At 43.6% G+C, this 576,716-nt stretch overlaps 5 protein-coding genes and 1 long non-coding RNA gene across 33 annotated transcripts; 4 read left to right on the forward strand and 2 right to left on the reverse strand.

The window, feature by feature from the left end:
• The first annotated feature begins 44,247 nt into the window (after nucleotides 1–44,247).
• Nucleotides 44,248–244,534, forward strand: BTRC (beta-transducin repeat containing E3 ubiquitin protein ligase). Of its 15 annotated transcripts, XM_053307794.1 has the most exons (17): nucleotides 44,248–44,537; nucleotides 73,199–73,251; nucleotides 79,319–79,387; nucleotides 104,775–104,882; nucleotides 137,082–137,159; nucleotides 148,007–148,096; nucleotides 194,568–194,799; nucleotides 199,799–199,985; nucleotides 204,678–204,774; nucleotides 206,386–206,523; nucleotides 207,061–207,179; nucleotides 210,723–210,972; nucleotides 211,102–211,220; nucleotides 224,604–224,714; nucleotides 226,257–226,335; nucleotides 229,841–230,034; nucleotides 238,971–244,534. In XM_053307794.1, the coding sequence occupies exons 2-16, from the start codon at nucleotides 73,246–73,248 to the stop codon at nucleotides 230,000–230,002; spliced, it is 1,845 nt and encodes a 614-aa protein (XP_053163769.1). In that variant the 5' UTR covers nucleotides 44,248–44,537; nucleotides 73,199–73,245; the 3' UTR covers nucleotides 230,003–230,034; nucleotides 238,971–244,534. The 15 variants fall into 15 exon arrangements, with proteins under 15 accessions (XP_053163769.1, XP_053163771.1, XP_053163777.1 ...); XM_053307802.1 differs by lacking the exon at nucleotides 104,775–104,882 and having other exon boundaries at nucleotides 44,249–44,537; XM_053307793.1 differs by lacking the exon at nucleotides 73,199–73,251 and having other exon boundaries at nucleotides 44,249–44,537.
• Nucleotides 244,535–253,044: 8,510 nt separating this feature from the next.
• LOC128349008 (solute carrier family 2, facilitated glucose transporter member 5-like) lies at nucleotides 253,045–285,514 on the forward strand. Its single transcript, XM_053304858.1, has 12 exons — nucleotides 253,045–253,202; nucleotides 264,156–264,254; nucleotides 264,890–265,050; nucleotides 266,875–266,999; nucleotides 268,453–268,598; nucleotides 272,612–272,744; nucleotides 274,840–275,027; nucleotides 275,685–275,795; nucleotides 279,312–279,413; nucleotides 280,071–280,146; nucleotides 283,323–283,450; nucleotides 284,935–285,514. Exons 1-12 carry the CDS (start codon nucleotides 253,137–253,139, stop codon nucleotides 285,178–285,180), a joined length of 1,581 nt encoding a protein of 526 aa, XP_053160833.1. The 5' UTR covers nucleotides 253,045–253,136; the 3' UTR covers nucleotides 285,181–285,514.
• Nucleotides 285,515–309,025: 23,511 nt separating this feature from the next.
• On the forward strand, nucleotides 309,026–353,491 carry LOC128351547 (uncharacterized). Of its 2 annotated transcripts, XR_008319856.1 has the most exons (3): nucleotides 309,029–309,205; nucleotides 347,234–347,439; nucleotides 352,208–353,491. It is a non-coding gene; the product is annotated as an uncharacterized LOC128351547 (long non-coding RNA). The 2 variants fall into 2 exon arrangements; XR_008319857.1 differs by lacking the exon at nucleotides 347,234–347,439 and having other exon boundaries at nucleotides 309,026–309,205.
• Nucleotides 353,492–354,141: 650 nt separating this feature from the next.
• POLL (DNA polymerase lambda) lies at nucleotides 354,142–374,660 on the reverse strand. 11 transcript variants are annotated; one of them, XM_053311198.1, is made up of 9 exons: nucleotides 374,541–374,660; nucleotides 371,702–371,866; nucleotides 370,149–370,446; nucleotides 368,965–369,139; nucleotides 367,711–368,019; nucleotides 366,885–367,058; nucleotides 363,455–363,583; nucleotides 360,477–360,645; nucleotides 354,142–357,293 (listed from the first exon to the last, which is right to left on the reverse strand). In XM_053311198.1, the coding sequence occupies exons 2-9, from the start codon at nucleotides 371,811–371,813 to the stop codon at nucleotides 356,929–356,931; spliced, it is 1,731 nt and encodes a 576-aa protein (XP_053167173.1). In that variant the 5' UTR covers nucleotides 371,814–371,866; nucleotides 374,541–374,660; the 3' UTR covers nucleotides 354,142–356,928. The 11 variants fall into 11 exon arrangements, with proteins under 11 accessions (XP_053167173.1, XP_053167172.1, XP_053167174.1 ...); XM_053311197.1 differs by lacking the exon at nucleotides 374,541–374,660 and adding an exon at nucleotides 374,444–374,522; XM_053311199.1 differs by lacking the exon at nucleotides 374,541–374,660 and adding an exon at nucleotides 373,799–374,220.
• Nucleotides 374,574–390,444, forward strand: DPCD (deleted in primary ciliary dyskinesia homolog (mouse)). Of its 2 annotated transcripts, XM_053311209.1 has the most exons (6): nucleotides 374,574–374,720; nucleotides 375,365–375,445; nucleotides 376,758–376,882; nucleotides 384,193–384,326; nucleotides 388,187–388,289; nucleotides 389,152–390,444. In XM_053311209.1, the coding sequence occupies exons 1-6, from the start codon at nucleotides 374,657–374,659 to the stop codon at nucleotides 389,254–389,256; spliced, it is 612 nt and encodes a 203-aa protein (XP_053167184.1). In that variant the 5' UTR covers nucleotides 374,574–374,656; the 3' UTR covers nucleotides 389,257–390,444. The 2 variants fall into 2 exon arrangements, with proteins under 2 accessions (XP_053167184.1, XP_053167185.1); XM_053311210.1 differs by lacking the exon at nucleotides 375,365–375,445 and having other exon boundaries at nucleotides 374,583–374,720.
• Nucleotides 390,445–391,926: 1,482 nt separating this feature from the next.
• Nucleotides 391,927–526,584, reverse strand: FBXW4 (F-box and WD repeat domain containing 4). 2 transcript variants are annotated; one of them, XM_053311207.1, is made up of 9 exons: nucleotides 526,149–526,584; nucleotides 508,828–508,923; nucleotides 508,044–508,229; nucleotides 506,033–506,165; nucleotides 491,373–491,467; nucleotides 439,804–439,869; nucleotides 394,094–394,234; nucleotides 393,734–393,903; nucleotides 391,927–392,213 (listed from the first exon to the last, which is right to left on the reverse strand). In XM_053311207.1, the coding sequence occupies exons 1-9, from the start codon at nucleotides 526,370–526,372 to the stop codon at nucleotides 392,113–392,115; spliced, it is 1,212 nt and encodes a 403-aa protein (XP_053167182.1). In that variant the 5' UTR covers nucleotides 526,373–526,584; the 3' UTR covers nucleotides 391,927–392,112. The 2 variants fall into 2 exon arrangements, with proteins under 2 accessions (XP_053167182.1, XP_053167183.1); XM_053311208.1 differs by having other exon boundaries at nucleotides 393,762–393,903; nucleotides 526,149–526,578.
• Nucleotides 526,585–576,716: the final 50,132 nt, after the last annotated feature.

A 576,716-nucleotide genomic window follows, 5' to 3' on the forward strand; every position in this document is an offset into this window, starting at 1 on the left:
AACAAAATGGTAGAGGTGAAAACTAGAGTGCTGTTGTTAGGTAGAGAAAGAGAGCAGAATCAGTTGTCTTTTGCCTGATCTCTACTAGGTTTTCCTGGGTTCTACAGCTGGGTGTATGTGGGGGCAAATTAACTTTTCAGTCCTGATAGGATGAGAATATGTCCAGCAAGAGGGAAAACATGGAGATAAGAAAGCTAAAGACCACCCATTCCATGGAGCCATGACTGCTCATGGACTTCGTTGAGTTTCATACACAGAGAATAAGGTTGGCTGCCTTGTCACACTATTGAGTCACTCATCATGATAATGCAGGAATGTTCCATGCTGTCTGCTCTTTTTTCCCCCACTGTGTCTCACTGTTTTGGCCATTAGGGTGAACAGATGCTGTTTGAAACTCGTCTCATAATCTTCAAAGTGTCCTCTCAGTGAACCAAAGTTGAATGAACATCGACATTCAGAATGAAGTGCTTTAATAAGGATATTGGGAGCCTAAAATGGACTCACTGTGCTTGATACACTGTCATATGGGTATTTGTCCTTGTAACTTGAAATTAACAAAGGATGTTTATCAACAGTTCTCTCTCTCAGTAGAAGAAATGCTCCAGTAGAAACTGGAGAGCTGCTGAGTGCATCAAAACAATGCCAAAAATATGACAGTTGGGATATCTTCCAAATCTGGACCCTGGTGAGTCATGGCTAAAATAAGTCATGGTGAATGGATACTGGCAAAAGACAGAGTGAATGAGAAGGTTCATAGGATAGGTGGGTGCTCCAATTCCTAATCTGTGCATGTGATGAGCCTCCTGCTGCTTCTGCACAGGTCTGGTTTGATGGCTCAAACCATAGTACCCTTTTTTACCCTACTTCCCAATAGACTTATGAGATCACCCGGCATTCTGTGTGTGTGTCCATGTGTGTGTCCGTGTGGTCCCCTTGCCGGCGCCGCCATCAACTTCACAACGCCTGGACCAATATGAACTGAGGATCAAACTAGATGCTCAGGGCAGCCATGTGTTTGATCAAGTAGGGGTAAAGTCTACCTTTTATTCCAAAAGATTTGTGTGAGAAGCCATATCTCATCTCTGCTCTTAAGACTGGATAAAGATAACCCCAGCCTGGCTCCAATACCAAAAGTGAACCAGGCAGTGAGAAAACTAGCAAATGGTTATTTATTTATTTATTTATTTATTCATTCAGTTTATATACTGCCCTTCCAAAATGGCTCAGGGTGGTTTTACAACAAGATTACAACAGGATAAAAACAATTAAAACCAGTTAACAATTAAAATCAAAACTATAAAAACAGAATAAAACCAATTAAACATTCAAACAGCTAAAAACCCTGGAAAACCAGGGCAACCATTTAAAACAATTTAAAACAGTTTACAGCAGTTTAAAAACCCTAGAAGGCCAGGCCAAACAGATAGGTTTTAAGGGCTCTCCTGAAAGACAGTAATGAACTCAAATTACAGATTTCTGCCGGGAGTACATTCCACAGCCCAGGAGCAGCTACAGAGAAGGCCCGCCTCTGAGTCACCACCCGACAAACCAGTGGTAACTGGAGATGGACCTCCTCAGATGACCTTAATGTGTGGTGGGGATCATGCAGAAAGCGGCACTCTCTAAGATAACTCGGACCTAAGCCGTTTAGGGCTTTAAAGGCTTTAAAATACAAATACACTTTGTATTTTGCCCGGAAACATATTGGCAGGCAGTGTAACTGTTTCAAGACAGGCATAATATGGTTTCTCGGGGTTGCCCCAGAGACCAATCTGGCTGCCGCATTTTGAACTAACTGAAGTTTCTGAACTACATACAAAGGCAGCCCCACGTAGCGCAATAGTCACGCTGGGAGGTTACCAGCTGATACATCACTGTTTTGAGGTCATCCTCTTCAAGTAATGGGAGCAGCTGTCGAATCAGCCGAAGCTGATAGAAAGCACTCCTGGCCATGGCCTCCACCTGAGATACCAGGGTGAGGCCTGGGTCCAGGAGTACTCCCAAGCTGCGCACCTGCTCCTTCTGGGGGAGTGTAACCCCATCCAGCACAGGAAGATCTAACTCACCCCTCAGATTCTGAGCCCCCACAATGAGGACCTCCGTCTTGCTTGGATTCGGCTTCAATTTGTTATCCCTCATCCAGCCCATTACTGCCTGTAGGCAGGCATTTAGAGAATGAGTGCCATTTCCTGAAGATGAAAAGGAGTAGATTTGGGTGTCATCAGCATACTGATAACACCCAGCACCAAACCACACCCAGCGGTTTCATGTAGATATTGAAAAGCATTGGTGACAGAATGGAGCCCTGAGGGACTCCATATAACAGCTCCCATTTTAAGTAGCAGCTGTCACCATGCTCCACCATCTGGAATCTACCCGAGAGATAGGAACAGAACCACTGCAAGGCAGTGCCCCCTATCTCCAACTCCCCCAGGCGATCCAGAAGGATACCATGGTTGATGGTATCGAACGCCACCAAGAGTTCCAGAAGAACCAGCAGAGTCACACTCCCTCTGTCGATTCACCGGTAAAGGTCATCCATCAGGCCGCCCAAGGCTGTCTTAACCACATAGTCAGCTCTAAAGCCAGTTTGAAATGGGTCTAGATAATCAGTTTCCTCCAAAACTGCCTGGAGCTGGTCAGCCTCCCTCTCAATCACCTTGCCCAACCAAGGGAGATTGGAGATTGGCCTGTAACTATCCATCGCTAGAGAAAAGCTTCTTAAGGAGTTGTCTAACCATTGCCTCCTTCAGACAAGGAGGCACACTACCCTCCCTCAACAATGCATTTATGACATTAACTAGGCCACCTCAAACAATCTCCCTGCTAGACAGAAGCAGCCAGGTCAGGCAAGGATCCAGAGAACAGGTGGTAGGCCACACTGACCCAAGCAGCTTGTCCACATCCTCAGGAGTCACAGATTGAAACTGATCCAACCTAATACTGCAAGAAGGATTGCTGGACACCTCCTCCACAGACTTTGCATAAATAGTGGAGTCCAAGTCGGCCCGAATACAGGAGATCTTGTTTGCAAAGAACTATTAAAAGCATCACAGCAGAACGACCCCGGGGACTGATTTGAAGTAGAAGGAGCAGAGACTAAACTCCTCACAACCCGGGATAGCTCTGCTGAGCACAAACCTGCAGTCGCAATGTGCGCAGACCAAAATCTCCTTTTTGCTGCACATACCGCTATCATATAAGTCTTCAGATGGGTCACATTCTGCATCCTGTCACATTTGAACTGAGTTCTCCTCCACTTGCGCTCTAGTCACCTACCCAACTGCTTCAGCTCCCTCAACCAGTTGCAGGGAAGTGACAGCAGGAGAGAGGGCATGCCCTCAACTCCTGCCTGTGGCTTCCGGCGGCATCTGGTGGGCCACTGTGCGAAACAGGATGCTGGATTAGATGGGCCTTGGGCTTGATCCAGCAGGGCTGTTCTTATGTTCTTATGTAACTCCTCAGTATACCAAGGGGCCATTTTTGAAGCAGGTCGGAAGGGACACTTACTTAGGAGCAATCATGTCTACTGGTTAAGCACATATTTAATAAACACACAGGCCGGGTTCATACATAATGGGAAGCTAGAAGTCCCTTCACTTCTGGTTCCCAAACCTGAATGTATGAACTGGGGAATTACAGTTTTTAGCCTACTTTCCAGTGGCTTATGAGATCACCCAGCATTCTGCGTGTGTCCATGTGCCCATTGCCACCTATCAACCTCACAGTGCCTGGACCAATATGAACCAAATCAGGTACAGTTGTAGGGACACATAGGTACACCTCAACGCCGTAGTTTGTGATGATGTCATCTACCCTGATCCAAGATGGTGGGCACATAAACCTTTGAGGTGCAAGTGGGCTAATTTGTGAACTGCCTAACCAATTTGAACCAAATTTGCTACAGCTGTAGAGACACATAGAGATGCCCAAATGATGTGGTGTGTGATGATGTCATCAACTCCAATTCAAGATGGCGGCCCTGTGAACATCTGAGGCACAAGCAGGCTAATTTGTTCACTGCCTAACCCATTTGAACCAAATTGGGTACGGTTGCAGTGAGTGGCACACAGGGACACCTCAATGGCATAATTTGTGATGATGTCATCCACACCAGTTCAAGATGGTGGATGGGTAAACCTTTAAGGCACAAGTGGGCTGCAGCTGTGGAGACATGTAGAGGCACCTCAATGGCGTAGTTTGTGATGATGTCATCAACCCCAATCCAAAATGGCAGACTTGTGAACTTATGAGGCACAAGTGGGCTAACTTATAGACAGTCTAACTGATTTGAACCAAATTTGGAACAGCTGTAGTGAGTGGCACACAGGGACACCTCCATGGTGCAGTTTATAATGGTGACATCCACCCTGATCCAAGATGGCAGACACATGAACATTTGAGGCACAAGAGATCTAACTTATGGACCTCAATTTGCACCAAATTTAGTCCAGACGTAGAGACAGTGAAAGGAAAATAGGCTGATTAGTTCTTACTAGAACAACTTGTTAAACATCCAGAAGCCAAACGCACACATGGATATCTTCATCCCTGTGCTCATACATGTAGCTATTATGTGAACAGCCAATGTCAGTTGACACATGAAATAGGCTGCTTCTACACAGCTTTTCAAAGTCCTTTGGTCTTTCCTCAATGCCTCAGTACACAGCTGCCATTTAGAGAGTTTAAAATGCCAGTGCAATGCCCTCATAGATCTGGGGAAGATTAAGCTACAACACTGAATGTTAAGGATGACGCATGCAGTGGGCAGACAGAATGACCCAAACTGTACTGTGCCCTGAAATCATTTAAAATCAAAAAGCAACCCTGTTTACTAATAGAATCCAGAAGCTAATTTAATATAATTAATTTGGGCAATGTTCCAGCTTCTTTCTGCATGGGTGCAATACAGGTTCTTGTATCCAGAATAAACTTTCCAAATCTGACAAACTAATGTGGGAAATGGCTGATCAAAAAGTCTAGATTAATTCATTTTAAGAAGGAAAAGATCCCCAGAGACCATCATCCAGTCTGAGACTTTCAGGCCAGGAAATCCTCTCAAAGTTAGGCAACTTTAGCTCTCTCCAGCTGTTGCTGAACTGCAGCTTCCATTATTGCCAGTCACATTTAATTGTGGCTGGGGATGATGGGAGCTGTAGTCCTATTTCTTGTCTGTTTTCAAAGGAAGCTCTAGCTGTCCTATATCTTGCAGGTTAGTATCATGTCTTGCAGGACCAGGCAGTGTGAGGACTCACCAGGCGAGCTAGGCAGAAGTCAGGTCAGGTTACAAGTCAGGGTCAGAAGTTAGGAAGTCAGTCCTCACAGAGGAATGGGAAATCAGGTCTAGACAAGTAAAGGTCAGGAGCCAGGAGAACAGGCCTACACAGAAGCAGGCAAGTCAGGTCAGTGAAAACCAGGGTCAGAAGCCAGGTATACACAAGAGCAGGCAAGGTAGAGACTTAGGCAACATGTTGCTGCAGCAGACGGAGTCCTTTTCAAGGGAAGTATATCTTGGCCACGCCCCCTTGTCTGGAGTGTGGCAATCTTAAAGTAAAGGTAAAGTGTGCCGTCAAGTCCATTTCGACTCCTGGCACCCACAGAGTCCTGTTCTTTTCTTTTGGTACAATACAGGAGGAATTTACCATTGCCTCCTTCGGCGCAGTATGAGGTGACACCTTTCAGCATCTTCCTATATTGCTGCTGCCCAATAAAGTACCAGCGGAGATTCGAACCGGCAACCTTCTGCTTGTTAGTCAAGCATTTCCCCACTGCGCCACTCAAGGCGACGGTAGGATTAAAGTGCCCACACCTTATTCTTCAGTCACTGGCTGCGGTATAGCGGAGGCATGGCTGCAGCTTCTTCCTCTAAATTGGAGGAAGAGGGCAAGGGTGCATCCTCAGGACGAACGGGAGGTTCCAGAGGCACAAGGTCCCCCAAGTTTCAGAGAGGGGGCTCTCATGCCCCACTTCTTCAGCCAGCTTGGGGACTGTCTTGTCTGAAGTGGGGTCAGGCTTAGGGTCTGTGTCAGATGAGGGGTGGTCAGGTTCAGGGTCCATCTCAGAGGAGGAGTCAGGCTCAGGGATCATGACAGTTAGCTATACTGAGTTGTAAAGCAGTGTGTGTGCATGCAGCAGGTCCAATTCCTCGCTTCCCACCAACAGGATCTACTATGCCTGCTCATGCCTTCTCTCTGTGTTCTTTCTGCTGCTACAGCACCAAGATAGTCACAGGCAGTAACCTGAAATGAGTACTAGGGCTTCCCTTATAAGGGTTGCTTGCTTCACATTTGCAGCAGTACAATCATTACCATTCCCAATGGAACAGAGGAACACTACAAACACAAACTAGCAGTTTCCATCAGTCAACATATGTATCTTCTGCTCTGGTCCTCCTATTGTCCAAGCCACAGAATCTGAGCACATATTTCTAGCATGATCATAGGTGGCATATGTGGGTCATTCTTTCTGGAAAAGAAAGAATAGGTGCATTAATGGATGTCTTAGAATTGCACTTCAGCAGTGTTAAAGTCAAGATTAGCACTTGGCTGCAGGATTAGACCCTGTCCACAAAATAGTCAAGGGCAGAGAAATAAGATAAGCCAAGGAGCAAATAATGAGGCAGTTTACCAAAGCAAAGTACAAATTTTCATATGCCCTGTATTCCAAAAGAAATAAACTTTCACTCACTTGTTATTGCCGTCAGATAAAGATGGTTCTTTATTGCTAGGTAGAACACACCCAAACTGAACAGAAGGAAAAGTCCAAGAGTGGCATCTAACAGAAGGTTTTAATGTTTAACTTTTTAATAGTCATATTAGTACACCAACTACGATCTGAAGCCTCAGGGACTGATATGGCTAGGAGGGAGCAAAAGCATGCCAGGGCAGGGGCAGAAGCTTTCTTCAAGGAGTAACATGTATGTCCTTTTGCAAATGCATAGTGACCTGCTATTACAGTGTTTCTAATGCCAAAAGGATCTGGTCACAGGGTCACTTCATATGTTACCAAGAAGTAGGTACTCCACTTGTATTCATACATGTGAGGCCATATATCTATCTCCCGTGTTATAGGATGCATTATGAATAAATACTCAATATGTATTTGTAAAGCAGCCCAGAGAAGCAGAAGAGTCTAAGTTCATTCATCTAGGATTGGAACAGGTGATTTGCCCGGCGGGGTTCAGGAGAGCTGCCCCATCCCCCCTGGCCACAATGGTCGCTGGAGCCAAGCCAGTTTGAGTTAAAACCAACTCAGTTTCAAGCTAGTTTTCACACCGCTAATTGTCAACAGAGGGTTGCAAGTAGTCAATAGAAAATATGTCAGAACTTGAAGTCAGGACTGGGAGGGCTAAGCAGAGGACCAGGAACAAAAGAGACAACCAGGGTCAGGAAGCAAGCTGCCAGTCAACATAAAGCCAAGGATCAAACTGAATGTACAGCAGGAACCAGGATTTGATGAGTCATGAAGGCTATTCACATGAGCAGCCTAACCCATGTGCAGCACAGCTCATGTATCCCAGCACTGCCTGCCCACCTAACCCCACTTTTAGCCCTGGCCTGCAGCCAACGTTAAGGCGAGTGCAAGTGCGGCCTTAACCTGGAGGCCGGGATTGTGTCTGTGTGTGCTCAGGCTATTAGCAGCCCGTCTGATGGGGGAATCTTTGTTGTGTGGTGCCTTGTAAGATATCTGGAGACCAGGAAAATGGGTCCCAGCCTCTGTTAATCCATGCTGCCAGGGGCAGCGCAGATCATGTGGGCATGTGTGGAGGCATGCTGAAGACATCAGCAAAGATCATCTGGGGGAAGGCAAGCTGGATCGTGACTTCTCCCCCACCATCCTCCCAGCTTTTCACACATGTCTGTGTGAATAGCCTTATGGAAAGTTAAAGCTGAAGCCAGGAATCAACTCAAGCAGACAAATCAAAAGTCACGGTCAAAACCAGGAGGTCAAGCCAAGCAGAAATCAGGAAGCACAACCCACCAAACACAAACAAACCTTGAAACAAGAAGCTCTTGGTCCACGAAGTAACCAATGAACAGCCTGGCAGGGCAGGATCAGAAAGCCAGCATAGTGTAGTGGTTAGAGTGTTGAACTAGGACCAGGAAGATCCGGGTTAGAATCCCCATTCAACCATGAAACTCACTGGGTTACTCTGGGCCAGACAGTCATGTATCTCTCAGCCTAGCCTACCTCACAGAGTTTTTGTGAGTACAAAAATAATCATGTACTCTGAGCTCTGAGCACACTCAGAGAAAGAGTGTGTTATAAATGTAATAAATAAAATAAATAAATAAAATGTTCTGGCAAGACTGGTGTAGTTCAGCTGGCTGCCACACAAGGCAGTGATATGTAAATTCTCCAATTCCTAGTCTTTACACAGGTAACTCCAGACAGTATTCTGTTTAAACGCATTACTTACTTTATTACTTTTACAGATAACAAACATGCAGGTTAAGGATCTATTCTGTGATACAGTGAAGTTTGGGATCCTCAGAATTTCCCACAGAGCCAGTGAGTCTCAAAATGGGTACTGGGGTTTATTATAGCTACCTTTTCTTTCCATATGAAAACATTTGAGAAAATCAACAGGCAAGTAGGCTTATAACAAAGAAAATGAATGACTTTTTAATGCAATTGACAAGTTATTTATTTATTTATTCATTCATTCATTCATTCAAATTTTTTATACCGCCCTTCTGAAATGGCTCAGGTGATCTGGTAATTGGGAAGATGGTGCAGAAAAGGAGAAGAGGAGAGGATAATTGGAGGGACCTATCAGTCAGGATGGGCTGTGAAAAGAAGAAAGCCTCACTGGGTAAGAGTTTGGGAAAGCTGAAAAGTCCATCATGACCGGTCATAGGATGAGGCAGTTCACACAGGTATGAATTTAAACCTGGCTTTGAAGCTTAGGGACTAGTGTGACTAGATGGGAGCAAAAGTAGATTTATTTCCCTACAGAATGGGAAATAGGCAAATGGTAGTGTAATAAGACATCTTGCCCATGCCTTATAGACTGGCATGCTTTTCCCCAGATTTTGGTTCCCTACAAGAGGTAGTAGTTTGGAAAGCCATGTGGCTAGGATGCAGGTGAGGAAATTTGGCTGCCTTCCTAGCCCTATTCACACATTATGTTCAACATTTGAACCATGAGTGTGCAGGGTACACAGGTACAGACAGATCTGTACACAGATACAGTTATTCACACGTTATGTTGAATACCAGTACAGCAATACACTTCCTATTTGTATCCTACATTTCAAGGGGCCTGTACCCAAGTTCACTTTTGTAGTAAACACAGGCACAGTCATTTACACAAAAACATGATGTCTGAATAGGGCTCCCTTGAACAGCCAATAGTGCCCGGTCTCAGGCAGTACAATGTCAGTATGTGGAGTTGGGATTCTATGTGCTCTTTCTGAGTACAGAACCAGGAAGTTATGGTTATTCCAGATTAATGAATCTGGAGTAAATGGCTGTGATATGGTGTGCTCGTGTGGGCAGGGCTGCAGATTCCCAGTAAACATTTGAGGAGCCCCCTCCATTTTATTGAACTCCCCCCACGAGACCTAATAACATATATCTCCCCCCACAAAAATTATGTGAGGAATTGCTCCTCAATATTTCCCTCTGTCTGCACCCCTGAGTATGGGGGTTCTGGGGATATCCACACCTCACTGAAGTTCCCAGATGCAAGACAGGGAGTGAAAATATGGAGGGCCAAGCAGAGTGGGAATAACAAAAGAAATGATCATCCTGCCATGGAGGTGGCGGATGAATGGTTATCCCACTTAGCCACCCTAGAAGGAAAAAGAGACATTCCTGTTATGGCACTCCAAAATAATGCATTTGGCTCAGAGTGGGTCCCTCTTGTGAGTAATAGCCTGATCACCAATAAGAGCCTATTTGCAAGGGAGCAGGCATGATAGGAGAACCACTTCGGGAAAGGCAGAGGGCAGAGATGAGGAGGAAGGAGCTTTGTGTTTTCTCACAGTCAGAGAAGGGTCTGGAAGGATAAGAAATGGAGGGACAGTGATCCACTCTCCTCCGGCTTTAGGCTTGCCCTCCTCCTCCTCCTCTCCTTCCTCACCACTTGTACCTTTATCCCATTAGCTTACCCATCACCACTAATGATGTGGTGTCCACTCCTATGAAAGAGGCTTGGAGGGGCTGGCTGAGTGTAACTGAACATCTCTCGAGACAAAAAAATGTCCCCTCCCAACTATAGCATTTTGAGCAAAATTACCATGCTGGGCCCAAGGTGTAAATGAGAAACAATCAAGGAGCAGGAAGAGTTCCCCGAGTTAAAGGCTGCAAGTGCAAGGTAGAGAAGCCACTGACATATTGCACCCCCACAGGGAGCAATTACTGCTGTCTAGGCCCGGACCATTTCTCATGGAGGGGCTCCCTTTCCCCTTCCATTATGGTACAGCCAGGGAGGGGTAGATATAGCACCCCCCGAAAAAAAGACAAGGCACTATCATCAAAATGGCTGGGGAGCTGGGGGTCACTCGGCAGCACTCCTATCAGAAGTGGAATCCGTTCAGCTCCCCAGCAAACCCCTAGTGAAAGGCAATCAGGCTCACCGCCGCCCGGCTAATTCCGAGGGTATAAAAGCAGTAATGAAATTCACGGCAGGATTAGCCTCTCCATCCAATGGGCCGGCGCGGCAGTGACATCGCTTGCTTCTCGCCTGAATGTAACACACCAATCTAATTTACGTCGTGTAGCGAGCGGGAATGAAATGTTCATAAAGAATGGCTGCATCTTGTCACCTTAACTGCGGCCCCGGGCTCTGAGGCATCTGTCAGGCAGAGGAGAGCTGAGGAAGCGGGGCCTGCTTTGCTGAGCAGGGGCCTGTAGAGGGGAGGGGAAGGGAGGAATCTTTGGATTTTATAGGCACTACTAGGTGGTGAGTGGATGGATGTGAAAGTTCATCATGGGGGATGACAGAGGGGGGTGCAGAAGGGCAGGCAAGTGGATGGTGTCCTTGGACATGTTGATGTGTGCAATTGGGTATCTCTGCCATGCTAACGCATAGGCTGTGTGGGCAGGCCACTTCACACAACCACTGTGGAATACAGCTAAACACCTGCCCAGCCCCACACGCCATCTGCATCCTATTTGTGATAAACAGGTCGTGTGAATCTTTCATCGTGATTTTGCACTCTACCTACCACACGGCATTTGAAAAGTTCCAAACATCTAGAAGTTGTGTGCTGATATGAAAAACAGGGGTTTGTGCTTGGATCACGTGATTCAGATAACTTATTTGCCAGAAGTGTTGTGCAAACTGGGTGGGGAAATAGACATGCCCAGCCACATGTGGAGCAGTCCTGTGGACTTGATGCATATACAGAGAGTCATAGAAGCTGATATGGTATGTGTGCATAAATAACAACTTTGTCTTTGTGGGTGTGTTTGTGTGCAAACCCAACCAAAAGCACCTGAACTGTACATGAAAAATGGACAAGAAAAACTTACTTTCCTCAACATATCAAGTATAAGGGTAGAAATAGACAATTGCTTGCTGCACTGTTGCAAAAAGAGAAGTGAGAAGTCTGTCACCTATGGATTTCTGCCATGTGGTGTGGCAAGCTTTACCACCCCCTACTTTGCTTACCTAGGTTTGTGTGGGCATGGTAAAGCTTAGATCATACTGTATGCCTGCATTCTGGAACCTACAAAAAATGAGAGAGGAAACCTCAAAGGTATATTAGAACTTAATTTTATTTATCCCCGTGTGTTCCTTCCAGTGCACTTCTGAGTCTCCTCTTCTCTTGTTTCTGCATCAATGCCCTCCCTCCTTTTCTTCCTTAGAGCCTACAAATGACATCCTCCTCATGCAATTAGCACTGCCACTTGAGATGTGTTGAGGAAGTGGCCAAGAGGTATGATATAGTTGTCTGTCTTTATCCTCTGAGAAAGTGTTGGGAAGAAAGTTCCGCAAATGATCAGAGGTGAACAGCTCACCCCAAATCAGCATCAGAAATTGTCCTGCCCCACAAGAAAGGAGGAACAAAGGCAAAGATGGAACTGAGCCACATTGGATTCTTCCAGCTGGGCAGCATCACAGCAATGCTAGTGCTGGAAAACAGACGCTGATGGAGTGGTGCCTGTTGGTTATCAAGTCTTGAACAAGTTCTAGCATTCCACTAAAAAGATTTGTAGGGGGGCAACACTTGAATAACTGTTCATTCTGTTGATGTGTTCTTGTAGCAATTTCACTTGCACGTTTGCATACTGGGACATGATGTGCTTGCAGGAGGGATGTTTGCATGCATTTTGGAGTATGTATCATTCTGTGGCTGTGTGTTTGCATCATGATCTGTGCATGTGGATATGTCTGCTTCTGCAGTACCCTTCTGCCCTCTGGCTCACTCCTGCAGCCTCCTGCACATTTCCTTGCCGTTAATTTCCCTGGATCCAAATAGCTTGCAGCCTGCTGTGGGATGGGAGTTTCTCTTCCCTGACTCTTCAGTCAGAAAGTTTGCAGCAGTAAAATAGCCCTTCCCGTTGCGTTAGGAGTAATAGCATTTTGGTGTCCGGAGGCGAGTTGGCAAGACAACAATAAACTTTATTAAGAGCAGGAGATTAAATTCTGCAGTGCTTAATTGAAATAGCATGAGTGAGCTGAGAGGGGGTGGAAGAGGGTCCTGCTAAGTTCCTCTAAAATCCTTACCCACTGCCCTGTCTCCTCAGTGGGAGGCCAAGTTGCAAAGACCAAGCCTAAGCAGAGGGGATCAAGGCATTCTATGTCTCTTGTGTCTGGGCCTGTTTTGATAGCTCAGTGCCTGAATTATTAACGCTAGTGCAATTTGTTGACAGGAAAATGTTTATGAAAGGAAGAAACACCCTTCAGATGTCACCTAGGGACAGCTGCATCTCAGCACTGGCGACTACAAACCTATGGTTGCATATTAAAAGTATTGTAAACATGTTGAACAGTAGCAAAGTGTTTCACCATTATAATTCCATTTATAATTAATATCTCATTCATTTCATTACCCCCACCCAAAGCTATGCTTATAGAGTGGGTATCATGATTTAAAGAACATTATAACATAATGCTGATGTCAACATGAAGGGCTTTCCCACTTTATCATAAAAAGCATGTCACAACTGCAGTTTCACCATTGTACAGTGACCAGATGCAGAGAAGGATGGGGCACCTGTACCTTTTAATATTTGTGTGTTGCAGAGGAAATTTTAGCAGGCATTTCTCACTCCTGAAAGACAAGGTGTGCCTGCCAAAATTCCCTCTTCTGCATGACTATTCAAGGCACCAAAGTCCTGTATGCCTTTAAACCTGGTCTCCCTAATTTTTCAGAATGCTCCTCCAAGTGCATTTTTATTGATAACATGGCAATATGTCCCCTGTACTTCACAGATGTTTATCATTTAAAAAGAAAATCTGACTGTTGTAGGGCTGGAGCCTGAGAGAGACTGGATCCCTCAAGGATATGCCAGGCTCTTTCCTTAAATGATCAACTTTCATGTAGAAAATAAAGCAAAATTCTAGCCCTTTTAATAAAGATTTAGGGGCGGGGGAGTGCAAATATGATTCCACTACACTGCTCAGTAAGAAGTAAATCTGCTCCCAGCTTCTGTTTTTTTGACCAGTGAGTGCAAAGGCACTGCCATAATTGATGAGCACTTGGAACTTATAAATTAACTGTATCAAATTAACATTAAACATAGTAGACAACTTGTATTTAGGCTACTGTTTGCACTGATTTATAATGCCCTCCTCAAACCAACCCACCATATTTCTGACTCAACTAGAGGTGTGTGCTCCCATGCAGGAGCTGTACTGGGAGGAAATGCACAGAATAATTATAATAAAATAAACCTAAAACTTCATTAAACAGCTGCAGGAAAAATAGCTGCTATTCATTTAAAAAAATGCTACATTGCACAGGAATTGTAGAGCGAAGATATACTGTTTTTCTCATTCAGATGTGAGTGTGCATGCACCCACATGCATGTGAGCATGTACATGTGATGTTATATTCATAATCCCTGCTGCTAAGTGGGCAAAGAGGCATCTTTCAAAGTGATGGCTCTCTTATATGTAACAGGAGAGAGCAACAGTCCCTATTCAGCCCAACACATCATCCCTTGTGTTTCTTTTTATATTGTTAGCCTTTGGGGACAGGGAACCATCCAGTTCCTATTATTCTTTTTTCTTTGTAAACCACTTTTGGAACTTTTATGTTGAAAAGCAGTATATAAATAAAACAACAAGAACAATAATATAAAATTCAAAAAATGGAAGACTCGTGTGAAACTAGAGGAGCTGAATCACACATCCCAAGAATCCCATCTATTTGGGAAGGGGCCATAGGTCAATGGTAGAACATATGCTTTGCATACAGAAGGTCCCAAGTTCTATCCCTACTTGGATTGTGCAGAAGAAACTAGCATTTAGTGAACAAAAGAAATTGTGCAGGAAGGTGCTACATCCAGGGGTGTAGCAACCTTGGAGTGGGCTCCGGAACAGAAGTGAACATGCCCCCCACCCCCTGCTGCCCCATGTCTTTGCTTCAGAAATGTACGGACAGGCTGAAAAATAAGCATTCTTGACACACCCTTTCTCTCACTCCTATGCAAATACTGAGGTGAGTCTCACAATCAGTGAGACTTGCTGGAAGGGGGGTTGCAGGGAGAGTGAGTGGGCTTATGCTGCTCTCCCCACAGACGATCAAGCCGGCAGCCCTGGGGAGCCAGATCGGCCACTCACACGACTGCCGGCCCTGTGACGGAGCCAGCAGGGGCTGTGGGGATTGGAGGCCGCGCAATTCTGGAGAGACCCTCGAGCCCGGGAGGCTGCCTGCAGCTTCCTGGTCGGGGGTCTACTCATGTTTTGCCACATGCTGTGGCAACACACGAGCAAAAAGAGGAGGTTAACGGAGCACTCACTCCGTTAACCTCGTCTTAAGGGAGGGGTATTTAGGGCGGTTAGCTGCCGGGAGCTGCGTGCCTCCCATTGCAGCACATGATCGCCCAAAAGCAGGCGAGGCTCCCTTAGCCCACTTTTGGGTGATCATGAGATTTACCTCACTATCACACATTCCCTACACAGGCAGACACTTCCACAAACACACTTGCACATGGGAAACATATATACCTACTATATATGTTTAATATAGGCTCAGGGGGGAAATATATATAGACATATATATTTAGACTAAAGGGAAACACACACACACATATATACACATATATACACACACACCACACACACCTCCCTCCTGGAGAGGGCTCCTGTAACCCAGCCATTGCCCCTGCCCCTCCCTTAGGGCCACAGGGACATTTTCTCCTCACCCCAATTATTCCTACTCTCCTGCCTATCTCACTATTATTCCCATTTTTCAGAGGGAACTGAGGGTGAACAAAAGCGATAGAAGGCCACATCTAGTTCTGGCAAGTAGATGTTCTATAGAAAGCAGGTAGTTCTGTACTTCTCTGTTGACTTTTTAAAATGAGCTTTGCAGTCTGCTACTCTGCTCTAGGCTTTCACAACAGGAAAAGATATATGCTGGGGGGGGGGAATCAACAATAAAATAGACCAGTTGCTCCTAGAACTAAAGATGTCTTCATTTGTAGAAGACCTATAACTCCCTGAGCTGGTGTGTGATCCTACCTCAGACCCTCCAGGAGCAAGTTGTTGACGAAAGTAGCCACAGGATTAAGCCTTCAGTAGCCAGTCCCAGGGACGTAGCTATAGTTGAGAGCGGATGGGTTCAAAGAACTTGGGCCCCCAGCTCCTGAGGGTCTCCTAGCTCCACTCCACCCTATTTTCTTCATTATTCCCCGGGGTGCCGGGGAGAGAGGCAAACATGGGCCCCCCTCTCCCCTAGCTACGTCCCTGGCTAGTCCATTCAAGTCCACAGTTGGAGAGCCTGAGGAGGACTGCTTAGATGCTAGTAGCCTCCAGGCGAAGAAGAAAGGTAAGGGGATGGAAGGAGGAACTCCTAAGTTCTATATATGTGGGAAAGGAAGAGAAGATTGGGGCAGAGAGACAAGGAATGCAGCAACTGTGGGAGGCATAAAGCAAAGCTGGAACAGAACTGTCAAGATTCCTGACTGCCTCACCAAGGCCAAGCCAGGCCAGGCATCAAAAACAAGTTCTCTATGAAGACAACAAGGAACTCCAAACAAGTAAATGGGATGGGGGTGGCTGAAGACCCTGAAGATGATAAGAAGAGGGAAGGCCCCAACAAAGAAAGATATCAAAATCTCTAGGGAACCTCTGGCCTTTTTTTTTTTTAAAGGTCAAATAAATATTATCAACATTCACCTGCAATTGTTTGACATCTGTTTTCTTTGGTGCTTATGTTTCCAGCCAGCAACCCAGAGTCCTTTGGTGTTGAACTCCCTCCTTGAGAGGAGAGTGAAACTACATACTACTTGAATTTTGCTTATTTTTCTCTTTCTCCTTAACCCCCCCCCCCCCAAAAAAACCCCTTTTGTATCATGTCTGTTGGACTGCTAGCTGCCTTAACAGCATTGGAAGAAAGGCAATATATAGAAAGTAGTTAGCTAGGTAAATAAAATAATACCCCAATTGTCTGCCTCCGTCTTTGGTGTTATCTTTCCCTTTGTTCTTCCGCCATTGTCAGTCAATAACTTTATTGTATTTATCCATAGGCCATCACAATATCAAAATTACAATAAGGTCAAACCTATACATGAGCGTTGCAATTGTTATAAAATCATACCTAAAACAAGCTTCCAGTGCAGATTTTAAACAACACACCATGATTAACTGTTGAGATATTTGAGGTAACAAGCCTGTAGTCTCTTTGCACTTTGCACCTGGGGCAAATAAGACAACCACATAGGTAATATATATAGTCATAGTATGACCTGGATTGCCAGACCTTTGACAATGGAAAACTGTGTTTCTTTTATCAAATTGTATTGCCAGCTCTTAGTTCCTGGAATAGGGAGCTCCTTTAAGAGTACGTGTTAAATAAAATAAAGGCTTCCTAGTCAGTTTATAACTGAGCAAGGTCTTGAGCCCCAGTTCCCCAGACTCAAAGGCAAACACTTTCCACTGGATCACTCTGGCTCCCTTCATTTTTTAAGGTTTCCTCCTCCACCTCCATTGTTCATCACAGCACATCTCTGACCTAGTAAATTATCATCTATCTCCTGTTTCCGCAGTCTGGCACATCTTCTCCTCATTGCTTTTTGATGACACATCTTGTACAGCCCCTAATGAATTGAGGAGGCATTTCTCTTGATTTCATTCCTGTGCAATGGCAGCTTTGTGACTGAGAAATTACTTAGATGCTATAAGCTTGGATGTAATATTTCGAATTAACTAATGATGCTTTCCACTAACAGTGAAAGACATTTTTAAGGCAAGCTTCCTTTATGGTTTCATGTTAATACAAAAATAGACAAATTCAGGTTTTAAACATCAATTTCTTGTACATTTTGCTTTTTAACTTCTATGCACTGGCACAGGCAGCAACATTTGAGTTGCAAAGTCTGTAAGGATATTAAATCCACATCAGGAAAGTTGTCTGTCAGAAATGCTTATTTCAGCAACTGAAGGGTTTGCTTCAGGCATAAATTAAGGGGAGCATCCTGCTCTCCTGCCTCATGTTGTTAAGAGGAGCTTTAGTCCTATTCGCACATTATGTTCAACACACATACAATCTGTATACAGTGTACACATGTACAGATCTGTTTGCGCTTACAGTTATCCTCACATTATGTTCAGTGTAGTACACTTCCTATATCTACCACACATTTGAGAGGGCTTGTACCCAGGTTCACCTTTAAAATGAATACATGTGCAGTCAGTCTCAGGAACACATGTACCTGAATATAGATAGCTACTGTATATGCGTATACAATGTAATGTGGTTGCTCCTGGGCTCTGGAATGAGCTCCCTATAGCTGTTCATGATTCAACATCTTTACCCGCCTTTGAAAGAACCCTTAAGACACATCTTTTTGGCCTGGCTTTTAGTAATCTATGAATGTTTTTAATTGTTGTTTGAATGGTTGTTTTATTTTGCCTTTATTGTATTTACTTTTGTGAACTGCCTAGAGTCTTCGAGTCAGGCAGTATATAGATTAAACAAACAAACAATAATAATATATATGCATATACAATGTAATGTAATTAGATTATATTTTATTTTACAGGCTGTCCTCTTTTCCTGCACTGACAGCCTTAAAGGCCCCTGCACTCATTAGGTTTATAACCTTAAACACATGGACAGACAGATCCAAATATGTCAACTGAGAGGTTAGTCCCACCAAGTTTAATGGGACTTAGGCTTAGGAGTCACTGTAGCTGTACTTGGAAAAGATTCTGCTGAAAGCAGTAGGAAATTATTTCCAAGAAAATGCCTTCATGATAAGGATGAAGCAATTCTCACCTGGCTTTGTAAAGACCTAGATACACTCATGTGAGTCATGCCAACCTATGAAGCTAGATGAATATACTACTATTTCTGATCAAAGATAACTCACAAGCCAATTCTGATATTTTAGTATGCCTGGATCTTCTTTTGGGATAAGATCTGTTTAGGACCTCCCATTTCATTTTCATACATCTTCAGACACAGATTGTGTGGGAGACAGGAGCTGGGTAGGACACCACTATCCTACCCAGTTTTCATACCCAGCATTTGACCAAGCTGGGAGCAAAGGCTATCCTACTCAGCTCCTGACCACACAGTCACTTCTCCCTCCTCCTACCTAGTTGTTTGCTTCCACACAACTGAAAATTGGGAGTGCACACAGCTCCTAAGCCTGAGTAGGAGGACATTTGTCCTACCCAGTTTTTGGTTGTGTGAATAGCTTCTGATTTGGTTGTGTGAATAGCCTCTTACATACTTGATGCACATAGTGGAGAATTATATTATGATTAACCACTTGCATACACACAAGGATGTTCCTGTTCAATGTTAGCCAGTGACATTAGAGCCCCAGACACACAAAGCAGCAAGGGAAACACACACACACACTCTGACACTTTTTCTTCTGGAAGAGGCCAGATTCCTTGGCTGTCAACAACTGCATCATAATAAATCAAAGGACCATTGAAAGTAATGTAATGCCACAGCAAAATTCCCAAGTGCAGGGATGTATTGCAGTATATTGCCCTCTTCCAAGCTCTAACCCTGTTCTTGCCTTCACTACATGCATAATGTGAACACACAGAGGGGAGAGAGGCTTGTGCCTGCCAGTCCTACTGGCAATTTCCACGTGTAGATTCTGGCTTCTGCATGCTGAGTGGGAATGAGGTTTCTATGCATGTACAGTCTCACCTTCTGCTGAATGCACAGAAGTCAGGGTGGGGCCGGTGGATAATATAGAAGTCAGGGGGCTGATAGATGATCAGGGTGGGGCCAGTGGATATATGGAAGTCAGGGGCCTGATTCCCTCTCCATGCATTCACTATACATTCATGGAGATAGTGAGAATTGAGTTAAGAAACAATAGTGGAAGATATACTGATCAATAGTCCAAACACTATCAACAAATAGCTTGCTTCAATCCTTGGTTTACTTCAAAGATTCGAAGCAAATCAAAGGTTGAGTCATAAACTATGGCAATCCCTGCATCCTCACCTGAGAGTCAGTTCCACTGAACACAAGGGGGCCTGCTTCTGAGAAAACTTGCACAGGATCAAGCTGCACATCCTTGTTTTGGATCATTTTCCTCCTGGATGGTTGCTCATACAGTCACTTCAGTCCATTGTTATAATTGCATATTTGTTTATAAGAAATGTATTTGATTGGTGATGTTTTTTACTTGTGATGTTTGGCTGATACTTTGTGTCTGTTCAAATGCCCTCATGCTTTCAGTTTAACAGCTGTATAACAAGCAGATATTCAATTAGTGAAGCTTCCCCCAATACAGAGAATGATGGTGGGGGGAAATACACCTTCTAAATTTATCCCTGTAATGTGGCTGGTAAAGGGATAGAGCCTCTACCAGGAAAAAGCAGGAAACCTTAAATGAAGGTAGTCAACCTAGCTGATCACCCAGTTGAAGAAGAGTGCATAGGTCAGGCATCCCCAAACTGTGGCTCTCCAGATGTTGCTGAACTACAACTCCCAGCATCCCTAGACACAATTTTTTGTGGCTGAGTATGCTGGAAGTTGTAGTTCAGCAACATCTGGAGGGCCGCAGTTTGGGGATGCCTGGCATAGGTTATGGTAGGGAGGGACGGAGGCAATCAGAGACATTCACACTCATTATGGCCACCGATTAGCACAGAAACTTCCCTTTCCAATTACAAATCAGTGGTCAGAACTAGTAACATCATGCACCCATTTTTCTCATGCAACACCCTGAACCTATACCTAGAATGATGTTCCTTATCTTTTTGCAGGTGAGGCTTCTGACCTGCAAACTCATTGGTCTAAGAAAGACTTCACATATCATCATTACCCTTTCATTCTGCTGATTCTTCTCCTTTTTGCAGCTGCTATTTTGGTAGAACAGATTCTTATTTTTTTCTTCATTTTTTTATACCGCCTGATATGTATATCTCTAGGCAGTGTACAAAATTTAACACACAATATAAAAGAGTAAAAACAGATTAAAATTCCACAAAACACAATAAAAACAATCTCATAAAACATGTTATTAAAATTAATTCAAGTTAAAAGCCTGAGAAAACAGGTGCATCTTGAGGGTCTTCCTGAAAACAAACAAAGAAGGAGATGCTCTTATTTCAACAGGGAGCATATTCCAAAGCCCTGGGGCAGCCACAGAGAAAGCCCGGTCCCAGGTCACCACCAAACGAGCTGGCAGTGACTGTAACCGGACCTCTCCAGAAGATCTTAATAGATGGCAGGGTTCATGACAAAGAAGGCACTTTCTTAAATACCTTGGGTCCAAACCACTGAGAGCTTTAGAGGTAATAAACATTACCTTTATTTGTTGTATTGTTTTATGCCTGTTTTTATATGTTTTTATACTTTTAGCATGATGTTTTTATTGTATGTTTTTAACTTTTGTAAACCGCCTTGGGGCTATCTTTTAACGAAAGGCGGTATAAAAATGCAAAAATAAAATAAATAAATAAATAAATAAACAGCACTTTGTATTTCACCCGGAAACATATTGGCAGCCAGTGCAGTTCTGTGGTCCCTTCAGGTTGTCCCAGAGATCAGTCTGGCTCACATTCTGTACCAATTGTAGTTTACAGACTATGAACAAAGGCAGCCCCACATGGAATGAATTACAATAGTCAAGCCTGGTGGTTACCAGCATGTGCGGCTCTTCTCACGATTAGTGAGAAGAGCCTGGATGGGGTTTGCGGGGAGAACGAGCTAAGCCTGCTCTCCCTGCAGTCAAGCAGTCAGTCTGCTCTGGGCGGCCGAATTGGCCAACAACACGACTGCCGGCTCTGTTACGGAGCCGGTGGGGGCTGGGGGGATCAAGGGTTACGTGGCCCCCAGAAGTTCCAGCATGTCCTGCGTGAGTGCGCAGGGCATGCTGGAGAGACCCCCGAGCAGGGAGGGTGCTTTTCAGCCTCCTGGTCGGGGGTCTACTCGTGAGTTGCCGTGGCACAGTGGTTCTCATGATCTCATGATCCCAGTGGTTCTCATGATGGGAGGAAATCGGGCTAGCCTCCACTAGCCCAATTTCCTCCCATCATGTGAATAGCCTCTATGTATCACTGTTTGAAGGCCATTAACCCAAATTAGAGGCCCAATTTGATTGAAAGGAGCCCTTCCAATAGGACTGGAATGTGTCCCCTAATCACAAACAGTCCTTTGGAAGTTATAGTACAAAACCAAATGCAGTACATAACCAGAAATGTCAGAATTAGTACCACCACAATTTATAATTTTTTTCAGACTGATCCTAACCATCATTATGCACAGGTTAATCCTGCTGAGTAAGAAAGGCATAGACCTGAGAAATGTAAACTCTATTGAACCTCAGGGCATCCCCCAAGTCCACAAGAGACCAAAAGAGAGATGGGATCACTTAGTAGTTTGCTGTGCAAACCCTGACTGGTAGTTAATATGTAAGCCAACAGTATTTACAGGAGATTTCAACATCTGTAACTTAAAGCATTAGCAAAACAAACTGGAATTGCCTTCTGGAGGCCGTTGTTATAAATTACAGGCCCGGCATCTGCCATGTCTAGACAGATGGTCTCTAAGACAAGATAAAGGAAAGGGTGAGATGGGATTGGGAATTGGGGCTGAGAACACTAGAGGATCACCCACACAAAACTATAACATGGAAGGATATTTCCCTTTCCATCTGAAGTAAAGACTGAGACCAGGATCTGTTCCCATTCCTGCCTGGTCAGATCAATTTGTGTCCATCCTAGGCAGGTTCAGAAACAGCTTAAAAGATATTTCAAAGCATGAAGAAAAAGGATGTCAAATAATTGTGATCCATACTGCTCAATATAGGCCTCAGAATATACCACATCCTAGGGCAGTTCACATGATCCATTAGGGTAGGAAAAGCCTCCTACCAAATTCAGGAACTGAGCACGCTCCTGATTTTTGATAAGAACAAGTTCGGAGGCAGGGAGCTTGATCGTCAGTCAAGGTCCAATCAAGCAGAATGATTTCCCTGCCTACCGTTTTCAGAAGCTGGGGATGGAATCTGGGTAGGGTGTGCTCATCCTACACAGCTAAAGCTTTTCCTACCCTAACAACAATCATGTGAACTGCCCTCTTGTATTGTCTGTTGAACTTTTACTGATGATTCAGGCTTCACAAAGGGGTCTCAACGCAACAGATTTATTAAGCAGGGTGATATATAGTTCTCCAGCAACACAGGTCTGCAGTGGGGTTTCTTCTAGTCCACACTCCACAGACAGGCAGAAAGTAGATCAAGATCTACTGATAGATCTTTGGGTGATCTGCAGTGGCTGTATTCACACAACCATGGCAATTCTGGTTAAGGAGCTAAGCTTACTGACCCCTGTGGATTACTGATCCCTGTGGAGCTGATTGTGAGAATCCAGACTTTCTTTCTGGGCAATCCAGGTCAAACTGCTGTAGTTAAACTGCAATTAACTAGGTTAGATAACCAGGATCAGATTCTGGTTATCTATCCTAGTTAAATGAGGCTTATCCACAGCAGTCTGACCAGGAAACTAGTGTGAGTTCAGTTCTGGCACTGAAAACAAATTCCTGGGCTAAGCATGTGCTTAGAAACACTCTGTTCATTCATTCAAAGTATATGCCTGTCCCCTGAGCAGGGGTGACCCTTCCATGAAGCAGGGTGAGTGCTTGCCTCATTTACTGATGCAGGGAGGGGTGCAGGGGGCAGCAAGTATGGGGCTCCTGCCACCATGGGTACCACACTGCTCTCCACTGCCATCGCCCTTCCTTGCCCTGCTGTGACATACTCTTCATTGATGGACATCATATTGTTTTTCACCTCAGAAAGCAAAATGTCTTGGACAGTCCCATAGCCATTGTTTTGCATCTGGTTCCAGCTAGTGGACCTTGCTTAGAGTTCTAGTTCAAACAAACAAACAACAAACAAACACCAGATCCCACAAACCTGAAGTCTGCTTGCCATTGTTCTAGGTCAAGGGAAGAGAAGAAGGGCAGAGTTGGGATTCTAAAGGTTGCCAACTCTCCTGAACTGGTCTGGAATCTCCAAGAATTGGCATCAATTTCTAGGTGACTACTGAAAGCAGTCATGGAGATTAAAATGGTCTAATAATGTTAAAACTATTGGAAAAAATATTGCGCGGGGGTGGGGGGCTTCTCCAGGAATAGCTTCAGTCAGTGTTGGCAACTCTAGTTGTCTTTAATGGACTTTCTAAAATCAACTCAGAGACTGACATCCTAATGAAGTTCCGGTGCTTCTGAAAAATTCAAGTAACTCAGCTACACTGCTGACTCAGCAGTGGCAGCAAAATACAGTCACACCCCCTTCCCCAGGAAGCGCTCTGTGCAACTCAAAAAACATGTCCCTGAGGGCTACGCAGCCCTCCCCTGTGGCAACACAGAAGGCTTCCAGGGGAAGGTGAAGTCACATCCCCCCCACACACACACCACGCACACAATATGAGTCTGGAACTCTTCAGAAGCACTGGAGCTATACTGGTGCTTTCCCCATTGCACTGGTGTTTCATTAGTCAAGATGTCAGCCACCGCACCTAAGTACAACACAACCCTACAATCTCAACACTCAAGCACAGCCATAATGTCCTACAACGTTCCCAGGCTATCCACTCTATTTGCAAAAGGCTATCCTTGTTACAAGCTTTCCTTACCTCCCCTACTACTGCCTTCTGCCCTCCCCTGCCACCTCTTTTCTGAGCACATCTCGGCCTGCACCTGGGAATCTGGGAATGGAGATTCCTGTGGTCTGTGAACTCTCCATACCAGTGTGGCTTCATTTGGTTGTAGTTCCTCAGGCTCCAATGGCCACTGCTATAGAGAATTAGAAAAGGAACATACTGTCAACAACCTCTGTATCCCTCTTGACTTGGCTAATATGGCAGAATCTGTCAAAAGTCATCTCTTCAGGGCTGAGCATCTTCAACAAGCACAGTGTCACAAGGAGAGGCTGACTTTGCTCCAGTCCCCAAGCATTTGTTAACATTGTGCTGGTTTTTAACCAAGCCAGGCCCTTTCCTTCTTCAGGTTTTAGTCCCTCCTTCTTCCTTGCCCTAGCACTTCCTTCAGATCAAAGAGGACAGGCCCCACCAGTGAGAGACTATATTTTTTTTAACAGTTCCTAGCACAAACCTTCTCATTTATATGTAAAGTAGCCATTAGTCATAGCTCCGTTCCCTCAGACTGCCTGATGTACAATCACATTTTGCAGTGGATGAATCTTTCCACACAGCTGCTCTGCTATGAATAATCCGTCACTGGACCCATAAATCAGAAAAAAATCATGCACCTCCTTCGCCTGATCCTTACACAAAGTCATATATTTTACATGAGGACAAGCTAAATATTCATGAGGCTTTAAAAAGCCTCTTCTGGCTCTGAGGGACTTGCTGGGGCTGTTTTTGTGCTGTTGGACTGAGCTGGCATTTTTAGGGTTGTTGTTTTTTGGGTTTTTTTGGCCTGTGCTCTATTTTAAAATAAAGCAATGTGTTTTACCCTTTTCAGCCATTTCCATCCCATTTCATCTGCTTCTGTTTGCTATTCTAAATATTAAATTCACTGCACAGTTTTATACCCTATGGAAGTGTCTCTCTGTTAAATTATCCATAGGGTTAGGGTGGGACTCTGGCACCCACTCCCTCTCCAGACATCTAGGGGTCACCACCTGTGCGCACCTGCTGTTCCTATTGGGCAGTGGGCACCAGTGCTCCAATCACAACAGAAACATTTCCATATCATATTGCCTATTATCAATATCGTATCAATTTCAGTATCCCTCCAGTTGTTGCTGGTGTCCACCATATATTTCCTTTTAGATTGTGAGCCCTTTTAAGACAGGGAACCATCTTATTTATATATTATATATTTTTCTATGTAAACTGCTTTGAGCAATTTTTTGGAAAGTGATATGTAAATATGTATAGTGGTAGTAGTTACATAGCATGCACAATGTCAAAAGGCATATGGTGACCAGGACTGCTGATCACTGGTAATAGTAGTAGGCAAAGGTGTGCATGTAATTGGAAGAGGAGTGGCAGAGCAATGGTTTCATGTGACTGGCATGCCCTGTTGAAGCATGGCTGCTGGGACAGCAGTGGCATCATGGGGGCATGGGGGTGAGGGGGACATTATACTAGAAGATGCAGCCTAATGTTGCAGTGTCATGCACAGTAAGGCCAACTGAACACAATGGGACTGGCTTCCAAATAACCATCACAGGATCAGGTTGCAAGGCTTAGTCTGTCTTCAAATATTATGCTGTACAAGCATACAGATGTCTGTACATTCGTACATGTGTTTGTGTGAATAACTGTACCTGGGTTCATTTTAAAAGTGAACCAAGATACAGGCTCTTCAAATGCATGGTACAGAAAGGAAGTGTATTTCTGTTCCTGCCTTCAAGGTAACATGCGGATGATTGTACCTGTGTACACTGTACACTCGTTGAACAAGTGTTGGACATAATGTGTGAATGCGTCTTATATCTCAACATTTTGTTGTAGATAATGCTCTGTAGAAGCTTCACACACCCTGCCTTTCTCCCCCTCCCAATGTCAGAATCAACTGATTTCAGTGGGAAGCTTTTAAGCACAAGGGCTACAATCCTGCACATATTTGGACTGCTTAAATCCTAGAGACTATGTTTTAAAACAGCCTAACTGCTAGAGGAATACATGGAATGTAAAAGCCCTTAATTCTGACTGCATCATGCCCTTCAAAAGTTGACTCACTATTTGGATGAGAGGGATGGATAGAAAGATCTCAATCCCAGCATTTATCTAGCACTTCTTGAGTGTCCAGATTGTTTCACATAGTAATAGGAGAGGTAGTAATAGGATTGTGTTTCACAACCCTATTACTACCTATTTAATATGCTTGCAGTTTACCTACTTAACAGAATTGTTGCAAAGATGCCTGAGATAATGTATGAGAAGCCTCCACAATCACTTGCCAGATATACTCTTGAGGAATTTCTGCTTGACACATCTCTGCAAGGCACAGTGCTTCAACGCCACCTGTATAGAAAGTGTCCAACCAGAAATGCAAGAGATAATTATAAAATAAGGTCCAAGAATCTATGATAATACTGGTCCCGTTACTCTGTATCCGTCCCACTTACAACAACCCAGCTTGTCCTGTGTCTTCATTATCTATTCATGATTCCACTTTCTAGACTTTAAGGCCCATAATAGTTCCATAACCTCCCTGCCATCAGAAGCCATTCCATTTCCTCCGTCTATCCCATTAAGTTTACATTGGTCTCTTTATATTATTTCTTCTTCTTCTTCTTCTAAGAGGACCTATAGTCTGTGTCTTGAACAGTAGATGTGACAGCCACACAAAACCCCCCACACTGGCCTATTCAAATCAACCATTTTATGAAATAATTTGCCTTCGTTGTAATTCAGAAAGTCCTATTTTTTATGTTTCGCACTGACTACATATGCACAACAATTAACACTGCCCCCTCACAATAAGTACTGCAAGAAACTATCTTATTAACTTCCTCTTTCTCTTCATACTACTCCCTTTATTTTTCATTTCAGTCTGAAAAGGATTAATCCATGGAGCTGCCTGTGAGGATGGTAATAAGTCTGAATGCATGCAGATGGCAGGCTCACAAATTTAATTTAAAATCATCCCTCTTATTATTCAAAATATTGTAATTCAGGCAATAATGCCCAAAGGAATTGAAATGATTAAAGTTCCCCAGTGTTTCATGGGTTAATTCAACAGCTTCCTTAAAGGGTCACTAGAAATGTAAAAGATAGAATGCAAAAAGAGATAAAGAAATATATGTAGTAGACTAATTAATCAAACAGCTTTTACTGACCCAAGTCTTCTCTTAAAAATCAAATGGCAACTATTTCTTACTTAATTAATCATTGCCACTATCTATTAGCATTGAGTTTACCCTAGGGATGACAGTAGCAAAAAGAGATTTGGAGGCATTGAGGGATGTTCTATTGCAAAAACAATCAAGACAATATATTAGATGTAGGAGCTTTCTTCTGGATTATCATAGAAGTAGATATGTCACCTTTTCTTTCAGGACTAAAATAATAACCTTCTCTCGAGTTGAACTCGTGGCTGAAGACCTGAACTGAAATATCGGTCCTATGTTTTTTAACGGCTGGCATCAAGACCTTTGGCACAGCAGTGCACAGGAACTCCTTCTGTGAATTCCGCTTGCACAAATATCCCTTCAATTCACGCAAGGTCCCCCTTGCATGACCACATCTCTCCTTCTGCTCACAGAAGCAGCTTCCACGGATGGTGCACCATGGCATCAAAGCTCTGGATGTGACCCTATTTTATTTATTTATTTAAATGGGTCTCTGTTCTGCCTTTGAGCCCTCAAAAGGGCTCCCAAGGCAGCTCAAAATCCACATCATACAGTACAATTTAAAAATCAACAATTAAAATTCCAATTAAAAAATGAACAAAAACTGAGAAAGAGCAAGGGCAAAATTGTTCACCAGGGAGAAAAGTCAAATCAATTCAAATTCCTGATGAAACAACAACAACAACAACAAAAGAATTGTTTTGATAAAAGTGTCTTAACTGTGTAACTAAAAACAACAAAAGGCCCAGGTCATTCTACATCTGGTGGATTCAAACAAGAGGCCCTGTCAGTTGTCCCCCCACCCCAGATTACCAAAGATGAAGGAACACTGAACAGGGCTGTGGGAAGCTATACCCTGCTCACCACTCTGAGACACTGCTAATGAGTAGGATCTGTTCCCAAAACTAGGGAGGTTAATAATTATATGACTTTGGAGACCAATTTTATAGAGGATGGTGTTCTTCTCTCTTCCTCCCTTTTTAAGCTTTCGCTGCCAGCACTAAGCTTTTCTTGCTTAGGTTTGTGTCCTGACCACCTCTTGGTAGTATAACTGAGGGATGCGTGGGGAGAAGTACAAATCACAGGACACTGAGTGAACTTTAAAATAAAACTAAGTCAAGTTTATTTATGTACAGTAGCTTAGAGGTTGCTCTCTACCTGAGTAGGGCTATGCAAGCATAATGGTTTCTAGCACACTGTGTCAAACTTAGTCCTTTAACAGAAGGAGCTATACTTATATGTTGCTGAGGTGCCTGTGTTGGACACAGCAAGCATTCCCTGACTCTTAGCCCTTATACTGGAAACAACCACCCTTGTTGAAGATCCGTGCATACAGCATACACATCCAGCATTCATACATAAAGAGTCACACTTGCTAACCAGAGGTGATCACTTGTGTGTACTACTTACAACCACCTCCCAATATCCAACCCACCGACCGAGAGACATCCACTAGAGATCCAATCCCTAGCCATCCCCCAAGCCTTATCTACCGCTCTGTCTCCCTGAGCTGTTAGGCCGTTTAGCAGTCACCCTGTGCTTCATTCTAAAGCCCCTCCCTCAAGAGTCCCACCTGGAGGTGGTTCCTTGGACTTCAAAAGATGATTGACAGCACTGGTGCTGGTGCCAACCATGAACTGGTAAACACTGGCAACCGAAATTTATTTATTTATTTATTTATTAGAAGCATTTAATATACCGCCCACTCCGAAGACTCTGGGTGGTGTACAAAAGCATACAGAGCAAGACAGCATTAAAATTACATTCTAAATTAAAAACTAAAGTAACTAACAAAGAGAAAAAAACAAATAGTTAAATGAAAGGGTAAAAGCCTGGCGAAAAAGAAAAGTCTTCAATAGAGATTTAAAAATCAATAAGGAAGGAGCTAAACAAATCTCAAGGGGAAGGGGAGTTCCAGAGAAGTGGGGCAGCAACTGAAAAGGCCCTTTCACGGGTCCTAGCGCCCCGAACCTCTCGGAAATCAGGGACCGACAAAAGGGCCATTTGAGAAGATCTGACCAGACAGGATGTAACTGGATAGGAGACGCGGGTCTGTAGACAGACAGGCGCCAAACCCCGCAAGGCTTTGAAGGCCAAAAACCTGGACCTTAAATTGAACTCGGTAGCGAATAGGCAACCAGTGCAATGACTGCAGGAGAGGTGCTACCCTGGCATATTTTCTGGCACCCATGTGTAGGCGAGCCGCTGTATTCTGGACCCGTTGTAGCTTTTTGATTATCCTCAAAGGTAACCCGAGATAGAGAGAGTTACAATAATCCAAGTGGGAGATAACAAGGGCATGGGTCACTGTCATTAATGCCTGCCAATCAAGGTGAGGGCATAATTGGCGAATCAGATGAAGCTGGGCAAAAGCACTTCTGGCTGTAGCCTCTACCTGCTGTTCAAGCTGGAGGCACGAGTCCAAAAGGACCCCCAAATCACAAGCAAGCTCCTTTGGGGGCAGCGCCACCCCATCTAGAACAAGGTTCACATCCAGCTGTTGGCCGGTACAAGGGCTGAGTAAAAGTAGTTCAATCTTAGTTGGATTCAGTCTGAGCTTATTTTGATTCATCCAGACCTTAACAGCTTCCAGGCATCGAGCAAGCACAGAAACAGCATCCCCAGAATGGTCTGGGATGGCAGTATAAAACTGAGTATCATCAGCATATTGATGAAATCTCACCCCAGACTGGGAAATGACCTGACCCAGCAGCTCCATATAGATGTTAAAGAGGACAGGGGCAAGAACTGAACCCTGGGGAACTCCATAAAGGAGTGACCATGGGTCAGAGCATCTGTCCTCAATGCATACCGACTGGACACACCCACTCAGGTAAGAACGGAACCACTGTAAGACAGTGCCCCCAATACCCAACTGTCATGGCTCAGACTTCGGAATCAGAAGACTCAGAGCAGAAAGACTCGCCTGCTAGTGAGCCACAGCAGCAAGATTTGGCAGAGAAACCAGACTTGGGACCTGAGGATTCTCAACAGCTTCCAGACATGAATTCGGATGTGGAAGAGCCTGGGATTCCACCTATAGTGAGATGAAGTATCAAGAGGCAGGCTCAGAGGGACTCATGCAGGTGCAGGAGATAACAGGGAAGAAAGCCAAACTGCTGACTCAGGGAATTGGTTCCTGGTTCCTGATTGGTTCCTGGTTCTGTTGAGCCTTATATATTCAACAGTCTCTCACAGCTGAGTTGCTGTTTGCAACTTTGCTGGCAGCAGATACTGTGCTCTTGGAATTATATCGTTTCCGTGTTCCAGTTTGTCTTGTCTGTACTTCCCTGTATTGTTCCCTTAATTCCTTGTTCTGTGTCCTTCGCTTGTTTCATTCCTTGTTTTGTCTTTTCTTCCACTTATTACTCAGTTATTGTTAGAGGGGGGTACCTAGTTTCAGTTCAGGGGACTTTATTCATTTACTGTTTTCTTTGCGAGCCTTTTATTTTCCTTCATCCAGTTTCGTTACTGCTTTCTGTTTACTCTCTCTCCGGGGGTTGTAAATCCTGTAGGGATAGCCGGGATAGCAGTTCATGACACCAACCCACACAGGTGGTCAAGAAGGATAGCATGATCGATAGTGTCAAAAGCCACTGAGAGATCTAAAAGGACCAGAAGAGGGAGACTACTCTCGTCAAGGTCCCAAAGAAGGTCATCTACCAGAGCGACCAGTGCTGTCTCTGTGCTATGCCGAGGCCTGAAACCCAACTGGTAAGAATTAAGATAACTAGTTTCTTCCAAGACCCTCTCAAGTTGGGCACATACAACCCTCTCTAACACCTTCACTAAAAAGGGAGGTTGGAGATTGGTCTATAGTTGTCAAGGACCTCAGGGTCCAGGGAGGGTTTCTTCAAGTGAGGGTGAACTATCGCCACTTTAAGGGCTGCTGGCACAAAACCCTCGCGTAACGAGGAGTTAAGCAACTCCCGTAGCCAAGATTAACATTCCCACTGGCTGTTCTAACCAGCCAGGAAGGACAAGGGTCCAAGCAACATGTTGCCACACCCATACCCGAGAGAATCATGTCCATATCCTCTACCAACTCAAAGATGTCCCATGTAACGTCACAAGGTGGAATCTTCTCTATCTGATCGGATCCTATAGAGGTAAAGTCCAACTCTAGCCGAAGGCGGGTGACTTTATCAGCAAAGAATCGAGCAAATTGATCACAGAGGCCAGGTTGAACATCTACCGGATCCACTCTCCTAAGAAGGGAGCGGGTAATCCGAAATAAGGCCGCTGGACGAGAGTCAGCTGATACGATAAGAGTGGGAAAATAGTGAGATTTCACCGCTCTTATCATCCTAGAATATTCCCAAATATGAGTAAGCAATCGTATTCGAGCACCTTTGGCACCAGTTTTCCTCCAACGACGTTCCACGCGTCTTTTGGTCTGCTTCATCTCCCTAAGCTCTGCAGAGAATTAAGGGAGCCAGGAACCTTAAGAGGATGCTTGGGAGCGATTTCATCTAACGCCCTCGTGGCCTCGACGTTCCAAGATTCAACAAGCTGCGTTGGAGAAACACCCACCAGATTGCAAGGAATATCCCCCAGAGCCTCCTGGAACCTGACAGGATCCATAAGGCACCTGGGGCAGACCATCCGTGTTGTAATGCTGTCCCGGTGGAGACAGGGGTCCGCTACAATCTGCATATTAACCAGAAAATGATTGGACCATGGCAGGGGAGAGATGACAATGTCTCCCATGACCAGATCTGCCTGCCATTGCCCCGAGAGATAAACAAAGTCCAAGGTATGTCCACCCACATGAGTCGGGCCCGAAATGATCTGAGATAAGCCCATGGTAGCCATAGAGCTCATGAACTCCCGGACTATCGAAACCCCATCAGGAGCTGAAAGATTGAAACCCCCCAGAACTATAAGTCTAGGGGTCATAATCACCAGCCCTGACACCAAATCAAGGAGCTCGGAAAGGGCAGCAGGTGGACAACGAGGAGGTCGATAAACCAGGAGAAGCCCAAGTTTGTCACGTGGACCCAGACTTACAGAAAGACATTTGCACCCCGTCACCTGTGGGGTAGGACCCCTGATCAACATGAGATCTTCTTTTAAAATCACCACAACACCGCCCCCCACCCCACCCCCGGCCATGACCTCGGGGATGATGGAACACAGAGAAGCCAGGTGGACACATCTCAGTGAGAGGAACTCATTGAAATGAACTGGTAACCACTGAAGATGTAATCAAATGGAAGCGATATGCTTTCAGGCATGGGCCCCAACAAGCACTCCTGCTGCCACATGATGTTTAACATTTATTTAAAATATTTATATGCTACTTCTCTATTAAACAGAAATCCAAAGTGGGCCTTCTCTGTAGCTGCTCCTGGGCTGTTGAATGCACTCCCTGCAGAAATCTGTAATCTGAATATTGGCCTTCAGGGGAGCCCTTAAAACTTATCTTTTTGGTCTGGCTTTCCAGGGTTTTTTTAATGTTGTAAATGATTTTAATTTGCTGTAACCTGGTTTTCTGCTGCTTTAAGTGGTACAGCGGGGAAATGCTTGACTAACAAGTAGAAGGTTGTCAGTTCAAATCTCCACTGGTACTATATCGGGCAGCAACGATATAGGAAGATGCTGAAAGGCATCATCTAATACTGCATGGGAGGAGGCAATGGTAAACCCCTCCTGTATTCTACCAAAGAAAACTACAGGGCTCTGTGGGCACCAGGAGTTGAAATCGACTTGACAGCACACTTTACCTAACCTGGTTTTCCAGGTTTTTAAAACTGTGTTGAATGTTTAAATTGTTAATTGTTTTATGTTGTTTTATAGTATATGAGAGCCAGCATGGTATAGTGGTTAGAGTGCTGGATGAGGACCAGGGAGACCCAAGTTCAAATCCCCAAATCAGCCATGATACTAGCTGGGTGACTCTGGGCCAGTCACTTCTCTCTCAGCCTAGCCTACTTCACAGAGTTGTGAAGAAAAACTCAAGTATGTAGTACACCACTCTGGGCTCCTTGGAGGAAGAGCGGAATATAAATGTAATAATAATAATAATAATAATAGTCTCTGTTTTTGTTGATTTATTTTCATTGTTTTGTTTTAATGTAACCCACCCTGAGCCATTTTTGGAAGGGTGGCATAAAAATTGAATAAATAAATAAATAAATAAACAATCAAAACTATCCAACTAACACAATTGCTATACATAAGTAACATCTACATGCACAAAGGCACAAATAATTGGTAGTTGATACATTAAATATTGAAGCAGCAGAAGCCCTGTCCAGATGCTATCAAAACTGGGGGCACTCTACTCACACACCCATTCATGAGAGTACACCTGCGGGTCATGACATGCACTTAGATGCTTCAAAGCCACACACCCCATGACCCACAGTTACAAAGGCTGTACTCATGGACAGAGTTTTACTTGGCAAAGAGGCACCCGCTAAAAAAGAGGCACCCTGCTAGTTGGGCAAAGGGGCACCTTTTAACGTGATGATTCTCTTTATTTAGCAGGGGGAGAGTAACTGGCCCTATCTACCCCCAGCACAGTACCTCCAGTGACTGTTGCTGCTGTCTATCTGATGTTTCTTTTTAGATTTAGATTCTTTATTTATTTCATATTTCTCTGTGTAAACCGCTCTGAGCCATTTTAGGAAGGGCAGTATAGAAATCAAATTAATCATCACCACCACCATAATCATCATCATCTTCCCATGATACAGAAAACTGGGGTGCTCCAGTGTTCTAATCATGGGAAGAAACTATCCATTGTGTTTGTCTCTGCAGATAAAGGACTAGAGGAACCCGGAAATTAAGAACATAAGAACAGCCCTGCTGGATCAGGCCCAAGGCCCATCCAGTCCAGCATCCTGTTTCACACAGTGGCCCACCAGATGCCGCTGGAAGCCTACAGGCAGGAGTTGAGGTCATGCCCTCCCTCCTGCTGTTACTCCCCTACAACTGGTACTCAGAGGCATCCTGCCTTTGAGGCTGGAGGTGGCCTGTAGCCCTCCGACTAGTAGACATTGATAGACCTCTCCTCTATGAAGTTAGCCAAACCCCTCTTAAAGCCATCCAGAATGTTGGCTGTCACCACATCTTGTGGCAGCGAATTCCACAAGTTGATTATGGGTTGTGTGAAAAAATACTTCCGTTTGCTGTCCTGGCAATCAATTTCATGGATGATCCCTGGTTCTAGAGTTATGTGAGAGGGAGAAGAATTTCTCTCTATCCACTTTCTCCACACCATGCATGATTTTATAGACCTCTATCATGTCTCCCCACAGTTGTCTTTTTTTCTAAACGTCTTTTTTCTATTTAGCCCCAGGTGTTGTAGCCTTGCCTAATAAAGAAGGTGCTATCTCTTTCCAGGGTGAACTCAAAATATTGCCAAAATGCCTTAAAACCTCTTTGGAGCATGTAGCCAGAGCAGGCACATAGGGAGACAGAATGGAGCATGCTTCCAGCCAGATCAAGTTTAAAACCAACAAAAGCTAGTTTATTTAAGTAGATATAAAAAGTAGGACAGTTCATAGGCAACCACAGCAAAATGGTAAAAATGCACAAGCAAGATACCTTTCTTCCTATCTGGTGTTAGACAGGAGGCTTGGTAGCAATTGGGTCTCAAATTGCAGTTCAGAGAACAAAAGCTTGCATCATGGTGTAGTCTGCACATTCCAAGGAGCCATGCAGCCTGGTCTCAGCTAACCAAGTTAAACTAACACCAAAGTAGAATGTTGAAAACAACCTCAAGAGTCCCTCCCCATACCTAACTTGAGGTTAACTATCCCCTCTTGGCGATAGACAAAACAATCAAAAGCTTAATGTTTCTCCCTCAAGGTAGAGTTTTGCAAACAATAGGACAATTCTTGACAAACAAGTGAGAGATGATAAATCCACAAAAGCAGTGGGCATTGGCCCAGACCAAAATTGGCTTTGGGAATTGAGGGAAGTTCTGATATGAAACTGAAATGTGTATTTAGGCCAAACAAAGGCCCATTCTGTCGCATCCTCTCCTCCACCCCCCACAACCTGTTCCAGTGGGGAAAGTGCTGCTGGACACTGCTGAAAGTGAGACAACACACAACATACAAAAAGTCAGGGTGGCTTAAACATCACCAGTGAGTTTTGGGGAATACTAGACTCTTAACTCATCATGTAATCTACATAGCCTATGGTGCGTACTAGGAATAGCACAACAAAGTACAAAAGATACACAGGATCAGATCCCCAAACACTTCACATAAAATGAACACGCAAAAAGGCATAGCAGAGCATTTTCAGCAATCTAGCATGACAGATATAAGCATTTCTCTTATTCCTACAAGGCTGTAGGCACCTCAGAGGCAAGATACCTCCAAATACCAATTGCAGCGGAGCAACAGCAAGAGAGAGGGCATGCCCTCAGCTCTTGCCTGTAGGCTTCTCAGAGGCATCTGGTGTGCCACTGTGTGAAACAGGATGCTAGACCCGATGGGTACTGGTCGCTACACATAGGAAACATAGGGCCTTTTTTCAGCCACTCAAACATAAGGATTCTCAGTTTCTCTCACCTCTTTGCAATCAGGAAGCAAATGAAAATCTCTCCTTCCCCTCCCCTCCCCACCACAACCCTACAAAAGAATACAGTACCTAGGATGAAACAGCCCCCCCCCATCACCCAAATACCTAAGGAACAGGGTAGCTGCTGGCTGGGAATCAGACTTGCTCTCCTAACTGCACTTTGCTGATTGCTGTATTGTACTGTAAACCAGAGAAGGACAATGTGTAGGCAAATCTCAATTAATCTGCAGGTCTGCAAACCCTCCCACCTTCTGAGGGGGTGGGGGTGGAATTTGCATCCCAATGTGGGTGTTCACTGATCACTGAAAGACATTAGCCTGGTCATTTCAGACTGGTCAAGCTAGTTATCACTTGCTTTTCTCCTTGTTATACTAATTCTAATCAAAGAATCCTAGAGTGAAAGGATGTGCCTCCTAAGAACCTGCTTGCTGTTGCTACAAAAACAACACAAGACTGACTGGTTTTTCAACTGACTGATGAACTTGAATGTACAAGCTTGCTGATGCTAAAGGGCTGCTTGCTTGCAATAAAAAGGCAACTCCTAAAGCAAAAAAAAAAAAAAAAACCAATGATTGGCTGATGTGTTTTGGCAATGTATTTTCAATTTATTTGTTTGTTTGATTGATTAAATACCTGAACAAATGTATTTTAGATACAAAATACTGTTCTGAAAAGTATTTTAGATACAAAATATTGAAAATACATATTTTAAAATACATGTATTTTAGATACTGCCCATCTCTGTTTTCAAATCATGTTCCTAAAGCCCTTGGATTCTTGGGAGTTTCTCAAAGAAGATCAGCAGTGGTGCACAAATGAACTTGAGAGACAGCTTGTCCGTCACTATGGTTCTTCCCCTGCAATACACAGCAAAACTCTTGAGGAGTGTTAAACGTGTTCCAGGGTGCATTGCTGGTTCACACAGGGTAGCAATGAAGCCTGACAGGCCTGACCAGTTCCCCATGTGAGCTGAGTGAACACTCTAGAAGATGTCCCAGAATCCTCTGCTATGCAGACACCATGTTCTCATGGCTTTGTTGGCAGATACATTAATATAGGAAAGTTTCCTTGAAAACAGAAAGGAAAATTACTGCAGTAGCATAAGCTATGTTAAAAATATGCTTTGCTACTAGTTGATTAATTTCCCTGGCAAAGCAAGGAAAGCAAGAAGTTCCAAAGATGCAGTTCTATAATGGAAAATGGCTATTGTCTTTGGCTTCCCAAAGATTAATTTAGGAAGAGTTGATATTTAAAGTTACCAGCTCCCAAAGTATGGAGAGCTTTCTAAATCAAAAACCCAACATTCATCATAGAACTTGCATATCACTGTATACAACCCAGGCTTTTCCTGTGTGCTAGTCATTACAGATGCACACCCAGATTAATCCAAGGATGCCTCTGTGTTGTCACAGATGTTCCATGTGATCATTTCAGCACTGGAATACCTTAATCGATCCTGGCCAGACAGTTACAGCTGCTGCTAGATAGCATGGCAGATAGCCTACTCCTTTGGGGAAGCAGCAGGTGTTCCTACCTGGGGCTTGAAATTCTTAAGAAGACTTTGGGAAAGGAGAGAACACTAAGTAATGTTTCTGTGGTGTATGTGGCACAACAAAAGCATCTTCATTACTCTTTAATCACTACTTCTTTCTCTACTCAGCAATGTTGTATTTACATTATGCTATTAACCTCATAATGACCTGTTAATAAGGTGGATAGCTGTTATTATTGCTGGGGTGACTAAGGTTAAGAGACAGGGCCTTGCCATTGGATATCTGGTGAATTAATGGTTGAAGTTGGAACAAACGGTTTCCCAGATCACAGTTCAGGTCCAACCCAGTCAATCCCTTACATGTGTTGTTAAGTGCATGCAGTTGTCCCACAAATGCTACTTTCTTTTAGTAGAAGGAGTGCCAAAAGGGAGTAGGATTGGTAGCAGGAAAACCTCATACGTGGGAAAGGGTGGGGAGAATGTGAAGGGTTGCTCTTGGCCAGCTCTCAATTAATTTAGTTTAGCTAATCTAAATTAAAACTGCTCTTCAGAAACATCATGCTATCATGAGGCTATTAAATAGATCTTAGACTAACAAGATAATAGGTTCTGAAAATCATAGGGTAAACTGATTACAACTTAAGGAGGTTAACTAAATTATTAAAATGTTGGAAGGCCATATAAAAATAATGTTGGATGGCCACTTAGAGCACTATTATTTAACATTCTTATAGCATGTTTACTAAGCAGAGTCCATTACAGTTTGTCTTGTTAGTTGTCAGAAGTATAAGAACTATTTTTGCAGTACTTCATTCTTACCCTGCTTTGACAGATAGGAACTAAGATGGTCAACCTTGAAGGACCTATTAATGAAGGACCTATTAGGCTGGTCTGCCCGAGAAGTTTATTGGATCCAATCAGATTCCAAGAAGCTGTGGAAGGCTTTTGAGTTGGCTCTACCAATTATTCTGTTGATGCTCTGGTACAAACATGGAATAGCAAACTCTCTAGAGGAGTGGACACAATTGCTCTTAAGCAAACTCTCTGATCTGCTTCAAAATTAGCACCGTGGTATTCGGGAGAAATACGGGAGCTGAAAGCAGCAAGGTAGACAACTAGAGCACAACTGGAGGAAGACTTGATGCGAATCCAACAGATCACAACACAGAGCACATTTGAAGATCTAGCCTCTAGCAATATGAGCAGCAAAAAAGTAATTCTTTTCTACCCTCATTGCTTCCACAAGTTCACATCCAGCAGAGTTGTCTAGGTTTGTGAGAGGGCTAGTATGTGCCCCTCCTCCTTGAACTCAAATTTGGAACCTTTGATCACCCATTGTGATGTTTTAAATGACTTTTTTTGTAGATAAAATCTCTTTTATCTGCAAAGGAGAGGAGAGCTGGTCTTGTGGTAGCAAGCATGACTTGTCCCCTTAGCTAAGCAGGGTCCACCCTGGTTGCATATGAATGGGAGACTAGAAGTATGAGCACTGTAAAATATTCCTCTTAGGGGATGGAGCTGCTCTGGGAAGAGCAGAAGGTTCCATTCCAAGTTCTCTCCCTGGCTTCTCCAAGACAGAGCTGAGAGAGATTCCTGCCTGCAACCTTGGAGAAGCCACTGACAGTCTGTGAAGACAATACTGAGCTAGATAGAGTAGACCAATGGTCTGACTCAATATATGGCAGCTTCCTATGTTCTTGTATTCAGACCGAACTGGATTCTATGGTTATTGCAGAGTCTATGGAGAGGTGTCCAGCAATTCCTTGATCTTATGGGATCAGATCGGATAACTTTCAGTTTGTGATTCCTGAGGATGTGGACAAGCTGCTTTGGACTGTACATCCTACCACATGTTCTCTTGACCCTTGCCCAAATTGGTGCATTTCATCTGCCAATGGTATTATCAGAGAGGATCTGGTAAATATTATGGATGCTTCTCTGAGGGAGAGCAGGATGCCTCCTTGCCTTAAGGAGGCTATTAATAGACCTTACTTGAAGAAACCTCCACTAGATCCCTTAAAGTTAGCTAGTTATAGACCTGTCTCTAATCTTCCAGGGTTGGACAAGGTGATTGAATGGGTAGTGGCCTCTCAGGACTTGGAGGAAACTTATTATCTAGACCCATTTCAAACTGGCTTTTGGCTGGACTATGTGGTTGAGACAGCCTAGGTCAGCCTGATGGATTATCTCCAGTTGGGTATTGGAAGAAGGAGTGTGACTCTGCTGATCATCTTCAATCTCTTGTCGGCTTTTGATACCATCTACCATGGTATCCTTCTGGGCCGCCTGAGAGAGTTGGGATTGGGTGGCACTGTTTTACAGTGGCCAGAAGTGCTCTTACTCCTGCACTTCGGGGCCGAAGTCCAGGGCCTCCACTCCCTTTGGGAGCCTCTAAATCCTCTTTAGTCTGTCCCGGGTGGAGTGGTTGCCCAGCCGAGCATGATGATGCTTAATTTGCAGGGGAAGGGGGCCTCTAAAGGCCATTAGGTCAAGGATCCAAAATTACCCAGTGCACCTCTGACAGTGGCTCCATTCCTATCTCTCTGGCAGATCCCAGATGGTGTTGTTTGGAGACTGTTGCCTTGCAAAGTGGGAGTTAATGTATGAAGTTCCACAAGGTTCCATACTATCTACAATGCTTTTTAACATCTACATTAAACTGCTGGGAAATATCATCAAGAAATTTGCTGCAGGGTGTTATCAATATGCTGTTGATACCCACATCTATTTCTCCATATCAACCATCAGGTAATGGCATCATTTCTCTAAATGTCTGCCTGGAGGCGGTAACAGTCTGGATGAGGATTAACAAACTGAGATTGAATCCAAATAAGATGAAGGTTCTGACAATGGTCAGAATTTGAGAGGTTGTTTAGATCTTGTTACACTCTCTCAGAAAGAACAAGTACATAGCATGGGAGTGGTCCTGAATCCAAAACTCTCTCTGGTTTCTCAGGCTGAGGCAACGGCCAGGGGAACATTTTATCAGCTTCGGTTGATACATCAGTACACCCATTTCTGGAGGGAAATGACCTTAAAACAGTGGTACACATGCTGGTAATCTCCAGGCCTACCTACTGTAATGCATTCTATGTAGGGCTGTCTTTGTATGTAGTCTGGAAGCTACAATTGGTACAAATTGCAGCAGCCAAACTGGTCTCTGGGACAACCCAAAGGGACCATATAACACCAATTTTAAAAGAATTGCACTGGCTGCTCCTATGTTTCTGAGCGAAATACAAAGTGCTCATTATTATCTATAAAGCCCTTAATGGTTTGGGCCCAGGGTATTAAAAAGAGTGCCTCCTTTGTCTCGTAAGATCAAATAGACGATTCCTGCCTACTAAGATCATCTGAGGAGGTCCAGTTATGGTTAACACTGGCTTCTTTGGTGGCTACTCAAAACTTGGCCTTTTTTGTGGCTGCTTCGGGGCTCTAGAATGCACTCCCTGTGAAAATCAGAGCTTATCCATCTCTAGCTGCTTTTAAAAGGACCCTGAAGACACACCTGTTTTCTCAGGCTTTTAATTAATCAATTTTTAATTATCTGTTTTATATCATGAAATTGTTTTAATTTTTTTATTCTATTTTATACTTGTATTTTAACTTATCTACACTGCCTAAAGAAGCAAATGTCAGGCGGTATATACATATGGTAAATAAACAAACCTGGCCAAGGTCAGCCAGGTAGTACCCATAACTAAGCTAAGATTTGAATCTGGATACATTTGCCAGATGCAACAAAGTGCAAAGTATAGATGCATTTGCTCACAATGATTCCTTGATCCCTTGCATTTGCAATTCCTGCCCTCTCTCTGCTGTTTTGTTAAGATAGTCTTTGATTTTTTCTGCTGTAGTTCTCCCCTTCCTCTGCTGAAATCTCAAGATGGACACATCTTGAGATGGACACATCTTGAAATCTTGAAATCTCAAGATCTCAACCCACTGTTGAAATCTAGACTGTAAGCCCCTTGGGGCACAGACCAGTCTTTTTCTGTTTATGTTGTTCTATAAAGTTTTATCTACATTGATGGGGGAAATTTTTTTATTTTTATTTTATTATGACATTTTTAGCCCAACCTTCCTCAAGGCGCTCAGGGCAGTATTTATAGTGGAACAATAATACGAGTACTATAACTTCAAAACTCAAAGTCCAATACACTATAAAAGAGCCCCTGGTGGCGCAGTGGTAAAAACTGCTGTCCTGTAACCAGAAGGTTACAAGTTCGATCCTGACCAGGGGCTCAAGGTTGACTCAGCCTTCCATCCTTCTGAGGTCGGTAAAATGAGTACCCAGAATGTTGGGGGCAATATGCTAAATCATTGTAAACCGCTTAGAGAGCTCTGGCTATAGAGCGGTATATAAATGTAAGTGCTATTGCTATTGCTATTGCTATGGTACTGCAGATACTAATAATACTAGAATACTGCACATTTCATCTTTTCTAAAATCTAGGCCTGACTCTTAAAATAATAAGTAAAAACAAATCTAATACATGGGGGCACAGCCTAGAGCTGCTTTGGTGTGGACCAGTAGAGTCCAGTCACTTTTGAGGGTGGCTGGGTGTGTGGGCTGAGGCAAGCACAAAGAAAAGGGGGCTGGGAAAGTTTGCCCCTTTGCTGTTCTGGACACTGCTTGCCGCACATTGCTGTGAGCAGAGAACAGTCACCAACGCAGCTTGCCTGGGTAAAGAATTTGATCCTGATGGTGTTGCAACATTGCCAGTTTTGCCCTTATGACAGCAGTGGAACCTTTGTGTAGCACTAGACTGCTAGATGCATAATTATTACAAATGAATGAAGGTATTTGTTACAAATTAGCTAACAAAATGAATTTGAAATCAGTTCCAAACTGACTCTCAAAACTCTCAAAACTGAGTTCAACTATTAAACTAAAAAACAAATGTAAATTTGAAACATTCTGCATAGAACAAAGGCTTGTCTCACAATCATGTGACAATAAGGGCTGAAAATTCCATTCCATTGATGGTTGTGAAACATAGAACAGCTCTTAAATTCTATAGGTGCACATCCCCACTCCATCCCTGCTTGGGTGAGCAAGCAACAAAGGTGGCTGCAAAGAGCAGTTGCTACTGTACCTTACTCACTCAGCCTCTTTTGGGTGGTGCAGCAAAGGAAGGGGACTAGGAAATTGAGAATGAGGGAAACCCAATTCATACATATAATCTGTGTGCACGTTTTTATGTGAATGGCTGTTCACCTTTAAGGTGAACCTGGGTACAGGTCCCCCAATGCATGGTACACATAGGAAGTGTATTGCTGTACCTTTGTTCAACATAACATGTGAGTAACTATACCTGTGTACAGATCTGTACCTGTGTACACTGTACACTCTTTGTTCAAGTGTGAAACTTAATGTCTGAATAGGGCTGTAATTCGAACTCACCCGGTTCCGTGCACATCCCTAGGATGGAGCAGTGGAGGCAGCAGCCACCTCCTCTCTCTCTAGGAACTGGGCCCATTGTGCCAATCAGAAGAGGAGAGCAGAGTGAGTGCAGCACATGGCTGTTTTTTGCAGTTGCCCGCCACCACCCTGCACCTGTTGCTACTCAGGGGAGATGGCTGCAAGGAGCAGCAGCTGCTGCCATCTCTGTGCTCTTCCTCTAGGCAGCACAGAGGTTAGGGTTAGGCACAGCACATCCAATCCTCCAGAGGGAGAGGACAAGGAAATGCAGCAGGAGGTGAGACTGCTCTTTGCAGCTGTGTCCATTGCCCATTCACCTGAGCAGGCAACTGAGTCACAGAGGTAGCTGCAAGGGGTAGGCCCGATCCTCCCCACTGCTGCAGAGATGGAGATTGCAAGAGAATGGAGGCAACAGCTGTTCCTTGCCACCATTGTTTGCCCACATGTGTGTCTGCCAACTCTGCTTGCCTACACAGTCCATCAGGCCAAACCTGATGTTGCTGCTCAGTAGCAGCTAGTCAGAGAGTGCTGGTGCCCACCTACCAGCAAGGTGCTAGGGCCTGGACAGCTACCCAATGATGCGAAACTCATAGGAAGTTGCCATATACTGAGTCAGATTACTGGTCCATAGCTCACTATTGTCTGTGCTCAGACTGGCAGCGGCCCTATCTTTGAGAAGCCAGAGAGGGAAATTGGAACCTAGATGCTCTTCCTAGAGCGGCTCCATCTCCTAAGGGGACTATCTTACAGTGCTCACATATAGTCTTCCATTCAAATGCAAGCAGGGCGGACCCAGCTTAGCTAAGGGGACAAGTCATGCTTGCTACCACAAGACTAGCTCTCCTCTTCTGAGGCTGATTCTGGCAATCCTGTCCCACAGGATCGTGATTGTATCCCTTCTGACCGAGTGTAATCGTGGCAGTAAAAAAATGTGATTCCTGTTCTAGGTCAGCGAGCGATACCTGCTGTGGCATGATTATACACAAATTCACTTGAAGCAGAAATTCGCACGATCTTACACGGAAAATAATGGCAATGTTTAAATGAATGAATGATGGTGTTCTCTTGGCTATCGGTCTACAAGACTGAGTGTAGAACATTCCCCATCCCTTACAAAAGGAGGAGTAGCTGACTAGTCCCCGTCTACCCGCAAAAATAACCTGCCCAGCTCAGCCGTTTTAGAAACTACAACTTCCATCAGCCCCTTCTCTCGTCGATAAAATCAGGAGCAAAATGCTGCTCCCCCTCCCTCCAAACAAGTTCACCGCAACCCTTTCGAATATACTGTATTACACTTCCACCAGCCCCAACCCTCGCTACTTCGCAAGAGGCGACAGGCGTAGAGTCTCTTTCGCAAGGTTTACTGGGAATTGTAGTCTGCAATATCCTCTTGGACGCGTCTCAGGAGAACGATCGGGGACTACATTTCCCACTTGCCTGAGCCGAAGGAAAACGGAGGTTTCCTGCCTGACTCTGCGCTGGTTGCGGCCTTGCGTTGAGAGAGAGTGTGTGTGAGTGGGGGTGGCCTAGGCCCAGGCCGAGCGAGCCCCGGAGCTGGCGGGGGAACAGCAGCCGCAGCAGAGGCGGATCGGGGGGGCTATGGACCCCGCAGAGGCGGTGGTGCAGGAGAAGGCCCTTAAGTTTATGGTGAGGAGGGAAGGAGTGGGGAGGGGGACTGAGAAGGTGGCGGCGGCTGGCGATGGCGTTTGCTGGTGTGGTTGGAGGAGGAGGAGGAGGTTGGGGGTTGTTGGTGGGGAAGGTATGGACAGAGACTTTATGCAATAAACTGTTAGTAACCTCCAAGCTATCTGCGGAGTGAGTTTAGTTAATTGGGAGAACTACAGGAGGAATGGAATGGGAGGTGGTGAAGAACCTGCTGTGTGGGGAAGAAAGGGCGAGTAGGCAGGTAATACATTTCCCTGTCGCTTCTGGAGGGCTCTTGAAGGTATGCTCTTCTGTTGTACTGGCACTGATGTAGAAAAATGCCCCTTCAAATGGAACTCAAATGGACGGATTTGGTAACTCTGGACTGAAAGTGCGGGGCTTTATAATTAAAAGTGGTGGTGGTCCTGGTGATTGGAAGGCTAGGTTTTGGGGGATGGGGTGAGGAGGGTGAAAGGGGGGAGAAAAATTGTAATACTTGAGGACAGACTGAAAGAAGGCTGAAGAGGACCTATAGAGAGAGAGTGGTGGAAGAGGAGAAGGATGGATTTAGCAAAGAATGAAATGTTGTTTTTGACAATGGGATGGTGGTAGGTGGACACCTAAATATTGAAGGGGCTGCACTGTTGGAGAGGCAAGAATAAGAGGTGTGGGACAGGCTTTTTTTAAAGGTAGAATTTACTAGCAAGGTTGGTATTGGGCCATTGTTGCAAGTCTTCTGATTGAGTCAGGGAAGTACATAGAGGCGAAGATACAGTGAGGAGGATCCTAGGGAATTTATAGTGCCCAAAGTGAACTATTATTGCATGGTTTTGTTATGAATAAAGAGAAGGTTGAGGCCTGCAGTAACTGCTGGGGGACTTATTGGGTGCTAGAATGTTTGTAAGGGGACACTGCGCTAGAGGTAGTGCCTGTTCGTGGAAGGTATTTCAAATATACTCCCTAGTGTCTTAATATAATTGAAGAGTTACCATGTGTTTAAATCTTAGGGTTTGTGAATTTATGCTAGGATTGGAGTGCCATTTAATTGGCTTTTTATTATTTGACTATGTTCAACTATTGTCCACTATTCCATATAGTCAGAACTCGCTTGTGTACATGGCAGCTTTCCTTGTTGCATTATTGTGCCAGCTGATAGCAAAGTCAGGGCCCCTTGCTTCCCAGCTCTGAAAGGGACTGAGACTATTTCCCCAGATAGCTTCTGCTCTCACCAGCCTCAGTTGAGCTACATAGTCCAGTTTCTCCTCCTAGCCATTTGTGTTGTAATTGCAAATATCTCTTACAGGCACAGAAGTCAGGAAAGAGGCATGAAGCCAACTTGTACAAGCAGTCATTAGACTGGAACAGATCTGGGAATTCTAGCTGGTCAGAACTGTATCCTCTTGGCCAATTATCATTGTCTCAGGGTGCAAAACCCAGGAAGGTTTTCTTATTAATATGCATGTGTCCACTGTCATGGTATACTAAAAATATATAACATAGAGATGGCAGTGTAGCACTTGTGTGCATTTCAAAAGATTTGATTACTGCAATGCGCTCTATGTGGGGCTGCCTTTGTATGTAGTCCGGAAATTGCAGTTGGTCCAGAATGCGGTAGCCAGGTTGGTCTCTGGGTCATCTCGGAGAGCCCGTATCACTCCTGTCTTAAAATATCTGTACTGGTTGCTGATAAGTTTCTGGGCAAAATACAAGATTTTGGTTATAACCTATAAAGACCTAAACACCTTGGGCCCTGGGTATTTAAGAGAATGTCTTATTCACTATGAACCACACTGCCCATTGAGATCATCAGGAGAGGTTCCTCTGCAGTTACCACCGGCTGGTCTAGTGGCTATTCAGGGACAGGCCTTCTCCATTGCTGCTCCAGGCTTTGGAATGCTCTCCTTGCTGAAATAAGAGTCTTCCCATCTCTTACAACTTTTTAAAAGGCAGTCAAGACACACTTGTTCACCCAGGCTTTTAATTAGACACTGTTTTAATTGTGTTTTTAATAGTTTTAACATGTTAAATTTTAAATTGTTGTAATATTTTAATCTTTTTTGTTGTTGTTTTTATTGTTTTGTTGTAAGTCGCTCAGAGACTTACGTCTTGGGCGCTATAAAAATGTGTTAAATAAATAATAAAAGTCTTGTGAATGGAAATACATGCACATTGTGCTGCTTCATACACATTGTTTCCTTAAGAGTGAAACATGATGGTGATTAGTACAATCTCATATGGTGCATTCTGAAAAGATTGTGTGTGTGGAACTTGCAGATATGTGCAGACAAATCAGCAAACCTAGAGGAGAGCCCAAACTTCTCTTCTTCAGTAAAATTACTTTTCTCCTGGCCATAACTCAGGCAATGCAGCATCTGTAGGGCCACTCTGTCTAGCCCCCTAGGCAGGCAGACTGTGAGTGAGGTACAAGAATACTTCAACTGCCTCTAGATAGGCAAGAATTATTCCTTTCACAAAGGAAAGGCACACTCCACATCTGTTCATTTTTGAAGAAACTTTCTTCTGAGGGAGAAATGATGTACCTCTGCACATGCTTAGGGTTACTTGACCCTAGGTGCTGGAATGCTTACAAATAAAAGGAGGCAAAGATCACACCTATATATACAGGACTACCACTCAGTCAGTTGCATTTGCTGTGGGAAGGAGGCATATCATGCCTCCTATAGTAACATCCTTCATGTTACCTGGCATATAGTGTGCTATAACGCTTCTGGTTCTGAGAGGGACTGGAGCCTTGGAAGGGAATGATTTCTACAGTTAGGATAATTCTTCTTGATGTTCTTCTTAATGGTTCCAAAAGCAGTAAAAGCTTTGAATAGGAGCATAGCATAGGAAGCTGCCACATACTGAGTCAGATCACTGGCCTATCTAGCTCAGTATTGTCTTCACAGACTTGCAGCGGCTTCTCCAAGGTTTCAGGCAGGAATCTCTCTCAGCCCTATCTTGGAGATGCCAGAGAGGGAACTTGGAACCTTCTGCTCTTCCCAGAGCGGCTCCATCCCCTAAGAGGAATATCTTACAGTGCTCACATGTGGTCTCCCATTCAAATGCAAGCAGGGTGGACCCTGCTTAGCTAAGGAGACATGTCATGCTTGCTACCAAAAGACCAGTTCTTCTTATACTTAACTGACAACAAAAGATTGATGTAGTGATAACCAATGGTTAATCTACTTAATATCGATTTAACTAGAAGATGATATAATGGCGATGATATAATGCGTACATTATATAATTTTATTTGTTATTTATTTACAATATTTCTGTACCGCCCAAAACCTGCATCTCTGGGCGGTTTACAATTAAAATAATTTAAAACATCAAATCAATTAACAATTAAAATCATTTAAAACATTTAAAACCCAGTATTAAAATTTTTAAAACTATGAATCTAATTAAAAGCCTGGGTGAATAGATGTGTCTTCAGTGTCTTTTTAAAAGTTGTCAGAGATGGGGAGGCTCTTACTTCAACAGGGAGTGCATTCCAAAGTCCAGGGGCAGCAACGGAGAAGGCCTGTTCCCAAGTAATGAGTTGGCTGTTTAGGGCTTTATAGGTAATAACCAGCACCTTATAGTTTGCCCCAGAAACGTATCAGCAGCCAGTTTAGTTCTTTCAACACAGGAGTAATATGGTCTCTCCTAGATGACCCAGAGACCAACCTGGCCGCTGCATTCTGGACCAACTGCAATTTCTGGACTATGTACAAAGGCAGCCTCACATAGAGTGCATTGCAGTAATCCAGCCTAGAGGTTACCAGCATATATACCATTGTTTTGAGGTCGTTCATCTCAAGAAACGGACGCAGCTGGCTTATATAACGATATTATAAGATGATATAATGCGTACATTCTCCCCTACTCCAGACAAGATTTTAAAATCTCTTTAATGTGTAGTTTAAAAACAACAACAAAGATCTTATAAATTTGAGCAAGCACATTTCATTGTTAAAACTTCATTGTCAGTGCTGTATCTTAAAGCTTGTAAGGTCTTTGTTTTTTATTTGTTTTACCTATGCATTAAAGAGGTCTTAAAATCTTGTCTTAACTAGAAGAGTATTCTACATGAATACCTTTTCTTTTATATTAGTTTGGTGGTGGTGGGGAAGTGTCTAGAACCTCTGATCCACAGCATTCTACCATTGCAGTTCTCTGTTAGGAGCTGTCATGTGTGACTAGCTTCATCTGTGGGACAGTCTCTGTTTAGTTAGATTTAAAAGGAGTATATGCGGCACTTGGTTATTTGATTCCAGAGACTGTTGTTAATATTTGTTGTTAGTAATTCTTCGTAAAAGTACTCCTTGTTCACCTGGCTGGAGAGGAGGCAGCAAAGGGCTAACTCTTCAGACCAAGGGCAAAATGTCACATCCTACCCAGAGGGGAGAACCCTCACATTTTCAGTTTCCTGCTTTGGGGTTCAAAGAGAAAGGTGGGTGTCTCTTGTTCCCAGACTGTAAGCTTGGGACAGGTCTCCCCGCCCTGCCTCTAAGCAGCAGTCTTCCTCTTTTGTTCTTCATCCTGATGCTCGTAGGCAGGCAAGTGAGGACAACGCCTGCATAGACTTGCCTCAGAAGGTAAGCTGTGTTCTTAGGCAGAACAAAACCTCTTAAGTATTATAGTAGTAGAGTTTGTGCATGGCTTGTGGCTGGTTGAGTTGGAAGGCCAGGGAGAATACACCTTTCTCTGAAAGGGTTTGACTGTCTGATAATCTTTTTGCAGCTAGATCCAATGCCAAAATGACTTGCTGTTAGAGATAGCAGATTGTTATTGGTGAAGTAGCTATACAGGCATCTCTATGCTTTTCCTGTCCTCCTTCTCCTAGTGAGTGTTAAACAAAGTAAGCATCCTGCAGGCAAATCAAAATAGTAGTGGCTCCTTTCTGTTCCAAAAGCTCATGGTTCTAGGAACTGATGGATCTCAAGATCCTTGACTGATGGACCCTGCCAGCCGTACTTTGTCTTCTCTTCCAGGAGTCAGTCCTTTATCTGGACAAAGTGTACCATCCAGTCGGTGTCAACTCCTGGCGCTCACAGAGCCCTGTGGTTGTCTTTGGTAGAATAAAGGAGGGGTTTACCGTTGCCTCCTCCTGTGCAGTATGAGATGATGCCTTTCAGCATCTTTTTATATCGCTGCTGCCTGATATAGGTGTCTCCCATAGTCTGGGAAACATACCAGCAGGCATTCGAACCGGCAACCTCTGGCTTGCTAATCAAGTCGTTTCCTCACTTCAGGCTACAATTGCACACAGGAAGATGGAGTGACAACGTGTCTGAACATTACTATTTGCCTGCAGAGGCAAACATTGAACCCATGGAGAGTTCCTCTGGGATCTCTTCCCAGTTAATGGGCCTACTTATGAGTGACTTAGTCTGGATGTCAGCCAGGGTATGTCTCTGCAGCTGAAAGCTGTACTTGTGGATAGCTGATGGGAGGGTGTTATGGAGAACATCAGCGTGGGGCTTGCCAGCAGGTCACAACTGCTGGTGTAACTGTGTGTGCTGTACATGGTTATATAATGTCTGAACAGGGTTTTGGAAAGTAGAGTATTTGGCTTCCTCTACTAGTTAAGTGGGTGAAATAAGGAGTTTGCAGCTAGGGGAAATGCAATGGGGCGGCAATCCCGCCCCTGCGTTCGAACTGGTTTGAATGCGGGGTTCCGAACCTAAGAATAGAACGCCAAACAGGTTTGTGCACATCCCTAGTCAGCAGCATGAGAATAGTAAACTAGACTTATCATGAGGCTCCCTTCTGTGCAGTAGAGCTGGCACACTCACCATGTAATGTTTTTGGGAGGGAGACTTAATCACATAAGCACAGAGTCCTACAAAGTGCAGGTGTTAGTCAGGATCCCCTAAGGAATCACTTCTGTCTTTCCTCTTTATGTTTCTCTCTGATTTTTTTCTGCTTCTTGTTTTTATTTTATTTTTTATATTTCATTGTAAAATGAACAATGAACACTACATTGTTCACCCTCATGTGGATGATTTTGAGCGCTGCTCCCTCTAAGAGGGATTCCCAGATGTTGTTGACTACAACTCCCAGAATCCACAGCTGCAGTGGCCTTTGGCTGGGAATGATGAGAGTTGTAGTCAACAACATCTGGGAATCCCTGTTAGAGGGAACACTGGTTGAATGGTAATCAAAAGCATATCACTTTCTTGTTGTTGGATCACCTAAACAATACTTGAAGTGACTGGCCACATTTGCTAAAAGTTATAGTTTAATGGATTTTGTAGTGCAGAAACTGGTGCTCTTTGCTAACATAAAATTTTGTTATCATGAGGACTTTTTAAATACTTTAACAAAAGTGTTTAGGGATACTTTTTGTTATTTAGGATAACAGAAGTATTTTGGCATTTCAAAAGATAGTAAACATAAATGATTATATATGTAAACAAGTGATTTACAGCCATAGTAAAATCTGATAGAGCAAAAATTACATATTATTAACTTTGGTTATATTTTTATTAAAATAATGATGCTAATGTACTACTACTACTACTACTACTACTAATGCTAATGTAGAGTGCAAAAAGCATCAGTAGCTGTAAGATCAGTATTCAGAATCCAGGCAAAGCTTTGGATTTTATTTATGAAAAACTTACGAGTTTTCACTTTCTGGCAGAAGAAAGGCAAGGTAGTAGCCTGATGAGTCTCCCTGTGGAGGGATTTCGGTAAGAGAACTTTCTGCCCAAACAACTCTCAACTTAGGAAAAGAGGGAATATGAAGCAAGACCTGAAGGTATACATGATGGGAAGGTGTACATGAGCAAAGGCATTTCCTAAATCTTAGGGTGCTAGTTAATTGAAGGTATGCATGGCCAAGACTCTAAAAGTAATAATCAGCACTTTGAATTGAGCTTGGCAGTAAATTGGATCCAGTGCTGGTAAGCTAAAATTTTTGTGTTGTGTTCTCTTGTAGGCCTTGGAATTTGCAATCTTTGATGCTTACTGTTTGTTATTGGTTTGTTTATTTTATATCTCACCTTCACTTTTCACTAACACTTCAAAGTCAGCTTATAGAAAATAAGTTTAATAATTGAAATGGCAGAATGAAGCCTAAATAGTCAGCAGCTTCTTAAGCAGATGAAAATGGAGGATTAAATGGCATGTGTTTTTTTAAAAAAAGGTCTTTCTGGACATGGAAAGACAGAGGGCTGGGCACCAGCTAGCATTCTCTGTCTCCCCACCCCCAGCTTCTTCTAAAACCCCATCCAGAACAGACTAAATGCCACTTGCAGTCAATCAGACCAGGAGAGCTGGCCTGAGGGAGGAGAGCTGGTCTTGTGGTAGCAAGCATGACATGTCCCCTCAGCTAAGCAGGGTCCACCCTGGTTGCATTTGAATGGGAGACCACATGTGAGCACTGTAAGATATTCCCCTCAGGGGATGGAGCTACTCTGGGAAGAGCAGAAGGTTCCAATTTCACTCCCTGACTTCTCCAAGATAGGGCTGAGAGAGATTCCTGCCTGCAACCTTGGAGAAGCCGCTGCCAGTCTGTGAAGACAATACTGAGCTAGACTGACCAATGGTCTGACTTGGTATATGGCAGCTTCCTATGTTTCTATGTAATCTTCAAAGGCAGTAATCCTTTGGAGATGCATTAGTATTTGCATGAGAACTGGAGATGCATTAGTGTTTGGATGAGATCCAGGTCCTGTAGCAGCTGAAGGAAGGTGCCCCAGGCTGTCACTGTCGCCTGAGAATTCAGCTGCAACATAGTGCCCCAGAGTACCCAAACTCCAAAATCCTTGTATCTCCCAACTCTATAGACCTGCCATCCATCAGTACTTCTGTCTTGTCTAGATTCATCTTCTATTTTTCTTCAATCAGTCTTTGACATTATCTTGACACTGACTCAAGGAGACCACCTTCATTTCTAGATGAAAAAAGAAAAGCAGAGTTGAGTGTAATCTGTGTATTACTTAGCTCTTGCCTATAGGTTGTAAAATTGATGAGATTAATGCTTTTCCTTCAGACTCAAGGCCTTGCTGAAAACTTGTAGCATTTTGCAAGCATGTGCATCAAATAGGAAAGGCTGAAAGGTAGAACTGATGTGAAAGGCCACTGAAACAAAAATATTTCTGGCAATTTGTCATCAGTTGAAGATTATCTCCCATAGGGTAGGCAACAGGAATTACCGCAGTTTTGGTTTCTTATGACAAACAACAACTGTAGCTTTGTACCCTCGCATCCCATGCAGAGACCCACAAATGTTTCTTATGCCTTCTGGGTATGTATTCTCATGGAATGAGCTGAGTTCTGTCCTAGTTCTAATGTTCAAAGCCTTTCATAAGATTGACGCTGCTCTTGAGAATATGTGATCTCCTGAAGATATCCTATGCACAATCTGTTGTAGTAGTAATAAAAAATAGCTAACCAGCAGGGAGAACTTAGTCAGTGTAAATGAACTTTTTCTAGGATCTAGAGCACAGCCACAGGAAATATTACTAACATTGTTTGGAAAAATAATACATCTTGTATCGCCTAGGGTCCAGTCTTGGTGCTCATGTGCTGGTACAGCAAATTTAGTTGGCAAAAGCAAGGTCATTTTGTACTTCGCAGGCTTTCCTTCTGTTTTCACGTGGCCCTTCATCTCTTGTCCATCTCTGACTGTGAGGACCCTGGCACCTGCCAGTCTTAGTTCCATTCAGACCTACATCTGCCTGGCCTTTATTCCCAGGAGAGACATAGGAGTACCATCCCTAAGGCTTTAGGAGTAGAAATGCCACTTCCACAGGGAGATAATTGTCCCAGATCTTACCTCAGTATTCCTGGGAGTCCTTCCTGCCACCATCACCCTACAGCAGGGGTTCCCATCTTTGGGTCTCCAGATGTGTTGGACTGTAGCAGAAATGATGGGAGTTATAGTCCAGTGATATCTGGAGACCCAAGTTTGGGAACCCCTCCCCTATAGTGTACTGGGGCAAGACAGGATGGTGGGCTGAGAACTCCCCAAAATGCCGTGGCAAGCAGCCAGGACCCTAGATCCTGATGCTATGCAGCAAGATCTAGAGGTCAAACTTGAATTGAAGTTGGGATTCATTTTTGGATGAATCTCAGATGTCTAGCAGACATTTGAGAAATGAATGGTTACCCTAAATCGATTATAAAGTGGACTTGGAGAGTTCCTCCAAAATTACTTCAAGGGTAGCATAGTGAATCAAGGGAGTGCTTGTTAGAAATAAGTTATCCAACCCCAGTATAGCATACTTCCAGTGGTTGTTGTTGCTTATTATTATTATTTATTATTTATTTATTCAATTTCTATACCACCCTTCCAAAAATGGCTCAGGGCGGTTTACACAGAGAAATAATAAATAAATAAGATGGATCCCTGTCCCCAAAGGACTCACAATCTAAAAAGAAAAATCAGATAGACACCAGCAACTGTCACTGGAGGTACTGTGCTGGGGGTGGATAGGGCCATTTGTTCTCCCCCTGCTAAATAAAGAGAATCACCATGTTAAAAGGTGCCTCTTTGTCAAGCTTATGTTTTTTTATAGATCATGAGCTCTTTTGGGACAGGGAGCCATCTATATTCATTTATTTTTCTGCATAAACTGCTTTGGAAACTTCTGTTGAAAAGCAATATAGAAATAGTAGTAGGTCCCCTAGTAGTTACAAGGAATGCGGAGCAAAATGGATTGCATACTGGAACAAAAATGAATTTCCAACTACTGTACAAATTCTGTAGATGTTCAAAGTATCTTCTTGGCATAAAGATCTTTTGCGGGGTGGGGTACAGATCTTTGCATATTTTAGTATGTACTTAATGGTCAGCTTCCTGATAATCCTTTCATTTCTTTACAGCTCAAGCCCTATAGTGTGTGAAAACACACACACCTGCCATTCCCTGTTGTGGGTTGTTCCATCAGGAATATCTGCTAAACTATTTTGTCCAGTTTTGCCTTTCTACCAGGACAGTCACAGTTTCATCATCCTTTTGAGAACTCTACTGACAGAAGGATTTCTCAGGCAAAGGATGAAACAGATAAATCTACCTGCTTAACAGCCCTGCAGAGCTGAGGGTCTCTTAATGTTTTTGGTGAGACTGTGTGCCTTAAGGTAGGTGCAGGCTCAGGATCTTCTATTGGTAGATCTCTGGGTGATTTGCAATGGAGCTGTCTCAATTACTTAATGATATCAACAACAAAAAGGCTTCCTGCCTCTTTATTAAATTAGTTGCTAAAACAAAGAAAGCTTGCGGGGGCGGTCCAAGAATAGATTTTTAGTGTGAAAGGAGCTTAGTTCTGAAACTGAACAGCAAATTGCTGAACTGAGGAAGTGCTCAGAGGCACCCTGTTCCTTATTTTAAGCGTATGCCTGCCCCCAGTCATTTGCAGCAACTAGAGTTGACATCTAGGTTCCTGTAAAAAAAGAAAAAGAAAATTGATCCCATAAGCGAAGCCTGAAGTCTGCCCATCTCTGTCCTAGAGGCACACCCAAGTTTCAAAGCAGTATTCTCATTCATAAATCGATGCAGAAAGGTTCTATTTCTCTTCATTCAAGTAATAAATTATTCCAGGTAGATTTTCATTCTGTCCTACTTGCAGTTCTAGAAACAAGTTGGAAGGAAGACCATTGGAGTCATCCTATCCAGTCTGCTGTCTGAAGATTGCAAGCAAGATGATAGTAGTTGGGCATCTGATTAGGCCACCTCCTTTTTCACAAGTGTTAGGTTTTTATCCCTGTTTCTCTCCTGCTTTAGATAACTACTAACTTTCCTTTAGCTCAGATGTGCTCAGAGCCTGTTTGCTGTGGACACTAGATGTACTTGGGGATATGTGGAGTAATAAAATAATCTCAGGTGGGTAATCAAAGTCAGTGCTATGTTAGTCTGCACAAGAATGGAGTTCTTGCTGGATTGTGGCTTCTTTCTTTTCTTCTTGACACTATGTTATGAATTGAGGCTGAATTTGACCCTGGTATTGATTAATTGTTTTTACAGCAACTATGGAAGTGTTGAGACTACTTTAATAAATGCCCAGTCTCATTTTTGTTTAGATTTTAGGAATTTGGCTTGGACTATCTGTTTGGTTTCTTTCCAGGTTGTATTCTGTCTCTTGGATTTTATTTTTTTTAACTGTATGCCTATAGTTCATTGGTATAAATATTAGGTACATTCTGGGTACTGTGTTAGACTGATAAAAATTTGCCGTCCCAAAATGTTTGCAGTCTAAAATGTGTGCACTTAATTAAGCAATGATTGTAGATGATTCTCTTCTCTAAAGCGCCTTAGCTTAGATAGCTACATTTGTTTTCCCATCTTGTCAGTGAAGGGAATCCCTTTTGAAGAGTTTCTCAGCATCAAATTGTATGTAATGTAGCCTTATATGTTTAATATAATGTGTATTTTTTCCTCTGTGTTGGAGCTCATCAGATAAGGTTGTGTACTGAGCATGCTCGAGACAGAACTAGATCACGTGACGGTAATTTCCTGCCTCTGGAGGCTCCATAGCCCCAGTTCTGTCTTGCTTGAGCTAGCAGGTCTGAGAGAGAGCTCTTGTTCAGTTATGATTCTACTACTATTTGGCTTATCTAAATTCATGTTGTTTTTTTGCTGGTGTCATTCCAACTCTCATGTTGATGGCTCATTCCGAAGAGCTCCTTAGGGGCTCCCTCTCTGAAGGTCCCCAGCTGCCACAAAATCTGAGCGGTCAGGAGCAGGGCATAGCCTTTTCCCTCAAAGAGGCTAAGTTGGTGTCTCCCGCGCCCACCATTTTACTTCAGGCTGCTGAAGCATTGGAGCAACCCTCCAAAAAAGCTTCCAAGAAAACCAAACATTGCAGAGAACAAACGCTGCCAAAGAAAAAACGCAAAAAGTTTCCGTCTTCAAAGGCGGCAAACACTGTTCGACTCAGCAAGTGACTGCTCATTAAAGGGGTTGCAAGAAATTGAAACCTCGCACGAAGCAGCTAAGGGCAGATGACCAGCACCCTTCGGGTGATTCCCCAGTGTCTTTGCTCTTGCCCCCAAGGGGCCCAGTGATTCAGGGGGAACCGGTTAATCTGGCTAGTGATCTCACGACAGTCATAAACAATGAGTTCTGCACCTGCGCAGACCAGCTTTGGTTAAAATTCGTTAGCTCCTCGAGACGCTTCCAGCCACCCCCTCACGTTCCCTGTAGTATCTTATAGCGGCGGCTACGCGTCCTTCTCTCCGTTTCTTTCTGACCACCTTAGTGATCACATCTTCGGATCACTAGAGCTCCTCAGAAATAAACAACTAAACTAAAAAATCCATTCAACGGCTAGAAAACGGAATGGAAACAACTATTCTAAGCTTTACCCACTAAATTTGGAAAATATTGAGCGATTACACAGACTTTGACTACAGAACGCTGAACAGTATAGAGACGCTTAACGATTTTAACTTGTTTATGTCAGGATTTATTGGCTTGACCCTGGACTGGGATTGATTACTCTCTTGTGTAGATCCCCTATTGTGCCTCCCATGAGTACAGAAGCTCCTAGGGAGAAGACCACCTTTAAAAGGCATGAAAATTGCAAGGGGAAACTCTCTTCAACTGACGGCCACCAACTTTGTTTGCTGTGCTTGGGGGAGGGCCATAGCTCAATCTGCTCATCATTTTCTAAGCAGACTTTGAAAAACCGGGCAGCCCAACTTAAGGTGGCATTAATGGAAGATGCGCTCTGCCCTGGAAAATCTGTGCCTCAAACTCCCGCAACTTCGAGTTGGACCTCGAAATCAGCATTGAGAACTGCAGCATATACACAGTCTAAATTCTTGGTGTCGGGAGCGGCTGCCTCTACCTCGAGGGATGAAACACCCTTCATCTTGACCGACTGCCATATATGCCAGCCCCAAAAGAAAGGGCAAGCCATCGCCTGATGCACTGCCACCCAAGAAACATAAAGACAAAACACACAAGAAAAAACATCGCAGCAAGACATCTGACACAATCTCCTCTCCAACAGGGTTGCAAAAAACAAGAAGCGCATCGGCATCAACATCAGATCGGCATTTAGCGGTATTGCTCTCACTGGCACCAACTCTACAACAGTCTCCTTCAACACCAAGGCAGCCACGCTCGATATTGGCATCTTCGACATCGAAGCCAAGTAAGCAGATGCCAGAATCACAACACCGAGCGGCATCTCTCTCATTGGCAACAACAACACTACAGTTGCCATCGACGTTGAAACCACAGCGTTCGAAGCCAGTTTCCTCGACATCAAAAACAAGCGGACACCTGTCACCTTTGACACCGTACACTACATCAGAACCGAGGTGGAGACGCGGTTAGACCCTACATCCGTGCCAGACATCATGAAACTGATGGAGTCTGGAGAAAGCACTCCATCAACCTCTACGTCCAGAGGTTTCCTTAGTCATGGACTGGATATCGAGGTGGAGGAGGAAGAATCGGACCAACAGCTTTCGGCACCGAGGACACCCTCGGTGTCATATACAAGCCCATATAAGACCACTCAAGTGTTGGGGTTACTACCAAGAGGTTGCGGGGATACCTCCATAACCCTATCCCCAAAAGAGTATTCTTTATTTAGACAATGGCAGATGCAAAGAAGCCATTTGACACAGACCACAACACAAGTAATGCGGAACAAGCAAGATTGCAGAGACATATCTGTACAGATGGTCACACTACAAGAACTAAGATTGAAAATAAGAACGGTTTCTATTCAAACAAGTTTTCCTCCCTTACCGGTAGTGGCTACACAAACTACGCTGATGCTACAAGACACAGCTACCCAGACAATCCAAGTAAGAGACAGCAAAAGCAGAGACAATAGAAATTTGCCTGCATCTTCAGCAGACAATGCTACAGATACACGTGGGGCTTCAAGCCACCCAACTGAGGAACAACGGGACTCTTCAGATGAAGCGGAAAGTTACGCTACAGACTCCTCCGTGGAAAAATCCGAGGGACACATCCCAGAGCCTAGCCAGAATGTCTCTACAACTCTGTCGGTGTCACCAACAGAGGAGATGAAATTCTATCACCAACAGATAGCGGAGATGGCTGAAGTACTGGGCGTGGACCTTACACAAAAAACGACTGATCAGGATGACCCAGTGTACAATTTAATGAAAAGGACAATGGGACTGCAGCCAGTATACTCACCGATGCTACCTGTCATTACCAAAGCTGCAAAATCAACTTGGGAAGTTGTTCAGACGTCCACACCAACATCAAAACGACTGGAAATGCTGTACAAAATACAAGAAGAGGACAATGAGTACCTTATGAAACATCCTGTACCTAACTCGCTGGTAATAGATTGCACATCATCATCCAGAAGTGGAAGGTGCCACACAACCCCATCGAATAAGGAGGGATGTAAGCTGGATGTTCTTGGCAGGAGGACCTATTGAACAGTATGCCTTACTATTAAGATTGCCAATTATATTGCTTGTCTATCTAAATATACATACTCCTTGTGGGAGAGTTTGTTCGAAGAGCGTGCTAATCTGACTCCAGCTGAGTTTCAAAAGAAATTTGAGAGCACTTTTATCAGGACAACGCCAGCAACACGCCAGCAGTTAAGTAATGCAAAGTATCTAGCGGAATCGGAATCCCACACCCTAACATCTGCAGTAATGCTGAGGAGGCATGCTTGGCTGCATTCAACCATGCTACAACAGGATATGTGGAACTGTATAGAGGCACTCCACTTCAGTGGTAAGGGCTTGTTTTCTGAGGAAACAGATACCGCAGTGAGTTATTCACGACTCAATGGTATACTAATACTAGATACCAACCTTTCCAAAGGAGGCAAAACATGTTTCGACAAAACGAACGGAAAGACTATAGGAAACCATATCAAAGATACAACTGCAAACCGTATGTTGCTAGAAATAGAACTAACCAGCAGAACTGTAGCAAGGCTGCACAGCAGGCCAGCATCACCTTTGATTGCATTCAGAGCCCACCTGCACCCAACATAATGATACCTACCATCGGCATAAGGAATACCAACACCTTGCAGCTTGCCAGAGTCGCCATCAAACTGGCAAGTCATGCCCCAGCATGGCACCACATAACATCAGACCAGTGGGTGTTATGTATAATCACAACAGGATATGAAATAGAATTAGTCACTCTGCCAGAGTTTATGGGAATAAAATATGCTCCCAAGTCAAAAACCTTGAAGGAGGTGGCCAAGGAATTGTTGGAGAAACAGGCTATTATGCCAGTGCAGTGGGCTCACAGTCAAGCAGGTTTTTACTCCCAGCACTTTCAAATCCTGAAGCAGAATGAGGGCATACATCGTCCAGTAATGGACTTATGTTGGTTGAACCTATATGTCAAAGTGCAGAAGTTTCACATGATAACACTGCAAACAATCCTCTCACTTCTACATGAAGAAAGGTGGATTGCAATGCTGGATTTGAAGGACGCATACTTTCACATTGGTATACAGGAGAACCACAGGAAGTACCTGCCCTTCACAGTGGGCACAGAAATATACCAGTACAATGTGCTACCCTTCGGCCTGGCGACTGCCCCAAGGGTGTTCACCAAGTGTATGGCAGTAATCATAGCCTACCTTCAAATGCAGGGCCTCTCCATCTTTCAATAACTGGACAACTGGTTCCTCACTGCAAGAACAAGGAAACACTAAGCCTCCCACATACAGGTAGTGACATTGATATTACGCAGCTTGAGGGTACAGATCAATTGGAAAAAGTCGCATCTACAACCCACCAAGCGACTACAGTACATTGGTGCAGTACTAGACATGGACGAACAGAGGGCGTATTTACCAGAAGACGGGTACAGACACATTCGAGAAATAGTGGAAGTATTCCAAATGACACCACTACAAAAAGCAAGAGCAATTCAGGTACTTCATGCATGTCGACAGTGTGCTATGCGACACTGAGACTGAGGAAGCTGCGAACCTGGTACTTGTTGGAATTTCGTTCCAATATAGATCCAGAGAACAAGCTCCTGCTTCTAACAAAGAAGGTGTTGGCCTCTCTTCACTGGTGGTCCAGCAATACAAATCTCCAGAGGGGAATTCCATTCAAGTGCCTCCATGCAGTGCTGGGGAGCTCATCTGTCAGGACTAAGGGTGCAGGGCCTTTGGTCTGCTTGGGAAAGACAGTTGCATATAAACTTCCTAGAACTACTAGCTGCTTTCAAGGCTCTGCAGTCTTTTAAAAACATCATCACAAACTATGTGATCAAGATTCAGTGGACAATACCACCACAATTGCATACATAAACAACCAAGGGGGCACTGTGTCAACTCAGTCTACAGATGTGGAACTGGTGTAGTGCACAGAATATTTGTATGATGGCCATCCACATAAAAGGAGAGGACAACACGCTAGCAGGTGCATTGAGCAGGAGTCATATGCTCCAACAACATGAATGGGAACTGAATCTCTTACTCCTGGAGCAGCTATTCTCCTGTTGGGGGACACGAACAGTCAACTTACTCACAACTGACTAGAACAAGAAATGCGAGCAGTACTGCTCCAGGATGGGGCTAGGAAGCCACTCAAGGGCAATGTGTTCTAATTTCAGTGGACTCGGAGTACATTTTATTTTTTTCCACCATATCCCCTGCTGAACAGGGTGGTAACCAACATACTGCAGGATAAGACCAGAGGACCAGAGGAATTTTAATAACTCCCTGGTGACCGAGACAACCATGGTCCCCGCAACTACTCAGACTCGCCGGAACCACAGGAGACTACCACAGCTACCAGACCAGATAACTCAAGAGAAAGGTCAACTGCTGCACCCAAACCAAGCCACACTAAATCTTACAGCATGGAGGATAGGTTACTGAGAAATTTTTTACTGAATAACAGAAAGAGGTCCATCAGGAAAAATTATTGGGCCAAATGGAAGAGGTTTTGCAGCTATGCAGAATGAACACACTTTGCACCCAAGGACGCAACACTAAGGGAGGTGTTGCTATACCTTACATCCTTGAAAACAAAGGGACTAGTGAATGTCTCTATTAAGGTACATATGGCAGCAATTTTTGCATGTCACAGTGGATGGGATGGAAAAACAGTGTTCTCCCACCCTAAGTGCAAGGAATTCATGAAGGGCATAAATAATTTGTACCCACCAGTAAGACAGCCCATGGACAAGTGGAATCTGTCTCTCGTCCTTTCCACATTATCGGAAAAACCTTTTGAGCCAATGGCAACTGCTGACATGAAATTGGTGGCATTGAAAACAGTATTCCTGGTGGCAATAACAAGTGCAAAACATGTAAGCGAGCTTCTAGCACTGCATATAGACGAACCATATACAAAACTTTATCCAGACAAACTAGTGATGTTTATGGATTCAGACTTTAGACCAAAGTTAGTCTCAGACTTTCATTTGAACCATGATATAGTTCTACCAACTTTTTTCAGGAATCCATCCTCGCCTTTGGTCACATGATGCATTCTCTTGATGTGCATAGAGTGGTTCTGTTCTATTTAAAGAGGACACAGGGGATGAGGAAAACAAAACATCTATTTGTCTGTGTGAGTGGCCAGCAAAAAGACCAAACATCATCATGCCCACAGATATCACATTGTCTAGTGGAAGTCATAATGATGGCTTGCGAACTGCAAAAAATGGCCCCACCAAGATCGGTGAAGGCCCATTCCATGAGACCATATGCAACAGCAGCAGCACATTTGTCAGGTATTAGGTTCAAGGACACTTGCATGGCTGCTTCCTGGGCTTCAGACCAAACATTTGTCAAGCATTATGCTTTAGACCTTCACTCTGCAGCGGTGGCTGAGTTTGGAAGAGCAGTGCTGAAAAGGGTGTTACAATAGCTTGCGGCTCCCACCTCCTCAAGGGAAGCTCGTATTACACCTATTGTTTATGACTGTTGTGAGATCACTATCCAGATAAACAGGTTGCTTACCTGTAACAGATGATCTGGTAGTGATCCCACGGCATTCATAAAACCCTCCCAGCCATCACCACTGCAGAGCGCAAGCAATACGTACTATACATGGAGAGATGCTTAGGAAAATAGCACCAGTCAGCCAACAAGAAACTGAGAGGATGCCTAACCACCGCTATAAGATACTGCAGGGCACGTGCAAGATGCGGTTGGAGGCGTCTTGTGGAGCTAACGAATTTTACCCGAAGTTGGTCTGCGCAGGCGCAGAACCTATTGTTTATGAATGTTGTAGGATCACTACCAGATCATCTGTTACAGGTAAACAACCTGTTTGTCCGTGCATTCCCTCTGCACTGCCTGCAGAACCTCCGATACCCATTGCCCCAACCGAACTGATGACATTGACTGTACCGCTGTTCGACGCCTCTCCACCTGATCCAACACTACCTCCTGTACCTGTAAGTGCCCTGAACCCTCCCTTCGCCCCACCGGTCATGGATTGGTTGAAAGAGTTTTCTTAGAAAGGAGCGCCTGGTGCCCAAACAGCCTGAGCCACCTGCAGCTCCAGGCCAGGGGACAGCGCCTATACCCCAGCCCAGAGTGCCCAGGCGCACAGGCACACAGCTAGACATGAAGGAGGACATTTCTCTTTGTCCTCTCCGGACTCAAGCCCCCGCAGGCATGCAATTCCCATCTCTGAATCGGGCCTTTTTGCTCCCAGGCCCCTGGCTCCCAGACACAGAAAGAAAGTTCATTATTCTTCCTCCAAGGATTCACCCAGACCCAAGCACCATAGGGGCTTGCCTTCCTAGCATGTCCTCTCCCTTCCTCTTCCACCTCCCGACCACCATCCTACCCGACCAATGGCACTTCTGCTTGTTCCATCAGCACCCCTGCCACTATGCACAACTTCTGCTCCTACTTGATCTCCTGACCCTGCCTTGCCTCCAGACTTTCCCCCACCCCGCTCTTCCTCAAGACCTTCCTCCACTTCCAGACAGACCCATCCTGTCCGTATCTGATTCTGATTCCTCTCATTTGGGGGTGGGAGACCCCATGGACCCAATAGGGTCCAATAAAGAAGATGGGGGGTTATTTGATGAAGTGGTTGCACCTCTAATTCTTGTTTCTTCTAGACTTTTCTCTTCAGCAGACTTTGAGGTCCTTCCTTCCAAAGCTAAGAGGACCTTTAATGATGTTGCTCCATCTGAGACTACTGACTCTTCTCCATCCCTGGATGAAAATGTTTTTCCAACAGGCTCAAGCTCTACTGCCACGGTACCCTTCCCCTTTCTGTTTCTCAATGTTATGTGTGCCGAATGGCAGCTCTCTGCATCCACTTACAACCTCCCACAGGATGTTATGTCCCTTTTGGCTATTCTTAAAATAGACCCACCGGTGGCATAGACAGTGTCCAGCTCTATTGTTAATATGGAGGGACAAGAGTAATTTAAAAAAATCAAGAGGACAGAAAGTGTGATTTGCACTTAAAGAAGGTGCACAATGTCTCGGCCACCACCATCAGGGCAGCTACCACAAACTAATTTTTTTCTCGTGCCTTCGTCCTTTGGAAGGAGACCATAAGGAACTGGTGGCTCTGAAAGCGTCCGACCTTCCAGTGGTGGGGAATCCAACTGAGCGTCCATAATTTGTGAACACCTCCGCTGAGTGGAGAACACACAGGCAGACTGGCTCAGCCATTAGTCGATGAATCCGGCAAAATGATCCCTCCATCCAGAAGTGTTTCATCAGATCACCCACACCTTTGGGGAACCTCGTATAGACCTCTTCGCATCACCGTCCAATCACCTCCTTCTCGCTTCTGCACGAGGTTTCACTCTCCACAAGCGGAAGCAATGGACACCTTGACAGCGCCATGGCCAAAGACCCTTCTCTATGCCTTCCTTCCGACAGCAATAATCACGAAGATCCTCAGAAACATGGTTCAAGAACAGGCAGAACTAATTCTGATCGCCCCTCACTGGCCACGGAGACCGTGGTTCCCCAACCTCCTCAATCTGTCAGTACTACCTCCATGTCAACTTCCTCATGGTCATGAGCGTTTATCCCATGGCCCCCTCCTGCATCGAGACCTGGGTGGCTGAAACTCTTCACCTGGAGGTTGAGCACACAAAACTAGCCTCTCAAGGTTATTCTAGATACCAGGGCACCATATTGGCCTCTCGAAGACAATCCACCAACAGGATCTACCAGGCTACCTGGGCTGCATTAGTGTGATGGTCATGCACAAACCACAATGACCTGTTACTAGCTGGCACTCCAGAAATCCTCGCCTTTCTCCAGTCCAGGTTGCACCTTTATCTTCAGCCCAACACTCTGAAGCTTCTCCTTTTGAACTTTTGTCTTCCATCTCTCTCAAGATTTTGTCCTACAAAGTTCTTGTCGTAGTAACCATCACATCAGCATGCAGGGTTTCAGAACTCGGGGCCCTGTTCGCCCGCAGAGAACTGTGCCTTTTTCAGCCTGACTCAGTTATCCTCAGGCTGGGCGCCACCTTTCTCCCAAAGATCAATTCCTCCTTTCATAGATCCCAAGACCGCGTCCTACCTTCTTTTTGTCCTTCCCCGACACATCCCAGGGGAAAACTCTGGCACAAACCAGATGTCCGCCGTGCCCTGAGTATATATATCAGGCACACTAAAAACATCCGCAGGTCTGATTCCCCTTTTCTGGTGTTCCATTCGGTTTCCTTGGGCAACAAGGTATCCAATGCAACTTTATCATCCTGGATAGGTTCCTGTATACTCCTCACTTAGGTGACCCTCAACCTGCCTCCCCCCAGGGTCATCATGGCTCACTCTACTAGGAGCGTAGCCACATCTGCTGCTTTTGAGGCACACGCTCCACTCCCAGAGATTTGCAGGGTGGCCACATGGTCTTCCATTACTCCTTTTATTCAACATTATAATATTTTGTCTTTATCTACCCCATCCCCTGGCTGCCTTCAGCTGCAGAGTCCTTCAACAAGTAGTCTGATACTTCATCCTCTCCCAGACTAACCTCTCACTGCTTGGGCAAGTCCCTATCTGATGAGCTCGAACACGGGGAAAAGGAACATTGGCTTACCAAGAAGGGTTCTTTTTCCCTGTGTTTGGAGCTCATCAGGCCCACCTGGATATATATAGTTCATTGTCTCTTTTCGGGTGTGTGTGTTGTAGTTCCATCTTTTTTGTTGGAACAACAGCTTTCAGGGATACAGTATGCAGGCTTTTTAGCCTCTCAGTACCCCATCTTTTCTCTGTAATCTATTTTTTCTATCTAGACTACTAACTTGGGCACTTTGGGACTACTAACTGTTTTTTCTTGTTTTGAGTTTTTTGTTCTGGAACTATCTCTAACATCATCAGCTCTCTTCATCTGACATACCACACTCTTCGCAACAGTCCCAGAAATGGGGCTATGGCACCTTGGTGGCAGAAAATTACCGTCATGTGATCCAGTTCTGTTGAGCATGTTCAGTACACAACCCCATCTGATGAGCTCTGCACAGGGGAAAAGAACCCTTCACAGTAAGCCAAAGTTCCTTTCTAGATGCATGTTTCTTGAACAACAAAAGACATTTCTTTGGGCAGGTTCACACATATGGTGGCAGCTGAGGTTGGGGCAAGCAGCCAGTTCCCTGGGAGTGCACACACCCCACACGAGCCTCTACTTCCGCCCCATCTCCCTGCCAAGAGTGGTTGTATTGTACTAACCCACCAATCTCAGCATATCTTACCTTCCTTTCTTCCTCAAACAAAGTGGAAACTTGTTTGAGGAGCATGTGTTCCCAGGGAACCAGCTGCTCGCCTCAGTTTCATGTGCTGCCATATGTGTGAACCTTCCCTTTGTGAATGGAGTAAAGGGAAGCTTTGGTTGGTGCTTTGGAGAATAGGGCTTGATAGCTAGACAAAGTTGTCTTGGCCTGTGTTTTGTATCTGTTCTGGTTATGTCCAGTTGAATGGAGGAAGTGCATAAAAGCCAATGTACTTGTCAAATGGATGGATTTTATATGCCTCTTTTCAACATGCATGTGTGCCAAATTCAGATTTTATATCACTCACATAGTTCTTCCAAATGCCCTTTGCCATTTTAAGTACATGTAGGAAATGATATCCCTGATCTGTTTCACTTTAGTTATGCACGCACCCTCTGTATTATCAAGCTATTTCTAAAACTCTAGAAGTCCAAACCACAATGGATAGAATACTCCATCATTGTCTTTTGGAATCTTCAGCTTCATCTGAACTTTTTATACAGGCCAGGCAAGAGGGATGTTCATGAACCTGTTCAGATGCCCTTTTACGGGCCTCCGAACAGGTTCAAACTCTGGGAAGTTTGATGTGGTGTGGGGGAGAATCACCTTAAGGGCAAGGGAGGGTGCACTTACCCCCCGACACCACCACCACCACCACCACCACCACCGCCACCGCATTTCCTCCACAAGTGCTCACTGAAAAACTGGTCTGGTGGGGAAGCAGTGTACCTCCCTGCTGCCCCATCTGCTCCTCAGACTAGAAGTGACAGGAAGTAGTGTGTGCATGCGCCGGGTATGTGCATGCATGCACATGCATACACCAGTGTGCATGCACGCTACTTCTGGTCTGAGGAGTGAAGTAGCATGCACATGTACCGAAGTAGTGCGCATGCTACTTCTTGTCCCTGCTGCCCCACCGAACCGGCTTTTTAGCAAGTGCCGGCAGGGGTGGTCGTAAGTGCACCCTCCCCTTATATTTATCCCCCCTGCCGTTGAACCAGCCCCTACCAGTTCCGTGCACATCCCTACCAGGCAACTGTCAAAAATAGAATACTTGGCTAGTTGAGTTACTTCTCTGGTCTAGTTTAGAAAAGCTTCCATTTGTACATGCTGTTAACAGCCCTCTGCCAGCAAAATATATACGTATAATTTCTTCTGCAGTTTCCCATTAACCTAATTTTATAGACATTGTTTTGGGTGATATTTAATTAAAACAATGCTATGTAAAATTAACACCAATGTGACGAAAACTGGTTTAAGAAATTCAGAGTAGTGGTTTTGCTGTCTTTCACTCTGGCATTTTAAATATGGCAGATGTTAATACTCCATGGTTGTGATCTCACAATCATTAATGCTTACATAGGAGTATTTTATTTTGTGGAACTGTGTAAGGCAGGGCTGCACAGCTTCGGCCCTCTTGCTGTTGTTGGACTGCAGCTCCCATCATCCTTTCCCACAGTGGCCAATAATTGGGGATTATGGGAGTTGCAGTGCAACGACAACTGCAGGGCCAATGTTCTGCAGCCCTGGTATAAGGACTGTGTGTACATCAGCTGACTAAAGATCTTTTGTGTGTGCCTGTGCATGCATAAGTGGTGAATACTTAACAACTTAGAACAGCAGCATTCAGTCTCTGAGTTTCCTAGTGTCTACCTCTAATATAAAGACTCAAAAGTTCTATTTTGAAGTCTTTATATCTGCAACACCCAAGATGATTCCTTGAATTAGTTTTGGATTATGTTGTTGTAACCATTTGCAAACCTACTGTGAGTGAGTTTAATAAGCAATATATGTATTTGAATAAACTGCTAAAAATGCAGATACAGTCTTAAAATGCAATACAATAGCCTTGGCTGAGACTTTGATTAAATAGCATCTAAACTACACTACATATGCTTGCATCAAAAAGATTTTTTTTTCCAAAGTAGCTTCAAATGGTTGTGTTAAATGTAGGAATGTTCTGATGATTATCTTTTTAATTAAAATGAGAAATCTTTGTTTAAAGTGGCATTCTTTTTTTACGGCCTCTTACAGTCTCTTTAACAATCATTTCTTAAGTCTGAACGTTTTTAATTCCAGGAATCCATTTATATGAAACTATGTTTAGACTTAATTAAAGAACAATTTCTTACAAAGCTTGTAAATAGCCAGGAAAAAAGAGGACAGAAAATAAAACTGACATTCACACTTAACAAACTGATTCTTACAAGGTATGTAATATGCTATAAAAATACAATAAAGTCCTTTTTATAAGAGTTCATATTTCCTGATCCTTGTTTTCAAAGGTATTTAAGAAAGATATCAGGGTTCTGTGAAGCAACATCTGTTTTCATGAATGGACTAGCAACATCTTCAGTTCCATCTAATTACCAGTGCATGAAGCTAAACCTTATTAGTTTAGACTTCTAATTAAATACCTTTGCAACTCTGTCTAACTTTTTTCTTCTTGATGCTTTTAATTTGGCATGTTTTTAATACTCTGGGGTTTTTTGTGTTTTGTTTTTGTTTTTTTATTTGTGCTATGGGTAGTGAATTATGGAAACATTAACTTTGTAATGTTCTTTCTTTCCTTACGCAAATCACTTTTCCTTTTCCAGACACAAATTTTATAGGATTTCATTCTAGATGACTCCTAAGAATTCAGCTTTCAGAGGAGATGGAAATCCTGGCTATTTTGCCTGAGGGATCTCTCTCCCTCTACCAATTCATGGACTGCATATTTATATCTGCTCTTGCTGACTATGCTGTCTCTATTCTCCCACACTGTCAGTAGAGGGGACCCAACCTGTGCAAATTATGGAATATGCTGTGTTCTGTTGCCCCTACTTCCTTCAAACAGGGGAAGCTTTGTCATGGCATAGCTAGAGAAACCTGACAAATCTGACAATCTTACTAGAGTTTGTGACCTGATATTTAGTAAGTCAGCCAATAGGCTGACATGCTGATCCTATAACATGTGTATCTGTGAGGATTTTTATTGATATAACTTTGATATAACTCACTTGTGTGATGGAGAAGAGGCAAGTGTATTCTCCTGTTGTGCTGCCTATCAGTTAATACAATATCCTAGAAAGGTAGGATTGCGGCAGTGTAGCTGTAGTGGCTTTTCGGATCATTTGCAATCTGTCTTCAGTAGTTCCCAAATCTGACCCCTCTCAACCCACTTGTATGCTAAATAAAGCCTTGTGTACTGCTACTAAGCCAAATGTGACAGCAGTTCCTTTTTAGATGCAGTCTTTATTTTTTTAAAACTTATGTTACTATTTTACTTCTAATGGGAATTCAGGATTAATTTTCTAATTGTTTTATTTATTTCAAGCCTTTGAAAAGAAGTGGGCTGTAAATATAAATTTTAACAGTTGGGTTAGAATAAATATCACACTCTGTCACTACATGTTTTGCAAATATCTGATGAGCATATGTTACTCGCAATTCAATAACAGACTAACCATTTGTTCTTTGGAAAGTCAACATGAAACACAGTTGCTTTGATCCAGATCCCTGTAGGCACACTTGTACACATGGATCTCTTGCACATGTGATCCCTGTTCAGACATAATGTCAAACACTTGTAGAATGAGTAATGTACACAGGTGCAGTTATTAACACATGTTGAACATAATCAACCACATGTTGGAGATAATGTACAGCAGTACATTTCCTATCCGTATCATGCATTTGAGGAGCCTGTACCCAGGTTAACTTTTAAAGTGAATGCAGATACATTCATTCACACAAATACATATGATATATGAGCATTCAGACATTTGTACTCTCATACAGCATAATATCTGAATAAGACTGGGGAATCCTGTTTATTTCAAGAGAGAAAGCTGATTTCACGTGTGTGTGTGTGTGTGTGTGTGTGTGTGTGTGTGTGTGTATATATATATATATATATATATATATATATATAGGCTTCTTCCATTGTAATGGAATGGTAAGTCCTTTGGGTGGAGTGTTCTACGTATATGGCAATGCTTGTAGCAAAGAAACAGTTCTTTTCTGCAAGCTCATGTCCAGCAGAGTTGTCTAGGGTTGTGAGAGGGTTAGAACATGTTCCTTCTCCCCTTAATGGGTATTTGGATCCATCAGTTACCCGTTGCGACATTTTAAATGAGTTTTTTTGCAGATAAAATCTCTTGTATTTGAGCTGAAGTAGACTCTACAGTTACTGCAGAGTCTATTGTGGAGGTGTCCAGCAGCTCCTCTTATGTGGCTAAATTGGATCAATTTCACTTTGTGACTCCCAAGGATGTGGACAAGGTACTTGGGACACTGCGCCTCACCACTTGTTCTCTTAACCCTTTCCCAACATGGCTTATGCAATCTAGCAGCGAGTTTATTGGAGAGTGCCTTGTTAAGATCATTAATGCTTCTCTGAGGGAGGGCAGGATGCCTCCTTGTCTCCAGGAGGCAGTTATTAGACCACTCTTGAAGAGGCCTGCATTAGATCCCTCAGAATTGGACAATTATAGGCCTGTCTCCAACCTCCCATGGTTGGGCAAGGTGATCAAGAGGGTGGTGGCATCTAAGCTCCAGCTGTCTTGGAGGAAGCGGATTATCTGGACCCATTTAAAACTGACTTTCGGGCAGGCTATGGGGTTGAGATGGCCTCGTCAGCCTGTTGGATGATCTGCAATTAGGAATTGACAGTGGGAGTGTGACGCTGTTGATCCTTTTGGATCTCTCAGCGGCTTTCGATACCCTCAACCACAGTATCCTTCTGGGGCGCCTGAAGGGGTTGGGACTGGGAGGCATGGCTTTGCAGTGGTTCTGCTCCTACCTCTTGGGTAAGTTCCAGATGGTGTCGCTTGGAGACAGGTGCTCTTCAAAACAAGAGCTCCGGTATGGAGTCCTGTAAGTCTCCATACTGTCTCCAATGCTTTTTAACATCTACATGAAACTGCTGGGAGGGATTATCACGGGATTTGGTACAGGATGTTATCAGTATGCTGATGACACCCAAATCTATTTCTCCATGTCAACTTCATCAGGAAATGGCCTAACTTCTCCAAATGCCTTCCTAGAGGCAGTAATGGGCTGGATGAGGGAGAACAAACTGAGGCTGAATCCAAGCAAGATTCAGGTACTCATTGTGGGAGGTCAAGACTTAGGAAGTGGTTTAGAGCTGCCGTTTCTGGACAGGGTCACACTCCCTCAGAAAGAGCAGGTATGTAGTCTGGGAGTACTTCTAGACCCAAACTTCTCACTGATTTCATAGGTTGAGGCAGTGCCCAGGAGTGCTTTCTATAGGCTTCGGCTGATTTGCCTGCTATGTCAATTTTTGGAGATAAATGACCTTAAAATAGTGGTGCATATGCTGCTAACATCCAGACTCGACTACGTTGGGCTGCTTTTGTATGTAGTTCAGAAACTGCAGTTAGTATAGAATGTAGCAGCCAGGCTGATCTCTGGGATTGCCCAAAGATATCACATTATACCCATTTTAAAAGAATTACACTGGCTACCAATAAGTTTCTTTAAAAGGCTAAAATACAAAGCGACAACTAAAAGCCACAATACAAAGTGTTGGCCATTACTTATAAAGCAGTGGTTCCCAATTTGGGAGCCTCCAGATGATGCTGAACCACAACTCCCATCAGCCCCAGCTACAAGTTATTGTGGCTGGGGATGATGGGAGCTGTAGTTCAGCAACATCTGGAGGCTCCCAGTTTGGGAACCACTGCTATAGAACCCTAAACGGCTTGGGTCTGAGGTATTTAAGAAAGCGCCTCCTTCTTCATCAACCCTGTTAAGGGGAGGTCTGGTGGTGGCGAGGTCTGGTGGTGGCGACTCAAAACGGGGCCTTTTTAGAGTTTCCCCTTCTCTGTATGTTTGTAAGAAAGACCTAAAAACATACCTGTTTAGTCAGGCTTTTAGTTTATGGTTTTAAAGCTTCAGTGTTAAGAGTTTTTGTTGTATGTATTGGTTTTATATTGTGAACCTCCCAGGGACCTTTTTGTATGGGGCGGTATATAAATGTACCAAACATACACGCACACACACACACACACACACACACACACACACATATGTGTGTGTGTGTGTGTGTGTGTGTGTGTGTGTGTGTGTGCGTGCTCCTATGCTCTGGAACAGATTACTACCAGTATCTAGTGTTGGGCACTTTGCTTCACTCAGTGCCATAGCATGTCAACCTTATTTATTTATTTGCTTGTTTATTTATTTAAAGAAAGAGCTTTGATTAAGCTACTTGTAAATGTGTGGTGAGTTTGTATGGTTTAAAGCCTTCTTGTTTATATGAGCCCCTGGTGGCGCAGTGGTAAAACTGCCGCCCTGTAACCAGAAGGTTACAAGTTCGATCCTGACCAGGGGCTCAAGGTTGACTCAGCCTTCCATCCTTCCGAGGTCGGTAAAATGAGTACCCAGAATGTTGGGGGCAATATGCTAAATCATTGTAAACCGCTTAGAGAGCTCCGGCTACAAAGCGGTATATAAATGTGCTATTGCTATTGTTAAGGCTTCTATTAAGGCCTGTCTTAGTCTCCCTTCCTCTGTTCCCAATTTAACTGTTTGAATCTATTCTTCAGTTGTTTTAGGTGCAGTGCAAGGGAAAGGAAGGGTTCAAATCAATGGTGTTTTATGTTAACCTTTTTATTTGCTTCATTGAATATATGCAATTAGTAAAAGCAAATGGTAAATTTGCTAACGCATCACTGAAGTATTTAGCTTCATAGATTTAGAAAAGTGGAATTTGGTGCTCTGTGCCCTCTCGCTTAAACATGTACACTATAGGCACCAGGAAGAATAGGCCAACCTTAATATTTGCTTTCCAGACTCAATCGCTGCCTTGCAGCAGTTATTTGCTACCGAATAAAAAGTTTAATTTCACGCCCTGATTAGTGCTAGTATATGCAGGTGGATATTTATTTTATGTAGCTAAACTGATCTTCCTTGGCAAATTACTCACCAGCCAGCAGCACTATAATTCCTCATGAGTAGTTAGTGCTAAATTATAGTTCTTAGTGATATAAATCAAAACAATACTAGCTGCTAACTTTTTGACATTGTAGGAATTATGAGAAGATAGAAGCGAGAAAGAAACAACACGGGGTCACATATGAAGGTAGGGGTGTGTGTGAAAGAACATTGGTGGGAAAGACTTGAGCACTGAGGGTTGGTTTCCATGCAACGCCAAGCCATGATTTGGTGTTACATGGTGAGTCTTGTGTACCTCCCTCTCGCCATGCACTTAAAAAAATTGGTTACTTCTGCTTTTGTGGGAGCCATTGATGGTTGTTGCATCTGAACTGGCAAACTGTGGTTTGCACAATCCTTCCAAACCATGACTGCAAACCTTGGTTTGATTCTAGTTTGACAGGATTGCACAAACCACAATTCACCAGTTTGAATATGACAACAAACTGTGACTTTCTCAAAAGCAGAAGGAACCAGTTAAAAAAGAGTACATGTGGGGAGGGGAAGAAAGGAGGATGTGAGCCCAAGGCTGCTTCATGTAAAGCCGGACCATGTGAAACAACCTAATGTTTGCATTGATATTATGAGGTCAAACCTTTTTGCTGTCAAATGTCACAGGTGTGTTATGAAACATTGTGTATTTTATTTTTGTTCTTTGTGACTAGCAGAAGATATGTGCGTGAACCTTTATCTGTATTAAATTCTGTGCTAAGTAATGGAAAACCTGTGGGAGACTGCTTTCAGTCTTTTACTCCTAGGTGTCCCCATCATGGCAGTTTAGTTTCTATCATTATGTTTTTAAATAGTGATGTGTGAACATGTCTGGAGGAGGAGGAGGGGAGGATCCTTGTTATAGATTACTGCAGAGTTAACTTGTAGGTATTAGAGTTATAAGCATCATGATGCTACACTGTCAGCAATTTCTGGCTCCTTTACAAGTGCTCTCTAGTGTTTTCCATTTGGCAGTGTTTCTTTAGCTTTGTTCGTTTTCTTTCGTTCGTTCTCTGATTCTTTTGGCATACTATCTTTTTTGAGAGTGGGATTCTCTTTGCAGTTGCTTATTGTATGTCTTGCCTTTGAAGAAGATAGTCTTAATTGCTTTCTGCTTATGAGGCTGTTCCCATGTGCAGCCTAACCCAGGCTAGTGACGCCAAGCCTGGGTTAGGCTGTGCATGAGAACTGTTAGGATCAGAACTGAGGTTTAGAGAGCAAGTGCTCCTTAAACCCAGGATACTTGTTTGTGTGTGAGCCAGGCAGCTTTCAGCCTGGCTGCACGCAGAGACGGGCGCCTAGAGATTGGGGAATCCCCCGATAAATCATGTGTGTGTCGCACAGAGCATTGTGGGATTCATGGAGGTTGCCCAGGACAATGAGTCCCGGCCTAAGATCAATCTGCCCTGCTCCACGCTGCACGGAGCAGGGCTGATTGTGTGAGAACATGCTCTGTGCTCCCACTGAGCAACAAACAATTTTTTGTGGGGAAGGCAAGATCTCTCTTCACCTGGTTCCTACCCTCTGACTAGTCTGGTGAGAGACCTTTTCCTAAACAGTTTCCAGCCCATTCATGTGATTTAAAGATGCACCATTTTCTGTAGCCTTTAGCACGGTAAACTTGTGCTATATCTGGTAATGTCCACTTATTAGTGCTTGGTTCAAGCATTTGTTGAAGCAATTCATGGCTGTTCCTTTTCTGAATGTTTCTGGACACTTCAGATTTTGATAGGGTGAAGTGGTCTGTCTCATGCATGGCAGGGTATCCCTCTTCATCTGACTCCTACCCTTTGACCTATCTGGTATGAAACCCTTTTCTAAGCAGTTTCTGACCCATTGGTATGATTAAGATGCACCAGTTTATACAGCCTTTAGTAAGCAAGAGTGATGTGATATGTCTAATCCAATGGTTTGGAGTAGTTTTAATCTTTTGTGAGAATGGAGGGACAGTCCTCATATTTTTAGAGATATAGATGCAATCTTTGCCAATCATACTGATAAATATGTGAGAGACCGCCCCCCCCCGCCAAGAAACCTGTGAATATGAGAGAGATGGTGCAGTGCAATATTCAGCTTTACAGAGAAGTCCATAGAAGTGTCTATGAAAAAAGAATTGCTACCCACCTGCCTCTATAGATCTATTGATGGCAGAAAAGGAAGTTGGGATGAGGTGCGGGTGGGGAGATCCAACTCCCTTCCAAGTTACAGATGCTTCCACCTGGCTAACTAAAGGTAATTCTCACCACATTAAACCAGGCAATTGGCTATTTTCAAGCCAGAAACAATTGTAGTTATTACATCTATATATTAAAATGCTAAGGTGGTCTGTGGCTAATCTCGGGTGATACGTGGCACATCTTGCGAGAGTTCCTTCCGAGGAGGAGGTGAAGAAAGAAGAGCAATAGCAAAAACGAGAAGAAAAGGACAAGTGAGCGGGGGGGGGTGTTCAAAGCTGGGGGGGGGTGAGCAAGCGAGTGGGGCCTTCTGTCGCCCCACCAAGTCTCTGGGAAGGCCAAACGGGGGATGGAGAGGCTGAGCGAGCAGGCAGGAGAGGCCAAGAGAGAAGGCACGGAGGAGGGCTCAGCGGCGGATGGAGGCCCAAAAAAAGAGCAGGCCTCACGGCAGTTACCCAGGTTGGCTCCAACCACCGGCCTCTGTTGCCCCACTGAGTCTCCTCGTGAGGAGGACAGCCAGGGCGGAAGAACGCACTGAAGGCTGTCCATGTAGGTCAGATGGGAAGCCCCAGCTCAGCTGTTCTTGCAAGGAGACTCGGCGGGGCATTGGAGGCCGGTGGTGGGGACATCTCTGAGGTGAGGGGGCTGTAGGAGGTGAGAGGAAAGAGAGAAGGAGAGGAGTGGGGTGGGGAGGTCTCAGGGGTGAGGGGGCTATGGTGCGGGGTGAGGAGAGCAACTAGCATGTGCCAAAGGGTGGGCTGGGAGCTGGACAGGAAAGCAAAGGCAGCCCCTTTGCATGTGGGGCTGCTGGCAGTGGAGCACACCAGACCAGTGGGGGAGAGAAAGAAGGGAGAGGAAGGAAGGAAGGAAGGAAGGAAGGAAGGAAGGAAGGAAGGAAGGAAGGAAGGAAGGGAGAAGAAGTGTGGGGGAAAGGCCTCTGGGGTGAGGGGGCTGTGGCGGAGAGTGAGGGGAACAAACAAGTACTAGCGCACAGATGCTCTGTGCCGGTACAGCTAGTTATGCTTAGATGCATTCAGAAATTTTTCAGGAGTACACCTATGAGAAACCACTGAGAAGGGACCTCTAGGTTGAAACTTGATATGTAGCTCTCAGCAATGTCCTCGGTTACTACATGGCTACTGTGACAGCTTAAATGAATGGGAATGTTATCTCTGCTCTGTGGACAGGGAAAACAAGACGTAGAAAGGTGCCAATATTTTCACAGGGCCATCCAGCAAATGGTGGGAGCGCTGTTGTATTTGCTTTCCTAGCACTCTTCTGTTCCTTTAACTATGTTTTGGTTAATTTTACAATTGGCTACCCACCTGTTATAACACATTTTATCATTAAACAAAATTAATTTTAAAAATGGTCTGGAGCTGTCTGCTTTTAATGGGATCTGAGTTTCTTTAGTCCTATAATCTGCCTCATGAGGCTTGTCTGTCTTCTAGGAAGTGCAGCATTGCATCATTAAAATATCACCCCCTGCTGAGAGAAACATCAGTCCTATTCACTAAATGGAAATGCTGAAGCAGTGACAAGTGTTTCTAAAAACTGTATTAAAAATTCATTTATTCTTAGCTAAGCATTTAGCTAAGAATAAATGAATTTACCAAATAGGGGATTATAATAAATTATAGCATTCTTGTTGTTAAGAAATACGTCTGTCCAAAGGCCTACATAAAAATAATAAATATTCCACCATCCCAGCAGTTGTTCTGTGGTACCAAAAGGGAGCTGCAGTTTTGATTTCGATCGTTTCTGAATTGAATGGCTTGAAGCAGGAAAGGCTGGGTGGGAATAGGTTTATACCCTGGAAGAGTTATGTGCTCAGGCTCACATTGCGGTGCTAACTTGGCATTGTTCACCTAAAGCAAGATGTTTTTCATAATCTGTAGCCCCCTGACTCTCATGTGAAAGGAATAACACTGGAGGGTTAATGCCAGCTCCATTTGTTGTTCTGGGTCCCATGCCAGTTTTGGCCCATAATTTTCCCAGCTGGCTTTATTTATCCTTTCGCATGAGAGTGGCGAGGCAGATATTTAAGAACCTTTCTTGCACAGAAAGCCCTATTCTTGCTTGCTACTTAATTAGCACTTGTTTATGACACAGCCTCTGATTTGATTTTTAAAACAAATTGCACAGTAAAGAAGCTGATATTTAAACTGTATGGTAACCACGGCTCCAGCTGTGATTCAAATATTGTAAGCCTTCAGGGGTTGTGTTAGGCTTAGAAAATAGGAACTGAGGCCTGTAATTTAATGTTTGTCTTCTAAAGGCTGCATTTTTTTTAAAGGGGAAGAAAACAAATGCATTCCATAGAATTTAAAATATTGACTCATTCTGAGAAAACGGCCTTTTCAAACCTCGCTAGAGACTACTCGGATCCATTAAGTTAAAAATGGAAGAAGGGGTAAAGGAAGGTAATAAAACACAAAGTCAGTTAAAGATTGCAGGGGAAAGATGGCCAGTATGAAATCGGAACGAATTAATAGCTTTAGTATGCTGTGAGAAAGAGACTGTTGAGCAGGCAACCCCTAAAATTAGGTTACATATTAAATGAACTGTTTAGCTTCCACTATGTTACAGATTTGGAATTTGGCAGGTGTTAAGCTAAGTAATACATTGAATAACGTAGGGGATCCCATGCAATCATGCTTGTAAACTTGTATGGAATTCTCACATCTAGGTTTTTATATACCACTAAAGTGCTGTGTTTGTTGTGGCCAGTTCTTTGTAAGCTGATGTGACAGCCGCATACATATGGCTCACAAGCATGGCCTGGATTATTGACACCCAAACTTTATCGGTATAATTGGTTGGGATAACATAATTGGGGTATCTACTATTTTGGAAAGGTGCCTTGAGCTTGTAAAGCCCCATTGGTGAGCAAGAGGAGCCTTTCAAGTGGTACAAGAGATTTCTGATTCTGGTTTGATTGAATAGACTACAGTTCACCAAGTTTGAACGTAAAATGAAACTGTGGTTAGTGGAAGTGAACACTTTCAGTCTTCTCCCTTCACACAAGTACAGGAAGGGAGAGGCTTATGCAGGTTCATCCACTATATCTAAACTGTTTTAGATCTTTGACTGAATTGGGTCAACTTCTTTCTCTGTGTGTTTCAAAGAAAGATGACTTATTTCTTTAATGTCTTTCTAGTGCATGGACATGTTCTAGAGTGCAGAGTTTTTCTGAGTAGTTATTTCAGGGTGAAAATGATACTTAGTTCAAAAAATAGTTTTAGAATACATATCAGCTATTAAGTACCATATCAATCTGTAGAAAAGTAACCAGATAAAGTACTTACCGGTATTAGAAAAGAATGTTGTTGAGCTATGGTATGTCCATGATTATGGCTTAATTGGTGGCACTCATGTTCTGATGCTGTATGTAGAATGCAGTGCAAAGCCTTTAAAAGAAAAGTTCCCATCCCCTCTCTGTTTAGAGAAAATGGTTATGCTAAAGTAATCATGTAATGCTTTTTCTATGAGCTCACACTTTACATATGTAATCCTGTAAAGTAGGCCATATAATTGTCCTTTAAAAAAATTTAAAGTCGGAAGCTCAGAGATAATAGCTTGCCTGAATCCACCAAATAAGTGCATGGCTGAGCTGAAGGGGGGTGGGGAGGGGCAAATCGAAGCTCATTCTTCAAATCAGTGCGTTTTGAATTTCTGACTTCAGTGAGCTCCTTCCAAATTAACCAGTCTGCTGTGTCCCTTGTGTATATTGTGGAATATTCTGGGGCATATGATAGGGTGTCCAGTTGGTTTGCATGGAGCTCTGGCCTGGCCTTTTGGGCCTTGTAGATGCCTTGCAGAATTAATGCTCAGTTCTGTGTGAGTTGTATTAGATACTTTTCATAATTCTTCTGCATTTACCAGTCTGTCCTAGGATATCTAAAGTAATAACCTATCTGTACCTTCCCTTCCCTGAGCAATGAATCATTATACATGTGCCTTAGAATGTGTTTACTGCCACCTGGAAATTAGGTTAGGTTAGCCAGCTCCAAATATAAAAGGCGGTCTCTTGTGTCTATTTTCTCCTAGCCCAGAATACACATGCCTAAAGATGGATTCCAACTTACATCTTCTGGATACCAAGCATGGCTAAAGCAGGTTGGATTGTATTACTGTTTCTCATCTCTTGTGAGGGATTGCACCAGAAACTTGTGCTTGTTTCATTAGTAAAGTCCACATAATGTACAACACGCTCATGGTGCTGTGTAACCTAATATCCACCACATCTATCTATCTATCTATCTATCTATCTATCTATCTATCTATCTATCTATCTATATTTTTGTGTGTTGTATGTCTGCATGTTGTGTGCATCTCCTTTTTTTGCACTTCTCATGCATAAAAGTTCAAACAAGGATCATAAGAAGGGAGAGTGGGACAATGTGTAGAAAAGATCTGCAGCAACAACTCAAATTGCTGAATTAAAATTAGCCTTCAAATGTGAAGGTCTGTAGTGGTGGTAATAACGGGAAGGCCAGTGGGTTAATACACAAGAGGCTCGCATCTAGAGCCTAATTCAGATTTGATTGGGTAAAACAAGTGTGGACATTTGCTCGCATCCCATAACAATCCTGCAGTTTGACACAATCTGACACTATTGGGAGTCCCTGCTCAGACGTGGTCTGGTGCTATATTACTTTGGTGATTATTAAAGGCCAAGCTTTAGATGTTTCGGCAGCCAGACTCTAGCAATTGCTGTCAGCATCTCAAATCTAGTATAACAATTCTCCCAAAAGAATCTTGTTTTAAACTTTTCATGTAAGACACATGCACGGTTGTGACGTGTGTGTTTTTGTGGGGAGGTGGCAGCATCTTTGAAGTGGAAATGTAAAGTTGTATTGTAGGAACTTGGAATGTTTGTGGTTTGTGACATGGTGTTGCAAAAATAAAAACATTGCAGATGATCTGCATCCTGTTACGGCAACTAAGATTGTGAAGATGATGGGCAGAGTGAGTGACTCTTTGGTGCTTTGAGTCTGATGGAAAAAATGGACGGATAATCCTTGGATTGATGGATAAAACAGTGAAAGATAAACTTTACTGTTTTAAATGGGAGGACGGAGAGTCTTGAGTCTCTCAAACCTTTTCTGAGTAGCTGAGTAATATTTATGCTCAGCTTTGCAGGCAATAAAGTAGCCTAAGCACCCATTTATTTTCAGTGATATTAAAAATATATACCAGATCATTATGGAGAGATCTGTCAGTGGAATGTGAAATAACTTCATCTAAGGAATTTACCCTTGGAAACATTGCATTAGAACTTAAGTGAAATCTACAATATCTTCTTTAGCCAGCTAGTAATGTGCCTGGCTGCTTGCAATGAGAACTCAGATGTGGGTGATAGAATCCACACCTAGTGCATTGGAAAGCAAGTTTTATTGATCAGTAGGGTTTGTTTCCCTTTTCTGTCCAACTGGCCTAGTAGACCTGCTAAGAGATGAATTATATCATAAGTGGGTTCACTTCTCTCTCCAAGGCTTCTTTTGCTGCTTCCACTTTAAATCAGTACTATACCTCAACCTGCTCATTAATTGCCATGTTAACTAAAGGACCCCCTATGCACTGTGTTTCAAGAATGTGTTTGGTTGTGCTGAAAACTGTTTCCTGCTTGTCTGATTTTTTTCCAGCAGTGCTTATGAAAATGTTGCTTTATGTTGCTCTCTCTTGTGCACATGCACACTCTTTCCCTCTCTCAGTTGGCTTTGTTTTCCGTGAATGACCCTGGCTGCCTAGCATCGTGATGACATCCTGTACAGTATATGGTCCCCAAGTGGCAGGTTTACTCATGACTAATCCAGGAAGAAGCAGTGGCTGGAAGAAAAAAAAGAGGGGGAGATAGTCACAGGGTGAAAGGAATCCATATTCTCATAGCCAAAGATGTTTTTCTGTATTTCTAGCCCTCTTCATTACTATTTTCAGCTCAAAAGTCAAAACATTGGATGCCACCTAAGAAGAAAGCATTATCATGGATCTTTGCAGTGTTTACTGTGATAGTTCATAAATACTTTTGCCTATTGGGCAGTCACCTTTTGAAATTATGGCTCTTCTATATTGAGCAGGGGGAGAGCAGCTGTCCCCATTCATCCCAGCACGGCATCCCTCCCAGTGTCTGTTGCTGGTGGCCCTGTTACGCTTTTAAGATTGTGAGCCGTGTGGGACAGAAAACCATTTCCTCAATTATTTTGCTACATAAACTGTTTTTAGAACTTTGTTCAAAAGTGGTATATAAATATATTGCAGTAATAAATAACTGGGTTAATGCAGTAGTTGTGGCCATTGAGTATGAAGGTTGCACTTACCAGGTTAGTAATTCTATAGCCAATGTCAAGTGTCCATGTTGTTACCTGAGGCAAATTTGTAAATGAATTACTCCACTACTAGTCTGAATAGATATAGCACATCTCTTGCTACCAATGAAAAGCTTAATTTTAAATAGAGATAAATGACCCTGTTTCATTTAAGAGTCTTTGGGTGCCAATTTTCTCTAGAGTAAACTGAACTTAGAATAATTTTAGATAGATGCATATGATTGTTTATCTTCATCTTGCAGCGTAGCAATTCCTTATTAGCTTTGACTGGTCCTTCAGCAGGTGAAAAACTAGATTTGTGCATAGTGTCGCCAGCCATCTTTTTCATGGCAGTGGGATTTCCCCTTTGTACTACTCTCTATTGATGTTGTGCCTGGCTTATACAACATGTGTAAAGTGATCTAGTAAAAATGAATTAATGTGGATTTAAAGCTGCTTATATTAGAAATGAAATGGAGGAAGATGAATATCTGCAGGGCTGGACACATGCTATAAATATCAGTAAAACTGACAATTTTATTTAAAAACTGAGCAGGCAAGATCTGCATAAGTTCAGCTACTTGAACTGGAGATAACAGTTGAACAGAACCTGTGCAGGGTCACCCACATTAATACTCTTATCCTCTGCCCTCTAATAGGCTTTTACAGTCAGTATTGCTGTATTAGACTGGGGAGTGTTTGTGGGCTAAGAGAAACATATTGCTAATGACCGGAAAGACAAGCTAGCTTTGAGAACAAGTTATCAAGCAATCTGCAAAGCTTGTTTCTCTTGCCATTTCATATGCACACACCCTTTGGAGAGAGACAGGCACCTGCACTCCCTTTTATGGCCTTGAGCTTGATTTTAATCCTCTTTCTTCCAGTGGAAGGATTGTATTTCCCATCAGCCAGTAACTTCCCATCCCTGAAATGCTGACGTCATTTTTTTAAACAATTAGCTTCCTGAGGAAATGGTTTGCTTATGCATTTTTAATAGGCAATTCTACAGATGCTTGCTATTTTTGCCTGAACGTTTAAAGATCTGATTACTTGAGTTGAGCTCCAAAACTATGGGCCTGATTCAGGCATCACAGCAAACCATGGCTGACTGTGATTTTGTGTGATGTGTGAGTTGATAAACCAAGGTTTGAAACTGGCCAGTAAACTAGTATCAGAACCTGTGGTTGGATTGTGGGTTTGCAAACCAAGGTTTATGTTATAGTTTACATGATGTCTGAATTGGCAAATCTCAGTTGTAGTCATGACTTCACCTGTTGAGGCTGCAGCACCTAGAAACGAGTGAATTTATGAACCCACATGCTGAGAAAATGGAGCATGAAAGCAGACAGGCCACTTTAAACCATGCTTTTCTTTTGTCAAGGTAAAGTCTGCTGTGAAGTCGATTTCGACTCCTGGCGCCCCAAAGAGCCCTGTGGTTTTCTTTGGTAGAATACAGGAGGGGTTTACCATTGCTGCCTCCTGTGCAGTATGAGATGATGCCTTTCAGCATCTTCCTGTATCGCTGTTACTCAATATTTATTTATTTATTTAACATATTTTTATACTGCCCAAAACACAAGTTCTCTGGGTAGTTTACAAAACAATAAAAACAACCAATAAAAAGATTGACACATTTCAACAATTAAAATTTAAAAAGTTAAAACTATTAAAATATAATTAAAACACAATTAAAACAATGTCTAATTAAAAGCCTGGGTGGACAAATGTGTCTTTACTGCCCTTTTAAAAGTTGTAAGAGATGGGGAGGCTCTTATTTCAGCAGGAAGTGTGTTCCAAAGCCTCGGGGCAGCAATGGAGAAGGCCTGTCCCCCAAGTAGCCACCAGACTAGCTAGCGGCAACTACAGACAGACCTCTCCAGATTATCTCAATGGACGGTGTGGTTCATAGGAAAGAAGATGTTCTCTTAAATACTCAGGGCCCAAGCTGTTTAGGGCTTTATAGGTTATAACCAAAACCTTGTACTCTGCCTGGAAACTTATCAGCAGCCAGTGTAGATATTTTAAGATAGGAGTGATATGGTCTCTCCAAGATGACCCAGAGACCAACCTGGCTGCCGCATTCTGGACTAACTGCAGTTTCCAGACTACGTACAAAGGCAGCCCCACATAGAGCACATTGCAGTAGTCAAGTCTGGAGGTGATCAGCAGTTGTACCACTGTACTGAGGTCATTTATCTCAAGAAATGGACACAGCTGGCGTATCAGCCGAAGCTGATAGAAAGCACCTCTGGCCACTGCTTCAACCTGGGACACCAGGGAGTGTTTTGTGTCCAGAAGCACCCCCAGACTGTGTACCTGTTCCTTGTGGGGGAAGTGTGACCCCATCCAGAACAGCAGATCAAAATCATCTCCCGAGTTCTGACCCTGCACAATAAATACCTCCGTCTTATCTGGATTCAGTCTCAGTTTGTTACTTCTCATCCAGCCCATCACTGCCTCCAGGCAGGCATTTAGGGAGGTTATGCCTTCTCCCGATTATGTTGACATGGAGAAATAGATTTGGGTGTCATCAGCATACTGACAGCACCCTGCACCAAATCTCCTGATGATCTCTCCCAGTGGTTTCATGTAGATGTTAAACAACATCAGAGACAATATGGAGCCCTGAGGGACACCATACCAAAGTTCAGTTTTTGAAGAACAGTCCCTGAGAGACACCATCTGGAATCTGCCTGAGAGGTAAGAGTGGAACCACTGCAAAGCTGTGCCTCCCAACCCCTTCAGATGCTCCAGAAGGATGCTATGGTTGATAGTATCGAAAGCTGCTGAGAGGTCCAAAAGGACCAACGGAGTCATACTTCCTCTGTCAATTCCTAATTGGAGATCATCCATCAGGCTGACCAAGGCAGTCTCCACCCCATAGCCCAGCTGAAAGCCGGTCTGAAATGGGTCTAGATAATCAGTTTCATCCAAGACTGCCTGGAGTTGCGAGGCCACCACCCTCTCAGTTACCTTGCCCAGCCACGAAAGGTTGGAGACAGGCCTATAGTTGCTCAACTCTAAGGAATCCAAGGCAAGCTTCTTCAGAAGTGGTCTAATAATTGCCTCCTTAAGGCAAGGTGGCATCCTGCCCTCCCTCAGAGAAGCATTTATGATCTCTACCAGGCCTTCTACAACAACCCCCCTGCCAGATAGTATTAGCCACGTCAGACAAGGGTCAAGAGTAGGGGTGTGCACAGTCCGGAATTCCCCCGGTCCGGCACGGGGGGGACTGTTACTTTAAGCGGGGGGGTGGTAGTACCTCCCCCCCCACACCGTTCTTCCCCCTCCGGCGCTGGTCCTTTGAAAAATCTTCTTGGGGCGGCAGAGTTCCTCCCTGCCACCCCTGCCCCCGTTGTTGTTCCTTAAGGGTTAAAGAGAGTAGAGCTAGCTGGCGTGCACGTGCCGCATACGTCACACGTAATGTCACGTGATGTATGCGGCGCGCGCCAGCGACAAAGACGAGCGTGCGTGCCGCGAAGGAAGCATGCGCGCCGCTAGCTCTACTCTCTTTAACCCTTAAGGAACGATGACGGGGGCAGGGGCGGCAGGGAGGAACTCTGCCGCCCCAAGAAGATTTTTCAAAGGACCAGCGCTGGAGGGGGAAGAGCGGCAGGGGGGGCTAAGTACTACCACCACCACCACCCGCTTAAAGTAACAGTCCCCCGCCCATCTGAACCTCCGGACTACTGGACTTCCGAACCGGTGCGGAGGGCTTTTCCATTGCGCCGGACCAAAACTATGCACACTACTAGTCAAGAAAACAGGTGGTAGGCCTCATCGCTCCAAGCAGCTTGTCCTCATCCTCCCGAATCACAAACTGAAGCTGATCTAGCCTAAGAGGAGTCGCTGGACACCTCCAATTCAGACACTGCAGTAATCTGGTCTAAATCCAAGTCGGCCCGAATACGAGAGATTTTATCCATTAAAAAATCATTAAACATGTCACAGTGGGTAATAGATGGTTCCAAATTCTGGTTCAAGGGAGGAGGGGCACTCACTAGCCCCCTCACAACCCTGGACAACTCTGCTGGACATGAACTTGTGGATGCAATACGGGCTGAAAAGAATTGCTTCTTTGCCGCTTACATTGCCAGATCACATTGTCACACGTTCTTCAAATGTGTTCTATGTTGTAATCTGTCGGATTCGAGTCAAATGGACAACTAAGCAAAAACCCTGCAACATACTAAAAACAGAATCCTTTCTGAAGAGAGAATTCCCATAAAATTTCACTTCCCCTCCCCTCCCTTTTCATTCAGAGTACAAAATGCCTGAGTGTACAGATTTGCCATCTTTCATATATTCTCTAGGCATGAGGCTTGCTCTGCCAGTTCTCCAAGAAGCCCACCACTTTCTGTCTCTCCTGGTTATTAGGAGTAAAAATGTTCTTATTCCAGCAAACGTTCCTATGAACTATTGGTTTTGACATGTTTTAGTTGTCATGGTGGTGGTAGAATTGGATGATGGTGATTATGTGTGATGATTTTTGTTGTTAAAACTTCCTTAGGCACAATGGATTTAGAGAAGGTAAGTGAACAACTGCTCATAGAATGGAACTTGCCTACCTTCTCCATTCTGCTGCAGCCCCTTGTGCTTCTTAAAAAGCTGATCTGGAGGGCCAGGGGGAATGGCAATGGAGTGGTGGTGCACAAGGGCTGCATCCAATTTCAGAAGAGGGAATTGGCAAAAAATTGTGGAAACATTCTCTCCCTGCTCCCCACCCTTTCCTTAGCAGAAGTATCTTCTACTACAGGAAGCTGCTTTGAATCCCAGCTTATATAGAAAGGAAGGAGGTACAACTTCAAAATTAATAAAAAAAATAAATGCATATTTGATGTCATATTACCTCCTGAATAGCCACATTCGTAAATGGAGACTGAATAATATCTGGAATACACTATGAATACTTTTTCATCCAAAGTGCTGTGCCCACATTAACCCCCATAATGTTCTTGTGTAAATAGAGGGTTAGCAGCATTGGTTGCAAATAAATGCATAGAATTATATATATTGGGTGGAGATGGGGCAGACAAATAACTCAAAGGTTCATGCTTCTTGCCAGTGTAACATTATTCCCTGCAGTACATTTCCTAGAACATTAAAATTAGTCTGGAATAAATGGCAAAAAATGCTACAAGACTGCAGAATTAAGGGCAACCTAAAGCCAGAGAAAAAAGAAAAGGTAATGCAAATTTACATCCTCGTTGCATTTCCTGCCCCTTACCTGAAAAGAATTTTGCTGTTCTTTTATCTTAGTTATTTGTTTGCCTTGTCTAAATAGAACACTGGCTGCTTAAGGAATGCGCTCTGAGAAGACTGAAATGTGAGGTACTTCCAATAGTATGTTTAATCATGGAAAACACAGTTTCCACTTTGAAGTTGAAACGGTGCAGCACAAGAAAGTCTAGCTGAATTGAGCAGATTTTTAGCTCTCTGCCATCTCCAACTGAAGGCTTGTCTAAAAAGCAGCATTCAATTCTCAGAGCATAATATGAATTCTCTTTACTGAATTTTGTGAAACTTTTAACTATCCTGCAGCAGCAGTTCCACTTGCTTCTACCTCCCTTTTCTCTGCCTCTTTCACTGTCAAAATTTAGATTATAAACCACTTAGACAGAGGTCTGTGTCCCCCCCCTGCTTTTTTGCTTATGTAAGTGTAAGTGCATTGATAGTACTGTATAGATAATAAAGTGATATTATCTATTATGATGAACATCTTTTCCATGGCCTATGATGTGTCTTTGCATTATAAAGATGGTAATTTGCTCTGGGCCTTCTGTTTGTCAAACTTGAAATTAAGTAATTAAAAAAAATGTTCTAGTTCCTCCATATATAACTGTACCATAGCTGATAAGTCTGTGTTCATGTACAGGTGAAACTCGGAAAATTAGAATATCGTGCAAAAGTCCATTAATTTCAGTAATGCAAATTAAAAGGTAAAACTGATATATGAGACAGACGCATTACATGCAAAGTGAGATAAGTCAAGCCTTAATTTGTTATAATTGTGATGATCATGGCGTACAGCTCATTAAAACCCCAAATCCAGAATCCCAGAAAATTAGAATATTACATGGAACCAAGAAGACAAGGATTGAAGAATAGAACAATATCGGACCTCTGAAAAGTATAAGCATGCATATGTATTCAGTACTTGGTTTGGGCCCCTTTTGCAGCAATTACTGCCTCAATGCGGCGTGGCATGGATGCTGTCAGCCTGTGGCACTGATGAGGTATTATGGAAGACTAGGATGCTTCATTAGCGGCCTTCAGCTCTTCTGCATTGTTTGGTCTCATGTCTCTCATCCTTCTCTTGGCAATGCCCCATAGATTCTCTATGGGGTCAGGTCAGGCGAGTTTGCTGGCCAATCAAGCACAGTACACTGTATACTTTTTTGTTTTTTTAAAAACAGTATATACTATTCAATTTCCAAATTGTTTATCTTAACTTGATTGATGGTGTGTACCTTTTAGCGAAAGCAATTGCTGGAAATTCAGCAGTGGTTTTCAAGATCACCAGTGGGTGGCCATACTGGCTGGAATTGCTTTAGACCTATTTCAGCTCAGTTTAGCGACCAAGACTGTCACAATTGCATTGGTGAACAACCTTCACCAGAAGATGGTCAGAGAGATTGTGACCACCTTGCTTTTCCTGGACCTCTCAGCAATGTTTGTCAATTGTAATATCCTTCTGGATCACTTACCAGGATTGTGGGACACAGAGTTATTACTACTGTGATTCTACTCTTCCGGTGACAACAGTGGAGGTGGAGGGACTCTAAAGGCAGGCATTCCTTCTCCATCTTTTGGGAGTTATCCTGTAGAACAATGGTTCCCAACCTGGGTTCCTCCAGATGTTGCTGGAAGAGCAATAAATTGTAGTTGGGAATGATGGGAACATCTTCAGCAACATCTGGAAGATCCCAGGTTGGGAACCACTGCTGTAGAGTACTTATCTCCTGTGATGTGTAGCATCTGATTGAAATGATTGGGAGAGGTTAGCTGAGGTTTTATAATGCTGATAATGTCCAACTTTATTTGTACTTCTACTTAAATTCTGATAAGGCAATGAGCATCCTGTAACAGGTGTCAAATGAAGGTTTGACCTGATGGAAAATAAACCATAGCTCAGTCTAGATCAGGTTGTACAACTTTGGCCCTCCTGCAGATGTTGGCCTACAACTCCTATAATCCCTGGTTATTGGTTACTGTGGCTGGGGATTATGGGAGTTGTAGTCCAAAAAGTGTTGTGCAGCCCTAATCTACATGATGGTATTAATTAATGGTGAATGGCACCATGGACCTGGGGGATAGGAGAATGACTTCTTATATACAGGGTAACAAAAAATATATATCTGCAGTTGGATTTCCTGGTTGACTCTCAGTTGCCATGTGTGACCAGGAGTGCTTTTTACCAGCATGGCCTGATTTGCCAGTTGTGCTTGGGGATCTGGTCACTGTGACACCTTAATGATATCTAGATTGGGCTATTGTAATGCACTCGGTGTGGGGTCTACTTTTAATGATTGTTCAGAAACATCACTTGTTGCAAAATGTGATGGCCGAAATATTGACAAGAACTGGCTGGAAGGAGAATGTAATACTGGTGCGCAAAAAGTTGCAATAGATTCCAGTTTTCAGGTGCAATTGAGTGATTTTAAATCAGATCATGTAAATAAGGTATAGAGCTCCAGAGATCATATGAAGGTAGGCCGTGTTATGAGTGTACTCACTACTGGAGATGAAGAAGGTGGTTGCAAAGAGCAGAGCCTTTTCCATAGTGGTGTCCGTTTGTTTGTTTGTTTGTTTGGTGCAAATGCTTGTTTTTGCAAAGACCTTAGATAGTGGCTATTAGTAGTTGAAGTTGGTTTTTATTATGTCTTCGGAACATAGGAAGCTGCCATATACTGAGTCAGACCACTGGTCTATCTAGCTCAGTATTGTTCTACACAGACTGGCAGCAGCTTCTCCAAGGTTGCAGGCAGGAGCCTTGGTGAAGTCTTGGAGAAGCCAGGGAGGAAACTTGAAACCTTCTGCTCTTCCCAGAGCGGCTCCATCCCCTCAGGGGAATATCTTACAGGGCTCACATGTAGTCTTATTATATGTGTGCTGCACTGAGAACAATCATTCCCAAGGGATGGGGTGGAAGCCACATTGTGGAATTATCCAAAGTTTTTGAGATGCTTTTTGATCCTTAAATGATTGGTGGTGGTTGTCCGATACATTGGTATTCCATAAGAGGATAAAATGACCCCTGGATTCAAGTATCTGAATGGAATGTAAAGCATGCTGTAGTGGAGCAAGAGTGAGTGACCGTGAAATGGTCAAATAATGTCTCTGAATAAGGAGGTTTGGGTCTCATTTTTGACTCTGATGTTGGCTTGCCGGGTGACCTCCAGAAAAGCAATTAACCTTTGTCCTTCTATAAAGGGAAAGGCAGTTATAACAATAATATAGGCACCCTGTTGTTACCACAGAGACCAGTATAGAATAAAAAGGAATTGTTTGGGCAAAGACTAGATAGGAATACTTATTTTTAAAAAACATTTTTCACATCATTCAAGGCCTTTGAATGTTACTACTTTTATTCCCACTGACATGCAACATTTTTGGATTGTATTGCATTAAACATGTCCCCCGTGTGTTAAAACTGGCAAGAGAGTCATGAGGAGGAACCACCACTGCACCACAAAAATCTTGTTGAGTAAAGGGAATGAGTGTTGAGGGAATGATTGTAACATAAATTGCCAAAGTGAGGCAGTGCCCTTACAGAGAAAAAGGTGCAATTCCACAAATCTGGTGGACTCCCTTTTTTCTTCTCTTTGAAAGGTTTGAAAATCAGTTTTAGCTACCATTAGTTCTACTCACAGAATGCTGACTACACTCAGATGTCTGATCCCCAAACCATGGTTTGGAATGAGCCACATGTTTATGTTCTCTTTTCTCATCCACAGATTAATAATTACTTACTCTGCCATTTTATGTGAACTGGCATACTATGGCTGACAACCAGATTAATAGTACATGTGTGCATCTAACAAAAATACACATGCAGTGCTACCTTCCTTGCTTACAAATTGTGGATGCTCTTCTGCAAGAGTGTGATAGTTTTCTCTGTTCTCCCTTTGCTCTAGAAGTGATCTTGGACAATATAAACACATCCCTGAAAGTTGTGCAGCCCTCTCGGACATGCTGCCACTGTCAAACAGTGTTTCTGGAGCAAGAGCAGAGCAAATTGCCACACTCTGGTTGGATTAAACCAGGAAGTCATTTATTAAGCCACATCTAAAAAAGAGAAAGGAGCAAGTTGGTGAGCATGTGGCTCATCCAGAGCAGTGCTTTGTTTACTCTGCATTAGATCCAACTGGCTTTGTCTGTTCACATATATTGGCATTGCATCTGGTTTCCAATCTTTCTACTCCCAAAGTCCACAAATATTTACTTCCTTTTAATGTTTTTAACTCCAGATGCTTACTTTTAATTAAAAATCCTAATATTTTCATTCCCTTTCTGGGTTTAGCATTGTAAAGATAAAGGATTGAACAAATATTTCCCAATACCAGAGTGACCAGGCATCTGGGATTTTTTTCCAGACCTGGTTATTTCTTCATGTATTACTTCTCCTAATAAAATAAAGTGTGCCATCAAGTCGGTGACCTGGCGACCACTGTGGTTGTCTTGGGTAGAATACAGGAGGGGTTTACCATTGTCATCTCCCATGCAGTATGAGATGATGTCTTCCACCATGTTCCTATATAGCTGCTGCCCAATATAGGTGTTTCCCATATTCTGGGAACATACCAGCGGGGATTCGAACCGGCAGGCTCTGGCTTGCTGAAGTCATTTCCCCACTGCACCATTATATCTTGATCTTGTGCTATCTTCAGCTGTAATTAAGTCTCTTAAAACAAGAAGATCAGAAGCAGCTTGTCACCTAGGCACCTAATGGCTCGATTATGGTGGTGCTGAAGAATTTGAAATATGTTTTCCGTTTCTGCATTCAGGATAAAACATTACTTACCTTTTTTTCTTTTAAAAGAATGGTTATTCACTTTGACATTCACCAAAACCTGTCAGCTTTGTGTTTATTTTTCTGTTCTAGAGCTGTGCTTTTAGCATCTCTAATAGAATTTCAGATTTTTAAATTTGAATTTCGTTTCCTCTGGTTTAAAAAATGGTTATGTAAGGCTAACTTCATCAACCTATTCTTTGTTTCTATATTAGAATACTTTTAAGTAGCATTAAAAAAAATTTTTTTAACCAGACTATGGAATTGTGGCTGCGTACAGTGACTCTTAACTGTGTGTAATTGTGACTCTTAACTGTGTGTAATTGTGGCTCTGTACAACTCAGGGCGCATCCATAGTTATAAAATAAGGTGTTCTTGAAAGTTTTTTCTTGTTTTTTTCTTTTTCCATGAAGCTTTGCAAATAGAGACAAAATTCAGAGCCTATAGCATTACAGAACTGTAGAGTTGGAAGGGTCCTGGGAGGTTTTCTAGTCCAGCCCCTTGCTCAGTGCATGAAACTGCTACAGCTTCCCTGATAACTGGCCATCCAACCTCTGACTGAAAACCTTTAGAGAAGGAAAGCCCACTGCTTCATGAGTCAGACTGTTCCACTGTCAAACTGCTTTTACAGGAAATTCCTCCTAATGTCTAGCCTGAATCTGATTCCCTGTAATTTCAGCCCTGTAGTTCTAGTTCTCTGATCTATAAGAAACATGTCATATATAAGAAACATGATATATAAGAAACATGTCCATGCTGGAGCCAGTGTGGTGTAGTGGTTAGAGTGCTGGACTACGACCGGGGAGACCAGAGTTCAAATCCCCATTCAGCCATAATACTAGCTGGGTGACTGGGCCAGTCACTTCTCTCTCAGCCTAGCCTACTTCGCAGGATTGTTGTGAAAGAGAAACTTATGTAGTACACCGCTCTGGGCTCCTTGGAGGAAGAGTGAGATATAAATGTAATAATAATAATAATATAGCAAATGTGTGGGAAGAAGAAGCCATAATAATTAGTCATTTGAGCAAGTTAGACTGACAGAGTAACTTTGTCTATTGAGAAAAAGTCCTGCCATGGCTTATCTCCTAACTGAGAGATAAAATAAGAGTAAGAACTAGCTGGGCTGGGTGCACAACATCTGTGCCTCTAGTTCTCCCCGCCCACTCACTGCCGTTTGCCATTTTCTCCCTGCCCACCCCCATTTTCTCCCCTCCACACTGCTGGCCAGCCTCCACCTTCTTTGCCCATCCGCCCGTCTCCATCTTCTCCCTCCCCCCTCCTGACGCCTTCTTCTTCCCTGCCCGCCTGCCTGTCCAGCACTGCTGCTTTCCTCTTCCCCTGCTGGCAGCAAACTTGCAAATTCTCGTGAGAGCTGCCACACATGGGATTAGTGACGGGTACGGCTGAGAGAGAGATTCATATTGGAGTCTTATTGGCATTTGGATGGAGGGGTCTGGACTCTGAATTGTTTTTATCAGTACACTTAGTTTTTAAGAAAGCAAACAGTACACTGGAAAAATGAATGTTGGGTGACAAATTAACACTATTTAGGTCTGTCTTTCAGAGGGAAAGCAGCTTGCCTAGAGTGCAAGAGGCTGTTAGTTCAAATCCCTGCCAGTGTGCTTCCCTGACTGTGCCTCGTAAATATATATTCGTAGTCACCTTTATTGGGCAGCAGTGATGTAGGAAGGTGTTGGAGGAGGATGCTCACTTCAGTGACAATGGGAAAAAGCATAATCTCATACTGTGCGGGAGGAAGACAATGGTAAACCACTCCTGTATTCTACCAAGAAAACCACATGGCTCTGTGCTCACCAGAAGTCGACACTGACTCAACAGCACAATCTTTCCTTTTCCTTTTTAGTGCCAGCTGCCAAAGAGAGATGGATGAACATCAGTGATGGTAGATAACAGGCACACTGATTAACTTCATTTTGCATGTAGTTGGAGCATGCGACAGTGGTGACTGAGGAACTTTTTGCCCTGTCATTCAGTCATGGTGGAAAAGGAAATAACATGTGAAGAATGCTGATGCTGTACGCATGCTGCTCTGTTTACGAATATAATGAATATTTATATACCGCTTTTCAACAAAAGTTGTACATAGATATAAATAAATAAAGGCTCCCTGTCCCCACAGGGCTCACAGTCTAAAAACGAAACACAGGATAGACAGCAGCAGCAGCTACTGGAGGGATGCTGTGCTGGGGATGGAAAAGGTCAGGTGTTCTACCCCGCTCAGTAAAGAGCATCACCACTTTTAAAAGGTGCCTCTTTGCTCTGTTAGCAGGGGTCTGTTTATAATTGAGACACATTGTGAATGTGTTCCATTTAGGATCTTTTACTTCAGAGTAAAGCAGAGTGGACAGTGCTCAGACAGGTGAGGGAGAAAGATTAGGCTTCAGCATGATGGAGACTGAAAAAATGTTCTTTAAAGACGAGATATATGGTGGTGAGAAGGTGTGTGCGGAATAATATAGTCTATTACACAAAAGAAAAATACAAAAACAGAAAATACTTTAAACCCATTCAAAGCAACAACTCCTTAATTTCAACTGATGTATAACTTAGTGGTTTTTGAACATAGTTGTGTTGTAGACCACTATTCTGGTTTGCTTGTTCTTAGCAGACAAGTGGCTTCATACGTTTAGCCAACTTGTAAGAGGCTGTTTGAAATGGTTTTGAATTAAGCACAATTCCTTCTTCATTCTAATGTAGGGGGGGAAAGATTGAAAGTGAGGATTGCTAGATATTGGATAGGTGTTCTGCATTATTCATATAAGACCTAATGGTTTTTAAAACTGTAAATGAGGTTATATACCTGTTTTTGGACTGCATCACGTCAGACTGGAAATGGGAAAATTACAAGATTAAATACTGTTCTGTAGGAGAAAAAGTTTCCAGCACATTGAAAACTAGTTGGAGATGAGAGTTCTAGCTAACCTTCATTCTGACATTCCGGACTCCTGTGTGTTAGGGAGTTGTTTGGTGGTATGTTCAATCACATGAGCACCCTTTCTCCATTCTGTAATGGTATTGTCTAGAAACAGATTACCACTACGTCTGCTGTTTATGAGAACCAGGCCATTCCCAAACAATTAGAACAGGTTCAGATATCATGCATGACCTTGGTTAGAGCCTGGCTCAGCCTTGGAAGCACATGCTTCTCTCTCCAATGACTGCGTGAGCATCTATTTATGATTTTGGTTAATTTTAAATCAAGATTGGTCATGATATTAGTCAGTCTTGTTCTAATCTACTTACTTGAAATAAACTGCAATCTTTAACTCACTTCAAACGTTGGATTCAGTGTGCTGTTGAGCTGGTGTAGCCTCCTGGCTACCACAGAGCCATGTGGTTTTCTTTGGTAGAATACAGGAGGGGTTTAGCATTGCCTCCTCCCACGCAATTAGAGATGATGCCTTTCAGCACTTTTCTATATCGCTGCTGCCCTATATAGGTGTTTCCCATAGTCTGGGAAACTAGCAGGAATTCGAACCGGCAACCTCTGGCTTGCTAGTCAAGTCATTTCCCCACTGCACCATTAAGTAGCTTCAGACTGCAGTTGATTTCAAGTAGACTAGAGTAAACCAAGACCAGTTGGTTTGGACATAACAACTAATCTTGGTTCCTTTTAACCTGTACGTGCATGGGAGCACTTTCATGAGGTTTGAGGACATTGTGTGGAACCAGGCCTCTACTGAGGTTCCACGTGATGTCTGAATGAGCCCTTGATATGCTTCAAACTGGGGTGAGCTGTTTGCTTTGTATAAGCAACTTGCCTCAAGCCGTAAGTTGTTGTTTTGTAGAAGGAATGTATGTGCTCCCCTGCTTTGTTGTAAGACAGAAAAGATGTTCTTGTTGACTCAAGAGTATGTTGTGGTGATGGTGTATGTTCTTGTGAGCAGGGCTTATTAAACTTGGGTCATATGTCATTGGGCTGCAAATCCTATCATCCCCAGCCACAATGGCCAAAGGCTGGGAAATATAGGATTTGTAGCCCAACAGCCTATGGGGACCTATAAGAACAGCCCTGCAGGATCAGGCCCAAGGCCTATCTAGTCCAGCATCCTGTTTCATATAATGGCCCACCAAGTGCCTCTAGGAAGCCTACAGGCAAGAGCTGAGGGCATGGCCTCTCTCCTGCTATTGCTTCCCTGCAACTGATAACCAACCAGTTTGAGAACCCCTGGCTTTAGAAAATAAAATATAGCAAGATACTTCATTTCTGTTTTCTGCCTTGTTTATTGTATTCTATGATTCTGTGCACATCTCCCTACTCTCAAGCCAATTTCTGCTTGCTGATTTGCTTGCTGATGTTTGTTTGGGTCCAAATGGTGCGGAAGAAGTTCAGAGCATTAACCAGGTCAAATGACAGGAACAGACAACTGCTTTGGATAGGTGAGGGGTAGGGTGGATACCCTGTGCTGTCACTAACCTTCTTCAGTTTTGTACTCACTGTTTGTTTTTGTTTGTTACAAATTGACTTGTGAAGAAGGTGGAGGTTTTTGTGAGTTACCCAGTGGTAACAATGTGTGGAAGGCCTTGTTCATGGAGCTATCAATGCAGTAGTTCAGGGTTTCTTAACCTTGGCCCCCCAGATGTTGTTGGACTACAACTCCCAGAATCCCCAGACATGGCCTTTGTGGCTCGGGATTCTGGGAGTTGTAGTCCAACATCTGGGGGTCCAAGGTTAAGAAACCCTGCAGTAGTGAGTTGCTGAGTATTCTGAAGCTCACAGTTTGACCAGTAGTTTCTTTGAAGGTGTCTTGTTGGGTCACTCCTCTTTGTAGGTTTTTGTATTGAAACACACGAGGCCCACTGTTCCCTCCAAGGCATGTGAATGTGTGTGCGCTCACAAGTTTTTGGATGTCCACTCAGCTCGTTTTAGATCTCGCTCAGGTTGAATCAGGAAGGCCCCATTCTGAATGCAGGTGCGCACACACTGCCTTGATAATGCCTCCCAGAACATTATAGGGACACTGAAGTAGGTTGGATGGTAGGGCACGATGAGTGCTACCTACCACCCAACCCACAAAAGAAATGGGCAACCTTTCCCCCAAACCTTCATAGGATCCTTGGGGGGTGAGTTGGAAAAGGTTGAAAAATTACTAAAAATCACCCCCTTGCCCATTTCTTTTGTGGGTTGGATGGTAGGTAGTACCCATCAAATCATACAGCCCAACTCACTTCAGTGTCCCTAAGACCTACTCATGGGGAACAGTGGGGTGATTAGAGTCCCCATTGTTCTCTATGGCCAAAACAAGCAGTACACACATTTTGCAACTCTGTCTTGAAAACCACAGCAGAACAGAAGCCCACAGTCCCTCCCAACACAACACTACATTTTGCCAAACAAGCAGTCCAAAAATGCCCAAAAAATAATCACTGACCCAGAATCCACAGCCAGCCACACTGCCTGCACTGCAGTAACATCATTGGCACAAGTTTCACTCTCTCACACAATTATGACTCCTTACTTCAGCATTGCAACAGCTGCCACAGCAGCACCCTTAGCAGACAGCAAGCACAACCATAAGCTCAGCTAGAACAACATCTTTAGCCACATTTTGACTAAGTACACCTTGCAATGCAGATTGCAGAGCAGACTAGAGCAGTGAGTGAAGCCCATGTTGGTCTTAAGGCCAAACATGGAACTCAACAGCGATCACCAAGAAATATTATACAGACTACCGCTGCCCATTTCTCGCCACAACACCATCTTACGAACAGACCAAACCACAACTCAAGGAAGGCAGGCAGGTACCCAAGTTCTGCCTTTGTCAATCTGAAATCCAGCAACGCCAGATAGTTAACAGCAAGCAACAGCACAGCAAGCATATTATACTTACTCAGTGCTTTGAAAACCACCATATCAAACCTTCCTTCCTCCCATCCTGCCTGTCACAGAGACAGGAGGACAGAGCAGTCATGGCCTGATGGACCAATGGTCTGACACGAAACAAAGCTTATACTCTTACCATAAGAAGAAGTCTTCTTTCTTCTCTTCTTGGCTGCCTGCCTGCGTCTGGATAATACCATGGCCTCAGATTGGTGCAGGGGCCCGGCTGATAGCCTGACACATGGGTCGGCACCAGCCCATTATCTCATCATCGGCCATGGTGGTGGTATCCATGCATGTCAGCAGCACGAATAGGCAGACTACGACAAATCTGGGTTTTGGGTTGGTCAGGGTGGGGCAAGCTGCCAGTGGTGTTGCAGTGGGTGGGGGTGACTATGAGTCACTTGCCCTCCATGGCCAGTTCTGGATAGCCCAAGAAAGGAAGTTTGACCTTTAGGAAGCCCAGCCACTCCACTATGTCAGCATCCATGTGTGTGCAATGGGTTGTCACCGTGTTCCCTGCCATGGAGAACACCCTCTTGCTCAGGATGCCTCTGAATACCGGTTGCAGGGGAGTAACAGCAGGAGAGAGGGCATGCCCTCAACTCCATTTGATGGGCCACTGTGTGAAACAGGATGCTGGACTAGATGGGCCATGGGCCTGATCCAGCAGGGCTGTTCTTACGTTCTTATGGATGCTGTTGGAACCATTTGGCAACAAGAGGAACCATTTGGCTACTGCCATCAAGTCCAGCCATACTTGGCTATGTGTTGCCCAAAACTGGATCAGCTCTGTCTCTCAACTTGCCACCAGTTCCAGCAGGTACTGCAACACACACTGCTCATCACTGCTGAGATAGAGCCATTTGCTCACTTTGTCCTGACAGGGACACCATACTGCTGGACTGGGAAGTGCTGGTGGTGCTGGTGGTGCTGGTGCTGCTGCTGCTGCTGCTGCTGCTGATGGACCGCACTAGTAGTAGGTGCTCCAGCACCCTCCTCCTGGTTGCATCCCAGCTTTCTCTTCTCTGCTTGCCTAACTTCTGCATCCAGGAGATCTGTCTACCTGGGCAGCTGGGCAGGGGTGACTGCTTTGCCCTTCATCCTTGTCACACAGGCAGGACAAAACATGTGCTGCTGATGTGCGCAAGAGTGTGCTGAGCTGATCCACCATTCCAGTCCTCAGCCAAACTGCCAAGGTGATTGCTTCCCCAGTGATCAGCGGGGTCTGGAGCTCACCCATTGTCCTTTCAAGGAAAAGAGCAGTGGGGAAGGTCTGGCTCATTGTTGCTGCCTTGGCACATGGACTGTTCCTGGCAACAAAGAATGGCTCGAGTGCCAAGACAACTTCGGAAAGGAGTGCCCAGTCCTGGTTGGATAGATCGCACACTTCCAAGCCACGTCTCCTTGCCAGGGTGTGGATGGCTGCTTCTTGCTCCTGGAGGCAATGGAACAAAAGAAAGGTGGAGTTCCACCAGGTTGGAACATCCTGAGGATGTTCAGATAGGCAGAACTTAAGCTGCCTCTCCTTGAGCATCTGCCTACCTTTTTTGCTCCACTGGAACAAAGCTGTTATCTTGTGGCACCTCCCTACAAGAGCAGCTGTGACAGCAGCAGGATGTCAGCCAGCACCTACAGCGGGGATGTCTTGCCTGGCTGCAGCCTCAGAAGGGCCAAGTGCATTCCGCACAACCAGGCACAGGGTGTGCACCACACAATGGTTGGACTCAAAGTGACCCTGCTCGGCTGCCTTAGTTATGTTGGCAGCATAGTCAGTGACCATGAACACTTGGTGAAGGTTTGGCTGCCCAGACAACCATCCCCCCAACTGGCAGTCGATGGCCACAGACAGCTCATCTGCCGTGTGGCCAGTGGCCGGCACCTCCACATGCAGCACAGCCCACCTTTGCTTTGCTGTATGGGAGGGGCTGGCCATGCCACCAGTAGATGTCCCCTTGCTCTCCTGCCCCCACTAGTGTGCAGCCCACTGCTGCTAGCTCACAGATCAGTGGTGAAGTGTACACTGGTGTCAGGCGCTGCTGTATGCGACAGCCCCAACATGGCTTCCGTGCACTCCTGGTACAGTAAGGGCACCACCCTCCTGCTGGAGGTGGTGTGTGAGGGGATTCTATAGTTGGGGGCAAGCTGTAGGAGTAGCCGGCAGAAGCCAGTATTTCCCACCACCTGAAATGGTTGGTTGTCTAAAGCAATCATCTTTGCAATGGCCCAGGTGTAGAGATGAGGCTTTGGGCGACTAGAGTGCTTGCTCACTGACTGCACCTACTCTGCAGTCAACTTCCCCTGTTTGGGAGCAGGAGCCGGTGCCTCGCCACTATTTGAGGACACACCAGACCTATTGTTGCCAGCAGGGCATGGACTCCCGGGTGATGCCATCGCAGGTGCTGCAGCATTTCCAACATCATAAGACACTTAGGATTCTTACCCCTGATGACCTCCTGTCTCGCATTGGGTACAGGCAGTGTGGTGTGGGTCACCATGGCAGAGCTCAAAGTGTTCCTACACCAGGCTGCTATAGGTCTGGGACTGTTTTGGTGGTGGTGGTACTGGGGTAGCTGGATTGTTCTGGGGGCTGCCGTCGCCACCCTCCTCCTCAGTCTCAGCCAGGGATTGGGGAGGATGGAGAGAGCGATCTGGCTGGGCTAGCAGCTAAGGACACCATCTCCTCTGCTGCCACGGGAAGAGCTTCTTCCCTGACGGGAGAAGCCCCTCCCCCCGCCCCAATTCTACCTCAGCTGCAACTGGTGACTGCACTGCGAGACCAGACTCTGCTAGAAAGAGGAGCCTGCACACAACATTAGTGGAATTGATTAGGGGAGTAGGTCCCTTTTGCCATCTCCCACCATGACCAGGAGCATCACCTCTCCCTCTTGCTGCTACTCTGCTCCTGGCTCTGCTTTGCACCCTCATGGACACCTTGGGTTTTTTTTAAAATTTAAGCCCTAACTCTGATGGGGATGCGGAGAAGAAAGAAGCCCCTTTTAAGGGGGAGTGGGCCTGGAGGTGCTCCCATTTATGCTCTGTGTGCCACACAGTGCTGTCTATAGCACCATGGTGCACACACAGCAGCTAGAAAAATTAAATCTCCCTAAATATAGAAGCAGGCTTTATTTGCGGGGGGAGCTTTTCTTTGAGGGGACCAAGGAACAATGGGACAAGTTGAAGGGAAGACAAAGTCTAGGGGATGACTGTAGCCCCGCCAAACCAAGCCCGCCCCGCCAAACCAAGCCCGCCCCGCCAAACCAAGCCCGCCCCGCCAAACCAAGCCCGCCCCGCCAAACCAAGCCCGCCCCGCCTGTGTTACAGCCCTACTAGTACCTAATCCCTCCCTTCCCTGAATGAGACCCTATTTAAATAACTCCCAAGTCCTGTAACCTGACTGCGGCAGGGGAGGGGGGTTCCTCACTTTCGGGTGTCTTCGGTTGGAGTCTAGCAGGTGTTGCTCTTAGAGGCATTCTTGGGTCGAGCAGGCACCAGGACTCAACAGCTGGGGAGAGGGCAGGTGGGCACTAGGCAGGCACCCACCCAAATTAACGCCCCCCCCCCAAATGGAAACAGAGAGCTTGGCTGGCTGGGCACAATACAGAACACAACCCAAAAATGAATCCACCAGGTGGCCACACAGACAGCAGCAGCAGCAAAAGTGCAGCTTGGGTCTGCAAAGGGTGTGTGTGTTGTGGGGGGAGCACAGCACCCCAGTTATTAAAGCCACTGGGGGCTACCAGCAAGAAGAAGAAGTAATGCACAGAAGTGGAGGAAGTTCAAAGCAGCACCCAGTTAAAGCCACAGGGGGTTGCTGGCACAATTAAAAAAAAAAAAAAGCATGGGTGGGGGGGGAATCAGCATAGCACCCCTGTTGGTATAATTAGAAAAATAGAAAAAGACAATAAAAGCAGTTCTTGGCACTGCAAATTAAAACAATTAGAGAGGTAGAGAGACAGATAAGCCACCAGGCACTCTGTGTGTCATTTACTCAGGCAGGCCGGCAGGCCGGCAGGCCCGCCCAGATGATGACCACCACAAGTCTCTACTTTCAGTGCTGCAACTGCAGTCTCTCTCTGATCCTTCTCTCCAGAGGCACAAATGGCTCTCTGCCTCCAAGCAGTCCCTTAAATACATTTTAAAAATTCCTCCTTTGGCCTCCCTTCTCCCTGCTTCCTCCCCTCAGCCAATGGGAGAGTGGTTGCCCATGACAACACTTGAGCTGAACGATAACAAGCCAACCAACAGCCCTTCAAAATGGCACTCACCACTCAAATCGCTTGAATTGATCTGAGCTTGAATTGGGGCTGATTCGAACTTGAATCAGGCCCTTCATTTTAGGTGTGATTCAATTCAAGTTTTAATCACTCTAATCACCCTGATTGGAGCTCAGATTGATTTGATTTGATTTGACTTGACTTGATTTACACATCTATTGTTTTGTTTTTGTGGGGTGGGGGGAAGCACAAGAAACAACTTTGGAGTTAAATATAAATCTTGTAACATACACACATGACAGAAATCTTGTTACATTTAGCAGAACCTTTATTTACTGCTTCTCAATGGTGCCATGGAGCAATATTACCAACTCAAGTTAGGTACCAACTCAAGTTAATGATTACCCAACTCATGTTAACAGCTGCACTATCCTGAAGTCCAGCCTAGATTACAAGCTTTGTTAGATGAATTGGTGTGTATAATCAATTATAGCGTTAATAATCATTTGTATAATGATCTTGAGTGTTCAAAGCATATTATCCCATATTGATTGTGAGCCCTTTTGGGACAGGGAACCATCTTTTCTTTTTTTAAATATATAAATGTATTTGTAGCAATAATAAATAATATTGCAGATGGGAGGCTGAAAAGAAGTGGTTTGTAGGAAGGGCACTTAGTGAGCTCATAGCAGAGGTAAGATTTCAACTGGAACCTCCTATTCATTTGCCGATATGGCACACCAACTCTTTTAAATCAGCGATTAAAGTTTTGCCCACTGATTTGGTTAGAGAAAGAAAAATTCAGGGCTTTTTGAAAGACCTGCTATGGTGCACACCACATAGACAAGATGGGGCTTCCCATCCCAGAAAAATTATCGCCAAAACAATCATTTGTTTTGGCGATAGGGTGGGGGTAAACTACTATAGTTTTCTATAAACTACAGGCAGCTGAAGTTGACCACGCTCAGGTTGATACATCTCTTAAACCTGGATTTCCACAGTGCTTAAGATAGTGGGTCTTGAACTTGTTTGTTTATTTCTTTTGACAACCCAGAGTAAAGTTCAGGTGTTGGTCCAACCAGTTCTGAATGAGGTATGGTATTTTGTTTGAAAGCTTGGTCTAAAATTTTCTTGCAACCAAGTTTATTTGGGTGCCATTTCATATTTTTTAAGCAAATAAATACTGACATTAGTCCAGCAGGGGTGGGGTGGGTGGGAGAAAGATCCTGTCATTCTAAGTAGAATGCAGAAAGCACAAGTATGAAGCTGATTCTTGAGTTCTTCTTGAGTTCTTAAAAAAAAAAAAAAGATTATGATGCTACAGAGATGGAGATTAGTGGTTTGAGATTTCGTGGAATCAGTCTGCCACACACACACACACCCCATCTGTCCGCTTATATGTGAGCATTTGACCAGCTGGGTCAATGCAGATTCTTGAATGAATATTCCTTTTGTGGTAAAAATCAAGTGTCATTTCAGAAGTCTTATTTTTTCAACTAAGTAGAGGCAACTTAAAAAGAGTTATTTGCTTTCCCTCTGATGGTCTCTCACATCTTTAGTTAGTATAAACAGCAAGAAGAGAAACCTTGCTAATGAATGTCCAAGCAATGCTAGCTGAACACTATGTCTGGTACAGTTTCCCTCTGATTGCCTTATACAATCTATTTTTTCTTTCCCTTTGTATGCAGTGTGATGTTTCCACTATTTCTCGTGCTTGTACTGCAGAATTATTCACCCTATGCCAAATAATGACTCTGCATGGGAAAAGACTGGAGAGGTTATGCTTGGAGAAGAAGCAGTGAATAGATTGATTCATAATCCCCAGAAAATGATGCAATGTGTTACTGCAAATGATATCTATATAAATATTTGTATTTAGGCAACAATTTTTAGGCAGTTTTGTATTAACTTAGCAGGAACTAATTACAATGTTACTTGTATTGAGATACTGCAGATGTAATGTTGTCCATCCCTTAGCCTTGGTTAAATGAATGAACTGTGTAATCATGAAAAGATTTTCTTTATTTTTTTCTGTGGAAAAACTTCCACTTCACATCATTGCAAATAACATGCCTAATCAGATGATGAACTGTTTAGGGCATCAGGAAAATTCGCATAGCAATGTTTTCTAAGAAGAAATAATCTTATGCAAAAGAAGTTTTCTGCAAATGTTTGGAAACCTTTCATACACAAAATTTCCCAGAAAACTCACATCACTGTGTTTGTTTAAAGTCATTCCATCCTTCCTCTGCTGCCCTTAACCCTAACTGTATCTGTGCCAATGTTTACCATAGTTACTGCTATCCAGAGCTTGAAGCCAGTTTCAAATCCTGGTTAGCAGTAAACCTTGGTTAGTGTTAATCATGGTTAATGTTAATGAACCTCTGCTAACTTGGCGAAGAGGCACCTTTTAATGTGGTGATTCTCTTTATTTAGCAGGGGGAGAGGAACTGGCCCTATCCACCCCCAGCACAGTACCTCCAGGGACGGTTGCTAGTGTCTATCTTATGTTTCTTTTTAGATTGTGAGCCCATTGGGGACAGGGGTTCATCTTATTTATTTGTTATTTATCTGTGTAAACCTCCCTGAACCATTTTTGGAAGGGCGGTATAGGAGTCGAATGAATGAATGAAATAAAGTAATGATAGGCATGATAACTATCCAGGGTTCAGGCCAGTGGGGAAAAGGGTGGAGTGAATTTGTGCAAAAGAGAGAAGGGAACACAAGGTTAAAGGATGGGCAGGATTATGCTTACACTAGCCCACTGTAATATTTGCTTGAATCAGGGGACTGTTTTAAAAAAACAAGTAATTTTTAATTGGCAGAGGGTATTGAGTTGATTGCCTTGCATTAGAACCTTCTTCCGAACAACAGTGTTAAACGATGATGAGATATTTTATTGTGTGTGTGTGTGTGTGTCCCCGTCCCACCCTTCTTTCCCCCTTTTCCTGATTTTCTCTCAGGGGAACGAACAGGTCAGTACTATGTATATGTGAGAAAAAGCTACTCCGGTCTCTTAAGGACAGCTACAGCTTTGCTGAGCTCTTAACTTCAGTCTCAGAAGTTCCTATAATCTGTGTCATCCTGTTCCATACAGTCCCATCTCATAGTTGTCCTTTCTCTGCAGTGCTCTATGCCCCGGTCTCTGTGGCTGGGCTGCTCCAGCTTGGCGGACAGCATGCCCTCGCTGCGATGCCTGTATAACCCAGGGACTGGCGCGCTCACAGCTTTCCAGGTACACTCTCTCTCTCTCTCTCCCTCCCTCCCTCTCTCTCATATTCTCTCTTTCTCCTGAGTGTGTCTGCTGCTTGTGCTTTTGCTTGCTTTCATTAACTCTTTTATTACTGTTACTGTTACTATTACTGCTACTATTATTTTATTGTTAATTATTAAACTTGATTCATAGTGTCTGTTACCTTCATGTAATTCAAACTTAGATCTCATCTTCATCTTATATAGATCTAAAATTGACCATTAGTGCAGAAAGGTCAGTAATTCAGGTTAAAACTGATGCATTTTGTTTAAGTCTAGAAAGAATGCCTGGCCAAAAAGGAATTAACCCGGCTTTCAGTCTGAACTGGATGTACTTAATGGTAGTTGCTTTTGTTTTATTGTTTTCAGATGGTTTAGGCATTTATTTGATTATTAAATTGAAGCAGTAGTCCAATAAAAATTGGTGCGTTCATTTAAGCAACTTGAGCCTCTGGTCTGTTGCTGTTACCATGTGTGTGGTGTTCTTTTCCCAGATAGTTGTATGAGGAAAATAATAATAGTTCCCTTCCTTAAGTCAGACAGAGAGTAGTGGAGTAGCATACTGTAGTCTCTCCAATTCCCTCTTCTGTACACCTGCTGAGTACTTCTGGGGGCAGGCTTCTGTCCTTCTTAGGTCTGAGACTCAAAGGCTTCCTCACTAAGAGACATAAGACCATCTGTTTAGTTTTATTTTATTTTGATTTGCATATTGTTCTGATGGGACCTTTATTATATTTCTAAAATGCTGAGCAAATAGTTGATCAAATGCTGAAGAGTGTGAACTTCATACTGCAAGTTTTAGACTTTGATCTGCCAAGAAAAGGGAATTCTACTTATGGAGGTCAGGTTATTGTCTGAGCATGAAATGTATGTGATTTGTTTGTTCAGTTATCAGACTAGAGCACAAGAGCATTGATTTTATTCATTTGTTCATTCATTCATCAAAAAGAATTCACTAATAGTTTTGTTTTTGGTCCTGACCTGCAAATTCCAATCCCTCTCTGTAAACAAAACACACTTAGATGCTTGCTTGCTTATTTATTTTGAAGAACTGTGTTCTGCTTCCCTATCCAGAGATACTTAAAGCAACTGACAATAGGATAAACTATACTAAGGGTATTCACATGCACAGCCTGGGTTAGGCTGAATGTGTGAAGCACTGGGAGAGAGGTTGCTCCTGGAGCTGACCCTGCACCAAGCCCCACTTTTTAACCTTGGACGGTGATTATCTGGGCGGCCAGCAGTTTGCCTGAGTGATCGCTGCTGGGTTAAAACGGCGTTCCCCCAGCCTGCCACCATTTTCGGTAGTGAGCCAGGGGGAAGGAATGGCAGTGCCCAATGTGGCAGCTGCTCCACCTAGAGCAACTATTGTGCTTGTGCCCTGGGGCACCCTGGAATATGGGAGGAGGGGAGTCCTCCCACTCCCAGCATCTCCCACTACTGCTTGTGGTGCGGCAGAGGGGAGAACAGCGGCTGCTCATCTGCCAGGGAAGGCAGGCAAGCTCTTACCTTCCCCCAGCCCCTACTCCCTCTCCAGTGAGGTCGTGTGGAAGACCTCATTATTATCAAAAACAAAATAACCCTAAACATCACAATAGAATAATAAAACATTATACACACTATAGCAGAATAGTGTCAAATTAGTTTCAGAAATGCAATTTAAAGCAATTTCAGACATAATTCACAGAGGCTTATTAGAACAGCCAAGTTTTTACTGCCCACTGAAAGGCGAGCAATGATGAAGCCAGGTAGATCTCCTTGGAGAGTGGGTTTCCACAACCTTGGCACCACAACTGAAAAGTTCCCCCCTCTCATGCACTGTTGCAGTGCCCCAAATATTAAGGGTCTTGTCATATGCAGATAGTTCTTTTTGGAATTTATAGGAAAATTGTCATCCTTTTTTTGGTAGCATTAAAAACCTCAGTCCCAAGTCTTTTGGGGTTCAAGATTTATGGAGCTAGATCTATAGGGAGGGAGCGGGAGAGAGGTTCCAGACAAGGTGCCTGTAAGTGTGTAGGTGTTCAGGGTTTCTCATGAAGAAATGAGAAATGCAAATTTCTGAATATTTATGACTCTTTTGTGGCCTTTCACTCTTCTAGATTTCTGCAACACCCTAGGTAGCATGTCTCAGACATGTAGGCATTTCTTTCTGCTTAGACTAATGAATGAGCCTCCTCCCAGGGGAATAGTGTCTATTATAGGGTTTGTATATACAAGTTATGAGTAACTGAACTTTTTGCATTTTCATTTTTCAACATTAACTGAAAAAAACTGATCTCTGGAAAATCTGCCAATTTTGCCACATAATTGGGCCAATTTTTCTGAACCCCATAGATTTCAGTTATGCCCCCCTTGGTATTGAATTAATATAGCAAAATGATATTAATCCTGCTCTCCATAGTCCTATTTCACCATTTGGAAACCACTGAATTAGAGGTGTTTAAAATAATATAGTAAAGATTGTTGAAGGATAAATATAAGGAGGATGTACAAAAAGTTGAGCTTAGACAGTTCCAAGCAACTATATGCAGACTCGCACAAAAAGTAGGTGTGGTATGTTGCTTCAAAACAACAAATAATTCAATAGAAAAAGCAATCTAGGGTGCCAGTGCCTGGGGAAACCTGGTGGGGTAGCTGCTCCAGCATGCTGTTAAGGTTCATGAATCATTGTGACAGTCAGCTGGATGAGTCCATAGGTTTGTGGCCAAGAACTTGTGATTTTACTTAATTTTAAATCTGGCTTTTTGCCCTGATTGATGTGAAAATAGTGCTGATGCATGTTAGATCATTTTGCAACAACTCTTCTCTTTGAGCTAATCCTTGGCATCCATGGACTCTGTAAGGTGCCCTCTCAGTCATCCAAGCAGCTGGCAGAGTTTTAAGAGGATAAAAATGTCGCATATCCTTTTTCATGTTTGTTTGTTAATCATTAAATTTTTATACCGCCTTTCATTAAAACAATCTCAAGGCAGTTTACAAAAGATTTAAAACAATATAAGACTATAGAGGTTACACAATAAACATATTAAAATGGAATATAAAGATACAAATCTAAAAATATATATGTTTAAAAAACATACACAATATGACTATAAAATACAGAGCAGCAGCAACAAAACATGCATACAAAGGCATGGGTAAAAAGCCAAGATTTCACTTGCTTTCTAAAAACTGTGATAGAGACTGAGGAGCGGATGCCCACCAGGTGAGTGTTCAGAAGTATAGGCAACATTTAATATTCTTCACTCTGTCTTGATTTGCCCAGTTTGAATGAATCTCAGGTATTTTGTGTTTGGTGAGAAATACATCATGAGAGCTTCTGAATTCTAGTGTGGTAGTAGTGCTTGATAGCACATAAGAATACTGACATTGATAACACATTAGTCCACAAATGATTTTTGAGTGAGTGCTTGATTTCCTGACCAAACTTGGGTATTTTAAATCCCTTAATTTCAACTAAAAAATCATAACATTAAATAATTATATTAATATAGTGAAGGAAAAGCAAAAAGAGAAAAAAGAAATTTAAAAAGAAATCTTTGATCACTAACATCTCTCTATATATAATTCTCCTAGGTGTGCCAGGGAAAATGCGTCCCAGCAGCCCAGCTGATTGGCTGGGCTGCGGAGGTGCCTGATTGGCTGGTGCAGCGCACCCAGGAGAATTTGACCAGCGGTTGGCCAGGCTGCGGGTGGCGACGGTGGCTGCAGGCCCGGCTGCGGAAGCGAGGCAGCGGTCCTGGCCGCAGCAGCGGGACTCGGCCCGGCAGCCTGGGCAAGAGGGTGGGGGAGAGGAGGCCGGCCGCAGAGGCTAGCAAGTGGCGGCAATGGGCCTGGTAGGCCCGGCCGCAAAGGTGGCACTCGGCCCGGCGGCGGGCCAGGCCACAGAGGCACTGGGCCCAGTCGCGGAGGCAGCTTACGGCCAGGCAGTGGAACCGGCCACCGAGGCCAGACGCCCACGGGAGGCTGGGGTGGGAGGGAACCGGTCAACGGGACTTCCGTGTTCGCCGCCTGGGTGGAGGAGTGGCCGCGGCCGCCGCCACCGCCACCCAGTAAAAACTGTAAAATGAAATGCAGGGGGAGGGGGGAGAGAAAGAGAGTGGGGGGAGGGGGGAGGGAAAGAGAGAGTGGGGCGGGGGCAGGCAAGAAGGAGGGGAAGGGGGGCAAGAGGGGGGGCAAGAGGGAGGGGAGGGCAGGAGAGGAAGGTCAGGAGAGACTGGGGCAGGAGGGTGAGAGAGGGCTGGGAGGGGAGGCGGCAAGAGAGAGTGGCGGGGGAGGGAGGGGAGGGGGCAAGAGAGAGTGGTGGGGGGGAGGGGAGGGGGCAAGAGAGAGTGGTGGGGGAGGGAGGGGAGGGGAGGGGGCAAGACTGTGGGGCAGAAGGGAGGGAGGGGGATATAGCCGGCCCCAAAGAGATCACAGATGCTCTGTGCGGGTTGGCTAGTAATATGTAAATCATTAAAAACAAACAAACCTTCCCCCCCCCCCCCCACCACCACCATTTCTGTGGATATATTTCTTCAAAGCACAAACAATTCATTAACATTAGACCAAATCACTGAGAATTCATCTGTTGGACCCACCCCTGTTCAACTGTTGCTGAGGAATACACATCAGTTATCCAAAGTTGCAATTCTGAAGTGAATTTGCCTTCCCAGTGTTGTATAATAATCCTTTTGGCAACACTCCATGCATGAAGAGTGCATAATTCTGGATTTTAAATCTTTAAAGATGCTTTTGTGAACTAAATGTGCATTTATTATTTACTACAGCAATATGTTCATATCTCCAGTTAAATAGGTCATTTGTTTATAAGCAGTGGCTGTTCAGAAATTATTTCCTACTTCAGAAGGGCAGAGAGATTCTAAGCTGTAGCTAAAACAACACAACTGTTTGCTTGAGACCCACCTGTTGATTCAAATCCCTACAGGGGAAACAAAATCCACATAGCTGCTTGTGTTAGGTGGTACACAACACACTCTACCTGTATGTTGAGAACTCAGGCTGAAGGCTTTCCTTCTTTTAAGGGTTGGTCCTAATCCATGACTTCAGAATTACTACCTTCACTATTAGTAATGGAAACTCCTCTCTACAGTAAGAGTTATCTGGCCTCTTTCATTGGGACACTGAAGTGGCTCTAACTAAACAGTGTTGAGTTGACATCAGTACTGTAATTGAATAAAATATGTCTTGATGTGGTGGTGTGGGTGGGTGCTGATAGGAAAGTCGGGTAGGGTGCTTTTTCTGTTTTCCTAGCTTGAATGTGGGTGGAGGTTGAAATGTGGAGGTTGAAATGAGGGATAAAATTTAGTGTGTGTTTTCACAAGTTCATCTTGCTTTCTTGAACATTACTCAGCATATTTTATCTCACTAGGTTAGGCGTTTCCCTAGTAAGTTTGAAGTGATTGGAGAGGAGCAGCAATTGACTTTGCTTGTGGCAATACAGGTGATAGAAACTCTAGGGCCACTTAGTTGCTGCCGACCGTTGAGCAATTTGCATCCTTGCCAGGAATGCTTGTTCAGAAGTGATGAAACGTCATTGAGATGATGTTTCTCATAGAAAGCAGTGGCAAATATTGTTTTTCATTTTAAAAGTGCCAGTGATGCATCAGGCAGTTTATATACACCTTTAAAGCTAGTGTAGCCAGTCTTGTGAGTGTGTAGCTCTTGAAGAGCCAAGGATCTTCCTCTTACCACAGTGAACTTGCTCAAGCAATGAACATGCAAGCTGTGGTTCTTGCTCACCTAGAAAACTGGTCATTTGGCCCAAGATTGGAAGCCGCTGCCGCTGCCGCCTCCTCCTCCTTCACTCTGAATTTATACAGTGTAATTTTTGGGGACTGGGAGCACACTATTGTCCTTGTCAACTAATGATGAAGAATCAATAGCAAGAATAGAATAACTTGAAGGCAGAGCTGTGCTAAATCTAAATCTAACTTTGTGCAGAGTGTATTTTAAATGTCTGCAGAGCAGTTGAGAAAAGGGATGGAAAATAAAACAGCCAGTGTTGTAATGCCCTTATATAAATCTGCAGTGTGATCGTATTGTTAGTACTGTGAACAGCTGTGGTCTGTTCACAGTTTCTGAAAGAGATGCAGAAAGGGGTAGGCAAAAAGTGGGGGAAATGCAGAAATGGATAACCAGAATAATAAAGGAATTGGAAATTTCCCCCAAGCATTTAGGGGCTTTTGGTTAAAGAGGGTGGGGCATGATGGGGGGGCGGGATGTGATAAAGCCTTATAAATGATGTGAAGAAAATTATCTCTCTTTTGCTCTGTTAGAACTTGTAGTTACTTAAGAACCACAATGTAATTGTTTTGGTGTTCTTATGACGTGAAATATGTACTCCTACAGTAGTCTATAGAGATTGGACATTTAAGGCCAGCGTGGCCTGTTTCTGTGTTCATGGCATCTCTCTTTCCTTCATCTTAATCCACCATCTTTTGACAGTCTGAAAATGACAACATACCTTCAAGGGTAGATCAGTAAGTTGTTTTTTAAATACAACTTTTTCTTATAATTTGTAGAATATTCCTTTTTGTACGTTTCACTTTTGTGTGAATGTCCAATAAGAAAAAAGCTGTTGACATGGCATTTTCCCCTCTGCAAGTCAAGCATGCTCTGTTGTGCCCATGTCTGAGACTTCAATAATGGTGCGGCATTTCTTTAAAGATATTTTGTGCGTGAGTTAAATAATGAGTAGAAACTTTTGTGTTGGTACAAAAGATTCTCTGCCTGTCATTGGAAATAAGGTGTACTCTGTGATGAAGATTCCACCAGCACAATAGAAAGTTTGATTGTATTTGCCTGAAATCTATATGGTATTGCCCACTCTGGTTTTGCTCCAGTGGTTCTGATAAGGTACCTAATGGTTATTTATAGTGAGATTTTAAAACCAAACCCTAATTTGGGGGGCTAAGAGCCAAAGCCCATGGCTTCGGCCCCCTAGCTGGTGGCTGGCTCCCCCCCCCCAATATTTATGAATGTACTTAGGTGGCTTCCAACTGTTTACAAGACAGCAGAGGTGAGATCTTTGATTGACAAGTTAGAAATGCATTCGATCATTCCCTCTGCCAGTCTCTGGTTCATGCTGTTAAAAATGTCAGCCTCTCCAAGTTTGAATGGCAGCCTGAGGGCCTCCAAAGCTTTTTGTTTTCTGAGATGGAAACACAAATTGGATGTGTGCCTGAGCACGCCATCCTGGGCTGTAATTTCATCTTTTAGCTAAGAACCACAAGGTACATGAACAAAGCACCCTGTAAACAATAATACTGGAGAAAAAAATAAACAAGGTCGTGTTTCTGGTACGTTGATCCACTGGTGTCCTGACCTCTATCACGTTGAACATCTCCACTCTGATTGCTGCTCCCTCTGGCATTTCAATGAGAGGGAGAGGTAGACATAGGGGATTTACCAAGATTTAAAGTTGCGACAGTGTTGCTCATTCCTTGTATTGGCTATGAAATATTGAACTGCCATGGTGTGTGACATTCAGTTTTAAGCAATGGCCCTCATTTGAGAGGGGCTGTATCCAGCCTGTGAGAGAGACTCCTCTTCCCTCCTCCCCAATCCCTCTTCTTACTGATACAACTGAAAGTAGTAACTGTGAAGGGCAGAAATGTGAGGAAATCAGCTGTTTGATATTCTCACCTAAACATATCTGTGGTGGATAAAGATTAGCTGTATAAGAGTTTACAGAGCAAAATGAGTTAGTATGTTGCCTGAGGAAATGTATAGCTGAAATGTGTGTGCTGTGCTATTTAAAGAATAATAAAAGGGGGGAAGGGGTTATACCCTATATTTTTATCCCCTCTGAAATGCACTAGGCACACATGACACATGTAGGTACGTTTCAAGTGAGTAAGTAGTTACTTAGTAGTTTCATGGCAAAAAGGAGGATTATTACTTCCTGCCTTCCTTCCTGCTCAGTTCTCATTTTCTCTTATATGACAGGAAACCCTGTGGTATCTGTTGGCATAGTTTGTGGCATGCCACAAGACAAGCTGAAATATGTACAGTGGTCCCTCGACTTACGAACTACTCGACAACTGAATTTTTCGACTTACAAAAGGAAAAAGTGGCCGCACGCTTATGAATTTTTCGACATCCGAACGGAAAACCGTTGGCAGTTTTAGATGCGGTTTCCTCGACTTACGAATTTTAGATGCGGTTTCCTCAACTTACGAATTTTGATAATGTGGTCGTTGCCCCATGGCGAGCAATGCTCCGCAGGAGTTTGCAGAGTTTGCGGAGTTTGCATTTTGCATGCCTTTAAAGTGCACTTGATAAAGAGTTTTGCACATAAAACTGGGTGTCTGGGTCTTTTTCCTAGGCTCCGGAACGAATTAATCCGTTTCCAATGCATTCCTATGGGAAACCGCTTTTCGACTTACGAACTTTTCTACCTACGAATGTGCATTCGGAACGGATTAACTTCGTAAGTTGAGGGACCACTGTACTCCTAGTGTAGTGTCTGTTTCTCATAAAGACTGAAGATGCAAAGAATTTCGCAGAAGCTATTGATCTCCCTTATTGCTTTGTTGACCTTGACTTTTTTCTTTATACTTGTAACCCAAGTTCCACGTGATCCATCCTTGCATTGTGTGGGAACCTTCTGTATAATTCATTTCTGCCAAGTTAATATATTCTAGGATAGGTAAACTGCTGCTTGGAAACAGGGAGCATAATTGTTTCTGGTTTTTTAACACTCCAAAGTACATACTACGTTATCAAAGTAGCAAGGTACATTTTGTTGGAAAACAACATTTGTCAGATTTAATAGTCGAAGGATTTAGCAGACCATTTTAAACCTCCGTCCTACTCAGTCCCCTGTCTACCAGGTCCTTGAAGGTATCTGTTACTTTAAAGCACTAGTTAGTTTACTGTTACTTTACTGTTACTGTTACTTTAAAGCACTTTAAAGCATTTTGGCATTAAAGTGAATGATTATTTTTTTTAAAAAAAAACCTTTAAAATTTTATTTTAAAAAATCTCTTTGGCATTCAAGTAATGTATTGGCATGAATGATTATTGAACCCCTGCTAACTAGGCAAAGAGGCACCTTTTTAAAGTGATGGGTCTCTTACTTAGCAGAGACCAACTGTTCCTATCCAGCCCCAGCACAGCAACTTGCCAGTGGCTGTTGTTGGTGTCTGTCGTGTGTGTGTGGGGAGGCGGGGGGCGGCAGGGAGGGAGAGGATTGTGAGCTCTTTTGGGAGAGGTAACCATCTTATTTTATTTTTTATGTAGATCTTCTCAACAGCCTTTTTGTAGGAAAGTGGTATATAAATATTCTTAAGAACAATAATAATCATGAACAGCCATTCTTATGGCCATTAACATATACAGGTGGATCATAATAAATGGTTTATGCAATTGAATAACCTTAACTTCAGCCTACATTAATGCCAACAGTGTGTATTATGCTTTGTTCTTCCTGAGAAGTTGTATTTCAAGCTCTCACCAGTAATGGACTCCAGTCATGTTTTAAAACTAACCTCCCATGTCTACAAATGGTGGATTTTCCTTGTTAGAAGTCAGAAAGGTATGCACAGCTATTATGACAAATGACATATGTAGTGCCAGCCGGATGGGATACAGGTACTTTTAAAGCTAGCTCCAAGTTCCTGAGGATTGTGAACATCTGCTTAGAGGTATTGCAGAGCCCCACAATGCACTAATTGAATTACTCTTTTTCTGGAGTTGCAGACTGCACTAATTGAATTAGAACCAGCTATTGTGCGTGCGCATGTGTGTGTAAAAGCGTGTGTGTTGAAAAGAGCAAAACTGAAGCTGTGGGAGAAAGGAGTGGAGAGGCATGACGAGATCATGTGTACTGTGCTGCTACCTAATGGTTGTTTGTGGTACTGTGTGAGCTCTAGAAAGACAGAGCATCTTGCCTTTTAACTTAAGGAAGGACTAGCAGCGTCAAGGCTCATTGCAGGGATCCTAGCACAGGCTCTAAAGCATTAACCATCATTGGTTAGGGAGCAGGCTTTAGTGAAAAATTAAACTTCTTATTTTAAAAAGTAGCCTCCCAAAATGTACTTTTCAAGACAGACTATTATGTTCATGTCAGTATTTAAATTAGTTAAAGGTGTTGGATTCCTTTATTAGAAAAAAATGAGGTTTGGTATGCATTGCCTGTCACCTGCCTTCCTATAACAGTAAAGCCAGTGGCAGTATAGCTTGTTTTGATTATGCTATCAGAGAATTATGAAAAGGAGCTGAAGACATTTGGTTGTAACAGAGGAGTAGGCCTGGTCTGTCCCTTATGAAGTGGTAGCAAATTAAAACATTTAATTTTACCATGAACTTGGGAACTTTTTGATAAGCATTATCATCCTGCCTTATGTCAGTTTTAGGGAAGTGCACGGAACCAGTTTGGCGATCCTTTTGTGTGCACGCACGTTAGCCATTTGCGTGGCGATGCTGAATGGGGCTGCAAGGAAGAATGCTGCAGCCCCACACCCACGCTTTTTGGGAGAGTGCTGGTGGGGTGAAAGTGGTGGGCCAGGAATGGGCGGATAGTAGGCACCCTCCCTGCCCCTTCAAGTGCCCTCCTGGGAGTGCACAGAACCAGTTCTGTGCACATCCCTAGTCAGTTTTGGTTGCAGATTAGTGATTTATAATATTAAACAGACATTCTTCTTCAGTCAAAACAAGTACAGGCAGATTTGAATAAAATTACAGCTTTCTTCTTGCAGAGGAGATTTAAGTGTCAATGAACTGCTTCATAGAATCCTTCCCTTTTAGCCTCCCATTCTATTTACTTTTCTCCTATTAATGGGCTGTTGTCTTTAGAGCTGTTGGTTTTGATACAAAAATACCTAAATATATTTATGCGTTTAAAGATAATTGAGTAATTGCAGTGAGAAATGGGAAACTTTGCTAATCCCAACAATGCTATTTCTCAGATTGGTTCTTGCAAAATAATCTCTCAAGGATCTAATAGAGGTTTTGCAACAGTCAGGATTCATTTCTAAAAGTTTTAAACTTCAAAATATGTTAAAACAATTTGCTATCATTCTGAGAAGTGTAAACATAATGCCATGTACATTTGCAACCTTTGTTCTGCTTCCTTTTTATTTGGTAATGGAAGATCTTAAGTCTAACTTCCAAACTGAGATGTTCCTTCAGGAGAAAATATAATGGATAAACAATTCTATGGGGCTTAAACTTGATTTAGGATCAGAATTATTCAGTATTACAATGGTATCCTTTTACAGTACAACTCTAAAAACAACTACGCAAAAATAAGTTCCATTGAGACTAGTTTCTTCTTAGTAAAGTATGCCTTAAGGCTGCAATAAGCCACCTAATGGTGTAGCGGGGAAGTAACTTGCCTAGGGAGCAAGAGGTTGCTGGTTCAAATCCCCACTGGTATGTTTCCTAGACTATGGGAAACACCCATATCGAGCAGCAGCAATATAGGAAGATGCTGAAAGGCATCGTCTCATACTATATGGGAGATGGCAATGGTAAACCCCTCCTGTAGTCTACCAAAGACAACCACAGGGCTCTGTCGTTGCCAGGAGTAATCACTGACTCGATGGCACAACTTTTAAGGCTGCGGTACTGGGCCTAGTTTTTTCAGAGATGGTAAAGCTGTATCCCCTGCTAACTGGGCAAAGAGGCACCTTTTAACGTGGTGATTCTCTTTATTTAGCAGGGGGAGAGTAACTGGCCCTACCCACCCCCAGCACAGTACCTCCAGTGAGTGTTGCTGGTGTCTGTCTTGTGTTTCTTTTTAGAATGTGAGCCCTTTGGGGACAGGGAGCCATCTTATTTATTTATTATTTCTCTGTGTAAACCACCCTGAGCCATTTTTGGAAGGATGGTATAGAAATCTAATTAATAATTAACAATTAATTATTAATAAAAAGTAATCTGGGTTGTACCACTTGTCTACAGGTGGATGCTTACGTGATTGAACATTCTGGGGGGGAAATCCTTCACATACCACTGCAAGACAGGGAGAAGTCTAGGCTAGAACCCCTCTCCCTGATTTCTAATATTCTATGCGGAGATGGCTGTGGGTTTTGTTTTTGTTTTTTGTATGGAAGAGAATTAAGTCATGAGAACCCACACCTGCAGTTTAAAGTGGTACAGCCCTGAAAACAGCATGGTCTTTCAGTTGCCATATGCAGGGACTGTGGAAAAGAACCCTCTCAAACACCTGTGTGTCTCTAAACTAAAATGGTAACTTACCAAGCTCAAAAAAGATCAAGAATTTGTTTTTAAAAAGAAAAGGGAAAGTGTTATTTCCAGTGTTGCCCTTCAAGAATTCCGTTTTTTAAAAAGTTTTGTGGAACCTAAAGGTGTGAAGCGCATATTTATAAGCTTGCAGCAATACAGTCATTTAGCAGAATAACAGATTAGCATTTGTCTTGGGAAATGTCCATTAATTTCAGTAAAACCTTATTTTCTAGAGGGAGCCTCACTGCCTCCTGCTGGTTGGACTTCACTGAACCTGGAATCTTTCTGTTGTAAATCCGTTGCCTTAATGCCTGTAGGGGAGTGTTAAGCTATAAGTGGTAAAGAATCCATTTCATATACTGTGCAAAAAGCTTTTTAAAATCTATTTCTGAACCTAAATTGTCCTGGGACCGGCTCTTGATATAAAAATTCATAGAAACCTGCTTTTTTGTTGTTTTTTCAGAGTGTGGTAACTCCTTGCCTTAGTGCTGTAGCGTTAGAATTCACATTGGCCAGGTTGTTCTGTAAATTAAACACTGACAGCTCCCCTCAGGGGAACAGCCAATGTATTTATGATGATGTGCTGATTACACAAAATACACTGCAAGCAGAAAACAGCTGCAGAGAACAAACCTCTTAAAAGAATACAATTACAAATAGCACCCTTAGTATTTCTAGTGGTGAGGGTAAAATACAGCATGCTAATGTACGGTTTTTAGCTGGCTTTGCAAGACATGGGAGATCGGAAGGAAAAACCTTAAAGTACAATTGGATTTGCATGTAGCTCCAGTGCAGCTTGAACATGTAACCTACTCCTAGAGATGAGGAAGGGCAGGCTTGTGTTTCAGTTTGTTTTCCTTAAGCTTTCCAGCTAGTCTTGGGCAGCAGTAGGCTCTCCTAGACAAGCTTAGTCAGTGATTCTGTACTTTGGTTCAATCCCTGTTTTATGTGCCTTTGGTTCCAGGTGTATTTAGAATGCCTGGTATTAAAATGCTAATGTTTTGTTGGTATAGCAGCATATGATATAATTCGTTGCTGTTATTAGACAGTTAAGGGTGGGTGGGGGGTAGAATGGAAGGTCAGGATGCCCTTTTAACCTTGAGTTAAGGTGAAAGTGAATAGTTCAATGGCTGGGTAACTACTTAATCTTCATGGCTTTCCTCTGCATCTGCCAATAGGAGCTGATATTATAAATGCAAGGTACTGGCTTCAGACATTTAGCAAAACCTCAAAATAACACTTCTCTACTCTGGACTAGAGCTAAATTTGTAAAATAAGTTGGAGGCAGGAAAATGGCACCCGTTTTGAATCTCACTCCCTGTAGTGAATAGTTCACATTGTTTCATAGAGCCTGAATGGAACATTAATTTGATCACTCATGATGTTCTGAGCACTCCAATACAATGAAGTTGGTAGGCAGTATATGAACATGTATTCTGTCAAGTGCTTTCATATTTCTAAAACTGAACCAAGTTATGTTTTGAGAGCTGGATGCCGCAGAAGGATGATATTTATTTCTTGCGAAGACAGGTTTCCTAAGGTAATCTGGGTTGATGGTGTTTTGTTGTGGTTGTTTTTGCTGCTGCAGTATGTGTTCTAAGTACATATTCAACAGGACAACCAACAAGTTTGGTAAGAATGAGACTGGTCTAGCCAAGGTTACCACAGTGAATCTTCAATCCTGGGTGAGGGTGGCAAATTTGCTTGAAGTTGTCTTGGAAGTGTGATGCATCATTGGAGTTCTTTTGCTTCGTTAATACTTGGAGAATTAAGATGTAAAATGTCTGGAAACATTGAAGCATGAATGTGTTTGGAGGGGGGAAATGAAGTGTATGCAACACTTGGAAACCTAAACTGTATTTCTGTAGACTGTGAGATGTGTAGAGATGTGAGATAATTTTGGCAGCACATTTTTATTTACTTTTCCTCAAATGACTGTTACAAATATATCTAGAGTTAGAGAGAACTATAACTTACTTACACTTACCTTCTTGCCAGTTAGCAAATAAGAAAAAAAGTTGAAAATTAAAACCATCAACATTGTCATAAGTGGACAAGAAGTTTGTATGTATTTGGGCTTAGAAATAGAATTATACCTCAGGGTCATCTTGCAGAAGTGGGGGAAAAACTAATGTTCTTAGACCACAAGTTCGGGGGGGGGATCTCCCCCTAACATAGTGTGCAGAACACATTAAGTGAATATTGAACCAAACTTTAGAACACCGATTCTTTAATGGTGTATCAGTGGCAGCAGCACCACACGTAATAAGCATTACTTTCACTGAAGGCAAAACTAACTATCTTATATAGCACAATAAATAATATTGAAAATACTGATACAGTTTTTCTCTAAACTATGATTCAGTCCCTAACATCTCTAGATAGGACTGGAAAAGACTCCTGTCTGAACCCTAGACACTGCCAACCATTTCAGACAAATACTGAGCTAGATGGTCCAGCATTCTGACTCAGCATAAGGCAGTTCCTTGTGTTCTCTGAGCCTTCAATCTGTTAGATGTACTGTGGTGACAGTAGTCCTTTTTTTGCCTGGCATTTTCCATATTTCATTGTGAAGTCACTTCAGTTTTTTGTAAATGGTTAGGGATGTAGCTTTTAAGTGGAGAGAAATCCAGTGCTATAATTGTTCTCCTCATTCAGTTGCATCAATTGCTCATACACGAGTGCTGTGAGATGTTTAAGTGATTATGATCAGGCAAAAGAACCAGCATCTATAAAACATATGTCAAGCACAACTTTTCTACTTGAAAAGGTCTTTATTCAATGACATGCATTTTTTAACATTCAGTTGAGATGGCTAAACTGCACTCTGACTACTTATGTATGTTTATTTATCATATTTTTATGCTGCCTGATATGTACATTTCTGGGCAGTGTACAAAATTTAAAACAATATTTAAAAATTGTTACCCTTAAAAAAAAAAGTCAAATCTTCCCTTCTGTGTATCTCAAGTGAGTTGTAATGAACTCTTATTGGTCTCTTCTTTTTCTAAGTCTGTTTTGAAGCTTCTGGGTCTGTCTTGCTCTGACGTTTATCCCATGTGGCAAAATAGTCTTGCATAATTGCCCCGCTTTAATCAATAGAATAATTGATAAACCAGCTAAGATTTAAACTGATTATCTCCCTAGTGGAACTCTCCAGGGGCCTGGGGCTCTCTTAATTTTTGACGTGTGTTGTGTACCTTGTGTATGAAGTGTGGTTTGAATTATCTGTTTTTATTTGCTTAATGATGGGAGGGTGTTAAAGTCAAATGTTTAATTAACCCAGCAATGGGCTGCGCTGTCTCTTACACACGCACCCAGCTGATTGAGATCTCTCACAGAGAATACTGAATAGGAAGGATAATGTGGCACTCAGACGGAAGATTGCTTTTTCAATCCATTTGCTGGGTCACTGCTTTGAATGTCTTATTGGATGAAAGGCATTCAGCCCAAGGGAAAAAAAGCCCAGCATTTAAGTACATTTTGTTTCTCTCCTGGCCCCCTCCCCACCCAGAAGTTAACTAAAACAGATATGTTGTAGGTTTAATAGGCCATTCATGTCCAAGCAAGAGAGTGTGAATAGTGGATTTCAATACACATTGGCTTAAAGCAGTACACTTTCCTTTAGAAAACCCACAGTCTGACTGGCCTTGAGGTATAGGAACAGGAACTGTTGTATGCACATCTCCCAGTCCTCCATATTGCGGTTTTTTAATTGCTCAGCTTCCTTTACAGGCTCTAAAGGAATATTCCCTGCCCCAGTCATTGGAGAAATGTTGTGGGGGTTTTTAAAGCCCCCACTGAATAGATTCTGTTCCAAAGTAGAAGTTTTGTTAATTGAAATCCCTATTTATAAGGATTTAATTTAATCCTAGGGCAGAGGAGCAGCCACAATGAAACATGCACTGAATGAACACCAGTCCAGTCTAGGAACTATGGGTCTTACGTTGGCACCATTGTCTCCTCCACATGAAATCTTATTTTGTGTTTAGCCAAGTATATTAGATTCTACCCTCTCCCTACCTGTAACTACTTTGGTTCAAAAGTATTCACATGCTGTATTTGCATACTTAATACTGAAGACTGGAGAAGGGCAAGCTAATGTATATGTTCTGCAGTTGCTTTGTTTGTATGTCTGCGCATGCACAATCCTGTATCTGCTGCCATGGTAATCAGTGTCTTTGCCATATCCCCAAGCATAATGCATTGGTAGTCTTCTGTCTTGATAGCTGGGGTGGGGGTCAGTTGCCCTGTTAACCTGGTTAGGCAGCCTCTCTTAATCATTGCACAATGGGCAGGGTGGAGCAATAGTTCTACTCGGTTTGTATGTGGGGGGCTTTCCCTACAGAACAGAGTTATTTTTCATTCATTCTTTCTTCAATAAAAGAACCCCTTGGTATGTCTTAAAATTAGGATGTTCCGCACCTTTATATGTGGCTGTGAAGAGGCACAAAACTTGTCATAGTAGATGCTCTTCTGAATGGGTTGAATTTTGTAGTGGTATAGTTGTAGTAGTCCTCCTTATTTCAAACAGCAAAATTGATTTCTTGATTGCTAGCATGGATGGGTCTTGATGAATTATATGTTCTACTAGGTGATGTCCTGACTTCGATAATTTTGGTGGAGGAGACAGATAAGCATGACTGAGTGGGAATGAGACAGGGTGTGGGGGTGGGTGGGATAGACCACCACATCATAAGCTGAGAAGGGGGGAAACGAAAGCAGTAATTGTAAGTTATGGGGTTTGTGTCATATTTTAGTTTTGAGGATGTCATGCCACAGGTCAGCTCGTGGTATGGTTAAAAGGTCATAGATTGAAATTAACTGAGGTTGGAGGATTAGTCAGGAACCCTTCAGAAGGAATTTGCAGCATGGTATTCTTCATATCTGAAGAACCAGTCAAGAGCAGCTAGGTGCAGCAGGGAGCCCCAAAACAGAGCTGGTCCTGGAAGTACTGCTTACCAGGAGTTGGGCCAGTAGCAGCAAGGCTACAACAAGGCATATGTACTTAAGTCATGGATTTCCAGCACTCATTTCTGCCCAGTTTTATGTTTGAATTGTTATCCTTGCTGGTGTTGTAGTCCCAGCACAATTGGTTCTTGTCTTAAAAGGTTGCCTTGGCTCAAACCCATTGCTGCTAACAGTTCTGAAGGTGGTCTTCAGGATGGAGACGGGGGAAGTGGCATTGGGATATGAGGCAGGGAAGGAGGTTTGTCATACATAGCATGAGGTATATTCCATGGTCATTGGAACCTAAAGCCAGTACATGATGTAGACACCAACCAAAGGAATGTTGGATATGTTTTTCAGAGGAAAATGCTGAATTTGATATTTTGGTTTTTTAATAGTGGGCATGGCAAATCTTCTTATTATACATGTTTCAGTTAGAGATTTTTGAGAAATTAGATAATAGTGGATAGAGAGAGGATACAGAGTGTATCGTGAAACTAGCCAACCTCATAATACATTTTTCAAGTGCCTGCAGTTCCCATGCAGATGAAACCATAATAAATACTGAGCAAAGAGAGAGAATCTGTGCCTAGATAATTTTAATAAATCAAGTTAAAAAAAAAAAACATCCTCACCAGACTTACTGGCTCCTGTTACATCTTCCTGTTAGTGGTAGAAATATGTTTTTGACACCCGTTTGCCATGTCACATATAGGTTCATAACCTGGTTTTGTACTACTATTTCTCTACTCGGTGTGTGTTCTGGGGAACTCAAGGAAAACGATTGTTGCTTTCATCAACGCTTATAAAGGTTTTTTTGGGTTGCACTGCTGGGAGGAAGATGAAAGTGACTAATGCTTAAATCTGATACTTTTCTATGCTGGAATTTAGTATTTTAAAAGTATTTTGTGTTCAAACAAAGGGATGTAAGCAGGGCAAAACAGAGAGAAATGTTCCAATTGTGTATACTCGAACTCCCCCCCCCAACCCCATTGGTATAGTGCTTTTCCAAAACTAAGTCCATAGAACTGTAGTCAGCAGTACTAGGTTTATAGATGAACTTGAAAGAGTAGCACAGTGGGAGAGAAAGTGCAAGAGATGTGGAGAATAAAAACTGATAGAAGGTAATAAAATTGCTTTTTTTGGTCTCTTGATTTGCAAGGGTGTGAAACTACTACCAAACCCAACTTAGCAATAAATTCCATTGTTTTGGTCTTGAAACTTGTCATACAAGCGTGGTGTAGTGTGGTTAGAGTGCTGGACTAGGACCGGGAAGACCTGAGTTCAAATCCCCATTCAGCCATGAGACTTGCTGGGTGACTCTGGGCCAGTCACTTCTCTCTCAGCCTAACCTACTTCACAGGGTTGTTGTGAGGAGAAACCTAAGTATGTAGTACACTGCTCTGGGCTCCTTGGAGGAAGAGCGGGATATAAAATGTAAAACATAATAATAATTCTAAGCATGTATGGTGCAAATACACTTTTGAGTCTTTTAGCTGTAGAAATGTAAATGAACAAAAAGTAATTATTTGACAAGGATTGGTTTTAAAGTTTTAACAGAATAATCTAAAACATAGAGGCTGTTCATTTTGCAAAACTAAAAATGATTCCTTAAGGTCCTTGAGGTTTCTGTAGCTCTAATCTAACTTCTTGTTAGGAGAAATTAAGAAACAGCTCTGCATAATGCAGATGTCTGAGTTACAAAAATAACCAGATGTCCTGATTAGCAGAAGCAAATGCTCTTCCCTTTATATGTGGAAAATGCTATTCAAAGGCTCTCTGGATGTAATACATAAAAAGATGCTATGAAAAATTTATCTAGAAGACCATCAGCCAGGCTTGCAAGGTTTGGAAACTTGATTAGTGTACAACGTGCCACTTTGGATTCTCTTTAAATTCCTAGAAAAGAAATATGAAACAGAACTTCTTCATGGAGAGATTATATTCATTAGGCACACCTTCCTGCTCATAAAATGATCTAGACTTTAAAACACACACACACACACACACACACACACACACACACACACACACACACACACACACTCTCTCTCTGCTGTGTTCACCTTAAATCCTTCTGAAATTTTTGATTTATTTTCACACGCATACCGGCTTCTAGCCATTCAAATGTGGAATGCTGAAGCTATTTTACTTTCATTCCCCAGCCCCCCAGAAATTAATAACTAGGAATGAAGAAGAAGTGACTAAGTGTTGATATCCAGCTCTCTTGCAGTGAAGTATGCTAATACGTCACTTTTAGACATGGCTACAAAAATCAGAAATATATAATATTGACTTGATAAAATAATAATATTATGTGTGGTAAGAGAAGTATGGTGGAATTAAGTCCCTTCTCCACCCCCACCCCCCAAGCCTCCATGATTGTTGGTTTGGTTCTCAAACACTTGGCTTAACAAACGTAGACAGCAGGTTCTTTGTGAACTACTTTATCTTTTCTTCAGTAGGCAACAAACCAGTTAAAGTGCCCTTTTTTATTTTCCCATGTCCTATGTTGATAGATCAGATGAGGTTGGGAGAGCTGCATTCCCATGTCGTCCTCTTAACCAATACAAACTGGAGGCAAATTAAGAGTAAATACAAGCCTCTTACAAATAAAGCCATTGGCTGACATCCTGAGTAATGAAACACACATGTAAAGGAGGACTGCAGGGAAGTTATTGGGGCATGCACACAATTCTCCCAGTCCCTCAATGCATGCACTATTCCACAACTGGGTGAATGTCCGCACCCCAGAAACACTCTGGGAAACACACTGCTGACCATCAGTGGCATGTTTCCTCTCTTCCAGGGTATGAATAGAGCGGGGTCATTTTACTTGCTTGTGGAACTGCTTGTGTATAGAGGGATTGGGAGAGTTGTGTGCAGGCCCCGGTCACTTCTCTGCAGTCCATCTTTGCACGTGTGCTTCATTAGTTTGGATGCTGACCATTGTTTAAACTCATAAGTGTTAGGCAATGCAGCCATCCTGCCAAGTTTGTTGCATTGTTCTTGAGTGTTTGCTGGGCAGATCTCTTGAACACAAAATGAACACAATTGCTTTGATTCATATGTCCTTTTGTCAGTGATAATCCCTGTGGGTTAAAGCCAATCAGTGGTTTGGTCAGCTAGCCTTGTGATTTGTTTCTGTTCACCTGGCCTCCTGATTCTTCAAAGCACGAGCTTTGCAAATGTTATTTTCAGGACATAAATACTTGCACTCTTGAAATGGGGGAAGTAGGTAAGTCTGCTAAATGGTTTAATTGGGTGTCAAGTCGATAATTTTTGTAAAGATGTTTACATTCACTCTGGCATGAGCTGTGTCACTTCTCATACTAGAGGTTTTTGAAATAGCTGAGATTTATAAACTGCCAAACTGCATTTATGAAATCGGGAAGCTGACAGTCCCTTTACAGTAGCAAGGCTGTTGGACTCATCTATCACTTACAAAGGTTATTGGAAAGGGACTGTAGGAGTTTTGCTCTCCTGCAGCCATTAGACTGGCATTTGTTTTCCTCCTCCTCTTTAATCCATAGTGTAGCAGAGTTATAAAGTTGATTCAAATGAATTTTTCCAGCCCTCTCTTGTTCACCCTTTATACGATCCCATGGGATGATGATGAAATTCTACTTTGGGTACAGAAATATCTCACTCCTGGAATACTGGGAAACCAAGCACAAGCCTGAGCCTACCAACATATCAGGAATGTTGTGCTTTGACCTTTGGATTGTCCTTGGGCTGCTTATGAAATTAGTTGTAAGCTGACTGTGCTGCTGCTGTGTCTCAGTTTTTTAGACCAGCAATGTTCATGTCAGACTGTACACACTTAATCCCATCAGTACACTGCCATTTCTCCTCCCTCCTTTTTATCCTTGCCTTTGAACTAATATGTATTCATACATGTTGGTTTGATAAGTCCTGCTTGTTTGGAAGAGATTTGTTTGTCACTGGAAGCTCTGCTAAAATAAAGACTTCACATGACAAGACATTTGTATCTGCTTCCCCCCCACCTCAAGCAACTTGTGTTTCCTTATTTGATACAGGTTTTAACAAAAAATAGCATGTTTTAGAGACCACTTCTGCACAAATTCTGGCCTCTGGGATAGTGACAAGTGTTTTGCCTGCATAAACAATATATTTTTCCCCTTTGAGGTCCCCACACACCTAGTTTCCCTCAAGCTCATCATCTCTGTCAGGTTAATCAATAGGCACCGTATGGCAGAGGGTCAGTAATCAGTGTCATCGTGCCTTTAAATCGTGTTGAAAATTTGCTTAAAGCCTGGGCCAATTAACATCGAGATGATGAATGGATGGGTAGATGGGAAGAGCCTTGTGCTCGGGGGCTTTGTGCAAAGGAGATGCTCAGCTGTTGAGCAGCCGACACCAGCGAATAAAATCAGCCATTCATGTGAGCTCAGTCCACCCACTCTTAATGATAATGTCAATCTAGCAAAATATATACACATTGGAGTTGTCATGAGTTCATAAATCAAAGGAGTTTGTCAAAGGCATTCAGATTAACGAGGCAGCAGCAATAACAAGTCAAATTTGCATAGAGAATTGCCCGAATCTCAGTAAATTATGTTCCTGTTTTTCATTTGATTATTTGCTAATGTCTCAAGAGGGAGAATGATTATATTAGCATGCAAAATCTACTCCAAAAGTAGGAATCGGAGGTACAGCCGACCAGCACACGATGACAATTAATCAGTTTCTGCATACTAGCATGAACACACAAGGCCCAGAAATGAACTCCTTTTATTATTATTTCTCCTTGCTACTGATCCAAATGGTTCAGCTTGACAGCGACTTTATATTGCTTTAACAGTGTTCTGAATTGTGCCTGCAGGCAAGACATAGTTATGCAGCTATAACCAACCTATCCATCTGCCAACCAGATTGGAATTCTCCTATCCAAAGCTTCCATTAACCCCCACTGACAGCTCCAAACAGGATTAAGGATTTGAAAGCATAAAAAGTGCTCTCTGTATAGATGCAGTCTCTCTCTCTCTCTCTCTCTCTCTCTCTCTCTCTCTCTCTCACTTTAAAAATTGCTGCATCTATATGGCTTTATAATTAGTGTTGACGAACACAGTCCCTTTCTCCTCCCTCCTCCAAATAAAATAAAATAAGCATATCCCAGGTGGCATGGTTGTGAACCCTTCTGTGAGACAACAAGCCGTCTTAAAGGTGTATCTCTTCAGCTTATCGCCCTTTGAAATTCTCTAACCCATTAACTATATCTCATTTTGACGTTGTTTAAATAAGTTTTGTTCAAGAAATTCTGAATGCCATGCTTTAGATGTTTTACTGTAACACTGGGGATGTTTGCAGGGGGAGAGAGTGTTTCTTGTGGCATCCATATCAGGGCATTTTGTAATGGGTGTTAAGAGTGGTTACATACCATGCAAGTGTATTCTGCTAATTATAGGGTGAAGTCTTTTCACATAAATGAGATTTGCTAAGAGTCTCTTATGAACAGTTACTTTCTAAGAATAGACAACTGTCTCAGAAGCACACTCCTCTCGTGTCAACATGGGATGCGGAAGCTATCTTTACCTCAGTGCTTGTACTTAGTCTTGTCAACCTATTGAATTAAGAATGAGGATCTGAAGCCCCATTCCGGCCTGGATATGGGACAGAAACTGTCTTGGTCGCCCTGGTATATGACCTATGCCGGGAGATAGACAGAGGGAGTGTGACTCTGTTGGTTCTCCTGGACCGCTCAGTGGCTTTTGATACCATCAACCATGGTATCCTTCTGGGTCATCTCTCTGGGTTGGGACTTGGGGCATGGTTATAAGGTGACTCCATTCCTGCCTGGAGTGTCATACTCAGAAGGTGGTGCTGGGGATGACTGCCTGCGCCACCCCTTGTCCTTTGGCCTGTGGCAGGGTTTCTTAACCTTTGGCCCCCAGATGTTGTTGGACTACAACTCCCATCATCCTCAGCCACAAAGGCCATGTCTGGAGATGATGGGATTTGTAGCCTAACAACATCTGGAGGCCCAAGGTTAAACCCTGGCCTATGGGGTGCCACAGGGATCTGTTCTGTCCGCTATGTTGTTTGACATCTACAAGAAACCTCTGGGAGATGTCATCCATAGATGTGGGCTGAGGTGCTGTCAGTATGCTGATGACACCCAGCTCTACCTATCTTTTACATCAGCAGACACCAGGGAGGTAGTGGATATTCTGAACCGGGGTTTGGAAGTTGTTCTGGACTGGTTGGGGGCAAGCAAGCTGAAACTTAATCCAGATAGGACAGAAGTCCTTTGGGTTGGTAAAATGGATCATCCAAGCAGCGAGGTAAATCTGTTTTTGGACAGGAACACACTCCCCCTGAAAGACAAAGTCTGCAGCTTCTGGACTCAATGCTGTCCTTGGAGGCACAGGTGGCGGCAATGTGCCGAAGTGCTTTTTACCACCTATGGCTGGTACACCAGCTGCAACCCCACTTGGAGAAGTCGGACCTGACCTCAGTCACTCATGTTTTGGTAATGTCCAGATTGGACTACTGCAATGCGCTCTGTGTGGGGCTGCCCTTGAAGACAGTTTGGAAGATCCAGCTGGTCCAGAATGCTGCTGCAAGGATTCTGATGTCTGCTGCAAGGATTCTGAAGTCTACAGATGTGCACATATCAGTTGTACTTGGCATTGGAGAACTATGGCATAGGAGAACTAAGGATGCCCATCACTGAGAAGAATTTTCTGTCTCTTGGAATTGGCCATGGTGCAAATAATAATCCAGAAATGTTGTCCCCATGGAAAAAAAATTCCAGTTCCCAAGTGATCAGTACCATCTTTGCTGCTGCTTAAGGAGCATAATGTTTTCCAGTCTTTCCGCCTTTGCCAAGCGTAACTTAACTTGCTGACAAAAGTGCATGAGCAGCGCTCCTCTTTAATAGTCTGCTGTGTTGGTGCAGTAGAATGGGGCGACGGCAAGCTGTGAGCCACCATATGCACTTGGCAGTCATTGTCTGGTCTTTGTTCAGTCAACCTCTTAGTCTTGCCACCTATAAAGATAATGAATAAAACAAAGACTTCAAATTAGCTGTTTAGTTTCAAGGAAGAAATTGGTAAAGTCAAAGCATGTTGGCACAGGCAACATAAAGGCTGTTGAAATCCATGGCTTTTGGTAATATGTTTAACCTGGAAGGAAGGCTAAGGGGCAAAGGAGAAGATTGACTCCAGAAATATATATATATACTTTTTAAGGTGTCGTCTAACCGTAAATATTCAGTTAGTGGCCCAAAAGTATAACACATCTATTTCTTGTATATCCTTTCTGCCTCTCTTGTTTTACCCCAATACCTTCCTTAATGTTTTGTCCCATGTTTTAACTTAATTCATGGCACAATAGGTTCTTTGTTGCTTGCCACTTTTACTTTCTGTGTCAGATCCTTCCTTAAAACCCATACTTTAAGTAGAACAACTGAGACAGTGCATAGGAAGGAACATAGGAAGCTGCCATATACTGAGCCAGACTATAGGTCCATCTCGCTCAGTATCTATACAGACTGGCAGCGGCTTCTGCAAGGTTGCAGGCAGGAATCTCTCTCAGCTCTATCTTGGAGATGCCAGGGAAGGAACTTGGAGCCTAGATGCTCTTCCCAGAGCGGTTCCATCCCCTAAGGGAAATATCTTACAGTGCTCACACTTCTAGTCTCCCTTTCGTATGCAACCAGGGCAGACCCTGCTTAACTTAAAGGGACACATCATGCTTGCTACCACAAGACCAGCTCTCTGCATGGTAGTGTGCTGTCTGTCACTTCCTATTCATATTCCCTTTATGGCCACTTCCCCCCTTTTCTCGATTTTTGGTTTAGTCTGAAAGTCTATTCAGTAGGAATTCCATGTCTTATATTTTCTAAATTTAGGAAACCTAGTATCCCTGCTTAAGAAATATCTTATCAGAACACGAAACTATTGTATCACAGTGCCATAGTGCTTTGGAGTTCTCTTGTGGTCAGCTCAGTATTTAGTTCACAGTTCAGAAGACTAATTTGTGTCCTCCTCCCCAGGGCTTTTTTCTTCTAGTGGTTGTTGCTTTACTGCATTTCTAAATCTATTAAAATTACTTTCTTATATTGTTATGTTTAGGAAAGCATCCAAATATATAGTGTCGGTTATAGGTCCTATTTTTCTGCAGCCTTTCTACAAGTAAAACTCCAATGATATCTACATGTAGTATTATCTCATCCCTAACATGCAAAAACATGTAACCATCTACTGGGGCCAAATAATTACCTAAAGGCACACGGTGTACTGTTTCACTGTTGAAGCTGAATAGGCCTGTCTTTAGATACTGCTTGGATAAGAGACCACCTAGAAAGCACATCTAAGCCACTCTGATCATTTTGTGGAAGGTGCAGTGTAATGAATCATTGGCACTTACCTGAATGGTCATTCTCCTTTGAAGTATGGATAGCATCCGAAAGTATATGGGTTGCCATTACCTCCTGCTCCAAGACAGGGCCAACCAGAGAACTTTCTCATCCTTCCAGAAGGGAGGGGCAATCCCCTCAAGTTCTAGCCTATAACTAGCTCTGCAATGCTCTGGCTAATATTGAATAAAACAGATAGAAAACAGAACCAGGAACCTGACAGCCCGGAACGATGAATAGAAAAAACATGAACAGCCCCTAGCTCAAAACCCCCCCTGGGGAGACAAATAACCCCAGAAGGAAGAGCACCTCGCCACAGACATATAGGGGACAGTAGTAGTTGGAAAAGAGCAGAAAAGATACAGACGAACAAGCGGGCGGGTCGAATGCTATCCATACTTCTGAGGAGAATGACCATTCAAGTAAGTGCCAACGATTCATTCTCTCTCAGAAGAGGATAGCATCTGAAAGTATTATGGGACATACCATAGCCGCTATCAAAATTGGGCAGGGAGCAGTGAGTCTGGTCCTAAGTAGGGACTACCCGCTGCAAGACGCACCTGCCAAAGGAGGCATCAGCAGAGGCCCAGTCATGAATCTTATAGAATTTTACAAAGGTGGAGAGGGAAGCCCAAGTGGCAGCCCTACAAATGTCAGCCAAAGGAGCCAGGGTTGCAAGAGCTGCGGACGATGCCACACTCCGAGTTGAATGAGCGGTGATACCCTCTGGCTCCACCACCCCAACTTGACGTGTATGCCAGTTGAATACGCTGACAAATCCAGCATGCCAGCGTAGATGTAGACACCTTCCTTCCCATAGAACAATCTCTGAAAGAGACAAAGAAGGATTCAGAAACTCTAAAAGCCTTGGTATGTTGCAAATAGATGTGAACCGCTCTGCGGACACCCATAGTATGCCATTCTTTCTTTCTAGGGGAAGAAGGGTTAGGTCAAAAGGAAGGAAGCACAAGCTCCTGGGACCTGTGAAACAAAGAATTAACCTTAGGAAGATAATTAGGATCGGTGCGCAAAATGACATAATCTGAAAAAACCAGACACAACTCCTTCCTGACTGACAGAGCGCCCAGGTCAGACACCCAACGGGCAGAAGTAATAGCCACCAAGAACAAGATCTTTAGAGTGAGGAGGCACAATAGCACCGTCCTTAGCGGCTCAAAGGGAGCCTTGGTAAGGGCCCGGAGAACTAGGTTCAGATCCCATGTAAGAAAATGGTGAATGGGAGGGGGGTTAATGGTTGCAGCTCCCTTGAGAAACCTTTGAATATGGGGATGCCCGGATAAGGAAGGGACCCCTGGAACTTGGAGAGTAGAGGAAATGGTAAACATTTGCCCCCTTAGAGTGGCGGATCTAAATCCCTTATCCAACCCTGCCTGTAAAAACCCCAGAACCTGGCCAATCGATGCTGACAGAGGATCAGCCCCGACCGAGGCACACCAGTCCGAAAAAGCCTGCCAAGTGGACTGGTATACCCTGACGGTGGAGGGAGGCCTGGATGCGAGAATGGTGTAACGTACCACAGGGGAGTAACCACAAGCATCTAACGAGCTCCGCTCAATCTCCATGCGTAGAGATTGAGCCACTGCGGGTCTGGGTGGAACACCGGCCCCGGTGGAGAAGGCGAGGGTGGCACTCGAGTGACATCGGGGGTGCGAGAGACAGTGTGACGAGGTCCGAAAACCAAGGGCGCCATGGCCAACGTGGGGCCACGAGAATAATTTCCGCTTCCGGTTAACGGACCCTGCTGATCGTCTGAGAGAGGATGGGCGGAGGGGGGAAGGCGTAGAGCAAACCCTTGGGCCAGGGCGTCAACAGAGTGTCCACCCCCTCGGCCCCCTGAGACGGGTACCTGAAGTAGGAGCAGTGTACCTTGCTGTTCGCTGGGGTTGTGAAAAGGTCCACAAGAGGGTTTCGAACCTTCCTACGACCCTTTGAAACACCTGCTCATCCAGAACCCACTCCGCATGATCCAGCTGAGACTGGCTGAGCCATTCCACTACAGTGTTGGCCACTCTGCTGACGTGAGCAACCACCAGGGACCCCAGGTTCTCCTCCACCCAGTACAAGAGGATTGAGGCTTCGCGCATCAAAAGCCGAGACTTTGTTCCCTCCTGGCGATTGACATGCGCCTTGGCCGTTGCACTGTCAGTCCTCACAACGACGTGGTGACCGTGAACCAGGGGAAGAAACTGGACAAGGTAATAACAGATTGCCCGGAGCTCCAGCCAGTTGATGGACTAGAGACGTTCCTCTGGAGACCAGCGAACCTGGGCAACCTGCAGGCTGGCGTCTGTTGTTACTAGGACCTGAGTGATTGACAGGAATCTTACGCCCCTGCCCACTGCCGGAGACAGCCACCAGTCCATGGACTTCTGAACCCGAGAAGACAGATGGACCTTGACCCGGGACTGACACACTACCAGGTCCTGGAGAGGCAAGAGAAGCCATTGGAGCGGGCGAGAGTGGAGTCGAGCCCAAGGCACAATCCCTATGGTCGACACCATCATGCCTTGCAGCTGACTCAGACTGAGGACGTCGGACTTGGCATGGGCTTGCACTCTCTGACAAGCGGAGGCTAACTTCCGCTTTCGGTCCGGGGTCAAGGAGGCAGTTCCCTTGATGGAGTTGATAATAGCCCTGAGATGCTGAATCCTGTTCAGAAGGACAAGGGAACTCTTCTGGTGATTCACTAGGAATCCGTGAGCCTGTAGGACTGCGAGAGTCTCCCCAACATCCCCCAGGGCCTTCTGGTGAGACGGCGATCTGATCAAAAGATCATCCAAAAATGGGTACAGGTGGATCCCCTTTGTCTTTAAGTGCGCCACCAGTGCCACCATGATTTTGGTAAACACTCGACAGACACAGTCGACAGACAGTGGCGCAGTCGACAGACCGAAGGGGAGAGCCCGATACTGGAAGTGGGCCCCGGCATAAACAAAATGAAGGAACTTCGTGTCCTGGGAGTGGATAGGAACATGGAGGTAGATCTCCTTGAGATCCACTGATGACAGGAAATCGCCCCCCTGCAGGGCCATCAAGATGGAATGGAGGGTCTCCATATGGAAACACCTCACCCTGAGGAACCGATTGGTGAACTTGAGATCTAATATGGCTCTCCACTCCCCATTCTTCTTTGGCACCAAGAAGAAAATAGACGCCATACCCTACATCCTCGGTGGGAACCGGTTCGATCGCCTGGATATTGACCAGGTGATAGATGGCCGACAACATCAGAGTGTGCTTTCCCCGCTTGCGGGACCGTGGGGATACCAGGAATCGATCCGGGGGCTGGGAGAGGAAATCTAACCTGTAACCCTGGGACACCGTTTTGTGAATCCAGGCGTCCATGCAGGTCGCTGCCCACATCCAGGCAAAGAACTGCAACCTGCCGCCCACCTGATGTTCTAGAGGGCAGTCATTGTGCAGCAGGTCGCTTGTAGCCAGGCTTCTGTTGCTGGCCGGACTGACGAAATCTCGACTGAACGTTGTCCCGAAAGGAACCCTGTGGTTTTTTCCAGGCAAACCTGTCCTGTCTTTCCTGTCAGGGACAAAAGGCAGACCTGAAACCCCTATAGGAAGAGGAATTAGGAACAAATTGTTTACAGTCCTGACGTTGCCCCGAGATGGGCATTGCCTTTTTCTTATCTTTGCCCTCAATCAACACAGGATCCAAAACCTCACCAAACAATTTCCCCCCTTTAAATGCAGAATTTGACAATTACACCCAGACTTCTGGTCCACCTTCCAATTCTTAAGCCATAAGTGACGCCTAACGGTGACATCAGAAGCCATTGCCCTGGCTGATATCTGAGTTGCGTCTAGAGAGCTATCGGCCATGGCAGATGCCTTGTATAACCCATTAAGTCCTTGCCTCAGGACAGTCAGTTCAGGCGGGACCAGGGGAAGAAGCTCCTTAACCCAGAGTACAGAAGCGTGGGCAAAAATAGAGTTGGCTATGGAGACCCGCATAGAGAGAGAGGAAGCCTCATGTGACCTGCGCAAGGCAGCATCACACTTCTTATCATCTAGATTACATAGGACCTCATCCCCATCCTTCGAGAAAACGGTGCCAGTGACCAGAGCGGCAACCTCCACGTCCACCGGTGGCACATGAAGCTTATCCATAACTGTCTTAGCGTTCGTGTACAAATGTTTAATCGCAGAGGGAGGACCCTTGCTTTCTGTGGGCCGGTCCCACTCAGTCTGAATACTATCCAGGAAAAGCTGAGGGCAGGGCACTACCACTTCAGGCACCTTCAAAGAGGGCAAAACAGCTGTATCACCCTCAGACTCGTTCGGGGGGGCAGGAACCACACACCCCAAACGCAAGGTTTTGCGTGCTTTGTGAAGGAGAACTGGAAAGTCAGAACAAGAAAACAAGTGGTATGGGGCATGTGGTGCTGGAACCGCGTCCTCCTCATCCCCCGACAGCTCCCCCTTCTCTCTGTCAGACTCTGACTCATCACAGTGATTGCCCCCCGCCGAAGAAATGGTGGGCTGGAGGCATGGCAGGCTGGTGCCACAGGGTGCATGAGGATAAAACAGGCGGCCCCAGCTCCCTGATGGAGCTAACGCAAACCTCGTTCTGCTGCACAGATTGGCCATCAGCCCCCTCTTGCCGTGTGCCCAAAATGGCAGCCGCGGCAGCTTGAGCGGGAATCTCCCTGGCCAGCACGGGAACAAGCTCCCTGAACTCCTCAGCCACCACCCAGCGCAGCAAGGCTTGAAAACTAGGAGGGATCTCCTCCTCAACCACCTCCATGACCGTGGACCCTGACTTGGGGCACGATCGCTTAGCCAGCGGCTCTCCCGAGGGTGGATGGGGCAGAGAAACGGGGGCATTGTCTACTTGCGTGGAGCGCCCCTCCACCGCCTCTCCTAGCGGTCCTGACCGGGAAAGAGTCGATCCGCTTGATTCCCCTTCAGCCAGTGCAGCGACCTGAGAATTGCTGCCCTTGGCTGCTTTGGCCGCTGCCTTCCTCTCCTTGGAGAGCTTCTTGCTCCTTTTGGCTTTGGGGGGCCGAGCATCAGGCGCGGGAGAGGTAGCCACAGCCCACTTGGCGCAGCATACAGCCGTCACCACAGAGTCTTCAGAGAGGGAGGGAGAAACCTCCCTCTCAAGGCGCAACGTCGCTGCTGCTGTATCTGCCGCCATTACCATCAGGAGAACCCAAACCACTACAGGAGCAGAGCTGCAAATGGCGCGCAGTACTTAAAACATCTCCCTGACCTTCCCCTGACTGACAATCTGCCCTGACTGGGACAGCTCAGGACAGAATGGGAAACGAGAGAATAGCGGTGGTAGGGAGCTTGAAGATATAGCCCAGCACAAAGTTGAAAAGGCTCCTGCCGGAGCGAGAAAGAGCAAAGAATGGAGCTTGAGGGGGTTGCCCCTCCCTTCTGGAAGGAGAAGAACGCTCTCTGGTTGGCCCTGTCTCGGAGCAGGAGGTCGTGGCAACCCATTATACTTCTGGATGCTATCCTCTTCTGAGGGAGAATAAATACATTACATCCCTATCCTTTTCATAAACTCTGCCTGCTTAATTTGTATCAAGCACACTTGGTGGAAATAAAGAATCAAAAATGGGAGGGGGAAAGGTTGTAGTTAGGTAGCTGCATTAGTCCATTCAGGACGAGAGCTAAAACAGAGTAATATTGTAGTTGGTCCCAGTAAAACTATTATCACAAAGTACTGAGTAAAGTGAACTTGTTCACTACCTTGTGATATTTTAGTTGATCATAATAAAGATATTACCCTACTCCGGCTGATAGAAAAGGAATATGTTTTTTGAGACACATGTTTGGAAATTCTTGTATTTCACCTTAAAATTGTGTTTTATTTCTGAGGGCCATAGCTTGCTCATAGAGCACATGCTTTGCCTCCAGAAGGGTTCAATCCCTGTTATCTCCAGTTAAAGGATCTTGGGTAACAGGACTGGGAATCCTTTAGTCTGCAGCCCTTGGAGAAGCATTGCTAGTCAAAATAGACAATATTGGATAAGTTGGGCCAATGGCCTGATCTACTGTAATGCAGCTTCCTATGTTTCTATACCATAGTAGTTAGTTGACCTCACAGGTTATACAAAACATATGGACCGCTTAAGTAAATGAAAGTTCACATTTCTTTAGAGCTGAGTAAATAACGGTTCTTCTCCATATTGGTCTTAACACCACCAGTGGTGTTAAAACTTTTCAGCAACTACAGTATTAAATTCAGTGTCCTGGTTACAATAGATTGAAACCTGGTGGTGTTAGGACCCAAGGTATCTCAGCTTAGCTGTAGAGACTAGCCTCATTCCAGCATACCAGAAATACAGAATTTCTGACTCTGCAGTATTTTGAAAGCCTGTTTAATTATATGGGTAACTGTCATAATAGATTATGTCTGGGATCCATTTACAGTGACTTCATTCAAGATTACTGAATATGTCACAGGAATGCATGTGCCAGACACTCATTCCAGCTTACCTATCCAAATGTGTATCAGATGAAACAAAAAATTATTCACCACTCTTGACAATAAATTGGCCTATGTGAAATGTCCTAGGGAGTGCTGCTGGAAACATTAGGGTTTTTAAAGATCTGTTGAAAAAGAATTACATGTATTAATGTTTTCTTCTTCCCCCCTCTTCATAGAATTCATCTGAGAGAGAAGATTGTAATAATGATGAGCCCCCCAGGAAGATCATTCCAGAGAAGAATGCACTCAGGCAGGTATGCAGTTAATTTGAGTCTGCAAAAACCATCCAGCCACTTTACTTAAAAAAATCTAAAGTCTTCTGGCCTATCTTGGGAACTGGAAAGATACAAAATATATATGGTACTACAAGTTTTTTCTTGTACCAGCATTTTTTTGCTGAACTAGTATGCATGTTTTCAAGTTACACACCACTCTTCAGAAGGCATGTTGGCACTAATGCATCGTTTTCCAGAGCAGCATTCCCCCCCTGAGTCCTGAAATACTCCAGTAACATCTATAAAAGGAAATCTTGTGGGTCAGGCCTAGCAGGTTGCAAAAGACAGAAGTCTATGGTGAACCTATGGAGGAATCCAGAAGCTGAGCAACAATAGCATGGAAAAGAACCACATAATTTATTCATTTTTATTTTATTACATGTATATCCCGCTTTTCCTCCACGGAGTCCATAGTAGTGTACATGGTTATGTTTATCCTCACAACAATCCTATGAGGTAGGTTAGGCTGAGACATAAGTGACTGGCTCAGAGCACCTGTGACTCTGGCTATTGGGGAGAAAATAGGTTGACCTGATTTGGCCTATAGCCTTTTGGCTTTTTTAAAATGACCTAGGACAGGGTTTCTTAACCTTGGGCCCCCAGATGTTGTTGGACTACAACTCCCAGAATCCTCAGCTGCAATGGCTTTTGCTTGGGGATTATGGGAATTGCAGTTCAACAACATCTGGGGGCCCAAGGTTAAGAAACCCTGACCCCTAGGAGGAGAGAAATCAATATGTGTGTCTCTTTTTAGAAGGTAAATAGTCCTCCTTTCTTGTAGAAAGTTGATAGAATATCTATTCTGTTCCCTTTCACTCAGGAGAAGGTGAGTGTTTTGTGATCCCAAAATCAACATAGTAGAAAGAGGAGGGTAGGACTCCTTAAATTAAGAATATCAACATCAAAAGTCTATCTTGGAGGCAGATTTCATATTGATTTTTGATTAAGTGCTGTCAAGTTGGTGTTGACTCTTAGCGACCACATAGATAGATTCTCTCCAGGATGATCTGTCTTCAACTTGGCTTTTAAGGTCTCTCAGTGGTTTATTCATTGCTGTCGTAATCGAGTCCATAAGTTGTCGACTTCATATGTTGCCCCTAAATTCCCACTGTCATTTACCTCAAATTTCATTGTTTGGCTTGCTGACAACTTCTTCTACAGCTTTTGTGATTGCTGTTTGTCCTTTTTGCCAAGCACTATGGAGTTTCCCTTCGCCATCTTTTCCTGATAACCAAAACCAGCTTTCAAGGTGGCCCAGAAAACCCTGATGGCCCTGAGCACATGAGCAGCATTCTATAATTGGCCATATTGATGCCAGTGCGACACTTCTTTTCCAAACCAGAGATGCTCTGTCACGGGGGGAAAGAGTACACTTTGTAAGTCATGAAAAGCAACACCAGTGTGTGTTCTGCTGCAAGTATGTGGGCCAAAGAACTGATGCAAGTATTGTCTGCTTGATCTGTGTTTGTACAACAATTACACAGCACTGCTCATTATGTATTACAGAGTAAACATTTTTTCTGACATGGAAACCCATTTTCCAGCATGGAGATGTAACATATGGTAGCCTTTTATTTTGACCACTTTTTGTTGTTCTTGCGTGGAAGAAGTCAGTAGAGAGAAACAGAACCTAATTTGAATCTATGTGAGGTTAGAAAAGCAAATGTAAGTAGGCCCCATTAGCAGCTGTTCTACAAGGAGAGATTTGGGATGAAAACTGAAAACGGTGGGGGAGTTGTGTGAATGCATGTGAAGTCTTGGAAAACCATGACAAGGGGACAAAGTTTTTGGCAACTACGTTTAAGCTAACAAACGAATTTCCTCACTGCTAAGTTATAAATTAATTTTAATAGGCTGATCCAGATGGTCCATTTGGAAAATGGATAGCTTGATCTGTTGAAAATTAAACTAAATTTATCTCTCTCATACTTCAAACTGAAGTTAGTGTGAAAAGAGTGCCCATTAAGTCCAGTGAATACAGATGGACCAGCAGGTCACACATGGGACTAATCTGATTCATTTTAAAAATAAATGTGTGAATTATTGAATCAGGCTCCTGGTTTGAGACCTGTTTTGTGCATGTGTGCAGCCTTTTTCAAAGAGACTCTCAAATGCTTCAGTGCCTTTTTAACCTGTATGTTTCCATTTTAAATTCAACATTCTTGCCAAAAACGGTAATTAGTTTTCAGTACCCATCATTTAGCGCTGGACCCGAATGGTAGATTGATTAGGTCGGGCATTTGTTATTTTAAGGACTTCGTCTCAATTTCTGAAGAATTGCGGCTTAGCAGCCTTGGGGAGGGGGAGAGGGAGAGAGAGAGCTGGCCTTTAGAAAGCAATGAGGGGGAAACTCCCCAGGGACCTTTGAGCTTTTTGGCTTTGGGTGTGTTAAACAGAGCCATGAATGAAGATTTGTAAATTTATTGCAGTGCCATCTGGGTTTCCCCCTTCGTTGTGCAGGAGCCATATTATTGTTGGCTTGTTTCTGTCTATTGTGGTGGTCACTCCCCAGGAGCTTGCCCTCCTATTCCAAAGGAAAGTGATGAATAGCAAGGGTCAGCTGGCATAGGTCACAGGGCAGCTGTCCAGGGCTGCCCTGAACTTGATTACCCTCCTGTCTTTTTAAAACGACTGGCCACAATGCAGGTTGTTTAAAGAAAGTGTCTCTCCTTGGCTCAAATGGGTTAATAATGAAGTGCCTTTTTGCTGTCAAGGCTTGTTCTATGAGGTGGGGGAGAGACTCTGTGGAGAGGAAATTGTGTCAAAAGGTGCCGTGTTGGGAAATGCTGACGACAGCAGGGTTGCAGTGACGTGCACTGCACTTTTCTTTAGCTCATCTGTCCCTCATGCAGAGCTTCCAGATGTAATAAATGTGAGGCGGCCATCACAGTCTCGCCTGCCACAAAGGTCCCCCCCCCTCTCCCCCACCCTCCCCATCTACAGAATCTCTTCCTTCAGCACTGCAATATGGAGTTCTATTGCTATACTGTTCTGAGGTTTTGGAGTACTCGAAGGCCTCTAATATTTTGTGGGGGTTGAGTAGAAACTGCAGAGTCTCAACCACAGTGTGCTTGCAAGTATAGGCAGGTTATAACAAGAAAGAGGAAAAATGGAAAGCTACCTGCATCTTCTATTTCCAAACTATGTGCTAGACTTTTTAAAATAAATTTGTTTCTTCAGCTGCTCCTTGTACATAGAGAAGAAATTACTGCTAGATATTACAGAGATGCAATTTTCTCTTGATCATTCATAGTTACTTTAGATTGGGCTGTATATATCTGAAAGGGGAAGAAGAGTCAGCATAAAAATGTAATTTTTACCAACATCTAATATTTGTTAGGGAAACCTGATCCAATGTGAAATAAAAATGAGTATCAGATGTGTTCAAAATTTTGAACAGTTTTTGGTTCAATTCCCCCACCCCTCATCCTATTAACAGCTGAAATACTCTGGAGGCTCTGTTATCCCAAATATTCGTTGTGCAGAAATTCAAGACTGCTCCGCGGAAACGTCTTGCAGCATTGGTGTGTTTTTTCCACTTTAATGCTAATCAGGTCTGTCAAATGCACAGCTTTTCTGTGTGGTTCTGTAGCAGAGTAAATTCAAGCGTTGTCTATTCTCCTGACCTTTTGTTTCCCGTGTCCACTTACAGCCCAGTGAACGTGGGTAGTGATAAATAAAGCTTTGAACAGCACTCTCAACTCTTTGAAAACAGCATGTTGCCATCTCCCTGGTTATATTTCTTTAAGTGTTTACGTGTATGCTGAATTCTTTTCTCTTGTGTGGCTGGAACCCTGGGGTCTCAGAGCCATGAGAGAGGCCAAGAAGCTAACAAAGTAGCTGTCCCCTTGTTAGCTTGTTCCTTTCTTTAAAAAAAACAACAAACAAAAAAAAACCCACAAGATGAAACCCATCTGGCTTTGGGCATTACATTTTCCTCCCCCATGCACCTCTATAGATGAAGAGTTTCACCTGCAGTGAGGGTTTACATTGTTTAGGGAGGGTGCAGTAATTCAATTCTGGCCATCCACTTTCGTGATACTTTTCAGTCTTTAAAGGTGCTGACCCATTGAGTTAAACTGTCATGGGGAGGATAAAAAAGGAGCTCCGTCCCAGGAGGTAACAGCTGCCAGGTTTTCAACACCTTGTGCACTGCTGGAGAAATGTCGCCAATTGTCAATGAGAAGAAAAATGACAGACTTGGCTGCCATCTTCCCTTTTTAATGACTAGCCTTATAAAATGAAGGATTTAAACCTCTTAAGATCACCAAGCACAAGGCAAGCTGTTATTGGAATGAAGAAAATCCAGAGTATTTTAAGTAGGTGCTGTGTACAAGTCTCCAGAGGAAATGGTACAGAGCCCAGTTGAGCTTGCATGACCTATGAATACTTAGGCACTGGAGTAGAAGTTTTCTGCAGCCACCCACAGCCAGTATTAGCATATCTGTTTATTTAAAAACAAAACAAATGAACAAAAACAATCGGGGGTGGGGGATACAGCCAGATTCATAAGCCAGTGAACTGCGAGAAAACATACTGTATTTCTGCTCTTTGGAGGACAATTTGTTTTCAAGCAGCTACCAGATGGCTAAATACCATGACATTTCTCTTTTGTTTGGGGTGGTTGGGTTTTTTTTGTTTTTTGTTTTGATTGTTTTAGTTTCAGTTTTACAAGCAATTCCCTTGCTTTTATCATCAGTGTTGCTTCCTTGGAGAACTTCAGTGGGGGAGGGAGGCAGAAAGTAGTGTTGCCCTTTTTTCTTGTTTTGATGGATAAGGAAAGAAGAACAAAATCTTAAGATAATGAAAATGGTCTGAGCATTCAAACACACACACACACACACCCCGTTTGTTTTTAGGTTAGTCATTTTAATTGTACTGAGTAATTAGAAGGTGCCTACAGCCAAGGGAGCATTATTATGGAAATTGCTCAGGAAAACCCATTCGCCATCTACCAATGCCATGTGTTGAGACAATTCTTCCCCCTAGTGGCAAAATTAGGGACTCTGACTCCACAGTAGGCAAGGTGTAATTGCAATATGACAAACTGAGCTTTGGGGACACTTCAGTAAATGTTCTCAGTTTTGGCTTGACGAGTCTATATTTTGTCTTACTGTTTTCCTGCAGAGAACTTTCCCCACAAGCTTTCTGAACTATGGAGTCTAGAAATTTACCCTTAAATATAGAAATAAGTCATAGTGGTTTCTAGGTAATGCTTTGCAGGTTGACTTAATTCTCATCTTTCTTTTTTAATTACCTATTTATAAAAACGCTTTTAAATTTGCAGGCATTATTTAATACTTTTGAAAGAAGCACCTCACTGGAAATAAACAAACAAATTGCCTTTTTAAAAAATAGTCTGCGAGAAAGACCTAAAGGGTAATTAATGTAGGTCTCCTAAGACCCTGTAAGTGAGATGAAAGCGATCTTTCTGAATCTGCAGAAGTGATTTGTTTATATAACTTCCCACTCCCACTGAATTCTTCAGAGTCTAATAACTATTTTCTTACCATTTGGCAATTGGTGCTTTGCTACAAAAGCCTTGTTTGAACAATGAAAAAAAGTTTAATAATCATGTCTCTAGAAATGACTTGGAGGGAAATGGTGGATGAATTTTTTTGTTGCCTTTTTATTACAATATGCTCTCTTTCTGATAAATCATGCAATTATTGACTAGTGAAAAAATCTTATTAAACCCTTAAGTTGCTATACCTATTAAAAAGTGCTGATGTGTTCAGAGATAGGGATCCTCAGGATAAATTGCCAAAGAAATTGTTTTCTACTTAAATTCAATTCCCTGGATGTAGATGAAAAGACTGGAAGGTCTCAGACTTTCAAATAATGTTATCTCTGTTCATTAGGTCCACTTCACACTAGCATTAGAAAGTTTTAGAAAGTTTTAATCTTTCCACACATTAAAGAGCAACAAAAATCTTGGACTTGACCACTAAGTATACACTAGTAGGGAGCTGCAGCAAATCCTGAATTTCTAGAGTATCTATATAATGCATGTGTTTTCAAATGACTATTTGAAAAAACAATAAATAAATAAGTTTATTGATAAATAAATAATAAATATTTGTCACTTTCAAACTTGATGCTTTTTAGTGTACAGTTAAAGAATCTTAGGTGTACACCTAAAAATTTAATATGTAATGAAAAAATATAATGGAGGTCCCAAGATGCTTGCAGGTCAAATATAAGCAGGGCTGTTAGTATACTATATACTCTTATGGAACCTAGATGCTGATGCAAAACCTGGCTTGCTTAAAAAATCAGTTTCTGTTTCACTTTCTGAGAGAGAGAGAGAGAGAAACAAGTTTCTAGTCCTTATAGCTGCAGAAAGAAGGTTGGAATCATTAACAGTTGTTCCTTAGGACTCGGATCAAAGTGTTTTTTTCTGTGTTGCATAGTTCCCTCATCTTTCATGTATTTCTCAGTCCGTCCCTTCTTTTTATCTCTTCAGGCCCTATAAAAATGTTCTGGATTCTTTGCAACACACACACACCATGCTCAAATTGCCCAATTTGTGTAACTTTGAATGGCAGTGCAGATACTGTAATTTTTTTCTGAGCTATGTGCTTCGTATGCAGGTGGCAGTTCTTAAATCTTTGTCTGTGGATGGATGCAGCTTTGCACCTCCAAGTTCCTCTCATTGCATTCCTGCCCCTGACATGATTTGAAGCAGCCGTATGTTTGTTGATATTTTTTCCATTAGTGTGTGTGTTGCTATAGGCTGCTTAACACTCATCTCAAACAGCTTTTGCAAGGTTAAAGGAATGCAGCTTGGTAACAAGTTTGTGTCATTTTAAATATATACCTTCCAGTAAATAAGGAGGAGCTTGGCAATCAATCCCTTTTAGTGTGTTATATGTTTCACCTGACAACTAAACCCTCTATTGATTAGCCATTACTTTGTTAGATAATCCTGTGTCATTGAAGCCACTGTAAAAATTAAACTCTTTAAAATGTTTTACCCTAGCAGCAGTGTGAAAATTGAAAACTTGTTCAGAATTACAGCTAGCTTTCACCAAAAGGGTAGTTTCCAACAAACTGGTTTATGCTTGCATTCTTTATATGCAGTATAAAACGGTATTAAAGTACTCCAACGCAAAGCTATCAGCCTCTGGCACAGAATCCGGCTGCCATTTCAAACAGTGCTTCCCATGGCCTAGAAATGGCCTCTCTTTGTGATTGGGGAGGAGGTGCTTGGACAGTTCAGGTGTCTGAATTAGAGTTGAATCAGAAATCCTTATAGCCAAAACATGGAGTTGGACCTTTCATGCAGGACAATCAGGAGTGTCGGCGATCTTCATAAGATCCACAAAAAGGGGATGACAAGTTATTGCTGCATTTTCATAAACCTAGGGTGTTATGCTCAAACACTGAGGACTGTAATGTTTAGTTGATTAATAATTAAAATACGTTAATCAATTTAAAAGATACCTCTGGTTAATTGGACAGCAGATTTGATTTTTAAAAATGTTTTTTTAAAAACACAATATATGAGTATTTACAGAAACCATGGCTAGCAGATGCCATTTTGAGAGTCTTATTTCCCTTTTCTTTCACAGGGAGGGAATGCCTCTTCTCTGCAACACTTCCCCATTCCAACACATAGGGGCATCATCATAAGAACAGCCCTGCTGGATCAGGCCCAAGGCCTATCTAGTCCAGCATCCTGTCTCACACAGTGGCCTGCCAGATGCCTCTGGGGAGCCCACAGGCAAGAGGTGAAGGCATGCCCTCTCTTCTGCTGTTGCTCTCCTGCAACTGGTATTGAGAGGCATCTTGCCTCTGAGGCTGGAGATGGCCCACAGCCACCAGACTAGTAGCCATTGATAGACCTGTCTTCCATGAATTTGTCTAAGCCCCTTTTAAAGCCATCCAAGCTGGTGGCCATCACCACATCCAATGGCAAAGAATTTCATAATTGATTATGCACTGTGTGAAAAAATTCTTCCTCTTGTCAGTCCTAAATTTCCCGACCTTCAGTTTCATGGGATGACCCCTGGTTCTAGTGTTGTGAGAGAGGGAGAAACATTTCTCTCTGTCCACTCTCTCCATTCATGCCTAATTTTATAGACCTCTATTATGTTTCCCCTTAGTCGCCTCTTTTCCAAGGTAAAGAGCCCCAGATGCTATAGCCTTGCCTCATAAGGAAGGTGCTCCAGGCCCCTGATCATCTTGGTTGTCCTCTTCTGCACCGTTTCCAGTTCTACAATGTCCTTCTTGAGATAGGGTGACCAAAACTGTACACAGTACTCCAGATGTGGCTGTACCATCGATTTGTATAAGGGCATTATAATAGTAGCATTTTTATTTTCAGTCCCCTTCCTAATGTTCCATAGCATGGAATTGGCCTTTTTCTAAAGACAAAGAATGTTTGGTTTTTTCCTTCAGAACCATTGTTCATTCACATACAGCTTTACTCAATAAAGTAGGCTGCAATCCTGAATGTACTTACTAGGGAGTAAATCCTATTGAATTTACTGAGACAGCTTCTGAGTAAACATGCTTAGGATTACTCTGTTAATTGGCTAAAGTAATATAATTAATCATTGGTTAATCAGGTGACATCCCTACAGAATCTCACTTAAAAGAAAGGGTGTTTGTGTAATATTTTTATACTGTATTGTGAAGTAAAAAAAAGTATTGCACAGGAGAATAAAATGTGCTAAAACAAGAAATACAACATTTAAAATATTCTGCCAGTAGTATGCATATTCCATAGAGAATTTGGTGCAGAAATTGGTAGAAATTAATTTCAGATCTGTCTTGTGAAGGAAGGAAGGATTTGAAAAAAGGCAAGTAAACTATTTGAATGTGGCAAATGTGAGTCCCTACACAGCTTCATATATCCCTGCAGAATCTCCTCTGTACCTTTTTGCCTGACATTCCTTCCATATGGCACAGTATATGAGCTTACCAAATTATGCTAAAGAGATATAAAATACCGACAGAAGAAATAAAATCAATTTCAAATTCAAATAATTTAAAAATACAGTAGAATTGTACTCCCCCTTAAAGCAATGCATAATTTACAATAGATCGTATAATTTCTTTACCATCTTTTATCTAGCATTGGTTGCAGCCAGTGCAAAACATGCTACCCATCTGGTAATTTCAGGATCTTTTTCTCTTAGCAAGATAATCATTTTAATCACAATGGACACATGGGAAATTTGGACCATTGGGAGCATTATTTCTAACTGCCAAATAAGGAGCTAAAATAAGTCCTTTCTGCTACCCTAGAATCAAATCCTAGGGTATGTCTGAAAATCCAGTGCAATCTGCATAGCATACAGATCCATGGATTTCTCAAATTTTTTTAGTGTGCCACCCAAAGTCAAGGAAGTGATTATTCAATATTCTTCAAAAATCATTAAGCCAAAACCCTAGATTGTTTGTGTAGCAGTGTTTCATATTGTCTAAAAGAAACAAGAAGGATTCAGATCCATGTGGATCTGCATCATGGGTTAGATTATCTGAAAGAGAAGTTCCTAGGGAGTGAAAAACCTTGTAGTAAATAGTCTTGTCCCTTACACTTTTTTGCATTTAAGCTGAGTGTGAAAACACACGCTGGCTCAGTTCAGATATGCTTTGATCATGGTTCTGTGTAACATTCACGAGACTTGGGCTTGTCCACACTGCTTCCTTCCCTTTGCGAGTGAAGAGAGAATGTTTTAAACTTCTAGTCCTGCTTTACAGTAAATCTCAGTTTCATGTCCAGACTTGTTCATAAACTCTGATTAGAACAAAGCAGAACTTTGCTAGATCCAGACTTCCAGGACTGGAATTTGAAACTTCTGAGGCTCATGAAGGTTGTGTGGAAAAATGATCAAACCATAGTTTCACATGGCATCTGAACCAGGCCATTGTAATAGGTGAAGAAATTTGTGCCTCCCCAGGAAAACAATCTGGGCCTCTCTAGGGAGGGCCTCTCTTCAGTAACTATAAAAATATGTAAAATTAAAAAAAAAATTAAACTTCATTTAAAGGGCTGAGGTGGGATGGCATTTATATTTTCCATCATCGCCATCCCTTTTGCTTTAGCAGTTGCTTTAAAAAAAAGACACGTGTCATTCCTAAAGGAAGTATCTCCCTTACATTCCTAATATAAACACACAGTTTTATTTGAAAGGAGATGAAAGCCTACTAAGAAATCCTGTTTAGTAATCTTCAGCACTGAATACTTTTGAGGATCATTACTAAACACTTGCATCTTAACCACCAACAGATCGGAGACCTGTGTGAATTGCAGGCTGCAGTCCACCACACATTTTTGTATTTTGTCACTGTCTCCAGAACCCTCAAGTCTGTCATTCACTAATGCACAATGCCTCTGGTGGTTGGGGTTCCATGCCCCCATTGTGCATATGAAGACTCTGAGGGAGAGATAGTAACAAATGTATTGTGCTTGGGCACCTTCCTTCTTGCTACCGTATGTTGTTTCATTTAGACTTGCTTGTCCCAGTTCTGGTCTTGCCCTCTCTCCTTTTCACTACTTTAGTCTTCAGTCTACAATATCAAGAAAGTGCTAAGTTACAGAAGAACAAAACATTTAGCTATTGTTTGTGTGCATCTTTTCTTGGACTTCTTTGATAGAAACTCAAAAGTGAAAGTATCTCCTTTCATGTTGTTTGAAGTGTAAGACTCTTGTTTAAAGACTACAAGTCCCCATAGGAGAACTTATTATATATAGCACATCTAGATGGCTATACAATGCAGACAACTTTCTGCAGTTAGCTTTACTAAACATGTGGAATACCTTTAAGCCAATGGTGTTTCTTTATCCGGAACCACTTTTTTCCCCCTCTTCACAGACCTACAACAGCTGTGCCAGACTCTGCTTAAATCAAGAAGCAGTATGCTTAGGGAACACTGCTATGAAGTCTGAAAATTGTTTGTCGAAAGTAAGTAAAGCTAAGATGACATCCTGGCAAAGTCTGTATCTACTGTGGAAAGGCGTTCTAAAATGTTAAAAATGTACTTTCTGAACATATAGAGTAAATCTGTTTGAGTCCATAGGATCATATGGTACCCTCACCATTGCCTTTAATCTGTGAATCAAATTTCTGCTTTTTCTTAAAGAATATCTCCCTTGTTAGTTTCTCTTTTGACATTTTGATGGTGGTGTATTGAAAACCTTAGAAAGACTAGTTAAGATGTCCAGTTTTGGTTTTTAAACTTCATGATTTTTGGACCCTTGACCATGTTAATACAAGAAATACCTCAGTCAGCTGTGGTGTTGACTGGTAACTTACAAAAAACACATCATCACTTCTGAGCAAGCTGTCCATTTTTGCTTTAAACAGATAGTGAGCACCAGAGTGGACATTCAGACTGTTTGGCATGCAGTGTACATCCTTTCCTAATGCAAAATTTAAACTTTAGCCCTTGCCCTACCAGACAGTGAGACGTTGAGCTTGTGATACCGTCATTCCCTCTCTGCTGTTCAGTACCTAGAATTGCACAATAGAAGCCAAGGTGAGATTGACGCTCATTGCCGGGTGTCAGCTGATAGGGAGGGACAATGCTGAAGAAGCCTCTGACTTAAAATACAAAGCACTTTTCAAGGGATGGCAAATTGGGTATGTTCCATTTTATATCACCACATCAAAAGAGGCATTCTTGGGGAAATGCGCATCCTGTCTTAGCTTTCCCTGCAACTAAATATAACTCCTATAAAACAAGAACCGTGTCTGAGGGATTGTGAATGACTGGAAAACATTCCAGCCACGGTGCAGTGTGTATAAAAAGGGCATGTTTAGCCTTGCTTAAGCTTCATGTTTCCACTGGAAGGAAGTTCAGGATAGCCCTGCAGGACAGATCAGTGCATGCAGCCATCTGTTAGCAAAACCAGCTGGCAATTTTGCAGCTTCTTCCCCTCCTCTTCCCACCCCCAATAAAATGGCTAGTAGGGAAGTTAGTGCCCTCTTCTCACTCCTCCGTTCTTTGAATTTCTTCCTGAAACCCCCAATTTCCAGAGTATGCATGATAAGTCTATATAGCACCATGTCCAAAAGTCCTTTCTTAGGCTAAATTTTAGTACAGTTCCCTCCATGTACTACTGATTTTCTCCCCCTCTCATTAGAATTGTCCATTGCACAAAACATTTCTCCATAACGTATCAGTTTACAGAATCCCATGTCTAATGGTCCATTTATATCTGGTGCCAGGGTGTGAGCAGCCTGGTCAAATGCTCATGTTTTATAGCTTTTGTGGGAAGCTGTTTGTTTTTTTGTCGTATTGATATACCACCTGATATATATGGAGTACATAATTCAAGTTACAACAATTAACCTCTCTAGAGAGAAGCAAATTCTCCCTAAAGCTAAACCGAATCTTAATTTGAGGTTTTGTATGTGTGCATAATGTTGCAATGGAGAGTCAAACTGTGTGAAATCACAGCCCCTGTATAATTGTGCCCATCCCTATAGGCTGTTGCACAGTTTGCAGTTCAATATAACAGGAGCTTCAGTGAGTGCAGAGGATACACTATAGCAGGGGTGTGCAACTTTGGACCTTCAGCTGTTGTTGGACTGCAACTCCCATTATCCTTGACTACTGGTCACTGTGGCTAGGGATGATGAAAGTTGTGGTCCAACATCAGCTGGAGGGCCAGAGCTGTGCAACCCTGCACTATAGTGTTGGGTGCAGCTAGGTGGTTTAGTGGTAAGTAAAGCAGGTGGTGGGTCTACTGCAGTATCACTGGGGCAGTGTCAGCTAGGCCCAATTCTTTAAAATCCCCATTCCATTATATTGCAGGGCTCTAGTGCAGCTGTTAGGGTGTGTGGATATGGAGTCAAAATCTGGAAGGAATGCCTTTTCATTGATACTCAAAAACATGAATCCAGGCCTGGTTCTTCCTGTGGCAGATGGGAGACCTCAGAGAGTAGCTCCTGATGTGAGATGAACTTATCTGTTGGAATGTTTAGTTAGCTTGTTAAAGATGTGGATATAGATATTTTTGCCTTTCTTAAAAAATTCAAGAAACACACTGCCCAGAAACTCATTGGTAACCAATGCAGCAAGATCAAAACAAACATTGCCGGTATATTATTATTAAGATCTCTGCTGCCACATTCTGGACCAGCTGAAACTTCTAAAGTGTCTTCCAGAGCAACCCACATAGAGTGCATTGCAATAATCTGGTCAAGATATTATGAGGACGTGGATTACTGTGACCAGTCCTCACTGAAACAGAAGCAAATGTAGCTGCAACATCAGCCGAAACTGGGCAAAAGCCCCCTGGACCTTGGCAGAAGTCTGAGCATCTCATATGCTGAGTCCAAGAGAACACTCAAGCTGTGAACCTGCTCCTTCAAGGGAAGTGCAACCCCATCTAGAACAGGTTGTTAGACAATTGCCACATCAGTAGTTCTCCTGACCAGAAGAGCCTCTGTCTTGTAAGGATTTAATTTCAGCTTGTTAGCCCACATTCAGCAATTTGCAGCCTTCAGATAAGCTTCTCAACCACTTCTCCAGCTGAAGGATGGCAAAAATAGGTAAGGTTGGATGTTACCGACGTATTGATGGCATCCAGCACAAAATCCCTGAATGACGACCCCCAGCAGTTTCATATGGATATTAAACAGCATCAGAATGGAACCCTGGGGGACTCCAGAGGCCAAGGCTTAGAGCAGGAATTCCCCAGTACCACCTTCTGGAACCTACACTCAAGAAGGAGTGGAACCACTGCAAAGCCACTTCCATCCTTACAAGATATTCCAGTGATTTCCAATTGGGGGCTTTCAGATGTTGCTGAACTACAACTTGTAGTAATAAATTGTAGCTGGGGCTGATGGGAGTTGTAGTTGGGGATGAATGAGGTACTCCAAAAGGGTATTATTGTTAATGGTATGAAAGCCACTGAACCTGTGAGGACCACTCCCCCTGTCGAGGCCCCAGCATGTTTTATATGTTTTCCTAGCATGTGGTTCCTCCAGGATATGCTTTTGTACAAGTCAGAGCTCATTCATTTGACCAGAACTTGCATGTCGCTGGCAGGAAAGCATAAGGGAGCTGCACTCACTAAAAGTAGTTTGCAGCACCTTTAATTAAAGGTGTGCCCTCAAAATGGTTGCCCACAAAAATTAGAACTCTCTTAATTTCCCCTGGGATCTTGGCAAACATCAATGAGAAGAAAGCCAGAGACAAAAATTAGGTAATGAATCCTGGTCTTGCATAAAGACATGTTCCTTCCAAGCACTGCTTCTCCAGGGTGTTTATTCTTGGGCACATGTTGTGCATATTTATAGGTTGGTGTTTTTGTTTGTTTGAGTGGGTTGGGGTATTGTACTTATGTAGGAAATAGATATTTCCATGGATGCTAGATGGTGGCTGAATTTCTGCTGCTTTCTGCTTGGAAACCGTTTCCTTGGAATATACTATGCCAAATATTTTGAAGACTAAATACATAAAAACCTCAGTATTATCTGGGGTTCCATTCACAGCTACTGCAGCAGATACCGAAACTGCAAATACTGGGTAATTGGGACTATGAAACCTTGGGGGCTAGGTTTCTGGGGGGAGAATGGGCCAAAAATTGTACTTTAGGTTGGGTTGGTTTTTTAAAAAAAAGAAATTGGCTGGAAAACAGCCAAAAATCAGGCAAGCTTGCTTTTTTTAACCCTTGAAAATTGCTGCAGATTATTATTTATTATTTATTCAGTTTCTATACCGCCCTTCCAAAAATGGCTTAGGGCAGTTTACACAGAGAAATGATAAATTAATAAGATGAATCCCTGTCCCCAAAGGGCTCACAATCTAAAAAGAAACATAAGATAGACACTAGCAACAGTCACTGGAGGTACTGAGCTGGGGGTGGATAGGACCAGTTACTCTCCCGCTGCTAAATAAAGAGAATCACCACGTTAAAAGGTGCTGCTTTGCCAAGTTAGCAGGGGATGGCGGCAGTTAGATGGCGGCAAGATTATGGAGGAGGCAGTGCATTTTACCTTCTAAAATCGCTGCAGATAACAGCAGAGGCAGTGGCAACAGCAGGGATTGCGTAGAGGTATGTGCTCAGAGGGGCCCAAAATGGGCTCCAGACCGGCCTCCACAGTCAGTTGGAAGAGAGGCTTGGAGGAGTGAGGAGTCCCCATTGTTGCTTCCGCTGCAATCCCTGCTGCTGTGACTGGCCACCACTGCGGCGATTTGAAAAGGCAAAATGCACCACCATCTCTATGCAATCTCTGCTGTTGCCACCGCCTCTGCTGTCATCTCTGGCGATTTTGGGAAGTAAAATGCTCTGCCTCTGCCACAATCCCACCGCCATCCGTGGCTACATTTAAGTGTAAAATACTGCCTCCTTTCCCCTTGCTCCCTCCAACCCAGCCCTTGGAATCCTTGCCGGATTCCCCTTTACAAGTATGGTCGTGACCGACCCGTGGATTCGCCAAGGTTGGATGCCTATTCCCCAACCAGAGATATGCGAAACTGCGAGAGCTGAAACCGTTGATAACAAGATTTGCCTGTAACCACTTTGCACATATACCAGTAGTGCAGCAGCTGTGAATGTACATAAAGACTAGGTGCTTCATAGGTGAAATGTATTCTCTTGTGTGTAATTCAATGGGTGTAAATTGAGACAAAGTTCTTGAGGCCTCCCTTTGTACAGAGAAAACTGTTTACTTTTTATATCCATGAACTACATTGTATATCTCACTGAAATGGAAGTTTAAAACTGACCCAAGGAAATACATTTTCACGAACAGTACGGTTAGTGCGCAATACTCATTGCTACTGGAAGATTCTAATGAGATTTAAAGAAGAATTGAATAGCTACAAAGCTGGTAAGAATCAACAGACCCAGTCTGCCAAGTGAAAGGGATATAAAACCTCAGATGGGGTTTAAGCTAACAATTATCATGCATCTGCCAACTGCAGTAGTCATTCAGCATGTTAGAAGCACTAAAGTTTTGGCTATTGTCAGCTGCAAGGTGCTGCACTTATGTAGACCAGGTATCAGAGCCAGTCTGATGTTCACTGTAATTCTAGGTCCAGTGAGAAATACAAATGCATTTCAGGCTGTAGTACCTAACACCCATGCATGTTTTCAAGTGATCTTATGATTTGACATCAAATGTATAGGGTGTATGTTTTTAAAATGTAGCTACTGAGGCATACCTAATTCTTCTTAATTCTGCACCCTAAAAAGGCATGGAGTGGCTAGTGAGATGTTTCCTCCATTCCCACTGCTGCCACCTGCAATTAATTTCTTGTGGGTGGTCTCTCCAGGGACTGATGGAACTTGCTTAGACAAGACATTTCCCAGCAACTTTTTCAGGAGCTCAAGGACAACCAAGGTGTTGATTTTAATGAGGTTTATTGAAAGCTGGCCAAGCAAGCAGCTGTTCCATTGTTTTGTAAGCTTGGCTCTCCAAGCTAGGCATTGGCGATTGTGGGGACTTAAATGTCCAGTAAGCTGGTGCATTGCTAAAAATACCTGTTAATGCAATGGTTCTCCAACTGTAGAGTGGCCTACTGAGGGGTGTACAATACTTGGAAAGGGATGCCAAGGTATGATCGGGTCCTGAGGCAGATGGAGACTTGTCTCCTCTTCAGTGAAGATGTGGATTGGTTGAACGTTGCTTAGCATGGGGATACGGCAAACAGATAGTTGATGCTGAGCTGAGATGGTAGAGAAGATAAATTTAGAGGGAGGGACACGCTCAAACAAGTTTAAGACACACTGCATTCATCACGTTGAATCTTTAAAGCTTGGGATCAAGGCCCTTAGGTGTGCACACTGCACATAAGGCCTGTGTCAAGAACTGCTCTCCTTTGGGGATTTCCCAGGAGATGCCCTGACAATCCTTTTCTGAATAAAAGGGAGCGTTTATGTCTTGTGACCTTTCATTATTCAACATGGTTTCTCATCTTTCTGTTTGAGCCTGGTATACTGTAATCTCTGTTTTGCCCAAATCTGTGTTTCCTTTGTAATGATGGTTGAGCAAACTGCTAATACTGCCTTCCAGGAATTGTTGCTTTACTATTGTAGCAGTACTGTACTCTGCTCAGAATTGTTTTAAGTTGTGGAAGTAGAATCCAGTCTCTCAGCCCCTTCTCCAGCATAAGCATGGCAATAATAAGTAAAGTATCTTTTGAGTGAGAGTACATGTCTATAAAATAGAAATAAAAAGTGTTAACTAATGAAGAAGTGGTATGAGGTTAGTTAATATTCACAGTGTTCTGGCTATATAAAGCATAATTAAAATGCTCAATGTGTTAGGCTTCTCAGTCTCTTTTCAGTGGGTAGAATTTAAGTGTATAAGATTGTTGCCTTAATTTTGGAATATTTTACATTTTTGTGGTCTCTTCTTTCTCCCTCCCACCCCTATTCACTTGTCGGAGCTATTTGCAAAGGGATTGAAGGAAGAATGTTCAAGGTCCCCCCCCCCCACACACACACACATTCTCCAGATTTTGATAGAAGACTTGTTTTATTTATTTCCAAAATTATATCCGCAGGAAACAAGCCATTTAAATTCAGATTATGCTGAATCAAAATGGTGCTGGTATGAGAAGCAGCGTGCTGTTTTATGAGCACGGAGTCCCTTTTCTCATAACTGATTGATAGTAAATATTTTCCTGAAGAGTTATTGCCAGCCATGAACAGTGCAACTGTTTCACTGTTCTTTTTTTCTTTCCGTGGTACTTGCTGTACCAGCCATTGTCTGTAATTAAGATCTACAATTCACAATGCAGACGTTTGCACTTCCTCTGGGTCTGAGCTATTTATAAGGTATTTCAGCTGTTCAGAGTTTCTTTTGAGTGTTAAACTATGTGTTAACAGGCATCTTTAGTCTCCAGTAGGCACACATTGTATATCATTTGCCTCTATTTTCTCTCCCTCCACCTTGGAAGTTACTTTATTTGTTGAATTCATAATGAATTAAATAAGGACATATGCTGTTCCTTCAGCAGTCTCTGTAAACCTCACAAACCATTGATCAAATCTGTGCTCTCTACCAGTCAGCTTTCAACCAAGGACCTCTTAAATGCTCTCAGATAGAAAACCACTCTTGAGTTAGCTTAGACTCAGTTAACAGATGGGGAAGCAAACGGATGGGCATGCAAACCCTTTCAAGTTTATAGCATCAGGAGTAGAAACTAGAAGTGTTAAGGATTTAGGCTGCCCACCCCCACCCACTCAGGAATATATCCTTTGTTAGGTACTTCAACCATAATCCCACCCCCCTTCTGCACAGGCGTGTGTGGGCAGGGGGCGGGATGTACATATGTTTGTTTTGTTGCATGTGCACAGGTATGGAAGCTAACATAATGGCAAGAGTGGGTTTAAAGCCCTGGTGGCGCAGTGGTAAAACTGCCGCCCTGTAACCAGAAGGTTACAAGTTCGATCCTGACCAGGGGCTCGAGGTTGACTCAGCCTTCCATCCTTCCGAGGTCGGTAAAATGAGTACCCAGAATGTTGGGGGCAATATGCTAAATCATTGTAAACCGCTTAGAGAGCTCTGGCTATAGAGCGGTATATAAATGTAAGTGCTATTGCTATTGCTATTGCTACCACTATCATCTTGTGGATAGAAAATTGTTCATTGACCTTGAAGACCTGGATTTGAATTTCTGTTCATCAGTGGAATTACTGATTAACTCCAGATGGCTTGTTAGCTTTCTTGGTTTTTCCATCTATCAAATGGGAAGAATAATGAGATAGTTGGGAAGTTGTATGACATTAAGATAGTGAAATTTTTTTTACAATATATATATTATAACCTGCAATCTTTATTCATTTAATTCAGCTGAAACAAAGGGTTTTAGCCTGAGTACATGTGAGAATCTTGGGCCCATAGCCTCATAATATCAGCAGCACATTTAAAAGCTCTGGATAAGGAATTCCTTGTGACAGATAAGGAATGTTAAAGCACAAAGTGTAGTATGGTGGTGCACCTCCTGATCGTTGCTGAAGTATAGATTACTTGGCTGGCCTGGCCTTTTGTAGGAAACCTCAAAACTGACTACTTTTTTCACAGCCTATTCTGCTTCTTTACATGTTGTTGCTTCCTGAATATAAACACTGTGGTGACTTCATTGGAGAGCAGGCCAGTTTGTTGTAGGGATATCACCAAACTTGGAAGTCTGCATGAGACAATTGGGAGGGAAAACCCATTCTGACCTTACTATCCCTTTTGATCAAGTTGAGAGTGAGACACTTTTGCACACCAGTCAGGGTTGTCATAGAAGGGCTCTCTTGTGCCTTTGTCCCTAGGAGGTGTAATAATGAGAGGCAAGTTCCTCATCAGGCATGTACTGCAGCACTGCCCGCTGATGCATGCCGGATCACCCGCACACGGATCACGTGACCGCTCCAAAAGTCAAACGATCAATTCGCCTCATTTTGGCTCTGTAGTTAATGCACAAACAGTGCGATCTGCAGGGCTGTAATTGCATTGTTAGGGCCAAGGAACAAGCCTGTGCCTTTTCAGCAGACAGCTGGCAGGGAGAGAGGCATGTTGTTAGGAAAGAGAGAGGCAAGGCAAATAAAATTACTGCTAACACTCAGAGATCGGCAGGAGTCCTACTTGCCTAATCTTACCGGTGGGAGCAAGCGGCTGTTGTAATCCAATTATAGCAGCATAAGCAATTTGTTAGACACTCCGCATAATGTAACAATTTCCCAATAAACTCTGACTTGTAATAACGTCGGCAAGAGCCCACATAAATCTGCCCGAATGGTGGGGGCTGGAGCATTCGGCTGGGGGCTTGTAATTTGTGCCATCAGCACGTTTCTCTTACTGTGGCATGGTGCATCATTTTCCATGCAGGAATTCTGAAGAGCAAAGCCTCTCCAAAGAGGAGTCCATTGGGAGGGGAGGGGCCAAATAGTACAGAGAACCGTACAGCTCTAATTCACTCAGAAGGGTAGAAAAACACATCCTGGAAAACTTCTTTTAAAAGATGAGTTTATGGCAATAAAGAAAAACTCGAGGTAGCATCCCTTTCTTCGTATTTCTTAAAATTTAAGAATAGCTGTTCACTTATGGGAGGAGTGCTGGTCTTCTGGTAGCAAGCATGAATTGTCCCCTTTGCTAAACAGGGTCTGCCCTGGTTTGTATTTGAATGGGAGCCTACATGTGAGCAATGTAAGATATTCCCCTAAGCGGATGCTCTGGGAAGAGCATCTGCATGCTTGCATACAGAAGGTTCCTAGTTTCTTCCCTGGCATCTCCAAGATAGGGCTGAGAGAGGCTCCTGCCTGCAACCTTGGAGAAGCCGCTGCCAAGTCTGTGTAGACAATACTGAGCTTGATGAACCAATGGTCTGACACTGTATAAGACAGGTTCCTATGTTTCTTTGAGGTAGTTATGTTCTTATGAGGTGTGCTGCCCAAGGCATGAAAAATGGCTAAGACTATGCCCTGAACAAGTCATAACTTAACAAGAGAGAAATGTAGATTTTTCTGGTATCTGTTGCTTTTTGTTGTTTTTGCTTGTAGTTGTATATAGACTTGAATCACTAATTTTCCATTTCCCTCATTGAAGTTAACTTTGTTAGCGCAATACTGTATTGTGCATCCCCACTGCTTTATCCAGGCCTCTACAAATGGCAAATTGAATTTAGATGTGTGTAAAATGTGTGTGCCATGCCCTGTTGTCACCGTGAGAACATGATTGTTACTAGAATTGATATGCCTGGCATATATAAATTCCAATCTTGCTGCTGTACCAATATTTCATTTAATCATTTGGTCATAGATGCTAGTGAGTCACATTAGTTCCTGTCAGGATATAGCAGCACAGCACTTTGCTGTAGAACTACTTTTCGTTTTCTCTAACCTTTGAGAATGTCCATTTTCCATGTGTTGTTGAGGCATCCAGTAGCACCCTGAGCTTTCTCTGCAGAAGGTCCTCGTCTAACTTTTTCCATTATTGATCAAGCAAAGCTGTACAGTCTTCTGACCTTCAAATAATCTGCAGACTCCTGGGAACTCTCAACAAAATGTCTGCCCTTGGGAACAACTCCTGAGAATGCAGAGCATTATTGATGCTTCCAAGGTCCCCTTTTGTGCTGGGATAGTGCTTAATTTGATGTTTTTACAGGGTTTTTTGCAATTGACTTGTATATTAGAATTTTCAAAGGAGTAATTGAGTGAAATCTGGACAAAAGGTCACATAATAAGCCCTTGGGTTTGTGTGCAGATTCACATCCAGATATGCTGTATAGTCTTTCCTAGTGCCTTAATGGAAATGTTTTCATTGTTCCTAATCTGCTGTACACATCAAGATGCCAATTAACTGTGTCAAGGCAGCGAGCTTCTGCTGCTCCTGGAATTAGTCTAATAAATATTGCCTTTCAGCAAAAGCTTCTTTCCTTCTGTTTGAAAAGAAAAAGCTATCTTAGTTTGCTGGAGCTACACATCAATAAGCAGCAGTGCCCTAATAAAGCCACTCAGTGTCTAAGTTTAACTAATGACTGATTTTCATGGCTTTGACAGTGAGCTGTGTGCGTTATTTTCTCCTGATATTGTAAAAATAATGAGAGCAAATTAGAACAATCAGTTTACACAGATAGCTCCTGATTGGAGGCGATGGGCAATATGGCAGCAGGTAATCCATCTTCGGACTCCTGTCACATTAGCTTCAACCGCGTGGAAAAGATCAGGCGGAGCAAACGGGGATCCTGCCCAATCGGAACACTGAAATTAATGAGAAGAGCATTGTTCTGTGATCAACCTTTTAATTAGCAAGACTGGAGACAGAGGGAGTGATGACGCTGGCAGCACAGCTGCGCAGTAACAGGCATGCCTCTTGCAAAGGAGGAGGAAAAAGTACGAGTTTTAAATTACCCTGTTCTGCACTTGTTCCCTACCAGCAGCGTAGCTTTTCTCAGCAGCCTGCAAACAATGCCTGTGTTCACTCATATTCTGCAAACAAGGCCCTTCTCCACACTCATGTCAGCATCCACTCCTGTTGTAGGTCATTTATGGAAAGCGTGCTTATATTTTAAATTTTTGCTGTATTTCAGTCGGAGCTGGAGATGGTGATTATGCTTTTGTACTCTAGCCCATGTGTCATCGTTTGCTTTTCAGCAGCTTTTTCTAAGAAGTTGCTTTGATTCAAAGAAATACGTACCATTTGTTTTTGTCATTGTGGGGGTGGAGGGAGAGCAGCAGAATGTGGCACCGTATTATAGTCAGTCCTGCTGACTGGCCTGTACCTTTTCTCACTACAATTGTGTGTCTTTCTCATGTTAAAGGGCTTTAAAGAAATGTAGGCTCTAGGTGAAAAGTTCAGCTTTGTGCAGAATGCAGAGGATAGATATAAATTCAAAAAGATTATCAAGGTGGTATGTTGAACTTAATAACTTCCTGTCCAAGTTTCCCTTTAGGAGTGATGTTTGAAAGTGCGAAAGGCCATAATGAGACGATGGAGCTGGATTTTTATTTTTGAAGAGGAGAAAAGCAAATGGACATTTTAATGCTCTAAGAACTCAAAATAAGAATGTGTGATAAACTCTCCATGGATATGTATTAAGGCAGAGCTTAGACACCCCCAGCATATTTTTCAAACATAGCTTTGCTCTTCTGTTTCTGTCAACATTACTCATTCTCTTTCTGTATTCCAAATGACAAAAGTCAGCTTTTCTATCAGCATCTGTGCTAATTGTGAACAGTGAAGCTGAAATGTTATGTAACACTGTACAGGTCTTCAGGCCTCCTCTGGCTCACATACAGTTTTTCATTTAGGTTATTGAGTACAGGAAACATTCGTTATCCGCGGTTTTGCGTATCTGCAGATGGGTCTTAGAGACCCAGTTTCTTTATCCACGGCATGAAATATAGACAATTTTCTCCATTCTGCAGTTCCTGAGTGGCCAGAAATGATTTCTGATGTCACTCTTGGCTGCCATTTTGATGCACAGAGCCATTTTGTGGCTCTCTTTTGTGTATGTGTGTTTTAAATTTAAACAAAAAGTAGGAGGATTTGGGGTGCATTCCTAGAGACCTGGAGAACAAAGTACTATGCTTTTCTACCCTTATTTCTGCTCCCTTCCTGCTTTTTTGACCTTTTTTTTTTTAAGAGTAAGGAACCTAACCCCTGGATTCCCAAAGGGGTAAGGTTTCTTTATTTGCAGTTTCCATATTCACACTAATTGGTGGGAATGGAACCCCCACAAATAATGAGGGCCACCTGTATTGTATTCATGTAAGTGGTTAAAAGTTAAATATAACCCCTCACTAATTAATCCCTACAAATCTAGTAGTAGGCAATATATGCATTCACTTTAGCTTCCACCTCCCATTCCACATTAAGTGCAACTGAAGCATTTATCCTTATGCAGGGGACCATTACTGAATGCTCTTTGAGAAATTGGCCAACTTTCAAAAGATTAAAGATTACAAATACATGTTTAAGGTTACTGTGCTCAGTAAAGAACTATATCAAGTACCAGCTAGTAGGGATGTGCATGGCTCCGAACCGGTCCGGTTTGGCACGGGGGGGGGGTTGTAGCTTTAAGGGCGGGGGGGGTAGTACATAACCCCTGCCGCTCTTCCCGCTCCGGCGCTGTGGTTTTTGGTAAAGTTTCTGGGGCGGCAGCGTTCCTCCCTGCCGCCCCTGCCCCCGTCGTTAGCCTGCCAGAGCCTAAGTAAGTAATACGCATGCGCCCATTCCGGCGCGCGTGCGCACCCACCGCCCTGCGCGCGTGCTCCGCATACGTCACACGTTGACATGTGGCATATGCGGAGCGCACGTGGTGGCGGGTGCGCACGGGCGCCGGAACGGGCGCATGCATGTTACTTACTTAGGCTCTGGCAGGCTAACGACGGGGGCAGGGGCGGCAGGGAGGAACGCTGCCGCCCCAGAAACTTTACCAAAAACCACAGCGCCAGAGGGGGAAGAGCAGCGGGGGGGGGTAAGTACTACCCCCCCCGCCCTTAAAGCTACAACCCCCCTCCGTGCCGAGCCGCCGAACTGGCTCAGATCCGAACCGGTTCGGAGGCCTCCAGCATGGCCTCCAAACCGGTTCGGGCACATCCCTATTAGCTAGATGCTTTCTCAATTGCTCCACTATGGCAAGTGTTCCATAAAATACCTTTCTAATATGTTATACTTCTAACCTTTTTAGAGAGCCCTTGTCTGGACTTCCAAGGTTTTTAAATTGTTATTAAATATTTTTAAATGGTTTTGAATTGTCCTAAATTTTTTATATTGTTTTAAGCAGTTTGTTTTAAATAGTGTTTGTTTTTGTTTTTTACTTGTTGTGCACTATCCAGAGCCATTGGATGGGGTGGTATAAAAATATAATAAACACACACACAGAGAGAGCTGTTATTTTTCTATAGCTCTAAAACACAAACCACGTATCACCGTATTCTTTACAGAGAAACTTATCCATGGGCTGTGACTAAATAACCTTATTTTGAAGAAATTATATGTAGGGAGAATAAATGTGTGTTAGAATGCATCCGCTATTGATGTGGCATCAAGATTCCACAATGGAATGTGATTGGTGGATGTGTTTTTCTTATCTTATGACTAATTTAAAATCCTGTGTGATGAAAGCATGTGTTTACATATGCAGAACTTCGAGTATGTATTGTGGCTTGTATGTTAGGACTTTGTACTTCTGTTTCAACATTTGCTGCATTTTAATGCATGATGGGAGTATTGTACTTTGAGTAACTGAGCATGATTGTTTAGTGTGCATGCATCCCATGTATGGGACAATGAAGAGTCCCTGAAAGAATTACTGTTCTTTCTACATGCAATTTGTTGTTTGTTATGCATGTGTTTTGAGGCAGAAGGATTCATTATGCGTCTATCTAGTCAACCATGTTTATTTCCATGGTAGTTCTATTTGACACATGCAGTATCTTCCCCACCACGTTTTGAAGTTGAGATGGAGAGATCCTGAAGCTCTTAGACGGCATCTCCCCCCGGCTCTGCCCAATGTTTCATTAGCGATTCAGACGATGTATTTAATTCTTATGATTCTGCTATTATGATATTAATTTTAGGTACCGCTCACTAATATCTGCCCTGCAGCATCTTTGGTCACAGGAAGGCAAAGCTACATCTTTGGAGAAGGAAAGTAATTTCACCAAGTTAAAAAAAAATACTGTTTCTCCTGCACATTGGACCTCTCTACAGACTAAGGGCTTGCCACACAGGGACAAAGTCTCAAGGCAGTTCACTAGACAATGCAGTTTAGACAGTGCAGTTTAAAGTGACCACCACTCCGCTGCTGTTAAAACTTCAGACTTTTGAGAAAGTCGCTATAGACCTCTTTGATTCTTATTTATTTAATACATTTATATATTGCCTATAACAATCAAACCTGCCAAAAGTTTAAAAACAAACATTTAAAACATATATAGAGTTTAGATTTTTTTTTTAAAAAATCAATAAAAACTCACCTAAAAGCCCAGCTGAACAGGTGTCTCACCAATAGTTTCCTAACAGTCATCGGAGATGGAGCATCTCTTATTTCAACAGGAAGTGCTAGCTAAAGCCCTGGGACAACTATAGAGAAGGCTTGCTCAGACTTTCCACCAGATAAACCAGCAGCACCCTCAGACAAACCTCCTTTGACAATCTTAATAGGTGGCAGGGTTTGTTACAAAGAAACAAACCCTCTCTCTTATATTTTGGTCCATCCATTATTCCAGCCATTCTTTAATTCTGAATTATCCATCATTTATGAATCAACAACCTAAAGAGTTCTATATGAATAGCAGTACTAAGAGAATGCCTTTCCACCCAGTTTGCGTTCATAAGGCACCAAACAATCATTAAACGTGGATATGTATTGCCATACATTCTTAGAACACATGGTTCATCCATTTAGAATCAGGCTGTACCTAAAAGATTGCCAAATTATCTTAAAGCAGGGAATTAAAAAAAAAAAATCTTTTTAAAGTCTGGTTTGTCTGCTAACATTTGTCTCTTCCCTTTCATTTCACATCCTCATGCACTGGTGTTGTACAGGCTGTGAGTCTTGAAAGGACTGCTTCACAACAGTAGGCAATCTTGATAGCTTCAACATATAAGCACAACAGGGTTTAGCAGTTTCATTTCTTAATTTCTTGCTTTTGTAGGTTTGAATCAGCCCCATAGTATGTTAATAAAGAGGAGGGAAGGAGTTCAATGTATACTGGTCATTAAGAATCCCTTGGTGCTTATCGCAAGAGTGAGGTTATTAACCCTGATGTTCTTCTGGCCAAATTCAACTCTGATGATTACATTCCGCGACCTAAATTACTTTTGTAGTTTCCACTAGAGAGATTGACTTTTGTAGTTTCTGCTGGAGAGATTGACTTTTTGCTTCTAAAAGTCCTTCCTAACAAAGCAATTGTGTTTCACCCCAGAAGTGGCTGCACTTTGGTTGAAGTAGTATTCTTCTTTCCCATTTATGCAACACTTTTTCTGTGTGGGTGTTAGAATTCATCTCATTTGTCTTTATGACAACCCAATGTGTTAAATTGTTCCAGTTACAGTTTTACAGATGCAGAACTCTACCAAGGCTACTCAGTGAATCCATGGCGAAACCAGATGTCACAGATCCGTTTATACATTGCACCACTGTGGTTTGTGGTAATTGTACTTTCGTGTTATTTCTGAATTTTCAGACTGTTGATAAACCACAAGACCATTACTCCACTTCCAGAGGCTGCTGTGCAATGGAGATAGGAGTTGCTCGGTCTTCACATGCTGTAGCATTATGAGCGTACTAAACTGAGTCCTGAGCAGATGGGAAACAAAAGCAGACAAGCAGCATTAAACACAATTTGTCTGTTGTACATTCAGAAACTGAAGCCATGGTTTAGGTTAACTATATTAGTACAAACCAAGTATTTTTTATTATCATTTCCTAGTACAGTAACATGCAAGCATCAAAATAACCTTTTTTTTAAAAAAAGTGCCCTTAACTCAGTGCTGCTGATTAATATTTGCTTTAACTGGCCCAATTAGTTTTAGTTTAATAATCTCTTGTTCTGAAACAAGAATGTCATAGTATTTGAAATATAATAAATAAATGATACAAAGGAGAGGACACATGCACCCCCGATGGCTTTAAAAACATGGCCTGCAAAAGCAGGAAGAAACCTGCTATGCTAAATCTTGCACAGAAATATGGCTGAGGAGAAGGATGTGATGGCTGATTTTCACTATCTTGAAAAAATACTTCTTTCCAAATGGGTAGTGGCATTTTTAGAATGATTCTCTCTCCAGCCCTTCTAAATACCTCTTAATAAGTATTTAGTTTCCATAGCTGGAACTTAGACTTCTTTTATCTCCCACACAAAATCTGGGTTGCTATATGATGCATTGTAATATAACAGCAAAGCAATTGCTGCTTCTATCTTTACTGTAACCTTCTGTTATACATGGCTGCTTGCATTATCTGGTGACCTTTGTCCTCAATTTAGGAAACTTTTGTGTGGAAACTATGTTACTTACCAGGAGGCAAGAAGCTGCTCTGTGAGCCTCTGGGAAGCCTTTATTTTAGTCTTAAGACATTTAACCTCAAGGAATTGAGAGTTTGACTCCTTTGGTCTTGGCTGTGGAACATTTAAAATCAGAATTGTAGAATCATAAAGTTGGAGGGGCTCGTAGGCCGACTATCTAGTCCAACTCCTTGCTCAGTTCAGGAAATATGCAGCTAGAGCATCTTCAGCAGATTGCTGTCCAGCCTCTGCTTGAAGACACACACACACACACACACACACACACACACACACAGTATGGGAGAGCCCACCACCCCTCTAAGTCATTTGGTTCCATTGTGGAACTGCTCTTACCATTAACTTTCTCTGAGTTTTCAACTGATATTTTCCCTCCTAAACCCATTTGATCTAGTCCTGCCCTCTTGGACAAAAGAGAACAAGTCTTTGCCTTCTTCTGTATGACGCCCTTCCAGGTGTCCAAAGAGGGCTATCATGTTCCCCCTGCCCCAGTCTTCTCTTCTCCAGGCTAAACGTGCCCAGTTCCTTCAACCTTTCCTCATAGGGCTTGTTTTCCAGACCACAACCATCTTCATTTTACAGATCCCTGACCATCTTCATTCAAGAACTACATTCTTAGCTTCTGTTTTATGAATTATGTGAAGATTGCAGGGAAAGTTCAAAATCACAAGTGGCAGATAGTTTAGAAACATTGTCTGGTTAAAGAAACACAAGCTATGAAAGAACTTGTTGTTTTTCCTGCAGAAATGAGTGTAGAGTTTGTGTCATCTGCATGAGATTATCGGAGCAATACTGCATTTCCTTCAACCAAATATCACCCCTTATAGTGTACAGTGATACTTATACCGAAATAATTCCTTGCTATATAATTTCTCATTGTACACTGTATTTGCTACAGTATAGCTTAACTTCAGTAAGTAAATAACTGGTTCATATGTCTCCTCTTTCCTTAACATTTCCACAAATGCCCCAAAGCTAAGAAGCCTCTCTTGTTTCTGCAGTATTTCTGGAAATTTCAGTTACTGCTAATTCTTTGTGAATAATTGGGATCTAAATATTCTTGTGTGCAAATGTTTTTGTTGACCTGAGATCTTCTCATCACAAGGTAAAATAAAGCCCCCTTTATCAATGCCAGCATCTTTGAAACTTAGTTAATGACTAAAATATTTCACTGTTAATTCTCCTGACCTCAGGATTCCTGTTGATTCTTCTGATTGCCTGTGTGCTTGGACTGAGCTCTCCTGTATAACATTAATTTAGGAGATATAAAAATGAAAAATACCTCAATTAGTAGTGACACCACAAAAAAGTTAGGTTGTTAATTGAGTGAAGCTCATAATTCCTTAGTGGAGCTGACTGGTAAACCCTCCTTGTAATGCTTTGATAGTAGGTAATAAAAATGTTGCTTAATTAATGTCAGTGTGAGTTCTTTTTGAAGCCTTAGATTTTACAGAACTGAGTAAAATGAGTAGATCAGAGAACTGGACCAGAATGTTTCTCTCTGCTGTTTAATTTAAGACTGTCACTTCCATTCGAACTCATGATTTACAATACTCAATATTGATTAGGTGGGATGCATCTCAATGCCATGTTCAGGAAAAAAAGTAATTAAACAACACTATAAGTTAATGCATCATAGCTTGTGATTCGTTTCTTTAAATTGTTTTGTATCTCAAGCAGAGTTTGGGGATTAGTTCACAGAGGACACTTGTCTTAAACTATAATGTGAGATAGCCAATGCCATATTCCTAAAATACATTACTTGTGCATCCTAGCCTCCTAATATTTGTTTAGAAAAAGAACAGTGGCTGACCTTCTCTGCATGACGTTCTCTGCAGGCTGTGTGACCCTCAGGGACATATTTGTGGAAGCAAAAAAGGCTTTTGCAGGGAGGGGAGAGAAGCGAAAATCACCCTCCCGGCGCACTAGACTGTGTGGCAAGCCTTCAGCATAGCTAACACTGCTGAGAATGTCAACCAGTGTGTTAAGGGGCTTAGAACAACCTTTTAAAATGCTGTAGCAGACCTCCAAGGTCCCTTCCAGCTCTATGGTGACATCCAGATTAACCAGAGGAGCCATCAGGTTGGATCACTGAGTCAGATGAGCCATCATGTTAGAATAACATCCTAACATCCAGATTAGCACTCCACTGGTGCAACAGTGGGTGATATTTAGACTAATGCTACACTCACACGAGGGGGTAATCTTTGATCTTCCCTTTCCTCTGAAGCCCATTGTGGCCATCATGTTGAGGGGCATAGTCATTCTTTGCTGTGCCCCTTTATCAGGCTGTCAGAGCCCAGCATGCAGCCAGTTCACTAGGTGGAAAGCTTGCAAGAGAGAAAGCAAGCCCTCTACCTAGTCAACCGGCTGCAAGCTGAACTGAGAGAGTGCATGAAGAAGGAAGCTGGCTAGGCCAGCCTCTCCTCCCTCAGCCTTGTGCGTGCCTATGTCCCTGCCAATTTTGTAGCTGGGCCAGCCCCTCCTTTCTGCTGCATTCCCAGTTGCACAGCACTGTCTTAACTTTTAGGCAGGCTGTGCTGAGATATTGAAGTACAGATCCACCACGGCTGGCAAAGAAAGACTCCCTCACCAACTGTTTCACCCCACTGCAGCCTCCCTAGAATGTAAGCAGAGCTGCATAATGGGGAAAAGATGGGGAATCAGCCACCTTGGGGAAGGGACCAGATGCGGGGCTCCAGATTGTTTAGGGCAGCCATCCTGTTCTCCCTTCTAAAGGATGGCCCTCACTGTGCCTCCAGATAATATATCCCCGGGGGCTGTGTGACCCTCAGATACATATTTTTGGGAGGCATAGTGGGCTTCAGAGGGAAGAGGAGATGATAAATCACCCCTCCTCCTTTTATGTGATGGTGCACAGCATTAGTCTAGAGATATCACCCATTACTGTACAAGTGAAGTGCTAAACTGCATGTTTAACCTGGAGTTCTAATTTGATGGCTCATCTGGCTCCATTATCTTCTATGCTTTACCAGCAGTCCACTAATATAGTAACCCTGCCCCAGTTTATCACTTAAACTTCTTCAGTTTAAGATAAAGTCACTCACCTAGTTGCCTGTGTTAGTGAGGAATTCTCAGGCCATCTGAGTAGGGATGGCCTGAGATAACAGACAACTAAGTGAATGATTTTACAAAAGTTGGCTCTTAATTTTCTTATAGACTATTAACATGTATGGGTTGGCAAGTACACTACTCAGGTTTTTTGTTTGCTTTTGTTTTGTTATGGATTAGTGACTTTTGTGCCCTTACTTGCAAGGGTGGTTTAAGAGAATGCATCTTAAAGACAAGAGGATAAGACATGAATTTGTCTTATTCTGGTTTTAAATCCATATGACTGTGAGTTCCAACTGGTGAGTTGTATGCAAATTATTTCCATTTTTTGTTTCAAAGTGTTATTTCATTGGTTGCTCTAATTTCCCCATGTGCATTTTGCCATGCAGAGAGCAAGGTTCCTGCACCATTTTGAGGGACTGAAACAAGCTCAGGGGGAAGAGCAGAGTGATTGTTATGGTTTTCTGCGGTGCCTTCATCTATGTCAGGGTTTCAGGGTTTCTTAACCTTGGATCTCCAGCTATTCTTGAGCAATAGCTTCCATCACCCCCAGCCACAATGGCCTTTAGACATTGTGGATGGGGATGAGGAGAGAGTCCCAACATCATCTGGTCACCCAAGGTCGAAAAACTGATCTCTGTGGTGAATATGCCAGCTACACTGGCTGCCAGTTCACTTCCAGGTCCAATTCAAAGTGCTGGTTATCACCTATAAAACCCTTCTGGATTTGGTGCCTATGTACCTTCAGGACTGCCTCTCCTGGCCTACTTTGACCCACCCTGTGAGATCGTCTCAGGTGGGCCTTCTCAGAGTTCCAGGCCCAGGGGAGGTATGTGGGGCCCAGGCTCGTGGGAGGGCCTTCTCTCTTGCAGTCCCCTCCTTAAAGAACACCTTGCCTCCTGAGATTCATAATACCTCCTCCCTTCTGTCCTTTAAGAAGCTTTTGAAACCTTATTTATTTTGCCAGGCTTGCTTGCTTGCTTGCTTTATTTATTTATTTATTACACTTTTATACCGCCCCACACTCGTGTCTCTGGGCGGTTCACAATGATAAAACAGTTAAAAACACATAAAAACACATAAAAACTAACAATTTAAAAAAACAATCAGAGAATTAAAAACCTATACATTATTAAGAAGCTAAAAAAGCCTGAGTAAAAAGATGGGTTTTCAAATCTTTTTAAAAAATTGTCAGAGATAGGAAGGATTGTATTTCAATAGGGAGCGCATTCCATAGTCCCAGGACAGCTTTTTTAGTTTTTAGTATGTGGGTTTCCCCCCATCTTCCTTTCATTGTCTTCGTCATCTTAATATGTGTAAACCGCCTCGAGTCTAAGGAAGTCAGGTAGTCAATAAATTTGCTAAATAAAATAAATAAATATGCAAAAGGGTACAATCTTGTAGTTATCACTGAACCATCTGTGTTACATGTCCATGGAGTACGACCCTCCAAATCTCCCTTTTAAAGCTAATGAATGGAATGCTAGTTTGCAGGCAAGACTGTATGAAATCCTCTGTGGGACAGGGTTGGAAAACTTGGACCTGCTTCTAGTTTAGTAGTAAGTACTGTTGTTGAAGGAATCTTTCGTTTTCTCCATTGCAGTGCCTTCTGAAAGCTGTGGCTCTAGCTGTTGTTTTCAGTCATTTGTCTCCCCTCCTATAAAGTTCCAAGGGGTGGAGGGGGAAGAAAAATGTAATTGTGGTTATCCTAACACAACCTATTGTACTTATCACTTTCTCTCTGTCTCCAGATGGCAGAAAAATTAATCATTAACTTCAAGAACTCAGCAAAGTTTTGAAATCCCCTGGTGGTTAAATATTGAACTTGCTGTGATAAGTAAGGTAACTTTACTAAAGTGCTGCCTCTCTAGGGCACTTCTCTGAACTCCAGGAATTTGTTAGCTGGTTTCATATTGGTATTGATTTTAAGGCAGATGTCAGAATGTTGTGTGTCTATCAGGAAGAATCATGGAACTTCAGCAGTAAAAAACACAAAGTGCCGTTTGTTTTTAGAGTTCAGGTCTTAGTTGCTCAACAGTCTTGAAAATGGACTGGCATCGTTTAAATAAGGGATTCAGGCAAATCCTTAGACAAGTTGCCATTTCTAATTAAGGTATTAGTTTTCTAAGTGATAAATGCCAGTGTCCCAACTAACTAAAGAAAGGGGAAATATTTTATTATACTATACTATAACCGCCCTGAGCCATTTTGGAAGGGCGGTATACAAATCAAATCAAATAAATAATATAAATGTGCATAACACAAATATAAGCTACAAGAGCTATCCCTTCTGTGATTATTTTACAAAGACTGGGCATGGGGGAGATGTGGGGAGGATGCAAAGACTGGGAAAGAAGAGACACCTTATGAGCAAAGTTATAGATATGATTGTTTGGGGCGACTTCTGCTGAAACATTGGCCTTTGAGGCCCCACATGTTTCAGTCTTTATTCAACATCTTTGTGAAACCACTTGGGGAGGTTATCTGAAGGCTTGAGCTGTTGTGCCAGCAATATACAGATACCTAGATCTATCTCATTTTGACAACTGATTCCAGGGGTTGGAGGCAGTAATGGGCTTAATGTGGGCTTAACAAGCTGAGAGTTTAGACAATCGGAGGGGGGGGGTTGACATTCTAGATAGGGTAGCACTCCCTCTAAAAGAGCTGATGTGCAGTTTAGGAGTCTTCTTGAATCTGGCATTATTCCTGGATGTTCAGGAAGCTGCTATAGACAGGATGCCAGCTTTAGCTGATGTACCAGTTTCCCCCCTCTATGAAATGACATTATGACTAAAACTTTGGTCACATCACTTCTTGTTTAATGCCAAGTGCACCCCTACATGGGGCTGCCCTTCATCAGTATTCAGAAACTTCAACTAGTGCAAAATGCAGCAGCCAGTAGGGTTGCCATGTACCACAAAATTCCAGGTTTCACCCAGATTTTAAGCATCTCATCCAGATTGCTTAGCCCACCCAGATTAGTTTGGATATCAGCTTTCATTAAAAAAAAAAAAAAAAAAAAAGCTAAGCTCCAGCCCTTGTAGACGTGGGGTTATAGAGCAAAACATGCAGTCACTATTCTGCTCAAAAATTATTTTCAGCCCAATTTACATAATATGCAAATTAGGCACCCAGATTTGGAAAGCCAGAATATGGCAACCCTAGCAGCCAGGCTGTCATTGGGGGGGGGGCAACCCAGGTTGAGCATATCACCCCTATATTGAAAGGGATGTACTGTACTAACTACTAGTTGGTTTGTTTCTAGATCCATTCAAGGTCCTAGTTATTGTCTTTCAATTCCTAGATTTCCTGGGTCTTAGTTTTCTGAAGGACCACCCACTCCCATCTGGGAGACATTGCTTTGCAGGTAGATTCATGTACCTGATTCAGGTACTGATACCTAGTGAAGTCTGTTTGTCATGCAAGCAGGACAGACCTTTTCCCTTATCACCCCCAGACTGTAGAATGGCCTCCCTGGTGAGAGGCCATATCTTCCAGCCTTTCTTAGGTGTGCCTAGATGCTGAATTTTGCTTGCTGTTTTATTGCTTTTATTGTTTTTTTAAACTATATATCTGATTATTTTAATATAGTTATTTATCAAATTTGTACACTGCCCCAATCTTTCGTCTTTGGGCAGTTAAATTATGCTTTTTATGCTGTACACCACCTTAGCCCCATTCAGCAAAAGGCATTTTAAAATAAAAGAAACATTAGTAGGGCAGGAAGAGAACTGTTTAAGGAAGACATTGCAAAATATGCTTGAGTAGAAAAATTCAAAGGCACTGTAGCATAGGTGTACTGGAATAAAATCCTAGGTATAGTCGGCACTGGCTGTGGTAAGAAATAGGCAAAATCAGTGTCAAAACAGAAGACAGTGGAAGAAGTCTAGAATAGTACGGGTGATTGTCTTGACGTGAAATTTGGTGATAAAAGCTAGAAAAAGTACTTTGAATAATTTGTGGTGTAGAATGACTCCCACCATGAGCAGGCTCTTCTTTATTTTATGTAGGTCATCTCATTTGGGAAAACTAAAGGTCTAAAACAACCAATCTATATTCACTAGGGAAGAGGTTTGTATCTTTGCAATGAGGTGGGTGTTTCCATCCTAAGTCTTTATCTTTTATTATGAGATAGCACCATTGTAAAATCCCATTAGTCTTCTGTTGTCTTTGACATAGCAAACCTGTTCTGAAGATTTAAAAATTAAACACAGTTAGTTGAATTTTCACATGTAATTTGTCAGTAGAAAGTGGGCAGCAGGTGTAACAGTTCCCTAGTAAGCTTCCATTAGCACATGTTTACTGCCAATATGTAAGCTACCATTTTCTGACAACATGTCAGATGTTAAGAAAGAACTCTGATGTGCCTTTTTAGGATGACACCTTGTGTTAATTCTGGAAAGCAGTCAGTTTGCACAGAGTTCTTCATTAGGTTATTTCAGATAGGCAATAGCAGTGTCTTTCAAGTAACTGAAAGTATCTTGTTGCATAGCCTCATACTGGAAAAAGAGCTAATTCTCAGCTGGAAACATTTTATTATTAATCTGTGTCATCGAAAAGTTTGTACGTAACAGAGGCTGATTGCTTTTATAGTATCAACTATCCTTTTTGCATCTTATTGTCTTAAGACTTAAAATAGCAACAGCTCTTTTTGCAACACTGCTATGAAAAATGTTAGGTACAGTCAAAAGAGCTGTTTTCTGTGGTCTTCTGTGTGAAGGTGATGGCCCAGCTTGGCTGTCCTGGAAAACCCAGATTGTTAGGCTTGTGTAGCCCCAGCACCACATTTTATCCCATTTTCCCTCCCATGATGGATTCAGGGTGGCATACTTCTGGCTTCAAGGTACTGACTTTTCATACCTACTCCAGCAAGTTTGCAAATTTGCTATATCATGTGCTTTCAAATGTATTTGCCTGAACTTCAGGGGAACTGGTGGGGCAACCAATCCATATGGTGGCAACAATAAAAGCAAATCAAAAATAAAACTGTCATTGTAGCATTTCATTAGCAGTTACAAATTGTCATCTCTTGGTGTATGTGGGTCCTCTTTTGAGAAAGTGGTAAATAGAGCACCAACCTGTTCCCATAAACATAACTTCCATATTCTGTGTTTCATCAGTGGAAGTAATTGTGCTTTTAAACTTATTTATTTTGAAGTTCCACCTGCTTCTTTGCTCCCAAAGACTGATCCCTTCTGTGACCAAAGAGCTATGATGTTTCTTCAGGTAGATGCTCCCATAACTAGTGGAATAAAAATGGGAAGGATGCTTAGTGAGGAGTTTGACCAAAAAGCAAAACTGTGGCATGAAAACTTTTCAAAGGAATAGCTTGGATTTTAGTAGCAACCTGGATAGTGATCACACATGGGAGATCTGGAGAGATAACTGGTAGAGTTCTTGAACGTGTTGCCATTTTTCTGCACCATTGTTATGACTGATGATATCATCCTCTCTATTCCCTTACTTGCAACAGTAGATTGAGAAAGCTATAAATTTTCCTCAGAATGATGTGAACATAGGAGCTCAGTGGAGCTATGCTCACATAGATTAAGTAGTTAATGCTACAGTAGAACTGGGAGAGAACTGGGATGGAAAAAATGATATGTACAAAAGCAGCCCCTCTGTCCCATCAGTAAGGTAGAGGAGCCTAGCTTGATTAATGATCAGCTGCTGTCAGCCCAAATGAAAAGGAAGCTGTTCTAGCAGATGGCTGAATTAAGGGACTCCTCTGCAGCAGTTTGAGGGAGATCGCTTCTTTGGGACAAGTGGAGTCGCCATGTTTGTATTAGGAGGAGGCTTGGATTGATGCAGCTGTCTGTAATGTCTGTTCCCTCCTTAGTCCCACAGTTTCTTCTTACACTCTCAGGAGTAGGCAGTACTACCTTGTGACATTCTGATTATGTTACAGTTTGTTCTTGTGGCTGTAACTGAGTAAAAGAGGATGTGTCAAAAACCAAAATGTGGTTCACAAGGTCAATTTTATATCTCTGTAGTGCTTCCTGAGAGTCGTGTGGGATGTTTTCAAATGGGTGTGGGTGGGTGGGTGGCGGATGGACCAGGATCATCCTGGATATGGCCATTACATCTTGGCAGTGTGGTTCTGCTTCTAATTCAATGGCAACCAGGGTTGTTTTGATTTAAATCACTATTTAAATCGCTTCATAGAAGGACTCAATTTTAATTATTTAAGTAAGTCACAATTTAAATTATTACTCAGGAAGATTCTATTTTATCATCATTTTCTATAAAAGTACATTCTTGTCTAGTATAACCTTAATATTGTTGTCTAATATAAACTCAGAGGTGGGGTACATTTTACAGCTTGCTGCCAGGATAGGTTTCCATGATAGGAAACCCCTTCAGCGATGGAGGATACTCTCGGAAAAGGTTTCCTCAGGACTGCACGAATATGTTCTGTTCACTTTTGGTTTCACTTTCTCCCCCCACTCCATCCCGTGCATTTTTATCCAGACTCCTTGCTCAGATCTACTCCATCCCCCCAAATCCTCCATTCATTTACCATAATCTTTGCATGAGGGCAGGGGGGCATGTGTCTGTGTGCATGCACACCACCTGCCGAATAGGACTGATCCAGTCTGTTATCTCTCATCCCCATATACTGCTGTTAACATGTTCATATAATATAATTAGAAGTTATGATTAGTTTTCATGATATCTTCGACCTAGGTTATTTATGAACTGGTTTTTAAAAATCAAATTTTTTAATTTTTTTTTAAAAAGCATCGATTTTTATCAACCCTGGTGGGAACTGTCCCAAGAGATGAAAGATGTATCAATGAAAAGTCCAGTTTTCATGAGGTATAAAGTCCCACTGTTTCCAGTGGGTCTTACTCCCTAGTAAGTGCGTTAAGATTGCAGACAGTCTTTTTTGCAGATAAGAGCAGGGTGGGATCTCATGGAGATAGATCTGACCATGTGAATAAACTTTGCAAACTGGAAGTGTCTCTGTACTTGAATCGTCTAGTCTTCAGTTCTCCATTGCCTTATTTATGACAGATAATAAATGTATTATGAAAGGGCATTCACTGTAAATAAATCTTCAAAATAGCTGGTTCTCTAGATTTTTATGCAGTTATTTAGCCTACCTACATTCCTCTCTTCCTCCCCACTTCCACCCAAGTTCTTCTGCTTCTTATCAGTGGGAAATGATTCTTGAACTTAAAGTTGGTAAAAACTGTTCAATTCCTTTTCCTCCCCAACATCACAGAAATTTTATTTCAGTGGTTTCACCAGCATTTAAAATCCAGATGGGAGACTTATATCAAAGGGAAGTTATACAGTAAGAGTCACCAGATTCCAGGCAATTAAACTTTATTAGTCTGTCTGAAACATAAAGTAGTGCCTCTTAAAAGAATAGTTTTTCATCTCCTCTCCCTGTTGCTGTTTACTGTTTAGCAGTGTGGGAGAAGCTCTGTTCTTTTGTTGCAGGTATGCAAGCATGCATTTTCCTTAGTCACTGGAGAAACAATACCATTGTTGAACTGTGTGTAGTCAACTGCAGGGTGCAACAAAGATTGGTCTCTAAACATGATGGCTCCAAAACCTTGAGAAAAGAGTGTTGCCTTGCAGCTCTTAAGGCAGTAATGGGTAACATACATACTGCATGAAGCCTGGAGACGGCTTAATGCAGCTCATGGGCACTTGTTAAAACTACAAGAATGCTAGCTTGTTTCAAAAACAAGCCTGGTGTTTCTAGTCCTCATATTTCCAGATAACTCTGAATATATTACAGCATATGTTCTGAAATAACAGAGCAAGTAAACTTTAAATTCATTCTTCAACTACCTGGTTTTTTGTGCACACTAAAAACATGTTTGTGTGTTGATTCAAGCATACTTATCTGATGGTTCAGTTTTTAGAAAATTAGAAAATAAATGAACCAAATGACCTGAAGTACTCACCTCTTCTTAGAACATCCCTACCTTGTGGTATATAGACTCTGTGTAGTCTTGCACCTGTTGCTTTCTATTTGAGTGAAATTTCATGTTTGTGTTCAGAAAAAAATAACTGAACTGATGTAAAATGAACTAATTTTGAGAAATCTTTTAACAATCTATATATTTAATTCTCTAAGGCATACCCCGTCTAATCCCATTCATGGCAGCTCTTGCGAGATTTCGGAGAGCTGCCAGATAGCCATGGTTACGGGCGGGAGGGAAGAAAATGGGGGACTGGCCAGCGGGGGGAAAGGTGGCGGTGGCAGGGATGGAAGGGTGATGGGTGGGCGGAAGAAGGTAGCAATGGCAGAGGGGATGACAGTGGGCAGGAGCAGCAGAAAAGGCAGGAGTGCCGGTAGGGGGGAGAGACGATGGTGGCGGGCGGGCAGCAGAGAGGGTGGCGCAGCCTGCCTCTCCAACCTGCCGGCCAGCCAAAAGACAGGAGCATCCGTGGGGGGGGGGGGCAGGGGAGACAATGGCGACGGGAGGGCGGCACAGGAGAGGACCCCTCTCCGGCTCACCTGCTGGCCAAAAGGCAGAAGTACCCTGCGGGGGGCCATGGAGGGGAAGTGGTGGCCAGGCCAGCCAGCCACAGAGGTAGGACGAGCTGGGGGGGGGGAGAATGAACTGGGGCTGAAGGGGAGAAGATAGGGAGAACTAGGGGTGCAGATCCTCTGTGCCAGGTCAGCTAGTATACTAAGATTTTGCAAAGGTTGATATTGTTGACAAAAGGACTTGTGGGCACAAAAAAAGAGGATGCAAAGGTCCCCCACCCCAAGCATAAGAGTTCAAAAGCACAAGCATAGCCTTCAAAAGATTTGGCTTAAGATTTCATGTAAATGAAAGATTTCTCAGGATGCCTAACTTTGTTTTGCATTCATCAGTTAACCAAATAAAATGAATTTGTACAAGCTGAGCTGAAAAAGGGAAGTAGACAGAAATTGGTAGCTTCCAAACTGAGCTTCTGAAATAAAAGTAAATGGACTGAGTATTTCAAAGATCTAGTATGGGTACTTTCAGTCTGCCAGGGCAAATGTTAGCAAAACAATTCCATTAAGTAAAAGAAGGCAGTATCTCTTCTGCCTAAATCCTTTTTAGATGGATTAAAATAATGAACTAGGGCAAAATGTGGCTTCTGAGGTTAACCATTATAAATATGATGCAATGTGGTGCTGCCTTACAAACCTTACAATAAAATAGCAGCAGAGACATTGGAGCATAATACTCATGGTTGCCAGTGTCTATGGGTATATGAAATAAAATGAACTTGAACTCCTAGTATGGGAAGGTAAATACAACTTGACAGACATAACTCATACTTGACGGGATGACTCCCAGGATTGAAATGTAGCAATTGAAAGATATAGCATGTTTTAAAAGGATAGATTCAATAAAAAGATACTGTATGTTGAAAATGTGTACACTTGCACAGAAATCCAAGGGGGTGGGCATGATAGGCCAATGAAGAGTATCTGTGTAAAATAGAGAAGGAAATAAGAACATCATTGTAGATACAGTACCACCATGCCAAGGAGAGAATGTGGATTATGTTTTTCTGAAACATACTGCAGATGTCTCAAGGAAGCAAGAATGGATAGCAGTGAGGCTACCCTGATATCAGCTGTGGTCTATAAGAATAAGCTCTCCCTGACCAGGATCCCTGTTGACGTGTCTGACCATATTTATCTATCAGATTTGTAAACCACCCCAAACTTTCATCTCTGGGCAGTAAATAATAACATAAAACAAGTTAAAAACATACACACAACTTAAAACAATTTAAACAATTTAAAAGTTTTAAAAACCCAATTAAAACCTAAAAATTTAAAAAGCTGAAAAAGCTTGGGTGAAGAGGTGGGCTTTCAAATGCTTAAGCTGAATTATTCAACTTAAAATTATTTTATTTTTACTATTATTATTAAATAAAATTATTATTTTAAGATGGTAAAATGTTAATGTCACAAAAAGAATATGGAACTGCTCAAGTCCTGTTTCTCCCTCAGTCTTCTCCCCAAAAGAGAACTGCATGTAACAAAAGGCGGGTTCGCATGAACATGGCCCAAGCATGCAAAGGGGGTGGGGACACGATGGAGCATTCCCACCCTGACATCACTGAAGGACATCCTGACTCACTGTCGGGGCATCCTTCAGTTGCATGTGGGGGCTGCCCAAAAGCAGCTTGGATAGTCAGGATTGCTGATCAAGATGGATAAGGACTTGGTCAGGAAACACTTCTGCTACTGCTACTCCTAATATGTATATACCGCTCTTGTTCACAAAGCGGTTTACAAAGAAAAATACATAAATAAAATGGTCTCCTGTCCCCAAATGGCTCACAATCTAAAAGAAACATAAGCAGATACCAGCAACACCCTCTGAAGGGAAGCTGTGCTGGGGCTGAATAGGGCCAGTTGCTCTCCCCCTGCTAAATATAAGAGATTAGCCACTTCAGAAGGTGTCTCTTTGCTCAGTTAGCATAAATGGGTTCAGGTCTTCGGGGCAGGATGAGTTGCTTCATAGGATACTTAAAACTTGCTAATATACTTTCTGAACTGCTGTCTGTCATCTTTGAGAAATCCTTGAACAGGTGTGGTGCCAGACTGGCAGTCGGCTAATATTGTCCCAGTCTTCAAAAGAGGAAAGAGGAGGATCTGAGAAACTACAGATGCAGTGAAGAGCCCCATTTTCCTTACGGTGGATGAAGGTCATCAGCTTACATGGCTCGAGACAAGATAGGGTTACTTTTTTTTATGCAGGCTGGCTTCCGTTTAGGCAGTAGGTGGCACCAGAAACCCAGTTCCTGTCCTGTCTGGCTTGAAAGACAGTGATTTTGAAGAGCTCCTACTCAACTTCTAAAAAAAATCAGGCTAGTTTGTCCTCCCACCCCTGCACCTCTGATTTATTTATTCTCATGTGCCAGGGTGGGAAGGGAGTTGTTTTGTATTGTTCTAAAAATCATTGCTTTATGTTCTGATTTGGTCTGTTTGTTAAAGCTGTTCAGTTATTTTCAGTTTTGCCTTGGTTAGCTTTTTGATGCCTTTCCCCCCTCAGTAACCTTTTTTGTACTCCCTTTCCCCCATTTTGAGCCTGTGGAGGTGGCTCAGTTGGGAAAGATGTCAGTGGGCTCCCTCTCGGAAGGTCCCCACAGACCCAAAGGAGGAAAAACTGCGTTGTTGGTTTGTTTTTGTTTTTTAAACCCTTTCAGGAGCTAAATGATGCCTCTCTCTCCTCAAGCTGATTGAACCCCTGCTGAACCCTAAGCAGCATAGAAGGGCTACAAATAAAAGCAAACACTTAAACAAAGAACACTCTGTTTTAAAAAACAAACAAACCCTGCAAGTAAAACAAACAGCCTCTCTCCTCCATTGTGTGCCTCCATGCTATAAGCGCTCTGCCAGCAGAAGCAGCCCATATCGCCCCCAGACAACACAGGCAAAGGTGCGCAGCACAAGGATGCCATTTTAACCAAAGACATTTCTGCTACGCCTGTGGAAGTGGGGGAGGGAGCTGCGGCTGTGCCATTTACGCTCCCCATATCCCAAAATGCCAGGCTTCCTTCTGCGCTAGATCAGGGCTCTAGCTTGCTAGTCCCTGACGCTGCACAATCCCAGATAACACAGTCCATGCAAACTGCCTCTGCTCCTATACTAATTTCAGAGCTCTACTCTAATGAATAATACCTTGCCAGTGGGGCAGTATGAATGAACGAACGAACAAATAAATAAATAAATAATCCTTTTCCAGAGACATGTCTCAATGGCTAAATGAATTTATTTTAACTGAATGCAGGACTCTGGTTTTCTAAGCCACTTCAGCCCACTTTACCCCAACCAGCTCCAGCCCCTAGGGCTAGACCCACAGGGTGACAACCTGGGAGCCTACTCCTTCTCCCCAGATTCCAATCACAGTAGGGGGGCCACTCCCCCCCACCCACCCACAGAGAGAAGGTGCTTCAAGCTTTGGGCCAGGGCACCATGGGGCAAAAGAAAGGTCCATTGGGAACTTCTCCTCTTCCTCATCAGAAGATGAGGAATTGTCTGAGAAGGGCTCTGTACCACAAGTACCGAGCTCCTCATGCCTCTTTGCACCAGCTGACTTGAAGTCTTACTGGCGATGCTAAGAGAGTCATCAATGATGTCTCTGCCATTTCCAAATGTTCTTCAAGGGCAGCCCCACAGTAATCCAGCTGTGATGTGACTAAGGCATGGGTAATTGTGGCCAGATCTGCCTTCTCGAGAAAGGGATGCAGCTAGCACAGTAGCCAAAGCTGTGCAAAAGCACCTGGCCACCACCTCCACCTGAGCATCCAAAAGCAGAGCCTGGTCTGGCAGTACTCCCAAGCTGTGCACTTGCTCTTTCAAGGGGAGTGCAACCCCATCCAGAACCAGTCAAATCCCTTTATCCCAGTTGGCTCTCCTATTGACCAACAGCACCTCTGTCTTGTCTGGATTCAATCTCAGTTTACAAGCTCACATCCCGCCCATCACGGCCTCCAGTCTCCAAGTCATTCACTGCCTCCCTAGTATCAGGTGATAAGGAGAGATAGAATGGAGTGTTATCTGCATATTGCTGAAAACTCAGTCCAGGTCCCCAGATGACCTCTTCCAGCGGTTTCATGTAGATGTTGAACAGCATGGGGGACAAAATCAAACCCTGTGGGACCCCACAAACCAATGACCAAGGAGTAGTCACCCAGCATCACCTTCTGGACCCCCCCAAAAAGGATAGAAGCCACCAGTGGTCCCTCTAATTCTTTTCATCTCTGTGCGGAAATGAGTTTTGTTTTGGGTGGCAGTATCAAGGCAGTGTGCGCGCACATGCATTCAGAGTGGGGCCTTCCTGATTCAACCTGAGCGGGATCTAAAATTAACTGAGCAGACATCAGAAAACTTATGAGCGTGTGCATGTGTGCACACCTTAGAGGGAACAGTGGATGCCACCCCAAAGCAGTGCCTCCAATCCCCATGTTTGAGAAGCGGTCCAGAAGGATACCATGGTTGATGGTATGGAATGCTGCTGAGAGCTTCCAGCAGAACCAACAGCGTTGCACTCCCCCATCAAGCTCCTGGCATAGGTCATCCACTAGAGTGACCAAGGAAGTTTCAGTCCTATATCCAGGATGGATGCCATATTGAAAGGGATCTAGATAATACGTATAATCTAAGACCCTCTGCAGCTGAGACCACACACACTATCACCTTGCTCAAAAAGGTAAGGTTAGAAACAGGTCTGTAATTGTTCAGGTTGGAGGGATCAAGGCAGGCCTTTTTAAATAGTGGTCTCACCACCACCTCCTTGAGGCATCATGGCATCCTGCCCTCGCTTAATGAAGCAATGCTGCAGTGTTCCAAATTCTCCCTTACAGACTGAACAAATCCTTATGTTCTTAAGACCAGTTAACCTGCTTGGTTACATTGGTCATTTCGGTTGCCTGACCACAAAGCATTTGATTCCAAATTTCTTTTCAGTATCAACTGTGGCCCCTCCTTTCCTTTCCCCCAATCCCACTCTGGCTTTGGTAACATCTCCAGTGTTTTTTAATCTTCCCAGCAAAGTTTGAACAGTATGCAGAAAGTTAACTGCCTGGAGTCTTTTAAATATAAGTTACACGCACCCAATAATAAGCTGTTGTTTGGTGGGGTTTTGTTCATTTTTTCTGTTTTGTTGTTAGGTTTTTTGTGTGTGTTTGTTTTTTTGCTGCCTGCAAAGAAACATAAACACAGCACTCATTTCTGGCAGGTTTTTACTGTCAGAGTTTCTCCTATTATATTTATCTTACAATTTGCCAGGGGGTGAAGTTATTAAGTTTTAGCAGCAGCCATCGATCAAGTTCACAAGTTAACACGATAAAGGCTCTGTGCCGCTCCGATCCGGGAAAATGATGATCCTCACTCGGTAATTAACTAAATGAGAAAGTTAAATCTTACTTGAGAGCTGAGAGAGATGCAAGAGAGGTGTTTGTCAGTTTCTCAGTGGAAATTAGAAGCAGTTTTTTTGCAATTCCCTAAGCTGCTGCTCTGTCATATTTTACATAAGCACTGGGAAAACGTCTTGTAATTAGTGCTGTCATGGAGGATTTTTTTTTGCTGAAGGATGTTGGAATAATTCATTAGATTATCAAGAAAGGCTTATGTCCTGAAATGATTAGCACAGTGAAATTTAAACCATTAACGATAACAAGTTTAGCGCTTGCTGCAGTGCAGAGGCACCCGGGGTATGTCTGTGCCTATTTCAATCATTTCTTATAATTAAACATTATGTCCTCTCTCCCCCGCCCACTTCACTTGGGCCCATCCAAAAATCCAGTCACAGTAACTCTGTCAATATCGACATGTTTACCAGCGAGGAACAGAAACAGCTATAAATGAGGAGATTTTTGAACAACGGATTGTGACGTTGAGGGCAGAGGACTGGCAAACTGTAATTGGTCTCAAAGTTAGTATTGGAAGTGCCTGGTTGCCGGGGTGATAATTCTTAGCATTTGTGTAGATTTTTATCTTCTGGTATGGGAAGTTCCAGTCCTCCTGCTTTTCGATGTGTGCACAACTCTGTGGTTGCTGCCATGTACAAAAGGCAAAGTTATCTGCAACTGTGTGTACAGGCATGACCTTGCCTGTTTAAGTGCTGTGGCTACAGGGCAAGGGGGAAATGGAGAAACACAAGTGAGTGCAAGCAAATAGTGCAAATTGGGGAGGAAGGATAGTCATCGCTTAGTGGTAGAGCTCAGGCTTTGCAAGCATATGGTCCCTTGTTCAGTCCCTGGCATCTCCAGTTAAAAGGGCCCGGGGTAGCAGGATTGAGGAAAGATTCATACCTGAGACTCTGACGAGCCATCACCAGTCAGGATAGATAGTTTTGGGCTAGAGGGACTAAGGGGCTTACTTGGTAAAAGGCATCTTCATATATTTGATGACAAATCCATGCTCTCCAAGAGTGCAAACCTGAAGTGTGTGCTGCACACTTGTTTGTGGGATGTATACTCATGTGTGCTTCTCCTTGGTTCCCTTTCAAAAAAAAAGTGTCCTAGATGCATAATGCAGCTCTGCATTATGTGAGGTGCTGGAGTTATTCAGTAATGCTATCTTAACCCCTGCTAAATCTCAAAATATGTATGTATGTATTTATTTTTTAAATGTTGCATGCCACTTTTTTTGGCAAAGGGCCCCCTCAAGGCAGCATCCAGCCATATTTTAAAATATATTTTAAAAACCAACATCATAAAACCAACATGGAAAAGAAGCAACACCATGATACCAAAAGACAGTTAGCAAAAGAGTCATAAAAATAAACTGAGGGACATATTTAAATTACATTAAACACACATCTAAACAGGAAGGTCTTTACTAAGCTTTCAGAGTTGAAAAGGAGATGTGCCTCCTCAGGAGAGGAGTTCTAAACTCTGGGCACCTTGTCCAAGAAAGCCCTGTCCCTCATTCCCACCAATCTTGTCTGGATTAAGTCTGTTTGCTAACCCACATGCACCTCATCACAGAGCCTAGGCATTGTTCAGGACCTCAGCTGCCTCCAGGGCATCTAATGGAAAGGAGATTTGGATGTCATCCTTTTCCAGCACAGATCATCTACCAGGGTGACTAAGCTAGTCTTAATCCCAAAACCTGGTTGAAAGCCTGACTTTGTTTCATGGAACCAGAGCAAATACTGGGGAGGCCCTTGGAATACTTAGATTTGACTAATTTAAACAGGCGGCATATAACAAGAAGTAAATTGTTCTTACCTCTGAACAGAGCCTTCACCAGAAGTAAATAAATCACCCCCAGATACTTGAACTTTTACAAAGGGAGCCATTGTGCAATGCTGGGGCAGATTGCTTCCCTCTGTAAATTGGTACAGAGCATGTCTTCATGGTTTAATGACCTGTGTTCTCTGCATAAAACCCCAGCAGATGTCTATGAAATATGTTAAAAGACTTCTCATCTTCATTATTGGTGTCAGCTCAAAGGTCCCAGCAGAGCAGTGGTGGCACAGCACTTCTCTGCGGTGAAAAAGCCCTTTTCTCTTTGTCTTTTCTTCATTAATGTAACCATGAGCCTACTATGTTAAATGATTGCATGCATTCTTAAGGTATTTTTGTGCACTAAACTCTGGAGTTAAGATTTCACATTTTCATATGTGTTTCCTCTTCCCTCATTACTACAGTTGGCCACAGTTTCCCCCACTTATTGATTGATTGATTACTCGATTGATTACTCAATAAGGAGATTTACCTTTTGTACAATTTATCTCTCAAAATATAGTGTGGGTTTATTTAACCAAGCTGCCTAGGGACAACTTGAATTACAGCAATTCCCATGACACCACCTACACATCCTGTAGCCATAACAGGAAGGCATTTGGCCTTAACCCTTCCCACCAAGTGCTGGCTAATGGCCAGCTGATAAAGCTTTTGGCCACAATCTGGCAATCCTGAAGCTCATAGAAAGGCTTGTGCACATCCAGCAAAAATGGGATATATGGATTGTACTGCCCAGGTTGCATTACAAACCACTTTCAAAGCTTTCCTGAGTGTAAAAAGCAGCTTCTAATGTTGAGAACTGTAGTTAGGGTGAAAGAACCACTGTATCCAAGGGAAGAAGCCTCACACTGCTGTGGACTTATTGAGTGTGCAGTAAGTGTAGGGCGGTAGCGTAATTCTACTATAGTCCTAAATTATGATATAAGGACAGAAAATCATTATGAGATTTAGCACTAGGGAACTCGGTTATCTCTCCATAGTATTATATTCTTTGTTTGTGACATTAAATGCATCCCTTTCTAGGGTGGTGACTGATTAGGTTCCTCCTTTTTATCTTTGCTCCTACTTCATTGTACCTATAAAATGGCTTCCACATTAACTGCTCTACCTAAAGGAACTTGCAATAGACAGCTCAGTAGAAGCATCTTGTGTCCTCCTTGAAATTAATAGAATGCCCTTGTGTTCAGTACTGTTCAGTTTATCTCCAAACGGCACTTCAGACAGACTTCCAACAACATAGGTGCATAGTTTGTGAGGTCATATTCTAATATACTTGATAGAATAGGGCAGGGCTGCACAACTTCAGCCCTGTTGTTGGAGTACAACTCTCATAATTCCCAGCCACAGCAACCAAGAATCAAGAATGATGGGAAACAGCTGGAGGGCCAAAGTTGTATATCCCTGGAATAGGGCATAGTAAAATGATGCTCATAGGTTATGTCTAGCATTAGAAAATGAGGCAGGAGGGTGCTAATTCGAAGAGTAAACAGTTGTTAATGGTGCACCTGTGTGCAGTGTTTTGGAGGCCCAAACTACATATGATGATGACAGACCTGCATGTTAAAGCACAAATTGAGTCCATTCATGTGTTTAAAATGGTTGGTGGTGATATAGTTTAGAGATCCATATGGGTGTACAAGAAAGCAAGGTAACAGGAAGGGGTGCAGAAAGGGTGTTACCCCTGTCCCCTGCTGTTCTTACTCCTGTAGTCTGTCCATTCAGGCACTTGCTCACACCTGTGTTTGGATATTGGCAATGAACCCATCTGCAAAAAAAGCACCTCAGGAAGTGGCAGCAAGTGAGGTGTGATGGAGAAGAGTAAGGGGTCACTGCTGCTGAGCAATACTCCAGCCATCCTCTCCATCGGTGCCCCGTGACAGCCACTGGTAAAAGAGTTAGGGCCTCCTCAATGGTTGCATCTACCCTTTGTTCTACCCCATCACTTGCCCCTGCCTGGGAGGTGCTGTGGGGAGGAATTCTGAGAGGTTCAATGTTCCTGGTCCCATGCTCCTTTGGCCCTCACATCTCTCACTCTCTGCTTTACATGTGAACAGGCAGGCCAACATTGTAAATTTGTGGATTTCCTACTGTGACTTGTAGTTGACAACTGAACTTTGTTGTTGTTTTGTAGATCTTCATAGTCAGCAGGCATTGGCATACCTGCCAACATGTCCCTATTTTCCCATTCAGGTTAATGGGGAAATAGGGGCATGGTGGCAGGTATGGATTGGTATATACCAGTTTGTTTCTGCTACCAGTATCTTAAGGAGTTTTGTCAAGATGTAGAGACAGTAACAAAGAAGTGGTTGAGTCATCAATGGATTTCTCAAAGATCCCATCAATTATCTCACTGCTAGTCTGTTCCTCCCCACCCCCATCCCTGCCTCTAGAAGACTAAACTACTTATTTTTTTTCTCACTAGACTTCTACAGATGTATCAAAGTATTTTAACTGAATGTGTTGGGGGGGGGGAGCTTGCTTTATTGCTTCTGTAGAGATTAAAGGACAGGCAGTGAAGCTTGTAGGTATAGGGGTAGGGATGATTTTTGTAGCCATAAAACGTTATATTGTCTAGAAATTACATAGCACATTCCATAAACTGAGGCAGGGAGGGTTGAAATGACTTTCCCAAACACACAAAATGACCAGCCTTTAACCATATGGGGCATTTCCAGTTCCCAAACCTCTCTTCAAATCAGTATCCCCCGCCTCTATATCTGTCTGTCTGTCTGTCTATTCCCCCCCCTCAAAAATACAGTGTTGCTCTTCCTTCATCCCCCTCACTCTCAGTATTGATGCAGTTCATTTGGTAGGTCTACCTTGAGGTCAAAGATAGAGACTGCACATAGGTGAAGAAGAGAAGCAAGGTAAGCACTGGGATAAAAGAAGGGGTCTGGGTGAAGAAGAGCAAGATATACCCTTAAAATGTTATTAACAGAGTTCGCAGCCTGTTATCTTCTGATAATCGCTACACATACAAGGCATTCCATGGTTTTGAACCCAACTTTTAACGTGCTTACTTAATTTGTTTAATTTTATTACTTTTATTGTATATTGTATGTATTGTATTGTTGTGAGCCTCCCCAAACAGTAGTATGCTGGAGGGGCAGGGTATAAATATTTTAAATAAATAAACAAACCCATGCGGACTATTTTGGCTTGTTCACAAGTTCTGTTGAGCCGTTGGTGGAACCATCTATCAGGAAACACTCCTACAATTGTTTATCTGATTGGTTATCCTGGGATAAGAAAAGGGAAGCAAGCCAGTGGTTGTGTGACAGTGGTGCTGATTTTGGTTCTGAAATGTCTTCATTGTTATAATAGTTATCACATTCAACTATACATGAAGCAAACAGAATAAAAAAAACTGGCCATTGCTTTAGAACACTCTTAAGATTCCAGTCCCCACAGTTACAGCTGCTTCAACATTTCCAATCTTCACTGTCAAAACTCTGGAGTGCTTCCATCCCTGTTGGTCCACATGGCCTGACAGAGACTGAAACAAGACAAGCATATAACCTACGCAGTCTTCATAGTAACTTTGGGGGTGTCCCATAGAGGGAGAATGTATCTGTTGCCCAAAATACTTCCCATACTTCCAACATGTACTACTGAGCCAAACCACAAGTATGGAATACTGCCTTCATAAATACTGTAAATTCTAATCATGATCTGAATGTGCTCAACAGGCCATGCAAGTTAACCATAACAAATCTATGTATTAATTTCCTCTTCTGATGAATGCAGGTGTTTTCATGTCCCTTCCAGACATTCGATGGTATACCACTTCATGACCTACTTAGAATTGGTTCACAATAGTGAACTTCTCCAAGCAGTTATATATTTAGGCATGCAAATGTGTGGGCAAAGGCTGGTTTGATAAAGTGCACTTGCAGCCAACTCCATGATCTCAAGTGCTACAATATTTCTGTATTACATATACAATCACTTGGAGAATGTAATCATATGACACTAGTACAGCACCAAAAAGTACATCCCTGATGAGTTTTACAAGTCAGTTTATCTATTTACTGAAATAATTGTTGACTAATTTTCTTCCATAAATTGCATTCAAACAGGCTATAACAAATAATTAACATCAAAACAATCATAATAAAATAATAAAAGAATAGACTAAAGAAATATCAACACACTATTAAACTGCAGATTCAAATTTATTGTTTTATTGTAATTGAGTTGTTGGCCATCTTGGAAAGATTGAAGGGTAGGTTAGAAATCTGTTCAGTAAACAAACAGTTCAGACAAATCATATATATTACAACTGATGAGCAACCTAAAAGCCAAACCACAGCCACCATCAATTTAAAGAAAAGCCAAACTGCACAAAGTTAACTGAAAACACCATGTGCTTGGGTAAACACAACAGACTACCAGACATCTAAAAGAAAATAAGGAAGGCACCAGGTGGATCTCACTTGAGAAGAGAGTTCCATGGATGGGGTGCACCCATGGAAGAACAACACTTTCTGGTAGCCGTCCATTTAACCAAAAGAAGGGCCCCCAATAATTTCCAGGTACCCTGGTTGAAGTGTTTGAAGTTTTAGTCATGCCAGTATAGTTAAGACTGAAAGTGTTTTTGTTCCATCATTATAAGTCCTGAATATTCTGTTGCTTATAAAATGAAAACCATTTATCCAGTCTGCCTGGTTATCAACACATATCAAAGCGATGCTTCCCTTGCAAATTTGGCAAAGATCCACTGAAAAATGGCTTGGAGAAGAACTTTAAGCTGATCTTTCTATTGAGTAGGGGCTTAAAGTGCTGGTGACATTTTTTCGGACTGAAGAAGTCATACTTAATTGATCTTGAGGTTCCTTTAAATAGTTTAAATCATTAGATCCCATGCCTGAGAAGTGTCTTTTATATATATGTAAAGGGGTGCACCATTTGTTTGTATTTTTGGTGCACCAAAATTTATATTGCATAATAGTTACCCAAATTTACAATTTCCAAGGCAAAAAATTCTTCCTTACTCACTAAGAACAAAGATCTCTTCACAGTAGCACTCTTGAAGTCATGGTGCCCATAGCTCTGCCCACAACCAATATGGTGTCTACTTCACTGCTCTGCCCTTCGGGCCAGGTAGACCTGCTCCTCCTCTCAGGTCTGTGGTGCTGCGTGGGCCCTGATGCCGCCTGACACCGACCCTGTTCCCCTTGCAGCCCTTTTTTCCAGGCCATGGCAATTTGCCTCCATAGGAGGCCTCCTCCGCTGGCCTGGTGCAGCTGCTGCCGCGGACCCAGCACTCTCTCCCTGGTGGCCACTCTTCAGGGCCGCCACAGTGATGGTGGCCTGGACACTGCTCCAGTGTTGACTCAACTCCGTTGCGTGGCAGACCTGCTCTCCCTCCTGGCAGCCCCTCTTCAAGACCACCATTGCTGGTGTGGTCTCCCCGCTGTTCCTGTACAGACTCAGCTCTTGATTGGCACTTGCCTTTTTTGAATGGCTGTTTCTTGACCTCAAATAGAAGAGCCGTTGGCAATGCCAAAGCAACAGTGTTGCTGAGAGCCTGCTGCCCAGCAGAGGTGGATCAGCACAGTAGCAATGGGGAGGCCATGCTAGCGGTGGTGGTCCTGAAGAGAGAATACTTCCTGTGAATGTGGAGGATCCACTTAGCCAGCATGGGTAAAAGGCACTATTAAACTTCCCTTTTCCACAGTGCCCAGACAAATTTTCCTTCTTACAACCCTAGAGATTAAGTGATTTAAAACTTCCGGTTTAAAATGAGAGTTAAGATGCATTTACATTTTCACTTGTGCTCTTAAAGACCCCCTTTTGCCAACTGTTTTCAAAGCAGTTTACATAGCAAATAAATGGGGGTGGGGGGAGGTTCCCTGGCCCCAAAGGGCTCGCAGTCTAAAAGAACAGATAAAGGAGACACCAGTAACGGCCAATAGAGAATAAGATAGTAATAAGGCCTTTCCTAAAGAAGCCCTCTTTGGACCTGTGTGATTTGTCCAGCTATCAGCCATGCTTTCTCCTTTTTGAGGCAAGTTGTAGAAACCATATGATGAACTCCTAGCATTGATGCTAGGAAAACAAAATCAAATTCTTCCAGGACCACTTTCTAGAATTGACTGACATGATGATGATGATGATGATGATGATGATGATGATTCAGTTTCTATACCGCCCTTCCAAAGATGGCTCAGGGCGGTTTACAAAGAGAAATAACAAATAAGATGGCTCCCTGTCCCCAAAGGGCTCACATTCTAAAAAGAAACATAAGACACACACCAGCAACAGTCACTGGAAGTACTGTGCTGGGGGTGGATAGGGCCAGTTACTCTCCCCCTGCTAAATAAAGAGAATCACCACAGTAAAAGGTGCCTCTTTGCCCAGTTAGCAGGGGCATGGAGTTAGCAGATAGGCATGGAGCCACGGAAGTACAATGCCTTCCATCTCCAACAGGCAATCCAGAAGGATCAAATGGTAGATGGTATAAAAGACTGCAAAGAGAAAGAGGTCCAAGAGAATCAACCGTGTTACACTTGTCCTAACTCCTGGTGAAGGTCATTAACCAGGGCAGCCAAAGCCCATTCATGCAGAATATATAGTTCATTTGAAATATCACTTCTAGAGCTGGGTCAAAAGCCAGATAAAAATGTATTGTGATAATCCACATCATCTGGGAATGCCTGTAGTTGGCTCACCACCACTTGCTCAAGCACCTTGCTTAGAAGTGGAAGAGCAGTGGCCAACTGATAGTTGGATGTATTGGATGGGTCCAAATAGGGCTTCTTCAGGAGTGACCTTATTACTGTCTATTGGAATGTATCTGGTATACTCCCTTTCACTTTTTATTTAATTAAAAAGATTGCAGTGTATACAGCTGAAATATATAATAACAAATCCATAGAGTATATTTGGTGGTGGTGGTGGTTATTATTAATCTCCTTTTATATTTAATCCATTCATGGGGAATAAATAGTTCATTTGAAATTTGCTAGATTCTTATGAGTCTGTTCCAGTAATTAAACTAATATTGGTCTGGATTTGACCATACCATTTCTGCCAGGTTTCAGAGCTTCCACAGTATTTCTGTCTCTGGTGAGTTAGCTTTTAGGTGGTAGTCCCCTATTTTGATTGACTGATTGATTGATTAGTGTAGTTCTCATTTAACATCTCAGTGTGGAAATTCAGCATGGAATCAGATCTGAAGTTTGAGTTCAGTTGCTGTCATCCAAGGATAGTTGATTGTATAAGCAGGGCCTCAGAGGTGGGTCATCCTTGTGCACCTGATAATAATGCTGCTGCTTATGCAAGTTATTGGTGTGACTCATTGTGTTTATACTTAAGGGAGCATGTTCTTAGAGTGGAGTAGGTAAAAAGACAGAAGGCAGTGATTTTGAAAGCATGCTGGATGAGGATAGCCTGCTGTAAGATTGGCTGTGCAGCAAATGAAATGGGAAATGAAATGAGGTCAGGCTTATAAAATACACCATTTATCAACTATCTAAATCTTAATCCAGCGTTTCATTGGTTTTCCTGTTCTGCAAACAACTGAACTGCTGCGAAAACAGGCACAGAATCCCTCCAGGCCAATGTTCAATAGAGTCCAGCCTTCATGCTTTAATGCCAGGCTATCACCAGCAACATTTGTGTGTAGGAAAACTCAGCCCTTCTAACCAAGGAACTACATTTTATCTTTTCCATAAAGACTGCTGAGACCTTAATGCAGAGAGCCCGATTTTGTTTATGATGATCCTTGGTTTCTTAACTGAACAGTTTTCTTGTTATCGGTTGCTTAAGTAGTACGAGCAATTTATCATTGGTTTGATTGTTTTGCATGGTGCAATAGTGACTTTGTAATGTATCCTGGTGGTATATGAAGAAATGTATGCTTAAAAACAAAGTTTTTATTCTAAAAAGAATTGAGAACTTATTCTTTGAATAATATTTGAATAATGTAGAAAAACAGTCATATCTGCAAAAGTCTTGAATAGTTGGAGTATGTCAGTCTTCCAGTTTTTAGGGTACAGGTATTTTACATAAAGGGTGCTAGCCTTTGTTTCTATCTGTGACTATTGTTTGGTAAAGGTAAAGTGTGCTGTCAAGTCAGTGTTGACTCCTGGCGACCAAAGATCACTCTGGTTGTCTTTGGTAGAATGGTTTGGTTTACCATTGGTTTACCATTGCCAGTAAACCATTGGTTTACCATTTACCATTGATTACCATTACCATTGCCTTTGGTTTACCATTGCCGCCTCCTGTGCAATATGAGATGATGCCTTTCAGCATCTTCCTATATTGCTGCTGCCCGATATAGGTACCCGCGGGGATTCAAACCAGCAACCTCATGCTTGCTAGGCAAGTCATTTCCCACTGTGTCATTAGGTACCATTGTTTGGTACAGTGGTTAAATTAAATGATTAGTACAGCTAGGGCTTGATCTTCAACAGTAGTACAGGGGGCTGCATGGTTTTATAAATATGCACAGGGGCTTACAGAATCATTCTACTGAATCCTTTTTTTTATCACTGCCCATACACCTTTTTAACAGGTCACTTGACTTTTGGTGGACTATTACTATGTCTGTTGCAATATTTAAATAGCTTCTTGTGTAATGCTTTTAAATGTACAATTTCTCTGAGGTAGGTAGGAAGGCATTAATTATCCTTTTGGATGCCTTTCCCACTCAGACCAGGAGACAAGGCCAAAAGGTCTTACTTCTCTAAAAGGACCCTGTAAATACCAAGATCATCCCTGCCTTGCAGCCAGGAAGCAGGGCTTCAGTGGAGCTCCTTGAAGCTTGCTGAAAAGTATGGTAAAATGTTCTCCTTCTCTCTCTTCTTTCCCTTCTCTTCCCTCTCACACATCTAGTCTCCCATTCATATGCAATCAGTGCAGACCCTGCTTAGCTAAGGGGACAAGTCATGCTTGCACAAGACCAGCTCTCCTCCTACACAAGGTACAGGATCAAAGTCACCAATGCAGCCCTCTCCTCAGAGACGGGCTGTGTGGAGATGTAGTACAGAGAGAAAGAATGTGCAGCAGCAGTATGGGAGTTGTCTGGCTGGCCCTGGGCAGGATATCACCTAGCCTTTTCCTCTGGACCAGGCAGGTGGAGAGTGCTGCAGCAGCAGCGTAGGAGCCATTCCACTTGGTTTTGGTCCCATCTGTAGACCCCACCCCCTGTACCAGCCATAAGGAGCCCACCCAGCAGATGGAGTTTGAGGTGGATTATACTGTGACCCATGTGGAAGACAGCAAAGAGGGGTGAGTGAGATTCTTTTGGGGTGCCCCTTCTTAACTCTCACAAACCTTTTGGGGAATGAATTGCAGCCAAAGTTCCAAATGTCGGCTAATTTCCTAGTCCCCAAGAAGGTGTAGAGGCACTAGAGAGGGCTCCAGTTGCATAAGTCTCTCGCGCTCAGGTTCACCTCTTTAAAAGCGTCTGCCTGAAATGTAAGAAAGGAGACTTCCCTTCTCACAGTAAGGGGCAGGGAATTCAAACTCTGATCTGCCCAAATTACATCAAGTTATTTTCTCTGCTTCCACAAGGACAAATCTGGCTAACAAAAGAGTAGAGTGCCCCTGCACTCCCCCCCCCCACTTTTGTGTCCCACAGAGGGAGAGCAGGGACACTGGAGAAGGATAGCAGCTCTCAGACTCTTCTCTCCTTAGTAAACAGCTCTTTTTTCCCCTTTATGGGCATCTTTTCTCACCAGAGAGTTCTGGAAACTCTAACCAGCAGCCTCCAACAAGAGGAAGAAGAGCTATCTGTGAAGGATCGTAGCTCAAGCAAGGATCCTTTAGCATAGAGGTAGGCAACCTTGACTCTCCAGCTGTTGCTGAACTACAACTCCCATCATCCCCAGCCACAATAAATTGCTGGAGATGATTGAAGCTGTAGTTTGGTAACATCTGGAAAGTCAAGGTTGCCTACCCCTACCCTAGCATAACTGTTCTATCAGATCATTTGCTGCTACTACTGCTGCTCATACCATTTTCAAACAAAAGTTCTCAAAGCAGTTTACATAGAAAACAGCTAAGGATGGCTCCCTGTCTCCAAAGGGCTTGCAGTCTAAAAAGAAACATAAAGTAGACACCAGCAACAATCACTGGAGGGATGCTGTTCTGGGGCTGGATAGGAAGAGTTGCTCTCCCCCTGCTAAATATAAGAGAATCACCACTTTAAAAGGTGCCTCTTTGCTCAGTTAGCAGGGATCTATTTCCTAAACTCCTGGCAAAGTCAACCTTTGCAACTTCAGAACAGTAAGGAGGAAGATCCAGATCCCACACCACCTCTTCTTTCAGAAGTTAAAGTGTTTCCCACACTCACCCAGGTTCCTTCCAGATCACTGACAGTACCCTTCCCAGGGTCCTTTGGCAGGGGTTTAATTACTGAGTAGGTTGCCTGTCAGCATATTTCACTCTTTGTCTGAGCGTGTGTCACGTCAGTGAAAAGTAACTGCAGTGCATGCACCAGTGGCAGCCTGGTGTCCCCCCACCCCGGAAGCAATCTTTGCAAAAGAGGACTAGGCTGCCACTGGTACATCCACTCCAGCTAATAACTGATGCATCCCAAAGGGACAACTAATAAATCCCTGTGATAAATATGTGGAAGCTGCCCTAAGAATGAATGTTGAAATTCCCAGCCTCCATGCGCACATCTCTCATTCCATTTCTGCATGGGCAACATACCTGTGGGCAGAGGAGCTATCAGGATTAAACATATTGTAAACTGTTAAGGGTGCACTGAAGAAGATCTCTCTTTCAGCTGCTCTGCTAGCCAATACTTTGCTGGATGTGATACAGCTGACCTTCAGGCATAGAGCTTTTGATAGGGCTCTGGTGTGGTGGACCCACACAATATTTGGCTGCACACTTGTTCAGAACATCCACTGTCTCACATTCTCGCCTTGTGCATTTTCTGTTTAATTTAGCAGCAGCCCATTGTGGCCTTAAAACAAATAGGGTTTAATGCTAGAAAGACAGATGTGTATTGTGCATGGATGTTTTTGGTGATGGAGACACAGGAACCTAGTGACAGTTTAGCCCATGTATTAAGCCCCAGACAAATGTGCTTTCCCCATGATCCAGGTAGGTTCATCTCCAGCAGACCTTGTAGTGTATTGCCTTCCACGTTTGTTAATTTCTCTGTCTCCAAAAATTTATTTTCTGTGTGTTCTTTCCTTTCATAGACCAAACTTGCCAATGGCACTTCAAGCATGATTGTGCCCAAGCAAAGGAAGCTGTCTGCAAGCTATGAAAAGGAGAAGGAACTCTGCATCAAGTATTTTGAGCAGTGGTCAGAATCCGACCAAGTGGAATTTGTGGAGCATCTCATCTCCCAGATGTGTCACTATCAGCACGGGCACATCAACTCATACCTCAAACCTATGTTACAGAGAGACTTCATCACAGCACTCCCAGGTATTTCAATGGAATCATGGAAGAAGAAACATTGGTCTCGACTTTGAAAGTTTTGGTATGTCCCTACAGGGTTTGGTTAATCTGAATTAGATTCAGATTAGCTTAATCTAATTGGTCTACTTGCAGAAGGCCATCAATGCCTTTCATAGTTAATAGTTGCCTCTTGACTGCCCAATTGCAAATGGGCTACCAAATCTGTTGAATCACAGGTACATGGTCTTGACTCTTTCCATTCCTGTGTACAGTTGACTATATTGTATGCATAATTTGCTTTTTGTATGTGAAGAGATCAAAGTTACAAAGTGCAGCAGAATTGGTACCTAGGAATGGTCTGCCCCAGTACTTAGTCAATTAGGTAACTTGCAGGTTTAAACATTTTATTTTTCCTCTCAAGCTGTTTCACTGTCTAGTTTCACAAACATCCATTGGGAATCTTCATCATAACAAAATGTATGCATTTTGGGATTCTTCAAGTTATAACAGAATGAATACTCTATGCTCCATTGGAGCTTTTCCTGGGTGAGCCTGTGACTTTTCATGTTGCCTTTTCATGCAGCAACATGAAGGGATGTGCTACTTACAGAATTTGGGCTTTTGGATTGTGAAGTTTTGCAAGAGTTGGAGTGAGATCATAAAATCCCATAGGCAATATCCAGAGTAACACTGATGCTTGTGAAAGAGTGTCTCTTTCATGCAACAGTTTCCTCTGGTCCCCTTTTCCTTCTGCTCCCAAAATACACCCCAAAAATACATCCCTGAAAGCTAGGGGACTCTCAGGGACATACATCAGGGGCAGCAGAGGGAAGAGGTGGAGATTGGAGAAAACTGTTATCTAAGTGAAAGGTTCTTATGTGAGGGCATTCTGAATTCTGCCCTATGTCCCTAAATGCCATAAATTTTTGCCTGTATGGTATATTATAGTCAGCCTTGGTATAGGTTCTAGGCCTTAATATAGTTTCCAGAACTGAGACAGAAGTCTTCCCTTGCATCCAGATGTGATTCTTTCCACCCCAGATTATGATTGTGTAGAAAGATGCCATTTAGAGGACAGCTATTGTTCTGTTGTGTAGCCATGCTGTACCTGTTCACTACAGCAAGTTGCATAAGGACCTGGGGTCTTTTGGCCTGACATATTTCCCTTTTTTCTTTAGCTTTAATTCCAAAGTATTAGCAATACAGTTTGTATTTAACCACATTCTTCAAGAGCTGTTATAAAGAAATACCCCATATTTATCCTGACTGTTTAAATTGTTTGAGACCCTCCTTGCTTATGAACTAGGGCTAGACTGTTAGATTTAGCCTCGTTGGTTAGGAACATAGGAAGCTGCCTTATACTGAGTCAGACCATTGGTCCATATAACTCAGTATTTTCTACACAGACTGGCAGTGGCTTCTCCAAGGTTGCAGGCCGGAGTCTCTCTCAGCCCTATCTTGGAGATGCCAGAGAGGAAACTTAGAACCGCAGATGTTCTTCCCAGAGCAGTCACATCCCCTAAGGAGAATATCTTACAGTGCTCACACATATCTCCCATTCAAATGCAAACCAGGGTAGACCCTACTTAGCAAAGGGGACAATTCATGCTTGCTATCGCAAGACTAGCTCCTCCTGGTTTGTCTTTGCTTTTTAAGAATCACTGTCCCCGTATTCTGAAGTGTTATGGTTGAGAAGCATGTCAGAAGCCACATTTTTCAAATTTACACTTAATGAATTTTTCCACAGACCATGGAGGAAAGTAACAAAAACTATGAACAGCCTTGCTATTATCTGCTTTCATCTATGAACTCTTGCTTGTCCATCATGAGAAGCAAAGGCTGGGTACATGGTGTCCTGCATAGTCTCTGATAAGAATCATCTGATATGCATCTCATTGTCCATCTGTCCGTTTAAGTGTAAACATGTGAACTGGCCCAAAATGCATTTACTGCTTCCCACGCCCAGCCTCTGCTGCTGACAAATGAGGCTCTGTCTTTGGGTGGCTGTAACAAGAGCAGGAACCAAAGCATTTGATCTCTCCCCGGATCTTCAGTAGCTTTTTATTTGAGAGAGATAAAAGTTGCCTGTAATGCTGATCTGGCACGCTTGCCCCTTTCCCAAGTGAAACTGAGGGTGGATGGACTTAAAGTAGCCTTGCAAATTGTACTGTAATCTGTCTGCCTACTCCAAACATCCAGCAGCTCATGGATAACACCACAACAAACCATGAATTGCTCACAGTTCCTTTAATGAACCCCCTACTGTTGGCAGAAGCAACTCCACAGTTTGAGAGCCCGTTCTCACAAATTGATTGATTGATTGATTGTTGAATTTATATGCCACCTTTCATTAAAAACAATCTCAAGGTGGTTTACAAAAATTTAAAAAACATAAAAATGACAGTTAAAAGTATTAAGCTAAAAATATGTCAACAAATCTAATTTAAAATCTTGTAAAGATCCTGTGATCTTGTTCACTCACCTCATATTGCTGGCCGTGTAAATCTAATTTGCATTTTGGCCTTCCCTATGCTAATGCCACAATACAGAAAATCATATATGAAAAGTACGTATAATAGAATATGGAAGCACTTGTGTGAGTGCATGGTTCAGTTCAGATATTAATATAGTTCTTTCGAACACAAGTAAAAATTCCATACTTGTGTGTGACCCTTTCTTAAATTTAATGTGAGGATCATATGAGCGCATCAAATGTCATCCAGTAACTGATGCATCTAGTCTCCCTTCTAGTGGTTTCCTCTGTCATCCCCTGTCTCTTTCCCAAGAGCTCTAGGAAGTTATTTTTCTACTCCAGCTGGGGCAATGTAGGCCTCCATCTTCTTCATTTCAGAGCGCTTCCCTCCAAATACAGTTGGATTTAGAGTACATAACATAAGAACAGCCCTGCTGGATCAGGCCCAAGGCCTGTCCAGTCCAGCATCCTGTTTCACACAGTGGCCCATCAAATCCTTCTGGGGAACCCACAAACAAGAGGTGGTGAGGGCATGCCCTCTCTCCTGCCTTTGCTCCCCTGCAACTGGTATTGAGAGGCATCGTGCCTCTGAGGCTGGAGGTGGCGCACAGCCACCTGACTAGTAGCGATTGATAGACCTGTCCTCCATGAATTTGTCTAAGCCCCTTTTAAAGCCAGACAAGCTGGTGGCCATCTCCACATTCCATGGTAAATAATTCCATAGATTAATTATGTACTGTGTGAAAAAGTACTTCCGTTTATTTATTTATTTATTGATGATTTGATTTGATTTGATTTGATTTGATTTGATTTGATTTGATTTATATACCGCCCTTCCAAAATGGCTCAGGGCGGTTCACAACATGATAAAAATAATTAAAACAAATTAACAATTAAAATCAAACTATTAAAACACAATAAAACAGCTAAAAGCCCTGAAAATCAGGGCAACAGTTTAAAACAGTTAATCATTTAAAACTCTGGAAGGCCAGGCCAAATAGGTAGGTTTTAAGGGCTCTTTTGAAGGACAGCAATGATCTCAAATTACGAATTTCTGCCGGGAGTGCATTCCATAGCCCAGAAGCAGCTACAGAGAAGGCTCGCCTCTGTGTCTCCACCAGACGAACCGGTGGCAACTGGAGACGGACCTCCTCAGATGACCTTAACGTGCGGTGGGGATCATGTAGAAGAAGGTGCTCTCTTGTTGGTCCTAAATTTCCCGACCTTCAGTTTCATGGGATGACCCCTGGTTCTAGTGTTGTGAGAGAAGGAGAAAAAATTCTCTGTCCACTCTCTCCACTCCATCAATAATTTTATACATCTTGATCATGTCTCCCCTTAGTCACCTCTTTTCCAAGGTTAAGAGCCCCAGGCTGTAGCCTTGCCTCATAAGGCAGATCTTGAAAACAGAGGAGGCAACAAGCTTTGTATTTCACTCCTAAAGAAGATATCAAGCAAATAAATAAATAAATAAATAAATAAATCTGCACAAAAAAGGGGGAAGGACAAGCTGTTTGTTAGGGCTAGTAATTTTCTAGGGTTTGATTTCTGGCTGGCTGAAAGTGTGAGTAGGGTTCCAGTAAGCCCTCTATATCTCTAGTGCATTACGAGAGCAGCCAAGTGAATCTTTATTAATGAAACCATCTTATTTTATAGGCCTCTTATTCTTCAGAGACCCCTGCATACATCAGGGTTGAGTGGAAGGCAGTAAGTTAATAGCAGAACCCAATGCAGTTCAAGCAGTCCTGAGTAAACCCAGTTCACTGCATTCTGTCACACATGTGGTATTAATCAGCTTATTGTTATACTGCCCTCTTCATGTTTTAATCAATTGCTTACATTCTCTCCTTCTTCCTTTTAATCATCAGTGATGCCAAAACATTCTCAGACAGTTCTTGTTACCATGCTGGGAAATGTGTGCAATTTTCAGCATTTTGTTGCCTGTTTTCTTCTACCTGGCAGAATAAATGACACCAGTAAAACTGTTTTGCTTCCCTTTTGTGGGGGGTGCGGAGGGGGGGTGAGTATGTGTGCAGGCAGTCTCATGCTCCACATCTGTGCATACACACATACCCAAATACTGTTTTCAGGCACCACTTCCCTTCAGGCAGCACATTACGAATATATATGTTTTCTATTTTTCATTGCGTCAAAACACTCCCATTTTAGCAAAAAGGCATCTTTTGAGCTGTTGGTATACATGAACAGCTGTAGCAACGGAATGAGAAATGGTCCTAATATAGCAGGATTTTGGGGGCTGCATCGTGAAGCAAGAAAAGCTTTCCATAGAACATCCCCCTAGTGCTAAAACCCATAGAAATAGATTGGAACAACTTCCTGGATTCTTTATCATCTTTAATGCTTTGCTGTTTCTTAACCAAAAGAAGCTGCTGGTTTCTGAACTTCACAGGAGACTATATTCTGCCCAATCCTCCCAGCTCTGTATTATATGAAAGGGAATAAGCAAGGATACGAATAAAAATGTGTTCTCAACGGGCATAAGCTCCTATTGAGCTCACCAGCGATGACTGACTGCCTTTGCTTTTCTTTCAGCTCGAGGCCTGGATCACATTGCTGAGAATATCCTGTCATACCTGGATGCCAAGTCTTTGTGTGCTGTTGAGCTGGTGTGTAAAGAGTGGTACCGGGTGACATCTGATGGCATGCTGTGGAAGAAGCTGATTGAGAGGATGGTCCGGACAGATTCGCTGTGGAGGGGTTTGGCAGAGCGGAGAGGATGGTGAGAGCAACTTCTATGCATCTTTTCCCCAACTTAAAAAGGAAACAAGGCATTAAATCACCAGCACCTATTGCTAGTCTTACTAGAATTTCTGTATGTTATAATGGTATGGTTGTAACCTGGCATGTTACCTGAAAATTGGAAGTTGTTGTATATTCTTTGCTTTCTCTGGAAGCATCTCTGCTTCCAATATACCTTGGATGGATGAAATCCATTCAAGCATCACATTCCCCTTAGAAAGCTGGATATGTCGCTGATCGCTGATATCGAAAGTGACCCTTCTCTATCTCCTACTTCTGCCTCCCTACCAAAAACACAGATTCATGTTTTCATTGACCCATTTTGCACACTCACACTCGGACCTATCCAACCCCTTAGCAAAGTACAGCCTTTGTGTTTCAGGGTGCAGGGATATAGCTTCCTGGGCTGTTCCAGTATGTTGCTCATTTCTGTTATGAATAAACATCCTAAGAAAAATGGTGGAGTATAGATGCTCAGAAACAACAATTGGCTGACCCCAAAGTACCCTCTAATTCAGGGCCGCTCAACTTCGGCCCTACTGCAGATGTTGGCCAACCCCCATAATCCCTGGCTATTGGCCTCTGTGGCTGAGGATTATGGGAGTTGTAGTCCAAAAACAGCTGGGGGGCCTAAGTTGAGCAGGCCTGCTCTAATTCAACCAACACTGATTCAGAAGCTGAGGTGCAGAGGAATGTGTGTCCTAGGACCTTTCTGAGCCAGTTCACCTTACAATTCTCAGGCTGTTGAATGCAGTGCTTCAGGCAATATGTAGCAGTTGCCTGATGGTGGGGACAAAGTAGCATTGGCCAGAGTGCGGTGCAGTATTCTTCTTTGCTGTTACTAGAAGCAGTCTGTAGTATATACCTAAGGAATACTACAGCAGTTGTACAAAATACGTAGCCTCCTGGAAGTAAAAAGTAAGTCTGTGTTGCATGTTATGCATATAGTATGTTACTTTGTTTTCCTCGGCAGATTTTTGCGATTAGAAATCTGTTTAATCTCCAGTCATAAAGCCCAAATACAGACCACTGAGGATAAGCACTCAGAAATTCAGATAGATTAGTTAATCAGATGGAATAGTCTTTCTATTAATGCAGGACTTGCCCAAGTCAAGAGCTGCTCTGTTAACATTTCATTAGATGCTTTCCTCTCTGGGGTAATCTCCTTAATACATAATTTTCCATCCAAGGGGCCTCTCTGGTATGTTAGAAAGCTGGGTATGAATATTTCATAAACAAGACAAAAGTGACAGCTAAGGCATTTTAGCTGCTATTAAATTAGATAAAGCCACAAACATAGAAGTGTAAATTCTATTAAGGGCTTTGACATTAGGAGTGTGCTAAAGTTTAGTAGATTATGAGGGCAACTAATGCCTGTGGAATCCTTTTAGATCTTCTAAAATACATCTCTATATCCAATATTGATAATTAGAGGCTCATAGATTACTTTCCAGGGCTGTATTAACAGCAAAGAGAAGCAGTTTCTGCATCTCCAAAGCCTGCAATGTATAGACCAGTTTCTCATCAACTGCCAATCCTTGGGCTCTAATAAACTGCAAATCACAATCTGCATTGAAATTGGAGCTTACTTCCAATTTTGGTCGAAGGCTTGCAACTGATCTGCTTTGAGAGGTCTTATGTGTATTGGGGGCACTCTTTGCCATGAAACTGAAAATAGCTCAGTTTAAGTTCTCCTTTGTGTGCCTTACTTGTTAATTCCCCAGAAACATTGCCCTCCTCTATTTGAAGTTCTGTGCTTAGTTTATGTCTGAGAGATTGTGTTGTAGCCACTGGGCAGCAGTATAAATATTTGAAACAAAAATTTGTAATAGGATACAAGTCATTTTGAAAGGTAACCATTCTATATTGTTGTACTTCCTTAGCCTTATTTGGTGTCCTGTTTATTTTTTGAAGCTAAAAATACTTTCTGGAAGACTGTAATTCCTAAGAAATGGGTGTTGTCCTAAGGAGAAGGCCCTCAACTTGGCTGTAAAGCACTCGCTGCTTTGGTATTACTTTATTACTGATACAGTTCTATCTTTGTGCCTATATGGTGTTTATACACAATATGACCCCAGTTAGACAATGATGAGACTGTCATTTCAGAAATATATAAATGAACTGAGGTCTAGCAATGGAAATTTTGGTGGTTTACAGTTAACACATCAAACAGCACATAGACAAAGTGAGTGGACAATAATGGGAATGCTTGACTTCTAATTTCTTCAGAAAGTGAATACTGCTTCCCTAGAGTTCTCTTACCGCCTTAAGTGGTGCAGCGGGGAAATGCTTGACTAACAAGCAGAAGGTTGCTGGTTCTAATCCCCACTGTGGGGATTAGACGGCATGCTTTACCTTTACTATATCGGGCAGCAGCGATATAGGAAGATGCTGAAAGGCATCGTCTCATACAGCATGGGAGCAGGCAATGGTAAACCCCTCCTGTATTCTACCAAAGAAAACCACAGGGCTCTGTGAGTGCCAGGAGTCCAAATCGACCTTGATGGCACACTTAGATTTCTCTTCCCAGTGGACGAATGATATTCATTCCTTCCAGGGCCCCAGGAAGTGGGGAACTGAGATATATTCTTGGATTATGGTTCAAAACCTGGGCTCACTCTCTGACACAAGAAATTCTGCAGCAACAGACTCTCCCAGTCTGCGATGGGTACAACTGCTTGCTTATAGTGGGCTGCAGAGCTGCACACACAATGAGAGAAGGTTTGCAAAATCTGATACTGCTGTAGGCAAGGCATCATGGCTGGTGTGTTTCAAAACTTGAGGCTGGTATCGAGCTCTATTTTTCTAGAAATATGTTTGAGGCTTTTTAATCTCTTGTGTCATGGTTCACTATTTTTTATTAATAATTTTATTGATTGGTCAGCAGTGGATCTAACAAGACTGATTCATTATATCTACAAAGAAATAATCAAATAGCATTATAGTCTAGTGTGTTTTATTGTTTTGTCTTGTTTGTGAAAAGGTCTGTGGACCAAATAAACACTGAGTGAAAGAATGACTGTTCTGCCCACTTTCCAGCACCAACCCACTCCCTGCTCCCCCAGTAAATTAGTAACAGGCTGTCAGAAACCCACATTATGGCAAGAATATTTGAATATACCTTGTGTACATTCAGACAATAAATCACCTGGTAACACAGCCTATCAATACATGTTCTAGAACTATCTAGGAAACCTCAACATCCTTTTTAAAAAATCTTTTAAAAGACTGTGCTACCGAGTAATAAAGAGTGCGTGTTTCTATGTTATGCCTTCTGGGAAGCTCAAAAGTGACTTTTATGAACAGATTGTAAAAAATTTTCTCCTGTTTGAGTCTGGTATAACCATACAAGATTCAGATCACTTTTTATGAATTTTATGGTTCACAACAAGTGTGAGCCCTGCACATGCCAGGGCAACTCATACACAAAAGAACTCTCCTATTAACACTTCTGAGCATACTTTCAAGATCTACGGCAACAGAGAAATGCACAGCAAAATCTGTTAGAAAGCATTGTTGTAAGCTTGTTGTAGCAGCAGAGCTGGTCTAGGCTAAACGCCATGCCTCCAATGCCAGGATTATACTCTGAGGCATTTGTGCCCATCTCAGCCGCACAAGGAACGTTGCCAGACAGAAGAGTAGTTAGTACGCCCATGGTGAGGTTTACTAGCTTCCACACAGTGTTTGGTGGCTCCTTAACTTTAGAATGAGGAATTATTTATTATTATTTACACAGCAGGAAGTTATTATTTATTTATTCATTCATTTATTCATTTATTTATTAAAATGAGGAATTATTTATTATTTACACAGCAGCAAGCAATTGCCATTCACTGATTTCCTCCCCCTCCCCCTGAAAAAATCTAGTACAGGATGTGTGTGTGTTTGGTATCCAGGCTAAGCTGAGGAAGAAGCCAGTGATGCTTATCAGAAGCTAGGAGCAGCGATCAGATGCTGATAACCATGAACTGCTTCAGTATATATGTTTTGGGGCTTGGAAAAATCGTATTGTTTGTGGGGAACGTACCAGCCTTCAAGGTGTTCTTCTGTGGCTACTTGTTCTGGAGAATCCCTATCTACCAACCCCTACTTACAACTCTGAATGTTTTACTTGTCGCTTTAAAAGATAAAAAGTATGATACATGTGCTCAGGTGTTTACTAGTCCGTGAATCTGCAGGAGAGCTGGTCTTCTGGTAGCAAGCATGCATTGTCTCCTTTTCCAAGCAGGATCCGCCCTGGTTTGCATTTGCATGGGAGACTACATGCGTGAGCACTGTAAAATACTCCCCTGGGGATGAGCTGCTTTTGGAAGAGTACCTGCATGCTGCATGCATGTTTCAAGTTTCCTCCCTGGCAGCATCACCAAGGTAGGGCTGAGAGACACTCCTGTCTGCAGCTTGGAGAAGAAGTCACTGCTAGACAGACAGTACTGAGCTAGATGGACCAACGTTCTGACTCGGTAGAAGGCAGCTTCCTATGTTCCTATTTCTGAATCTGCTACATCTCTGAAGACAGTAATATTGTGCAGCAGGGGGAAGATCTCTTCTAAATCTGTTCTAGTTAGCTTTTCTCCTCTTCCCAGCAACACGAGCACTGCAGAGTGCTTTCACAAAATAGCCAGAACTAGACAGCTTATTCAGCAATGCTACTTTCCTTTACCTTTCTTTTTAGGGGACAATATCTATTTAAAAACAAGCCGCCGGATGGTATAGCCCCACCTAACTCCTTCTACAGAGCACTTTATCCCAAAATTATACAGGATATAGAGGTAAGAGCCAGAAAAGACCATACTGGAAATTAAGTTGGGGGGAAATTGTTCTCTCGAGCTGATGCTCCTTACGGTGGTTTCACACACAGCAGTTTCCTACACTAGTATCATGACCAGTTTTGACTTGTATACCAAGTGAAACAGAAACTTGTATGTTCCTTTGTAACTATGTATAGACACACTCTTCCTGCATGGAAGCCAGCCACTTATGAATCATCCCTTAAGACACTTAAGTGTCATTATATACAGATTCTTTAGTGGAGGGAGAAGATACTCAGGGATGTTGATGATAGGGATTTAGCAGAGTCAGCTCCGGGTTTCAGGAGAAATGATCTTACGGATTAATAGTGGGCTCTTTTGAGGATCCTGGGCCCTTGGCAGCTGCCCAGTGCCAGCCCTTGACAATGGCCCTGGGTCCTAGGTTGATTACCTTCCAAGTTACCCCTGATTCCACTTTCGTGTTTGCAGTGAATTGAGCATAAAAGGGATGCTTAATCGCTGTGAGCATGATGGGGATGGGGCCATAACTCAGTCAGATAGGACTGGGGAAAGACTCCTGCTTGAAACCTTTGAGAAGTCGCTGCCAGTCAGTGTAGACAATATAGCCTAGATGGCTTTAAGAAGGGTTTTGATAAAATTCTTGGAGGACTGGTCTATCTATGACTACTAGTCTGAGGGCTATGGGCCTCCTCCAGCCTAAGAGGCAAGATGCCTCTAAATACCAGTTGCAGGGGAGTAACAGCAGGAGAAAGGGCATGCCCTCGGCTCATGCCTGTGGGCTTCCCAGAGGCATCTGGTGCTCCACTGTGTGAAACAGGATGCTGGACTAGATAGGCCTTGGGCCTGATCCAACAGGGCTGTTCTTATTGTCTGACTTGGTATGAGGCAGTTTCCTGTGTTCCTAGAGGAATCAGCTTTTCCACAGAAGCAATAACAAACGTTCACAATAAGTGTTCTCAAGTCAAACGACTATTTAAGAGTTCCTCCTAATGTTGTTAATACATAGTTGAGAGGTTGTTTATGTGGCAGTACAAGTATTAACTTTACTTCTGGATGGAATTTCCCCAAAGGAAGAGGGAGGAATAGGGCCAAAATGGACGTGTGGCATGCTTGAAGATCCTGTGGAAGACACCGATATTTTGGAAGTACAAGGGGTGTGTGTAGTAGAGGGGAAGGGTGGCAGTTTGTTCAAAGACTACCAAGACTGACAGTCAGTCCTAGGGCAAAAAACTCATAGCTTAAGGGGATGCCAGTGAATTTAGCATTCTGCCTTTTTGACTTATCAAGGTAGAGAGGGAGGCTCCAAGAAGTCACAGGTTCACTGATCATTTGCTCTGTGTCTCTAGAAAAACCTGCCCACCATTAGAGAAACTGCATTCTATATAGCTAGTGCTTTTACTTCTTAGAAGAGTTTGCAACATTATAGAAACTATAGATTGGGAGAACAAACAGGCTGTCCCTCTTCTTCCTAGCATGCTCTGGGACTACCTGATGATAAATGATTTCAGCATTAGAGCTGCTTCTGTTGTCCCAGGAGCTTAGCAGGCTTTATTGTTGCAAAATTTCCATGATGTTTGTTCCACACTTTATAATTGTTTCTCTCTCCCCCAGACGATAGAATCAAACTGGCGGTGTGGAAGGCACAGCTTACAGCGAATCCACTGTCGGAGTGAAACAAGCAAAGGGGTTTATTGTTTACAATATGACGATCAGAAGATAGTGAGTGGCCTCCGAGACAATACCATCAAGGTGAGAGCTCCCCAGTGGGCAACAACAGAGCACAAAATCCAGTCACAGAAGGAATGCAGGTTAATTTCATTTAGGAGGAGCAATGCAAGAAAAAAGAACTGATAGGGATGAAGCTAATCCTTTTCTTCCTCTCCCCCTACTTCCTCCCCCCATCAGATTTGACTTTGAAGTGCTTTGGTTTCCCTCCCTCTCTTCCAAACAAGGAAGATGAATCTGTGTTTTCCGCTTCATTTTCTTGCACTCTGTTCACTGCTAGCCGTGTTATTGGTCCTTCAGTAATTAAAGTCTTCCTGTTCCCTAATGAGAAGGGTAAAGACTATGTTCATATTAAAAACAGAGATATTAAGGATAGTTTATATTGCTCCAAAGTGCCTGTGGAATACAAAATGCATTGCATGCCACTTAAAAGTAGTTCTGCTTGCCTTAGTAAATAAAATGCTGTGTTGTAGAAAATAAAAGAGCCAGTCCAGCAATACAGTCTGTTTACCTTGTGATAAACTCTCAATATGTTTGAGATTTGCCCTTTTGGCCTCCTAGATATGGGACAAGAATACTCTAGAATGCAAGAGGATTCTGACGGGACATACTGGGTCGGTCCTTTGCCTCCAGTACGATGAGCGGGTGATCATCACTGGATCATCCGATTCCACTGTCAGGTAGTTATCTGTTTATGTTTATATTGAAAATGTTTATACCCCACCTTTCTAGCAAATGTACTCCAAGGCAATTTACAACACAACTGAAACAATCTATTACTTTAAAAACAAAAAATAAAACCAAAAATAAGAGTAGCAGTCAACACGCAAAAACGAAATGCAAAAAGAGAACCAATTAGATGTCACCAAAGTTTGGGTAAATAGGAAAGTTAAAAAACTTAATGTTGGGTGCCTGACAGATAAAACTAGGGAGCACGTTCCAAAGTCTTGATGCCACCACAGAGAAGGCACTATCTCCTGTAACCAACTACTTCCTCTCCCAAGGTAGGGTCACCCTGTACAAGCCCTCAAAGAAGATCTTCAGACAAGGGTAGGTTCATAAGAAGGCAGGAGGCCCCCAAGACACCTCAGTCCCAAGCTATTTAGGGCTTTAAAATTCCAAAATAACACTTTGGATTGTGCCTAGAAACACACTTGTAACCAGTGCAGATCTTCAAGCACTGGCAAGATATGATCATATCTTTAAGTCCTGGTTGATAACCTAGCAGCTGTATTTTGGACTAGTTGAAGTTTCCAGTCTTCATCCACATACAGCGCATTACAGTAAACTAATCTGGACACTGCACATCACAAAAGCACAGAAATATATGCATGTGTTACACATAAAAGTGAAAATATTCTCTATGTAACCTGTACTGTCTTCTGTGACTCCTGCATGCAGGCAAGTAGTAGTGTCCTCATTTGGCTGAGGCTGTGAGAATAGTGATTTGCCAAATACTACCTGCATGGGCGTAGCATCCGTTGGTCGGGGGGGATGGACATTTGTCCCTGGCCTGGAGGTTCAGGGGGCCCATAAGGCTTGGGGTGTGCCCTGCCGCCACCGCCCTTTCCTCACCAGGTGCTGGTGCCCTGCAGCAGGGATGCATGCATGCTTTTCGTGTGTGATGGGAAGAGAAGAAGCATGCTAGGGCTGGGCTTCCTTTCTCCTCCCCGCGCACTTCCACCTCCCAGTAGACTGCCCCTCAACACTCCTGGCTGCCGTAGCCATGCTGGCTGGCCGAGGACAGCGGTCCTGCTCCACACTGTCAAGCTGGTGCTTCTGGCCAGGGTGGCAGCTACCCTCCCGCAAAAACCAGAGATGGGGAAGGCTTGGGTGAGTTAGGTTGCCCTGCTCCCTTGCGTCTGACTTCGGACACATGGCACGTGGCTTGGGGCACTGCACGCACGATGGAGGCCCCCTAGCTGCAATTTGTCCCCCAGCCGCCAGGAAACATGCTATACCTCTGACCACCTGGTGAATTCATATTGAGCTGGGATTTGAATTGGGGGACTACTTGACTCGTAGTCTTGACCGCTGTCTTCTTTAACTCTTAAGAAGAGGTAGCTAAGGACATGGAGGATGAATTTGTTTCTCAAACCCTAATGGACCTCCCCACTTAATAGAGCAAAGACATGCAAAAGGTTGGGAAGACTTTTTACCACAAGATTTTGTGAAAATGGTCTTCAGAATCATTAACTTGTAACCTATATTTTAGCATAAGCAATGTGCACATGCATTCCTCCCTCTTCCTCCCCCCACAAACACCCCATCTTTGGAAATAGACAAAACTGTCAGCATGTTCTCTTGAGTCTACAATTTGATTTACATAAAACATATGACTAATATTTATATATCACTTTTCAACAACCAAAATTGCAAAACTGTTTACATAGAAACAGGAGAAGGTGATTCTTCTAATGTCAATTACAGTAGACTTTTTTTAATTCCTCGGTGCCTGTTATTGCTAGGTAAATATTTCACATCTTATGTGTTATTATAACATTTTTAAGCACTCATACAAACCAGCACATAGCATTTTTCCAGTTCTGTGGCCTGGATTTTTAAAAATGGAGAGATGTAGTGAGAGCATAGTATTCTTCTCCGTGGTCTCTGTGCCTCACACTTGGGTTATGCGCCTGCGCAGAACCAGATTCCGGAACCTTCCAAAACTTCACCAAATGTGGAAAAAAGAGCGGGAAGGCATATCTCTTCTGTAGGACTATCCCCCATCTACCTCAGTCTTTCGTTGACCGCCGCCAAAGCAGGTTCTGTGAGCTTTCCTCTGCCTTCACCTAGTGAATTTAAACTCAAGTTCTGTTCCTGTTTTAATTTTTCCATTGTTTATTCTACTTTTTCCTCCCTCTTTATATTTCTGACCATTCGTTTTGCGTATTAATTTCTTGCACCCACCCACCCCGCCGCCCCTTCCCTCCCGCCTTGTGGCAGGGCCTGGAGGCTGCCGCTTCTTATGGCCGCAACTGTAAAAGCATCTTTCAAGCATTGTGAAGCCTGTACGGTGAAGATCCCCACTTCAGACAGCCACTCAAAGTGCCTTCCATGCTTGGGGCAGCCCATAGGGTAGATACTTGCCCGATCTGCGGGGGCTTTACAAAGCAAGCCCGTCATAATCGAGCATCACGATTGGGAGCCCTGATGTGGGAGCAGGCCCTCCAAGCTAGTTCAGCCGCTGCTGGAGGTAGCCCAAGGACTGGGCGCCAAACCTCATCGGACGGGGCAGTATCTTTGCCTGTGCACCGCTCGGGCGCCGTGTTGGAATAGGCACAGCAAGCTACCCCTGTGGCAAACGGGCTGGAACCCATACCTGATGTAGTGAGAGCATAGTATTTTTTGGTCAGGTAGTCTGTGTGCTAAGAATAAATTATCAGTTTTGGAGATGTTGCTGTATTTCATGGATATGTAGAAAGCAAAAAGTAGTGAGATTATACCAAGAAAGAGCCTGAATTGAGGGGATAAAAACTAGAGTGCTGGTGAGCGGTCCAGAGCACAGACAGCCCCTGTTTGATCAATGTTGACAGCATTCTTCTCTGCAGCCATGATTTTAAAAATGACTATTGAAGTTCTCAGGAAACTAAATTCTATAACTGAGACCAGATTTTGCAGTCAGAAGGACAGAGAAATAATGCCTCATCTTCCACCCTGCTGCATCAACTTGAAATGTGTAGTGGTAGTGGTAGTAGTAGTAGTAGTAGTAAATATATATATATATATATATATATAGAGAGAGAGAGAGAGAGTTCCCTTTTAGTTATTGCAGTGTTAACTGTATTGCAAGTTTTTATTTGCTGAAGTCCTTAATTGTATTGAGCCAATCTAGAGAAAACCAAGTGGAGGTTGTTTTACATAGACTTTGATTCAAATTTGCTACTTAGCCATGGACTCACTATACAATGTTGAGCAAATTGCAGACCAACTTGTGTTCAGTTCTCCATTGGTAAAATGGTTGTTTTACATCACATAATTGTTGAGAGAAGACTGAGATTATTAGAGACTTTTTTCACACCTGTATAAATTACTGTTACTAAGCAATCAGTAAATTTGATGATTGGACTTTAAGATTTTGCCTTTGGCATATCTTTTAATTGAGTATTTATCAGTTTCTGCATAAAATTATATTTTTCATCTTGTAGTTCACTCAGGTATTTGACACTTGTTTTCCACAGGAAACTCATAATAATACCCTCTTTTTCTATCACAAACTCCAGAGTGTGGGATGTAAATACGGGTGAGATGCTGAACACCTTGATCCACCATTGCGAAGCGGTACTGCACCTGCGCTTTAATAACGGCATGATGGTGACATGCTCCAAAGACCGTTCCATTGCTGTATGGGACATGGCCTCCCCAACAGACATTACGCTACGACGGGTTCTGGTTGGACATAGGGCAGCTGTCAATGTGGTAGACTTTGACGACAAGTACATTGTGTCGGCGTCAGGTGATAGAACTATAAAGGTGCAAACCCTGAAGTCATTATAACTTTGGACAATTAAAAGACATGCTTACTCATACACTTACCTGTCTGTGTGTGTTACTTCCATAATAACAAGTTCCCTTCTGTATGTATCTGTGTCTCTTTTACAGATATGGAACACAAGTACCTGTGAATTTGTGCGCACCTTAAATGGCCACAAGCGAGGCATTGCGTGCCTACAGTACAGAGATAGATTAGTAGTGAGTGGTTCATCAGATAATACAATCAGGTAAGAAGGGAAACACCTGCATGGGTCATGTGCTGCATCTCTTTGGGCCAAACTATACATTACAGTATATACAAATGCATATTTTAGTAGCCTGACAGTTTCTTTTTCCCACCATTGGGGATGGTTCAGAGCAGAGTGTGTACGTACATGCACGCTTAACTTGTTTTCTCACCAAAAGGGGTGCAGTGATAGAATAGGTTGTAAGCACTTCAAACACTTCACTGAGAGCCAGCGTTGTGTAGTGGTTAGAGTGCTGGACTAGGACCGGGGAGACCCAAGTTCAAATCCCCATTCAGCCATAAAGCTAGCTGGGTGACTCTGGGCCAGTCACTTCTCTCTCAGCCTAACCTACTTCACAGGGTTGTTGTGAAAGAGAAACTCAAGTATGTAGTACACCGCTCTGGGCTCCTTGGAGGAAGAGCAGGATATAAATGTAAAAAAATAATAATAATAAAGATGATAATACTTATTTAACATATAGGGTTGTTGTCAGGATCACATCAAGATAATGCATGTGAAGTGCTTTGCACGCTCAAAGTGCTGTACAAATGCTGTGTCCTGAGTTCCACACCCCACCACCACCACTTTCTGAGCTTTTGACAAACACTGTCCACACACATTCAGACTTTTCACCTCATCTTCTTTGGACCAGAAACTTTGCTTGTTTCTCAGTTTTACAAGATTTTCAGGAATCCAATTTATCACATTCCATCACACTAAATGACCACAGTCCATAATGAAGATAGTTACTTCAGGAATGAGGGCTCAAAAATGCCTTAGTTTTTCATAGTTCAAAACTCCAGAATTGTCAGTGAGCAAAGTTGGTCAGACAATTGATAGGACAGTTGAACCTCAATATCTGCGGATTCGTTATCTGCAGATTCGTGTAACCACAGTCAAGTAATAGACATCCAACCTCTGCATATATGTGGGGGGGATGTGTCAACCTCACATATCCACAGTTCAGGGGTCAGCAGAAATGGCTGCGGATGTCATTTCCAGCCACCATTTTGTGTTTTAGAGCTTCAGAATGGCTCCATTTTTAAAAGAGAGAGAAAATGGCATTTTATTGGCTGATTTGAGGGCATTCTGGGGCACAGTGTGACTCGGGGGAGCAGCTAAGTGTGGTAGGTAGCTCCCTCCCCCGAAATTTGATGTTTTATTGAGATTTTCTCCCAACCAGGAGCCTAACCCCCAATTCCCCATTGCTGCAATGACTCAGTATTCATGGTTTCCATATCCACAGTTGTACCATGGAACAGAAACCCTGAAAATATGGAGGTCCTCCTATATACATATAATCTTTTAAAATTTCTGCATAGGTTTCTTCATATTCTGTGACAGCTAACAATGAAGGACAATTGACTAATTTCTCAAATGTAGTATGCGGAAGAGCTAGCATGGGCTGTTATATCGGGTGTTTTGCCCTTGGGGTCTTTATGTCTACTTAGAGATGGATTTGCAGTAAGAGGCTTTTAATCCAGTACTGAAGCCCTGCTGGGATCTTGCCAGGCAAGCTCTTTTCATGATGCTTTGCCTCAGGCCTCATTTTAAACAGGTGGCTTGGACTTACGGAGTCATCTTGCTCTCTATTGGCGTTCGAAACAGTGCAAGCTTTAATCCATTCCATATTATAAGGAACTGGATTTTTGAGATGCCATTTAGATGGGACAGTTGGAAGGGACTTCGAACAGACTGACTCCCAGTCAGTTTCCAGGCCCAATTCAAAGTGCTGGTTTTAACCTATAAAGCCCTAAATGGCTTGGGACCGGGTTACCTGAGAGAGTGCCTTGCCCCATATGTCCCAACATGGTCCTTAAGATCTTTGGAGGCCCTCCTCCAGATGCCCCTGCTAAACGAGGTAAGGTGGGTGGCTAATAGGGAGAGGGCCTTTTCGGTTAGTGCACCCTGTTTATGGAATAGCCTCCCCAGTGAGGTTTGCCAGGCTTCATGTCTTTGTTCTTTTACACACCAGGTAAAGACTTTCTCTGTTCACTCAGGCCTTTATAAATTTAAATTTTAACATTTTTTGATCTATTGTAACTGATTTAAAAAAATGTTTTTAAAATTGTTTTTGTATTGTATTTTCTCTCACCCCCTTTCTTGGTCTGTTATGATTTAATGTGTGCTTTTATCTCGTGTTTTAATGTTGTGTTGTGAGCCGCCCAGAGAACAATTTGTTATGGGGTGGCTAACAAAGTTTCTTCGACGTGGTCTCTGTCTTTTACACTAATGGCCTATGCGCCTGCACAGAGACCTCATTGGAACCTAACAAGCTCAATTCTCCTGCTTTGGGCGGGAATCCCGCCCCCAGCTGCTATATGCGACTGCGCCACTCCTCATCCCCTCAGTCTTTCTTTGTCTGTGCTTCAGTGAACATTGTGGAGTCTGCAACCCAACAACAAGTAGGATCTATCGATCCCCTTGTTTTTCTCCCTGCTTTCGTTTTCCTTTCTTTATTATTTCTTTGCATAGTAGCAGATTTTTTTGGGGGGGGGTGTTTTGGGGTTTTTTTTGGTCTTTCTCTTCTGTGGAGCTCTGATCCCGGCTGGGACGGAGCATGGGGGCCGGCCAGCCTTCGGCATTTATGCCAGGCACGACAAACTTCAAGGAATGAGTTTGTTGCAGATCTAAAATCCCTTCACCCGATACTCATACCGAGTGTCTCTTGTGCTTGGGGGAATCCCACATTGTCGAGACCTGTCTTCACTGTCAGAAGTTTACGAAGCAGGCTCACAAGAATAGGGCTCCTCACCAGCCATATCGTTGAAGTGATCTGTTAAAACGGATATGACTCTCATTATATGGAAGGTCCCTCGTATGGAACGTAGGGACCTATGAGGGGCTGGCGTCAGCCCCCATCACATTCAGAAGGAAGGCCACGTTCCCGCTCATCGAACTGAACGACACGAACCACCCCCTTTGGCTCCTTCGCTACAGCAGGCTGCTGTGCCTGTCCAGGTGCTGCCAGCAGAGCTTTGCAGTTTGGTACCGGACAATCCGGTTGGCAAACCAGGCTCCCCTATGGGTTCGACTCCCTTGGCTCAGGACTCTCTGGCTCCTCCTGCGTCGGAATATGAGAGTGATACCAGCTCTCAGGTATCTGAAGGTGTTTCCCACGGTTCGTACCCACTCAACATACGAACAGATTCAAAGCTGGTTTCCCCGTCAGAGGACCTTAAATAGTACTCAGCGTATGTGGCCCGCATGGCTTCTGCCCTAGGCATCAGCCTCGGTACACAGAAGAAAGGGGAACTGGACCCGTTGTTCAGCCTGATCGATTCAGAGGCGAAGATACCAGCTACTTTGCCCCTTAACTTGGCCTTGCTGGGGGTCATGCGGGGTCATTGGAAGAAGTTGGAGACTCTTTCTCAGCCTAATAGATGCTTGAAGAATTTTTATAGGGTGCAACTACAGGATGATAGGCCTTTCTAAAGAATCATCCTACCCCTAATTAAATCGTTGTGGTGACATCTCTACAAAGGGCCAGGGGTCATGGCCAGTCAGCACTGAATGACAAAGAGGGAAGCAAATTGAATTCCTTTGGGAGAAGGCTTTACTCGGCCTTGGCCCTCCACTTAAGGGTGGCCAACTATCAGGCCTATAATGCACGATATAACCACTTTTTGTGGGAAAAGGTTGCTCCATTTTTTGATCTCCTGCCACAGGACAAGAGGGATCCGGCTAAAGAGTTCCTCCATGAGGCTATTCAAGTGGCCAAACAAGAACTCTATTCAGCTAGGCACTCAGTGGAGTGCGTGGCCAAGGTGATGGCCGCATTCGTGGCTCTTAGACGACATGCTTGGCTGCGTTCATCTGGACTGAACTACGAGGCAAATGCTAGGGTCAAGGACCTGCCTTTTGAGGGCTCTAGCCTATTTGCAGAGCAGACTGATGACATGCTCCAGAAGGTCCAAAAGCTGAGGAGCATGGTGCGATCAATGTCATATTTGTCCTCGACTGCCAAACCACAGAGGACTTCCAGGTGGTCTCCTTCTCAACCACAGAAGACCCCTTCTCAATAGCAATCTCCCTCGGAACATTCCTTTTGTGGCAACAAGTTCTAGTCGAGATACAAGTTTGGCCCATGGCCTAGTAAGCCGGCCTTTCAGAAACAGCACCCAAACATGTTCCAAAAGAAACAATGACTCGGGTTGCTTCCAGACTCACCTGGCCCGTTTTCGGCAATCTGGGACAGAGTGACCACGGACCAGTGGGTCCTTACAATCATATGTTTGGGCTACACCCTCGAGTTCTGCAGTATGCCGCCCGTGTTCGGGGTCATAACTACTCAGTGCGCTCTGGAGTTGGACCAGGAAGTCACCGTTCTCCTTTTAAAGAATGTGGTCAAGAAGGTTGCCAATCCAGAGAGTCCCGGTTTTTATTCCCGGTTCTTTATAGTACCAAAATCAGACGGGGGTCGGCACCCTATATTGAACCTCAGGGTCCTGAACAAGCACCTTGTGTACAAACAATTTCAGAATCTATTGGTACCGACCATTATGACCATCCTGGAAAAAGACATGTGGGTGGTCTCTGCGGACTTAAAAGACTCAGCATCGATACTTCTTGTGCTTTCAGATCGGGGGGATCCCCTGTCAATTCAAAGCCTTGCCATTCGGTCTCACGACGGCGCGGAGGGTTTTTACAAAATGTATGGCCCCGGTAGTGGCTTTCCTGCAGGAGAGAGGGTTACAAGTACTGCCATATTTGGACGATTGGCTTATCCTGGCGAGCACCAGGCGAGCGGTCTCAAACACCCTTGAGATGGTTTTGGATACTCTGCAGGGTTTTGGTTTCCAAATCAATTTCAAGAAATCTCAGTTGGAACTGGCCCACAGTTTATAGTGCTGATGTTCAATACGATCTTGGAAAAGGTCTTTCTTCCTGACGCCCACATCTGTACTCTCAGGGTGCTGGCCATCGCTGCCTTGGCAGGAGGCCCACAGACGATGCACTCAGTGCATTATCTATTGGGACATATGGTGGCCACCACCTACATACGGCCTCAAGCGCCCCTTCGAATGTGCATTATTCAAAGGTGATTTCTGGATGTATTCGATTCCCTTCGGGACCCAGGCCACTTGGAGCACACGCCCCCTCGCTGGGTTCGGGTAACTGTGGCATGGTGGGACGAGTTTCGGCATCTAGAAGTTGGTGCCCCTTTCCAGGCTCCCTGATCCTGATGGGTGATTACGGCCGACACGTCAGAGCTCGGTTGGGGGACGCACCTGGAAGGGTTTTGCCTGAGTCGACATTGGTCCCCCAGGGAGAGGACCCGTCATATCAACTATTTGGAGCTACTGGCCATATTCAATGCTCTCAAAGTGTCCCTGCCCATGATTGAGGATTGCTCAGTGATGATCTAAACAGACAATACGACGGCAAACCCTACGTCAATCAACAGGGTGGCACGTCCTTGAGGAGCCTTCTGTTCCTGTCTCTGGACCTTTGGAATTAGTATGTGACGCATGCAGTGTCGCCTCAGGCAGTCTGCATACAAGGTTCCCTGAACGTCCAGGCAGACACCTTGAGCAGGTTGACAGTGGTCTCCCACGAGTGGGTCTTGGACCATTGTGTTCTCGGGGACATATTTGTAAATTGGGTTGTTCCAACTCTGGAAGTGTTTGCTTCACGGGACAATGCACAGTGTGCCCTCTATTGCTCCAGAGGAGGGGATGGGTGACGAGGATTCTCTAGGCGATGCCTTCATCCTGTCTTGGACGGGCCCTTTATTATACATGTCCCCCCCCTTCCCCTAATTCTGAGGGTATTGCGCAAACTGAGGGTGGGTCGGGCCAGGGCCATCCTGATAGCCCCACGGTGGCCCAGGAGGCCTTGGTTTCCAGCCCTGAAGTGGTTAGCGGTGGATTGGGCACGCCTGCCCGCCCTACCAGACCTACTGTCACGGGAGCAGGGATGGGTGCTACACCCGGATGTTTGGCCCCTTCATCTGACACCCTAGAAGGTCCTGCCAACTTCCCACTGAGACTCAAGGAAGTTTCGGTCACAGCCAGAAGCAATCCACACAGAAGTACTATGATCATAATTGGACTCGTTCCTATTTGTTTGCTTCTTTACTTGAGTTAGATGCATTTACTGCTTCTGTACAAGATATATGTACATATTTTTTGGCTCTTGAGTCTGTTTAAAGCTTTCATCCCTTAAGGTACATTTGGTTGCCATTGTGGCACATTCCCCGATGACCTGGCCTTCATGGTTTAAGGACCCAGTGGTCAAGAGTTTCTTGAAGGGTTTGTCCCATGTTTTTCCACACGATCTGGTCATGTCACCAGCTTGGGATCTTCTCAGTGGTTTTGGCAGGTCTGTTTCGACCTCCCTTTGAACCTTTGGCTTCAATTGAACCTCGTCTCCTGACCTGGAAGGTCGCTTTTCTGGTGGCCATTATCTCCGCTAGGAGGGTGAGTGAGTTGTGGGCCCTGAGGGTTGATCAACCATACCTTCAGTTCCACAAGGACAAGGTTGTATTCTGGACAGATGTCCAATTCCTTCCCAAAGTGGTTTCTTTGTTTCACCAGTCATCTCCACTCACTTTACCTGTGTTTTTCCAGAACCTGTCCTCAGATGCGGAACACAAGCTGTATCATTCGGATGTTAGGAGGGCATTATCCTTCTATGTCTAGAGGTCTGCTGAATGGAGGAAAACTCCTTCCTTGTTGGTTCTTTATGATGGGCCATGTAAACGTCTCCAAGTTTCGGCCCAATCCTTGTCTAGATGGGTGGCTTCCACTATTGAACTTTATTATAAATTGGCTCTTAAGCAGTTGCCTGCGACCATTAAGGCTCACTCGGTTAGGACTGTAGCGGCCTCTTTTGCCTTTGATCGTGCGGTCGCATTGCACGCTATCTGCCAGGCAGCTACCTGGGCTTCGCCCCATTCGCTTATCTGTAATTATGCTATTGATGCTAGAGCTCGGAATGATGCTGTATTTGGCAGAAGTGTCCTGCAGTCAATTTTCAGTTGATGTACTTGTTTCTAAATAAATGATTCTGGCAGATTACATATTGCTTCTGTCTCTCCCTCCTCGAGTGCTAGCTTGTTATGTTTAGTGTAAAAGACAGAGACCACGACGAAGAACTACAGGTTACGCACCTGTAACGTTTTGGCAGGACTCCGTGACTGAGCGAATGTGCAGTGGTGCATATAGCGGCTGGGGGTGGAGTTCCCGCCCAAAGCAGGAGAATTGAGCTTGTTAGGTTCCGATGAGGTCTCTACACAGGCACATAGCCCATTAGTGTAAAAGGATAGATGACCACTAGAAGAACCAATGTTACAGGTGAGTAACCTGTAGCTATTTTATTATTATTATTAGCTTTCAGTGGGGGGAGCCTGACGAGAGGAGAGCTGGTCTTGTGGTAGCAAGCATGACTTGTCTCCTTAGCTAAGCAGGGTTCACACTGCCTTGCATGTGAATGGGAGACTTGATGTGTGAGCACTGCAAGATATTCCCCTCAGGGCATAGAACCGCTCTGGGAAGAGCAGAAGGTTCCAGGTTCCCTCCCTGGCATCTCCAAGATAGGGCTGAGAGAGATTCCTGCCTGCAACGTTCAGGAGCCAGGCCATGCCCCCCCCACATCTGATGTCAGAAGCGGGGGCGTGGCTATCCCCTTCGTCTGATGTCAGGTGCAGGGTGCGGGACTATCGGAGTGGCCGCACACGGGCCGCCGGCAGGCTAGCTACGCCCCTGCCTATGTTCCTAAGTACCATGGGGGTAGGTGGGGGAGATGAATGGCCATTGGTTGGCCAGATGTGTGCAAGTAAGAAGCAGTGTCTTCCTGTATCCCCACCCCCACCCCGTACTCCTTTAAAGCCAATCTTGGGAAATATAGCAGTGGGCAACCTCTACAACTACAAGCTGCTTGTCTGTAGTCCTCATGGTCAGTGTATATATTGATTCTCTTGTTTAAAAGCATTTTTTCTATTCATACATTTGTTTCCTGCAAGAATCCAGTGTCAGCCCAGCCCTTGTCATACCCAGTTTCTTGGCTTCATTGACTTTCTGCCTAGTGAAACTCCTAAATTAATCTCCATCTTTGTGAATATAAAAGACTACCATATTTATCTTTCTTCTGTTCTCTGCCTCATAAGGAGCTGTGTGCTTGAATTAGTGACAAGGAACATTGTAAACAGTGATATGTTTATTTTCTTAAAGTGGGATACAGCCATTATTGGTTCTTCTTCAACCCAGAAGCCCTGGGTACAGCCTGAGATCATGTCTGGCATCTAATGAGGCTGATTCACTTGAGTCTGCATAATTCCTCCTCATTCCTTCTTAAGACCTTTATAAAATGCAGACATTTTGGGACCTTTTAATACAGTCCCGCGTCCCTTTTTGCTTTGCTTCCTATCCAGCCTGATGAAGGGGGTTCTTAAGAACTCAAAAGCTAGCTGTTCAAGATTTGGTGTCATTTTGATTTGTCCTAATGAAGTTATTATTAGAATGTGGATTCTGGATTCCGCCCATCCCCCCCTTATGGACCAATGCAACTGGCTACAATTTTTTATAAACTTCTTTCATATATCGGACATCACTGCTTCAGCTCCAACCCTCAAAAGAAATGTGTCAACTACCTTGTTTGACTAGTTGTGGAGGGCAATTTAAAAAGCAGATAAAGTTGCCACTGCCAGCCTAAAGATGTCAACTGCAGTAAAATTGCAGAGATTAAAAAAATTGGTAAGGGGATATCTTTAATCGGATTACCAGAGGTCACACTAAGGAATGGTATCATCTTTCCATTTGAGTGTGTAATTCTGTGGGTTCAAGGTCAAATGTACCAAACCACCGAGTTTTCAAATACAGTTAAACAACACAGAAACAAATCATTTCATTAAGAAACTTTAGAAGCTAGTAATTGACTAGTGCAGCTTGAGAGAAAGCTAGTTACTGAAGATAATTGCGGTAACATGAGTAATGAAAACAAACAGATCAGAGTGCTGCACCAGACAATTTAAATAAGAGTCATGGGGAATTGTAACGGGACAGTTGAAGTCATTAACCAATTATCACCTTCACTCACCAGCTGCATTCTATTTAATGCCTTGTAAAGATCAAAGGATTTGAAAATAGCACTACAGCTTTATTTGAAGACATACATACTTTGGTTACAAGAGGTGGCTAAACAAAAGAGCAAGAGTTTTTGAAAGAAAATTGTGTTAAATGTCATGAACTTTAAAAAAAAATAAGCAAGAGAAATCTATAATTTCTACTGAACAATGCAGTCATAAAAGTAGGAAAGCTCAAACTTAAGTAGTAATCCAAGCAGGAAATAGACAAATTTGCAGAGTTTAAAAAAGCAGCTATATTGATATACATGGTAATAGCCAACAAGTATCAATGTCAATGTCTTGATTTTTAATTTAAAGAGTTTAATTATTTTTATGCTCACAGTGAATACAATCTTTCTGCTATTAATTTTGCAGAGGTTGGCAGTGTATCTCAGCATACTCCAGGTTGTGTGGCTTTCGGAATGGGATGCATAGTTGGCCTGCCTGCTTCCTGTGGTCAATATGCAAAATTTTGGCCAGGGGAGCCTTTTCTCCCATCTCTCTCTTATCCACCAAATGTAGACCATAAACCTTCTGGACAGGGACTGCATAATTTCTGTGTTCTGTACAATGACTTGCACCTGGCTAGTGGGTATAGCAGAAGTCTAGAACTTCAGTATCTATATTGAATCCTCAAAAGTGGAGTGAAGTAGAATTCTGCGACTGTAGCTAAGTGCAGGGCTGGACTGGGGGCACTGAGAGGGCGCTGGAATGGATGTGGGGAGGGCGCCAGGTTCTGAGCAGAATGGGTAATTAAGGGTGGGAGTTGGGCCGCAGGGGCGCCGTGCGGGTAGGGCACACCGGGAATATGCCCTGTTGCCCTGTGGGCCAGTACGAGCCTGGCTAAGTGTGAGGAATAGCTAGAAAACCAGCTTATCCTCCTGGTAATATAGTCCCTGTTCAGGAATAAGAACAAGGCCAGGTATGAGCCAGTATAAAATCATCATGATTCCACTAACACTGATGCAGCTGCACTGATGAGCTTCACAGATTATACTCGCAGTATATCTTTGAAGGAAAGGAAACTTGGTTAAAATTTTCTATATATTTAATTATCCTGGGTGAGCCTTGGAATGTGTGTGTGCTGATTGGCTGGGCGGCAGAGACACCTGATTGGCTGAGGCACACCCAGGAGAATTCGTTGCGGGCCGACCGGGGCAGCAGGTGCGGGGGGGAGGTAGCCAGCCCCAAAGAGTGCACAGATGCTCTGTGCAGGGTTGCCTAGTTGGTTATAATTTGCCTGTGCTATATAGAGCCTCTTCATGTAAATAGCTTCCCGTACAGACAGGCATGGACATGCTTTGCCTCCTTTCAGCATTCACCTTGTCAGTATAACGTGAAATGTGCTTTGATTGGTTGAAGAATAGGATTCCCTGCATAATGAGAATATCACAACCTTAGGCCCAAACGAAATGTTACAGCATCACACTTGTGTGTTAGTCAAGTTGCCACTGCTTTCAGATGGGTCAGAGCCAACCTTCCCATGATTAGCCCCTGTCCAAACCACCTTTACCCCAGCTATTTTCCTCCTGGTGACAGGCATGTTCAGCGAATCCCTGCCTGCCTATTCTGTGCTTCAGCTCCACTGTACGGGATTTTAACACAACAAGAGTTGGATTGTGCTGCCATAGTGTTAATGTTGCCTCTTCACTATAGAGCTGCCTGAGGCAGATATTGAATTACTCAACAAAAATACGGATAGCAAAATATTTTGAATTCTGGGGCAGGAGGTGGGGGGAACAAACCCCGAAGAGCTAGCCTTTATTTTGAGCAGAGTTTTTAAACCAGCACTCCAGTCAGGGTCTCTGAAGGTGATGTGTAGTAAGTAAAAAGCATATCAGTCAGTGAGATGAATAAGAAATCTATACAGTTACCAAACAGCAATACAGAATAATGCTAGTCAGCATTAAAAATGTATCAATTAAAAGGCCTAAAAGAACAAAAATCATTTTGCCTAGTGTCAAAAGCTTTATAACAAAATAGCCAGGAGGTACCTCATTGTGGGGAGGCTTCCCTTCAAGGAAGTGGGGAAGAAATGCAGTGCTACCAATAAAACAGGCCCTGCCCGATGCACTGATTTGTTGTGGGTGCCGGTCTCAGTCCATGCGAAGGGTGTTAGAACATTGGCTTACATTTGCCTATGTTCTTCAGTGTGGCACTGTCTAACACGGTATTGGGTTCTCTCCTTATGGAAGAGCTAACACACAGGCAAACATAAGTATGTGGACATATATTATATTTTTTGGTTTGTTGGTTTGTGCGAAATAATAGGGTTTTTAAGAAATACTAAATATAATCATATTTTACCAGTTATTGTTCTCAGCATATTTTTAATATTCAGTAATCAAATCAATAATTCCAAAATGACAGCATGCCCAAGAGAAGTAAATCTTTCTCATATTCAGTTTTACTATGATTCACATTTACCATATATGGTGGTAATTCAATAAAATGCATAATGGTTGAACACCTACTAACTTCAAACTGTTCTTTTAATGTGCTTTTGCAAGCACATTAACAATTTCTATGGCATATATAGGTTGCCCTCTAATAGCAGTTTCACCCATTCACTGGCCTTGTTTACCAATTTCATTATCACATGGGTAGTTTTGGTTATTCAGTTTTCTACAAAACCCACCCCACCCAACTAAACTAGTATACAGTTTAAATAGCTACTCTCCCTGCTTCTCAGCTGTCATGTGGGGAGATTTAAAGAAGCAGTACAAGGGGCACAAGCTGCTCCATCCACTCTCACTTCTTGCGCCGGATCATACCGTCAGCTTGTTATCCTTCAGGCAGCCCATTACCGCCTTCAAGCAGGCATTTAGGGAAGTTATGCCATTACCATTTCAACTTGAAGTTGAAATGGAGAGATAAATTTGGGTGTCATCAGCATTTTAATTGATGACACCCTGCACCAAATCTCTTCATGTTATTTCCCATGTAGATGTTAAAAAGCATTTAAAAAGCTGCTGAGAGATCCAAAAAGATCAACAGAGTCACATTCCCTCTGTCAATACCCAATTGGAAATCACCCTTCTGGCCGACCAAGGTAGTCTTAATCTCATAGCCTGCCCAAAAGCCAGTTTGAAATGGGTCAAGATAATCTGTTTCCTCCAAGACTTCCTGTAGCTGAGAGGCAACCACCTTCTCAGTCACCTTCCCCAACAATGGAAGATTGGAGACAGGTCTATAATTGGTTGAGTTAGGGGTGTGTACAAAACTGAATTTGCTGGTTTGGCTCGAATCCAGACTGGATTCAAACTGGCCCTGCTGCATTTTGGCCCAGTCAAGCCAGACCTGATTCCAGTTCAACCCGAGCCAGTTCAACCAGTTCGAAGCTATACTGGTAAAGGGGAATCCGTTGAGGGGCAGTGGGGCTTTCCTACATATATAGGGGGCAGAAGGGGAGTAAAGATGTACTTACAAATATGAGCCACGGTGGCCACAGCTCCCCCAACCCCACCGGCTTCCGCCTGAGTAGCCCGGGCTGATTCGGGCCCCTGTGCAGACATGGAGGTCACTAAAATGGCTTCCATGCATGCTCAGAGACCATTTGCATAACCATCCAAATCGCAACACACACACACAATTTTTAAAAGCCTGAGTAAACAGAGAGGCTTTCACCTGGCATCTAAAAGATGGTGATGGTGCATGTGCAGGCGAACCATAGACCATAGTTTATGGCCTCACCTCATTTGGCAGGGGCACTCTGAGCAGGGCCTCTCAAGAAGATCTTAAGGTCCAAGCCAGCAAGTCTTGGGTCACCCAGTCCCAAGTCATTTAAGGCTTTAAAGGTTATAACCAGCATTTTGAATTGGGCCCGGAAACAGACTGGGAGTTAGTGCAGCTGATGAGGCACTGGTGTAATATGATCAAAGTGCCCAATCCTAGTTAAAAATCTTGCAGCTCTAATTTGTATCAACTGCAGTTTCCAAACCATTTTCAAAGGCCACCCCACATACAACACATTGTAGTAATCTAAGCAAGATGTTACCAGAGCAGGAGTAACTATGACCAAGCTATCTCTATCCTGGAATAATTGAATGTCATAATTTCCAATTAACAGTTGGATTTTTCTTGGTGCAAGGTATGCATTTAAGGGTAAGATGTGGCTTCAGAGACCTCCCAGTGCTAAACAGGCAGGTTCAAGTTGCAATTTGTTATATGAAAATAGAATATACATGCCTCTGTGTGTGTGTATGTGTGTGTGTGTGTGTGTGTGTGTGTGTGTGTGTGTGTGTGTGTGTGTGTGTGTACACAGATAGATAATTATTGCAATTAGGTAATGATTGTTTGTATTTGTCTTTCCTCAGGTTATGGGACATTGAGTGTGGTGCATGCTTGCGGGTCCTGGAAGGCCACGAAGAGCTGGTGAGATGCATACGCTTCGATAACAAGAGGATAGTCAGTGGAGCATATGATGGGTGAGAACGAGGGTGGGAAGCGCACAGGTATCCTCTCTTTTCCCCCCCTTCCCCCCCCCCACTCACCTTGCATTGGCTGCTATGTCAGTTAGCTACTATGTCAGTTATATGCTCAAGAGAGAACAACCCTAGTCTGACAGGTCCAATACTCCACTATAGAAAGAAACCTGCTGCACCTTTAACGTTTACAAAAGAAATGTCCTCATTCAGTATGGAAGTAAAATCAGGACCGTCTGAACCAGGTCCGCAACACATGAGCACCATGGTCCCCTGTGGGAGGGAGTACTTTTGCAGTAGAGGCTCCACTTCTTTCCACTGCCTGGAGGGAGGTTGTTGCTTCAACATGGAACTGCTGCGGATCACCCTCAGTTCCATGTTGGAGCAGACCTGTGTAAATGTTTTGTGTATATACTTGCAACAAACTTATTTGTAACCCAAAACATGACCACAAATAGCAAGACACAGCTATGGACACATGCATGACCCCGTTTTATGCTGCTCTGTTTATGAGCAAACTTGAACAAGCTATCCTTAAAGACACTGTTAATATCTTAATAACATTGAACACTTTCTACAGAGGGGATATTCTCTGCATGTGATGATCACAACATCAGTAGGATATCTATTTTCTCAAGTGTGTGTGTGTGCACGCACACACATATATACATGCACGCACATACATATATACATGTATGCACGCATATATACATGCATGCACGCACACTCATGCATGCACACACCCCAAGCAGGGAGAATGTCAAAAAAGAATACCTTATCCTTTTTGTGGTTGATTTCCATCCAGGATCTCTGAACTATGACTTGACTATTAAGAAAAGCCAAGAAAATAGCCAACTCGCCATGCTTTTGCTAAAGCCATCAGCAAGACTCCAGTCATAGCCTTTTTCTAGCCTCTAATTCTGTACAGATACTTGTGGGAGCTGAAGTAAAACCATCTATCAATCCTGGATCCTATCATTGTTAATCCAGTTGCCATGTCATCTGCACTTGCCTTAGAAAAATAGTGATCTTCAGAAGTAGAAGTGAACATAAGAACAGCCTTGCTGGATCAGACCCAAGGCCTATCTAGTCCAGCATCCTGTTTCACAGAGTGACCCACCAGATACCTCTGGAAAGCCTGTAGGCAAGAGATGAAGACATACCCTATCTCCTGCTGTTGCTCTCTTCCTGGCTCTTGAGCCTGCAGGTAGTGTCTAGACCATTGGTGTGGTCTGATAAAACCCAAGCCCCACTCTCCTCTGCCCCATTAAACAGAGCATTATATGCAAATCTGACAATGTAATATATCACCTCTTTTCATTTTGTTAAGTTTTATGTTAACCATTTGACTTTCCCCTCCATTAAGTTCGCCACATCCTACACGAGAGAGCCAAGTTGTAAGAGCAGACAGGTTTTTCTCTTCACCCCCATAAACTGGGCGTATCATCTAAGCCATGTTAATGTCTAATTGTAGCCCTCATCTAACTGTTATATTTTATCTCTAACAAAATCCTGGTTCTTCTTTTTCCCTTTTTTTGCCTCTAGAAAAATTAAAGTGTGGGATCTAGTGGCTGCCCTGGACCCTCGTGCCCCTGCTGGAACCCTCTGCCTGCGCACTCTTGTGGTAAGAATTTCCACTGATGGAGAAGATTTGTTGTAGTTTTGATGAGAAATGAAATCTCAAATGATTTGACAAGCACCTGTTGCTCCCAATACACTGTGCCCCTCAATATAAATGCCACTCAGGAATCAAGAACCATTAAATGCTAGCTCTAAGGCTAAGGCTCATGAGGTTTTAAAGGGTGGTAGAATGCTACATGGAGTAGGTTTCTAACAAGCATCATATGTACAATGAGAGAAGTAATAATATTGTTCTGGTCAGCTCTGTTTGATTTGTCTGGTTCAGAGCTGCACAATTTCAGTCTTCCAGCTGTTTTTGAACTACAGCACCTGTAATCCCCAGCCACAGTGACCAATAGTCAGGGATTATGGAAGTTATAGGCCAACATCTGTGGGAGGGATGGAGCTGTGCAGCTCTGGTCTAGATTTTGTCACCATCTCACAAAGTGGAGAAGATGCAGAAGACCAAGAGAGTAATGTTAGCATCAGGCAGTTAGCAGGAACTTCTGTACAGTAAATATTTGCTTGAGTTTGCCACCTCCAGGGCGCGTGTATCCTTATTTATCTATTGCTGCAGGGGCATCATTCTGCTGTTTCCATACCAACTCACACATTAGAGGCCATCTCAACAGCCTCTGCCTGATATCCCTAGTTGTGCTTCTTCACAGAGAACATAGGGCCCTTTAATTTAATTTAACTTAATTTTTTTTACATTTTATATCCCGCTTTTCCTCCAAGGAGCCCAGAGTGATGTACTACATACTTAAGTTTCTCCTCACAACAACCCTGTGAAGTAGGTTAGGCTGAGAGAGAAGTGACTGGCCCAGAGTCACCCAGCAAGTCTCATTGCTGAATGGGGATTTGAACTCGGGTCTTCCTGGTCCTAGCCCAGCACTCTAACCACCACACCATGCTGGCAAGGCAGACAAAAAAACCAGCCACCCCCTTGCAGCTAACTTGTTCTGTCTTTCTGTTGCAGGAGGACCCAGTGTGAGAAACAGTGTAGAAATAATTATACATTCATGAGCTGCTAGGGTTGTCAGTGTCCATTACCCCTGAGTGGCTTGGTTCACACTTCAGCTGAGACTGGGTGGTGGATCCTGCTGCTCATGGCTAAGCCATGAATGTAAACAACCCTTAAGCTTTCATTGCCTCATTAAAGTTATCACATGTTCTTCCAAAAAGAGTGGGCAGAAACATTATGTTTCAGGTGCTTGTGCAATTAGGAGAGTATCTTGTTGGCTGTTTATCTTGTTCTCCTCAGTGTCTGAAAACTAAGCCTGGCTATGCAATGAACAAAGCATTACTCCTGCTGTTTATGTTTAATTTCTAGAGAGTAGAAAAATCTTACTCTTCTGTAAGAGTAAGAAGAGCACTCTTGCTGGATCCGGCTGCGATCAATCTAGCCCAGCACCCTGTTTCTAACCGTGACCAGCCAGATTATTTGGAGGAGCCCCATATTCAGGGCTTGAAGGCAGCAGCGCTGACCAAATCATTTGTCTCCAGCATCTGGTATTCCGAGTTGTGTTGTCTCTGAACATGGAGTTTCCATTCAGGGATTATGGCTAATAGCCACTGATAGACATATCCCATATAAATTTGTCCAATCACCTTTTAAAGCCAGTGACCATCATTCAGTGGCAATGAATTCCAGAAGTCCATTGTGTGTGTTACATGAAAAAGTATTTTCTTTTGTCTCAGATTTACTCACAGCAGTCTTGGGCTGACTTCAGTGATAAAAGGTGGGGTAGAAGTCTGTTAAATCAATAATAAAATTATTTTACTGAGTGACCCTGACTTCTAGTGTTCCAGAGAGAGAGAAAGGTTTCTCTCTGCACTCCTGTCACAGCATTTTTTCATAACAGATATGATTCTTCCATATTACTTCCCTTTACATTTTTCCTCCTGTTCTAAGGAAACAGGAGCCTAACAAGTTGCTTAACAAGTTTCAATATATAGCATATATTGTTTGTATTTGCATGATTATTTATATATACATATGTTACGCTAACAAATAGCTTAACACGTTTTATTGAATATGCTTAACCTATTATATAGGGAATATGCTTCCCCATTAAGAAAACACAGTGCGTTTTTCAACATCAGTCACCAACAATACTTTGTTGTTCCTTCCGTCATTATTTAAAGACATAAATACTTTATGGAGAGTAGTAATCCTATCTAAGGCCTGGTCCATATTGCCAAATTCTTATGCATAATATAAAGTATATGTATATATACACAGGTAGAGAAGAGGTGACTGTACAGTAGAGTTGTGCAAAACATTTCGAGTTCAAAACAGGCTGTTTTGAGTGTTCCGAGCTCGAAATAAAACACCCTTAAAATAAAGGGCCTGTTTCGAGTTCGAAACAAAACCCCGTTTCAAGTTGAAATGTTTTGAGTGCCATTTTGGAGGGCTGTTTTTCTAGGGAGAGCTGGTCCTTCAATTGGGATCGCCAGTTAGACCAGGCCTTCGCCCCAAACTTCATGCGTCAGCCCACCTTGGAGTCTGGGCCGGAGGTCTGGTCTACCCACCTCACACAGTGGATAGACCGATCCTCCAAGGCAGGCCAAGGTGCTAAGTCCTGGTCTCGTTGAAAGTGTCGACACAGTGTGCAGCAGCTGTGAAAAATACCAGTTCCATGCTAGGGATTATTAGGAAAGGGGTTGAAAATGAGCTGCTAATATCATAATGCCCTTATACAAATCGATGGTGCAGTCACATTTGGAGTAATGTGTACAGTTCTGGTCACCACACCTCAAAAAGGACATTATAGAACTGGAGAAGGTGCAGAAGAAGGCAACCAAGATTGTCAGAGGCCTAGAGCACCTTCCTTACGAGGTAAGGCTACAACACCTGGGATTTCTAAGTTTAGAAAAAAAGATGACTGAGGGGTGACATGATAGAGGTCTGTAAAATTATACATGATGTGGAGAGAGTAGATAGAGAGAAATTGTTCTCCCTCTTGCATAACACTAGAACCAGGAGTCATCCCATGAAAATTGTCAAGAAATTTATGTCCGACAAAAGGAAGTACTTTTTCACACACACAACACATAATTAACCTATTGAATTCTCTGCCACAAGATATGGTGACAGCCACTAGCCTGGATGTTTTTAAGAAGGACTTAGATAAATTCTTGGAGGACAAGTCTATCTATGGCTACTAATCTGAGGGCTATAGGCTGCCTCCAGCCTAAGAGGCAAGATGCCTCTAAATACAAGTTGCAGGGGAGCAACAGCAGGAGAGGGGGCATATCCTCAGTTGTTACCTGTGGGCTTCCCAGAGGCATCTGGTGGGCCACTGTGTGAAATAGGATGGTGGACTAGAGAGGCCTTGGGCCTGATCCAGCAGGGCTGTTCTTATGTTTTCTATTTTTGAAACTAAAATAGTCTCATATCTTCTTGGCCATGAAAGGAGGCTGAATAGAAAATTCTGAATTAGAAGCCTCCAGCTGCTCTAGAAAAGTAATTTGAATTTGTCTCCTCTCGCTTTTCCCCCATCCAGGAGCACTCTGGCAGAGTTTTCAGGCTCCAGTTTGATGAATTTCAGATTGTCAGCAGCTCACATGATGATACCATTCTTATCTGGGACTTCCTGAACGATCCAGCTACCCAAGCAGAATCTGCCCGCTCCCCCTCCAGAACGTATACGTACATTTCCAGATAAATATCACTACACTGTACATCACAGTTGCACAGGTAAAAATAAAGAATCCTTGGAGGCAAGCAGGCCAGGTGGAAAGGCAACAGCTATTAATGTTCAGGCAGTTTACACCATGATATTAGGAGCTGGGAGTCTCTCTGGTTTCTTAAATGGGAACCTTGCCCCTACAGCTTAGTAACTGGCCCCCAGTGAGATTACAGGGCCATCCTCTCAGGAGTTCTTCCAGCCAGAGGTCTAGTCTTCCCACCTGTGAGATTATAAAGTAAAAGCAAACCAAGAGGAGGATGCCCAAAACTGATGCTGCACATCACATACCATCTGTTTGCCACGATTCAAAGAAGCAACGTACATGTGTATCTGAACTTGGGTGGTACCTAGGAAGCAGAATACTTCACTTTAACATACAGCACTCTCGCTAGGTGTTTTGTAGACAGCTAAAGCCCTACCCCTAGGTGTTAGAATAGACCTTTACTTCATTTATTAAATGAACTTAGTAAACTCTAGAAAGAGTTTACTGGAAGTCTTTGGTGGAAGAGATTTTGAGTGAACACAGTGCCTCAAAGTAAATCATAGAGCCAGAAGAGCACTGGGGAGGAGATGGCAGCCTGATATATATAGAGAGAGAGAATTGGGACAGATTAGTACCATTGAATTAAGGGGAAACTTGCAATTGTAGAGAGTAGGGCAGGAACTTGAACTGACGAAGGTGCAGTCCTACCACTGAGATGTCATTAAAGAAGTCTGGTATGGGCTAGGAGAATGAGGGAGTAATCACAGGGGCACACTTTTTTTTAACATTAATCTTGGACAGAGTTCCTTTCTCTTTTCACTTGTGGTGGTACGGGGGAGTGGGGGTTCACGCCTGAGCCATTTTTGGAAGGGTGGTATAGAAATTGAATGAATAAACAAACTTTGGAGGTGGCAACTGCTTGCACTTTGTACAAGCTGCAACATTACAGCTGTTTGCCAGAATACATCCACCATGAAAGTGGACCTCCTTAGCTAGGTTCTTCGACGTGGTCTCTGTATTACACCAATGGACTATGCGCTTACACAGAAACCTCGTCAGAATCTAACAAGCTCAATTCTCCTGATATAGGCGGGAACCCCGCCCCCAGCCACTATATGCGGCTGCACCACTCCACATCCTCTCAGTCTTCATCATCCGCGCTTCAGAAGACTTCATGGAATCTTCGGCTCGGCAACAAGTAGGACCGTGATTCTTTAAATCCTCTTGTTTTTTCCTCCTGTTTTCCCTGTTTCACGCCTGTTGTTTTTCTTTCTTGCGTGCAGTAGTGACTTTTTCTTGGCGTTTTTATATTCACTGTGCCCTCCCACCCCACCCTGCGTTGGCTCCGATCCCAGCTGGGACAGGGCTTTGTGGCCGGCTGGCCAAAGGTTTCTATGCTGGGCACAAAGTACTTTAAAAAATGTGTTCGTTGCGGATCAAAGATCCCTTCCCCCGATACTCATACCGAGTGTCTTCTCTGCCTGGGGGAATCCCACATTGTCGAGACCTGCATTCATTGCCAAAGGTTTACAAACCAGGCTCGAAAGAATAGGGCTTCTCGCGCGCTGCTGTGTGGGACTTGGCCCTCCGTTCTTCAGAGGCCGTGTTGTTGAAGCAATCATTTAAAATGGTTTCTTCGATGCCGTCAGAGCATTCAGACTCTGTTCCTACGGCGCTATAACACCTGGCCTCGGTACTGGTGCTGTTGATGCCTGCCTTGGACCTGCCCGTGGTTTCAGCCCCTTCTGTGCCGCTGGATGACTTGACTAAGCGCACTTTAGCTTTGGTACCAAACCCCTCTTCGGTACCACTGAAGAAGAAAAAGAAGCTGGCGCTAGTTCTGCATCTACCAGCAGTACAACATATACCACCTATCCCTAAGAAGAAGCAGCCCCCGCCAGTCTCTTCTTCGGAGGCTCCACTGGTTAAGAAGCCAAAATTGGTCTCGGAGCATGGCTTTGTGGTTGTTGATCAGATGTCAGAGGGTCTGCCGGCCATGGTACCAGTTCCTTTGATACAGAGTTCTACTGACCCTCGCCTTCGTACTAGTTCTCTGGTGGCTTCGATGTCTCCGAACCAGACTCCTGACCATACCTTTCCCAGACAGGAACTCTCGGTAGTGACCGACGAATGGAACTATGCTACATCGGACTATGAACCCTATTCACCAGACAAGAGCACTGAATTCAACGTGGCTGCCTAGACACCATTTGTCTCCCATGCGCCGTGTGGAACAATTCCTCCGTGAGGATTGAAGAGTTCGTTGGTACTCGGAGGATCGCTTCTCCAGATATAGATATGGGAGAGATTGGGATTGATGTGGACCGTCATACACTGGTTGATACCATGACTCTATGCGGGGTTCCACATATTTAGATAACGAACCCTCCTCCTATGGAGATTGGTGCTGGGAAGTCGCGGACGTAGTCTCTTTGGGGTAATTCCCTTTGGATAATCAGTCAGACTCTAAACCTGTGTCTCCATTGGAAGCTCTGAAGCAATACTTGGCCTATGTGGCTCGCATGGCCTCAGCTCTCAGGGTGAGTCTTGATGCGCAGCAAAAAGGGGGATTGAACCCTTTATCCGGTCTCATTGATGCAAAGGCTAAAGTAATGGCCTCTCTACCACTGAACATTGCTTTATTGGGAAACATGCATGGACATTGGAAGAAGCCAGCAACCCTTTCACAACCCAACAGTCGTTTGGAGAATTTCTATAGCGTGCAGATGCAGGAAGATATGGCCTTCTTGAAGAATCACCCTACACCTAATTCCATTGTGATAGAGGCCTCCCTGCAAAAGTCCAAAGGTTGCAATCACTCTGCGCCTGGTGATAAGGAGCATAGGAAGTTGGACACCTTTGGGAGAAAGCTCTACTCGGCATCTGCTCTATATTTGCAGGTTGCCAACTACCAGGCTTATAATGCCAGGTATAATCATTTTTTGTGGGAAAAGGTTGCCCCCTTTTTGGACCTCCTGCCCCAGGATAAGTGAGATCCAGCGAAGGCCTTTCCGCACAAAGCTGTACAGGTGGCAAAGCAGGAACTTTACTCAGTGAGACACTCTGTGGAGTGCACAGCAAAGGTGATAGCCACGTCTGTGGCTCTCATGAGGTATGCTTGGCTGCATTCCTCCAGGTTGACCTATGAGGCCCGCGCTAGGATTGGGATGTTCCCTTCGAAGTTTCGAGTCTCTTTGCAGAACAGACTGATGACACTTTACAGAAAGTGCAGAAGCTGAGGAGTACAGCAAAATCTATGTCCTACTCTTCCTCTGCTCCTAAGCTGCAGAGGCAGCCCAGATGCTCTCCTTACCAGCAGGCTAAAGCTCCTTCACAGCAACGATCCTTGTCGGAGTATTCCTTTCGAGTTAACAAGTTCCAGCATCAATTAAGTCTGGTTTCCAGGCCAGTAAGCCTGCCTTTCAGAAGCAGCGTCCAAAAGCAGCTTTTTTCAGAAAAAGCAATGTACTATAGGGCTTTCCCGACCCACCTGGCTCCCTTTGTGGCAAATTGGGACAAGGTGACTGTGGATCAGTGGGTCCTCACAGTCATGCGCATGGGTTATGCCCTTGAGTTTTGCCAGACACCACCATTGTCCGGGGTGTTGACTACACCTTCGACCCCAGCATTGGAGCAGGAGGTCTCCTCTTGAAGGATGCAATCGAAAAGGTTGCCAGTGTGACGAGCCCCAGTTTCTACTCCCTTTACTTTATTGTTCCAAAACCGGATGGCAGTCAGTGCCCTATATTGGACCTCAGAGGCCTAAACAAACACCTTGTTTACAAGCATTTCCAGATTTTATCAGTGCCAACAATTTTGGCCCTGTTGGAGAGGGACATGTGGATGGTCTCCTTGGACCTGAGAGACGCGTATTATCATATCTCTATACGCCCTCAACATTGCCGTTTTCTGCGTTTCCAGATAGGGGAAATTGCCTGTCAGTTCAAGGTCTTACTGTTTGGCCTGACAACAGCCCTGAGGGTCTTTACAAAGTGTCTGGCCCCTGTGGTGCTTCTACAAGAGAAGGGGATACAAATACTGCCATATTTGGATGATTGGCTCATCCTGGCAGGTTCAAACCAGGCTGCTTTGGGCTCTCTCAACACAGTCATAGACACTTTGCAGAGCCTGGGCTTGCAGGTCAACTTCGAGAAGTCCCAGCTGGATCTGGTCAGCAGGATAAGGATGTGCGAACCGGTTCGAATTTGAACCAGTTCGAATTCGAACCAGGGTGGTTTGAATTCGAACCGAACCAGCCATCAGGTTCGAGCTGCAGGTTCGAATTCGAACCGAACTAGGGGGTGGTTCAATTCGAACCGGTTTGGACATCCAAAAATTGGTAGGATGGTAGCTGGCAGCCAGGGGTACCTGTCACCCAAACCCCAAAGCAATCAGACACTCGTACGATTTTTTAATGAATTTTTGAAAATTATTTTTATTTTTTTCTCATAGGATATAATGGGACTCCAACCAGCCCATTATTCCTTATTGTGGAGCACACATGGGCGCCAACAACCATGCAAACCCTGAAGCAATCAGACACCCCTATGATTTTTTTATGAATATTTGGAATATTTTTAATTATTTTTCTCAGAGAGTATAATGGGACCCGAACCAGTCCATATCCCCTATTGTGGAGCACCTAGGGGCACAAAAGTGGGGTGGGTGGTAGACAGACAGGGGTGCCTACCACCCACAAAACCCCAAGGCAATTGGACACTCCTCTGATTCCTCATAGAGAATAATTAGGATTGCAGCAAATGTATAGCTTCATGTCGGGGGGAAGGGGGTGTCGTAGAGTGGAGTGTGGTGGGTGGTAGTTCCTAGGGTGGGCAAGGAAGCTATCAGAATTATTTGAAAGGAATTGGGCAAAGGGATGATTATTAAGTGATTTTTGAAGTTTACGCGTCTTTAAGGTTTTTCTCCATAAAGAAGCATGGAGGTGTCAGCAAATGTATAGCTTCACGTCGGGGGCAAAGGGGTGTCCAAGAGCAGTGTGGGGTTGGTGGTAGTGCCAGGTAGGGGCAAGGAAGCTACCTGAATTTTTTCAAAGGATTTGGGCAGAGGACTGATTTTTGGTGAATTGTTGAAGTTTATGCATCTTTAAGGTTTTTCCTCATAAGGTATAATGAAGGTTTCAGCAGCCCCATAAGTGCACTTGGGGGGTTCTGGGGTGGCCCAGAGCAAGTGGTGGTGTAGTGCACATAGGGTGCCAACCACCCCCATGGGTTTCTAACCCATGGGGTACAGGGTTCTGTTGTTTCTGAGGTATTCTGAGTGTGGATTCAATGATAGCAAATGAGATTTTCAATGAGACATGATGAATCCACTCTAATTTGCTGTCATAGAATCCACACTCAGAATACCTCAGAAACAACAGAACCCTGTACCCCATGGGTTAGAAACCCATGGGGGTGGTTGGCACCCTATGTGCACTACACCACCACTCGCTCTGGGCCACCCCCTGGTTTGGTTCGAAATCGAACCTGCAGCTCGAACGTTCAGATTTGAACCTTCGAACCACCCTGGCTCGAATTCGAACCGGTTCGAATTCGAACCGGTTCGCACATCCCTATCCTGCTGACCAGATCCAGCTGGGACTTCTCGAAGTTGACCTGCAAGCCCAGGCTCCGCAAAGTGTCTATGACTGTGTTGAGAGAGCCCAAAGCAGCCGCTTTTGTGCCCCTAGGTGCTCCACAATAGGGGATATGGACTGGTTCGGGTCCCATTATACTCTATGAGAAAAATAATTAAAAATATTTCAAATATTCATAAAAAATCATAGGGGTGTCTGATTGCTTCGGGGTTTGCATGGTTGTTGGCACCCATGGGTGCTCCACAATAAGGAATAATGGGCTGGTTGGAGTCCCATTATATCCTATGAGAAAAAAATAAAAATAATTTTCAAAAATTCATAAAAAATCATACGAGTGTCTGATTGCTTTGGGGTTTGGGTGACAGGTACCCCTGGGTGCCAGCTACCATCCTACCAATTTTTGGATGTTCGATCCAGTTCGAATTAGTTCGAACTGAACCAGGGGGTGGTTCGAACAAAACCAAAACCGAACCACCCCCTCCTGGTTCGAACCCGGTTCAAATTCAAACCGAACCGGGCAAACCAGTTTTGTGCACATCCCTACAGCAGGATACAATTTATAGGGCTGATCTTCAACACCCGCTTGGAGAAGGTCTTCCTCCTGGAGGCCCACATAAAGACACTTGTGCAGTTGGCTTCCACTTTCCTGGCCAGAGGGCCACAGACCATGCACTCAGTGCAGGGCCTGTTAGGCCATATGGCTGCCACCACGTACGTGCTCCACATGTATTTATTTATTGTTAAATTTATATCCTGCCTTTCATTAAAACAATCCCAAGGCGGTTTACAGCATCATTCAGAGGTGGTTCCTAGATGTGTTAGACCCCTTTTGGACTCTGCTCAGCTGGAGCACATGCCTCCTCAAATTGTGTGGGAAGCCGCAGCTTGGTGGGCCGAGCCCCATCATCTAGACTTCAGCTCTCTCTTCCAGGTGTCTCCTTCACGCTGGGTGATTACAACAAACGCATCGGAGATAGGGTGGGGTGCTCATATGGGCAATTATCGCCTGAGCGGCCATTGGACGATAACAGAGATGGGTCGGCCCATCAATTATTCGGAACTACTGGCTGTATTCTATGCATTCAAAGGGTTCTTACCCGTAATTACGGGTTTTTCGGTGACAATTCAAACCGACAATATGACTGCGAAAGCCTATATAAATTGACAGAGAGGCATGACCTCAAGGAACCCACTGTTTCTTTCAGTAGACCTGTGGCACTGGTGTGTAGCAAACGCAGTGATGCCACATGCTGTTTACATCCAAGGGAACCTGAATGTCCAGGTGGATATGCTAAGCAGACTAAAAACAGTTTCCCATGAGTGGATGTTGGATCAGGGCATACTCCAGGACATGTTCGGAATGTGGGCTGCTCCAGTTCTGGATGTCTGTGCATCGCAGGACAATGCTCAGTGTGCCCTCTGTTATTCAAGGAGAGGGAAAGGGAAGGGCTTTCTAGGTGATGCTTTCGTCCTGTCCTGGAAGAGTCCCTTCCTTTACCTGTTTCCACCGTTCCCCCTCATACTAAAGGTTCTTCACAAACTGAGGGAGGACCGCTCCAGGGCCATCCTGATAGCCCCTTGGTGGCCCAGGAGGCCTTGGTTTGTGGCTTGGTTTGTTGCTTGGTTTGTGGCCGTTGGCCTTCCCACGCTACCTCTCCTGCTGTCGCAGGAAAGGGGTCTGGTGCTGCATCCGGAAATCCGGTCTCTACACCTGACTGCCTGGAAGATCCTACCGCCTTCCCGTTGAGACTCAGAGACATTTTGCTTGTGGCTAGAAAGCCCTCAACGAGAAAGTCGTTTGGACATAAATGGACTCGTTTCCATACATTTGCTTCTCAAAATGGGTTTGATGTTCTTAACCTATCTGTTCAGAATGTTTGTACCTATCTTTTGTATTTAAAAGTGTCTGGTTTGAAGCTCTCCTCTCTCCAAGTACATTCGGTGGCAATTGTGGCGCATTTGCCTGCCACTCAGATTTCCTGGTTCAAGGACCCACAGGTAAAGAGTTTTCAGAAGGGTTTGTCTCATGTTTTACCAGATGACCCTGTCATGTCACCGGCTTGGGATTTGTCTGTGGTACTGGCTGGTTTGCTATGCCCGCCCTTTGAGCCTTTGGCTTCGATTGATCTTCGTCTTCTGACATGGAGGGTTGCCTTCTTAGTGGCGATCACCTCTACTAGGAGGATGAGTGAACGGCAGGCCCTGTGGGTTGATTTGCCATACCTTCAGTTTCATAAAGAAAAGGTTGTGCTCCGACTGGATGTTCAATTCCTTCCAAAGGTAGTGTCTACCTTTCATCTTTCCCTGCCAATCACCTTGCCTGAATTTTTTCAGAACGCTTTGTCTGATGCAGAACGCAAGTTGCATCATTTGGATGTTCAGAGGACATTGTCCTTCTGTGTTCAAAGTTTGACAGAGTGGAGAAAAACTCCTCCTCTGTATGTTCTGTATGATAGGCCTCGCAAAGGCCTGCAAGTTTCTTCTCAGTCCCTGTCTAGGTGGATTGCTTCTACTATTGAAATTTGCTACAGCTTGGCAAATAAACAATTCCCTGCGACCATTAAGTTAGGTCCATGGCGGCCTCTGTTGCCTTTGTTCGTGCGGTCCCTTTGGACACTATTTGTCAAGTGGCTACTTGGGCTTCACCCCAGTCCTTTATTCGTCATTATGCTATTGATGCCAGGGCACGGAATGATGCTAAGTTTGGCAGGACTGTCCTGCAGTCTATTTTCAGTTGATGTACTTCGTTTCTTTGAAATAAATGCTTCTTGCAGAGTGCATCCCTGTTTCTGTTTGTTTCCCTCCACCTTGTGTGGTAGCTTGTTATGCGCCCATTGGTGTAAAAGACAGAGACCACGTTGAAGAACTACAGGCTGCTGACCTGTAACTTTAGTTCTTCTAGTGGTCATCTCTTCTTTTACACGCCCCTCCCATCCTCCTCGCTGGGTCTGCTGAAGGTGGACTCCATGACTGAGGGGATATGGAGTGGCACAGCCACATATAGCGGCTGGGGACGGGGTTCCCGCCTAAATCAGGAAAATTTAGCTTGTTAGATTCCAACGAGGTCTCTGCACAAGTACATAGCCCATTGGTGTAAAACAGGCTTCCCCAACCTGCGGCCCTCCAGATGTTGCTGAACTACAATTCCCATCACTCCCAGCTACAACTTATTGTGGCTGGGATGATGGGAACTGTAATTCAGCAACATCTGGAGGGCCGCAGGTTGGTCGAGCCTGGTGTAAAAGGACAGATGACCACTAAAAGAACCAAAGTTTCAGGTAAGCAACCTGTAGTTCCCTTGGCAGACATGTTTATGAAGAACTATTTTTGTCTTCTCTTCCCCCCCCCCCCCCCCCCGGACACAGGACTCATTTAACCTGCGGTATTTAAATTATCTGCCACTGCCGGGGCAAAGAATTACCCACGTAACAGCTATTACTGAGGAGAGAGGCTCTCAGACACACTTCTGGAACCAAGTTGGCATGCAGTTGATCTCGGACAAGGTCTCCTCAGCACGGCTGACTGCTCGAGTGCTGCTATATCAGAAGATTTCTTTTCTCTTTCCCGAATGACTGATATGTTAAATCTTCCCTTCTCACACTGTTCTTCCCTCCTTTCCCTCTCTTGTCCTGAGTGCAACTGTCCTATAAATATATTTAACATGTTGCCAGAATTTCTTGCTTTGCTCTTAAGCAGAAAAATCATTGCCACCATTCATTCAGCCAGGAGAATCACCCTGTGTTGTGTTGGGAGGAGGGGAGCAGCAGGCTGATGCCTCTACCTTTTGGGACTTGTATATAAAGGGCACCTCCACTAAGCTGTATTAGGGCCCTGGACTTTGAAAAAGGGCCAGATTAATGCCAAATGAAGGCCCTGGTGGCCTGAAACCAGTTGGTAGGTCATGATGAAGTCCAGACAATTTCAGCCGAACCTTTCAGTTATTACTTTAAATGAGTTATTGACCTGGCAGGTGCCAGTTAGTGAAAGATTTACACCTCCTTCTGCCAAAGTCTAATATTACTTCTTGAGAGGGGACCGTTATTGGTGACAATATCAAATTCCTGATAAGTTTGTGGTTGTAATAGGCAATCTTTTATTATCAAAGAGGGGAGGCCTACAAAAAAGTCAGGAAAGACCGGGTTTTTCTCTTCTCCTAGAAGGCACCAAGTGCTTTTTGGCATTATCTTTGTGTCCCTCTTTTGTGTCTCCATTATGTTGGCACTCCTTTTGCTGCATATGCACTGAGTGAATGACCTGGTAATTCAGACATTTCCTGCTGACTTGATTTGCTCCTGTTAATAGGCTGACATTTGTGCATTGTTGTCATACCAAGTCAGCTGTAAGGGAACTCCTGAAGAAACATAAAAATTTCACATCTCACCCTGTAAACCGCAAGGCATATTTATAGGCGACGGGGGAGTAGGAGGGAAGAAAACCGAAGGAGTCTTGTCCAGGGTCAGGCAAGACCCACAGCAAACCTGTTCCAAGGTACTAAGCAACCTCCACTTCGTGAACACTTTAAAAATAAGCTGCATCCCTTTCCCGGGGGTGCAACAGACACTTTGCCTTCTAACAAAGAGGAGATAACTCTTTGGTAAAGGTTTATTTCAAGTTTGTAAGTTAAAAAGCAGGAGAGCTTTACCTGTGCTGCTGGGCAGGCAGGCTCACTCTGTGGTTTGTCTCCTCTTTATTCATGTGGGAGTAGTAGTTGCCCCAGTAGGGCCCATGATGATGTTTGGCAATTCCCATAGCAGCGCAGGAAGTGGGGGGAGACCAGAAGCTGATGGGAACTAATTGGGCAGCTGGTTCTGTTCCTGTAGCTCTTAGCACTGGTTCAAAAGGAATTATTTCATTGGAATGCCCTGCCCTGGCCAAGGGAACTTCAGCCTACATGTGATCCAGGGCCATATTAGCCCCAATGTCATAGTCAGAGGTATTTGGAAAAACAGACTCCTACTGATCTGACTTTCTCCCCCCCCCCCCTTTGAGTGTGACTTAAAAGCAAAAAATCCATATATCCAGCTAGGAGTAGCTCCCCCCCCCCCCAAATCACAGGATGGGAAATTTTGTCTTGCAGTCTAGTTTGCAGCTTTAAGCACAGCAAGAGGAGAAAGAGAGGAAGGTTTACTGCATATTACTCATTATGTTTAGAACCTCACTGTCACCTTAACACTGTTTAACCATTATTCCCATGGGCCTGTGTCTACACATTTTGTAGTGTTGGTTGTATGTGGAACAAAGTTTCAGATCTACTATGCTGGAGCATTGGTAGTTTTTTCTTTCTTTTTTGCTACCTATCAGAGTTGTGAGACCCCTGAATGCTACAGACTGTTGATTAGGTTCTCTCTCTTTGGCTCTAGAGAGTTCCTTCCTTCCTTCCTTCCTTCCCTCCCTCTCTCCCTTTTCTTACTGACTTATGAGGAGTTGGAGATCAGTTAAGAGCCTATGCCACTGCTGGTGCTTTCTTCCTTGACAATTGTGGCCCTGATCTTTCGTGCTCCTGTTCCCAAACTTTTCGAAGCACTATTTCAAAACAAAACAAAAAACATGGTACCAGATAATTAATCATAAAGTGTAAAAGATGTTCTCAGGGTGAAAGTAGCAAGACGTTCCTGTAAACCATTTCAAAAGAAGATGACAAAATGGTACTTTTCTGATAGCACGAGGAGCCACCATGCCTGAGTATGAGAAAAGGCTGCTGCAAAAGGGAGATCTTCCCCCTCCAGCTTCTACCTCACTCAGGTTGTGTGAACTAGAAGAAAATTTGGACGTTCACAGTCTGCTGCATCCCCAACATTTGGGAGGGGGTTTAATCTTTATCAGAAAAGAAGGTGGCTCTAAATTGTCTACATTGTACATGGATGTTTAATGGATTCACTGGATAGATATTTCCCAAATGGTTCACATGAAGTTAAAATCAAAAAGGGAATTTTAATTATAGTATTGGCGGGGGGCAGGGGGAGACGGACAATGAACTAGGACTTGAGCACTAGCATCTTGTTTTGGAATGAAATGCTAACTTGTAATTGCTTCTCGTAAGTAGTCTTTTGTCTCACTCTTTGGAGTGAGCTCTAAGCAGCTATTCACAAAAGGAAAAACGGTGGAAAACTGGTTTTTAGCCATTGGAGAGATCTGTGCTGGAAAATATGAGTTTCTGATACCAGGACCATTGACTACACTAAATGTGTAGTCCAAATATGGACACAGGCTGACATCCTGACTAAATTGCCTCAGGGAAGTCCCATTGAAATTAAAAGGCTGAGTGAGGCATACCTAACGTACTTTTAATTTCAGTGGGACTTCCTTGAGGAAACTTAGTTGGAATGTCAGCCACAGAATTCAGTATGTGGCATAGGAACCTCGCTACATGCTGAGCCACTTCCACTGTCCCTGATTAAACGTCAAGGCAAAGATAAGTGTTTTGATGGCTTTATCCCTGTATTTAAAGTAAGATGGAAGAAAGACATCCCACTGCTGCAGGGGGGAACAATCACCTCTATTTTGACTTCGTAGAAGAAAAAGGAAAGGGCCTTCATGCATATTCCCCTTCTCTGGGATTCCACATGTATATCTGCCAATTTGAGCCTATGTTGAGTGACAGGTGCTTGACCTCCCAAAATGAGGTCCTCTGAGTTTCCTTTCCTCCATGCCAACCTCAGACATATCTAGCAGTTAACAGTATTACCAGGGGAAATAGCTGTTCACATACTTTTTTCCACTACTGCTTCATACCAGGATCAGGTGGAGAATATTCTCTCCGAGGGGGGAGGAGCATTCAGTGCTTTCCAGTAATACAGGTTTATCTAGGTTGCATGCCTGTCACTGAACGTGTGCTGTTAAATATGGAAAAAGGGAATTGGGGAAACTTTCAGCAGCACAAGGCATTTCCATAGTTCCCAAGTGGCACATGTGATGCATTTTAAATTTGCTGAACTGTGCCCTAATTTCACCCTTCCCTTTGCCAAGTGTTCCTATCATGAAATTGGGGAAGTCTTCTAAAGAGCTTCCTACTCCCTTGCCCCTCAGATTGTGCTCCTGAATGAATCTCCATTCATATGAAATAGATCCCATATATCCAGCCACATATCCAGTGAAACAACTGTGATCTTGGAAGCACAATTCTCATTATAGGCTACACTGACCCAGGCAGCCTCCACTTGGGTTAAATGCTACATTCTGGGAGCTGCATGTTTTGGAAGCAGCACTTCGTACAAGACAATCTTGGCTTTCTTCTGAATTATAATTTGACTGTTGGAACAAAACACGAATATGGTCCATCCTTTATAGGACTCCCAAATGAAAATAGTGGTTGGATAATTCCTCCATCTGTTTCTTGACATAGGAGCTCTCTTCAAAGCTCTGCAGCATCCATCATTGTGAGCATATCTAGAGGTCGGAGGGATGTCCTAGTTCTGCAAAATGTATTTGCGCTATAGCTCCGTTGAAGGTCCCGCAAAATGACAGTGATCATATCAGTATTTGTAATTGCTAGTTAGTGATCTTTCAATGAGGCGAAGTATGCACAGGAAAGGGAGATGAATCCACACCAGCCTTAGTATTGGCTCACAAGTCCAGCATCATCGAGAAGCTGTTAACCTGGTTCATATAGTCATCTTTCTAGATCCAGAAATGTTTGCTCTGGAGTGCATACCCAGGGGCGTAGCTATAATTGAGCGAAAGGGTTCAAAGAACACAGGCCCCCAGCTCCTAAGGGCCCTCCAGATCCACCCCTCCCAATTATCTTCCTCACTCTGGGGGGCTGCCAGAGAGAGGGATGAACACAGGCCCCCTCTTCCCTAGCTACGCCCCTGTGCATACCTTTTCTGAAGAAGGTACAAGAGCAGTTCCTTGCAAGTCTGCTCATGTGCACAGAACACTCATGTGCAGTGCTCACAATAAAAATCAATAAAAGGTACACACATTTGCTTAATTTGTAATTGCATGCTTTGTTCTGCTGTTCGAGTTGCACAATATTCAAGGTATGGTGGAGTGATGAGAAAAGCGATGACTGTATGGGGGAGAAAACTGGAGGCCATGGGGCGGACTGCAGGAAACAGAAGCCCCACCCTTTGACCACAGCACTCACAATTATTCCTGCATGTTTTCAAAGATACATTCAATAATGAGGGGTAGACCAGTAGGTATCAATATTTGTGTAAGCAGAATTGCAGAAAACCTGCTGCCTTGAAGTATACCTGCAGCAGGTAATTTGTCAGAAATGCAGAGGGCCCTGTTGTAAGTTGCTTCTAAAAGCCCCATTTATAAATGCCACAAGTCACTTTGTAATCCTACTAGCCACTTTTACTGGTAAGCCAAGAGCTTTGGTTTCCTTAGCTCTGTGGAATTGAATAAATGGTTGCAAATTTCCAATTACTCAACCAGGCTTCTGGTTGAAAAGGAAAGATAGGTGTAGGTTCTGGACTGTACAACAGGAGATGCTGCCTTACATGAGTGCTGCTCAAAATATAATAGTGGACTTTTTATGTCTTCATCTTAAAAAGGTAATCTCCCACCCTTTTTGTATAGCACATTGGGAGGGGCAGGGTGGAACTTCACCCCAAATCTGGCAATATGGAATTGTTGTCTGATTAATATGTCTAATCTAATAGCATCTTGCTTCTTGAAAGTATTTCATACACCCAGCAGACAGTACATGCCTATTGCAACTTCAAGAAGCTCCGATAATTGTAGGCACAGAAGGCTAGAAAGAAAGCATATGATCTCTGGATTTTATTTGTAACTCTGCTCTCTTTGTTCTCTAGATTCTTAAAGTAATGAGTGCTTTGGAATTTTTGTGATTATGTTCTGGTGATGTGTAGCTAATGTACTAACGTTCACAAGCTAGGATCATGGTAACAAGTGTGAGGTTTTTTATTATTTTAACTGTTCAGAAGATAACTTAAATACAAATATAAGATTAAGCTGTGAACCTGCTAAGCGTGTTTATTTCTTGAATGTTAAATGAAAAGCTTGTTTTCCAGATCAGTTAACTAGTGCAGCATCATCTAGTTAAGTACGTTGATTGTCATTCATTCACAATGGAGCAGCTTATTTTTAAAATCTCAGCATACTTTGCAAAGAGTTCCATTCATTGATTATGGCTTCCAGCTAGAGCATTGTAATTTGATCAGAATGCATGACAGTGGAGACAGCACTGCTCAAAAAAAGAACATGTCCTCTTTACTAAATGGATCCTGCAGGATGTTTGCATGAACAATCACAACTTTGCTTTAGAAGATGCTCAGCTGGTCCAGAGAAGATGTGAGCCAAAATGATTGAGGTTGTAGCTTTTCAATGGATGCAATCTCTGGGATCAACCTCTCAGATTTTTTTTCAGCTGTGGTCCAACTTTTCACAGGGACATAGGAGGAAGCTGCCTTATATTGAGTTGGTCTGTTGGTCCATCTAGGTCAGTATTGTCTACACTGACTGGCAGTGGCTATTCAAGGTTTCAGGCAGAAGTCTTTCCCAGCGCTACCTGGAGAAGCCAGAGACTGAACCTGGGGCCTTCTGTGTGCAAAGCAGATGCTCCACCACTGAGCTACAGCCCTATCCCCAATAGGTTTGTTGTTTGTGTTTAGATCCAGTTTAGCTTTCCTGATTCCTTATTCCTGCCTAAATTATAGTTTATAACTTGAAAGTGTGCTCTCTTGCAGTCCACTTGGCCTACTGAAATATCTTGGAAGGCTCTTTGTGGATCATAGATGAACTTCCTCTTCACTCACTAATCCACCACAATATGGCAAAACAAATATGGAAGTTGGCTTTTCCCAATTTCAAAATATGGAAGTTGAATTTTCCCAGTTCAGCTGGTGTGGGGAAAATGCCTTCCTGAGCCTGACATATCCTTTGGCTTCTGCTGCTCTCCTTTTTCTTCAGAGTTTTCCTGGAGGAAAAAGAAAAGCAGTTGATGGAAAATACTGTAGGGAGCTTTGAGGTGCCGTCACAGCAGCAACGCCTTGAGGATCTCCGATCTGTGCCTACAATGATGCCTTTATCTTACTCTGGAAAAACCCCTGTAAACTCTGCAAATGTGAAAATATTTTCTTTACAGAGAAAGAAAATACAGGGTATGGGAGAGAAGCAAGAAAATGCAGGGTACGGAAGAGAAGCAAGAAAGTGGGAAAATATATACATTCCTGTCAGAACCCAAAACTAGTGATTTCCAGAGTGTAGGCTAGCCACTAAAATACTGCTTCCAGAATCTAGGGGTGTGGCACTGGTCCCCATGAGGTCCACTGTTACACACATGAGTGATTTAGATAGGCAGGACATCAGGTGGAAAAACTTCTCAAAACAATATCTGTAGACTTGGGAAGTGATCTCTGTCCCTGCCTCCTTTTGTCAGGCACCTGGAGCAAAGGCCGCAAGGAAGAAAGGGGGCACATATTGCACTATTACTTCTGTCTTGCACCATTACTTCTATTGTAAAAGAAGAGGCACATCTTGCTTCATTACTTCTGTTGCTCCCAATAGCTTATCTTGAGGAGTTGCTGTCTTCCTTCTAAGCAACAGGATATTTCTTGGTATTCTCATCACTGAAATAGCTCTTTCCCATTTACTCACTTTGGTATATATTATTTGTCCTTATTTGTGGGGTGGGGGAGCAATACTGCTTGTTGCTTTCCCTTCCTTCATTCATTCTAATACACTGCTGGACAGCTTTCTGCACAGTTTTCAGTGTAGTGTGCATTGGCTTGTTTGTCTCAATGTCCTTCTGGGTGGTATCTGCACCTCATGACTGCTGCACTTCATGACTTGGTCCCCTGCCTTAAGAAAAATGCCCTTAACCTGGGGACATTTGGACTGCATAAAGCAGTACAGTCTGGGGTTCTGTTGGCCAAAATCTGCTGTTGGCCATCGAGGGTGTTATTTTTGGTGAAAGACGCCCTGTATGGACGAGAAATGAAAAGGTGTAAAAATCATCCAGATATTATAGTTTAGGGCACTTGTCACAGCACATATGGCAATGCATTATAGATAACAGCTTTAAATTGTACATGTTCTTGTTCAGAGGTTCCCAACCTGTTGTCCTCCAGATGTTGCTGAATTACTATGAGCTGCCCCTTTTTGGCTTTCATGGTTGATGTGCTATAGTGCAGAGAGCACTTGCCATTTGGTCTGAGGCTCCTTAGTCTCAATAGCCTTCCCAAATCTATTCTGGAGGCCACATGGACATCCAGCTCAAGTACCTTTTGCAGCATAGTGCACACCATGGGTGTGGCCTTCCCATGAGGCAAGGTAAGTTGGTCACCTCTACCACAGATGTAAAAAGAGGCACCGGGAGGGGTGAGCACCAGCCCCCTGCCACCACAAGCAGCACTCCCCACAGGCTTCCCTGCTCCAAACCTCTTCTCGCCAAACTAGAGCATGCTATTCATTTTCCCCTCACCTTGCTGGGGTGCATCTGAAATCCAGGGGTAAGAGCGCCTCTGTGTATATCCAGTACTGGGGAAAGTCATACATACACACTAGGGGGTTATGGACTGTGTAGGATCTCACATGGTAATTTTGGGTCCTAAAACATGGCCAGGAAGTTTAGGACCAACAAGAGGAAGTATTTTCCACACAACACATAATTAATCTATGAAATTATTTGCCATGGGATGTGGCAATGGCCACTAGCTTGGGTGGCTTTAAAAGGGGCTTGGACAAATTCATGGAGGGCAGATCTATCAGTGGCTACTAACCCTGATGGCTATAGGCTTCCTCCAGGCTCAGAGGCAAAATGCCTCTGAATACCAGTTGTAGGGGAGCAACAGCAGAAGAGTAGGCATGCCTTCATCCCATACCTGTGGACTCTGACTTCCCAGAGGCATCTGGTGAGTCACTGTGGGAAAGAGAGTGCTGGACTAGATGGGCTTTGGGCCTGGTCCAGTAGGGCTGTTTGTTTTCACAGTGATGCTAAGAATGGTTTAAGAATCAGTCTACTGCACTGAGAGGAGGGGATACTTGTGAGCATGATTAATGTGCTACTTGACCCAGAAAAAAAGAGCCACACACAGTGGTATCTTTAAAAGTGGCTGCTTAATACAAATTATCATATAGATGCATGTGATCACAGCCTTGTGTATAGATGCAGTCTGAAGATATGTACTGTCAGGGCCTGATGACTGGATTTCCACACTAGAAATTGTAGCTTTGATGTTAGAACTTTAACATCTGAGCGCATATAATACTGATTAGGATAATGCCATCATGTGGGGAAATTAAAATTAAAAAACTAAGCATCTCCTGTGAAACCAGCCAAATATGCAAGGAACATGCAAGCTGGGAATAGAGAGAGGCATTATGCATAATGATCCTGGGACTGGAATAGCAATAGGCTACTGGTATGGGACTGAAGAAAAACAGGACAGCATATCTATCTCTCTTTGCCCACATGTTGGTTTGCCAGATACTTGAAATGGCTGGAGGTGCGACCAGTTGATTTTGTGGGACATCCAGCAATGTTCCAATTTGGCAGAATGACCAGGGTCTGGAATAATTGTCACTACCACTACCATCCACTTGTGAACACACAAAACCATTCTTTCAGGGCTAGAGTTAAGAGCCTTGGGCACAGGCAGACTGGCGGGGTTGATGGCCATGAAGGGTAGAGAAAACAGCATCCCTTTGTTGCTAGGCATTTTCAGTTTTGTCTCTGGTTAGCTTCACCATGAAGTCAAGCAGCCACCCCACCCCAGCCATAAATCCCTTGCAGAAAGAAGCCTCTCTTGAACTACAAAGTGAATGACTTGAATCCTGTTCTCTTTCCCAGCATGCAGCTCTTTCCCCTTTCCTGCTGCTCCAGTTCTTTCTAGCTCTGCAGATCTCCATTTCCTCTTCCTCTTTCTAAAGCAGGGTTTCTCAACGTGTGGGTCCCCAAATGTTATTGGACTTCAACTCCCATAATCCCCAGCCCCAGTGGCCTTTGGTTGGGAATTATGGGAGTTGAAGTCCAATTGCATCTGGGGACCCACACGTTGAGAATCCCTATTCTAAAGGGAAGTGCAAATTCTGAGGAGCAGAAATTGCCAGCCCCCTGCTGTCACGGCTTCCTCAGTTCACACACATTACTCGGATATCCCCAAACAAGTCTAAAGGATCCAAAGAATAATTAATGCATTCAGTACACAATGAGGTCATGTATCATGGGAAATGTGAGGCAAATGGTTTTCTTCTGGTACTAAAGGCCAATGCTGCCGGCTGCTGAATGACACACACTGCAGGAATCATGGTTGTAGAGGGTTAAAAGTTGCTGTTTTGGCAGAACAATAGCTCCTTTGTAGAACATTTTGTATAACCACCAGATCTCCTCCTGCAGTTTCCAAGACAGTTCCTCACAATTTAATGCTGATGCAGCATCATGCTTGAATCCATACAGAGATGTTAAAAGCCAGGACATCCCTGAGCTGACACCAGCAGCTGGTATTGTAGGGTAGCTGCTATGGGCCAATAGCCCTCCGTCGGGCCTAATGCTCTGCCTGAGGACCACTTCTGGAACCACCTCTGTACTCTTAGCTTTTGGTGGGGTACAGCAGCTGGGGGGGGGCACCTAAGTAAGCGGGGCTCCATCATGGAGGGCAATTTGTAGTTTTTAGGGCCTCCTCAAAATCTGGGGTTGACCCTGCTCCTGAGATCACCAGTTAGTTTATTTGTTGTGATCTTTTTCTGCAAAAGGTCTGCTGATCATATTAATGTTTGAGGTGTCTCAGGAATCATTCATTCCTACACAACTTTCAGAACTTTATTTTCACACCAGCATTTTTGTGCTTCAACACACACAAGCTGTGTGCTTGACAACATTACTCTGAGAGGTAGCCATGTTGGCCCCTCCCCTCCAGAGTTTGTTTATTCTATTCTATTCATATACCGCCCATCCTAAAGTGGCTCAGGGCAGTTTACATTAAAATCAAAAACACAAACTAGATATCAAAAAATAAAACTAGATATATTGAAAGCCAGGCTAAAAAGATGGGTCTTTAAGGCTCTCCTGAAGGTCTCCAAGGAAGATAATCCTCTCATATCCGCAGGGAGCGCATTCCACAACCTAGAGGTGACAGCTGAGAAGGCCTGATCCCAAGTTGCCAGCACCAGATGAACTGGTGGCACCCAAAGATGCATCCCTCCTGATGATCTTAATGAGCAGTGGAGATCTTGTAGAGAAAGGTGCTCTCTCAGGTAATCCAGACCTAAGCTACTCAGGGCTTTAAAGGTAATAACTAGCATTTTGTACTTTGCCCAGAAACATAGCAACAGCCTGTGAAACTTTTTAAGAACAGGCAGAATGTGGTCTCTTTGGGATACTCCAGAGACCAATCCGGCTACAACATTTTGGACTAACTGAAGTTTCTGAGCTACATACAAAGGAGTTCAAACATTACTGGACAAACCATACATTCTTACACTTCATCTGCAGCAAGGGGAGGGGAGGAGAAAGGGGGCAGGGGCCCGTCTTCAGTTTTGCCCCAGGGCCCACTCCAATCTCGCTATGCACAAACCATCCCCAGGGGTGGAGCTAGGGTAGAGGGGGCCCATATTCACCCCTCTCCATGGCGACCCCAAGGAGTGAGGGAGATAATTTTTTTTAAAGGAAGGTATGGAACTGAGGGGCCCTCTGGAGCTGGGGGACCAGGTTCTTTGAACCCATCTGCTCAATTATAGCTACGCCCCTGGCCATCACACTGCTCCTGTAATGTAAGAACTGGCACTTAGTGTTGTGTGGAAGTGGTCTCTCTGTATATCTCCTGAGAGGCTGGCAAACCAAGATTTCTAAGATCTTGGTTCCCCCCCCCCCCCGCCCCCCAGTTTTCTTGGCCACTAGGCCTCTAGGAAATACAACTAGGAAAAAACCAAGAACTGAGTTGTCAATATAGTGTGATTGTGCCAGCATGGTGTAGTGGTTAGAGTGCTGGACTAGGACCGGGGAGACCTGAGTTCAAATCCCCATTCAGCCATGAGACTTGCTGGGTGACTTTGGGCCAGTCACTTCTCTCTCAGCCTAACCTACTTCGCAGGGTTGTTGTGAGGAGAAACTTAAGTATGTAGTACACTGCTCTGGGCTCCTTGGAGGAAAAGCGGGATATAATATGTAAATAATAATAATTGTGAGATGTCATGTTTCCATCTGCATCCGTCAGCTGTCTCTTCTTTAATGTATGTCCCTAGTCCAAATGTACGCCCATAGTTCACTTATATCCCTTGAGGATACTAGAGGTCCATAGAACTTTATTGAGCAGATTCCTGTACCACAGGTGCAAACTACATATGCTCCTTTACAAGATACACTGTGGTGGTGGTGAAGAGTTATTTGCATCAGAGAAGGGATGGGAGGGATGCTTAACTCTTCTCCTGCCAGTTGCTTCCCATTAAACTTCCCGCTGCTCTTACCTCCCTTGTGTTGTGCATCCTTGTTTATCTCACAAACATCTCCCTGGAATCTTCATAGGAATAATAAAAGCAGTTCGAAGGGGAAATGACTGTCAAGAATTAGTTGTTCTCTGGTAGAACCAGAACACCAAGCCCATCACCAGATCTAGATTTCTTGGATTTCCATAGCATTTGGCACCAATTTAATCAGGGTCTGTGTTTCCAGAATGCCCCAGCTCTGCAGAACACAGGTTTGGATTAAATCTTCTTAATAACTACAGAGCAATGCTCCCATCAAATAAGACCTCCTCTTCTGATGGGAAGTTTTTTCCATGTAGAGACTGCTAAGTTCCAACCAACTTGAGTTTCTTTCCTTATCAGAAGGCACAGACCAGCTACCATATTCACAGCCAGAAAGAAAGAAAACACTGGACCAGTTCAAAGGCAATGCAGCAGCTCACTTGAATTAGAGCATTCTCTGCTTGTTTTTTTCATCCAAATGCGCCCCTAATTCAACCATGGTTTGATTTGGCCAAGCATTGAAATCAAGGGCCATATTTAGATGTAACACAAAACCAGAGTTGAAAGGGGCCTCCAGTTTCAATTTGTGTAAGTCCGAATGTGTGCAACCACAGACCTGCAGTTTCCCTCCCCAGACTCCGATTTATACCTTCAGTCTGTAGTGAGTTTCACCACTTGTACTGTACCTCCAGGTTCTGTGGTGCCTGCATTAAGTCCACACATGGCACCTCAGTCTCGCTGTCCAGCTACCCGAGTTGAGAGAGGCCGCTCCTCTCTTGCTCCAGCTGCTATTGGCCGCCAGGGCTGTCCTTCAATCAAGAAGGAAGTCCAGGCAGCCAGTTATTTATTTATTATTTATTAAAAATATTTATACCCCACCGCTCCAATGCACTACAGCTCGGGGTGGCTCACAACAATAAGATAAATACAAGATACAATAAAAGTAATAAATTTAACTAAATTTTAAACAGAAGTTGTCAGATTAAAAAACACAATCATTATTAGTTTCAACTTAAAGGTTATTTTTAAAGCTAAAAACTGAAAATTATAAAAAGCTAAAGAACCTACCAGATATAACCAAAAAAATGGAGCATTAAAAAGCCGAATTTGGATGGAAGAGCAGTGGGAAGGGGAGTGGCTCCATGTTACATTTGAATGAGGCCAAGTTGTGAAGTTGGATTGTATGTTTTAAGTGTGGCTAAATTTGCCATCATCATGTTGCATCTGAACTGACCCCCGGGCTTTATTCGTGGCTTGTTGCAAGAGGCGTGACGCAGAGCACAGATTGGGCAAATGGCAGAGGGAGGAGTCAAAGAAACCACCCAGCAGCAAAACATACCATGCTACTGTCCATCAACTGGGGAAGGAATTCTCTGCTTGTTTTCGGAAAAGCTTGGTTAGAAGCTTTGGTGGGTCCACATTGCATCTGACAGCTCCCCCCACCACCCCCCATGTTTTCAGCAGGAGCAGCAAAACAGTTCCAAGACTGCAGAGCTGGAGTGTGTAATGTAACCAATGGGAATACACTCAGCCTCCACCTCTGCATATGATGTTTGCAAAGAGCCTTTAATCTAGTATTGATCTGAACACAAATTTAACACTCCAACTCTTAAGAAACACGTTCACACTCAAGTGGTCATTTTTATGTTTTTAATCTTCAAAGCCACCTCCTTCCTCACCTCACCAGTCATTCTCCAAGAACTGAGAGGGTTAATAGTACCCTGGGTAGCTGCCAGGGCTGGAAGATCCCAGTGACCACAGATTCTTGTCCATGTATCTGTTTTTCAAACAGGCAAAGCGAATCACATTAACCATCATGTGATTGCATACTGCCTCTAAGGGCTTAGAGCTTTTCTTCCGCCTTCTGCATCTTTCTCCCCTCGCCCTCCCTTTACTGGCTTGGCCCCAGTGCCAATGGCTTTTCTTGCCTGTCCATCACTTGACGAAGTTGTGCGGAGGGTGGGGGGGGGACCCTCTCAGGTTTGGATCTCTCCGGACAGCCTTGAAGTATCAAGCATTCATTCATTTTGCCTCCCTCAGGTTGTTCCTCTCTCTTGAAATAGCTCTATTCATGGTTCACTGACATGAGCCAAGAGACTGCAACCTGGCTGCTTCACTTCTCTTTGCTATACTTGTATCATTCTGTCTGGATCTAAGAGATGGAGGGCCACTTTACCCAAATGGACAACAAACCCCCTCTTGACTCCCACAGAAAGATAACTGGGGTAAGTGCTTTTTCAGAGCCTTCAATATGCCACAGAGGGGTATTTCCCTCCCACCTGGCCTGCCGCTGCTGTTGTGCATTCCTCAAGAGATTAGCTGGGATTTTAATTGTACCCGATCTGAGAACACCGGCCAAAGCTATATTCTCAGCTACTGTGCTGTGGGCTATGCAGAGTGACTGTTTCCTGCCCATCTGAGAATGGGCTTGCGGACTGACCTAAGGATTCTGAGACCATTCCAATCTTGATAGACTTTTCCAGGTCAACTTCAAGTAGTAGGCAGATGCCATGAGGCTGGGTGGAAGTGTGCATTGAGAGGGGTGATAGACGATTCTTTAGAAAATAATATTGCATACTTGGTGTTTTATCAAACCTCTTTTCACTCTGTCTATTGCATGGTTCCCTGTTATGAGAATGAGGCTTAATGATGGTCACTCATGACTTAATGATGGCCACCAAGTTTTCCTATTTGTCATCTGGTTTTGTAGCTTTTGTGCTGGAATTCTTTTGTTTTCTGCTGGGTGCAGTGGTTTCATTTTAACTTGCATGTATTATTAAGGAATTGCCCTGTGTTAATAAGCATGGCTAGGCTTTATTCCCTCCGTCTAGTAGAACATCCCTCATTTCTTTCCTGCAGGGTTAAAAGCTTATATCTTCCATGAGAAAAAGTTCTAAGCAATAAAGGACAACACTAGAGAAATCAGCGGGAAGAGACAGAAAAGAGACAGAAAACAGGAAGCAATGTCTGAGAGTAAAAGCTGGACCAGTTCCAGTTTACAAAAGTGTGTTCTATTTTGCCTGGCATGTGATTAGTCCTAGCCTACGCAGCTCAGGAAGGGAAGAGTAGCTTATCTATCTCCCACTGTCTGGAACAGTGATCTTCAATATTTTTCAAGTGGGGACCACTTTGATGAAAAGCCTTCAAAGTGAGAGCCTCTGCACTGACTTCCACAGTACCGTACTTTTCCCAGTGCTGGGGGGACCTTTAGAAAAATGGAACTTTGTCAAGCTCTGGTGATGTCTGAGAAGGCATGTGTAGAGCTCCAGAGCTCTGGGAAGTGTAGTCCTTCCCAGCACTCTGGGCACACCTTCCAACATGGCGCTGTGGCTTCTCGGGGTTCTGTTTCTCTTAAAGGAGCCCTACTGGGCAAGCCACAGCACTGTGCCAAGGTAAGCACAATGGGAAATGGCTCTTACTTTGGAGTGGTTTTTTGAGTCGAAGTGACCCCCAACTTGAAAAATAGTGTGTGGCAAGAAGTTGCCTCTGCATGGTGCCAGGAACCACAATTAGGGTCAATAGGAGCCACCATTGGCTTGTGGGGCAGGCCTTCCACTAAAGGACACTGTACTAGGATAGGGAACAATACTGAATATCCCACCAATAGATCAGCTAGGTTCAGTTGCTTCCACATTACTGTGACCCGGTCAGGTCTAATAATATGGGGGCCTGCTAATAATTCATGTCCCATGAATAGGAAGGTATTCCAGAAAGACAAGCTGGCCATGCTTGAATGAAGTAGGAAAGGTCCTCAGGAAAGGGACCTGGTTGCCAATGGGTTTTCAGCCACAGTTATATTTTATTATTATTTATTTATTGTGTTTCTATACTGCCTGATATAGAAATCTGCAGGCGGTCTACAAATTATGTTTATATGAAAACATAACAATATAAAACAGCTTTCATTCCAAAGCCCCAGGGCAGCCACAGAGAAGGCCCAGTCCTGAGTCGCCACCAAATGAGTCAGTGGCAGCTGAAACCGGACCTCTCCAGATGATCTTAATAGGCAACAGGGTTCATGATAGAGAAGGTGCTCTCTTAAGTACCCTGGAGCCAAGCCATTGAGGGCTTTATTGGTAATAACCAGCACTCTGTATTTCGTTCGGAAACATATTGGCAGCCAGTGCAGTTCTTTCAAGATCGGTCTGCATTCATCCATCTTATTTATTTATTATTTCTCTGTGTAAACCACGCTGAGCCATTTTTGGAAGGGTGGTATAGAAATGAAAATAACAACAACAACAACACAGAAATCACCATCAGCCAATTACAAAATGCAGCTTTACTGGGAACAACCTATATTCTGTGACGATATCTATAACAACAGCAACAACATTGACAATAAAATTCAGCCATCCCAGGTCCTTGGGAAGGACTCGGATGTCTGGATAAAACAAACCAGTCAATAATACCTGTCTGACTATGTAAATAAATAAATAAATTAATAATAATAATAATAATAATAATAATTAATAATATGGTCCCTTCAGGTAAACCCAGAGACCAATCTGGCTGCCGCATTCTGTCCCAACTGTAGTTCCCGAACTACATACAAAGGCAGCCCCACATAGAGTGCATTACAATAGTCAAGCCTAGAAGTTACCAGCATATGTACCACTGTTTTAAGATCAATGGACATATCTGGTGTATCAGCCGAAGCTGATAAAAAGCACTCCTGGCCACTGCCTTAACCTGAGAAACCAGGGAGAGTTCAGGATCCAGGAGCACTCCCAGACTATGGACCTGATCTTTTGTCCTCAAGTTAGGGAACCATTATAGGATTCCAGCCATTTCTTCCTCACATTTCTCTAGCTCACATTTGAGCCTTACAAAGAAGTGCTGCAACCATATGCCTGATCTATTTTGGATAAACTAAGCTAGAGAATCCCATCTAGTTATTCCTATCCCAGGATATATTTCACCAACTCATCTCTGTACAGACTGGATGCTCTTTATATAGACTGACACTTTGGACACATGAATGTTGGGGAATCCAGATCCTCCCATGCAAACCAATGGCTATTTCTATCCCTAGGAAAACATTAACCTTTTGTTTCTAATATAAATTTATCCAGGTTTAACTTTTCGTTATTAGGATATTTCTCCACTTGAATTAAAATAACAACAACCCTGTGTGCCATCCCAACTTCCACCATATAAAAACAGAATTCACGTGTACTGCCTTAGACAATTTTTGAGGGGCTGTAAAAGTTTCATGCTGGTTGCTACATTTGCTTTAAGATAAGCTTCTCGCATACCAATCTTAGTTACTTTCTTTAATGCTTATGCGTGTTTTGTATTGGCCAGATTAACGTCTGTTTAAAGGAGTCAAGTCCTCTTCAGACATTATGTGTGCAAGTGGTGCTCACAGTTTCAGCACCAAAAGTGGGGAGGAAGTCACACCCACTGGGTCCCAGTGCTGCTGTCACTCACCCCCTCTAGCCAGCCACTCACAGCTATATGGCACTATCTGTGCAAAAAGAGAAGTGCTGTAACCGTGATGCCGAGGGCTTCTGTGAGTGGCAACCTGGATTGGCCAAAGTTGCTGCTCACGGAAGTGCCGGCAACTATGGCACTTCCCCCTTCACACAAACAGTGCCATGAACAGCTAGCTGGTAGGGCTGGAAGGGGTGAGTGACAGCGCCAGGGTGGGACTTCCCACTCTTGACGCTGAAACCATGACGGCGAATTGTGCTGATAACATCTGAAGAGGGCTTTATTTGTTATGGAATCTGTGTTTTCATAACAAATGTAAATTGAACCCCACAAGGGCTCCTCCTCCTTGCACTCACACCACTCAACTCTGAGCGTCTTGGGGGTCATTTGAAATGTATTTAAGAATGCCCACCTCACTTTTCTTAGAAAAACTCAAATGTAGCTGAGAAACAAACTAAATGGCTGCCTGGCTGCTGCTATTTGTCCTGGGAGGAAAAAAATGCCAGTGGGATCTCTTTTGCCACTGCAAATAGCAGCCACGGTGAGGTGGGGGAAAGGAAGTAATTTGGTATGAGACCATACCTCCCCCACACCAACCAAGGTCCCACCCTGCAGTGATCTGATTGGGAACAATCTTGGACCACTGCAGACTTAACCCTTCCCCATACCACAGCCCCAACCCATAGAACTCCTGATCTGGCTGCTGTTTCCAAAACAGGCATGCAACTTCACATAACATTTAATTTGACCCTAAAAACTTTTGAATAGTACCCTGCTCCCACCCCCCAAAACCAGCTTTTCTTGCTGGGAGATTTCTTTTGGAATTTCAGAGTGAGTTGCTGAATGGGACAAACGTATTTTTGCATTCCTGGCAAGAACAATTAGCACATGCCTGGACTGAATTGCTCACTGTTCTTAATAGTCTCTAAGCACGGCACTCTGTTTCTCAGCTTTTAATCTCGAGATTTCTCAACCTTTAGTTTCTCAGCCTATACAAATATAACATTAAAGCTAGAATAATGTAGTCATTTGTTAGCATGCTGGTTTTTGAGTGCTTATTTTAATCCCTTGCTAATTTTATGTTCTCTTCTGATTTTCCTGAATAAACCTTTTCTTTTACCTAAAAATATTCATACCTGTGGTGAATTGGTATTCAAGAATGTGGTCCATAGCTATAATGTCTAAGTTAACTTATTGTGCTAGAAATCATACTCGGTCACAGAAATACATTTCTGTATATATGGATTTTATTTGTGTCATTTTGAAATAATAAGTTTCAAGATGCTGCTCAACCCTCTTTTTTCCTCATAGTTATAGCTCTTTTTACCTTATATTATTTTAAAAAGAATACTTATGAGTTTTGCCTTTGGCTGTTCAAAAGCTCTAGCCTATACCCACATTAGATTGTATGCTCAGCTGCTTTATTTACATTTTATATTATTTACATGCCACATTTCCAACAAACTTCCCAATCTTTTGATCTTATTTTTTTAGGAGTCTGGGTGATGAGATTTACGAACTCCATATTAAAATAGGAAAAGGGTGGTTAGCAGTCTAAGTCCCCAGATAACATCTGCTTGTGCTAGCCAGGTGTCAGGCTTCAGCCAGATTCAAAGACAAGCAGAGAGTTCAAGTCAGCTAAGGTCCAGAGCAGACAGATATGAATCTTGGGGGCCAGATGCCTATAACTGAGTCAGGTCAAGCGGAAGTCAAGGTCTATAAAGCAAACAGAGTCCAGGGAGAGCAGAGACAGGTACGTCCATCAGGCGAGTGGTTGAATTTCCAAAGGCAGCAACCCATGTGAAAGGATGGAGACCACACACACACACACACACACACACACACACCAAGATACTCTTATCTACCAGAACCCCCTGCTAACTGAGCAAAGAGGCACCTTTTAAAAGTGGTGATCCTCTTTATTTAGCAGGGGGAGAGCAACTGACCCTGTCCATCCCCAGCACAGCATCCCTTCAGTGGCTGCTGCTGCTATTATTATTAATAATAATAATACCCCCAGTGAGGCACTACCTTGGCATGGTTGTGGGGCTTGTGTGCTCTGATGAAGGTGAGAGCTATGCCAGAGGTCCAACCATACTGGACAGGTCTCACCAGAGGAGCCAGACAAAGAGTGCCTCTCCCATCAACAATATGGTGAGACATAACTTTAATAAATCTATACCGGATCGGTCGTCGCCTGGGTCAACAAGGACCGCGCCAGGTGCTATAGTCCCTGGACATCTGGTGGCAAGTGGGCAACAGGACTCAGGATCTTCAGTTGAGCAACCAGGGCTGGAGACAGCAAAGTTACTGGAAGAAACGTTGCTTAACCGAAAAAAATATACGAAAAATGCCAACAAGGAAATAATGATCTGCTATTACAAGTCTAGTCCAACTAGAAGAGGTTATTTAAAAAGAATGTACCAAATTTGGAAAGAGAAGCATCCAGACACAGAAATAACAGAACAAAGGCTAGCAGACCAGAGAAGATTCATAATAAGAAATAAAGTATTCACAGGAGTTGAGCTGGAAGAACTGCAAAGAGCAACACAGGCTCAAGATATGGAAAAAGAATGATCACCAATTAAAGAAGTTGCTCAGGCGCAGGTGGAGGAGGTGTTGGAAATCGAGGATGCCACTGTTGCTGAACTGTTTCAAAATCAAAACCAGGCAACCTCCCCTTTGCCTTCACCTCAAAAACCCGAATGCCGTTTAACAGAAAAGCAACAAGAACTAAAGCAAAAAATAACTGAGCACATGAACCAAACAACCACCAGGGTTCGACTTCCAGCTCTAAAAACAGTTGCCAAAAAACAACTTGCTCAGGCATTAAAAGATGTCAATGCTGCACTTGCAGAAATAACAACCAAGAATTTGCAAGAAACAAACCAACTAATCTACAGTGCAGCAACAATAACAACACAAGAGCTCGGATATAAGATCAGTGGACCTGTCAAAAAAGAAAGCAGTACATCACCTAAATGGAAGATTCGATTAGAAAATAAAATCTCCAGGCTTAGATCAGATGCTAGTAAATTGAAAGATATGAAAGACAAGAAGCTGAAGAATGAAAACACCAAACAGTATCTGATCCAAAAATACCACCTCGATTCAAGGAAAATTAGAGAAGTCCTGGAAATAATAAAGCAGCAAATAACAGCAGTGTCAAAGAAGATTAGCAGATATGAAGCTAGAATTACACAACACAGGCAGAACCTCCAATTCCAGTCGAATCAGAGACGTTTCTACCAAAGCATAGAAGGAGAAACTGCAAGAAACGTAGAAACACCAAATAAAGAAGAAACAGGGCAATTCTGGCAGAAATTATGGGACAATCCAATAGATTATAATAAAAAAGCAGGCTGGATGAAAGAGGTCAAAAAATGTAACCAACAAATGCAAGATCTAATAATAACACCAGAATTAATAAGTGAAAGAGCAAAGAAAATTAAAAATTGGACTGCGCCAGGCGACGATGAACTGCATGGCTTTTGGCTTAAACACCTAACAAGCCTTCATAAACAACTATCAAAACAGTTCAATCACATTATGAAAGGCGGTGATATTGAACAATGGCTAACAACTGGGAAAACTCATCTCATCATGAAAGACCCAGCAAAAGGTGCAGTTCCAAGTAATTATAGACCGATAACCTGCCTGCCAACCATGTTCAAATTATTAACTGGAATAATAGCAGATGAAGTGATGCAACACTTATTAACTAACAAACAGCTTCCAGTTGAACAGAAAGGAAATTGCCTGAACACCAGAGGCACAAAAGACCAGCTGCTGATTGACAAAATGATTTTAGAAAACTGCAAGAGAAGAAAAACAAATCTAAGTGTTGCATGGATTGACTACAAGAAAGCCTTTGATTCATTGCCTCACACATGGATACTAAAATGTTTAGAAACAACTGGTGTCAGCAAAAACATTCAGATATTTATTTAAAAAGTAATGAGCAGGTGGAGTACACAGTTAACAATCAATGGCAAGGCACTTGGACAGGTTAGCATTAGAAGAGGCATTTTCCAAGGGGACTCACTATCCCCTCTATTGTTTGTAATCACCATGACCCCACTTTCACAAATACTAAACAAAACAGGCCTCGGTTACCAAACATCTAAAACATCAAGTCAAATCAACCATCTGCTGTACATGGACGATCTGAAGTTGTATGGAAAGTCCCAGTCAGAAATCGAATCACTGCTAAACACTGTCCGTATATTCAGTAGCGATATAGCAATGGAGTTTGGACTAGACAAGTGTGCTGCATGAATAATGAAAAGAGGAAAAATAACAAAAACAGAAGGAATAGAACTGCCCAATGGAAGCAAGAACAAGAACCTGGAAGAGAAAGAACGTTACAAATACTTGGGCATTCTCCAGGCTGATAACATCGCACACACTGAAGTTAAAAGAAAAATTGGAAGTGAATACATCAGGAGAGTTAGAAAAATCCTCAAGTCCAAACTCAATGGTGGGAACACCATACAAGCCATAAACACCTGGGCTATACCTGTTATCAGATACACTGCAGGAATAATAGACTGGACCCAGGCAGAGCTAGACACGCTAGATCGTAAGACCAGGAAAATCATGACCATCAATCATGCTCTGCACCCCCGCAGTGATGTAGATAGGCTCTATCTCCCTCGCAGCTCAGGTGGAAGAGGAATGCTGCAAGTCCATCAAACAGTAGAGGAGGAGAAAAGAGGCCTTGAAGAATATATAAAGGACAGTGAAGAAGATGCACTTAAAATGGTCAAGAACGAGAAACTATTCAATACCAATGAAACAAAGCAGGCCTATAAGAAAGAACAAGTCAAGAACCGAGCAGAAAAATGGAAAAATAAGCCCCTGCATGGTCAATATTTGCACAATATAAGTGGAAAATCAGACATCACCAAGACCTGGCAATGGCTTAAGAATGGCAACTTGAAGAAAGAAAGAGAGGGTTTAATACTGGCTGCACAAGAACAGGCACTAAGAACAAATGCAATAAGAGCCAAAGTAGAAAAATCCACCACAAACAGCAAGTGCTGCCTTTGTAAAGAAGCAGATGAAACAGTGGACCACCTGATCAGCTGTTGTAAGAAGATCGCACAGACTGACTACAAACAAAGGCATGACAAAGTAGCAGGGATGATACACTGGAACATCTGGAAAAAATACAAGCTACCTGTAGCCGAGAATTGGTGGGACCATAAAATTGAAAAAGTTGAAGAAAATGAAGATGTAAAAATATTATGGGACTTCCGACTACAAACAGACAAACATCTGCCACACAATACATCAGATATAACTGTAGTTGAGAAGAAAGAAAAACAAGTGAAAATAATCGACATAGCAATACCAGGGGATAGCAGAATAGAAGAAAAAGAAATAGAAAAAATCACCAAATACAAAGATCTACAAATTGAAATTGAAAGGCTGTGGCAGAAAAAGACCAAAATAATCCCAGTGGTAATTGGCGCCCTGGGTACAGTCCCAAAAGACCTTGAAGAGCACCTCAACACCATAGGGGCCACAGAAATCACCATCAGCCAATTACAAAAAGCAGCTTTACTGGGAACAGCCTATATTTTGTGACGATATCTATAATAACCAACAGTATTTATGATAAAATTCAGCCATCCCAGGTCCTTGGGACGGACTCGAAGTCTGGATAAAACAAACCAGTCAATAACACCTGTCTGACTGTGTAAACAAGAAATAATAATAATAATTCAATTTCTATACCGCCCTTCCAAAAATGGCTCAAAAAAACAATAAATAAATAATATTTATTTCTTTGTTTCAACAAAGAAACAATAAATAAATAAGATGGATCCCTGTCCACAAAGGGCTCACAATCTAAAAATAAACATAAGATAGACACCAGCAACGGACACTGGAGGTACTGTGCTGGGAGTGGATAGGGCCAGTTACTCTCCCCCTGCTAAATAAAGAGAATCACCACATTAAAAGGTGCCTCTTTGCCAAGTTAGCAGGGGTTGCTGGTGTCTGTCTTATGTTTCTTGTTTAGATTGTCCCTTGGGGACAGGGAACCATTTTATCTATTTATTTATTTATATTTATGTTAGCCTCTTTGGGAATTTTTGTTGAAAAGCAGTATTTACATATTCATCGTATTCATATTAGTAACATAACTATATAGTAAGACAGTGTCACAACTGGTGCCTGTATTTACCATGATTTCTAAAGTCTGCACAGCCTCCGTTTCCCCTAGAACCCCAAAAACATAGTAGAATCTAGCCATGCTGGCAAAGTAGTTTATTCTGATTGATCTGTGTATATTCTAAATTCCTTTGAGGATTAGTGTCTCTCACTAGACAGGCAAAAGGTTGTCTCCCCCCATCTCCCATTCATCTTGTTAGCTAATTGTTGCTGTTAATGTCTTTAACTACCAAGAACTGCCTGGATGAATTTTCCCAGTTTTCTGTTTAGACTTGCTTGCAGAAGTTATAATTGGTTGGTATCCCTGCTACAAGGGTTACATTTTGTATGAAGTATGAAACCCTCAAAATAGCATCTCTGATTGGCGGTTCACGTGTGCTGCCTCTGCAAGATTGGTTGGTTCCAGTCCCTAAGAAGGAATTGATGCCTTTAGCTAAAGATGAATGCTTTCCTTGTTCATAACTCAAATTTCCTGGGAGATTCAGTCTCTCATTCCCTGATGTCTTCCTAAAAGATGGTTGTGGCTGGAGCTGCCCTGCAATCAGAGAGAGAATGTGCTTGACGCCATGTTATTTGTTTTTAGATTTATATCCTACTCTTCCTCCAAGAAGCCCAGAGTGGTATACATGGTTATGCTTATCCTCACAATCCTGTGAGTTTGGTTAAATTGAGAGATAAGTGAATGTCCCAGAACTCAGGTCTCCCCTGTCCTAGTCCAACATTCTAACCACTGCACCACACTGGTGCCATTAGACTTATTTGAAATGGCTCCATATTCGACTCATTGAAATGACTTTTACAAAAGCCATAGAGTACAATACATTGCACATGTGTACAGGTGAGACCATACCTCCCACAAGAATGTGAAGAAGTACACATTCTTCAGCATTTGAGCAAACTTAGTTCTGATTAAATATATTTACAATTATAGACTGCAAGTTGCACCAGTGTTCCGGTCCTCCAAGCTTCCTTGTAACTCTTCTTTGCCACCTCCTGGAATTCTTCATCACCATTTTGAACTATCAAAGTCAACAGCTTCACCAGTGTAGAGAATCTAAGACAGCTCTTGAGTGTAAGATGAGAACATAAGAACAGCCCTGCTGGATCAAGCCCAAGGCCCATCTAGTCCAGCATCCTGTTCCACACACTGACCCACCAGATGCCTCTGAGAAGCCCACAGGCAGGGGGTGAGGGCATGCCCTCTCTTCTGCCGTTGCGCCCATGCAACTAGTATTTAGTGGCATCTTGCCTCTGAGGCTGGAAGTGGCCTATAGCCACCAGACTAGTAGCCACTGATAGACCTGTCCTCCATTATTTTGTCAAAGTCCCTTTTAAAGCGATCCAAGCTAGTGGCTATTACCACATCCTATTCTAGAGAATTCCATAGATTAATTATGCACTATATGAAGAAGTACTACCTTTTGTCGCTCCTAAATTTCCCAACCTCCAGTTTCATGGGATGACCCCTGGTTCTAGTGTTGTGACCCCTGGTTCTAGTTTGGGGTGTCCTCTGAGCTACTTCCCTCTCCTCCTTTTCTGATGCACATGTTTGTCCCTCCTAGCACCTCACCTTCCCCTTGCTGGCTGCCACCCTCCTGTCATCATTTGGATCCTCCATGCTCTATGGCTACAATCTGGCTGTGGTGAACTCTCCAGCAGTGGTAAGACGGGAATGAAAAGTGCCTGCACAAAGCCCTCCATCTCTCTTCTTAAAAACACTACTCTGGTGAAAGGGGACTCCTATACTTCCTGGCCTGATGCTCCATGTTGAACTGGTCCTCTTCTCTTCCCCTTCACTAAAAAGGAGGCACTTTTAAAAAGTGGTGATCCTCTTTATTTAGCGGGGGGGGGAGCAACTGGGCCTACCCATCCCCAGCACAGCATCCCTCCAGTGGCTGTTGCTGCTTCCTTTTTTAGTTTGTGAGCCCTCTGGGGACAGGAAGACACACACACACAGAGAGAAAGATATATAGATATAGATATAGATATAGATATACATATAGATATACATATAGATATACATATACATATACATATACATATACATACACTGTAGATATAGGTAGGTAGACAGAGAGAGAGATACACACACACATAGCGCTTTTGGAATTATTGTTGCAAAGTTCCCAGCGAATGAATATTCATTGTATTCACTCATTTTTTGTTTGGCCCTCTGCACTCCAGACATCACAAGGCTCCAGTTGATCTAGTTAAAATATGATAATGGTGAATGCCGGGTAAAGCTCTCACAGTCTTCTCCCCCCCCCCCACCATGCTGTCTCCCTCTCCTCTGCAGCACATCAAAGCCTTCTATAATGCTACCTGGGCCTGGCGCTATGGACAGGGCTTGACTCAGGGGCCGCTCACCCTCATGTACTCACTGACGGTCTCCATCTTTGCCCTGGGAGGCCTGGTGGGCTCTTTTCCGGTGGGGATGCTGGTAACCCGATATGGCAGGTAAGAGTGGTGCCGGCAAGGTAGTGATTATCCAAGTCTTTGCATAGGAATAAATTGGATGGGCCAATTCACCACCTTGCTGAGCAATGGGGAAAGCAAGAGTCTCTGTGGTTGTCACCAGCTCATTAGCCTGCAAAGCAGTGACCCTAAGAAATGGGCAAGAGCTAAAGCTCAGTGGGAGAATTCAATTAAGGCAGGAAAGACTGCAGAAGCAGAAGAGTTCAAGGTCACAAGAATATGGCTGAGTATAGGCCTATGGAGCCTAAACAGTGTTGGCTCTGATCTGTAAAAGTTAAATGCCCAGCAAGCCACTTCTCAGCTGAGAGTGGTTTTCCATTTAACTTGGGTTCGACAAGAATATCTGAACTCTTAACAGAGACTAGGCATGACAGTGGGGAGCACAGTCAGGGGTCCTGGCTGTCAGGGTTTCCTGTAGTCATGTCTGAAATCATTCCGGTAACGGCTGATTGATAATGGCTGTTGGACCTGACAGAGGGTCCGGCGTGCCTGTCACATGTCTGTGTAGCCCTAGCTTAATTTCTCAGCTTCCTCAATGCCTACCAGCTGAGTTGCCAAGTGTGAATTGAACCTTCAGTCCTCATTGCACAGCTTCCATTGGTAGCAATGGTGACTCCCTCTCTCCCCCTCTGATCAGTCAGTATGTGTAAAAGCAGTTCATGTCTGATTATAGTTATTTTATTTATCAATAGTTACATTTATACACCGCTTTTTGCTCAGCAACCTCAAGATGGTGTACAGCATACAACAGAATACTATGATATTGTATTTTCAGATGCAATACAAAATCAATAATTAAAACAAGCAGCAGCAGAAACAATCTGTCATAAACGACAGAAAAAGAAAGCACTGTAAACAGGTTGTATAAGGACAAAAAAAATCAAGACCAGCCTCTTATTGTTCAAAGGCCCAAATAAAAAAGGAGCATTTTCAGGCCTTTGAAAAAAACCAGGAGCGAAGGGAGAGAGCAAAAGGCCATTTCACAGTCTGGGGGCAATAAGTGAGGTAGGCTTTATCAGACATTGGTATCTAAAGTTGAGCCACTCTCTACAAAGACCTGTAGGGTGGGCAGATCCACATGGGGAAAGGTGGCCCTCCTTTGGTCTCTTTTTGAGACATGTAAAAACTTTGGGAACATCAAGCAGGATCCAGGCTCGGTTTGTCATGTCTAAATGCCATTGGAACTCATGATACTTCAGTTAGTCATGCCTCATATATTTCAATCATGCTTCGTCAAAACTAACTTAGTCTGGATCCTGCCCATTGTTTGCTAAAATGCGGTATGTGAATACCAGAAATAAGCAAATGAGTTAGCAATCAAGATGAAATTATGATTGCCAGACCCACGATTCCTTTCCCATGCATTTCAAATCATGTCGTGGATTTAACTTGAGTTCAGACTTTGCTAAGAATGTTCAACTTTACTGTAAGACCAAGACCAGTTTTCACAAGCTCTAAATAGACCAATCTGAGCGTCCCAACCATCCATCCACCTAGGAGGTCACTTGGTGATCTACATCCTGTCTTGTAGTCCCTCTGGTTACAGCTTTGATTACATGTGTTTGGATATGATAAAGCAGTTCCAAAGGAAATTAAAAAGAGGCAGCTGGGCCATGGTGCTGGGGTGTCAAGGGGGGAGGAGGAGGAGGCATGGCACCTACAGTCTTTGGGATACTCAAACACCAAATGTTCTGCCGCACAATTTGAAGTTGTTGTGGAGTGCAAGGGAAACTGGAGAAGAAGGAAGCAAGGTGGTGGGAGAACCTACTGCTCACAAAGCATATAAATTGGTATCCTCCCTATCAGGAATGGCACCTTGGTACGGAGTAACCTTCTTGTCTTCCTGGCTGGCATGTTAATGGGCTTCAGTCGCTATTTTGAATCACCTGAGATGGTCATTATCGGACGCTTCATCACTGGAATCCACTCTGGTAAGACACTGTTCTGCCCAGGTGCATTCTCTCTCTCTCTGGTCTGCAGAGGTGAAGTATGTGAGGTTCCACTAATATAAGGGTTACCAGCCTTGGGTCTGCAGATGTTGTTGGACTACAACTCCTACCATCCCCAGCCACAATGGAAGCTCATTGTGGCTGGGGATGATGGGAGTTGTAGTCCAACAACATCTGCAGACCCAAGGTTGGGTAACCCTGCCTTATATGACATAGAAAAGCTCATTAATTTCCCCTAGCCCCATATTCTCTACAGGAACTCTGCTCCCCTCTAGGGGCCAGGAAATGCACAGCCACTGAAACATACCAAAAAGGGCTAAACTCCCCTTGGGCACTTAAAGCATTATTAGGTCTGATAGGCCTGGTTTTTCTTTACTCAACAGCAGTTGGATTGGGACAGAGTTAAGGTCCCTTACACCCAAAGTCTTGATCTGTGGAGGGCCTCAATCTGACTGCTGTTGGTCAGGGCTGGTGAGAGAGGAGAGCTGGTCTTGTGGTAGCAAGCATGACTTGTCCCCTTAGTTAAGCAGGGTCCACCCTGGTTGCATATGAATGGGAGACTTGATGTGTGAACACTGCAAGATATTCCCCTCCAGGGATGGATCTGCTCTGGGAAGAGCAGAAAGTTCCAAGTTCCCTCCCTGGCTTTTCCAAGATAGGACTGAGAGATATTCCTGCCTGCAACCTTGGAGAAGCTGCTGCCAGTCTGTGAAGACAATACTGAGCTAGGTAGACCAATGGTCTGACTCAGTATATGGCAGCTTCTTATGTCCCTATGTTCCTTTAAACATCACACATAGATTGACCCAAGGAGTCTGTCTATATAGAGATTAGAACCACTGTTGTCTCTGTTAAGATTGACTCAGTAAAATGGTTGCACTTTTTCATCCAGAAGTTAAATTCTTGCCTAGAAAAAGCACATACGTTCCTGAATATGATTTCCTTTTCATGCACTTTCTGGCTTAGACCAGTGGCATAACAAGGCTGGAGTGGGCCCAGAGACAAAATTTTAAAATGGGCCCCTCGCGGATACACACACACACACACACACACACACACACACACTTACTTTACAATATATAGCCATGTGACTTGCCTCTGGGGGCCCCCTTGAGGTGTGGGGGCCCCCAGGCAGCCACCTCCCCTTGCCTAATAGTAGTTATGCCCCTGGCTTAGACTGTTGCCAATGATATGTCATGCCACAATCAACCAGTTCTTAGAGTGCCCTGGCATTCTGCCTCTTTGCTGCAACAGAGAACTATGGCTTAGGGTACTTATGTAAATTAGTTACTCCTGGAGATTCCTGGCCCATCCTCTACTCTGAGACTGCCGGATCCAAAAATGTTGTCTTGGCCCTGTGAAGGTTTTCCCTCCTCTACATCAGGTCACCTGTCCTTCACCAACAGCTCGCCTTTTCTTTCCTCCTTCCTATCAGGGATCTGTCTCAGTGTTGTGCCCATGTACCTTGGAGAAATTGCCCCCAAGAACCTCCGTGGATTCCTGGGCCTTGTGCCAAGCATCTTCATTTGTCTAGGGGTCTTCTCTGCCCAAGTTCTGGGTCTTCCAGAGCTTCTGGGAGAGGTAAGTGCAAATACCACCACCCTGTCCCCAGGCATGGAATGCATTGGGACATAGTGAGATAGTGCCAAATTAGTTACTGTCAGGGTGTTAGTTGAGAAAAGGCTGAGAGGACAACATTTTCTGTTCCCTGCTGCTGTTCTGCTAGTTTAGCAAAAGCAATAGTCAGTAGTTGTCCAAGATATTTTGGTGCCTGAGGCAAAGCACTGAATGCCACCATCCCTTTGTCCCCTGTCTGCCTGCCCTTCATTATATGGCTACTGGCTGGGACTGGAACTTGGCAGTGGCAATGTGTTTCACCCAGTCAGCAGGCAGTCAAATTGCTGGACCTTCTTCCTGTGTGCTGAATTTTGAAAGGGGAAGAGGAGGTAGAAGAGAGAAGACTGGTTGGGTTAGACCAGGGCCACACAACTTTGGTCCTCCAGCTGTTGTTGAAATACATTTCCCATCACCCCCAGCTTATCCCCCGGTAATCCAGCATCCATGGGAGGGCTGAAGTTGTGCAGCCCTGGAACTCCTCTCCACTTCTCTCCAGCAGCGCCATGGTAGGAGGGTGGTGAGATGCATTAAAGTATGCCACCACCACCACCCCAAATTCACTGCCCTGCAAGTTTGCTGTATGAAAGGGACCCTGGCAATAGTCACTGAGAAAAAGAACCTCACATGAATGTTGCCCAAACATATTGTAGCAAATAGAGTCTACACAGTTTTTTTAGGATAAAAGCTGTAGGATAAAAAGTTTCTGCCATACAGAAAAGAGGAACCACCATCAAAGATCATGTTGGAGATGGTGGGGTGGCATTTTACAGTGTAATTACTTATTAGTAATTATAAGTAATTGAAAAAGAAGCCAACTTTAACTTAGAAACAAGAGTGTGATTTTATTACTAACTAAACATAGGCTAAGAAAACAGTAAACAGTCTAACAGTCTCTTATGCAGATAGAGGGAGAACATCTCAGTTTGAATTCAAGACAACAAGTGAGGAACAGACAAAGTCTGCTTTCGGACATTAGGGAGAGCTGCCTCTCTGCAGTCAGTGAAACTGTAGAGTAGAAGGGGATCTGGCTGTGTGGGCTTCCTTCTTGACAGAAGGACAGCCCTCACAGCCAATCGTGCCAGAATGAAAGACAACTCCAGTTCCATGCAACCAAAACTGCAGTGACAGCATTTGGATGTAACGCTTGTGCTGCAGAACCGAAGGTAAGGGTGGCAAAACTCCACTCTGACCAAAGGTCTGGAGTGGAGTTTGGGAATGGAAACCATGGGTCTCTTCTCATCCTTAACTCCGGTTTCATTAATTTGGATGTGTGGCTTGGGAAACCGAAGGTGAAGGGACCTCCGGTTTCCTAGTATGTCTGAATTCACTGAAACTGTGACTCCAGCCCCAAGCCAGTACATCAATACATTCAAATAGAGAAGTATGCCATGTATAAAGAACTGAGAAAATGTCTGTAACAAATCCCAACATTATCCTTCTCATTCTCCTGATCTTTAAATCATGAGTCCCAGCGCCTCTTGCAAATTCTGAAATTGTTCTCTGGCTAAAGGCTTTGTAAGAATGTCTGCCATCATTTCCTCTGAGACACAGTACTTTACCTGGATCAAACTTTTGTCTTGCAAGTCTCTCCCAAGTGCTATTTGGTGTCAAATATACGTTGTTTCTACTTTGACTTGCATCAACCAGGCAGATGATTTCTTTTGCAGCACACAGTTTTTCATCATTCTTGGCATTATTTGCATTGCTTTCACTTTTGCATAGGGAAGTTTGTTTGTTTATTTATCTATTTATTTATTAGATTTATAAACTGCTTTTCATTAGCATAAACTCAAGGTGGTTTACAATAAATTAAAAAATATCACAAAAGTATTCAGCAGTTAAAAATACAAATATTAAATTGGAATATAAGAAAAAAATGCAAAGCTATTTTAAAAGTTAAAAAAACCATATACATAATAAAACTCTAAAACACAGCACAGAAGCAGGAGCAGCAAAAAAACACTCATATAAAAGTTTAGTTAAAAAGCCATTACTTTACTTGCTTTCTTAAAAGCTGTAATGAAATCTGCCATGAAGAAAAGGTGCTCTTCATATGCTCAGGTACACCCTAAACCTCCTGTTGGAAACAAGTTCCAGGAAAGAGCTCAAATCAAGCCCTGGAGGTAGCCTCTCATCCCAGGTTACCACCAGCTTTCCAGCATGATATATGGGCCTGTCAGAGCAAATCTCACTTTTTGTTAGAAAGACCATTTTCCTGAAATGTAGCCTTATTCCCTTTTCTCTGTTGAGAATAATTCCCTTGCTTTTTATTAGGACATGCATTCCTTACATGCAGGGTGCTTCCACATACAAAATATTGCCTATCATCAGCAGCTTTGCAGGCTTTATTTTTAGCTGATTCCTCCCTTTCTGCCTTTTCAAATTAAATTCTTGCAAACACTCCTGCACAAAATTCAAGGTCAAATTTTCTTTAATTTTCAGAAAATTGACAATATTCTCATATTCTTTAGGCAAGGTATTAAGCAAAAGTCCAATTTTTGCTGGTTCAGGCATATTTTTCTCCTGCAGTTCTAGCTCTTTCAGTCCTTCAAAAAATGAGCACATATGCTCTTGCAAACTCTCTCCTTCTTTGAAATGTTTATTACACAACTGCAGCATAAGAGTAATGTGACTATTCATTGCTCTTTGTTGAAATACCTCCTCCAATCTTTCCCATATCTTTCTTGTTGTATTTTTGTCTCCTGTATGATAGATTGATCATTTACAGTCAAAGATGTATGTCCCATGGCTTGCTTGTTTGCAGAAAATTGACAATATTCTCATATTCTTTAGGCAAGGTATTAAGCAAAAGCCCAATCTTGGCTGGTTCAGGCATATTTTTCTCCTGCAGTTCTAGCTCTTTCAGTCCTTCAAAAAATGAGCACATATGCTCTTGCAAACTCTCTCCTTCTTTGAAATGTTTATTACACAACTGCAGCATAAGAGTAATGTGACTATTCATTGTTCTTTGTTGAAATACCTCCTCCAATCTTTCCCATATCTTTCTTGTTGTATTTTTGTCTTCTGTATGATAGATTGATCACTTACAGTCAAAGATATGTGTCCCATGGCTTGCTTGTTTGCAGAATCCCATTCTTGCTGTTTCTCTTCATTCTCTGTTGGTCTTTGTTCCTTCAGAACATAAGACAGTCCAAAACTATTCAGTTACATCTTCACGCTGAAGGACCATTTTCTCTAGTTTGTTTCATTGAGTAGTTCAACAGCAGGATGCCTCCCCACAGATGCAAATGTAGCCATCTTGTCTAGCTTTCTTGCCTACGAACTCTTTGTTATCACACAATGTTTCCAACTTGGCCCATAACCCAATATTGCCCATAAATTACTTATCCTCTATAATTAATTGAGCAAGAAGCCAACTTTAACTGAGAAACAAGAGTTTGATATTTATCACAGTACTAACAAAACAAAGGCTAAGAAAACAATAAATAGACTAACAGTCTCTTATGAAGAGTCAAGGAGAACCTCTCAGTGTGAATTCAAGGCAACAAGTGAGGAGCAGACAAACAACTGTGATTCCAGCTGCAAGCCAGTACATACTTCCCTTCCAACAGAGAAGCCTGCCCTGTTTAATGAACTGAGACAATGTCTGTAGCAAATCCCAATGGGCAGATGTGGTATAAGAGGGGAAGTTGCTGCTCAAGTCACTCTCAGTTCTATCATGCTGCACTCCCACTCCTCACAATTATTCTGTTGTATCCCAATAGCTGCAATTTATGCTCTTCTTTGTGTTTAGAAATATATTCCTTTAGTGGTCTGGACCTCAAGACTAGGATTCCCAAGGCACTCTGGGAGAAAGGGGGAGGGGGAGAAAGATGGAGGAAGGAGAAGGGGCTATAGAAATTTAGTAAATGGTAATCACAGATTTCTTAGTGTTTGAAATCCTACCCAGTGTGCCCTACTTGCCAGAAATAAGCTACAAAATATCCCTCCTCCCTCTTTGGACACTCTTTTTCTAGGATGCATACTGGCCTCTCTTCCTCTCTCTGGTGGTTGTTCCTGCCTTCCTGCAGCTGTTGCTGCTGCACTGGTTTCCAGAAAGCCCCCGTTATCTGCTTATTGAGAAGGATGATGTCCATGGAGCTACTGATGGTTTGTATAAAGCATGTTGTCCCTTGCCCCCAACAAACATGTGTAGCTTTTTATTAATAGCTGAGACCCACCCAGCTGTGCTTACTGTGCTTACTAGGAGATAAGCAGCTTTCCCCTTCTAATTCTCAGTTCCATGCCCAGAACTAGGAATGTGCATGAAGCGCTTTGGGCACATCCACAGGGGTGTTAAGCAGCCACTTTAAATGGAAGGAGACAAGTCTTACCTGCCCCTCCAGTGCTCCTCCACTGCCCCACCACGGTGCTGTCACATCCAAACAGCTGGACCATCTCTGCAGATAAACAGAGCCCATGTGCGGACACCATTTCCATGACACCGATGCCCAGGGGATGCTGGGAACAGGGAACTTCCTGTTCCCATGCAGGTAGCCCCTGGTGTGTGGCTTACCTGCAGAGATGGCACAACCATTTGGAAGTGACAGCGCTATGGTGGGGCAGCAAAGGAACACCGGAGGGGTGGATAAGACCTGCCTCCCTCCATTTAAAGTGCCCCCTCGCCCCCAGCTGAAATGTTTTGGCTGGGGGAACTTGAACTGTTTCGGCACCTCGAATTAGAGTCACTGAAATGATTCGTGCACATCCCTACCGCAAACTAGGAGAAAACCAGCTTCCCCCTTCTAATTCTCAATTCCCTATTTCCGGGTCAGTAGTTAAGGATGAAAATCCAGATCCACGGGGCCTCTAGGTCAGGCCTGGCAAACTTGGCCCACCAGATTGACTGGGGATGATGGAAGTTGTACTTCAACAACACCTGGAGGGCCTGCTCTAGGTCCCATATAAATCAGTAGGTCTTCGTTTCATTCAAACATCTCGGTTTGGCATTGCACATCAGAGGCACTGTTAAAGGCAGTATCATGAGCAGAGTCATTACCTGAGGTGAGAAAGAAATCTCAGTTTGAACCTCTCCCTCTACTCTTGTTGAGCTGTGCTGTGCTTTGAGAAATGGGCAAATGTAGCAGTTGATCAATATGTGTGTTTGCTTTGTACAGAGGAGCATTCCTACACACTCCAAGGGTTATTATATTTGTCATAGTTATGAAATAGACTGGGGTGGCCAATCTGATACTCTACAGCTGTTGTTGGACTACAGTGCTCATCATCCTCAGCCACAATTTAATGTTTCTGAGGGTGATGGGAGTTGTAGTCCAATTGCTGGAGAGCCTCAGGTTGGGCCACTCCTGACATAGGCTAAGAGTCTGTCTGTCTGCCTGCCTGCCTGACATTAGTCTGTTGTCAAGCTTTGGAACTTTTCTAGGGGTTGCTTGATGGTGCCCAATTTCCACATGGGATGCCCATGTTGAAGATTTGTCAATAGACCACAAATGGTAATGTATTAATGCTCAGGGGAGGCACAGGGCATTAATCATTTTGTGTGGCAATCTCTCCTTCCACATCCTTGCTGACACACAGTAGAATTATTGTAATTTGAATTGTTTTGTTTTATTTCCCTATTGGCCTTTAAGCCACTAAGGTTCCTTTTGTAGTTTATTTAATACATCCCCCAACAGTCTCTGTGGCTTCATTCAAAGTGCATCAGAGTTAATTTAACAACACTGAAATGTATCAAAATGCACGTTGATAGAGGTGGAACTATTCCTGTACCTGCTCTAATTTGGTTAAATTGTGGTAATTCTGTGATAGAGGAAAATCCTGATGTTAAGGTCAACATGTTGATGACATTGTACTTGTAGTAGGGAATTATGCTACCGCTTCCTCACCCTCTTCTAATGTAGGGATGGCCAGCTTCTGTAGCCCTAGGGTAGTTCAGCTTCTGTAGCTCCTGTGGGCAGTTCAGGGACCAGGAGTGATCAGCTCTATGATAAAATTTGCACCCTCTATAAGTAAGAGCTTCACAGTGCACATCTGCTCAGTCAGAGAATTGCATACAGCTGTGCAATACATATCTGAAAGAGAGATATTCACATGCCGAATCTATTTTGTAAACTTGGTCATTCCTTTGGGGATGGGCGCCAGGGGCCAGATGCATTTGCTTTGAGGGGTATGTACACCCATGGGCTATCAGCTGGCCATCTTTGCCTGCTGCATTGTTCTTGTCTAACTCTCCTTACCTCTGCAGCACTGCGCTGGTTCCTTGGCACATATGATGTGCAAGATGTGATTGAAGAGATGCAAGAGGAAAAGCACTCACTTTCCTCTGTGGAGACTGTGTCTGTGTGGCATCTGCTTTCAGATCGCTCTGTGCGATGGCAAGTTCTCTCTGTTGTGGTAATCAACATGGGCATGCAGCTCTCAGGAATCGATGCGGTAAGTGCTTTTGGTTGTTATCCCCATGATCACCAACCCATCACAATGTCTCTAGGCTGCCCTCATCCTTTTGCCTCCTTATGTCTACAGGCTCAACTTACTATTCTTTTCATGTTGAAACCTGTATCAATATTCCTGTATCAATATTCTGAAACCTGTATCAATATTCCGCCACACTTCTACTTGAAGCTGAAGATATCTGAACTACCAAAATGCATGCGTCATAACTGGGGAAGATCTGTCCGTCTCGAAATGGCCTTTTATGTGTTGCACTAAAAGTGATTGACTAGAATTCATTTCCCCAACAACACTGTGTGGTAGATTGTTGTTATTCCCACTGTACAAGTGGGGCGCACAGAACTAGAACAGTGAATTGTCCACAGATAATTTTGAACACAGACAAATTGCATTCATTAGATCCCACTGCTTTGTGTTGATGGAGTAGGCAGAAATGGTCTGTGGGAGTTTACATGCACCCCCATGCACAGTGTGTGTGTGTTACAGTTCCATGACTCCCCTGAGGTCTAGTGTAGCTGTCCCTTAGATAGTCCCCCCATGTCCATGCAGTCCCAAGAGGCATGAAGAGTTTGATCCCTTTCTCCAAGAGAAAGCAAACTAGGCCTACCTAAGCTCATGACTTCTTCTCTTTGTTGACAGATCTGGTTTTACACCAATACCATATTTGAGCATGCTGGTATCCCTGACCCAGAAATTCCCTACACCACAGTGGGCACTGGTGCCATTGAGGTTGTTGCTGGCTTGATAGGGGTAAGTGTGGAAAGTTCTGGAATGGGTGCTGCTGGTTAGTGGAGATGTTGTTCCACCACTTCCCTTTGGCCTTGTAGCATAAAATTTTGTGTAATAATTTACTAGGAGATGGGGTCTCCTACCACAGTATCAAGTCCATCTAAGGCTTGGGGTACCCATTTGGCTCCATTGGATGCTCTCCAGCATTTTTCAATATGAAGGAGATAATTCATGACTGGGCAGGGCTATTGCATCTCTGTACTTCTAGGTTTAGCTCCATCTATTTACACCAACAAGTGTGTGTTGAGGGGAGATTTCTGGGCTTGATTCTAAATGGAAGAACAGGATGAGATCACAGAGGGTAGCTGTGAAATGAGGTATTCACTCCTAGATCAGTGTGTTTGTGTGTGTGTGTCTCACTGAGTCTATAGGCCTGAATGACCTCTATTGGCTGTAGAGGGCTAGTGCTTGGGGGCAGAGAAATCAAGAAAGTTTTGTGTTGGTTAGTATAGAAGGGAAGCCTACATGGCAGCCAAAGGTGATATGGATATTTTGAAAGGCAAGCTGTGGTTGTATACTAAGGGAATGAGGAAAGGTGAAGAAATGCAGTTAGGGAAATGTTGAAAGCAAGGAAGATAGAGTGATGAACACACCTCCCTTGCTCTGGTCAGAATTTACAAGCATCCTTGGAGAGTGTTCAGAAGCTTGTTTGTTTTCTGAGAGCTCTCTCTCGGCTCATAAAGTAGGTGCATGCATGTTGATGGTGTCATGCACCTGCGCGTTACCATGTCTCCTCCTCTGGCAGTGATAGTTTCATTTCACCTGCCCTCATTTCAACTGTACCCATCCCAAAGTTCCAGCCAAGGCAGAGAGCTGCTTGAAAATTGAGCTGCCCCAAAGAAGATCACTCAAGAGCAAACAGGGTTTTAGTTCTGGAAAGGGAATAACAGCCACATAAAACATTTGCAAACAACGATCAAGAGAGAGAATCCAAATAGAGAAGACACACTCCAGACAAAAGGCTGCTTAGCACCCTCCACATTTTCCCGCTTTTTCGGCTTACTGTATCTACCTTGCTACTCTGCCTATGTTTCTTCTTGGCTGCTCTGCTGAATGAATGAAAGGCAGCAGGGCTCTCCTGGTCAGAGCATCAGGCAAGGCAAAAGAGACTGTTTGGAAAGCCTGCCCTGCTGTCTCTCTTCCTTCATAGGAGGAAGGGTCTGAGGAGAATGAGAAAGCAGCAAGGATTATTGCTGGCAGAGTGTTTTAGGAGTCCGGGAACCCTACACTAAGTGTTCACTCAAGCAACCATGATTTCCACCAGTTTATAAAACTTTATTTTACTTACTCTTGGAGCGTTAGTGCTTACAGGAGTTTTGCAGTTCAAAATAAAGATCGAAGTCCAGGTGATGAATTTTTGAAGGATGTGAATATGGAAAAATGACTGCTAGGTGAGAAGATTTGTGATTTTATCAAACTTCCTTCTGAGGCTTTTCCAAGAGCCCCTTCTTGGAGAGCTTCCATAGTAGCAAGGCTGGGTATTTAACTAAAACAAAGGGCAGAGCTACCTACTTTGGATTATCTGAAAACTTGCACACTCAGGTGCTTCTAGCTGATTCCTTGGTATATAGACCAAAACTCTAGACAACTACATAGACAATACGGTCTTATTATTTATGGTAAGACCAACACAATAACAACCTAATATTTCTATATTACATGCATATGAAACCCGTGGTATTCCTGTGACAATACACAGAGTGGAGCTTGGATCCACATCTTTCCTTCTCAAGCAGGAAATGTGTTGAGACTAAGCAGCTCTTAGCCACCCTATGTTGAAAGAATATGTGTGCACAGAGATGGGGGTGTTTCTATCATGACATCAGGGGCCATCGGCATCATAGAGTCAGTCTTAACAGTTTATCAAACCCTGGGGTTCAATTGTAGTGCAGAGTTAGTCATAGCCAATCCGACTTCTCTTCCTCTCGGGAGTCATGTAGGTACTTACTTTTACGCTTATCATTGAGAGGAAGGAGGGTAATCAATGGCATCTGTGGAGCATGAGTAATACTGAAGGACAGAACACTGTTTATTAAGCCAATGCTTCCTGCTACCAGAATAAACCTTTAGCACTGATTATTTGTCTTGGGAGGTGATTCAAAAGGCCTTTTCTGATTATTGATAATAGTCCATATATTTGTATAGAGTAGACAGCTAGAACAAAGGCTTCTGAGGGTTGCAAAAGTTGCTGTCCAGTGTGATGTCAATTGCAGTTTGCTGGGCCCCTCCAGTATGTCATGGGATTTTTTAAAATTGTTTTTTGTTAGACCAGAGAAATAAAGCATTGAATAATCCTGTACCTAATACATTTTGAAGCTTACCTTATTGTAACAGGGGTGTTCACTCAACTCTGTCACAGCCCCTTTGATTCCAAATTTCGGCATAGCTGGGACAAGTTTCCAGCCAGCTCTCACCGGGGGCTGCCCAAGTGTCGGACCTGTGCCTCTCCCTATTACACAAATGCATAGCTCTGACGCCCACCAGCGCCTATGCTTCCCATCAGCAATGCCCAACTGCAGCAAGCTCATCGCTCCATCAGCCTGATTGCTCCTGAGTGCCGACAAAAATGGCCCCCAATGGATACACTGAGGTTGGTTATAAAATTACAGGCATTTGTTTTGCTGTCAGCAGCCTCTCTTCCTTGACTTCCTTCTGGCAGCTTCTCCCCCCCGCCATTCTGGCAACCACAGGCTCATGGACACCCCTTCCTTCCCCCACCAGACCCCATCCTCTCCCACAACAAATGCTGAGCCCGAATCCTGCCTCCCCAGGCCACATCTAGAACCCTCCAGGGGTCGATCCAGAAATGCCTGTGACCAAGCCTCCTTTGAATCAGCTTTAATCAAGCAAGCCCCTCTCTTCTCCCAGAGCCAAATCTAACTGTGCTGTGTTCTCTGCACCACATGCATCTAATGCAGTGGATAAAAAGGCCCTTCCCAACCCTTCTCTTATATGGGCAACAGGATAAGGTTACCCTGCTTCACTGCACTCTCTCTGTTTTAGCCCGGTATTGCGCTTCTCCATGCAGTGATCTGTCCACACAGTAAGCTGCTTCTCTCGATCCCTTCTCCTGCTCCTCCTCCTCCTCCTTCTTCTCCATCCCTTCTGCTGCTGCTGCTGCTGCTACTACTACTATTTATATGCTGCTCTTCAACCAAAGTTCTCAAAGCTGTTTACACAGAAAAATAAATAATACATAAATAAGATGTTCCCCTGTCTCCAAAGAGCTCACAATCTAAAAAGAAACATAAGGTAGACACCAGCAACAGCCACTGGAGGGATGCTGTGCTGGGGTTGGATAGGGCCAGTTGCTCTCCCCTTGCTTAATTTAAGAAAATTGCCACTTTAAAAGGTGTCTCTTTGCTCAGTTACCAGGGGCAACTGTGTATATACCCGAGTGAAATTGTGTGTGTGTGTGTGTGCATCATACATCCATCATTTAACCAACATCCTCCTTCCCCAACCATGCTTTTGCAGTGCTTCACCATTGAGAAGCTGGGACGTCGCCCCCTCATCATCGTTGGCTTCTGTTTTATGGGCATATGTTGTGCAGGCATTACCCTGTCCCTGGTACTGCAGGTAGGAGCATCCTCATGGGCCTCACTGCAAAACAGCATCCCCTGCAATGTCCCACCCCCAAGGTCGTAGGGAAAGGGCTGAAGCTCAGTTGTAGAGCACCTGTCTTGCATGTGGCGAGTTCCAGATTCATTCCCTGGTGTCTCCAGCAGGGCTGGGAAAGACCCTTGCCTGAAACCCTGGAGAGCCACTTACCAGTCAGTGTAGACATAGGAATATCGGAACATCGGAAGCTGCCATATAATGAGTCAGACCATTGGTCTGTCTAGCTCAGTATTGTCTTCACAGACTGGCAGCAGCTTCTCCAAGGTTATTATTAATTAATTAATTATTAATGATTCTATTTCTATACCGCCCTTCCAAAAATGGTTCAGGGCGGTTTATACAGAGGAATTACAAACAAATAAGATGGCTCCCTTGAAGGGCTCACAATCTAAAAAGAAACACACCAGCAACAGTTACTGGAGGTACTGTGCTGGAGGTGGATAGGGCCAGTTACTCTCCCCCTGCTAAATAAAGAGAATAATGACATTAAAATGTGCCTCTTTGCCAAGTTAGCAGGGGCCATAGGGTGTTTTTTTTTTAAATGTAAACCTCCCTGAGCCACCTTTGGAAGGGTGGTATATCAAACAAAGAAACAACTGACTATTCTTCTGGCAGGCAACTGTGCCCTGGATGCGTTATGTCAGTGTGGCCTGTGTCATTGGGATCATCGCAGGATTCTGCATGGGACCAGGTAGGTTCCTGAAGGTACCTAAGGAATAGCAGGTGGCAAGTCTGCTGTTCAAGACTGTGGGAAGGATTTGGGGCTGAGAGAGTGGAAAAATAAATCTGGATTGAAGGCCATCAGCCCAGGTGAGATTGAAGATCCAAAGAGGAGTAGGACTGTGAATGACAATGTGTGGGCTAATATGGGGTACGAGTTCATTTGAGCTCTTGTGATGGGAAGAGAGAGCAACCCTGAGTAATGAGTGGCAAGAATTTTTCTTTCTGTGATTTGTCGTAGATGTTGTGCTAGACCCACTTAGGTTGTTTGAAAGTTTGAAAATATAAACTTGGCTATGAAGTTTTGAAAACCCATAAAATCATGGTCAGTGGGGCCATGGAGGTGGGGCAGGAGGTGGCCCAGCCCAAGCTGGTTCTGTGGCTTCCTGCCCTACCTTTAAAAGAGCTGGGACAAGAGTTGCCTCTCAGAGTCCCAGTAGCCCTCTGCTGTCTGTCTTTGGGCTGCAGAGGCAATTCCATTGCTTTCTGCTAACGAAGGGGCAAAAGAACAGCACTCTAAATATGATGGACGAGGTGGCTGCTGCTTTACCCAATTGATGTATTAGCGCAGCCGCCAACAGATCCATAACTCATTGTCGACCCAGAATTTATTCGCTGTAATTACATCTTTAATTAGGATTTTAATGGCTCATTGTTCACAAACAATGATGAATCTGACTTTTAAAATAAAAATATCTCTCTTCCCACTCTGGATGATCTGTGAGCAATGCTCAATCGGGGTTCTCTTAACACTCCCTGGATGGATTTTTTTATTAAGTTTTTTTTAAAAATCATTTTAGGAAGCAGTTCTATATGCTGTTGAAAGGAAAGGATGCTGCTCAAACTGCTCCAGTGTAATGAGGCCGATCTCAATGCACCAGGGTCAATAGTACAGATAGAATTAAAAGTTCTTGTTCCAGAGGCACAGATCTTGGTTTCGGTGCAGCTTGGCCCCTTGTGCCAAAGAAAGCTTCCTTAGCAGGATCATGTGGTATTCTTCAGCACAGAACAAAGCTTAACCAGGGCAAGCAATATCACAAACTCTTTCATGCCTCTTGACCAGTGTCCCTCATTTTTAGTCATGGGGAGGGGGACTCAAAGGGCATGAAACTGTTCACAGAGGGAGAAGAAGACTGCATCCGCATTGCCTCCTCAACTAGACTGATGATCCTGGTTTTGTTGTGTTGAAGCCATAGTTCTGAAGCCCTCTTCCAGTTCTAGTTCTTCCAGAATGCACATTGCAATGTGCATTGGAGTGCACATTTACATACACATCCTGCTGAGAGCAATGCAGTGCAGAGAGTCAACATCTGCAGTCAGATGCATATTTCAGAATCCAAATGTGCATCTGGGTGCAGAAGTTATCTATCCATGTTATATTGCCTTCACTGAGATCTGTGCTTGAATGAATATACATTCCATGTGTGTTCTTGAGCCCCTGGAGCTCGATCAGAGTGTCCGCGTGAGTGCCGTGTGGCTTTTTTCATCCTTCCTGGTATCACCACATGGCCAAATTGGCTCTGCTCTGTGACCTCATCACCTTTACTACGCGATCCCTGATTGGCTGGGATCACATAGTGAAGAAGAAGCCCTGTTAAAGTGCTTTAAAATAGTGGCGAACCAGCAGTAGATCGCTTGAACAATGGCTGCAAATAGGTGTGGAAATTAGGAAATGTTCATGGAACCAGTTCGGCGGCCCTTTATGGGCCTCAGAACTGGTTTGAATGGAGGCCGGTTCTGCGGGTTTGACAGGAGGGGGTGGTAGAGCAGCTTTAAGGGTGGGAGAGGATGCACTCCCCCCCCCTCACGTTTCCCCAGCCGACGCTCGGTTCTTTAAACATCCCCTGGGGTGGCAGTGCACCTCACTGCCGCCCCCTTTGCTACGTTTACCGGAATTACCTGAAGTAGCGGATGCACCTGCACGCAACATGCACGAGCGTGTGCACATCACACTCGCGAGTGTGCACGTTGCACATGCACACACGACGTGCGCATGCACATCCACTACTTCCTGGTACTTCTGGTAAACATAGAGCAAAGGGGATGGCAAGGAGGTACACTGACGCCCCGGGGGAATGTTTAAGGAACCAAGCACCAGTGGGGGAAACGCAGCAGAGGGGAAGTGCATCCACCCACACCCTTAAAGCTCCCCCCCCCACCATCGAAATGGCCCCAGCTGGTTCCGTGCACATCCCAAGTGGAAATGTGGCAGGAGGTTTGTGGGGGGGGGGGTTGTTGCTAGAGTTTGTGGTTATTTTTCTAAGTGCCAAAAGAAGCTACCCACTCCAGTTACAGAGTAGAGTGCAGAGTTTAGTTGTTGCACTTATTTAAAGAACACACATGGAGATTGTTGTACAATCCAAGCTAAATAAATGACTGTTGCTGGTGTCTATCTTATGTTTCTTTTAGATTGTGAGCCCTTTGGGGACATGGATCCATCTTATTTATTTATTATTTCTCTGTGCAAAACGCCTTGAGCCATTTTTGGAAGGGCAGTATAGAAATCGAATTAATAATAATTAATAATTAATAGATTTATTGGTGAAGTACATTTGAGATAGGAAAGACCTATCCTATCTATCAGCTACATATTAAATAGGTAGGGAGAGAGAGATGTTTCCATCTGCTCTCTAAGAGGAAAGGAAGAGGACTGACTCACTACAGGAAGTACCTGAGGAGTCAAAGCAGGGGTCATAGAGTAGAGAAAAGCAGGGACAGGTAAAGCAGACTCTCACTAGCTACCTCTACTCCAAATGTCCCTAGTGGTCATTAGGATAGTTGGTGCAAAAGGTTGATGCACTGGAACTCCATCTCCAACATTTTTTGCCCCCTCGGATGTATACTTTTTGCCATGAACATTTGAGAACTTGTGGCACTTGTCTACACATGTGCCATTGTGTTTTCTCCCTGCAGAGGGCATTGGTTTGTAAATTCTACTCTTGTGCCAACAGTATTTTTCTAATCTCTGGTCATCGCAATCTTTTGGGAGCCTAGCATTTTAAATTGGCTTCTTCCAGCAGAAGTTGAACCACCCCACTTGCAGGATCCAGCTTTGTCTGTATACTAACAGTCTGGTCCACCGGCAGGAACTCGCACTAAAAGTGCAGCCTGACCTGTCTGGTTCTGAATAGTGTCTCCCTTATACAGCTGGGGTCCCCTTCTTGATGACAGCTGAACTCTTCAAGCAATCACATCGACCGCCTGCCTACATTGTGGGTGGTTCTCTCAACTGGCTCTCAAACTTCACCGTCGGCTTTGTGTTCCCTTTCCTGCAGGTAACATGGAATCCTTTGAGTGGGTGGTAGCTCCAGGATCATGCAACAGGGCCAGAGACTTTCATGCCATGTGGTGCTCCATAAACCTGCACAACTAGGGCAATAGGGATCCGTAGGTAGTACACAGAGGTTCTGGTGTTAAGCTCCTACTAGCAGTGGTTGCTGGACTACACAGAGAGCTGAAACCTTTGTGTGATCTAGGAACATGGGAAGTTGCCTTATATGGAGTCAGACCATTGTCCCACCTAGCTCTGTATTGTATACGCTAACAGCAGCTCTCCAAGGTTTCAGGCAGAACTCTTTCCCAGCCCTACCTGAAGATGCCAGGGAATGAACCTGAGATCTTCTGCATGCAAGCAGATCCTCTGTCACTGAGCTACGGCCCTAGTGGGAATATCTTACAGCAGACAACACACTCATGTAATTACCCATCCAAATGCAAACCAGGGCAAACTCTGCTTAGCCAAGGGGGCAGTTCCTGCCAGCTCCCCTCCCCAGTCTAGAAATTACTATTAGAAGCAGCAAAAGAGCACCATAGCTACTGCATAGGTTAACAGATTCTTTGGAGGGGAATCGTGCTCCAACATTGTGAGTGCTCCAGCCTTGAGAGTGGCAGAAAGCAAAGCATTTGTTATACCGCCGCCAAATTAGTACTGAAGCATATGGTGAGGGAGACATTGCTCTGAACTGGGCTGTGTTTCTTTCCAAACTTCATTTTGTGTCTTGTGCACCAAGCCTCAAAGGGAGCACAGAACCAGCTAGTGATCTTCAAATTACAGTGAGAAGGAGCTTGCAACAGTACCCAGCTGCTCTTGACAGATCGTTCCCTAATCAGATCACAAGTATGCACCACCTGGCAAAGCAAGCCTGCTTGAAGCAGCAAGTGTGACATTTGCTGCCTGAAGAGATTAAATCATTTGATCCTAAAGGGACTGAGGCTTCTCTCAAAGAAGCGACAATGGAAGGCCATGCTGGAGGAGGGCAAGGTGGTCCCGGGTTTCTTGTTGCAGGGCCAGAAAAGGTTGCTAGCCCTTTCCTGGGCAGAATGGCACCTCCAGCCTGACTAGAGGCTCCTCTGTGGGTTCTCCTAGGCACATTTACTAGGACTGGTGGTTTCATCATGGCGAATGGGGATGGGAGGGTAAAATTATGTCCATTTATAGAATGTTGGGCTTTGCTGGTTCTAAATGTTAGGACTAAATGTTAGAGCCAAAGGTTGTGTGGTCTAGAATGTGACTTCCTGCTGGTGACTCACCTTCACTACCAGAGCAGAATGCCCCAGGAGACTTTGTTAATGTATGTAGAGGGTCTGTGGTGTCAGGAATCTGCATATTGGGATGGAAAACCTGCGGGGATAAAGCCAGAAATACTCAAAATGCAAAATAGTTTCCTGTTGCATTAAACCAAGTGAATGCATGAGGACTGGGGGAAAGATCGTTTGTTTCTCCCTGGTTATCCTGACCCTACTTTGTGTCCATCCCTAGATGTCAGCTGGTGCCTACTGCTACCTGGTCTTCTGTGGCGTCTGCCTTTTGGTTGCACTGTATGTTCATTTCATCATTCCTGAGACAAAAAATAAGACATTTATGGAAATCAGTCACATGTTTTTGTCTCGCCACTCCTTCCTCTCTAGCTTGCCCGATTATATCAAGATGATCAAGTTCAATGGCTACGGTGCCCTGGAAAGCAGTTCCCTGGAGTTCTCTGGGTCAGAATCCACCTTGCCATGACACTTGTTCTACCAGTTTGGGAGGCTATGGGGAGCTGTCTTCCATCATTGGATGAAGGAAGAGGAATGTTAACACTGATTGTCTTCCTGAAGCTCCTTTCTTCCTGCCTGGGCCAATCAACAATACAAAAGGCACCTGGGGAAGAGCCCTAGATTCAAAAAACCCAAATCGGGAGTCTGTGATTTGAGAAGTTCCAGAAAAGCTCCTTCTGCCCCACAGGCACCTGTGGGGCCCTTCCGCCTCAAAGCCTTTCCTCTTCTTTTATTGCCACCTTGTGTGGGCTAGAAATCAAAAGGACAAGGTAATAACTGTTCTCAGGAAACTGGATATACAGTCTAGAACATTATGGATGAGTTGGGACTCAACCTCTTCCTGTAAGACTAACATTTAAAGGAGTTTAGGGAGCTCTACCAACCTGCTTCCAGGTTTCTCTTGTCTGCAACCATGTCAGCAGAGTAAAGACTGGCTTGAGACTACATTCAGAGATCAACAATAACAAGGCATCCATGCAGTATCGCAACCAAAGAACACCACCAGAATCACACTGAGAGCACCTACATGTATTTGGAAGAGTGCCACAGTGCATATACATCTCACAAACAAATGGAATTATCCCTTAAAGAGCAAGAGCAAAACACTGCTGGAACATTCCACTCAATCTCAGGACCCATCTGGACTCAGACTGTGAGGAGACCCTCTTGGAGGTGGTGGAGGAGGAGAAGCACACCCCAGTCCAAACCCCAGCTCTGATGAAATCCCCCTGAAACCAACAGATCCTGAGCTGCTGGAGCTTGTTGCCTCTCCTGCAGTTGCCCCCTCAGAGGAGCCCTGGAGTTCTGGGGGGCCCCAGTGCCTTCCAGCAGGGCCCCTGGTCTGTCCCTTGAATTGCATCCATCATCATCCCAAGAGCAGAGGTGGCACTGTGCAAGGCTGAACTCCATCACTGGTGATGAAGTGCTCACCTGGCTGCCTGGGGCCTCACCCCCAGTGGGCTTACTCATGAAGAAGGTGAGGGGTCAGCTCAGGGCCAACTTGAGCTCCAGGAAGGGTTGGGGCTCCTGGCTCCTCCTATATTAACCATTCATTTGGCACCTCACTGTGCTAATTCAACAGCCCTTTCACTGAGCTCTTGGCTCCAGCTGCTACCTTGATGCCCTTCTCTGGCCTGTCCTGCTAGACCTGGACCCAGACACTCAACAGATCCCACACACATTCCTAACAAAACTCTGTAGCAAATGGGAAGCAATATTAGGTGCACACAGAACAATAGCAAGGAGCATAGTGGGGCAACAGGAATAGATTTATACCTGTACCCACCTACAAGGGGAGCAGAAAAACAAAGTATTCCCCCTCATACATGTAAGTACACAAAGTAGCTACAGAGCGAAACAATACAACCTACTGTATAATTGTACTACTATATCTTGTACTACACTTGCACAAGATACATTTACTACACCTGGGAAGCAAGACATAATTCATAGGAACATAGGACATTGGTCCATCTAGCTCAGTACTGTCTACACTGGCAGCAGCTTCTCCCACGTTGCAGGAGGAGTCTCTCTTGGCCCTTTCTTGGAGATGCCAGGAGGGAACCTGGAACCTTCTGCTCCTTTCCAGAGTAGCCCCATCCCCTAAGAGGAACATTTCACAGTGCTCACACATGTAGTCTCCCCTTCATATGCAATCAGGGTGGACCCTACATAGCAAAGGGAACACATCATGCTACCAGCTCTGCTCCCAGTAGATTGAACTTTACAAATCCATACCGCAGCAACATGAACACTTTCCCTCATCTGTCATCTGCATACGACGAGTCTTGTCTTGAGAACGACATGCTTTTTCATTACAAGGAGATACATAACAGGTCCCAAACATGGGAGGTTTCATCCCATATTCTTGTGGTCTGCTTTTAACCATATGGAAACATGAGCATCTATAAAGAACAATGTGGTAACCTACAGCATTGGCCTTCAGCAAATGGATCATAATCCCAAACTCAGTTATCACAGATGGTTGCAACTAATATGCGGCTTCCATTTACCTTTAAAAAAAATGGGGGGAGGACGGGAGATTTCCTTCCTGGCTGTTGCCTCTCAGCGGAGAAGGGAGAGAGTGAGTGCAAAGTGGAAGGGGCTCCCATTGCACCTTCAGATTATCCACCCTGCTCCCCTCTCTGTTTTGCTACAGGCACCCTTGTATAGGGGGAGAGGGGGCTCTGGCAGGAGGATCAGAGAGATGGAGAAGTGAGTGGGTCTCTTTGCCTCCTCTCTCACTGGAGAGCCTGCCAAACCTGGGACCATTTCCCCTTATATCTCTGCTTTCTCGACTCCTCAGTACTTAGTGGGGTGCCCCTGTGACCTCCCCCTCTGTCCTCAGCTTAGCATGCATGCCCCCAGTAAGCAGAAGACAGAGGGGCACGTAGAGCAGTGTCCTTGCAGCCTGAGTAGGGGAGGCTGTTTCTGCTTCTGCTTCCGTGGCCTTATATCATGGAGGAAGAGAGGCCTAAGCAGAGCAGAACGTGACTGCGAGAAACTGGGCTTGAGGGCACCTGCCGCATGAGTTGCCGTTTTGCAAGCTACTTCTTCCTTTGACAAGAGTAGCCCATATGTGGAACTAAAACTGGGTTGTCTGTTGCCACCCCACCCCCCAAATACCTGCATCTGCTGTCCCTTTTGCTTCTCCCTGCTGCTGCTCCCCATTTGGTTGTCACTTTCCCAGCATCTGCAAGATCTGATTACAAATGCAGTTTATTGGAGTCCAGTTTTACTGAAGTTATGGCAAGTAAAAATAAAGGGTAAACTCATCGGAATAATTAATCCATTCAGATTAATCCATTTGGAGTGGCGTGGTGGTTCTTTTTTCCTTCCTCATTTCTTGGGGTACAAGTGTTTATTATGGAGTGTATGTTTATTAACAGTCTAGGATTGCGGCACGGGGAAAACAAGTATGACTCTGTTGAAAGATAACAGTAAAAAGATAGACACATTTGTGTTTTTGTTAGAACAAGCACATGATTCTACCATAGGGGAGTGGAATCTGACCATAGTGAAGAAAGCTGAGTAGGTAAGGAAATGGTGTGTTTTCATGTGAATTAGTTGCTTAAAAGGTGGATTATATGGCACAAAGCAAGAATGTTACTGAAGACATCATAGGAAAGAGTGTGTTTTGTAAAGACATGAAATGTAGCATACCTGTAGAGGTACATTTAGTTTATTGAAAATATCACTGCCATCTTTCTACCAGAGGCACTCAAGCAAGTGCACAACAAAAATGTTTAATGCAAACCAGCCACAGCAATTAAATCTAAAAAAACAAACAAACAGTATATAAAATTTAAAACAATCCGAAGCAGTAGAACAGGAGATAAGAACAGCAGCACCTCAAGTTAAATAATTCCATGAAGATCCTTAAGCCAAGCCATAAGCTCAGTGGAAGAGGGTGGTTTTAATGATATGCGGCAGTGATTCGCAGTGAACATGTGCATACCATTTATTTTAAAATTAAACCTGCTGAATCTCATGCTACAGATTGTAGTTAAAGGTGTACAGTTATTGTTTAGCTCCAACAGGATCTCTCCAAACCATGGGCAACAGAACAGCAAATGACAGACCATGGAAGTATATTCTAGGCAATGCAGGTTTTACATCCATATCCATACTATAGACTGATTTAAACACACATAGATTTAAGCTTTACATGTGCAGACACCCCAAGCTGGAGGGCTGAACGAGATGTTTGAAAGAGCAAACACATTTGGAATTTCATAGAGGCAAAAGAAGTGAGGGGAGAAGTCCTAAGGCATGGTCTGAAGGTACACGATGCAGTGACTGTGATGAAGCTAAGCCAGTGAGGGCTGGCCACTGCCTTGACAGGAGACTATCTGGGAACCCTGCATATGCCACCCATAAGTAAAGAAGGCTAGATAATATACATTTACGGTAATAAATAATGTGCGGGGAAGGAGGGTTAGAGAAACCTTCCCTCTCTTTGCCATTTTCCTGCTTCACATCACCTTTTCCCAAAGCTGCTTTTTGATGGAAAATAGGGTCGTATGAAGTTATTGCATATGTTGGTGTGTAACATCCACTTCGAGCCAGAGAACGCTTGTTCCACAATGTTAACATGAATCTTCACTGTTAAATTTGTCCACATTGGCTGGATTTACAATAAGTGACCACTAGATGTCCCCGTTGGTTAGTAATCTCAAATGGATCCTTGCAGTAAAACTGGGCAGAACAAATCGGGAAATGTAATAAGCAAAGTCACTGGGATTTTCTTCTGAGCATCAGGCTATTAGAATGGTTGCTGATTTGGAGAGGTAGGCTTTGCCAAGTGTTTGACTTTGCTGGTGTCTTAAATACAGGACCCAGATTTGGCTTCGTAGCTGTTGTATTCTATCCAGTAACTTTTATGTTTTGTTGTGTAGAAGCTTGTCCCGATGGGGATCCTGTAGAGAGTGTGGGGAGTCAGAAAGGAAAAGGGAGGGAAAGGAGAAGAAGAAAATGGAGTTGTTTCTGAATAAACCTTTAATTACATCTATATAAGATTGATTGATTGATTGAAGTGCCGTCAAGTCAGTGTCGACTCTTAGCAAGCACATAGATAGATTCTCTCCAGGATTATCTGTCTTCAGCTTGGCCTTTAAGGCCTCTCAGTGATGCATTCATTGATGTCGTAATTGAGTCCATCCAGCTTGCTGCTGATTGTCCTCTTCTCCTTCCTTCAACTTTTCCCAGCATTATGGACTTCTCAAAGGAGCTGGATCTTCTTCGCATAATGTGTCCAAAGTATCATAGTTTGAGCCTGGTCATTTGTGCCTGGAGTGAAAATTCTGGATTGATTTGTTCTGTGATCCATTTGTTTGTTTTCCTGGCTGTCCATGGTATCCTCCAAAGTCTTCTCCAGAACCAAAGTTCAAAAGCATCAATGCTTTTTCTGTCTTCCTTCTTTTTCAAAGACCAGCTTCCGCATCTATAGAGTGTCACGGGAAAAACCATTGTCCAAACGATTCTCATCCAGGATTGATAAAGAAAAGTACCTTCAGCGGTTGTGCATGTCAGGAAGCTGGAGCAAGATTCACTAGCAGCAACAGGAGAAAGCAGTTCAGGAATGAAGGCCCAGTAATGCAATGAAATGAGGTTGCAGGAACATTCACAAGCCCTGCAGGCTCACATGCTTAGCAGGTTCAAAATCTCATCGCTGAATGTTTTATAGCGGCTTCCCTCATAAATACAAAGTAATCTTATGGCAACAGGTACAGCAACCAGCCTCAGAATTGACACTGAAGACACTGAAGTGGTAGATAGGTTCTGCCTTTTAGGATCGCCTGTTAACAGTAAAGGATCCAACAGTCAAGAAATACACCGCAGACTAATACTTGGTAGGGGAGCAATGAAGGCCTTGGAAAGGTTATTTAGATGCCACAATGTGTCTATACCTACAAAGAGAGCAATAGCAATAGCACTTACATTTATATACCGCTCTATAGCCGGAGCTCTCTAAGCGGTTTACAATGATTTAGCATATTGCCCCCAACATTCTGGGTACTCATTTTACCGACCTCGGAAGGATGGAAGGCTGAGTCAACCTTGAGCCCCTGGTCAGGATCGAACTTGCAACCTTCTGGTTACAGGGCGGCAGTTTTACCACTGCGCCACCAGGGGCTCATCTTTATCTATCAATCCTGGACTCTGTTGTTCACACTGGATGCCCACTGCAGAATGGCTCAGATCCCACCACCACCTTTTTTCTTGTCCTTCCCAGGAGAATCTGCCCTTTCCTGGAAACAATGGAGGTCCTATTTCTGCAAATTGAAAAAGAAGCTCTAGCATGTTTATGGGCATGAGGAACTTCAGGACTTACTTGTGGGTAGAAAATTCACTTTACGATCTGGCCATACCCCTATCTGCTTTATTTACTACTTGGGGATCAAGTCGAGCAATCCCAAGAATATTGATTATTGATTATTTATTTAAAATATTTATATCCCACCCCTCCAGTAAACTACTGCTCGAGATGGCTCACAACAATAAAATAGATACCGTATACAATAAAAGTAATAAAATTGAACAAACTGAGTAAACAAATTAAAAGTTAGGTTAAAAACCACCATCAGCATTAAGTTCAAAAAAATTTTAAAGCTAAAAACTGAGAATTATAAAAACCAGATATAACCAAAGATGGATGGAGCATTAAAAAGCCTCCTTTAAAAAGTGTGTTTTAGGTTGTTTTTTAAAAACACTAAGAGAGGGAGCATGGAGAAACTTTTCAGGAAGGGCGTTCCAAAGCCGAGGGGCCACAACCAAAAAGGCCCTGTCTCTAGTCCGCGCCAACCAGATCTCTGTTAGTGGCGGGGCCATGAGCAGGGCCTGAGACGATGAATGGAGGGCCCTGGAAGATTTATATGGGCAAATGCAGTCCAACAGGTACCCCGGCCCTAAGTCATGTAGAGCTTTAAAGGTCAGGACCAGCACCTTGAATCTAGCTCGGAAGCAGACCAGTAACCAATGAAGCTGCTGCAGGATGGGTGTAATACTCATGGAACAACTTGCACCCATGAGCATCCTTGCAGCAGCAGAGAATAGCCAAATGGATCATGGATTTTGATTTCCAGGTGGAATATCTTCCAGATCTTCAGACTACAACCGCAGATTGTTTATCTTGACTTATACTTCCAGGCCAAGAGGACATCCCAAAAGATGAGGATGAAGGAGTTGTAATTGTTGCACAAATAGCTTAATCCACTCATAGAGTGATCACGTCTTCTGAATGGAAAATGGCCCTCAGTGCTGATAAAGTGGTTACTGAACTTAAACCTTACATAACTAATAGATGGCCACACAAAAACAAGGTACCTGAACACATTCAGCCATACATGCATGTAGCAAGTAAGCTGTTTCTTCTCAATGAGCTGGTGCTGAGGATTGATCATTTGGTGGTGCCAACCTCCTTACAAGCAAAAGTGATCAAAATTGCCCACAAAGGTCACCTGGAAGACAGCTTGTCTTGTGGTAACAAGCATGACTTGTCCCCTTAGCTAAGCAGGGTCTGCCCTGATTACATTTGAATGGGTGACTGCATGTGTGAACCCTGTAAGATATTCCCCTTTTAGGGGATGGAGTCACTCTGGGAAGAGCAGCCAAGTTCCAAGTTGCCTCCCTGGCATCTCCAAGATAGGGCTAAGAGAGACTCCTGCCTGCAACCTTGGAGAAGCTGCTGCCAGTCTGTGTAGACAATACTGAGCAAGATGGACCTATGGTCTGACTCAGTATATGGCAGCTTTCTATGTTGGGCATGAGCTTGACTAAAAGGTAAATCAGAGACTATTTTTGGTGGCCAGGTATGGACAAACACATTGAAAATATAATCAGGCACTGTATGGCTTGTGCTGTATCTGTATCTCCAGAAGAGTATCCCAGTGGTCCCTGGGAAAAACTTGCTCTGGATATAATGGGGCCTTTTGATAAGCAACCCACAAAACAAAGATTTTTTATAGTGATGGTGGATAACTGTTCCAGGTGGCCAAAAGTTTCATTTGCTGACAACATTACTACAAACAAGGTGATCCAGTTCATAGTGGCAGTTTTTCCGAGAGAAGCTCTTCCTAAAGAATTTACACCTGACAATGGGACACAGCTTACCTCATTTGAAATGGAGCAATACTTGCATAACCATGGGATAAAACACAATACTATTTCCTTGTACCACGCTCAAATGAATGGCTTAGTGAAAAGAATGAACAGATGAGTGAAATAAAGTTTATAACTGGCTACGCAACAGCCCTGGAAAGAAGCAAGTGAAACTTGATTTGTTTATCAATCTACTCCTCATTCTACTACAGGAAAATCACTTTTTAAACTCCTGAGAGGATTCAAAGCTACCACCAAACTTACCCAATGGCAACAACTGTTATGGCTTTCTGTGCCCTCTTACCCTGAGGACGAAGAGATTTGTGATCGGGTAAGGGAGAAGCAACAAACATATAAACTGTATGTGGGTCAGAAACGGGTGCTAAACAGCAAACATTTCAGGTGGGGGACTTTGTTCGAGTACGGCTGTCTTATAAAGTGAGAAAGGGATGTTTCCAATATTCTGGACCAAAACAAATAATTGAAATCCAAGGAGATTCTATCATAATGGATGATGGAAAGTTTGAGACTTTCAAGCATGCATACTTTCAGAAAAGAGAAAGGAAGGGAGTCTGATCTCAAGAGAGGAACTAGAGAGGAATTTGATCTTGCCTCCTGTTTTGTCCTCACAGAGGAGGCTGATGAGAATAATGGACAATCCTCTTTACAGAAAGACATCACTAACAGCTCCTGTGCCAGGGAACCCAAGAATTAGAAGTGTGCATGACAGAAGATCACCTAAAAGATTTCAAGACTTTGTCACTGAATTTTAAATTAACTCAATTCTGATTGTTATAAAGGGGAGGGTATGTTGTATTCTATCCAGTATCTTTTATGTTTTGTTGTTTAGAAGTTTGTCCCAGTGGGGATCCTGTAGACAGAGTGTGGGGGTGAAGTCAGAAAGGAAAAGGGAGGGAAAGGAGAAGGAGAAAATGGAGTTGCTTCTGAATAAACTCTTAGTTAAATCTATATAAGATTACTTTGTGTTTGTGAAAGAAGTAGCTATAAAACAGTAGCCCCAGACAGGTGCCGGATGATGATGCTGGCCATATTTCCAGGCAGGCAGGGCTGCCCACATATGGGGTGGGATTCATTATACAAAAGGCCAAGCCTGGGTTGTAAGTCTATTGCTATGAGGAAAAATGGAGACTTAAGTTGTAGGTCATACTTGAGAATCATGGAACCTGGAAAGGGGGAAAGCAGAGGGTGCTAGAGATTGGCTGGGAACCCTGAGCACCCACAAAGATGATTAGGCAAAAAAGACTGACGTTGTAAGCCAAAGTCGGGTGAAGGCAGAAGGAAAGCTTGAGAAGCAATTCCTCACTTTTATTTGGGGAGCAGTGAGGAAAGACACTTTGTGGGGTGAAGATATGGGATCTTAATATTTGAATGTGATTGTATGTAATTTTATTGGATTAACTTTTGTAAACTGCCTTAGGATAAATTTTATGAAAGGTGGTATATACATTGAACAATAAATAATTATGTAAATGAACAGCCCTGAACAGTGAGCTTCAAGTTCACCACTGTTAAATAATTCATGACTTGTGTTTTTTCAGTACAGCTGAGATTCCTTTTTCATTTGATTGTAATATTGGATCCATTTACAGACTGCCCTCACCTTTTGAAATAGAATATTTCAAAATATCCCGCACTCTAACCACTAACCACTTCCTAAAGAATTTGCACCTGACAATGGGACGCAGCTTACCTCATTTGAAATGGAGCAATACTTGCATAACCATGGGATAAAACACAATACTATTTCCTTGTACCACGCTCAAATGAATGGCTTAGTGAAAAGAATGAACAGATGAGTGAAAGAAAGTTGGTTAGAGTGCTGGACTAGTGGTTAGTGGTTAGAGTGCTGGACTAGGACCGGGGAGACCCGAGTTCAAATCCCCATTCAGCCATAAAACTAGCTGGGTGACTCTGGGCCAGTCACTTCTCTCTCAGCCTAACCTACTTCACAGGGTTGTTGTGAAAGAGAAACTCAAGTATGCAGTACACCACTCTGGGCTCCTTGGAGGAAGAGCGGGATATAAATATAAAAAAAAAATAATAATACCATCTAGCTGCCAGTCCTATGCATGTTTACTTTGCAACTGAATTCAGAGGGGTTACTCTCAGGTAACTGTACATAACAGTTAATAAATAATAAATAGTTAAATGGGTAAACTGTGCTGTCTGCAGACTTGGAGGTAGGCCCCAACATGAATGCACATGCACGCGCACACACATACATACACACACAGAAAGTAAAAACAACCTCCCGCTCAAAACACCTTCAGAATTGATAAAATGCCACCAATGGTCCAATAATGTTCCACCATTTTTCCAGAAAAGACATTTTTTTTGGTTATATCCTTCCCTTCCTTTTCTGCAGTGAATAACATGGGTTATTGTGATTTATACAAAGTGTTTCATAACTGAATTCCAGAAGTGTTTTATAATTTTAATTGTGATTAGTTACCAGTTCTTAGATTTCTTTCCTTGTTGAATTCAACTGTATGTAGTATTGTGATAAACTCATGATATATGATATATTATAATTTAATTATTTGCCTATTATATAAGCAGATGTAAAAATGCAACTGAAAAATAGGCAGTGTTCATCATGGCCTGATCACCATGAACTCTCCAACCTTAAAAACACTGTTTACATTTATTTGACAATGCTTATGCAGATTTATTTCCTATATCTATAAGGGGTGTCCAGATCTCATAACGTCTTATGAGATTTGCTGAAGCTAGTCAGAAGCAGTTTTAGAATAGATCAAGACATATTATGAGCTGCTGCCCAGATCTTCCTCTAAACAAAAAGAGAGCTTGTACAAGAAACTCTAGGGCATGTCACTTGAGAGGCAGAACCCCTCCATGCAGATATTCAACACATGGAGTGGAAGGGGGCTGGAAGAGCCGGCGTGGTGTAGTGGTTAGAGTGCTGGACTAGGACCAGGGAGACCCGAGTTCAAATCCCCATTCAGCCATAAAACTAGCTGGGTGACTCTGGGCCAGTCACTTCACTCTCAGCCTAACCTATTTCACAGGGTTGTTGTGAAAGAGAAACTCAAGTATGTAGTACGCTGATCTGGGCTCCTTGGAGGAAGAGCGGGATATAAATGTAATAATAATAAAATAATAATAACTACTAGCCTCATCCTGATATCCATGTGTTCAGCAGAACATCAGTGTGTGTGTGCTTACAGCTATCAGCAGGATAATTCTCAAGGGAACCTTGATCACATAAGTTTCCCAAAAGCATGCAAAGCATGTGCACACATCTGTACATTCTCAGGCCCTCTTTCAGAAATTTCAGTTTGCATAGTGGGTGGGGCCCATTTCCCTCTCTATATTAAGTTTATGCATGGTTTTATTAGGAAGGCAGACAGCAATTTAGCCCTATTCTGTGTTGCATGTATTGTACGTTCTTTCACTAATGGCAACTCCCAGAGTTCATGGGTGGCATGCCCTTATGGCAGCAGACTGGCAACTTCAGCCCTCCTGCAGATGTTGGCCTACAATTCCCATAATCCCTGGCTATTGGCCACTGTAGCTAGGGGTTATGGGAGTTGTAGTCCAAATACAGTTGTGGGGCCTAAATTGAGCAGGCCTGGTTATAATCCCTTGTGCACACCCGAATCCATGTAGATATCGTTTTTATTTAGGCCATGGATGCAGGCAAAACATGAAGTTGTGAATAACTTGTTGCATTGATTTCAACACAGCACCTATATGTTTCTTCAGATGATGGACCATGTCAGCAAGCATTTACTTATCCTGTGGTGTTGCTTGTTCTCAGTGTCTTCTTGCTTTGGCTCCCTTTAGATATTTACTTTTTAAAATGCGTGTTTTAAAATGTTTGCCAAACTGGCAGTAGCACCACTGCACTTGTGTCTGAATTACTGCAGTGCACCATAACCGCTCCTTAAGAGAATCACTTTGTAGTTGGGGGCTAAATCCTGTCCTGTTCCACTTGTGTAAATGCAGTGTGCGTTATCATATTGGCCTGCCTATGGGTAAACTATCTGCAGACGAGGCAGGGAAAGGTGAAAATGTGTGCCTTTAACATAATGGCTTGCTTCAGAGCCAGATTCTTGGAGACTGCCACAGGCTACACTGGGATCCAACCTGGTTACCTGTTTCTGATCTCATACTGAATGAGAAAGTGGAGTGAGAGCCACTCTTGTTGCATACTTCTTTGAAGATCTGGCTGACCCTTATGGAGTAGCATCACTTAAAGAGGAAGGGGTTGGGGCAGTAGAGGAGCGACCCACCCCCACCCCTCCCTCTGATTCCTCCGATCACCACCAAGCCAAGCGGTAAATATGTGCAACATTACATATGTATAATGGAGTGTAAATAATCCCAAAAAGTGCCTTGTAAATAGACTCCAAGTTTATCCTTTATTAATGAGCCGCTGAGCATCCTGCTGCTTTAGAGCAGCAAGGCTTTCATAATATCAAACCCTAAATTACACTTGGTGTCTCTCATTCCCGGCAAACGAGAATCATTTCAGGCCTCTTTGCTGCCTGTATTTATTTATTCATTTATTGATTTTTGCCAGAGTGAGCCCAGCATTCTCTGTGCTGCCATTTAGTAACGTCGAAGCCCCTGTGAACTGGAACTCTGCCCCAAAAGCAAGCACAATGGGAGATACTAAAGGGGGAAATGGAGGTTGGTGCCTGATCCCTGTCTTAACTATGCCAATGCCTTCCATTGATTCAACCAGGGGTAGGAGGTGAGTTCTTAGGAGAACGAACATTTTAAAAGCCGGGACCAGTGTGGTGGTGGCTAACTCAATACCAACACCTCTCCAGATTCTGTGTACAGGTCAACACAGGAATAGTACCATAGTGTGGGTCAAGCAGCTTTGAGGAGCATCATCTATAGGGTTAAAATGTTTGCAACAAGCTGGATTTTGGCAGAAATTCAGAATTAGAATGCAATGTTTTGAAACTTGAATATCTTCACATTTTGTTTTTGAAATGTGACTTAGAGAGACTGGTAAAAATGGAAACGCTGTTGATGAAGTAAAGCATTAATGTTAATTATCAGAATAATCAGTGTATTGTCTCTAATCTCCCATGGGTGGGCAAGGTGATTGAGAGGGTGGTGGCCACTCAGCTCCAGACAGTCTTGGGCGCTTTCCAGACTAGACCCTACAATGGGGTCAGGACATATCTCAGAAGTGTGCTTCCACACCTCCTGCATCGTGACACCGCAGTCCCTATGCGGACAGCAGGGTGCTGTTCACATTTACAATGCCCTGTTTTGAATTTAATCGCTGCGATATAGAGCTAGGACGTCATATATCCGGCATGAAAAAGTTGCTGGTTTTTTGGATTGTTAGTTGCTACGAGACTGCTCCCCCTGCTGTTTACGTTTCAAATGCGACTTGCCTGAACGGAGGCATTTTGCTGCTGATGAGCATCTAGTCTGGAAAGCACCTTGGAGGATTATCTAGACCCATTTCATGGGTTATTGGGTTGAGACTGCCTTGGTCGGCCTGATGGATGCTCTCCAATTAGGTATTGACAGAGGGAATGCGATTCTGCTTATCCTTATTGATCTCTTAGTGGCTTTTGATACCATTGGCCATGGTATCCTTCTGGGTTGCCTGACGGAGGTGGGATTAGGTGGCATTGTTCTACAGTGGTTCCGTTCCTAGCTCCCGGGTAGATTCTAGATTCTTCACTTGGAGACTGAATAAAGTTCCACAAGGCTTCATACTGTGTCCAATGCTATTTAATATCTACATGAAACTGCTAAGAGAGATCATCAGGAGATTTGGTGCAGGGTGTTATCAATATGCTGATAACCCCCAAATCTATTTTTCCTCATCAACTTCATCAGGACATGGTATAACTTTCCTAAACGTGTGTTTGGAGGCAGTAATGGGCTGGATGAGGGATAACAAACTGAAGTTGAATCCAAATAAGATGGGGGTACTGATTGTTGGGGGTCAAAACCTGAAAGATGGTTTAGATCTGCCTGTTCTGGATGGGGTTGCACTCTCCCTGAAAGATCAGGTACATAGCTTGGGAGTGCGCTTAGATCCAAAAGACTCTGGTTTCTCAGATTGAGGCAGTGGCCAGGAGCGCTTTTTATCAGCTTTGGCTGATACTGTTAGAGAGCTCAGGGGAGATTCCTTTATCTGCCCCAGCTACAGCGGAAGTGCACAGGTAAGGGAACACTGCTAATTCACGTTGTCTGGAGACATGGAGTTAAAGTTCCAGATAAAGTAGGGAGATAGATAAGACTTACATGCTTGGTTGCTAGCTTCATACAAGAAGTAGGGAGGGGAGAAGAAGGAGGTCTCTCTCTCAAGTGAGAGAATGAAACCTGAGACTATCAATCTAACAAAAGTGGAAGTAGAGAAAGCACGGTCAGAAAGGGAATGCCCTTACTGGCTGTCTCTACCCCTAATGCCCCTAGTGGTCCATAGGGTTGCTGGTGCTAGGAGTAGATGCCATCAGGAGCTGCAGCTCCAACAGCTATGCGCATTTCTGGAGGTAAATGACCTTAGAACAGATGCTGGTATCCTCCAGGCTTAGCTACTGTAATTCACTCTATGTGGGGCTACCTTTGTACATAGTCTGGAAACCACAACTGGTACAGAATATGTCAGCCAGGTTAGTCTCTGGGATGGACAACCCGAAGGGACCATATAACACAAATTCTAAAAGAATTGCCTTTCTGATTCCGAGCAAAATACAAAGTTCTGGCCATTACCTATATAAAGCCATGAATGGCTTAGGTCCAGTGTATTTAAGAGACTACCTTCTTTGTCATGAACCCTTCCGCCTATTAAGATCAAGTGGGGAGGTCTGGTTACGGTTGCCGCCAGCTCCTCTGGTGGCAACTCAGGCTCAGGCCTTCTCTGTGGCTGCCCCAGGCTTTGGAATGCACTCCCTGTCAAAATAAGAGTTTCTCCATCTCAGATTGCTTTTAAAAAGACCCTCAAGACACACCTGTTTTCCCAGGCTTTTAATTAAAATTAATTGAAAACTGTTTAATTCTGTGGAATTGTTTTGTTTTACTCTGTGAATTTTTTTAAATCTGTGAAATTGTTTTGCTTGTTTTTTATTTTAAATTGTAATTTGGACTTTGTACCCCACCTAGAGATGTATATATCAGATGGTATATAACGATGACAGATAGAAAGAAAGAATAAATATGGGGATGGGGTAGTAGCTCAGTGGTAGAGCATCTGCTTAGCATCTGGAAGATCCCAGGTTCAATTGCATCTCCAGGTAGGACTAAGGAAAAACTCCTGCCTGAAACCAAGGAGAACTGCTTTCAGTCAGAGTTCACTAATGGCGTAGCAGGGAAGTAACTTGCCTAGGGAGCAAGAGGTTGCTGGATCGAATCCCTGCTGGTATGTTTCCCAGGCTATGGGAAACACCTATATCGGGCAGCAGTGATACAGGAAGATGCTGAAAGGCATCATCTCATACTGCAAGGGAAATGGCAATGGTAAACCCTTCCTGTATCCTGCCAAAGAAAACCACATGGCACTGTGATCGCCAGGAGTTGACACTGACTTGACAGCACAACTTTACCTTATCTTTAGACAATACTAAGCTAGATGACCAATGGTCTGACTCCGTATAAGGCAGCCTCCTATGAACTTGCTAAATACGTGCATTTACACATTGCTCTCTAAATTACCAGTTACCCCTGCTAACTGGGCAAAGAGGCACCTTTTACCATAGTGATTCTCTTTATTTAGCAGGGGGAAAGTAACTGGCCCTATCCACCCCAGCACAGTACTTCCAGTGACTGTTGCTGGTGTCTCTCTTATGTTTCTTTTTAGAATGTGAGGCCTTTGTGGACAGGGTTCCATCTTATTTATTTATTATTTCTCTGTGTCATGATTGATGGTCATGATTTTCCTGGTCTTACAATCTAGCGTCTCTAGCTCTGCCTGGGTCCAGTCTATTATTCCTGCAGTGTATCTGATAACAGGTATAGCCCAGGTGTTTATGGCTTGTATGGTGTTCCCGCCATTGAGTTTGGACTTGAGGATTTTTCTAACTCTCCTGATGTATTCACTTCCAATTTTTCTTTTAACTTCAGTGTGTGCAATGTTATCAGCCTGGAGAATGCCCAAGTATTTGTAAGGTTCTTTCTCTTCCAGGTTCTTGATCTTGCTTCCATTGGGCAGTTCTATTCCTTCTGTTTTTGTTATTTTCCCTCTGTTCATTATTAATGCAGCACACTTGTCTAGTCCAAACTCCATTGCTGTATTATTATTATTATTATTATTATTATTATTATTATTATTATTTTATTATTTTATTATTATTATTTTATTTACTACTACTACTACTACTACTACTACTCAATGGCAGGAACACCATACAAGCCATAAACACCTGGGCTATACCTGTTATCAGATACACTGCAGGAATAATAGACTGGACCCAGGCAGAGCTAGAGACGCTAGATCGTAAGACCAGGAAAATAATAACCATCAATCATGCTCTTCACCACCGCAGTGATGTAGATAGGCTATACCTCCCTCGCAGCTCAGGTGGAAGAGGAATGCTGCAAGTCCATCAAACAGTAGAGGAGGAGAAAAGAGGCCTTGAAGGATATATAAAAGACAGTGAAGAAGATGCACTTAAAATGGTCAATAACAAGAAACTATTCAACACCAATGAAACAAAGCAGGCCTACAAGAAAGAACAAGTCAAGAACCAAGCAGAAAAATGGAAAAATAAGCCACTGCATGGTCAATATTTGCACAATATAAGTGGAAAATCAGACATCACCAAGATCTGGCAATGGCTTAAGAATGGCAACTTGAAGAAAGAAACAGAAGGTTTAATACTGGCTGCACAAGAATAGGCACTAAGAACAAATGCAATAAGAGCAAAAGTAGAAAAATCCACCACAAACAGCAAGTGCCGCCTTTGTAAAGAAGCAGATGACACAGTGGACCACCTAATCAGCTGTTGTAAAAAGATCACACAGACTGACTACAAACAAAGGCATGACAAGGTAGCAGGGATGATACACTGGAACATCTGCAAAAAACACAAGCTACCTGTAGCCAAAGAATGGTGGGACTATAAAATTGAAAAAGTTGTAGAAAACGAAGATGTAAAAATATTATGGGACTTCCGACTACAAACAGACAAACATCTGTCACATAATACACAGATCTACAAATACAAAGATCTACAAATTGAAATTGAAAGGCTGTGGCAGAAAAAGACCAGAATAATCCCAGTGGTAATTGGCACCGTGGGTGCAGTCCCAAAAGACCTTGAAGAGCACCTCAACACCATCGGGGCCACAGAAATCACCATCAGCCAATTACAAAAAGCAGCTTTATTGGGAACAGCCTATATTCTGCGACGAGATCTATAACAACAGCAACAACATTGACAATGAAATTCAGCCATCCCAGGTCCTTGGGACGGACTCGAAGTCTGTATAAAACAAACCAGTCAATAACACCTGTTTGACTGTGTTAACAACAACAACAATAATAATTAATAATAAATTCCATGTATGTATGGGGGACATACAGTAATAATGACTTAGGCAAGAGAATTAAGAGAGTCTTCTTGAGATTCCCTTCCCCGCAATTTATTTTAGCACATAGCCAACTGAGTGCATGGCACATATTTCACAGAGGTGGATCAGCTAGGTGGAAGAGATGAGCAAGGTGCTCTTGTAAAGGTTAGGGGAGCATTAAAAATGATGCACATCTACATTAAAAAGTCTTAATGGATTTTAACTTGGGAAATAAGTAGATACATTAACAGTGAAAAACTGGGGGAAGTGGAGAGGATGAGTTTAGTCTCTACTTATGTTAAAGGTAAAGAAAAATAGCAGAGGGTCAGAATAAATCTCACGGGGTGAGGGCTGCACAGATACGTTTGTTTCCCACATGCCACTGCAGAATACTAAACTGCATTTACCTCCATGTGTGTTTGCTTTTTTACAGTTAATCTGACTTTTTCTGGCCCATTGGCAAAATTACTCCTTTGGCTTGTGTTTTGATCCATTTAGATCTATACAAGTACAATAATTACTCTGATACAGTGATTCTTAAACACGGTGCCCCTGGGGATACTTGAGGAAGCCCCTCAATACTGGGGGTACCTTGTACCCATTGGCCAGCCTCCTTCTCCCTGTTCTAGGGTTCTCTTTTGTCTGTTGTTCAACCGTTGGGGTGAAAAGTCAGGTGCTTTTATGGTTATACAACAAAAACGATTTGTTGATTGACTTGTTTCACTAAAACATTTACTAATTAGGCATATTTCTACACTGGTGTTGAAAATTTTGATCCCTGAGTTGTGGTCAAATCCTCTTACTCTGAATGTAAGCAAAATGGGAGGAAATAGGTGTGGGTGGTGTTTTCAGGAGGAGGGGTGCTAGTAATTGTCTGAGGGGAGGGGCATGCTACTCATCCAAGCTTGGGAATCACTGCTCTGAAAGATCATCCATACAAGGTGTGCAGCAGTGAAGGGTGGTAGCTATTTCCCTTGACTAAACACTACAATGTTTTTATTTGTAATCTCTTAAGACAGTATTGTAAAATACATAGAACACACATTAGTACATCTGCCTTCATACCTACCTATCTAACACATTTTCTTTTGAGTGCAACAAAAGTGTGATAAACACTTGAGGCCAATGCAGTCCCAGGGATCAGTTGATTTCCTACGACTGGAATCTGAAATGTGTCCTTGGTCTCTGTGTCCAACTGTTTTCCACGTGATCACCTCAGTTGTACCTGAATCTTCCTAGTAACTCTCATGTGGTCATCATACAAGCCTGCTCCAAACTCCAGAATACTTTTTTAGGTGTCATGGAATGAGGAAAACTTGTTCCTTAGACAAAAACATGATCAATACCAGGCCTTGGTAAGCAAGGGATAATCAGCTGTGTGCCTCCTAATATGTATGCCTCAGTCACTGTTTTCTTTAATAAGCACTTCTTGGCCAGGCTGGTTCTTGCTTGGTTTCAGCCCAGCAGCTTTAGGAGTGGTGTGCATTTCTGTGTGGATGCTAGGCAGGCAAGATAAATCAGAAACTGGAAAAAGAATGTGTATGCATTCCAAGAACCTCTGGAGCGGTTCCGTGTCCAAGTCATTACGCGTGAGCTATCTCAAGTTTTGAAGTGCTGCAGGGAAGCCTCTGCTCCACTCCAGTCGATGGGCAGAGGCCGATGGTACTTTCCCCTGGACATCTTTGTGGTGGAAGGTGTATTTACCTAGTGATCTCTTGCTGCTCCCCCAAGGTTGTGTACCAAGCAGACAGCACTAAAAGGATTTATTGCTACACCAACCTGCCTCTCGGAGCTCAGTCATGTAGGAGATGTCCCATTATATGGGCAGTTGACTTTAATAGTCATTGTGTGCTTAAAGCACAGCAAAACAACAGTGGGGGGGGGAATCCCCACTCCACTTAGATAGCCCTTCCCCCTCTCCCCCCCCCCACCCTCAGCCCTCTAGTCTATTTGCACAGTAAATTAAAAATATGAATCACTTCTCCGTACTGCCTCCCCAAACACTCATCCTGTCAGGCTCTGGGTTGTCTTCATTTGTATTACCTTAATTTAATGTTAATTATGTTCTTCATTTACAAAGAACAAGCATTTACACTCCCCGTCTGGGGATATGCTGAACTTATCATCTCCACAGATTTGGCTCAGGAAAGGGGGAGGGGGAAGGACTCGTTAGCACACCGTGGAAGGTGGGGGAGGGGACTGTGGTGGCTTCCCCCCCCCCCCATCTGCAGCTCTCTCCACTTTGCTGCTGCCACAAATGGACTTTCCTGATGAGAAGCACAATTACCTTTCAATTTATGAACTGGTGTGTTACCTTGTCTCATAAACCGAATTGTGAAGAGCAAACAGTCAATGGGAAGATCATGATTATTCAGGGAAAGGTGGGTTAGGTGGAGCCCATGGCCAATGAAGGATTATCATTTGAATACAGGAAAACAGACAGTATTGCACAAGTGCTGTTGAAACAGTAATGTAAGCTGCGATGTTTGACAAGCGGAAACATTTGTACTGATTGTGTCACATCTGTCAAAAGAGGGTAGGGTGGGGTACATGGCTATTTCTTATTTGTAAACATCTCATGTTTTCATCTCCTGCCTCCGAGGCTCATGCTATTGCCCCTACTAGGGTTGCCACCCTCCGGGAATGGCCTGGAGTTTTCAGGAATCAGCATCAATCTCCAGGTACTACTCAAAGCAGTCCTTGAGGTTTCAATGGCTTGAGCTTGTGGAAAATATTGTGGGTAAAAAACAACTCCAGGGTTGCTTCTGTTGACAACCCTAGGCCTCCCATAAGACCAGCAAAATGATTTCCATGTGGCAGTACTTCCATGTTTTCCATGTGGTTTGGCCTGCTTGTGTGAGAAATGTCCGTATCAGGGCCAGCCACAGGACTGTGGGATGCTAGCATAGAGTTAAATCACAGTTAAATCAAATATTTGAAAGGTGCTCTTAAACATTACTGCTTATGGAGTGCTACTACAAGGAAGTAATATCCCCAGGGGCAGATTAAGCTTCTTGCCGCCCACAGGCAGCCAAGGATTTCCTGCCCCCGCCACTACAGCAAGGGTAGGGGTGGAGGGAGAAAGCCGCCCTTTTTTCTCGTTAAAAACCGCTGCTATGCGGGGCAGGGTAAGGTCACCGAATGCCACACAGCAGGGAAGGGGGCGAGGGGAAAGTCCCCCCCTTACCTTTAAAGCGCCTCGCAGGCAAAGTGGCTGAAGAAGGGAGGGTGGTAGTGGGCCCAGGGGAATATCCTGCGGCCTCCCTGCAAAGGACTATGATGACAGAATTGGCCTTGAAACGAGGAGAAGAAGCAGATGGCAGACGCCTACTGAGTCTCTACTGTTTTAGACTGCAGGCCAAGAAATAGGGCAGGAGCCCAAGAAATAAAAATGAATACCGTATTTTACGGACTATAAGACGCTATGGACTATAAGACGCACCTTAATTTTAATCCAGTTTTTCAGAGTTTTAACATATTAAACTGTTAAAACATATAAGACGCACCTGAATTTTGGCGGATATTTTTCGAGGAAAAAAGTGAGTCTTATAGTCCATAAAATACGGTAAATGTGTGCTCTTCACTATATGCTGAAAGGTGCTCACAAAGTGTGTGTGACATACATGACACGTTCATGGCTATTATATGAATATGCCATATTTGTGACTACAAATAATCACCATTCATTTGCCTGCCCATTCATTTAAAAAGTGGCATGCATACTGTGATTTCATCACGTCCCAATCCTGAACCCAAAATTCTGGCAGGCATTCCTAAAACTGCCATTCTTTCAACAAACCTTACAAGTCATGTTTACATTACAGTAGACAGGTATACCCTGTTACTCACAGGGTTCCATTCTTTGCACCAAAGCATCCATGGTTTTAAATTAAAGACCACCACTACTGATATTGAGCCAGGGGTGGAACTAATACAGAGCAGATGGGTTCAAGGAACCTGGGCTGCCCAGCTCCTGGGAGCTGCCTGTCTCGGCTACCCTCCTCCAAGTCAATACTCATTTCCCAGACAGCGTTTGCTAGCTGTGTGCATCTATTTTCCTTTCTCTCTCCTGCTAGAGGGAAATCAGCAAACGCCAGCTGAGAATGAGCTCTGGAGGGCTCACATGGGCCGTCCGGGGGCTCTGGTCATGCCTCCTTGTGTGTGGTAAGGGACATCACTGGCACTGGCATGTGCCTGGGAAGAGTCGTGGGGATGGGGAAAACCGCCCCCCCACCCCTGTTCCCCTAACTACACCAGTCTATTGAAGAAAAGACATGGCAAACTGAACTGGTTGACATTCGAATAGTATGATGGGATCTTTGTGAAAATCTTCTACTCGGGAAGGGGAAACTAAATTGAAAACAATACCAAAGGAGAAAAACCTGCCCCCTCCCCCTCCTTAGCTCATTGTTTCATTGTTTTAAGCCATTATATTTGAAGACCAACTTGCATGTGACATGGAACCCATCTTTACAAGATGGACTTAACATGAAAGTGGATTATTAGTGGTCCTTTTATTTCTGAAAATTAGCCATGGGTCCCAATTTGTCTCAGGAATGTGGTGTGCAGTTTAATGCTTTACCCCTGCACCCTTTGATTGATTGATTGATTGATTGATGGTTGGATTTATATACCGCCTTTCATTAAAAACAATCTCAAGGCGGTTTACAAAAGTTAAAAAACATACAATAAAATGGCAATAAAAATATTAAGCTAAAAATATAAAAACAAACCATATTTAAAATCTATAAAATACAAGCATAAAAACTATACATGGGTAAAAACACATAGAAGCAGCAATAAAAACAATCATGCAAAAGCCTGGATAAAAAGCCAAGATTTAGCAAGCTTTCTGAAAACTGTGGTGGAGTCTGAGGAGCGAATGGCCACTGGGAGAGCATTCCACAGTCTGGGGGCAGCAACAGAGAAGGCCCTGTCCCGAGTGCATGCCAGCTGAGCCTCCCTCATTGTCGGCACCTGGAGCAGAGCCCCCTCAGATGACCTCGTCGTCAAGCGGGCAGCAACCCTTGGGAGCAGGCGGTCCCTCAGGTATCCAGAACGCAAACCATTAAGGGCTTTAAAGGTCAAAACCAGCACCTTGAATTGGACCCGGAAACAAACTGGCAGCCAGTGTAACTCTTTCAGAATGGGTGTGATGTGCTCCCATCGGGCAGCTCCGGATAAAACACTAGCTGCCGCCTTTTGCACTAGCTGCAGTTTCCGGATATTCTTCAAGGGCAGCCCCACGTAGAGCGAGTTACGGTAATCCAGCTTAAACCTTGAAAATTGCCCCTCCCTGTAGTAAGCTGTCCCTGAACTGACAGTTTGCTGAAAATAATTGCTTCAGGGCAAATCGCCACTTGGGGTGGTGGTTGAGGGTGAAAATGAAGCAGGGGAAAAGTGGTAACCCCTATTCACCACATGTCACATTCCTGGACTGGGGGCCTCCATGGCCAGTTTTCAGAGATAAAAAGACCACTTCTGATCCATGTCCACATTAAGCCTGTCTGGTAAAGTGTGTGCTGTCAAGTTGATTTCGACTCCTGGCGCCCACAGAGCCCTGTGGTTTTCTTTGGTAGAATACAGGAGGGGTTTACCATTGCCTCCTCCCGCACAGTATGAGATGATGCCTTTCAGCATCTTCCTATATCACTGCTGCCCAATATAGGTGTTTCCCATAGTCTGGTAGACAGGCCTAATGTCATGTAGTTAGGCCCTGAACTTGGCTCATTTAATGTGTAAGCTGGGCTTAAAGAGTATTGTTTAAAGCTGGGGTTCTTCAACTTGAGTCCCCAGATGTAGCTGGACTACAACTCCCATCATCCCCAAGCACAATGACCTGGCCACTGTGTCTGGGGATGGTGGGAGTTGATGTTCAATAACATCTGTGGACCTTAGTTGAAGAACCTCGGCTTAAAGCAATGGAGTGCAGAGGAGGAGGGGATCAATATTCATGCCCTCCCAAATGCTCCTTCTCAGGTAAAGAGTAGAGCCCCTCACTCCTGCTTTATATATGAATGAAGCAGAGACCAGTGACATCTATCTGACCCTCTGCCACACAGCTTACTAGTCGATTCACTGTCTATCGACCTAACCTACCACCCAGCTTGTTGTGAGGATGAAAAGGGATGGCAGGCACATACACCATAGTGAGCTCCTTAGAGGAAGGATAGTATAGTATAGTATAGTATAGTATAGTATAGTATAGTATAGGACAGGATATTATATTATATTATATTATATTATATTATATTATATTATATTATATTATATTATATATAGTAATTTTAGTGGGGTGCATCTTTATAGTGTACATCTCACTCCTACAAGACCAAGGAGTAGGTCTGAATTCCAAATAATTCCAGGCAAAATGTTTTGCATCTACAGATGCATTTATCCTTTCTTGTCAGAAAGGATGATGACCACGCCCACATAGGAACAGCCAATATGCGAGAGCACTTGTTTTAAGAAGCAATTTAATGAGATCCTAGATTTAGGCCTTGGGTCTTCTCAGTTACGAAGCCCCAGTCCAAAATAGCTCAAAATGGCTTGCAATTTCACACCCCACCCCTTTTCAAGCAACCCCACCTCCATTACCACTATGAAGGCAGATAACCACTAGTGGGGAGAAACACTGGCTCTAAAGTAGACAGTTCTAGAAATGATGCCTTTGAGCACTCTCAGAAATGTAGTTTCCCATCACAATGGAATTGGTTGTTTTCTCCAGGTAGATCTCATGATTCTTGCAGGAAATGACATCTTTGAGCATGCTCAGAAGCAATTCAACTTCTGTAGGGAGCTGCCTTTCTGGGAGCTGGTACTCCTTTTCACCACGGGTTGTTCTCCACCCACCCCTGACAAAGGTAAGGGTGTTTGAGGTGGGGGAGGGGGTGCTTGCACAAATGCAGAATCTACCACCTGGGCTCTGATTATTCCTTGTGAGCACTTGCAAGCTCCTTGAGATTTTGCAAGTAATTAAAAGCAGGGGTGCAGATTACCCTCAAGAATTTGAGCAGTTTCTTCCCTCATTTTATTGAGCTCCCCTGAATGTATTTTCTCTTCCTCCGCCCCCTATATTTTCTGCCCACCAAAAAACTTTAAGTGAGGAGTTACTCCTCAAGCTTTCCTCCTGTCTGGATTCCTGTTTAAAAGAAAAGGTAGCAAAACCGATTACTCCCCTCCCCACCCCCCCCCCCCCTTTTAAAAGAAAACAAGTGGATGTCCACCCATTCCCACCTCAAGAGGGGGAGGTGAGAGAGATGGAAATCTTCAAATTGGCTCATATACTAAGGGCTCTAGGCCTACATTTGGCACTTTACTTATGAGGATTAAACGAATGGCATTGGTTCTTTGGTGGCAAGAAAGAGGTTTTTGCTCCCCACCCCCAGAATCTTAAATGTACTAGAGGTTTTACCGTATGGGGAGTTAGAGAGCTCTGTGCATTTGGCTCTGGCAAATGTTATAAGAACTGGACACCAATAAATAGAAATTTAACATATGCATGGTGGGACTTAGGTTTGCATAAACATTCTTAAGTATGAATGATAGCCGTTTAGCTTCTGTTTTTACCTCATGGTGATGCTTGCTTGCAATAGCTCAGTTCAGGCTAGAATGAGTTCTAGTCAAACGTTTCCATATATCTTCTGCTTCAGGCTTGGGCCCTGCCAAAGGCCCTTCCCTTGGGCTGTTTGGGCTCCAGGCTTTCTTCCCTCCCCAAGCACAGAATGTGAGGAAAGATTAGCACTTCAGCCAGCCATCTTACCTCTACTTCATGGGCCAACTCCAGGTATGTGCTGGGATTGGCAGATGGTGGTTATGCTTGCATTCAAACTGGAGGTGTTCAGAGGACATTTCAGGCAAGGCAGGCGGTGAGGCTGGATGAGCGGTCATATAATTACTGTTTAGGTTAAATGGAGAGATGGAAAGTAGGGTCTGGGTGCTCATCATATAGCAGAGCGGATAAAAAGTGATTTTTAAAAAAAAAATGTAAAAAGATGTTTTGTTTAAATCAGATTTGTATTTATCTTTAAAAGTGCTTAAATATTAAGTTTTTATTTTAAAAAATAACAGTTAAAATTAAATCAGACTCGGGGGATGAGTTAAGTGTAATATTGCACAAATTAAAGCTATATGTCTATTTAAAGCCTTACTGTATTGTTAAATGGACAATTTAAAGCTGTTTGTTTCAGGTTAGTTCCAAAATGTATATAATACTATATAAAGCAGTAAACCACCCATACAGGCACAGCCTAGGACTACTATGTAGCCTTAAGGGAGGAAAGCTGATCTTGTGGTAGCGAGCATGACTTGTCCACCCTGGTTGCATATAAAAGGGAGACTAGAAGTGTGAGCACTGTAAGATATTCCCCTTAGGAGATGGAGCTGCTCTGGGAAGAACAGAAAGTTCCAAGTTCCCTCCCTGGCATCTCCATGATAGAGCTGAGAGAGATTCCTGCCTGCAACCTTGGAGAAGCCACTGCCAGTCTGTGTAGACAATACTGAGCTAGATGGACCAATGGTCTGACTCAGTATATAGCAGCTTCCTATGTTCCTGTGTTCCACATGTTTTCCTTAACAACATTTAATTGTGTGAGGTGGTGATGTTGTCAGTGGTACAAAGACTGCAGAGAGTAAAGCCAGTGACCTGTAGTTACAATGAACAGAATGATTTTTCCCACCCTCAAGAATCATTTCTGCAGACTCTCTTGTGGTGTTATTGGTTGAGGTAAAAAAAATTTATAATTTGGAGAACCAAGCAACTCAGAAGATCAATTCAAATACAAATAGTATGTAATAATACAGTATTTAATATATTTAATAATACAGTAATAGTACTTAATAACAACAAATAATATTTATTAATAGGGGCTTACAGACCTCACAAACTGACCCCGCTTCCCTCTTCTCTTGCTCTGCTTTAACTTATAAACGCTAAACCTCCAACACGCTTGCGAATGCTCTAGATTTCAGATCTCATAAAGAAGCATTGTCATCGAGTTGTTGAAATATGCTATTTTATTAATTATAGAAATATTTTTATTGTAATATCCAAACTGTTTCAGTCCTGGCTGTAAGTTTTCATAGGTCCTGTTCTATTTGCAGTAGGTTAATTAGGAAATGCCAGACCAGGCGGCTGTTCATATTCTACACAGATTACACATCCATTGTATTCTACTAGATCAGACAGCCCCTCGCTCCCATGTGTCAGCTTTGAAGTTCCCTTTTTAAATGTACTTTAATCACTTTTTGATTAGCTCTAAATAATATGAGCAACATGCTCTTAGAAATATCTTCAGTTTGGACACTTGTTGAATTCCAATGTGCCCATGTAGTGAGAGAGCCTAGTTTTGCTATGAAGGTAATATGCTCGTCTACATGTATAACAGTGGACAGCCACATCCTATAGTAAGCTCACAAGCCTGATATGATGGCAACTGTCATCTCCTTTGTAGGCCCTCTGCAGTGTTCCCTCTAAGGCATGCGCACACTATGTTTTTTGCTGTTCGCTCAGTCAATTTTAGATCCCGCTCAGGTTGAATCAGGAAAGCCCCACTCTGAATGCACGTGCGCACACACTGCCTTGATCCTGCCACCCAAAACAAAACTCATTCCGCACACAGATAAAAAAATTAGAGAGAACACTGGTCCCCTGTATTTAGCAGTCAGAGGTATACTCTCTCAAATGTGGTGGGTCTGGCAGCTAGTAGCTATGGTATCTAACAACCACTGATAGTCTCCGTAGGGAAAATGCATAGACCTTTCTGAAACGAGTTATAATTCTTATTGGACTACTGGTAATCAAGAATTCTGCCCTGTTTATGCGGCCCTGAACAGCTATTCTAGGCCAGTTAGTATACCTTTTTCCCTAAACAAATATCTTGTCCCCCTTTGTTTGTGGAAGAGTTTTGCTTCAGACTATTCAATGGCTCTGGTCTATTTTCCTAAGCACTTGATTCCCATATAAATAATCGTCATCCTCATTCCTGTGCTGGTCTTGTATCAAAATATAAAAGGGGATATATGGACTTCATATGTTAGGTACTGAAGTATAATCTGTGGTGCTGTGGTGGCAGGTAGTCTGTGTTAAAGTGCTAAAGTGCAAGCTGTGTAGCTCCTACCTGTATTTATATGTAAAACATTCAGAGAGGCTATTCACACGATTGCAGAAAATCGGGCTAGCCTGCTCAAGTAGCCGGGTAGCCCACTCAAGTAGCCCGCGTCTAAAACTGGGTTTGTGGAGCGAGCACTCCACAAACCCGAGTTTTTTTATTGTGAGGAGCCATGGCGCGCCTCCGCACCACAGCTACTCACGAGGAGATCCCCAGAGGGGAGGCAAAAAGCTGCCTCCCAGCTCCGGGGGTCTCGCCAGCATGCCCTGTGCACTCGCGCGGAGCATGCTGGAGCTTCTGGGGGCCAATCGGCCCCCGTTCCCCCGAGCCCCGGCCGGCTCCATCATGGAGCCGGCAATCGTGTGGGTGGCCGCCCAGGGCTCCCACCCTGCTGTCTGAACTTCATGGACTAGCTATTGTGACATGAACTTTAGTGGGCAATAGCCTACTTCTCCAGGTGTATATGTCTATGAGGTGTAACCCAGTCAGGTTTCCTGCAACTTAAGCCATATCCGCAGCAGTGGCAATGGAGAACATCTCCATTAACATTCTCCAGTTAGTCTTGATTTGGTTGCAGTTAAGCTGATCTAAACTATTCTGATGGACCAGTGGTCTGACTTGGTATAAGGCAGTTTCCTTTTTTCCTAACATATGGCCATTGATGCAAGTTATTGTCCATCTTAAGGGTTAAGGGAAAACGGCTGCTTAAAAATCCCTGCTAACTTGGCCGAGAGGTTCCTCTTAAAGTGGGGGCTCTCTTATATGTAGCAGGGGGAGAGCAATTGCCCTTCCCAGCAGCTGTTGCTGGTGTCTCCCTTTGGGACAGGGAGCCACCTTTTAATTTATTTTGCCACATATACTGCTTTGAGAACTTTTTGTTGAAAAGTGGTATATAAATATTCTAAAAAATAATTATAGTAAAAAATTAATAGGTCAGATGGTAAGAGAAACCTAATTTCCTTATAGCTGTCTTCTCTTCCAGTCCTTCGGCTCCACCTTTGTGCCTCTCATTTCAAAGTCCTTTGTTTCTAGTTGTCCTTTATTTTGACAACTCTTTCCTTCCTCGGAATTTTAGAGCATTTATATTGCATTTTTTCTGGCTGCTCAAAGCACTTCGTATTCTGCCACGAGACATTGGTATGAGGCAGTATAGAAATGTAATTAATAATAATCCCCATTCAAATCCCCATTCAGCCATGAGACTAGCTGGGTGACTCTGGGCCAGCCACTTCGCTCTCAGCCTAACCTACTTCACAGAGTTCTTGTAAGGAGAAACCTAAGTATGTAGTACTTACTCTGGGCTCCTTGGAGGAAGAGCGGGATATAAAATGTAAAATTAAAAATTAATTAAAATAATAATAATCCTAACTACTAGCCAATAAAGCAAGCCACTCTGATTATCCCCATATTACAAAGGGGAGGTCAGGTGATGTTGAAGCTGAGAAAGTGCTTTGCTTAAGACCATCCGTGACTTCAGTGGCTGAGCTGAGATTTGAACCAGGGTCTTCCAGCTTGAAGCCTTTGTGAACAGTTACTGTACAGCAGCTCTGTGTCTCTCAGTTCTGCCAAAACAGCCTTTCATCCTGTCCTGCAACCCTTGTACTGCCCTATCCCCTGCCCCAATATAAAAGTGATCAGTGACTGTGATAATAAAGATTGATTGAATTGCTATATTAACATTGCCAGCCACAACAGTTTCATACAGGCTTTGGAATTCAAATCCATTTTGCTTTGGCCTAGCATGAAGCCTAAAACCTGTCCTTTTGGTACAGAAGTCCTTTCAATCTATACTTGCCCAAAATCTCATTTGCAGCCTTCAGTTAACATTATGGGGTTGAATGGAGCTATGGCTGCCAAATATCTAACACTAAGATGTCGGTGAATGACCAGCAATAATGTGGCAGAGAAGCAAACACACTCCAGGGGTGGAGCGGATAGATGCACATGCTCTCGCTTGCTTACACACACCCTCTCTCCCTTATTAACAATGACCTTCCTACTCGCTATGCTCCGGATTCCCCAGTCCCAAATAGCTTTTAAATTCACTTCACGATTCAAGCCGGTGCCTGTTAATAGGGACCACGCAACCACACGCTAGTACGCAGGCTTGCAGGCCATGTCACGCTCACACTCACCATGGTACACTCGAGCTGACGGCATGCACGTAGCTGCACATCCACCCTAACATTTTAATTAATGACAATGGTGTTTTCTCTCCCGTCCCCTCCTCAGTGCTTTAATGTGTGTCCATGGCCTGCCCAGTCCCCACAGCCATGGAAATATTAGCTTGACGGATGTGCTGTGTCGCCAGCGTTCCCTCGACGGGCCTGGCTGTCAGCTCGCCGATGATGACATTAACACAGGCAGAAAGTGATGACAAATGCCCGTTATCAGCGAACGAGGCCTGTGACAAATCGAACGCCGCCTCGCGAGCAGCCCCATTACGCTGTAATAAAAAAAGATGGATGGCTTTGCGCGCCGGGGCCTGGTGCTAATGCGATTTCGCCTGGTCTCGGAGGGTTCCAATTAAGACAGAAAAGAGAGAGCAAGGAGGAGGCCTAGAAAGCTCACATGCACACGTGGCCAGCTCTCCCTGCTAGCAGTGCACTAATCGAGTCAGATCACCTTGAAGGAGCAAGATCACACACACACACACACACACACACACACACACACACACAGAGGCTGGAGAGATTCCCAGTTCCAGGTGGGATTCTGAACCATAGGGTGTTTAGGAGAAGCAGGGAGACAGCAATGTGGACAGAAGGATGGCACAGATGGGCCTGGGAAATGTGTTTGTATACCGTCCCCACCCACCCACCTCAGCCCTATTCTGACAGCTCCGTCTGCATCTGGCTGGCTCTGTCTCCATCAGGTGAAGCCAGGGCTTAATCAAATCATTGCCTTCACCATCCATAGCAATGAGAGCAGGAGGGGGACAGCAGTTCTTCTCAGACAAGGGTCACCTCCAGAGGTGCTTGGCTATGTGGGAGAGAGGACAGCTATGGAGGATCATAGGTTGGAATCTATGGAAGGAATAATTCAGCATGGGGGTGAGGGGTGGCCGGGGTCTGGGGGAGGCCACCCAGAGCTAGCTGATGAGTGGGGGGATGTATCCCTGCAGCCTTTCCTTTCAGAAACTGACTGATCCCATTTCTGCAAACCCTGACCCATGGTGAAAATATAATGATCAGATGCATTTACAGTTTGCATTCTTTAAGATCATAATTTTAGCTGTATGTTTAAGCTGAAACAAAAACAGGATACTACTTTTTGCTATAGATTACAGTTGAATAGACCCCTTTAGTGACCTATGCACAAATTATTAGCATTCAGACATACAGGTGAAACTCGGAAAATTAGAATATCGTGCAAAAGTCCATTAATTTCAGTAATGCAAATTAAAAGGTGAAACTGATATATGAGACAGACGCATTACATGCAAAGCGAGATAAGTCAAGCCTTAATTTGTTATAATTGTGATGATCATGGCGTACAGCTCATGAAAACCCCAAATCCACAATCCCAGAAAATTAGAATATTACATGGAACCAAGAAGACAAGGATTGAAGAAAAGAACAATATCGGACCTCTGAAAAGTATACAGTATACTGTGCTTGATTGGCCAGCAAACTCGCCTGACCTGACCCCATACAGAATCTATGGGGCATTGCCAAGAGAAGGATGAGAGACATGAAACCAAACAATGCAGAATTGCTGAAGGCTGCTAATGAAGCATCCTGGTCTTCCATAATACCTCATCAGTGCCACAGGCTGATAGCATCCATGCCACGCTGCATTGAGGCAGTAATTGCTGCAAAAGGGGCCCAAACCAAGTACTGAATACATATGCATGCTTACACTTTTCAGAGGTCCGATATTGTTCTATTTACAATCCTTGTCTTCACCTGTATGTAATAATTTGTTTGAACTGATAATGTGTGATTGTCCTTATCTCTGGTGACTCAAATATTATATAATAATAATAATAATAATAATAATAATAACTGTTATCGTCATTGAATGCCACCACTATACTGGGCACTGTATAGAACACAGATAGAACATCCCTGCAGTGGCTGTTGCTGGTGTCTATGTTTCTTGTTCAGATTTTGAGCCCTTTGGGGACAGGGAGCCTATCTATCTATCTATCTATCTATCTATCTATCTATCTATCTATCTATCTCTATGTAAACTGCTTTGGGAACTTTTGTTGAAAAGCAGTATATAAATATTCATCATATCATATCGTAGAATTGCATTAGAAAGTAACTTTATTCTTAAAAATAGTTGAGGATTACTTATTTTTTCCATTCCTCTGGGTGAATCAGTTCTTATAACTAAAACACTTTTCATACTTTAACTTGAAAGGAAGTTGACATAGCAAAAAACCAACCACCCTTGCCTATTTTTTAAAAAATCTGAAGACTAATGTACATGCATTAAGGGAGCTCTTGGATTTTAACATTTTTTAAATTTAATTTTCTTCTTTAAATTTATATCCTGCTTTTTTGCTTAAACCCCAAAGCAGTTTAAAACACATCAAAATGCAATAGACTAAATAAAATACAATCAATGCAATAAAAAGCACAGAGAGATTAACTCCCTATACCTCAAATTTTAGACTCCCCTGCATATTTTTGAATTGATGGTGGGCAGGGGGAGATCAGATTGGGACAGCAGCCTTTGGTGGGTGGAGGGTTGACCATATACCATTTTCCATATCAATGTGACAATATTTCCATACTGCTGAAGCTGTTAATTGCCAATTTAGGGACCTTTAGGAGACAGGCAGCAGTATGTGGACTGAGCGATGAAAAGCAGAAACATTTTAGTGGCAGAATTCTAAATGTAATGACGGACGTGTGACAAGAAAAGGCCAGAGAGGAGAAAGTTGTAAAAGTTAAGGTGTGGGGGCACAACTAGTTATGATGTTGGGAGACTTGTTGCTTGGATTTCTTGCTATTTCTTTGAAAAATTTCTAGCAATCGTGGGGTGGGGTGGGTGTGAAAATGTTCACATCTGAATAGTTAGAAATAGAAATGCAAAACAAGCAGGTACGTATATCAGACAGGTAGTTGGAGATGCCCGACTTTTTGCCTGGAATAGCCATGATTTCTTTGTAAAAATACAGGCCCACATTCTCTGCAGCTTTATGCGGGCAGAACAAGAGCTCTACTTTCACAGGAAGCCAGGACACTAACTGCATTGCAGTGTTGCTCCACACCCCATCATGCAGGAACTGAGAAGTGATTTTCGCATCTCTCCCCTCCCTGCAAAAGCCCCATTCACTGCCAGCAATATGTTCCTGAAGGGCACTGCAGAGAATGTGGGCCACTTTGGTTTATCAAAAAGACCTAGAGTCAAACTGATGCTGCTTTACACATATCAGTATTTGCGTGTTTTGTGAAGTGTTGGCACGGTTTCCTGTTTGGCTCTCCATTCCAGTCATCCCATTAGGTGATTTTCTCCTTCTTTGTTCTTCTGTATTTGACTGCAGAGATACATGAGCTGAGTTTATGCTCTGCAGTTCTCACTGAGCTGAATTCAGCCTATCATACTTATGCAAATCATACTCTGTGGTTCTGTGTTTTGTCCCTCCTACCATATCATGTGACTCCACATGAGCAAAAGTGCTACATGTACTTACACTTCATTTCAGTTGGCAAGGAAAATGTGATGGCAGCAGATCCACTTCTTACCCTCCCATCCCCACCCTTCTTGCTCCAGCAGTCTTTTCATCCAGGCTCTGATATAAAAAGTGAATCTGACTGGGGGAAAGAGCATGGACAGAAGTGTGGTGGTGGGAGCTACAGCCAAGGCAAGTGTGTACCTGAGTACACTGTACCCATTTATAGAATGTCTGAACAGTGCTTATGACTGGTCCAATGTCACCAGTGAGCTTCATGGCTGAGTGGGGATTTGATCTTGGGCCTTCCCAGGACTCAAGATCAGATCCTCTGCTGTTTTTAGCCTACTTTCCAGTAGGCTTATGAGATCACCCCGCATTCTATGTTTGTATCCATGGGTCCCGTCTCCCCACCACCAGCACCATCCACTTGGCAACACATGGACCAATATGAACCAAATCGGGTACAGTTGTAGGGACACCTCAACGCCGTAGTTTGTGATGATGTCACCCACTCCGATCCAAGGTGGCAAACACGTAAACCTTTGAGGCACAAGTGGGCTAACTTGTGAACTGCTTAACTGATTTGAACCAAAGTTGCTGCAGCTGTAGAGGGACACCTCAGTGGTGTAGTTTGTGGTGATGTCGTCTACCCCAATCCAAGATGGCAGACACGTGAATGTTTGAGGCACAAGTGGCCTAACTTGAGGAATGTCTAACTGATTTGAACCAAATTTGGAGCAGCTGTAGTGAGTGACACAGAGGGACATCTCAATGGTTCAGTTTGTAATGATGACATCCACCCTGATCCAAGATGGCGGACACATGAACATTTGAGGCTCAAGAGATCTAACTTGTGGACCTCGATTTGCACCAAATTTAGTCCAGATGTAGAGACAGTGAAAGGAAAGTAGGCTGATTAGTTCTTACTTGAACAACTTGTTTAAACTGCAGCTCTGCACACACACTTTACACATGAATAAGGAATAACAGTATGCCATTATTGCACAGAAAAGGTTGGTCCTGAGGAAGGCTTGAAGGGAGATGGCTCACAACTGTACATATTTCCTACATAACAAAATCCCAAGATAAAACACTAAATGATAAATGATAAACAGTAAATGATAAATCACAGGTGGTATATTTGTCACTTCTGATTGATATGTCCTCTTATCAATATATATCTGTGTTAATTACCTGGTTTCCAGCTTAAAAATTAAAATGATATGACTAGATCTATGATTATTCTGTGGTTGCAATATGCCCCTTAATGTTCTGCTCATTAGTACAGCCCATGCAGCCCTATGCAAAAGAAGCATCCCCAGCTGAGCACTCGAAGGCAGTCTAAGTAGCACTCCCAATTTAGTGGCCCACTTGCTGCATAGCAATAGGTGGGCAGAAGGGCTGTGCACTTGCAGGGAGTCTTCAGCATCCCCGTGCAAAGGCAATTTGTGGAACCTGGTGGGCATGGAGGTCAAGTGGGAGCAATTTTTGCTTTTCTCCTCTTGCTACAGAAGACCTTTCTGCTTGCAGAAATATGTTCCTAATGGCTGTGCGATACAAGAACATATTCTTGCAAGCAGAAAGGTCTTTTGCAGTGAGGGGAAACAAGAGAAAATCAGTCCCCTAGTGTTTGAGTCGGTTGAGATGGTTGGTACCATCTGGGAGGATGAATGTTCATTGTGATTTTTGACCATGTCTACACCTGTAGAAACGGAAAATGGGTGGTAGCAAAGCAGTACTTCCAGTTTTCAGTGTGTTATAATGCTATGAATGCCCTGACCAACAGACATGCACTGTCCAAATTTGTTTTAACAGCTTTTAGAAGTTTTAAAAACACAAAAACTATTATGACATTTCATCAGTGTTCTCAGAGGGAGTGGAAATACAAATTGGCAGGAATGTTCTCCAAAGATTACTGCATGGAGAGAGCACAACACTGACCCTAATCCTTTCCTCTGTGCAAAAATGGAGCAATTTTACCCTAACAGTTTGATGGTAGGGATAAAGTAGGGGTAATAACACAGAGAAAAAGTAGGGGTAATAAAACAGAGAAAATCTGTAAGTGCACAATGCTATCACCTATTTTCCATCTCTAGGGGGGTAGACATTGCCAAAAATCACTATGAGCATTTGTACCCTCTCCCCCTGTAACACTCACAAAAACCCTTCACTAGAGGGACGCTGAAGCGTCTCTGCGAATGTGCTGCCCTTTTGCCCACCTACTGCTGTGCACCATATGTACAATCTTGATATAATGCAGAGGCTCCTCAGAGCAGGCTCGGGACTTCTTGGCCTCTGTGGCAAACATAGGCCCAAGCTGAATTTGTTTTGCATTTGTCTTGCCTTATCCATGCCATCCTACGAGATCTGGAAGGTGGCAAGTCAGGTCGCAGCACCACAGACAGCTCCATGGGAGTAGTTGCTTCAACAGCAGTTGGAGACAGATTGAGATCTTAAATAACTCTCGGTTCAGGCTACCTTCCAGGGCTCTGTGTCTGGAGAGTGGAAGCCTTAAAGGAGTACTTGAGTTTGATGCTTTCCCTCCTGTTTTCCTACCTAGCCTGTTGTTGGCTCTGGCATGCAAATGAAGGAATATGCTGGCTCTTCAGGGGGCACAGGTACTGACAGTGCTATTTGCGGGGTGGGGTCTGGGGAGGGTCCAGTTCTGGGGTCTTTCAGACACTGGCCTGTTGTTGGGGCCTGGGACTAGATCCAGTGCTAGTCCAACTTCCTCGGGATCAGAGTCAGAGACACTACTCAGAACAAAAGTCATAACAGCAATCACATGGAAACTGGTGCTCTGATATTTGGGAATTGTTTGTTTGTTTGTTTGTTTGTTTAACTTATATATCCCGCTCTACCTCTAAGGAGCCCAGAGCAGTCACTATTTGCCGTGTTGTTACAACATATCCAGTCACGCATACAGAAATGAGAAAGAAAATAGAGACAGGCCCTGTCTCCAATCTATACATGTTCAGTTGAGACATCTGCATTCAAGAGTCCACAAACAGCAATTTGGCTTACCAGCCAAGTATTGATCTGTTCCCCCAGCCACCCCAAAGATGTACACACCAAATAACACCCCACACACATTCCAGCCTCCTCAACACATATGCACCATCTGCCTCCCAAGCACACTCCCCCTGTTAGGGCCCACACCTGTGAAATCCAATCTCACCATGATACCACAGCAATATTGTATGTGTTTTCAAAACAGATAGCAGTCTCATCAGATTCCATCAGATTCTCCAAAGCTGCAGGCAGGAATCTCTCTCAGCCCTATCTTGGAGAAGCCAGGGAGGGAACTTGGAACCTTTTGCTCTTCCCAGAGCGGCTCCATCCCCTGAGGGGAATATCTTGCAGTGCTCACACTTCTAGACATACACGTATGTACATGTGTGTGCACAATATTTTTGATGCCTGCTTAGTTAATTTTAGATCCCGCTCAGGTTGAATCAGGAAGGCCCCACTCTGAATGCACATGCATATACACTGCCTTGATACTGCCACACAGACCAAAACTCATTCCACACACATATGATAAATGTTAGAGGGAACACTGGTCCTGTGCACCTTAATGACTCACTTTTTTCTGGCATGAGTTCTCATAGGCAAGAGTCTGTTTGGGACAGGCAGTTTTTCCAAGCCAAAACATGGAAATTTTCTCCCTACAAAATTTGAAAAAGCTGCACTCTCATGATGAAACCAGATTTTTGGAATATAAGCTCCTTTATTTAGAGCTCTCAAGTTGACCCAAAAAGTTCAATGAAAATTTTGAGTAAAAGTCTCCGTTTTAAAGGGGAGAAAGAAAGGTTATAACACTTACTTTCAAATGTTTCTTGCTACAAACTCCAAATCCCTGTGATGTTCCAAGATTGCAATTCTTTGCATACTTTCCTGGGAGTAAGTTCCATTAAAATCAGGGTTATGAGACACTTAGATTTGATTAACAAAGGCTCTCTTCTGGCAATAGTAATGCAAACTTAGCATTTATAGCAAGCTGAAAGATTGTGCAAAGAAACTGTTATTTCTAAATGTATCCTCTTTTTCTGATAAGTCATTCTGAGTCCGGAGCTCCATAAAAAAGCAAGGTGTTCTAGTAAGAACTAATCTGCCTTCTTTCCTTTCATTATCCCTACAACTAGACTAAATTTGGTCAAAATCAGTCAGGCAGTTCACAAGTTAGCCCATTTGCACCACAAATGTTCATGCATCTGCCATCTTGAATTGAGGTGGCTGACATCATCACAAACTATGTGTTTGTGGTACCCCTATGCATTCCTAAAACTATACCAAATTTGGTCCAAATTGGTTCCCACCTACACCTCAAACATTCATGTGTCTGCCATCTTAAATCAGCGTGGATGACATCATTGCAAACGACATCCTTGAAGTGTCCCTACAACTGTAGAAAATTTGTTTCTAATTGGTTAGGCAGTTCACAAGTTAGCCCACTTGCACCTCAAATGTTCACACTTCCACCATATTGGATTGGGGTGGATGACATCACAAACCTCGCTGGTGAGGTGTCGCTGTGTGTCACTCACTACAACTCTACCTGTCGAAAACCCACCACACTCAATGAGCCGTCTGTAATTTACGATGCAGTAGCAGACGAAGAGATGTCTCTGGTTCCACACTTCTTCCAGGCCGGCAAGAGGCTCCATCCAGCATTAGATCCCAAGGCATACTCCACCGCCATCACACAAAAAGGTATCAAAGCTGTTGAGTTGTCTCCAGCAGCCTGTCCAGAGTAAAGCTGCAGAATTTATAGCAGATTGCGAGCTGGAATTAATCAACGCAGTTGGCCACCCTTCATCAGTCATGTGCACGCTGCAAGCAGCTGCTGCATCTCAGCTCCCTGATCTGGTCATGCTGCTTCTTGCGCCTGCGTGCCCTGGGAGATAACACCGGTGACGAGAGTTCCTCCTGGGATTCATCACTCTGCTCTGCTGGCTCCTCCTGCACCAAGCTCTTCTGGTCCATCCCGAGTGTCCACAAGTTATCTAGACCCATTTCAAACTGTCTTCCAGACTGGCTGTGGGGCGGAGACTGCCTTGGTCGGCCTGATGGATGATCTCCAACTGGGAATTGACAGAGGCAGCGTGACTCTGTTGGTCCTTTTGGACCTCTCGGCAGCTTTTGATACTATCAACCATAGTATCCTTCTGTTCTTTCAATAACTTTTTATTCAATTTTCCACAACATAAGATATACACACGTACACACAAAAAGAAAAAGAGAGAGAAAAAAACACACACACACAAACCCCAAAAGGACTTCCATCTCATCATTAGAACAAGTATCAGTTACAATACCCAAGCCTTGCCTGTAATTTAATCGTTCTCCCCGTTAAATCGTACAAAAGTCAGCTCTAGGGCATTTTAAAAAACATTTTGTTACCACTCAAAAGCCTGATAGAAATCCATTTTATAATATGTTTTTAGGTAAATAAGAAGAGGGTCTCACTCCCTTTTAAATGCTTCAAATTTATTTCTTAATAATGCCGTTAGCTTTGCCATTTCTGCCAGCTCTAACACTTAAGTATCCAATCCTCTTTACTCATACAATCGATATCCTTTCATTTGTATTCAAATGTCAATCTTGCTGCTGCTGTCAAATACATAAAAAGAATCCAGTATTTCCTAGGCAATGAGCTATTATCGATGCCAAATAGTATTGTTTCTGGGCTCTTAGGGAAAGTCATTTTAAACACTTTCTTAAGCTCATTGTATATTAAATCCCAACAGCCTTTAGACTTATTACAAGTCCACCATAAATGTATATAGGAACCCTCCTCTTTTTTACACTTCCAACATTTGTTTGACAAGTTCTTGTGCATTAAAGCCAACTTCTTAGGAGTTAGATGCCATCTGTACATCATTTTAAGATTATTTTCCTTTAAATTAGAACAGGCAGTATATTTCATGTCTTCTATCCATAGTTTTTCCCATTTCTCCAACTCTATATTGTAACCAAAATCCTAAACCCATTTAATCATTGAAGTTTTCACTACTTCTGTTCGTGTATCTTCCAGTAATAACAGATCATACATCCTAGAAACTAGTTTGTCTTCCTTGTCACACAACTGTTGTTCAAATTCTGAGTTTGATTGATTAAGACGCTTTTTACAATCTTGCTTGAATAAGGCATTAATCTGATGATACTGAAACCAAGAAATATTCCAATCCTGCATAAAATCTAATTTTTTAAGTTCGTATTTTGCACCTTGGGAAACAAGAAGTTGTCGATACATAGACCATGGCTGTTGCATATTTTTCTGTTTTCTAGATATAACTTCCAGTGGAGATACCCAAAGTGGAATTTTTGGTTCTAACACAAGTTTGTTTTTCATCCATACCATATATAAACTTTTTCTAACATAGTGATTTAAGAAGTCTTTATTTACTTTTACCTTATCATAAAGTAGATATGCATGCCAACCATATCTTATATTGAATCCTTCCAAATCTAACAGTCTTGGATTTTTTAATGTAATCCATTCTTTCATCCAGTTTAGGCATATTGCTTCAAAATATAATTTAAAATTCGGTAACGCAAACCTTCTTCTCTTCCTGTCATCCGTTAGGTTTTTAAAATTTATTCTTGGTTTTTTACCCTGCCAAATAAAGTTCTTTACGTCTTTATGCCATTGATCAAAAATTGACATTGTATCCTTCTGGAGCATCTGAGGGGGTTAGCAGTGAGAGGCACTGCTCTGCAGTGGTTCCTTTCCTTCCTCTTAGGCAGGTTCCAGATGGTGTCCCTTGGAGACTGTTGTTCTTCAAAATCTCAACTTTTGTATGGTGTCCCTCAGGGCTCCGTATTGTCTCCGATGTTCTATTTCTCTATTTCTCCATGTCAGCATCATCGGGAGAGGGCATAACCTCCCTAAATGCCTGTCCGGAGGCAGTAATGGGCTGGATGAGGGATAACAAACTGAGACTGAATTCAGAGAAGAGGGAGGTACTCATTGTGCGGGGTCAAAACTCAAGAGACTATCTTGCCTGTTCTGGATGGGGTCACACTTCCCCAGAAGGAACAGGTACGCAGTCTAGGGGTACTTCTGGATCCGAGTCTCTCCCTGGTGTCCCAGGTTGAGGCAGTGGCCAGAGGTGCCTTCTATCAGCTTTGGCTGATATGTTAGCTGTGCCCGTTTCTTGAGATAGACAACCTCAAAACAGTGGTACATCTGCTGGTAACCTCCAGACTGGATTACTGCAATGCGCTCTATGTGGGGCTGCCTTTGAACGTAGTCTGGAAACTACAGTTGGTCCAGAATGCGGCACCCTGGCTTGTCTCTGGGTCATCTAGGAGAGACCATATTACTCCCGTATTGAAGGAGTTACTCTGGCTGCCGATATGTTTCCAGGCAAAATACAAGGTGCTGGTCATAACCGATAAAGCCCTAAACAGCTTGGGCCCTGGGTGTTTAAGAGAACGTCTTCTTCGTCATGAACCCCACCGCCCATTGAGATCATCAGGAGAGGTCCGTCTGCTTTTGCCACCAGCTCGTCTGGCAGCTACTCAGGGACGGGCCTTCTCTGTTGCTGCCTCGAGGCTTTGGTATGCGCTCCCTAGTGAAATAAGAGCATCCCCATCTCTGACAATTTTTAAAATGTCTTTAAAGACACATCTGTTCACCCACGCTTTTAACTTATATTGTTTTAATTGTTTTAATGTTGTTTTTAGAATATCATTTTTTATTTTTTTTTAAAAAATTGCTGTTTTAAATTTCTTGTTTTTGTTTTTAACTAATGTTTTACCTTTGTTTTTATCTGGTTGTAAACTGCCCAGAGACGTAAGTTTTGGGCGGTATAAAAATATGTTAAATAAGTAAGTAAAAGTTAGCACTCTTGTGGCTCAAATGTTTATGCATCCGCCATCTTGAATTGGAGTAGATGACATCATCACAAACTATGCCATTGAGGTGTCCCTGTGTGTCACTCACTACAACTGCACCAGATTTGGTTCAAATCAGTTAAGAGAGTCCACAAGTTAGCCCAATTGTGCCTCAAAAGTGTATGCTTCTGCCCTCTTGAATTGGGATGGATGACATCATCACAAACTATACCTTTGAGGTGTCCCTATGTGTCCCTACAACTGTACCCCCTTTGGTTCATATTGGTCCAGGCATTGCAAAGTTGGTGGGGGGACGACACACAGACAGACAGATGAATGGAATGCTGGGTGATCTCATAAGCTTGCTGGACAGTAGGCTTGAAAAGAAAATAGAGATAAATATTCAACTTTGCCATGCATGATTATTTCTGTTTCTCCAACCCTCCCCCCCACCCCACCCCCACTCACTTCTCTGATTCCTGTTTTTCCAATCACTGGGCATTGTTTTGGGTCTGGAATTCCTGGTACTCTGGGTAGTAAGGATAAAAGAACTGGCCCCACCTCCCCAAAGTATCTTCAAAGTGACTTGGCCAGTGATTGTGTGGAATTCTGTCTGTTATCATGTGGCATGCATGTACAATTGTATGGGCATAAAGCTTTCTCCACACAGTCTAGAAGGGGTGTGTGTGTGTGTGTGTGTGTGTGTGTGTGTGTGTATAGTTGTACTAGACTATGTAGACATTAATTGAATGTATGTAGGTCACTTCTCTACATGCATTCACTTACCCTGGATGTGTGGGAACAAGGTGTCATGGCTAGGCTAGACTTCCCAAGATCACAGATCCCCCACCTTCTTATATTCTTGCTGGGTAGAGAGCCAATTGGCAGGATCCAATCCAACAGTGGATAAGGGCATTTAGATTCCAGAACTCATTGGGGAATATACAAACGGTACTAACTGGCTGTTCTGTTGCTGTTCTGGTGGAACTAGGAAATAGCAGGTTAATTCTGTCCATTGATGTAAGATAACCCTGTCCCCTGATTCAGCAGAATGGACCTAGCCCTTTTTGAGTGTACAAAGCACTTTACATGTAAGAACCCAATTAAGTCAGTAAATACTATCATCCCCATGTTACAGCTGAGAACCTGAGACTGAGGAGTGGTTTCCCTAAGGCCATCTTGTGAGCTCATGGCAGAAGTGGGATTTGAACTGGGGGAGTTCTGACTCACAGCTCAGTCTCTTAGAGAAAAACAGGAAGGTAGATTATTAGAGTGCCAGAGATATTCAGCTAACATGAAAAATAACGTATGCCACATTCAGTTCAAAGGGTTGCCCTGGGGAAGTGGCAAGAATTCTCCGCCACTCTCGTTGCATCTACAAACTGCCACCCATACAAGTTGTGCTGGGATGATGTGTGAATGCCATGTGGTCTGGAAAAGCCAGACTGAGTCTGCTGTCATGATTTTGGCATCTGTTTGCAGGTGAAGTTTTATTCAGTAGTTGACTTGGAAATGACTCATTTTAATGCACTGCCAGGCTTTAAAATATCAGAAGTTTTATCTTGTTTGTTTGCATCAGTTTCAATTGATGTCACTCAACTTCAGCTGCTGTTAATGAGCTAGTACTGATGATGAGCCTCTGCAGATATTTATTGCATTTTGCTTCTGTTATTCATAAATGCGCAAGACTGTTTTCAAACTTTACATCCAGAATTCAGGATTATTTGCTTTCCTTCTGCTGTATTTTATTTATTATTTATTTATTATTAAAACTTTTATACCGCCCGTCCAAAAAGCTCAGGGCGGTTTACATTAAAACACCATTAAAATCAGTTAATAATTAAAACAAAAATTATAAAGCATAAAACAATGATTAACAATTAAAAACATCATAAAACAGCAATTAAATAATCAGAACAATTTAAAAACAAGTTTTAAAAAGCTGAGTATTACATTCTGTGAACATTTAAATAGGACAAATAATCCATACGAACTGTAGTATGTCTTCTAGCTTCTCAGATTTGTTCTTCTTTCTGCATGGTGATATGAGGTAGCATATTCTTGAAGCGTTTCCATTTTATTTTTACCTTTTATGCACAACCCACAACACTACCCACTACACTGGGTAAGAAGGATTTGACACCACTGAAAAATGAATTGTGGGATTTCCTGAGATGTATTCATATCTTTGATTCAGGATTTATCTGCTTCAGTTGTATTAGTCTGGCTGGGAAACTTTAATTCCTGAGAACTCTTATACTGGTTGTAATTAGAATTTCATTGTGTTGTCAGTGACGTTGACAACAGGATGAAACATGACAACATTATCATGAGCCATTCACAGTTGAGTTTCTTGTATGTAAGGACTCAGTGGCCCCAATCCAGATAAATTTCAATGGGATTTACATTTAATCTTATGCATAAATTGCTTCCACACTGGCCTTCTCTCTGGCATTGCCATTCTTTTGTTCACTCACTTTTAACATGATGTTGTTATCAAGCCATTGCCTTCTAATGTTTTCTCTGTTGTCCTGCCATGCAATTTCAGACTTGATTTGTGGTACTATTAAACACGTTTACAGTATCAGCCTATCTACTGTGAACAGGCAAAGCATTACTATACTTCTCCTTTTTCTTTTCTTTTCAAAGACAATGACAAAATAATCATACACGGGAGACATCATTACCAAGGTCTTGCTTACATGCAGTATATGATGACAAAAATACTGATGTTAACAAGCCGAAAAAAGGTGGATTTCAATAACTAATTAGAAACATGCATACAGTCCCAGAATAGATAAGTATGAAGCAGAATTTCAGTGGTGGTTTACATAGTGTTTTTGCTGGATCCATGCAAATCAAGAATGGACAGTGTTTGGGCGCAGTGTGTGTGTGTCAGAATTTCTGGGGTTGGAAGTAATATTTTGTTGAGCTGATATTTTGGCCATTGTTAATATTGGGCATCTGCAAATTTGCTTGCCAGTGGCGTATGCCCTCAGCCCTCTGGCAAGCAGGAAGCCCAGCACAGCATAGATCTCCACCCCAGAGGTCTTTTTTCCATTGCCATTGTTGAGCAGGGAAAAAAAATCAGGAATCCTTTCTGAATAATAGGAGAAAGCTCCCACTGTTTCTTACTGTCTCCATATCTCAGTGCACATGACAGAACACTCCTAAGCCCTCTGCTTATGTGCCTGAAAAGGATCTGAGGGGAAAAGGAATTTGTAGGGACCACAAATGATGGCTAGCTATTGAGCTAAGCCTAAATTTGTGCTTCCCTGGTTAAGGTGTTCCAGACTTTTGTGTACCACTCTCTAATAGAAGAGGATCTCTTCTTTTTCTAGTATAAAGCAATTTGTAATTCTGTGCCTAGAGACTTACATATCAGGCAGTATAAAATAGTAATAATAATAATCATCATCATCATCATCATCATCAGATTTCACTTCATTAAGGTTGCTGAGACAGTTTAACAGAACTGTTGCTGTTTCAAAAGCAATCAAGGATCCTAGTTTTGTTTTAATAGATCTACTATTTGAGTCCAGTATCTTTGAATTTGCGGGGAGGCCTACCAGTTATAGAAGTAGGAAGAGGTATGATACAACCTTCTTAAGAGCATCACTATGCAAATATTTTGAATGCTAGTTATTTAATATTAAGGGAAGGAGGAGAGAAGGAAGAAGATGATCAGATGCGTATTTGTGTTCAATTACTGATTTCTTTGCATTATAATTATAAACTTTTTTCATTCTTTTAGGGTGAGATAGCATTATTTTGTCACAAAAGAACAAAAAGAGGATGGGGAAGCAATGGAATCCGTAATAGAGTGAACGAACATACACATACATGGACAAATGCTGACCAAAGACGCAAGTGAGAGGAAATTCAGCATTAATCTCTGTGCTGAGCTGGGAAGGGAGGTAGAACCATAGCTCCATGGTGGAGCAACTACTTTGCATGACGAAGGTCCCAGGTTCTATCCAGGGCATCTCCAAGTAGGACTGAGTAAAAATCCTGCCTGAAACCTTGGAGAGCAGCTGCCAGTTAGTGAAGACCAGGGCTACACAACTTTAGCCCTCCTGCAGATGCTGGACTACAACTCCCACAATCCCTGTCTATTAGCCACTGTGGCTGGGGATGATGCGAGTTGTAGTCCGAAAACAACTGGAGGTCCTAAACTTTACAGCCATGGTGTAGCCTGCTCAATTTAGGCCCCACAGCTGTTTTGGGACTACAACTCACATAATCCCCAGCCACAGTGGCCAATAGCCAGGAATTATGGAAGTTGCAGGCCAACATCTGTGCAAGGGCTGAAGTGAGCTGAATCTGCAAACTGAAGACTTTTGGTTATTTTGGCCATGGGGGAAGGGTATTGCAAGTTAATATAGTGTAATAGTAAATACTGTAGGGACCTGTTATCAGTTCCACTTCTAGCTAACTGCAATAAAATAATTCCACAGGAGGGCTAAAGGGTTTCCCAGAGGAAGTTACTCTTGTGTTCTCAGAAGTAAATTCCATTGTATCTAGTGGCACTTATTGCCAGATAGGTATGCATAGAATTGCAATCTTAAACATAACAAGGTTTTTCTGGATCGGGAGCAGTTCTAAGCAGCAGTCCAGTTTTGGGGGGTTACTTTCCACCAGCTATTCATCAGTTTGTTTAGGTCAAACAAAAAGTACACCTTTAACCATGGGATCTGTCAGGAATAATTAGGATTTGTTGGTTGCATGGAATAAAAGCCCTCAATTTAGCAAGTTCACATAAATTCAAAACTACTTTAAACCACACCCTATTTTTTCGTCAAAGTACTGTAAAATGATCTAGGAATTATGGGGTGGGTTGAGATGTGATCAGAAGGAACCAAAAATGTTTGCAATGAAGTAAAGCAATATAGAGTCTCGTTCAGCGCTAAGAATAAATAATTGATTGATTGATTGATTGATTGATTATGTGCCATCAAGTCGGTGTCGACTCTTAGCAGCCACATAGATATATTCTCTCCAGGATTATCTGTCTTCAACTTGGCCTTTAAGATCTCTCAGTGGTGCATTCATTGCTGTCATAATCGAGTCCATACACCTTGCTGCTGGTCATCCTCCTCTTCTCTTTCTTTCAACTTTCCCCACCATTATGGACTTCTCAAGGGAGCTGGGTTTTCGCATAATGTGTCCGAGGTATGATAGTTTGAGGCTGGTCATTTGTGCCTGGAGTGAAAAATCTGGATTGATTTGTTCTGTGATCCATTTGTTTGTTTTCCTGGCTGTCCATGGTATCCTCAAATGTCTTCTCCAGCACCAAAGTTCAAAAGCAGCAATGCTTTTTCTATCCTGCTTCTTCAAAGTCCAGCTTTCACATCCATAGAGTGTCACGGGAAAAACCATTGTCCAAACGATTCTAATCTTTGTAGGTGTAGACACGTCATGGCATCTAAATATCATTTCCAAGGCCTTCATTGCAACCCTACCAAGTGTTAGTCTGCAGAGTATTTCTTGACTGCTGGATCCTTTACTGTTGATGGACGATCCCAAAAGGCAGAAGCTGTCTACCACTTCAGTGTCTTCATTGTCAGTTCTGGTTGCTGTACCTGTTGACACTAGTTTAGTCTTCTTAACATTTAGTTGTAGTCCCATTTTTTCACTGCGCTCCTTGACTTTTATTACTAGAGCTTGCAGATCATCCACATTCTCAGCTGTCAGAGTGGTGTCATCAGCACAGCGCAGGTTATTGATGTTTCTTCCTCCAACTTTAAAACCACACTCATCTTCTTCCAATCCAGCTTCTCTCAGTATATGTTCAGCATATAAACTGAATAAATAAGGAGAAAGTATACATCCTTTTCTTACTCCATTGCTGATCTGGAACCTGTCTGTTTCACCATGTTCCGTCTGGACTGTGGCTTCCTGTCCTGTGTATAGGTTTCTCATGAGAACAATGAGATGTTCTGGGACACCCTTTTTCCTAAGGATATTCCACAACTTGACAAATAATTCTGACCTTAAACCTTTAACATCCAACTCCTGAAAACCCTGCTTGCTTGAATCTGAGTACCCTCACTTCTCTACCTTGGTCTTAACCAAGGTAGGATGGAAACAGGAGGCCCCCTACTTTGGTTTGCTGTTTGTGTGTGGAGATCACCATTTAAAACTTTTCAGCTGCTGGTGGACATGTTTATCATACAGTTCTGCAAGTAGAGGGGCAAGTTAGAGGAAAGCTTCTGCTGTACTGATGGCTGCCTCTCTACTGTGCATGCAGTATCTACTGTGCATGCAATGCCTCTTCCTTGGAGAATCCAGCTCCATTTTTCCATACTGGAATCTGTGGCTGCCTGATCTTCTGGGTAGTGAGCAGTATTCCCTCTAACAGGGATTACCAGATGTTGTTGACTACAGCTTCCATAATGCCCAAGCAAAGGCTGTTGCAGCTGGGGGTGCTAGGAGTAGTAGTCAACAACATCTGGGAAACCCTGTTAGAGGGAAGATTGGTAGTGAGTGACCAGAGCCAAATGGAGGCTTTGCTCATCTGTGGGGATCAGGGGTAAGAGTCCTTCCCTCTCCCAAACCAGCCCCAGATGATTGTGTGAAAGACCTTTATGTCTCATCTTTGTTGTTTAAATAAGGTCCTTGGCAACTTTTAAATCCAGTAGTTCTAACCAGGGCTAGGTATATAGGACATGCTCACAATATTAAAATGTTGTACTAGTGAATCAAATGTTGTTCAAGAAAAACTGAAATTCTGCAATTTCTAAATTCTGCAGATTATAAAAATGCTTATTTTTGCAGAATATATTCTGCTTCTGCTAACTATATGGACATATGAAGCTGCCTTATACTGAGTCAGACTACCGGCCTGTCTAGATCAACATTGCTACACTGACCAGCAGTAGCTATCTGGGGTTTCAGATGGGGGTCTTTCCTATCTGAATGGCAGGGAGATGGATATTTTCCCCTCTTACTGTGGCTAATTGGAAGAGAAAATCAAGACCATCCTTGTGACCATCCTCAGAGCCATGGGGCAACCTGAAAACTAGTACGGGTAATGGGTTGTGAGTCTGACAAGAACATTATGGTCTGGAAGGGTCTGGATCTCCAGATTTAGGAGGCTGGCTATCACTGCTCTATACTGTGAGTCTGTCCGATTATCCACACTTCTTTGCCTTTAAATTCTGAGAATGCAGCATGGAGAGGAGGGAAGAGGTCAGTTTTTATTAATCTAGGCCTGTCTGGCTTTTTCTCCCTGTTGTCTCAACCTGGTTCTGACCAAAAGGATGGCCCTAGATGTGCATAATAAGAAACATTACGAGCTCCATATATGGTGGCTGGGATTTGCTGTCACAATGGCAAGGACGGGTTGCTGACATTGCTGCTGAACTAGATTATGTTGTCCTCTAGTTCCCTCTGGTGGCCACTAAAGCTGCATTAAATTTTTCTTTGGCATCAACCTCAGTCAACATTTGTTTTTGTTTTTAATGATCTGCAACAATGAAAATCAATTTCAGAATTCAGTTCTGTAGAGGGAGGGGAGAAATCAATTCCCACTGACTCGGAGACAAGAACCTCAAGGCTGGATCTCTCTCTTTCAGGACTCCGTCAGAAACTATGCCAAGGAGTGCCACCTAGTGTGTTTCCTTAAGCCAAGAATGTCAATGTAGCCTAGTGACTAAGAGACTGTGAACCTGGAAGACCCCCATGCAGATCTTACCAGCTGTTAACCAATTGTATAGCCTCAAGCAAAGTCCTGTCTCTCAGATTCAGTGCCCTATATACAATATAGTAATAATCCTATTGAGCTACTATACAAGGTGGTTGTAAATAGGGTGCACGGAACATGTTTTGCGTTCTGTTCCAAGCTCAGAACAGAACACAGAACACCGGAATTTTCTGTCAGAACAACCAGCTAAGTCATGCTGGCTTAGGGTAGAGCATACTGCCGCTCATCACCGCTTTTTGCAAGTATCACTAGTAGCAACAAATTTTAAAGGTACCTCTCACTCACTCCCAGCACTGGCCTCAGGCCCCCACCAGCTGGCCAGAATGATAGGACGTTCTGGATCGGAACAGGGTTCTGTTCTGAGCCCGGAACAGGCCCTTTATTTAAAGGATGTTCTGTACCTGGCTCGGAACAGCCCGTTACAATGTTCCACCCTCAGCACAATCTGCACATCGCTGGTTGTAAAGATCGCTGAACTAAAGTATGGGAAGTGGTTTTGACTCGTCACAAAATAGCATTTATGTAGGCACTTCAAACACTTTGAAGTGCCTACATAAATGCTGTTTTGTGATGAGTCAAATGCAGGAGTCCTTGAGAGAGCTCTGAGCCCAGTGTTGTGGTGTATCATATACACTATGAGGCGTTGCACACACTTCCTATTAGGAGGGCCCACCTCTGGAGACTGATGGATTCTGCAGGACTGCTGTTTGTGGGAGTTCCTTTTGTTAAGGCTGGTGGTGCTATCAAAGTCCCAGTTGACTTCTGAAGAAGGGAAATGACTCAGGCAACTGATATGATTGCTGCTTAACACCCTTTCCCTTTGGACAGAAGACATACTTCTTGGTTTTCTGAAGAACTCAAGGCAATTAAGCAATTAGGACAAAGGCTGGAATGACAGTGGAAGAAGACTCATGACAAATCTGACCAAAAAGAGGGTAGAGCTCACACAAGAGCTCTGTGATTATCATGGTCATTTCATCAGCACAGAGTTGTTTTGAGTGATAAAGGGCCTTTTGCATCTAGGCCTCTGAGAAGGTAGGGTGGATCCATTTGTGGCTCACTGTGACATATTTGCAAGGTATCTATTCTGACTTTGATTCCACCTTAAGAGCAAGTCCTGTTGATGTGCGGATGGTGTCTGCTTATCCTGTTGTTTTGAATGGTTTCAGTTTATTCAGCCCCAAACTATGAGCAGGTTGCTTGGAAGTCTACAGCCAGCCACTTACCCCCTTGGTCACTGCCTTTTCTGGCAGCTTAAGGAAGCCAGGGGAGGATTGGTCAACTGGCTGGTATGGCAGAGACTTATGCTTCCCTATGATGGAGGGTGAGCTATCATCTGCTTTGAAACAGGTTGTTATGAGACTATTACTTAAGAAACTCTCCTTATTCCTGGATATTTCCGAAAACGATAGGCCTGTTTCTAAATTACTATTTTTGGATGAGAGGGTGGTGGAGATCCAGCTCCAGGGTTTCCTGGAAGATACGGATTTCCTAAATCCTTATCTGTTTGGATTCCAACCTGGTTTTGGAAATGAGACTGCCCTGGTCAGTTTGGTAAATCACCTATACCAGAACTAGATGGGAGATTGTGTCCCTACTGGTTCTGTTAAACCTCTCTGATATTGAAGCTGTTCTCATGACTGTAGGAAAGCGGGCTAAGGGGAGCCCAGCCCACTTTTGTGCAGCCGTGGGAACAGCTGGGAGCCATGCGGCTTCCGGCGGTTAGCTCGCTTAATCCTGCCCCCCCCTTAAACAAGGTTAGTGGAGCTAACCCTTTCTGCTGATCATGTGCTGCCGCGGCACAGCTCCATGCTGCAGTGACACATAAGTAGACTCCCGACCTGGAGGCTACAAGCAGCCTACTGGCACGGGGGTCTCCCCAGAATGCCCTGCACACTTGTGTGGGGCATCCTGGGACTTCCAGGGGCCAGGCGGCCCCCGATCTCCACCACCCCTACTGGCTCCGTGACAGAGCTGGTAGTCGTGTGATCGGCCGCCCAGGGATGGCTCCCTGCTCGTCTGCGGGGAGAGCGGGCTAAGCCCGCTCTCCTTGCAGAACCTGGTAAGGCTCTACACATGGATGTGTAGAGCCTCATTAAATAGCCACTGACTGTGGTATCCTTCTAGGCTGCCTTACTAGGTTGAACTTGTGGGTGGATGCATTGTGGTGGTTCCACTCTTACTTGGAAGGTAGGCCCCAGAAGGTGATGCTGGGAGATTACTATTTGACTCCATGGCTTTTGACCTATGGAGTCCCTCAGGGGGCCATAAATAGCAATAGCAATAGCATGAAATAAAGTCTCTTTTACCATAAAGTCTGCTCTTTAACATCTACATGAAATTGATGGGAAAGGTTGTTCTGGGAGTTTCAGCTCTGTCATCAGTATGATCCTACTGTAGCTTCCATTTTAATCATATTCTTGGAAAGCAGGAATGAAAGTTCTGAATCAGTGTCTGTGCTCAGTGAAGGACTGGCTATGGGTTAATAATCCAGGCTTAATCAAGATAAGACAGAGAAGTTGCTGGTCACTAGAAAGACCAGTACAGATTTGGGTGTACAGCTGGTTCTGGATGGGATAGCAGTCCCCTGGAAATACCAGGTTCACAGTTCAGTGGGTTTTATGGATCCAGCCTTACTCCTGAATGGCCAGGTGGTGGCAAGGCTTTGGCTGTTAAACTGTGGAGAAAGTAAATCTTGCCAGTGTTAAATACCTTAGTCACATCTAATTCAGATCACTGCAATGCCCGATGCATGGGGCTACCTTTGAATAATGTTGGAAACATCAACTGGTACAGGATGCAGCAAAGAGCCTTACTGGGGCTTGTGCTTGGAAGCATGTGGCACCTATTTTGATTCACCTCTATGGGTTGCCAGTGAGTTGCTGGGCTTAGTTATTGGTTATCACCTTTATAGTTTGGGACCAGGATATTTAAGGGACTGACTTTTCGCATGTGAATCTGCCCACCCACTTTGTTCATCATCTGTGGCCCTGCTTCTCCTTCATGTTTCCCCACCTTTGGAGGTCTGTTGGGAGCAGGACCTTGAAACCTATCTAGCCCCATCTTTGAGTTTTTCTTGCCTAATGAAGATGTTTTATTTTTAACACGTGTTTCCGTTGTTTTGATTGTCTCCCTGATTTTACCTTGCAGTTTTTTAATCTTAATTTTGTTGTAAATTTAGCTTTTTAATGACTTACGGTTTTGTTTTATTATATATTATGTTAATGGACTTTTAGTCTACTTTCCTTAAGGAAAGTAAGCTTATGAGATCATCCGGCATTGTCTGTGTGTGTCCCTATCAGTTTTGCAATGCCTGAACCAATATGAACCAAATTGGGTGGGCATATAGGGACACCTCAGTGGTGTAGTTTGTGATATCATCCAATTGAACCCCAATTCAATTGAACCCCAATTCAAGATTGCAGACGTGTGACTGTTTGAGGCACAAGCGGGCTAATCTGTGGACTATTTAACCGATTTGAACCAAATTTGGTACAGTTGTAGTGAGTGACACATAAGGACATCTCAGTGGCATAGTTTATGATGTTATCCACCACAATTCTATGTTCAAATGCATGAACATTTGAGGCTCAAGGTGTGAACCAATTTGGACCAAATTTGGTTGCAGGGACACCTCAAAGGCATTGTTTGTGGTTATGTTTGTGATAAACATTTGAGGCTCAGGGGTAACTTGTGAACCAATTCAGACAAAATTTAGTCCAGTTGTAAGAATAGTGAAAGTTCTTCAAATTAGTTCTTACCAGAACTTATTTATTTAATTTTATTTATTTATCATATTTTTATACCACCCAAAACTCACATCTCCAGTTCTTTTTGTTTGTTTTGATTAACCTTGGTGTTTTAGTGTCCACGCACATGCTTTTACATGCATGTCCACTAGAGACAAGATCCGACCATTCCCTCACTCAGTGATCCTACTTTTAGAGACTCTGGCTTTAGGGCCTCTAGAAATGTAGTGGTTGTTCTGAACCCCTTAAAGGATGACAACTCCAGGAACTAACATTAGCAACCATTTTAATAAGGCCTTCCCAAAAGACAAAGTAGGGGTAGTGATTTGCAGAGGGATATGAGAAAATAGGGACTGCCTCTGGTAAATGCATGTATGAAGTTGGGTGGAGTATATGAAGCTGGAGTATATGAAGCTTGGTGAGGCTTTTGAAATGTTCGCACAGCCACTACAAGCCTCCCAGTGTGCTTGGCAATATTAGGGCTCCTGGCATAAGCTTTGCAGACTGTTGCTGAGGATTTGCAAAAGAGATAGCATGCTTGTGGTGGAGCTGCTTAAGTTCTGGAATTGATTTCAGGATGAAATCTCTTTTCCCACCAAAAAACAGGCAGGGATAAGTGTTTGAAATTGATTAACTGCTGTGTTTTGTCATTGTTCACAAATTCTCCTATTCCTCTGGAAAATCTCCTGTCCAACTACCATATAAGAACACTAGCAAATTCACACGCAAAACACTTTTAAATTGTATTAATTCACAGTCTAATTCACAAATTAATTCATCTTCAGTTTAAACTGATCCATATTTGAGCTAAAGGGGATAAGCACTGATGGGGATACCTGGATCCTGGCTCACATTCCATTGCAGCAAAACATCACTGACCTATTTAAATGTCCTGGATTTCATGAGGGCCTCTCCATCCAGAGGGCAAATTGAGCTGTTTGTCCCTGGCATTTTCTGTCTAGGAAGAGACTTAGCTTCTGGCTGCCAGGTGCCTTTGCTGGTTTTGCTGTTACTGGTTGCATCTGCTGTCTCACCAGGGAGGGTGCGATGAGAGGAAACAGGAATGTCCTGGCTCCCAAGGAGGCAAAGGGCCAGTGGCTTAGCTAGGGTGCCTAAGTTTCCCAAGAATACATAGAATTAATACAGTATTAAATTAAAGGATAGCCTCATTCTTTTCCTGTTATGGATTGATAATAGATCTGAGTTTCATTAAAGGAAACAAATAATTGGCCTTGATTCGCCAGCCGAAAAATCTTCATTTCAGTTTTCTTTCAGATTGAACGTTTGTGAATTGATTTGTTATTGTTATTACAGGTGGCCATAAAGACGGGGTGAAGGACTGTGTTTATGAACAGGAAGAAGGGGCACTCTGCACTTGTTTTTCTTGGTTGCTAGCTTTCTGTCCTTCCAGGTGTGTGTGTGCACTGACAGACAGACAAACACACACACACACTGCTCAGCTTTATTATTGAGCAAGGGTCTAAACAGGTGAATTATACCCCAGTAACAGATTTGCTATGAGATGGGGGAACCATTGGAAATATTGCTGCAGCCATCATCTGCGCCTGCATCATAGCCCCCATTTCCTGTGATGACAGAGTGCTGAGTTATTATCCTGAGTGGAAAGGCAACGAGTTTGTAAACTCTGCTGCTTGTGCCACTTTCCCAGCAAAATGAGAAATCATTGATCACTAGGCAGGCATGCTGTCGGAGCCAGGAAAGGAAAGCGAAAGGGCCAGCAAGACAGAGAAAGATAATGGGCACTGGCCAGATTCAGCAGAGACTCTCTTACCATACAGGTTGCAGGGCTAGCATGTTACATCTCCCAGGCAGATACCAAGGAAATGAAACTCCTAGCCCCATTCCCCAGGTTGCTGCCCCTTAGATCAGACTTAAAGAGCCTTGTGGGATTTGAGAAGTTCTGCAAGGTTACCTCCTTGTGCTTTGACTTGCCCTATTGACCTCTACTAGACCAAAAGGCTTTATAATTCTTAGTTTGGTCCCAGCCTGGAATTAAGAAAGGTGGGGAAGGAACTGGGGTAGCATGTATCAGGGAACTGATGTGTCTAGAGGGCAAGAGGACATATTTAAAGTGCAAAAATATTAGAAGTGGAGCATTTGCATGGCTGGAGATGGTGCTGGATTCCTAGACAGTTTAATGAGTTTGACAGTAGTTGGCTTGACTGTGTTGTTGATGCTGGTGGAAGGAGCAATGTGCAGGGAGAACTCTGTGAAAGCACATTTTGGGGTGGCAACAGCAAAATATTCTATAGCTCTGGAAGAAAAGTGGTAGAAGCTCATGTAGTATTGTGTTTTTGGATTTTAACAACGTAGCGGCTGACATGTTGTGCAAGGGTAATGGGACATTGGAGCCCTTGTTACTGTGTACATGAAAGCAGTGGCACCACTGTGCCCACCAGTGGGTGCACAAGCTGTGTCCCCACAGTTTTTCCAATTGTGGCGAACGGGAGAAACTACAGGGACACATCTTGCGCAAATGCCATCTGGGACAGCAGCACCACTGCTTCTGTGTACACAGAGGTGCCACCGAGGTCTTTGGGCCCTGTTACTTGTGTGCATCATGTAAGCCAATTAACATAATCTTAACATAATGAAGTCAGAACTTGCTCTAGTCACCACAATTCTCTGAGGAATGGCAATGATAGTTGCTTTAATCCAAGAACATCTTTCCAGAGGCTACCATGCGAAACAGGTGGCTGTGCAGAAACCTCATTCCTGTTAACAAATATTAATAGCATTGTACCACATTGTATAACATGCACTTGAGTCAGTCTGCTCTCCTGATGATTGAACTTGCCGAGTCAGTGTTTCAAATGGGGCTATATGCCACACTTTCAAGTACCAGAAGTTTTGTAACAGTTGAGGAATTCCAAATGTGATGCTGCCTTCAGTCTTGCAGCTGCCCACAAGGAAACTATTAAGTCCTCCTGGAGTAGCTGCTCCGGTTGACCTTCAAAGGTAGAAGGTAATGCAAGGCGAGAAGGACCCAGGTCTATTTGCTGTTTTGTGATTTTGGAGAGTTCATGAAAGACTTTCTCCCAGAGGTCCATTAGCTCAGTCTCACTACATGCAAGACCCCTTTTCATATCATTTTATTGACTTATTAATATGATGCAGTTTAAGGGATATTAAACACCACTTGTCAGTTACCTTTAAAGTATTGCCCCACAGAATGGAGGAAATAGATTTGAAAGCATCCCCCCCACCCCCCGGAGAGATCATAGGCCATCCTTAACATTTGGGTTGTGTTTCAGGCATGCTCGAAGCAGACAGGAAGTAGTTACATTTCTCTTGCTTCTGGCACCAGTCGCCAGTTCCGTTCCTGTCTTGCTTGAGGCAGCAACTCCAGACAGAGAGCTCAGTGGGTTTTTTTGACAGATAAGAGGTCTTTTTTCTCCTTTTACTTTCCTGGCTTTTCCACTCTTGCCCTTCCCCCCTTCCTCCTCCCAGATTGTGTGAGGGTGGGAAAAGAGCCGTGCAATCTGGATCTGTTCAAAGTTTCCCGAAGTCCTGGTGTTTATGCAAAAAGGGGTCACACTGAAACTGAGACCCAACACCCTGAAGCTCCAAGCCTCGGCCTTGGCATCTGTGCTACATCTTTCGACGTGCGGATCAAAGAACCTTCACCCACAATCTCTAGGTTCCCCCAAGGAGCATCAACCTGGTACCACTGCCTGTCAACTGCTTCCCTTCATAGAACCTGAACAAAAAAAACCCATGCCCTGACTAGAGCCTCTGACATCGGTACCACTACAACTATTATCCTACAAGGTTCTATTTCTAGTAGCCATTACCTCCACTCACAGAGTCTCTGAGCTGGCAGCACTCTCAGCGCAAATGGAACTTTGTACCTTCCTTCCAGATGCTGTGGTCCCCCTTCCTTCCTAAAGTCAACTCCACCTTCCATAGGGCCCAGGACGTTGTCCTCCCATCTTTCAGCCCATCCCCAACTCACCCTCGGGAAAAAGCCTGGCACTCTCTGGATGTCCGTAGGGCTCTCTGGATCTACCTTAGTTGTACTAAAGATTTTCACTGCTCATATTCACTGTTTGTCACCTTCCATCCAACATCTCAGGGCTCCAAGGCATCCAAATCGGCCCTGGCGTCCTGGCTCCATAGAGCCAGAGCCCTCGCATATGAATCCTCTAATCTCCCGGTGCTGGGCAACATCACAGCACACTCAACTCACAACACCTCCACCCTGGCAGCCTTCTCTGCTTGAACCCATCTTGCTGACATCTGCAAGGCAGCCACATGGTCTTCCTCTACTCCTTTTATCAAGTACTATAAGATCCCATCCTTCCTGACATCCCAGGTTGCCTTCTGCTGCACGTTCCTCCAACAGGTGCTCCCATAATATCCGATCCCTCTCAACAGACTTAGCTTGAGTACATCCCACATGTTGAGGATGGCCTACAATTTCTAGGGGGAAAGGAACATTGTTTCTTACCGTGAAGGGTTGTTTTCCCCAGGGATTGTAGGCCATCCAGCCCACACTCGGATGTTATCGTTGCTGTATCCATTAAGGGACTGGGGTCCAGTGTTTTTGGGTAGTCATGGCTCCCAGGGCGTTCAGTTCTTAGGGGTCCCTTGCCCTATTGTCTAAAATGTTCTTTCTCATATACTCCAGATTTTTATTTTTATACACACACACACACACACACACACACACATATATATACATACTCTCTCTCTCGTTTACCTCTTGCTCACCCACTGTTGCCTTTAAGTGCCACCACAACTAGTGCGGGGTGGACCACAGAACCAGAACCTCTCCTTTAAGTGAAAAGGTGTTTTCTCCATTTTTCTATCTGCAAGGAGGACAGCCATCAACCCTTTCCGTTCTCTTCTGCAAATTCCCCCAAAATACAGGTGTTCATAGCTGGTTTCTTCCCACATTACGCACTGTATAATGCACATAAAGGCAATTTACATAATCAAAAACTGCGTAGGACCTTGTGCTAGTTTTCACTTGCATGTGAGCAAACTGCTATGTAGGAGGAGGGGTGTGTGTGAGGCAGGAGCTGGGGCAGACAGTGTCATCCTACCCAGCTTTCATACCCAGCATTTTACCAAGCTCCTACCGCACAAAATCACTCCCCCCGACCCCCCGCAGTTGTTTCCTCACACAAAAGCAAAAATTGGGAGCATGCATAACTCCCAAGCCTGGATAAAACACAAGAGAGGAGAGCTGGTCTTGTGGTAGCAAGCATGACTTGTTCCCTTTGCTAAGCAGGGTCCACCCTGGTTGCATATGAATGGGAGACTTGATGTGTGAGCAGTCATCACACATCATATCTTAAGATATTCCCCTCCCTGGCATCTCCAAGATAGGGCTGAGAGATTCCTGTCTGCAACCTTGGAGAAGCCATTGCCAGTCTGTGTAGACAATACTGAGCTAGATGGACCAGTGATCTGACTCGGTATATGGCAGCTTCCTATGTTTCTATGTTCCAGTTTTTGACTGGGTGAATAGCCTTATCATTATCCTTGCCATTTTATCTACAGCAGAATGTGTAGATGTTGCCATGTTTGACTTTTTAAAAAAGAACAAATTGTCTTGCTGGATCTAATCTCAGTTCATAAAGCAATATTCTCTTTGGAGTAGTGGTTAGCTAATTTCCCTGGGACACCCATAAAGGCAATGATGCCCCTGCTGTTTGAACCCAGCCCCTGCTAATCTGGAGTGTGCTGCCTCTAAACATAGTTTTATTCAGCTGCCATGGATAATTACCAGTGGTAGATTGAATTTATCAAGGAAAATGTTTAATCCTTTATAAAGCCATTTAAGTTGGTTGCCCTCACCACATCTTGTGGAAGTGAGTTTTCTGTAGTATTGTGGTAAATACCTGGAACATTTATGTGCATAGTCCAAGGAGTATGCATATCAGGCAGGGAGATTCTCAGGTCTTCCCATCAAATGTGCGCATATGTCTGACCTTTGGCCAAAAACACACACATTGTGGTGTGTAGCATGGGTTTCTCTGAGCCAAACGTTAACTTACAAAGAGGATCTAAAGTTTATCCTCATGATCTAGTTTTCTTTTTAGTCACTGAACTGCTGTGTTTTGGTAGGTTTAGCACTTTGGCCAGACCACTAGTGCTTTCATTAAACTTTAGTCCATATGTGATATTGGCCTTTAGCAGTTCCATGGGCTTTTACAAACCTCGTAGTGCCAAATAATAAAAGCAAAGGAAACTTATTGCTTGTTTATCCTTATCTTTCTCAAAAGACTTCAGAACACATGTCTGTCTGTTTTGATCCACTAATATAGTGAATAGCTGGACTAAATATTGAGGTCATTCACACAATCAAAAGCTGTGTTCTACCTGGGTATGGGAGCTGTGTGTGCTCCAGTGTTCCCTCTAAGGTGTGCGCATGTGTGTGCGCACACAAATTTTTTGATGTCTGCTCAGTTAATTTTAGGTCCTGCTCAGGTTGAATCAGGAAAGCCTCATTCTGAATGCACATGTGCACATGCTGCCTTGATACTGCCACCCAGAACAAAACTCGTTCCGCACACAGATGAAAAAAGTTAGAGAGAACACTGGTATACTCCCAATTTTCGCTTGTGTGGAAGCAAGGTAGGAGGAAAACCTGGGTAGAAGTGATTGTGTGGAAGAAAGCTAGAAGGAAAAGCTACCCAGTTTTTTCCCTACCCTAACCATAACCCAAACCTGGTTAGAACACAGTTTTTGATTGTGTGAATGACCTCATTATGTATCAGGCTGAAAAGTAGCAATCTTAATTAGGTGTAAGTCTCTACATGCATGGGAAAGAGATGAGAAACTTCCAGTCTGTTTATTGTTTCCTCTGAATCTGGTAAATTGTGGATTTGCAAACCATAGTTTGCCCACAAACCAAGATTCCAAACCATGGCTTGAACCTGGTTAGGATTGTGGATTTCAGGGAAACCATGGTTTGCACAAATCATAATGTACCAGCACCAGATAAAATGAATCACCATGGCATGCCAGAAACCAGAAAGAGAAGCTCCTAATCTCCTTCCCACATGCACAGAAGGAATGGGGAAGGCAAAAGGGAGATACATGAGCTCAAGGCTGCTCATGCTTATAGTGGCAAACCATGGTTTACTGTTATGTCTGGCTGCAATCATGACAACGTCTGTTAGATGCACAGTTCTGTTTTCACAAAACATACAAACCCAGGTCATAATAAAATTTCTACCTACTATGGACAAAGCTCCAAAAATATTAAATCATCCCAACGTACTGTATTACGAGTGGCTGATGCCCTAACCCAGTTCCACATGATACAAGTGGCTGAAGACATGTTTCATGCAAATGTTACATTTTAGTATTTATGTATATAGTGTTCATAGGTACACATAGATGACATGTATGAAGCAACCCTTGTTCCTAGTCCTCACCTCCCCTGTTCTGAGGGGTAAAGTACTTGGCTCTTGACCATTGGTATGTAGTGCACTGTGAGAAATGAATAGTTCACGAGAGGTTGGGCCCCTCCCTGCCAGCTCATTTCAACCCCAGCCTCTTGGCTCTTAGCTACCCTGGGACAGTTGTATCAGAGTCCCACATACCAACTCAGTTTTTAATTACAAGTGCTCTAATAGGCAGAAGGGATAGCATCCGCTGGTTTTGCATGTAAATGAGGGTGCTTAATATTCATGAGTCAATATTTTAAGGCAGCGAATGGCTGTGCAGTAGGTGCACATATGAATAGGAGTTTATCATGATTAGGCAAATCAGGAGGGAGAGCAAGCGGCAGGGGAAGGGAAGATGGATTTCTCCAATAAAATTAACTAAGGCCGCCACGGCGTGCTGCTCCCCCCCCCTTCTCCTTCCCGTGTGCTTTGCTGAGCTCTCTCTTTCCTCAAATTTATGAGGCCAATTACAGAGATGAGCTTGGAAGTTTCTGGGAACTTCACTAAGTGCAAACGGCGCTCCCCGCTGTTCCCATCAAATTAATTAACCGAACGCTATTGATGGCTGTCCGGCTCCGGCAAGAGATTTAGCTGCAAGGAAGCACCAGCTTTGGATTCACTGTAAACGGTGCTCTCTGGAAATGGAAGGTTCCTAGTCTGGCATAGCCAAATCTGATGGTAGAAAGAGAGGATTAAGGGGCACCAGGATGACAGGCAGCCACCTAATGGCGCAGTGGGGAAATGACTGGACTAGCAAGCATGAGGTTGCTGGTTCAAATCCCCACTGGTATGTTTCCCAGACTATGGGAAAAACCTATATCGGGCAGCAGTGATATAGGAAGGTGCTGAAAGGCATCATCTCATGGAGAAACTCAAGTATGTAGTACGCCGCTCTGGGCTCCTTGGAGGAAGAGCGGGATATAAATGTTTAAAAAAAAAAAAAAGACAACCACATGGCTCTGTGGTCACCAGGAGTCGACCCCGACTCGACGGCACACTTTACCTTTAGGATGACAGGCAAAACCAGAGGAACCACAAACTAGTGTTTCTAGACCACAGAGATGCTGCTCCTTAGAGTTAACAGTCAGCCAGAAGACCTATTGCACCATCCCTGGATGAAGCAGAAGGCTACTGGCCAACACTGTGATATAGGTAGCCATGGCCTAAGATAACAGGTGGGCTGTGTCAGAATTGAGGGACAACAATAACAATGGGTGCCTATTTTGGAGAAGCTGGGTTTCTGGTATTAGACAATTCACAAGGAAGATTAACAGCCAGGCCTAGAGGCCCTGGTCAAAAAAGCCTGGTCAAAGGCTCCTCCCCACAAGATTTCTTTGGATTGCCAGCCTTTTTTTTTTTTTTTTTAAGGGCTAGCAGAAAAAAAATTCTTTGCAATGTACTAAATGCAGCCTTATGGTTTTTGTTTTTATTTTTTTAAAAACTAGTTTCAACTTAAGGGTACTTAAAATGCAAGCAATAGCTATTGATGGATATGAAGAGGGGATGGAACAGCAGTGTTCTTTGGGACTAGAGCCCCAAGAATTGTTAATCCACCCCAGGAAGCTCCAGTGCCTATTTGCTTGGGCTTCTTCTCCCATTAATCTGCTGCAACATTTAGCTGAATTTTAATTTTCAGGATCATCAGACTCACAGTCTATATGCAGGAATAAAACCTTCCCAGAAAAAGAACAACCCAGCATCAAAGGCCACCTAATGAGCTCCTTAAACCCATCTTAATTTCCGAACAGAGACACACAGTGTCAGTCAAATTTGCTCCTAACTCCAAGAATCAGTGGGGCAAAAACAACCATTCCCGTTTCCATATTCCTCCACTTGCAGAAGGCAAAGGTGGAGGTCCAGATTCAGCAGTGAGAAGTCCTGGACACTGGCATCTAGAAATGGCCTCAGTTTCTTCAACTGAGGATCTGAACCACCTATCCTCAGCACACTGCTAGCTAGCTGAACAGCAGGGACGTCTTCATACACCCAACAGTAAGGTGCTAGGATTCTCTAACTCCCTCCTTCTTGCTATCTGTTTTGATTGAATACCCTTGTGGACTACTCCAGAAAAAAACATAGATCACTCATCTTCACGAATCACATCTACCCAATAGATTACTCCAGCCCAACACCCTCCATCTCTCTGACCTCTTTGCTCAGAGAAGAGTTGTTTTGGCCACCATCTTCCTGAGCTGTGCTTTACACTGAGTCTGCTTCAGTCCCTCAGGGTAATCTTGTACTGAGTGGTAGATATACTCCAGTTATGTAGACTAAGAACTGTTATTCTGTTGCAGTGTAACATGACTGCTTTTTTGCTCTGTATTGGAAGACAGCAGCTGCCTGCCTTGAGCTACATACTGTTTATCAAAGGTGCATCCCAAGAATGACTAGACTCCTCCATCAACCTGTGCCCCCTTTTCTGCCCTACAGATCCTTCTGCCCTTCTCCTAGGAGAAATAGGACCCAGGCCCAGACTACAAGGAACACTATGGTTTCTTCTGCCACAGAAGAAGAGGCCTCTCCTTGGCTGAAATTTAAAGGAGGACTGGCGGCAGCCAGCGCTTGTCCATTTCTGAACACGGCCAGATAACTGAGTTCTAGCCAGCCTATTCCAAAATCAGAGGCCCATTCTAAGGGTAAATGTCTCTTGCTTCTGCTTTCTTGCTGCAAACAGTCTCATCTGGTCACGGGGCTCCTGGGAGAAAAGCCAGTGTTAGATGCTTGGGATAGATAATCAAGCTAGGATTGGAGGGGTTGCAACCCAGTGATACTACTACTACGGATATTTATATACCACTCTTCAAACAAAGTTCTCAAAGCAGTTTGCACAGAAAAATAAATAATACATAAATAAGATGGTCCCCTGTCTCCAAAGGGTTCACGACTGAAAAAGAAACATAAGGCAGATACCAGCAATAACCACTGGAGAGATGCTGTGCTGGGGTTGAATAGGCCAGTTGCTCTCCCCCTGCTAAATATGAAAGAATCACCACTTTAAAGGGTATTTAAAGCTGTCTCAGTTAGCAGGGTGATAGAGTACGTGCTTTACACGCAGAGCATCTCAGGTTCAGTCCCTGGCATCTCCAAGTATTATTATTTAGCATTATTATTATTATACTGCTTTTTAACAAAAGGATCTCCAAGCAATTTACAAAACAAAAGGAATGAGAAAAAAGTTACCTCACCCTTTTGGTCCCTTCATAATCTAAAAAGAAACACAAGAGAGGCCACAGTAACAGTGACCAGGAGGGACACTGGGCTGAACTGAATCAGGACCGTTGTTCTCCCAGTTAAATATGACAGCCATTGCTGTAAAAGGTGTAGCTTTGCCCAGTTAGCAGGCTCAATCCCTGTCCTCTCCCGATAGGACTGTGAAAGACTCTGGTCCTTATCCCTGGGGCACTGCTACCTGTCAGTGTGGCTTAGGTAAGTGGACCAATGGTCTGGCTTGGTATAAAGCAGTTTTGTATGTTCATATAGAGGTTGCTTCTGAAATTAAAGACATCATGTAGTAGTATAAGGCAGCCTTTGTAAGGATAGTGGGTAGCTTATAGCTTTGGCTGTGTGAAGGCCTCATTGCACCATTTGGAGGAAGGGAGAACAACCTTTGTCAGATGGAAAGTTTTCTTTTCTACATAGAATGATGGTTATTTGGCAACATTCCTGGGATGTTGCATCTCTGAGGGGACAAATACTCCTCCAGCACTTTCTGTCCCAGTAGTCTCATCCTTGAATGGGACATGTGTCTATCATGGACAGAAGCAGAACAACTCTGGTTCATTAGGTCGAAAAGAACATCCAGACTATTCACCCAAGTCTGGCAGCTCCTCTTATACAAGAAGTGCTGATTTATTCACCAAGCACTCATGCACCTATTCACTTAGTGGTGGGACTACCTTACATGTGCATTCCACTCTAGTGTTATCTATGGACATGGCTGTAATTCACACAAGGACATATTATCCTTGTTGGGGAAATACCCTGCATGATACAGTCATGATACATACTCCCAGTTGCAAGACCTAAACCAGCTGTGAAATGGAAGGCTGCCCTCTAGTGTTTTCTTGGATGGCAACTGATTATTTGGATCCATTCCTGACTTCTGGTTCCATTTTGGAACGGCAACTGCCTTGGTCACCCGATGGACAGAGGTAGTGTGATCCTCTGGAGTCTCTTGGACCTCTCCCCAGCATTTGAATCACCTGGCCTGTATGGGATATGGAGCCACTGTGTGAGATGTGGAACCAGAAATGCTTTGTTCTCCCATTCAAGCACACACCTTACTCAAGTAATAAAGAGCTAAAAACAGGCAACTTGCTCCACACCATAGCAAAGGTATATACCAGCAGCAAGAGTAGTCCATCCCATTTTAGGTAGAAATGGGGTGCTGCCAATACCAGGAAAGTGCCTGGTTTTGAAACATGCTGTGTGCAGGCTCATCCCTGTGTCTTTTAGTATATAAGAGGAGGCTGAGTGAGCTGTTAACAATGTTTCTAGTGACAATAGCATGGGTGTGCATTGTGCTCCAGCTTGTACTGGTCCCCACTGGTGATGAGGACTAATGGTGGACAGGCAGAGGCTAAGCTGATTTCTGTGCTTCCTACAGGAGTAAAATTCCTCCCTTTCCCCAGACCGAGTTCTGCACCCTGTTTATGCACTACCCCACTAAACCAGGTGTGTGTGTGTGTGTGTGTGTGTGTGTATACACACACACACACACACACACACACTGACCTGGTGCAGAGCATTTGCACCCCTCGTTTCCCCTCGGTGGCCGCTTCTCCTTGGCCGGCCTGGCAACCGCTGCTTCTCCTTGGCCGGCCCGGCCACCAATCCCCGTCGCTAATTGGCAGCTCACTCGCCACGCTTGGGATTAGCGCTGGGTACATTTACGAGTGTGTGTGTGTATAAAATTATAAAAGTCACCCCCCACCCCGCGTAGGCCTCCAGTGAGGTACAATTTGTTCTTTTGCTAAAGTGCAGATTTAGCTAAGCAGGAGCAATAGAACAAATTGTAGCTGTAATCCCTTGGAGATCAAAGATAGGAAAGGTTTAGAAGTGTACATTTAGCCAAGCATTAAGTGGGTCAGACTTCTGTGCTTCCATAGGAGCCTCTATGACCTTTCACCCTCTTGATTCATCTCTAGGTGGCATCTAGTCCCACATTTGTTGAGGTGTGCATTCCTTTGCACTGAGTCATCCGGGACTGCAAACTAGTCACACACATCCCCCTCACCGTGAGGCGTTCTTATTCTAATTGGCTACCACAGGAATTGGGCTAGCCACAGGTATATATTTAGGACAGGGTAGTTTGCAAGGCAGCCCTAGTGACAACACATCATAGCCCCACCAACAAAGTGTTGAGGGGAATGGTAAGCAGGCAGGTGCATTAAGCACCTGCATGAGCCAGCGTGGTGTAGTGGTTAGAGTGCTGGACTAGGACCGGGGAGACCCGAGTTCAAATCCCCATTCAGCCATAAAACTAGCTGGGTGACTCTGGGCCAGTCACTTCACTCTCAGCCTAACCTACTTCACAGGGTTGTTGTGAAAGAGAAAGTCAAGTATGTAGTACACCGCTCTGGGCTCCTTGGAGGAAGAGCGGGATATAAATGTAATAATCATAACTGGGCAAGGAGGCTTGGTCAGTAAACTCCCACTTGTCATTACAGCAAGCTTAAAAACAAACCTGACTTAACTTCATTTTTGAAATAAAAATGGTAGCTTTCTAATAATTAGAAAACCCTCCAAAGACACCAGCTGATGTAAAGAGCAAAGATGCACCAGTGCAACAAGAGAGCAGGCTAATATTACATCCCAGCTAACTGCACCAGCGCAGCACAGAAGCTGCAATTTTTGATGCCCTCCCCTTCTCCAGGAAGTCCTCTGTGCCACCAGAAAGTAGGTCCTTGAGGGTTGCAGTTCGTCTGGAAGCTGGATTGGGCTGCTCTCGCACTGCACCAGTGCATCCTTGCTCCGTATGTTTGCTACTATCAGTTAGGAGAACTAGAGAGCTGGCAGGGCTGCGGGGGGCGGGGAAGGTCTCAGTTGTTTTGCACTGCCTGCCATACATAGGATTATCTGTCTGCCGGGCAACTGTGGATATGTGCTTGGTGAAAGGAACTCTATGGGAACAAAGTTCAGAAAATTACGGGAAAGCACCTGGTTGGTGCAGTGGGGAAATGACTTGATTATCAAGGCAGAGGTTGCTGGTTCAAATCCCCACTGGTATATTTCCCAGACTATAGGAAACACCTATATCGGGCAGCAGTGATATAGGAAGATGCTGAAAGGCATCATCTCATGCTATGCAGGAGGAAGCAATGGTAAACCCCTCCTGTATTCTACCAAAGACAACCACAGGGCTCTGTGGTCATCAGAAATCAACACTGACTCGACGGCACATTTTACCTTTAATAGAGGATAACATAAATGGTGCAAAGGCCTACCGACTCCCTTTCTGAGAAGGGAGTTATGGTTACTAACACATTTTGCGGCATGTCATTACAGGCACTGGACACAAGAGGATGCCCTCATCGCACATATTTGTGGTTTTAATTGCATAGCCATGCAGTTTGAAGGTTTAGTCAAATGGCTTGTGTCAGCTGGCAAAAGAAGGTCGCTTAGCAGCTAGCTGCCACAGACACAGAGGAGATAGGCAAGTGCACTCAGGCCCAGGCAATTGTGTGATACTAGCTCAGAGGGAGCCTTTTATATGTCAAAAGAAACAAAGATGTGCCTTACCTATGCTTTCCTATCCTCTGGGCAGAAAACAAAAAATCGAGCCCAGTAGCTAGAATGGGAAGTCCCCCAGTTCACTGGATGGCCTTAGGCAGGTTTGTTAGCCCCCATTTTTCTGCAATAAACATAATACAGGCCTCACAATACTGTGGTAAAGAGGACTTAAGCCCTATTAAGACCCTGAAGCACTACACACGATGCGTGCGTAGAGCCTAACCGGGCTCTGCAGGGAGAGTGAGCTGAGTCTGCTCTCCCCGCAGATGAGCAGGCTGCCCACACGACTACCGGCTCTGTCACGACTACCGGCTCTGTACCAGCCCCCTGAATGCCCCGCACAAGTGTGTGGGGCATTCTGGGGAGACACCTGAGGCTGGGAGGCTCGTGAGAGCCTCCCAATCGGGGGGGGGAGGGGTCACCTCATGAGTTGCCACGACACAGAGCTGCATTGTGGCAACTCACAATCACCAAAACGGGGTTATTGGAACGCTCGCTCTGCTAACCTCATGGGAGGGGGTGGAATCAAGCGGGCTCCCTTAGCCCGCGTTTGAGTGGTTGTATGAATAGCCTCATTATGCTGAACATTTGTACGAGTATAGTGTCAGTTCTACTATCAGTTCCAGGCCTGAGCAGGCCTAATCACCATTCAAAATGCCTCTTGTCCCCTAGACTCTGATCCAGAGGAGACCCTGATTGGAGGAAGAGGGAGCACCTGCCCAGATCCCTGCCACTGGCCCTCCAGTTCCCTCAGATCTAGAACAAAGAAAGTCAGCTGCCCATTTGGAGGAAGACTGGGGATCCAGCACCAGCACCACCATTAATCCCTGACCTCAAGGCTCGGAACTCTCTCTACCACTGGATGCATCCCTAGAAGTGAAGACAATGCCAATCCAGAGCTGAGCTACAGCTCCAAAAGGCAATGCTTGCCTGGCTGCTCAGGGCTTCTCTCTTGCTGGGCCTACCCAGGAGGAGGCAGGCCAGCTCAAGTGCCTCCACTAGAACAAGGCTGGCCTGAAGATCCAGGAAGGGGTGGAGTTCATGCTGGCTAAACCTTAAGGGCAGTGGTTAGTGTCTGGGAGTGAATTGTCTCCCACTCATGCATGCTGCATTCCAGGCACCTAGGTGTCATGGGGGCTCCAGCTGCTCCAGCCATACCACTGGAGTGTCCAGCACTCAAGGTTTTGCTGCCACTTTCAGCCGCAAACATAACCCTGCCTGCCAGTTCTGGTAAGTAATGCTCACAGCTCTATGGATCCTTAGGGCAGAGGCTGCCTAAAGTGACTTCTGGCATAGAACTAGGCATGATGGCAAACTGAATTCTCAACATAAACAATAAAAACTCATCTCTGACAACAAAAGAGGCACAGCAAACTTACCAGAGAAAGCCAACACAAAGATTAAGGATTTGTCTAGCCCAGGAGCACAAAGATGCTTAGGAACTATGGCCAGCACTTCAGTTGTTTTACAAAACTCTCAATCACTTGAATATACGAGGGGTATGGTATTGGATATTAGCCTTCCATATTAGACCATTAAGCTCAGGAAGGATGGGTGGGTGGAGTTCTTTATAGCCATTAGAAGCAGCAACAGCTGGGAAAGGACAATGGCAGAGAATGGATGGGTGCTGCTGAATTGCTGCGAAAACTGTGCTGGGGTGGCTTTACTTTCATGTTCACAGTGCCATGTTTTTTTCAATGGCTCTAGGATAGCTGAAGGGATTTAATGGGCAATGACAATAAAACATGACGTGACACATGAAGAAGTAGAGTGCTCCAAAGATACATTCAGTAAGGAGGGACTGATGTTGGACATAGGGATCCAGTTGTGTGTGGGGAACCTGTCCCAAGAGTTTGGGGTGCATCCTTCATACCTGAGGGGGGTCTGTGTCCTCCTAAGCTCCAGCAACACCCACGTAGACTGGACTGCCAATAAAACAATTGTGGGGCTTCACTACTTTCCTGTTGTGTGTGAAGAGCAGAGAGAGGCACATAACTGCAGTGGAAATACAACTAGTGCCTAATGACTTTGACAACTATGTGTGATCTAGCAGTGTGAATTTTCTCACAGAGGCCAGATCTCTCTCTTTCCCTCACCATAGGCCAAATCTCTTGGAAGCAAAAATCCATTATAAAAGAGGATTACACCCATCAGGGTTGAATTGAGGCCCCTCATAAAATACAGGGCAGAGGCTCCATTGAGGTTTAGGAAAACTGCAAGCTTGCCACTGCCCCCAGCATGTACCACCTGGTTGCCCAACTGCCCATCCCAATCACTTGGTGTTTTTTTGGTGTATTTTTTAAAACCGCCCTTCACTGCAGAAGTCCAGAGGCTTTGATGATTTAGGGTGGTGGTTAGTGCCTGGGTGTGAATTGTGGCTCCCTGCCACCAGCACAGAGCTCCTGACAAAGGGCAGAGAAAAAAGTTGCCTGAACAGGGATCAAGGATGGGCGGGCGGGGGTAGAGGTAGCAGGATTATAATCAGTGAGATCATCTAGTTTTTACCTTTGGGTAGGCCAGGAATTGCATTCTAATTCTCACCATAACCAATATATGCAACTGAGCTTGTCTTCTGTAGAAAAATGAATATATCCAGACAGCAAGCATTTCAAATACAGACAATGTTTTCCTGTGACCATCCAAATGAGAAATAATGGCAGGGTTACACAATTCACAGTACAATACCCGAATCCCCCTACATGCCAACTCACAGAATCCAGTTCTGAACAAGTACAAATCTGAATTAGCCCAACTACAATACAAAGGCCCTGGTTCTGAGTTTTCCCAATAGAACAAGAGCTTTTATATTGCTATATATATAGACAAAGACGCACCTTTCAAAGTGGAGATTCTTTTTATGTTTAGCACAGGGAGAGCAATTGGCCCTATTCATCCCCAGCACAGCATTCCTCAGTGGCTGTTACTGGTGTCTACTTTGAGTTTCTTTTTAGACTACCAATCTTTGTGGGGACAGAGAACCACCGCTTTGAGAACTTCTTGGCCTTATTATAGGCTAAAAAGGTCCCCCTGCTTAACTGGGTAAATTTTAAATCAGCATATCAGAAGCATAATCTTAGAGTAGGCCTTCACTTTTCTTTTTCACGCAGGAGGAAATGTCTCTTCTAAGATGATGCCTGATACAACAGTCATACATAATCTAGAAAACAAAGAAAAATGCTTTTTGCTTCAGAGCTAGTGTTTTTACGCATATGCAATATTGACTAAGATTTATTTAATCGAATAATAGCCTTACTTTTAAATAGTAGGAGAGGAAAATTCCACCAACTTGATGCACTGCCTAATCCTTCTTAGTGCTAGGAAAGCATCCTTTAGTTATTCAGCCTAGGAGTCCACACTGCTGCAGTGTCTTCATTCCACACACTCCTCTGTCCCTACTGGTTTGTCAAGCTCAGTAGCATGATTTGGTTTGTCAAGCTCAGTTGCTCCTTTATTATTCATTATTATTACTATTATTTCATTTATATATCATCCACCCAAAAAATGGTTCAGGGTGATTCACAATCAAACTATTTAAAATATTGCCATAAACATAAAATAAAACCATTCAAAATATTAACATAAAATTCATGTAAAAGCCATTAAAACCACTTAAATATTATTAGAAGCCAAGATGGAGATTGGTTATGGCTCTCTTGAAGGCCTCCAGGGACGATAAACCTCTTATATCCACGAGGAGCGTGTTTCACAATCCAGGGGTGACAGCTGGGAAGGCCCGATCCCAAGTTGCCACCAGATGTACTGATGGCACCTGAGGATGGACCTCTCCTGATTATCTTAATGAGCGGTGGGGATCTTGCAGAGTAAGGCGCTGTCTCAAATAACCCAAGCCTGAAGGTTCAGGGCTTTAAAGGTAATAACCAGCACTTTATATTTTGTGAGGAAACATACCAGCAGCCACTATTTAAGAATAGGCATGATATAGTATGCTTCTCGTAGAAGTACTGACAAGAAGTTACAAATCCTGCAACCATACCACTCTTTATAGTTTAATGTGTGTATGTATATGTATATCTGTGTGTGTGTATATAGAGAGAGAGAGAGAGAGAGAGAGAGAGAGAGAGAGAGAGCAAATAAACCAATCTATATCACATCATCACAGGAGAGTCTTTCTATTGTAGATTTCTAATCAAAATGCTTTAGAACATTTTCCATATATAGCCCTTATACAAAACTGTGGTGCGGCCACACCTGGAGTACTGCATACAATTCTGATCACCACATCTAAAAAAGGACATTGTAGAACTGGAAAAAGTGCAGAAGAGGGCAGCCAAGATAATCAGGGGCCTAGAGCACCTTTCGTATGAGGCAAGGCTACAACGCCTAGGGCTGTTTAGTTTAGAAAAAAGACGACTGCAGGGAGACATGATAGAGGTCTATAAAATCATGCATGGTGTGGAGAAAGTGGATCAAGAGAAATTCTTCTCCTTCTCACATAACACTAGAACCAGGGGTCATCCCATGGAATTGATTGCTGGGAAATCTAGGACCAACAAACAAGAAGTACTTTTTCACACAACGCATAATCAACTTGTGGAATTCTCTGCCACAAGATGTGGTGACAGCCAACAACCTGGATAGCTTTAAGAGGGGTTTGGATAACTTCATGGAGGAGAGGTCAATCAATGGCTACTAGTCGGAGGGTAGAGGGCTATAGGCCACCTCCAGCCTCAAAGGCAGGATGCCTCTGAGTACCAGTTGCAAGGGAGTAACAGCAGGAGAGGGCATGCCCTCAACTCCTGCCTGTAAGCTTCCAGCGGCATCTGGTGGGCCACTGTGCAAAACAGGATGCTGGACTAGATGGGCCATGGGCCTGATCCAGCAGGGCTGTTCTTATGTTCTTAATAGTACAGGGTCAATCAGAAGAGGTTAGAAATACATCTCCCCTTTGTCTTGGCAACAGAACCTGTGGTCAGTGCAGCTTGCAGTAGGAAAGCCGTCTCTTCCAGAGGAAGAGTCAAGCAGCCTCCAGAGCATTCTAAGAATAGCATCTTTACAAAAGTGTTTTTAAAATACTTTCTTTAAAACCTACACATTTTCTCCTGTTAGAGCTTTAAATGGCATTTCCTATGTGCAAATTTTCTCATTCATTCTCACAATCACCCACGGAGGTAGGCTATTTACACTTGGTGACCCCTCTCCTTACAATCCATCTAAGCCAATGAAATACATTCAGAAATACAGGCAAAGTACTCAGTGCCCAGTAGTACAGAAAAGGACCAGCTGCTTCAGAAGTCCCACCTTTAGTCCACACAAGTATTTGCCAAAGAAAGCAGACAAGTCTGTAGATGCTGGAAGGCACTAGGTGAGGCCCATGCAAGCACACCACACGGAGGCGGCAGCAGCAGTAGCAGCGGCTGCTCCCTTTGCTTCCCTCACCAGTCCCTCTCTCGTGGCTCCCGGTAAGGCAGCCCCAGGTGCATGAACACGTCCTTCTCAGTAGGAGTGGCCAGGGCCAGGCCAGGCCCTGTTTTGAGGCCACCGGGGCCACGCACCACGCCACTGCTGAGGGCATGCTCCGACAGGCTCATGCCCTTGGTCTTGGCCAGAGCTCGCATGGAGCGGTTGAAGTGGGCTGAGCCGGTGAAGTAGAGCAGGGCGCAGGCAAACTCACTGTAGGGCACCACAATGATGTCAAGGCGGCGGTGGCGCCGGCCTGGGCCTAGCAGTCGGCAGACCCCCAAGTACTTCTTCTGGTTTCCATTGTCCTCTTGACTCACCAAGTCATCTGTGAGGAAGCCTGTGAGGAGAAGGCAAAAATCAGGAAAGAGGCGAGAAGTTGCCTGGATTACTGAAGAAGACGACAAGCCGCCTTCACCTGGTTGTAAGCTTGTGCTAGAGGGCCCCCTGCTTGTGTGCAAGGCTGCCTGGGTCCTATCTGACCAGTGTCACTGGTGAGGGTGCTCCCTGAAGAGAGCGCATGGAAAAATGGCACCTTGCACTACCCTATCATGCTTTCTAGTCCCTCCAAGAATATTCATCCCAATATAACATCAGGGACCTGGCTAGAATAAAGCTCTCACCAAATGATTGGGTGGAGAGCCAGTGTGGTGTAGTGGCTAGAGTGCTGGACTAGGACCAGGCAGACCCGAGTTCAAATCCCCATTCAGCCATGAAACTAGCTGGGTGACTCTGGGCCAGTCACTTCTCTCTCAGCCTAACCTACTTCACAGGGTTGTTGTGAAAGAGAAAAACAGGTTGCTTACCTGTAACAGGTGATCGGGTAGTGGTCCTGGACAGTCATAATAGTGGATATTGTTTTCAACTTGGTAAACTGTGAAATTAAAAGAAAAGGCTGTTTTCTTTTAATTTCACGGTTTACCAAGTTGAAAACAATATCCACTATTATGAATGTCCAGGACCACTATTCAGATACTCAAGTATGTAGTACACTGCTCTGGGCTCCTTGGAGGAAGAGTGGGATATAAATGTAAGTAAGTAAGTAAGTAAGTAAGTAAATAAAATTAGGAAAATTCAGTTGCCCATGTATTTTGGCACAAAGGGCAAAGAGACTAAAATGAAACTCCATAGCTAATCAAACCACATTCTGCTCACTAGCTTGTGTGCCTTATATTGCACAGGACAGTAAAAGGTGTAGAACAGATAAGATTGAGGAGGGATTTGATATATTTACCAAAAACCCCTCAAGAAATAAAATAACCCACCCTGTTAAATGACAGCAAGCATTACAAGTACAGCAAGCAAGTACATCAGAAGCAGGAAACCTGCCAGGGAGGCAGTTGGACCATTAGACAATGAGGGACTGAAAGGGAATATTAAGGAGGATATGGAGGTTGCAGAGAAGCTGAATGAGTTCTTTGCATCTGTCTTCACAGCAGAGGATACTGAGCATATACCTGTTCCTGAACCAGGCTTTTTAGGGATGGAGGCTAGAGAGCTGAGTCAGATAGAAGTGACAAGGGATGATGTTCTAAACTGTCTGGAAAAACTGAAAGCTAACAAATCACCAGGGCTGGATGGCATCCATCCAAGAGTCCTCAAAGAACTCAAATGTCAAATTGCCGACCTCCTTGCTAAAATATTTAACTTATCCCTGAAATCGGGCTCTGTACCAGAGGAATGGAGAGTAGCAAATGTAACACCAATTTTCAAAAAGGGATCCAGGGGCGATCCGGGAAATTACAGGCCAGTTAGCCTAACGTCCGTTCCAGGCAAATTGATGGAAAGCATCCTCAAGGATAAAGTTGTAAAGCACCTTGAAGAACAGGCCCTGCTGGGACTGAGCCAGCATGGCTTCTACAAAGGTAAATCTTGCCTGACCAACCTTTTGGACTTCTTTGAGAGTGTCAACGAGTGTGTGGATCAGTGTGATCCAGTTGACATAGTCTACCTGGACTTCCAAAAAGCTTTTGACAAAGTTCCTCATCAAAGGCTCCTGAGGAAACGTAGCTGTCATGGGATAAAGGGACAAGTACATGTGTGGATTGCTAACTGGTTGAAAGACAGGAAACAGAGGGTAGGTATAAATGGAGAGTTTTCACAATGGAGGGAAGTAAGAAGTGGGGTCCCCCAGGGATCTGTACTGGGACCGGTGCTTTTTAATTTATTCATAAATGATCTAGAAGGAGGGGTAAACAGCGAGGTGGCCAAATTTGCAGATGATACCAAACTCTTCCGGGTAGTGAAATCCAAAATGGATTGTGAGCAGCTCCAAAAGGATCTCTCCAAACTGGGGGAGTGGGCGACAAAATGGCAAATGCGGTTCAATGTTAGCAAGTGTAAAGTGATGCACATTGGGACGAAAAACCCCAACTTCAAGTATATGCTGATGGGATCCGAGCTGTCAGTGACGGACCAGGAGAGGGATCTTGGGGTTGTGGTGGACAGCTCATTGAAAGTGTCGACTTAAAGTGTGGCAGCTGTGAAAAAGGCCAATTCCATGCTAGGGATCATTAGAAAGGGGATTGAAAATAAAACGGCTAACATTATAATGCCCTTATACAAAACTATGGTGCGACTACACTTGGAGTACTGCGTACAATTCTGGTCACCACATCTTTAAAAGGACATTGTTGAACTGGAGAAGGTACAGAAGAGGGCAACCAAGATGATCAGGGGCCTAGAGCACCTTTCTTATGAGGCAAGACAACAACACCTGGGGCTTTTTAGTTTAGAAAAAATACGACTGCGGGGAGACATGATAGAGGTCTATAAGGTCATGCATGGTGTGGAGAAAGTGGATCAAGAGAGATTTTTTCCCCTCTCACACAACACTAGAACCAGGGGTCACTCCATGAAATTGATTGCCAGGAGGTCTAGGACCAACAAACGGAAGTACTTTTTCACACAGCGCGTGACCCACTTGTGGAACTCTCTGCCACAGGATATGGTGACAGCCAAAAACCTGGATGGCTTTAAGAGGGGTTTGGATGACTTCATGGAGGAGAGGTCTATCAATGGCTACTAGTCGGAGGGCTGTGGGCCACCTTCAGCCTCAAGGGCAGGGTGCCTCTGAGTACCAGTTGCAGGGGAGTAATGGCAGGTGAGAGGGCACACCCTCAACTCCTGTCTGTGGCTTCCAGCGGCATCTGGTGGGCCACTGTGCGAAACAGGATGCTGGACTAGATGGGCCTTGGGCCTGATCCAGCAGGGCTGTTCTTATGTTCTTATTATAAACACTCCTTGCTTCTGGACTTAAAAGTCCTTTGATCCCGGCCGCTAGATCAGCCTAGCTTATCTATTACCAGCTGCCTCCAGGAAGAGAGAAGTTAGTTCCCTTCCGTACACTGCTACATACTGATGCTTTTTGCACCAGGGAGGACTGTCAAGGCCAAGTCAACATGACAGCACCAGTGCCCATTGTGGATTCCCATACTCCCTGTTTCAAAGAGTTGCCAAGATATAAATGGTTACAGACATGCCCCCCCGCCGCCATTTTGTAGCCCAGTTGATACCCCCATACCGCTTTGCCGGAGGCTGTCAAGCAGCTTGCTGAATACGCCTTGGTGAGAGTGGCCATTGGGATGAGTCACCAATATATCCACATCCCCACAGGTGGACTTTCCCCGCCGGAATGAGCCACAAGCCACACATACCAGTCCAGGTCTGATAGACTGAGCTGCTTCTCTGACCTCCAAGAAAAGACAGATTAGAGGAATTCAGCAATTATTTTTCTGCTCATTTGAGTCTTTTGCAAACATAACCCATGGTGTGGCAATTCCCAGCACTGTATGCAAGCAAGCAAGCAAATAAATAAATAAATTCTGTTGCAGGCATACATTGTACACATCAAGCAAAACTGTATTCAATTGGCCCTGTTTGTGCTAGACATGAGGAGAAGCAAGAAGCTAAGACCAGTGGAAACCCACTTATGGACTACAAGAAATTCTCCTGAGCCCCACTCTGGTTTGGGCAAGTTCACCATAAATTGCCAATATATATGTCTGTCTTTCAACCTATAAGGGTAATCAATGAAAGGAATGTTTCTCAGGATAATGAATCAGGGATAATGAAACAGGGATATGCACAGCAGCACTAGCTCTAGCTCTCTCAGGGACCCATCTGGACAGGTGACTGGCAGCCTGATGGCAACAGCCTTCTAAGCCATGGGATGCTTCTGGATAAATGGCAGCCACACAGAGTGCTCCTCCAAAGTCACAGCAGGGAGTCTGTAAAAAAGCCAAAGGCAAACGGGAGCAGACAGTGAAACAAGGTACAGATATCATTGCTGGGCCTAGTTTTCAACTGCATTTTATTAATTTTGTATTGTTTTATCTAGTCTGTTGAACCATTCTGAGCAGTATTGTATTGGAAGAACAAGACCTAAATGAAGAAACATTTGTTTTCTCTTCCTTTAGGCAGGAAGGGAAATCAAGAGCAATAGTGCGATATCTGACGCAACCACAAGGATGCCCAAGCTGGCAGGAATCACTGTTTTGGATAAGACTGGTTGGCTGTGACACGATCCTTCTGCAAGGCTGGGCTTTTCAGAAAGCCATTTCTGGAAGGAAGCTCCAACTCCAGTAGTGGGGAGCTCAACGTCTGCTCACAGCTGCAGTCAAGCCTGAGAGCTGGAGCCCCCAACCCAACAGTTTCCCTTCACTGGCACAGCTCTGATGGCTCCATTAAAGCAGCATTTGAAGATGACTTCAGTATACAGGATTATGGGTCTTAGGGTGCCAATCACCCATTTTATTCAACAAAGACATGACTGCTGCTTCAGAGTATAGAGGGTGGTGTGAGAGGAGCCACTTTGAAAGGCGAGTGCCCCTTGTCATTCTCCAGGATCATCCTTCATTAGTGAGGAATAAACCCATTAACCTTTGCCCCGCAACATTCAGAAGAGCCTCATGGCTTTTCTAATGCAGATCTGCCTCCATCGGATCCTCAATGAAGTTTTCTTGAAAGCAACAAGCCCCACATTGGTGTAGCCCAGCACCTTGGGTCTCAGACAGACAGTAGCTAATCCCCTCATTCTCTTGTCTCTTCCCTGAGGTGGGTGAGAGATGGGTAATCCCATCAAACCCACAATAGGTCCGTTCCCAAGGGCCAAGGCTCCCAAAAGAGCTCTAATCCCTTGCAGGGGGCAATGCCCTACCTGGCAACTATGTATTCTTCAGGGGCAGGCACTATGACTGAGTGACAGCGTCATGCTGCCCAATGCTACCATGGCAATCTCAGCATGCCGGGAGAGCAGCGGAAAAAGGTCCATGAGTCTGCAACTCAAACTCAAAAATTTGTTTTGAGTTGCCCATTGGCCTGTACAAGCCCAGGGCACAATCCTGGCCAAAACCACGAACAGGAGAAATAAGTACTTGCTTGGAAGACTAGCAAAGCCTCTTTTTCCTATTATGAAGTACACCACAGAGACTCACGAGGCTTTCCAACACCACTGCCTAGCCATGAGGCAGTCTTTAGAATCCTTTATGGAAGTACCAGCGTAACAGGTGCTTGTAAGCCTCCAAACCAGGATGTACAGCAGAGGCTTGGGAAAGGACAATACTGGTAAGGTAGACTGAATTCTAGATAAACTAGAGAGAGAGTTAGCATTGTTCATCAACATGGAGGGAGGGTAAATAGGGCAATAGCTGTGCTGCTTCCCCTTTCACTTACCAAGAATCCCAGCCAGATCATTTGGGAACACAAAGCCCCAGGGCACAAACATGCCCCAACAGCTGCTTACCCCAGATACGTTCTGCAATTTATTTAGCACATTTTTATACTGCCCCATATGTAAGTCTCTGGGTGGTTCAAAGTCTAAAGCTAATGACTACTCCTATAGGGGACTAATCTCTGGTAGAGAGAAAGCTGGGATTGGATTCTTATGGCAGTGTTAGCCCTCTGGTCCTTTTTTGTCTCTCAGCAAATGAGGAGAGACGGCCCTGCCTTAGGTAAGGTTTAGTGGTTTCAGGCCTGTTGATGGAGCACTCTCCGCAGAATTGATGGAGCAGTTAGTGCACTGTGGGAGTTGGATGAAGCCCTTTGTCAGCTAGTCAGGCAACCATTTTGGGAGGCTGAAGGTCAGCCTAAGCCAGCCTTCTCATTGACTGTAGCATCTGTGCCTCCTCTAGTAGAACAGGGCAGACCCCAGCTCAGAACCAAGCAGGAAACTGATGGGGAACTAAAATATAAACACGGCAAAAGATTCTATGTGAACCACCGAGAACCAACTGAGTTAGATGACATGAAAAATTGAATAAATAAATAATAAAATGCAATCTCCGTCTTCCATGGCCACTCAAAACAGGAACATGATAAGTTGTGGAAGTTTGCCAAATGAATAAAGAGAAAAGAAAGCCATGTAGAAAACTAAGAAATCATTAAGAGAAAGAGTTTAAGCAGGTTTGGCATGTCAATCAAACTCCATTTAGATCTGATGAGGTCTATCATGGGACCTTATAGGCCTTGCTCAGAGTCCTCACCCAGAACTGCGCTACTCACCATCTGTTCAATTTCTGCAGCTTCTTCCCGTGGCATGCGCTCCAAAAAGTCCTCGTAGTGCTTCAAGCCAATGGCTTGCTGGCTAGTGAGAGAAGCCTTTGTGCGGATATCATCCAGCATGCGGAAACCCTAGCCAGAATATACAGGAAAGTCAAAGGAACTTTGCTTCCAGTTTGCTCTGTCAAGAGATACCATTTACCGCTACATGAAACCCAACTCTGTTCTTGATCATGTAGGACTGGGGTGAGAAATTGCAACGTTTCCTTATCTGACTGCCATATCTTCAGCCTAGCATTTGCAGGCCACTTATAATGGTGATAGGATGCCATATCCATCTTCAAATCATTCCTGGGCCCAATCAGGACAGCACCAAAAATCCCACAAATATAGGTGGTGATGGGGTTGTTAACGGGAAAAGGCACAAGGTGAACTAAAATGGTGATACCCCTCTGCAATAAAACTGAAGGGCTAACAACGGGCTACAACACAATCATTGCTATTGGTTCTGAAGAAGAGAGGCTGATGCAAATAGTGATGACACAGAATGTTATCATGCACAGTGTGCAGCAAAGGGGAGAATCTCCATTATTTGCTCACCACAGATTCTGCAATACCCCAAGCACCCTTGCAAACAAATCACACAACAGTTGTCTTACAACTATTTATTTATCAGATTACTTCCGTCTCTGCGTGGTTAACAATAACATAAAAACAAGTTAAAAGCATACACAAAAACTTAGAACAATTTAAATAATTTAGAATCAAACGCAGATTAAAACCTAAAAAATTTAGAGCTGAAAAAGCTTGGGTGGAGAGGTGGGTTTTCAAATGCTTTTTAAAAATTGTCAAGAGATGCGGAGGATCATATTTCAGTAGGGAGCACATTCCACAATCTCTGGGCAGCAACTGAGAAGGCCCACCCCCATGTGACCACCAACCAAGCTGGCAGCAACTGGAGATGGACCTCTCCAGTCAACCTCAATGGGCGGTGGGGCTCATCATGAGGAAGACGTTCTCTTAAATACTCAGGGGGCAAGCTTTATAGGTTATAACCAGCACCTTGTATTTTGCCTGGAAACCTATTGGCAGCCAGTGTATCTCAATCAGCAAAGGACTAATGTGGTCTCCGAGATGACCCAGAGACCAACCTGACCACCGCATTCTGTACCAACTGGACTTTCCAGACTATGTACAAAGGCAGTCCCGCACAGAGCGCATTGCAGAAGTCAAGTCTGGAGGTTACCAGCATATGTACCACTGTTTTCAGGTTGTTCATCTCAAGAAACAGATGCAGCTAGCATATCAGCTGAAGCTGACAGAAAGCCCCTCTCGCCACCGCCTCAACCTGAGATACCAGGGAGAGGTGTGGATCCAGAAGTACTCCCAGACTGCGAACCTGTTCCTTTTGGGGAAGTGTGACCCTATCTAGAACAGGTAGATCAAAATTGTCTCTAGAATTCTGACCATGCACAATAAGTACCTCTGTCTTATCTGGATTCAGTCTGTTTGTTATCCCTCATCTAGCCCATCCAGTCCTTCCAGGCAGGCATTTATGGAGGTTATGCCATCTCCTGATGATGTTGACATGGAGAAGTAGATCTGGGTGTCATCAGCATACTGATAACATCCCCCACCAAATCCCATGATGATCTCTCCCAGGGGTTTCATGTAGATGTTAAAAAGCATTGGAGACAGTATGGAGCCCTGAGGGACACCATACATAAGTTCAGATTTAGAAGAGCAACAGTCTCCAATCAACACCATCTGGAATCTGTCTGAGAGGTAGGAGCGGAACCACTGTAAGACAGTGCCTCCCATCCCAACACTCTCAGACGTTCCAGAAGGATACTATGATCAGTAGTATCAAAAGCCTCCAAGAGATCCAAAAGGACCAACAGAGTCACACTTCCTCTGTCAATTCCGAACTGGAGATCATCCAACCAAGGCAGTCTCCACCCCATAGCCTGCCCAAAAGCCAGTTTGAAATGGGTCTAGATCAGGGATTCTCAGTGTTGGGTTCCCAGATGTTATTGGACTTCAACTCCCATAATTCCCAACCAAAGACCACTGTGGCTGGGTATTATGGGAGTTGAAGTCCAGTAACATCTGGGGACCCACACATTGAGAAACCCTGATCTAGATAATCAGTTTCCTCCAAGAGGAGCTGAGAGGCCATCACCTTCTCAATTACCTTGCCCAACCATGGGAGTTTGGAGACAGGCCTATAGTTGCTCAATTCTGAGTGATCTAATGCAGGCTTCTTTAAAATAGGTCTAATAATTGCCTCCTTAAGACAAGGAGACATCCTGCCCTCCCTCAGAAAATCACAAACTAAAACCGATCCAGTTGAACCACATAAGAGGAGTTGCTGGTCACCTCCAATTCAGACATCGCAGTAATTGTGGAGTCTCCATCTAAGTTGGCCCGAATACGAGAGATTTTATCTGCAAAAAACTCATTAAACACATCACAGCAGATAATAAATGGCTCCAAATTCTGATTCAAGGAAGCGGGGGGCGGACATACTAGTCCCTTCACAACCCCAGACAACTCTGCTGGACGTGAATTCGCAGATGCAATACAGGCAGAAAAGAACCGCTTCTTTGCCGCACAAATTGCCTGAGCATAGATCTTTAGAAGTGCTCCATGTTCGGTCATATTCGAGTCAAGTCTTTCTCCAATTGCGCTCCAGTCGCCTAACTTGCTGCTTCTGCCCCACAGATCTTCCGTATACCAAGAGACCAATTTCAAAATGGGTCAGAGGGGACGCTTGGGAGCAGTCGTGTCTACTGCCCTGGTGAACTAGCTCATGAATTCATAACTGAGATAGATTGTTTAAGTTGAATAAAAGAAGTCACACTGTCTACTGTCTCTTTTCACTATAACATTTACTATAACAGAGTATATATAACATAAAATAGTATAAATACTATTATATAATAATATAATAGTACAATATAATATATTATATTATATATTATATAATAATATAGAGACAGAAGTATAATAATATAGAGACAGAAGCTCTACAAATCTGAAAAACAAATACATGAGCTATGGCCAAGATGGCTACAGAAGAGTCCTGCTGCATAATCCATTCAGTTTCATATATCCAACCTCTCTGGCAAGACACCTGCCATAGGTAACCAAGCAGGGATGAAGAAGGCAGCTACCAGGTTCCCTCCCCTAGCACATTCAGAATTATTCTCCATACCAGATTTGGTTACCAGGATAAAAATCCTAAGCATTCTTTCCGTGGAATAAGTGCTGCTGAACATCTTGGAACCTACTTCTGAGCAAACATGCATAGGGGTGCACTGCATAGCGCCTTGGAGAGGCCAAACTTGTGTGCCAGAGGACAAGGAAACGATCAGCAAATATGGCAACAGCTATCACAGTGCTTGTTGTTGTACAGAGCAGAAAAATTTACCTGCTGGTACCACATCTGAGCTGTCTTCACTCCTGCTCCCCAGATATTGGAAAATGCTTCCAGTACTGGCACACTCTCACTGATGTGATCCAGCTTTCGAAGATGCCCGCTCTCCAGGATCTCCAAAATCTTTTCTGCCATCTGCTTCCCAATTCCAGGGATCTTACAGGCTTCCTGAAAGAAAGCCGCAAAGGAACAGTTGGCCAGAGGAAAGGCTGAAAAACTGATCCACTATATAAACATTCTCTGTTTCTAGCTTGGACATGTATAGTTCAATGAACATCTTTAGGCTCAAGATGCTGCCCTTCAGATGCCTCAGACGCTCTCTTCCTCAACAGAACGTTGGTGGACCATGAAATCTATGCAAATAAATTCTTGTGCCCTTTACTTTCTGGCTACCAGTTACAATCTTCTCTTCACTCTTCCATAATTTACAACCTGCCTCCCACCCCGCTACCCCACTCCTTTTTTTTTTTTTTTTTAATGAAGCCCCAGAATTGAGGTAGCCCAAGGCTCTTGCTAAGTCAACACTCAGAAATGGCCACTGAACAGCAGCCCAAGTAGGAAGAATAGAATGGTATCAAGCAAGCAAAGTACAGGCCACGAGCTCCTTTCATCTCACAGCCTGCTGCTGGCTCAGCAAAGCTTGTAGCTATCCCCACACCGTGCAATGCAACCTGAAGTGACTAGTCTGAGCAGGGCAGCTGCTTGATAGACCCAGTAGCTGCCCCAGACAATGGCAAGCTGCAGAGGCTTTAGAGAAAAGTGGAAATGCGGCATGAAAAGGATGTACAGCCTTTGCTTAGGTAGAGGTCTATCCCATTACCTGATAGGAGGTGACAGGCTTGTGGTAGCTCTTCAGTGCATTAATGGCTTTGGAGTACCCTAGCGCTCGCCACTTGTCCCCCTGGACAGAGTAAGCTTTTGCCAGCAGCTCCAGCTTCTCCGTAATGCAGTGGTTATGATTAATTTTCTTGCTTTCAGAGGACTGAGCACAAACCCATTTGCCAGTGGGAAGAACCGCTGAAGAGTTTCCTGACAGAGTATTCGGGCTTTGGCCTGACATCAGCGCCTCCAATTCTTCTGGGGTGACCACAAGTTCTTCCCCGTCACTTCCTTCATCATCAGAGACCCTCTTTGGAGAGAGGTAGAACAGGAAGCAATGAAACACACACATCAATTGCAGAGCACAGGTTCATGATGCTCCAAGGCAGGACCATCACTAAAGGACACTGACATCCTCAGCAAAATAGCAATACTGTAGCTAAATGGGCTCAGAGTCAAATACAACAAACATCAGCTGTAGTAAACATTGTATATTCACATCTTCCTCTCTTTCCTAGGAACATAGGAAGCTGCCTTATACTGAGGAGCAGAAGGTTCCAAGTTCCCTCCCTGCATCTCCCAGATAGGGATGAGAGAGTTTCCTGCCTGCAACCTTAGAGAAGCCGCTGCCAGTCTGTACAGACAATATTGAGCTAGTTGGACCTATAGTCTGACTCAGTATGTGGCAGCTTCCTATGTTCCTATGAGTCAGGCCATTGGTCCATCTAGCTCAGTACTGTCTATCTTGGGAGGGAACTTGGAATCTTCTACATGTAAGCATGCCAATGCTCTTCCCAGAGTGGCCCCGTCCTCTAAGGGGACTGTCTTACAGTGCTCACACATGTAGTTTCCCATTCAAATGCAAACTGGGGTGGACCCTGCTTAGCAAAGGGGGCAATCCATGCTTGCTACCACAAGACCAGCTCTCCTCACAGTTACAGTGAACATCTACAAGAAGAATGAGGAAATGCGGCTTGTTGGGCCCCCAGAGTGACCCAAATGCTAAGGACAAGGACACGAAGTTTTGTGGGGTAAAGAAGTATTATAAACAAGTCATCTCAGCCAACAGTAATAGCATAGTTTTCTTCTATATTCTGCAGCCACTAGAGGGCAACATCATTCCACAATGAACGCTGGGTATTCTGCTGGCCAGTGAACGTAATGTAGTACTTTAAAAAGTTGAAAAATAGCTCATATTAAGTTGAACAATCGCTCATAACCGTAACAAGCTGCTCAAAAGCAGAAGCCTACTGACCAGGCCTGCCCCTTTGGTCCGTTGCTGTCCTGAGGAGTGTGTGGCACAGCAAGGAGAGCTGGCTCCTGCCTGCGATTTGGCCTTCAGCTCCATGACTGCACTCTCCATTGGAGATGGGATCTTCTCATCCAGAGCTTCCGGTTGTCTCTTTGAAAAGCTGGCCACATCCAGATATCTGCCAAGAAGCAATATACAACAAAGCAGAATCAGAAGATCTGAAGTCATCCAAGCCCTAACAAGAAAAAGCAGCAAAAGGGGGACCGGAGTCAACTCTGTGACTGGATGTAAGTCCCCTGGTCCCTTATATGCTACGCTAACCTAATCAGCAGTGCCATTCCACTCTGGCGTACTGTATATAGAGAGCCCTGTTAGTTCTTCTATCCATTATTACATGTCTGTGGACCCTGTGGGCACAAGCTCTTTTTTAATAAAAACTTTCCCCAATAATTTTGGTTTCTGACAGAGTAACCAGTGTGTCTACTTATGCATCAGACACACTGTTTCCTGACAGCCAAAATTCACAACCAGAAAAGCCAAGCTCTGCAAGCTCACCAGTTAGAGTTTTCAGAGCCACTGAAAATTTCCTGGACGGTGTGTAATAGACTTTAGCAAGCACTGCCTTCATATCTTCAAGCTCCATACCATAAGCTACCTGACTTGTTTTCATCTCCACTGAAGATGCAACACTATTCAGTTATTCATCATGCAACATATCTCTAGTCAGTCCAGCTCACCTCCCCACGTTTCTTCCCCACTTTAAAAGTATTTCTTTTTACCACTATTTGGCCCCCTGCCACAGCAGCCCTAGAAAGAGGTCATGGCAGGGACTGCAGAGAACTTCATTTCTCTTAATGGGGAAAATCAACCAAATAGTTCCAGTTTCATCTTGCACAGACAAGACAATAACAAGCACTTTTAATTCTACCTATAATTACCCTGGACCCTTCACCAGCAAAACAAGAATGTGGACATGAATCTCTATTGTCCTGTAGTCACAAAAGATTGACAAAAAATATATAATTCAGTTGCAAAAAAAGCGGAGAGGTAATCAGGGTTTTTTGGTCTCACACTAAAGATCTTGAGTAAAGCTCCTTCCTCTCTGTGCATTCCCAAGAATGTATATCTACATATACAGTACTATGGCATCTCCAACTGAAAACCATGTATATAGGAGAATCCCCTACTTTTCTGGGATGAAGAGACTGTAACCGGTAGTGCTCAAAATCTGCTGTGCTGCAATACACGAACTCAGCCAGGAAGCCTTCACCAGTTGCAATCCCGATGGTAATTTGGCTAATCTGAGGAGCCGGAAGGCCCGGTCACACTCCATGCCTTCATCCACTATAACATGAGTCACGTCTGGGGAAAGCTGGCTGCAAATGCTCCCCCCATTCTGGATAATGTGCTTGCGGAAGATCTCAGCTCTGGCCTGACCCATTCCAGCTTGCAGCACATAGGCCACGATTGGCTCTAACCAACCTGCTAAAAAAAAGTCACATGGAAAAGAGACAGAAAGTTGGGATTATTTATTTATTACACTTATAGCCTGCTTTTCCTCCAAGGGGCTCAGTACATGGTTATTTTTATCCTCACAACAACCCTGGGAGGTAGGTTAAGCTGAGAGATACATGACTGACCCAGAGTCACCCAGTGAGTTCCATGTCTGAATGGGGATTCGAACTCAGGTCTTCCCGGTTCTAGTACAACACTCTAACCACTACACTATGCTGGCTCTAACCACTCCACTGAATTTTATACCTTGAGCACATGATGGGAATCTGATAGTCTGAAGCCCAGACTAGTATAGAGGAGTCTAGCTCTCTTATAGCATGTAGCCAGAACGTGAAAGCACAATGCCTCCACTCAAGCAGACTCTCCTGGGGTAACCAACTACCCCCGAGCATACCTTTTATACAAAAAGGTAGCCTCTAGTAATCCACAAGTATGGAGCCACAACATGATGTTGCAATATATCCCTGATGTGCATGTGTACCCAAGTCTGTGCCTGAGCATGGGGAATGTTTCAGGCACCTGTATCCTCAGAACCAGAACGGATTGCAGCTGTCTGGAGGGAGTTGGCTTCCTTTGTTTGTTGTTCGCTCTTCAGATTTTTGTGAAACTGAGGTATCTGTGAGTTACCCCCGAGTCTGCCAGAACCCTCCTCTTGCCTGCAGGTGTACCAGTTAGGCATCCATAGGGATCATAGCATTTCCAGCTCTTTTGGAAACAGATACTAGATAACAGAGTAGGGATAGGAGAGCTGGTCTTGTGGTAGCAAGCATGACTTTTCCCCATAGATAAGCAGGGTCCGCCCTGGTTGCATCTGAATGGGAGACTTGATGTGTGAGCACTGCAAGATATTCCCCTCAGGGGATGAAGCCGCTCTGGGAAGAGCAGAAGGTTTCAAGTTCCCTCCCTGGCTTCTCCAAGATAGGACAAGATTTTTTTATTTTTTTTTAATAGGACAAGATTTTTTTATTGAACCAACAAACTACTAAAGCATACAGTACATCTCCAAGATAGGGCTGAGAGAGATTCTTGCCTGCAACCTTGGAGAAGCTGCTGCCAGTCTGTGAAGACAATACTGAGCTAGATAGACCAATGGTCTGACTCAGTATATGGCAGTTTCCTATGTTCCTATGTAAAGGCTTTCTTGTAACTTCACCTGGCTAAGTCCAAAAAAGATAGACTTAGACCAAAAGCCCCCCAGATCAAAGGAAGGAAGCAGAAAACCTACCCTGCACATTGATGGTTTCTTCTTTCATTACCTTTGGAGGGACCACTTTCTGTGAATCATCTCTCACTTTCTTCCGTTTGGGGAAAGCTTTGACTATTCCTTGGGGCTCCATGGAACATGGATGCCTCTTTCGCGGGCAGGAGTAAGCTGTCTTGCTGAAGAAGACTGCAAGTGTAACAAGGGTTTAAACGTGACTTTAAGATTTTGTGTGCATCCAAAGAGACTTCTAGACCAAAATGATGTTCTCATATCTGAAAATAAGGCCATGGCAACAAGTGTTTTAACCTAAATGGACTAAATGCAACTTTAGCCACTCCCCCACACTGGCTCTCCATTGTAATGCATAGGAACCCCTATAGTAATGTTGTACCTCCAACTGGGTGTTTGGAGAGTGCCATTTATTTTCCACAAGATGATACACCTTGGGAAATCTCCCACCCTATTACTGAGAAGACTCTACTGCGATCAGCTTGCAAAATCGGGTATATCCCAAAAGGTCAGACGGCTTGGGTGCTTCACAATTCCACCTTAGAAAGACGGATGTTTTGATGCTGGGTTTCTGGTAGTGGGGATGAATAGAAGATTGTTATAGAACTCAGTCTCATGAGTTTACATAGGGGGTATACTCATGCCCAGAAATGTGGGTAGGGTGGCCTCCCCATTTACTAACAATGCAAAGAAAGCTTCCTAAAATGCAGAAGCTGGAGTGCTAGATTTTGAACTGGAGGAGGTAGGCTGCAATCCATTGTACACTGATTTGAAAATAAATTCAACTGAAAATAATTCTCCTTACTTCCAAGAAAATACACTGAGGATAGGCATACTGGGTTTTTAAAAGGTTTTAAGCAGGTACTCACTGGGTGGCATTGGACACATCACTACCCTTCAGCTCTGACTTCCTGTATTTCAATTTTTTAAGATTTTGTACACTGTCAACAGTCTTAAATTTTGTGGTACCACACTTTATATCTATTTATCATATTTTTATACCACCTGATATGTATATCTCTAGGCGGTGTACAAAATTTAAAATATTTAAAAGTCACAAATTAAAATACATGACAATAAAACAATAGAATAAAATTATTAAAACAAATTTTTAGATTTACTAAAATTAATTCTAATTAAAAGCCTGAGAGAACAGGAGGGGCTCGAGGTTCTTCCTGAAAACAAACAGAGAAGGAGATGGAGTGGAACCACAGTAAGACAGTGCCACCCAATCCCACCTCCCCCAGACAGTCCAGAAGGATACCATGGTCGATGGTATAAAAAGCTGCAGAGAGCTCCAGAAGGACCAGCAGAGTCACACTCCCTCAGTCTATAGCCAGTTGGAGATCATCCATCAGTCCGACCAAGGCAGTCTTGACCCCATACCCCAGACGAAAACCAGTTTGAAATGGGTCTAGAAGATAATCTGCATCATCCAAAACTGCCTAAAAAACCCTTATAGAAAAGAATTGAGACCTTTCTTATAGTAATAGCAGCCGCTAGTACAAACTAAGTTTGGAGTGGAGCCTACTTGAACTGAACTTCTTAATACCTCAAAAAACTGACAATGCCCCCTCTGCTTGCATTTACAGTTCACTATCTTAATTTGTTGGTCAGAACTATAAATTCTCATTCTGAACCTTCCTTGTGCCACTGTGTTGCGTGCCCTGAAATTCTTTTCTAAACCAACTTTGTATTCTATCCTTTTATAGAAGACTTGAGACAATTAGAAATACATCACAGGAACTGGACACATTATACACTTAAATTAATACATATATTTGGACTGAGGTTGGCATAACGTGAGAGAGGGAAGACAATATACCCACTGGATAAAGATTGCCCAGCGTTTCTTTAAAGAATTCCAGAACACACACCACCTCTCAGAAGTTACCATGTCACTTTTAAGGCTTCCCTTCCCAGTCAGAGTACTTCCAAAAAAATAAACATATTCATAACACTTTGGAAATGACAATGTACACTGCTTTTCTGTGCAGGAAAGAAGTCACATATGAAGTAACCCTTCCTAAAATTTTAACAGCTGGCTATCTCACCCAATAACTCCGTGCTAAGCCCCATAAAAACCAAGGAAGCAAGTGTGATGCTTACTTTTTAAGTGATGTGAGCTAGGGCTTCTGAATGCCACAGCCTCTGGCCTGCCCCCTCCCACATCCCAGGCTATTGCTACTCAGTAATGAGAGAATGCACATGATCAGAAAAACCCTATTTTTTACTCTATATTTCAGAGCTGACTCCTCAGGTGAACCTTGAATTAAATGCAGTGCCAACTACAAGGAAAGAGTCCCACAGGATTGGACCAAAGGTCTGTCTAGTCCACCATCCTGTTTCCAACAGTGGCCAGACAGGTACTGCCAGTAAGCCCATAAGAAGGGCAGGAATGCAGCAGCTTCCCACATCCTGCCTGCAACTGATGTTTAGTGGTATACTGCCTCTGAACATGGAGGTTCCATTTAGCTACTGCTGCCGCCAGCCATTCTCCTCCATAAATCTGTCTAATCCCCCTTTTCAAGCCAGTATGGCCATCATCGCATCATATAGCAGTGGATTCTATACAGCAACCGTGCGCTGTATGTATTGGAAGGCTCATCCCGAGAATAAAGCGCGGGGGCGAGTGAAGGCAATTGAATTTCCTCGGGAAATGTCCCTGAAGCCGTCACAGGAAGGAGAGCCCGGCGAGGTAGGCCAGCCAGTGCAGACTATAAGAAAGGAAATCTGGGTGGGAAAAGAAAATACCCAGAGGCATCTAGCAGAGACTCTGCGACGGCTGTGCACGACCCGGAGGGGGGCGGGGGGAGGTACAGCTACAGCCGCGTGTGTTTCTTTCACTTACCGGGGGGGCGGGGTGCAAGAAGAGGCACATTCGCGCGGTGTTTCCTTCCGGGTCGGGCCGGGCGAAGCGGAAGTGTGGGGTAGTCTCGTCACCTTGGAGATGTGCTTAGGGGTGTCATGGCAGCGCCGAACTGGCTGGAGCAGTTGCGGGCGGCACGCAAGACTGCCTTGCTCGGGGACGGTAATGGTGGATCCGGGTGGACGGGGCGGGCACCGGGACCCCCAGGGAAATGGGGAGGCCGCCACGCCCGCGGGGGAAAGAGAGGAGTTGGGTCATGACGAGACCGATTGGGAGCAGGCAAGGAAGAGGGTCGGGCCGGCGGAGTGCCTGCCTGGTCCTTCGGGACAGTAGCCTAGATGGGCTTAAAACTGCGCGGGCGACGGCACAGCCACCTCGCGCGTCTGAGGCTGCTGCCTTCCTAAAATGAACTCAGCAGCGGGATGCTTTCCCGAGTAAGGTGTGTAGGGCTGGGCTGTCCGGCTCCCGCGGAAGTCGATCGAACTTTTTTCTGAATGAAGCCCAGCAGAGGAGTGGGCTGCATTGGGATGGTGGGGGCTGGGAGTGGGTGGCCCGCAGAAAGCCCTCAGACGGATGTCTTGGCCCAGACTCTCTTGGTGGCTAGCCAACCTTGGAATGAGTGAAAATGTGGGCAGCGAGAGTGGGCTGGGATTTTCCTCCTATTTATTTCAGGTACTTTAGGCCACCTTTCAGGCCAGGCTTCCAAGCCAGGGAGCAAAAGAATGACACACGCCAGAAAAAATAAAAAAATTACCGGTTATCTTGCATTTTTTAATGTGAACCCCACAAACTTGTGTTCTGTTTAGGTAAGCGGAAAGTCCATTATTTGTTTGACAGTGGGAAAGAGATGGTTGAAGAGTATGACATGAAGACCAATCAGCTGCTTTGTAAGCCATGTCTCTTTTTTGCTTGGAGCTTAAAGTGGCAATGAGAGCCTGACTCATGCATGACCCAAACTGACCACAAGTGGCAACGTTCCCTTAAGTAATTGCTCCACATTGGGCAAGTCAGCAGCAGGAATTTTGAGCACAGAAGCATTCCCATCCAAATGCCTTTTAATTATAGTGGGTCTTTATAGGAGTCCCAAGGAGGATGAATTAGTCTATAGAACTATGAAGTCCCATATCAACTGAGGACACTTGTGACTCGTGTTGTTATCTTGCCTAAATGGCAGGATTTCTGGCACAGAAGATGCAAAGAATTGTTCTTGACAGCACCATGGAAAAGGTGTATGTATTCCTATGGCAAGGATGCTCTTCTGGCATGTTTCTGCATTACCTTGAGTGGTGATGTGAGGATTTCCTCAGCCTGTTCCCCACCCCCCACCCCTGGATTTTTCCCATTTCTAAAGCTGCATCATTTCCTAAAATTAGTTAGGAGCATAATTAGGCCTGTGTAGTCAGAAGAAGATGAAATGTCTGACACACTTGCTCCTATGCCATGCAGAGGCAGCTGCTTCTGTCACAGCCAATGCCAGGCAGGAGTTGCTGGTTCCCAGGGGTGGGGGCATTTTTGTAATTTAACCAGCACTTGCATGAGAAAAGGTGCACAGGGACACCTGGGGACTGTAGTTCCTCACAGCACTTTCCACATGGGGAAAACGCTGGGGGAAACTACAGTCCCCTGGCAGCCCTAAGCACTCTCCCCCACACAATCACTAATTCTGTTACAAAAGCACACACCAGCACTAAGATCAGCAACTACTGCCTGACACTGGTCATGCTGGGAGTGCCCACCTCTGTGTGGGAGGGAGAAATGTGTGTTGCACATTCACTTCTTCCAACTGCATAGATCTAGAATAGGTGCAATAGGTGACTGTCTGTAGAATATTGCCCATGTGTGTTTGTAAACTCTAGTAAATTAAAACCAGAAACACAATGCTAAATCATTTTGATATAAGGCATCTGAAACTTTTGCAGAAAGCCTAGTAGAGTGTGTGTTCATTAGAGTGTCTTGCCTCGATGTCAAAATTCCCAGCCACATGGCATCTGCTGCAGTTCTTTGCGGTATTGAGGTCATTCCTTGTCTTTGAATTCCTTGCAAAAGACTATATGCACATTCTATGGCATTATTACTAATATATTATGCATTATTTAAATAATAATAATGCAAACTCTTGTTCTACTGCAAATTCATTGTGGATTTTTGTCAAAGTACAATTTAAGAACATATCCCATTGTCCTTTCCCTTTCTTTGCAGTGAGGAAATGGAGAGAGAAGAATACCCTAGGTGCTTGTGGCAATTGGCAGATTGAAGTAGGAGAGCCAGACTTGCCTGCAGTGCGAGCCCTGGATCAGGAGCTCATAAAGGAGAGTAGTACCAATGTAAGCAAGTCATGTTCCTGATTAGGTCACATCATCTAAAACTGGGTTAGGTCTCATTCTAGTCTGCTCTGAACTCTGAGATTGTAGTTTGGCTTTATGAGTGAGAAACATTCCAGGATGCTATCATGTAGTTCATCCAACATTTAGAATGTCATAAGAGTAGAGAGAGAGAAGACACAGGTTCTATTTCCTTTACGATGTTCCTTGTTTGAGAAGCCTCAAATAGCACTTGCTAGTTAAGTGACTGACTCCTTGGGAAACTTGTGCTATGAACATATGAAGCTACCTTATACCAAGTCAGACCACTGGTCCATCTTTTTCCCCGGTGGTAGGAGAGCCTCAGAAACGGGTTAAGTAGTGCGCATGCTCGAGACAGAACTGGACATGTGACTCTTTGTGGGCGTAGCTGCCTCCCAGTTCCAGTTCTGTCTCGCTCGGGACTAGACTGCATTTGAGAGAGCTCTGTATATCGGCAAGTGTCTGAGCGCTATTTTTGTCTTTTCTCCGCCTTTTCCTATCTCTGTTGTGCCCCTTTATTATTCCTCTGTGTTCTCCGCTTGCTTTTCTCACCCTGATTTTGTGCGAGGGGGGGAAGAGAGTTCGTTCTCCATTCGGCCCCAAAAGTGTATCGGAATTCAAATTTGCATTTTTTACTTTACATTCACTACCGTTTGGACTAGCTAAATTGTTTTTTTTAAATTGCTTTTAACATTATCGATACGGAGTCTGTCCTTATGGACATTTCCCACGCAGAGGAACTCCTTCAGGGTTCCCTCGTGGAGGCTTCCCTGTTACCGCAGCACCTGGGTAACGGGCGAGAAGATCCCTCCGCCCGCACTAGCCCTGCCGGAACGGCAGCCAATTTAGCCGCCCCCACCACCATATCTGCTCCGGGGTTAGCAATGGAGGCATCCGTTTCTGGCCAAATGCCTTCCAAGGCTCTTAAGAAGTCCAAGCATTTGGGGGAGCAAAAACTAAAAAAGAAAAAGAAGCACAAGGAGTCCCTCTCAAAGGTGGAGGGACACAAGCGCCTTAGTGAGCGCCTGCTAATCCAAGCCGTTTGCCGCCGCTCCAAGTCCAAAATGGCGGGAAATGGCGCCAAACAGAAAGAAAGCCACAAGAAAAATGCAAAACCTGAATTGGTGGCTCGGTGCCCGGTGGGCAAAGTACCGATAAATGCCACAGAGCAAATTGAAGCTAATGGTCGCTGCTCAGTGGGCAGTGTAGCGACCAGTACCGGATGTCAAGCTACAGTGCCACATGGGGATCTGGTGGCCCGCCCCGTTTCTGCTGAACCAGTGGGGGATGCTTCAGCGCCTCTGGCAAATGTGAGTACGGATCCTTTCTCCCCTGCAGCCACAGAGTGGCTAAGGCAGTTTTTTAGAAGGGAAATTGCAACTGCTCAGACCAATGTACAATCAATTTAGGTGCCTGTAACTTTGCCACAGCCGGCTCCATTACAGGAACCCCTTGACACCCTGCCAGGACCTAGGTTAGGTCACAGGCGGCAGCCTAACAGGCGAGGTTCGGTGAGACTATCCTCCTCCTCACCAGATTCCAGCCCCAGACGTAGGGCCATACCCGTATCAGAACTTGGTTCTTTTCTGCCTAGAAGTCTGACACAGAGAACTAGAAAACGACGCAGATATTCCCCTTCGTCCTCTTCAGAGTCTGGAGGCGCCACAGTACCCAAACCTCCCAGACAACCGCCACCTGTGATTCCGGGGCCTCCTCCACCCATTAGACCTCCCTCATTACCACAGGGCGTACCAGTGGCTAACCCCCAACTGCTACAGCCTTGCCCCCCACCTGGGTCTCAGTCATCTTTGGGAGAACAATCCCCTCAGTTGCCCATTGACCCAGATTCAGATAAGGAGGAAGGAGAATTGTCAGACGAGGAAATTCCTCTTCCTATACCTAACAATGTGAGACTTTTCTCTTCAGCTGACTTTGAGGTATTACTAGCAAAGGCTAAACGCATAATCAATGACGTGGCCACCCTGGAACAGGAGGGCTCGACTCAGGCATTGGATCAACAGGTTTTTCCAGCGTCGGAAGTGGTGAGTCCATCAGTTCCCTTCCCACCATTATTCAAAAATGTTTTATGCGCTGAGTGGCAACGCCCCACGGCCGCCAAGCCGATAGGCAATATACCCAAAAAACATTATGTGCTGGCCAATGACATCTCAAAGCTACTGGCTACCCCTAGGGTAGAACCCCCGGTGGCACAACTGGTGTCCGGGGCAGTTGTGCAGGCAGTGGGACAGGAACAGCTTAAGAATCAGGAGGACAGACGTTGTGAGTCACTACTCAAGAAAGTTCACGAAGCCACTGCTTCCGCCATCAGGATTGCCACTACGAATTCGATTTTTGCCAGAGCGTCTCTGCTCTGGGCCAAAGAGCTTGTTAAAATGGTCCCTCCAGAATTACCTAAGCTTAGGCAAGGAATTAATAAGATGGCCAAAGCAGCAGCCCTGATGGCGGACTCTAGTTTGGATGGGATTCAACAATCATCTAGAGCCATGGTGGCGGGCGTTGCTATTCGCAGGGCCTTGTGGCTTAAGTCATGGAACGTAGATTATAAGTCAAAGTTGGCCTTGATTTCCACCCCTTTTGCGGGTGAAAACCTTTTGGGACCGGCTCTTGAACCAATCCTTGTGGAGTCCTGGGATAAAAAGAAGATAATGCCTACTACTCGCAGGTTCCCTCGGGGATCTTTTCGAGGCCCCACACGCACTTTTCGTCCCTTCAGACAACATTTCAACCAATTTATCCCCAATTACAACCAAGGGTATCAGTCGAGAGACATCAGATTCACTCAAGCGAGAGGCTCCGGACGTTACCAGTGGAGACAGCGTTACAGAGGCAGTACCAAAGGATCTAACCAAAAATCATTTGCAGGCACAACCACCTACAGGAAGCAATGACGCCGCCCCGATTGGCGGCAGACTTTCAGATTTTGCCACCACCTGGATGTCTACAGCTGCCGACACATGGGTACTCGACGTGGTCACAAACGGTTACATTATCGATCTGTCATCGGTACCCTGTCAAAGATTTATTCCCACCGCAAGATCTTCTGCTCCAGACAAACATCTTCGAATGCTGCAGGAAGTACAACATCTGCTTCAAATCAGAGCCATAGAACCAGTCCCTCATTCGCAGCTTTTTCAAGGCACTTACTCCATCCTATTCCTTGTGCCGAAAAAAGACGGTTCCTGGCGCGCTGTTTTGGATTTGAAGACCTTCAACCGTTACATGACAAAGAAAAAGTTTCGGATGGAATCACTCCAATTGATCGAGGAGACCATACAACCAGGGGACTTCTTAGCGGCATTCGACCTGTTGGAAGCATACCTGCATATTCCAATTGCGGTGCAGTCTCGACAGTATCTTCGGTTCGCTTACAACGGAAGCCACTATCAATATCGGGCGCTTCCGTTCGGCCTATCATCCGCCCCGAGGGTCTTCACCAAGGTAATGGTGTCCCTGATTTCACATTTGTGCCTGAGGGGCATTCATATCCACCCATATCTAGACGATCTACTTCTGAGAGCCAGATCGAGGTACCAGGCCCTCAGGGACATCAGGACCACACTGCAGACTCTCGGGGACCACGGCTTCGTTGTAAATCTTCAGAAGAGCCACCTCGAGCCGACCCAACAATTAGTACACCTCGGGGCTTTGTTCGACACTGCAAAGGGCACGATCTCCTTGTCACAGGAGAGAAGGGAGCGGATAAAACAACAGTTGTGGCCTTTATTGACCAAAAGGACGCTGGACGTCATGACACTGGCACAGGCTCTCGGGTCCATGATAGCATGCCTGACATGTACGCCGTGGGCCAGGTGGCATTCCCGACCCTTGCAGTGGCTGCTTCTGCCGTGGCAGGACCACATAATGGCGGGCATGAAGACCCTTGTCAAGGTACCTCGGCATGTGCGAAGATCTTTCCTATGGTGGCTCTCCCCGGTGTTAATCAGGGGACACTTACTGGAAGTTCCGACAAGAATAGTCCTAACAACAGACGCCAGTCTCACCGGTTGGGGGGCACATTGCCAGGATCTCTTCACACAAGGAGTATGGACACCGGGAGACTCACAATACCCCATCAATTGGCTGGAACTCAGAGCAGTCCGACTCGCACTTCTCCATTTCCAAAACCACCTTCTGAACCAACATGTCCTCATAAGAACGGACAATGTGACGGTAAAAGCCCACATCAACCGGCAGGGGGGCACCAGATCCTGAAAGCTGATGGAAGAGTCAAACCGTCTTTTCCTGTGGGCAGAGTCGAACCTCATGTCCCTCTCAGCAGAACACCTAAAAGGGGAAGAGAACGACCTGGCAGACTGGCTAAGTCGCAAAACGTTGGACCCGGGAGAATGGGCACTCCACCCAGAGGTCTTCACCCAGATAACGAATCACCTGGGTCGGCCGTCGGTGGACCTATTCGCATCCGACACCAACCATCAGTTACAGCGCTACTTCACCAGGTACCAGTCTCACCGGGCAGAGGCAACGGATGCTTTGCTGTCCCCTTGGCCAAGGGGACTGATGTTCGCCTTCCCTCCGATCCCCGTAATCATGAAGGTTCTCAGGAAAGCGATTCAAGAACAGGCGGATCTCATCCTGGTGGTACCACATTGGCCCAGACGACCATGGTTCTCCACCATAGTCGAGTTGGCGGTCGGCCAGCCGTGGTCTCTACCCCTCTGCCATGACCTACTTCAACAAAGCCCGGTGTATCATCCAGACCCCAACTGGCTTCAGCTGTGTGCCTGGAGATTGAGCGCTCGAAGTTAGTGGCTCGAGGGTATACAGATCCAGTAACGGACACGATGTTGGCATCCAGAAGAACCTCTACACAACGTATCTATCAAATCACTTGGACAGCCTTCACCAAATGGGCTTCCCAGAACAGTGTCGACCCCATACGAGCAGGGGTGCCAGAAGTGTTGAGTTTCCTACAAGAAGGCCTAAAACTCCAACTGCGTCCTTCCACCTTACGACGTCAGGTTTCCGCCCTGGCTTCTGTTCTGGAAATTACTTCGGAAAACCAGCATGCCCTGCATCCTCACATTGCAAGGTTTCTGAGAGGGGCCACAAATTTGCCCTCCCCTACTGTCCGACGTTTCCCCACTTGGAACCTCAACAAGGTGCTTAATGCGCTCACCAAATCACCCTTTGAGCCCATCTCAACTATCCCATTGAAGATCCTCTCCTATAAAGTTCTGTTTTTAGTTGCGATCACATCAGCACGCAGGGTTTCAGAGCTGGGAGCCCTATCTTCCAGAAAGGAGTTTTGCACTTTTCAGGACGATGCTGTTATCTTGAGACTGGATGAGACCTTCTTACCTAAGGTTAATTCTCTATTCCATAGATCCCAGGTTATTGTCCTCCCATCCTTCTGTCCTTCACCTGTCCATAGGAGGGAGAAACTATGGCACAAGTTAGACGCCCGCAGAGCCTTGCGCACTTACCTCAAGCGAACCAAAGATTTTAGGAAGTCGGATGCACTGTTTGTTTCCTTCTATCCACGGTCCCTGGGTAAAAGGGTTTCAGGTTCCACCTTAGCCGGGTGGATTAGAGCTTGTATAAGATTGGCTTATTCAGCCCTACACTTGACACCGCCTGGAGGGGTTACCGCCCACTCTACCAGGAGTGATGCCACCTCTGCGGCCTTCTCAGCCCATGTTCCCCTCTCTGAAATTTGTAGGGCAGCCACATGGTCGTCAGCCTCACCATTTATCAAACACTACAAGATTTCTGAGTTCAATGAACGTCAGGCGGCTTTTGGGCGTACCGTATTGCAACAGGTGCTGTAATCGCATCCTTCCCACCCGGGACTGTAGTCTGTCGCTTGGGCACGTCCTGTTTCTGAGGCTCTCCTACCACCGGGGAAAAAGGAACATTGGTCTTACCGTGAAGGGTTCTTTTTCCTGGTGGTAGGAGAGCCTCAGCCCCACCCGGATGCTCTTCTCGCTTTGTGGGTGGTTGGTGCTCAAGAGGGAGGTGTCAGACGGCTCTCAGGGGTACCAGAAGTCTCCTCCTTCCTATCACTATACTCTTATCGTTACCTTAATATGGTTGTTATACATGTGTTTTTCTAGTTCTCTCGTTTGCACAGTTTTTCCTACTAGTTAGTCCTTAAGGACCGGACGAGCTCACTCCAAGACTCATACTTTTCCTCGCTCAACATTCCTGGAACTGGAAGGCAGCTACGCCCACAAAGAGTCACATGTCCAGTTCTGTCTCGAGCATGCGCACTACTTAACCCGTTTCTGAGGCTCTCCTACCACCAGGAAAAAGAACCCTTCACGGTAAGACCAATGTTCCTTTCCCAGTATGCTGACTGGCAGAAGCATGCTCAGGTTGGGGTCTAGATCACGTTACTGGAGATACCAGGGATTGCACCTGGAATCTTCTGCATTTAAACTATGTACTCTGCTTTGTCAACTATGGCCTCTTCCTGTGGTGAAAATTTTTCTCTGGTAAGCTAGCCAAAGGAAATCCTGGGTGTAATATAACCAGGCATCTCTGCTGAAAACAGGGTGAGCAAAGCTTTAGAACACTGTTCAGGATTAGGGATTGCAACTTTTTGCAGAATGACTTCTTGTCACCTGTGTAAGAGCACTGTTCCTCTTCCTTGTTCATTGTATTCTGCTTCTGTTATTTCAACACATTTTCTCCCTTTCTGGTCTAAATCCATTACAGCCTCTTTCCTCCTTGTTCCTATACATCAGAATCTCATTTCTTTATCCTGTATGCATTGCACTGATGTGACATGCAAAATATTAGCAACTCTCCCACCTATTTCTTCATGTACAGCATGAATTTTGACTGATGGGATGAAAGGCTAAACCGAATGAGATCAAGCACTTGAGATGTACAAGGCCAAGAATTCTCCACTTAATGCTGTCACCAAAAAAGATGGCTGACATACTGCACAGTGAGCTACGCAGCCAAGAGGGACAGGGGCTCCTTCTTCCAAGCCAGCCAAGAGCCCATGTATGGACCTTGAAAGATGGAGGCTGCTCGATGCCTCTGAAGCTGTGAGTCATCGTAGCTGCAACCAACCCCTATTGAGAGTGATGGAGATTGCTCACAGCTGTGATGACTCAAGCTTCAGAGGCACGGAACAGCTTCCATCTTTGCAAGGTGCATAAAAGAGCTCTTGGCTGGGGTGAAAACACTGAGCCCATATCCCTCTTGACTACATGGTTCGCTGTGGAGTATGTTAGCCACTATTCTGTTATCTATTCCACTTGAGCAGCACCAGAACTGAGCCACACTTGCCTTTTCTCTAGCCCATCCTTATGCGAAAAGACACCAAAAACAGTTTCCAGTGGCGGATCCGGAACCTGCCATACCCGAAGGATGTCTACAGTGTTTCAGTGGAGAAGGATCAGCGCTGCTGTGTAATCCATACAAGCAATAAAAAGTCAGTAAGCACAGTAGGGTGATTGCTTAGGATGCAATGAAGCAGATGTAGTTTGCAGGCTCAGATGGACCCCAAGGTGTGAAGGCAACAGTGTGTATTCTTGATAGAAAAGCTGTATTACTCCCCCACCCCCCACCCCCACCTATGACAATATTAAGTTGAACTGAAGCAAGTGTGTTCTCCATTCCCAATTCATTAAAAATGCAGGGGAAAATTGATAAAAATTAGAATGAGTACATTGCTATGAAAACAACTTCTGGTTCCTTACTCATTTCTGTGCAGTCCCTGATAATTACCTAGAGATGGTGCTGTTGGCAAAGAGCTCTCTATTTTACAAATTATGCTTTTAAGTTAAAATACTGAAGGCAAGAGGGCAAAGATTACCAGATTTAATAAGGACACTGAAGGATATGTTCAGAGGCTATCAAACTCTTCACAGTGATGGCCAGAGTAGATGGATCCTAGAGGCTTCCAACTTTTTATCTCCTGGCTAGAGAGGAGAGCTGGTCTTGTGGTAGCAAGCAGGACTGGTCCCCTTAGCTAAGCAGGGTCCACCCTGGTTACGTATGAATGGGAGACGATGTGTGAGCACTGTAAGATATTCCCCTTAGGGGATGGAGCCGCTTTGGGAAGAGCAGAAGGGTCCAAGTTCCCTCCTTGGCTTCACCAAGATAGGGCTGAGAGAGATTCCTGCCTGCAGCCTTGGAGAAGCCACTGCCAGACCGTGTAGACCACAGATTCTCAACGTGTGGGTTCCCCAGATGTAATTGGACTTCAACTCCCATAATTACCAACCAAAAGCCACTGGGGCTGGGGATTATGGGAGTTGAAGTCCAATAACATCTGGGGACCCACACGCTGAGAAACCCTGGTATAGACAATACTGAGCTAGATGGACTAATGGTCTGACTCAGTATATGGCAGCTTCCTATGTTCTTATCTGACTGCAATTGGCAGGTTCAGGATCCTGTTGACCACTAACCTTCCCAATAGCTATGACTTCTTAAATTGAGCAGCCTTTGAATATCCTCAGATCTCTGCAGAATCTCATAACACTGTGATTCAGAATCACCCAGTGAAACTGATTAACAGATTCAGAACAGACAGTTAACTTATGGAATTTATTGCCATAAGATGCATTGGTAATCACCAAAGCATCTTGGTGATCTCCGGCTTTAAAAGGAGACTGGACAAATTCATGGATAGGTCTGTCAACAGTTACTGGCCATGATAGCTAAATAGAACTTCCATGTTCGCAAACAGTCATTCTTTGTAGTTTCATTAATACACTGCATGTGGCCTTGCTGAAAGCATCCAGCTACCCATAATCGGAAATGTGATGCTGGACTATTTTTTAATCTGACCCAGTAGGATTCACCTTATGTTCTGAAGGTAGGAAGTTAAATCTGAGGAGCTGTTGTAAGACTAGAGCAAAAGTCTTTGGCATATGTTGTTCAGCAACATATTCCATTTTCAGTGCAGTCTGGCAGGAGAACATCATGACTCTTGCATCTGCCATATGAAGGAAGAGGGCAAGAAACCCATTACAAATACTAAGATGAATGCCAATTGTATGCAGGGCTAAACATTCTAGATTTAATGTGTAAGGCATATATTGGGAGGGTAAAAGTAAAAGGAGTTCACAAGCAGTCATTCTTTGTAGTTTTATTAATACACTGCCTGTGGCCTTGCTGAAAGCATCTGGCTACCCACTATTGGAAGTGTGATGCTGGACTATGTGGATTTAAATCACATCTTGATTTAAAGGTGACACTCCCATGGAGCATCTCTTTTCATATGAGCCTTTCTGTGGCAAGCTGAAGAGTGGCTGCTCAATATTCTTTCAGAATATTGAGTATTTTTTCTTTCAGAATATTGAATATTTCACTTTCAGAAGTACGATGGCTGCTACTATGTCTTTTTCATGCCATCTTGCTTGTAGGATTCCCTTTCCAGCAAGACCAACTAGCCTTTCTCCCGCCAGGTTCTTAAGGTACTGGTGGACTTTTTAAAGGAATCTTTTAGAATTAAAGATAATTGCCAGTTTGGTAACTATTCACAATAACTTGTAATTCTGAAGTTCAATGTTATTTGTCATGCTTTTACTTGAATCTGCTTTTGGGGTCCTCTGGACTGAACAGTAGATAAAAATAATGAGTTCAGGTTCCCAAAGCATGTGCTGTTCTGGCTAGTGAGTGGTATAGTATTTATAGAGAGGAACAGAGGTGCTGTTCTGTTTGATCTTCCATATAATTATTGCTTTGAAGATTCTTACTGAAATCAGGCTCTTATTTAGGCTAGATACAAAATCTATTTCAGCCAGCGTAAGTTCTTAGGGCCACAGTAAATCATGTTTCTTTGCCTGCACCAAAGTATAGTCGTAGGAGACTAGAAAGTTGCTTTTGAAGAAGAGGGTACTCCTATGCCTTTAACAGATGCACAACTGGCTGACATTCAACAGATAAAACTTTTCTGGCATTGGATATGCAATGAAAGAAGAAGCTGAACTTACTGAATGTTTACTATGTAGCTGTTGAAGGCACAGGAGTTCTGCCAGAGTTGGCCAAGGAGACCTTAGAACATAAAATATTGCCACCCGCCTCAACTCATTCATTGTTGTCCACTCCAGGCACAGCAAAAGCTGCTCAAGTGGGATTTGCTTCAGCTCTCTTGCTGTAAAACAAATCCATTAAAGCAAACTTTCCAAACAAACAGGCAAAGCCTCCTTGGCCACAGCAGATTCAATTATTGCAGGGCGAGCAGTTAACGTTACACTGGAAGGGGGCAAAGCAACAGATCTATTTCCCTTTGATCTTTCACAGATTTAGCTGGAGACCAGACCAGGTATTCTTTTTCCCACTGCTTCAGTCCTGGGGGAGGAGGGGGGCAAAGTTGGTGTTCCTAGTGAGGGCTCCCTAGGCTCTTTAAAACACTGGGCTTTTTCTGGGACCTGCTTTTTTATTGTCTCAATCAGTAAGAAGTTAACACTTCCTTAACATGTCTTTGTGTTCATCTAATCTTTGCTGTTTAACCTTTGACACCCCCATTATTATCCATGTCTGCCACCTTTCCCAAATACACGCAGAAGGCTCTGAGCCCTGCGGTAACATTCCTCCCTGAGCAAGCAAAGCAGCCAGGGCCAGTTGGCCTTTGTATACATTTTAGTTGAGGCTTGGAAAAATAAAAATAAAGGGTTCATGTTTTGTGCCGCAGCAGTTCAAGCAGTCAACCTTCAAGCAAAACTGGCTTAATGGAGAAGGATTGCTTATGGGTCTGACACCAGGAAATAAATTCTTCCGCTTAGTTTGGAGCACCAGAAACATGTTGGTGATTAAGGGAATCTCACAGGGGAAAGGTTTCCAAGTAACAAAGGGAACAAATCAAAGCAGTGCTAAAGGAAAAAATAAAATACATCCCTTTGGGATCAGGGAACAGTATGTTTTTGTGTCAATTGCTTTGAGAACTTTGTTTGGAGAACAGTATACACATATCCGTAGTAGCAGCAGTTTGGTTAAGTCATAGGTGGCAGACCATTCAGCAAGTGGTCAGTTGTCACTGAAGGAGTGTGTGTCAGTGCAGATTCAAGGTAATCACAGTAAAGTTGGCACTTGAGTTCTTGGGCTTCTCTCTGCCACCGTTTCTTGTTCAGTTTGCTGGCTCACTCTTTACCCAGCATTCAATCTTGTTTAGAAAGTGCTGAACACCAAAGCACTGGAACTGTGACTGAATGAGCAAAATAATGAATACAGTGCAGTCCTTAGAAGTATAATTCAAATTTGGGGTAGGAATTTAATTTTAATGAACCAGCACTCCTATGGGCAAAAAAGGAAAGAAATTGGTCTCACTTTTTCTCCTTTCAGATATTATAAGAAGTTCTCCATTCCTGACCTAGACAGGTTCCAGCTGCCCCTGGATATCAATGCTCTAAGCTTCACTCATAGCAACAACACATTGATCATCACGGTAGGTACCCACAGGGCTAATTTGGCGGCGGCGGCGGCGGCGGCAGCCGTGTTTCCGGTCAGACACACCACTTCTCCTAGCCTTCCTTTTGGCATCAGCTCCTTTGTAAGAGTTACAAAGTGTGTGTTTGGGGGGGGGGGGGACTTGGCCAGGACTGAAAGTGACAAAATTAGACCTATACTAAGAGAGCTTTTTAGGCTTAACAGGAAGAAACTGAATTCCTATTCCTGCTTTAGAAGTTTAAGTAACAGAACTCCATAGGCTGTAACACATGCTTCCTCCTCCCCAGGAGTATAAAACAAGTCTAACCAGTCAGCAAAGTTAAAATGCATAGTTTGCCATAGGATATTGTAATGTTTAGTAGTCTGAATGAGCAAAATAAAACTGGGATTAAAAGTAAGGCAAATTCCAAAAGTGGAAGGGAAAATTGATTATGTCTATTAGGCATGATGCATTTGATACCTTATTATTCTTAGATCTTAAGTGGCTGAAAAAGATGGGGTTGGAATTTAATGGCATCCCAGTAGCTTTGGCTATGCTTTTTATCCAGCGTGGTGTAGTGGTTAGAGTGCTGGACTAGGACCAGGGAGACCTGAGTTCAAATCCCCATTCAGCCATGATACTTGCTAGGTGACTCAGGCCAGTCACTTCTCTCTCAGCCTAACCTACTTCACAGGGTTGTTGTGAAAGAGAAACTCAAATATATAGTACACCACTCTGGGCTCCTTGGAGGAAGAGTGAGATATAAATGTAAGTAAGTAAGTAAGTAAATAAATAAATAAATAAAGGGCATGTTCTCAAACAAGGGACTGAGTTGATGGCAACTCTGTACTGGTAGGTTCAAGTCATTTCTCTTCCACAGTATCAGAAGCCCACAGAGGTTCTGGCTGCAGAAGAAGAACTGCTGAAGGAGCTAAAGAAGATCAAGGTAGCTAATGATGGCGATGGGGAATGCAAGACACAGTAGTCAGCTGAGAATGTTTTGTCTGTACATATTTATTTTGCTACTCTTCTTTTATATATAAATGCACTGGTTAGAGTTTAACTCCTTTAGAAAAGACTTGGTGAGCTGAATCCTGGAAGGAGAACTTCTCCACAAATGGCACAGATATCTCTAGCAACCTGTTGGTGCACAGCCCAAATGAAAGATAAGAGAACCCCATTATCTGCAGAATTTCTGTTCCCAGCAGGGGGTGGGGGTGGATAGTGAAACCATGGATAATGGGGCATTAGGTTCCTGAGGCAGTGTGGTAAAAAGGCTGGTGAAAACAGGATGAAAAACTGACTGAAAGTGGGGGAAATTGGGTTGGGGGAGTGCCCTACTGAGTCCCCAGCTATCCAGCAATTTCCCCAAAGATAAAAAGTGTAGTGGGGTTTTTTGCAAGAAATTGTGAGATTTCTCTCTCTCTCTCTTTTTTAAACACAAAAAAGGAGCCACAAAATGGCTCTTGTCCTCATAATAGCAGGTGAAAATTGACCTAAGAGATGACTTCCACCCATCCCCAACCCATGGATATGTGCATCTTAATCCCTTAAATTACTTTTTCATGTAGCAACCTGTTGTACACATGTAGGTCCAGTGGCAATTACCCAACTGTGGATATGCAAAACCACAGAAACCGGGTCCACAATTAACAAGGTTCTCCTGTATCACTCTTAGGAGTCAAAGCCTTTGTAGATGTGATCTTGATGAGCAAAAGTTCCCATATCTATCGACATCATCCACTTTATATCCTACCCAATTACTTTAAAGGGTCTGAACATCTGCACTTTGCCTTCAAGTGTGTGAGAGATAGCTCACGGAAAGAAGTTGGATAAGAATTACCCTTCCTCCTGCACTCATTTCCAGGTGATGCAAAAACCAAATAGAAACAACTTGGTGAATCTTAAAATGTGTCTGCAATTGCCTTTAAATGTGCAAGATTGACTTAAATGCACTATTAGCTCCAAACATCAGCTCACAAGGGTGTCCTTTGGCATGCCAGCCCTCCTCTTTGAAACGTAAAGCATGGAGGATTTTATTCCCCCCTCACAACTTTGCTCTTGGAACATGTATAGGCTTGTTAGTTTTATTTTCTCCCTGAAAGCACATTTTATGTGCCAAAACTCGGTGTCCTCTGTGTGTTAAAAATAAAAGCACGTTTTCTGGATTCTATGCCAGTTTCCCCATTCAACATGCACAGAAGAATAGCAAACCCTGTAACAGTCTCTCTCTATTATTCTGTTCTAACAGAGATACTGTCTCAATGGCACAGCTTTATCCAAACGCAAGCAGCAGTAACACACAAAACAGGTCAGACACACAAGGAAAAGATACATGTTATGTTCCTCATAGTTCAAAGGTTACGTTTTGGGTGCTCCAGGTTCTATTCCAGACAATTCTACTGCACAGCCATATGGGATCATGATTTCAAGAAGGACTGTATAACTTTAAAGAAGGCACATTAGCAGAATGTTTTTGCAGGGCGGCTGGAAAGTAATTTGACAGTTGGCTTGGGGACGTCATGAAGCGGCAGGGAGTTTGGAGGCTGGACAGTTGGCTGTGGGCGGCAGATGGTTGGCTGAGCTGCACCGTGAAGCGGCAGGGTGCTTGGAGGCTGTCAGGCAAGCGGGCGACAGTCCCTGGCAGCGGGAAGCAAGGACTGTGAGTCAGAGATAGAAAGATGGAGGATGCGGGGGCTATGGGGAGAGCACGGTGGGGGCGGCGAGGGCGGGCCTATGGGGAGAGCATAGAGAGTTGGCGAGACTCAGGCGAGAGAGTTGCGGGGGGCGGCCAGAGCAGGCGAGAGAGTTGCGGGGGGTGGATGCCACAGGCTCAGTGCACGACTGCACAGATGCTCTGTGCGGGGTCAGCTAGAATCACATTAACACAGAAGTGTTTGCTGGGAGTGACTGCTAGTGCTCCATATTGGCATTCAGGCTCTCAGAAGTGTCTGGGACTGGATGTTGCACAGAGTACTAGAGACAGATGAGCCACTGGTCTGATCCTGGATAACTGCTTTTAGGGTCTTATGAGAATCCCATTCTCAGCTTTTAGCTGGAAGTCAGATGCATATTTTCAAAGAGTTCCATTAGCTGAACAGTTGTTCGACTTCCACATTTGCAGGAGAAAAAACCTGCTTCATGGAAAAAGCAAATCATGAAATGTGATCACAGACGTCAGAACACTCCCCTAGTCAGTTGTTGATTTTGAAATTCATCAGGCTCATGTCACAGACTTACCATATTCTTCTGTAGCAATTTATTTAGCACATTGGCTTGACAATACCAATCCAGTGTAGCAGTCCCCATATGCTACCAGACAGCAGTAGATAAATTGTGTACAGCTTGCACAGAACTAGCTAAGACTTCAAGCTTTACAGCCCAGTGCTAATTTATGAGGCAGTGATAAGCGTCAGTAAAGCAGAAGTAAAAGGCAATTGCCTACTTCACTATCCAACCTACAGTCACTCGCAAAGCAAATCCAACATGTGAAGTACAGTCCGAGGTTGGACTTGCAGCATGTAGAGGCCAAAAGAGAAGATATGGCTGATGGGTAGGAGGGCGACTCAAACATGTCCCCAAACAAGTTCACTGGACACTGCTTTCACATAAATTAGAAACATAACAAACTGCTCCAAAGGTACAAAACAAAAAGTTAGGAGACATTAGTCTTTATTGAAACCAGAAGGTAGGCGAACTACCCTACCTGGGGTTCTCCTTAGCACTTAGTTGGAAACTTCCAGGCTGCTTATGTCTCAAGGGCATTCTCTCCCCTTGGTGCTCCCTGAGCTGGTTATCAGATCCCCAAGCCAGTCCTTGGCTGCATCACGAAGTGGTGAAATCAAGAACGTGCAGTGCAGATGCCAAGGTAGCATACAGATGGGTGGTGCTGAAGCGTAGACAGTACACAGGACTGCTGATGGGTGATGACAAGGAGAAGCTCTGCAAAATAAGAAAGGGAGATTCTCCTGGATAAGAGATTCAAACTCTTCAACAGTAAGCAGCAGTGACAAGAAAGCAGGCATGCAATATCCACAGAATTCCACTCAGTTTTGTACACCTGCGTTTGCTATTGTGGCAGGGGGATAATGCAGCTGAGCTTACCCAGGTGAGACGGAGAACACTCCTAATCCATTCTGAACAGGGCCAGATCAAAGCAACAGCAACAGCTTAAAGCACTACTATTGAGATGTATCCTTGCTGATGTCTTTGGAGTTGGATCGAGTACTTAGAGATCTTTTTGTATTTGATTCCTAAGGGCAATTACTGTTCCCTTCTAGTCACATGAAGTTAACAGAATTCCTTATCCCTGTTACATATGTATTCCATCCTACCTCCAAAGAACTTAAAGTAGAATACATGGATTTTCCTTGTATTTTATCCTCATAACCACCCTTAGGGATGTGCACAGAACCGCGGAGCTGCGGTCCGGCACTGGGGTGGGGGGTTCCAAAAGAGTTCGGGGGGGGGCTTTACTTACCCCCTCAAGAATGCCGCCGTATTTCTTAGAGCAAGCGGGCGGCAGACCTCCCTGCCGCCCGCTTCATTCCCCCTCTCGGCACGGCTCTCCTTTTGAATACTGAATCGGGCGGCAGGGTATCTCCCAGTCCCTGCCGCCCTCTTAAATGCCCCCGCTCGGCGGGCGGCCGCCCCCTTTAAGCCCCCAAGACCCCTGCCGCTTCTTCCCTTCCCACCGCAACGAGGGGTCGGCAGGAGAACTCCCCTGCCGTCCCCGTCCGCTTCCCCGGCTGGCTGCAAATGGCTTCTAGGAAGCCTTTTGAGAGCAGGCGGCGGGAGAACTCCCCTGCCATCCGCTTCACTGGCTGGCTGCAAATGGCTTCTAGGAAGCCTTTTGCGCGTGTGCGCAAAAGGCTTCCTAGAAGCCATTTGCAGCCAGCCGGGGAAGCGGACGGGGACGGCAGGGGAGTTCTCCTGCCGACCCCTTGTTGTGGTGGGAAGGGAGGGGGCGGCAGGGGTCTTGGGGGCTTAAAGGGGGCAGCTGCCCGCCGAGCGGGGGCATTTAAGAGGGCGGCAGGGACTGGGAGATACCCTGCCGCCCGATTCAGTATTCAAAAGGAGAGCCGTGCCGAGAGGGGGAATGAAGCGGGCGGCAGGGAAATACAGCAGCATTCTTGAGGGGGTAAGTAAAGCCCCCCCCCCCGAACTCTTTTGGAACCCCCCACCCGAACCAAAACCACCCGTGTCCGGACCGGTCTGGAGGCCTTTAGAATGGCCTCCGAACCGGTCCGTGCACATGACTAACCACCCTGTCAATTAGGTTATGCTGAGTGAGTACTCTTCCAAAGCCACACACTGAGCTCAGGTCTTCCTTGTCCAACACTTAATTCACTACACCACACAGACCACAATAAGCAATCAGGAATTAGCAGAAGATACATACATATCTTCCCCACCTAGTGTTCCCAATAGGACTGCTTAGTAAGATTCATCCCCCAACTCACTTTCAGTAATGTAGTGCCGCTGCCTCACCTGCAAGCACCTGTTTTGCCGTTTATCCCAAAGACGGACCACACCATAATAAGATGAGCCACTTGCGATCATATGGTTTCCATTGCTCCTTAGGCAGTACAGAGCACTGTCATGTGGCTCTTCCCATTTCTTGACACAATCCCTGGGGGTGGGGGAAAGGAATAATGTCACAAGAAGGAATGTTAAAGCATTCTTCACCAGACACTGGTTATGGACACCTTATGGACAGTGGTAACTGTCAAAACAAGCCACTTTGTTTTGGCTTGTTACAGAGGCTGGCTACAGAGGCTTTTCCAACCAGCTCCAAAAAACAGGCAAGTCTTAAGACTAACCTTGTGCTTGTCCTTAAGTCCCAGTACCGGATATAGGTATCATAGCCACAAGAGAGTAAAGTGAAAGGTGTTTCATAGAAAACATCCAAGACTCCAGCTCCTCTATGGAAGTCTGTCCCAAGGCAGGTGACCAGCTGCCCACTGAAAAAAAGAACCCAAAAAGGAATTAATTATGGTGCTGGGCATCTATATACCAAACAGTTTCACACAAGACATATTTTGATGCAGTGCTTTCACAAAGCAGATCAGTGGGACAAAAACTGCTAAAAGGAGCAGCCAAGTGTAGAATGTGCAAGTTAGTTTGCCCTTAGTAAAGAAAAGAAAGGGTGGGGGGAGATCACAGATTATAGCACACCAAGACAAAGTAGCAATTGCCACTTTCTCTTTGAAAGTATAGAACCCATTATTCAAATTCATCTCTAGCACTAATAAGAACTCACAAGGTCTTTGAAAAGCAGAGAGCAGAAAACAAGACATATGTAGTAGCCTTATATAAGGGGAGATGGAGATTCATTTCAGATTACATGCAAGGGATAGAATCAAAAGAAGCCAAAATGGGCAATATTACCCAGTGGCTGATGCCTTAGCTCTGCAAGTGTGAGAAAGGCACAGATAACACGCTTGGCTAGAGTAGAATTCTACCTGTGGGACACTCATGTTATTTTCTGAGTACTCTGCTGCTATGTCTAGTCATAACATGCTTCTCTCCTGGGAAGGCAACCACTTGGTGAACAGACAGCTGTGCAACTGTGTCAGAGAATGGTCTTTGCCAAGGATAGTAGAGCTCTCAATACACAAGGGCTCATGCAAAAAGCTGCCCTGGAAAACTGAAGAAACACTTACTGTTCTAGTGAAAACCAGCATGTGCTGGAAATAATGATGCTTCTCCTCCAAGGTCTATGTATTTTGTCTTTGTGCTAATATCCCTAGGCAATCCTCCCTTGCCTATAAATACTAGCACAGCAAGGAAAGAGGCACCTAGTCCACACAGTCCCACATTATGGCTAACAGGTCAGTGATGAATGCAAATGCAAGAGTTCAAAACTTTCTCATCAAGCCTCAAGTCACATGGTGACTCAATCTTTAGAACACCTTTACACATTACATTATTTCAGCATACATGTGAAATGTTTACTTTTACAGTAGGGCATTTCTGGAAATGTGCTCATCATCGAGATGGCAAACATACATTTGCTGCCATGTAGCATGTATAGCAGCCTGTGGTTTCTGGCTTGGTCCAGCTCTGAATGATTTAAGAGAAAGTGTGTTCTTGGAGGGGAAATCCCAACTCTGAAATCCAAAGAGTAACTCCCAAGACATCCCATTTCTCCAAGGCTTACCCCCTTTCTCATGGTGTTCACACCTCTTAAAGACAGTGAAGCCCATCTATAGTTGCCAGATATGCTTCATGCATTCAGGAAGTTCTTCCTTCCAGCCCACCCAGACAGAATCCCTTTTTCCAGCCTGCCTTCACCTAGTACTAAAGAGAGAAGCAGCAGTCTCTGCATTTCCACCAATACCCCCAACCCAAGTCCTGTTCAGTGCTGCTGAAATGTCTCTGTACTGCAAGTCAATTCAAGTCCAATGACCCTAAAACTCTAAAAACAGAGGCTGAACTTCAGTCTCAATGCAGCAAGTTTGCCATGGAAGAACTGTTCATGACTTCTTTCGCATATATACACAATCCTCGCAGCCAGGCTCAGATTGTTGTACTTCCTGGAGCCATTTCTTGTCCCGTTCTAAGAGCAACATAACAAGGGTTAATTTCACATTGCTAATCATAGAGCTGGAAGGAGAACAATGGCTTCTGAAAAAGTAATAAAGGACTTATCTTATAGAGGAAAGCATCCATATGCCGCAAGAGATAATGCAACTTTGTCAAAAGACATTGAGGTACAAATTGGGCATAAAAAGCAAAAGGAATCAAGCAACAAGAGACTTGGAGTGGTCCCCGTTCTTCGTTACAGCCACAAGCTCCATCTAGTACAGGGCACTCTGATTAATTAATACACACTACTAATTGAGGACCAACATGCCCCCTCTGTCCTCCCCCACCTCCCCGAGAAAGACAGGCTGCCACAGTTCTCACTACCACTCAGACAACAGCATCCAATGAAGCCCATTCAGCCACTAAAGACCCACATGTTCCCAGCCCTTCTCCTCCTCCCTAACGGTCTAATCAGAACTGGACACAAAGCCCCGAGCGCTTGCTTTTCAGCCTGCAGCACTGGCTCTCGCTTCATGGGACAATGCAGCCTCCACTCCCTAAAGCAACTGGCACCTCCCCCTCCTTCCAGTTATTTTGTTACTTTCTGCTCCTTGATCCCGTATCAGTCTTTCTGGGGCACCCGAGCCAGAGGCCTTAATTCCATCTGTAATCTGGGCTAAAGCCCCATTGGGGGTGGGGGGGGATAAAGACCACACAATGGGCGAAATAGAGTCCCAGGAGATGTTCAAACAAGTAAACACCGTTGTGTCAGAGGAGCAAAATTGCTGAGAAAGCAGATTAGCATCAGCAGCACTGGTGTCCCCCAGATCAGAAGGGGAGCCCTGCCCCACTCCCCATAGCCAACACGCTTCCATGATCACAGCACTGGCGGCATGCTGAGGCCAGCCCATCTCCCCCAGTCACTCTCCAAAGAGCAGATTACAGAGAATAACAATTTCTTTGTGGCTGTGTAATTCCCTCCGTGACCGTGACTGTGGGCCACTCCATCGGGCCGCGATGCCAGGGCCTTAGCAACCATTTAACGAGACCAGTCGGCCCTAGCAATGCTCCCCCCAAGGCAAACTTCTCGGACAAGCTTTAACATCAAGTGCAGGAATTAATCCTCATCCCTCCCCCCTGCCCCCAAAACCTGAGTCCAGGGGTGCTGTGTTATTGCACTTACTTTGTGTTTCTCAAGGCAGGGAATTGCTGGACAAGTTCTTAAGACATTAACCCTTGGATGGAAGGAGAGTAGCCTGTCTGCTTTATAAATCCTGCACCTGGAGGTAGGTCAAGATGTTTACAGGCAGGCAGGCCTCCCCTCATCTAGAGGAAGCAGAACTCGCAGCCAAGAAAGGGAACCAGGTCTCTGCACATTTTGAGCAGTTCAGAAGTGATGGTGAGGAAGCAGATGCCATGCCTAGTGATGCTAGTCAGATGTACACACACACACACACACACACACACACACACACACACACACACATACCTGTCTACATCAGAACAGAATGGGGGTTGGGTGCATCTTTTTAGAGGTCTGGATTTATGCCTATGGCTTGGCCACATTCCTCAGTCAAGTCCCTGAACTAATAAACCTAGTTTCTGTGATAGTGAGAAGTGAATACTGTTTCCTTCCCTCAAAAGGAGAAACACCTGAGAAGGTGATTCTTTAACTAGTGGACAAGGCTTTCTGACATGTTGAGAGAGTTTTCTTGTCTGTTCCAACTGATCCAGGTAGATTGATCATACAGCAGCTGTGGAACAGACAGTAGGTGTTGGAGTGCCCCAAGCTTGTGGTGCTGGGGGACTTCAACGTCCACTTCGAGACCGGGTTGTCTGGAGCAGTTCAGGAGTTCATAGCGGCCATGACAACTATGGGCCTATCCCAAGTGGTCTCTGGGCTGACACATACTGCTGGTCACATGCTTGATCTGGTCTTTCACTCTGATCAGGGTGGTGTTCCGTGGGTGGGGACTCCTATGATTTCCCCATTGTCATGGACAGACCACCATCTGGTTAAGGTCGGACTTACAGTTATGTCCCACCTCTGCAGGCATGAGGGGCCTATTACAATGGCCCGTCCAAGAAGGTTATTGGATCCAATACGATTCCAAGAAGCCTGGGTTGGATTTAATGTTGGCTCAGCCGACGATCCGGTTGATGCCCTGGTGGAAAATTGGAATAGTCAACTTACCAGGGCAGTAGATGGGATCGCTCCTAAGCGTCCTCTCCGACCCACCTAAAAAATGGCTCCTTGGTATATGGAAGATCTGCGGGAGCTGAAGCAGCAAGGTAGACGACTGGAACGCAAGTGGAGGAAGACTCGACTTGAATCCGACAGATTACGGCATAGAGCGCACTTAAAGATCTATGCTCTAGCTATATGTGCAGAAAAGAAGCGTTTCTTTGCTGCTCGTATTGCTTCCGCAAACTCATGTCCAGCGGGGCTTTTTAGGGTTGTGGGGGGCTGGTAGGACCCCCGCACCCTTGAATAAAAATTTGGATCCTTCAGATGCTTTTAATGAGCTTTTCATGGACAAAATCTCTTGTATTTGGGCCGATTTAGACCTCAACTCCACAGTTAGCACAGTATCAGATGCAGAGGTATCCAGCAACTCCTCTTATGTGGTTAAACTGGATCAGTTTCAGTTTGTGACTCCTGAAGATGTGGACAAACTGCTTGGAGTGGTGCGTCCTACCACCTGTCTACTTGATCCTTGCCAGATGTGGCTTACACTATCTGGTAGGGAGGTTGTTGTGGAGGACCTGGTGGCAATTATTGATGCCTCTCTGAGGGAGAGCAGGATGCCCCCTTGTTTAAAGGAGACAATTATTAGACCTATTCTTAAGAAGCCTATCTTGGATCCCTCAGAGTTTAATAAGTACAGGCCTGTCTCCAACCTCCCATGGTTGGATAAGGTGATTGAGAAGGTGGTGGCCTCCCAGCTCCTGGAGGTATTGGAAGAAACTGATTATCTAGACCCATTTCAAACTGGTTTTCGGGCGGGCTACGGGGTGGAGACTGCCTTGGTCGGCCTGATGGATGATCTCCAATTAGGACTTGATGGAGAAAGTGTGACTCTGTTGGTCCTTTTGGATCTCTTGGCAGCTTTCAATACTATCGACCATAGTATCCTTCTGGAACGTTTGAGGGAGTTGGGTGTAGGAGGCACTGCTTTGCGGTGATTCTGCTCCTATCTCTTGGGCAGATTCCAGATGGTGTCACTTGGAGACTGTTGCTCTTCAAAACTTGAGCTTTTATATGGGGTCTCTCAGGGCTCCATATTGTCTCCAGTGCTTTTTAACATCTACATGAAACCACTGGGAGAGATCATCAGGGGATTTGGAGCTGGGTGCTATCAGTATGCTGATGACACCCAAATCTATTTCTCCATGTCAACTTCATCAGGAGAAGGCATATCCTTACTGAATGCCTGCCTGGAGGCGGTAATGGGCTGGATGAGGGATAACAAACTGAATCCAGACAAGACGGAAGTACTTGTTGTGCGGGGTCGTAACTCGGAAACTGATACTGACCTGCCTGTTCTAGATGGGGTCACACTTCCTCAGAAGCAACAGGTACGCAGTTTGGGAGTGCTTCTGGATTCACGCCTCTCCCTGGTTTCTCAGGTTGAGGCAGTGGCCAGAAGTGCTTTTTATCAGCTTCAGTTGATACTCCAGCTGCATCCATTTCTTGAGATTCATGACCTCAGAACAGTAGTACATTTGCTGGTAACCTCTAGACTTGATTACTGCAATGCGCTCTATGTGGGGCTGCCTTTGTACGAAGTCCAGAAACTACAGTTCGTACAGAACGCGGCAGCCAGGTTGGTCTCCGGGTCATCTCTTAGAGATGATATTACTCCTATATTACAGGAGTTACACTGGCTGCCAATAGTTTTCCGGGCAAAATACAAAGTGTTGGTTATAACCTATAAAGCTCTAAACAGCTTAGGCCCACAGTATTTAAGAGAGTGTCTTCTTCTGCACTATCCCCATCATCCACTGCATTCGTCAGGGGAGGCCCATCTGTGGTTACTTTCAAGTCGTTTTGTGGCCACTCAGGGACGGGCCTTCTCAGTTGTCACTCCAAGACTTTGGAATGCACTTTCCGCTGGTTTAAGACTCTCCCCATCTCTAGTGGTTTTTAAAAGATCCTTGAAGACTCATTTTTTAAATCAGGCCTTTTAGCTTTTGTATTTTTAAATTTTGTAAATTGTTCTCATTTTAGGCAGCTTTTTGGAGTTTTAATTGATTTTAATGTTTTATTTATTTGTATTGCTTTATTATTGTGAACCGCCCCGAGACTTTGGATTGAGGGGCGGGGTTTAAAAATCCATCAAATAAATAAATAAAGAGGTAGGTAGGTAGGTAGGTAGGTAGGTAGGTAGGTAGGTAGTCTCAGAATTGCAGTTTAGCATATTTTCAAGCAATGGTGCTTTTCAAAAAATGCTTATCCCCTAGATGAAGGCTACTGAACTGCAGCCCTCCAGCTGATTTTGGACTACAAGTCCCAGCATTCCCAGCCAGAGCAGTTAATAGACAGGGATTATGGGAGTTGTAGGCCCTCATTGGCAGGAGAGTCAAAGTTGAGTAGCTTTGCCCTAGATGATGCTTGGACTGCACAGAAATTCTCCTCTATTCTGAACATTGCTATGAGTAATCAGGAACCTTTCTACATTATAAGTGCTCTTACAAATACCAATAGCAGAGCAAAACCTGGTAGCTGCTTTACCAATATGATCCATGGATACGTTTTTATGCACGTTAGGAAATCTGGAGGCAGAGAAGGTAGCTAATTATGAGTAGATGCTTCCTAGGCGAGAGTATGCTCATTTCCACACACATTTACTCCACTCAAATCACATACTCCATCTTTATGGGACCATCTGTTATATCATGCATCAAGGCAGGAGGGTAGAGAATACCAAAGTTGTACCAAAGGAGGGATTTAGTATTGGTTTAAATGGGGTGGTGTGAGAAGGTAGGAGAGGGTTCAAAAGGCCTTCAAAAAGGATAACAGCTTATGGATGGTCCCACACCTGAAATTAAACACCATAAAAGCATAGAACTTCTGAGCTGGTATGATTCTTCACTTGAAAACTAGGTATACATAGATAATGCCAGGCCCCTTCTCATACACAAAAGGGAATTGTTTTTCAATACCTACACACTTGGCAATTAACAGGCAATAAAAACTTGCTCAAGACCAAATACATTGACAAGTACCTCAGATTAGGAACCTGACCCCAAACACCACATCTTAGCAGGAGAACCAGAGAGGCTCATAGTAAAAAGAGATGATTTCTGCCATGAAACTATTGAAGACCTGCATGCTCCTGAACCAGCTGAAAAACAGAGCTCAGATACCTCAAATCCTTGCATTGCCCTCTGTGGGTTGTTTCACACAAACAATTATATGGAGGCTGCTCTATGCATGCAAGTTCTTCCACCTAGTGATCAATGCATATGTAACCGCTCTCCATACAGAAACACTGATTTTAACCATGTCCCCACAAAAGGGTAAAGCTGGCATGACAAAAGCTTGTATATCAACATGACAACTAACCAAACTCAAACAGCTACCACATAAAGCAGTCTGCTTGTATACCAGATTTCCAATACATCAGATTATGGAAAAACAAGTTGTTCTAGTAAGAACTAATCTGCCTACTTTCCTTTCACTATCTCTACAACTGGACTAAATTTGGTTGAAATTGAGGTCTACAAGTTAGATCACTTGCACCTCAAATGTTTTCGTGTCCACCATCTTGGATCAGGGTGGGTGACATCATCACAAATGACACCATTGAGATGTCCCTGTGTGTCACTCACTATAACTGTTCCAAATTTAGTTCAAATCAGTTAGACAGTCCTCAAGTTAGCACACTTGCACCTCAAAGGTTTATGCATCCACCATCTTGAATCGCTGTGGAAGACATCATAAACTATACTGTTGAAGTAGCCCTGTGCATCACTCACTGCAACTGTACCTAATTTGGTTCAAATGGGTTAGACAGTCCACAAATTAGACCACTTGCACCTCAGATGTTTATGCGTCCACCATCTTGGATCAGGGTGGATGACATCATAAACTACACCACTGAGGTGTCCCTACAACTGTAACCGATTTGGTTCATATTGGTCTAGGCGTTGCGAAGTTGATGGGCGGGGGGACACACACACGGATGGAGACATGTACACACACACACACACACACACACAGAGCCGAGTGATTTCATAAGCCTACTGGAAAGTAAGCTTTAAAAAGAGCTCAGATGCTTACACCTTCTTCATAACACAACTACATTAATGCCTTTGCCTACCTGGAGACTTCCTCTGTTGGACAAGACTATGTATGAAGCAGACCTTAGCATCAGCAGCTACAAAGGGAGAAAAACAAATAGAGCTGCCAATGGCAATATGGGAAAAATCTACACTTCCAGTTCTGACTCCTATAAGACATAGCAGGATGTGAACCTATAATCCCCACTCCAACACTGAACTGTGTATGGCCATTATGCCAATAATACTCTGTTCCACTCATGGTCCAGTGGACAGTGTTGGCCTTTGGCCTTTCTCTAGAGACCTGGTTTCAAATCTCTGCTCCACCATGACCTTGCCACACACTACATCTCAGTAATGCTAGCTCCCTCAAGACATGTTCTGAGTATAAGATAAGGGTGGTAAAACACTTTCTATGCTGCAAGTAAAATATTACCATCATTCATCATCATCTCCAGTAATTAACTGTCCAAGACCAAAAGGCAGATGAAGATGGCGGAGACACCCTCGGACAAGACAGGTGAAGGTAATCAGAGAAAAATCAAATGGGTCTAAAAGAGTTTATGCCAGTCAAGTCTTCCCTCAAAATGCCATATAGAGGGCATTGTGCAGCAAGTCTGCTGTTTTGTCATTCTAATAGGAATTTTTCCAGTGTCTGAAAGTATGCTTTTTATAAGTGAAGAAGAACACAGCACTTAAGATAATTATGTTTATGCAGTGAGGTAACACTGTTTGAACATGAAGTTACCACACCCACAAAAACGTTTTTTTTAAAAATGCTTCTGAGCATTCATAAGAGGATGCTGAATATTTTGCAGGGCTTCTCTCCCTTCTAATCAAAGTGCTTTGGTTGTTTTCCTCATTAGGCATGATCTCATTTGAAAGGAGGAGAATCACAGGAGCAGCTCCTGTAAGAGTACTGTGAAAAGAGCCTAGACCTGAATCATATGGTGTGCTGGCCACTGATCCTGACACACCTTACATGGTACTTTCAAAGCTCTTTTCTGGCCTCATTCGTGTTAAATGGTAACACTGAGATGATCCCCAGAGAGCCAAGGCCATGCTGCAACCTATCCTGAGACATTTCCAAGACACACTGGGAGGCCCAGGGGGGAGGGGTGGGAGCATGGAATCATTTCAGGGAGAACATGTTCGTGTAAATGAGCTCTCCATCTGTAGCCAAGTCCACAGAAGCTTGCCACCTCACACTTTATCCTGACATGTGATCTTTAGCACTTACAACTGCAACATTTACTTACTCACGCATGCACTCACTCACTCTCTCTTGTATCTGAGAAACAACTCCGTCAGCACCTCACCTACCTTCCAGGCTGGGAAAGGATAACATCAAAATGTGCTGGCAGATGGAGACTGTTCAGCCTCTTCTATTTGGACTTGAACTTAAGTGTTCTCACTTAGGAACAACATTATTTCAAAAGGGAGCAGCTCTATCACTCTGCAGCAGGAAGAACAACGGTCCCCCCTGTAACAAACAAATTTATGGCATATGCTTCTGCAGGCTAGTACCTGCTTCATCTGATACATAGCATGGTCTGGAAATCTGGATAGGTCTATACACACTCCTGGGACAAAGGTAAACTCTGGCTCTAGGATGTTACTGCAGTCAGTTTACCCACAGAAATAACTCTTCAAACAAATGGTCTACTCCAGTGGTGGCTGGTGGTTCCTGGAACTGGGGGCCGGGGCACTAGGCAGGGCAGGTGATTGGTGGAGCTACAGGTAGTGAGAGGGGGAGCCAGTTGTGGGAAGCTGCAGAGGTGGAGCCAGAACTAGGAGGATGTCTTAGCAATAACTGGCAACATGTAGATTTGTAGCTAACAAGTGGGATCCAACTTCAAGCAAACAAATCTCAATTGCTCTGTATCAGCAGAGATACAGAGAAATATGGAAAAAATCAGTGGCTTTATAGTGATTAACGGGACTATAGTAGTGTGTAGATTTGTATGCAACAAAGCAGGATCAAAACACAAGCAGACATGCAGCGGAAAAGAACTGTACAAGCCTCAAGTAAAGCACAGACCAACTACAAAAGGCTGCTTCTGTGGAGAGTAAAAGAATTCTGAAGTCACCAAGGCAGCTCTGTCTGCCTGATTATTTAAACAAGTTCTAATAACTAATCAGCCTATTTTCCTTTAACTGTCTCTACATCTGGACTAAATTTGGTGCAAATTGAGGTCCACAAGATAGATCGCTTGCAACTCAAATGTTCATGTGTCTGCCATCTTGGATCGGGGTGTATGCCATCATTACAAACTGCACCATTGAGGTGTTCCTGTGTGTCACTCACTACAGCTGTTCCAATTTTGGTTCAAATCGGTTAGACAGTCAAGTTAGCGCACTTACACCTCAAAAGTGTATGCATCCACTATCTTGGATTGGGGTGGGTGATATCATCACAAACTACACCATTAGGCATCCCTATGTGTCCATTCAGCTGTAGCAAATTTAGTTCAAATCAGTTAAACTGTCCACAAGTTAGTGCACGTGAACCTCAAAAGTTTACGTGTCCACCATCTTGAATTGGAGTGGATGACATCATGATCTTCGCCACTGAGCTGTCCCTATGTGTCCCTACAGCTGCAGCAAACTTGGTTCAAATAGGTTAAGCGGTTCACAAGAGCCACTCGGGGTCTGGATGGTATATGGGTCCCTGTGACAGGAGGTCTGGGCGGAGAAGGGGTGCCACGGTGGGCAAACTAATAGGTTGATCAGGTCTGCAAACCAGGTACGTCATGGCCAGTGTGGAGAAATTAGAATGATCTCTACTCCTTCTAGCCACAGTTTCCAGACAACTTATCGGGTGGATAGGGGTTGGCAGGAACGCATAGAGGAGCCTTGGGGGCCACAGAGATGAGGGAATCCGTGGCTTCCATTTGCTGAATCAGAAACCGGGAGACAAATTGTGGTGCCTAGGCATTGAGGAGAGATGCAAAGAGGTCCACCAGAGGAGTGAACAATGGAAGACCTGAGGGTGCAGTCTCCAATCCGATGACTGACGGCTCAGTCAGTCTGCCTGTAGGTTGTCCACCCTGCTGAGGCATTCCGCAGTTATGGAAAGAAGATGCCGTTCGGCCCAGCTGAAGAGGAGATTGGATTCTTTCATCAAAACCTTGGAGTAAGCGCCTCCCTTGCAGCTTATGTAGGCTTTGGCGGTGATATTGTCCGTCCGAATGAGAACATGTTTGCCCCGTACTAAGTCTAAGAAGTGTAAGAGAGCTAGCCTGGCTGCCCCTCAGCTCCAGGCGGTTGATGTTCCATTTCTTTTCCAGTTCGGACCAGGACTCCTGAGCCGGAAGGCTCTTGCAGATCAGCCCCCAGCCTGTGAGGCTGGCATCTGTTGAAATCATGATCCTTTGCAGTTCCATGAGTGGTATTCCGTATTCTTGACCCAAGAGGTGTACTGGTTGGTGATCCATAGACATGATGCTGTCCTGGAAGGGCAGAAGGAGCCATTCTGGTCGTTGAGTCACTTCAGAGTGATCTGCCCATGGTCTGGGGCTACTGGAAAGGACAGGGCCCTGATGAGAAGGTCATCCAGGGATGGGTGAATGCACACTCCCTTTAGGCAGAGGTGGGCTGTGAGGGCTGCCATTATCTTTGTGAACACTTGTGGGGCCGACGCAAGGCCGAAAGTGAGGGCCCAATACTGATAATGGAGGTTGTGTTGAAAAAACAGAGAAACTTTCTGTGTTCTGGTAGAATAGGGATGTGCAGGTATGCCTCTGAGAGGTCCACTGACACGAGGAAGTCACTTGGGAGGATCGCCTGCTTGACGAATCACAGAGACTCCATCCTGAACTTCCTCGAACTTGTTGAGGCATTTGAAGTTCAGCACTGCCCTCCAGGACCCGTGCTTCTTGGGCACCAGGAAAAGAAGCGAGTAAATGGCTGACCATCTTTGCGTCCAAGGAACAAGCTCGATTGCCTGAATATGAAGAAGATGTTGGATTGCCTTGTGCATCAGATGTTTTCCCCTTCAGCGAGAGCGTGGGATAGCGTAGAAGGAGTCATGAGGAATAAGAGATAAGTCTAGTGCATAACCCCCGGGCACTGTGTTCCGAACCCACTGATCCTGGGTTGAGGACATCCCGTGAGGGCGAACTGCTGGAGTCTGCCCCCTATGGGCCGTGAGTCACTGTCGCTTATTATAGTGAACCATGGTATTGGGGACTCTATTTCCTTGCGTTCTGGTCAAGCCCCTAAATTGTTGCCTCCATTGGTATCTGCCAGTGCCTCTAAAGTTGGAGTGTCTGATATCTCCTGAGCAAAAGGGAGAAGAGGTATGAAACTGCCTTTGGTTCCAAAAGGAATGACCAGGGTTGCGAAAACCTCTGCAGAAATCTCTTCTGGTAATGGACATGGCTTTCTTTTTATCCTTGGTTTCCACCAGGACAGGATCTAGAGACAGGCCAAAAAGGTTAGTACCTGAGGAGGTGGAGGCTGTTAATGCTAGCTTAGACTTCAAATCTACTTGCCATCCCTTGAGTCACAGAGATCTGCGTAGAACCATTCCCAAAGCGAAGGCTCTAGAAGCCTGCTGGACACAATTGAGACTGGAATCTTCCATAAAGGCCGCAGCTTTAGCCATTTTATTGATTCCCTGTCTTAATTTGGAATTCTCTGAGGTTACTAGGGCAGTCAACTGCTTAGTCCACAAAATGTAGGCCCTTGCAAAGAGTTGGCTGTGGCTGTTTTAATCACCGTGGAGGAAGCCTCATGAGCCTTCTTAAGCAACGAATCACATTTCCTATCCTCTGTAGATCTTAATTGTTCCTGGCCCTCAATATTCAGAAGCATCCCCGAAACCATTTGAACAATGGGCCGGTCCACCCGAGGTGTCGCCAGCAGGGATGTGACCCAGGATATAGTGTTTCCTAGGATAGGAAACAATGGGACTACAGGAAGCTGGGTTTTGCCATTCCGCCAGCATCACCTGTATGGGAAGGGCACAGAGGCTGAGGTACCTGAAGAGGAAGGAAAAACATTCTGGTCCAGAAGGTTGCACCCCATCGGCAGGAGAAACATCATTAATAGCCCGCTTAGCCTTAGATAGGAGAACATCGAAGTCAGTAGATGAAAAGAGGTGAGAGGAAATGGAAATGGGTGCCACTGGAGTGGTTTCTTCCTCTGAAAGCTCTCCCTCTTCCTTGCCTGATTCCATGGAGTTCAGAAGCCTGGGAGAATCAGAGCCAGAAGCAGATTTGGGATGGAAGGACAGGGGGTTGGGGATTGGTAAGGGTTGTAAGGGTTGTAAGGGTTGGGTTGGTATAGGCAGAATAGAAGGGAGAGCCACTGGTTCAGCTGGCTAAGCAGGAATTCTTGGGCCTCGGCGGCGTTTGGAATCCCATGTTCATTACCTGAGCCAGAGGAAAAGCCATTTGCAAACGATAGAAAAGATAAAATAAGGTCTGAAGGCAAGATCCTTCCCACCCTTGCACACTCTAAAGAAGTAGAATAGGGTTAGTTCCAAAGATAATCAAACTTTCTGAAGAGCAACAACTCTTAGCGTGCAAGCCTCGTGCAGACAGGACCAGAACTAGGGATGGTGCCCTCTGGCGGGGGGGAATGGTGTTCTTTATTTCCGGCCTGTCTCAAGCATGCTCAGTGACTGATCCCACTACTAATGAGCTCCAGCACAGGGGGAAAACTTTGGTGTAAGCTATTGAGATCATCAGTAAACCGCCGTAAACTTCTTTTAATGTTCAAATTGTATGAAAACTCCAGTGTAAGGGTGCATTGCAGCGCTCAGGGACACCTCACCAAGGAAATACCAACATTCAGGGGAGTCAGACAGGGATGTATTTTGGCCCCGCTGCTATTTAACCTTTATATTAACTCTCTTGTCTCCCACTTAGATAATCTAGTCCATCATCCACCAAAATTAGTAGACAGACATCTTGCTATACTTCTATATGCAGATGATGCTGTCATTCTCTCACAAACTCTGATGGGTATAAGAAGAGCTTTGCACTCTCTTGCTACTATTGTGAATAGCTTTTAGAAATTAATTATAACAAAACTAAGATCCTGGTGTTTGTGAAGAGACTAAAGATTTGGAACTCGTCACTAAATGGGCACAGATTAGAACAAGTTAAGTATTTCAAATACCTTGGTGTAATATTCCAGTGTTCAGGCAGAAGGGTTGCACACAGACAAAATGTAAGGCAGAATGCACACCGGAGTACAAAGCAATTCAATCTTTCCATTGCTCCAGGGGTGCCCAATTTATCCCCTCCACAATAAAACTCTTTTCGGCTAAAGTACGAACACAGCTCCTATATGGAGCTCAACTTGGCATGTACTCTAACTTCTCTAGGGTAGAAGCCGTGCAATCTAAGTTCCTGAGGAACATTTTTCAGGTACCCCAGTGCTGTCCTTCTTCTGGAAGCATGACTGCTTAAAGTAGAGGCCAGAGCATAATTTTTTTAAAAAAAAAATTTTTTTTAAAAATTTCTGGCTGAAGCTGTTTTCCCACCCTGCAGGTCTAACTCCACTTGTGCTAAAGGATATCGATCACTCCAGGTGCAAAAGAGACCTGGAGGAAGGGCTGTGTCACTATGGTTTATCCCCTTTTGCATTGATAACCCTGGGGTATGAAAATGCAAGGGTCAAAGAATATATGATATGGAGCATCAAATTGATCAGGGCTCTATTCTTGTTGGTGTCCATCTGGGCAACCAAGTTCTGAGTTCAACCCTGCCAGATACCTAAACCAGATAACCGTGCCAAAATACCACAGAGCTCTGACACAGGCACGATGCAATGCCATGCAAACAGCAGTACTGGAAGGGAGATATTTTTTATAAAAAAAACACAACCCTACAAAGAACATAAGAACATACTTGTCTTTGTAAATCAGAAGATTTCAGAACAATGGCTCATGTGCTCCTTTATTGTCAATTTTACCAAGTTATATGGCATAAACCTATAACCCCTTTTATTAGCTGCCATCTAGGTTGTACAGATTATTTTTATCTAGATTATCCTGTAACAGACCAGAATGACCTAAGTTCTTATAATGTGGCTAAGTTCTGTTTAATAGCCAATAAAATTAAGTTCATTAAGAATCATTGTTAATTTATCTTTATGCTTCACTATGTGCTTAACTACTGTATCACAAACCTGTAGGTTATGTAGGTTTTTTGTTGTTGTTGGGCTTCTGTTTGTAAATTGTGATCATAATCGAGGAATTGAATTGAAGTTTAAATCCCCATTCAGCCATGAAACTCACTGGGTGACTCTGGTCACAGTCACTTATCTCGTAGCATAACAAGGTAAAGGATGCTGGGAGGATAAATATAACCATTTGCACCACTCTGGGCTTCTTGGAGAAGCACAGGCTATATATGTAAAAGTAAATAAACCTATATAAGCCACAGGTAAAGCAGAGACCAGCTACAAAAATGGAGAACAAATGCATTCTGAAATTACAAGGGCAGTTTTGCCTGCCTGTTTAAAAAATGCATACATAAACAGAAAAACCACAGATTTTTCAATTATGCTTGCAGCTACCTAAGTCTTACTTTCGGGGAAACAGGGTATGAACCATCTCCTGTAACTTAGAGAACACCCTGGGAAGCAAAGATGCATGAGGACACCTTCTCTCTACACCATGCCTGCTGAACAGCTGGCTGCCACTCTCTGCCTGCCTTGGGTGCCCACCACTTAGCCTGGGTGTCTATCCTAGCAAGCAACTTTTTAAAAATAGAGATTACTTCCTTAATACTTGCCAAATGAACTATAACCCTCAGGGGACATATTAATTTTACAGATACTGGCCACAATCCAATAAAAACCTGGTTAGCTCTCTGCATAGCAAGTGGATTTCTAAAAATTATTTTCCTTCCAAGAGAATCCATTCCTTTTCTACACCACACCCACATAGAAAGCCACTTCTGCAATTACTTGAAAAGCAGTTTGGACTCAGATATCCATGCATATGCCCTAAAAGAACTTTCTGGCTTATCATGCCAGTTTCTAACCTAATTACTCCAATCTCAGTTTGCCAATCCTTCCAATGTTTGATGGCATGTCAGTTATGGGAACAGGCCATACAATGGGCCATAATGCATACAGATCAGATCAGAGAGAAAGCAGAGGTTGCATTCCTCCCCCCCCCCCCCCCGCAAACCAACATAAAGAAGCCAGCAAAATACCAGACTTGCCAACAGCCAGCCAGCCTACCTGCTCTCTAACCAAAATGGCAATCGGATTATTTCAAGTATCTAAAATAAATAATTCCTCTATTATGATCGCTAGTCTCCATTCCCTACTACAGGCCTACTTTAGGGACAGATTCAACCTGCAGGGACTATTTTACCGGCCTCCAGGTATCTTGCAGCAACACAGGAGCTGGAAACTGCCTTATAGTGTCATCCTGTGAATGCTTTCTCAGAAATATGCTCCATGTTGTGCACTGTGAGGCTTACTCCCATGTAAGCATGCCTAGCATTGCAGCCTGAAAGCGACAAGAAGTTTAGGGACAGGATTTGGCATTTGTTTGGGGCTGGCATGCACTCTAGGGGCCCCACTGATTGAGCAGGGACAGGACCTATTCTCTGTCCTCTATCCTTGGTTAAAACTAGGGGTCCATTGACGGGGAAATAAATCCACAAGTAACTAATAATATTTTTAATATAACGATTTGCTAAGAATTTGACCTCGGCCCCTGCAAGCCAAGTTGTGGATGGTTCCGGTCCACCAGGGCATTTGAATTGTGCAGCCCTGCCCTACTATAACCGAGTACATGTAACTGAAACAACTGCCTACCCTGCCTCCACATCCTTCCCCGAGTCTCCCTTGTGTAAATATCCAGATTGCAATCCCCTTGGGACAAGAACCTTTCCGCTCTTTTTCTGTGAAGCTCCATATACATGGATGGCTCTAGGTCCAGGCTCCACAACTTTGGGCTCCAGATGTTTTGGGACTACCACTCCCATCATCGTCAGTCGCAGTGGCTAATCAGGGACAAGGGGAGTTGTACTTCAACAACAGCTGGAGGGTCAAAGTTATGCAGCCTGCTCTAAACAACACCTACATAAGAAAATCCATTTTTACCAACATTATTAAATAGAATCTTCTATGCTCTCCCCAAAGGTTCCTTTAAGCAATTTAAAAATAATTTAGTTATATCTGTCCCAACAAATCAGAATCACTCAAACTCTGCAATAGTATCAACTCCCCTGCAGTACCCTTACTCTGATCTTGCAAGGGAAAAGTGATCAGCTATGAACACCATTGCCCTAACATGATCCTGTGGGATGACCACTTATGCCTTCATTTTATATATTAAAGCAGACACACACATTCTTTACCATGTGTACCACTCATGTATGAGCACTGATACCAATAGGAAAAACCACGTATATGAAATCAGGCTTAGCTACATAACTGACATTTGGCATTTATTCCCTATTGATGGTTCTGTATGTATAATTACGCAGAGAAGACCAGAGTTTAGATTTGGCCCTGAACTGCTGAATATTTTGAATAAGACTTAGGACTTATATGGAATGCAGATAACTAAATACCAATACTAATTTATCTAGAGTTTAATTTTAAGCAGAGCCATATTCACAAGGCTTTTCTCAAAGACAAAGCAGAAACCAAAGATAGGGTCACCCAAAAATGTTAAAAATGAAACTCCGATTCTCTGGATTTAAATAGAGTCTGTGAGCTCAACAAACAGCACCTATGGCCATATTTTGCCCAATCCTAGCTTTAGAAGTATGTCTCTCCTGACACATGCCAATACACTGGGGTGGGGGACACACCTTTGTCGCTTCTGTTTGCAATACACCAATATTGTACAAATGCAACACATTCGCACAAAGCAGATCAGAATGGATTGCTTTGATGAACTCTTGTGGTCAAGAGTTTATTAACAGAGAATCAACAAGTCTTTCAGGAGCATTTATAAATGAACTAGAGACAAAAGCTCTCTGGGGTGTTAAAATAACTGGCTTCCTGTGATGGGCTTGCTTTCTTCTATGCTCACTCTGGACAGCACCCTGCTTCTTCTAATGCTCCCAGTGCCAGCTGGAGGCACGCAGGCCTTTAACTTCTGCAGGGGTGGCAATGACAGCAGTGATGCTGAGGAAGGAGAAAGCTTTGCCCGCTTTTCTTCTAGTGACTCTGAATTGGCCCACACACACTTTAAAGGGTCCAATAAAGAGATACAATTTCTTTACCTTTCCTGGCTCTGGGACCCTGGAAGTTTTTTGTTGTCCGGGTTGTTGTAAGGTTAAGTTCAGAGGATAAACTGACATGCTAGCTATGGGAAAAAGGCAGTTTCCTCAAATAAAGCCACAACGGTGCAAAAGAGACCCCTCTGGGGCCTTTATTTGGGAAAACAAACAGAAATGGCACCAAGCCCTTCTGCTTTACGGGCCAATTTAACTATCAAACCAACTCTCTCCCTCCCAGAGGCAAGGAGGGGAGAGAGACACGGCAATACGACAATGGCACGAAACATTCGGAGGAGAAAGGACAAAGCAAGCTGTCTGTCTCCTCGTCTTTCTTGCTCAGGGTTCTTTTTCTTAGCACACGTGTGTTCTTGTAAAAACGATTAGATTGCAATTTGTATAACATGGTGACCCCCAAATTCAGACGTTTAACCCCTTTTCTCTGCAAAGAATGTGAAGAATGTCTCAAAGGTGGGGGAAATTCTCTCAAAATCGGGGGGGCAGCAAGGAGAACGGCAGGGAGTTGTGTGGGAATAAGCCACTGTATAGCTTCTTTTTGAACAGACAGCACTTTGGAGGTCTCCTTGAGCCGACAGACCAAAAAAAAAGGGGGGGGGAGAAAAGAAAAAAGAAAAGAAAAATGGAGACTCCAAACAAAAACAAAGCCATCTGTTTAAATGAGCCAGCCCAAACCAGCGGTGGGGGTGCTGGGTGTGTTTGTGTGTCCCACATTTAGGTGTGGGATTATTCTTTCTAGCTTCTGCTGATTCTCTTGCAACTTAGGAGAAAATAGAGATTGCCTTGGACTCATGAACATGAAACTGATCAGTCAGAGAGTTTCAACCCACACATACTGGAGGGATTTTGTTACAGGTGTTGCTGAGATGCGGTGTGAGCATCTGAAAGGGAGCCAAGTCATGAGCAAGACAGATCCAAGGGTAGATGCTGCTCTTTAGTCTGTATAAAAAATAAAGTCCCAACACTCAATGGAATGACTAAATACATGACACGATCAAGTCTGCCCAGCACATATTAAGGCTGCCGTTCTAACACCGTTACTTGAAAATAAGCTCCACTGAAATAAAAACTTATTGCCCAAATAGGACCAGGGATGAGGTGCTCTAAAGGGAAAGACAACATGGGAGTTGTGTTCTGTCTGAATTCTTCACATCCATAAACATGCAGTGCACATTTTGGAACAGTCTGGGCACAATATCTGACCAACAGGGGAAAAAATATTTGTATGTTTCTAGTCCTTATAGTTGTAGAGAAAACTTCTGCTAAAGGCTCAGACACCAAAAGGAGCTTTAACCAGGGCTTCCAATAATCAAAAAATAGGTGTGTATTCTGCACAATTATCCATTTTGCTTTGCTGTCTTCTCCTATACTTACAATTAAACCACTTTTCTAAACCTCTGTGATCCCAGACATTATCAAAAGCTTCTAAAAATGATGGTGGTGGGGCCTGGGGAAACTGGAAGAGCTTGCAGACTGAGAGCCCTTCCATCAGCTATTAAGCCTGATCCGCCTCCTCCTTGCTCCACAGGTATAAAAGGTGGGGCTGCCAGAGATACAGTGTGGGGCTTGATGTTGTTTTCGAATTATTGATCTGACTGTGGGTTAAAAATCTGTGGAGAACAATTACAGTTAAAATATAATGATTAATTCAGAATTTCTGCTAAAAAAATACAAAATAAATTATTTAACTGTGTCTCCAAATACATTCCAGTGTAAAAAGCTGTGCATTTGACTAATTTAAGTGGCAGGAATGTTCATGCAAAATCTAGTATCTGTAGGTAAACGGAAAGCATGATATTCAGAATTTATTATTTAAAAAACTACAAAAATATTTAAATAATGGTGAGGAATATCCTTTCAGCAAGCATATTCCAGTATAAAAAGTGGTGCATTTAGCTAATTTCAGTGGCAGGATTGTGTATGCAAAATTTGGTGTCTGCAGGTCATTGGGAAGTATGACTATTTCACTCAAACATACAAACAATTTCTTCAGTATATATAATAGACTGGTGATATTCAAACACAAAACAAAAAGACAACACAACTGACAATTAACCAACCCATAAAGGTTTATCCAGCACTCAAGTCATATTAGTCTGAATAACTCCTTGTCAGACTCCTCTAAACTTGGACTCAGATTCAGATACTCATTGGATAAAACCATATACCCAATACCTTGTTAGCAGTCAGATGTATGACTTCAAAGGGGAACTATAATTTACTCATAAACCAACACAGAGATGAGAAAGGAGCATTGGTCACTCACCGTGAAGGCTTCTTCTTGCTGCTGATGTTGAGGACATCTCACGTGGGTTATCCTTCCCAGCATGCTCCAGTGCAGGACGTCATCAATTTTTAAATTGTAAGCCTTTAAAGCAGTGTTTCTCAACCACCGGTCCCTGGACCGCTGCCGGTCCCCGAAGGGTTGAGTGCCGGTCCCTGACTGGGAGTCAAACCCCCCCCCATTGAAATCAAGGCACTCACTTCCTCAATTTTGCACATGGCACGGAAGAGGAGGAGTATCACGGAGGCATGGGACCCTTCTTGTGCCTTGCCTCCACGTGCTGCTGAGATCTTCCTACAGCTATCTTATTCCCTATCTTTACAGCTTCAAACTGTATGCAGTGCGGGGGCATGGAGGAAAAAGTATGGCAGTGGGCGCCACTTGAAGGCCTGCTGGTTCTTGCATGCTCATTGTTTGCAGCCAAAGGTTTGTTGATTGAAACCCAGCTGCCTGTTGCGGTCGAGGCGCCTTGAGAGGGAACGCTGTTTCCCTCTTGCATCAGTGGGGCTTGCTTGTATGTTGTTTTCATTGGCCCCATGTAGCTTTTGAATTTTTCTAATGGCCAAACATCCCCTCTCCATTGAGTAATCACAAGCACCTCCACTCCAGACATACTGGAGACAAATTTGTTCACCCAGGCTTTTAGATTCAGGGGTTCTCAACCTTGGGTACCTAGACGTTGGTGGACTTCTACTCCCATAATCCCCAGCCATAATGGCCAAATGCCATTGTTGTTGGGGGTTATGGGAGTTTAACTGAGGGACCCAAGGTTAAGAACCCCTAATATTCCATGTTTGCAAAAGATTCCAAATTTAATTATTTTAATGCTTATATAATTTTCATTCTAAACTGCCCAGAGATTTAAGTTTTGGGCAGTACAGAAGTCTGATAGATAGATAGACAGACAGACTTGAAACCCCTTTACTAACTGCTGGTCCGGCAAACTGCGCATGAAGAATGTAGCGGTCCTTGAAACTCTGCACGAAGAATTTAGCGGTCCTTGACTCCAAAAAGTTTGAGAAACACTGCTTTAAAGGACCCGGGAGGATAACCCCTCCCAGTTTAGTTAGAACAGCCAAGCCTCTAGAAGGTAGAGAATATATAATACAATACAGGCTAGTTGGTAGGGTAGGTATAGGTCAGATATTGAGGAAAGAGACCAGTAGCCAAGGGTGCACAGGGTGGGTCGAGATGTCCTCAACACTGGCAGCAAGAAGAAGCCTTCACGGTGAGTGACCAATGCTCCTTTCTCAGCTGCTGGGTGAGGACATCCCACGTGGGACATACCACAGCTAAAAGACCCTGGGAGGGAGGGCGCTGCCGGCTACTGGGGCGGAAGAACATGTTGCAGAACACACATGCCAAAAGGAGTGCCAGAGATCGAGCTTGTAGTGTCTGGTTAAGGTAGTAGGAGTGGACCATGTCCTCAAGGGGGGCATTTGTGGAGAATGCTGCTGAGGCTGTCGCTAAGTGGGTGGAGTGAGCCATTAGCCTCAGCGGGGTAGGCAAGTGTTGTACCTCGTATGCCAGGGCAATACAGGCTTTTATCCATCTAGCAAGGGTAGCTGATGATACAGGTTGTTCCATTGTAGATGGTAAGAAGGAAACAAAGAAGATTTCCGAGGCTCTGAATGGTGATGTCTTTGAGGTAGGCCTTTAGGCAACGGCAGGCATCCAGTTTGTGCTATTCCTTCTCTTGAAGGTGGGAGGGATTCAGGCAGAAGAAGGGCAGAACTAGGTTTTGGGATCTATGGAAGACTTAAGCCACCTTTAGTTAGAATGAGGGATCAGGTATCAGTGTCACCGAATCCAAGGAGAATATGCAGAACCTGTTGCTGGCAGATAGCACCCTGAGCTCTGACATATGCCTAGCAAAGGTGATGGCTACTAGGAATGCCGTCTTCATGGAGAGTATCCGCAGCGAGATCAAGCATAGCAGCTCGAATGGGGGAGCGTGGAGGACCCTAAGGACCTCGTGCAGGTCCCAGGTGGGGAATCTGTGCACCACCAGCGGTGATATAAGTGTCACTCCCTGCAGGAACCGTTTCAAGTGAGGGTGAGACGATATGCTCTTCCCCTTGGTCAGCAGAGTTCCCAGTGCCACCGCATGGCGCTTAATTGTATTCACTCACAGACATTTGTCCAGCCTGTCCTGAAGGAAGGCCAATAGTTCCGGGAGGCCGCAGCCTGTGGGTATGAGCTTGCGTTGCCTGCACCAGTGGAGGAATACGCGCCAGGTGGACTGGTAAATTCTGTTTGTGGAAGGTCGTCTGGATGCCAACAGGGTGTCCAGGACTCTCGTCGCATGTATGTGTTTATTTCGGCCCAAGGCCAGCATAAATACAAGAAAAAGAAGGGAAACAACAACAACAAAACACATAAAACATTAATAACTTCAAATACCATATGCATAACTATTTTCATTCAAATAAAAACAGTTAATCTGAAGTGCACAACCCGGCATCTCGTACCTCAATCACTCTAAACCGAATCTTACTTGCTATGAAAAGAAATTTTGCTACCCTCCTGTAAGCGTACTCTGACGTAGCAGTAAGCAAAAAAAGGACCTTGTCCCCATCAGCAGGGTCTTGTCGTAACCTAAGCGACCTAGCAGGCTGCGCTCATTCGCCAGGCGGCAAGCCTGAACCAGGTCAGGTCATAGTGAAGGATTGGCCCTTGGCTGAGTAGATCGTTTCTTGCTGGGAGGAACCATGGACCATCCACCGCTAGATGTAGGATCTCCGGGAACCATGGATGAATCATGGCCAATGAGGTACGACCAGGATTGCCCGTGCCTCCAGCAACCGAACCCAGCATAGGAACCTGGCGAGTCATGATACTGGTAGAAATGCGTACAGGAGCTCTTGGGGCCATGGCTGGACATGGCATCCACTGCTTCCGCTGGTGGACAGGGGAAGCGTGCAAAGAAGCGTGTCAGTTGAGAGTTGTGTTGAGATGCGAAGAGGTCCACCTCCGGCCATCCCAGGGCCTCCATGATAAACCTGAAGACCTCGGGGTTGAGCCTCCACTCCGCTGGATAGTTTCTGGCGGCTCAGCCAGTCTGCTTGTATGCTCATTGCGCAGCTGACGTGGTGGGCTATGATGGAGGTGAGGTGACTCCCTGCCCACTGCAAGAGGAGAACTGCTTCTCCGTGTAGTGAGCGGGATCTGGTCCCTCCTTGACAGTTTACATGTGCCTTGGTGGTCATGTTGTCCCTTCTGATGAGCACATCCTTGGAGTCGACCAGTTGGGTGAAGGCTTTGAGTGCTAGCCGAATGGCCCTCAACTCTAGCCAGTTCATGCTGTGGTGTTTCTCCTGAAGCATCCATGTGCCCTGGGCTGAGCGTGAGAGGCAGTGTGCCCCCCATCCGTGGGAACTGGCGTCTGTTGTCAGTATCACCTGTGGGGGTCCAGGAAGGGCTTTCCCTGGCTGAGGGTTTTCCACCAGCTCAGAGATTTCTTGACCGGGGTGGACAGCAGGATTGTTGTTTGGCGTCTCAGTGCAATCTCTTGCTGGTGTGATAAGAGGAACCACTGCAGTGGTCTGAGGTGGAAACGTAAACATGGCACCGCCTCCATGGTAGAAACCATTAGTCCCAGAAGTTGTGCTAATGCCATGATGCACATTCTGTTGGAGGTCATGTTGCGAATGAGGTCTAGGATCTTGGTCCTTCCTTTGCTGGGGAGAAATAGCTTGTCTCGTATGGTGTCTATGATTAATCCCAGGTGCTGGATCTGTGTGGAGGGTGTCAGATGACTCTTGGTTTCGTTTACTAAGAACCCGTGTGAAGACAGCGTCTCAAGCGTGGTGGATACATCTTGGGTGGAGCCGCCTCTGGACTGTATGAGGATGTCGTCTAGATAAGCAAATGGCCTGACTCCCCAGAGCCTGAGGTGGGCCACTAGTGGGGCCATCACCTTGGTGAATGTCCTCGGTGCTGATGACAGCCCAAATGGCAGCACCTTGTATTGGTAATAGTGTCTCTGGTAAAAGAAGTGCAGCAGACGCTGGGAGTCTGGACGTATTGGGACGTGAATGCAGGTTTTCCGCTATGGAGCACGTTTCCATTCTGAACCTTCTGTGCTTGATCCATTTGTTCAGGTACTTGAGGTCCAGGACTGCCTGGGATGATCCATCTTTTTTTGGCATGGTGATGGATATGGAGTAGATACCTTGACAGTGCTGCTGCATGGCAACCGGTTCTACTGTGTTGATGCTGAGGAGGTGCTCTATTGCCTGTATTAAAGCCGTGTGTTTCTGGCACGATTTTGACCTCAGCATTGACATGAAGCGGTGTCGGGGGGTTGACATTAACTCTAACCTGCATCTGTTCCTGACTGTGTCGAGGACCCATTTGTCAGTTATGGAGATCTCCCAGGCGTAATAGAACTGAGTTAGCCGACCTCCCACGTGACCGGAGTCAGAAGGCCTGGCATGACTGGTTTTGCTGGCCAAATTGCTGCTTTGGAGGATTAGGTCTGGTGTTGAAGCATTGCCTATTCCTTCCAGTGCACTGTTGCCTGGGGACTCTTTCGGTGAGGTGGTAGCCCGGACGAAAGGGCTGAAGGGGTTGACTGAATCTCCTGCTTGGGCGCTTGTCCTCCTTGTGTGTGGCAGATGTAAGTGCCTTCTTCTTGTCCCTAGTCTCCACCAGGATCTCCTTTAAGGCCTTGTCGCCAAATAGTTTGGTGGCGGAGAGGGACTTGCTGACAAGTTGGTTCGAGACGTGGAGTCTACTTGCCAGTGTTTTAGCCATAGCACACACCTAGCTACCACGTTGTTATCCATGGCGCAGGCCCCAAAACGCACCGCATCTAGTGTTGTATCTGCTATGAATGCCTGCGCCTTTTGAATTTTTAAGAGGGTTTGCCTCTGCTGGTAGAGGTCCAGCTTTGGGGATTGTAATAGCTCATCTGTCCAGAGTAGAACGGCCCTGAACAGGATGGAGGCTGCGATGGAGGTCCTAATGGAGAGTGAGGTACATTCATTATTTTTCTTTAGTTGAAATTCCCATTGCTTTTCAGTGGGGTCCTTAAGGACCGACTCTCCATCCTTAGGTAGCACGGCTCCCAACGTGAGAGCGGCCATGTGAGCGTGCACCGGAGGCACTTGGAATAGGGCGGTTGCTGAGGGGATGAAGCCGTAATGCTTATTGGCCAGTGCACGGCTGGGACCTGCCACTCCTGACGCAGAACCTCCGTGAAGGTCTCCGGTAAAGGAAACAGAAGGTCTGCAGGTGGTGTGGAGGGAAGCACTACTGACTCCTTGGAAGGGGTAGTATGGTCTTTCAAGCCTTCAATCGTGAGGCCCAGGGTTTGAAGGCTTTCACAAATAGGTTTGAAAAATCCTCAGGGGGAAACAATCTGCATGAATGTAAGGCCTGCTCTATTTGGTGGCCATCCGACCATGCCCTCTCCTCTTTTGAGTCCGCTCCAGGATCTGGGTTAGTGGGTAGATCTGTAGACAATCCAGGCTCTGTGGGCTACTCTACAGGGGTTTCCCAGTCTCAGGGAGACATAGGTTCTGCAGGCCTGCCAGGGTGGGGGTCAGGTGACTCATATTCTGAAATATCCGCGGAGGGGGCGGCGCCTGGGTGTTTTCCTGTATTTCTTATGGAGCCTCCCTTTGTGGCTACAGTGGCACTGGCCCCTATGGCCCTTCCTCCTCCTTTTAACTGGGGACTCTGCAGAGTCTGTTGAGCGGTCCAAGTCCTCCGATAAGGAGGGGGAGGTGTGATCTGCTCTGCGCCTTGCCCCTTTTTTGTGAGGCTTGGGATGGGGGATGCTGCCCATAGTTTGCTGGAGCATACCAGTGAACCAGTCCATCCATGCCTGCGTGCCCAGCATAGTAGGGGATGCAGGGGCATTTGGCAGAGGGAAGGAAGGGTCTAGGGAGAGGGTTTCCACAGGTAAGGCAGATTTTCCCTTACTGGGACTCACCGCCTCCTCGCTGGGCTTGCGTTCCGGTTGGTTGGGCTGCTGCAGGAGCTGGGTCGCGCTGGAGTCTCCTGTGCCCACACTGCCCTCTTGCATAGTTTCCTGGCTCTTATGGCCCTCCGTGGCGGAGTCCTCCATCGTTTCCTCCTCGCCGCCATTAGGAAGATCCATTTTCTCCTCTCTGGGCAGTGGAGCTGCTGGGTTTGGTGGCCGCAGCTGCGGCTGTGGCCAGATGAGGAGGGCTCCGATCAGCCTCCTGCCAGGTCTCGAAGTAGGTGCTCTCTAGGCGGGCATGGGGTGAAGTGGAGCGATCGCACCTCCTCATGCGTGCCCTTGTAGCCCGCTCCGTGGCATGGTGGCCCGAAGTTGGGTCCATGCCTTTGCAGGTGGTGCTCGCTCCCGATCTGGATGCGTTGGTCCATGCCGGGGTGGCTTGGGAGGTGGAGATCAGCGCACGGTGGTGCTGGGCCCCGCTCGATGCTGCCTGCTCCGTCAACTGTTTCTGTTTTGGGAGCAGGGCTTGCAGAATGCCCAGTCCTTAGGGCTCCATAGGGGGAGGCAGAAGGAAAGACCAGGTCAGTTCAGCAGGAGAGAGAGGAACGGCAGAAAAGCGGAGAATCGAAGAAAGGGTTTTTTTGTGGAGGGTTGAGTTAGCAGGCCCAAGGGAGGAGAAGCAAGGAGGGAAAAGGGTGGCAGTTATAGAATTCAAGATGAAGGATGAGGCAAAGCTAGAGGAGTGGTGCTCCGTCGACTGCGCTGGAGCGTAGCAGGATGAACTAAACTGGGAGGGGTTATCCTCCCGGGTTCTTTAAAGGCTTACAATTTTAAAATTGATGATGTCCTGCACTGGAGCATGCCAGGAAGGATAATCCACGTGAGATGTCCTCACCCAGCAGCTGAGAAGACAACACTACCTTTCTGAACAATCTTTGAATCAGACTGCACTCCCAAAGATGAATCTGTCTTAATTCTGGTCAGAATTCCTTGAGGAGGTAACATAAATATTGAACATCAGCAAAGAAGATACAACCACAGTGAAAACATTGACTATCGTGAATAGAACATTAATGCACACAATATTTTAGTTCATGCTTTAGAAATCTTCCCAGATTCATTATGGCAGATGGCAACAACAACAAATATTTATATACCACTGGGGTGAATAGGTCCAGTTACTCTCTCCCTGCTAAACAAAGAGAATCACCATGTTAAAAGGGTGCCTCCTTGCCCCATTAGCAGGGGAGCATGGCACACCAACATTGCAATAGATATTCAATACATCTTACCTTGAGCCCAGCATGAAGCATGCTGTGCCTTACCCCAGCTTTTAGGAAAACATTTGGCTCTTATATACAGATCTTCCAGGAATGTATCAGCACAACTCAACACCCAACATCTATGTATGCATTACAACGAGCAAGAGAAGAAGGGTAGCTCCCAATATGTCACCAAAAGAGAAAGATAGCAGTCTTCAAAATTGCAATCTGCCAAAACCTGATGGGCATACATATAATATTTGTTTGTAATAAGCCTCACATAGAGGCCAATGTTCCATGTAGTAGAAACGCTGGCATGAGACCTGCTGGGGCTGCTGTGCAACATGAAAGGCAGCCCCAGTGTTGCACAAGAGGGCAGTTGCGCAACAACTTAAAACAGTATCCAGGCAGTTGTTCAGCGCTACTCCCATTGGAAACAATGGGAACTGTGCCATGCAACTGCCCAGATGCTGCTTTTAAGTTACCATGCAATTGCCTTGTCACACAAAACCATCAGGACTGGCCTTCACATTGTGCAGCAGCCCCAGGGGGTCCCTAATGCAGACGTCGGTGTTCCTCTGTGTGGAAGGTCAGCCATTGTTTTGGAGTCGGTTTCCTTTCTCTTTGGCTGCATTAGAGCCAGTCATGAAAATGTTTGTGCACTCCTACAGCTGGGATTGAAATAAGCGATTCACATCACATCAAAATATGGATTTTACAATCTTAACTGTCCCCTACCAAAAGGTCCTCCATGCAGATGGCACTACTCTAAGCAATATATGTACACCAATACTAAAGATTTTATCAAGTGCCTGCAGCAGCTAGGCCCTATACATTAGAAGTCAGCCAAAATAGTCCCCACCAGCTAGTATGCTGTAGTGGTTAGAGTGTTGAACTAGGAGTGGGGAGACTCAGGTTTAAATCCCTGCTCAGGCACTGGGAAGCTCAGTGGGTGACAGGGCTTTGGTAAGAATAAATGGGGAGGAAAATTTAATATGCTCTCCTGAACTCTTTGGAGGAAGGGCAGGAATGAAATGTAACTACTAGAATTAGACATGGCACATGAGGAAAATCACGACACATGACACAAGTACAGACTGCCTCCAGGTTCAAAGGCAAGATGCCTCTGAATACCAGTTGCAGAAGTGCAATAGCAGGAGAGGGAACATGCCTTCATTTCTTGCCTGTGGGCTTCCCCCTGGGTATTTGAGAGTACGTCTTCTTCATTATGAGCCCCACCGTCCATTGCAGTAGTCTGTGGAGGTCTGTCTCCAGTTGCCACCAGTTCGTCTGGTAGCCACACAGAGACGGGCCTTCTTGGTTGCTGCCCGGGGACTATGGAATGTGTTCCCTATTGAGATACGATCCTCCCCATCTCTGACAATTTTTAAAAAACATTTTAAAACCCATCTTTTTACTCAGGCTTTTTCAGCTTCTTGATCATGTATAGGTTAATTCTATGATTAATTTTTAAATTGATAGTTTTTAATTGCTTTTGTGTGTTTTTATGTGTGTTTTAAACTGTTTTATCATTGTGAACCGCCCAGAGACACAAGTTTGGGGCGGTATACAAGTGTAATAATAAATAAATAAATATACAACATATGCATACTGCCACTGAGCTGTGGCTTCTCCCTAAAAAGGGGGAAAGCAGTTAGTATTTCACAAAAGGTAACGTGTGCTGTCAAGTTATGTTCTTATCCATGTTATATTTAAGCTTCCAAAAATCAATATATGGAGTGTCACAAATTACATGTTTTAATTTTTGTCTTGTGTCTTCCATCCCCTGACTTCACAAATGCCAAGAGATAATTTGGGCAAATGACAATGTTACTCTGAATAGTAATCCATTGCACCAGTATACACTGGGACCACAATCTTGTAAATGTCGGGAGGAGTGGAATCTAAGACTTCCAGAGCCACATCTGCTCCCGTTTTACAATCACGAGAACTCAGAGAAGATTGCTGCTGCCAGGTTGGTAACACACCAGGCCAAACTCCTCCTTCCAACATCAGATCATGGGCTTCTAGAGAGGGGGCACTGAGACAGTTCCTAATGAATTCAATAGAGCATATTCCCAGGGAGGGGGTATAGGATTGCTGGCCTTGCACTAACACCCGCTTCTCTGCTCGGAAAATGTCCTGTGGACACCCATGCATCAGAACTAAGATTACCAATGCTGAGAGGAGCTCAGGCTGGCATGTTGCCAATCTGACAGCAGAAATCTTATCTATATTCTCACGAGTGCAAAAGGGGAGCAGGTGCGGCTCTGAAAGTCTTAGATTCCACCCCTCCGGACATTTACAAGATTGTGAGAACCAGCCCACTGTCTGGGAGGAGAGTATTTGAGGACCTATGGGTCATGTTTAAGAAAGACTGGATCCAAGATTATATTGTTAAATGAATGCTGAACTTGATCCGAACAGAAACTGGGAGCAACAAACAAAATGGTGAAAAGCAACGTATGCATAGTCAAGGTTTCCAGACCCCATGTTGCAGTGTCTCAATGCTGTGAAGAGGAAACAGAAACAAGAAACCAGACTTTCTGCTTATATATAGCGTGTATATATAAAGTTCACACTGAAGGCTTGCCTAAAAGCAGCTTTGTATTTTACTAGAAGTGACAACAAAAGATGCAGAAATGATTCATGCATCTTCTTTTTGTGCTTTTGGTAAAGTGTGCAAAAGTACAGTGTGCATTTACAGCAGAAGTCTGAAGAGAGGTTGTGGGAGTCACTTTTGCATTCTCTGCCACTGCTTCTGTAACATGCAAAGCCAACCTCAGTGACAATCAGAATTTGCCATTTTCTGTCTGTGTAGTGGTCAATTCTAATATGCAAAAAATGCATATGAAAAGCCACCTGGTAGCTTCCTGAAGTTTATATAAGCATGTGCATGAGCTCATGCACACATGCACACACACACCCCTCTTAGCTGGTTGCATGCACTATACCAGCTTTCTGGGGACATCAAAAGGGACTTGCCCTAAGCACCTGAAGAAAAAAGAAAAAACAATACCAAAAGAGGAAAGGAACAGGAAACCAAACTGGATGAGAAGCAAAGGTCTGTGGCTGTCTCTTCACATGTGCTCCCGACCCCTCCCCCGTTTTTTCTTCCCTTGGCAAAGATAAATGAAGAACAAAAAAAGCCGCAATTTTTGTCCATCCGCCCACCACTATTACCTAAGGGGGAAGGGACTTTTCCAAAACACCCAAAACCACATGTGCTCAGACACAATGGCTCAAAAGGCAGGGTAGGTAGCGGACCAGCCCACTTTGTACTGCTAACAAGGGGAACCTAATTACAGGAAGAGGTTAAAGGGGGCAGATAAAAGGGATACAAAATTTCAACATCTGTTGCTATAAAGGGATAAGAAGTGGGGAAAGGCAAAGGTGTTGGTTTGGTGTCAGAGATGGCATGAAGCCAATTTCAAAGGGTTAAGAAGATCGAGAACTGAAAAAGAAAAATTAGAGGGTACTTTTAAAATAAAGGAAAAGCTGCCACAAGTACTTTTAAGAAAAAGAGTATTTAGAAGAAAAGGGCTGTTTGGAGATAATACAGCTAACTCTAACTTGCTTCTACCGGGCTTCTTATTGAGTTATGGGATTAAGGTACATGTTAGAGCATTAAAAATGAATTCATCATTGAATCAGACTAATGGTCCAGCCAGCCAGCTCAGTATTCTGTTTTCTATAGTGGCCAGTTCTAGAAGCTTTAGAGAGAATCTTAATATCACAGACCAACAGAACAACACCCTACATGCATGCACATTTCAGTGTACACACATCACTCACTCCCACCATCTTTCCCCCATTCTTCTCTAGCCTCTGACAGTTTATTGTTTGAAAGACATCTTGCAGAAGGATGCATTGTAATTGTCTTTACTGTTCATAAGTGTATCTAGTTACTGTTCTGAACTCCCCGACACTATGCTGCCACATCAGACATGTGGCAGCAAGATCCATAAAACCACTGCAAGTAGTGTAGACATTTATTAAGGTCAGTCACACAACTGAAAATCCCGGGAGTGGGTAGGGAGGCTCCTACATGCCTCCTCGCACACAATCAAAGTGGTTCAGAAAGCTCTGTCACTTGTGCAGCACATGGGCCATGCTGCAGCGAGCAGCAGAGCTGGGAGCTGTCTTCTGACATCCCACAATGCATTGCACAAGGAGCACAGTGCACAGGGGGATTCCCCCACTGCCAGGCAGCCGAGCATACACACGTCCGGGGACTGGGGTAGAAGGGTGCACTTGTGCCCTTCTACTCCAGTAAAGCCCAGGTTAAAAACTCAGACTATCTGGCAGGGCAGTGCCAGGATCAGGCCCAATCTCAGCGCTCCACATGGGCAGGCCAACCCGGGTAGGGCTGTGCAAGCCTGGGTAGGGTTGCTCATGTGAACAGTCTCATTTTGTGTAATACAAGCTACACAACTTGAATCCTCAAGCTGTTTGGGGGCTTATATCTCCCATCATTCCTAACTACTGGCCACTGTAGCTGGGAATGATGGGAGTTGTAGGCCAACAACAGCTGGAGGGCCAAAGTTGTAGAGACCTAGAGTTTGTTCAGCAGCCTTGAAATCCATACAAATTTTGTTTTCCTGATCATTTTTGTAGTCCATCATATAAGCCACTTACCAGATTCCTCTTTGGCCTCATCTTTTAAAAGTGAACAGTTCTAACCTTTTCAGCTTGTCTTCCTGTGCAAGGCATTTTGTATATCAAACTTATTTTTGCCCTTCTCCAGGCTTTACTGATTTCTACGACACATACTTTGAAAGGAAGGAAGGAAGGAAGGAAGGAAGGAAGGAAGGAAGGAAGGAAGGAAGAGAGAGAAAGAAGAGAGAGAGACAGAAAGACAGAAAATTTGATACCAGAACTTTCATGGTACAGTAGATCAGCTATATAAGGCTCCGATCTGGATTCATGAAGCATCTGAACCTCTCGCAACCATGGACTAATGCAACCTAAAAAGGGTTTAGATAAATTTCACAAATTACTATATTCTGAACATATCCAGATGCTTTCTTCTGGAATAAATCCCTATTCTGTATTTCTGTCAAACAGATAAGAGAAGAGAGACCCAGAACAATTGAGAACAAAGATATGAGTGGCAGAGGAGGGAAATGAAATGTGAGTCTGAGTACTGTACTTAGACCAAACATGCTACCACTGCACATTTCTCTCAAAGATGGTGAAGTACACAGGGAGTTAAATAGCAACTTCCAGAAACAGCATCTGTTTCCCATCCCCCTGAGGGTGGGAGCCTCCCAACATCCCTTAAGACTCTGTGGTGTTTGGTGTCCAAACAGCACAGCATAGCTTTTCACACATCCTAAGTGTTAGAAATGCAGGGTCAGGGCAAAGCAGAGGTCAACCCACCACCAACCAAGCCACAAACAGGAGCAACAGATTTGATGAAATTTTGTTGCACATTCCAACTTCTGAAAGCAATGGATCAGGAGAGGGACCCCAACATCTTCTAATAGAACATTACCCACAGTTTAGCTTAAAGGCAAGCAGTAAAGAGGCTCAGAAAGGATAGAATGAGCAAGGCAGTAGAATGCATCTGGCTATTGCAAGACCAATAGCATGAAGATGCTGCAAAAGTGGCTGGTGTTTTGGTCAGTCCTCTGGCTTGGCACCTGAATCACACTAAACAACCAGTGAGGGGTGCTCTTATGGCCTCAGGAGCCAGTGAGGGTAAAAGGGAGACATCTGAATGCCAAAGCCCCGCCACCCACCCACACATCATCTCCACAACTTGAGGAACCACAAACCATCTTGGATACAACTGGGAACAGGACGTGCCCCAACTCCATTTGTTCCCCTAGTTGAGCCATGAGCAACTGGAGGACGAGGCTCCTTTGGGACAGTCATCACTTCAGAAGCAACAACTTCAATACATCACTAGAAGTAGGTAGTTTGTCAGAAGTAGGGGCCCCTGCAGTGCCCCCATCGATCGAGCCCCTCTCTGTAACTGCAGAAGACACCAGCACACAAGGCTTGGGTCCAGGAACTCTCCTTGACAGCAACACCCTCTCTGACACTTCTACCGCTAACTCCTCCGGAAAGCTCATCTGCGTCACAGGGTCTTACAACACAAACTGCAGAGATTTCCTCCCAGGGAGGACTGACGCTCACAGAGGTGGGTGCCCAGGAACCTGAAAGTGCTCCACCTGCTATCTCCCCTCAGGACTTATGTTTCCCACAGAAACCCTGAGTGGACCTGATGACATTGCAGGATCCCTTCACACAACCGCCACCCTTTGACTCTGCACAATGACATCCCCCAGACCAGTATGGGATCAAGCTCATATCATGGAACCTCGACGGCTGGGTTCATTGAAGAGACACAGACTGCAACCACTTCCTCTCACAATTTGATATTATCCTAGCCCAGGAAACCTGGACAGCAGCCAATCTTTTACACCCAATGGATTTCACTAATTCTCTTTGACGGCGGTACCTGGGACTGGTAGGCTCAAAGGAGCCTTGGCAATACTAGTCTCCACCTCCCTGCGGGCAACGCTAACCCCCCTCACCTTGTTAAAACAATATGCTATGGCCTTGTTAATCCATTTTGGCCCCAATTCGCTGCTGATAATCAATGTATATAATATTTACCACCTCAGCAACGGAAACCTATAATTTGCTCTCTATGGACTGAGCTCAAGCAATGAGCTCTTAACTCTGAGCCCATATCCTCTCGCACAGGGGATACTCCTCTGTGGGGTGGGGCCTCCTTGTAGTGGGTGATTCAATCATTAGAGGTATAGAGAGATGGGTTTGTGACCCGTGTGTTGACCGCACGGTGACTTGCCTGCCTGGTGCGAAGGTTGCGGACATCACGCAGCGTCTAGATAGGCTCTTAGGCAGTGCTGGGGAGGAGACAGCTGTCGTGGTGCACGTCGGCACCAATGATATGGCGAAATGTAGTTGGGAGGTCCTGGAAGCCAAATTTAGGCTGATAGGTAGTGTATTGAAGTCCAGGACCCCCAAGGTAGCATTCTCAGAAATATTACCGGTTCCACGCACAGGTACATTGAGACAGGCAGAGCTGAGGGGTTTCAATGCATGGATGAGACATTGGTGCCGGGAGGAGGGGTTTAGATTTGTAACGCACTGAGATACATTTTGGGGAAAGCAAGGCCTGTACAAAAGGGACGGGCTGCACTTGAACCAAGATGAAACCAGACTGCTGGCGCCTAAAATCAGAAAGGCTGCAGAGCAGCTTTTAAAACAACGCCTGGGAAATAGCCAACAGGAGCTGGGCAGTATTCAGTTCGGCAAAAGCCATCCTTTAAAGTGTGAGGGTGCAAAAGGATTCAGATAAAACAGAATGGGACAGAGCAGAACCGCATAAAGTGCAGATAGGAGCCTGTGCCAGCTGGCCAAAGAGTCAAAAGAAAGATAGCATATATCAGGTGAGAGATTCAGTGTATAGGTGCTTATATTTCAATCTCAGAAGCCTCCAAGCCAAGATGGGTGAGCTGGAGTGCTTGGTTGCTAATGCAGAAATAGATATAGTGGGCATAACAGAAATATGGTGGAACTGTGAGAACCAGTGGGGCACTGTTATCCCTGGATATAAACTCTAGAGAAAGGATAGGGAGGGGTGCCTTGGAGGTGGAGTAGTTCTGTATGTTGAAGAAGGGATAGAATCTAAGAAGCTAGAAAACCTAGGTGGATTGGAGTCCTCCACAGAAACCCTGTGGGTGACAATACAAGGCCTGAAAGGGGACGTGCTATCGCCCTCCTGATCAAAATGCTGACAGTGACTGGGAGCTGCAGCAGGAAATCAGGGAGGCGTCACAGAGAGGCAGGGCTGTAATCATGGGTGACTTCAATTACCCACACATAGACTGGGTAAATTCACAGTCAGGTCATGACAAAGAGGTCAGATTTCTAGATACACTGAATGACTGTGCCCTAGAACAGTTGGTCTTGGAATCAACCAGAGAGAAGGCGACCTTGGACTTATTTCTGAGCGGCACCCAAGATCTGGTGCATTATGTCAGTGTCAGCTACCCTTTAGGGAACAGTGACCATAGTGCCATCAAATTCAGCATACATGCGGGGAGAGAATCACCAAGGAAGTCCAACACAGACATTTTGAATTTCAGAAGAGGGAATTCTCCAAAATGAGGAGTATGGTGAAAAGAAAGCTGAAAGGGAAAATCAGGAGAGTCACTTCTCTCCAGAGTGCATGGAGTTTACTCAAAACCACAATACTAGAAGCCCAGTTAGACTGCATACCAAAAAGGAGGAAAGGTACTACTAAGTCCAGGAGGATGCCAGCATGGCTACCATCAAGGAAGCCATAAAATGGAAGAAGGCTTCCTTCCAAAATTGGAAGGCCTGTCCAAAAGAAGAGAACAGAAAGGAACACAAACTCTGGCAAAAGAAATGCAAGGTGACAATAAGGGAGGCAAAAAGAGAGTTTGAGGAACATCTAGCTAAAAGCATCAAGGGGAATAACAAAAACTTCTTTAAATACATCAGATGCAGGAAACCTGCCAGGGAGGCGGTTGGACCATTAGACAATCAGGGAGTGGAAAGGTTATTAAGGAGGATATGGAGGTTGCAGAGAAGCTAAATACGTTCTTTGTATCGGTCTTCATGGCAGAGGATACTGTACAGAGGATACCTGTTCCTGAACCAGGCTTTTCGGAGATGGAAGCTAAAGAACTGAGTCAGAGAGAAGTGACAGGAGATGATGTTCTAAACTGTCTGGAAAAACTGAAAACTAACAAATCACCAGGGCCGGATGGCATCCATCCAAGAATCCCCAAAGAACTCAAATGTGAAATCGCCGACCTCCTTGCTAAAATATTTAACTTATCCCTGAAATTGGGTTCTGCACCAGAGGACTGGAAAGTAGCAAATGTAACACCGATTTTCAAAAAGAGATCCAGGGGCGATCCGGGAAATTACAGGCCAGTTAGCTTAACGTCCATTCCAGGCAAATTGATGGAAAGCATTCTCAAAGATAAAATTGTAAAGCACATAGAAGAACAGGCCCTGCTGGGAGTGAACCAGCATGGCTTCCACAAAGGTAAATCTTGCCTCACCAATCTTTTGGAGTTCTTTGAGAGTGTCAACGAGTGTGTGGATCAAGGTGATCCAGCTGACATAGTCTACCTGGACTTCCAAAAAGCTTTCGACAAAGTTCCTCATCAAAGACTCCTGAGGAAACTTAGCTGTAATGGGATAAGAGGACAAGTATATGTGTGGATTGCTAACAGGAAACAGAGGGTAGGTATAAATGGAGAGTTTTCGCAATGGAGGAAAGTAAGAAGTGGAGTCCCCCAGGGATCTGTACTGGGACCGGTGCTTTTTAATTTATTCATAAATGATCTAGAAGGAGGGATGAGCAGCGAGGTGGCCAAATTTGCAGATGATACCAAACTCTTTTGGGTAGTGAAATCCAAAACAGATTGTGAGGAGCTCCAAGAGGATCTCTCCAAACTGGGTGAGTGGGCAATGAAATGGCAAATGCAGTTCAATGTTGGCAAGTGTAAAGTGATGCACATTGGGACAAAGAACCCCAACTTCAAGTATATGCTGATGAGATCTGAGCTGTCAGAGACTGACAAGGAGAGGGATCTTGGGGTCACGGTGGACAGCTCATTAAAAATGTTGACTCAATGTGCGGCAGCTGTGAAAAAGGCCAATTCCATGCTAGGGATCATTAGGAAGAGGATTGAAAATAAAACGGCTAACATTATAATGCCCTTACACAAAGCTATGGTGTGGCCACACCTGGTGTACTGCATACAATTCTGATCACCACATCTTAAAAAGGACATTGTAGAACTGGAAAAGGTGCAGAAGAGGGCAACCAAGATGATCAGGGGCCTAGAGCATCTTCCCTATGAGGCAAGGCTACAACACCTGGGGCTTTTTAGTTTAGAAAAAAAGACGACTGCAGGGAGACATGATAGAGGTCTATAAAATCATGCATGGTGTAGAGAAAGTGGATCAAGAGAAATTCTTCTCCTTCTCACATAACACTAGAACCAGGGGTTATCTCATGAATTTGATTGCCAGGAAATTTAGGACCAAAAAACAGAAGTACTTTTTCACACAATGCATAATCAACTTGTGGAATTCTCTGCCACAAGATATGGTGACAGCCAACAACCCGGATCGCTTTAAGAGGGGTATGGATAACTTTATGGGGGAGAAATCTATCATCAGCTACTCGTTGGAGAGCTAAAGGCTACCTCCAGCCTCAAAGGCAGGATGCCTCTGAGTACCAGTTGCAGGGGAGTAACAGCAGGAGAGAGAGCATGCCCTAAACTCCTGTCTGTGGCTTTCAGCAGCATCTGGTGGGCCACTGTGAGAAACAGGATGCTGGACTAGATGGGCCTTGGGCCTGATCCAGCAGGGCTGTTCTTATGTTCTTAATACACAAATGACCTACCGCTGGCAAACCTCGAAGTGCTGGTGGTGATGGGAGGTGACTTCAATGCTAGGATGGAACCAGATGACCACACCTTATTTAATCGATATCAGCTATCCTCCTCTCACCCAGGATCGGAACTCCTACCCCTGACCCGCCTGTCAAAGGATCTGAGAGCAAATTATGTGGGACTCTGCCTAGCACAAACAACTGCCAGATTTAATCTTCAGATCCTAAATGGCTCACTGGAAAGTGACCATCCGGGTGAATTCACATATCTATCCGGTACCAAAACAAGCACCATATATTGCTGTTACCATGAACCTGCTCCCTTTGGTGATGAACTTTGAAGTCATCCCTCATGTAGATAGTGACCATGTTCCACTCCTCCTCCAACTGGTGCCCTTGGCCCAACAGTTACACCTGGAGATTCACTACATTCCCAATATTTTACCAGAGGGTCAGGGGAGATGCCGTGCCAAATGGACACCTCAGCTTGATCAAATGATAAAAGAATTGCTTTCAGTCGAACGCTTCCTGACTTATCAGCGAGACCAGAGGAGCCATCTCTTACCCCTCTGGAGAGATACAACGCTTTAGTACGTGAACAACATCATTTAATTAGGAAGGTGAACTATACTTCAAAGCCCCCCAGGTGTCCATCCAAACCCTGGTTCAATAAGGACTGCATAGAAGCAAAGAAAGCCCTTACATGCGCTTACCTCTCACACAGTGCTGGCTCCGGGGCAGATGCCCTAGAGGGCCTCTCACATCTCTCACATCTTGAAACAATATAAACACCTATTGACAACCAAGAAGAGAGAGGCCATGAGGGCCACTTGGTCACAACACATGCAGGCAGCCAAGGATAAGGACTCCTCCACATTTTGGCGCATCACGGCCAACTCCTCCTACTATGGCATGACCCCAATAGATTCCCACACCCCTCCAACAACCTGGGAATTGCACTTCCAGAGCCTATATGAGGATGCAACGGCAAACTTAGGTCCCCCTCCAGAGGATATAAAAGACTTGCCTAGCTGGCCACCGGTCACTGCAGCGGAGATTGAGTCCCATGTCGCACAATCTAAAGCGGGAAAAGCCCCAGGAAAAGACCTCATCCCTACAGCTCTTATAAAAAGCAACCTGGAGGGATGGGCCCCAGTCCTGGCCTCGCTATTTACCCATATTGACTGCCAGGGCCGCATACCAAAGGGCTGGGGGTGGGCAATCATTGTCCCCATATTCCAAAAGGGCCAAAGGGATGACACTGCTAATTATAGGTCCATTAGCCTGCTCAACACCATCAGCAAGCTGTATGCCAGGCACATACATGGGAAATTCAAGGACTGGCTAGTAGGGGTGTGCATGGAACCGCACAGCTGCGGTCCAGCACTGTGGAGGGGGTCCCTTTAAGGGCGGGAAGGGTTTACTTACCCCTCCCGCCACTTTGCCCTCTCCAGCGCCCGTAGTTACTGTAGAAATTGGGGTGGCAGGATACCTCCCCATCGCCCTTTCTGCCTTCTCCTCATTGCAAAAGGCTGCGACAAGCCTTCTGCGCATGCGCACGCGGCGCACGAGCTTCACATCTCCCCGACACAACGGGTAGACCGGGTCTCTGATCGCCAGAGGCCCGGTCTACCCGCCGGGACGAGGCCGGGTAGACCGGGCCTCCGGCGATTGGAGGCCCAGTCTACCCGTCGCGTCGGGGAGACATGAAGCTCGCGCACCGCATGCACAGAAGGCTTGTCGCAGCCTTTTGCAATGAGGAGGAGGCAAAAAAGGGTGGCGGGGAGGTATCCTGCCGCCCCAATTTCTACAGTAACTACGGGCGCTGGAGAGGGCAAAGCGGCGGGAGGGGTAAGTAAACCCTCCCCACCCTTAAAGGGACCCCCTCCACTTGGACCGGCCCGGCCAGGTCCAAACCGGTCCAGACAGTCCGGAGGCCTTTACAATGGCCTCCGGACCGGTCCGGACCCATCACTACTGGCTAGAGCAAGAAGAGATTCTGGCAGATGAACAAGCAGGATTTAGGGAGGGCAGATCTACTACTGATCAGTGCCTGGTGCTCCAACATCTCATTGAAAGGTACTCTTCTAATAAATCTACCTCCCTCTACGCTGCCTTCATAGACCTTAAGGCTGCATTCGACTCAATCTCCTGAGTCAAGCTTTGGGGAAAGCTTGAATCCTCTTCTATTGATCGACGCCTGATGTATCTGTTCCGCGCCCTTCACACACATTACTTAAGGTGAGATGTAGCCCCCAAGGACAGCTTACAAACCCTATTTCAACCCAGAAGGGAGTTAAACAAGGATGTATCCCAGCCCCGCTACTGTTCAACTTCTATATCAATGCCATGGTGAGCTGCCTCAGCAATCCTGTCCTCCACCCTCCCAAGCTGGCCGGAAGACCCATCTCCATCCTACTCTATGCAGATGCTGCTGCTATCCTCTCAAGGACCCCTGTAGGTCTCAGAAGGGCGCTGGCAGCACTATCTCAGCATTGCAAGAGTGAACAATTGGAAATAAATTATCAAGAAACCAAGGTCATGGCCTTCGCTAGAAGACCAAAGATCCACCGTTGGAATATAGATGGGCACAGAATTGAGCAGGTCGCCTGCTTTACGTACCTGGGGGTGGTCCTTCATGCCTCTGGCTCAAGAAGGGCCCATTGAGAACACATTGCCCTAGCAGCACAAAGGAGCTCCTCTGCCATCGTGAAATTCTTATGTACTAGAGGTAGCCATTACGTACCTGCAGCACTCAAACTATATGAAGCCAAGTCATTGGCACAATTACTATATGGCGCCCACCCAGGATTTCCATCCAATCTTGCCATACTGGAATGTGTTCAATCTAAATTCCTGAGAGGGACATTTCAAGTGCCTTGCTGTGTCTCCAGTGCCACCCTACGGCTGGAAACTGGCATGATAAAAGTTGAGGCGAAGGTTTGGATGACAGTTCTCAACCACTGGCTCAAACTAGCCCTTTGCCCATGGAACTTGGCCTCGCTAACCCTGCAAGACAACTTTTAGTCCTCATGGAAATGGGCAGTCTCCAACAAAGTTGCACAGCCGGGCTTCTCTCCATCCATTTTGCTTACAATGGGCTGGGACAAGGCGAAAACGGTCATCAAACAGAGGATTCTGGACACGGAACGCCAGGCAGATCTAAGTAAGGTGACAGGCTTTCTGGCCCTGGACAGTCGTAGGTTTACAGTCTCACTCACTGCATATTTGGCACAATTGGAAATATCAAGCCATAGAAGGGTGTTCACCCTTGCCTGGTGTCATGCCCTTCCCTCCGGCATTCTGGAAGGCAAATACAAGAAGATCTCATTCATGTAAAGGTTCTGTCCTTGTGACTCTGGGGAGGTGGAAACCATAGACCATGTGCTCCTTTCGTGTCCCTTTTATAAAGACAGTCGGGACAGGCTCCTATCTCCCCTGCTTCTTAAATACCCTGGCTGCTCCAGTCAAGTCTACACCAGGATGCTGCTCTCAGATGACAATCGGTACTTCACATACAAAGTTGCCAGGTTCTGTGGGCAGCGTGTCTGACTATTGAGCATTTTATTTGCTTGATTGTATAATTATTTTAATTTGCCTTTTACATCACTGCTTTTATATTGCTTTTATGTAGCTTGTATATATTATTTTAACCATTTTATACTTTTAGTTGCCATACTTTTAAGGATAGTTATTCATTTACTCTTTTAATCTTCTTACAGGTTTTTGGGCTTAGCCAGTAGCATTTTATTTTATTAATTCCATACAGTTTCTAGAGTTGTTTTTTACTATTATAATCATCCTTAGCTTCTAGAGTTATATTTTATTTAGCATGAGTTTTATTATATTGTATCTGTACTTTATCTTTGACCGTAATAAAGATGGTCTTTGACCGTAATAAAGATGACTGATTGATTGATTGATTGATTGATTGATTGATTGATTGACTGAATGCCCAAGATCGCAAGTCATGGGGTCAAAGTTGTTACAAGGACATGTGCTTCTCTACCTGGAACTGCTGAAGCAGAAGTAAAGGACTTGTCAACAAGAGAAGGAAAGGGGAAGAGGAAGCAGCGGTATGTGCAAATGTGATTTGAGGAAGAATGAGTAAGACACACACAAAGCATGAACATTATAGGAGTAGCAGAGGAAGCAACAGTAGAGTATATGAAGGATAGGAATTGGGGTGAAAACCAGGTCCTGTTGGTGAGTAAGGAAGAACAGAAGACTAGCAATAAGGTAGTACACCAACCAGGAACAAGGGGACTATTAAGAGATTGTGCATTAACCTAAGCTAGGCAACATACACACAATATACTTTGGTTCAAAAGGTTCCAAGATAAGGAAAATTGCCAGAAAGCATACTTGCTTGTTTCTGGGAATGCACAAATTTTTCAGAATACAAAATCAGTTATTCGACTGTCCTCTACATTATCTCTTGTGCAAGAATGAGGAGGATCGGGAAGAATTTTTACCACAGTCTTCTTACTACAAGAGATCACATTCTTGCAACAATGGGGTATATACTTGCAGCTATTCAACAATGACTTTTGGACACTGTGAGGGCAACACTGGTAGGTTCAAGACACCCCAGAACACCAAAGAATAATCCATGGCTGGGGAAAATTCATTCAACAACAATGGAAAAATAAAGCTACCAGCAGGGAATGGTGTGGAGACACCAACACACACCCCTGTCCCATTCCATCAATAACTGCTCAAGATCCACCTTCAACCACCCCCATCAACTACAGACCTGTTAACATGTATCTATGAGACACCCAAATTGTGCATACTTCCGCTCCTCCCCACATGAGGCCTGAGAAGGGCAGCCTGGTAGCACACTGCATTCCACTACAACCAGTGAAAAGGAAGGAATCCGTGACACTCAGCAGCCACGGTAGGTAGCATCCCATTGGCTGTATGGCTCCTGGCTTTAGCTCTGCCTGTCAGTCAGGCTTTTGCCTTATTGAAAGCTCAAACTCCATCCTGTCTGTTCATTACCTTAATCCTATTTTCTACATAGCTTTATTATCTGTGGAGGCTTCCTTGGGAAAGACAGAAAAGGTGACAAGAACCACTCCACACTTGCTCCTAAGAATTGCTTCTATTTGAGGTAACCCTGGACAAGTTCACAGACAATGTGACAATCACAGTTGGGGGGGGGGGCGTTATCATTGTTCCTTCAGCCTAATGCAAGGACCACATTACAAGCAATCCTTCAAACACAGGGAATGCTAATTAACAAACCACGTTGGCATTTTATTACATAGCATTACAGCAAATTCTTCATGGGCACCACTCTATAGAAAGTTTGGTGTGACTAAACAACTCTGCTATTAAATGTTACATTCAACATTTCAATCCTCACAGACAGGAAGGAATATTAAAGTTAAGCCTCACAACCTTGTGATGTAGGCCCATTTTTACAGATGGGGAACCAAACAGGAAGCTAGCATCCTTCCAATGCTACATACAGACTGAGTTTTCATGACTTAACAGAGGTTCTGTCACCACCTCCCAGTTTTTACAATACTATCCACTGAGTCATAGATTTGAGACAATGAAACCATGCTACTCAAAAACATGAGCTTCAAGAATATGACATAGGGCATGGTCTGAGGGCACTTGAACAGTCACCTTGCTAAAGCTAAGCAAGTCCTGGTCTACGTCTAAACAGTGCCTGGATGGGAACCCCACCTTTCCAGTCTTTAGTTCCACAATGGAAGAAAGATGGGGTAGAAATTATCACACACACTGGTCAAATCTCATGACAGATTTGCAAGCAAAGTTGATACATCTAGATTCCCTCGTACAGACTAAGAAAGGGAAATCTGGACTATTGGCTAAAGAAATTATACTGAAACGCTTAGGAATTTGCCTCGAAGTGGAGGAGAAAAGCAAAGGAAGGCAACCCACTAGTTATACAAGACAGCAAAAGAGATAGGAGGTATGTTCCAGCAGCTATAGAAATGTGACCGAAGGGATATTACAAATGCTCAAAACCGATTTGCAGCTGTCCTGTTACTCAGAAAAATCAAAGCAAGAACTATTAATAGTCTGAGATGTTGAATGCTTACATACTGAACGACTCCTGAGTTCAAAAAGAACTTGAAATCTCATTGGCTGACATACTGCACAGTGAGCTGCCAATCCAAGGATGCTCGCTGCTTCAAGCCAGCCAGGAGCCCGCCTATGCAGCTTTAAAAGGAAGAGGCTGCTCTGTGCCTCTGTAACTGTGCGTCACTGCTGCTGCACTACTGCCGCCACTGGGAAGGATAGCAGTAGTGGCACAGCAACGATGATGCACAGCTTCAGAGGCACAGAACAACCTCCACCTTCAGAAGCTGAATGGATGGGCTCTTGGCTGACTCTGAAGCAGTGAATGCACATACCTCTTGGATGGGCAGCTCACAGCATGTCAGCCAGTAAAAATATCCACATACATTTGAATGTAGATACAAGGAAAGATTATCATACAAACTCTTGTGAATTTTCTGTCAAGGAAATCGAACTCATACACTGGGTTCTGAAAATGGACAGACTTTTAAGACTGAAAAGCAGTCCTCGCTTTTCACTTCTGATGGCATCACTGGACAGCAGTTCTATCAATCAAGTGTAGCCCTCTCAATTGTCATTTGGAAGCAGCTAGTCACAAGTAAGTTGAGAAAGGTGTCTTCCTCAGCTGTTTTGATGCTCACATAATTCTGCACAAGTCAGGGTGCAACAAGGTGACAACAATTATCTATGGCCCAATTAACAGTAAAGAGATCAAACATATAAAGCTGCCTGCTACTGAGTCCATCTAGCTTAGTATTGTCTACAATATACTGGCTGGCAGCAGTTCTTCAGAGTTTCGGTCAGGGGTCTTTCCCAGGCCTATCTGGAGATGTCAGGGATTGAATCTGGGAGTTTATGCATGCAAATGTGCTCCACTGCTGAGCTATGGCTCCTATTCTAAAAATAAAATAAAAAATTCAGTGCTACTACCAGCTCCACTCCCATTGGTGTAACCAGGCTTGAACAAGCAACCTGCCATTCTCCAGGCAGAGCTAGATGCAATATTCAGTGCAGGGCTCTGGGATTCTCACTGATAGCAAAGGAGAAATCACCATCAAAAATGGCAGATGGTCTGCTGTCTAATGAGAAGGGAAATTCAAAAAGGTAAGGTTAGTTGTCCTTCCTTACTACTACAGTGGAAGAGCAAATGGGTTTTATACTGCAGGGAGGCAGATTTGAATCAAAATTTAAGAAAACCATCCTAAATCCTGCCTTATAGATGTGTATGCAATTTAGAACACACAAACCAAGGAAGAATAATTGACCAATGGAAGGAACTGTACAAGCTAGTTAACGGAATTTTATTCATTGGTGTGTGTGTTTCAGCTCGTATAAACTTCTTTGAAGTAAGAGTTAGGTCTGGAGTTCAATACCCAGAACTGGACTATTCATGAACTGGATGATTTCATGTCCAGTCTGCATATATGTTATTGATAATCATTAATTTCCAACAACAGTCAAGTCACAGGGCTTCCACAGGTATTCCCCAGCAGATTTTCATCTTCCTCCTGTTCCCATCACAGGAGAGGAGACTCTTACCTTCCCAAGTCCCAGATTCTCAAAGGTGAAGTGTGTGCGCAGCACGCTGTTCCCGTTACAAATGAACTGTCAACCAAAAGAAAAAAGAAAAACAAACATTAGACTTCTTCCTACTACTACTACTACTACTACTACTACATACTTGTATGAGCACAAGGTGATGAATTACACAGCAGGCAGGTGCCAAGATTTGTGAGACGCTTAAGGCAGGAAGAGCATAAAGCTTCCACACCCTGACAGTACAACAGTCAAGGCAAAGCATACAAACTTGCATAAGGTGTACGCACACATTTGCATAAACAGGGCTGAGGCTGAGGTCAAGGCACTGGTAAAGGCACTTCCTCTGAGTAGGAAGCATTGAAAACCACCTCTAGTGTGAGTGACACTAAACTCATACAAAGGTATAGTCAGCAATATAAGCAGAAAAACTGTATGCCTGACATAATGACAGTGCCAACATGACTTGTGACTCACAGCATCCCAAGCCTTTTCTTTTAGATGGGTAAAAGCATGTGTCTGCAAAACCCATTTCAAGACTAACTATCCTGCACCCCCATTCAATGCTTGAACCTTCTTCCAGATTTGCAGCATTGCAAATCAGCACAACTTACATGGTCACATGCCTAAGAACTGTTTCACACACTGCTTTCTCCTGCCTGCCTGCCCCCACATCCCAATCTCTGTGGGGTGTAAAAAATAATAATATGTGCACTGTCTGAATGATAGCCTAACTGTCTTTTTCACTGGTGGCACAGGAATCAGAAGGCTGCTTCTTATTTTAGCTTCAGTAAAACACAGACTCTGGTTTGGTTCAGATGAACATCTAAATAATAATATTATTGTGAATAAACTGTGGCAAGCCTGAGGCTTGTATGTTCTATTTTCCCTCTCCTCCTGATTGTACACAAGGGGAGGAAATTGGAAGTTCTACTTTCAGTTACGAAACTGTTCAAAAAACCAAAGTGGAAGCTTTAAAATCTTCTCCCCTCATGTGCAAAGAGTATATAAACTTGAGATTCACTACAGCTTGTTCATGATAATTTAAACCACTGTTTAGATTATTGTCTAGAATGCAGCCCCTGTCACAGATTATACCCTTAGCCACAGAAAAAAGTAGAGTGAAGAGGCTTCTCTTTGGTAGTCATATGACATTTTATTGTGAATTTAGAAGAGATGACTTATAGATTAACTCCAGGATCTTGTTTCTTCCATTTGCCAGGTAGGATGACAATTCAGAAACCTATTTTAGGTGAGCTTATAATATTAGTTTAAAAGCCGGAACAGAAGAGATTGCTTTGTATGCATAGGCCAGCCACATGTTCTCTTGATCAAACGGACTGGCAGTCCAGGTTGCCAAAAATCCATCCAACACCTTGCAAGCTATCAAGAATGAAATGTCACTGACAAACTCTAAAGTATAGAGCGGCACATCAATTGACCCTGAAGTCAGCAAGCAGCCCTGTGGTCAATGGTGCCCAGAACTACAAAGCTAGGTGCCGGGTTTTGTCTCCCTCCCCCCTCCCTTTAACATAAGCCATTAATAAATGGTAACGCCAATTACCGTGGTTAGAAACATAATAGCAGCTTGGAAATCACTGAAGTGGGCAATTGGGTTTTTAAGATTTCCCTCCCTTTCCTCTCTCTTTTGCTCAACAGAGACACACAGATCTTTCAGAAGAAGGTATGCAGCATCTCTCCAGAGGCTGCACAGGTCTAAATTAGCATCAAGGTATGTCAATAGGAAAGAAGAGGTGGGTGGAGACCACCAGCACTAATCCCTGCCACTCTGCCGGTACAGCCTCCAAGCCAGTCTGTAGTAGGGATTAGACATTTCTCAGCAGCTTGCTTCCAAATTGCTCTTCAACTTAGCACTATTTCCCTGCAGCTACACAGATTCTGACCCACTGTGTTCCAATTCACCCTGGTGTCTTACTCCAGAGAAAGGCCTATAGTCCTCTAATTCAAACACGTCTAAACATTAAGGGCAAGGAGAGTGAACTCCTTTTATGCACTTCCAATTCTAATACTTTGACTTTGTTGTTATTGTTCCAGAGCAAAAAAGTGATATTTATCGTTTCAGCTTTCTGAAACATTATACCCGAGAAGGAAAAGCCCTGTGCTACCCAACAGTGAGTACCTCTTTGTAATTAAGAAGCAGGAAATATCCTTTGGGGAGGAATAGTAGCAAATTGCCCACAAACGGCCAAGAAACAAAAAAGACTGACAACTTACATCCACAGTACTAGCACAAAGCATTGCACAGGACAGAATGTGATGTCCATATGTCTATTATATTGTTTGTGATATTGCTGCATTACACCAGGGGTGCAGCGGAGGGGGAATGCACAGAGACGGAGTGCCAGTAAGTTTCTCTGGCTGTTGGAGTGGGCATGGCCATGGGGGCTGTCATGGAGAGCGCCTGCACTTCTGAATTTGCAACTACATCACTGCATTACACCCTTCTCCAGAAAGGAACACAGATACAGAAATGCCAGTATTTAGAAGGATGATGGAACACAGATAGAGTGCCAGCCTATCCACCAGGTGGTCACCTAGGGTGTCAAGCAAGAAGGGGTGTTGACAGCCTAGGTCTAGGGTGCCTGCCCCTGTGCTCCCCACTGCTGTTCCCATACACCCACCACCACCTCCTTTTCTGCCTACCAGCTGCTTCTACTACCAGCGAGACCTCTAACTGCTGTGGCATATTGCGATGATGTTAATACAATGTGATGTGGCAGTCAGAGGCTTCACTGGTTGCTGCAAAAGCAGCCAGCAGGTGGAAGAGGCAGCCCAGCTCCAGGGTGGGTAGGAGGCACAGCGGCAGCGCGACTCCACTTAGAACACCAGAAATCCTTTGGCTGGCTCTGCGCAGATAGTTATCCTTATGCAAACAGTGGCAGTGTCAAAATGATCAACTCACTCAATATTCTATCCATGAACCGCAAGCAATCTTCTACAGTACAAACATAACTGTCAGCTGTAAGTATTTTGTATGTTATGCTCTGTGTTCAAACATTTGCCCCTGCCATAAACTCAGCAGATGATCTTAGGTAAGCCACTCCCTCTGTCTTATCCCCCTCCCTCACCTGCATTGTGGGGATAATATTACCAACCTATCCTAGGGGATTGTTGTATGGATTACAACAAAATGAGTATATGATTCACTTTGAACATACTGAAACACGACATAAATGTCTACTGTTCCCTATTATTAGAAGGCAACAACACAGGTTTGCAGTGAAGAGTTTCCTGGCACCTCTTGCAGCGATATATAATATTGGGATATCACTTGGAGGCGTTACAGACAAGTCTGTTATCCTAAATCTCCTTCAGAAGAGAGTGTGTGCGTTCACACACACCAGCCAAACTTACCCTGAAGTCCCTTCGAGACCTTTGGACCCAATCCACGCACAAATTGGGCTTTGTCTTGCGAATTCTAGCTTATCTCGATGTATTTCCAGGTTTTTAAAATGCTGGTTTTAAACTACTTTTTACCAGAGAAAATAGGGAAAGGCACTGACCTAGAATCATTAGCATTATAAGAGGAATACTCTCTTTAGAAATGCAGGTATAACTCTTTAGAAAACTCTCACCATTGGCTAGAAGGAAAACACTTGGCTAGAAGGAAAACACGGAGACATGCCTTGTGAACTTGCATCAAAACAAAACCCAAGAGCAGAGGGGAGGGGCTGCTTCCCTCAATGCCATGAGTATATTTTGAAGTGGCTTCACTTAACATTTACTCCGCAGCATGAAGCCATGTGCGAATAACTCCCTGGGCATTTTTCACTCAGCAGGCTTTACAGTGAGATAACTGCGAGTTCAAAGTAGCCCTCCAAAACTGACGCAAAAAGTGGATTTTTTTTTACCCTGGATATAAAGTGGAGTACACTCTAATGCTCAATGAAAAATCCGAATCATGTGTGAGCTGCTCCCCAATATTTCGCAGGGATTTCTGGGTAAATCTAGCTGATATGTGAATGTACACCCTCCATTCCGGAAGAGATGTGAGCTAAAAGCCCTGTATGAAATATGCCCTGTGGATGAGCTTGTCTTGTGGTAAAAAGGTAAAGTGTGCCCTTGAATCGGTGTCGACTCCTGGCAACCACAGAGCCCTGTGGTTTTCCTTTGGTAGAATACAGGAGGAGTTTAACATTGCCATCTCCCATGCAGTATGAGATAATGACTTTCAACATCTTCTTATATCGCTGCTGCCCGATATAGATGCTTCCCATAGTCTGGGAAACATACCAGCGGGATTTGAACCGGCAACCTCTTGCTCGCTAGGCCAGTCATTTTCTGCTGTGCCATTAGGTGGCTGGTAGCAAACATAAAATGTCCCCTTTGCTAATCAGGGTCTGCCCTGGTTGCATTTGAATGGGAGACTATATGTGTGAGCACAAGACATCCCCATTAGGGGATGGGGCTGCTCTGGGAAAGAGCAGAAAGTTCCAAGTTTCCTCCCTGACATCTCCAAGATATGGCTGAGAGACTCCTGCCTACATCCTTGGAGAAGCCACTGCCAGTCTGTGTAGACAATATTGATGGACCAATGGTATGACTTGGTATAAGGCAGCTTCCTATGTTCCTATGATAGCTTGCTTCAGTAGATTGCTTGACTTTTCTGAAAGGATGCACATTAAGCTGAAGTCATTCCGAATAGGAAGATCTATATGCTCTGCTCTCTCATTTGCAAAATGATTCATTCCCTTGTCCTTTCCTCTTCCAGCTACAAATGCTATTTCAAGAGATGCTTTCCCAGTGAAAGCACCTCATTTACCCAAGTATTAGTGAAAGAGTACTCATTGTATTGAGATGCCACAGGCAGATGCCAGGTCAGCTTCCCTTAGTAAATCTGACCTGTAATTATCAAAGATCTCGTGGCATGTTTGGCAAGCACTGAGATGCCCTGGCTAAGTGCCAAATGGGACAACTCCATTTTGCCTTTCTAAAAATCCTTTATAGCAACAGATCACAAGTCCTCTTTCTTGGTAACTGTTCTAAATAGCTGGGACTATTAAACAGCATGACAATAACTTAGTAGAGAGGGAATGGGGAGAAGGGATGCTAACTGGCCAGTTTATAAAGCAATTTAGAATAAACTGAGAACACAAACTAAGGCAAACTAGGACTGATCCTGAGAACACAAACATGTTCTGCACACCTGTTAACTGCCTTTACATGCAGTATATGATAGGTGGCAAAGAAGTCACAGAACCTTTAATCTCAGCTTTCTTTTTAAAACAGCTCTAGCCCTAATGGTTGAGAAAACTTGAAGACGTATGGGTAGCAGACACTGAAGAATAGCTAGAAAGGATACAAATCTGAGCACAGAATTTGGGTTGCCTTGACATAGTATGGGGGTTTTCTGGGGAGAAGGGGGAGAGGCAGAACAGGCATAGCCCTAGACATGTAGTGCACTACAGTTATACAGGATATGCCCATGAGGAACATCTGCTTATATTATGGTGAATAGTTGCCCATCAATCACCATAAAGTGAGAAAAGGATTAAGGATGCTACTTCAACATCTCCTAAGCATGGATGGAATCAAACCCCAGGTACGTGGCCACACCCACCTTGTGGCAGACTACTCACATGAAGTGGCTGCCTCAATCAGACTGTTTTACATGCTATGTGTTTTATAGCTGCTTCCCTCACAAACTAGTCTCATGTAGATTTAACCAAGAGTTTATTAAGAAACAACTCCATTTTCTTCTTCTCCTTTCCTCCCTTTTCCTTTCTGACTCCACCTCGCACACTCTCTACAGGATCCCCACTGGAACAAACAACAAAACATAAGAGATTACTGGATAGAATACAACACGCTAGCAAACCCACAATGGCATGAAAACAATCCCGTGTGGTGTGCAACACCCTCTTCAAGCAAAGGGCATTCCCACAAGCTGGAAGCTACCACCCAAACAAATTTTAAGCAGTTACCATGTAATCAGAGCTAGGCTTTGTTGGCCTTAATATTGACGAAACTGGATTTAAACCAAGCCTGCTCAACTTAGGCCCCCCAGCTGTTTTTGGACTGCAGCTCCCATAATCCCCAGCCACAGTGGCCAATAGCCAGGGATTATGGGAGTTGTAGGCCAACATCTGTAGGAGGGCCAGAGTTGAGCAGCCCTGATAAACCAATGCATCCAGAACATAGCAAGTGTACTGTAATGTGCACAGCAGGTATCATACCTCAGTTTTCAAAAATCTAAACCACCTCCAGGTTTCCCACCTTTCAAGACCAGGCCTTACTATGCTTTCTAAGTCAGCACACACACCCCAAGATATATCCAATGAACCATTACTCAGTTCCTTCTATTGTACCCCAGTGGAATTTTACCTCACCAGAGGTAATACAATAGAGTGAGCCTCACTCACTCTATTGCATAAATTAAGAGTCTCACTCAAGTTCTACACTGCTCTTCCATGCTGAATTCCAGAAACTAGCGGACACATGCAAGTTTCACTCTCCGTCCTTCCTTCCTCCCTCCCATTCCCACATCCTTTAAACTGGATGTTATTCCATTTTGGAAAATCATTCCATACGAAGAAGCATCGAACCAAAAAACAAAGAAGCTATTACTTAGCAGAGCTCTGCAGCTGGGAAAGGGTATGGGGCGGGGTATGACAGAGGGGGCTGAAGTCGATCTTGTTGGGACAAAGAGTCTGGGCATGGGGGAGGAAAGAACCCAGTGTCATAAAGAAAAAAGGGGAGGAACCAAGCAGAGAAAGTGGAGACCAAATAGAAGAAGGACACTCTGCCTGAGTCTCTTGCAACCACCAAGCTATGCTAGCCACACAGACCCAAACTTGTGCAGCTTTTGAGTCCGCACCGACACGCTCTGGCAAGGGCAGCCACCAAAGCTGTCAAATCCTTCACCAGCGTGCCCATCAATTGCATTCAGCTCTTCCCGACCCGCATTGGCATTTTAATTACTGTTGGGTAAACTAATTTGTCCAAATGAAGGCAACTCAGCCTAATAGAATATGCAGGCTCCCTGACCTCTGACAGGCAATGACACAGGATACAAAAGGAGGCAGAGGAAAGCTTTTCTTTTTTATTTTATCAGAGCCTTATTACTCTCTATTACTCCAATTAGTCAAGCTCCAGCACTCTGAATTGGGGGGAAAATTGCAATTAAATCAATTTTTGATGGTCTGGAAGTGGGTTACCGAACCGCCTGGCCTGTGAAACACTGATATTATAGCAGCAAAGGTCAAAGTCTTTGTCGGCACCTGTGGGCCCCCCGCCTCTTCTGCCTCTTCCTCCTCACTGCTCCTGTGCCCCTGCTGGAGCGAATCATTAGAACATGTCACGTCTTATCGTGGCTGCCACCAGCCCTGCTAACCTAATCAGTTGACATCATTATAGAAGGTAACTCCTGCAGTCTGAATTTAGTGCTAAGGTCACATAAACTTACTGCATCCCCCCTGCTGGAGAGTGATGGGAGGAGGGCCCCCCAACAAAAACAACATTGTAAAGAGTAGGAGAAAGGCAGACTGCTCTGCACAGCAGATAGTCCCCCGCACAGCCTACATCATGGAACATTTCCAACTGTGCACTCACAGCTACAGAAGACTGGATAGGGAGAGAATGTTCTTCTCTTCCGGGAAGCATCACCCAACAGATAGGACAAACAAAACTATCATCAGGTTAATTTTAATTTACCAGTTCCAGCTCTCTCTCTATTCATGCAAAAGCATGAATGGGGGGGGTGTGCGGGCACACGGCGGGCAGGAATACAGGCAGTAAGAAGCCCAGTCAGATGTGCTCTGAAGGATAAGAATCTCCATAACAACCCCCTCCCTGCAAATCACATTGGTGGTTGTAACAGGCAATAACCACTTGGAATCCTGCCAGGATTACACATGCATCAAAAATGTGATACAAGTAGAAAGGATCGTACTGTTTCAGGTTGCAGGTGAAGGATGCCATTTCTGGATGCTCCCCATGCAAAGATCTCTGCAAGTAAACAACAAAAACCACAAACCTAATACAATGGGGAGTCGGGGAGGGATCTAGCCCAGCCTATTCCATGCTGTGTGGTTTTTCTACTGGCAGGGAGAGTGTGTTTCATTTCTTTACACAGAAGCACATTAAACAACGTGATGCCAGCCTGAGGCCTAAAGTGGTACAGTCTATTCTACCACAAGACTACCACCTAATTAAGGTGCATGTGTAGACCTGATCTAAATAGGACCCCATTGGGATTCAGAGTGAGGTAGAACCAGTCATTAGGGAGGAATCACAGTATTCCCAAAGCCACATTTCTCTCATATGCCAGGGGAGCACTACAGGGTATCAGAAGGTGGAAGGGGGTGCCAAACACTGCCTACACACACTGATTCTTCCCAACACACTTCTACTCACCCCACCACTCACCAGCATTTGAGTTTTTCCCCCTATAGCCAACTGCTAAAAACTTGATATTACCACATGAGAAGCCAGCCCGCACATGTGTGTTTGCACCCCAGTAGTTTGTAACCCCAGTAAATGTAATGCTGACATGCAAGACCCTGAACATGTACAGGCCAGTGCATGGGGAAGGCACCTTTTAAATGTGGCACTGGCCACATGGTGCACCTACATGGACAAGTGTTTCGTGTGCATCGGCACTGGATTTAAATTGGACTTCCTAGTATGTATCACTGCAAAGGCATTTAAGGCTTACCAAGACAAGAGCATGAGGCACCTCCCAGGAAAATCAATCATTTTTTCATCAATTTTCTTAGTTTTCCTTGAGGCAAATACAGGATGCTCATACAGCAAATACTGGCTCTTCCCAATCAAAGGAAATAGTAATGTGCAGAATTAATTTGATTATTCTACATGCTGGGAATAATCACCAGCATGTGATCCTGTCACCAGGAGGCAGTTGAGAATATTGAAACAAGCATCCCAATCCCCAAATTAAATCCATCTGATTGAATTCTCATTTTTCTTTGCAAATGGCAAATACTAGAGAATCAGCTCTTTCTTCTCTAGACCAGGGATTCTCAGCGTTGGGTCTCCAGATGTTATTGGACTTCCAACTCCCATAATCCCCAACCAAAGGACACTGGAGCTGGGGATTATGGGAGTTGAAGTCCAGTAACATCTGGGGACCCAACATTGAGAATCCCTGGTTTAGACTACCCCCTGTTAAATCCTTGTGAAACAAAACACATACGCACTTTTTGTTTTATAAACCAGCAAGAAGCTGACCCTTTTGAACTTCATAGGGGAAAAGCAAGAGGCACCATTGCTGAGAAGACCTCCTACTCTTGGTAGATACCAACTTCACACCAACACTTCACACCCCCTGCTAACTTGGCAAAGAGGCACCTTTTAACATGGTGATTCTCTTTATTTAGCGGGGGGAAGTAACTGGTCCTATCCACCCCCAGCATCGTACCTCTAGTGACTGTTGCTAGTGTCTATCTTATGTTTATTTTAGATTATGAGCCCTTTGGGGACAGGGATCCCATCTTATTTATTTATTATTTCTCTGTGTAAACCGCCCTGAGCCATTTTTGGAAGGGTGGTATAGAAATCGAACAAACAACAACAGTGGTAGTTAATTAAAGCAGGGCCCCATCTGGAGATCTTACTATATAAGGAGGTTCATTATGGTGAATGGGCTCTCCAAAATAGCCTAGATCTAGACCCTTGAGGTTTTAAAGATCAATAACAGCACCTCTTAACATCAGTGGAACATGGTCTAAGGAGCCAGAACCAACTAAAAGCTGTGCTGTTGCATTCTGAACCAACTGAAGTTTCAGAACTGTAGAGCAAGCATAGACTATATTACAGTAATACAATCTGGAGGTTACCAAGACATATGTAGAAGTGGCACACAATATTGTGAGGCTAAAAGACACTCAGTCCTTTGGAGGAAAGACAACATAAAAACAGAGTTCATAAATTAACGCTACCCCAGCTTCGCTGCCATATTCCTTTAGCTCTGCCAAGAGCCTCCAGTTTCAATTCAGCTGCACTGTTGCTACAGATCTTTCCTCTACTGACCTGTAAAAACATCCCTCAGTTTCATTTGATTTGAAAATTCCTCAGTTTTCAAACATCCCTCCTGTATTCTTGCCAAAGAAAACCACATGAGTCTGTGGTCACCAGGAGCAGACACTGACTCGACAGCGCAACTTTACCTTTAACAACTTATTGCTCTGGTACTTTCCTAGATTATTCCCCAGCTTTGCTGGTGTCTCCCAAATCCCAAACTATAGCTGCTACTGTCTTTTAAACTCCAAGTGAGCTCTTTAAATTTACCTGCTAAGTATGTTTGTGCTAATTTACTACCAAAGACAGGATGCAAATGACAAAATCTACCAAATTACCAGATTATGGACAATGTGCTTATTAGTCACTGCTTTAAAAATGTGCTCACATACACAGCTCTATGTACCACCTTTCATAGATTTCAGCCAGTTTGAGAGGGAACTACTCTCCAGCATGCATCATAAATTGTACACAGAGGAGCTACACAAGAACTTGCTTAGTCTCTCTAGGTATCCTGATGGAGACATTCAACATAAAAAGGGAACAAATCTTGGGCAAGAAGATGGAGTTTGTTTCCAGGATTTACAGTGTTTCCCCCCCTCAGAAGGAAATGGTAGGGAGCACTAACAACAGAAGCAAAGAAGGATACCAATGATTCATATGTATACTGCCTCCCACCCAGATTGGAAAACTTCACTCCTGGGAAGTTGTTTGCATTTGTTAAGGGGAGCATTTATGAAGATGTGGGGAAAGTCATAATTCTGAAGACAGGGTTAGAACAGAAATGTCTCACATCCAATGCTCAGTTGAAGGCCAGGCCCCAATTGCTTCATTGTTTCAAGCCTGTATTGCGCATCATATTTACCCTCTTCCGTCTCTGGCACACACTGCTTCTGTGTATGGGAATTTGTCCCTCTACAATCTTTTAAAGCAAGGCTGAAAAAAGAAAAAAGAAAAATCCAGGAGCCCAATTGTCCTAATGCCTAAAAATTGGACCTGTCTCCTAGAAAATTGAAACTTTTCCCCCAGCTCCATGCAGGGCTGCAAAAAAGAAAAAGGTGTGTGTGTACTTACTCCAAATATGCTCAAATCTGTAACTTACTTCAAACCTTGGATAAAAATCTCTGCTTATTTGAATGTACAGGCTAGAATATATAGCAATCAGTGGTTTCAGGCATCATGACAGATCTTGGTTTATTTTAACCTAGATCAGAAGTGGACACAAACACGGGCAGGGAAGGGAAATGCACGCTCCTGAGGCTCAGAGACAACACATGGAGCCCAGCTTTAACCACTTTATGTCTAAACCAGTGCACAGTAAGCCAAGTTGTGTCCAGTTTTGTATAGGAGAAATCAGTGGCTTCATTCAGGATACTTAAAACAGAAAGCACTTATACATTTCCAGTCTTGCTGATCTCAGCCATGCACAGGATTTCAGCCCTGTGCATGGCTGTTGCTATTGCACCATTTCCTGCTTGTTTGTGCCTGAACAGTTCCAGATAAATGCAGGATACCCGGTGGAATTGCTACAGTCTGCACCCAGGGTTAGCTTGCTGCATTTGGGAGTTCCATGGAAAGGGAAACAAAATTGATGTGCTTTGAATATGTATGACATTCGTTATCTTACAATTAGTTACAATTGGAATCTGTCACTACTACTCTGCAACAATCCTTTTAAAATTAACATCTGTGCTCAGCCAGGTAATTTAGGATGGCAATATGAAGCCCAACGTTTCTGGTTGCCTATATTAGTTTAATTAGGGGTTTTTTTAATTACAAGGGCCAGATAATGAGTTAATTTAATCATAATGTCACATGCTTTGGTGCCAAAGGAACAAGCCCTGTGCATGCACACTCTTTACTGCCATAGCTTGCACCAATTTCCTTCCAAACAAGTGGCAAATTGAAGTTGCCCAGTTGGGATCAAACAGCAAACTATGGCTTGTCACTAAAATGGGATGAAACCAGAACATGCAAGGGAATGGAGGTGGTGAGGGGGAAAAGTAGAGAAGTACAGGGCTCATTCATGTAGCATCAAACCACGGTTTAGTTGGGTGTCTGAACTAACCCAGTGTCCTCCTGTGTGGTTACTTTACTGCTCCTTGAACAGCCACGCTTAGATCCTGATAGGGTTTTCTAAAGGAACTTGTATAAATACTGCCGTCGTTTTAGACTACCACAGTCCTAGAGACATCTCTGTTACAGACCCTTTAGTCATAAACTATTAAGAAACTGTAGATGGTTTGTGAATCCAAGCTACCAGAGGCTAAATAAAAATATTTAAAACAACATTTCTAATGAATGAGTGGATGAGGGAATTATCATGAGAGCAGGCTTTTACTTGGTATCTTGGAAGACTAAACCATTCCGAGACCAAACTGAATGCTATGTAGTGAAATGCCACAAATGGGGCAGAAACCCAGGACAAATTGTCCATACACAGCCTTCTGCATACACACATCAATTAAAAACTGCCTTGGTTATGACCTGGGGGAAAGAGATAAAGGAATCATAGGCTGTGGCTGGGAAGCTATATTTCAATTGCCAAAACACGCGTAAAATACATCGAACGAAACTGCAGAGGACTCTCATATTTAATCTTCAGAATGAAGGAAAGGTTGCTGAAATATATTCCATGCACTGGCCTCTTTTTCCACACATGCCCACACTAATTCATTCTACTCCTGAAATTAAATATCTGTGCAGAAGATACACCTCCACTGTATAGGTTTTGAGGTGTTACTAACTAGTAGGAATGCATATGGCACAGATGATCAATGTGAACAGAGTTTTATTTCAAAGATGAAGTAGTAGTAATTAATATGTACACAGAAGCATTTGCACATAACCTAGAACATAATTATATGTATTCATGTAGTGCCATCCATTTACAAGATGCTTTACAACAGGTTAGAGGACAGGTCCCTGCCCTGAGGGGCTCACAATCTGAAAAAAGATCCACAGGGAGACAGCAGAGGAAGGAGGGGCGGGAGAGGAGCCAGGGTTAAAAAGGGGTGAAATATGCAATTATTCCACAAACATGTACTTAGGCTTAGTTGCAGTAGGATATGGGGACAGGAGAACATCAGAATCAGAAAAACAAAATAAAAAAGCAAGTATGCTAAGGTCTGATCCGTAAAAGGGAAACCAAAGTGAATTCTCCTCAAAAGTGCAAGATCTTTTTTATTTTAGTTAAGTTAAATATTGATAGTTCAGCATATCTTAAATTGCCTGGCTAAACCATGAACTAAATAAAGGGACAACTTGCTATGTTCTCTGCTCAACGACAGACTGCATAGCAAAGGAGGAATCCTGTCTGGTCCCAATGTGTCACCCTCCAGCCCTTAGGTAGGCCTCAATTTATCTGTCACAGAAAACTCTTCACCACTCACACGCATGGCAGTTCCAGCAGCTACCCAGAGACGAGACAGTAGAGGGGAATGTGGGTTATCCTCAGGCTTCAATAGATCTGTGGACAAAGAACACAATTCCTGTTCCACTGCTTAGATGGGTCTCCATGCCCACACACACAAGCACCTTATAAGAGGCTGTGAATAGCATTGTTGAATTTTTCAAAGCTTGCTCAGGTGTAAAGCTCCAGCGATTCCTTTTTGTAACTTATTTGTTCTCTCCCTCACTCCCTGCTCCCCACTAGGTACATTCAAACCACTTAACAAGCAGGGAGGTTGGGGTATATATGTGGGAATCATCCCTCCCTCCTCAATGAAGGCATTTTGATTCCCAATCCCCACCCAATGACATACTAGGGCAAGAAAAAAGTCACAATTTCTAAGCGGCAATTTACTACCCCTTTTCCTGGGTGAAATTATTTTCCCTTAATTGCCTGGTGGGAATCATTTATTTGGGGAGGGGGGATTCTCCCCTCCCCCAGGCTAAATTGGGATATTGAAGTTTAGTGGGGCTTTCACCTGGAGACACTGGTAATTACTCCCTTTATTTTAAGCTCCTACCTGTAGCTTCACACTTGGGGCTGGACTTGCTCTGCGGGGGGGCTTTGTTCCCACTAAATACAGCCCCTGAACAAATAGCCCCAGCAGCAGGAGTGCACAGCGAAGTGGTAATTTCCAGTCCGACATAATTAGCCAAGGTTCTTTCAGCCACCATCCCTGAATGATGGGACTTTGCCAAGGGAGGGTGCACCATGTGGGAATGGCAGGCCCAGACACGAACACAGTATGCAGACAAAAGCTTCTTGGGGGTCCAACCTGTTTAGGAGGGGAGCAAAAAGAAGCAGCACCTGCACCCAAAGAGTTCTTTCTGCAAAGGCACAGGTACCACCAGAAACACACGTCTCCTAACTTTTCTATTAAGCTCCAGACACCTCCCAAAAAGGGCTAGAAGAAAAAAAGTGGGGCTCTGAAGTTGCGTGCTGACTCAGCACCTAGAGCAAGTTACTGTTATGCTGGAGCAAAGGAACAGAGCTTGCAAGAACAGCACTTTTCAGTTGCAAATTAACAATTTTTTTTAAGTGTATAGGCTTTTCTTTAGCACGTAACGTATCCACATGCAAGGATATTTTGACAGCACTTTCAAAAAAGCATTCCCAACCCCAAGCACATTCCAAGTCCTATCCTGCAAAAGAAACAGACCATGCACCCTCTTGAACGTCTAAGCTTTACACCTCCATTCTGTAGTTTGCCACTAATTCTGACATATGTATCCTGTCAGTCCATAGCTAATGTATGCACAGGGTGTGAGAAATTATAATAAATTTGCTGTGTAGTTGCCCACCTAGTATGGTAAGGAATCAGACATCCTGAGGCTTGCTTTTTTTCTTACACACACACACACACACACACACACACACAATTTCCTCCTACTCACGATTGCAGAAAAACCGTGTAAAACATGTGTGCAATGCTTGGAGAAAACTCAGGTTGGATATGACTGCACTTCTGGTAGTTCTAGAATGATATTTAGTCAATTTAGACCCTCCCTTATTATTTTTATCTCTTCTTTTCTCTACCTTTTTATAGCCACCAATCTATGACTCCATTTCTTCTCTTTTCATTATATTCCAGATTCCCCTTCCCTTCTGCCACACTAATCTTTGTGTTAAAAAAAATAAATATTTAAATAAACCTAACTCTTAGAAACAAAACCACTTATAAAAATATATGCATTTTATTTAATTTGTACAATGTACTCTGAGTATAGTTTGCCTTCACTGGTACAAAATACACATAGACCTGTATACAACTGGCACACAGAGACACAAATCTCCCAATTTCAGTTGACAGGAGCACTCTTTACCTCATACAGTGTTCAGCTTCTGACTCTAATGGCTTTGGAGGACTTTTCACTAAATAAGTGTTTAGCAGCTTTTTAGGCATTAAGGGCAAATAGGACATACTAGACCATACAGATCATCCACCTAAGCTAGTAAATGCTCTGTGCCAGAGGACTGGAAGGTAGCCAATGCAAGACTGATTTTGGGATCCAGACGAAATCCAGGGAATTATAGGTCAGTTAGCTGCTTAACGCCTGTCCCAGGCAAACTGGTGGAAAGCATAATTAAAGAAAAAATTGTTTAGCATATAGAAGAATAAGCTTTGCAGGAGAAGAATCAAAATGGCTTCCATAAAGATAAGTCCTGCCTTACTAACTTTTTAGTTAGCGGCTAGTGAACACACATGAATAGAGAAGACGCAGTTGACAATGTCTATATTCAAAAATGTTTTGATGAAGGCAAAATTCTTAGCAGTCATGGGATAAGAGGACAGGTCCTTTTATGGACCAGTAACTGGTTAAAGAACAATAAGCAGGATCCAGCAAGAATCTTTATCAGGATCAGTGCTTTTTAACTGGTTCATAAATGATCTGGCGATAGGGGTAAGTAGTAAGGTGACCAAGTTTGCAGATGATAGTCCCTCGCCAACAGCAAGGATTCTGTTCCTGGAAACCCTCGCAGCTGGCGAATTTGCGGTTGGTGAGGCATAGCAATTCATGGGAAACAGGGGGTTAGGGGAATCTCAGTCAGAAGAGACAGGAAAAAAGAAGGTAAAAATTAGAAAAACCGCCCCCTAACCCGTGGATATGGCCCCCCAGAAATGGCCCCCAAATTACTCCAAAAACCACCCAAATTTGAAAAAAAGTCACCAAACTGCAGATACTCGGGACACGGTTGATGAGGGTGGACACAATTTCCCAGTTGCGGATACTCAAATCTGCGATTGGGAAATCTGCAGTTGGCAAGGGATGACTGTATTAGAGGCAGTAAAAACCAAAACAGATTGTGAAGAGCTCCAAAAGCACCTCACCAAACTGAGTGAATGCGCAACAAAATGGCAAATACAGTACAGTATAAGTAAATGTAGAGTGGGGCACACTGGGACAAAAAACACACCCCAAATTCACACACACTGATAGGGGTGAGCTTGTGGTGACTAAGCAAGAATTATCTTGGTGACATAGTGGATAGCTCAATGAAAATGTTGACCCACTGTAAAGCAGTTGTTTAAAAAAAAGCAAACTCCATGTTACAGAAAATTTGAAAAGTGATTAAAAATAAAACTGCTAATATTACAATACCCTTATACAAATCTATGATGTAATCACATTTGGAATACTGTGTACAGTTCTGGTCACTGAATCTCAAGGAATAGAGCTGTGCATGAAACAGATTTTGCGTTTAGTTTCAAAATCAAAAAGAAACACAAAAATCTTGAAACCTTTTGTTGAAAACAGTGGCCAAGCCTGCTGTTTGGACCAAACACTTGAAACGCACGAGGCAGGTAGATCTGGCCTCCCCTCTGGACATAGTATGTCGGCGCATCTTGGAGGATTGGTCTACCCGCCGACCCCAATTGGTAGACCAGCTTTCCCTGGAAAAATAGCACTTAAAACAGTTCGAGCTTGAAATGGTGTAGTTTTGTTTCGAGCTTGAAACAGGCCCTTTATTTTAAGGGTGTTTTGTTTCGAGCTCAAAACAAATCACCCATAAAATAAAGGGCCTGTTTCAAGCTTGAATCAAACTGCACATCTTTATCAAAGAGAATATTGTATTGCAACCAAAACAATCAAGGGGCTGGAACACCTTCCTTATGAGAAAAAGCTACTGTGGGGCTTTTAAGTTAAGAAAAAAGGTGTCCAAGGACAGAGGACATTACTGAGGCTTATAATATTATACATGGTGTAGAGCAGCGCTGCTCAACTTTAGCCATTCTGCAGATGTTGGCCTACAACTCCCATAATCCCTGGCTATTGGCCACTATGGCTGGGGATTATGAGAGTTGTAGTCCAAAAACAGCTAGGGCCTAAGTTGAGCAGGCCTGGTGTAGAGAAAGTGGACAGAGAGACGTTTTTCCTCCCTTTCTCACAACGCTAGAATCAGGGGTCATCTAAGTAAACTGGCACAAGAGATTTAAGACAGGCCAAAGAAAGCACTTCACACAGAACATATTTAATCTATGGAATTCACTACCACAAGATGTGGTGATGGCCATTAATTCAGATGGCTTTAAAAGGGGATCCAATATAGTCATGTAGAGCAAGACTATCAATAGCTACTAATCATGATTGCTATGTGCTATCTCTAGATTCAAAGGCAGTATGCCTCTAAATACCAGTCACAGCAGGTGGTTTTGCCACCATGTCTTGGTGTGCGCTTCTTGTTTGGCCACTGTGGGAAAGAGATGTTGGGCTAAATAGACCTTTGGTGTGATTCAGATGGGCTCTTCTTATGTTATGATGGCACTGTTATGGAGAGCACACTGAAAGACTATCAGATATGCAAGCAATGCAATAGGTTTCAGTATGTGTACCAGTTGAAAGGTACATACACACAGACACACACAGTCCTTCACATGTTACTATATACTTGTATTTTTGCACACGTTCTCCCAGCTTAGAGAAACAAATGTATGTGACCCCAAATCAAAAATAAATCCTTTCTATGCTCCGAGGAGAGGCTCCAGGATGTAGGACAGAGCTACTCAACTTCACCCCTCCTGCAGATGTTCGCCTACAACTCCCAGAATCCCTGTCCATTGGCCACTGTGGTTGGTGATTATGGATGCAATCCAAAAACAGCTGGGAAAGCCCAAACTGAGCAGCCCTGATGTAAGAGTACTCTTAGAATTCAAAAAGCATGACTGTCCAATTCTGTGTTAACAACTAAGCAGGAGGAGGAACAAAATCAAAGAAGAAAGGGACCCAAAAGCTGCATGCTGGGCTATCTCTTGCACTGTCAGGACCCAACAACCACAAGCGAAAGATATTACTTCAGCCTCCACGGGAAAAGGTATTAAACTGGAAGAAATATATTTGAAGCTCTGACAGCTATAAATATTCAAAAATCCAGAAATATCATCCCCTACCAGCAATATAACCATTTTGTTATTAATTTTATACCTATGGTTTCTTTTCTTCATTTGATACTGTAAATCTCATGTGTTAGGAATGTTCCTTGAAATAAAAGCTGGAATTCTCACCTTATTAAGCAGAAAAGTATTTTCTTAAAGATAAATTACTATTGTATTACTGTATCAAAGGAAAAGAGTTTGAAGAGACAAGGACAGTGAAGTGTAGAGACAGATGCTCTTGCAGAGGATGCAAGAGAATGCTACCTGTGTTCATCTCAGCTATGAAATTACTCCTGATATTCCTCCTGCATTGTACCAATGTAGAATTTGCTATCACAAGTTGTGGTGATGCTTACTAGCTTAGATGACTTTTTAAAACGGATTTGGCAGATTTCTGAAGGATATATCTATCAATGGCTATCTTCCAGGTGGCTAAGAGGAACCTTCATGTTCAGTGACAATGTGACTCTGATTGCTAAACAGCAGATACAAGCAGGGAAAACCACCACCAGCATAAATCCAAAATTTTGGCTGATCTTAATAGAATTCCACTTTCACAAACATTAGTGTGGATGCTACCTAGAAGTTATGCTGCCTGGCACAGGAGTCTATTGGCTTCCACTATATTCTGCCCATATATTTGTAAGCCAGATATTGAAGAGATGCCAAAGACTCCAGTGCTCTCTCATTCAAATGAAACTCTGCTGCTCTCTTGAGCTTCTCACTACTTGGGGAAGCAGGGAATGTACTGAATAGCAGGGCTACGCATTGAAACGGAGCAATAATCATGATTGATGATTGATTGATTAAGTGCTGTCAAATCGGTGTCAAATCTTAGCAAACACAGATTCTCTCCAGGATTATCTGTTTTCAACTTGGCCTTTAAAGTCTCTCAGTGGTGCAGTCACTGCTGTTGTGATCAAGTCCATCCACCTTGCTGCTGGTCGTCCTCTTTCCTTCAACTTTCATATTCATATTTAATGGTGTTTTAAAATATTCTTTTAAAAAATTTAAATTGTTGTAATGTTTTAAATTTTTCATTTTTGTTTTAACTAATGTTTTACTTTGTGTTTATTTTGCTGTTAACCACCCAGAGACATACGTTTTGGGCGGTATAAAGACATGTTAATAAATAAATAAATAAATAACCAACTCGATGCGGCTCTTATCGGCAGCATTTTACATCATAATTGCTAATATCGGTACCGCCTGATTACAATATCTTCTGTATTGTATCAGGGCTGTAGTGAATTACATCAGAGGACCAGATGGCTGTTTTCAGGCTTTTCTCTGTTGCCACCCAAAACTTCTGTCTCTTTGACTGTGTCATATGTAGAACACACTGAGGGTGGGAGGAAGAGCAGTTACGTGATTGACATTGTCTAGTTGTACACTGCTTCAATGCCTCCTCAGACTTGCAGCTATTCAAAGTATGCTGCAAGCGTTTCATCTGCATCTCTTTTTCTTTCCATGCACCCATTGCTTGTGCGGAGGAACATAGAAATATTATATTAATATTACAGGAGGACCTTGGCCTGCCTGTCTAGCTCTTCCATTCCTCTATACAAAGTACCAGCAATGAATCTCTTCTATTTCTTAGTTCAGCACATTCCCTCAGGTCTTAGTTCGGCCATTTTAAGAGGCTTTCCTGCTACTACCAGGAATCTGATGCATCTGTCCCTGGCTCCACAAAAAACCTGGCACGTCTCTGCCTGTAACTTGGGGGACAAAGTCCTCACAGAAATAAAAGCATCCAAGCAAAGCACAAATGTGTAAAGAGGGGAGGCTCCTTCTTGGAAACCCTAGCACCTATCAGCCTTCACTTTGGAGGACAAAGTTCTCTCAGAAGGGGCCACCAGTGCCTCAAGGCATCTAAATAAAGCAAGGATCTAAGCAAGGCAGAAACGTGAAGGGGAGAGGTGAGCACACTTTGCAGAAACCCTGGTACTTCTTCATGAAATGAGGGTGATATTATTATTAAAGAAAGCCACAAGACTCTGTGGTCACCAGGAGTCAACACTGACTCGACAGCACACTTTACCTTACCTTATTAAGCCATAACACAGATCCACTATCAACTCCAAGGAAGGTCTACCATTAAGTTCCAGTCGTTCTCTGCAATACTAATCTGAAAAACCATCTGTCCGTTACTCTCTAATTCTTGCAGTTCTTCCAACACTTTAGAGTGGAATCCCTTTTTCTCCACTGAGCTTCTTCTGCATACTTTCTCAAAATATGTCATCTTTGTTAACTCTCAGTTATGCCTAGAATCATTCCTACAGCTTGAAAAGTTTTGTCACAAGGGGAAGAAACAAGATTCCATACTTTGCAATGCAGTGTCACCCAATAAATGGAAGGAACAAGGAATGTGTTGACAAAACCTATAATAAAGAGAAGGAGGTGCTTGTGACAGGCTTAAAACGTAAACAGAATTCAGTCTTCCAAGAGACTTTGACAAAAGCTACCATTAATCCCTGTATTTGTTCTTATTGCAACTGGTAACTATAGCAAAAATTTTCTGAATAGCTAGATCTTGGTAGCAACATATACAATGAACTATGATTAAATCCTTGCCAATCTAATTACTTTAGATCTTCTTTCTTGGTACAGAACTTCGCAATTCAGCACCAAGAAGCAGCAACAAACTATTGGTTGCTGAACACTGCCCAGAGCCTTTGGATGGATAGGGTGGTACAGAAATGTAATAAATAAATATTGTGGGTATGGTATGAAGACGCATTATATAGCAACCTTACTGAAGCAAAGAATGTTTGCATCTATAGATCCTCAGAAACTGCCTACGAACCTCATGTACATTCCCTTGGGATCCATGAAGGAAGAATGGTAGGATAAGCAATTTCACTCCCTAAGAGATTCTGAGCAACAGTTCTTCATGGGAAATACACTACAGTAATCAAGTAGAGGGAAACACAAAAGATGCCTAGGGACTGCAAAGCTGAAGAGAAAATCACTCTTATCCTCTATCAACCAAAGAAATAAGGGCCATTGGGAGGTTGTGCCCCCACCTCCCAGAAAAAAATAACACAGCAAGGGGAGGACCAGCCTGGCCTCATCCACCAGTCAAAGAAGCAGTAGCTGCAGAGAGCTTGCTTCCCCTTCTCCCTGCCAGAATGAACTCTGCTCCAGCTACTGGTTGACTTGGGATGATTGAATTGAAGGAAAGCATATTTATGCACTTGCCAGGTCACAGGACCGGTGGGATTTCCCCCTCCCCTCTTTTTTGCTTGTTTCATTCCGTGATTGCCCCTGTTCTCGTTTAGGTCACAGGACCAACAGATGCTGGGTTGTTTGTTTCAGTACAATTATCTGTTGTAAGTTGTTTTGTGGAACATTTTTATCAAAAGTCAGGGTGTAACTCTTCATAAATCTATTTTATAAATATGCATGTTCATTCTCTAGTTAACTCTACAGGAATTAGCACAAACTGCACGAACTCAGTGGGCCATAAAGGTATATTCAGAGGACTTGGAAACACTCATGGTCCCTTCTGTTCTAGAGATGTAACTGTTTAGGAAATCTAGTAGAATACTGTCAGAGCCCCAGGGTTGCCCAGTCCTGCAGGTCAATTTACAGACATACACTGAGGATGAAAGTGGAAGGCCAGAGAAAACTGCTTATTTTTCCCACAACTTCTATTGAGCTGGTCTTTAGGAAACAAGTCACAAAGCAAGCAACAGGTGTGACACCAAATAGCTGCCCTTCACTTTGAAATTTCAGAATCAGTCTCAAAATGCAAGAGACCAAAACTTAATAAATAGCCTTGGGGTTATGTTCAAACAAGCTGTTCCTTCCAATTATCCCCCTTTCCTTCTTCACCCCTCTTTCTGGAGTGGGGGAGGATGAACAGGCACTGATTTCTGCCTTCTTTTCTGAAGGATACAAGCTGCTGGTGCTGGTTTTTAAGCCCCCAACCATGTGCTAATAAATCTCCAACCCATCCGTCACTATGTGCAGCTTGTACTCCCTGGAGGAAATGGGCTCTCTCCCACCAATTAGCGGCCTGTCCACCAGCCATGGAATAGTCTTCATTTAACTTTACTCTGATAGGTGGAAGCAGTGGCAAAAACAAGTATTGCTGTTTTATGAAATGAGGAAGGTGGCAGAGAATTACTAATTAGGCAAAGTAAATGTTTATATATTTGGCCCTTTAAAAAAAACAAAACACCTCAACATCATGATTTCCACATAATACCCTATCCTCAAAAGATCATACACATGTACAGTACCATCAAGAAATGTATCAAGTATGTGTGTGATTTATTTTTTTCCTTCCTCCCCCCCCCTTTTTTTTCTTTAACTTTTTCCCTCTTCTCCCAGAAGTATTGAAAGAGAAGTGTGATACAGGTGAGTGGGTATCCCAAGTCCGAAATAGCAAACAATTTAAGTGAAACCAAGATTATACATGCATTACCTGTATATGCATTACCTGCTGCGGCCGCGGGGGGGGGGCTGCTGCGGCCGCCGGGGGGGGGGCAGATTTCATGCAGATTTCCATCTGCATGGAAATGGGCAAACAACACCAAGCAGTGCACAACATATAGAAGGGGGGATTCAGTCTTCAGCAATATGCAATAGTGTGAGGGTGGGAGGGGGTAATTCTTGGTATAAGAATTAGTTGTTACAAGTTTTTATCTGTGAGATGTTGGAAAATATGGGCTTGGTTCATAATTTCTGTTTTAATTGTTAACTGATTTTAATGGTGTTTTAATGTAAACCGCCTTGAGCCTTTTGGAAAGGTGGTATAAAATTTTTAATAATAAATAAACAAACACACACACACACACACACACACACACCCCAACTGCCAAGTTGCTTGGCCACACTCCCTACATATTCACAGGTATGTCTCATTTTCATCAGTAAAATACTGGAGGATATAAGGCTAAAGTGCATATGCATGTGCGTGCTAACCTTCCAGGCCAAGCCCCTCAAAGTCATTTACAAGGTTCTTAAAGCAGAACAAGGTCAAATGTAAGTAACCCCCAAGAAACTGGCCACCAGGAAGAACCTGGCATAAGAACAGCCCTACTGGATCAGGCCCAAGGCCCATCTAGTCCAGCATCTTGTTTCACACAGTGGCCCACCAGATGCCACTGGAAGCATCTTGAGGGCATGCCCTCTCTCCTGCTGTTACTCCACTGCAACTGGTACTCAGAGGCATCCTGCCTTTAAAGCTGGAGGTGGACTATAGCCCTCCGACTAGGAGCCGTTGATAGACCTCTCCTCGATTAAGTTATCCAAATCCCTCTTAAAGCCTTCCAGATAACCACAACCTGTGGCAGAGAATTCCACAAGTTGGTGTGGGGGGAGAACGAGAGGGCAGGATTTTTCCTCAATGTTCATAGCTGATTAATGTGCCACAAAATTTGTCATAATTTTTATTTTTAATAGTTTTAACCTTGTTTTAAGTTTTATATTGTTGTAATGTTTTAACCTTTTTACTTGTTTTTATTGTTTTGTTGTAAACCGCCCCGAGAGTTGCATTTTGGGTGGTACACAAACATGTTAGTTAGTTAGTTAGTTAAATAGATAAATAAATAAATAAATAAATAAATAAAACGGTTTAAAGATTGCTATAAATATCTGTTTCAGTGCACAGAAGAAACAAAGAATTGTGGTCGAGCAATATTAAGACTACAAAAAAGCAGGGATACAAACTTAGACCAGATTCAAAACCTGAATCTAACATTTCATGTATGCAAAGTTTGATTCAAAAAGTCAAACATGTACTAATTCTTCATAAAAGTTTCTATATTCTGAAACCTTGCCTTCCAAACATGTTTATAAAATGGAAGCTTGTTCATTAACATGATGTTCTATACTTTCTATTTTGAAGCTAACACTGATGAGAGATATGGTGTTCAACAACAACAACAAAATATTTATAAACTGCTTTTCAACAAAAGTTTCCAAAGCGGTTTAAATAGAGAATGAATGAATGAATTTTTTTTTTTAATGGATCCTGACCCTGTCCCCAAAGGGCTCACAATCTAAAAAGAAACATATGATAGGCAACAGTCACTGGAAGTACTGTGCTCACCTTTTTGGAAGTAAAATTTGAGAAGTTGCAGAGATGCTAGTCTTCCGGAAATTTTTGAATTGAAAAAATTCTGGATTTCCCCCCCCCCATATATTAATTTCCCCCCTCTTTTGCACAAAATCTGCACTGTTTTCTCCACCGCCCCAACAAAAAACTTTTCCTGATGATTTGATTTGGAATGTTATCTGACCTCCACCATATTAATTTCCCTTCACTGTATCTCAAACATTTTTCAAACAGCCAAATAGAAGTTTTTAAAAAGTTTCCTTGGAAAAATAAAGCATGGGAAATTTTTCTACCCCTCATCTCTGAGCAGTTAATAGCTCATCAATACAGTAGTGTTTCTTTTTCAGTTGGCACTATATATATTTGAGTACTTTACCACACAATTTAAACAGGATCTCATAATCAATTACATACTTAAATTGCAAGATACTAGTCCAATAGCTCTTAACTGAACAACAGTCCCCATCATATATGAGAAAAGGGACATTCAACCCTTCTGTGTCTCCAACACCTACTGAAAACCATGACATTGAGGATGTGCACGAACCGATCCGAAGGCCATGCAAGAGGCCTGCAAACCGGTTCATGCTGGTGCCGGTTTGCAGTTCGACACCAGCAGGGGGGTCTCCCTTTAAGGGTGAGGGGGCTGCACGTACCCCTCCTGCTGCTTTTCCCCCACCAGCGCTCTATTTTTTAAAAAGGTTTTCAGGGCGGCAGCGTTCCTCCCTGACGCCCCACCCCCATTGTTGCCTGGAAATACAGGAAGTACGGGCTACACGTGCGGCCGCTCACGCGCACATCACACATGCAACATGCACACGAAATGTGTGACATGTACAGCGGGTGTTTTGACGTGGTTAAAAGAATGGATAACATTAAGAAATCCCAGAATACTTGATCTGGAAGGATTTGATCGAAGGTTTGGATGGCATTCATATCTGTGGTATGATAAAAGTAAAGTGCATAAAGATTTTTTTAATCACTATGTAAGAAGGAGCCTAATGAGAGTGTGGGTAAAATATAAAAAATGGTTGGAATTTAAAACTCCATTATGGCTATCCCCGATTGAAGCTTTAGCACGTAAAGAGATAAATATGCAACTGCAATTGGGTACCTATAGGGATTTATTATGTTTCCAAGAAAAGGGCTGTAAGTTAAAAAACCTAATTGAAGTACAAAATTTGGTTAGTAACTGGTTTCAGTACCATCAGTTAAATGAAATCTATAAGAAGGATCTTAAAGTTGGATTTGATGATCAAATGTCGAGATTTGAGAAGGAGCTGTGTGAAAATGATGAAAAATTAGTTTCTAAGATATATAAGCTGCTGCTTCTGGAGGAGACAAGAGATGAAGTGGTTAAAATGACTATGATAAAATGGGCTCAAGATGTGGGTCATAATATAGATATGGCAACTTGGGAAAAATTATGGAAAATTGATTTAAAGTTTACTGTATGTTATACTTTAAAAGAAAATTATTATAAGATGATGTACAGGTGGTATTTGACACCCAAAAAATTAGCATTAATGTATAAAAATGTTCCAAACAAATGTTGGAAATGTGGACACTGTGAAGGAACGTTTTTTTCATATGTGGTGGTCTTGCGGGAAGGCAAAGGCCTTTTGGGATAGGATATATAATGAGTTGAAGAAAATTTTTAAAATGACATTTCCTAAGAAACCAGAATCCTTCCTGCTGGGAATAATGAAAGGAGAGTTTTCCAAAAGAAATTTAACATTTTTTATGTATGCAACCACGGCGGCCAGAATAGTATATGCGCAGAAATGGAAGGACAATGAAATGCCCTCAAAAGAAGATTGGCTCATAAAAATTTTGGAATATGCTGATATGGCAAAACTTACAGTACTGATAAGGGATGAAAACTTGGAATGTTTTAAAGAAGATTGGAAATCATTCTTACTATATTTAAAGAACTATTTTTCTAATATCGATTTTTCAGCAGGGTTTGAAATTTAGTAATAATAGCAGGTTGGGTAGAGTAAAATCGAGTTTGTAATGTGTAGGATATATGCTTTGAATTATTATAGCAATGGTTGATTGTATAGTTAATGAATCGCACAAATTGGTGAGCGGGAAGTCAATATTTACTTAAATAGATGTAATGGGATTGTTAAGATATTGTAAAAACCAATAAAATTTTTAAAAGCAAGTGTACAGCAGGTGGGCACGCATGGCGATGAGTACACTCGCAGTCCATATTTCCTGTATTTCCGGGCAACAATGGGGGCAAGAGCGGCAGGGAGGAACACTTCTGCCCCGAAAACCTTTTTAAAAAATGGAGTGCCAGCAGGGGGAAAGAAGGCAGGAGGGATAAGTGCAACCCCCGCCCTTAAACCGAGACCCCTGCCAGCATGGAACCATGCCTCCGCGGTTCCGTGCACATCACTATATCATGTGTGTGTGTGTGTGTGTGTGTGTGTGTGTGTGTGTGTGTGTGTGTATATATATATATATATATATATATATATATATATATATATATATATATTAAACTGCCCCATCCAGAGGCTCTGGGAGATGTACAACAACTTTTAAAAAGACATTAAAACACACAATTCAAAATACAGTACTAAAAACAATTCAAAAACAATTAAAACCATTTAAAACCAATTAAAATACTTTTAAAAAACAACAACCTTTTACAAGCCTTGGAAGGCCAGGCCAAACAAATAAGTTTTTAAGGCTCTCTTAAAGGCCGACAGTGAGCCTAAACTGTAGATATCTGCTAGGAGTGCATTCCATACACCAGGAGTAGCTACACAAAAGGCCCAGATCCGAGTCACCACCAGACGTACCAGTGGTAACTGGAGACGGACCTCTTCAGATGATCTCAACTAACGATGGGGATCATTCTGAAGAAGGCGCTCTCTAAGGTAGCCCGGACCCAAGGCATTCAGAACTTTAAAAGCTAATAACCAGCACTTTGTATTTCGCCCGGAAACATATCGGCAGCCAGTGCAGCTCTTTTAAGACAGGCATAATGTAGTCTCTCTGGGTTACCCCAGAGACCAATCTGGCTGCCGCCTTTTGAACTAACTGAAGTTTCCGAACTACGTACAAAGGCAGTCCCACGTAGAGCATTGGGACTACATTGCAGTAGTCGAGCCTGGAGGTTACCAGCCGATGCACCACTGTTTTGAAATCGTTCTCTTCAAGGAATGGACACAGCTGTTGAATCAGCCAAAGCTGATAGAAAGCGCTCCTGGCCATAGCCTCCACCTGAGATACCATGGTGAGGCCTGGATCCAAGAATATATCCATTTATGTATGTATTTTATTTTATTTTATTTCTATGCCCCCCTTTCAAAAATGGCTCAGGGCAGTTTACACAGAGAAATAACAAATAAATAAGATGGCTCCCTGTCCCCAAAGGGCTCACAATCTAAAAAGAAACATAAGATAGACACCAGCAACAGTCACTGGAGGTACTGTGCTAGGGTTGGATAGGGCCAGTTACTCTCCCCCTGCTAAATAAAGAGAATCACCAAATTAAAAGGTGCCTCTTTGCCAAGTTAGCAGGGGTAGGCAGCCTGTCTGACATCCTAGGCAGCCTGTCTGACATAGAGTCCAGGCATTCAGAGTCAGAATGAACATCTGAATTAAGATGACTAGCACTTACAATGCTGCAAAACTGCCAACTTGCTTCAACTTTGCAACACTCGCCATGGGAGAGAAAGCTCTGCTAGAAGGCTACTAGTGCACAGTTAGAGGAGGAGGATTTTAAAATGAGGGGGTAGGAGAAAGCATTATAAAAAGTTTATGCACTGGTTCTGTTTGTTCCCTTTGAACCCTAATCCCATTAAGACAGGCCTGCACAACACAAGGCCAGATTCAGCCCACAGGACTATTTTATTTTTATTTATTCAAAATATTTCTATACTGCCCAAAGCTTGCATCTCTGGACAGTTTACAAGTAAAATCATTTAAAACAGCAAATCAATTAACAATTACAATCATTTAAAACTTTTACTGGCCCCCAGGTATCCTGCAGCAACACAGGAACTGAAAACTGCCCTATAGTCCCATCTTGTGCATGCTTTCTCAGAAAGCTCCATGGTGTGGCCAGTGAGGCTTACTCCCATGTAAGCATGCCTAGCATTGCAGCCTGAAAGAGACAACAATTTTAGGGAGAGGATTTGGCATTTGTTTGGGGCTGGCATGCACTCTGGGGGCCACACTGATTGAGCAGGGACAGGACCTATTCTTTGACCTCTATCCTTGGTTAAAACTATGGGTCGATTGACAGGGGGAACAGATCCACAAGTAACTAATAATATTTTTAATTTTAATGTATTAAATTTTAATGCATTTGAGTTGTGCAGCCCTGAGAGCAAGCATGGCTTCTTCTATATCAACTTAGTTTAACAAGAGAGTACTTCATGCATGCTGACTTTGAGAGCTGATATTGTGTAATGGCCCAGACCTGTAGCCAAGGGAATAAGCTGTGCTCCGGCAAGTCTCCAATTCAACTCACTGCTGTCACAAATTCACTTCGTGGCCTTAGGCAAGCCACTGATTTTTCAGACTTCCATCTACACTATGGAGATAAGCATACAGGCCTACTTTAGAAAGGATTACTCTAAGGATTACGGAGATAATAATGTGAATTTGAAAACCTGAAATGCTGTATATAAATTTATTATCCACCTGAGGAGGGGGGTGAACTCATGGAATGGTGGGCTAGTAGTCAAATTCCTAAAAGTTTTCTCCGATAGCACAGTGTATCCATGCAAGCAAACTGCCCATCCACTCTGAAAATGACAGCTCAAAACGAATCCAGCACTTCCCCTGGTGAACAGCAGCAGCTTTTCAAAACAGTGTCTGATAGCTAGTTGCTATAATAAACCACACTGGGTTTCTGTCATATGGTACTGACATTTAGACAGGTGTAAGAAGAGGTTTCTAAAAGTATGAAGTAGTTTGGTAGCAAGAATTTTAATACTTGTTGCTTGCTACATGTTAAAACACTGCTTACCTAATATTTACCTGTCACACAAATGAGCTCTGGTGTGTACATGCCCTCAAGCACAAAGAAAGTTTATTTCTCAAACACCCCTTTCTACTATTTCAGGAGGTTAAAATCCACCAAGAATTGTGCATATCTGTGAACACAGAAGGGCCAACACCAATTTCCAAGTTCTTTCCCTAATTAAAAAAAAAATGTTTATAAGTATAAACCAGAAGCAGTAGTTTTTGGGGTTTTTTTTTTAAAGCGGGCATTCTGTGAAGAGGCCCAGCACCCTCTCCCCTTGGTAATGAATCCCTGTAATGGAATGCCCTGCACTCCAATTAGGAAGAAATGCTAATTTTCTCCAGTTGAGCACCCCCTATAGATGTATCTAATTTGTTTCAATGCTTTCATCTCTCCCCTCCATTGCGTTTTCATTTAAAGGTTATGATCTGTTTGTGCCCTTCATGCTGCGCCCTGACAAGACACCCCTATGAGAGGGCTATGTGCCCCCTGCAACCTTTCTAACCTCTGTCCTAAACAAAAACCAAAGCTATTTTTCTCTTGCCTCGTGGAGGGGCAGAGGGGAAAGCAGGCAAAAATATTTGAAGAAAATAACATTATGATTATTTAATAATAAAAACACCACCACCACTTGGCTGGACTGTATGCTTCATGCACATGCGTAGGAAAGGCAATACCCTTCAGTGAACCAATTTCTATTGACAAAATAGTGCAAGTTTCCCAATATTCACAGATCTCTCAGGCAAAAATCAGTTTCTTCTTGATAATATATGAACCAGTACTATGATTTTAACCCTACTGAAGATAAGCTCTCAGCAGTTTTAGAGATATCCTATCAAGAGCCTGTTTACGTTCTGGGATGTGTGGAATCTGCAAAACCACCCCACCAGTCTAAAATTCTATACTAACAAATGTCTGTACAGATTTACCTATATTGCCTTAGCCTAATTTAATTTCCTTGATGTTATGGGATTTTGAGTATATGCTTGTTTTTCCAAGAACTGGGATAGCAAAGTGAACATACAAATTTGAAATACAATAGATCATGAATAGGACAGAGAGAAAAGAAAATGGAAAACAAGAAGAGAAGGATATGAGCTATCTGCCAAGCACTAGAAGTTCTAAAGTAAAGTTGTGCCCTCGTCGGTGTCGACTCCGGGAGACCACAGATCCATGTGGTTTTCTTTGGTAAAATACAGGAGGGGTTTACCATTGCCATCTCCGGCACAGTATGAGATGATGCCTTTCAGCATCTTCCTATATCGCTGCTGCCAGATATAGGTGTTTCCCATAGTCTGGGAAACATACCAGCGGGGATTCGAAGCAGCACCCTCTTGCTCTCTAGGCAAGTCATTTCCCTGCTGCACCATTAGTTGGCTACTAGAAGTCCTGCTCAGCCCTATTTAGTTTCTGAGCCCTCAAAGAATTGCTGCATACTTCCAATATTTCCACTCTATCATTCATAATTAGAAGCAATTTTTTTAAAAGAACATACGAGGTTCTGAGGATGCCAAATTGTGTGCCAGATCTGTGGTATAACTTTACATCACTCAAACATGAGACTATCATGGCAGTGTCCAGGAGTGTAGCTAGGGGGTCCATCTTCACCCCTCTCCCCAGTGGCACCTCAGAGTGAGGTAGATAATAAAGAAAAATAGGGAGGAGTGGATCTGGAGGGCCCTTGGGAGCCTGGGTTCTTTGAACCCATCCATTCAATTATAGCCACACCCCTGGCAGTGTCATAATCCTACAACATGGAAGAATGCAAAAGAATATTAAAAACATCTCAAAACAGTTTTATAATGATGAGAAAAGCCCACAGTGATCATAGGTCTTAAATAAATAAATAGTTTATTTTATTTTACATTTTATATCCCGCTCTTCCTCCAAGGAGCCCAGAGCAGTGTACTACATACTTAGGTTTCTCCTCACAACTAGAGAGTTCATGTGCTGTACTTCTCAGGCTCAGATTCACTTTGATCCACACTTCAGTGGAGACCAGCCCTGAGTCATGTACAAAGAACCTACCCATATTTTTGGAGTCTACAAGGGCATGCAGCAAAAAGATAGCCAAATTTGTCCACTATGCTCTAAAACACAGTTTTATTTTGTTTTCTGCAGAAGTGTTTTTTCCAAGGTTCAAGGGGAAAAATATGTTCCTGTGCCGAAAGTCTTATTTGTTCTGTACTATGGTTCTACAGCTAGCAGAACTTAGAAAGCAATTCAACAAGGGGAAATAAAAATTCAAAATGGAAAAGAAGTAGTATTTAGTTCCAATTCCTGCTTTTTTCAGCTGAGCAATCTCTCTAGGGAAATTCCAAATTTACCAGGTAATGGCTAGTAGCTGAATTCATTCAGGAGTTTTCTGAAACTGCAAATCGCTTCAGTACCACATGTCTTTGTTTCCATAAAAAACTATGTTCAGAGTACCCTATAAATGAATAAAAATAAATGGTTTTTGTATTTTTTAAAAAACCAACAGCCGCAATGGGGCTTTAAAAATGTTAAATCCTACTTTTACATTTCAGTTAAACCTAGTATCCCTTTATAATCCCCGGTTCAAAATGATATCTCAAAGTAATATAAACATATTCATGTCTCTATTCATTCATAAATCTTCAGCCTAAATCCATGACTCCCTTTCAAACATACTGAGCTATTTTCTTTGAAAGTGAATGAAAAAGGAAGGAGAGAACATTATTTCTGAGGTCAAGTAGTATTGGTATGACACAACAGATCATCATGTATTTTATTTATGGTGGTTGTTCAAATTATGAACAGCAACATGGACACATACTTGCATGGAGAAACATTGTTCTGCCCAGCAAAAGTTAGCCCATACCTCTGGAAGTTCTGATAGTCTTCAAGTAAGTGATCTTGCTTAGTATCCTTACATATATAGAAAGAAAATGAAACAATTTCACAATTGCTTTCCAAAGTAAAAATAAATCATGTAGTGTAAAAGGTACATAGGCTGTTTGACCACAGCTTTCCGATTATAGTATACTGGGTACAGTATAGCCAGTCTTTATGGTAGGTAGTATAAAGACTCTATTTGGTTGCAAACAGATGTTTTAATTACTAGATCAAACAATTAGTATACATGCTTGTTCAATAAGTATATGAATTAGGAAGTTGGAAACTTGATTTAAATCAGTGACTTATACAGTCTCCTTTTCTTGGATATTTAAATCAATGATTGGAATCGCCTTGATTTAAAATCAATCCACCATGGATCTATATTGGGCAGACTTGTCAGCAGATTTCAGGAAATGTGGAATAATGGTAACTTAAGAGCAACTGCATGTTCCTGGATTTGTCATGTATAGTTACTAACTCTTCTATGTACAGTAACCTTTTCTTTTCATGAGAATGAAAAGCTCGGAGTAAATTTGCTCCTGCTATTAAGATGCTGGTCTATCAGAGCAATCAAGCACTAATCCACCCAAAGATATCCCAATGCATCTTGACACTTCTACTGCCTACCAGCTGCACCCATCAAATGTGAAATTATTTAATTGTGAAATTATTTTATTTGCTGCTTTTTCCCTGTTCCCAAAGGAAACTGGTTAAAATCACAAAAACTCTTCAGTGTCCAAATCCCCACACAAACCTCAGTACCTCCCCAAAAACATGGGGACAAAGCTTCACTTTTCTCAGAGGGAATCCATTCCCCCCCCCCCATCGCTTTTCTATCTAGTCCATGTGAACAAGCGCCCGAGTGGGAACAAGCGTTCCAGTGGGGCCCACTGCCTTTCATCCAGGAGATGCCCTTTCCCACTGGAAAATACATGCATTGTGTGAAAATATTTTAATATATTCATGTGCATTCCTATAGTTAGTAGGCACAGAGGCGCGGAGGGTGCCGGCACAAGACACACTGCAATAAGAATGCCACCTGTTCCCTCAGATGCCCAGAAGCATGTAAATGGTGGGAATATACAGGATGGGTGCTGTGGGTTTATTGTGCTGTAGGGAGATTTTACTAATTACTTGCCTAAAGCCCAAAGCCGCACGCCGGTTCTCTCCCCCCCACTCCGCAACAAAGCAAAAGAAAAGGGGGGGCAGAGAAGAGTAAAGGGGGAGGGGGGAGAGAGAGAGAAAGCAAGGGATGCATTTCAAAGTTTCTCCAAGAACTGGAAGGGAAAAGAAAAGCCGGGTCTGATGTGAAATCATAGAGGTCAAAGGTGGGCCTCCCTCCCTTGTGAGAAAGCGGTAAATCAGGCCGGTTTATCAAACGATCATTTTCTTTTGAAACTGGGAGGCAGCGGCTGGGACAATTCTGCAGATGTGCTTGATGAGTTTGGGACAAAAATGGGCCACTCTTCTCCCCCTCCCCTCTTGAAGAGCTCCCAACAGGAGCTGCTTCTCCCTTCACTGATTCCAGGACCCTCCCCTCCCTTCTTCGGCGGTCAGCTGAGACCCCCACCCACTGATCGCTTTTGTCTTCTTGGCCTTTGGACACACTGGCAAGGCCCTTTATGAGACCCCAATCAAGACTGCCATGTCACAGGTACCTAGTAGAGATACCAGGCCTTTTTAGAGGAGGAACAACAAGGAAAATATGCTGAGGCCATTGTCTCCAAGCAACACTAGAGGAGATGAAAGGGACTGGTGGTCCTTTCTGCCAAGGCTCCCTGCCAATCAACCCACTTATTAAGGTCACAATGTAGAAAATTTTGACCTACATCTAATCGAAAATTCATTGGACCTTTTCAAAGCATAGAGGAACGTGGACCTCTCTCCCTACCCACAAATACAGTGAAGAGACCTTATCCCGATATTGCTTCCCCCAGGAGTCATTCAGTTGCATTCATACCTTCAATGATGTCAAACTTTTGGGGGGGGGGGTTGAAAAGTAGTATGCCAGTATTAACAACAGCAGCAGCAACTGGGTTATGCTGTGGTAAATGACCAGAGCATTCATGTCAAGAGAAACTTTAAGCATCCCACTCAAACAAGTAGACTGGTCAAAAACAAGTAAGGTCCTATGACAACTGCTCCCTTGGCAACAGACATATGGGCATGGCATGCAATGTGAGTATAGCCCAAATTATAACAGATTCACAGTCACACTACTGGATTAGTGGCAGAAGTAGACAAGTGTTACTACCACATTTACAGGCCAACCAAGTGCTTGTGAATATCAACAAAACAACACAGCAACAGCAAAAAGTAATTATTTTCCCCTATAGATTTCTTGGACCAGACCATCCACATCTTCAGGTGAGGCTGCAGTTCACTTAATTCAAGACTACACAAAGCATTTTTGTGTATAGCAGGAAGCAAACCCTGCTACAAGAGTGTTTCATAGGAATCTAATATGTATCTTAGGGTTTTCACACTATCATTTGCATCAGTGGTCCATCTAATTTTTTTCATCTCTGTGCAGAATGAGTTTTTGTTCTGGGCGGCAGCATCAAAGCAGTGTGTGCGCATGTGCATTCAAAATGGGGCCTTCCTGATTCAGCCTGAGAAGGATCTAAAATGAACCAAGCGGACATCCAAAAACTTGTGAGTATGCGCATGTGTGCACGCCTTAGAGGAAACAGTGGTTTACATCCACTTAATTTTATTTATTTATTTAAATAAATCCGCCTAATTCACATATATTTGTTGTAAACCACCCAGAGACATATATTTTGGGCAGTATAAAAATGTGTGTGTGTGTGTATACACATACTGGCATCAGTGCTTCATTCCACTATTGCTCCTTACACTAGCAGTGCCAAATCTGAGGCCAAAGAAGGACTGCACTGCTTCACCAAAGGCTCGAACTGATTTCCTGTAATATTGTTCAAGAAGAAGTAACTTCAAATCTTTTGTCTCTCTGTTATCTTTTATCACAACTCCATCAGTATTAAGAGTATTCAGTATTGTGGGAACTTAGTACAAAATCCCCCCCTCCCAAGTCCTGATATGCTGCCTCATCATGGCAGGGGGATGTTCCTGGGAGGGATGAATGAAGTACACTGGGAGGTATACTCCCACTAGGGTCACCCAAAGCACGAAGGTCATCCCAGCTGCCTAGCTAAAGCAAGCAGGCACCTATATTGGGCAGCAGCTAATATAGGAAGGTGCTGGAGGCGGATGATCACTTCAGTGACAACGAACAAGGCATCATTTCATACTGCCTGGAAGTGTGAATTAATCCTATATTTTACCAAGAAAACCACATAGATAGACAAAATAGAATGATTGTCAATGTAGTGCCAGATGACAGGCCCCTCAGGTCAGATGGTACTCAACATGCTAATGAGGAAGAGCTGAGGATCTCTCACAGTACCGATGGTATTTATGATGCAGTTAGACTAAAACCTTTTGGATGTCTAGCAGCTGATGTTGCCGTGCAGGAAAAGAAAATCCGAAGCTGCAAAGACAGAATTACAATGTGAATGTGGAACATAAGAAGCATGAATATGGGAAAGCTCGACACAGTGAAAGATGAAATGAATCAACTACAGATTGACATCTTGGGCATCAGTGAATTAAAATGGACTGGAATGGGACACTTTCAATAAGAAAATCATACTGTTTACTACACAGGACACGAGAAACAGAGAAGGAATGGTGTTGCTTTCATAGTCAGGAAAGAAAATAGCAATGATAGTACTTGGGTACAATGCAGTCAGTAACCGACTAATATCAATTAGATTTTGTGGACAACCCTTTAACATGACAGTTCTTCAAGTCTATGTCCCAATGACTGATGCAGGAAGTTGATGAGTTTTATGCTCAAGTCCAGTCTGAAATTGACAGAACATGCAAGAAAGATGTGATGCTGGTGGTGGGAGACTGGAATGCCAAAGTTGGAAATGGTAAGGAGGAAAACACAATCAGCCTATATGGCCTAGGAAACAGAAACGAAGCAGGAGAACGACTGATTAGTTTCTGCCAAACAAAGGATCTCTTCATTGCTAACACATTCTTCAAACAAACAAAACAGTGCCTATAAACATGGACATCACCTGATGGAGTACATAGAAATCAAATTGATTACATTATTGGTGCAGGGAGTTGGAAGAGCTCAGTTATAACAGCAAAGACATGTCCCGGGTCCAACTGTGGAACAGATCATGAACTGCTCATGTGCAAGTTCCAAGTTAAGCTAAAGCAGAAAAACAAAGCTATCCAGTTTCCACTATATGATCTTGAGAATGTACCCACCATTTTCAAGGAGAACATCAGGAACCGCTTTGAAGTTCTGAACCTCACTGATAGGGAACCAGAGGAACTGTGGAATGAAATCAAAGAAGTTGTTAAGGACGAATGTGAAAAGACACTGCCAAAGACCAAGAAAGAGAAGAAAGCAAAATGGATGTCAGAACAGACAGTGGAAATTGCCAAGAAGAGGAGAGAAGCCAAAGTCAAGAAAGATAAAGGCCTCAGGAAGGAACTTAATAGGGAATTTCAGAAAGCTCTTAGAAGAGACAAGGAGCAGTACTACAATGACATCTGTAAAGAACTTGAAGATGGAAACAGACACGGAAAAACAAGGAAAGTTTTCCAAAAGATCTCTAAACTCAGAGGGAGGTTCCTACCTCGAATTGATATGTTAAGGGATGCCAAAGGACAGATAGTAACTGATTCTGAGAAGATCAAACAGAGATGGAAGGAGTATACTGAAAATCTGTAGAGCAGGAACATCAACATCCAAGATACTCTAGAAGATATTCCCTACTTGCAAGAACCTCTAGTACGGGAAGATGAGATCAGCACTCCAGTAATTACCAAGTCAGAAGGCTACAGGAATTGATGGAACAGCTACAGAAATATGGCAGGCAACAGAAGAAGAAACAGTCAAGGCTCTAACCAAACTATGCCAGCAAATCTGGAAAATGACACAGTGGCCAACAGATTGGAAGAAATCAGTCTACATACCCATACCAAAGAAAGGAGACTTAATAGATTGTGCAAACCATCACACAATGTCCTTAATTCACATGCTAACAAAATATGCTCAGGATCATCCAACACAGATTAGAGCCCTACATGGAGAGGGAAATACCGGGTGTTCAAGCTGGTTTCAGAAGAGGCCAGAGAACAAGAGACATCATTGCTGACGCACACTGGATAATTGAGAAAGCCAGAGAATACCAGAAAGAAGTCAATATATGCTTTATTGACAACATTATAATTGACAACTTAATTGACAACTATTATAAGAGCCCCTGGTGGTGCAGTGGTAAAACTGCCGCCCTGTAACTAGAAGGTTGCAAGTTCGATCCTGACCAGGGGCTCAAGGTTGACTCAGCCTTCCATCCTTCCGAGGTCGGTAAAATGAGTACCCAGAATGTTGGGGGCAATATGCTAAATCATTGTAAACTGCTTAGAGAGCTCCGGCTATAAAGCGGTATATAAATGTAAGTGCTATTGCTATTGCTATTGCTAACAGAAAAGCCTTCGATTCTGTCGACCATGTCAAGTTGTGGAATATCCTTAGGAAAATGGGTGTCCCAGAACATCTCATTGTTCTCATGAGAAACCTATACATAGGGCAGGAAACCACCGTCCAGACAGAACATGGTAAAACAGACTGGTTCCAGATCAGCAAAGGAGTAAGACAAGGCTGCATGCTTTCTCCTTGTTTATTTAGTTTATATGCTGAACATATACTGAGAGAGGCTGGATTGGAAGAAAATGAGCATCGTTTTAAAGTTGGAGGAAGAAACATCAATAACCTGCGCTACGCAGATGACACCACTCTGATAGCTGAAAATGTGGATGATCTGCAAGCTAGTAATAAAAGTCAAGGAGCACAGTGAAAAAATGGGACTACAACTAAATGTAAAGAAGACCAAACTAATGACAACGGGTACAGCAACCCGTCTCAGAACTGACAATGAAGACATTGAAGTGGTGGGTAGCTTCTGCCTTTTAGAATTGATGGTCAACAGTAAAGGATCCAGCAGTCAAGAAATACACCGCAGACTAGCACTTGGTAGGGTTGCAATGAAGGCCTTGAAAAGGATATTTAGATGTCGTGATGTGTCTACACCTACAAAGATTATAATTGTTCGGACAATGGTTTTTCCCGTGACACTCTATGGATGCGAAAGCTGGACTTTGAAGAAGCAAGACAGAAAAAGCACTGATGCTTTTGAACTTTGGTGCTGGAGAAGACATTTGAGGATACCATGGACAGCCAGGAAAACATACAAATGGATCATAGAACAAACCAACCCAGAATTTTCAGTCGAGGCACAAATGACTAGGCTCAAACTATCATACTTTGAACACCTTATGTGAAGACCCAGCTCTCTTGAGAAGTCCATAATGCTGGGGGAAGTTGAAGGAAAAAGAAGAAGAGGATGACCAGCAGCAAGGTAGATACTCGATTGTGAAAGCAATGAATGCACCACTGAGATACCTTAAAGGCCAAGCTGAAGACAGATCATCCTGGAGAGAATTTATCTATGTGGTCGCTAAGGGACAACTCTGACTTGACGGCACCTAATCAATCAATCAATCAGTACAAAACCAGATGAGGAACTGAATAGAATATATACTTTACCAAATTATCCAAGAGGAATTTATTTATCCGCCCAAGAAGGTTATTGGATCCAATAGGATTTCAAGAAGCCTTGGAGAGATTTAGTGTTGGCTCTGCGGGTGATCCTGTTGATGCCCTGGTGGAGAATTGGAACAGCAAACTCACTGGGGCAGTAGACATGATTGCTCCTAAGCGTCCTCTCCGACCCGCTTCAAAATTGGCCCCTTGGTATACGGAAGAACTACGGGGGCTGAAGCGGCAAGGTAGACAACTGGAGCGCAAGTGGAGAAAGACTCGGCTTGAATCCGACAGATTGCAACATAGAGCTCATTTGAAGACCTATGCTCAGGCAATACGTGTGGCAAAGAAGCGATTCTTTTCTGCCCGTATTGCATCCGCAAGTTCACGTCCAGCAGAATTGTTCAGGGTTGTGAGAGGGCTAGTGAGTGCCCCTCCTCCCTTAAATCAGAATCTCGAACCATCGATTACCCGCTGTGATGTGTTTAATTAATTCTTTGTGGGGGAAATCTCTTGTATTTGGCCCGACTTAGACTCCGTCTCCACAATTACCTCAGTGTCTGATGTGGAGGTGTCCAGTGACTCCTCTTGTGTGATTAGGTTGGATCAGTTACAGTGTGTGACTCCTGAGGATGTGGACAAGCTGATTGGAATGGTGTGGCCTACCACCTGTTCTCTTGACCCTTGTCCGGACATGGCTTATATTATCTGGTGGGGGGTTGTTGTAGAAGGCCTGGTAGAGATTATAAATGCATCTCTGGGGAAGGTACGATGCCTCCTTGTCTTCAGGAAACAATTATTAGACCGCTTCTGAAGAAGCTTACCCTGGATCCCTCGGATTTGAACAACTACAGGCCTGTCTCTAACCTTCTGTGGCTGGACAAGGTAATTGAGAGGGTGGTGACCTCCCAGCTCCAGACAGTCTTGGGTGAAACTGATTATATTGACCCATTTCAAACTGACTTTCGGGGTGGCTATGGGGTGGAGACTGCCTTGGTCGGCCTGATGGATGATCTCCAATTGGCAATTGACAGAGGAAGTGTGACTCTGTTGGTCCTTCTGGACCTCTCAGCAGCTTTCGATACTATCGACCATAGTATCCTTCTGGAGCGTCTGAGGGGGTTGGGAGTTGGAGGTACTGCTTTGCAGTGGTTCCGCTCCTACCTCTCGGGCAGGTTCCAGATGGTGTCCCTTGCAGACTGCTGTTCTTCAAAATCTGAACTCTTGTATGGTGTTCCCCAGGGCTCCACATTGTCTCCAATGTTGTTTAACATCTACATGAAACCGCTGGGAGAGATCATCAGGAGATCTGGTGCAGGGTGCAATCAGTATGCTGATGACATCCAAATCTATTTCTCCATGTCAGCATCATCGGGAGAGGGCATACACTCCCTAAATGCCTGCCTGGAGTCAGTGATGGGCTGGATGAGGGATAACAAACTGAGACTGAATCCGGCTAAGACGGAGGTACTCATTGTACGGGGTCAGAACTCGAGAGATGATTTTGATCTGCCTGTTCTGGATGGGGTCACACTTCCCCAGAAGGAACAAGTACACAGTCTAGGGGTGCTTCTGGATCCGAGCCTCTCCCTGGTCTCCCAGGTTGAGGCGGTGGCCAGAAGTGCCTTCTATCAGCTTCAGCTGATAAGCCAGCTGTGTCCGTTTCTTGAGGTGAATGACCTCAAAACAGTGGTACATCTGCTGGTAACCTCCAGACGGGATTACTGTAATGCGCTCTATGTGGGACTGCCCTTGTACATCATCTGGAAACTACAGTTGGTCCAGAATGCAGCAGCCAGGCTGGTCTCTGGGTCATCTCGGAGAGACCATATATCTCCTGTATTGAAGGAGCTACACTGGCTGCCGATATGTTTCCGGGCAAAGTACAAGGTGCTGGTCATAACCTATTAAGCCCTAAACAGTTTGGGCCCTGGGTATTTAAGAGAACACCTTCTTCATCATGAACCCCACCACCCACTGAGATCTGCTGGAGAGGTCCGTCTGCAGCTGCCACCGGCTCATTTGGTGGCCACTCAGGGACGGGCCTTCTCTGCTGCTGCCCCAAGGCTTTGGAATGTGCTCCCTAGTGAAATAAGCGCCTCCCCATCTCTAACAGCTTTTTAAAAGTCTTTAAAAACACATCTCTTCACCCAGGCTTTTAATTAATGTTGTTTTAAAGGTTTACTGTTGTTTTAATATATTATTTTTTAAAAAAATTGTTATGTTGTTGTTGTGTTCCCCCTGCCCTGACATTTTTGTCTTAACAAATGTTTTACTTTGTTTTTATTCTGTTATAAATGGCCCAGAGACGTAGGTTTGGGAGGTATAAAAATGTTTTAATAAATAAAATAAATAATAATAAATAAAAATAAATTTGATTTCTATACCGCCCTTCCAAAAATGGCTCAGGGTGGTTTACACAAAGAAATAAAATAAAAAATAAAATAAAATAAAAACTATAGTTTGGTGACATTTTGAATTCTCTTAGTCCAGGTTGTCTTACGTTATATATCCCTGGCATCTCCAGGTGTGGCTGGGAAAGACTTCTGCCTAAAACCTTGAATAGCCATTACAAGCAAGTGTGAACAATATTGTGCTAGAGGGACTTACTTGGTATAAGGCTGCTTCCTATGTTCCCAGTGTATAGGACTGCATTTCATCCCGCCCCCCATACACACACCCTCTGCGTAGGTAAATTTCAAAAACACCCTGAATTCAAAGCAGAAGTGACCAAATAAACTATTTTGTTATACTGCTGATATGTTTATTTAGCAGCCCTCAAGGCCTTGAAAACAGAGGCTTCTGGGCCATATTAATGGACGACAGAGGTGTGCCCTTGGCTTCTCTGCACGCTCTTCAGGTAGCTACAATTTTGTAGCCTTCTCCCTCACCCATCTCATGCAGAACAGTGCTTAATGGGCCATTTTATTCAGTCATACTGTAATAAGTGGGCTACACATAATGGGGTTGAGTGCAAGTCAGAGCCATTTTTGGAAGGGCGGTATAGAAATAAAATAAATAAAATAAATAAACTCCTGGCAGCATACTGAAATGGAATAAATTTTGCCTGAGGGTTGTATGTTGTGCAGTCTTACTTTCAGGGGTGAATCAAGGTATAGTGGTGCCTAAAGTTTGTTTGTTTATTTATTATTTATTTATTTAATAATAAGTGATGCACCAAATGCCACCTTGCCTCATGATCCTGGTGGGGGCCAGCTCCCTTTCAACATTGACCTTTGCAAGTTTTGAAAGTGGCATGGGGAGAAGGGAAGGTTGCCAGAAGTCTCCACTTCTCTCTTCGTGCTTCTTGCAAGCTTTGCAAATTGTGAGAGGAGAGCCACTCCTTGCAAAAGTCAGACTGATTCTGAAGATTTGCTCTGGGGCATCTTGCCACCCTACTGATGCCCCAATAATCTGACTCCTGGGGCAACCACCTCACCTTGCCTTATGAAAGGTCCTACTTACTTTCTCCTCTGAAGCATGAAGTGCTGAACACTTATTGTGCAAGAACCCTGTCTCAGAAACTAAGACTGGGACTCCCAATTCTCTCTCAAAAGAGAGAATCAGAATCTATATACACAACAACTATGTGCCTCTTTCCCATCCTATACAACAAACACAAGCAGGTTCCAATTACGGGGGGGGGGGGGAAGAGACCACAAATATTTACAGGTGAAACTCGGAAAATTAGAATATCGTGCAAAAGTCCATTAATTTCAGTAATGCAAATTAAAAGGTGAAACTGATATATGAGACAGACGCATTACATGCAAAGCGAGATAAGTCAAGCCTTAATTTGTTATAATTGTGATGATCATGGCGTACAGCTCATGAAAACCCCAAATCCACAATCTCAGAAAATTGGAATATGACATGGAACCAAGAAGACAAGGATCGAAGAATAGAACAATATCGGACCTCTGAAAAGTATAAGCATGCATATGTATTCAGTACTTGGTTTGGGCCCCTTTTGCAGCAATTACTGCCTCAATGCGGCGTGGCATGGATGCTATCAGCCTGTGGCACTGATGAAGTATTATGGAAGACCAGGATGCTTCATTAACGGCCTTCAGCAATTCTGCATTGTTTGGTCTCATGTCTCTCATCCTTCTCTTGGCAATGCCCCATAGATTCTCTATGGGGTCAGGTCAGGCGAGTTTGCTGGCCAATCAAGCACAGTACACTGTATACTTTTCAGAGGTCCGATATTGTTCTATTCTTCAATCCTTGTCTTATTGGTTCCATGTAATATTCTAATTTTCTGAGATTGTGGATTTGGGGTTTTCATGAGCTGTACGCCATGATCATCACAATTATAACAAATTAAGGCTTGACTTATCTCGCTTTGCATGTAATGCGTCTGTCTCATATATCAGTTTCACCTTTTAATTTGCATTACTGAAATTAATGGACTTTTGCACGATATTCTAATTTTCCGAGTTTCACCTGTATATACCGTTTTTCAACAAAAGGTTCCAAAGCAGTTTACATAGAGAAATGATAAATAAATAAGATGGATCCCTGGGCTCACAATCTAAAAAGAAACATGACAGACACCAGCAACAGTCACTGGAGATACTGTGGTGGTGTTATATAGCTGGTGTTATAAAACATGTTATATAGCCATGTTCCTTCACAATCACTGAAAACTACAATGCAAAGACAAGCTGTTGCATGAAAAACATGCTACATAAACATGTCCTTAACATGGCCCAACACCATTTAACTATTGCTGATGGAGCTACAGAAGGACTTTGCAACTCCAAGAAGTCAGAGAAGACAAAAGCCTGCAACAAGACTTGATCTTCACAGACGAGTAGCTGACAGTCTGAAAAAAGCAGAGAAGCCCTGAGATTCAGAAACAAATTTAACTTTCAAGTCAGGTCTTCATGGTGCCGGAATAAGAATGTGTATGCCCAGTGTCCTACATTAATCACCAGCCAGGGTAGTTTTAATGGCAGTCCTGCAACCCGATCCTGCTAGCACCTGCAGAGACACAGGCTGGCAGTTTTCACCTCCTTGTTACTGTAAGAGCCTGCACTTCTGATCAGGTTTCCTGGAACTGATGCAACATGTGGGCTACCAAAACAGTTGGGCCACATTACACTGCACACTAAATTATGCTACTTTAAGGGGCAACTGGCATGACATGATCACAAAAACCTAAAAAGGAAAGAAAGGTGCAAGATAGGTGCTTAAGCCTACAACGAACTCAAAGCTCTTAGAACTGCTTCACACATTACACTGGAATCAGCTGTACTTTGAAAGTTTAGCACGTACCCATTTCTACATAGTTCTGTCATACATGAACTAGATACAGGCAATAGAAAAATAACCCTGATATATAGCTGCCTCACACTTTAAAAGGTCAGAAGGCTGCACACATTATACTTTTAAGATGCAGCTGCTTCTACAGCAAAATGTGAAGTGGCTCTAACAAGCCTCTATGAAATGTAAAATCAAGGTATTTGGATTGATCAGCTTTTTGTTTTCAGCCTTTAAAAATTTAAATTATGCAGTACTTCTGATGTACTAAGAAAAAGTTTCTGAGTTTATGGATGCAGAATCAGGTCTGAGATACAATTGCTTGCTGTAGGCTACCTGGAATCCACACCAGTGTCTTCCCAGATCAATATTTCATTTACTATCAACTGGAGCATACAAGGGGCCTCCAAGACTATCCTGACACATATACTTGGGCCTTTAAGCCATTTTCCACATATCCTGCTAAACATGCCATAAAGTGCTTTTCCTCACTACCCCAAATTGTCTTTGCAATCTTTTATATGCATATATAAACCCTCATTTATTTCTTCCGTTTGATATACAATCTCTGCAATCTCATCCCTGTTAAGAACGTGTCCACACCACAGTTTTGACACAAGAATGTGGAAGTTGCAAACAATGCAAAGGGAAGTTGGATGGAGACAGACAGAGCATTACTGGCTTGTTTTCCACTTTCCACAAACACCCTTCATCCCCACAAGTTCTTGTTTGAAGGACAAGGGGTGTCCAGTACTGGTTACACCTGAGGCAATCACATACCAACAGGGCCCCAAACAAGTCTTTGAAGGGGAGGGGAAGAGAAAGGAGTGGGGGAAGAAAAGAAACATGGGCAACAACTCTCTAATTGTAGGAAAGAAGCTATAGCATCCTGCTGCCTGGGTACCTGTACAGGTCTGTTGCGGGTTCTCTTTGAACATTTGTCAGGTCGCTGCCCTCCCCAGAGAAAGATGAAAACAAAAATAAAGCAATGATTATTATTGTAGCTGACTGGTAAGGCAGCCTTGCACGAGTCAGGCCATGAAAGGCCTAGTCGTTGAAAAACAAACCCTTAATTTAAATGTTAATGAAAGTGCTGTGGAGACATCAGAGAGTTACATTTTCTGCAAGAAGCAGATACACCAGCAGTAGAATTTATGGCCCCTGTTGCCTCCCCTCTTGCTAGTCCTGCTTCATCAGCCAGTGAAGTTTAAAAAAAAAAACTAATTTCAACATTAACTCCACACTTCCACCCTGAGATGCAATTGCTAAATTATCTGCTGGCAGGACACTGATCAAAGGTGGAAAAACAAAGGCACACTGCACAGCCAAGCAAAAGTAAACAGCAGCCATGGCCCAGGAAAATTACCTTCTCTATCCCTCCCCTTGGAAGTTTGAAAAACGGAGGAGAAAGATCACTGACTGGAAATGGAAACCCACAGTCCTATGACTGCTGGACCCCTGAACTGTAATCAATGTGACAGGAGAAACTGACATGGGCATTTTCTCCTTCACTGTGCAAAATAGTACAAGGAACAGGTTTCTCTCTAGCCTTTTAAGAAGTTCCTCTGCCCTTAAAAACATAGAATTAAAATTACAGCAGCAGTCAAGCCACGACATTTGTGGCACTGATTTAAAAGGCAATTTGGCATAGCAGCTGCCTTCCTAATAAAATGAAGTCTCTCACAAGAGTGGGAGACTTTCTATAACTCTTAAAAGAGAGAAGGAATCAAAAAATGTTTTTAAAAGATTCCCTCAAACTCAGCTTGTCGATGTGGTAAAACAGCATGCAACTGTGCATTCTCCACAAAACACACACACACAGCAGAATATCACTAAGCATTTATAACAGTATCAGATCCAGGCCAAATGACAAGTGCCAACTGAGATGTGTGACTGCAGCATGTATCTCTTTTCTATCAGGGCAAATACCGATAGGAAAGATATACATGCTTTATTCACATATCTCATTCATCACATCTCATTTGGCTCCAGCTCTGTGGTTCAAATCCACTACTGCTGCTTGAAAGCTTTCAAGAGATGTATTCATGCATCTACATCAGTATGTCTAGTTTGACTCTTGGTCATGCCAAAAATGAATAAATGATTCAATAAAACTATTGAATCAAGTAACCAGGTGAAAAGCAAAAATATCTTGTACCCATCATTTTTTTAAAAAACAAAAATGAAGAAAATCAAGCTAGAAAAATTCCTGCATTTCTATTTTACAGGAGAAACAACTAAGGAATTTTGTAGGAAACAACTACATAAGGCTCCACATTAATGGTATCCCTCTGCTTATGATCTATTTTGGGAAGCAGACAGTTCTACAAACTGAACCTGAGCTCTGCAATTCAAGCTGGATCTTGAATTTGTCACCAGTACATTTGTCACCATCACTGAACGACAGTTTGAACCTCCCTTCAAACACCACACAGAACTTTATTTACTTACTTAAGCAAACTTAGGATACATCAAAATAAATTCCAGAAACAAAAACTGTAAGAGGCAGCAGGAAAATCCAATCAGCAAATCAAGGTTCATATACAACTAATTAAAGGCCTGCTGAAACAGATCACGTCTTTGGTAGGCAGACTAGACAAATAGATTTTCCAGAATAGGGAGTTCCACATCTTGGAGGCCATCTCAGAGAAGGTCCTATCATGAACTCTCACTTCAGTTCCTTCATTTGAGAGATAGAGGAAGAATGTAGAAAAATTCTTATCACTTTATTGCCATTATGGAGCTAACCACATCCTACAATTATAGGGCTAGAAATGAGAATTACATACTGTTCTACATACTGATCCAGTTCTACATACTGAATATGGAGGGCCTTTCCGTAATGTAAAAGCAGCCTTAGATTCAGCCAGAAGAGTAAAACACATCCTTTCATCAGAACATATCAAAAGCAGACTATGGAAACAAGCAAGGGTGAATCTGCATAGAATTTGAGGAAGGTCAGATCCACATCCAGCCCTTGCCATATACAATGACTGTATCTTCAACCCAAGATGGTCTCCTATCCATCTGTCCACATATGGGAGTGAATTTAGAACCAGTGCAGCTGCCATAACCTTAAACACCTTTATCTTAATGACAACGTTTCCGTTTTCCAAGCCTACACGGAAGTACTGTAGCTGTAGATCAGTACTAGGTACCCTCATTAAGCTAAGACAGGTTACCAAAATATTGCCACCCAATCCCCAAACCTTCTGATCATAAACGAAAAGCTAGGTGAACCACACATATGATGCATTTGAGAGTGAAGCAAAAAGTCAGCAATTAATGAATTAATTAAAACAAAAGCAATAAAGCTTTAGTTCATCTGAAAGACAATGCCTTCTCAATTTGTGTACACAGAGAAAAGAACAAGACCTAAAATCAGACAAGGGCATTGAGCTGACTGAAATTAACTCTGTTTAAAGAGACCCAACAATCAGTTTAGCTTGACAAACAATCTCACCCTGCACCAGTACACCATACACTTCTTGCCCCTGAACTCACTCTCTTCTAGGATGGCAGCGACATTTTCTTGGAAGTGACAGGTTTATAGGTTAGCTGACACCTTCGCTCTGTGGAATTTTAATTAACTTCTCCCATCATTAATATGTTAAGGAGCAAGGGTTCTATTATACGGGGTCAGCAGCGTGTTTCAGGCCTTGCTATATCAGCCGTCAAATTGAAGAATTAATGACGTGGTTAATCGGCTCTAATACTTGGGGGTGGGGAGGGAAGAGAGGTGTGGTGGGATCAGCAGTCTCATAAAACAAGAGACTGATCCAAACCTGGTTGCTGATGGAGAAGCCACTCTGCAAGCTTCCATTTATCACCCAGTGGGGGGAATAAGACGCTAAGTAAATATTGTGACAGAGAGAGTGTGTTCGCTCCAGGGAGAGAAGTCAGTGTTCTGACAAGAGGCCAGCCCTGCAGGTCATCACTTAGGAGGATAAAGCAGTGTGCTGTACAAGGTGCTCTTCCAGTCACAATAGCACACCCAATGCATATCTTCTAAAGCTTAAAAAGGGAAGAGCTTTCAACAGGCTGTCTAAAGACCCTTAGTTTTGATCTAGCTAATAAAAAATGATTTTAAAAATAAACAGATATGTCCACTTGTTGGTGTTGGCAATAGAGCTACTGTGATAGTTCTTAAGTTCACTAATTCAAAGGGAATGTCAAATGATGCCCATTCAATAGACTGAAGGCCAACAGAGCAAACTCTTGCTGAGAACTAGCAAAGAACAATGAGATCAGGATACAATAGAGGTAAGGCTAGTCATCATATACAGCCCAAATTCGAAAACGTGAATGCTTCAATTTTCATTCTCATCAACTTAATGCAAAGATCCAAAACTTCTGTAAAAACTAGACTTTGCTCCAAATTCAAGGAGAATTTGTGACACAGAAGTTCAAAATTATAATCAAATACAGAATACAAGCTTCATTGCCCTCTTACAACCTTCTATTGTGATTAATACCAGGTTTCAAAACAAAACATGGGCCAGAGTACAAAACACGTCAGTATCCCTCAAGACATATTACACTGTTCGTTTTGGTTAGTTCCATTTTGTTATATTTTTATCCAGTGTTAATGGTAATCTTTTACCAGCCTTCTATTCTTAATATGAGCAGACGTAATGACAACACAATTACCCAAAAATTACTAGGGATGTGCACGAATCACATTTTGAGATGTGATTCAGAACACATCCCCTGCCCCATTAAAATGAAGAATAGATGCACACCTGCTCCTCCGCTGCTGCTACTCCTCCCAGCTACCTTCACGCACAACGCCAGCACACACATTACCTCTGTCCATGTGCAGTGGCCATCTGTGTAGTCAGCTGACCACACAAATGGCCACCACACACACACAAAGGCCATGTGTGTGCCGGTGTCACACAGGGGCAGCTGGGGAAGAGCGCCGCCAACAAGTGAAGATAGCTGGGAGGAGCACCACCAAGTTAAGAAGTGGTGGCGAGCAGCAGAGGAGCAGGTATGCACCTGGTCTCCTCCATTTTAAAGAGGCAGGGGATATGTTCCAAACCATATCTCAAAACAGGATTTGTGCATATCCCTAAAAATTGCTTATCTGGGCAATTTTATTTCTTTTGGGTATCTCCTTCTGACATATGATTTAGCATATCTGACTGCATTCCTAGGATCTCAGTTACAACAGAGGGGACATTCATACCACCAGGCAGGGAGGAATGCTGCTCCAACCCACCTCCCCACCCCACCCCCAAATTCACAGAAATGCAGCTGAGAGGAACATAGGAACATAGGAAACTGCCACATACTGAGTCAGACCATTGGTCTATCTAGCTTAGTATTGTCTTCACAGACTGGCAGCAGCTTCTCCAAGGTTGCAGGCAGGAATCTCTCTCAGCCCTATCTTGGAGAAGCCAGGGAGGGAACTTGAAACCTTCTGCTCTTCCCACAGCGGCTTCATCCCCTGAGGGGAATATCTTGCAGTGCTCACATATCAAGTCTCCCATTCAGATGCAACCAGGGCAGAACCTGCTTAGCTATGGGGACAAGTCATGCTTGCTACCACAAGACCAGCTCTCCTCCCTAGGAGAGCACGGACAGAGCTCCGGAGGCCAGGTTAGGCTTGACAGGAGTGCCAGGATCCATGCAGATCCTTGGCTCCACACGAGCCAAGACGAGGCTGCTCATAAGAACAGCCTTGGAATGTATCGCCATGTGTTTTAAAGACCCTTATCCAACTTTCTCCCCCACCCAAAAATGTAGCCCTCCAGTTGCTCAGTGCCACTTCAGAGAATGCCACAACAGAACCTATTTCATTCTTGCTTCAAGTGTTGCTAAAGGACTGTACATTTTGGTTCTGTAAACTGAAAGAAGTCTCACATGAGAAGTACACCCACAGGAGGCATCAACATGGAATTACACTTTATAGACGTATCTGTTAATGGAACCGCAATTCTCCAATGTCAGAACTATAGACACAGTCTCAATGAAAGCTTTGGTGCTCTTCACTACAACAGCATTAAGATGCAAGCACAATGCAATTAGGGCCAGACAGATTCTCCCTGTTCTGTAAATCTTTCATAGATTAGTTCTGCCTAGTGTCCAAACTCTCAACAAAAAGACCTTTTTATTGTGCACACAAAGAAAAACTAAAAGTTGGTAAACATAAAAACATAAGACAATTTGGTGTGACACACCATCCTCAGTTTTGTTTTTATGTTTACCAACTTTTAGTTTCTCTTTGTGTGCACAATAAAAAGGTCTTTTTGTTGAGGGTTTGGAGTTAATATGTACATTGCATCACCAACATATTGACTTATTCTGCCTAGTGTACCAATCCACCTGTCTTCCAGTTGTACAGAGAATATATACTCTTTTCAAACTGGCACATGTTTGCTCTTGCTGAGGCTTTCTGTTTCTCCCATTTGTTGTAGGGGTTTTTTTGCCATTCAGCTAAGCCATGCGCAGAAGCAACTGTGTGATTTAAACCACATCACCATTATAGCAACCTTACTTTTACTCATTCTTTCAACTGACTGGTTTATTTATTTATTGTTAAATTTATATACTGCCTTTCATTAAAACAATCCCAAAACAATCACACAAAAATTAACACAAGACTATAAAAATACACAATTAAAATATAAGCTAAATATAAAAGCATTTGATAGCACTCAACTAGTTCTCCATTCTACGCCCTTTCCAACGTACACACTCTGGACAAAACAGAATTTTCTACGTAAATACATGGCTTTGAAGATTGTAACAGCAAGGTGAAATGTAGCAGTATGAGTGACATCAATTGGATACAGTTGGTGATGTAATGTGATGAATGACAATACTACTCCCCCGCAAGCTTAATCGCATTCCACTAGTTGTTTCAACATAGTGTATCGCTTTTTCAGCTTCATCCGATGTCATTTCCAGCTGCCATTTTCCAGCAGAACCATTGTGGCTCTTTAAATAAATGATTGGTGAATATTCAACTATTTTCAGGGATTTGGGGGGCATTGCTGGATACTGGAGAATAAGGTACTGTCCTTTTCTTCTCTTATTTCTGGTGGAGTTCTGAATTTGGTACCATGTCTAGTTCTTGTGACTCTTTACCTTCACCTAACTCACAGTCCAGAGTGTTAGACAAGCTCAAACCTTCTTTTCTAGACCCTGGGCGCAAGGGAAAAACAAAACTCTACCAATTCCATAATAAACCATCAATAGGCAAAATAGTTTTTAAAAAATCTTTCTACATAATTGATTGCTTTTGGAGAAGCATGGTTTTGCATCATACAACTGGCTATATTGCAGGATAGAGTACTAGACCTCCTGAATACTGTTATGATAGGCAACTTTACAAATAAATACAGCCAGATTAAGCATGAGGTGACCATATGTTAAAATGCAATTTTTTAAAGACCTTTTTGTTACCTTGATAATGGACTAATGGCAATGGACCAGACCCGGTCTTCAGTCTGAATGGTGTGTAGACACTGCCCAGCTCTGCCTGGTGAAAGGGACCAAATCTAGAGAGAGAGAGAGAGAGGAGAGAATTAATACATAATAAATAAATATATGGATGAGAAAATAAGAGATGCATAATATAGGTGCTAACTGTGGCTGTGTTTAGAAATAATCCCTCCCAATGTAATCTTTTGAGCACAATCTAAAATGAACAGAACAAACCTAAATCAAACCACTCCCAACAATATTTCCATTACAACCTTCCTGACAAAGATTTTATTCAATGCAAAGATGAGATTAGTAACAGAGTCTGTTCAAATCAGTCTCATTTCAGGCTGTGGGAGCAGAGGGATGATAATCTGAAATGCACCGGCACAAATTATCTTGAAGGTCTGTATGTCAGCATAAGTGCAGAGTATATCTATTACCTTCACTCTTTAGACAACTGAGGGTCCTTGTGTATTTGAAATATTAAAATCTTCAAAAGTACTTCTCAAAACTAGTAGAAATAGGTGGTCAATGGGAGAGTAATTTCCCATCCAGCGTCTACTTCTCTGCTAAAACATGTACAAATCCCCAAATGCAGATGTATTGACAATTATTCTACCACAATACATTGTCTTATTGCCTGACTAAAGTGGCTTGTTTATGAGCTTTCAGAAATAGGTCACTGAGGCAATGAATAAAGCTTAAAATTGTGTTCCTGAAACCCTCTCAGATTCCAATGTAGCTTTCCTCTCCCCACACCCACCTTCTAACCAAGTGATCTCCCATTTCATGGATCCTAAAATTGTAGCCTCTGGCTCCCTCCTTACCTAGTCCCCAATGTCTTAAGGGAGCTTCAATGCTGGGAGCGTTGTATTTGTTTGTTTGTTGATAATGTGCAGGATTGCAGGCTATTCAATGTCAGTGGGGAATTTGGCACCTAGTGTCAGCAAAATCAGCAGAAAAAGCTGAGCTCTTTTAATGCACCCCTATCTCATACAGGTTAAAAATATTGCTGGGAGCATGCTATCTGGTGCCTATCAATGAGGAATGTGCATTAGCAGCTACTCAAAGCTCAGCCCTAATCAACACTCACTATCCCTCCAAAGCACCCAATGCACTTACAGCTCCCATTAGAGACCTACTAGGGATTCCCTTCTAGCTAGGAGTCAACACAAGGAAAATGTCACTTGGTAAAAATAAAAGCAATTCTCTGCTCATAAGGATCAGATTGGAGGAGTGTTAGGTGAGAAAGCTTCCATTTCTGCTTTAAAAAACTACAAATGAGCACAACTAAAGCAGAATTCCCTTTGATTTTGAGGAGTTTGCCCTCAAGGTCATGAGATGCCTTCAAAGTTCCCAGTGGCAGGAGGACAGACACACTTGCTCAGAGAAATCTGTATAAGGGAAGACTGAAGAATTGTTTAAATTCAGCAAATGAGCTATTTCCCCATTCAAATCAAAACGTTGTGCTTGTAAGGACACTGATCTAAGACAGTATCCACCCCCATCCACACACATTAACAGGAAAAGGCCCCTGTCCTAAACACAATTTGAAAACACAATGAATTTAAAGTGATATGTTTTAAATCAGAGGCAGGGTGCCACTTTGCAATATATCAACAATTTAATTCACTTTGTAACAGCCATAAAAAATAGAAAATAACCAAACTACCACTTTTCACCAGCTTCTCTAGAAGAATTTATGAACGTCCAAGGTACAAACTTGCTTCTCCAAATAACCCTTCTGGAGTGATAAATCCAGAAGGCAGGACAAGAGGGAGAGGAAAAAACTATTTTCCAGCAAGATCGGCTGCCCTTACCTCCGAGGACAGAGTGGTGAGGGGTTCCGAGGAGGCAGGGACGGGTGGCAGCTGGGGAGAAGCGAAGGAAAGACTGCCAACGGGTGGGGACTAGGCTCCAGCAGAGATGGGGCAGAGCCCTGAAAGGGCCAAAGGGGAGGCATGTAAAGATAACATCAGCAGCACACCTCCCAAAGGCAAGGTGTCTAAGCAGGAGGAGGTAGAAGGGGGAAAGGCATTGGCAACAGTTGTAAAGGGCAGACAATTACAGGGAATAAAGAGGGGCGTTGGCCCCATAATTGGGGGCGGGCGATTCATAGCCTGTTAGGAGGCATATAAGGAGCCAGCGAGGGATGAGAGACTGGCTGGTGGCTAGTGTCAGGGGCCCCAGAGAGGGGCAGACACAAGGAGCAAACAGACACAAGCAGCCTGGGATGGAGGCGGCACAGGGTGACGCTCAACCCCCTCCCCATCCCTGCTCTGAGGCCGTACCTGGTAAGCCTAGCCAGGCTTGGTAAAAGGGACAGGGATGTGTAGCCAGACAACCATCCTATAAATAAGTAATTAGGAAGTGCTATATGTAGTAATACCAGAACACTCTGATCCAAAACACAACTTTATCATCACCCATTAGAACAGAAGTTACATTTTCACTGATGATGAAACACTAGTAACTCCACTATGTTATTGCAGTTAAGAAAGTAAATCTATACTGTTGTAACATCTAAATATTTATTAAATTACAATCTGAATTTAGAAAAACTAGTCTGTAATTTAAATCTACCTCCTTTCCTCTAGGGGAGAAAAGCATATTAATTTTTCAGGATATTTGTCCAAAATCCAGAGGTTTCCTGCTGAACACCACTGTCATTCCAATTCCTTTCTTTCAAGGTGTACTTCTCCAAGTTTTAGGCCCATTATATTCAGTATAAGGACATTTCTTGATACAGGTCACTGGCATTAACTGTCACAAGTTATCACCACATGCTTCTCTTTGCTGGGGTACCAAACAGCTGGTCTAACTACCGTCAATTTAAGTCAATTTCAGAGTCCCCCCCACACACACTTTAAACTACATTAATTATGTTAACTGGTGGGGGCCACTACTACCTGTCCTGGAAACTGGCATCAGTTATTAGAAATATAGAAAACTGCCTTATACCAAGTCAGACCATTGGTCCATCTAGTTCAGTATTGTCTACCAGACTGGCAGCGGCTTTTTCAACACTGCAGGCAAGAGTCTCTCTCTCAGCCCTATCTTGGAGATGACAGAGAGGGATCTTAGAACCGTCTGCATGCAGATGAAAAGTGGACTGTCAGACTGTTTAAATAAGGACTATCTGTCATCCTGCTATATCCACAGCATTCTGCAGAAATCAGATGAGTGGATGTAATCAAACGCCCATTGCACAACATCCACAGATATGTATCTATGCATAGCACCTTCTGGAGAAACCTGAGTTTCTCTCTTGCAACAAGAAAAATCAGGCTGATTTTCAATGCATTATTTACTTAGATAAAATCACTTCGCTTATCTGAGAGTTTCAAAGTTACTTACAAATTTAAAAAATACAAATAATCATTTTGCTCCAAGTCAATTCTTATAAACTTTTCTGATGTTTCAGCAATTCTGAAACTAACTTCATTTATTGCTGCTTGAACACTTCCAGCAATTCAAGTTCAACCCTTGAAAATTTCATCTGAAAAGCTCAAAATTTCACAGGGAATCATAAACACTGTGAGAAACTTCATCATCATTACCGAATGATCCAGGTCAATTACAGAAAATGAATGAAAGACAGCTCTCCCAAAATACTCTCCAAGTGGCCAGAGCACTTTGGTCAGTGCCCCAAAGGAAGCATGTCATTTCTGCTAGCTAGCTGGAAGTGAATTATTGCATGCAAGAAATTTTGCTCCTCTAGGACATGTGTCTAAGTCACACAGGACAAAACCTTGCACCTCCCTTAGCACACCTTTCTAAGAAGATATGTCGCCCATTGTGGAAGTTACGGCTCTAAGTTAAGCACTCTCATTCTTATAGTCGTTCCATATACAGATAAAAGTCAAACACCCATTCCTGCTCTGATAATCTTTCTTTTGAATATTATCTTATTATATGGATAGCTACAGTCAGGTTAGCATTGTAATTACCCCTGCTAACTGGGCCAATAGTGATTTTCCTCTTTATTTAGCAGGGGGAGAGTAACTGGCACTATCCACTCCCAGCACAGTACCTCCAGTGACTGTTACTGGTGTCTATCATGTTTCTTTTTAGTTTGTGAGCCCTTTGGGGACAGTGATCCATCTTATCTATCTATCTAACCATATATTTATTTCTCTAAGACGTACTTGTGGCTAATCCCATGTGTTGCAAGAGTTCACAAGCAGAAGCACCGTGGTGATTGGGCAGAGGAGATGCCATAAGCAGATAGTTAGGAGGAACCTGTGAGAGCAGAAGCACCATGGTGATTGGGCAGTGGGGATTCTATATGCAGATAGGCAGAAGGAGCCTGTGATGGTTAAGGTCAGTTGGAATGCAACTGTTACTGGTCAGAAGATGTTCTTGATTGTAGAGGAGAGGAATAAGAGTGTTTGTGTGTGTGCGCATGCGCATAAAAGGACAATGGGCAGGGGTCTGCGAAGAGAGGGGTTGTGAGGGAGAAAAGAGACCCTTCAGGAGAAGGAGGCCGCCGTTAGGAGAATTAGATGAAGAAACAAGATGAACAAGATCTGTTAACTCAGGAAGGGAGAGAGAGAAAAAAAGAGAAAAAGAAGGGAGGGGAAGAGAGAAAGAAGGAAAGGTGAGGGATGGGCCTGAGCCTGGCAACGGCCAGAGGGGAACAAGCGGCCATGACAGCGGCGGCAGCAAGGAAGGGCCTGGCCCTGTTGCTCCTGTGGGGAGGAGCAGGAGCGGGGCTTGGGTGAAGAGGTCTCTGGGGATAGGGGGCTGCAATTTAGCCAATAGGCGCCAGCAGTACTTCAGCCATGACCAAGAACAGTGAGAAGGATGGAGTAAAGGGATAGAGGAATGACCAAGAGAGGTGAGAGGGATGGAAGCAACTGGATGAAGGACACAGCAACTATATGGAAGCAACAATATGGAGGAGGAGGAGCAGGAGTGTGAAGGGGGCTGTGGCAAGGGGTGAGGGAAGCAATCAAGTACTAGCATGCAGATGCTCTGCACGAGTTAAGCTAGTTTTTATTTATCATTTCTCTATGCATACCACTTTAGAACCTTTTGTTGAAAAGTGGTATATAAATATTGTTGTTGTTGTTAAGAACTGAAAGCACCACTCTCCCCTTGTGGCAACGAAGCACTGAGAGATAGTTAACTGAATACGGTATTAAGAAAAATTTGACAAAGGTGAAAAATTGATCAGAACACTTAGAGCTTCTTAAGGCCTATATTGATCTTGTGATCAGCTACAGCTGTCTGTCCCAACCAGTGCTTTCTAACCAACTCTTACATAAAAGCACTGTGAACCAGCAGTGTTATTTCACTAGAGTGGCCCCAGTTCTGAGAAAGCTTCACTGAATATACAATTGCTTGAGGCTCCATCAATACTTGGAGCCAATGACAACAGTAGAAATGTGGGGATGCAAGAGAGCTGCAAGCCTAAACACTATGTCAACTTTTACTATCTATCTACTGCACCCTCACTGTTTGGGGCATTCACTAACACCAAACTGGCCACTATCTTACAATGAAAAAGGAAAGCATAGCTATGCTAATGCTTGGACATTCAGGGCGCCCTGAACCAGTCCCTGATATCATCATGCATTATGAAGCTTTAAATAAGATAACTGAAATGCCTTAACTCTGTGTCTAAGAGAAAAGAAGATAAAAATAAATAAATGGGGAATTCCTTTCTGCCTAAATGAATCATTAGAGAGCGGATGGTTTCTGTCCAAAATATTGAAGCAGCAAAGGACCTGTTGGATATTACAACTAATTCTGTAAAAACAATAAATGAAACTTGAAAGTTGTGTGTGTGTGTGTGTGTGTGTGTGTGTGTGTGTGTGTGTGTGTTTTAGCTCCTTATGCTTTTAATTATGGACAATTAGTTACTGTAAATGAAATACACATGGTATTCTAAATTTGTTCACTGTGTGCCAAATGAAATTTCACCTAACAGGTACCTATTTAGATAAAAAGGTAAATAATGTTAGTTCCTACATCTTGGATATATTTCTACTTATGCTAATCAAAACCATTCCAGATGGAAACAATGAAGCTGTAGATGACATCTACATGATTAAAGTGTAAACATAATGATTACATCATCATCATCTCCTCCTGTTTACACAGTCAGACAGGTGTTATTGACTGGTTTGTTTTATCCAGACATCGAGTCCTTCCCAAATAACTGGGATGGCTGAATTTTATTATCAATATTGTTGCTGTTATTATTACAGATATTGTCGCAGAATATAGGTTGTTCCCAGTAAAGTTGCTTTTTGCTCTCTTTTTTTGCTTTTTTTTTTTTTTTAAGTTGCTGGTAGTGATTTCTGTGGCCCCTATGGTGTTGAGGTGCTCTTCAAGGTGTTTTGGAATTGCACCTAGGGCGCCAATTACTACTGGGATTATTTTGATCTTCTTCTGCCACAGCCTTTTTATTTTATTATTATTATTTCTTGTTTACAGAGTCAGCCAGGTGTTATTGACTGGTTTGTCAATCCAGACATTGAATCCTTCCCAAGGTTTCTTGTTTACACAGTCAGGCAGGTGACTGGTTTATTTTATTCAGACACCGAGTCCTTTCCGAGGACCTGGGATGGCTGGATTTTGTTATCAGTATCATTGTTGTTGTTATAGATATCGTCGCAGAATATAGGCTGTTCTCAGTAATGTTGCTTTTTGTAATTGGCTGATGGTGATTTCTGTGGCCCTTATGGTGTTGAGGTGCTTTCAAGTTGTTTTGGAATTGCACCTACGACACCAATTACCACTGGGATTATTTTGGTCTTCTTCTGCTACAGCCTTTCAGTAGATCTTTGTATTTTGTGATTTTTTCTATTTCTTTTTCTTCTATTCTGCTATCCCATGGTATTGCTATGTCGATTATTTTTACTTGTTTTTCTTTCTTCTCAACTACAGTTATATCTAGTGTGTTGTGTGGCAGATGTTTGTCTGTTTGTAGTCGGAAGTCCCATAATATTTTTGCATCTTCATTTTCTACCACTTTTTCAATTTTATGGTCCCACCAATGTTTGTCTACAGGTAGCTTGTATTTTTTGCAGATGTTCCAGTGTCTCATCCCTGCTACCTTGTCATGCCTTTGTTTGTAGTCAGTCTGTGCGATCTTTTTACTACAGCTGATTAGGTGGTCCATGGTTTCATCTGCTTCTTTACAAAGGCGGAACTTGTTGTTTGTTGTTGATTTTTCTACTTTTGCTCTTATTGCATTTGTTCTTAGTGCCTGTTCTTGTGCAGCCAGTATTAAACCCTCTGTTTCTTTCTTCAAGTTGCCATTCTTAAGCCATTGCCAGGTCTTGGTGATGTCTGATTTTCCACTTATATTGTGCAAATATTGACCATGCAATGGCTTATTTTTCCATTTTTCTGCTCGGTTCTTGACTTGTTCTTTCTTGTAGGCCTGCTTTGTTCCATTGGTGTTGAATAGTTTCTCGTTATTGACCATTTGAAGTGCATCTTCTTCACTGTCCTCGATATATTCTTCAAGGCCTCTTTTCTCCTCCTCTACTGTTTGATGGACTTGCAGCATTCCTCTTCCACCTGAGCTGCGAGGGAGGTAGAGCCTATCTACATCACTGCGGGGGTGCAGAGCATGATTGATGGTCATGATTTTCCTGGTCTTACGATCTAGCGTCTCTAGCTCTGCCTGGGTCCAGTCTATTATTCCTGCAGTGTGTCTGATAGCAGGTATAGCCCAGGTGTTTATGGCTTGTATGGTGTTCCCGCCATTGAGTTTGGACTGCAGGATTTTTCTAACTCTCCTGATGTATTCACTTCCCATTTTTCTTTTAACTTCAGTGTGTGCAATGTTATCAGCCTGGAGAATGCCCAAGTATTTGTAAGGTTCTTTCTCTTCCAGGTTCTTGTTCTTGCTTCCATTGGGCAGTTCTATTCCTTCTGTTTTTGTTATTTTTCCTCTGTCATTATTCATGCAGCACACTTGTCTAGTCCAAACTCCATTGCTATATCGCTACTGAATATACGGACAGTGTTTAGCAGTGATTCGATTTCTGACTGGGACTTTCCATACAACTTCAGATTGTCCATGTACAGCAGATGGTTTATTCTACTTGATGTTTTAGATGTTTGGTATCTGAGGCCTGTTTTGTTTAGTATTTGTGAAAGTGGGGTCATGGTGATTACAAACAACAGAGGGGATAGTGAGTCCCCTTGGAAAATGCCTCTTCTAATGCTAACCTGTCCAAGTGTCTCGCTATTGATTGTTAACTGTGTACTCCACATGCTCATTGCTTTTTTTTATAAATATCTGAATGTTTTTGCTGACACCAGTTGTTTCTAAACATTTTAGTACCCATATGTGAGGCAATGAATCGAAGGCTTTCTTGTAGTCAATCCATGCAACACTTAGATTGGTTTTTCTTCTCTTGCAATTTTCTAAAATCATTTTGTCAATCAGCAGCTGGTCTTTTGTGCCTCTGGTGTTCAGGCAATTTCCTTTCTGTTCAACTGGAAGCTGTTTGTTAGTTAATAAGTGTTGCATCACTTCATCTGCTATTATTCCAGTTAATAATTTGAACATGTTTGGCAGGCAGGTTATCGGTCTATAATTACTTGGAACTGCACCTTTTGCTGGGTCTTTCATTATGAGAGGAGTTTTCCCAGTTCTTAGCCACTGTTCAATATCACCTCCTTGCAAAATGTGATTGAACTGTTTTGATAGTTGTTTATGAAGGCTTGTTAGGTGTTTAAGCCAAAAGCCATGCAGTTCATCGTCGCCTGGCGCAGTCCAATTTTTAATTTTCTTTGCTCTTTCACTTATTAATTTTGGTGTTATTATTAGATCTTGCTTTTGTTGGTTACATATTTTGACCCCTTTCATCCAGCCTGCTTTTTTATTATAATCTATTGGATTGTTCCATAATTTCCCCCAGAATTGCACTGTTTCTTCTTTATTTGGTGTTTCTACGTTTCTTGCAGTTTCTCCTTCTATGCTTTGGTAGAAACGTCTCTGATTCAACTGGAATTGGAGATTCTGCCTGTGTTGTTTAATTCTGGCTTTGTATCTGCTAATCTCCTTTGACACTGCTGTTATTTACTGCTTTATTATTTCCAAGACTTCTCTAATTTTCCTTGAATCTAGGTGGTATTTTTGGATCAGATACTGTTTGGTGTTTTCATTCTTCAGCTTCTTGTCTTTCATATCTTTCAATTTACTAGCATCTGATCTAAGTCTGGCGATTTTATTTTCTATTCTAATCTTCCATTTAGGTGATGTACTACTTTCTTTTTTTACAGGTCCATTGATCTTATATCCGAGCTCTTGTGTTGTTATTGTTGCTGCACTGTACATTAGTTGGTTTGTTCCTTGCAAATTATTGGTTGTTATTTCTGCAAGTGCAGCACTGACATCTTTTAATGCCTGAGCAGGTTGTTTTTTGGCAACTGTTTTTAGAGCTGGAAGTCGAACCCTGGTGGTTGTTTGGTTCATGTGCTCAGTTATTTTTTGCTTTAGTTCTTGTTGCTTTTCTGTTAAACGGCATTCAGGTTTTTGAGGTGAAGGCAAAGGGGAGGTTGCCTGGTTTTGATTTTGAAACAGTTCAGCAACAGTGGCATCCTCGATTTCCAACACCTCCTCCACCTGCGCCTGAGCCACTTCTTCTGTTGGTGGTAATTCTTCTTCCATAGCTTGAGCCTGTGTTGCTCTTTGCAGTTCTTCCAGCTCAACTCCTGTGAATACTTTATTTCTTATTATGAATCTTCTCTGGTCTGCTAGCCTTTGTTCTGTTATTTCTGTATCTGGATGCTTCTCTTTCCAAATTTGGTACATTCTTTTTAAATAACCTCTTCTAGTTGGACTAAACTTGTAATAGCAGATCATTATTTCCTTGTTGGCATTTTTCGTATTTTTTTTCGGTTAAGCGACGTTTCTTCCAGTAACTTTGCAGTCTCCAGCCCTGGTTGTATAGATTTATTAAAGCTACATCTCACCATATTGTTGATGGGAGAGGCACTCTTTGTCTGGCTCCTCTGGTGAGACTTGTCCAGTATGGTTGGACTTCTGGCATAGCTCTCACCTTCCTCAGAGCACGCAAGCCCCACAACCACGGCAAGGTAGTGCCTCACTAGGTTGTTGTTGTTGTTATTATTATTATTATTATTATTAAAAAATCCACATGCATGGTACTTTACAGAGAAACACCAAAAAAGACAAGTCCATGCCCTGAAGGGCTTAAAATTTAAATGTTGACATAGGGGAAGGAGAATATGCATCCAGGTTCTTAAATATAGTTGAAGTAAAATAGGATGGTATGTTGATCTATTGCTGGGATGGAAAGGAAGGATATACATTTTGAAAATAAATGAAATAAGTAAATAAATGGTTCTTTACCTTCAACAGAAAAGCAAATTTTAGCACAATCCATTGTTTACCATTTGGTTAGATAAGTTCCTGATTAAACCCCTCCTATCAGTCAGTGGGAGTGTCTTTCAAACATTGGGCTCTAACCACTAAGGCTCTGCTGCATAGATCTTTTTTTTCCGCCATCTTATTCCAGAGTTCCTCCATCTTCCACTATAACAGCCCTTCATATTTGTGACATTTCATGGAAGCAGCAGTTTTCTGAACTAGACTATATTTTGTCATCATTAACCATTAGGCCCTGCTGCATACCCCCATTTCACAGATTAAGAGAGCTGAAAGAGACCATCACTGCTTCCTCCATGATTCCCACACCCAACACATACAAATACAATGGTGAAATTCTGCTTTAGTGTACCATCAATATTAAGTACTAAGGGCATTATAATATTAGCCGTTTTATTTTCAATCACCTTCCTAATGATCCCTAGCATGGAATTGGCCTTTTTTACAGCTGCCGCACATTGAGTCGACACTTTCAACGAGCTGTTCACCACGACCCCAAGATCCCTCTCCTGGTCAGTCTCTGACAGCTCAGATCCCATCAGTATATACTTGAAGTTGCGGTTCTTCGTCCCAATATGCATCACTTTACACTTGCCAACATTGAACTGCATCTGCCACTTTGTCGCCCACTCACCCAGTTTGGAGAGATTCTTTTGGAGCTCTTCACAATCAGTTATGGATTTCACTATCCGAAAGAGTTTGGTATCATCTGCAAATCTGGCCACCTCACTGCTTACCCCTGCTTCTAGATCATTTATGAATACATTAAAATGCACCAGTCCCAGTACAGATCCCTGGGGAACTCAACTTCTTACTTCCCTCCATTACGAAAACTCTCCATTTATACCTATCCTCTGTTTCCTGTCTTTCAACCAGTTAGCAATCCACACATATACTTGTCCCCTTATCCCATGACTGCTAAGTTTCCTCAGGAGTCATTGATGAGGAACTTTGTCGAAAGCTTTTTGGAAGTCCAGGTAGACTATGTCAATTGAATCACCTTGATCCACAAACTTGTTGACACTCTCAAAGAACTCCAAAAGATTGGTGAGGCAAGATTTACCTTTGCAGAACCCATGCTGGTTCACTCCCAGCAGGGCCTGTACTTCTATGTGCTTTACAATTTTATCCTTGAGGATGCTTTCCATCAATTTGCCTGGAACGGATGTTAAGCTAACCGGCCTGTAATTTCCTGGATCACCCCTGGATCCCTTCTTGAAAATCGGTGTTACATTTGCTACTCTCCAGTCCTCTGGTACAGAACCTGATTGCAGGGATAAGTTATATATTTTAGCAAGGAGGTCGGCGATTTCACATTTGAGTTCTTTGAGGATTCTTGGATGGATGCCATCCGGCCCTGGTGATTTGTTAGTTTTCAGTTTTTCCAGACAGTTTAGAACATCATCTCTTGTCACTTCTATCTGGCTCAGTTCTTTAGCTGCCATCCCCGAAAAGCCTGGTTCAGGAACAGGTATATGTTCAGTATCCTCTGCCGTGAAGACGGACGCAAAGAACTCATTTAGCTTCCCTGCAACCTCTATATCCTCCTTAATAATCCCTTTCACTCCCTCATTGTCTAATGGTCCAACTGCCTCCCTGGCAGGTTTCCTGCTTACATTGATGTAAAATGTATTTACATCAGAAGTAAATACATACTTCTGATGTATTTAAAGAAGTTTTTGTTATTCCCCTTGATGCTTTTAGCTAAATGTTCCTCAAACTCTCTTTTCGCCTTCCTTATTGTTGCCTTACATTTTGTTTGCCAGAGTTTGTGTTCCTTTCTGTTCTCTTCATTTGGACAGGCCTTCCAAATTCAGAAGGAAGTCTTCTTCCCTTTTATGGCTTCCTTGACAGTACCCGTTAGCCATGCTGGCATCTTCCTGGACTTAGCGGTACCTTTCCTCTTTTGGGGTATACAATCTAACTGGGCTTCTAGTACTGTGGTTTTGAGTAAACTCCATGCACTCTGGAGCGAAGTGACTCTCCTGATTTTCCCTTTCAGCTTCCTTTTCACCATACTCCTCATTTTAGAGAAGTTTCCTCTTCTGAAATTCAAAATGTCTGTGTTAGACTTCCTTGGCGATTCTCTCCCCACATGTATGCTGAATTTGATGGCTTCTGAATTTGATGGATTCTCAGGAAGGGGCCTGAGAATAAATATACTAATATTATAATGCCCTTATACAAATCTATGGTGTAGCCACAATTGGAGTACTGCGTACAGTTCTGATCACAATATCTTAAGAAGGATATTGTAGAACTGAAAAAGGTGCAGAAGACAACAACCAAGATTATCAGGGGCCTGGAGTACTTTCCTTATGAGGCAAGGCTACAGCATCTGGGACTCTTTAGTTTGGAAAAGAGGCAGGGAGACATGATAGAGGTGTATAAAATTATGCATGGAGTAGACAGAGTGTACAGAGAGACGTTTTTCTCCCTCTCTCTCAACACTAAAACCAAAGGTCATCCAATGAAACTGAAGGTCGGGAAATTTAGGACCGACAAGAGGAAGTACTTTTTCACACCATGCATAGTCTATGAAATTCTTTGCCATGGGATGTGGCGATAGCCACGAGCTTGGATGGCTTTAAAAGGGGCTCAGACAAAGTCATAAGGGACAGGTCTATCAATGGCTACTAGTCTGGTGGCTATAGGCCTCAAAGGCATAATGCCTCTCAATACTGGTTGCAGGGGAGCAACAGCAGGAGAGAGGGCATGCCCTCAGCTCTTGCCTGTAGGCTTCCCAGAGGCATCTGGTAGCCACTGTGTGAAACAGGAAGCTGGACTAGATAGCCCTTGCGCCTGATCCAGCAAGGTTCTTCTTATGACAATGGAGATGTTTCAACAGACCAGCCAACCACCCTAATGCAGTCAAAATAACACCTAGCCACTGATTGTGTTGACATAGTTAGAATCCTGCCACCTTTGTGCTTCTGCCAGATAAAGCTGGCCACCCATACAGTTCCCCTGACTCTAAGCAACAAGTTACTAGCATAACCACACTCCTGTCTTTTAAGCCTATGCAAATTTCTCACCAGTTAGACCGTTTGCCCGTTTTTTGGTCCAAAATGTATTTAAAATATTTATAACCCCGCCCCTCTAGTACACTACTGCTCAGGGCAGCTCACAACAATAGATATAATATACAATAAAAGTAATACAATTAACCAAATTAAGTAAACAAGTTAAAAGTCTGGTTAAAGACCACAATCGGTATTAAGTTTCAAATTAAAAGTTATTTTAAAAGCTAAAAATTGAGAATTATAAAAACTAAAAGCTAAAGAACCTACCAGATATAAGCAAAAATTCCTGTAGTTGGCCCAAACACTTAGAACCCAGTGTAATCCTAGACATGAGAATGTTGGAAATGTGACTGCTGGTAGACGTTTCTAGGGCAGTACTACTTTTGTGCTTATCCTTACTGCTTGAACCTGGCTGTGGCACAACAGTTGCACAACCCTATCCTGGACTCTGGAGTCGACCCAACAACTAAGATGTTTTGAACTCATGAATTGAAATGATGGCCCAACTTAGATACCTCTTTCTTCCCTACAAGGAAGGCCTTGCTGTGGTGTGGAGCCTGGATCTCAAGCCAAGATCTACCCCTTTCTCTCATCACTCTTAACAGAACTAAAAGAGGTATCAATATTCACTCCTAGTTATTCTGTTATTTCTTTCTTTTGAAAAGGTGTTGGCGCCTGACTGTTTGCCCTGTTGTGAACCCACTCTAGGGTGATGCTTCCTCATCCAGACCTGATCCACAATTATTCACAATTTCTGGTTTAATGTTAGTTAGATTGGATCACTGTACTGGACAGAAAGCTGCCTGCTTTCCCAGCTGGTCAAAGTTGGCTGCAGAAGGGAAAGGGTTCCCCTAGCATTCAAGTAATTCCCCCAACTACAACATATTAAGTTCCCCAAGATCAAGTTGGTGTTCCAGTCATGGACACACAACACAGGTGCACATATGTATAAACATACAGGTCTGAGCAACCATGGTAAGAAAGAATCTTATTTTTAATATCAAGGATACATGCTACACATTCTCTATGCTAAGGAGCATTGTTCTAATCTATCTGAAACATGAATTATCACTGACTGTCCACATTTCAGAGTCCCAATTTTTAAAAAAATAGAGAAAGATAAACTCCCTTAAATTGTTCTTCCAAAGTGAGGAATGAGAACAGCAATATTCCAAATATTTCCCCCCAATAACATCCCTTTAAGCATAGATGTAAAGTGAGATGTGTGAGCTTACCTTTGCCGTTTTGTCCCTGGAACCACTCACAATGACGCCTCCCTGACAGTCCACACAGTTCACTTCCTGTTCATGTGCTAAGAACTTGAAGCTGAAGGAGCTGTTCAGCTTATGGAGGACAATATTGCCATCTCTGAAAAACAGAACCGCAAGGGAAGGTTCATCTCCTCAGAATAATGCCACAAGTCATGTATCTATGATGATCATATCTAAATGGGATACTTACTCTTCTGCACTAGGGGTCAACTCACTCAATTCCAGATTATTCAAGAGTACAGGTGGCCCTTGTTATCCATGGACTCTGTATGCGTGATTTCGCATATCCGCGATCGGGTATTAGAGACTCAATTTCATTATCCACGGGTAAAAAAATAGATGGAATTTCCCTATCCATGGTTTTGAGTGGCCAGAAATGACTTCCAAAGTCATTTCCAGCCACCATTTTCTAGCAGAGCACCATTTTGTGACATGCTAATATGTGACCATTTTCGGAGGGAGGGAGGCATTGCTGGAGACCTAGAGAATAAGGTACTGTCCTTTTCTTGTTTCTGTCCCCCCCCCCTTTTTTTTTTGTTAGGAACCTAACCCACTCACCCATTCCTACTGATTCAAGTTATTCAGAGTTTCCGTATATATGCCTATAGGCAAGAATGGAATCCCCGCAAACAACTCTGAGGAAAACAGAAACTCAGATCCCAGTTGGTGCTACATTATGTACGAAGGAAGGAAACAGGAATGGTACAATTCCATATTGCACCGTTGCGGTTTCCTTCTTTCCTACCTGTTGGCGTGGTGCTTTTCCCCTCCTCTGTGCTTTTGCTACATTATGTATACCAGTACGGCAATAATTTCCTTTCTTAATATACAGTGAATGCATTCCCTGTATAACTACTTTGGCCATCATAAACAGATACATTCAATCCAGCACAATCATCTAGAGTTCACCTCCAAGACTGACTGGAGAACAATAAGACTTAAGAAACCCTTGCGACAACAGTTAAAGGAACAGATATACAGATTATATATGCCACCTCTTATAATTATTTCAAGGATCAGTTTTGTACCGATATTTAGGGAGCATTTTTTTTAATATACAAGTGACATTATACATTTTGTTTGTCAGTGAAGCCCATGTGTTAAATAGAGCTCCTGCAAAACTGCCCTAAAATATTGCTTTAGGGGGGAAATGTTTTAAGAATATCAGATGCTGGACTCTAGCTTTTGGCAATATCCTAAGCACATTGTTTGACAGCCTTTGTTTTACCCTGGAACAACCCCAGGGCAAGGCTATGTATACTCCATCCCAAGATTTGCAAACTTCTATACCTAGACAATCCATAGCTGCATCAAGAACAGTAGAACAGCGAGCAAAATTGTAGAATGTTTCAGTAGTCAGAGAGAGAGAGGGTTGAAACAGATTTCTGGTAGCTGAAACTTGTAGGGTTTCAGTGGCCTGAATCACTTTATAATTCCGATTTTGATGTGAAACAGCAAAAATAAAATAAAAACCTGGAATTCTACAAAAGATGTATAATTTATTCCAATGTTTTAAATTTTTGCTACTTTACATAACCAATTATGATTTTGGAGTGATGTAGGCCACCGAAGCCTGACTGACAATCACCAGAAATCTGTTTCAGCCCTCTCTCTGAGATTTCAACAAGCATTGCTCTATATTTTCTTGAGCACATTTTCACAATCATAAGGGCTGGAAATATGTCATTTAACAGAACCACGAAAGCTTAAATTCTCAAGAAAGTGAATTCTTCGCCCAGTAGCTTCACTTTTCTGTATTCCCATGAAATCACAGCACCACTGCAGTTCTAGCCAAGGGCCTTGGTTTGTCTAGTGATCTCCCAAGCACAGATTCTCTAAAACAGAAGCATGTCACACAATGCAAGAGCTCTGGAAACTAGTTCTTCCAGCTCTGGTTCAAGTGTACCTATAAACCAGTGCTAAATGCTTAGCCACCATCACCCTCCTCCCCTTTCCTCCACAACAAAGAGCTTACCCTCCTCCACTGACAATGTGGCCATTAGCAAGCACAAAGCGGCACACGTCCTCCTGGTGGCCAGAGAAGACTGCCTGAGGACAGCGTTTCAAGCTGATGCCATTGGGGCGGAGCCAATAAACCTGTATGTCTTCTGCCTGGGATAGGTAGAGGTAGTCATCATCTAGCTGCATCCAGGGCATTAAACTGGAAGGAGAAAATATTGTAAGTGTCAGGAATTATGCTGGCATTTAACAAGAATCCTGAATTAGCACTGTTTATTGTCCTTGAACCCATGATTTTGCAAATGCTTTTTACACACACACACACACACACACACGTTTGTATACATCTTTTAAATAAATAAAGCCCATGCTGCATTTGTGGTAATGCTGATCCAATATCTCACAGTGGGAAGGGAACCTTGAAGCATAGGGAATAGCCTTGCTGTGAGGAGATTGCCAAACAGTAGAGCCCAGTTAAAATAAAATAAATATATGGGGTGGAAATGTGCCCTCCATGGCTAGGAAGGAGGAATCACATTAGCCTCAAAGAACTACATTTGGAAAGTACTGTAAAAGCCAGCAATTCATGTACTGGCAGCACTGCTAGATGGAATTTGGTAGAAGCAGGAATAAAATTTCATTGGGAATCTGAAGAACACCAACAGAGTTGGAATGCTACAATATTGGCAGATGGAATCAGGCCACAGGCAAGGCAGAATCACCAACTATCCAGTCTCAGTGTGTTCAAAGTTAAGAAGTGCCTATGCTTGGTACAAGAGAAAAGAGAATGAGTCACTTGCTTGAGCTTCCATCTAAGGAATAGCTTTCTTCGACAACGTCCATGCCTCCAGTTCTGAGAAACCTTGACTCTCTCCTTCACTGGGATACCAGCCACTCTGTAGAGAAAGAATAAATGGGAAGAGGGGAGGAGAGAGTTAGGCACCAATAAATCAGGCAACTCTACCATTGAGTTAGAGTACCAGTTGCAGGGGAGTGACAGCAGGAGGGAGGGCATGCCCTCAACTCCTGCCTGTGGCTTCCGCCGGCATCTGGTGGGCCACTGTGCGAAACAGGATGCTAGATGGGCCTTGGGCCTGATCCAGCAGGGCTGTTCTTACGTTCTAGAGCCTAAAGTGGGCCCAGATCCAGTACAGACAGAATGTGTTGCCCAATACCACTGTAATGGCTGAGGAAGTTTCCAAAGGTAGAAAATGAGCAGCTGACTACATCTAACTTTAACTGTTTCTTCTAGTTCTCTCTCCAGAGTTTGTTCAACCTCAATTAACATAATGCAAAGTAACTTACTAACATTACATATATACTAGGAATTATAAACTAGGTCACTATCATGGCAGGCCCAAAGAGTAACTATGCAACCACAGACTAGTCTTGCAGACAACTAAATAATAATTTGCCCTAGCATAAAAATGAGCATCCAAAAGTATGGAGAATCTATCACATCTTCAGCCATGCAGATGACAAATCCCCATTCAACTATCTTGCTCATAGGTCATGATCTCACAGGGTTGCTGTGAAGCTAACATACCACTCTGAGCAAATCAAAAGGACCACCATAGTTCCCTGGGGAAGAACCATATCTCAGTAACAGAGCACCTGTTTCTCATGCAGAAGGTCCCAGGTTCAATCCCTGACCTCCAAGTAGAGATAAGAGGGACCCCTCTCTGAAACCTTGGAAAACTGCTGCCTAACAGTGTTAAAAATACTGAGTCAGATCATAGATCTGATGCAGTTTCCCAAGGACAAAATATAGGTGTAATTAATACTACAAAATAAAGATATATAAATTAGAATGAGTATCCAAACGAACTCGCCAGAAAAATATCCTCTGAACTCGAAGGTTTACCTTTCAATATAATGAACTGGCTGCATTCTGACATAATGCCAAACTGGAGGCAAACAGTCAGAGATTCGGGTTTGTGGTCATCCAAATGTGTGAAACCACAGTTCATCACCCAACTGCGCCTCTGTTTTCATCCCCAAACCTGAAACTGAACCTTCAGATTTGTAGTGAGTTTCACTGCTGAAGCTTCAAGTTCCAAATGGCCATTGTTTTGTTCGAATTCCACCACCGCCGTAACCTGGGTTTTGTACTGTGGCTCCTCCCAAAACCATAGAGGAGGCGGCTCAGCGCAGTCCAGAAATGAATCAGCTCTATGCCGGCCATGCTTTTCACTGACCACGCTTCTCGCTAGCCATCTCTCTGAACTGTTGCCCCGCCCTCCGTCTCTGCTCCCTGCTGTCTCCACACCACCACTGCTTGGCAATAGGGACACCACGTCCCTAGCATCCATCCATTTAAAAGGGAAAGAACCACATTGGAGAAAACCTGCATTCCCCTGCATCTTATGGGCCCCCCTTGTCCATCCACACAGAAAGGAAGATCTACCATGAACAAGATAACCCAAAGTTTAGGTTAAAAGAAAGATCCTAGGTTTTTTTCATTTTTGTACCAGTTTGCAGGGGAAGGGGGGCCCTAAGACCTTCCCCTGGGGTGCACGCATGTCATCTCAGCCATACCTCATGAGTGAGACTGTCCAATGGGACAAAAGGGATGTGCACGAAATCCCTGTGTGATAAAACATGCAATGCACATTCCCGTCTCTCAAGGGCCACTCTCTCATGAGAGTGCCTGGCCATGGAGCCACGCATGCAGAGCGGAGGGCTATTGCCTCCCAGCCTGGTTGCTAGTTCTATGCAACCCCCAGTTAAGGGTACTACCAGCAACACTTTTCCCAGTCTTGGCGAGTGCTGTGAACCAGGAATCCAAGCACCCCCTCCAACAGTCTGGTCTACCCAAAACACATATCCATGGGATTTTTTGCCCCACACAGCCACCTGGTTAGCCAGGAATCGCTCAAATCCACAGGTGCCATGCCCCAGGATGCCCAGTGGTGGTCAATTTACATATGCCGCAATGCCGGTCCATGCCCGGTCCACTTGACTGTGGTCCAACTCTGCCCACCCAAAAGAGCTCGGACACAAGGAGTGGAGTGGATTCCTTGGAAGTCTGGAAGGGTTGAGTGAAGAAGGGAAGGTATGAAGTATGAGTTCTATTATTAACCAAAGATTCCGGGAGCCGCACATCAGAGGGGGCCCCTATAGTTGGATGGCCTACCTCATGAGAGTGCAGTCCAATCGAGATCCGAAGCACATGGTGCCTCTGGTTCTCCACAGTGGACTAGCCCTCTTATGAGAGAACTGATTTTGCTTGGCTTGTCCATGAGTCCAAAAGAATCCTTTGTCACAGTGGACCAAACCCCTGTTCTCATATACATATGAGGGCTTTGCCTGCCCTCATATACATATTCCCTCCTAGGAAGTCATTATGATCCCTTCCAGGAATAAAGGAAAATTAGTGCCCCACACCATCCCCTGGTGTCAGTAATTGTGCTTGTGAGAGACTGTATGGCTACAGGGCTCTTGCAAGGGCAATGGTGCAAGTGATGCGAAGACAGGATTAAAACGTCTTCTCCCTGCTGAGGGTTGGTGATCAATGCTAAAAAGGCACAATCGCACTGGGCACACCCCCTCGAAGTTCATGGCCAATGGTTGCCTCTTTACCAACGTCATGACGCCTCCCCCGCAGTCTGGCAGTATGCATGGTATGGCGCTTGATGGGATGCAGCCTCAGTGGACCAGGAAGAGGGAGGGATCCCTCTACCCAAAAGCTGGAATTTGCCAAACCGCAGTTGAACAATTGTCTGCGGGATTATTCTACCCAAGGTTTCATGCTATATCCGAACACACCCATTGCCAATTTCCCTTTAACAAGGACATCATGTCTCTTTCCAATGTAATACTGTATCAAATGCTCTGCTGCCATTTTTTAAAAGCCATTCCCATTTTATCTCCTTTATTATAGCACTAGAACATTTTTCTCATATTTTCTATGCTAGCAGTTCAGGAAGCAGTTCAAGCACCTGTAGCCTTGATACATATCCTACAGTTTTCGGTGTAGTGGCTAGAGTGCTGGACTAGGACCGGGGAGACCCGAGTTCAACTCCCCATTCAGCCATAGAACTAGCTGGGTGACTCTGGGCCAGTCACTTCTCTCTCAGCCTAACCTACTTCACAGGGTTGATGTGAGGAGAAACTCAAGTATGTAGTGCACTGCTCTGGGCTCCTTGGAGGAAGAGCGGGATATAAAATGTAAAAATTTTTAAAAAACAAAAAACAAATTCCAGCCCCCACCTGCCTCATTCATGGAAGGGGGGGGAGCTGTGATTTCTTCTAGCAAAACCTCAGATTGGGGCACAAGCCCAAAAGAATTGCTCAAAGCTTGAAGCCATCTGTTGGGCCAGAAGCAAAGACAGCAAGATGGTGGCAGTCCAAAGCAGTAGGCAGGGAAGGGACTTTTGTTTTTGAAGCCAAAAAGAAATGCTTCTAATACATACATAAATGAACATGATCAGTCAGAGACCAGGGAGGCTTTATTTTAACCATCACTACCAAGAGGATGGCTAGAGTCTAAATTTAGCACCCAATGGACTGTTGAAAGAAAGAGAATCCCCTAAGAGCTGTGTATGAAAGAAAGCTACTTTAGACAGGCATGTGCAACAGAGAGAGGAACAAAACTGCAGGAATGCTTTTGTCCTGGCTCTGTGCATTCCAGCACCAGGCTCATGGGCACCGACCCTTCAAATGCATGGCAGGTTACAGCAACTAGAGCTATTGTGGCTGTTTATTAACAATGCAAATTTGGAAGGAATTTTTGTTCTCATAGAACTAGAGAGGTGAGGTTAGGCTAGTTAGCTAGTGACCACTTTGATGGGGAGTTACCTAAGGAGGTATAACTGCATTGTTTACTCTCACTACTCTTGCCTCTCTTTTTCTTCCCTTCACTTTGTGATCTTTGTGATGTTAAAATTTATATTGTATACTCCTTGTAGCAGGGACATCCTTTTTGGCTTACATCACTCTGTACTGTACAGCTCTAACTTGCATTTGATGGTTCTATATATGAACACCACACACTTCATTTAGTACATGAGCCAGCTGGGTGGTTGGTACCATCTGAGGGGTTGCTCATGTTCATGGTGATTTTTGACCAGGTCTACACCCCCAGAGATGGAAAATAGGTGATAGTATTGCAATATGTTCAGTTTTCAGTGTGTTCTCATGCTTATTGTCCTGACCATCAGGGCTACGACAGCCAAATTTGCAAGGGCGTTTTAAGAGCTTTTAAAAGTTTTGAACACAAGGATTGCTATAAAATTGTATTGACATCAGAGGAATGGAAATGAAAATTGGCAGGAATGTTCTCCAAGGATTACTCCATGAAGAGAGTACAATTATTTGTTCATTGTTACCCTAACCCTTTTCTCTGTGGAAATTGACTGCAATTTCACTCTGATTGTTCCAGTAGGGGGTGGGGGGATAACACACAGAAAGCTCTAAGTGCAACAATACTATCACCAATTTTCCACCTCTAGGAGGTAGATGTTGTCAAAAATCATGATGAGTATTTGTTCCTTGAGATAATACCAGTGGGCAAAATTGCATGGCCTGACTAGCCTGCAGCACCATCCATCAGTAACACCTGGGCCTTAAAGGCTCTGCCAGGGCACAGTCAACTATTATTCTATTTTCTAATAACTCAGCCAACACCCCTCAGATTTGCCATAAGCTGTTTTAAAAAACAGATCATAATATATTCGAGATTATCTTTGAGTCTTTATAGCCAGGTCTATTAGACAACCAACATTAGGTAGAGGTTAGTCTAGATCAACTTTAATAGCAAAGCAGGTAAACACAGGAAAATCCACTCTCCATTAAAACCTCCTATGAGTTATTCCTCTCTTGAAACAAGGATATACTGAACACTCTATTTGCAAGTGAAGACCACTCATTTGCCTCTAGAGACCACTGCCCAGAGCGCAACTACATGCAACTAAGGCTCATTGAAATTTGTGATGTTTAAATGTGCTGTATTTTCTACAAGATTGTGGCCAGCATCTGGTTGCCTTCAAAAGGACAGATAGTCACCAACCACTTCTTCATGACACCACCTTAAATTGCATCTCACACTGGAAATATAGCCTGCTCTGTATCTACCAAATCACAGTAAACGAATCGTTATGGTTAGCAGTGGAAACATGAACTGCGCTTTCCCCGCAAACAAGAAAAAAGTCTGCAACTGGAGATTTGCTAGCAATTCCATCCATCAAGCATGAGACTGAATAGAAGATGTCTGGTTCCCCATTAGTTGTGGGGGCTAACAAGGAAGAAAGCTCTTTTCATGCATCAACGGACACAACTCAAAAACTAAGAGGCATAGAATAGACTAAAAACAATGGACAGAGATGCACAGCAAGGTGCTGCTTTTAAACAGTTTCTTTTCCTATCCTAACAAGCCATGCTAGGACAAATGATACTGGAAGTATATTAATCACTGGCCACTGGTGGGCTTGAAGTTCCATGCTACTAAAACCAGAACAGTTGCCCAGGACAGTTTATCAATTAACTTTTTAACACAGATTTTACCATGAATAATTAGCATAAGTTTTTAAACAAGTGAATTAAGGTTAAATCCTGATCCCATTTGAAGTTTCCCCATTAATTTTCAGGAGAATGGAAAGCTTGTCTGATAACATTTCAAATCTCTTCCTATGGATTCTAAAGCAGTGATTCCCTTCCCATTATCTTATACATTTCCCCTCAGGCACAAGAGACACTTTTTTCTCCTCTCCTTGTTAAATGAAGCAAAGATTGCAAGAGGCTTGTTTAAATTTAAGGAGGAACTAGAATTTTTCTTTCCAGACAGCATTTGTAACTACAAAGTCCAATAAGGTACAGAGTAGAAGAAAAGTATGAAGCAATGGCATCCAGGTATGTAGCTATCTTTATCTCACCTATCCTGCTCTTTTCCCAAGAACTAGTACTGTTTAAAGATGACAAAGCACCCTAAAGGAAAAAGAAAAATTAGCCCCCTTTAAACAAACAGCTCTTGTGACTGTTAATGCATGGCAGAATCTCTAACCTGGCCCTTAGGCCTGGCCAGAGTCTAGTGTTCCCAGCTCTCTCTCCATTGCCTGGGGCTCATTTCTTTGCTCCTCAGACCCCCTCCTCTTTCCGGCACTTTGTCACCATTATAATTTGACTGCATTCCTGCACATGTGACCCACTTTAAACAAAAACACACAGATTTCCATCACCTAGAAACTGATTCCACATATAAGTTTACGATCAAGAGAAAACAAGAGTCTTCTCAGACTAGAGAATCAGTTTGAAGTCTCAGTGCTTCACCTCCTTTTCAGACTCAAAACGGCAAAAATCATGCACACTCAAAATATGAGAATTCCAGCTTTACATGAGTTTCACAAAAGTATATTGGACAAAATATTAAATTTCCAAACTTGATGACCATATGGGGTCAGAGATGTTGGGAAGGAGATGTTATCCTACACCCATACCAGCAAAGGCTTTGTCCACAATTTCTGACCATTACTAGAACTATAGGAACTGCATTAGAGGATGGGATTGTCCAGCAGTCCCTGCCATCCAGGAGAGAAAGAGAAGAATCCTATAAAAAAGTTATAGCTCACAAAAGTTCATGTCACAATAAATCTGAAAGCCTTTGAGAGCTCTTTGTCCCTTCTATTGAAACAGACCTTTATTATTATTATGTACTGGTTTTCAGAACAACATTTTTAAAAAAAACTTATAACAGTTAATACAACAAAAGAAGGGATAGGAAAGGGATGGATGGATTACTGCAACAGACTTAATGGTTCCTCATCATGGACAACTTTTATGTGGGCAATTATGTGGTACATAGCAAGTCAAAGTAGACATAACATGGAGAAGTTGTATGATTCCCACCACTTTTTTCAAAAAACAGGCATAGATAAGGGGGTGGGGTGATCTGGATCTAGAAATCAGTGCAGGGGCAATGGATTCCCACCCACCCTCATCCCACTTCCAGATCAGACCCTTTGCAGCTGCTTTTTGAAATAAAAAGATGTTAGAAATTACAAACATGGAACTCTAATATCACATCTAGCTTGGCCCTCCTATGCATGCACCAAAGTTTAATGTGGAAATCCACCAGCCAAGATAGGGATATTACCACATTATTTAGCAAAAAACAGCAACAAAATACCACCTCAAATAAGTCCCCAACCTAGCCTGAAGCAGCCTGGAAGGTCCTGCTGTATCATAGGTTTAAAAAAGCAAATTGAAATCAGCTGCTGAAAGGAACAATGCAGGCACAGAGATCTCTGACTACAGGGAAACTCAGGAACCATAAAGAAGCAGCATAACAGGCAACAGGGCCACAGGGGTACAAACTAGAACTGGAAACAGCGGCACCCTGGGGCTGCAAATGAGACAGAAGCTGTAAGCTGCAAGTTTTCAAAATAAGCACTAGAAAGGTGTAAGTAGGTGTAGGAATCTGGGCATAAGAACCAGAAAGAGGATCCAAGAAACTCCTAAGAAACAGAAAGGAAGAGATGAGCCATTGGGGTATCTAATCAGGCAGGTACAACTTGAATATTTCAGTAGGAAGGACTGACATTGCAGGCATTTCATGGCATGCAGTACCAGCTGGTTTCTGGATCCACAGAGGTTTTTTATTTTAGACCTTTTCATCCTATTTACACAGCTTCATGAGAGACATGCCTTCCCCAAGTTGCATCTCAATCCTCCTCAACCACACCAAAATGAACAGGGGTGCAAATACTTTACACAGCTTTTACTGGATCTACTTCAATGTAGCAGCTTTTCTTCTTCAGGCAGCCTGCACACACTCACCAGCAAACGCTAGCCTCCAAGTTATTACTTTACATTATCTCTCTCATGCTATAGTGCTAACACAACAAATAAAGCCTAAGTCTAGCAAAGAACCATGTTAGGATGTTTACAAAAGACAGGACTGTACTTGAACCAAATAGGAGTGCAGGCCTATCATACCCTCAGGCATCCTGCTGTCCCCATTAGGAAGAGGCAGAGGCTTTTCTTATCTACCATTTATCCACCCTTGTCACTCCAAAGAGCTCTCTGCTCTGCTGCATTTCAATGAAGCTCAAAGTATTTCTTTTCCTTTATTTTCCAAGAGTCCATATTTAAGCAACACAGTACAGAAGGCCTAACCTGACAGAGCCTGGAGGGAGAGGCAATAAAGAGGATAAATCACAAAGTGTTGAGATTTTAAAACAATACTTCACATTTTTATAGTGCATCTGAGTGTTCAAAACGCTTTACAAGTATATCTCACTTATCTATAAGAGATTATTGTTTTCCCGCTGTGCTGGAGCTCATCATTGCTGGGTTGTGGACTGAGCATGCTCAAGAGACAGGACTGGAACTTTGTCGATTCAGAGGAGGCACCTGTATCCCAGGTCCAGTCGTGTCTAACTCGAAATAGCAGGTCACAGAGAGAGCTCTCTAACTTTTTTCAAACGATCTTTCTCCTCCTGGTTCATCTCCCCCACCACCTTTGTTAGATTGTGCGAGGGTGAGAAGGAGCTGCCTTAGACCCCTTTTCCTTCCAAATTCCAAAACTCCTTTTTTCTTTTCCTATTCGGCTGCATTTGGTTTTTTAGATCCATTGTTTGATTGTGCTTTTTAGCGGTTTTTTCCTTCGCTCCTCTGATCATGGAGTTATCTCACACAGAGGAGCTTCTGAGGGGGTCCTTATCGGAAGCCCTCCCCCCACCCCGTTACTGCCAAACAGCGCCATCTTCGCCCTTTAGGGCAAAATCGGCCTCTCCCCTCCATTTACTCACCCTCCTCTCGGAGACGCAGCAGCCCTGCTCATTCCTCTCACAGTTTCTAAAAAGCCGCAAAAAAGTCAACATCTGATGGACGAGCCACGTAAAAAAGAAAAAGAAAAAGTCTCCGTCCTCTATCCACTTGAGCAAGCACCTTTTGATTAAGGATGTCTGCAGGAAGATGAAACCCCACCTTAAAGCTACCGTTCTAAAAGGCAGGAAACATGGAGCCGATGACCAGCACCAAAGGGCAACCCACTGGAGTTGACATGGTCCTTTATTACACCCTTCATCCATCACTATAAAATATCTTCCTTCTCGGCTCCTCAGGCCACCTTCAGCCAGCGAGTCCTGCAACAGGTGGTCTAGTACATCATCCTCTCTAACTAATCCACTTGGGCAGGTCCCAGCAATGATGAGCTCCAACACAGAGGGGAAAGGAACACTGGTTTTATCGTGAAGGGTTCTTTTCTCCTGGGTCTGGAGCTCATCATACCCGCCTAGATGTACTTGCACCCTTATTTCTTCTTGATTGGGCCGAGGTATCTTTGACAAAGCTTTGGATGGAGTCAGCTCCTGGGGATCACACTGCTAGCTCCTTCCCTCCTGTGTTTCTGTTCCACAAGGACTTGTTTCTATTTGTAATTCTGTTGTTCTCTTTTAGTCCTTTTAATCTTGTATCTGACTCTTTATATAGCTCTCTCCTCAAAATGTCGCTCTTTGCTTCAGTCCTGGAACTGGGATATAGGTGCGTCCTGGCGGCAGGAAGTGAATCTACAAAGTTTCAGTCCTGTCTCTCGAGCATGCTCAGACTACAACCCAGCAATGATGAGCTCCAGACACAGGGGAAAAGAACCCCTCATGGTAAGACCAATGTTCCTTTCTATATTGCAGATGGGGTGCTGAGGGTGTGGCTTACCTAAGACCACCTAATGAGTTCATGGCAAAGGTGAGATTTGAACTGGGAACTTCCCGATTCATAACTCAGTCTTTTAGCCACTATACTATACTAGCTCTCAGAATTAGACTGAATTCTATTTTGTTTCACCCTTCACAACACAGTACAGTCATACCAAAGCACAGTTTCTGGCCATGTTACATTAATTCTGCAAAAGTTTTAAATCAGTTCCTTCGATATTTTGATGTGGGCTTTAAAAGTACGGAATTTGAGAAGAATGGGTGGGTCAAGGAGAATTTCGTTTTACTTGCCTCCTTTTCCCCAACCCAACCATTAAATAATGACATCACATTTTGAACATATTTTCATCATCATTAGGGCTAGAATATTATTTTAACTGCTGTTATTTTAAATGAATCTTGGGATAACCAAGACTCCTGCAGTGCCAGATGCATTTGGACTATATGCAGCCTGTAAACTGCAATAGCCCCATTACATCTCTTCTCATTTGGAAGGATGTCCCATCAAAGTCAACAACATTTACTTCCAAATAAGTAGGCTAAAGATTGGTGGACGCGGGTTATTTCTAAAGTACAGTACCCCTTATAAAACACAAGATAATTTTGGTTTTGCAAGGTTCATTAGATTAGACTCTTCAACAGTTAAATATTTATGCAACTTCCCATATCCTTTAGAGGTCCCACAGTCTTGCCAAAAATTCAGTGTCCTAATCCAGCTATTATTTGCTGTGCACAGTAAGACTGCTGCACACATAAGACAACTGGCTTTGCATGCTCAACTCGCCTATCTGCCCCTTACTGGAATCCCAGTGAGAAAAGAAGGAAAATGCTACCTGTATCTTAGATGTGAAATGCTAGCCCCACCCCAATCTGGATCTGCAGTAGAGCCTCCAGCAACACTTTTTGTGCTCCCACACACAGATCTACCCACACACAGCAGAAGGTTGTTGGTTTTTTTGCATGGGATCATCTCTGGATCACTGCCGAAATGCAAAGGTAAGTGTCAACATATACTACAATCAAGGTATCAGATTAAATGTTTTCTAAATTTTTTTGTTTAATTTTTACTTCTAAGCCTTTGCAACATTCTTCAGCTCTCCAGAGATACAAATTTGCCTTTCCTCTTTCTTTCTTTCTTTCTTTCTTTTTTTTAAGGGCAAAATTTCTATCATCCCACTGACGCATCCAATCCCATACCTAATAACATGTATGGACATTTTCGTCAACAACCACATATATAAGACAAGGAGTTAGGGCACCAGAAAAATACCACTGGTATTCACTTATTCTTACATGAATGTGTCCAATGAGATGACTGTCTCATTTTGCAGAAATTGCATCATAATGGTGGGGGCACAGCAGAGTCCACTCCCTTCTCTGAAAGGAGAATGTGTTCATAAACCAAAGTATATGGCCATAGGCACTCACAACTGAAATTAGAGCACAAGATGGGAGGCAGCCTGTTATAGGTAGGTAGCACTCTCCATGAAATATCAGGTTCGCAGACACAGTCTGGATCCAGCACTCCTTTTAGACTTTCAAGTGGCAATGGTTTCCATGATTGCCTTTGCCCAGCATTGGCTGATGCATCACTTGTGCCATTTCCTACAGAAGGCAAATCTGGCCCAAGTGACACAAGCACTATTTGTAGCAAGACTGAATGATTGCAATGTGCTCTGCATGGGGCTGCCCTTGAAAAGCATTTGAAAATTTTAGCGTATGCAGAAAGCTGGAGCAAGGCTGTTATGAAGTTTTATGAAACACGTGACTCCAGTTTTAAACAATTTCACAGCTACTGGTTTATTTCCATGTGCAATATAAGATGCTGGCATTACCTTTAAAGCCTTATATAGTTTGGGACCAGTATATTTAAAAGACCATCTTCACCCAAATAGTCTTCTCATATAGTCCTCCAAAGATCCAGTGAGGATTCCCGCACCAACTCAAATAAAGAGATCTGGCCTTCTTAGAAGCAGCACACAGACCATGAAACTCTTTGCTCAGACAGATGTGTCTTGCTCATTCTGTTCCTGCATTTTGTCATCTGTTGCAGACTATTTTACTTAGACAGGTATTTAGCCTGATTGCTGTTCAGTTATTTAGTTGAATATTTGATATTAGTGCTACTGTTGGCAGTGAGCTATATTGCATTTTTAAAGTTTATGGTTTTTATTCTTGGGGAACGATGTTTCATGCTACTCTAGGCTATTATATTCATCTCGTTTATTGTATCTGAATGTTATTGTTTTTAATTTTGTAAACCACCTTGAGTCTTTTGTTGGAATTGGGAAGGCAGGATATAAGTGTGTGTAAATAAATAAAATAAAAACTTATTCTCAGCACTTACATACTCTTCCCAAAGAGGATAAGAGAGACATCAATCCCATCAACACTTCACAATTATACTTGAAGTCAACACACTGTAAGCATAGCCAGCTCCTATCTTGCCCTCACCCACATGATCTGAGAACGCCAAAGCTGCCATCTGCACCAGTAAGCACACTGTCACAATGCCACAATATATTTCAAAGAGGTCTCCAGAATCACAAGAAAATGCAATCAAAGAAGGCCTTCAAGTAAAATCCATGAACATTTCAAGAGTCATCCAGGTTTGTGTGTGCTTTGTTCCACATTTGTACATATATATAGGCTCTCCTCCACGTGTACATGCTCCTAAATGAAATTTTAGTTTATTGTTCTGTTTTTCACTTTAGAAACAAGAGGCCTTGCTAGCTACTGCACCTGTTTCGCTGTACACCTGACCCTTCCTGCATGCAGTGTAGAGCTTATTCTTAATGAAAAATACAAAAATTCATTTCCTCAGAACAAAACACAATATAGCACAGCAAGCAGATCCCAGGTGTTGAAAGGTACAACAATCCTACAGCCCTCACCCCTGCCGATTTCAATGCTACTACTGCTTAAGACACTAGCGCAAAGGGAATTTCCTTTACTACCTCCCACAACCAAAGGCCTTGATGGGTCTCCTTAGCGTTCCATTCAGGAGCATTTTTAAACAGCTTAGTATAATAAGAAATTTTGGAAAGAGTGGCTAAGGTAAAGCTACCATCAAACCTTTAAAGACCACAAAATTCATTTTTTCACAAATAAAATCAAAATAATGTACTTGGACTCCATACTGCCTATTTCGAGTAACATAAATAATAATTTCATGGCTCATGATTGTGAGAAAAAATACTGAAATTTTAATACAAATATTTCAGTATTTATTTCAACATTAGATTATGAGAACTAGAACTTCTAATCAGATGAAAGCCAAGATTCCAAAAAAACCTGAGATTCTATAAACTCAGAATCTGGTTTTGAGACTTCTGTTTTGATATCCTGATATCCTGTTCAAAGAGACAAATATTAAAGAATAGGAAATACCACTTGTAATTGATAACACTGAAAGAACTTGTGTAGATATAACAGGGCCAATCTCTTAATCATTCTTTCATATTAAGAGAAAAAGAGAGAGGTCAGTAGGCTACAGATTTGTGCACTTTCTCCTCCTTCAGTAGCAGCAGAAGTGCATCAGCAGCTTCAACATTTACCACCATTACCACTAACCAGGTAGCGGTAATAATTTATAAATCTTGGTAAAGCAGAGAAACCTGGTAAGCCTTAGCAGCAATTTATGTTTATGATAATGCATCCCTTAATCACAGATAAGGTTAAGGGTGGGGGGGGGAGATTCACTTCAGGGAGGGAGGGCTGCAGAGAGGGATGAGCATTCTCCCACAGCCTGCTCCCAATCTCTAACTGTAGTTAAGGGATCGATCCTGTTATTTTCACTCCAACCCTTAATGGATTTCTGGAAGAAAACTTGCAGCTCTATTCACAATGTTAAGAAGGAGCCTCACTGAAGTCAGTTAAACTGGCTTAAATTTTTGCCACCTGTTCTACACCAACCAATTGGAAAAGTCCACTGAGATCAATGGGAGGTGTTATAGAACACTTAGCAAGGTTGGAATAAAAGTACTCCAAAACATTTTCACTTGTTACAAACTTTAAAGACAGGCAAGAAAGCTAAATTCTAGCCTCAAAGAATGCTTCACAATACTCAAATTATATTAAAGGTAAAGTGTGCCATTGAGTCGGTGTCAGCTCCTGGCAACCACAGAGTCCTGTGGTTGTCTTAGGTAAAATACAGGAGGGGTTTACCATTGCCATCTTCCACGGAGTATGAGGTGATGCCTTTCAGCATCTTCCTATACCCCTGCTACCCAATATAGGTGTTTCCCATAGTCTGGGAAACAAGCCAGCAGGGATATGAACCAACAACCTCTGGCTTGCTAGTCAATTCATTTCCATTACTCTTTCCATAATTAATTTGAATTATTTTATTATTTGTAGCTGCAAAAATTTTCTTTGCACTAAAATGACAGTTAAATAGGCAACTCAATTTTAATTTTAGCAAATATTTTTATGAACTCTAATCATAATAGTCATTACTTTTTTGCAATGAAAAACAAAAAAATTAAACATTTCACCCAGAATATTCTGCTGTAAAAAGAAGTGTATTCAGCTAATTTAAGTGGCAGGATTGTTTATGCAAAAATTGGTACCTGTATGTAATTGTGAAGTATGACTTACTTGAAAAAACAAATCCACAAACTCTTCAAAATACATAAAAGATTGTCAGAAGAGCCCAAAATCTTGCAACCTGAGCAATTATTCAGATAAAGTTAAATAAATAATTGGAAAAAATGGAATGCTAATTATTTTCATTATATATATATCACAATCCAATTTGCAAGCCCACTGAGTGAATGGTTCATAACCTGGTTACATATATTTGAATATTTTTGTCTGCAGTGCAAGAGTCATTTACTTTGAGGCATTCCATAATTACATATGAAGGTAGGACACTGCATTATACAACTCAGTTCCATCTTCTTAGGGCACATGCCTTGCATGTAGGAGTTCCCAGATTCAATCCCTGGCATCACCAACTGCAAGATTTTAAGCAGTAGATCTTGCTGTCAGAATAGATAATACTGGACTTAGACAGGACTAAGTTAGCATAAGGCAGTGTCCTATATTCATAAGCAAGCATGAATGCCTCTTCAATCTAAACTCTGACTTAAGGTTTCACCCTACACTCCTCCATCTATAAATGGCCACTGATCCCATGGTCACTACATATAAATTTACTGAGAGGTGTGTGTTTAAAAATATAGCATATATAGTGTTTATGTGATTATCATCCAGTTACATTGTGGGGCAATTTCTGCCACACATCTAATCAGAAATCCCAGGAAGAAAGGCTGTAGTATAGTTCTCTTCACCACATTACCAGATGCCACAGAAAATCAGCTTCCCATGCAACTACATCCAAAAGAGGCAACCACAGGGTAAATAGCCACCAGTAACAATCCTGGGGAAAATGCTACAGAATTAGCATCTGAATTTCCCATATACGGAAATCAGATAAAAGATCCCTTCTGACCAGAAAGTAAAGTTGTGCTGTCGAGTCGGTGTCAACTCCTGGTGACCACAAAGCCCTGTGGTTTTCTTTGGTAGAACACAGGAGGGGTTTACCATTGCCATCTCCCACGCAGTATGAGATTATGCCTTTCAGCATCTCCCTATATCACTGCTGCCTGAGATAGGTGTTTCTCATAGTCTGGGAACATACCAGCGGGGATTCGAACCAGCAACCTCTTGTTCCCTAGGCACATTACTTCCCCGCAGAAAGTAGCTTCAATTATAAAGTGGTTTACTTTCACTTTCCATATCACATTAAGAACTTTTAAAAGGAACATTTTTGAGATGTGACATCTTGGGAAGTCACATGAAATGAGGTCCTGAGGCCACACAGTGAATGGCTATTAGAAGCCCCCAAGGCAACAAAGCTTGTCTACTGATGCTAAAGTGGTTCCTTGATTGAACAGAACTGGAGTTACACAGACCAGCACAGAACCCAAGAGATTTCAAAACTATGTGCCATGAGAGGGGCTGAAGACTTTAACTATGAAAAGGTTAAAACATCATGTGGATTCACCACTCTGTGACACTACAGTAGTAAAACAAACAGCACTGTTTCTCTCCTTTCTTTGCCAACATGTAGGGATATCATTCTGAGGGAAGAAAGTAAGAATGTACTGGAATTCAGTGTTCCCTCTAAAGGGCACAGACATGCGCACGCTCACACATTTTTTGATATCTACGCCATTAATTTTAGATCCTGCTCAGGTTGAATCGAGAAGGCCCCATTCTGAATGCATGTGTGCACACAGGGGCGTAGCAAAGTTGGAGTGGGCCCAGAGACAAGATTTTTAAATGGGCCGAGAAAGACATGCTGTTCTGGTAGCTCCAGGTCTTAACACTCACATCGATTTCGGAGGATTAATACAACTGAAGGAAGCCCGGGTGGGTGCGCGGCTGGGGGAGTCAGTCATGTGACTTGCCTCTGGGGGCCCCCCAAGGCAGTGGGCCCCCAGACAACTGTCTCCCCTTGCCCTATTATAGTTACGCCTCTGTGTACACACACTGCCTTGATCCTGCCGCCCAGAAGAAAACTCATTCACACACAGATGAACAAAATTAGAGAGAACACTGCTGGGATCTCCTACAATCTGTGCTACAGCTAACAGGCAAGGAGGAAACCCTGAAGCATCACCATTGCCAGAAACTGCCCTATCCTTGACAAGCTGGACAATGATAGATCAACAAAAGAGGGCTGGCATCTATACCAGTCCCTGATCCATTTGCAACTCCTTCTGACTCCTCCCTCTGAAAGACCTAGACTATGTCAACAACAGCCATGAGTGCAATAAGCACCCCACATATCCCAAATATACTAATTGTAGCTAATCTGGGAAACAACCCTGGTGAAAAGTGGGATATAAGCTAACAAATTCAGGAGGGAGGGTGGAAATCAATACATAAACTGGGCTATCCTCGTTATGAGAGCCGATGAAAATACAGGTTTAACTTTTTTAGTGTGCCACCAGTAACAGGTGGGGTAAGAAGAGAGGAGCTTATCCCAGGTGCAAGAGATTTGGCAAAGAGGTGTCACATCACCACAGTCTCGCACACCTCAATCCCTTGCTGGCTTGCAGGTCCAAAGCACTGTGGATTTGCAATCGATAGCACAGGTCAATTCATGTTCCAGGCAAATCTGGGTTCGTGTGTGTATAACCCAACCTGTCTCAGCCCCTAGTACTTAATATGGCCCGGGACAGGGAAGCTAGCTAGGTACAATTCGGCGTCTGAACCAATGCTGTCCAGGGCGGTCTTTAAAACTCCAGACCCAGATCCCCACCCCTCCGTCCGGGCTCTCCTAGGGGGTTCATGGCCATATTTCTCCCCTCCGTGCCGTGGCCACCGCAGCACCTCCGGAACGTCCCTCCTCCCCGACGAGGCGGGCGTGGCCTTAGTTTTACAGGGGCGCCCCTTAGCAACCGGCTAGGCCGCGACGCCCCGCACTTTCCTAGCCGGCCCTTCCCAGCCCAGGCGCTTACAGGTCGGCGCCGAGTGCGCTGAAGCCTGCGTTGAGGCAGGAACGGGCGAGGCGCCTCCAGAGTACGTCCCGGGAGGTGAAGCGGCAAAGGCGGCGGCAGGTCTGGCCCAGGCGGCCCAAGGCCCGCGCGTCCAGGTACGAGCAGATGAGCAGCAGCAGTTCTTCCGGCAGCGCCCACAGCGGGCAGCGACTCTCGGCCTGAGGGGGGCTGCCCGGCCTCCCCATGGAGTGGCGGCCTTGCCGGCCCGGGCCCGGCAGCGACAAACTCACAAGCAGAGCCGCCGCTGCCGCTGGGCCCGGGTAGGCCGCCGCTAATCGGGGGCGGCCATTTCTCTCCGCCCGGCCGGTCAGTCACATGGGTCTATCCGTCCCTCGGTAATGCATTAATTGGCTCGGCGAGGAGCCAGGGAGGGGGACGACAAGGAAGGAGGAAGGAAATCGAGCGGCTCTTCCCCCCGCCCACGCACGCTTTTCTCCGTGGAGCAGCTCATCACAGAAAGTTGCGACCTTTTGCTCGGAGATAGCCCGGTTGAATGCAACACCCCACACATAGAGGTTAAGTGTTTATAGACAGGTATTAGTAGAGAACTCGTGCAGCAGCGAGAACAGTGTGAGTTGTAAAGTCCTTCACTTTACTAGGTGGCTTTAGGTAAGATGCTGAGATCTTATCCTTTCACTCACAACCATACACTCTCTACAACAAGGGCCAATAATATATTCACTTCTCTTACAGGGTTATTCTGAATAACTTGGATGCCTTGGATGTTCAAAAAGTTTTCTATAAATGCTAACTTGGTTAACTACACGCTAGCGCCCAGTTCATGTTTGTTCGAAGTAAATGTTAAGTGGGACTTGCTCCTGGACACGTGTGTATAAGATTGCAACTTAAGTCTTATTCATTCCTCAGCTTTATTAACCTTGCCAGATTGATGCTTCATAACAGAGAAAGTACTTGCTGAAGGAGGATGTTGTCTGTGAATGCTTGTATTGTAATAAAAAATTTAAGATCAAAAGACTACATATATCAGTGAGGGCTAAGCCAGTGAACATAAGAGTAAGGTTTGCTCTCAGTGTTTCCAGGTGCAACTGTTCACTTTGGGAGTGGGGGGAAGAGATGCACTCAAGGACAGCACTGAAATAGAAGCTTCATAGCCCCTAATCATGCTGAATCAAGCCTATACTATCTGCATAACTGCAGTGGGGGTTCTATTTTTTAAATCACTCTAAAATGTGCTTGCAATGTTGGAATCTGACTTTTAGATATGCCATATGCACACATTGTAGAAATCATGACACTCCCCCCACCCAATGCTCATTAGTCCTGCCCCCATGCTGTATTTGAATATGGTCTTTTTTTTCTACAGAGACAAAAACACTCTGCTCAGGTAGAGATTCTCCCTGTGATTGCAAATGCCCAGCATATTAAGATATAGTGGGGGAAAGGGCTAACAAGCATGTCAGCATGGGGGTGGGACTTGCTGGCATGTTCTCTTGGAGGCTGTACCAGGTATGGCCTCCACACTTTTTGGTAATGTCTGAACAGGGCTATAGGTAGATAAATATCCATTGAAGCTTTGTGGTGCTCTTACAGAACAGGCCACAAAACGAGATTATTGGTGGCTGCCATTTTGAAGAATTGTTTCCATAGATTATTTGTTTTCATAGGTTATGTTCCCACATAACTAGAAATGTGCAAGCTTTTTCATACATTTGTGACTTCCAGTTATATGAGGCCACTTCAGTGTAATTGAGATAATCAATTATTTGGAAAACTGATGCTCAGTTAGCGGGGATCTCATATAAATGAAACCTTAAGAATAAAATTAATGTTTAAGTGTTATGCATTTTACAATAAATCTTATTTTCAGTGTGAAACATACTTTTTCTAATATAGATGAGCTTCATGCTTCACACACATTTCTAGTATGCTTTTAAGGGCTTATGTGCACTGGTACTCTACCATACATTATTCTCCATTTAATAGCCAGGATCCCAAGAACTACTTTAGACATGCCCAGTGGATCCTGCCCCTTTTTTAAATGAATTGAAAGCATATTTCCATACCATATCACAAACTGCATCTGAAAGTCTCCTCGTGTTCACAAGTAATTTGTTATGAGGGTCTTTGAGAAACACAAAACCAAAGCCCCCCTGGGCACATAGAACTAGCTGATGGTTTTTTGAATGAATTTCAAATTACTTGTGTATCTTATCTGCAGTGTCATCACAACATACATCTGGAAATCTGTGTCGTCCCTAAGTCACTCTGTTTTAAAAACAATCTCGGGGTTTTACAGCATCCCAGACAAAGGGCCGGCCAGCCAGCCAGCCTCTGCTTGAAAACCTCCAGTGAAGGAGAGCCCACTACTGTAGGAGGCAGACCATTCCACTGTCGAACAGCCTTCACAGTTAGGAAATTCCTCCTAATGCCATCCCTGTTGGCTTTTAGGAAACAGCTGAAGACGCATCTCTTCAGCCCAGCTTTTTAGCTGTTTGGTAGTTATAATAGGTGTTTTAATTTGATTTTTTTAATTGTTTAAATTTCTTGGTTTTATTGCTGTAAACCACCTAGAGACTTGGGTAGTAGGCAGTATAAAATATGTGAAACAATTAAATAATGTTTCACCTAAATCTGCTTCTTTGCAATTTCAACCCATTGGTTCTAGTCATAGGAAACCAAGGAAGCTGCCTTATACCATCAGACCATTAGTCCATCTAGCTCAGTATTGTCTACCCAGACTGGCAGCGACTTCTCCAAGGTTGCAGGGAGAAGTCTCTCTCAGCCCTTTCTTAGAGATTCTTAGAGGTCCGGAAGGGGGCCCGGGCCCGACTATGTTTCATATGTTTTTGTCTTGCCTCCTGCCAGCATCACGCCGATGCTCTACTCAAACTTCACAGGCACTCTGGGGTGCCTTGCAGTTCTCAAAGGCTGCTGGGCTGGACGGTCAGGCTCAGCGGCTACTCCCACTGCACCCGCCACCACAGGGGAGTGCTTGGCTCACACCCACCCACCCACCCCCCAGCTGCACACATGGTGGCTAGAATTATTTTAAAGATCGGCAGTTTGGCCTTGTGGCGGTGGTAGCAGCAGTGGGCCTCACAGCTGCGGCAGCAGGGGGGCCTTGTGGTGGGGGCCCGAACCTTTTTTTCCACCAGGGCCCGAACCTGCTCTCGGCAGCCCTGACCAGGAGTTGACATCGACTCAACGGCACACTTTACCTTTACTTTACCATTTCTTCTCTTCTCCTGGCTAAACAGCTTCTTCCTCCTTTGCTTCTGGTTACCTTACAGAAAAGAAGGTAAATGTATGTAATACGGAATTAAAAGTGGGCCCCACATTACACCTTTGGATTAAAGTTAGCCATATGGTCCAAAAAGTTTAAAGACTATTGATCTGAAGGATTCACCAAAAGGAACACAAATTGCCAACAGTCCTGTACCTGGACTGAACATTAATGTTGGACTGAACATTCCGCAGTTTAAACGGCTCACCATCAGTCTGTGCTAGTGGTGAACTACCGATGACTCATCTACTTCATTCACAACTAGCAATGGCAGTTAGCATAGTAACTTTCTGCTATATTAAACCAAACTTGTGGTACGTTATAATTTACAGGCAAATTTGTTAGGAATTCTCTAGTATGGAAAACCTTGCCTCAGTACAAAGAACTTGACCAAGCTCTTCCTGATCCTGTCTCTTGTACTATTTATATAACATTCAGGTCTAATAAGTATTTCTCCCAGCCAATGAGAGTTTCCTGTTATTGGAGTCTGAAGTATACGCTTACCTTCCCACCTTATGAAACATCTCTGTTCATAGCAAGTATTTCCCTATATATATTCATGTTCATTGTTAAAAGTGCTAATCAATATGACAGGTTGCATTTTCCTTCTCCCGTTATATAAATGGCTTCCATATAATGGTGGCCCCAGTTTCAAATGAGAGTGGCAGATTTTGCCCCCATATTTATATTCTTCCCAAGTCTGTTCCCATCAACTACTTTCACAAAGGTAATTATCGGCTTTTATAGCAAAAATGTACAGTGCAGCAGCAGCAAAGGCTGTGTTGACATTGAGGTAAGAACCGGGAAATAGTTCTCCGTGTATCTGATGCAGAGAAATCTATTGCCTTTCCTGCATACAGGATCCTTGTCATATTGAAACTCTGTGCTATCCCCCTGAAGGAAAGCTTCATTCACTGGAAGCATGACCAAGAGATATAACAATGAACTGGTTTTGTATGCTTACTAGTTCTATCCAACAGGAGTGCCTTTGCACAGCTTCAGCTAATGTACCAGTTGCATCCCTTTCTTGAGAAGGCAGATCTCGCCACTGTTACCCACACTGTAGCCACGTCATGGCTGGATTACTGTAATGCGTTCTGTGCGGGGCTTCCCTTGAAGAATATTTGGAAACTGCAGCTAGTGCAAAATGCAGCAGCTAGGATGTTATCCTGAGCTACATGCTGAGGCCATATTACCCCAATTTTGAAAGAGCTACATTGGCTGCCAATCTGATTCTGGATCCAATTCAAGGTGCTGTTTTTCACCATTAAAGCCCTAACCGTTTGGGCCCTGGCTACCTGAGGGATCGCCTGCTCCCAAGGGTTTCTGCCCACTCAACAAGGTCATCAGAGGGGGCCCTGCTCTGTGTGCCGACAATGAGGGAGTCCTGTACGCAGGGCAGGGCCTTCTCAGTCATTGCCCCCAGACTTTGGAATGCTCTCCTGGTGGGGCTCTGCTCCCCAGTCTCCATCACAGTTTGTAGAAAGGAAGTAAAATTTTGGCTTTTTATCCAAACTTTTAAATGAGTGTTTTGTTTGCTGCTGCTTTGTCTCTTATGGGTATACTGTACATGCTTTTTAAACTTTTAATTAGATTTGTATTTTTATATTCAATTTTAGTTCTTATTGTATGGTTTTTATGGTTTTATATTGTTTTAAATGTTTTTTAAACAGCCTTGGGATTATTTTAATAAAAGGCGGTATAAAAATTTAACAAATAAATAAACTATAGAAGTTGGTTGGATAAGAGAGGCCTGGCCCTGTTCCTCATCCAGTCTGACACAATAAACTTTTGAGCCGGACCTTCTACTGGCTATAGAAGCTGCCAGTGTTTCTGAATGGAGGAGAAGAGGAGTCAGGTCAGCTCACCCTTCAATCAGCCAGCAGCCACGTTTGCAAGGGAGGTAAAAGCTTCTCCGCATGATGGAATACATCTTTCGCTTTCCTGACTGCCGTCCCCCTGACTTTGTCAAGCTGATTTCAAATGTCGGGTTCCGAATGTCGGGCTGAGGGGAGTTGCTGACATTATCCACCTGACATTGACGGTTCACACATCATGGCGGCAGCAGCAGTAGTGAGAGCATGCGCTTGGCAGAACTGGTGGCTCTTCCATTCTTACTTGCCACTATTACATATTAAGCTGCCCATTGTGTCTCTTACACAAGACTTCTCCACTCTCTCAGGGATGGATTTACTTTATTATATTTTTATACTGAAGTTCATCCTAAGACTCCAGGGTGGTTAACAACAAGATAAAAGCAATAATAAAACTTTAATAAAAAACAACCTGGGGAAAAAATAAAACAAAAACAGCTACATCAAAAGAGGAAGAGGGGCTCTTTTAATTGGCCAAAAGCTTGGATAAACAGAATATTTTATTGGCCAAAAGCTTGGATAAAAAGATAAAAAGCTTTCCTCTGAAAAGCTGGGAAAGGGGGCCATGCAGACCTCAACTATGGGTGACTTCCACTGTCTGGGGGAAATCACTGAGAGGGCCCTGTCCCCAGGTGTTGGCATACAGAGCCTGCCTAGCCAATCTAGTCAGGTGGGTAAATTCAGCTGGGATATATAATATGTGTACTGTGTGCGGTCCTAGAAATCAATCTGGCAATTACATTCTGCACCATCTGTAGTTTCTGAATTCTTTTCAAGGACAGCCCCACATAGAGCGAATATGACTGAGGCATGGGTGACAGAGGCCAGACCAGTCTTCTCAAGGAAAGGTTGCAGCTGAGGCATTCCTGGCCATTGCCGTCACCTAATTTTCTAGGAGCAGTGCCAGATCCAGGAGGAGAACCCTGAATGTGAACCTGCTCCTTCAGGTTCGCAGGAATTGCATCTGTAGTGCACTGCCTCCTCAAAAACCAGGTCCCTGGCTTCTGCCTCTTTATTCTTTTCTAAGAATGATGTCCTTATCTAGTTTGATGGCTTTTACTTCATAATATGCACTGCAAAGAGATTTTGCATTAATTTTCCTATTGTGGGAAGAACCTTATAAGCCTGAACCTTTCCTGGGAACTAGTGCCTATCTGTTTCACACTAGAGAGAGTGAACTTTGAAAGAAAGCTTAAAAACTGGAAGATACTCTTCATATTTGCCGAGGCTAAGCTTTTCATTCTTTTCCAGTTCATTGGGGCTCTATTTTCCAAATCAGGTTGAGGTTCAGGAGCCAAGCCTCAGTTTCCCGTTTGTTTCTAGGCAAGTGAGTGTTCTCAACTTTAGAAGTTTCAGTGTGGAAAAAAGAACTCCTAGCCTCTCTGGTAAATTTCCGTAGGTTATTACACTGTTTATGTTATTTTATATGTGCAGACCACATGTCCCATGAACATGTACTGGTGAGTATATCATATCCAAAAAGTAATACACAACAGTACAGTATTTCTCTTATTACATTATACGTGAATTTACCAGTTCAAACACTTGTGTGATGCAACACACAAAATGGGTTCACAGAACCAAAAGCCGATGGCAGGACTTTACCTGACTGCCATTTATTTGCACTCCCTTTTTTCAAAGGCTTCCTCTTTATATTGCTCAAGCTTTGTACCTTTTCTGCAAGAGACACAGGTCATGCAGATGAGATTTTTTTCTGTTTTGTTTTTCTTTCCAGCTAACACTTTTGTGTATTTCTGAAACTCAAGACACCTCTGATACTAGCAAGGTACTTATCTGTAACGCCATCACTTTGAGGGATTAAAGCCAGTTACTTGTTACACACTTAGATCAAGAGTTATCTGAGTAGAGAGGCTGTCCCGTTAGGGTTGGGGAAATCTGGTTTTGATCTTGAGTTGTTTTGATTTTCTCAGAGAGCAAAACCATGTTATTTTAACTCCTGAATAAGGTGGGCTACCTGGTTGTCTCTCTCTCCCTTCTTTGGCAGAAAGGATTAGAAACTTCCACAGAATCAGCAGCTCTCTATTAAAGCAGAATGTTCTCCATTGAGTGGCAAGGAATGGAATTGTTTTCTCTGTGTGTGTGTGTGTGTGTGTGTGTTTCTCTCTCTCTCTCTCTCTCCTTCTTTCCCACATCAAAGACTTTGATGGAAGTTGTTCACGCTATTGTCAGGAATGCAGGCATCGGCACAAAGGTGATTAGCAAAATTGCTTTTCTACAAGAGAAGCACAAAAAATTATCAAGGGATTAAGGGGGATAAAAAAGGTTTCATTGAATTTGAGGTGCAGTCTTCTCCAAATCATGCTTCATGGGTTTTACTTCGCTGCAGAAGTAGCCCAAGACAAATCAGAACATTTATTGGAAAGAAATATTTATTGCTACCCCTGCGCCCCCCCCCCAAAAAAAAGCTCTGTTGTGCTCTTTGTTCTGAGGTGCTGGAACTACCACATAGAGCTGAGTGACTTTATTTATTTAGATTTGTATTTTGTGTGGATGTTTAGCACTCCCTGGGCAGCTCACAACAATAATAGGTCAGTTATTAAGAGAAGCACCTGACCTGACTGACTTGTTATATGTTTATTAATTAAAACAATATGAAAAACACAGAACTAGTAAATGTGTGTATCCCTATAACAATAGAATTTGAATCAATAAAATATATTGGCTTACCCATTTTCTCTTGCTCTCCTCTGGACAAGGGTATGCAAACAGTCCATCCAAGGTATGGAATGGCCCTTCTCATCCTGATATCCACCAGCTCCTAGTTATTCAGGTGCATTCTCCCAACACATCATGGCAACAATGAAGAAATTAGCCTCTTTCTGAAGATGGCAAAACAGTTATGACAGGGTTTAAAGCTGTGGGTTTGATTGGTCAATGATCTAGTAATTGCCTTGTCTCCCAGGAAGACTCAGAATGACACCCAAAATTAGCAAAAACATATGAGTGGCTTTGGCTTCAATCCACAAATCAGTTTAGATGAAGTACTAAAAAGACAATTGTAGCTATCTAAACTGTTTATTGGCACTAAATTGGTTTAAATTCAAGTACTCCAGCTTAATTTGCTTGTGGATAAGGCTTCTTAATTACTGCACAAACCTGAATTCAGCCCATGTATTGAATGTTACTTTATTGTCTCTTTATACCAAAATGTTCTTAAGCATCTCTTCACAAGGAGATCATTTTAACTTTAATCCAAACAATGTCATCTCTCTCCCTGCCCCAGGCTATATCAGGCTGTCACTCACCAGCCAGCTGTGGAATTCTGAAAGATTCCATTTAAAATGCTTTACAATTCCAAATGCACAATTTCTAATGCCACAGTGTGACTGCCACACAGATTGCGAAACGCCCCAACCCTTCAGGCTTCAAAGGCCGGACATCCTTGATCTCCAGAAGGAATGTGTTTGAATCCTGGGTCTTTTTAGTGGGCTCTTACAAAGATATTTATTTTAGGAGAGGGTTTTTCCCCCCTTTCACACTTGAAGCCTGACCTTGCTTTTCTAGAAATCAATAGCAAAACTCCCATCTACTCCTTTGGTAGCAGAATTGGGGCCCATTTCAGTGAAACATTGTTTATGGGTTTTTTCTTGGTTTTTTGTGAGTTGCCAAAAGCTTTTGTCATGAACAATTAGAACTTCACAGAAAGACTGCTTGAGCCTACCTCTTATTTATTGCAGAGGCAAGAGTCAAAGAAACAGTCCATAGACTGATTTTTTTTTCCCCCTCCAAGAAGCTACAGCCCTTTCACTGCTACTCATTTGGACTAGTTTGGTTGGGTGCTTCTCTTTCAAACACTGAATTTTAAGCACTAACCTTGCTTGTTGCATGATTGATCTACAAATACCTATATTATTTTAATATATATATAATATATAAAATAAGAGCCATCTTATTTGCTTTATTTCTCTTTGTAAACCGCCCTGAGCCATTTTTGGAAGGGCGGTATAGAAATCGAATTAATAATAATAATAATAATAATAATAATAATAATAATAATAATATATTAAGAAAAGAGCATTGATTCAATACTAGGGACTGGCATTTTCTGTACTTCCCCAAAGATGAATGGCTCAGTATAGTTGTATGTATTTGATGAAAACTTTGCTGATCAAGATGGTTGCTCTCTGCCCTCCTTCCCATTCCTTTCCTCTAGAAATCTTCCATGAAAAATATTCCAAATGATAGAATGAGAGGCAGATGAATTTCCTAGTTCTTTTAAAAATATAAGAATGTACATCAAAATGTTTATTTTATTCTCTGCATTACAGAGAAAATGTAATCTGCATTACAGATATATCTGAAAAATTGTGCCCTGATTCAGCAGTAGAGATGTTTATGAACCCGAATGTTCACAAACCTTTCTTTTAAAAAAGGAAACTTTAACTTTATTGGGTGTGAAAGCTTTATAAGAAAATGAAACCTGAAAGGAAAAAAAATCTGAGAAAGGTTGGTAGTATTCATTCTTAATATGCAAGAGACAATAAGATAAACATTTTATCAGTATAATAAGTCTATTTTATACGTTGGTTATGTTTGAGCATACGCCATATCTAAAAAGGATGCCATGAAAGTAGCAAAAAAAAGGAATCTGGTTTACTCAAGCTCTCAATCTTATTATTATTTTTGCACAGGGAAAAATTGGTTTAAGAATGAAAGCAATATTTTCTTAGGTGTTTAAAATAGTATTTTGAGTTTTGCTGAGTCAGCATTTCTTTTCTACAAATAAAAATATTTCTATTTTCTGGGCAAAATTCAAGGTGTTGGTCATAACCTATAAAGCCATAAACAGCTTGGGCCCTGGACATTTAAGAGAATGTCTTCTTCGTCATGAACCCCACGCCCATCGAGGTCATCAGGAGAGGTCCGTCTGCATTTGCCACCGGCTCCTCTGGTGGCTACTCAGGGACGAGCCTTCTCCGTTGCTGCCTTGAGGCTTTGGAGTGCGCTCCCTAGTGAAATAAGAGCCTCCCCATCTCCGACAACTTTTAAAAAGTCTTTAAAGACGCATCTGTTCATCCGGGCTTTTAACTGATATTGTTTTGATTGTTTTATGTTGTTTTTAGAATATTGTTTTAAAATTTTAAATTGTGTTTTAAATCTCTTGCTTTTAAATTTTTTGTTTTTGTTTTTAATTAATGTTTTACTTTTTAAATCTTGTTGTAAACTGCCTAGAGATGTAAGTTTTTGGCGGTATAAAAATATGCTAAATAAATAAAATCGCACACATACACATATATAGCAGCATCTGCATGCAACCAAGTCACTCTGGAGTAGTCATATAGACTTCATGGTACTTTGTGGAGTCTACTGAGAAGTAGCCTTTTAAAGAGGCACTCAATGCAGCTTTTGAGTCTTCTTTAATAGGTTACAGGCATAAATACCTGACTCTGTAGCTAAGAACCATTGATAAATGTACACAGCTTTCTTATGACCATGCCACATAATATGTCAAATCTTCATTAAAATAAGCTAGTTTTGTGTTTGTTTGTTTGTTTGTTTGTTTGTTTGTTTGTTTGTTTGTTTGTTTGTTTGTTTAGATCAGAAAAGAACTCCCATCCCTAAATGAAGAATGTTTTCTTTGGGGACTGTGAGTACTGTAAACATTCCTGATGACTTTAACGTCTGCTGTCCAATGTACGGGTGGGCAGCTCAGACAATTTTTGGACACACACGTGTGCTGCATGTCAAATTATAAGTTCTGGAAGAGGGTGACTAGGCCCCCTTTCCTAGCCTACCCTTGTCTAAATCTCTTTATTATTTATCTGTTTGTTTGTTTGTTTGTTTGATTGATTGATTTCTATACCGCCCTTCGAAAAATGGCTCAGGGCGGTTTACACAGAGAATAATAAGTAAGTAAGTAAGATGGATCCCTGTCCCCAAAGGGCTCACAATCTAAAAGAGACTTAAGATAGACACCACCAGCAGTCACTGGAGGTACTGTGCTGGGGTGAATAGAGCCAGTTACTCTCCCCCTGCTAAATAAAGAGAATCACCATGTTAAAAGGTGCCTCTTTGCCAAGTTAGCAGGGGAACCAAAACATACAGTTGGTGTGGTGTGGTATTCATTAGTTATAAGTAAATTGACATATGGCCTATCTTATTCCAGAATATATGCAACACCACATCCAACATGGCGCAAGGATCCTTTTCTTCTGATCTGATTTGACTGGACCACCTTGTTCAGTGCTCTTTATCCCACTTTAATGTGGATCAATTAGAGAGAGAGAAAGATGGATATATATGGATGAAAATTTCAATGTGCTCATATTTATTACTTGCTATTCTTGTATCTTCCTCCCTTCCAATTTCTTCCTCCTTCCTTTAGATTGTAAGTTCTTTGGGAACAGGAACCTATTTTTCCTATCAACCTCTATTAGGCACCACCTAATGGAGGTTAATAGGCAAAGGTCCCTGCTTCCAAAGAGGGAGCAGGAATCTATTAGGCACTAATGGTGCTGTATCAGTAAAAAACAATAACCATAATAATACATCATTTTTATTTAAGGGGAACTTAGAACTTCAAGTTTGTAAACCACTTTCCAGGCAGCATAAACCTCTCACCAGGGGTTATTCTTGCTTCCAATATGTATTCTTATGCACCAGCTACGTTTCATACTGTGTGGGAGATGGGAATGGTAAACCCTTCCTATATCCTACCAAAGAAAAACCACAGCACTCTGTGGTCACCAGGAGTTGACACCGACTCAACAGCACAACTTTACTATTTATGTTTCAATAAATCAGTGCAATCAATTCAAAATGGGAACACTGCAGAATTGCAACAAAAATCAAATGCAGAAGCCCAGTGTGTTCCTGGTATAACTTTACTGATGTCAGTTGAATTCCTCTAGGAAAAGTATGGCTTGAACCCTATCTACATTACTACTACAACTGCTGTTCACACTTTATACAATTTACTAACAGTGTTCTGAGCTACATAATGGGAGAGCTTTTACATTCAAGGTGTCACTTGCACAGGTGGGTAATACAGCTACACATTCTTAAAACTCAGCAATAATTGGGAATAAAGATTAAGGTGTTATACCAAAGGCCCACTGAAACGGTGGGTTTTAAGAAGGAAGGCAGCACCACCTATATGTCCAGGAACAGAGTTCAATGCATAGAAGGCAGCAAGGGAGAATGAGTAAAGTGATGAGAGAGGACTTTGGTTGGCTAATAGTGCTGGATTTGGAGGAGTGGAAGTCATGGACAGGGATATAAAGCTAAAAGGAGCTATGGGAGCTGAAGCAGCAAGGGAGAAGACTAGAGCGAAAGTGGAAGAAGACAACCTGAATCTGATAAGACGCAACATAAAGCCCATCTGAAGGCTTATTCTGTGGCAATACATACAGCAAAGGAGAAATTCTATTCTACACATATTGAGTCTGCAAGTTCACAGCAGAGTTGTTCAGAGCTGAGAGGGGATCGACTCAGGTTCCCTCCTCTCTGAACTTAGATTTGGATTTTTCATCATCCTGCTGTGATGCTTTTAACAACTTTTTTGCAGATAAAATCTTTTGCATTCAAACCAACTTGGACTCCACGGTTATGGTGGAATCTATTGCAGAGGTGACCAGTAACTCCTGTGGTTCAATTAGAATGGATCAGTTTCAATTTGTGACTCCTGAAGATGTGGACAAACTCCTTGGAGGCGCTCAGCCTACCACTTGTCCTTTGGATCCATGCCCAACATCTAGCACAGAGGCTGTTGGAGATGGCCTAGTTGACATCATAACAACAATAAATATTTATATACCGCTTTTCAAGAAAAGTTTCCAAAGCAGTTTACATAGATAATTAATTGATTGATTGATTGATTGATTGATTAATAGATAAAATCATAAATGCCACACTGATGGAGGACAGGATTCCTCCATGTTTGAAGGAGGCAATTGTGAGACCTTTACTTAAGTAGCCTGTCCTCGATCCCTTGGCGATGGATTATTATAGGCAAGTCTCCAACCTCCCTTGGGTGGTCCTACCTCATGGAGGACAGGTCTATCAATACCTACTTGTATGAGGGCTATAGGCCAACTCCAGCCCCAGAGGCAAGATGCCTCTAAATACCAGTTAGTTGCAGGGCAGTAGGAGAGATGGCATGCCCTCAACTTCTGCCTGTGGGCTTCCCAGAGGCATCTGGTGGGCATTGTATGAAGCAGGATGGACCAGATGGGCCATGCGCCTGATCCAGCAAGATTTTTCATATGTTCTTATGTAATTGAGATGGTGGTGGCTGATCAACTCCAGTAAGTTTTGGAAGTTACTGATTATCTAGAACAGGGATTCTCAAACTTGGGTCCTCAGGTGTTATTGGACTTCAACTCCCATAATCCCCAGCCTCAGTGGCCTTTGGTTGGGGATTATGGGAGTTGAAGTCCAATAACATCTGGGGACCCAAGTTTGAGAATCACTGATCTAGAACCATTTCAAACTGGTTTTAGAGCGGGCTATGGGGTGAAGACAACCTTGGTTGGCCTGATTTTATTCTTATTTATTTATTTATTTATTGTTATATTTATATACCGCCTTTCATTACAACGATCCAAAGGCAGTTTACACAAAAATTAAAAACAAGACTATAAAAAATGACACAATTAATGACAATTTAAAAAAATGAACCCTGCTAACTTGGTAAAGAGGCACCTTTTAACGTGGTGATTCTCTTTATTTAGCAGGGAAAGAGTAACTGGCCCTATCCACCCCCAGCAAAGTACCTCCAGTGACTGTTGCTGGTGTCTATCTTATGTTTCTTTTTAGACTATGAGCCTTTTGGGGACAGGGAGCCATCTTATTTATTTATTATCTCTCTGTGTAAACCGCCCTGAGCCATTTTTGGAAGGGCGGAATAGAAATTGAATTAATAATGATGATGATGATGATGATGATGATAATATTAAGCAAAAATATAAAACAAATCTGATTAAAAAGATTTAAAATACAAGCATAAAAACTGTACAAAATACAAAGAAGCAGCAGTAGAGATAATAATATAAGAGCCTGGGTAAAAAGCCAAGATTTAAGAAGCTTTCTAAAAACTGTGATGGAGACCGAGGAGCAAATAGCCACCGGGAGAGCATTCCAGAGTCTGGGGGCAGCAATAGAGAAGGCCCTGTCCCACATGCACAACAACCAAGCCTCCCTCATTGTCGGCACCCGGAGCCGAGCCCCTACAGGTGACCTCATCAAGTGGGCAGCAACCCTTGGGAGCAGGCAGTTCCTCAGGTATCCTGGGCCCAAACCATTAAGGGCTTTAAAGGTCAAAACCAGCACCTTGAATTGGACCCAGAAACAAACTGGTAGCCAGTGCAGCTCTTTCAAAATGGATGTGATGTGATCCCACCAGGCAGTTCCAGACAAAACCCTAGCTACTGCATTTTGCACCAACTGCAGTTTCTGGATAGTCTTCAAGGGCAGCCCCACGTAAAGCATGTTATAGTAATCCAGCCATGACATGACTAGGGTATGGGTAACTGTGGCCAGATCTGCCTTCTTGAGAAAGAGACCAGGGGCCTAACTACCATTAGGCAAGGGGAGGCGGCTGCCTGGGGCCCCCCACGCCTCGAGGGGCCCCCCAGAGGCAAGTCACGTGACTATATATTGTGAAGTGTGTGTGTGTGTATCAGTGAGGGGCCCATTTTAAAATTTTGTCTCTGGGCCCACTCCAGCCTTGTTACGCCCTTGAAAGAGACACAGCTGGCACACTAGCTGCAGCCATGCAAAGGCGCCCCTGGCCACCGCCTCCACCTGAGCTTCCAAAAGCAGAGCAGGGTCCAGTAATACCCCCAAGCTACATACTTGCTCCTTCAAGGGGAGTGCAACTCCATCGAGAAACAGTAAAATCTCCTCATCCCGATTGGCTCTTCTACTGACCAACATTACCTCCGTCTTGTCCAGATTCAATCTCAGTATATTAGCCCTCCTCCAACCCACCACGGCCTCCAGCCCCTGTTCAGGACATCCACCACCTCCCTAGGATCAGGTGACAAGGAGAAATGGAGCTGAGTGTCATCTGGATATTGCTGACAACTCAGTCCAAATCCTAGGATGACCTCTCCCAGAGGTTTCATGTAGATGTTAAACAGCATGGGGGACAAAACCGAACCCTTCAGGACCCCACAGGCCAATGACCACGGAGCCAAGCAATAGTCCCCCACCACCACCTTCTGGACCCTCCCCCCAAGAAAGAACTGGAGCCACTCCAATTCAGTACCTCCAATTCCCATACTCAAGAGGCAGTCCAGAAGGATATCTTGGTCGATGGTATCGAATGCCGCTGAGAGGTCCAGCAGAACCAACAGGGCCGCACTCCCACTGTCTAGTTCCCAGCGTAGGTCATCCACTAGAGTGAACAAGGAAGTTTCAGTCCCATATCTGGGGCGGAAGCCAGATTGAGAAGGGTACAGATAATCCAAATCATCCAAGACCCTCTAGAGCTGGGACACCACCACACGCTCTATCACCTTGCCCAAAAAGGGCAGGTTAGAGACAGGTCTATAGTTGTCCGGGTTGGAGGGAACAAGGGAGGGCTTTTTAAATAATGGATCGCCTCCTTGAGGCACAATGGCATCCTGCCCTACATTAATAAGCACCTCCAACCATCTGCCTGTACCCTCCCTGGCAGCTTTTATTAGCCATGAAGGGCAAGGGTCAAGAGCACACGATGTCGCCCGCACACTGCCCAGGATCTTGTTCACATCCTCAGGCCGCACCAACTGAAAATAATCCAACAAAATAGGATCAGATGGTACCAGAGGCACGTCTGGAACTGCCAACATTCTGGAGTCCAAATCAGCACAGATGCGAGCGACTTTATCTGCAAAGTGACACGCAAACTGATCAGAACGGGCTGTAGATTATTCCTCCCTCATTACCTAGGGGGATGTGTGCAGCAATGTCTTTGCTACACGAAACATCCGCTGGTCTGCACTGAGTAGATGCAATGGAGGCGGAGAAAAAGCATTTCTTCGCCGCCCCCACCGCCACAGAGTAGTCCCTAAAATGGGCTCTAGCCCGTGTTCAGTCGAATTCATCATGACTCTTCCTCCAGTGTCGTTCCAGCCATCACCCAAGTTGTTTCATCACCCTAAGCTGCAAGAAAAACCAAGGAGCTGAACAGGCTCCACCAAGCCAGAGAGGGCTTTTAGGAGCAACCGTGTCAACAGTCCAGGCTGTCTCTTCATTCCAGAGATTCACCAGGGCCTTGACAGGGTCACCAGCTCTGGACACTCGATACTCCCTGAGGGCCGTCTGGAAACCAAGCGGATCCATAAGCCTCCGGGGGCAGACCATTCTAATAAGTCCACCACCCCTGCAGAGGGCAGACGGAGCAGTCATACTAAAGCCCACCAGATGATGTTCTGTCCATGACAAGGGAGTTGTCTCAAACTCCCCCACCTCCAGATCATTTATTCCCCGGTTGGCAAAAACCAGATCCAGAGTATGTCCTGCCATGTGGGTAGGGCCCAATACCAGCTGAGACAGGCCCATGGTTTATTTATTTATTTGTTTGTTTGTTTTGTTTTGTTTTGTTTTGTTTTGTTTTGTTTATGTACCACCCTTCCAAAATGGCTCAGGGCAGTTTACAGTTAAAACAAACCACAAAAAACAGTAAAGAGCTAAAACAAATTAAAAACAATATAACAACTAACAATTTAAAAACATTTTAAAACTACAATTAAACCATTACAGTAATTAAAAACCCCAAAATCAGGTTTTAAATTTTAAAATAAGCCAGATTTTAAAACCCCCAAAATTTAGGATACTGAGTAAGCTTAGGTGAAGAGATGGGTTTTCAGGTGTTTTTTGAAAATTGCCAGAGATGGGGAGGATCGTATCTCAGCAGGGAGCGCATTCCACAATCTCGGGGCAGCGACCGAGAAGGCCCGTCTGGTTGCCATGGAGGCCATGAAATCCTGAGCTGCACCTACTAGGGGGGCTTCAGCGTGGACACTGAAATCCCCCAAGACAATAAGTTTGGGGGAACCCAAGGCCACCTCCGAGACCACCCCCACCGGTTCAGGTAGGGAGATGTATGATCTGATGGACAGGGGCGTATCTAGGGTAGGGCAGGCAGGGCACGTGCCCCAGGCGCCAGTTGAAGGGGGCGCCATTTTTAAAATTTTAAAAAAAATTAAATGGCCACTGTGCATGCTCAAATGGCCTCTGTGAGACCCTAGGCCATGCCATTTGAGCATGCATGGCAGCCATTTTGTTTTCAGCAGCCATTTATGACCACCGCACATGCTCAAATGGTCCCTGCAAAGCCCTAGAGGCCAGCGAGGGGAGAGGGGACCTTTGCAGACCCACCCCACAGCCTTTAGGAAGCCCCCAAAGGAGCTACAGATATTTTTTTAATTCAATATAATATAAGTCACTGTACACATATTCAGTTTGGCACTATGTACAGAGAATCAGGGCTTGTGAATAATGAGCTGAAGCTTATGAGCTAGGATTGTATTCATTTGCTCTTACTTTGCTTCTTGTGATAAGTGAGTTAAATGTGATGTCTTAATAATATGGCTATTAATGGTGAGTTTGTCTTTGAATCAGTGTGAAATCCTTAGTATTAAGGCCCACTGGGAGTTTCTTGTTCTCTTTCTCTCATTTTAACAGTCTTTCTGAAATACTAGAATATATTCCAAGCAGTGACACAGTTTACTCTGCATATCCTTTAATGATTTTCAGAGTGTCTGGGAAAAGTCAAATTCTCCATTTATTTTTAAAATTTAAGTAATAGTGATGCTACAATGCATAGTAGGGAATTAGACATTAGTTTTCCAAGCACACCTTCACATAGTATTTGGGTATTTCATACCCAAATTTCACCCCAGCATACTGAAATTTGTAGTTTTCCAGCACTTTTTGGTCTGGCTACGTCCACTGCTAAATAGTTTTTGAAATGTTAAAAGATTAACAAGCTTGACTTGTATTTTTCAGCTGATATTATTTTATTTTATTTTATTTATTGATTTGATTTGATTTGATTTGATTTGATTTGATTTGATTTGATTTGAATACCGCCCTTCCAAAATGGCTCAGGGCGGTTTACAATTAAAAGAAACTACTAAAACAATAAAAAGCTAAAACAAATTAAAAACAGTGTAGCAATTAACAATTTAAAAACATTTTAAAACAGCAATTAAACAATTTACAGTAATTAAAAGCCCCCAAATCGGGTTAAAATTTAAAAAACCCTGGAAGGCCAGGCCAAACAAATACGTTTTAAGGGCTCTCCTGAAGGCTAATAGAGAATTCAAATTACGGATTTCCGCAGGGAGTGCATTCCACAGCCCCGGAGCAGCTATAGAGAAGGCCCGCCTCTGAGTCGCCACCAGACGAGCTGGTGGTAACTGGAGACGAACCTCCTCAGATGACCTTAATGTGTGGTGGGGATCACGCAGAAGAAGGCGCTTTCTAAGGTAACTCGGGCCTAAGCCATTCAGGGCTTTAAAGGTAATCACCAGCACTTTGTATTTTGACCGGAAACATATCAGCAGCCAGTGCAATTGTTTCAAAATAGGTGTAATATGGTCTCTCCGGGTTACCCCAGAGACCAATCTGGCTGCCGCATTCTGAACTAATTGAAGTTTCCGAACTACGTACAAAGGCAGCCCCACGTAGAGCGCATTGCAATAGTCAAGCCGGTAAATTATGGTAAAGTTAACTGAAAGATGGGTGTCGGATGTTTGGACGGGGGCGCAATTTCAGTGCTTGCCCTAGGCGCTATTTTCCCTAGATACGCCTCTGCTGATGAATGATCTCTACCAAGAAATGGACAGAGGGTGTGTGACTCTGTTGGTTCTTTTGGACCTTTCTGCAGCTTTTGATACTATTAACCATTATATTCTTCTGGATCAGTTGGGGGATTTGGGAATAGGTGATACTGCTCTGCAGTGGTTCCATTCCTGTCTCTCAAGTAGATTCCAGATGATGTTGCTAGGAGATAGTTGGTCTCTGAAATGAGAGCTATTGTATGGTGTCCCTCAGGTGTCCCATCCTATCTTTGATGCTTTTTAACATATACATTAAACCACTGGGTGAGAGCATCAGGAGTTTTGGAGCAGGGTGTTATAAATATGCTGATGACACCCAAATCTATTTCTCTATGATATCATCACCAGGAAATGGCATAACCCCCCTAAATGCCTGCCTACAGGCAGTAATGGACTGGATAAGGGATAATAAATTTAAACTGAATCCAAACAAGATGGAGGTACTCGTGATAAGGGGTCATATTTCGAGGGACATGCTAGATCTTCCTGTTCTGGATAGGGTTGCACTCCCTCCAAAGGAACAGGTATATAGCTTGGGAGTGCTTCTGGACACAGGCCTCACTCTGGTTTCTCAGGTTGAGGCTATGGCCAGGAGTGCTTTCTATCAACTTCGTCCAATATGACAACTGAATCTGTTCCTTGAAGATAATGATCTTCAAGGAACAGTGGTGTGATCTACAAAGAGCACTGTGGTGCAATCTCTGGTAACCTCTAGGTTTGACTAGTGCAATGTGCTCTAGGTGGGGCTGCCTCTGTATGTAATTCAGAAACTTCCGTTGGTCCAAAATGCAGCAGCTAGAGTGGTCTTCGGTGTTTCTTGGAGAGACCATATTATGCCTGTTTTAAAACAACTGCATTGACTGCCAGTAGGTTTCCAGGCAAAATACAAAGTACTGGTAATTTCCTTTAAAGCTCTAAACAGCTTAGGACCGGGTTACCTCGGAGAGCACCTTCTTCTGCATGATCCCCCCCCACCTCCACAAATTAAGGTCATCGAGAGAGGTCCATCTCCGGATGCTGCCAACTTGTCTAGCGGCAACTCAGGAGTGGGTCTTCTCTGTAATTTCTCCTGGGCTGTGGAATGTGCTCCCTATAGATATTTGTGGCTTAACATCTGTATCAGCCTTTAAAAGACCCCTTAAAATGCTTTTTTTTTTTTTAGCCTGGCTTAAAAAAAAAAAGCATTAATCTTTGAATATTTTCAAAGATTCTGGAGCTGTCTGGAGGGAGAGGGTACTTCTGGTATCATTAATATATAGGTTGTACTGAAAGTCATGGTATTTGATGAGGTTACCTAAGGAAAGAGCACAATCACCTTTGAATATTTTGTTTTAAATCATTGTGGTTTTAATAGTTTGTTTTATTGTGTATTTATTGTTGTGAACCACCTAGAGCTTAAATTAGAGCTTAACATTAAATAAATAATAAAATAAGTAAATAAAATAAAAGATATAGTGGGCAACTCCATGAAGAGGTTTAAAGGTAAGCCAGCTTGCTGGATATATCAGTCATTGGTGGTTTATTTGGTCCATAGACTTTCTACTTGCTGGATATGGAAGAGGATGGGAAGTCAGTGAAGGCAGGGCTTTACATGGTCTGAGTGACAAGAGAGGTGAATGCTTTTGGCAGTGGATATGGGGATAGAGATGAGAGGACTGATGAAGATTGGAGAGAAGGTGGTTGCAGTGCTCAAGGGTGGAAATGATCAAAACATGAACTGGATAAGGGGAACAAAGGAAGGGTGGATTTCTGCAATATTGTACTCAACAATATTGAGAAGTGACTCAACTTGGCAATGAACTAAATTTGGGGAGAGATAAGGCCAAGGCTGTGTGTGTCTGTTGAACTGGATGAGTGGTGATGTCTATGGAGAGCGTGACCAAGGAGAAGGTGGCTTGGAAATTCTTCCTTGGACATGTTGAGTTTGAGGCAGGAGTTCGAACATCCAAGTTGATAGGCAGGTGAAGCTGCAGGACTGGACAGAAAGGGAGATGTCTGGAGGGAGAGGGTACTTCTGGTATCATTAATATATAGGTTGTACTGAAAGTCATGGGATTTGATGAGGTTACCTAAGGAAAGAGAATAGATGGAGAACTGCACAACCCTGAGGAAAGCTAAAAGAGAAGGAGGAGGCTGAGGAGGAGCTTCTGCCAGTGGAAACACTGAATAGGCAATTTGGCAGAAAGGCAGAGAATCATCTAAGAACAGGGTTGCAGAAACTTAAGGCATAGCGGAACTTGAGGAGAGAATGTATCAAAGGCAACCGAGGAGCCAAGAGGGTAAAGGAAACAGTAGAGACCTTTAGATTTGGCAGTGAGAAGATCATTTGTGATTTTAGCAAGGGCACAGCCAGCTTGATCCTAGGGGATCAAGAGTGGAGATGGGAGAGAGTTAAGTCAAGACAGTGTGAGTGAACAGGAGGCAATGGGAAGACTGGCCAATAGTTGAAGGGTGAGGTTGGGAAATGTTCTTTTAGAATGAAGGAGATGTTGCTATATTTGAACACAGCAATGGAAAGAGCCAGAGGGGAGAGAGAGTGCTTGATAAGGAGGGGATAATAGGTAGTGGAAATGACCAGGAGGGAATAAGCAGGCCTGCTCAACTGCCCCCCAGCTGCTTTTGAACTACAACTCTCATAATCCCCAGCCACAGTGGCCAGTAGCCAGGAATTATGGGAGTTGTAGGCCAACATCTGCAGGAGAGCCGAAGTTGAGCAGCCCTGGAATAGGGGATGTGTAGATAGGTTAGAACAGAACAGAAGAATTGCCTTCTCATCAAGTTATGCTGGTGGAAATAATTGAGGCAGGCAGGGAACTGACAGGATGAATGTACGGACACATGAAGCTGCCTTAAATGTATCAGACCATGGTTCCATCCAGCCCAGTACTGTCGACTCTGGCTGTCCAGGATTTCAGGCAGGGGTCTTTCCAGGGCTGTCCTTAGGGCATGGCAAGCAGGGTGACTGCCCCAGGCCCCGCTCTTTTAACCCCCATTAGAATTAACTGGAAGGGGGTCCCACACCCTGCCAGGGCTCTCTAAAGACAGCCCTGGGTCTTTCCTAGCTATCCCTGCTACCTGTGATATTTTTCGCTCCAGAGCGAACCTGGGATCTTTAACAAGCAAAGCATATACTCTGCCACTGAACTATAGCCTCTCCATATGGTGGAGGAGGGAGGTAGACAGATGTGTGTGGTTAGCTTTGATTTTAACACTAAACAAAGAGGCAAGACACTGGACGAACATAAGGGAAATGATGTGGAGGTGCAGGCCTTAGGAGGGCAACAAAGGAAGAGGCCTGGGGATTTTATAATATAAGTTATCTTTTTTATTTAAAAGACAAAATAAAGCTGTTTTAAAAGTTACAATATGGTGCAGATATGGAAGGAAGGCACAATTGTGTCACTGGTCAATAGTTATTTAATTGACATTGTCCTTGACACACAGCTACATTCCTCACAGCGCTGATAACCACACTGAACTCATCTGGCGAACATTGTATGTCCATAGTGACAAAATATGCATGAGTGACAAAATATGCATGAGTGACAAAATATCCCTGCACAAAGAAAACTGAGGTAAGGAATCTAGGTTCCCCACAACTTGGACTGAAGACTAATGAACCGGTTAGAACAAGTGATTATTTTGTTAACTGACTAAAAAGACACTCCTGGTTAATCAGGCAATATATGTATTTAAAATTAGTTATTTTTCATAAAGTATTTCAGATGCCAGGCACCATCTTAGAAAAGGCGTTCCCCTTCAGTCTCACACAGGAGATGTTTCTTCCAAGATAGCCTTTGCTGTAATACATGCATGCATCTTTCAAAACAATGTGTCTTATTACTTCCAAACTATTATGTTAATCGTATGCAAATGTAATTGATTAAAATGCATCAGATTAATCAACTAAGGATGTTTAATCTCATTCCATCTCGTCCTGCCTTCCTCATAGAGAAGCTGCAAGGCTTTTAACAGCTCAGAGACATGGTGGTTCAAGTATGTGAACTCCCCCACTCCAACCACCATACCCTCCTGGCTGCTTCTCTTCTCATCTCATGTTGTACCCACAGCCAAGGAGCACCAATCAGATGACAGATATGCATGCTGCTGATGTAGCTTTGCATAAACATGAAAACAAGTGATAGGACTACAATAATAGGCAGACCTCGCCAAAGCAGTTTCCCCCTGGGTTTGCTTGCTCACGGAACTCAGGCCTTGAAAAGAGTGCACATAGATATAGTGTGAGAAAAAGTGGAGGTCTTTGGCTACCTGATTCTTTGGCAAGTGACAACCTGAGTTTTCCCCTTTAAAGCCAGAGACTCTAATGTAAATGTTTTCTCCCCTTTGGAGAGGAAGGTACTGTTTTACACCCTCCCAAGGTATGCCTCTCATCTCTCTGCCTCATCTATCTTGCATGATCCCTCCCCACTCCACTCCAAACCCTGGGAAAAACCTCACTAAATAGGCTCGACAACCAAGGGACCGTTTCGTTGCATTGTGTTTTCCAGCTAGACCTGAACAGACTGAAATCAATGCAGCTCCCTCCGACTACCCCCTTCCTTGTATCTTTTGTTGTTGTTGTTGTTCCTGTTAGTTTGTGCCCTTGCCTTAAACAAGCTCAGTTTAGTTACATCCCCATAGCAATGAAGTGTCCAGCAGCTTCTGTTTCTTGTAAAAACACAGGGTCTTTTTCAAGTGCCTCGTCAGTTCAGAATGCCCAGAGAGCAGGGGAGTGCAGTTTGCAGAATCAGAATGCAGCTGTTTTAAGGATTTCTAATGCACTCATCACCATGGTATCTAAGTGCTTTTGTATCAACATAATACATGACACCAGGAATCCATTGTGGCACAGAATGCCAGATCAGAGTTACTAGAAAATTACTTACTAGAAAATAAGTATGTAACACACACATATCCAGTGTGTGTGTGGCATAAATGTATTTCCATGGAGCTGATCTAAGGGTATTATTTTGGGACTAGTAGAGTCAATATGACATGCTCAGTTGAATTAAATGGATCATGGATTTGACTGAAGTGGTTTGATCCTGCAAAGATTTAAACCCACATGTATTATAGTCACGCTTAAACATCATTATCCAGCTTAAACTGATTGAATCTGCACCAAGCTAATGTTTACTTTAAACAATTCTGTTTTGTGTCCCTTTTCTTTTTATTGCTAAAAATCCCTTGCCTTACATAGGCCTAGAACATGAGAGCAGTACAGAAACCTGAAAAAAGCAAAGGAATTTTGGAAGTGTTTATTGCTTATTGCAAAGCAACCTGTTCTTTGAAAGACATCTGGATGCTGTGCACCTCAGCTGAACTTGCTCCTGTTGGTTCAATACGTATGTGGGACTAATGTATAAGCTTAGACTATCACCTGTATATTAACACAGTATGGGATAACTAGGTCAACTGAGCTGTCTCTGATTATAATTTCATGTACATACGCTTTTCACATATATTAATTATATTAAGAGTTACACAGTGGAACATTTACTGATTTCATCTAAATGTTTTTGTGAAATAGAATAAATAAAAAAGTGGGGGGGAGAAGTGCGCAGGCAACAATGATCTGCAAATTCTGAGACACTGAAGCTATGTTAGTGGGAACGCAGAAATTGTCTTTCTGCTGCCACATACCGTTTAACACAGCCACATAACACCTCTGGCATTGGTGACATCCAGTAGAGTGAGTTGCTGTTGAGCAAATGCTTGTTACATTTCAGACCAAGCTGGTTAGTATGTGGATCAAAATCAGCTCCTCCCATTGGTACAAAGCTTCTACAGACATAGAAGGCAGTGTTGACATTGTTTGTACGACCTTGCTATCTCTTATCCATCCATATCTCTAGCTGTCCTGTTTGAAAGAGCTGTTAGAGTAAAGCAGCTTTAATCCATGGAAACAAATTTTAAACAACCTAAAATATCCAGCTACAGTCCAGTTACATAACAAGTCCTAAAAGCCCGTTGTCGTCGTCATAAAAACCCAATCCCCAACTTCTAACCCCCAACTCTAAAAACCATCTCAAATTTTAAAAATGTAAATTATTTCAATAGATGTTAAGGATTTGGTTGTCTCCATGAGATGAAATTGTGAGTTGGCTCCCAATTTAACAATGCCACATGTCAATGTGTCAATGCCGCATGGGTTGCCACATGTCCAGGATTGCTCTGGAGTCTGGACAGTCCAGGAAGATTACTTTATTGAATTTTATCAATTTCTCTGGTTCTTGTCTCCAGACATTGTAGCCACATGGTATTCGTGTTTAAAAGTCCCTTCTTTTTACCTTTTCTGTGGTGCCAGTGCTGCGAACTGGTTAGGTTGGTTCTCTATATATGGCTCAGTAAACCCCTCTCCTCAATTCTGGACCATCTCTAGAGTTAGCAAGGGTCATTGTGGGCCTCTGGGTTTAGCTGTGAAGTATATGGACAGAGAGCCACTTTTTATCTAGTGGTATTGTTGGGGTCCCACTTCTCATTTCCTAATACAGTACCTGAGAGCCCCTCTTTGCCAACAGGAAGTATCTCCTGTGTGGAGTTAGCAGAAAGTAACGCAAGGAGTAAGGCTTTAAACACAACTGCCCTTTATTGTTACAACATGAAAGATGGAAGATCTGCAGAACCTCCAGCCCCAGCAAATGCTCTCAAAATAATATGAGCTCCTGACCTTCTCCTGTGCAAAGAATGCAATGGAGAAAAATCTGTACTCTTTCCAATCCTGGTCAAAAAAAGCAGGGTTTTAAGATTTGCACCCCTCCCTATTTGGACAACAGTATCCAGGAATTATCTCCAATGTATATGGCAAATGTGTGTGCAGGTAATATACTAATTAAGACACTCTTGGTTAACCTTAGAAGCTGTGTGAGGATGTAAGAGAGAAAGTGGCTTCATAGGTAGGTATTTTGAGCCACTAATGGTTTTATGGGGGGGGGGGTTACTTGTGAATTGTGCTGGGAAGGCAGTAGGGCACCAATAAGGATGCTACTACACTGAAGCAATGTGCTCCCAGTAACTCATCTGTATCAGAAAGCAGGCTACTGCATTTTGTATCACCTAAAGCTACTGAGCAATCAAAGGCTGCCCCATGAATGGCACAGAGCCTCAAGGTTGTGAAAACATCTGTGACAGCTACACATGCTAAGATTCATCCAAATAATCTACAATTAGTCATTCTTCAACAGAAATGCAAAATACATGCTTTCATAGGTTGGTGAGGTTAGGCAGGGCTGGTTCTATTAGCATAAAGCAGAGTGAGGCAGCCCACCAGAGGCAGCAAATTTTAGGCTACCATGCAAGGGCAACCAACTAGCTATTATTTAGTTTATTATTGTATTTTTTAACATTTTGAGGATTCACCATTTCGATTTTCTGCCTCAGTCATTCAGAGGCATGGTGGTGGTGGTGATGGTGAATTATAACTGCCATTGGGGACCATCATGTTTTTGTGGCAGTGGCCATTTTTAACACTGTGTCCCTGAACAAAATACTATCTAAGGCATAGTGCCCAAGAAGCTCAGTGCCAAAAAGAGTGCCTCCCCTTAAAGGACAATACAAGTGTCAGCCATAGGCCCCTCAGGGCTACTCCAGCCCTAGCAGCTGCCCAAGAGTGCTGCATGCTGCTGCCAGCCTGCCCTGTCCTTTGCGCCTTACCTGTTTCCTTTACGCAACACCGTGGTAGCCCTAGCAAAGACAAGTCTGGCATAAAGTGCAAAGCGGCTGTTAGAGAACCAGATTAACAGAGAAACGTCCCCCCAGTCCCAAGCAGAAAACTAGAGACTGGGGGGAAATAGACTACATACTCAGCCAGACAAATGCTTCATTAGTCTGGTACTGTATCACAAAAACAACTACCAAAGGGGCACAACAGGTGTATTCCCTGTCCCCACAGTCTTTCAGAGCTTACATCAGTCAAGGAGCTGCTGAGTCAAATGAAGAACTCATGAAGTCCAGTATTATTAACAATGACTAGCATCAGTTTTCAAATCCTCACTGCCCCCCCGAATCTCCTGCTGTCTTAAAGAGCTCACCTATTCTCCCTTGCTGCCCCTTATGCCTGGAGCTCCCTCCCCAAGCCCTGGCATGGTGCCACCTCCCAAATCCTTCCTCTTCTGTGAAGCCTTTGGTTGTGAAGTCTTTGACTGGCCCATTGGTTTGGGCAAGGGTTGACAGCTTAGTGGCAGAGCACATACCAGAATGCCTTAGGGTCTACTTAAAAGAATCTCAGGATTGAGACAGACTTGTGCCTGAAACTTTGAATAGCTGCTCCCAGTCTGGATAGACAATACTGGCTGACATACAGTGTGCAAGTTGTGTTGTTGTTGTTGTTGTTAATTCAATTTCTATACCGCCCTTCCAAAAATGGCTCAGGGCGGTTACACAACTATGTCCAATGGGCTTCCTCTTGTGCAACGTAGTTTGCTCAGATTTTGCAAATTGTGCCAATTTGACATATTATTGCACAGTATGTCAACCACTGGACTAGAATGACCAATAGTCTAACTCCATATAAGACAGATTAATATATGATGGAAGTCCTCATTTCCAAGTGAAATCCTGAAACTGTCTTTTTTCACATTCATTACTTGTTAGCTTTGCCCTCTCCTCTCAACCTTTCCCACAGTATAGGAACACAGAAAGCTGCCATCACTGAGTCAGACTATTGGTCCATCTAGCACAGTACTGTTTACTCTGACTGATGGTGGATTTCTGGGGCTTAAGGCTCAGCCCTACCTAAGGATGCCAGGATTGAACCTGGGACCTTCTGCATGCTAAGCAGATGCTTTACCACTTACCTAAGGCCCCATCCCTGTGTATGTATGTATATGTATATTAATATCTATTTATGAATGAACAACTTACTATTCCAGGGACTCACCCAACCCTGCAACGAATGGTTGCTGCCCAAAATTCAAAACTGTGTGTGGCAGTTCCTCCCATGGCAAGCCATTTTGTGTTTACCAGTTTACAGACTAATTATCTATCTATCAAAATTGTAGACCACCCCAAATTCCTCTCTCTGGGCAGTTTACAATCACATTAAAAAAAATTAAGACAAAAAAATAAAAACATTTAATACAATTTAAAACCACAATCAAGTTAAAAAGTTGGGTGAAAAAGTAAGGACCTTTAAAAAGTTGCCAGAGATGGGGAGGCTCTTATTTCAGCAGGGATTGCATTCCTAGGGCAGCCTTGGGGCAGCAACAAAGAAGGCCCATCCCTGTGTAGCCACCAGACGAGCCAGTGGCAACTTCAGACGAACCTCTCTGGGTGATCTCAATGAGCAGTGGGGCTCATGGCGAAGAAGATGTTCTCTTAAATATCCAGGGCCTAAGCTGTTTAGGGCTTTATAACCTATATTAGCCCCCCACAGTGAGGTGAACCCTATATTACCACAAGCTACTCCACCTTCATCATGGATGCCTGCGTTTGAACCTGGGGCTTAATATGATTTATGAATGCTGTGCTTACAAGCACCAAGCTGTCCTCCTTCCGCTCATCTCACAGCAGCCTGTAACAATCCAATCTTTCACAGATAATGCAATCAGAACCTTTCCAATTAAGCGGATTATTAGGAAAACCATGGAAGAAATACAATACGAAAAAGTAACAAGGATGAACTTCCACTAAAAGAAAAGATGGCACGAGCAAGAACTGAGGCCAAAGTTGCATACTCAGCAGTAAAGCCATACACAGTGTTTTGTATGGAGAGCAGAAGAAGACTGTGCAAACCACTAGGTCCATATAGTCCAAGACCTACCTTGGTATAAGGTAAAAGTAAAGTTGAGCCGTCGAGTCGGTGCCAACTCCTGGCGACCAGAGCACTGTGGTTGTCTTTGGTAGAATACAGGAGGGGGTTATTACACAAAGTAATGATGGCTACCTGTGTGACATAGGGATTCCTCTAAGGGGGGAAACCAATATACTCCCATACAAACTGGCTTCCTTAGACTGAGAATGGGGGAAGTTTTGGCTCATAAATATGGAATTGTTCTGGTTAAGTTGACCAAACCTGAACATCTGGCCAACCAAAGTAGGCCGTTTTTGTCACAAGCTGATGCAAAGAATGGACCCAATCAACCCTGCCTGCCTCCAACCACTGCCAGCTAAGATCTTGCCAGTTGGCCATGCTCCTTGCATCCTTGGTCTTCAGAGTAAGCAGCTCCACCTAAGTAAAGGTAAAATGTGCCCTCGAGTCGGTGTCAACTCCTGGCAACCACAGAGCACTGTGGTTGTCTTTGGTAGAATACAGGAGGTGGTTACCACTGCCTCCTCCCGTGCAGTATGAGATGATGCTCTTCAGCCGATGATGCTCTTCAGCCTTCCTGATATAGTTGTTTCCCACAGTCCAAGAAACGTACCAACAGGGATTCAAACCACCAACCTCTGGCTTGCTAGTTAAGTCATTTACCCGCTGTGCCATTAGGTGGCTTACACGGTATAAGGTAGCCTGTATTTAAATACAACCCTGAAATATGCTAACCTTAGGTTTTCCTGAAAAGTCTTCCATGGCTTCCTTGGACAGTCTGTTTCACTGTTCAACTGTCAAGCTCTGCAACTGCTAATTCATACCAACTTTTGAAATACTGGAAGATGGCTCTCTTTTTGCCATAGTAAGGATGTTCTTTATATGACAGCCTTCAAGCCCTTCATCACCTTTATTGCTGCCATCGGAATGCGGATCTCTTAGGAGATGGAAACTTGCAGAGTTTAAGAATAAGGTTGTGGCAGGTTAGTTAGGCCGTTGACCTTTTCCCATCCAGCAATTTCTTCTGTCCCAGTGCAGAATGACAATGGAATCCCAATGGCAGAACTATTGGAAACCCCCACCCACCCCTGCCATTTACCCCAAAGCAGATTGGGTGCGATTTTGCTGCATTTCCCCAATCTGGAAAGTGCCTCGCCGCAAAAGCAGGCCCGGATTTCCCACTTGCTCCCTTTTCTGTTGTTGTTGCAGTTGCTGTTACTGTTTGTTTCCATTCGCTCCCCTTTTATTCTTCGTCTCTTTTCCCCCTTTCTTGACTCTGACGGGGGCTCCCTTTTGTGCACAACAAGCCCTTCTGATCTCCATGAAAGGCGAGCCCATGTCATTCTTCCAGATCATCATTGTATGACATGTTTTTATATCAGGCTGACAAAGGAGCTATTTGATCAGGGGGTATGGTGTGTGATTGTAAGAAATTCAGCTTGCCGGTGGTAACCATTGTTCCCCAAAGCGGCTCCCTGACCCCATTCTATTCAAGGGAAAACTCCCTTGGAGTGGCCCCTATTCATTGAGGAACACCAGTCCACAGTCTCACTCCAGGAGCATGCTCAATTCAGAGGCATGTCACTGATATTGCCCATCGGCCAGCATTTAACTCTTTCATTGGCATTAGGTTTCCAGCACAACAGCTGTTATCACAGTGATGGACTCAAGGGGTTAGCGAGGCATTCCAGCTCACTTCAGCTCATCTTATCTTGAAGAAACCGAACCTCCCTTTCAAAAGTCATGTTGGAAAACCATCCGTCTGCTGCTTTCCATGCTGCCTGGCTGAGTTTCACGCCCTTGTAATAAAGGCTGAAAGCACAACGTTATTAATGGTTAATTCATTAACTTTAGACTAAAAATGTTACTTTTTAAAAAAGCAGATGTTTGTATTCTGGAAAGGAAATGTGGTGATTATTGTGGGGGGGATGGGACCCTCTGAATTTATTGAAGTCAGGCATCCTGTTCCAACTTTCTGTTGCAACCAGCTCTCTAATGTGGGTATGCTAGGCTTTCCCATCCAAAAAGCCCTCCCCATTCCTTTCAGTGGAGGGGACAGCTCTCTGTATGCATTCAGTGACATGTGTGGCGCTTCTTCCTCCATTAATGAGTGGGGGAACCTGTAAATACAAGAGCTCTGTGTTCATTGGGGCCCACAACAGATCTCTAGATCAAAGTCACTTGGGTAACGTATTTGCCAAATGACAAGTGATTTCTTTGCACCATTCAGACAAAAAAAACTCTTGTCTTCCAAACGTATTGTCACAACACCACATTTGTATTAAGACACGGTCATGCTGATTTTGAATGCATTGTGAATGGAAAGGAAGCTGACCTACCCTAAAGAAAACAGTGAGAACTGAGCATTAATAACAGACCAGCCCCTTTAGCTAGACCAGAAGTGGTCAACCTGAGGCTCTGCAGCTGTTGTAGGGGCTACAACTGCCGCTGCAATATGTATGGCTGGGGAAGATGGGAGCTGTAGTCCAGCAACAGCTGAAGAGCCTCAGGTTGGCCCCCGCTGGTGCAAACTAAGTGAAGATGCACCCAGAGGGCACATGCACACCAGAGATTGTGATCCTGTCACCGAAGTGCAAAAGTGATGTTTATAAATTTATAACCATTTTCCTTCATATTTATTTTAAACTCAGGGGAAGTCAAACAAATATTTGGAATTCTGGGGGGTGGGAGGGGTGGCTAGAGGAGGACGTGGAGTGGTGGAGTGGGGAAATGGCCAGTAGGAAAAGTGTTGAACCCCTTCCCCCCAGCTGCTCCAGCCCTCCCTGTCACTCCTCTGCTGCCCAAATCTCCTTCTGGTTTTTAAAAAATGTTAGGGGAACACTACACACATTTGCTTGCAACATCTAGTTTGGTCCTGTGTTTATTTCATCCAGCTCATTCAAGTTAAGGAGAGTTTTTCAATTCATCGTATCTCCCCCCTGCCCCCCAACAAATTTTTACATGAGAATTGGAGTGGAAACATGAAAATATCCTTTAGATATCATTGGGGAGATATCAAGAAGATCAGGGTGTGTATGTATGAGCTCAATACTCAAACACAAAAGAAAGCTGGGGCAATGAAACATGGCATTAAGGAAGGCTTGTGGAACTCTCACTTGCATCTTTAAATATAGGATGGGGAAAGATCTTTAAAGAATGACAGCATCATTAATCTTATTGTGGGGCAGAGTTTAGGAATGGATTAAATTATCTTCTGAGAAGAGAATGGTTCCCTTAGAGTAAGCCAATTCTTTTAAATCATAACCTCATCTATCAAGGAAGTTGGGCCCCAGGACCAGGTTCTGCCAAGGTGGCAGCAGGTTCTGACCAGCAGATCTGATGGAAGTCAGTCAGGATTCTCAATTTCAGTGGTCTAGCAAGCATTGTTTGTACCATCCAGCCTCCTTACTGCAATGATGTGAAATATTCTGGGAAGTCTCCTTCCTGCTACTCCTCAGTGTGAATAGCTGAGTGAATAAGAACAAAGAAAAATGCTCTTTGGTGTTGCTAACTCAGGTGAATTTACTCAAAGTCTTGTAAGACTGATAGTGTTCACAAAGACAAGGTCATGGACACAACCTTTATTGGCTGAACAAAGTGAGACCTTTGGTTTAATTTGTTTGTTTGGAATTCCTTTTGTTTATAAGTTTGCTTGTAATATGATAACTCCATCAAACACTGAAATAGCAGAATGAAATTTAGTACACAAATTCAAGACCCAATTCAGTGTCAGCCTCTAACATCAGCTCCCCCTGCCCCACCCCCCAGCTTTTTAAGGAGAAAGGAAAGTAATAAAAAGCTAGCTTTCTACTGTATACAGTCTACTAATAGTGCAACCAATATTGTCTTGATGGTTGAGATATTGGAATGAAAGCTGAAGTGTATGTTCATTTCCTGTAAAAAATGCACCCATGGAAATAGGTAAAATGTGAAACACACAGTCATGCCATATTCTCTTTGAGGGTGTCATTTTACAGCACAGTCTTCCATTTGAACACCAGCTCAGTCCTTGTGCCCATTTTAGAGAGGGGAAGGGGGGAAATGCAAAAAGCATTGCAATGCAGTACAGGTCACTAAAACACTATGCTTTAGTTCAAAATGAGAAGAGTCTGGAAACTCGTCTATTTGCATATGAGGAATCCACATTATGGAAAAATGCTGGAAGACCTGGCTATTGGCAGAACTGGGCTAATAGTTATATATTTTTCTATCCCAATTAATATCCTCTGCTTCTATTTTTAAACCATTTCATCTTATACAACATGAATATGGTCTAAAATCAGATAGTTGTTGGCAATATATTCAGTTAAGACACAGCATATCCAAAAGGTTTGGTCCTGATGCTATTAGAGCTTCAGATGCTCCAAATATCATCAAATTCTATCATCATATTGATGAATTTAATTGGGCTCATAATATTTTATAATTTTATCCAGGCCTAGGTAGAACCTCCACTCAATAGTAAAAGAATTAAATGGAGCTTGGAATTGAATGTTCCGATTTCACATCAATGGGATGTGATTTTGGCTAAAACTGCCAAAGTATTTTATGATTTGAGGCTCAAGTTAGTTCAACAAAAAATAGTCTTTCACTAGCCAACCCCACACAGAGCATCTGTGCACTCTTTGGGGCTGGCGGTTACCTCTTCCCCTCCCCACCTTCTGCCCCAGTTTCCACTTCTGGGCCCAGCCACCTCTCCTCCCCACTCCCACTCCCCCCCCCGCCACTTTCTTTCCCCCCTCCTGGGCCTTGCCTCCATGGCCGGGCCAGGCCTGCCACTGCCTCTGGCCTCCGCGGCTGGGCCCACCATCGCAGCAACCAATCCTCCTGGGTGCGCCTCAGCAAATCAGGCGTGTCCGCCACCCAGCCAATCAGCTGGGCGCTGGGACGCACATTCCAAGGCACACCCAGGAGAATTACTATAATAGACTAGCTGACCCTGCACAGAGCATCTGTGCGGTCTTGCACTGAGCCTGTGGCATCCCACCCCCCACAACGCTCTTGCCTGCTCTCGCTGCCCCCCATAATGCTCTCACCCACTCTCGCTGCCCCTACAATGCTCTTACCCACTCTCACCACCCCCGCAACTCTCGCCCATTCTTGCTGCTCCCGCAACACTCTCGCCCGCTCTCACTGCCCCTGCAACACTCTCACCGCCCCCGCAACACTCTCTCCCACTCTCGCCACCCCCGCAACACTCTCTCTCACTCTCACCAGCCCCCACAATGCTCTCGCCCACTCTCGCCACCCCCGCAATGCTCTCGCCCCCTCTCGCCCGACTCCATGAATGTGGGCTGAGCAAATCTTATAAATGTTGGAGATGTGAGGAAGGAGAGGCGGGACTCTTACATCCGTTCCTTAATTGTAAAGTTATATTTTCTCCACTCTGGAAAAAGATAAGTGACTATGTCAATTTAGTTATAGCGAGGGAATATCCTCTAGACTCTGTTTCAGTTTTGTTGAGATTGTGTCCTGATGTTGAAAGAATAACACCTAATCAATGGAAATGGCTCATCAGGGCCTTTCTGGTGGCTAAACACATTATTTTACAAAATTGAAAATGTAAATATCCACCAGATACTGACAAAGAGTTTCTTGATTAACTTACTCTGGCAACCCATGAACATTCCTTATTTAATACTAGATCTTGTTCTTCTAAGTATGGGGGGATCTGGTCTAAGTTTTTGGAACTATTTGCATTCTGAGTGTAATGTATGTATGTATGTATTTTTATTTATTTAACATATTTTTATACCGCCCAAAGCTCACAACTCTGGGTGATTTATAACAAAGTAAAAACAGAAAAAGTAAAACATTAGTTAAAACAAAAAATCAAAAAGTTCAAAAAGTTACAACAATTTACAAATTTTAAAATAATACTTTAAAAACAGCATTAAAACCTACATGCATTTTTAAAAAACTGCAAACTTCAAAGGTGGTTGACATAAGGGAAATTACTCAAAGGTAGTCCCATTGAAATTAGGTGATGCCTAATTTGTCCTTTTAATTTCAATAGGACTACTTTGAGTATTTCCCCTTATTTATTTATTCGATTTTTATACCACCCTTCCAAAGTGACTCAGGGAGGTTTAAAATTAAAACAAAACCATTAAAACGAATAACAGATAAAACAGAAATATAAACAATTTAAAACATCAATTAACAATTAAATCATAAAAGACAATAAAACAACCAGAACAATTAAAGAATCCTGGAAAACAGGTTATACCATTAAAACAATTAAAATTAATTAAAAACCCTGGAAGGCCAGGCCAAACAGATAAGTTTTAAGGGCTCTCCTGAAGGTCAATAAAGAATTCAGATTACGAATTTCTGCTGGGAGTGCATTCCACAGCCCAGGAGCAGCTACAGAGAAGGCCCACCTCTGAGTTGCCACCAAACGAACTGGTGGTAACTGGAGACAGACCTCCTCAGATGACCTTAACGTGCAGTGGGAATCATGTAGAAGAAGGCGCTCTCTAATATCCTTATCATGGAAATAATGATCAGCTGTTGAATTTTACGTTGACATAACAAGATGGGTCAGATACTGACCTGTAGTAAATCAGTATTTCATATCCACATCGATCCTAGCCACAATAACCCAAACAAATCAACAAAGCAATGGGGGTGGGGGGAAAGCAATTTAAAAATGCTGATGGGGAGGGAAAGTAGAGGAACATGGAGCCAGAGACCAGAAACACTCAAGTTGTTTTTTAATAGTCCTGAGTTCTACCTCATGGGGAGAATGTTTGTTTTTTTAAGAAGTTTTAAAAGTGTCAGGGGTTGAAACCAATAGCTGTTGAACGTACCTCAAAACAATGATAATTTACATCAATTTCATTATTACTTTGTTTTGTTTTCCCATTTTCCCAATGTTTTCTCCTGCCTTTTTTTTTTGGCCCATTAATCTTTGAACTTGATGGCTTCTTAGGGGTCTCTAAGGAGTTGGGGCACTTAGGTTATTTTAAGCCATGTGCAGGAACTGTTGATGGATTAGCTTTCCCCTCTATTGATTGTGATTCACACTCCCAGTATTAATTCTTCTGGATTCTTCTCCCTTCCCATAATCATCATCATCTCAGAGAACACAACCCTAATTAAGGAGTTTACAAGTGTCTTCTGCTAACTGTCTCTAGAGTTGGCAGCTTTTACATCCCAGGCCAGTTCTGCAAGCTTTGATATGAGTAATGATGTTTGTCAATGATAGAGTGCACCCTCTGCTGGCAAAGAAGACAATATGCAAACAAATACTGCTGGTTTCTTTTCCTATCAGATTATCCACTGGATGATGCTTCTGTTCCCATCACCCCTCCTAGCCATATACAATGCTACGTATAACTGCATCTGATCTGATGCTTCTCCAGCATTGATCATCTGGGTTCCTCATAGAGCACTAGCAGTGGAGGGATGTATCCATTTGGGAAACCACTCTGCTGTTGGTTCTAGCATACAGCCAGAAGATCATGGGGGGAGTGAGGATGAAGAGGAAGAAGATACAAGGTGACATGGAGAATGTTAGCTTCAACATCACCTTTTCTCCCATATGCACTGCACATCCCATTCACACCCCACAATTCCCCATATCTGTCATTCAAAAGACAAGTCTGTCCCTAGTAGAGTATGTGGTTTGTGAGTCTCTAGGGCGCAGAAGGGGCATGCCTGACTTGAAACAACCTTGGTGAAATATGCATTTGAATCTCTACACTGCCATAGCACTGTTTTATTGTAAACCGCCCAGATAGAGATGGAAGGGTTTTTTTTGGGGGGGGGGGTTGTCTACAAGTTTGAAATAAATAATATAAACAAACACCACTCAGTTTGGGGAGGTCGGGCTCCTTTTGTATTCAAATTCCTTTTTATTGAAACTTGACTTAAGTCAAATTCTCACTGAGGTAGCAAACTTGGTTGCGCCACTTCAAACTCCAGGTGGGAGCTCACCTGAAGCTCCCCCATGACAAGGAGATTCATATACACAGAATGCTTACGTGGCAAGAAAGCTGGGCTAGGACTCTTCCCCCTAGCATCTAGTTTTCTATGTGGAAGGGCTTTTGTTTGATTGTTTTCACTATAAAGGAAAATAGGAAGCTGCCTTGTACTCAGTCAGACCATTGGTCCATCTAGCTCAGTATTAGCTACACTGACTGGCAGCAGCTTTTCAAGGTTTCAGGCTGGAGTCTCTCTCAGTCCTACCTGATGATGTGAGGGAGTGAACCTGGGACCTTCTGCATGCAAGCAGATGCTCTACCACTGAACTACAACCTCATCTCCTAAAGAGGAATAAATACCTTGTAGCAGACAGTGCTTAGATATCATCACCCATCCAAATGCAAACTAGGACAGACCTTGGTGAGCAGAGGGAACAATTTGTGCTCCCTGCCACAAGACCTGATCTCCATCCATTCAAATACATGAGCCACCCGTCTGAAGTGGTACCATCCAGGTTTACAACCTCAATGAGAACTAAGCCTCTGTATTTCTGTTTTACAGGCTGAAAATCTAAGGCAAGCTCTGGGATATGGCCCATACATGTAAGCTAATAAATGTTATTAGAGTATCAAAGGAAATCAAGCTGATAATCATTTTACTGAAAAACTGATGTAATGTCTGGAATAAAAACATTCAAGACACAATGAATGAAGCCTTATTCTATACTTGGAACAACATAGAATTTAAGACACAACTTGTCCTGCAGGTAGAAAACCAGTAAGACTTTTGTACTGTGAATAGAGCTTACTTTTTTAGAATTATTCTTTAATTTTAATCGTTTTTTCATCACCACTGGGAAGCACCTGGAACTTTCACACAGTGCAGCACCACCAGTAGAAGTCTCTTCTAGGAGTGAAAGGATAGCTGCATTCCTACAACAGGTCCTTCATCCTTGCACAAGGAAAAGGGGTCCCAGCATGAGCAGAACCCTGTTTATGGAAAGAACTTCTGCTGGCCTCGCTGCACTGTGCAAAAGGTCTGGATTTATTATATTTATATACCACCTCTCATTTAAAAATAGCCTCAAGCTGGTTTACAGCAATAAAAGAAGACAATATAAATTTGATTTTAAAATGCAAAAGTATAATTAAAATACTCTTTAAAAATCCATAAAACATCCTAAAAGCAAACAAAAAGCCAGCCATACAGGAGGCTTTCCTGTTCTCCAAAGACTCACCTGAATAAAACAATCTTTAGTTATCTACGGAAATCTAGAAGGAAGTTGAGGCAACAGAATTCTCCCCAGGCAGGGAATTCTGCAGCCTGGGGGCAACTAGAGAGAAGGCCCTGTCCCACATATAGGACAATCCAGTCTTCAAAGGTGTCAGCACGCCAGGGGCGTATCTAGGGTGGGGCAGGCAGGGCACGTGCCCCGGGTGCCACTTGAAGGGGGCGCCATTTCTTAAAATTAATTTAAAAAAAAAAAAAGCCTGCCAAAAACAAAATGGCCACCGCGCATGCTCAAATGGCCTCTGTGAGGCCCTAGGCCATACCAGGCCTCACAGAGGCCACTTGAGCATGCATGGTGGCCATTTTGTTTTCAGCTGCCTTTTAAAAAAAAATAAATATTTTTAAAAATGGCCACTGCACATGCTCAAATGGTCCCTGTGAAGCCCTAGAGGCCAGCAGGGGGGAGGGGGGACCTTTGCAGACCCCCAGCCATGGCCTTTAGGAAGCCCCCCAAAGGGGCTACAGGTATTTTTTTAAAAAAATAATAATAATATAAGTCACTGTACACATATTCAGATATGTGACTTGTATGTGATCTTCAGACTTGTATTTTTCAGCTGATATTATGGTAAATATCTGAAAGATGGGTGTCAGATGTTTGGACAGGGGGCGCAATTTCAATGCTTGCCCTAGGCGCTATTTTCCCTAGATACGCCTCTGCAGCACGCCCATTGTCTTTTTTGATGTATTTTCAAATGTTGAAAATTTTTTAAAAGAGCAAGCCATAGAACAGAAAGAAACAGTGAAAGTTGTCCAGTTACCAGTTGGGGCAGTAAGGGATTCAAATATGGATTCAAACACAGTTTTTAGCCTACTTTCCAGTAGGCTTATAAGATCACCTGGCATTCCATGTGTCCGTATGTGTGTCTGACCCATCAACTTTGCAATGCCTGGACCAATATGAACCAAATTCGGTACAGTTGTAAGGACACACAAGGACACCTCAACAGCATAGTTTGTGATGATGTCATCTACCCCGATTCAAGATGGTGGATGCACAACCTTTTGAGGCGCAAGTGGGCTAACTTGTGAACCACCTAACCAATTTGAACCAAATTTGCTACAGTTGTAGGGGCATATGGGGAAACCTCAATGGCATAGTTTGTGATGATGTCATCTACCCCAATCGAAGATGGTGGACACATGAATGTTTGAGACACAAGTGGGCTAACTTGTGGCCTGCCTAACCAATTTGAATCAAATTAAGTACAGTTGTAGTGAGTGACACATGGGGACATCTCAATGGCATTGTTTATGATTATGTCATCCACCCTGATTCAAGATGGTGAATGCATACACTTTTGAGGCACAAGTGGGCTAACTCGTGAACCACTTAACCGATTTGAACCAATTTTTCTACAGCTTTTGGGACACCTCAACTACACAGTTTATGATTATGTCATCCACCCCGATTCAAGATGGCGGACGCATAAACTTTTGAGGAGCAATTGGGCTAACTAGTGAACTGCTTAACCTATATGAACCAAATTTCCTAAAGCTGTGGGGCACATGGGGAAACCTCAATGCCAGTATGTGATTATGTCATCCACCCCGATCCAAGATGGCAGACGTGAACTTCTGAGGTACAAGTGCACCAACAAGGACTGTCTAACCGATTTGGACCAAATTTGGTACAGTTGTGGTGAGTGACACATAGGGACACCGCAATGGTATAGTTTGTAATGATGTCATCCACCCCAATCCATGACAGTGGACGCATGAACATTTGAGGTGCAAGAGATCTAACTTGTGGACCTTGTTGTGAACCAAATTTAGTCCAGTTGTAGAGATAGTTAAAGAAAAGTAGGAAAATTAGTTTTTACTAGGACAACTTGTTTTTAATGAATGTGCATGCAGTAAACACATAGCAAACGGACTGTTGGTGAATGAGCAGATGGTATTGTTAGGTTCTCAGAATTTAGATGAAGATATAGATATCCATGCATTAGCAAATTGACAAAATACACAAAGGCCCTTGAGTGCAAAAGTTCATGCAAAGGACATATCTCATTGGCCTTGTTCAGGTGTAACACTAAAGGTCAAGTAAGACTTTAATTTAAGCACAAGAATGAGACTAGTAAGCTTGTTTTTTATTCAATAAATATCTGCTGAATCTGGCCCATGGATTGTAGACACAAAAAAGAAGGGGGCTAACTTGCTGTCCCCCACTGATCCCAGTACAGATGAGGGGGACACTGCAGCTGCCTTTTGCCCTGAACAAAAACCTAGCTCCTATCACATGCTTAAAGTCACATCTCATTTTAAATCACAGTCCTGGGTTTGCTATCCTAGCTAGCTTATCAACTAAGTGTGGTTTGATATTTGGGCGAATAGGAAACTGCAGCTTGTTTGAGCTTATTAATGAAAACCTTAAGGACACAAGCTTCCTTGACACAAGAGGAGAAGGGGAATGCATGAGCCTCTTTCTTGTGTGCAAAACCGTAAAACATGGCTTAGTGTTACTAATATGGCCTGGTTCAGATGTGTCAATGGCTAGATCCACAACTGGGAGTGGAAGTTCAAAAGAAAGAAAGCCCCCGCCACCCACTCAATGGTATGTTCCTTCCCCCACCCCGTACCTGCCAGGTGGTGAATTTCCAAAGACCTTTTGCTTCAAGCGAGGGTGTTTATTCCTACCCTCAATTTGCTCCCAAAGAGCCGCACTGGAGGCATCTACTTTTCAATAGCTTTGCTTCCAAGTTCATCACTTGCAGTGCCAGGAGATTATAGCACATTTTCTGATCTTCAGGGTGCATTTTTCATGCTGAACTTGCTCCCCATGTCCCATCCCTGCCTGATGTATATGGAATGCCCTGTAACCAAGTTCCCGGAGCCGGATCCTCTCCACTCTGCCAAGCTCTTACCATTTGCCAAAGGGAGAAATCAGGGTTTATAAAAACAACAACTGGACATTCTGAATTCTAAAGAGAGTGTGTGTGTGTGTGTTTGTGTGTGTGTGTGCGCGCACACACACACACACACACACGTGTGTATTATATATTACAAAAATAACTTGCTCGAAGGGTGTCAGTTATACTGACTTTGATTACTGAGATAACAGAAATTGTCAGCTCTCAGGGGAGAAATAATTCAGTACTGATTTGAATGTGTTAACCAATAGGTCTTTTTAAAAATTGCATCTATTTAAATAATTAGCACATTCATCTTATGAGTGGTTAATTCTTTTCTTTGGCATAACCTTTTATCCAGCAGGGCTCTTAAGCTTTAACAGATGTGATCCAAGGAGAAGTACAATTGTTATTATCTTTTTTCTATCAGTGCGTCCTTTCCATATACGTCTTTTTGAATGCCTGCTTATCATACAGTTGCTAAAGGCAGTGGAGCCCTGATGAGGAAAAAGTTGGTAATCCAACTTTCACAGAAAAGAATTAACCACTGTTAAATGTGTATGCATTTATTTAAATAAAGTTACATAAAGGCACAAGAGCCCTGGAAGAAGAAGAAGAAACAGCAATAATAATAGTAAAGTAAAGGTAAAGTGTGCCATCAAATCAATTTCGAATCCTGGTGTCCACAGAGCCCTGTGGTTTTATTTGGTAGAATACAGAAGGGGTTTACCATTGCCTCCTCCCACGCAGTATGAGATGATGCCTTTCAGCATCTTCCTATATCGCAGTTGCCCAATATAGTGCCAGCGGGGATTTGAACCAGCAACCTTCTGCTTGTTTGTCAAGCATTTCCTCGCTGCACCACTTAAGGAGAATAGTAATAGTAAAGGTAAAGTGTGCCGTCAAGTCGATTTCAACTCCTGGCATCCACAGAGCCCTGTGGTTTTCTTTGGTAGAGTACAGGAGGGGTTTACTATTGCCTCCACCATCATTTCAGTATGAGATGATGTGTTTCAGCAAATAGTACTGTATTAGAAATAGTAGTAAGCAATCTTGTCTTGGAGAGATAACGTTTTTTGTCCTCTCATGCAAGCCAGCAAAAGTTAGCAACCACCCCATTGAAATCAATTGAACTTATACTGGTCACACTAAGCAGAACCATTCTGTTGCTTTCAAAATGAATCATCCTCACCATCAGTTTATTTGGTTTGCTGGGTTTCCAAAAAGATTGTGCCCAAGGTATCCAAGTAGAAACCATTCACAATAGTAATAAGAGCATAATATGACCATTATCTTAACTAATGCAATAGTAAATCATATCAGTAGTATGTCAAAAACACTTCCAAGACAACAACAAATTAAGACAAGCCAACATCAACAAGACAAGTTCGGTATTGTTATGCAACTAACTTTTGAGAATTGTGCGGATAATAAAAGCTGGCATCATTGGCAAAGAATAGAGTGGCCAGGTGCAAAGGAGGACAATGTTCCCATATTCATTGTCTAGAAGTGCATCTTCTATATCTACCTTCAAAACTCCTTAACATAAGTTGCACATCCCTACATTCTACACAAGTATTATATGATTCAGTACAGGAGTTCCATCCAGGAGATACAATTTCCAGGAGTTGCATCTGGTCACCTTGACAAGTGAAGATACCAGCTGAGAAAGGTTCTGGTCCAAAGGCAATCTAGCCCACAAGTGAGATTTGCCCATTACTTGCTGCTGGCTCTGTGTGTCCCCCGTCCCCCACCCCCAGCTCGCTTTGAGTTTATTCAGCCTCTCGAAATGCTTTCACTTGGTCAGTGGATCGTAAGACACAAAGCATGGAAAGTGATACTTCTATGGTGAGAATTTGCATTCTTTGCTGGTTCACAGAACTCTTTGAAACTAAGAAGTTTGCAAAGGCTTACCTGCAGAAGTCAGATCATCTTACCTATGCTGTCTCTCTTATTCTCCGAAATCTGTTCCAATGGTACTGTATTTAACAGCTGCTGCCAGAGCATGTTAGCCTTTCTGTGGCACCCCATCCCCTAATAGCTCAGTTAATCATGGAGGAGAGTTGAAGATTGATGTCAGGTCTTTGGAGGTTACTATAGTCTTCTGCTGAGATTCTCAACTTCTTTAAAGTACTTCTGCTCTCTGCTTTTACTGCTCCTTCCTGTACAGCAAATCTTTGTACATGTGTTCAGTTGATTCTACTCTCATATAAAATGATACAAATGCAAGCAGGCCAGCAAGGTCAAATTACTGCAGATTCATATTGCTGGAACAGTACTAAAATCTAGCAATATTCTTTATAAACTGATTCTTCTTTGAATAAAATGGTGCCATCTCTTTAGGCTAAGATGAAAGCCAATCTCATTAGTTTCCCTTTGCTTTGCAATATCTTTGTATAGGCCATAAACAGTCATCCCTCGCATGGTTGGCGAATTCGCGGTTGATAAGCAATTAAAAAGCATTGTAAAAAGAGGGTTAGGGGAATAGTGGTAGCGAAAAAACGGAAAAATAAAGAAAAAAGACCAAAAAAAATCACCTGGAATCCCTTTAAATCCCCAATGGACAGCAAGAGGAGTGGGGGGGGTGCCCAGAAATCACCCCCCCAAAATAACAAAAAAAACACCCTAAATCCCCCCCCCCAAAAACCCCTCACCAAACTGCAGATACTTGGGTTGCAGTTGGCAAGACCTGCCACAATTTCCCAGTTGTGGATCTTTAAAACCGTGATTGGGAAACCCACGGTTGGCAAGGGATGAGTATCTCCACACTGAGGTGCTCTCAGAAGGAGCCTGCTTTACTGGACTCGTACTCTATAGTGTCATGCCTTACTGCATTTTTCAGCAGAGTGCTTTATGGCAGAATGCTTCATGGCTGAACCCAGAAGCATTGCTAGGTATTTAAAGATCCAGGGCCCAAACATGCCCAGGTTTTGATAATTAAAGTCAACTGTACCCACCACAAGCATAATTACATATATTTGTTTTTAATTCTCAAATATTATAGCACAGCATGTATGGAGGTGGAAGCAGCAGAGGGATAGGTGAGGCTAGGAGCTCTCTCCCCCATGCTCTCTGCAGTTGCCTCCACTGCTGCACTTCCTTTCTGGAAGAGAGCATGGAGGAGGGAGGTGACTGATGATATTCGGGCTCTGAGCAATTCACTGGGGGCCTGTGCCCCAAGGGCCACCCCCTGTGACACCCCTGCCTGAACCCCTGTTCAAACAGTTCTGGGCACATGCATTCAGTTAATATGTGCACTGCTTTCAGGTAGAAAGATGGCTACTTCAGACTCGGAAGGATTTGGGTATGGTCTAAACTGAAGACAGCGAATGGGTAAGTTTAATTGCACCAGTCTAATGCCTTGTATGTTCCAGTTAGTTAAGCATTAAAGTGTCCCAGATTGTTTCTGCTGTACCCACAACACAATATATAGAATACTCTAATATATTTAAGGACCTCCAACAGGAACATCATTTTGTGTTCTGACTTGCATTTCCTATTCTTGCAGACCAAGAGTTGTTTATTGTAAATTCAGCCCTCTTCTCTCTGTACCTTTTCTTACCAACAGAACATGTATACATGTTGAAGTACTCTTCCAAATTATCTCTGCTGATTTCCCCCCAATAACGCTAGCAATATATAAATATTTGTTGTAGTAGCAGAAGACGACAACACCAGGAAATTAGGCAAGTATCCAAAGAAGCAGAACATGCAGAACATGTATCATAACTGTATACTTGCCTTACACTTCTCTGCATGTCAACAACAGCAAACAGTCCCTTCTTATTCCAAGTCTTTTGTGCTGACAGTTTACTTCTGGAAAAATTAGCATGTTCATGAACATTTGATATCATCACAGCAGCTCAGCAAATGTCTATGGAGGACCAAGGAAGGGACTCATTTCATTGCTCAAAAGTAAGAGATCTGATGCTGTAATTTTGATCTCCAGACTGCTGAAACATCACCCAAGCTCCAGCCAGTGACTAGCTACATTCCTCAAACTAAGAACTTTACCTTTTCCAAGTTCCTGCAATACTGCTTGGACAAGTTATTTTCAGTCAAGTCCACATGTTTGTATTAACTTTACATTAATATCTTTACGACCACAGTAAGCGCCCTAAAATGGAATCCATGCTGTGATTGGAGAGAGGAATGGTTACCATTTAACTACTCTGAGAACTTCTTGTTGAATGGTGGGTATATAATACCATATAGATGGTGCGCTGCTTATTTCCTAGTTGGTTTCCACTCTGCCAAAGAATATACCAAATTGTGTCCCAGATTCTTCAACAAGCTGCTTTTAGGAAGATCCTCAAGACATACTTGTTTTCTCTGGCTTTTAACAGAAATTAATTTTAAACTGTTTGTTTTTATCCCATGAAATTGTTTTAACTTTTTTATTCTGTGAAATTTTTAGTTGTTCTTACTTTTGTTTTATATTTGTTGTGTTAAATTGTGTATACCACCTAGACATACACATATCAGGTGGTATATAAATATGATTGAATGAATGAATGAATGAATGTAAATTTTCAACTCTGATTAAATAATGTAGGATTTGCCCACTTGACTGGTTGAAGCTCTGCCCAATGCCTTCTTTAGTTTCCAGAAGACATCCCTTGCATATTTTCCAGAATGTCAACATAATCAGGGCTAAAACCTGAGATGTTTAGGAAGCCAAATACCTCATCAGATTTTCTATACTACCAGAGAAGAGATTCAGATTTCAGACAAAGTCACCGTACAAATAGCTTTGTATATTTGAAGCATATTTGCTCATAGGTCTGGCAGTCGAGGAACTGTAGACCAACAGTAATACATATGAAAGGAACCAAAAGACCAAACCCTAGCTACAAACCAAAACAATCTACTCACAAGCTTCCCACAGATCAACCTATATAGGTCTGGGTTACCTTAGAGAGCTCCTTCTTCTGCATGATCCCCACCACAGATAAAGGTTATCTGGAGAAGTCTGTCTCCAGTTGCCACCGGTACATCTGGTGGCAACTCAGAACTGGGCCTTTACTACAGTACATTTCTCCCAGCAGAAATTAGTGGTTTGGGATCATTGTTGGCCTTCAAGAAAGCCCTTAAAACTTGTTTGGTCTGGCCTTCCAGGGTTTTAAAATTGCTTTTAAATGTTTCTGTTTTAAATGTTTTTAAACGGTTTCTATATTTTTATTGTTTTAAGCTGATTGTTTTACATGATTGTTAGTTTTTGTACTGTTGTGCACCGCCCAGAGGCTTTGGATAGGGTAGTATAAAAAAGTAATAAATAAATAAATAAAATGTATAATCTGGATCACAGTGTGCAATAAACAGTGAGCAAATGAATAGCAGAAAGGGACTTGCAAGTGAAATAGCCCAGTGACTCATGTGAGTGAGCCAAGGCACACATTTCAGGGGAAGCCACAACAATGAAACCAACCCAGGGCCGCTGCCCATTTGACTTGAAGCAAATTTTTGTTCATATTCCAAATATGGCAATCTGTCAGACCCTGACCCTAACCAAAAATTCATCCAGTAGGTCATATTCAGGAAGACATTTATTGGGTGTCCCTTCATAACAGACATCTGTCTCTGATTGTGGCTGATCATGTTGCCCCAGATAAAGTATCCCATGCAGGGTAAAAATCCTGTTCTGACTGCAGTGGGGCACTACTGAGATATTAGAAAGCAACCACACAATATCCTTCATAAATGCATCCCATTCACATTGGAACCCAGTCAAGTTATTTGTTCTTACAACAGTTGTAGGAAGACTATTCCAAGATTTTTCACCCAAAAAACTTCCTTTTGGTTTCTAATTGTCAATGCCTAATTTAAGAAAACGTCTTCTTCGCCATGAATCCCACCGCCCACTGAGATCATCAGGAGAGGGTCATCTGTAGTTGCCACCGGCTCCTCTGGTGGCTACTCAGGGATGGGCCTTCTCTGTTGCTGCCCTGAGGCTCTGGAATGCTCTCCCTGCTGAAATAAGAGCCTCCCCATCTCTGACTACTTTTTAAAAGGCAGTTAAGTCACATCTGTTCACCCAGGCTTTTAATTAGATACTGTTTTAATAGTTTTTAACATTGTTTTAAATTTTAATTATTATAATAGTTAACCTTTATATTTTGATTTGTTTGTATTGTGTTATAAACCGCCCAAACGTTTGTACATTTTGGGGAGGTATATAAATAACTCAAATAAATTTGTAGCTGCTAGTTCTTATGCCCATTGCCATTTTAATCTAAAATGTTCATGATTCTCATCTATATTACTCTTCCACTTATATCTGCAATCATATCCTCAATCTTTGTTATTCTAAAGAGACCATATTATGCCTGTTTTGTAACAGTTACACTGGCTGCCGATATGTTTCCAGGCAAAATACAAAGTGCTGGTTATTACCTTTAAAGCCCTGAACAGCTTAGGTCCGAGTTATCTTAGAGAGCACCTTCTTCTCCCCACCGCATGTTAAGGTCATCTGAGGAGGTCCATCTTCAGTTACCACCAGCATGTCTGGTGGCGGCTCAGAGGTGGGCCTTCTCTGTAGCCGCTCCTAGGCTGTGGAATGCACTCTCGGCAGAAATCCATAATCTGAATTCATTATTGACCTTCAGGAGAGCCCTTAAAACCTATCTGTTGGGAAAATGGGAAAACAAAACAAAGTAATAATGAAATTGATGTAAATTATCATTGTTTTGAGGTACGTTCAACAGCTATTGGTATCAACCCCTGACACTTTTTAAACTTCTTTAAAAAACAAACATGTATACAATATCTCAGTACCCAACCTTTCTCCCCATGAGGTAGAACTCAGGACTATTAAAAAACAACCTGATCTCTGGTCTCTGGCTCCATGTTCCTCTACTTTCCCTCCCCATCAGCATTTTTAAATTGCTTTCCCCCCACCCCCATTGCTTTGTTGATTTGTTTGGGTTATTGTGGCTAGGATCGATGTGGATATGAAATACTGATTTACTACAGGTCAGTATCTGACCCATCTTGTTATGTCAACGTAAAATTCAACAGCTGATCATTATTTCCATGATAAGGATATTAGAGAGCGCCTTCTTCTACATGATTCCCACTGCACGTTAAGGTCATCTGAGGAGGTCTGTCTCCAGTTATCACCAGTTTGTTTGGTGGCGACTCAGAGGTGGGCCTTCTCTATAGCTGCTCCTGGGCTATGGAATGCACTCCCAGCAGAAATTCGTAATCTGAATTCTTTATTGACCTTCAGGAGAGCCCTTAAAACTTATCTGTTTGGCCTGGCCTCTCAGGGTTTGTAAACTGTAAATGTTTGGCCTGGTTTTCCAGAGTTTTGAAAACATTGTTTTAAATGTTTTAATTGTTAATGATTTTATAGTTTCTGATTTTAACTGTTTATTTATTTTAGTTGTTTTTATTTTAATGTAAACTGCCCTGAGCCACTTTTGGAAGGGCGGTATAGAAATAAAAAAAATAAGTAAATTAAAGTAAAGTAAAAGTTCCTTTAAGATCAGATTTTAGAAAAAAGTAGGAATATGACTGTAAATATCTTATAAAGAGAATAATATATATTCATCTGCAAATAACTAGGAGGCTGTATTTGTTTTATCAATGCGGATATTTATGCACCCTTAGGCAAGAAACTCCAGAGTTGGTAACAAACTAGCTTTTTAATAACTAATACACGCTAGTCCTTCCTGACTTATCTTCCCAGTCCCATCCTCTTCTGTCTCCAACCCTGAAACCAAATAAGGCCCTCACATCTTCTATCCCCCTCAAAAAAAATCATTTTCAAAAAACATCATTGGATTTCTTCTTTTTTGAACCAAACTATTTCATCTTAGAAATCCAGTGGTCATATCTCTCCACCACTCCTTGAAAGGGGAGATTCTAGTTCTCCTAATGACTGTGGTTCTTCCTTCAACTGCTGAGTTTTGATTGGGGGTTCCCTTTTCCCTGGTGGTCTGGTCGGCAAGAGTTCACTCTTGTCCCCTTGCAGGGTGTTTTTTCAATAGATTCATGCCAAAAGGAAACTATTTCATCTAAGTAGCCACCCAGTAAGAGTGGGACATGTGTGCCTTTCCATTGATGATTTCTTATGTCCTTTTATAATAAACCCAAACCATCTACCTCTTCCGGTTCCAAGTTTCCACATAACTAAGCACCCTAATGGTGGTCATGAGACTACTTCTCTCTCTCTCTTCTGTTGGTTTCAGTTCCTCCACATCTGTTTTCTGGGGAAGGTTCTGGTGTGCAGACAGACACTGGCAAACCACGTGTCGATTCTGTGACCCATGAGCAACTCCACAGGGATGTATCCATTGGAGAGAAGAGAAGCTCTGTATTCCATAAGGGCTTTATGTGGATCTGAAGTCTTCTTCAGTTGTATCTTTACTATTTTGATGACTCCCTCTCAATGAACCCATTACCCTGAAGGAAATGGAGGCTATAAAACTAGTGATGAAAGTTGTAGTCACTCTGGTTCTTCTGATATCTTCAGAGGCAGAAACAGAGTTCCATTGTTGTTCTGGAATAGCTTAGGGACCTCCATCTCTGGCAAATAAAGATTTACAATGTAGAATCACTATGTTGAAATTAATGTTTACATTAATGTTGTAATCTTTAGTTGAAATAAGAAGCAAAGAGAGAGAGAGAAAGAAATCAGTGTTTTCTAAACTGTTGTTTTCAAGGAATGATCAGGAGATGCCAATTATTCTCTGATGTCGAAATAGCTGGCACCACTTTTTTCCAGGGTTCTGATGGTATTATTCCCTTAGGGGATGGAGCCGCTCTGGGAAGAGCAGAAGGTTTCAAGTTCCCTCCCTGGCTTCTCCAATATAGGGCTGAGAGAGATTCCTGCCTGCAACCTTGGAGAAGCCGCTGCCAGTCTATGAAGACAATACTGAGCTAGATTGGCTGGTCTGACTCAGTATATGGCAGCTTCCTATGTTCCTGTGGCAGTTGCCTCTTGGAAACACACTGAGGTTATTCACACAATCAAAAACTGTTTTCTACCCCAGTTTGGGAGCTGTGTGTGCTTCCACACAATGCCTGGTTGTGAAGCAAGGTAGGAGGAAAACCTGGGTAGCTTTTCCTCATACCTTCGTTCCAAATAATTACTTCTACCCAGTTTTCCTCTTACCTTTCTTCCACACAACCAAAAATTGGGAGCATGCACAGCTCCCAAACCCGGGCAGAACACAGTTTTTGATTGTGTGAATGACTTCAAGGTTTCTTCACCATCTCCTCTAGTTCTATTGAGATTCCAGATCACCACACCAATTCCCCATGTGCATGTCCTATACTTTGTGATACCCTAATGCCTGCTGGGGACATGAGACAAGATTTCTTTTTGAATATTATTTGGCATAATCAAGCCGTTTCCTCTAATTAATAATCCATCTTGAGCTGCTGTCTCAGACACACCTGCCAAAACTCCTGACACTTCAAATCTAGCTTGCATTTCTCAGGATGATCTCTATTTTGCAACCTTGCACAGGGCTGCATTTTGGTTCCCCTAGATTTTCTGTAGCTTCATATCTGATGCAGTGGTGGAGCCAGACCGTGAGCAGCCCATGCCCGGCTGCTGTGGAGGCCCTGTTCACCCCGCCCCCCACGTCTGACATCAGCCACACTCCCTCATCAGACGTCAGATGGGGGGGGCGCGGTCTGGCTCCTGAACAGGGCTGCACAGCCCCATTCGGGAGTTAGAGCCAGGTCGGCGCTGCGTTTGCAGCACAGCCAGGAACGGCTCTTCCTTGCATTAAAGGCAGGGGAGAGCCGCTTCTGGCCACGTCCAACTCCCGAATGGGGCCACACGGCCCTG

Source organism: Hemicordylus capensis, chromosome 3 (assembly GCF_027244095.1).
Source record: "Hemicordylus capensis ecotype Gifberg chromosome 3, rHemCap1.1.pri, whole genome shotgun sequence".
Taxonomy (NCBI): domain Eukaryota; kingdom Metazoa; phylum Chordata; class Lepidosauria; order Squamata; family Cordylidae; genus Hemicordylus; species Hemicordylus capensis.

What these genes read in the sequence shown, in the direction of transcription:
- BTRC (XM_053307793.1), top strand. Translation starts at nt 44,490, where the DNA reads ATGGACCCCGCAGAGGCGGTGGTGCAGGAGAAGGCCCTTAAGTTTATG. An exon ending in AGAAGGCCCTTAAGTTTATG is followed by an intron (nt 44,538 to 79,318) that starts GTGAGGAGGGAA and finishes ATTTTCTCCTAG; the next exon opens with CCCAGAATACACATGCCTAA. An exon ending in AAATTATACAGGATATAGAG is followed by an intron (nt 204,775 to 206,385) that starts GTAAGAGCCAGA and finishes TCTCTCCCCCAG; the next exon opens with ACGATAGAATCAAACTGGCG.
- LOC128349008 (XM_053304858.1), top strand. Translation starts at nt 253,137, where the DNA reads ATGGAGGGCCACTTTACCCAAATGGACAACAAACCCCCTCTTGACTCC. An exon ending in CCCACAGAAAGATAACTGGG is followed by an intron (nt 253,203 to 264,155) that starts GTAAGTGCTTTT and finishes TGTCCCTCCTAG; the next exon opens with CACCTCACCTTCCCCTTGCT. An exon ending in CTGGTAACCCGATATGGCAG is followed by an intron (nt 265,051 to 266,874) that starts GTAAGAGTGGTG and finishes CCTCCCTATCAG; the next exon opens with GAATGGCACCTTGGTACGGA.
- POLL (XM_053311195.1), bottom strand. An exon ending in GGACCAAAGGGGCAGGCCTG is followed by an intron (nt 368,020 to 368,964) that starts GTCAGTAGGCTT and finishes CTCTCTCCAAAG; the next exon opens with AGGGTCTCTGATGATGAAGG. An exon ending in AGCCTGTCACCTCCTATCAG is followed by an intron (nt 367,059 to 367,710) that starts GTAATGGGATAG and finishes GCTTTCTTTCAG; the next exon opens with GAAGCCTGTAAGATCCCTGG.
- DPCD (XM_053311209.1), top strand. Translation starts at nt 374,657, where the DNA reads ATGGCAGCGCCGAACTGGCTGGAGCAGTTGCGGGCGGCACGCAAGACT. An exon ending in GACTGCCTTGCTCGGGGACG is followed by an intron (nt 374,721 to 375,364) that starts GTAATGGTGGAT and finishes TGTTCTGTTTAG; the next exon opens with GTAAGCGGAAAGTCCATTAT. An exon ending in ACAACACATTGATCATCACG is followed by an intron (nt 388,290 to 389,151) that starts GTAGGTACCCAC and finishes TCTCTTCCACAG; the next exon opens with TATCAGAAGCCCACAGAGGT.
- FBXW4 (XM_053311207.1), bottom strand. Translation starts at nt 526,372, where the DNA reads ATGGGGAGGCCGGGCAGCCCCCCTCAGGCCGAGAGTCGCTGCCCGCTG. An exon ending in TTCCTTAGATGGAAGCTCAA is followed by an intron (nt 508,230 to 508,827) that starts GCAAGTGACTCA and finishes TTCTCCTTCCAG; the next exon opens with TTTAATGCCCTGGATGCAGC. An exon ending in GCCATTAGTCCATTATCAAG is followed by an intron (nt 439,870 to 491,372) that starts GTAACAAAAAGG and finishes TTTGGTTGACAG; the next exon opens with TTCATTTGTAACGGGAACAG.